At 49.9% G+C, this 542,129-nt stretch overlaps 1 protein-coding gene across 1 annotated transcript; it reads left to right on the top strand.

Moving 5' to 3' along the window:
- Positions 1 to 75,118: 75,118 nt before the first annotated feature.
- On the top strand, positions 75,119 to 534,731 carry SCFD1 (sec1 family domain containing 1). The gene is made up of 25 exons (XM_078659415.1): positions 75,119 to 75,214; positions 128,043 to 128,113; positions 132,496 to 132,584; positions 134,206 to 134,296; positions 142,439 to 142,561; positions 142,898 to 142,985; positions 150,702 to 150,791; positions 157,542 to 157,597; positions 181,961 to 182,046; positions 207,693 to 207,792; positions 256,305 to 256,444; positions 264,131 to 264,221; positions 282,069 to 282,142; positions 291,662 to 291,743; positions 310,904 to 311,000; positions 340,018 to 340,088; positions 398,683 to 398,762; positions 405,292 to 405,354; positions 408,714 to 408,789; positions 431,251 to 431,304; positions 456,570 to 456,622; positions 458,563 to 458,596; positions 471,923 to 471,988; positions 525,998 to 526,066; positions 534,422 to 534,731. The coding sequence occupies exons 1-25, from the start codon at positions 75,184 to 75,186 to the stop codon at positions 534,443 to 534,445; spliced, it is 1,899 nt and encodes a 632-aa protein (XP_078515541.1). The 5' UTR covers positions 75,119 to 75,183; the 3' UTR covers positions 534,446 to 534,731.
- The last annotated feature ends 7,398 nt before the right edge of the window (positions 534,732 to 542,129 follow it).

Raw genomic sequence — 542,129 nt, 5'->3', positions numbered from 1 at the left:
CCGACCATGACCAGAGCAAAAAGTAGACACTAAACTTTTAGCCATGAGTCCCAGGGTGCACACTCCTGGGCCACCAAATAAAACCTCACATCCCATTAGCTGCCTTTTGACTAACCGTGAACGGCTAAAACGGTCATTGGTCTTAAACGGGAGCTGGAGTTTAAAAAAAAAGAGGTTTTAAATCTGAAAGAAGAAATTTATCATAGACGTTTGTTTGGTTCTAAAGCTATCTACAGCCATCCTGGGCCCTTGCATATTCCCCAGGCTATTTCCGGTGATGTGCAAGTGCCAACCCTGGACCCAGGTACCCACATCATGTCGGTCCTGCACTGCCTCTAGTGCATCACTGTAAACTGCTAGATGGAAGACATGGATGAATCAATGAGATGACCGCGTGCTCCATTTCCTGTAAGCCCTATGACAAATATCCAAAATTCGGTGATACGGATTCCTGGCAAACAGATGGCTTTGACACTCTTCAAATCAGGTTTTTTAAGGAGTTGCATTCTTGTATAGGTAGTAGTTACTGGCCTAGGGTGGATCCTGTGAGTCTTCTGCGTGGCCTGCACCTTTGGTCCGGAAGCAGCTGCCCTCCATGGCACCATCATTCAGTGTGTCCGCTCCACTGTGAGAGTTCACGTTAAGACCCTGTGTGGGGTCTGTTTGTTTAGGCTTTTGACGCCATCTCTGAAGATGATGCCTGGACCGTGCACTTTTTGAACCTAGAATGTGATCTATTTAGAGTTTGTTAGATGTTTTTAATAATTTTACTAGTTTTATGTGTTCCGTTATAATTTGAGTGGTTGAAGACATCTGAGCACTGTAGAGAATCCTTGCATCCCGAACCATATATTGTTGTGAAACTGCATCTTGACTTCCCAAGGAGGCTGGTCACTCTGGCCAGATGAGGCTAATACCCCTGCCAAAAAGCCAGGGAGATCCCTCTGTGAAAGTTGATACAATATGGAAGTTACTTTATTTAATCTGGGAAAACATATTTACAAAATCTTAAACAAAGCATGCATGTCAGTCAAAAGTCAACAACAAAAGAATTAGCCTATTCACCTTTAAAAATAGGACCCTGCATAACCAAATAGGAACTAAAATCTTTTCTGCTAATGTGTTATTAGCTCATATTCTTATTCATGTAATAAGCGAAACGTAAAAGTTGATAACCGTCCCCATGTGATGACTGTATTGGTTCCCCTGAGCAAATTGTTCGCATAAGTATGTGTTTTGGATAATCTGTTGAAAATCACTTGCAGAAGGGTCTGTGAATGTTCTACTTTGGCGGAGTCCCGCATAGAGGCAGATCAATACTGCCAACATATTCATAGTTTGGCTGAATGTGAGATCATCGTGGGATTCTTTTTGATACTAATAAAAGGATAGAACATTTGTGCACATGTTGCGATATTCTGGAACGCAATTTTTTAAAATGTTTGTTTTTCCAGTCAAAGAAATCGGCCAAGAAAAATGGCAACACTTACTATTATATTTTCAGGCAGATAAACCACAAAGACGATGTGAATGTTGTAACCTAGAGAGGTCCTCTCCATAACTTGGACATTTATCTAAGAGCTAGCACAGAGCCTCAAGACATCTGAGTTAAAACACAGTAAGGACAGTCTGGGGAAAGGTGTTTCCTTCAGGAATAAAAAGTTCGATTTGAAGGCAATGCCCAAAAGCGAGGAATGAAAGCCAAAATGTTGTTGATAGCCAACATAGCTTAAGCTGAAGCAGGATTGCGTTCACAAGGTTCTTACAGAACAGAAAAAAAAATAACAGACCCCTGTGGGGCATGATGGGATAGATAGTGCAATCTACCAAGGTCCTTAACGCCTTAACTGCGGCTGTTATTTCGGCACAGTGCGGGCGTTCTATAAGGTGGGCGGGGCTCCGTCGGCCATTGGCCGACAGCAGCACTAGGGAGGTAGTGCTCCCGTTGGCCAATGACCGACGAGAGCACAGAACAGGTTAAAGAAACAGGGTCAATGTACACTGTAGTTTTACAGTAGGTCAACTTCTCCAGATTCTTTTCTTTCTTCATAATAAACAAAGTACATTGGTTTTAAGCGGTAGTTTCGGCCAAGTGTACTGTTCAACTTTTTCTTTTTGGGTAATGGGGAAACACAGTAAATGTTGCCTTTTTTCCTTGGACATCTTTTTATGTATTTGATTGGTTGAAAAACATTTTTGATAAATTTTGCTGAGATCTGACCCATACACAGCTATTTTACCTTTCATGAATTTCGAGCATGTTCATGGTGAATATTTATAATTACAAGTAATTTACCTTTCATCCGAAAACCATAATTAAGTTCCAAATGTATCCAACATGTGGCCATTGTATGTGTATCCGTGCAATCTGCAAGTCTTTGATTCAACTCCGCTCCCAGGAGTTGACTCTTACTTTACTTGAAGATCCAGGGACACAAGTAGCATTTGCTTGGGAAAAATCTTTCATCTTTTTAGGCGCGAGAAGTCAGTTTGTGATGTGCTCTACCAGTAAAATAAGTCAATTGTTTAATTATCTATTAAAATGCAACACCTTGAGGCTTATTTTTTATACCTTAAAATTTCTTTATTCGTGTAAAAGATGTGGTCATATGTACTATTTATTTTCTGTTTATCTATTCCAGAGAAATGACTATAAACGAGCACCCCCCATTTTACTGTCATGGCGGAAAGGGGCGTGCCTGTCTATTATGGAAAGTCACTTTGTGAAGTGTAGGGCTCAGTAACTAGCTGGTGTGCCAATCAGGTAGCTGTTTTTGAGAATTGTCTCCACAACAATTATTTTATAAGCAATGCCACATTTGTTAGTTACTGTACTAATAATTCTGCTCTCTTCTGATAGTTATTGTAGCAATAATCCTGCCACTTTCCGATGGTTATTCTACCAGTAATTTACCTTTAATTCTAGTTTTTCTCCCGCTGAATAGAACTTGGCTGTTATTTGACTTTCTTCTACGGCAAACATTTTAAATAAGGGCTGGAGGTGTGGCCCCGTGGCTTCATTGCAGACCAAGACTCTAACATTTATACCTACTTGACAATTTGACAACGTTTATGATCTTAGGCAAATCACTTTGCCTATTTTCTGTACTTGTTTTAGCTTTTTCAAATGGGCCAAGTTGATATTCAGTACATTTTGCTACTTTAAATGCTGGAATGGCCTGGAGGTGCTTCAATTCCCTTTGTTGCACTGTAGACATCTCTTCCCTGCAGCTACATTTGATGCTTATGATGAAGCAGCACCTTTTTTTTTTAATTTAAACGTTTGCCCTGGATTAGTCTTAAACTCTGAAGGAATAGCGTTGTGACACGTTAAACTGGATTCAGGTGGCTTTTTCACAGATCATGTACAATATGGCAAATTCTGCCATATTTTATGTCCTTATATCTGCCTGCTTCCGAACAAGTAGAGGTTACATTGAGTTCAATAAAATATTGCCTTAAATCCAGTGGTTGCCAAAACTACCAGCATTTTATTGAGGTTAATGCCTCAATGCTTAATTTTAGACTTGGCTATCAATTCCTTCACCCAGGTGTTAAAAGTTTTTAGTAGGAAAATTAGCATTGTAATTCAGTGGACATTTGTCAAGTGTTTTTTAAATAGGTTTATGCATATGGTATTTTCTTTTGGTATATCTGGCAAATTATGGACTAGGTTTAGGGTCTGTATATACTTGAAGAAATTTGTAAAAATTTCAGTCTTTTCCGGTGGCCCTGTAGGTTAAAAAATGCAAGTATTGCATTGATCTATTGAGTGTTTTTGTTGAAGACAACAATATTGTCTCAAGCCAGTCCTGGATAGTGCCTCCTACTTTTAGTAAGTTCTTGGTGTAGTTTGCATTGTGGCTTTTGGATGAATTCCTTTTAGCACTACATTTCCAGGCACCTCTCATGACTGCACCGCTGGCGAGGCGCCCTGCTATTGGCCAGGTATTTACTGGCACAGTTTGTGACGTGTCCTCCATCCAGTGACTGACATGGCGAGAGGAGCTGAAGGGCTGCCACTGTGCCATTGGCAAACCCAAGAGAAATACCAATGTAGGCACCGATTGGCCAGTTGGGAAATGTTATGATTTCTTTTAAAGACCGGTTGGAGGTGCATGTTGACAAATTAAAGGCCAAGAAGTCTCATTTCGCCAAAACAAGCCTAAATATTAGAGCGGGAATTATTGTAAAGTGGGTCAGAGGGTTCTCAATATCTGTTCAGTTGCCTCCTTACGCCAGTGAAGTATTCGGGATGCTAAGGGTATAGATTCTGCATTGCTGTTTTTTTTAATCGTTTTCCAGAGTGCTTTGTTACATTTGTTGGGGTTCAAACCACAACTGCTCGTGCAGTTTGTGAAAAGGTGTACATCTAGAGTACAGGGAAAACCCTCAGTATTTTAATATTGCAATTGTCTGTTTTTTCTTTTCAGAGCTGTTGAGCAGATGGCATGAACTTTGCGTTGAAGGCTTACTAAATATATAACGATCAGGGTTAATTATGTAGTGTATGAAGTTAGCCTGTAGATGTATTTTCTGTAGGAATAATTATATAATGTGTACAATAATATATATTTTGTTTCCAACGTCAGCAATTCAGTTTTTCACTCGCTGAGTTCGTCTTTGGAGCCTGGAAAACTGTTCGGGTTCTCCTTTGTCATGTTGTGATTGGTGACTGCTAATGCAGTGTTATTGCTAGAAAGGCGCAGTTTGACTGCGTGCCTGTTTTGCTTTGCGGGAGATGCTGTCATTTATGTCCACTGTGCGACCTGCAATAAAGTTTCTTATGGGGTTTTCCCCCAAATTTTTCTGAGCTTGCGGAGAAGTGCAGATTTTTTTGTTTATTTTTTAACCTTTTTTGCTGATAATCCCCATCTTTGTATCCTACGGGAGTGTTTCTTTTCATTGTGTATTTTCTGTGTTGTATTGTTTGATTTACATGTTTACTTTTTGTTATGTAATGATTCTGTTGAATTAAAATAAAACCTGTCATTTGGTAAACCTGTTTTTATACATTCATTCACTATACAAGCCTGTGATGCAGATGGTGCGAAATTGTTCACTCCCAATTCACATAGCATCTTCCTTTGAATTCTGAATTGAAACGCGAAATGTAGGAAGCCAGCTCTTTATATAGTATACCAAAAAGAGGAATGCTGTGTAAAGAGTCCATGTAACCCTTGCAAGTGGACAGGGGATTGCTTAAACAATCCCAAGGTGCTTTATTTGTGGTAGTGTGGTCGAGCATCCCCAGGCGTATTAGAGGGGAGTGTTGGGCATTTGTTGCATACAGAGTTAATAAATTATACACACACAAGAGATCCCTATCAATTTAGAAAAATAGCACATTTTTATATACTTTAACACCAAGACCTTTGTTATTGGGTAAGAAATTTCCAAGTTATCACTTCGACTGTTAGCAATGCTAGCAAACTGTTCGTCTTTAGGCTGTAATGCTTTCCTTTAGAGAGAAGAACATTTACTCCATACAGGTATTTGCAATAGGATTTCAAGAGTCCCCTTTAGGTCATGGGGTTTTAGGGGGACAAGGACCTGAGTTCTCCCAGCAGTTCAGTTTTACCTGCCCTGGTGTCTGGGTGCAGAGATGCTAAATGGGTAGGTAACCTTGCGCGTTGCGCCATAGTCCAAGAGGGAGCCACCTAGAAATAGGCTGCAAAAGGGGATCTGGAGAGAAGTCTGGGAACTCCCAATGGGTGGCTCAGTTCACGAGACACCTTGCGGGCAAGGTGGAGCAGTAGCTGTTCGTAGACCTGGGTCGGGAAGCTCTGATGCAGAGGGTTTTTGTCAAATGGTCCTTGAGCTTCGTAGCCTGTCACCTTTCAGTCAGGACCTGCAAAGGGAGAAAAACAGGACTGCTGGTCTATGTGGAGCAGACGTCCCTCATCGTCTGGTTGGTCTTTCAATTGTTGGAGTCCAGATTAGACTCTAAACAAGCGCCGGTCAAGGCAAGGGGTCCAGTACCCCGGGTATCATGCAGGGAGGAACTTAGGAGTCATGGCATCGCCAAACTTGGTAAGGAGACAGATCTCACATCTTTAAGAAAGCTGACCTCTTCCTGGGTGGCTAAAGTGTTGGTCGACCTAGTGGTTAACAGCTTCTTAGAACCGGATGTCGCAGTCACTGCCTGCATAATGCAGGGAAGTGGCTCCTCCACTTCAAGGGAGATGCTGACTAGTTTTCTAAAGTGCTGGCAACCCTCCGAGGCTTTCAGAGAATGCGCTGCTGCAGGACGAGTCAGGTCTTTACATTTGTCAAGTCTGGAGCAGGCAAACCAGGTTTGGCGCCAAAAGTCCACTTCAGCCTTTAGTAAAGTTGATCGGCTCATCTGCGCCTTCTTTAGTCGGGTAAGTCAAGGTTTGGTGTCAGGGGGGCACCTAAATACTCAATTTAGGGGAGTGTAGCTACTTATTCTTCGGGTCACTATGCCCCCTATTGGAACCACTTCCTCTGGGAAGTGGGCATAACCCTTTCCCAAGCAGCTCACCGTATAGGGTGTCTGATCTGGGTTTGCTCCACGCCGCCTCGCTTAACGAATCTTCCGCCTGTCCTGGTGTGAAATGGGTCTCGGAGAAGGAGGCGGCATCGCCAAAGTCTGCAGGGTGCCGGGGTCGCCTATCAAAGGAAGCAGAGGCTTTGAAGCCTCTGGCCTTCGTATGTTGATTTTTGCAGCGTGAATCTTTCTGGATTCACTATGCTGTGCATTATTCCGCGGTCTGGTGGTTGGGTCCGGAATCGTAGTATTTTTTCTTTTTTTCGTAGCCCAGGTGGGTGTCGACGTCCCACCATTTGGTGTCCTTCCTGTGATGGCACGCTTCCTGCGGAAGCTCCCAACTTTGGGTGCCATCTTCAGATTATTTTATCCGCTGTTGGGTCTGGATCGTCACCAAGAGGTTCCAGAGTTTTTGGAGAAAAGGAGAAAAAGACAGAAAACCACCGAAAACATTGGAGACTACATCTCGCAATCAAGAACACTGAACCGGGACGATAAAGGAGAATATCGGAAACTTCGACGTCCAACGGAGAATGCGCATACAGGGGCCACCCTGAGCGCAGAAATGGACAAAACATCTTTTAAATTCTGCCATAACTGCCACCACAGATATGTCCAGAAGGACCAGCATCTGGTTTTCAACCTCTGCCTGCCAATCGGCCACGAAAGCAAGGATTGCAAAGCCTGCTCGGCATTCACCCCGAAGACCCTCAGAGTAAGGGAAAGACAGAGGAGAGCCAACTACAACATGCAAGGCCAAGGTCAATCTCCGTCGCTCCGGGACTTGGGCCTCTCCAGTGTGGAAGAGGAAAACATCGCAGAGGGACCAGATGACTACACTGTCGAAGAGACCGATACGAAAATGAGGTAAGAGACGTCGACCCCCTAAGACCCCGACAAACTCTCAAATCAGTCAGACTCTTGAAAAACAGAGTCAAAGTCCTCAAAAGGAGCACTGGCGCTGAAACATTTGACGGATGCAGCTGCATCCAGGGACAAACAGCCCAGCGGATCCTTCGAAAAGGAATCCCAGTTGGCCAAATCCCAAGACAAGCCTAGGTCGTGGAAGCACGCCCCCAAAAAGGCACGCTAGACTCCGAAGGAAAAGGACCCGAAGGCAACTTCGACATTGAAGAGATCGGCTGAAACTCTTGACGCCAAACAGGCTGCCGAGATGGAGAAGAAAAGGAAGGCTCGAGCCTGAAATGGAAAGTATCCTGCAAAGGAAAAAGGAATTCGATGAACGTATGAAAAAGTTCACCATTCCGTCGAAGTAGACGACGATGGTTGAGGACGAAGAGGAGTTCGACGCTGAAGAGCCGCCGAAAACTCCGGAGCCCCAGGAACACCAAGAAGAAGAGGGCCTATACTATTATGAGGGAGAACAGGAGGAAGACCAGCAAACAACTTTGGGGTCGGCATCCTTGGTGGCACAGGACCTGGATTGGCAGGACCTCAACGCCGAAAGCCTGAAAGAGGCCATAGAAATGTATCCTTCGAGGCCGCCGCCAGAGGGCATTGGTATTTACAATATGGTAATCATAAATGCAGCAGCATATTGGGTGAAACGAGGAAGAGAAACCAAAAGCCTGCTTCCTCTTATAGACCCTGCTCCCCACTCAAACTAGGAGTCAATTCCTACCTATGCTCCCAAGTGTCCTGGGCCAGGGAAGGGGAACATTCAAAGAACCAGCAACCTACAGATCTGTCACACCTAGGACAGAGAAGAAGCATAAACATTCCTCTAAGAACCCACCATACATCCAGGGATCCGTCATTGCAGCAACAGCCAGAAAAAGGGCCAACATTTCCACAAACTCAGGCCCACCTCCAGACAAGGAAAGTAAGAGGATAGACCTCACTGGAAGAAAAATAGAGAGGAATACAGAAATCCACTGGCGCATTGCCCACTGGAATGCGCTACTCGACAGGCATACGTACCAGCATTGGGAGGAGGTTGGACAGCTACTCGAACACCTCTGTGAACAATACCAACAGAGAGCACACCTGGTGGAGGAAGGCAAGAACATGACAAACTCATGCCTCAAATCAGCCCTGGATGGGGCTGACGCATTCAGCAGGCTCATGATGATTGGGGTAACTGAAAGAAGGCATACCTGGCTGAGGATCTCAGGTTTCAAGCGGAAGTTCAGAGCAATATTGTGAACACACCCTTCAATGGAGAAACACTGTTCGGAGCGCCAGTAGATGAGAAACTGATGCAGCTCAAGAAGGAAAATGAAACTGCAAGGTCCATGGGGCGTTGCAGTTCAGAGGAATGAGAAGGGGCACCCCGACACGGAGACCAAACGGAAGAGAGGGAAACAAGCCGGGAACTTCACATCAGACCTTCCAGCAGAACTACCAGGGCAACAACCAAGCGCAGCAGGGTCAGCAACAACAGACCTGGCAATACCAGCCTAGGGGCAAGTCCTTTCGTGGGAGGGCGAATGGACGAGGACAAACAAGGGGCCAGCAACCCACCTCAAAGTGACTCCGCTCCACCAAACGTGCCCACCCACACAACACCTCTAGGGGAAGGGCACAACAAAATAAGCAAAAAAAATGTAGACCCACTCAAATCTGGGATCAACGAACATGTAACACCAGTAGGAGGCAGACTAAAACACTTCTTCCAGGAGTGGAAGAAAATAACAGACAAATGGATACTGAACATCATACGGTTCGGATACTGTATAGAACTGGAAAAGAAGCATCCAGACAGGAAACCAAAAAAATAGGTGCGCTCAGCAAAAGAACTCATGCTGCTCCTACAGGAAGCACAAGAACTCCTCCACAAGTAGGCGATAGAAACAGTACCGTTCAAAGAAGGAAACAAGGGAGTGTACTCAAACTACTTCCTCGTACCAAAGGTGGATGAAATGTTAAGACCTATTCTGGATCTACAGTTCCTAAAACAATATATAAAGACTGAGAAATTCAAGATGACATCCCTACAAGAGGTTATCCCCCAGATAAGGGACGGAGACTTTATGTCCACCATAGACCTCAAAGATGCATACCTACACATTCCCATGAACAGACAACACAAACATCTACTGAGATTTGCCATCGACAAAGTGCACTACCAGTTCACAGCCCTGGCCTTCGGGTTAAAATCCGCACCAAGGGTTTTCACCAAATGTCTCGCGGCAGTAGCCGCGCACCTATGGAGGGAAGGGATCCATGTATAACCCTACCTCAACGACTGGCTAATAAAGGCGAGTTCCTACAAACAATGCCAAACATGCTCAGCGGGTCACACAGACGCTGACAGAACTGGGATTCTCAATACACTGGGGAAAATCCTCAATGGAACCAGAACAGGTGAAGATCTTCCTAGGCGCACAGATCAACATCATACAGAACAAGGTGTTCCCCAGCGACAAGAGAACACTTGCCCTGCTGAAGTAGACACGTCAATACCAGAAGGGGCGAGCTCGGACAGTGAGGACAGCGAGCACGATCATGGGGACGATGGCGTCCTGCATACACCTAGTCCTCAATATACGACTCCACAAGAGACCATTCCAGGAATGGCTCCAACCGCAATGGTCACAGGCTACAGGGAGTTGGGAAGATCTAGTGGATGTAACGCATGCAGTGAAAGGAGATTGTGTGGTGGAACAAGGAGAACCTAACAAGGGGAAGCCTTCAACACCACCAAACCCAACAGTGACCATCACCGCAGACTCATCCCAGAGGGGATGGGAGGCACACATGAACCAGCTCGAGGTGAGGGGTCTGTGGACTCCAACAGATGCGATCAAGCACATCAACTACCTGGAACTAAAGACCGTGTTCCTTGCCCTAAAAGCCTTCCAGAAACAACTGTACAGGCAGAGTCTTAAAACAAACCGCTCAACACAACAACGATGTCCTACATCAACAAACAGGGAGGAACACAATCAGTTGCGCTATGAAGTCTAGCGCAGGAGAAATGGAGATGGGCCATCCCACTAGAAATAGACCTGGCAATACACCTACCAGGAAAGGACAACGTAGAGGCAGACTTGCTCAGCAGACCGACATCAGCATCCCACGAGTGGGAGCTCAATGCACAGGAAACGCAAAGCATATTCAAGAAGTGGGGGACACCAAAAATAGACCTATTTGCAACCCACCAGAATGCAAAATGCCAATACTTCGCATCCAGGCAACCAGGGGAAAAATCCCAGGGGAATGCCATATGGATAAGCTGGTCGAAAACATTTGCCTACGCTTTTCCCCCCGATCCCACTGATACATAGGGTATTTAGGGTACTCAGCAAATGCAGAACCAGCAACATGACACTGATTCTGGTGGTACCACAGTGAGCCAGGCAGTCCTGGTTCTCACAAATAGTGGAGATGGCGCAGGGACCACAACACAAGTTCGCAAAAATAAGACTTGCTCTCCATGCAAAACTGGGAGGTACTTCACCCAGAGCCAGAGAGCCTCTGCGTAGCTGACTGGCTCCGGAAGATGTAGAGTTTGCACACCTACAACTCCCAGAGTGCACACTGAGTGTGCTATGGGTGGCGAGGAGACCTACCACACGGAGGTGCTATGTGGCAGAATGTTAAAGATTCACACAATGGTGCATCAGGGAAAAGCTACACAAGAAAATGACAAAGTAATCAACTGTGCTAAAATATTTAACACACCTGCTAAAAGCAAACCTAAGCTCTACCTCGCTGAGAGTACACATAGTAGCCTTCACAAGAGGGGAGACGGGGAAGAGCTTCTTTACATCCCAAGTGGTAAAGAGATTCCTGGAAGGGACTAAAAGGATGCTCCCCCCCCCCCCCCCCCCCCCAAAAAGGATGCCGTCCCCGGCATGGAACCTTAATTTAGTCCTAACAGAGCTTATGAAAGCGCCTTTTGAACCCATCCATAATTCCTCACTGCAAATGCTCACAATGAAGACAGCTTTTCTAGTAGCAATCACCTCGCTACGCAGGGTAAGTGAGCTACAAGCACTGACGCTACAGGAACCCTACATTCAATTACACAACGACAGGGTGGTAATGAGAACGGACCCACACTTTATGCCAAAGGTGGTGTCAAGGTTTCACATGAACCAAACCATACAGATACCAAGCTTCTTTCAGAAACCATCCACAAGCGCGGAGAGAGCACTGCACACTCTGGACGCTAGCAGGGCAGTAGCGCATTACATGGAAAGAACTAAAGAGCAGAGGAAAACAAAGCAGTTCTTTGTGTCCTTCGCAAGCAGTTTCCTGGGAAGACCAGTAACAAAGGGCACAATTGATCGCACAAACTATACAATTCTGCCACAAGCAGGCAGGTCAAGAACTACTAGGAGGGGCACAAGCCCACTCTACCAGGAAAAATGGAGCAACAATTGCCTTCCTGACTAACACACCCATTCAAGACATATGCCTGGCGGCAACATGGGCCTCAGTGGCCACGTTCACTAAGCACTACTGTGTGGATATACAAATGAACAAGGAAGCACAAGTAGGACAGAAAGTACTTCAACATATATTCAACAACCAACCTCATCTTCCACCCAGCCGCCACAAACATAAGCAACCGCTACAAAGTCTATGCACAGCATAGTGAATCCAGAAAGATTCACGCTGCAAAACGAATAGTTTCTTGCCTATTGGTTTAGTTTTGCAGCTTGAAGATCTTTCTGGATTCACTAGCGAACCCACCCACCTCCGCCAGAAAGATGAGGCAGGAGGAGGAGAGAATACTAAGACCATATACAATCAGACTCCTAAGGAGACAAATCTGGAGTTCCTTTACATTAAGGAAGAATTTGAAAACATTGGAAATTGATGAAAAAACATGACGCAAACAAGAAAAAATTTAAAATCCGAAGATGGCGCCCAAAGGTGGGAGCTTCCGCAGGAAGCGTGCCGACGTCACAGGAAGGACACCAAATGGTGGGACGTCGACGCCCACCTGGACTACGAAAAAAGAAAGAAAAAATACTTACATTCTGGACCCAACCACCAGACCGCAGAATAATGCACCGCATAGTGAATCCAGAAATATCTTCAAGCTGCAAAACTACACTGACAGGTAAACTATTTGTTACCCACCATCCTGTTGGAGGATGTGCAAACACCTCTTGCCAGAGCAGGCATTGTTCCTCACCTCTGAGAGCGGGGCTCTCACCTCCTAGGGGGTCATAAGCAAATCTGTGGTGGTAGGTTGGACTGTACCGGTCAGCCTGCACACTAGCGGACCAGTAGGATTAAGGGGGTACCTCTAAGGTACCCTCTGGGTGCATGTATTAAGTCCACCACTGGAATCAGTGTGGGATTATTAATATACGGTGTGTGATACAAAACACCTTGGGTTTCAGTCAAATCATCATATAGCTGGGCAATTTGTAATCACCAGTGCCCAGTACATATACTTAAGATGGCTTCTCTGTTCACTTGCAATCCCTAACAATTGTATTAGGGCTGTAAGGCCTGCTGTAGGAGTGACTTGCATATATTGCATGCAGTCTGGGTGTGTGCCATGTTTTTATTTTGGTCTCCATTTTGTGCAGCCAGCAATGGCAGTCAGCATGAAGGTGTTGAAGGATCTCTTAGGGTGGCACAATACATGCTGCTCTTAGAGACCTTCTTTAGTACCCATGCCCTGGATACCAGGGGTCCCGTTTGCTAAGGACTTACATAGGGTGCTAAAGGTCTTGCCCATTGGGAAACAATTGTACAGTTTTAGGGAAAGTAATGGCACTGGATAGCAAGAACCAGTGCACTACTGTCAAAATTCCATCAGATACCTGGCAAACAATGGGGTTTACATGTCAAAAAGGGGCACTTTTTTTCCAGGGGCGTGGCCAGCTGAAGAGTAAGATGGCCACTTTGTGAAGCGGCTTTGAGCCCTGTCCAGCGAATCGTCCTACAGCCGCCACAACAATCCGCATCCAGCATCCCGAAATACAGAAACAGTACTCACCTAGTGGCTGGAGTGGTGAGAAATTGAAGAAGCCGACTGCAGCTGGAGCCGCGATCGAAGCTTGGAGATGGCTGCGGCCGTCGATCCATCACTTATTGGGCCGGGCTTTGGTCCTTGGAGCCGCATAGCAGTGGGGCTCGATGCGGAAAGAGGAGAAGATGCTCCCCCTGTGACGAACTGTGTGAGCCGGGGGGCTGAGTGACCGCATCTGGAGCGGTGTCTGCAGTCGCACCTGGGGGCCTGCTTAGTCACCTTGGTGAGGAATCCATAGTGGGGAATACGTCCCGACGCCGCGTTGCTGCAGGAAATGTGCTGGTGCAATGGACTCAACTAGCTGAGTGCTGAGTGGTGCAGGTGCTCCCCCTGACCCCTTTGCAGACCTGGGTGCTGACGGTGCGGCCTGCCTCTCTTCCAGGTGGCGTTCTGACGTCAACGGCTGGGCCCTGGCCATTCCAAACATAAAAGCTCCAACTGCGAGTGGGCCCCACCACATCATTGGGGAAGTGAACTGCAGCGGTGGAGGTTTGGAACATGCAAAACTGGCCCATCAACCGGTAATCGTTTCGGCCCTGCCCTTGGGGTTAGTCAGAGGGAGCTTGTTGCAACGCTAATAGGCCGCATTAGCCAGCCAGGGCTAATGGCAGGCAGTGGTGGCTGCAGCGCTCCCTGGCCGTCCCGGACACTAGCAGTGAAGAATGACCCTCCTGTGGACGGCGATTCATTGAACACGCCAATTAAAGCTCAAACACTCAAGTAATGAAAGGCGCTTCCCGCCCCGAGATTACCTGAATATAGACTTGCGACTCTGCAGGTGAAAGGTCTTATGGACTGCTGAACACAACTTTCTATAGCTGGATTGGCTGGACGGGGTATAATGTTGTCAAATTCAATAAATACAGGAGATATGATCATTTGTAGATATGAGGTGGGTTTATTAAAACCTCATCCTAAAGCAGCCAACAGCAACTGAACAAATAGGAACACATCTTAGGAACATTCTAAGAACAGAGAATACAGGTGAAGACTCTTGAGTCTTAAAGGGGAAGAGGAGCAAACATCACACATCTCCCTTCCTTATATTTGAATCAACAAAAGAAAATAAGAAATAACATTACTGAACATAAGCGAGGTTGAAACTAAGTAAATAAAAGGTTAAAATATTTGAGAGACCTTAAAAAAACAGGAAAGTAAAGAACATGTTCAAACATAGTCTTTTAAATAACAAGGAGCTCTGCGAACTCTTTGGCTTTTTCTGAAAGAAGACATTGTCCTGTCAAAAGAAGAATTAGGAACAAAATGAAAATTATTGCACAAATTATCGTTATGATCAGAGTCACTTTCATACGACAAATTGGGATCAACAACAACCACACGACTCTTATTCCAGATTCTTCCATCTTCAGTCTTAACAGCATTTTTGAAAATCTTAACAACTGCTCTAATGTCAGTGTATTTTGACCATGGTTTGCGTCCTACCGGAGTCTTTATTTTCACAAAATCCCCTACTTTGATATCCTGAAAACATACACTTTTTTTTTTTATCAAAATAAGGTTTGCGGGCATCTTGCTTGAGTAATTCTTTAGCTCTCCAATCACCAACATCATTGTCCACCAGACCTTTATTCAAGCACATCCACCCAGGACATAACAATGTGTTTGGTACCCTCCCTTTGAATAATTCAAATGGAGATCTCCCAGTAGAAGAGTGAGAAGCAAAACGATACGTGTTAATCCTGTCTTGAAGAGTAGATTTCCAATTTAAACCTGAAGAACGAGCAAGTTGTATGGACTCCTTCAGCGTCTTATTGACCCTCTCCACAGCACCATTAGTTTCAGGATGATAAAGTGAACATTTCTTGTGAACAACACCACACTTCTTCAGAAAATCAGCAAACAAAGAGGAAGAAAACTGAGGACCATTGTCGGATAATAAACTATTAGGAAAACTTTCCTTACAAAATAGAGACTCCAAAAACTTGATGATGGAATCAGAAGTGATATCTCTGACAGCACAAACTTCGATCCACCTAGAGTAGAGATCGATTAGCACTATGAGGTATGGAGTATCAGAAACACCAGAGAGAGGGCCTAAAATGTCAATGGCAACCTCATCCCAAGGATGACCTGGTAAAACTCTCTTGACCATCGGCATTTGCTTTGTTTTCAAAATCTTGTCGCTGGAGCAACATTCAGGACACTCCCTGACCATCCTCTCAATTTCTAGGTCCATGCCAGGCCACCAAAATTGTAACCGTATAAACTCTTTAGTCTTTACAATACCCATATGTCCACAATGAGCAAGAGCTAACAATTTCTTCCTTAAAGAACAGGGAGGAACAAGTTTGGTACCTGGAGTCAAAAGACCATTGCTAACAGAAAGTTAATCAGAAACCATCAACCATGGTTTTTTTAAACGAGTTCCATTCCTCAAGGAAAGAATGATATCAGAAATTTCTACATCCTTCTCCAATTCCAACCTCTACTCTGACGCATCAATGGCACCATCAGTCACCTCACACACATTTGTAAATTCATCTGGCTCACATGAATCATCCAGCTCTGTATTGTCACGGTCAACCAATCTTGATAAGCAATCTGCTGACTTGTTAGCTACCCCAGGAATGTATTCAACTTCAAACTCAAATTCTTGTAAAGAAACAATCCACTTTCTAATCCTAGAGGATATGGCATCGAGTCCCTTCTTGGAAAACACCTCCCTCAAAGGTTTGTGATCAGATAAGACGCACACTCTCGTGCCCCAAATCCAAGTTTTTAAATTTTCTCAAAGCCCAAAAAATTGCTAAAGATTCCTTCTCTATTACAGAGTAATTGCATTCCGAGCCCCTGAGACAACGAGAGGAACAGCAGATCAAGAAATCCTTACCAGAGCTTTATTCAACTCTCTCTTTATGCTCACGAACTCAGACTTGCATTCACTCGACCAGTCAAAAACAGCATTCTTTGCAGTCAACCTCCTTAAATTATGTGTCTTGTCAGCAAAATTTAGAATAAATTTACCATAAAACTCCACCATACCCAAAAAAGAGAGTAGCTCATCTTTGCTGGTGGGTTCTTTCACTTTGTCAATGGCCTCAATCAACTCTGTTTTAGGAAAGACCCCATTGCCAGTGATGCGGTGTCCTAAATAATTCACTTCTTGTACTCTGAATTTGCATTTAGATCTTTTTAAAGTCATGCCTGCACCATCCAAACGTTTCAAAACTAACGACACACGTGTATCATGTTCATCAATGTTGCTACCATAAATCAATATATCATCTTGATAGCACTTGACACCAATTAATCCCTTTAACACTTTTGACATGATTCGTTGAAAGACAGAGGCCGCTGAAACAAGCCCAAAAGGCATTCTTTTAAATTTAAACGTACCCATGGGTGTAATAAAGGCAGTCGACTCTTGAGAGGAATCATCTAGCTCTACCTGATGGTAGGCGGAAGCTAGGTCAAGAGTAGTAAAATATTTTGCCCCTTCCAAAGTACAAATCATCTCGTCGATGTTAGGAAGAGGAAACCTATCTACCACCACTTCTTTATTTAGTGATCTTAAATCAATGCAGAGACGAATTTCCCCAGTAGGTTTCTTTGCTATAACCATTGAAGCTAGCCATTCAGTTGCTTCGACTGGCTCAATTATATTACTTTTAACAAGTTTATCTAGTTCTTCTTGAACTTTTGCTTGTTCCATAAGAGGAATTCTCCTAACCTTCGCTACAACAGGAAGTGCATTGCTTTTTAACTTAATGTGATGCTTGTAACCACGCAAACATCCCATCCTCGTCGCCAATATAATGTTGTCAAATTCAATAAATACAGGAGATATGATCATTTGTAGATATGAGGTGGGTTTATTAAAACCTCATCCTAAAGCAGCCAACAGCAACTGAACAAATAGGAACACATCTTAGGAACATTCTAAGAACAGAGAATACAGGTGAAGACTCTTGAGTCTTAAAGGGGAAGAGGAGCAAACATCACACGGGGGAGAAGCTACAGCGGTTTCCCCCTTTGCAAAGTTATATGTGTGAAGGGATGAAAGGCGCTCTGCGTTGAATGGAGGGGGGATAATGTTGGGACTTTGTAGAAATCAATGAAGTCTGGTAGACAGCTCTTGTAGGTTATTCTTCAAGTTACAGCTTAGTAAATTCCAATGTAACTCTTAATATAAGCCCCACCAGGAGCAGCCTCCTGCCTGCTCAGCCCATCTTCTCCAACAGCTTCCCCCCCCCCCCCCCCCCTAAGTACAAACATCCATAACATTCCAAATGACATCACATAGCTAGAGCATCAGGGCCAGGGAGATGCATTACACATGAAGCAGATTACTACACACTTATGTATTTTCTTGCACCGAACAGCTAACCGAGTTTTATTACACACGATGCACAGCCACATAAGACTTATAGGGGCACATGATAACACCTGCCCAGACATCTACATGGGACAGCCTTGCTGAACACCATAGATAAAGTGCAATTGCGTATGCTGTCATGGGACATCAATGGGTTGGGAAACAAAATAAAGCGAGGAATTGTACTCCAATACATAAAACTACACTCGCCTAGCGTTGTCCTCCTCCAAGAGACGCACATGACTGACAACAAGCAAAGCACTAGATAGGGATACATAATGCTGGCTCACGCCAGCTATACATTTGGCTCCATAGGGTGGGAATACTAGTGAAAAAGAACCTGGTGCTCCAATCTCACACCACTCTCATTGACACACAAGGACGATATGTGGTTATCTCGGAGACCTGGGAGGGAACACCCATTAACCTCGGCATAGATGGCCTGCCAAAACTCCCAAGACTCGACCCTGAAGGAGCGAACTGATATATTGCTGGCCCTCCCTTAAGGTGTGCTCTGTATGGGAGCAACCTGAATCTTGCCCTCAATGATGCCCTAGACCGCTGGCCTGCTCAACAGGGTTTAGGAGGACAATCACCGTTAAGAGACTTTCTCAATGCCATGTGTCTTATTGACATATGCCGAGCCCATCACCCTTGAGAGCAACAATACAACTTTCACTCAGGAGTACACAGCTCCCTTTCCAGAATTTGATCACCTCCGGACGCTGTCCCAGGATTTGCCATAATGCTGCACCATTAGACCTCTACCAAGAGGTATCTCGGATCATGCACCCATATATGCAGTCTATGGGGGGGGGATTGCATCTCCACCAACATATAAAGCTAAACCCACACTTGCTCAAAACCCCCACTATCCATAAACTGATAAAAATAGCTACCGAGCAATATTTTACTGAGAATGAAGCCTCGGTAAATTCTGAGTGGTGCTGTGGGAGGCATACAAACCGGTCATCAGAGGTCAAGGAATATCCCTAGATATAACAAGGTGCAAATAGAAGCTATTGAAAAAGACATAAGCACACTTGGGACCCAACCTTGGGACGCAAATATCCCGGACTCCCCACAGACTAACCCTCAAGCAGATGGAATATCGTGAGCTTGCTTGGCGGGAGGCCACTGGGGCACAAACAGTGACTCCATCGAGTAAATGAATATGGAGATAAGGCTGGAAGACTCATCACCTGGCTAGATAGAGAAAGGGCAAACAACTGGGTACACAGCTGCATTCCAAGGAGGATGAAGCTAGAACTAATAAGGTAGCGATAGTCGAAGAGTTCGCCACATATTAAAAACAGTTGTACTCCCCGTCCACAGATGTGGCCCCTGAAGAGTGCCAGGAGTTCCTAAAAGACATCCCACTGCCGACTCTCCCAATGGCAGACAAGTCCCTACTTGAGGGAAACATAACCCAAGAGGAAGTAATACAGGTAACTCACGGACTAAAGACGGGCGAAGCTTTAGGACCCAACGGCTTACCAGTGGAACTCTACAAGCATAATGCTACGCAACTAGCTATGTATTTGCTGTGGATGTGGAACGAAAGTAGGGATCGGGGTATCCTCCCGAGGGACCAATGCACGGCCACAATTCTAGTCATCCTTAAAGCTGGGAAACCCCCAGAAGAGTGTGCCTCATAAAGGCCCACATCGCTCCTTAATATTGAAACTAAAGTACTAACAAAACTCCTAGCCTCCCGTCTCTTAAAAGTATTTACAGGATTGGTTCACACTGATCAACCCCTATTCATGCCGGGGTGAGGTCCTGCACTTAATTTTAGGACTTCATGGTGTACTAGGTAGAATGCAATTTCTACAGGACTATGCAGTGATGCTGGCCCTGGATGCCCGTAAGTCGTTAGATACCATAGAATGGCCGTATCTCTTTGAAGTGCTGCTAAAACCGGGGTTTGGACTGTATTTCCTCGGCTGGGTGCGCCTCCTCTACACTGAGCCACTCACCCAAGTAGCGGTCAATGGAGAAACCTCCAAAACTTTCACATTGCGGCGTGGCACCCATCAAGGGTGTCCACTCTCCTCCCTCCTGTTTGCCATGGACCTGGAGCCACTCGCCGCATGGATACGAGTGGATCCCCTATTGCGAGGACTCCACTGGGCCCCTCCGTGGTATGACAGAATATCACTTATGCAGATGGCATTCTGCTTTACTTGGCGGCCCGAAGACGCTCCTTGACCCGAGTCACTAATATAGAGAACTTTGGTAAAATCTCTGGATACAGAATTAATTGGGGGAAATCACTACTGTTTCTACTACACGGAGGCGCCTTTAGAAACTACTCACTCTGCACTTTACACCGGGACTCAGCATCTGGCATTTTATTCCCGCTCCCTCCTGTACCGGACCCAGCAGTCAGCACTTTACTCCTTCTCCCTCCTGACCGGACCTGCGTGGGAGGAGCAGTGGAGTCCAAGCGTCACGATGCAGCGCAGGAGCGCGATAAAAACAACTGGCACCTCCCCCAGTGCGGGGCGTGCCCGGGCTCGGCCCGGGCCAAGACTTGTTATGTATGTATGTATGTATGTATGTATGTATGTCCGGACGAAGACTTGCCCGTCTTCGTCCGGAAGAGGCTGGGCTGGGCTGGGCCACGGCTCTAGGCGGTCTGCTGAAATACGCGTTTATGAAGGTACTGTGTTCCCGATTCCATCCATATTAAGCGCAAGGGTATTGCCTTGTATCTGCATTCGGCCCCTTGGAACTCAGACTATTTTTTGATTATTTTATTATTGACCGTTTCGTGAACCCCCTGAAGTATTGACAAGATTTTTCTTTGGGATAATAATATTGAGACTGATTATAGAATCTGCAATTAAGGTGATTATATTAAATTATATTCATAGATACCCCCAAAAAACTCGTGGCTGAGCCAATATGGGGAAGAGAAAAACATACCACGTAGGAAAAAACAGAGCAAAGTGGGGGAAGGACCTTGTTTGACACTATTAAATTATCTGACAGGCGCTATAGAAAAGCAAATTTTAACTGTAGAAGAGGCCATGAATCCATACAAGATTAATATTGCTGGTGGTCCTATCTTATCGGATAACGATAAAGGGTCAACTGATCCGTTGATTGAAAGGCACAGAGGAATAGACAAAACAAATGGTTGTGTCTTGAATGTTTCAGACCATATAATATATGGTGCTCTTGAGTGATCCTCAACTGCCCTCTAAGCGTCCTAGAAATCTAGATATTTCACCTAAGATGAACAGGGAAACTAGTATAAAGGGAATGGCAACCCCTTGAGTAACACAAAAAGGAGCCCCAAAGAAGGATAGGGCACTGGCAACGAATAAGATATGCGGGTGGGAGAAGGCGTTAGCCAGCTCTAACTCCCGTACACAGAATGAAGTACTGAAATTGAAAAATAAATTGGATGCCCTTGATAGCTATCTTAGGGAGACTTTAAATAATTTGAGTGGAAGATTGGGGGCAATGGAAGATGTTTTGCCGGGGGATGGTTGAAACCTGGGAGAGTCTGAGAAATAAATCGATATCTTGGCTCGGGACCAGGACTGGTTTAACGGACACTCTTCTTCGAGTTCAAAATGGCAAGAAGGGTGAGCTGGATAGGGAGGGGGCGTACGGATATGGCTGGCGACTGTCATATTACATTTTAAAGCCCCGCAACTAATTCGATTTTGAGCAGGGCTGGAAATCACTCGATCTCCGCGCAATATATTAATATTGTACCACTAGGATACTTTTATAAACCCAGTTATTTTAACTATATTAAACTAAGCAGGGAGGTCCCACTAGTAACTCATAACTCCATGTACGGTGTCCTTATTCATAACTGTTTCGATGAACTCCCTAATTTGGAAGAAGTGGACTGACAATCTGCTATCAGCATTGTTAAACCTAAGCATAGGATCAGTTCACTCAAGAATACCACTGACATATTAGCCTCAGATATATGTATCTGGGATAATATATCGAGGATTTATAGGGATGATGACTCTACAGGGGGAATAGGATCATTCGGTATACACGATAACGTAGTGCAATGTGACATACCTGACACACATTCAGTGCCTACTATTGGCAAAAGGGACGCTCCAACCGTCTATTATAAGAGACCTACTATCCCTTTACCTATCATTTTGGCTGCCCCAATATTATCTCCTATATCAGAGGTTAAATATTTGACATCTAGTAGAGGTGAAAGCCCAGGCTCCTACGTAGGTAATATTGGGAATGATAGGTGTAACTTAATGTTTTGGAATGTCGCCGGTCTAAAATATAAGGTGACAGAGCATGGAATGGCTACAAAACCCTACATACATCAGCAGTAGCTTCAATCTATGGAAGAGCTAAGGGGGGTCTTTGTACCTATGTTTCGAACCTAGTAAATTTTGGGAGAATTCATATAATCACTGAGGATTGCTTATATCAGATTATCAGTTTACCTGTGGAAAAATCTTGTACAGTAATAATGAACAATTATAATAACGTTCCTCATGATTTAATTGAGGGGATTGTGAAGACCATACGTTGTCCTCCTACAAAATTTACAGGAGTCTGGAAATAAGGATTTGCTCATAGTTTGGGGGGGAATTTAACTCTGTCAACAAGCAGACACTGGGAATTGTGGTATTATTTATGATAAGGATATGATTTTTTCCCATTTTTCGCATTCAAGGTACGGTGACAGCTTAAATGAAACTGTGTTTCAATTTGATTTAGGATTTAACACTTCATGTACTCCCCCTGTTTCCTTTAGTCCTACTTTTAATGGTTGTGGAACTTTTTCTACAATAGATTTTATCCTGGTATGTACCAGGCATGGTTCAAGAATTATCGAGTTTTTGTATTCATAAGATCTCATTAGGCGATCATTTTCCGCAGAGCTAGGGTATTCCCCTATTTAGTCAAGAGATAAATAGGGCTAATAGGCCTAACATCATAGTGGGAGACATATTCCTGTCTAGGCAAAATGGTTATGCATTACGCTGGGATAGAATAGAACCAAATGAATTTGATAAAGGTTATAATAAATTGTAATTATTAGATCATGGCCTGTCTGAATGAGAAGACCACATGCAAGGAAATTATTGATGGTTTTAATGTTATTACAGACCATCTTAAGAGGGCTCCCACTCTTAAAATTAATACTAAGAAAGAAAATGTAAGGAAAGATGGATGCTTTGATTCCAACTGTACAAAGGCTTATAGGAAGCTTAAGCACGCCCTGTATTTGGAAGACAAAAATAAGGATAAGATCAGAGAGGCCCAGAAAGAGTATAAGTATGCCTTAAAAGATAGAAGAAATGTGATAAAAGCAGAGGCCAGGATAGCATTGCGCGAAGCATCTATTGACCGAGACTCCAGCGCATTCTGGAAGGCAGTTAACGCTCCCTTACTGATAGCTACTATTGAGGTAGCAATTACTGAGCAAGCATTTTTCTTCCCTGTATAATGATCCATCTTTAGGGTCGCAAGTTGATATAGATCATGAGGTTGAGCATGAACCATTATCAAAGGATCAAGGGGAATATCCCTCTTTTGAGCTTAGTGAGGTAAATTTGGCCATTACTACAAGTGTGGGCGGAAAGACGGCTGGGCCGGATGGTGTTCCTTTTGATATCGTTAAATCTAATATTGCTTTATGGGGCCCTTTGCTGACACAAGTTCTTAATACTTGTAGCTCTGCTGGTTTTATATCTACATGGTAAGAATCCATTTTGATACCAATCTTTCAAAAAGGAGATATTGGCCAATATCCTTGCTGGATTCAACCCTGAAAATTGTTGGTCGAGTATTACTGAATAGATTACAGGATTGGGCTGAGGACCGGTCAATAATAAGCGACCTACAATATTGCTTTCGCAAGAAGTTAGGTACAATTGAGCAGGGCCTTAATCTTTTTTGTTTGTTTTTGAAGACCTTTATTATCACTTCACGTAAATAAAAGGATGGGCCTACAACCATTCCGGCCGGCCGCTAATCAAGTCGCAAGGTAAACAAAGCAGTATAAAAGAAACGGCGGTCCATAAGCCGGGGCAGGTAAGTATCCAGGATATGACTCGTATTTAAACGTACAGCGTAGTAAACAGGAAATAAGAAGGTCAATTTTACAATGAAGAAAAATAAAACAACAAAAAATATCAAAAGAAGTGCCAGACGGTCACACATGATCCTACAATATCAACATGAAACAGAATCCCGCAATAAGGGCGAATACATGTAAGAACACGGGGGCAAAACATACGAGTCAGGATAAATGTAAACAACACATACATATCATGTCGAAGCAGCACCCCAGCTCTGAAAAACAAAACAGGTTGTAGGAAACATGAAGACGACAACGCCTAGAAAAAGAAAAGGCAAAAGGGCCATAGAGACAAAGAAAGGACAAATAAACCACCCCCTTCCCCTACCCTGCACCCCTGCAGAAGGCTACGGCCTACCCCCCCCCCCCCCAGCAGCGTGCCTATCGCCCTAAAAGAGACCCGAAATATAGAAGAAAGAGGAGAAAAAGAAAGGAAAAAATAAGGAGAAGGGCCATCGAGCAGACCCCCCGGCCCCTCCCCCACCTATCGCGCACACTATACATCAGAAGCAGGTCAGAAGAGCCACGGTAAACAAGAATCCTAAAGTCAATCGGTAACATCCCCGTGGAGTGTCCCTCCAAAACACCATCAGCCAACACTGTGTGCCATCATGTCATAAACTATATCATCCCTGGCCCTCTCTATCAATAGTATCCACATATGGCCATTCATCAAGCGGCATACAGTACAGTGTGGCGGGTCCAACAGAACCAGGCGATCCGAGAAGCGCCAATACTCCATGGGACCTTAGCCCCCAAAGCCCAGTCAAGTACGCATGGCGGAACTCCGTATTTGGCAGCACCGAGGCCGGCAACATCCCCCAGGCAGAACACAGTCTCACCAGCCAGGAGGAGAAAGACACACAGTCCGACAATTGGTGAAGTGCCGCCGGGTCAACCCAAACTGTGGATCGATGTTGTTTCTCCCGCCGCCGTACAGGTAAAGACCCCGACGAGCGAGCCCCAAACACAACGGAGCAATCCAAAGCGATGTCACGGACCGGGACCATCAGCGTCTCCATAAACGTAGGCACAGCTGGAACGTTCATCACCGACGCAAAGGCGGGCACCTCGGCGCTTCCCTGTGATTCATCCCCACCCATGTGAATCGGTGGGACAACAATGGCGGCCATCCTCCTTCCCAGATCCCGGGCGTCCCGGATCAGGGTTTCATGCAGAGTTAACGCAGCCAAAACATCACTGGGCATGGGCTCTCTCTCATGTCTCCAGACCCCAGGACTCTCTCGCATATCGGCTTCTCTGCCCGGGTGAGGTATACGGACGAGGGTGCTCTCCGCCATCTTAGCTGCTTCGGCCTCGTCCCTCTCCACCTCACCACGGGACCCGGTCTCACATCAAGGAGGAATAGGGTTCACAATGGGAATCTCACAGGCCAGGGCAGGCTTCTCAGCGGAGAGTCACCAAAAGGCTAACAACTCCGCCGCACCCTGGGGGCAGCACGCTGACTCCGGGCAAAGGCGGCAATGGGCCCGGCTACAACACCAGAATGGGGGGCTAAGAATCATACGCCTCCCTCGACCCAGCTGCACCACACTCCCCACACGGCTCTCCGCCAGTCGGGCAGGGTTGGCACTGTCTCCATCGGCAAGCAGGTCTTTAGGTTCCTCCGGCCGAGACCTCACCACCACCAGAGGCCGCTGTTGTTGCAGGCGCGGCCGGCCACTCTCCGCACTCGAGACTCCGGTCCCAGCTCCGCGAAGGCCTCAAAACAGTCGGGGACACTCCGACGGGTCCGCAGCAAGCAGAAGCTTCAGGAGCAAGCGGTAAGTGAAAGCGACTCTTCGCCTACATGTAGATGCCGTTGTAGCTCAGGATAAGTGCCAGGATGTATGTGCGGGGTGAGGAGGCTCACAGAGCCGAGCGATTACGCAGCCATCTCGATCGCCATCTTGGCTCCTCCCAGGGCCTTAATCTTAACATTTTAATGAATAAATATATTAAGGCAAAAAAGGGAATTTTATATTTGGCATTCGTCGACTTATCAGCGGCGTTTGGTTGTGTAATACATAATAAATTATGGATGATTCTAGAGGAGATGGGTGTAGAAGCGGTTTTAATTTCTTTCCTAAGGCAGCTCTATTCAGGGGCAAAGGCGAGGGTATGGTTCGGGCGGGGTGGGGGGATGCACTAGACACTTTAAAGTGAGGCAAGGTGTGAGACAAGGCTGTGTCCTTGCACCCTTTCTTTACATTGTATATAAATAGTCTTGACAAAGTCCAGGAATGTAAGGACCTACCGGAAGCTGGCAAACAACCCAATCCCGCATTATTATACGTAGATGATACGATTCTTATGGCTCGTACACCATTGAGACTTCAAAAGGTCGTTACCAGTTTTACAAACTTTGTCGGACCGGGGTCTTACCATTAATTCATCAAAAACGTATACAATGAATTGTCGGGCAGGGTGCACAAAGTCTAGAACAATATTTATTGATAATAAACGGATCGAAAGCACGAAGGCCTTTTCCTACCTTGGAATTTTATTTGAACGTACGGGATCTCGGGTATAGACAGTAAAAATTAGGAGATTATTGTATATAAGGACTTTATCTTCCTTATCAAATTTTAGAGGAAATTAGGCAGGCGCCCGACGGTTGAACTGCTAAATATTTATAAAGCAAAATGCGTAACTGTTGCCTCCAATGGAGCTGGTATATGGGGATACGCGGATGTGGGCCCTATTCAGGTAGCTGAAAATGTTTTTAAGATTCTTGTTGATGGTCCCAAACAGTACCTCTTCTTTCATATGCCACACAGAACTAGGGTTGCAATATCTAGAAGACATTATAAAAATTCAACCGGTTCTGTTGTGGCATAGGATATGGACCACAGAGGAAACGCAGTTTAATCGCTGGATTCTAACAGATTGCATGGGCTGGATGGGGTGAAGCAAGTTAGATGGCTGTCATATGTTAAATCCTTTTTATATAATTTAGGCCTACAAGAATTTTATGGCGATCCCTGTACTATGAATACGATATCCAGGAAAGGCCTTAAAAATCATTGTCTAAATTTCTTGAGTGCAAAGAGATTGTGTGGAAATGAATAGAATTACGGTGCAAGCACATAATCTCACACTAACAACATTTAGCATGCAGCCGTATTTATGTTTGATAACGTGATTGATAGATTTTTATTAATGCGTTTTTGCCTGGGTAACACAGATCACTAAGCTTTCCTGAGATAAACGACTGGTCAAGAGAGCTAGGTAAATGCCCAAGTGATGATATTTCGGTACAATAAACTATACATGTGGTATTTTTTTGCAAATTTTACTCTGTACAGAGAAAATTATGGATTATCCCGGTCTTAAAAGCATATGGTATGAAGCACTGTCACCCAGCTTTTATGGCCCTACAACAGTTAAACAGAATTTGTAATAGCTTCTGTAACTGTCTTTTAAAAAATATATTTTTAAGTGCAAATAATCAATTACGATGTGAATATATGCGAAATGAAATGATTATGTATTCGGTCCACTGTTTTTTCTGTAAATATTATCATACGCTTTTTAATAATTCTATTCTGTTTTTATGTGCTTTTATGGTTATTGATGTAACCGAATAAAGTGTTGTTGACTCGACTACTACACGGAAACCCGCCTGCACTCCCCAGAGGCTATGACATACGAATCAGTACGGATGGCTTCTTATACTTCGGAATCTTTGCCACTACAGACCCCGCACTATTTTATACCAAAAATCTGATTCCACCACTAGAACGGATGAAGGCAAATGTCCAACACTGGAGGTATCTGCCACTATCTATTCCCTGGAGGACAGCCCTTTTTAAAATGATGACTCTACCGCGTTTCCTATATGCCCTCCAGTGATGGTGATTCCCAGAAATGCAGAGGGAGGGAGTTCCAGGTCTTGATGAAGCTCTGTGAGTTTAGCAACTAAATTCGTAAGTAAAACATATATCGCCTTTTCCATTAAAAAAGGATTTGTTCGATCTGAGTAGCCCTGAGGTGAGGCATTACCTGGTCCATCCTCAACTCTAGCATTGAAAACGCCAATGCTTTGTATCGGAGTGTCGGGGACAGTGGAACAAATTGTGCAAAGTTCAGCACTCAGATGGAGGTCTGATAATTGTAAGATGCAGAAACCTTGTGCCCAACACAAAAAAAAAACTCCATTGGCTTCATTTTAAGCCCAGAATTGTATCCAAGTCCTGTTTTTCTTTTTTAATGTCACCATGGTAAAGTACTTTCTAATTAAAAAATAAGTCTTCCATAGACAGTTGACTAGGATATGGTGGGTGCGCCTTTGCTTCACCGGTGTGGGAGGCTGCGGAATGGCTTGTATAGAAACTTGACCAGGAGATGCACTGCCTTCGGAACTGTGGTCCATAACATAGTTTCAACGTGTTAAGAGCTCTTTAGTCTCCTCCACAGCAGATTCAGTGACTCGGTCTGTGGTGGTATGTTGCACTATAAAGAGTGGAAGAGGCGTGGCGCCGCGGCCAGGGCGACTGACGCTGGAATCTGGGGACCCCGGCTCCGGCGGCAGGTTAGCCCAGCACCATTTGACTCTGGGCAATAGCTCGCTTAATCTTCCCGACGGCCCCCAGCGCCTTGAGACCCTTACGGGTGATTGTGCGCTTTACAAATATGGACTATACAAATGTTCTAATTTTTTAATATGATTTTTATATGAAAACATACAGCAGAATCACATGACTTCGACATTGGTATTATGTACACGCATATTCTTGCAAACCAAATGTAAAGCCAATTTAATCCGTGGAGTATTCCTGTGCTACTTTAGGTGATTGAGAAGTGAAAATAGTCCCAACACGGCCCCCAAATCTTATGTTCACAGGAACAGACCAGGGCCTTATAAATTGGATCCACTAATTTCGAACATCTGCCCATGCCCCTCAACCATTTACCTAGCAATGGGGCCTCTTCAGATCTCCAATTTTTAGCAATGTGTCCTTTGATTAGAAGTTCACTGCCACACCAGCATTCACCCCTCAAGCAGGAGTGTAGCTTCAGGGGTTGGGGTTTGACACCCCCTACCCAAATAAATTCATTTTTGGCTCAGTATTTGAGTCTGGGGGGCCCTGAGTCGGGTCTGCTATGCCTGTGTTGGTTTTTTTTTGACATCCTGATTTCACTAAGAAAATTTGAATTTAATCTTTATTGTTTCGTTAATTAAAACCATAACAATTTGATTTACATCACACAACCGTTATTAAAATATTTAAGATTCTCGTTAAAAGGGAGAAAGAACATTTAGTAAGAAGAAGAGTTAAAACTAGATTATTTTCCTTCAGATCAAGATAAAAACAGTCAGGTAAAGAGTGGTTCATTAACAATTAAAATCTTCCTATTTTAGACGTTTCTCGAATGCCTGCAAGAACTTAACCAGCTTGCAATGTATTTGAGGGGCAGTCGCATTCAAGCCTCCAATAATGGCGGATCTGCATGTTCGTAGCCTCTCAATCCTAAAGATATGCTTTAAAAAATATGTCCGTTCCTTGGTCATCATCTTGCAGTGGCAAATTATATATATTAGATCTTCTTTGGGGCTGTCACATAGTCGACATGTGACGGCAGAGTGCTGTTTCCAAGTTGGTTCCTCAGCCAGTGTTGGAAATTTACCAAATCTCAATGCCATCAGCTTTTTCTTAATAAAAATGGAATATGTTGTTTCCAAATAGAATGCTGGCGTTAGTGATTTATAACCATTGATCTTTGTCCGTAACCAATTAATGAAATTAATTCACTAAAAGGGTTTTAACTTGTCCAGGTTTGCATCAGGAACTTAAATATATTTAGGCCCAGTTTCCAAAGATTTTGAGCGGGATTGTGTCACTTTGTGACGCAGCCCGATGCAAAATCCTTTTGGGTATCTATAAATGCACACAACTGTCAAACTGCGTTGCTTTGTAAGAAGAAGTACAGCAACGCAGAGCAGAGTTTTCATGCGATACTTTGCGTCCGGTTCCATGGACGGTGCATTGGTGTCTCCATTCATCCACCCATTGATTTTGACGCAATCCCACATTTACATAGGGCCAGATTGACAAATATTTGGTATCTGGATTGTCACTTTTTGACGCAGCCCCAAAGCAAAATCCTTTTTAGTATTCACAAAGCCACACAAATGTTGCTTTGTAAGAAATAGTAATACATCGCATTTTGGTGCCTTGCGTTACTATGCATCAGGTAGGTGGTCCATTGGTTATGCATGGGCATTCCTGTGCATCCACCCATGGATTTTGACAAAAACTCATATTTGCATGGCTCTGCGTTCCTGGCGCAGAAAGTCGTTTACAGAACTGACGTCAGGGCGCGTATAAGTAGCTCCAGCGACGTCCTCTCGGTGACAACGACAACAGCGACTCTCGTGGAGCCGCACATCGACGCCTACGACGCGTAGGGGTAGTGCTGACGAAAAACTTTCCAGATCCAGTCTGGTGCCTGGGGGTAAGTCTAAGGTAAGGAATCGATCACTAGTAATGTTTCTTACAGATACATCGTTAACGAAGGTAATTAACTTGTGCATTAGTTTTACACATCCATCTAAATCTGTCACATGTTCCAAGTACCTCTCTTATTTTTAATAACATCTCTGCCAACCTGCAGAGATTTGGTATGTTGTGATGTAGCAATTTGATTCCTGGAACCAATGTCCTTCTCTGGGGCACTTGCACATCACACTTCTTGTTGGAAATTTCAAATAGAGACTGCTAACTGCAGGTTCCTCACTTTGTGAATTTTGCCAACAAACCGTTGTAGACATGGGTTCGCACCAAAATGGTGTACCTCCCTGAAGCTGATGTAACAAGGAGAAATATCTTTATTTCTCCTCGTTTTATCCTCTTTGGATGTGATCTGTATTTTGGTTTGCCAAATAAGTACCAAACCTGCACCCACAGAAGTACTCCTTGAAGGGCTGCACATTCGCTACTTTTTTAGGCCACACAAATATTCACAGTAGAAGGCTTGGAATGTTGCCTCAGTCTTGCGTTTCCAGGCAAGTGGAGTGGTTTGGCTCACTGGTTAGAGGCGGCAGACCCAGAAGCAGAGGACGGCCAGGGACCAGGGTTCAATTCCCGACGCCGCAGGGTCGTGGACCAGGGTCAGCGGACTCGATAATTCTCGCCTCGGTGCCTACTCTAACCAGGGATCACACTCTGCAACTCTGGGCATTAGCTTGCCTCATCTCCACAACGGTCCCCCCACATACGCCGGGGATGCCTGGTTTCACCTTGGAGATACCCAGTAGGGACCATCTCACAGGGAAAGCCAGGACGGGTTCCCCAGCGGTCTATAGCGCAGAGATACTCCTTCGGGAGTCGATTCTAGCGCGTTAGAAACCCACAATTAATTAATTAATACTACTGTCAATCAAACACCCAAAAGGTGACGGGTTGAATGCTTTCAAATAGTTTAACCACTGGCAATACTTCGTGTAGCATTCCAACCCATTGTTTTTCACTCACTGTGCCACTCTAGAGAGAGGGACCTGATTTAGGAATTAGCAGACGAAGTAAAGACAGACAGCGAAGGACTCCTCTAAAGTGGGAGTTAATCTTTGAGAAAGAATAAAAAATTGTGTTCTACCCGCAAGTTTTCTCTCATAATGTGGGGTCAGTTTTTCTTTTATAATACTGCCCCTTATTGCCAGGATATACCTGGCAGTGAAGGTCAGAAAAAAGAAGGCATCTGACCTTCCACTCTGAATAGGGAGTCCATCAGGCCATCAACGGACGTTTTACACTGACAATACATTTTATTCAGTCTGAAAAGCCCTGCAGTCTGCCCAACTCCAAATTGGGTGGGCGTAGAGTGAGTTTGGGAGACAGGGTAGTCCGTCGCCATTGTAACATATTACCTGTCAGCCATGGTCTTAATCAACCCAAGGTACCCACCTAATGCAAATCAGTACTGACCTGGCCCTCATGACAACAGTCCATCCTGAACTTTGGTCACCTCACACATTCACCCTGTGACCCGCTGCTTTTTTAGTTGGGAAATTTGAGATTCACATCCCCTGCAACTCACTAAGCTATGCCCCTGTCCTCAAGCTCCCATGGTTATCGATCATCCCAGACGTTGTACTTTCTTTTTTTTTCTTGAATCCTTAAAATTTTCCAAAAGTGAACAGTTCCATGGTACATGTCTTACAAGCACCATTATTCAATATCACAAACAGACATTGACGCTGGGTTCCTACTCACTCTGAGTTGAGGAATAGAACAACTCGAATATGTTCTTAGTAACCCGGGTACACTCAATTCAGTGTTATGAGTCTTTCCACCTTCCGGCATCCTAATAACTGTCCATCTGAGCATTCTCAGCATACCACCTGGCATTGTTCTGAAATGTTAATTTTTGTTTTAGTGCCACCTCCAGGCCTCCTGTGCTCACCCCTCCCTCAGTCCCAGTATGGACTTCCTACATCAAAAACCTATTTCAAGAAACTTTCTCTTCAAATGGGTCTACGAGGAGGATCTGTTAGTCCCGGAAGCCTTGTGAATTTATCATCACGCTTAATTTGTTTAATCAAACCACCTTCTGCAACTGCCCGTTCTGCCATAACCCTCAGCCGCGCTGCAGATTGTGCAGACTCTTAGCAACGCTTACCCCGAATATCGTGAGTTTGTATCTTTTTAACTCTTCTCAAACAGGCTTCCGGCCAGGCCACAGTACTGAGTCAGCTCTCTTAGCAATGGTTGAAGACCTCAAAATGACATTGGATCAAGGTGGGCCTGCTGCTTTAATCCTACTAGCTCTTACCACGGCCTTTGACATGGGATCACACGCAATCTCGCTTGTGAAGGTTCGCATTTCATGGGTGATTCCTATGGCCTGAAAATAGCTTACATCTTTTCTGTAAGATTGGTATTTTTTGGCTTACAATAAACCTTTTTATTCAGACTCCCTGAATGTTAAGTGTGGAGTAACTCAAGGGTCGCCGGCTAGCAGATATTATTCAGTCTGTTGGTCTTTCATTGGTCTCCTATACGGCAACACAGTTGATGATCTGCTTCGCCCTAGAATAGCCGTCTAAAGCCGTTCAGTTCAAACCATGTATTACAGTGGTAGCCAAGTGAATTGCTAATTGCGGTTTACAACTTAATGGTTACAAAACTGAAGTTATGATAGTAGGAAAAAACTTAAATTGTTGGACTGTTGGCCTTAAACCTTTGGGTCTTAACCCCAACCCAAATCCATTGTTAAGAATTTTAAAATTTGGATAGATAAAAGCTGTCATTTGACATGGGGTGAAGAAATTGGCTGCAGGCTGTTTTGGCACATTGAAAAAAATATCTACAAAGGACTATAGCCCCTGTTTTTGTAACATCTCATCTGGACTATGGTAACATACTGTATCTGAGAATATCCAAATTTGTACTAGACCGACTGCGGATTGTTCCGAACGCTGTTAAGGTTGTCGAAACATAAATCCGTGTTGGCGTCTTTAATCAAACCTCATTTTCTCCCAATTAAAAAATGGATTTTATTCATTTATAAAGTTTTCTATAGCGCGAACAAGATCCCGAGGGATATCAGAGCGCTTTACAATAAGATGGAAGGAAGGACATAAATACAAAATTGTCATCAAGTAGGAGTAAAAGGACAAAAAAACAGGATTAATCGCAGATTCAAGGACAATTTCATCATGGAGGGTAATACAATAAAACAAGTATAAGCGGGCAATGAAGGGGGTCACAGTCTGCGGTAAAGAAGAGCAGAAACAAATTGTTGCATAATGGACATCGGAAACAGTGTCTTCCAACAGATGAGCCTAGTTCAATTAGCATAGATGGTACCCATTTTTTTAAAAGCTCTATGGGTTGGATTTCAAGCCTTTCCAAGACACCTGGGACACACGTACACACCAGAAAGGTCTTGGAGATCTTCAATGTCTTACTTGGCAGTGTGTCCCAGCATCCGTAGAAGCAGGAGTGGTGGCCAGTCATTTCCTTTCTCGACAATAAATTAAGGATTTCTCTGCTATTTACACTTTGGAGCGCCTCGAATGAGCTCACTGTTTGGAAATCTCCTAAGACTTGCCGGTTTGAGTGTTCATGTTTAGAGTTTTCTGGTTGTACCCTTCTTACTGGTGGTGCATTTTGGAGCACATTGTCACAAATATATTACTAAAGCATTGTGCAGTAGTGCACAGTCATTTACAAATGGCTATGAAATTAGCACAGCCAGCGTTTTACTGATAAAGCTATATAGAAAACAAATGTGTGGAAATCGGGTTTCAGTGAATATTTATCATTTGTGCATCAACAAGTAAAAGGGTCTTGATTTGTTTTGATCCTATTATGATCTTCATTAACAGCACACTTCATAAATAGTCTTAAATTTTGCTCTCCTAATTGCTGATATATTCTGAAATGTATATATTACATTTATAATATACTTACAATTTACTTCGCTTTAGATCAGTTAAATACCTGCTTTGTTTCCCTCTCGGCTTTACTCACCACCTCAAACTTACCTAGTCCCTACGATGATAGATCTGCAAATGTTATACACACTATACTAGACTTCTTAATTCCAATCTTAAAGAAGTATTTTCACAATCTCAGCCAATGTATGCTTGCTTTTGGATTTGGATTACTTTTAAACAATGAGGACGTAATTTTTAATGTTGGTTTATTTTTAAAAGTTGCTACACATGCAGAAAGCTCAATACTCAGATAAACATCCTGCTGTTATTTTGGACTGTACTACTATGCACTTATTTTATATGCATTTTATTCAATGTAATTTAAATGATTTAATCATTCATATTGTTACTCACTTTTGTGGTTGCTATAATGCTATCAAATAAAGTTTTTGAATTGAAATTGGGTTAGTACCATGCTCACAGGCCTAGGAATAATAATACCACCACTAGGGATGTCTATTAATATCCTACCTGTGTATATGACAGCTTGCAAACCCAAAGAAAGGGTGTTGATGTCAGAGCGAACAAAAAAATGGAAGTAAACAACCTAATGACATTACAAATTGAATAAAGATTGAACAAATGGTTCAACATTAGTTCAAAAGGAGGGATTGAGAAAGAGCACTGCATTCACAAATACATATATTAGAATATACATACATTGGAATACATTTTGTATGAAGACCTTCATCTTATGAGCTGTCAAATTGTGGCTTGCTAAAGTACACCCTTGCTTGTGCTCTAGTTTCTCGGAAAACTTTATCTAGTGTTCTTCTGGTGTCTTCGTGCAACTCGTGTACTTTCAGGGAGATTTTGTAACTGATGTCACAGGTTAAGCATGTTTGTACAAATAAGACTGAACCTTGCCCGCACCATCTGGGTTTGGTGATAAGCCAGCTTGTGTAATGTTAATTTATGTAATCAAGAATGTGTAAATGTTTGATTTATGTTTCTTTTCAATAAACAGTTATAAAAAAAATTGCAAATGAATATAGCCTGACATTGGGGGGTGGGTATTGCCCCAGTCCTTGGAGGCTGGTGTAAAAGTATGGACATTGCCATGGCGGCTGAAAATGCCACGTATGTTCAGAGAATGCCCCAAAAAATGGCAAAGAATGTGGGGTAAATGGAATACATTTAGGGGAGGTATTTGTACCCCACCGAGCATAGATTCTTTTTCGGAAGATGATGATCAATAGGAAAAACTATCTGTTAACTGATAAACCTATAATGTATGTCAGATGTGCTATAAACCTCTGTTCTCAATTTTATATGATGGACACTACTGTTTCATGGAAACGTCATGCTGTAAATGTCGTTACTGCAAGTCGTATCTTTAATAAAACAGTTTTTTTTTTAAAAATGTGAAATGACATGAGACTGTCTATGAAAGAGAGTTGGTTGGGAGCTAGTTATTCCGTACCTCTCAAAGGTGGTACTAAGGAGGGACTAACAAGCCTAATAACGAATCAGAAGCCAGCATTTACAAAGGACAATGACACAAGCCATTAACAAATATGGGCGGAGAGTGGGCGGGCCTTCAAGTTCATACTCCAATACAGCATGTCTCACAGAGCAGCACATGCGCTGCCCAGGCTCGACTTAAAAATTAATATGTCCTTGTATTACATATCTGGTCCTTCGGATAGAGTAAGCGATATAAGAAAACTATATATATATATATATATATATATATATATATATATATACATTCGAAAGTGGAGTAGGGCTGTATCATAGAGAGACATCCAGAGAATACACCCTTTTGAGTGACTAGACTCCTCTAAACCCAGGCCGTGCAGTGACTGGCGGTTTTAGCAGCACACTCATGGACTGGGGTGCTGGCTTCTTTACCTGCAACCCTGTGGGGGGTACTCCCCTACCAGCTCACCCTATAAACAGTGGGAGCCGGTAGGCTGTAACTGGGGTCTATTTCCTTTGTGATGTCTGGAACACGCATGAAGGATGCCTGTAACTTGTGTAATGTGTGTGTTGTAGGGGTTGCTTGTGGGAACATCCTTTTATTCCGCTGCTTCCTTGCTTTCTTTGCTATTCACCACCTCTTCTTGCTTCTCGCCTACCTTCTTTCCTTTATATTAAATGGACTGCTGGTGTTCACCGAACCCCGTCTGTGTGTGATGCACAAGATGATTGTCTTCTTTGTGCTTAGCTGCCAATGTCCCTCTTGGGTCTGAGAGGGAGTCGACCCATTCCCTTTTCCCTCAGCCATGGTTTCCCTCTTGTGGGTGTGGCCATCTCTGCTCAGAACTCAAGATCCAGATTAAGCAAATACACATGACACCTAAGCTGGATGAAACTGGTATCAGTATGGACCACAGTACAGGAATCCCAGACACCTTGGCCATCAGAGGAGGGCAAGTATAAGCATGCTGGACCAGTAGTGAAACCTCAGCTCTCCTTCAGCACTATGCCTAAACCTAGAAGGACTGCAGAATTCCCTGCTTGACCTGGAAGGGAAGGAAGACTTAACTACTTGGGGAGGTGCTGGTCTTACACTGCCAGGCGTAACTGACCTGAGTTTGAGAAAATAGCACAAGATCCGCCTCTCTGGAAAAACTATCATGGTGACATCTCAATTAACCAAGATACAATATATAAACAAAGAACAAAGTATAATGATAGAAAGGAACATTTTACCAGAGACTAGAGACAAAGACCATACAGAACTGTACTAACCTCTCTCTGCTGAAGGCTACTGGCAGGCACATCTAGCCTTTGCTCGGTGAGCTTCTGCCTTCCTGCCAATGCAGAAGAGAATAATAGACACCTTTCGTAGGAAAGTGCCTCTTTTGATTAGGTTAGTGCCCACTTTTTGTCTGGTGTATGATGTGAGTTCGAGTTGAAAGTGCACTGGGTCTCTGCCAGCTAGGTTCCCAGTGCCAGATCTCTTTACTAAAACCGTAGCACGATTGGCACAACTTAAACCACCCTGGTAAGCCTCTAGTAAATGGTACCCCTCGTGCCTAGGGCATTGCAACTTGAGTGTCCACTGGAGATGCAGCACCAATTGTGCCACCCCAGACACCCCTCACCAAGACCATGCAAACTGCCATTGCAGGCTGCATGTCTTGGTGAAAAGAAAACTGAAGAATCAACATGAGACAGCCCTCTGCAGGAGCTGATATGACCCCACAATATCAAGTCCATTCTTGGATATTGTAAGTGCCCACCCAGGGAAGTCTGACAGTACATGTGCTGGATACTTGTCATTACGAGTTTCCTAGCTCAACGACGGCTTTGTTGTACCCTAAAATGTTTAGTACCAAATATCTTGTCTTAATATGGCCTCACTGATGCCAGTGTTAGATTTATTAATAAATACACACGGGAGACCCTTTAGAGGGTCCCCTGAAAACCTACTAAGCACTGGCATGATCTCTGACTGGTGTTAGCCACCCTGCGTCCACCAGACATGGTTCTGACCTCATGGGGTGAGGGCCACTGCTCTCGGAGGCCAGGAACAAAGCCTGCTTTGGGCATAGGTTCTGCACTCCCCCTCTTCCCCCCCCCGCCCCCGGACAGGAGGACCTTCCAAGGCGGGAAGGTTCAAAGGTGATGCCACCTTTAAAATGCGACCCAGGCAGCTCCAGCTAGTGGAAGATGCCAACCTCTCTCCTGCTCCACATTTAACTAGAGGACAGGTGGGAAAATTAGGTAAATTAGTAGGTGGATCCCCATCCTGCCAGCACCACCCCTAAGGTGAGGCAGGTGATGTGGGCCCCAGTTTTAATTTCCCTCCATCTTGGTTTGAGGGGTAATTAGTCAATTAGGGTCAGGGTAATGCCCCTTCCCACAGGAATAGGTCACTTAGAGGGTGCAGACACCCTAAAGGTAGATAGCCTATTGGCTACTACCTGTCTCCCCCTTTAACTCCCCTAAAGCTAGTATTTAGGCGTCATTCCTGGACCCTGAAGTTAGATTTGATGAACATAGAGAAGAAAAGGACAAAGAGCTGCAGACCCGAGGACTGAAGCTCTGCTGCAGAAAATGGGCGCCAAACCCTGCCTGCTGCCTTAAGGACTAGAGAATCATGGTGTGCTGTCTCGTCCCGCAACTGTGAGGTCTCCAAGAACCCCGGAGCTCCTCCAGCCTTCTACAAATCACCAAAGAACTCCCTTGCAGTGGAGGCACCGCTCCCCGGCAGCCCGCAGGCACCGAACCAGTTCTACTGACTTGCTTCTCCCCGGCGACTGATACAGCACCCAAACTAAAAGTGGTACACCTGCTCCAGAGGGTCAGATCTGTCTCCCCGCCTAGTTTGGAGACGCCAGGACCTACCGGAGATGGGTAAGATGCCAAATCAAGGTGGTTTTCTGATGGAGGGACCAGTATAGTTTTTCCCTTGCTACTTAAGGGTGGGAGAGTTATGATTTGGCTATTGTGTGAGCAGGGTATCATCAGTACTCCACAACTTGGAAGTCTGCATCATTTACTACATCTTTTACATCCACGTTCACCCTAGACCTACTCACTTCATCATTACTTATATAGAAGCTGATATTGGTACCTACGATAAGGATACAACGATTAGCAGCAGTAGTATTGCTGGCACATACATAGACTGCTGAACTTTCTTCAGCTAGATATTTACAATGCAACAACCTTCAATTACTACAGAACCTTACCATGCAATAGGTGACTTGGGATTCTGGATGGAGTTGAAGATACTTAATACAGAATCCCCAGGGTGAAGTTAGTTAGCTACCATTTCAGTGGACATTTCAGCTGCTCGTAACACTTGTGACTGCAATTCTCCCTGTCTGCGGGCAGGCTGGGTGGTAGCACTTCATTGTATTATCCTACTAGTAACAGGGCCATTCGTGTGGAGGTAAAGAACAACCATGCTACCCAACCCCATACAGGCCATCCTTCATCCAGTTGCTTTCTTTGGTTGGAGGTGGTATGGATAAAGCTGCGCAACACTTTCATTTTATCGTGGTACATCCTCTCCTGCATAAAATAAAAAAGAAATAAATCCAGTTCTTTTATAGCGCACAAATCGCCCCCAAAGGGGTATCTCGGTGCTGGGGACCGTTGGGAAGATTAAGTGAGCTATTGCCCAGAGTCGCATGGTGCTGGGCTAACCTGCCGCCGGAGCAAGGGATCGACTGTGATCCCCAACACCCAGTGTCAGTCGCCCCCGCCAATGTAGTTACTAATCCTCCTCAGCACGTGGTTGAAAATCCTCTTCTTTTTCAGAGGCGGGTGGTTAAGGAGTGCACCCTGAGATGGACTCTGCATTTCAGCTGGAACATATGACTTCTCCCAGTTGGATGCATGTGACCATGACTGAAGTCCTTAACACTTAACTGCTCTATTGGTGGTGAGTAGAAAGTAAAACCACACAGAACCTTGTAGCTCATCAGGTAATATCAGAATACACGTTTATTTAGATGCACTGAGTTGTCTGTTAACTGATGGAGAACATCCAACTCAATCGCCAGACTCCTCCGGAGACTGAAAACACAGCCAACATTTATACAAATCTCTACTGCCAGAGTTCATCTGATAACAGGTAGCAACATAATTTAAACAAGACTTCCTGCAAATTAGGAACAGTTCCAGCTTCCCAAAACACAGTTGGAAAGTGGACTGCACAGACCTTCAAGGTGTTGAGGAGCACAGACCAGGAGGCCATAAGACACAAGTTTACATCTGCTAATACACATGCATTTTTTCATCATAGGCACTGTATTTTTCATTTATCTTCTACAGCCACCTCTCGTTTGTTGAGAAAAGCGAGTAGTGAGTCGCTCCCTGCCCTCACAGCTACACCAGTACAACAGCAAAAATAACCTACTTCAAGACTATCCACTAGGGCTTTATACCTTGCTGTAGTATTGAAACAGCCACACCCCAAGTAGTCAACAACACCCACTTCCTAGAAAACCAAATCAATCCTTTTCTTCTGGTTCTGCTTGGCCTCTGCATAGCTTTTGACACCGTCAAACATCCTGAAAACATGCATGGACTTTACAGGCACAATCCTGCAATGGTTCACATCCTACGTCACCAACCAATAGCAACTGGTTCAAATAAGAACTTCAAGACCCCGACTCTCCTGTTACCTGCAGAGTCTACCAGGATTCCATCCTATCACTCATCATTTTCAACCTTTATATGCAATCCTTGAGAGCCATCATTGGAGAAAGAAACATTACAAAACACCACTATGTTGACAACAACCAACTCCTCAAAATCTTCTCAACCAATGACATATAGATATTCAAAGCCTGTTTCAAACACATCCAAATCTGGATGTCAACAAAAAGCCAAACTACCAGATGCTCAACTCCACAAACACCAAACGCCTCCAATTTGCCCACGACACTAAACATTCTGCAACTCAATCATGGATCTCCAGCTTAAACCTAATGGGCTGACAGCAAAAATACAAACCTCTTGGATTCACAGTAGACTCAAGCCCCTCACTCAAAGAACGCATTGCCAGCAAGTGTAAAACTGTCTGGCCCCTACTCTCGTGCCAGAAAAAAAGGCAAACCTTTTTTCACAGAAGACGACTTCAGAATAATAGCTTAAGCCCTAGATCCCTCCCACTTTGAGGGAGGTAACAACCTGTTTAATGGCATCCGAGAAACCACACTTGCACTCCTGAAACTCCCCTGAAAACCACCCTTCAAGCAGCAGCATGGTTCAATCAATCCATCATAACATTTGTAAAGTGCCCTACTTACTCGTGGCTGAAAAAATTCAACCTTGTCTCTACACTGTCTTCCCTGCGAGCCCAGATCGCCTTCAAGATCAGTTGCATCACTTACATGGCCCTCTGCAGCACGACCACTGTCTACCTAGCTAACAAACAATAGCTGGAGGTCAATAACAGAGGAGGAGAAGGAGCTCCAGCATCATCAGATTAAAGACTACACAACCACACCTCTATCATCAGAACAGCCCTTCTACAATTCAGGGAGAAATTAAAAACAGACTTCCTCAAGGACCTCTACCTCACATAGTCTAACTTCTCACACCCTTTCACAAGTTCAACCTACTCACTTTGTAATCTCCTCTTTTTTCTTCAGTCCCTTTTCTCCTCTCTATAGTTAACCCATTTCTCCCTTCCTTTATCCTTTCATTCTGCTGCTTCCTTACTTCCTTAATTTTTTGTTATTCATCGCCTCGCCTAACTTCTTTTCTTAATATTAGCTCCCTTCTTTATGTCCTTAATCACATTTTCACTCAACCCGGTTGGCAGATTATTTAAATATGGCAAGGAGCCAGATTTTTTGTATATACCAAATGACCAAAAAAAGACAAATCCGAGTTCTAAATAGTCTGGTTAGGGTAGACTGTGGTGTAGTTTTTTTCAATTTCTATGTAGGCTAGTGCAATCACAAATGGACTTGTATAATGTTTGATTGATTAGCCTATTCGGCTAGTCAAGAAAAAGGCTAAAGTTCAAGCCAGCTGCATTTCATATTTATTTATTTATTTATTATTTAAGCTTATAGAGCGCGACAGCTACCCGTGAGGGTCTCCCGGTGCTAAGATACTGCAGCTAACAAGAGATGGTTGGCCAAATAGTTATAGATCGAAAAGCCAGGTCTTAACGGCTTTTCGAAAACATATAATGCTGTCTTCAGACCGGATGGCCAGAGGAAGGGAATTCCACAACTTAGGCCCCAAATAAGAGAAGGAGCGACCTCCCATTCTGGAGAGCTTAATCCTGGGGACAAAGAAGAGGCATTGAGAGGAGGAGCGGAGGGAGCGGGAAGGAAAGTAAGGTTTTACTAGGGTCTGTAGATAACTTGGAGCCACCTTATGCCTGATCTTATGCATGTAAGTGAGGGCCTTGAATTTCACTCGTTCTCGACCCTCAGCCAGTGTAGATCCCGGAGGCGGTTGGATATATGGTCAGTTTTGCGGCAGCCGCTGAGAAGGCGCGCTGCAGCATTTTGGACTAGTTGCAGACGTCGAGTGACAGCCTTGGCCGCCCCCAGGTAGAGTATGTTGCCATAGTCCAACCTCGAGGCGACCAAGGCGCCCACCACCGTCCTTCTTGTGTCATCAGGCAGCATCCACAAGATCTTGCGAAGCCAACGTATAATGGTGAAGCATGTAGCAGATACTTTGCTAACTTGACATTGCATTGTCAGGCCCTTGTCCATGACAACGCCCAAATTTCGTACCTGCTCCACTGGTACAGGGAGGGGACCTAGGTTTGCTGGCCAGTGTCTCGAGGTCCACAGGTTTGGCTTCTGTCCTAGGACAAGAACCTCCGTCTTCTCGCCATTCAGTTTGAGGAGGTTGTGATTCATCCATTTTGCTATTTCTCCAAGACCAAACTGAAGGCGGGAGGAGGAGGCCTCGCCACTGTTCGTAAGCGAGAAGATGACCTGGGAGTCGTCGGCCTATGTGAATAACGTACGGCCGACATCAGCTATGTGAGCTAAGGGGGAGACATAAAGATTAAAAAGTAAGGGACTGAGGATAGAACCCTGAGGGACACCATGGAGCTGTAAATAGGTATTAGAAGTAGCAGACTGGGAGAAAATTTGAAAAGTGCGTTTAGAAAAGAAGGAGGCCAACCAGTCCAAAGCTAGTCCTTCCACGCCCACGGTGGTTAAGGCGTCAAGAAGGATTTTGTGGGAGATGGTATCAAACGCCGCGCTGAGATCGAGTAGTATCAGCGCGGCTGTTTCACCATTGTCGATCAGGGACCTTAGGTTTTCAGTAACACCTAAAAGAGTGGTCTCTGTCGAAAAGCCCGGCCGGAAACCTGACTGTGAGGGATGAAGTAAGTTATTTGAATTCACATTATGGGTGAGATGAAAGAGGATGTGACGCTCCAGGACCTTGGAGAAAGCAGGTAACAATGAGATTGGGCGGTAATTGACAAGAAGTTCTGGATCGGCGGTTGGCTTTTTTTAAAGTGGCGTGACCATAGCGTGTTTCCAGATGGCAGGGACCGTAGCAGTCTTTAATGATAGGTTCAGAACGGAACAGATTTTAACCAAATGCAGGGGGTCAAGCACCCTAAGTACAGGAATAGGGAGGGGGTCCAGTGGGGAGCCAAATTTTACATTACGGAGCAATTCCTGAAGACCCTCAGGCTGTATTTCCTGCCAAGCTAAAAGCGGATGGGGAAAGGAGGTCACGGGCCGTGGTGCGTTCGCTGCCAGAGTGGGTAGGGCTGTGATCGTATTATTAGAGTTGCAGATGGAGATGTCCTGGTGGATCTTCGCCACCTTGCTTAAGAAAAACTGGGCGATTTTGTCGCATTTCCTGTCTGTCAAAGGAGGAGATTTAGCTAATGTGGAGGAGCCTGCAAGATTTTTCACTAAGCTAAACAAGACCTTGGAGTTATCAATAGCATCTGTTATAGATTTCATCACAAAGTTGGCCCTGGTAGAGGCGCAAGCTTTGTGGTAAGATTTTAGCACAAATCTATAAGTCTGAGCTGCATGCTGTGAATAGTCATACAGTGGGATCTACTCACAAAGGGTAAATATCCTTATGTATAAATCTACTACTGCACCAAGGTGTAAATTTACACTTTTTTTTGCTATTCTCCATATCTAAATGTAGATTTTTTTTTTTTTTTTTAATTTGTTTTATTGTTGCATCAAAGTAAATGGATACAGTAGAAATTATCAGCTGACGTGGCCTCAACATTCAGCCATGCGTGCAACGTTTTTCGGTTTATACAACTGGTGCAAATATACAATTCCTCAATTAATCTGTGCAGATCGTACAACCATGTCTGCTGGTCGGGAGACAGTGAACCTGCATAGCCAAGAGGACAGTGGATGATAACAGGTACGTAAATGCCCGTCTCAAGGGCGTTGGATCAGGGCCTGTACTGTCCGTGAACGGTGCTACCAGAGAACAGGGGGGGACAAAACCGTGGGAGGGAAGCATGTGGGCGCTAGCATGGTCAAAGTAGGGGGATACCGGTGACGGGCGTCAGGGGGGGGGGGGAACCCAAGGAGTTAATCAGCCTGCAGTCCAGAGGGGTGAGTAGGCAATCAGGAACCTGCTCTGGGGGAGGGGGGGGGGAGACATCGGGTAGATGCTATTGGTCTTCTCGGGCTGGGAGGGGAGGGGAAGGGGTAGGCGGATCACTTACACTTGTGGACTGTCGGAAGCTGTGGAGGAGCATGGCCCATTCCATGGATATGGGAAATTTACGCGCGCCCCTGGCTTCTTCCTCTCTAAGAGCATCCTCTTCCGCCGCCGCCCATTTACCGACCGCCCCCGTCCAGGCTGCTATAGGGGGACCCTCCGGGGATCGCCAGCGCATGGTTATGCATCTGTTCGCTAACAGGAGCGCTAAGGACACGAAGCGTCTATGCACTGGGACTCGTTTAGGGACATGAAAGATGCCTAGTGCGCTAGACTCCCAGGTGGATAATGTGGTGAGGCCTGTCAGTTCCGACAGGGTGTCGTGTACCGCCCGCCAAAAGGAATGAAGGTCGGGGCAGCTCTAAAACATGTGGCGAAAATCTGCGGCAGGGGCGCAGCATCTGGGGCATAGAAATGGCGTGGAGGGATAGAATTTCTGTAAGCGCGCTGGGGTGAGGTACGCCCTGTGTAGCATATAGTATTGGATGTTCTTGAAGCGGGCGTTCCTAGAGACTCGTTTGGGGGCTTCCAGCGCCTTAGTCCACTCAGAGTCATGTAGCGCGCGGCCTATGTCCTCCTCCCACGTAGTTCGCAAGGTCGTCAGGGGAGCGTGTGAGAGTTCTCGGATGGATTTATACAACCAGGTGACTAAGTGGCGTCCCACCCCCATCCGTAGGATAGTGTGTATTACTGGATGCGTGTCTGGCTCACCCGTACGAAGGTTAAAATGGGGTCGGTATCCATCAATCACCTGTCGATATCTGAGGAATTGGCCCGGGGGGAGCCCGTATTCAGCGGTCAGGCGGTCAAGTGTTTTTATCTGGCCTTCCTCAAAGAGCGACTCCAAATCCGTGATGCCACAGAGAGACCATTCGGCGAAGCACGGACCCGTGAAGTAGGATTCTTGCCTGGGGCTGCCTATCAGTGGTAAGAGCGGAGAGTACGGAGGTCTATTGGGGGACATTCGGTGGATCCGCATCATGCACCGGCGCGCTATCGCCACTTGGAGGGGGTATGTGCGCCGTGGCTTGGTGCCCGGGAGCAGTAGACGGGTGAGTTCCGGGGTCGCGATTCTGCCGGTCGAGGTGAGAGTTTCCTGAGGGTAACGGTCCGCCGTCCAGTACGACAGCCACTGGAGCTGTGCTGCAAGGAAGTATGACTCGAAGGACGGAGCTCCGAGCCCTCCCAGCGTCGTGGGAAGTTGGAGGGTTTTTAGGGCGACCCTGTGTCGGCCCTCGCCCCAGATAAGGATCCCTAGGAGGGAGTCAACGTCACGGAAAAAAGATCTGGGCGGCACCACTGGTAAATTCGTGAAGTGGTATAGGAGTCGGGGAAGCATTATCATTTTAGCCAGTGCAATCCGACCTATTGGGGCTAGTGGGAGTTTATTCCAGAAGGCAACCGCCGGGCGCAGACTGGCAAGTGCTTTGCAGTGATTCCCTGCGAAGAGGTCAGCTGGGGAATGGTACAGGTGAACACCAAGGTATCGGGGGGCTTCCGCGGACCATGAGAGTTTATGCGCTCCGAGCTCGACTTCCCGGGGGGGCAGGCTCGGGTGTAAGGGGTAGACTGTGGATTTATCCCAGTTCACCTGTAGTCCCGAGGCAACCGCAAATTCCTCCAGTGTCGCCCCTATAGGGGTCAAGTCCGTTTCGATGTCACGGACGTATATGAGGAGATCATCCGCGTACATGGAGATGCAATGCGTGCTGTCCGCAAGTGGGATGCCCCATTCCGCACCTTCCAGGCGCAGCCGAACCGCCAGCGGCACGACTGCCAGTGCGAACAAGAGAGGCGACAGGGGGCACCCCTGTCGCGTGCCTCGCCGAACCTCGAACGCTGGTGATATACGTTTCCCGATACGGACCCGCGTGGTCAAATCAGTGTACAAGAGGCGTGTGTATGCTATAAGTGTCGGGCCAATATTGAGGCGTTGCAAGACCGAGAAGAGATAGGGCCAGGCGAGGGTGTCAAATGCCTTCTCCAGGTCCATAATGAGGCAGGCGGCGCGGGGAAATCTGCCACGCACCTGATCTTGTACATGGAAGACTCGGCAAAGGTTCTGGGAGGTGTTCCTCCCCGGAACAAAGCCGCATTGGTCAGGGTGGACCAGCGGGCGTATGACCTGTGCATAACGGTCAGCTAGAATTTTCCCCAGGATTTTACAGTCGGCCGAGAGGAGCGTGATGGGGCGGTACGATCCCATGTGGAGTGGATCTCTGTGGGGCTTGGGAAAGGTGACAATCACGGATTCCCGCAGTGACTGGGGTAACCTCCCCAGATGGAGGGATGCCCCAAACACCCTTGACAGATGGGGGACCACTAGGGGAGAGAATGTCGAGTAGTATTCCAGCGGGAAACCGTCCAGTCCTGGCGCTTTATTCCGGGACATGGCACGAATCGCCTGGGTAATGTCAGAGGGTTTGATCTTGGTGTCAAGGGTGCGCTTGTCCACATCCAATATTGTAGGTAGCGTCAGTGGGCGTAAAAAACTATCCACAGAAAATGGGGAACAGTGGGTCGGAGTCCCGTACACTTGTGTATAGTGTCGTTGGAACGCTAAGAGGATCTCGGCTTGTGAGCGCACCAGCACGCCGTCCGGATTGACAATATCCGTGATCGGCTTGATTTCGGTATCCTGCCTCGCCATCCAAGCCAGTAGCGCTCCAGTTTTGTCCCTGTCCTTATGCACCCTAGAGGCGTAAGACCTAAAATTGTATTTTCGGAGGTCAGCGCAGGCAGTCTGATACTCCGTCTTAGCCTTGGCCGTGAGCATGGCGTGCTCCTCCGAGTCGTCAGGCTGTGTAGTGAGTCTGCTCTGAGGTTTGGAGCATCCGTTCCAAGGTGCGACGGACCCCGACTACCTGTTTGATGCATTCGCCCCTTGCCACCACTTTAAAAGCGTCCCATTCCACCAGTACCGACGATGCCGTGCCTGTGTTGTGTGTAAAGTAGTCTTGGATGCTGGTCTTGTGTGCGTCTCTAGGGAGGCGCCAGGTGGGGACTGGCGGGTGCGGGGGCGTCAGTTCAACCGAATGATGTGGGCATCATGATCCGAGAGGATCCGACCCAAGTAGTCTGTAGATGCGATCTTAGGGAGGATCGGTGTAGAGCAGAGGAAACGGTCCAGGCGGACCCTGAGGTTATGTGGGATCGAGTGGAAGGAGTAAACGCGAGCCAGTGGGTGTAGGTGTCGCCATGCGTCGGTGAGCGCCCAGTGCGTGGTCCATGCCCTGAAGAGGTCTGCCTGCCGGGGGGTCGGGGAGTGTGTGGGGGGAGGATGTGAGCGATCCAGGGTGGGGTCCAGTGTGCAATTAAAGTCACCTCCCAGTACCCACGGAACTGTAGTGAACTGGGCCAAAACGCCCGTAAGGCGGTCCCAGAATTTGTCCTGATCTGTGTTGGGGGCGTATATGCTGCCAAGGAGTATACCTTGGCCATCAAGTATCCCTTCTAAAAGCGCATACCTGCCCTCTCTATCTACCACCCGTCGAAGCTCCCGGAAGGGAGTGCCAGGCCTGACCCAAATTAACGCGCCGCGCGCAAACGCCGAATAGTGTGTGGCACAGAGGATCCCTCGCCATTTGACCTGCAAGCGAGTGAGTTCGGTGGTGTTAATGTGTGTCTCCTGTAGAAACGCAATATTGGCTGACATGCGCCTAATATATGAGTAAACAGAGTAGCGTTTGCTGGGTGTGTGTAGGCCTCGTACATTCAGTGTAAGGACATTAATGTCTGAGCATGAAACTGCCATTCTTAGGGTGTTGTGAGTGGGAGAGGGAACCCCCTGCAGCCCCCGACGGCCGCCAGTGTGTATGTGTCACGTGTGTTCCTATGCGCCGGGCTTCCACAGTCATGGGGGAGGGACTAAGGGGAGTAACAAGAAACAGAACTTCAGGTGGGAAACAGTCCCAATACTGGGGATATCTCACCGGAGGTGGCATATCCAAACTAGTGTCCCACTAGGGGAGAAATACAACGAATAACTGCGGGGGTGACAGCGTGTGTCGCTGCTGGGCTTGTGCGCGGGTCGGGCTCTTGCAGGAGAAACGTCTATCGCTCGCTAGCGCTTACAAGCATATGACAAAGCAGTCTAGGCTCCTAGACGTCGCGCAACACAATAGAACACCATGAGAAGGATATAACATTAGGTAGTCCTTTCATCATGAAGAGGTGCCAGGTTGGCTGGCCAGGGTAGCTTCCAAGGTGTGCACCGCTACAAGGGGGGAGGAGATTGGTCCAATCCCCGACATTGTTCCGTCACTGTCCCGGTCCTTCTCAGGGGTGAACAGGTGCGGTTGACCTTCCAGATCCGACGCCGTGGGCGATGTGTGCAGTCCGGTCACCGCTTTTAAGGCATCTCGTCGCTCCTGCATGATTTGTGCGAGGTCGGGTGAGCCCGCGGGGGGTGACTCCCGGCCTCTGGGGCGGCCTGATCGAGCACGGCTCGCACCTCGTCGTCTGGAGCGTCGAAAGTCGTTGTTGCGTGCTCTCTTGGGTCCAGGATTAGGGATTATTGGGCAGTGAAACTCAGTCCAATCCTGCGCTTCCTCCGCCGTATTGAAAAAGAGGGCTTTCCCTTTGTGCAGCACTTTCAGGCGGGCCGGGAACAGCAGGGAGTATTGAAGATCATTTGCGCGGAGGCGTCTCTTGACATCGAGGTAGGTGGAGCGCTGGTGCTGGATTTCTCGGGCATAGTCCGGGAACACCATAACATGCTGGTCCTCCACTTGTAGGGGGCCCGCCGTCCGGGCCGCACGAAGCACCGCGTCGCGGTCTCGGAAGTGCAAGAATTTAGCCAACATGGGTCGCGGAGGAAGGCCCGGTTTAGGTGCCCGGGCCGGGACCCTGTGGGCTCTCTCAATGGAGAAGTATGCCGACCTGTCCGCCACCGGTGTGAAAGATTTGGTCCAGGATTCCATGTACGTCAGAGGGTCCGAGTTCTCAATCCCTTCCGGTAGACCTAGGACGCGAATGTTACATCTTCTTGAGCGCCCTTCTAAGTCCACTGTGCGTTCCTCGAGGGCCGCCACGCGGTGTAGGACCTCCTTCAGTTCCGCTTCCTGTGTTTTCACCGCAGGCTGTAGCTCGGTCACGATCCGTTCTCCCTCCTTCACTCTATCCGCCAACTTGCGGTGGTCGTCGCGGATTAGACTAATCTCTCCTCCATCGAGAGGCGGGACAATTCGATTGCTGCCAATACCTGATCCAACTTCGCCGACAGTGTAGGGTCGGTTTGCGACGCATGGGCTTGCGTCCATGTTCTTGTTTGTGGCATCCTCTCGGGGGCCGTCTCGGGGACCGCTGTGCACTTCGAGGCATTTGTTTTCCCCATGAGTGCGGTCAAAGATGGGGGGGGGCCCCCGGCTCCTGTGTATCGTGCGTTCAGCAGGCCGCCTCCCGTCTGCACGCCCAGGTAGGCAGTAGCTCAGTGCAGGTTGAACGCCCAGTCTTTTGCGGTCCCGGGGGCGGTTACTGCCCCCCTCCTAGGGGGCCCACGTCAGGTCAGGGCGCCCTTAGTAGCTCGTGGCTGCAGGGGGCGACAGTTCAGGTGGCAGGAGATGCACAGTAGGATGGCACTGCCACCACAGTCCAGACGTCCCTCGGAAACCGGGCGTCCGTAGTGAGGCCGGATCCTGTGCCCCCTCCTCCCCGGCGCGCGGCGCCGTCCCTCAGGCAACCCCGGGGGCCAAGGAGCAGGCGACCAGGGTTCAGGGGGGGTTCTCGGGCCGATGAGTGTCCACGGTGTGGCGTGCTGCCGCCTCAGGGCCAGAAGAGCACCGTGCCTCCAGGGTAGTTCCCACGTCGATCACGGCGCCCCAATCTCTATGGGCGCCATCTTAGGGTCAGGCACCCGGGTCCACTGGGCCACACGATGAGTCAGAGGTGTTCTAGCCCCCCCCCGAGCAGGGACCAATGTGATCCGCGACCCCTCGGCGAGCCCCAGTGGGGATAGGGGGGCGCCGGGTCGCTGGCGCCGCGGCCCACGGGGGGAGGGGGGGGCCTTCACCTACCGCCTTCAGGAGGGATCGTGGTCGCCCGAAGGGCTCAGCGCCACACAGGCGGGACCTCCGCTGGTGCTCCGCGGTCCGCGGCGGTGAGCTGGGCAGTGCCAGAAGCAGGCGCCTGGTCGTGGAGAGGCGCCGGTGCTGCGTTACTTCATGACAGCGGCCGCCATCTTGTGCGCCGACTGACTCCGCAAATAGTAGCTCCGGACCGAAAGTCCGAGATCCGGCTGCTGCACTCCTCGCCGGGGCACCGGAGCCGGCAACAGTCCGTTTCGGCGAGGGCGCCGCCTCGGGGACAGGGATTCAGAGGTGCCCCCGGCATGCAGAAGGAGCCGCGCCCGCCATCTTGGGCGCCCGGCTCCGGGTTCGGAGAGGAACGGGTCAGTGGCTATCTTCCGTCCGCAGCTCCCGCGACGAAGGTAGAGGATGCCCCACTGCAGGTAAGCCTCTTTGGGGTGGTTATTGGTAGGCTGAGGCTCCCAGCGATCATAGGAAATGGGCAAGATGCTAGCCCGATCGCGGAGCCTCAGCAGGACACAGCCGCCATCGTGGCTTGCCAAGCCACGCCCCCCTTAAATGTAGATTTACACCTATGTGTAGAAATTTTGTCTCCATCCCTTGCTGGTGCCTCCTACAGCATGGTCTACAAATGTACGCTTACTACCAGTAACTTTTCACGTAGGCTGACCTCTGTTACAGTGGCAGGAATTTTCTGATTAGAAAGTAAAGGGAAAAATACAAAAGTTTTTTATTTTGAATTTTTTGTAAACATTTATATAAATTATAAATGTAAAATAATGTAAAATATTTATTTGTGACATATAACCAATTACATTCTTAGAGCATATAAGCTCATTAAATTAGGTATGTATTGAATGATTATTAAAATATTTAGAAATAGTATATCCTAAAGAATGATTTTTAAAAAAGCACCCATAGTAACACTTATTTTTAATTAGTGTGCTAAATTTTATTTAAAAGTATGCATAGAATTGATTTAAATTATTTTTCATTTTTGACAAAAGTTTCATTTTAGTTTTAAATTAAGTTTATTATTACATTTGAAAATATTAAAATATTTAACAATGCTATCTAATTTTTTTACCATACAATATATATATTTTTTTTTAAGTGGAAATTTTACATTTATTTAACATTCGTTCCTGTGTGGTGTTATTTTAAGCCCTTTCTTACTTTATTTTCTGTGGACGAATGTTGCAGTTCTTCTGTTTGACTCTGGTCGCACTTTACTTTAAAACAAGTGTTTCTTATCTAATCGTTATCAATTACATAACACATGTTTACAGGTTAGACATGGTTTATTTCTGTCAATTACTTCATTGACTTGCTTATTTCTTCATATCAATATCAAAGCATTATAATAGTTTTATGCATCCTTAATTGTCAATAGTCAATCTGTTGAGGTAAGTGGGCTTAACCTCAAATCTTGCACAATGCATTTCGGGTCAGTGACCCTTGGTCGGGGGCAAGCCGGAAAAAAAGATCAGTAAGCAAAACAGGCTGTTGTCAGCTAAAATACAGTCCTTATTATGTCTGATAGCACGACTGAAAAAATAAAGAGATTGCTGTGTGCTCGGACTTATTTGAAATAATCGTGATGCAACATACAGCGGTGAGTAAGTGAACTGCAATAACGAGACCAGACTAAAAATGTAACCAGTTACAACCGAATCCAAAGAACCGGATGATTATCCGAAAAGTGTGTTGTTCTCATGCTCAGCTCGAGGTGACAAAAATAAGAGTGAACAATAACGGGCAAAGCAACCAAGTTATATAAGCACAGTCCTGTGTACTCAATTAGTTTGTAACCTGCCAGAGAAAATTGGCAAAGAATCAGACTTACTTTCAGAATGAGAAGATTACATTTCACAGCTCGTTGAAAACTAGTCATTGAGATTCCGTGTCTGCGGTAGAACGCTGATATAAAAGCTGCCACTTCCTCTCTACATGTTTCACGCTGCGCAATGACGTGTAGAGTAAAGTGATTCCCTAAAGGTGTATTAATGAAAAATTTACCAGAGTAATCTAGAGGGAACCGCACTGATGTTGCTATATACAGTTCACTGAAATGTGCAATGTCAAAATAAAGCATGCAGAAAGCTGTAAAGAAGAATCCCTGAAAGAGAAACTTAATTATTGCGATAATAGTAATATAGAATGCGAAACAGTTTACACAATTCATTTCCACTACAGGATGGTAAATAAACATCTCAAAGAAAGCATGTAAATTCTAATCTGTCATTCATCCCTGCTGGTTGCATGGATTCAAGTTTTTTAATCCAGTAAAATTCCGCTCGTGCCAGTTGTTTATGTGGATCAATCTCAGGACTCAGTTCCATAACTTCTATTATTGTGAACCGAAGTTGAGCTATATTGTGTCCAGCTTGTTGCCAGTGTGTGGCCACCGTTGAATTCTTATTTTGGTTTCTGATATTGCTTTTATTTTCTGTAATCTGAATTTTGATTTTACGTTGTTTTTCCTACGTATAGTTTGCCACAAGGACATTTTAAGACGTAGATTTGTGGTATGACCTTTAGTCTTTGCCAGTGATCACATTGCTGCCATGAATGCAATTAGAACATCTTTGCATGCCTTTGTGCTAGATTCCTTTGTGTTTTTTAGTCCCTGATAGCAGTTCCTTCAGGTTTTTAGAACGTTGATAGGCAAACATGGGTTTTTGTTGATATGGATCTAATAAATCCGGTTCAGTTTGGATGATTCCCCAGTGTTTATTGATTATGGATTTGATTTCATGAGCTTTAGTGGAATATTTCAGCACACAGACCATTGTATTTGGTTTAGGTGTTTGAAGAATCCATAAACCGGGTATCTCAACTTGAGCTATACAATTGTTGAAAAGATTCAATCAGACTGGAAGGATAAACTTGTAGGGCAAACATTATGGGAAATGCCTGAATAGTCTTAGGGGCTTCTATTGGATCTGAGACTATTCTTTTGAGTCTGATGAGTTGAGAGTATGGTAAGTGGCGTTTTAAAGCAAACTGATGGAAAAAGTACAAACTGTTGTTTCAGTCTGTAATCTTAGTTTATACATTGTTTTTTATGCGTGTACCAGTAATTTGGATGAGCACATCTAAAAATGAACATTTCCAATCAACAAACTTGAGTGCACTGCGGTAATATAGTGTATATAGTTCTTGTGATTGGCCATTTGTGCTGCTTCACTTACTCCTAGGCTGAGCACGAGTGCATTTATTACTGTTTTGGCACGTTACAACGTTAGAAGTGTAGCGTGAGAACAGCAATGGGCTTAGTCTTTAAGGAGCCTGTCCTTCCATAAGCCCTTCCTTAAGTTGCCATAAACCCCTCCCTTTCTGTAGTAAGTATTCCCCATTTTCCAGTTATTCCCACATATACCTGAGTACTAAAGGGATGAGAGCGGAGAGTTTCTGAATTGCTTTTTTTAGTAAGTAAGTAGTATAGCACTGGAGTACTTGTGTGCTGCATGGTGAAGTTTGTAAATAGGGTCCAGTGTGGCAGAACCCAAGAGTCCATGGACATATGCATCTTTCTCTCCACCTCAGCTCTTTCCACATATCGCCCATGTTTGCTACTTCTCATCTGTCAGCTCTCAGTCCTTCTTGCACCTCTCATTCTTCAGGAGCGTTCCTTCTGTCCATTTCAAGTCAGTCTGCAACTTTGCTTTCCCGTCACTTAATGGGTTTTCTCCTCCTATTTCTCCTTTAGCATCTTACATAGAGGGCTGGACTGGCCCTAGCGGGCATCGAGGTGGCTGGAAGGGTGGGGGCCAGATTTGCACAACGGTGGCCCGTTTTACAGCGGTGCTGCAATATCAGCCCCCAGAAACAAAAGCAGCAGGGATTCACACTTGCGGAACCCTGCACCCCACCTCTTCCCCTGGGGCGGGTCCGATAAAATGACAGGGCTGCTTTGGGTTCTACGTGTGGCCCTGCTTACATACCATAACAAGTGTATATGTAAAGCACATGTTCACCCAGAAGGATATCCTGGTGCTGAATAACAGATGGTTAGTGTAACCCAACTCAATGGTACTCATTTTATCAACCTCAGAAGGATGAAAGGCTAAGTGGACCCGCTGGGATTTGCACCTGTGGCCATGAGGTCGAACACAGGCCCCTACAGTGGACACATTAGTTCACTAAGCCACCAGACCCAACACCAGATCTTGCCTTCCTCGCTCCCATGTTTTCTATTTCTTACCCCCTTTTCTGCACCTCAAGTTGCTCAAATGTCTGCCTACAGACCTCCCTTCTTCCACTCACGTTCTCTAGCTCTATGTGGTTCCCCGCTGCGGCATCTCTCCGTCACCACTCTTCCAGTAATACTTCCCTCTTACGGCTACCTATTTCCCTGCAACCCTCCTTTCCACCCCCCCCCTTTTCAAATCCCAGCTTTCCTTTGTATCAGCTTCCCTCCGGAGAGACCTTTCCTCGTCACCTCTCTTCTTGCAGCTCTCTCTCTCACCACCCTTGTTACAGCTCTCACTGCTGCCTTTCACTTCTCCTGCTACCACTTCTTCTCTCAACTCTCCACCACCATTGTTGGCTACTACTGCAACCCTCTGTACCTCCTCTGGTCTCTCCTTCACTTCTCCGTCTGGCCTCACCACTCCTGTGGCCTTTCCATCCTCACCTGCTCCTGCAGCCCCCAGTCTGTCTCACCTTTCCACCTGCAGCTCCATGCCCTCTACTCCTGCAACTTACACCATCACTTTGAGCTCTCTCCCCTGACCTCTCATCTTCTTACCTGCAGCAGCTCACTCTCCACTTATCCCTGTGCAGGGCTTCATTTGTAACAGAATCAGTGGCGGCGCCAAAGCTCTGATCAGACACCCACACCCCCCCCCACCCCCAGTACTTTTAAATGTTTAAATGAATTTGCAGTTCTCTTTTGTCTATTTGTGAATACCAATAATCTTACCAATTCCTCAATATATGGATTAATTAGTGTAGATCCAATTCTGGTTTCTTGCATTTAATCGAATTAATCTCTTTATTATATCTCTAATTATAAGGCACATTGAAGCTGTGCCCCCATACTTGGTCGGTATAAAGGTAACTATATATATGTGAGATCCATTGAAGTGGTATTGGATTGGAGTGCTGTACACGTGAGAGCAGATGCACTCAGTAGAACCAGACATAAAATAGACAAAGAGACCTTGAGTGAAGTTTATAGCAGCCGAGAATTCATCTCTAGAGCAGATACACTCAATACCTACAGTAGAGCATGACAGCAAGGGAACAGGGTAGACCTTTGAACATGTTCCCTTTGAAAAGGTGTGTTTTTTCCTAATTTCTTGGTCGAGATCGGAGTGGAGTAGACTGGGGTACATTGGAGTGAGGTAGAGTGGAGCAGGGTAGACTGGACTGGAGTGGGGTAGATTGGAGTGGAGTGAGGTAGAGTGGAGCAGGGTAGACTGGACTGGAGTGGGGTAGATTGGAGTGGAGTGAGGTAGAGTGGAGCAGGGTAGACTGGACTGGAGTGGGGTAGATTGGAGTGGAGTGAGGTAGAGTGGAGCAGGGTAGACTGGACTGGAGTGGGGTAGATTGGAGTGGAGTGAGGTAGAGTGGAGCAGGGTAGACTGGACTGGAGTGGGGTAGATTGGAGTGGAGTGAGGTAGAGTGGAGCAGGGTAGACTGGACTGGAGTGGGGTAGATTGGAGTGGAGTGAGGTAGAGTGGAGCAGGGTAGACTGGACTGGAGTGGGGTAGATTGGAGTGGAGTGAGGTAGAGTGGAGCAGGGTAGACTGGACTGGAGTGGGGTAGATTGGAGTGGAGTGAGGTAGAGTGGAGCAGGGTAGACTGGACTGGAGTGGGGTAGATTGGAGTGGAGTGAGGTAGAGTGGAGCAGGGTAGACTGGACTGGAGTGGGGTAGATTGGAGTGGAGTGAGGTAGAGTGGAGCAGGGTAGACTGGTGTGGGGTGGAGTCTATTGGAGTGGAGTGAGGTAGAGTGGAGCAGGGTAGACTGGACTGGAGTGGGGTAGATTGGAGTGGAGTGAGGTAGAGTGGAGCAGGGTAGACTGGACTGGAGTGGGGTAGATTGGAGTGGAGTGAGGTAGAGTGGAGCAGGGTAGACTGGATTGGAGTGGAGTGAGGTAGAGTGGAGTGGAGTGAGGTAGAGTGGAGCAGGGTAGACTGGACTGGAGTGGGGTAGATTGGAGTGGAGTGAGGTAGAGTGGAGCAGGGTAGACTGGACTGGAGTGGGGTAGATTGGAGTGGAGTGAGGTAGAGTGGAGCAGGGTAGACTGGACTGGAGTGGGGTAGATTGGAGTGGAGTGAGGTAGAGTGGAGCAGGGTAGACTGGTGTGGGGTGGAGTCTATTGGAGTGGAGTGAGGTAGAGTGGAGCAGGGTAGACTGGACTGGAGTGGGGTAGATTGGAGTGGAGTGAGGTAGAGTGGAGCAGGGTAGACTGGACTGGAGTGGGGTAGATTGGAGTGGAGTGAGGTAGAGTGGAGCAGGGTAGACTGGACTGGAGTGGGGTAGATTGGAGTGGAGTGAGGTAGAGTGGAGCAGGGTAGACTGGACTGGAGTGGGGTAGATTGGAGTGGAGTGAGGTAGAGTGGAGCAGGGTAGACTGGACTGGAGTGGGGTAGATTGGAGTGGAGTGAGGTAGAGTGGAGCAGGGTAGACTGGACTGGAGTGGGGTAGATTGGAGTGGAGTGAGGTAGAGTGGAGCAGGGTAGACTGGACTGGAGTGGGGTAGATTGGAGTGGAGTGAGGTAGAGTGGAGCAGGGTAGACTGGTGTGGGGTGGAGTCTATTGGAGTGGAGTGAGGTAGAGTGGAGCAGGGTAGACTGGACTGGAGTGGGGTAGATTGGAGTGGAGTGAGGTAGAGTGGAGCAGGGTAGACTGGTGTGGGGTGGGGTAGATTGGAGTGGAGTGAGGTAGAGTGGAGCAGGGTAGACTGGACTGGAGTGGGGTAGATTGGAGTGGAGTGAGGTAGAGTGGAGCAGGGTAGACTGGTGTGGGGTGGAGTCTATTGGAGTGGAGTGAGGTAGAGTGGAGCAGGGTAGACTGGACTGGAGTGGGGTAGATTGGAGTGGAGTGAGGTAGAGTGGAGCAGGGTAGACTGGTGTGGGGTGGAGTCTATTGGAGTGGAGTGAGGTAGAGTGGAGCAGGGTAGACTGGACTGGAGTGGGGTAGATTGGAGTGGAGTGAGGTAGAGTGGAGCAGGGTAGACTGGACTGGAGTGGGGTAGATTGGAGTGGAGTGAGGTAGAGTGGAGCAGGGAAGACTGGACTGGAGTGGGGTAGATTGGAGTGGAGTGAGGTAGAGTGGAGCAGGGTAGACTGGACTGGAGTGGGGTAGATTGGAGTGGAGTGAGGTAGAGTGGAGCAGGGTAGACTGGACTGGAGTGGGGTAGATTGGAGTGGAGTGAGGTAGAGTGGAGCAGGGTAGACTGGACTGGAGTGGGGTAGATTGGAGTGGAGTGAGGTAGAGTGGAGCAGGGTAGACTGGACTGGAGTGGGGTAGATTGGAGTGGAGTGAGGTAGAGTGGAGCAGGGTAGACTGGACTGGAGTGGGGTAGATTGGAGTGGAGTGAGGTAGAGTGGAGCAGGGTAGACTGGACTGGAGTGGGGTAGATTGGAGTGGAGTGAGGTAGAGTGGAGCAGGGTAGACTGGACTGGAGTGGGGTAGATTGGAGTGGAGTGAGGTAGAGTGGAGCAGGGTAGACTGGTGTGGGGTGGAGTCTATTGGAGTGGTGTGGGGTTCTTTGGATTGGAGTGTAGCTGTAGCTGTTAGGCTGCATCTCTTGCACCTAAATGCATATATCTATAGGGCGCCTAAAAGCAGGTTCAGTGAAATACATATGAGAATGAGGATTAAGGCACTGGCTTTAGAGAGAAATGGAGCAGCTGCATAAAACTGAAGCACTTTAAACAGACACATAGTATGTATGCGCAGAGAGGAGGTGGAATACATGTGAGACAGAGGACACAGGTTTTGAGGAGAAATGGATTATGTGCACTGCTGCCCGTAATTAAGGCACTTTTAAAAGCCACATACTCTGTGTTTGAAAAGGTACAGTTGTGTCCAGAATACTTACGTTCCTGGACTGGCACATGTGACTGGCCTGCTTGTCTGGAAAGACTATGGGAGTCCGGTTTCACATTAGTTTACACTTTCAGCAAACACATGCTTTATACGTGCAAAGAAGAGACACAGCCTACAAACACATGAGTCACACAGACTGCTTTAATATTCCGTACCATTGGTTTGTTTTAAAGTTCAACGCTTCCTTTTATAGGACCAAAGTCATGAACTGCTTTAATAATGTGCGCCATTTGTTTGGTGCTGTAAAAGAAAGCGCAAAATTCCAAAACAAATGAAGGAAACCACAAACAAACCTGCAGGATGGAAGTCAAAAGCAACCCAAATGTGTAGTATGGAGGTGGAAATGACGGACAGAAAAATAAAAATAAAAAAGTACCCTGAATCACAGCGCGCGCAGCAGAAGGACAGCCAAACTGCATAAATCAAATGAAATTAATTAGTACCTGGCCCATGCTCTGGAGAACTAAAGAGAAGTGACGTAAGGCATATGGTGGCCAATTAGGAGGCAGCTAAAAGGAATGACAATCAAGCCAGGCAATGGAAAACAATAGGCGGGCTCCAAGCCCTTTACTGTATACAAAACCCCTTGCCGCAACAGCGCATGCATGCTACTAGGTGAGATCTAAAAACACCTGGAATTAGTGAGTTATTCACATGTTCAACTTGGAAATTTGAGAGCTCTGCAGATGTGGAAAGCCAAGGGCTAGACTTGGACTGTGGACAGGAGAGAAAAAGAAACCGAATAATTTTCTGCTGCACTGATTATAGTACACTGGAATCAGAAAATATTTCATTCTGAAACTGTATGGCAAGAAGAAAAGAATTTGACAATAAAGTGAAATAAAGCGGTTTGTCATCCCAGGCAGACACTGAGAAACTGCAGACATAGCAAAATTGTCTAGCTGCTCTGCGTCATGTGTACGACATGTCTGCAGACCACCCTAGCTTTGCGCATGCTTGGATTTTGAACACATATTTACAAAGTAAAAAGTGAAACTTTAAGTCCCTGAATGATAATGTGTCTTGTGTAAAATGCTAACAGTGACATGTGTCACACATGACCAGTGTGAGTTTACCATCAATGAGATTGTCATCACTGTTATTGCATGATCCACGAGATCAGACATTAAATAAATCTGAAGCGCACCTTTCCAAATGTAAGTATACCTTTGTCACAGAACAGAAAAGAAGCAATGTATAGTGATCAAGCCTGCAGTTTCTATCCATTAGTTAATCATCTCTCTCTGGTTAACATCCTGGAAGAACGTATGAGCTTTGAGGGGTAGACATTGACCGGTTCACCTCCTAGCCGTCCAACCGTTCTCAAGTAGCAAAAATCAGGTGCTCCTTTTCCAGCAAAGTCAACCTACAACTAGGGATGCTAATGGACTTGGAGTCGTCTTGTTTAAATTCCCGCTTCTGGTGCTGCCCCTGAGAACGTGACGGGAGAGTTGAGCAGGGGGAACAAAAAGTCCAATGTTTTTAATCTAGCCAGATTATCATGACTTCTGTGTGAGCCCTAGTCCACGTGTTTTGGCTTAGAGTGCAGTGGGAACAATCAAAGTCTACTGGTCCTACCACAAGAAGATGGCTCTGAGATCCGAACTAAGATGCAAGTGGCCACCCGGGCCGGATTTGTTATATCACTCTGGCATCTCCCCGTTGGGCTGCAGGGCGGCCTTCCATGAGCTAGCCATGGGCCTATTCTGCAGTGTGACCATTTTTGCCAGGGATGACTTTTGTGTCCAAGCTCCCACCCAGCATCCTGGAACAATGTGCACCAGGAAGCGCGATCTCTCCCCTCCTCTCTCTCTGTGCCCATTCTCCTCCTCATCCACCCTTGACCCCTGAACTGCACACCTGAGAATTATTCTCTTCTCTGTGTCCCTGGCCCTTTTTAGGTCTCGCCTGTCGATGCGCATGCGCATCGAGCAAGGCGAGAGTATTGCGAGTTATCCACTCTTTATCCACACTGCAAGGAATCGTGGCGATTCCTTGCAGTGCCCGTGACTTTTAAGGTCAATGCGCATGCGCATTAAGCTTATGCGCATGCGCATTGACCTTAAAAGTCACGGGCGCGTGCATGTCCGTCTTTGTTTACCCGCTCCGCCCCCTCCCGCCGTGTCGCCTTGCCTACTCTCTTCCACAGCCTCCCCCAGCTCCGCCCCCTCACTACTTGATTGCACGGCCGCTAGGCCGTGCCTCCCCTACTCTCCTCCCCCCTCCTCCTCTCCTCCCCTGCCTGCCTGCCGCTAGAAAGCAAACAAAATGTTAGCGGTAGCAAGCAGCAGTATTGCTCGATACCCCGACCTCTTCCGGTGAGAATATTAATGGTGTTATGCTTTGGCGACTTTAAGAACGGACACATCTTTCTTGTCGGATAATGATTTTGTCCCTTTGTTTATTATATATGTCGGAGTGTTCCCGGCTTCGAGTAAACAGCTGACACCTATCCTGAGCAGGCCCAGCTGTCCCGTCGGTGACCAGCCGTTACCATTCCTCAGTTTAGATTTCAAGTTTATTAAATAGAAGGCGCTCCCGTACTTTCCACCTCTCGAGTCCCAGCGCCGCCGCTGTCGCCGCGCAGCTCGTGTGCTGCCAGGTTCATTATCCCTTCGTCTCGATGCTTCCCACGTTTGATTGCAGCTCCCATGGAACGCGTTGGGCCCACTGGTGAAACCCGATCTCCCGCCTTCTCAGGAGCTTGTGTTCCAGCCGCGTCGTTTGTCCTCCCCTACTCTCCTCCCCCCTCCTCCTCTCCTCCCCTGCCTGCCTGCCGCTAGAAAGCAAACAAAATGTTAGCGGTAGCAAGCAGCAGTATTGCTCGATACCCCGACCTCTTCCGGTGAGAATATTAATGGTGTTATGCTTTGGCGACTTTAAGAACGGACACATCTTTCTTGTCGGATAATGATTTTGTCCCTTTGTTTATTATATATGTCGGAGTGTTCCCGGCTTCGAGTAAACAGCTGACACCTATCCTGAGCAGGCCCAGCTGTCCCGTCGGTGACCAGCCGTTACCATTCCTCAGTTTAGATTTCAAGTTTATTAAATAGAAGGCGCTCCCGTACTTTCCACCTCTCGAGTCCCAGCGCCGCCGCTGTCGCCGCGCAGCTCGTGTGCTGCCAGGTTCATTATCCCTTCGGCTCGATGCTTCCCACGTTTGATTGCAGCTCCCATGGAACGCGTTGGGCCCACTGGTGAAACCCGATCTCCCGCCTTCTCAGGAGCTTGTGTTCCAGCCGCGTCGTTTGTATGGCCTTTCTCACTTTCACCGGCTAATGCTTTATTTATGTAGCGTGCTGTCAGCACTGGAGGCTGCAGCAGCCGGTTCCACGCGTTCTTGCAGCTTTTGTTAATGCAGGAGAGGTGATCGAGGCGCTGCGCATGTTCACCCTCTCACGTCCCCCTCGCCCCACAGACCCCAGCCAAGGGAGCTCCCAGTATAGAGCGGAGGGGCCCCTCAAATTCATCCTCTCCCCTCCCCCTCGCCTCACAGACCCCGGCCAAGGGAGCTCACATTGTAGAGCGGAGGGGCCCCTCATGTTTATCCTCTCACGTCACCCTCGCCTGTAAGACCCAGGCCAAGGGAGCTCCCAGTATAGAGCGGAGGGGCCCCTCATATTCATCTAATGAGAAATGATGATCGTTGTCTGAGAGAAAGCAATTGTTAAATTGTTGTAGACTCTAATGGCTTACAGCTGGGTATGTTTTCGAATTTGTTCTCGCTAGCCCAGGCTCATTTTTTGCCACCGTTACCAATCACAGTCAGACGGATGTGTTCTTTGTGCAGCCCAGTTACATACATAACAATAAATAATAGAAGGGTGTTGTTTTACATACATTCAGATCTGTGGCACTCACCCTCAACCCCTCACCCTCAAACCCTCACCCTCAAACCCTCACTCACCCTCAACCCCTCACCCTCAACCCCTCACTCACCCTCACTCTCACTCATCCTCACTCACCCTCAACCCCTCACCCACCCTCACCCTCACTCACCCTCAACCCCTCACCCTCACTCACTCACCCTCAACCCCTCACCCTCAACCCCTCACTCACCCTCACCCACCCTCAACCCCTCACTCACCCTCACTCACCCTCACTCACCCTCAACCCCTCACCCTCACTCACCCTCACTCACCCTCAACCCCTCACCCTCAACCCCTCACCCTCAAACCCTCACCCTCAAACCCTCACCCTCAACACCTCACTCACCCTCACTCGCCCTCACCCTCACTCACCCTCACTCACCCTCACCCTCACCCTCAACACCTCACTCACCCTCACTCGCCCTCACCCTCACTCACCCTCACTCACCCTCACCCTCACTCACCCTCACTCGCCCTCACCCTCACTCACCCTCAACCCCTCACTCACCCTCACTCTCACTCATCCTCACTCACCCTCAACCTCACTCACCCTCAACCCCTCACCCTAACTCACCCTCACCCTCACTCACCCTCAACCCCTCACTCACCCTCTCACCCTCAACCCCTCAACATCAACCCCTCACCCTCACTCACCCTCACCCTCACTCACCCTCACTCACCCTCACCCACCCTCACTCACCCTCACCCTCACTCACCCTCACCCACCCTCACCCTCACTCACCCTCACTCACCCTCACTCACCCTCACCCTCACTCACTCTCACCCTCACTCACCCTCACTCACCCTCACTCACCCTCGCTCTCACTCACCCTCAACCCCTCACCCTCACTCACCCTCAACCCCTCACTCACCCTCACTCACCCTCACTCACCCTCACTCACCCTCACCCACCCTCACCCTCACTCACCCTCACTCACCCTCAACCCCTCACCCTCACACAGTGTAATAGGTCTCGGAGCATTTGAGTTACAGCTTTTAGAAATGTTTATGGCTTTTTTTTTTAATTCTTTAGCATTGGCTACAGGAAACAAAAATGCTAAAGATTTACACAAAAAACCATAAACAATTCTAAAAGCACTAACTCTAATGCTGCGAGACCTATTGCATTTCCAATGCTTGTTTACAATGCTGGCAGCTCGTCCTGTGGGACTACTCAACACATGTCAACGTTTGGAAACACTTATGAGGAGATGTAGAGAACAAATTCAGAGGGATTCAGCACCCCATTAACCATGACCTTGGGTAGAGGTACTTTTAGAAGAAGAAAGGTAAAAGGCACCCCTGACATGTAGTGTATTCACACATATGATGCTGCAGTCTCCTGCCCGGACCAGCAGAGACTGACGGAAGGCATGGAAATGAAGAGTGTGTTTACAGTAAGAGAACCCCATGAGAATGTCAGAGAGCTAGTAATGAGATTTATTTAATGAGTTTTATATAGCGCTGGCTAGACCCGTGGGTATCAGAGCGCTTTACATTAGGTTTCACATTATTACACCGTTATAACAGTTACAGGTTACATCAGTTATACGAAAAACATTAAAGGAGCATAGAGGAAGGAAAAATAGGGCAGTAAGGTGTGTAGGGGGAAGGAGGGAGATAACGGCAGGAGAGACGAAAGAAAGTCTGTCCAATGTCCAGCTGGGTAGGTGGCGGCCGTGGAGGGGGTCCACAGTCCATCTCCCCTATTGCTATCGAGGTAGCTCCACCTGGCAACGGTCAAAAAGCGAGGTCTCACCAGTGGAGGGCAGGATCGCAGAATAAATGTCCTGATGGGTGATCAGGATGGGGGTTCTGATCAATGTTAGATAAGGGCTATGATCAGGGTCTGGTAAGACAAGAAAAAAATAGTGCGAAGAGGGGAAAGGGGTAGGGAAAAAGGAGGAGGTGGGAGAAATTGTTGAGGTTGATGAGGGCAACTGGAATTCAAAGAATCGTGACAGAGTGGCCGCCCTGCTAGTTAAAGAGAGAGAGAGGAACCACTGTGGTATTTAAAGGGAGGGAAAGTGGTCGCCCTGGTAGTTGAAGAGAGAGAGAGAGAGAGAGAAAGAGAGAGAGGGAGAGAGAGAAGAGAGAGAGAGAAAGAGGAGAGGGAGAGAGAGAGAGAGAGAGAGAGAGAGAAGAGAGAGAGAGAAAGAGGAGAGGGAGAGAGGGAGAGAGAGAGAGAGAGAGAGAAGAGAGAAGAGAGAGAGAGAAAGAGGAGAGGGAGAGAGAGAGAGAGAGAGAGAGAGAGAGAAGAGAGAGAAAGAGGAGAGGGAGAGAGAGAGAGAGAGAGGGAGAGAGAGAGAGAGGAGAGAGAGAGAGAGAGAGGAGAGAGAGAGAGAGAGAGAGAGAGAGAGAGAGAGAGAGAGAGAGAGAAGAGAGAGAGAGAGAGAGAGAGAGAGAGAGAGACACACAGAGACACACAAAGACAGAGAGAGAGAGAGAGAGAGAGAGAGAGAGAGAGTTTCCATCCTGATTGTTAAAGAGAGAGATAGTGGAAGCCCCTGGTAGTTAAAGGGAGATTTACAGACAGCACATTTTCTATTGAAAAGGCCACTAAATTTGCACAGAAAGGCAGTTTTACTTATAAAACGGTATAGCACACAAATAACAATGTGCGGAAATCAGGCTTCAGTGACTATTCATTATTTGTGCATCACCAAGTAAAGCGCCTTGGTTTGTTTTGAGCCCATTAAAATCTTTGCTTCCTTCACACTTAAGAATCTATCTATATATATAAAAACCAAAGTATGTCCGTTTGTCCTTTATGCATTACTACACCATGCATCCAATCGGCATGAAACTTTGGGAAGTTGTTGAGTACACTCCCGCGAAGGTTTCTGGCTAATAAATAAATAAATAAACATAAATTGTTAAAAGTTGTTGAGTACACTCCTGCGAAGGTTTCTGGCAAAAAAAAAAGAACAAGCATTTACAATGCAATAGGTCTCGCAATTACGCAAGTTTGAGCTATTGCCATTGTAAATGACAATGCCTTTTATTTATGTTTTTGTTTGTAAAACATACATAAATAGCATTGTCATTTACCATGCTAAGAGCTCAAACTTGCGTAAGTGCGAGACCTATTGCATTGTAAATGCTTGTGCTTACAGGTCCCAGACACGTTTTCACCCTGTCTTAGCTTGAAAGACATCTTCTCCCTGTGTCCCAAGATGTAATGCTCCTCTATCCACAAGTTTCTGCTGTCGTGACGTTGCAGAACTGCATCACGATTGCAGCTGCCACAGTTTGTCGCTACCAGGGGTAGGTTGACCAGGCGTACCGGATTTGCCAGGATGGTCGCTGTTTTTCACCAGCTGTCCGGACAGATTTCGAGAAGTTTAGCTCATGTCCCGGTTTTTGGAGAGGCTCGACTAAAAACTGGGGTGAGGTTTTCTTTATGTTTTACAAAGCGGGGATAGTTAGCCGTTGGTCCAAGAAAGCAAATTAATTCACATGCAAGCTACTGGGTTTGAAAATAGCATCTTATATATGTTCTTACTGCCTGTTTTGTAATTCTCTGCTGAGGAGCGCTGTCATTCTGTGCGCTCGCTTAACGTAACATTATAGTCCTTCTTCTAATTTTTTTTAATGTCCCGTTTTTTTGCTTTAAAATTCTGGTCACCCTAGCCAGGGCAGAAGCGAGCTCAATGCGCCACTGCTGCTGAAAGCTACGCTTGCAAAACTTCGCTAGAGCCCCCCGTCTGCCTCCTCCTCTCTCTCTCGCACTCTGTCAGAAACCAGCCGCATGCATGCACACCTCCAGTGACCTGCTAGAGCAAACATGGCAGCTTATGGAGTGATAAATAAAACAAGTACACAATAAGTTCCGACCCATGACACATTCTGAACCAATCTTCTTTCCTGTGGATCCTCCGGACCCCAGCAACGGATATATCTATCTGCCCCAGTGTAACGCGCAAACACACAACCCCTTTTGTCAACAGCAGGGAGCACTCACCCTGCAGTGCACTCAGCTGGCGGCGGTGCGGAGGCTGCTGTCCACCATGGTGGGCCGGTGTTACAGCACCTGTTATCTCCAGGCAGCGGGGGCGCGGTGCCCTGTCAGTAAAAGTAGGTGTGTGCCTCGCTCCAGGCCCCCTCTCCCGCGCGCGAAGCCCCAGCTCTCAGTCCTTCTGCGGCTTCCTCCCAGACTCTCCTTCTGGCAGCCGCAGTCAACTGCAAGAAACTGAGCTTGGCGGCGTCTGGTCAGCCCACCCCCGATTGGCTGGGCCCGCTGCGACATCGGAGCGCGCCGGCCCCCGTACCCACGCCCCATTTGTTGTGATATGCGCGCGCCGCCGCGGAAAAGGAACTGAGGGAGCCCGGGGTGAGCTGACAGCACTGGGCGAATGCAGCGGCCATCTGAAAGTGGTGCATTTTATGGGAAACAATCGGTGATCTCGGACTAGAAACCCCACAACATCATAACTGGGGCAAGAAGTATTCTTTAGCTGCAATTGCACCTCGATAATATGGTTAAACGATGCAGTAGAAATAAATTCCGAAAACCCCATCAAATTATTTTTCTACAGGTTTCACTACAGGACAGCAGAATGTAACGACACAATACGGACAACTCAAGTTCAAAGTCGTACATGCGTTCATAAACGCCCTTCACACACAGTGCTTAATTTGGTTTTTTTAGAGGCCCGCTGCTGAATGCCCGGGTTGCGAATACCAAGTTTGCTCAGTTTTGATTACGCCTCATAACTCTTTCTTGTACTACCCTACACTTCATATCTCTTGACCTGGCTTTCGCAGCTTATTTATTTTGCTATCTTTCTCAGTCTTCATTATTTTACTTTCTCTGAGTCGAACCACCAATATGAAAAAATAAGCCTTGTAGGATTTGTATGACAGGAAAGTTCCTATTATCCCTAATTTCATTGTTTTAATAGAGTAGCAGCCATGATGTGTAAAAAAAAAAAAAAAAAAAAAAAAACGGAAGTCAGGCACTTTTGCCTGAGACGGGGGCGGGGCCTGCAATCCAGCAGGAAGTCCCGCCCGCCGCCACAGCCGCCGCCGCCGAGGAAGAAGTGGAGCGATGAGACACTGAACACGCCGAAAGAGCCCGGTAAGTGGTGGGAATGGGGGTCACGCGCGTGTGTATGTGTCTGGAGTGCGTGTGTGTGACTGTGGGGGAGGGGGGTGTGTGTGTGAGCGAGTGTCTGCCGTGTGCCTGCATGTGCATGCGCTCGCCTGTGTGTGCGCATGCAGAGGGGTGGGGGGGGTGGGGGCTGCCTATATGTGAAGCGCTCTGATACCTGATTCGGTTCGGGGCTGGGAAATAAAAAAAAAAAAATAAAATAAAATAAAAAATGCTGAGTTACTCTGCGCATGCGCGGGTGAGACGCGCGCTCCCGCGGTGAAATCCGCGAAGGAAACGCTCGTGTCAGATTGGTGTCCACTCTCCCAATAACGGGCAACATTAGGTCTGAAGCAGACTCTCTCAATGCTCACGCATTGAGAGTACGTCTGCTCGACCTAAAAATGTGTTAAATATCAGCCCCCCGGCACCCCAGGGCCCTCATAATCTTGCAAATACTGAACGTTTACAGTTTCCGGTGCGACTCGCTTTTGCAATGACCATCAACAAAGCACAAGGACAATCGCTGCAAGTGTGTGGACTAGATTTGGAGAATCCATGCTTCTCACATGGACAACTATATGTGGCCAGCTCACGCGTCGGAAAACCTTCTCATTTATTCGTCGACGCACCAAACGGAAATACAAAAAATATTGTGTATCCACAAGCACTCGAATAAAAAAACAGAATTAAAACAACACTTTGAAATGTTTTACGTATTAAAATGAATACGTTTCAATAAAAATGACACAATGTAAATTGAATGTTATCATAACAAGTTTCCTTAAATTTCCTTTCTTCTGAGATTGCAGCAACGCGCGACAGGTAAGCTAGTTATTTATAGAATTCTGCTTCTTTTTTGCTGACCTAACAGCTGAATGTGTACCGTTCATTTACAGGTATTTAGATTTAGTTGTGTGTTGCAAAAATGACATCCAACAGCCTTTCCTTTCACACTCTCTGAACCCCAGCAAGATCATCACATAATTCACTTTACTTTCTCAGAATGGAAAGTGAGAGGTGTTTGTAAACACTAATTCCCATGTTAAAAACATAAGCAGCCCCTCGGACCCGGCATACATAATTGAGCATAGGGCAATGGAGCATAAACCCCTCCTCAAGCTTCTATATAATCATGCAAACTTAGATTTCTTGCCACCTGCCGGCAGAGTAGTGGTCCAGATATGGAGATATATGGTCCAACATAAGGGGTGGCAGGCCGCTTGACGAGTATGACACCGCTATGGCACATATTTGCGCCCTGTTGTGGCGTTAGAAGAGTTCCAGAAGTGGGATCTGCTGGGTATATCTACACTGGGTGATATCATGCGGGGCACTATCCTCACATTTTTTCAACAGCTACAGACAGATTTCCAGTTGCACAAGATACATCTGCGACACGCACTCAGCTCCCTCCGGCACTCACGCAAAACTCTGCCTGAATTTCACCCCCTCGAAGGCAACCTGCTTATGGGGGACCTTGGGGCACATAAAATACTTCAGATATACTAGACACTGACCACTCACACCCACACCACTCTACATAAGACACAGGCGGCATGGTTAAGGGATTTACTAGACATGACGGATGATGGGTAGATGGAGGCCCTGGCCAGCCCCTGGGGTGCTTCAGTGTCCTCACGTTATCATCTCATACAATTTACATACATACATCGCATGTGGAGAAGTGTGGCTCAATGGTTTGAGCGGCAGACCCTGATGCAGAGGTCTAGCCCGGGACCAGGGTTCAATTCCCGCCTCGGCGGGTCTTGGGCTCAATTTCCTCGGACCTGATAATTCTCGCCTCGTTGCCTATTCCAATCATGAAGTCCCACTCTGCAACTCTGGGCAATAGCTTGCTTAATCTCCACAACGGCCCCAACAACGCTAGGATGCCTGGCTTCACCTTGGGGGTGCCCAGGAGTGGACATTTCACAGGGAAAAGCCAGGAAGGGTTCCACAGCGGTATGCGTACAAGCGCCGAGATACCCTCATGGGTCGATTCGTGCGCTATACAAGCACTACTACATCTACATCTATTACTCTCAATCCCGGCTATTGCAGATAGGGGCTATCTAGTCCCCAGTGTGCCTCCGCTGCGAGAAGGAGGGGACTTTCATACACACTGTATGGAATTGCAGTGCATTACAGCCATTCTGGCACAGGGTGGCGCCTGTTTAGATCAGGTCCTATCATGGGACCTTCCATTTGACACGAGGTTATAGCTATTGCACACTACCGATGGGCTTGGCGGGAACAAATACAAACAGCACTTACTCTTCCTGGCCTCACCCTAGCCAAGCGAGATATCGCACAGCAGTGGAAGGGAACGTCCCCCCATGATGGAAGAAAGTCCTAGATAGATGTATGGGGCTGATCTAGCTGCCTTCCAGGCTCAGGGATGCCCCCAGAAACATAGGAAAACATAGTCCAGATGGGTGATTTACTGAGGAATAGAGCTACCACCGCTACCGCACAGGGGCCCCTTATAGAATGGCTCTCTTATAAAAATCCAGTCCCTGAACTTTCCAGACACTATTGTACTGTTATTTGTGGTCGAATATACCCTGATGTCATCTATTTTGCGGGGTTTAAAATGTTCCGTGTCATGTTTGCATTGTTTTGCCTGCATGTTCTGCAGGGGTTCCAGTTTCCCATAAACACAGGTACTTTGGACTTATTCGATGTTCAACATATTTACAGCGGGATATGGTCCATTAAAAACCTAATAAAATATGTTTGTTTTTTAAAAAACAAAAAAAAAAGCAACAGTTTGTCAGAATAATAACAGAAACAGGGGTTCCAGATATGAACTGTAAAGAAGGATAACAAATATCAAGAGAGCAATGAATGAGTCAAAAACAGGCAACAAAACGTGGTCAGTATACGAATTTGTATTCAAATCGTTCAAAATAACAGTTTCCATAAATGTGTGCTCAATGCATTGTGCTCAAGTGAACACATTGAGGAGGGGCATAAGCCCCTGTATAGTAAGTATAATACAAGGCAACAATGGAACAATGTACATTCAACTGAGATTATGAGTTTGTAAAAATTGGTCCCTAACAATCAGACACTTACAACTTGTTGATGTTGTTCTCATAGCCAGGAATGTAAATGGCGTTTCAACCATGGGTGACTGGTGGGTCACCATCAGGACAGGAAAGAAGTGAAGCAAGAGCAGAACTGTACAGCATGGTCCCAGGGAAGCAATTGTACTCAGAAAATAGCCAAATAACAAACATGTTTTAGCTTCATGAGAAACGTGTTGATCCCTTATAGGAAATAACAGACTCAAACAGGTGAGCTGGATCAAGGGTTATTCTATATATGTACTTGTAAGTATGTGCATGCTTTAAATGATTGTTAGGTTGCGTGTCCTAAAGCTGGAGTCCGCAGAATGAATCAGTAGGAAGCACAGCTGTATCTCGGCTCGAGAAATGCAACACTGGCCAGACTAACACCTGATCCATCTCACCAGTTTGTTATTTTCTTTTAGGTGTCAACATATTTCTCTTGTAGCTAAAACAGTCCTGATGAAGGTCTCGCCTACTGCTGACATTAGAGACTGAAACTTTGATGGTTCTTTCGACATCTTCTTTGTAAAATAGCTTTTGGCTCCAACGTCCATGAATAATTCGCCCCACATACTGGACTGATTTCATATATGAGTGGACTGGTCATACATTGGTCTAAGTTTCAAACTGGATTTTGAATCCATTGTGTACAGAATAATGTAGGACTGTTATGCTGACCATGTACCCCATATTTTTCCTTCAATTTCTACTTGTATTGTAAAAACGTGCCTACACTACTTTCCTCACGTACGTCTGGTCTTTTCAAGGTTTAATATCCGGATATGCTCCAATATATTCTTATGACTGGTATAATGCTATTTATTTTCTCTGTGTGATGTAATCTATATGTCACTGTTTGGGACAAGAATGATATTTAAGAATTTTTTTAACTTATTTTGTGGGCATTTTCAATATAAACAGTACAACAACAGCATTGGGAAGGGGGGAATGGGAAAGCAGGGAAGACCTGGGAAGAGAAGGACGTGAGGGAGAGCAATCAGGGAACACGCCACAGTTACATAGTCATAATCAAAAAGGAATGTACATTAAGCTGCTCATCATGTCCAATAAAGCCATTACACAAGGCACAGGCCCAGATGGTAGGTGCAAGATTAAAGAGGCTTGATATAGGGAGAGCATGGACAAATTGTAAGTAGGGTACTAGGAACGCAGATAAAGACCCTAACCGCAAATCATTAACAGTTAACCCTTAGGATACAGCAATGTAACAAACAATACGTTGAGGCATTCGGCAATCACACATCTCCATCTGGTTGTATTCCATCCGTGGCTGTAAACACCATCGCAAAAGTGTCTGGTCCAAAGAAAAGTAGCATATGGCTCCCATATATTCTGTGGTCGGGAGTGCAGTGGCATGAGTTCCCAAATGTAGACAATTGTTCTCGTCAGTATGCTGCATCATTCAACCATGCTTTGGAAAAGGGGACGGGCTTCCTGCCCCAATATATGGCAACACTGCACTTGAACAATAAAAGAAGCATAGCAGCGAGGTGGCGACAAGAGCTAGGTGTGTCTTTGACGTAACCCAAGAGGCCTACCAAAGGATTGAAGGAGGGTGAGTGTCCATGATCGTGCAGACAGTGGCAGAGACCTCTATCCTTAAGGATGGTACCCCAGGGCACTGCCAGGCATGGTGGATATAGAAGTGCCTGGGGAGGGAAGATGGGTGGGGGGAGTTGGGCGGGAAGAGTTGGGGGTTGTGAAAAGTATGAATATAAGAAAAGGTTATATGAGCGAGTACAGTATTATTGAAGTATATCACCGGAACACATGGCAAAACAATATGGAATGTACTGTAATTCTTGCGCAATTTTATCCTTCAAATAAACAAATTTTGAAAAAAAAGGCATGATGGATAAAGGAAGCAGTAGGAAAGTTGCACCGTAGACAGCATGGATCAGGAGCCACCCTCATTTTCAAAAGCTGCAGTGGGGTGCAATATAGATGGTTTAAGAATTTAAAATGAATGAGGAGGAGTCTATAGTTGGGGTAGAGCAGCTCTATTTGACCACAGCAAAAGGCCCACTAGAGTGATGTCCGTCTCCCAAGTCACCTGTGACCATGGGTATACAACTAGAGCGGAGCACTGCATAGTGTTATAAATTTGTGTCATTAGTTTGCGGGGGACGGTGAAGTTAGGGCGTACTTGAACAGCTGATAGGGTCAGTGGCGGGGAAGGGGAGTTATCATGCATGGCACAACACGTGGCTTGCAGTTGGTAATACAAGCGAGTATTGAGGAAGGTAGAGATTGCCCAGCATCAAACAACGTGATGAACTGGTCCTCAGGATAGAGATCCGAGAATAGCCTGATGCCCCGTTTACGCACACAAGCTACAGCACCCTTGTCTGAGAGTGGGAGGAGCATGGGGTTGTTGACCAGGGGAATGGAGGGAGCATAAAGAAGTGCCATTCCTGCTCTCTTTCGCAGGCCCACCCAAGCCCCGCACACGGTAGTGATTTCAGACTTAGGTGCTGTGTATGGTAGATACAATGCAGTTATGGCCATGGAGCTGCTCCATCTGTTTCAACTGACGGGTGGGGCAGAAACGGGGTACGTCAAAGCCAGTAATGGAGGAACTGGACCTCGAAACATAAAGCATATAGCGTCATGAATGGCGCTCCCAGTCCGCCCTGAGTGAGCAGGAGGGTGAGGAGATCCAGGAGACCCAAGACTGTCTGCCTGCCTGCCCATGTCAGAGTCACCAAATTGGATTGTAAACGGTTAAGGAACTGAGACGTGAGAGGAAGGAAGATGTTTAGAAATAGGTAAAGGAATTTGGGAAGGATGACCCTCTTTGCAATTGTGATAAAGCCAGCTTGTGAAAGCAGTAAGCTGGACAATATGGGTATTCTGTTTCCAGCCAGTACATAGTGTGACCATAGCTTACGCGCCATAGTTCGTATGGGTCCCGACTCAGCCATACGGTCCTGCACTGGTTTATCTGCCAACTTCAGGGGGTACTCAGGGGGTGTGTGGTGTCTGTGAAAAGGTATGGATTTGGCCCAGTTCGCTTGGATACCAGTACAGCAACCAAATCACATTACCTCACGTTGTCAATGGGGCCAGATTGTCGCTGGGATTGCATGCCTGCTAGCTGGGGAAATATGTGGGGCAGTGCAGGGTGGAGGGTGGCTGAAGAAAAAAAGAAAATGTGCCTGACGTCCGCTGCCACGCTGCATCATCAGAAGATGCTCCGGCAGGCACCTAGAGTCCCCTGCGCCAACCCAGACGCTACTCTCATGCTGGTATTACCCAGCATGATAGAAGCGTGGGGATTGGGCGGAGGCGGGCTGGGTCCACGTTCCGGCAGGGATTGGTAACCAGTGCTCTTGAGCCCTGCCGATATATCCAAGTGCGCATGTTGGTTTGGCCATCTTAGGACGGCTGTCCAAACCTATATGTGCAGTGGCTGGGTCCTGTGCCAACCACTCCTCCTGCTCCTAATGGCCCGCCCTCATGACTCGGCTGCCGCTCTGGAGAAAATAAGATGATAATAAAGAAATGTTATTAACTGCTTTACTATCATTTTATTTTACATGCATCTGCTTTTTCTGGCAGTGGGTTGATGCTCCTCAACCATAACGGAGGAGCCGCCCCTGCCTATAGGGTGATGGCATCCGCGTACATTGGGACCACCAGGGCTTTAGTAGTGAAGCCAATACTGTAACCTTGATGTTACCATAAATAATGACTCTGCACGTGGTGGGGGTTTAACGTTGTATTTAATACTTAACAGCTCTAAAGAGCGCCGAGCCGCTGGTATGTCGTTCGCGGCTTCAGCGCTAATCCCTGCGCCTGTGCGCGCGCAGCCCGGAACCTGGCCGCCTACACGTCACGTCGGTACGTGACGTGCGTACACTAGAATGCGCCGCTACAAATACCACTATTCGAATGATTGAGAAGTCTCGCTGCCAAAGGTTCCATAGCGATGGCAAAGAGTAATGGAGAATATTTAAGACATTTTTAATTCAATTGTAAATGAGCCCCTTGTGACCATTTACCTGCCAGTAAGTAATGCAGACTAGGAGAGAGGTTCCAGCACAATGAACTTGATTGCTTCTCCCTCAAGGGCCTCGTTGGCATTCAATTGTCTTGCCAATAAAGTTAAATGAAATGAGTTTGAACAATTGTTAGGTAAAGCACCGCCTCTTGGAAGGCTAGCGCTACGGCCATCTTTAAGCGGGCACTCTAACGATAAGTCCAGGGTAAACCACGTCACCCTTGCGAAGAAACAACATTTTTCCAGTGTAAGATGCTCTATATTCTGTTCATCAGATCTTATTTCAAGTTTGTCGACAAAGGTCCACTCCATCTTTTTTTTAAATAAAATGTTGTTAATATAAAAATGTGGTTTTCTTACACTTTCTTAGACTCGTCTCTAGCCTTGACAACTTGACGCGACAGAATTAAGGGATGTTTACAATCCTCACACTCTTCTTTAGTAGTGCCTTGAAATCTCACATCGAGGCTTGGAACGCACGGCTGCCCTCTCGACCCGTCTGCTCGTCGTTACACCAAAACAAATGTCATTTCCGGGTGGGAGGAGGCCACGTCACCGGCGTCACGTCAGCGCGGAAGATGGCGGCCTCTATCCGGGAGAAACAAACCGGTGAGTCTCGGTGGGCGGCCGGCTATCCCGGCATGCAGTGCGCGAGGAGGCGAGCCAGGCTGGGAGGAGGTGCTGCCCACCTGAGGCAGGGTTAGGGGCGCACCTGCAGGGTGCAGGGAGAGGCTGTGTGTGGGCACCGAGGCAGTGCTGGAACAGATGGTGATGGGGCACACCTGCAGAGTGCAGGGAGAGGCTGTGTGGGGGGCACTGAGGCTGTGCTGGAGGAGACTGTGATTGGGCACACCTGCTGAGTGCAGGGAGAGGCTGTGTGTGGGCACCGAGGCAGTGCTGGCAGGAGATAGTGATGGGGCACACCTGCAGGGTGCAGGGAGAGGCTGTGTGTGGGCACCGAGGCAGTGCTGGCAGGAGCTAGTGATGGGGCACACCTGCAGGGTGCAGGGAGAAGCTGTGTGTGGGCACCGAGGCAGTGCTGGCAGGAGCTAGTGATGGGGCACACCTGCAGGGTGCAGGGAGAGGCTGTGTGTGGGCACCGAGGCAGTGCTGGCAGGAGATAGTGATTGGGCACACCTGCAGAGTGCAGGGAGGGTGTGTGTGGGTACTGGGGCAGTGCTTGCTTACCATGCTTACCACCTGGCTCTGCTGTTCCCTGGGGGAGAGAGGGGTGTACACTGGGGGGTGCAGAGTCTGCCCCTAAACCCTGCTGTCCTGGAAGCAAGGACAGGGTTTACACCCTTCCTGTAAACTCTGATGTCATGGTGACCTGGGCTCTATTTTTCTGACGCTTTACAATATTGCTGTTAAGGAGTGACATTGGGCTAAAAGGAGATACATTCGGTTCTTTTATTTTTCTTAGCACACAGGTGACATACAAGTGCTTTTACCCTAACAGTTGTGCAATACCTCCAACTGTTGCCATTCCTCTATTGTGACAGCTACGTACAACACCTACTGTGACAAGAGTTTAGTGTTCCTTCCTCCCATCCCTAAATAAGGATGCAGGGTCCCATCAGGGGTCCCTCCACATTCATTCTCCACTTTATACAGCTCATGGCAAGCTGCCATGCCCCAACCTTTCTATGAGGACAATCTGTGCAGTGCATTACATCACTAGGTGTTGTATTGACATGACTATTCAGAAGAGAATTGTCACAGTAAACATGTGGAACAAATAAAATCTTAAATTTTTTGTAGTACTGAATTAAAAAAAAAAAAGATTTCAGACTCTTTTGAAGTGCATTGTATGCACTGTCTCACTGTGTGAAATGCTTGTGGATATCCACTCTACCATGTTTCTGCCTGATCTCACTGTTTCTAGGTTGTCCTTATCAGACAGCAGAAGCTGTCTGGTTGTGAAAGACCAATTGTGAACATCCCACCCATTCATCACCATTTGTTGGCTATCTTGGCATTCTCGTTTGCTTGCTTCTTATTCAGTGGCTAGGCTTCTAATTCTTGTGTTGAAGCATTCTCCTTAACAACCCTTTTGATTGGCCAACTTGTATCCTTTCACTGTGCATGCGTAGCGAACAACTTTTTTTCTTTTCTTTCATCACTCAATGTGAGTGGGTGTCTTTTCTAGCTTTATGTGTGCTGCTTCCCCCACACAAATACCTCCCACTCCGTGCTGCTCCCCACTTCTGCCAGCCTGTCTGTAAAAGCACAACAAGAGGGATGTTTTTGCTGTGGTATCACTGAAGACCAGACTATAAAAGATTGTTTTTCAATCACATAAATCAATCAGGATTTCTAAAGTGCGGCAAATCACCTGCGAGTGTCTCAAGGTTCTGGAGTTGGTCGCTGCATCGCGGTGCTCTGTTCATTCGAACAACCATGTTTTGAGCCTTTTTCTGAATTCCCAGAGGAATGCCGTGTTCCTAAGGTGCAGGCGAAGGTTGTTCCAGGCATTGGCTACCTCTGCTTGTTCAGCAGATCCATGGGGTGTCTGCGAGGAAAAAGGACGCTGATTGCATGTGTCTGGTTGGATTCATTTGTTAATGTATGCTGGTCTTTCGTCATGCAGGTATTTATGCTGTTCAGTATAAGCTCCTGCATTCCACATATTGCATGAAAGCACATGCTTTGGCACATCAAGGTTTTTATGGCACTGAATGAAGGCCTAAGGTGGACTTGGCATGACGCTTCTATGGAGGCCTATAGATCTCTTCCCTAGTGCACTGCAGAGGATCGAATGTATGAATCCTGGGGAAAGTAAGTGAGGCCTTTTACAGCATTTCCCTGAAACTTACTTAGTTGTTTTAAATTATTTTTAGAATACAGAGTGCTCTGTTTTTGACAGAAACGTGACTCCACAATGATTCAGACCCTATCCTTGTTCAAACCCTCCCTCCCGGTTACCTGATACACAGGGTGGATCGTAGGAGTGGCAGAGGTGGAGGAATAGCAATTGTTGTTAACAATAAAGTCTACTGCCGCATCATAGGAGACCCTTTTCTTCTCGATTGACGTTTTTCCGACTAGTACCTTTTCAGGCCTCCTAATCTATCGCCCTCCAGACGCCCCTAGACAATTCCTTGATTCCTTCCCCACTACTGTCGCTAATCTAGCCTTCGCCCCCTCCAACTTCACGGTGCTCGGTGACCTTAACCTCCATCTAGATGACCCATCTGATAAAAGGGCCAACGAGCTGACCAAGAATCTCCTGGCACTTCAGTTTAGTGAGAAAGTACGGAAACCCACCCATTCCAAAGGTCATCTATTGGACCCTGTTTTCAGCAACTGTTATAAACGTAGCTTAAGAATTCCCGTCCCGCTCCCGTGGTCCGATCACTTTCTGATCCATTTAAATTTGGAAATGCCCTGACCACCCCCCGTCCCCCCCTCCTAATATAATCTCTGTTCAGGAACGGAACAGGTCTAAGCTACCCCCTGATCAGTGGAAACACATCCTCGAAGTCACTTGACCAGCTAACGACCCTAATCTCCATCTGGCTACAGAGAATTTTAACCATTGGATTCAAGGCTCATTGGACGTAGTACTTCCAAAAAAATCCTAAACACAAATTCAGCAGGCCGAATACTGCGCCATTTTTCTCCTCTCCCCTAAGTTGAGAGAACTGAAACAATCCTGCAGAAGGCTTGAAAGGAAATAGAGAAGGGATTATTGAGACCTCACTAAATCAGGATATAGGGAGGCAATCAGATTCTACAAACTTGAAATCAAAACTGCCCAAGCTGTCTTCTACGAAGATAAGATTCATCTATCCGTTAACTCCCCCAAGGAAATCTTTTGTATTGCTAAGAACCCTCATCAAACTGCCCTTGAAACAGCCCTCGCCGGATGGCGCTATCACACGCTGCAATAGCCTGGCAGAATCCTTTTCACAGAAAATCCAAAACATTTATCTAGTCTTTCCAACTTCACAGAACCCTCACGCTATGTCACCCATGCCAGACTCACAACCTGGAACCCAAATCTCACTAGAACAATTCTCCCCCTTGATCTTGCTCTGTTGGGCTCAATTATGACGAAACTTAAATCCGGTTCTCCAACAGACCCTGCCCCTCCTCAGATCCTCACATTAGCCGCCGACATTGTTTGTCCTTGACCTCGTGAATTCCTCTTTCTCCTCTGGCATAGTTTCCCCAGCCTGGAAATGTGCCACCGTCAAAGCCCACCTAAAGAAAACTAATTTAAATCAGGACGATTTCTCCAAATATCGGCCCATTTCTCTTCTCTTCTTCCCTGGGTGAGTAAGATTCTTAAACACTATTATGGTGGATTTTCTGGAATCTAATGATTTACTCCATTCCTCCCAGACTGGTTTTCGCCCCCAATTTAGGACCGAAACTGCCCTCCTCACAGTAATGGAGGAGGTCAGGAGGATCCTGGATCAAGGGGGTAATGCTGTGATTATCCTCCTTGACCTCAGTGCTGCTTTCGACAATGAAAACTATAACCCTCTGATCCTCAGACTCAAAAACCTAGGAGTATCCAGTACTGCTCTAACCTGGCTACAATCCTTTCTGAGTGAGCGATCATTTAAGGTCTTTTGAAAGGAGATGTCTCCAATCAGTGGCCTCTTAGCTGTGGGGTTCCTCAGGGCTCCTCCCTGAGCCCCACACTGTTCAATGTGTATATGAGACAGACCCCTGGCAGAGATCGTCCATCCATTTGGCATAAAAATCATCACCTATGCAGATGACACTCAACTCGTGGTGCCGTTAAACCACCCCAAGCGGTCACCTAGCACCCTAGGTTGTTGCCTAGAGGAAGTCGCCAGATGGATGGAGCTCTCATCCTTAAACTCAATTGGGATAAGACGGAGCTCATGCTCCTCGGCAACTCCCCCTCATTCAACTCTGCCTTGCATTGGCCTAATTGTCTTGGGCCCGCCCCAGTCCCAAGAGACCAGATTAAGAGTCTGGGCATATGGCTCAACCATTCTCTCATTTTTAACCATCAAGCAGTAAAACTTTCAGCCGCCTGTTTTGGCCTACTTAGGATGCTGCGTAAGATACTTCCCCTCCTCCCTTTCCAGGCCAGAAGGCTCATGGTCCAGGCCCTTATCCACTCCTGCCTGGATTATGGGAATGTTCTCTATCTGGGTGCCCCACAATACACCATCAGTAAGCTCCAGATCATCCCAAATTGTGCTGCCCGCCTGCTCCTACAGATCCCTCGCACACAGTCTGCAAAACCAGACCTGGAGACCTTGCATTGATTGCCGATTAGGGAAAGGATTCAGTTTTGGCCCACAAAGCCGTCTGGAAGAACGGCCCAGCTGTTATCCAATCCCTGACTACCCCATACCAACCTAGAAGGAGCCTTCGCTCAACGACCACTTTCCTCTCTCTACCCCCTAAAATAATGAGAGGCAGTTGTGGCGGATGATCTTTCACCTACAGCGCCACCCTCTTGAACACTCTCCCACTTTCTCTTCGACAGGAGCCCAGTCTGCTGACCTTCCAAAGGCTTCTAAAAACATGGCTCTGTAGGAACCGTATGTAACTCTCACCACCTGACCACCGGCTGTGCCGTCTGTAGCGCTGGGAGGCCTCGGGGAAGCCATCGCGCTTTACACATTTCATTTCTTTCAAAAGTATTTGGAAAAGAAACCATCCCATTTATAATGATTGAAAACATTGAATTCAATGCATAGTTTTTAGATACCGTAAAATCTGTCCGCTCTTCCTCCAGTATTTTGAAAAGTTTTTTTTTTTAAAGTTTTTTTTAAACACAAACATTGGCAAAGCTACCAGCTCAGTACTAGTGTTATAAATGTGAAACCTGTTCGTTTTGCCAGTGTGTGTTCTTCTCTCACATGTAAAGACTTCATTAACCCTCCAGAATGTGGGTAAGTGTCTTGAATTTTGCAATCAAGTCTCTGAAAAAGAAAGTGTCACTACTCCCAAGTCTTATTCTTGCAGATACTTTACTTTGTGGTTTGATCTGAGAAGAACAGACTTTTTCCAGCCTGTACTCCATTGCTTGATTTGTGCTGGTGTTTTCTGGTGCCTGGCATCAACAACTATATCTTAACACTGGCACTTTGATAGTCAACCACGCTGTGGCGCTGTCTGATTATTTTTTAAATGACCACATAAACCGTGTTTGTAATAATATATTAAAATATAATAACAGCACACCCAGGCCCTTTTTACAGCTTTGGGGGACCTGGAATAGTTAACTCACATTTGTAGGAGTATTATGGCTAGAAGATAGCACTCTCCTCGCCTTAAGAAATTTCACTTGGTCCAGATAAACAAGCTTGCAAACTTCAAACTCCTCACCCATACCAACAAAGCACTCTAGAACACAGGTTAAGCCTACCTGAACAAAGCATTGTGGAGAAGCGTGGCTCAGTGGTTAGAGGCGGCAGACCCGGAAGCTGAGATCGACCGTGGACCAGGGTTCGATTCCCCGCCTCGGCGGGTCTCGGGCTCAGAATTCCACGGACTCGACAATTCTTGCTCTGGTGCCTACTCGAATCACGGGGTCACACTCTGCAACTCTGGGCAATAGCTTGCTTAATCTCCACTACGGCCCCTCGCGGCGGGATGCCTGGCTTTCACCTTGTGGACACCCTGCCGGGGTTTCTCACAGGGGAATACCAGGACAGGTTCCCTAAGCAAGCGCCAGGATGCCCTTTGGGTGACAGGTTTGCGCTATATAAGTACACCTACATTTACATTTACATTCTATGTCAGGACAGAGGCGAGGATTATGCATTTCTTTCTTCACTTTATTTTCACATCAGTATTGAAAAAACTTTAAACAAAAAACAGTAAAACATTACAGACTACACATCCCATCAACCACAGGGGAGCAGTCTCCATGGTAACCATAGTCCAATCACAGTTCAGTCCATTGCATGTAATCACGTGATGTCCTATCTGCTTCCTCTTTCTTCACTACTCGTCAGTTAAGTGCATTCCTATTATTCCTATTTTATCTGGCATATTCATAGAATACTTGTATATGTTGCTTTCACTGTTTATTTGAGACTATATTTTATACCTGTTCAGCCCAGTAGCTTCAGCGCAGTAGGCTTTCACCTGAGTGCTTTCCCATCTCACCACCGCGGACCTCTCGGTTGCGTGTCCTTGGGCTGTGTGGTTTGTGAGGCACGCAGAGCCCGAATGAGGCAGCTCCGTCGAGTGCTCTCGCACGTACTGTGCAGGCGGTTGGGGATTTAGACTTCTGAGCCTGCGGGCCTGTCCTTTCCCGGCCCATCCCTTGCCACACTGACACCATAACACAGTGAATTTCCCTTTGTGGTCGGTTGACCGCATCGCCATTTGGTGGCAGTTTTCAGTATTGGCAATTGGGGGCAAATGAGCCCAGAAAAAACGGTGACACTGTTGTTCCATATTCAGACCTGATGGTTGTTTTCCCTTTGAGGGGGAGGGTGTATCAGAGGGGGATTTCTTCTCTTACGAGGACAAGGACTTGGGCCATCCCTAGCACCCGGCATCCCATTCCACTGAGTCCCCAGAGGGAAATGGGGCCACTCTGATATGTCCGACCCTACACAGATATATCATCCCAGGTCGACAGAGTGGACTCCTGATGCCAAAGTAGCTGAGTCTGTGGTGGGAAAGATCTGCCAGCCCTTAGAAAAAGAAGTTAGGACTAGACTTCGGGGAGAATGCCCCAAGCCTACACTTAAGGGAATAGTGGCGAACACGCCAGAGATCGACAAAAAATTAAGTACCTTTTTCTCAAAATATGATTAATCTCAAAAAGGGAATTGATGATTCCTGGAGAAATTGCAAGGACAGACTCCTGGATGTAGTAGGCCCCTTGATCCAGATTATTCAAATAGCAGAGCAGGCTAAGGCTTCTGGTATCCCTATGTCTATGGACATAGTCGCTGGCTGGACGCAGATAGCAATATGCCATCCCAGCAACACAAACTATGCCCTGGCAGTGGAGAGGAATAAGTCCCTTCCCATAAAGATCAACCCCAAACTAGGAGACCTAGCTACCTGTGAGGCTGAGCCCATACCGCAGGGTAAACTCTTTGGTGATCCTTTTGTTAAAGAGCTTAACAAGTTTGTCACCACTTTTCCGCTCTGGATAAGGCACAGGCCTCCATCAACAAGATTTTCCCAGGGCTTGTTTTTGCTGAGGCCAGAAGAGGCAGGAGCTGCTCCTCCTGCTACGTTTATCAGCAAAGTCCCTCCAGAGGCCAGCAACGACGAAACAATGGTGGGAATGATGGCCGTCAACAGAGGAGGCACCAATGCTCCAGGGAGACCCTCTGGTCAGGCTTACTTTTCTTCCCACGCAAGATCTCGGTGGGAGGCGTCTGCACTTTGCGAACAACTGGGGAAGGATCACAACAGACACTTGGGTGCTCCAGACTGTAAGGGGCTTCCACATAGAGTTCTACAGCGCTCCTATTCAGGAGTAGCGCCCCAGACCCTTGTTTCCTTTGGCTGAAGAGGAGTGTTTAGTAGATTCCAAGGTCTTGGATCCCCTGAAAAAAGCCATTTGCAGGTCTGTGCACCACCCAGACTGGTTTCTAAGCAACCTTTTACTGGTCAAGAAGGAGGACAAAGGCTGTCAACCTGTCATCAGTCTAAAAGAATTCAACGCGTGGCTGATCTATCACCACTTCAAGATGGAGGGGATACATTTTCTCTTTGACATCCTCCTGCCTGGGGATTGGAGGGTCAGGCTAGACTTGAAGGACGCTTAGTTAGCAGTCCCCATCTTCCCTCCTCACCAGAGATTTCTCCAGTTCAGATGGAAAGGCCAGATCTTCGGGTTTCAAGCACTTCCCTTAGGCCTTTCTTCAGCCCTATGTTGCTTCACCAACCTGCTTCGCCCAGTGGTGGAAATGCACCATGAGAGGGGAGTGAGAATGATTATCTACCTGGACAACATCCTGATTATGGATTAGTCTTTGGTGCAGCTTACCCGCAACTTGAACATGACTATTGTGTTGCTCCGTGACCTGGGGTTCGTCCTTAAGCAGATTATCTTTCTAGGGTTCCTCATAGATTCAGTCTCGGTGTCCCTGAGCCTACCAACTTTGAAGGTGGCCATGATACAGAAGGAACTAAAGTCCTTCGGAGAAACAAGATCTCACTGTAAAAGCTGGACAGGATAGTGGGCCTTCTCTCCTCATCGATTCAGGCAATTTTCCTGGGCACATTACGCTACAGGGCCCTCCAGAGTCTGAAAGCTCAGCATATAAGGAGAGGTATAATCTACTCGGAGATCATCTCCCTGACTGAGGAAGCCAGGATGGAACTCCAGGAGTGGATAGACCACATGGCAGCTTGGAATCAGAGAGGGATCTTTGGATCGACTCCAGATATGGTAATAGAGTCGGACGCCAGCAGACTGTGCTGGGGAGCTGATGCAGGGAGGTCTCGATGGGAGGCAGATGTTTGCAGTAGGAGTTACAGTTGCACATCAACTGCCTTGAACTGTTGGTGGGATCCTTTGCGGTAAAATCCCTTACCAGAGACAGGGTATCTTATGCATCCTGCTAAGGATGGACAATATCTCGGCAGTCCCGTACATCAGCAGTCTGGGCAGCCCTTGATTGAAGGCCTTATCGAGCCTGGCAAATGACTTCTGCCTTCCGAGGCAGAGCTCAGTGACAGAGTACCTTCCCAGCCTGCAGAATACAGTTGTGGATAGGAACTCCAGGAACTTCTCCAATTACAGCGACTGATAACTAGATCGTGCGGTCTTCCTGGCCTCTGCAATCTGGACCTCTTTGCCTCTCGATTGAGCAACCAACTTCCACAATATGTGAGCTGGAGACCAGACCCGGAAGCCATGACAGTGGATGTCTTTCTCCAAGATTGGTCGAAGGAGTGTCCTTATGCATTTTCCCCTGTACATGATTATCCCCAGAGTAGTGGCTCAAGTTTGGCGGCAAGCAGCTTCCTTAGGGATGATCACGCTGATCTGGAAGGCCCAAGCCTGATTCCCGATACTGATGGAGAGGTGTGGCGCCGCGGCCAGTGCGACTGACGCTGGAATCACAGTTCGATCCCCGGCGCCGGTGGCAGATTAGCCCAGCACCATGTGACTCTGGACAATAGCTTGCTTAATCTTCCCGACTGCCCCAAGCGCCTGGAGACCCTTACGGGTGATTGTTTGCGCTTTACAAATGTGGATTATTATTATTATTATTATTATTCTGGAACAGTTGTGGCATTGCCCAATACAACTGCCCTCATTTCCTTCGATTCTCAAGAACCCTCGGGCTGCTCCCATCCACTGGTCCTCCAGGGTTATTTGCCCCTCATGGCATGGAGGATTTTAGGAGACGCTGGAAAGACCAACAACGTTTGTGATAGGCTGCAAACCTCATCCAACAGGCCTAGTCAGCAGGTACTGTCAAGAGGTATCACACGGCTTGGAGACAATTGCACTGTTGGTATCTGGAGAGACACGTGGATCCCATGGGGCAAAGGTTACTCACATTCTAAATTTCCTAGCAGAACTGGCTCCGGCTGGAGTGGCTTATCATCAAACTGCTTATTCTTTTTGCTCAGCCATCTCAGCGAGACACAGCAAGATTGAGGGCAAACCTGCAGAGGAGCATCCCTGGGTTTGTAAGTTAATGAAAGGCATCCGCCTGTCTTAACCTCCAGAGCCTAGATATTCTGGCCTGTGGGACGTTAATGCAGTGCTGAGACTTCTTGGCTGGCAGGATAACCAATATTTATCTCGCAAGTAGCTGTCTGCTAAACTAACAATTCTGTGTCTCATTCCCAGTAAGCGGGTTTCAGATGTGAGAGCAGTGGACATCTCTTCAAGTGTTTTTACCCACAGGGAGTCACCTTACCATATACAGGAGGACAAAAACCAATACTAGGTCAGTATCGCATCCTTCCTTTCCGGAGCATCCTAAGTTATATGTGGTTAAATGCATTGAGGCTATGACTTCAGAGCTCTGACCCCCTGGGGAAAGACAACTCCTTATCGCCATGCAGAAACCTTTCAAAGCGGTTTCTTCTCCTTCCATTGCCAAGTGGGTACGATGGATCATGGCAGAGGCATGTGTGGATATGCATGGATTTGGTGCACACTTCACAAGAGGAGCTATGGCCTCAAAAGCCATTCAGGTAGGTGGTAGGCTTGAAGATATTATGAATGCGGCTGATTGATCTTCTGCATCTACCTTTAAGAAGTTCTATTTCAAGCCAGTTTCAGAGGCGGCATCTCTGGTGGTAAGTAAGCATTGAACATGCATAATCCATGCTTCCGTCCTGACATGGATTGAAATATTTTGAGGCTAACGAGAAGGATAGTTTCAATTCTATTAACCGCATGTGCGCTAGCGGTTTACCCTCTGTGCGCCGCGTTTTTTAAAAAGCCGCGTTACATGACGAGCTCGGCTCGTCATGAGCGTACGAGCGTCGTAACTCATGACGAGCTGAGCGGGGAAGGGGTTAAGGACAAGGAGACCAGGTTTATCCCGCCCTGAGGATCCCATCGATCTCAGTCCCTCCAAGGATATTTTTTTACCAGTAGGTACTGTGCTTTCACATTGATGGCTCCTTGTTGAAATATTACTTGCAATAAGTTTCATGCAGATAGAATATTGCACTCTGAGTGGATTTTATGACCAGTATTGACTTTTTAGTATTCTGGAGAAAACGGTAACAGGACTCTCTCTATGTTGTAGGTAATGATCAAAAGTTTGAATAGGTCGGCGATCTCAGCTTAACTTCCTCCAGTGAAGAAGGGGAATTGGAAGGGACGTCACGTGATTATATGCAATAGACGGATTTATGATGGGACCATGGTTACCAACCATGGAGACTGCTTCTTATGGTTGATGGGATGTGTAGTCTGTAATGTTTTACAGTTTTTTTGTTTAAAGTTCTTTTAATACTGCTGTGAAAATAAAGTGAAGGAAGAAATGCATAATCCTCGCCTCTTTGTCCTTAATAGAATTGAAACTTTCCTTCTCGTTAGCTAGGACATTTTTTACTTACACTAACCTTTCAGACTCCTGCTGTACTGTACTCGCACTAGCACACACCCCACGTATACACAAAAGCAGAATGGGGGGATTGCACCTCCTCATACCTGGCTTCTAAAGCCTGGAACGACCTTCAACACGTCAGAGCCGCCTCCTCTCTTCTTGTATTCTGCAAATGCTGAAGTCCTGTCTGTTCGAGTGAGCCAGCCAGGGCGGACCATATGAACCTACTGCAAGCGCCTGGATACACTTGCGTGTGATTAGCGCGCTATAAAAAAACAGATAACATTACGTAACTCTGGTATTGGCATTTGGCTGCGCAAGCAGAGCCAGGGAGTTGTGCAAGCTGCTGTGGCCTCTCCAAAAATACAGAGGACCCTGTCTTCTAGGTTTTATTTTACACAAGTTAAGCACTGCTGTACTCGCTAAGTTTGTGTATGGTGAGTGTTTGCTGAGCTTTGTGTATTTGAATACAGTGAGATGTGAGTTACTCTGCAAGTTTAAAGCTTTTTTTCAGTGGTGGAAAGCATTATTGCTTGTTCTGTTGCCCCGGGTGCTCACTCCGCTACACTTTGAAGTGCTTCTTTGACGCCTCTTTAATGTACTAGACAGTCCCTCTTCTTGCTTTTTGTTTACTGTGTTAGAGAAGAATTGCGACTCGATTTATTTATTTATTTGTTTTTTTAATTTATGAGGTAGAATTACTTCAGTGACAGCCAGATTCATGAAACAAGAATCGGCTCGCAAAGGGCCAGATTCTACGAATCTGGCCCTTTGCAAGCGCTTTTTTTGCATTTGGGATTCATCATCCCAAATGCAAAAATCGCTAATTTTAAAATCGCTAAATTGCGAGGAATTGCATTTAAGGAATCTCTATGTGAGATTCCTTAAATGCAATTCATGAACCAATTTAGATTTGTGAATTTGCAATTTTTGGCCGCTATTTACTGCGAAGTCTGACCTCGTGGTAAATAGCGAAAACTTAGAAAAATGCACTTTAGTGCATTTTTCTAAGTTGTATGTTACACATGTTACACATGTGTGTGTGGACATGTGTGTGCGCAACATCAGTCTACATTTACATTTCAGGGGTGCTAGAGGGTGTCCTTTGGACACCCTGGCACCCTTGAAATCGCATCCTTATTTCCGATGACTCCCCTTTTAGGCCCATAGGAATGAATGGGGAGTCATTCCTTATTTGCGATTAGCAATTTGCTAATCGCAAATAGAAATTGCAATTTATTTTGCGATTTCTACATGAATCCCGTTTTGCGAGTCTTTAATAGCGATTCCTTATTAATCGCTATTAACCGCATGCGCGCTGCGGCTATTTTCGCGCTGCGCTGCTTTTTTCCAAAAGCCGCGTTGCATGACGAGCTGAGCTCGTCATCAGCGCCGAAGGAGTTAAGGACTCGTAAAACGGGACATTGATTAATCTGGCTGATAGTCTTTTGAGGGTTTGGCTCTTTGACTTTTCGGCGCCTCGAAGTGTGAGCAGTTAACTCACTTTCTTTGATATGGCAGCAGTTTCTGCAGATCTGGATATGTTGAGCAGCAGAACCAACCTGCAAATGAGCATTTTCTGAAATTTGACGTACTCTGTTTCAGAAAGAGAGAGGGCTCTCAGCATTCTGCATAGTCTTGTTTATTTTCTTCTTACTGTTGACCATGCCACCCAGGTAATAGTTTGTCTCTCCCTCTCTACTAAAGCCATCGTGTCCTGATATTGGTCATGCTGCATCTCAGCCCAAGAGAAGTTCATCAAATTGAAAAACTGAACAATGAAAACGCATCCCCACAACACATCCCTGGCGCATGATGGCAGAGAGGGAAGAGTTAAACACCTCCCCTCGTTTAAAGTTCTATTGTCCTAGTATTTAATGTACATTGTTTCAGTTTGAAAACTCGTAACCTGCTTGTTGCTGAAGAGAGTGTGCATGAATTTTTCTGACTTCAATTAAAGTTGAGTCTTAGCAGCTACTTTACTTCTGCGGACAAAATGTATTGTTTTTTTGGGGGATTTGTGAGATTCTACTTAAGACTTCACTCCGCTTTCACTGAGTGTCCAAAGATGAGCATACAAGGAAGGGTTAAGATTTAGCCAGTGACCGTTACTATAAATGTATGGTTTTTAAGGGCTTACCAAGGTCTGCAGTGTTCCAGATTTGAAGTTACAAACTGTTGCATAAAAGGGGACAAGAGGCAGAGAATATGCTGCGACAAGTGCTGGCCTTTGTAAACCTAACAGTTGCCCTCATATATCAGAAACAACAGGCTTTAGCATTCTGCCAAACTGTTCCTGCTTAAGTAGATTTGTTTGTGTGATAGAGCCTTGTTCTTGTGCAGGCAGACCCGAAGAAACTCAGCACTTTGGCCTTTTAAACAAGAGTCTACAGTTTCAAAGCCCCAGGGACTTCTCAGCGGCACCACCCAGTTAACCTAAGTGTTTCCCTTAGTGTTGATTATTACTAAAGTTTTCTATTTGTAATTACCAGGAACTGATATCATCTCCTGCAGCCATGGAATTTGTATTTGTAAAGTGAGCAGCCTGAGGCTGACGTCTCCTTAGTCAGTGTTATTTCACATCAGTGAACGCGCCCTTGATGCACCGTTTAACATACGGTTCTGCCTGTAGACACCTGTAGTGCCAACCATCAGTCCCACCTAATTGGCTATGTGTGAAATGCATTGGCCAGAGCGTTACAATCCGCCATGTCCTGATGATGTCCCAAACAAAGAGGTCTGGGTTGAAACATTCACTGATGCACAAAGAATAGCGAAAAGGACTGAAATTTATGACAGATCGTGGTAGACACTTGTGGCTTCCATTACCACAGTGGTATCTGGTATTTTCATTTATGTATGTACACCCAGCTTTCACATTTTGATACTTATGTATTTACTTTTGTATGTATTCGCTCATTATTTTCTGATTGCAACTGAGTTGTAGGTCTCACCTGAGACAGCGCATGCTCTTCAAGATTTTTTGTTCACTAAAAGGAGACTTAGCGCCCTGCCTTTATTTACCATTGGTTGGCATCATCGTCTTGCTTCTCATTGGTCTACGTGTACCGGTTGCACTTTGTTTGTTTGTCTCCTCCCTGGAGCATGGACGAACTACTGTTGATTTCTTTATTATTGTTCTTCTGCTGCTTGCACTCCCTCAAACTTGCGACATTTTGCATTGTGAATGTACTTTTAGAAGTAAGAGAAACTGATAAATTGTACAAGATATAAACCTATCTAAAGCTTCCAGGAATTATGCATGCATTTCAACATTTTCATCTATGTTGACATGTGACATTTGTGGCTTTTACTAGTCAAACTAATTCTCTGTTGGTAACCACAGTCACTCAGTGTGGCTCTATTAAATATCAAGATAGCCCAGTGGGCTGTGTCCTTACGCATATAACTGCATAAAATGTCAATGTCACCAAGCCTGACTCAGTCTTTCATCCATGTGAGTTTGATGGAACAAACCGTTGTTTTGTTGCTGACAAATAATACCCACTTTAACGTTTTGCAGCTAACTTTTCGTTGGCGGTGTGTGCTATCTAATTGGGCTGAGTTCTTTTTTTATTGCATTCTTACTGAGCAGAATTTCTGCCCCACAGATTTCAAAAAGCCACACAGAGAAAAAAACAATAAACCTAGCTCTCTTTGCCCAATCCGGCATCGCAAACAATAACGGTTTTAGAATGTTCATTTGTTTGAGAAAGTCCTGGTAAGGCTGTATGACATTATTTTGTAGACCACACATGCAAGTCAAGGAACTCTATCCTCACTGGCATCTGAGGACAACTTGACAAAGGCAGAACCGTTATTATTAGCACAACAGAAATGTTTTAGTTGTGTATTTGCATGTTGTACCCTGAAAATGAAAGATCGAACATCATAGGTGTTGCTAGGCGTGTGTGTCCAGCACCCTTGGTTTGTGCTCGGAGAGATTAAGAGCTAGAAGACTTTCCATGAATGCAAGGCACACATAGAATCAAACCTTTGTTTACCATATCATACTATACCATGACAGGCCCTGCCATCCAATTCCATAATTATACTATGACCGGCCATACCATACGATGCAGTGACAGGCCTTGTCGTATCATACTACACTATACAGTGACCGGCCATACCATACGATGCAGTGACAGGCCTTTCCGTATCATACTACACTATACAGTGACCGGCCATACCATACGATGCAGTGACAGGCCTTGCCGTATCATACTACACTATACAGTGACCGGCCATACCATACGATGCAGTGACAGGCCTTGCCGTATCATACTACACTATACAGTGACCGGCCATACCATACGATGCAGTGACAGGCCGTGCCATATCATACTACACTATACAGTGACAGGCCATACCATACCATACCATACACTGACAAGCCGTACCATGCTGTACATTGACAGGCCATGTCATGCCACATCATATTACGTTATATGTCATGCCATACTATGTCATAGCGTACTATACAATGCCATACCTAGGTATACAATGACAGGTGATACGATACCATACAGTGACAGGCCATATAACACCACACTATACAACGATAGACTATGTCATACCATACTATACAATGAGAGGACATACCACGACATACCTTACAGTGACAGGCAATAACATGTCATACCATTACAATGACAGACCATACTATACAATGACCGTCCATACTATAACATGCTATACCATACTATACATTGAAAGGTCATACCATTCAAACCCTGAGGGTATTGCAGTATTGATATGTACATTTTGTGGTACCAAAAGTGAAATGTTTGAGGCATACAATTGTATTTTTTGCAACACCTTTTTGTTCCATATCTGGTTGTCCTGTCCCCCAAAAGCACTGACTATAGAGCTAATCCACTTAACTCATCTAAACCAGCATTTCCATTCAGAAATTTAGCAGAAAGCACAAAAGCAGACTTGTAAGCCAATGTGTACTGCAGAGGCCAGTGAGCAAGCGGCGATGATGGCGGCAGTATGCAAACCTCCTCATTGTCACCTTTGCCATTCCCTTTTGTGGATAAGCGTGCACACTTGACTTATGAATTAGTGACTGCCCCGATTTCAGACCTTTCACTGGTCAGTCTGGATGTCCGCTCCACAATCCTCTCTCAGGCTACCTCTGCAAGCCTTTTATTCAGTTCCCTCTGCCTCATCAACACTGTTTAATAACAAGGAATTTATCAGGAGTATTCATGAGACTTTCTGTTCAAAAGTGGAGCAATACTGCAAGAAATTTCTGTTGCAATGAGTGTTTGTATATGCTTATGTTATGAAAGAGATTTTCATTTGAGACAACAGCTAGGACCTCAACTTTGTGTGGCACAGAGGCGGAAATAGAGGGATAGCTATCATTAGTGCAGTGGCACCGGGGTCCAGGAATGCAAGTAACCCATTGCACTCTAATGATTGCTAATTTTTAATAGCCATCCAGGGATCTGCACTATCTTTTTAGGTCTCGCTGAAGCAATCCCGTTAGAGATACTTTGGCGAGATTAAAGTAAGGGCTTTCAAAAGTGCACCCAAAGGCGGATTGCCTACAGTGCATGTGAGCCGGGCGCGTGCACATCACACACCATTTGTTATCAGCTTGTGAGCCTCAGCATCAGACTTCAAAGGAATCCGCTCCCCCGCCCCCTCATCAGACTTCAAAGGAATCCGCTCCCCCACCCCCTCTCCCCCCTGCCACGCAATGGCGAAAGCTTGTTTCTTTGGGTTTTTACATGTTCCTCTCACTCGGGCTTTATTTCAAACTCTGTATACATTGTTAAACCACACTAACTGCAAAACCGCGAAATTGCAACCTGGTGTTTTAAGTTTTTTTTTTTTTTGCAATGCTATACAGAGCGACCTCGACCCAATGATATTAGAGCATTTACATGAGCACCAGTAACCTCTTCCCAAGAGCTGCTGGTCATTTAGGTATTTGTGTTAAATGCAGCTTGAGATGACACAGGGGGCACCGTGATTTTCCAGGGCTCAACACTGTGCCTTGCTGTGCCTCTGATTACCCGACACCAGAATGTGTACAGCTGTGTGCAGCCTCTCGGCTGGAATGTACGCAGGACCAATTAACTGTAGTCTGATGCATAGAACATTATCCTCATGTGTTAAGAGCTCGCTGCATTCTAGGACTTGTAGTCCATAGTTCTCGTATCTGACTATACATCTACTAATGCGAAGAATACAAAACAAAATACTGGCAGTGGATGACCTACTCACATGCACTCCTAGTTTCTAAGGTTACCACATGGAGCACGGTTACTCAGACAGCAATTACCCAGCCCTAATCTTCCCTTTATCAATTAATTTCTATGAGGTCAATGTAGTTTAGTTGACGAGACTAGAAATTTATTTTACCAAAACTCAGTACTGAAAATGTAGTGTCAAGTGCGTTCAAGTTTCAATGGTTAATGCTGTGTAGGTAATTCCACTCCATTATTTTTCTTTGCTCTCTGCAGCTGGGTGAGGTTTTGGTGGTAATTTCCCAGTGACATGCAGTAATTAAGTAACCCTCATTGAATCTGCCTTAGAAGGTTGCATATAGCGTTTTATAAGACAAGCGTACAACAAAGGTCAGTTTGGCTCAAATGACATGATCGAGCACCAAGACTACAAGTCACAGTGCATTAGGTAGTAAAATACAAGACGTGGTCCGATAACATCTTGTATCCCGGTGGCATAAAACCACCTGGTAATACTACTAAAATAAGCATATTCGACTTAATAGACAGCAACGCTGAGGCTTTGGTGCATGTGTGTGTGTCTTTGCGCTAAACATTTTTCTAAATGCCCTGTTCCTGCTGAAACGGAGCCCTGTTTGTGATGCGTGCCACAAACAGAGAGTTTTCTTGCTGTTTTATAATATTACCAGGGAGCTTAGCTCCTATATTGCTACTGAAATGTTCTCCTACTGTACAGTGGGGTTTGCTTTTCGTGATAGAAAGCAGGGAGTGGGATTGTAGCAAGGAGCAGAGGACCAGGCGAAGCGTCACCACCAGACCCACCTCCACCACCACCACGTCCACCACCACCATGTCCACCACCACCATGTCCACCACCACCATGTCCTCCACCACCACATACACCACCACCACATCCACCACGACCACCACCACATCCACCACCACCACGGGTGTCCACCACCGCTACCACGTCCACCACCATGTCCACCACCACCATGTCCAACACCACCACATTCACCACCACCATGTCCAACACCACCACATTCACCACCACCATGTCCACCACCATCATGTCCACTAACACCACCATATCCACCACCACCACGTTCACCACCACGTCCACCACCACCACAACCACCACGTCCACAACCACACCACCACATCCACCACGACTACGTCCACCAACACCATATCCACCACCACCAAGTCGTCCACCACCACATCCACCACCATGTCCACCACCACCATGTACTCCACCACGGCCACCACCTCGTCCACCATGAGGCCACTACCACGTCCACCACCACCACCACCACCACTATGTCCACCACCACTACGTCCACCAACACCATGTCCACCACCACACCCACCTCCACCACCACCATGTCAACCTCTATGTCCACCACATCCACCACCATGTTCTCCACCACCATGTCCACCACCACGGCCACCACCACGTCCCATCACGAGGCCACTACCACGTCCACCACCACCACGTCTACCTCCACCACCACATCCACTACCACCATCTGGTCCACCACCACTTCCACCACTACATCCACCACCAACATGTCCACCACCACATCCACCACCAGCACGTCCACCACCACATCCACCACCTCCACCACCATGTCCACCACCACCACCATGTCCACCACCACCATGTTCACCACCACATCCACCAGCACCACATCCACCACTACCACATCCACCACTACCACGTCCACCACTACCACGTCCACCACCATGTCCACCTTCACGTCCACCAGACTTGCTTGGTTCTAGAAAATAAATATAACTAAATAATATTTTTATACAAATCAAATTGGTCTGAGTTCAGCCTTTGAGTGTGTCAATTAATTTGCAGACTGAGTGTGTACGACAAATGCTTAACACTGTCCTCTGATACTGCCTTACTGCTCAACCACACTACCACAAATAGAGTGAGGTGCTATCTAACTTTGCCTCTGCCTACCTTTGGGGTTCTACTGAACTCTGTGCACCCTATACCTCACTTTGGTATAGTATATACAGAGCCAGCTTCTTACACTCCCTGCTAGTACCAGTCCATAAAAAGAGTCCGCTAATTCCCCAGAATACTATTGGCTCATTGCCCTTCTGGACACTGAGGGAAAATGCTTTGCAAAGTTATTCATGAATGAACTGGCACAGTGGGCAACCGATAATCACATTATCCTGTTTTTAAACCGGGTTCTAAAAAGGCTGAAGAATTGAGGAGAATTTGTTAACTTTGTCGACAATGGTGGACAAAGAGGGGTCAGAGAAGTGCTATCTACTGTATGCATGTGTAGACTAATAGCTGGGTAAAAATCTAATTAACATAAAAATGGTCCGTATTAAAAAAAATCTATACTATTAAGGGATTAAAACAAGGATGTTTCCTAGACCCACTGTGTTTAATTTATATTTACCAGAAATTGACAGTCCTCCAAGCCACATCTCCCCCCCCCCCCCCAAACTCGCTGAACAGAAGGTTAATGTGTTACAGTATGCCAGTGATACAAAAAAACTGGATGAAACACTGATAGGTGTACAAGAATCGGTAGATGCATTAATTACATACTACAACACCAACATAATTAGAAGAATGTAAACAAAAGTTGTGTTTGGACAAAAATCATTAAAAAATGCTGATGGCAAGTAGAGAAAACAAAAATTGAACGGATAACAAATTCCAAATATCTGTGAGCCTGGCTGCATGAACTAGGTTAAACATCAGCCCATCTGAATGCAATAGAAACTTTAGCACAAGGCCTTAAAAAATTATTTTTTATGAGTTATGAGCATGTTCCCAAGCAGACATCAACTACCTACTCACATATGTAGGTTACAAGCGAATGCCAACCCTTACCTACAGAACAATAGTACTCCGAAACACATTTATTGAATGGCTTGATAAAGCACAGAGCAGCTCTTACGGGTTTTGGTTCCCTCTACCTGACAATACTACTTAATTCGAACTGTGCCTGGAGCTTATTCTTAACTCAAAGAGAAACGCATGGTCTGCTGTGCAAAGTCAGAAGTGACAGCTCCTAAAACTCTGAAACATCTGTGGCAGATGAAGCTTGAATCATCTCTTGTAGAGCTTGCACGAAAGGAAATATGGGAAATAAGTTTAGAAATTTAACAATTTGCAAACTAAATAAAAAGCAAGCTAAAATCCTGTCCATTTTTAACATAACATACTCTGTGCCTTTAAGCTGGGATGTACCATTTTGAAAGCCCTCGCCGGGAATGGCCCAGCTTTAATTTCCTCAAGGATCCAGAGCTATATCCCTTCTCTGGAACTGCGTTCTTCCAATCTGAACTTGTTGACCACTCCCGCATTCAAACACAAAAAACTGAGATGGGGGACTGAGATTTGTGGTCTTGGCCCGCAATTTTGGAACTCGCTTCTTATGGGATTGAGGTCTGTGACTCCCTATGCACAGTTCAGGAAACAGCACAAGACCAGGCTGTTTTCCCAGGCATATGAGTAAGCTAACTGTTCTGTCGATGCCGCCTCCCTTTTGTTCTCAGCGCCATGAAACCGTTTGGTGTACGCGCGCTTAATAAATATTTTTTAACTGCACAAGACACTCAGCAGGAAAGCACATGCAAACATTGCATGAAAGATACATGATCCTCTAAATTCCCTAATTACCTCAAATTGCCACATGCACTGAAGGTAAAAAGAGATCTAGTGTGCCTAACATTTGACCAGAGTCCCTTAAAGGCGCATTCGTATGGAAGGATATGGGGAGATCAAAAGCCGATCTGCAAGTTATGTTGATCCGCTGTACAATCGTAGGTCCACATATTATGTTTGTTTGAAAAAAAACCTGCTCTGCCCAGTTTTCATTAATCTAAAAAAACAGTCCTTCAAAAAAGCAGTGGAGTGATGGCTGAAGGATGAATCTAGTTCTTTAACCCGTTCCAGGCTCCCATCGGCCAACGGCCGACGGGAGCACGCCCTCCCGAGTGCTGCGAACGACCGTTGGCCGTCGCAGCCCCGCCCACCCTTCAGAACGCCCGTACTGCGCCGAAATAACGGCCGCAGTAAACGGTGAACTGCTGGAATCATACAGTCCGTGACATTGACAACCAAGCAGCTAACAAGTATGTCCGAAGAGGTGATGGTCACACATAATAACATTTTGACCGTGAGCCGTCGAGTTAATAGCCTCAAGGCCGAACACTGAGAAATAGTTTTGACTTTTAAAATAACTATTGATGAAGTATTGACCATCAACTCTCAGTTTTTGGCCCGTAGGGAATTTGCACTGAACTTCTACATTCCAAACTGGCTTGGATTATTCTCAGCTTGCTACTCATTTAGATTTTTTCCTTTGTGATATGCTTCATTCCTTTTATGCCTTTTAATGTATTAATTATAGATGAATAGTTGTGCACGTTGTGATACTTGGTCATTCCTTTATATGTTTTAAATTTTATCCACAATTTTAATGATTTCAAATATTCGAACAATAATCATTTTCTTACTTGCTTTTTTTAATAAAAACAAACTTTATTTGTTTTGTTCATGCATTGTAAAACACATGCATCATCAACATCTTTATACTTATAAAAAAAGAATTGAATCAGCACACATCAATTATAAATCTTATTTATAGTTCATAAAACATCAGATGTCCACGATGATTTGAAGAAAATGCCAGGTCCAGATTTTTCTTATAATCTCAAAAATGTTCTTTATTGATAAATATATGAAGTTGTTAAAATCCAATATTCAAACATTCATTTAGCCATCGCGTTTCGTCTCGAGACTTCTTCAGGGCTAAAAAGGAACATATATACACACCATTTAAAATCTGTACATACGTACAAAATAACACAGCGCTATTTGTTATTTACATCCAAACTAAATTGTTATCGAGTTAGCTAATCGAAAATGCTACAAAATTGTTCTAATAACATGATCATGGCAGACAATCATAAAATAACAAATTAATTTACATTTATTAAATCTTTGTGAGGCAAAGTAACTCGTTTAGGAGGAATGTGAAAATACTCAAAATGCACGATTGTGCTCACAACTTCATGAAGAGACACCCTACACAGTTATAGGCACAATTAATTATTTTTCTAGCACCCCGAAACACTATTTGTAGATACCTTCCGTTGCTCCTCCAAAGGACAGTTAATAACGGACCTCATCTTCCACACCCAAAGACCTGACAATTGGTTCTCCATCTTCAAATCACACCTTCACATCTCCAAAACTACCATCACATCCCATAGCAGCAAACTAACAACCTCGCTCCCAAGGCACCTGACACTAAGCGGTAACACCTCCATAACCATCTACTCAAATGGTACTGTCCTTATACAGGCTAATAATGATAACCTCGGGGTCTTCAACTCCCTCTTCCTCTCACTTAAAAAAGGCACCCGTGCCCACGATGCAAACTGGCCAGACCCCTCACACCCCCCATGTGAGCCTTTCCCCTCAGGCGAGGCACCAGACCCATCATGTGTTCTCTTCGAGAACCCCACCCCGAGAGTCACCCCCGGCATCTCCACACCTCCAAATAACTGCCCCCCCCCACAACGGTAGAGCCTTCCACCTTTTACTTCCTCTCTCATCCTAACCAGTCATCCTGGAGCAAACACTACCCCCAAGCTCAGCTTCCCCCCCAGCCCTTCCCAACCTTCAGACCACACATAACCGAAACCTCGGTCCGAGCCACTACTCCTCCTACCTAGGTCCCCGCCCAGAGACAAACCTGGAAGCCCCTTCCCCAACAGTAATTCTGACTGGGACCCACCCTCCTGCAATGCTGCCCCAGACACCCCTTCTCCCACCGTGGACTCCACGACTCACCGCCTCAACCTCCTGTAAACTCAGCTGGCAACCCTGATCCGAGGTCTGAACGAAACTTTATCTAATAAAAAATCCCTCCCAGCCCCCTACCGCACCGCCTAATACCATCCAACCCTGGCGTGCCAAGGTTCCGTCACCTAACTAGCCCCCGGTCCCGAACAGGTCACAGCCATCAACCATCAGAAGGGGGAAGGAGATACACTCTGGGAGACCCAGAAGAACAAAAGCCTTCGAGAACCCGAACATTTAGCCTCTACCTACGACACTCCCTCCCCCATCCCTCTCTCAAATCTACGATACAAGTAATTCTGTAGTAGGGGATCTCTGTGTATAGTCATAATCTAGTGAATAGTCCCGCCCATGTGCGTGGACCCCGGAGCAATCAAAAATAATCTCTTACAGTGTCAAAAAATGCAGAAATTGCATAGACACTTAAGAGAGAATTTAAAGACAGATAATGCAGCCAAAAAGGCTACACTGTCCAGTACTTCAACTAGAAATTCCACCATAAAATCCACAAAACAGCAAAGCCTGTACAGATTTCCCTTGCTTAACAGCAAAATCCCTCAGGAATGATAGAGAGAAGAACCTGGACAGACAAGCCCCATAGGCTGCCATTATGTGGCTTAATTAGGATACTGTGCCTTTAAGGAACCTTCCAGAACCTTCTCTCAGTATCCCAGAATGCATAGCAGGTCCAACTTAGCCTCAGTTCTTTTTTCCGGCTCCTGCAAGCAGGACCCTGGAGCATTGAGCTCTCCCTTTTCAAGGGTTTTTGTTAGTGTTTTACACTGATTTCGATTTTTGGTACTTTTAAAGTACTTTGGTGACTTTCTTTCTGTGTTTCTGCACTCTTTTTTGTCCATAATGCCTGCATTATTCGACAAATGCCCTGAGTGCTCAAGAAAGAAGGCCAGGTCAGACTCCCATGAGGTCTGTATTCTCTGCCTTCCCTCTTCCCACATTCCTGAGGAGTGTGTGATCTGCAGAAGCTTCTCCGGAAGGACCCTGAAGGAGAGGAAGAAGATCAGGCTTCAGGGACTTGAGGAGAGAAAGTTGAAGGCACGAGGTGGGTCAGGAGGGGCTCCTTCTACCCATGCTGAGGCCTCTGGGGGGCTCCCCAGGGGCAGGAAGACCAGCCCTCGCCCAAGGTCTCCGTCTGGGTCAGTTGCGCTGACCACGACGTCGAGGGGACGGTCAACGGCCAGTTCCAGGTCTCCCCAGGGCTCTGGGTCGAGAAAACGTCGCCCGTCGACGTCGAGGAACGTGTTCCGGCCGCCGTCGAAGCCGGTGTCGATATCCTCGTCGTCGCTGTCGGCGTCGAGTGGTCGACATCGGAGGGCCCGGCGTCGGCGCTCGCCGTCGAGGCGACACCGCCGTTCGCCGTCGAGGACATCGTCGTCGAGGGGATCCTCGTCGTCGAGGTCGCCGTCGAGACGGAAGGCGTCTCCGGCGCCGAAGAGGTCGACGTCGAAGCATTCCAAAAGACCGACGTCGAGACGGTCAAGGAGATCGACGTCGAGAAGGTCAGAGAGGTCGACGTCGAGAAGGTCCAAAGGGTCGACGTCGAAGCGATCCAAGAAGTCGACGTCGAGGCCGGCGAAGAGGTCGAGGTCGCCGTCGAGGCACCATCGCCCGTCGTCGAGGTTTCGTGGCTCGTCGATCTGGTCGGGGTCGACGTCGAGACGGAGACACGGTTCGACGTCGAGAAGTGTGATTCGGTCGACGCCGAAGGACCGTTCGACGTCGAGGGGACATCGGTCGTCGTCTGGACGCCGGTCTTCAACGTCTGGAGGTCCTAAGGACAGGCCCAGGACTGTGGGGGGCTCCCCACGCTCCGGAAGAGATGGTGGCTCGCCGGGAACGGCGCCTTCCGGGGTGGATACTCCGATGAAGCCTTCTACACCTCCTTCGCGGCCTGCTGTGCCGAAGGGTCCTCCTCCGAAGGCCCCTACCCCACCTCCGAAGCCGGCTCCGCAGAACCCGCGTCCGGTTGCTCCTCCACCCCCGGTCCCACCGAGGGCGGTGTCGATGCCTAAGTTTCCGACGCCTCCGAAGAAGACTCCTAAGAAGCCTAGGACTCCTGACCCTGGGAGGCCGAAGGAGCGTCCGAGGCCCAAGAGGTCGAGGTCTCGCTCGGGGAGACGGGACAGATCAAGGAGTGGCCGTGGATCTTCCTCACGATCCAGGCGTCATCACAAGAGACGTCGGTCCAGGTCACGTTCTCCATCTGGGACCCGTTCCTACTCGCCCACGCTGTCCGATTCGCCGGAGACTAGGGTGTCTCCGATAGACGATATAAGCACATTTCAGGAGGTTCTCCTGCGTGGAGCGGCGAAGTTGGGCATTGAGGTTGAAGCACCTACGGCTTCTACCTCGGTGATATTTGAGACATTACACAAAAGGCACTTGTCTCGCCCCCTGTTACCTCTGGTGCCGGGGCTCCTTGAGCCCGCCGAACAGCTATTCCTGACGCCGGCAACGGTGAAGTCTGTACCTTCCAGGATCCTAAAAAAGTACAGGGCTCCGGACTCAGACCCAGCCTTCTTGAGGAAGGACCCGGTACCGGATTCGGTCATCGTGACTGCTGCACGGAAGCTTCATGCCACCTCCCCTGCGTCCACGGTGCCTCCGGACAAGGAGAGCCGTTGGATCGATTCTGCTGGTCGCAAGGCGTGTGGGACATCCGCCTCGTCCATGAAGGCCGCCAGTGACTCGGCTTTGCTGGGACGTTACGACCGGTCCCTGTGGGACTCGATGGAGCAGTTCGCAGACCTTGTCCCTCGAGACCGCAAGGAGGACTTTGTGGAGATCGTCAAGGAGGGGATGCTGGTCTCTAATCAGGCCATCGGCGCCGCAGCGGACATATCATTGCTGTCCGCGCACGGATATTGCCACGGGATTCACCAGAGACGCCACGCTTGGCTCAGGTTGACGTCATTGAAACCGGAAGCACAGCAACGCGTGGCGAATCTCCCGTTTTCCGGAGATACCCTCTTCGGGAAACACGCGGATGATGAGATGGCCAGGATGAAGGCCGAAGCGGAGACCCTGACGGCAGTGGGCTTGGAGAAGCCCAAGGAAAAGAAACCCTTCCGACAGTACCAACGTCGGTTTGGGTCGCAGGGTCGTGGAAGGGGGCAGTCTGCTGGACAACATCAACAGCAGCAGCAGCAGCAGCAGTACAGGCGGCCCTTCCAGAAGCGACAGGGTGGTAGAGGTCGTCAACAGTCCTCTACCGCGACCAAGGGCCCGGCCGGGTCCCGTCCCTGAGCTGTTACTTCCCCCTCGTCCGTTACCCGCTCCGGTGGGGGGAAGCGTTCAATTTTTTCTGGCAGAGTGGAGAAAAATTACTCAGGACAAGTGGGTGCTGAATATTGTTTGCAATGGATACAGTCTACGTTTCACCAGCCCTCCTCCATCGATTCCTCCCGTCAGCTCGCAGTATCAACTGCGCGAGCTTCAGACGGAGGCGGACATTCTGCTAAGGAAAAGGGCGATCGAAGACGTACCTCTGTCTCAAAGAGGAAGAGGTCAGTACTCTCGGTTCTTTCTTGTCCGCAAGAAGGACAGAAACGAGTTCAGGCCCATTCTGGATTTGCGGCAGGCAAACAAGTGGATTCGCAGAGAAAAGTTTTGCATGCTGTCGTTGCATCAGATCTACCCTCAGCTGCAACGAGGAGACTGGATGTGTGCCATAGATCTACAGGACGCATACTTCCACGTGCCCATTGCATGCAAACACAGGAAATTTCTGCGCTTTCAAGTCGGCACCAATCATTATCAATACACGGTGCTACCCTTCGGACTGAAGTCTGCACCCAGGACATTCTCAAAATGTATGGCAGTGGTAGCGGCACACCTGAGGAAGAACAAGGTGTTTGTCTACCCGTACCTGGACGATTGGTTGATCAAAGCCTCCTCCTTCTCGGAAGCTCAAGCACACTTCCAGAAGACGTGCGTTCTCTTGAACAAGCTGGGGTTGCACATCAACATGTCCAAGTCGGTCCCGATTCCGGTACAGTGCATCCAGTACTTGGGGGCCTCCATCAATACGCTGTCAGCAAGCGTGTCTCCTTCGGAAGAGCGACGTTTATCACTCGTTCGGAAGGCTCAGGCTCTCATGAAAACTCCGTCTACGACTGTGAGGACGGTGTCTTCTCTACTGGGATCGATGGCCTCTTGCATCTTTCTCACTCCTCACGCACGGCTACAGATGAGACCTCTGCAGGAGTGCTTGGAGGATCAGTGGGACCAGAGGAGAGGTTCTTGGGACGACAGGATACGACTGTCTCTACATGCTCTTCAGTCTCTGAAGTGGTGGTGCTCGAAGGAGAATCTCCTCAGAGGCGTTCCCTTCCACAAGGACATTCCCACACAGACCATCGTGACGGATGCGTCTCTCCAAGGTTGGGGGGCGCATTCCGGAGACCTGCAAATTCAAGGGACGTGGTCCCCGACGGAGTCCACGTACCACATCAATTTCCTGGAACTGAGAGCTGTTCACTTGGCACTGAAGGCCTTTCATCCGTCCTTTCAGACCAACTCTCTGCTTGTTCAGACGGACAACACGACAACGATGTATTACCTCAACAAGCAGGGGGGCTCGAGATCGCGCACTCTGTCGCAGGAGGCGCAGGCGATCTGGCACTGGCTTCTGGCTCGAGGACTGTCGATAACGGCCACCCATCTGCCAGGTGTGCAGAATGTTCAGGCAGACGAACTGAGCAGAATCGTGCAGGAAAACCACGAATGGGTCATAAACGACGAAGTACTAGGAGAAGTCTTCGCAAGGTGGGGAACTCCAGACGTAGATCTGTTTGCCACCGCCGAAAACAGCAAATGCCGAGGCTTCGCCTCCAGGTACTACCAGCCAGGGACGCTGGGGAACGCGTTATGGATCAACTGGTCGAACAGCTTTCTGTACGCTTTTCCACCTGATTCCGGCGGTTCTCATCAAGCTGTCTCAATCCAGGGCGAGGATGATTCTGATTGCCCCGGAATGGCCCAGACAGTGGTGGTTCACGGACCTACTTCACCGATCTCTCCTTCCTCACATGAAGCTGCCGTGCAGGCCGGACCTTCTCACGAAGTTCGGGGGGCGGATGGTGCACCCCAACCTCTCGTCTTTGAGTTTGGCGGCATGGCTCCTGAAATAGTGCAATATGGCCATCTGAATCTCCCAGAGGATTGTATGGGCATACTGAAGGAGGCTAAGCGACCTTCCACTAGGACTTCCTATGCTTACAAGTGGAAGAGGTTTTGCATCTGGTGCAAGTCTAAGAACTATGACCCTACGTCATGCAAGGAAGATGTCATCCTTCCATATCTGCTTCATCTGGCGCAGTCGGGCCTTAATGTCCATTCCATTAAGGTTCATCTGGCTGCTTTGACTGCCTACAGGAAAGGACCTTCACAGACTTCCTTTTTCCAGATCCCTGTGATCAAAGATTTTTTGGAAGGCTTGAAGAAAGTGTTCCCTCCTGTCAGGCTTCCTTCGCCTTCATGGGACTTGAATGTGGTGCTGTCCAGATTGATGAAGGAGCCTTTTGAACCCATTCATAAGGCTTCGTTGCAGCACCTGTCCTGGAAGGCGGCGTTCCTCGTGGCCATTACATCGGCCCGCAGGGTGAGTGAGATTCAGGCATTGTGTTGCCAAGAACCTTATACTGTATTTCATAATGCTAAAGTTGTTATGCGTACTCACCCTAAGTTTCTTCCCAAGGTTGTTTCTGATTTTCATATCAATCAGACTATCACTTTGCCTACGTTCTTTCAGAATCCTTCATCTCCGGCGGAAAGGTCTTTACATTCCCTGGATGTGCGGAGGGTGCTGAAGTTTTATCTTGATAAGACTAAAGATATTCGTAGGTCAGACCAATTGTTCATCAATTATGGCTCAGTCAGGACGGGTCTTGCTACCTCTAAACAGTCCATCTCTAGGTGGATTGTGTCCTGCATTCAGTTGTGTTACTGCAAAGCTAATAAGACCTTAGGGGGCAAACCTAAGGCTCATTCCACCAGGGGCAAGGCTGCTACGACAGCTATGCTCCGTAATGTTCCCATTGCAGAGATCTGCAAGGCGGCCACTTGGAAGTCGGTCCATACCTTTGCTAAGCATTACTGCCTGGACACTGATGCCAGGGCAGACGCTCAGGTTGGGCAGGCTTCGCTGCGGAATCTGTTCGCACAGTAGTGGCGTTATTTTATTCTCCACCGCCGCTTGGTGTGGGGATGGGCTTGCCATTCTATTCACAAGATTATGACTATACACAGAGATCCCCTACTACAGAAGGAGTAGTTTCTGTCCTGTAACTCCAGTTCTGTAGTAGGGGTATCTCTGTTATAGTCATAAGCGCCCTCCCGCCTCCCCGGTGGAGTGTTGTTCATGATCATAATGCTACAGGTCTGGCGTTTTCTACGCCTTCGAAAAGAACTGAGGCTAAGTTGGACCTGCTATGCATTCTGGGATACTGAGAGAAGGTTCTGGAAGGTTCCTTAAAGGCACAGTATCCTAATTAAGCCACATAATGGCAGCCTATGGGGCTTGTCTGTCCAGGTTCTTCTCTCTATCATTCCTGCGGGATTTTGCTGTTAAGCAAGGGAAATCTGTACAGGCTTTGCTGTTTTGTGGATTTTATGGTGGAATTTCTAGTTGAAGTACTGGACAGTGTAGCCTTTTTGGCTGCATTATCTGTCTTTAAATTCTCTCTTAAGTGTCTATGCAATTTCTGCATTTTTTGACACTGTAAGAGATTATTTTTGATTGCTCCGGGGTCCACGCACATGGGCGGGACTATTCACTAGATTATGACTATAACAGAGATACCCCTACTACAGAACTGGAGTTACAGGACAGAAACTACTCCTTACGGGAATCGGAAGAGAACTCCTTACACCGAGAACCCCTAGACCCCCATCACATCTAACTGCTCTACCCAGGGACCCAACCACTAAGACTCTGAGCAGCGAAGGATCCTCCATCAACTGCTTGCTCCTAAATTGCAGATCAGCCTCCAAAAATGCAACGGAGCTAGCGGAAGCCATTCTCTAACACGATATAGATATAGCATTCATCATGGAGACATGGCTCAACAATCTCTCCTACCTCATCATGGACACGTTGGTACCGCCTGGATTCACATTGATCAACAAAGACAGGATAGCTCGAAAAAGGAAGGGGCCTAGCAATCATTCACAAGAATAACATCTCCATCTCGGAAACCGCCTCCTGCCTCTACAACTCCTTTGAATGTGTCTCTGTCAAGACCAAGACAAACAAAAACATGCCACCGCCTGTACCACCCCCCTGGTAACTCCACCGAATTCGGAGAACACCTTTCTGACTTGATTGCCCACTGCTCTCTTGGAAACTCAAATAATATCATTCTTGGCGACCTTAATCTAAGATGGAATGAAACAAATAACCCGCTCCTTCAAACCCTAAACAACCTTCTACTAGAAAACAACCTGACCCAACACTGCTCAGTAGAAACTCATCACAGAGGAGCAACCCTATCATTGCCAAAAGCAAAGCAATCACCATCGACCACATCCTTCCCGTAGACTGGTCCGCCATCACATCATCCTTTTCCAAATCAACCAAGAGGCACAAACTCAACATCCCTTGAAGGCCCCTCCCAAATGGATAAGGAACACAGCTCAGATCCCACTAACTGATCTAGAAGAAACAATAAGCTCACTTCTCCTGAGCACCACTGACCACCTCCCAACCAGTGAACTTGCCTCTCTCTACAACTCTAACATGACGCGCACCCTGGATCAACTCGCTCCTCTTAAACTATAAAAATCCAGAAGCATCCCATCCAGATCATGGTTCACCACCGACATCAACGAAGAAAGAAGACATCTTAGAGCCTCAGAAAGAATCTGGAGGAGCAATCCCACCACACTGCACTGCGAGCAACTCCAAACTGCCCAAAGGAACTACAAAAAACACATTAAGAACAAAAATACTTCTTTCTTCTGCTCGGTGCTGGACAACGCTAAAAACAGACCCAAAGAGCTTTTCAATATCATCAGGAAACAAACCTCTAAACCAATGACCTCCTCACCTCTGTCATCCAAAGAACGTTGTGACAACTTCGCCATTTTTTTCAATGACAAAATCGCAAAGATCGATCTCTCTCTCTCTCTTGGCTTCAACCTCACTCCCTCCACCGAGATCCAGGCAGCCGGAAACATCGACTGCACTTCCTTGAATCCCCATAAACTGGTCTTCCTTCACTCCCATTCAAGAAGAAGAGATAGTTAAACTAATCTCCAACGCAAAACCCTCATCCCACGCCCTTGATCACCTACCCCCTCAACTAACCAAAGACTTGAAGCTCGTCCTAGCTCCAGTTTGGTGCAAGATCATTAACAGCTCACTGAGATCAGGGGTCTTACCAGATTGCCTCAAAGTTGGTCATGTCACACCTCTGCTGAAAAAGCCAGGATTAGATACGGAGGATCTGAACAACTTCAGACCCGTCTCGAACCTCCTTCCTCTCCGGCAGAACCCAGAGCATCCGCCTCCCCCGTTCCGAAGCCTCCGAGATCATCTGCGGCGTACCTCAAGGATCCTCCCTCAGCCCGACACTGTTCAACATTTACATTGCCCCGCTCGCACACGTCCCCCGACAGCACGACCTCAACATAATCTCCCACGCCGACGACACTCAACTGATCCTCTCCCTCACCAAGGACCCCATCACCGCCAAAGCCAACCTCCATGAAGGAATGAAGGCCGTTGCCGACTGGATGAAGATCAGCCGTCTGAAGCTGAACTCGGTCAAGACGGAGGTCCTCATCCTCATCCTCATCCTCTGCTCCAACCCGTCAGCCTGGGATGACTCCTGGTGGTTAACAGCACTGGGGGCAGCGACCACGACCACGCACGCAACCTGGGAATCATCCCCCCTCTCAACGCTCTCAATGACCAAGCAAGTCAATACCGTCTCCTCCTCCTGCTTCAACACCCTCTGCATGCTCCGCAAGATCTACAGATGGATCCCGACAGATACAAGGAAGACAGTCACCCAGGCCCTCGTCAGCAGCAGACTCGACTACGGAAAGGCCCTCTACGCGGGAGCCCCGACCAAGCTCATCAATCGACTACAACGCATCCAAAACGCCTCGGCTCGACTGATTCTCGATGTACCATGACACGGCCACATCACCCCCCACCTGAGAAACCTACACTGACTCCCCGTCAACAAGAGGATATCCTTCAAGCTCCTCATCCACGCACGCAAGGCACTCCACAAGACCGGCCCAGCCTACCTCAACAGACGGCTCTCCTTCTACACCCCCAACCGCCAGCTCCGCTCCGCCGACCTCTCACTCGCCACCGTCCCGCGCATCCGAAGAAAAAACACTGGTGGGAGATCCTTCCCCCCACCACGCCGCCAAGACATGGAACACCCTTCCACTGAGCCTACGACAGACCCAAGACCTGCTGACCTTCAGGAGGATACTAAAGACCTGGCTGTTCGATCAGTAGTGGCCCCCACCTCCTCCCCCCCCCCCCCAGCGCCTTGAGACCCTCGTGGGTATGTAGTATGCTTAACAAATGACTGATTGATTGATTGATTGAACCTACTTCTTCTGTCCAAAATCATGGAAAGATGTGTACCCAACTGACCCAACACCTGGACAACATTAACCTTCTAGAGCCCCATCAATCAGGTATCAGAAAAGGCTGCAGCACCGAAACTGCAATCCTCAATGTCATAGACGACCTACACAAGTCACTGGATTCGGACCAATGCTGTCTTCTCATCCTCCTGGACCTATCGTCTGTATTCGATACAGTTGACCACAAGCTTCTCCTCAAGGTTCTTCGAGAAAGGGCTGGTATTGGAAAGACAGTCCTCCTCTGGTTTTCCTCCTTCCTCCACAACCGATCACAAAGAATAAACATTAAAATTTTCGAATTTCGAATCCGACCTGTTACCAGGGGTGTTCCACAAGGGTCAGTGCTCTCCCCTCAGCTTTTTAACATTTACATCGAACCCCTCACCTCTCTACTCAGGAAATCCAACATCCCTTTCCACTTATATGCTGAAGACACGCAGTTATATCTAGAAACCACTTCCATTGAGTACCTCCAGAGACTCAACGCCACGCTCAGAGAGGTACAACAGTGGCTCTCAAGTAACCTTCTGAAACTCAATCAAGAGAAAACAGAAATACTCCTCATCTCCAACAAAGATGAAAAGCCCCAAATTGCAGAATGGCTCAAAGCTATCGACCTCAACTGCAACATCTCACTGGCAGACTCGGTAAAATCTCTAGGTATCACCCATGACCCAAAACTGGACATGAAAAATCACATCTCTAGATCCGCTAAAAGCGCCTTTCTCAACTTAAGACCATTATACAAAATAAAACCCTTCCTCCCTCCCTCGGACCTCCAACAAGCCACCCAAGCACTTGTGCTCGCCAGAATCGGCTACGGGATCACAGCCCTGACTGGCACTGCAAAATCCCCCCACACCCCCTTGAACACAACCCTCAATGCAGCAGCCAGATTGGTCACCGGGACTAAAAAATTCGAACACATCTCCCCTGCACTCAGAGAACTCAAATGGCTCCCAATTGAGTTACGAGCCAGCTTCAGAACCGTCTGCCTCACGCACAAAGCCCTCCACACAGGCAAACCAGAATACCTAGCCACCAAACTCAAACAAGCCGGCCAGTCCAGGAACCTCAGAAGCACCAATACCCTTCTACTCATCCCGCTAAAAACTCGCAAACAAAACACGGTGACCAGATCGTTTGCTGGAAACGCTCCCAAATTCTGGAACTCCATCCACCCTCACATCCGAACGATCCCCTCGTTTCCAAAATTCAAAAGCCTGCTCAAAATCCTCTTCCTGGATCGTTCTCAAGCGAGCAGATAGGTGACAAGGAAGTACTTTAACAGGCACCCCCGCCAACTCTAATTAGGTGACCCTAATTAGAAAACCTCCCAGAGACTCGTACTGTTGTGTCAAGAAACCCTCAAGACTTTCGTCACAAAGACTGGGGGTTTACCAGGTTACATTACTAAATCACCCTCGCTGAAACTAGACTTTTATCTTCCTGTGCATTACGTCAGCGGTACGGTGACAGTTGCTCTATGTCTCTGTAAAGGAACGTATAATGTATTAGTTGTCTCCATGCACAGGTACCTGCTACTACTTATATGGCCACTTCGCTATTTTCCCCTTTATTCTATGTACTACCCATTTGCACATAAGTTACTTGTGAAGCGCTCTGATACCCTCGGGTCCAGCAAGTGCTACATAAAACTCCTAAAATAAATAAATCAATAAAAATAAATTTAGAGTACACAAATATATTTAAAACATACCTCAGAATTGTATGAATGTTATGTGTTCGTATTCAAATAACAGAGAAAAGTTCCAAGACACAACTAGGTATGGTGCCAAGGCAATCATCTGTAGAAAAATAACAAAATATAAAATGTCCCCTTAATCTGTGGCTTTCAGTTGTTTTAAACATTTGGGGCCATATGTATCATCAATCTGATTTGCGATTCTCAAATAGCGATTTTTTAGAAATCGCTATTTGAGAATCGTAAATAGGGATGTATGTACAAAATCGCATTTTTGTGCAAGGGTTATCTGGCGATTTGGATTTAAACGTGGAAGAGTGTTCAGAAAAGCTTCCTGCCAGTTCTTGCAGGCCTACCTGCTGACTTTGGTTAAGCCCTTTCTTCTAGAGCAGAGGTCCTCAACCTTTTCTGTAATAAGAGCTACTTATGTTTAATGAAAATGAACCCAAGATATTGATATTATCAGTGTTCTAATAGTGAGCACGTCAGACAGATTAAATTAGTGGCTGCCCCATGCAAGATCAGGTACAGCTGCCAGCAATCTTGTAAATCAATTTGGAATACCATTACATGGGCACTACATGACATGCATTGCTACAGTGCCCTTAGCACCAACTTAATAATATTAGTAATATTGTGATTTATCAAGTAGCAGCTTTAAATATATTTTGATAATCCATTTTTCTCCAAACTTCATCTTATGAATTCTGAAAATACACACATTTTCATCTTGAGTGTGTGCTTTTCAATTTTAGGATAAATATATTAATTTAACCAAACCAAAGCTTTTAATTTGGTAGAGTGGGCCGCACACAGTAGAGCTACTTCCAGGTAGCTGTAGAGATACCAGTAGCTCTTGAGATATTCGTTGGAGATGCCTTGTCTGGAAGCTTCAGTCCCTCCCTCTCGCCCCTATAAATTCATTTTAAATCCTACATTCATATTAACTAGACTGATGATGGAGCAGGGGTCCCTGGCATGCCCCACAAGTTCGCTCAGTCTCACCAGAGGAAGAAGCCCAATTTCTTCCAAGATATTTATGCAAACACGTCTTTCAGCAATCTGAATGTTCAATTTGGCACCTTCACCACCTGGACCAGCCTGCTGGGCGGCCGGCCCCAGTGCCCCACACCCATCGACTGACGCCAGACAGGTGCTACAAGATGTTTGCTGAAACTCCATGTGCAGCTCCAGGGCACCAAAGGAGCTGAATGAATGGGAAGTAAATGTTTATCCAGTTTGAAAGGTAATTGTATGATTATTAACCCCTATCATTGTAACCTAGGCTGCTAGTCTAATGACAATTTATATAGTGCACAGCACAGGTTGAATAATCTGTAGGTGCTCGGCTATTAAATGGTGTTATAACCAAACTCTGTAAGACTTATTTTATCAACTTGAAAGGATGAATGTCTAAATCATCTCTGCTGAGATTTTAAAGTGTAAACGAGACATCTAATTATGTTCAACCCTGTGAACTCTCTTACTCATGTATTCCTGGTATCACCATATCTAATTTTAAGCACAAAGGTAGGGCCGATGACCAGAAGAATGTTGTGGTCATACAGCCAGTGATACCCCAAATCACAGGCTTTGCAACCCCATAATCCAAAGTTGTGATATAGAAAAGGAACTTTGTTGGTCAGAAATGCCTTTCCAATGTCCAAGTGAAAGGGTCATCTCCTTCCTTGTGATTCTCTGTGACATGGAGCAGTGGTTTACAACCTCAGCTGTGGTCGCTATGGTTGGGGAGAAACAGATAGTGGGCACTGCTTGCTCTCATGCCCTTTCTGTTTTAGGTCGAAGCCTACCAGACAGCACGACTGTCAGGTTGGATAAGACTTCTTGGGAACATTCAGAAAGCTTACTTAGGAATGCATTCCGCCCATTGCTTACCATGGGCTTTGTGTTTTGTAACTGTCAGTTCTTTGCTTTCTATTTGCTGGCCTTATTTATTTTAGGCTGTTCAGTATGTCTTTGTCCTTCCTGTGGAGCATAACCTGTTTACTGTATTCTTCTACAAGTGCTCGCTTTCTGTAAAGAGGCCTTTAAATTTTGTTATCATCTTGTCACATTTGTTGTGCATTCAAAGACGGGTGTCTAATTTCGAGCTCTGTCTTCCAATGAAGCACATTTCTTGTAATTCTGAAGTGAAGTTGAAACAAATATTTTAATACAATCAAAGTAAATCAATACACCAGGTGATAGGGTTTCCACACATTATCGTTCATATGCTGTATAGATTTATCAGTAAAAATGTATGTCTGGCAATTGTAATGGTCATTTCGATTGAAAATGTGTTGTCTGTAATAGCAGTGTACTACCACATCCTTTACTCCACAGCACACTCTGACACTCTACTCCCCTACCCTACGCCATTCCGCTGTATGCTAGTCTACTCTACGCCACTTTACGCCACAACACTCCACACCACTCTTGAGACTAAGATATTCTACTCCACTCTATGCCACTCCATTGTGCTCCTCTCAATGCCACTTCATTCTAGACTGCTCCATCCTACTCTACTCCGTCCTACGTCACTCCACCACACCACTTCACTCTACAACACTCTGACACTCTAGGCCACTCTACAACACCCTATGACACTCTACGTCTGTCAATGCCACTTTACTCCATGCCATGCCACTCCACGCGTCGCCTCTCCACTCCATGACACTTTGCTCCACTCTGACACTTTGCTCCACTCTGACACTTTGCTCCACTCTGACACTTTGCTCCACTCTGACACTTTGCTCCACTCTGACACTTTGCTCCACTCTGACACTTTGCTCCACTCTGACACTTTGCTCCACTCTGACACTTTGCTCCACTCTGACACTTTGCTCCACTCTGACACTTTGCTCCACTCTGACACTTTGCTCCACTCCATGACACTTTGCTCCACTCCATGACACTTTGCTCCACTCCATGACACTTTGCTCCACTCTGACACTTTGCTCCACTCTGACACTTTGCTCCACTCTGACACTTTGCTCCACTCTGACACTTTGCTCCACTCTGACACTTTGCTCCACTCTGACACTTTGCTCCACTCTGACACTTTGCTCCACTCTGACACTTTGCTCCACTCTGACACTTTGCTCCACTCTGACACTTTGCTCCACTCTGACACTTTGCTCCACTCTGACACTTTGCTCCACTCTGACACTTTGCTCCACTCTGACACTTTGCTCCACTCTGACACTTTGCTCCACTCTGACACTTTGCTCCACTCTGACACTTTGCTCCACTCTGACACTTTGCTCCACTCTGACACTTTGCTCCACTCTACGATACTTTACTCCACTCTATGCTTCTCTGCTCTATGCCACTCCATGCCCCTCTACCCCATGTCACTTCACTCTGACACACTACTCCGTACCACTCCACTCTACTTCATGCTACGCCACTCCACTCCATGACACTTTACTGCACTCTCCAACACTTTATTCCACTCTACCCTACTCTGATGTATGCCCCTCCACTCATCCACTGGACATCACTCTGACACTCTACTCCACCCTATGCCACTCCATTCTATGACACTCTACTCCACCCATAACACTCTATTGTTTGACACTCCACTCTATGCACTCTACTCTACGACACTCCACGGCACTCCTCTCTACTCCACTTCACTGTACGCACTCTACGCCACTCCAGTCTACACACTCTACCCCACTCCAAGACGCACTTCGTCTCTCCACTCTATGCCACACCACTCTGCCACTCCACTCTATGACACTACTCTACGACACTACTCCACGTCACTCCACTTTACTCCACTCTACTCCACTCCACTCTACGCCACTCTACTCTACGCCACTCTACTCTATGCCACTCCACTCCACGACACTCCACTCTAAATCAGTGCCACTCCACTCTAGCTCTACGCCCCTCCACTCCGTGACACTGCTCCCCTCTCTGTCCCTTCACTGTACGCCTCTCCACTGTACACTTCCCCTCTCCACGCCACTCTCCTCTATGCTACACATGTTTAGTTATGCTAAGCAGCAGGCACGCTGGTGTACAACATGGTTAAGGTACATTGGCACAGCTAATAGCTCTTGATTAGGCGAGACTTACTGGCTTTGTCAATGCTTGTTCTTAGAATAACCCCGGTCTGTCCCTTTAAAGCAGGAAGAACAATGGCATTTTTAGGTCTATGTGACAGCGCAGTTGTATAGTAACCTATTGAGTATTTTCCTGTCACTTCCTGCTTTTGGCTGTTTGGTGTGTCACCCACCAATCATTTATGGAGCACTTGCATTAGAGAGCACTGAATCGTTACACAGTAAATTATCTCATAATTGAGGTGTCTAGGAAAGCAGTTGCTTTCGTTTTGTTTTTTCACATCATGCCCTTTTAATGTTTTATTCGGGACTCCAAATGCACACCAGCCCTGTTGGCCTTGCCAATGCTTGTTGTGATTGTGAATGCAGGCATAGTGGTTCGCTGTCCCTCCCAGACCTCTGCCCATGCATTGAGGCATTTGGTAATTTGGGCTCATTAATAATAGTGAGGCAGAATTCTGTGCATCCCACTGAAGGGGCGTTTTGGCTGCAGCAGCGTTTCCCTTTCATCAGCGAGCAAAATGGACAGGCATGTGTAATTTGTTTATTGATTGATTATTTAAAATCTTTACAAAGAGTGAATGCACAGTATAAACATTTCAATTACGATGATACGATAAAAAAAATTGATTTAAATTAGAAACAATAAACTTTTAAGATAGTACACGTGGATTATAAAACGGTTTTAAATAGATAAATTCATATGTTTAAAAGTTAGGAGAGAAAGGTATAATCAGTATGGCAATTAATATTAAAAAAATCAAGTTTTTTCCACACAAATATTAAAAAATTTGAGAATGCAGAATTAATGAGTATATCATCTGGGAAAAGACATTGGATCAGTGCTTGTCTGCAAGTCCTTTTTGCTCTTTCGTTGAATAACCTTTTTAACAATGTTAGTCTTTCATTTTTTAGTTCTGGACAGAGGCATAGTAGGTGTATAATGTTTTCTTCTCCTGTGTTAAATGTTAAATGTTAAATGTCGTATACTTGTAAAGCGCACAGCTGCCCCAGCAAAGAGGCGTCCCGGCGCTGTATACCACTGGGGAACCCGTCCTGGCTTTCCCTGTGGGATGGTCCCTACTGGGAATCCCCAAGGTGGAGCCAGGCATCCCCGGCGTTGATGGGGCCGTTGTGGAGATTAGGCAAGCTAATGCCCAGAGTTGCCGAGTGGGACCCCAGGTTAGAGTAGGCACCGAGGCGAGAATTGTCGAGTCTGCTGACCCTGGTCCTCGACCCTGCCGTGTCGGGAATTGAACCCTGGTCCCAGGCCGACTTCTGCTCCCGGGTCTGCCGCCTCTAACCAGTGAGCCACACCACTCCACCGACAACCGACATGATATGTTATTTTCAAGTTTTTTCCATGGTAATGCGTGAGAGTCTCCGGGTAATATTCCGAATCGTGCTTTCATGAATATATTTTTATTTTTCCAGGATCAAGCTGTATTCAAATATTGTTCAGGCTCTTTTTTTTGTAACCGTTTATTATGGACCAAGCATGCTTCCTTCATGGAGGTCAGTTTACAAACCAATCTGAATGCAATCCCCAGCTTTTAAATCAGGTCTATGGGCACCCTGTTTGATACTGAGAAGCTTGTGCAAATCTAGTTTGAAACATCTGCAGAAAAACATAGCACAAATATCTCTAAATAAATAATTTTGTACAAAAAGGTTTAATGATTAATTGTACACAGTTTAACGTTTCTAAAGTAAAATTTACAATATCTGTGATAAAAGCAGTAAAGTCTTGGCAGGGGTTCAAATCGAGCCAGCAGAATAACTGAAAAAGGTAAAAACGTGAAACTGTTCAAAAAGTAAAACTTCTAATCATGAGATGATTATACACCTGGTCAAATGGCCTCCATGCCAGCCTTTGCCTTGGTACAGCTGTATGTCTCTCTTCAGCTTCCTGATGGGGTGGTGGTAGAAGTGCGGAGCAGCGAAGGGGGGTATTGCGGGTAACCTGTGGCACCAGGGGGCACAGATAAAGACAGTACTTATGGGTGGTATGGGCGAGGAAGAGGGCAATATTGGCCAAGAGAGAGACACTGGTACCATTCAGATGTGGTAAAGAAAGAACCCGTCCTTACAATGCAATGTAAGTGAAGGGAGCAAGTGCATTTATCCAAAGGATCTTGTCAGTTCCTGCAAGCTGTGGAGATGAACAGTCAATAAAGTACGTGCTCCTACTCTAATCTGTCTTGTGTAATCACTACAGCTCTACATATACACGTAATATCAGAGTCACAGAATGGCTGGCCAGACGGCTTTCTCCTCTGACGTTCCCCTGCAGTGTCTGAGCAGGAAGCATGGAACTGTGGTAAATAAATAATTAATTACCGGTACTATTTTTCAGTATAATCAATAAAACAGATACTTCGAATCCTGACTCTTATTTATTGAGCTATCTTGAGTCTTCAGGCTTTAATCAGGCATAAGGGAAAAGGACAGAACAGCCTGGAAGCACGGGACGGCAGCTGCACCCCGAAAAGTAACATGCATAAGTATATATACTAAAACAATTACATTACATTCAATACAGTAGGCGTAGCAGTAGGCGTTACTCGTAACAGTTGCGAAAGATAAGGGCAAAATGATGTAACAAGAAGGCGTGTACAGGGCGTAAACATAGACATGTGATGTAAACGTAACAGAAGTGTCATGAATGGGGCGGAAACATGGAGGGGGCTACCTGAGCAGCCGGGACCTTTAACCTAGTGGTGCGCGCAAACGGGCAATAACGTGTTACCAGGGAGAACTGGGGGCTATGACTTCTGTGCTAGAAGAGGAGACTAAAGTCTGGAGTGTCAGAGGGACATGTACCTAAGGCATATCTGGTATCTGGTGTTTGGAGTACATGTTGATAGAATCCAAAAGTTATCAGGACAAAGGCTACTGGACATTAAGACTGGTGCGTGCATAATTCTACATGTATTGCGTGTGCGAGGAATATTCTATGAATATTAATACAGTATTTCTCTTATATGGAGACAGAAAGGCTAGACCATGACGGAAACTATTGATGCGATTCAGTAGCTTAGGAATGCAGAGAAGGAGGGCTGGACTGATAACTAGAAACATAACATACTCTTGGCAGACTGGGAGGCAGAGCCAGGCCGGGCCGGGCACTGTGAGGCAGGAAGTAAGTGAAGGGTCAGGGATGCAGGTGGGGGCTGTATCGCTCCTCGGAGAGGATTCGGGAGACAGGAGCTGAATCTGAGTCTGGGCCCTTTTGAGGCCTAGAAACGGGGACAATTCAATGAAATAACGTGCACACTGTAAAATGTGGCAACATAGGTTTACATAGGCCTAATATTCGTTGTCTTCACGAGGACTGGAAACTGGCATACTAGAGTTAGACACAACTATAATTGCGTCTTTAATCGATCATAGGGGGATACATGCATATCGATCATGCACATATAGCATAAGATGGGGAACACGTAGGCACATACAACATGGCAAAATTTACTTTTCCACATTCCCTCCCTGTGCCCTACGTTTCCATCAGGAAACATCAATATTCATGATACCATCTATCATTTCATATAGCATCATTTGCTCGTCTCGAATTGTCTTGGAACGGGATTTAGGACTAGGAATACAAGAGGTAGCACACATGCCGCAAATCGCAGGGCCACATTGTATACAGAGGCAGCAACTGAATATGATCATTACTGCAATACCTAGGAATGACAATACTTTCCATCCCCAGGCAGATATGATACTCCAGAGCCAACCGGACCATGTCCAGGTGCCTGGATTCTGGTGTAACTGATGGGCAATTTTATGAAGTCTGGTTATAGCTGAATAAACAGACGGCGCTTTATTAGGAATGAAAATGCAGCAACTAGATCCGATGACTCTACATGCTCCTCCTCTATCGGCCAGTATGACGTCAAGAACGAGACGATTTTGGAGCACGACAAATCTCATAGCAGATTGCTCTTCAGTTAAGTTACCTAGAGCAGAAGTAGTCTCATTCACTACTGCTTCAAGGGTTCTGGTTAACCTACGTATTAACTTACTATTCTGGACAGGTCCTATAAAAAAGAAGAATCCTTTATTGAAATCTTGATATTGTTCTAGAGTAGTTTCAGTTTGATCGACAATTGGGGACTCGGTCTCCCTTCTATGTCTACTGTGTACTAGATGTGTGTTTCTGTGATAATCAGATGGGGCTAGAAAAACTGGTGGCAGTAGGAAGGCAATGTAACATGTTCCATCCCAATCGAGGGGCAGACGAACATATGCGGTCTGACCACAAACAAAATAAGAATGACGTGAGGCTTTGAAAATAGATTTCCCACTGTCACTATACTCGACAATAGTAGTACAATCACTATGTCCTACATGTGCGGAACCATTCTTTCTGACACATAATTCGCCTTTGACTGGTAGTACTGAAATAGCAGGCAAAACTGGAGTAGTATCAGACTGAACATTCAGGACCATGAAATTCGAGGAATAATTACCTAAATCATACACTTCATTTTCTAGATCTAACCCTGTTCTATGGGAAAGACCTTGCTTGTCTGGAAAACATGTTCTATTCAGAAGGGACATATCATTGGAGGATGACGTTAACGTGGACCATGCTCCACATGAACCATTATGTGAAAACGGATAAGGAAAGAGTGGCAGAACTCCCTTCGGTGTCTGGAAAGGGGGGAGTCGACCACACACCCAACAATTAGTGGCATTGCTGGTCTGGTGTGAATAGTGTAACATTCGGATGAATGTGTTATTTCGCATGGCAAGACGATAGGATAACTCGTGAGGAGGCAGATCACTAAATGTGTGCTCTACTGTAGCATTAGAAAACATATGTACATGTGAAATTGGAAAACATAAATGTAAAGCATAACTTGTGCAGGTAACCATAAGACTCAAAAATAATAGAAAACATAGAACAATAATACATCTTTTAGAGTTTTGACTAACTCTCTCACTGTGTGGGTCTATCTCATACATGTCAGGAACCTGTCTAACCGTTTCACCCGAGAGGGACTTAGACAATTAAACTGGCTGACTTATTTTACTAGACCGGAGCTTCTCTTTATACTCCTGTTGCGGAGTTTTCTCTAACAGGGGAACTTTGAGTTCAGAGTCTGTTTTTAGGCAGTCTTTAGAAATGAGGCAGTCCTTAGCAAAAGTCTTTTCTGGTACTCCATGGAATTTCTTTATGTGGGTCAAGTGGACCCATCCTTTTCTCCCCTCGAGCTTCACTGCGGTCCTTGTTGTAAGCAAGACGAGGCAGGGCTCCTTCCAGCGGGGCTCCAGCGGACTTGAACGATCAAAATTCCGCACCAACACCAGGTCGCCTGGAATGACCTCATGCGGTTTCACCTCGGTGTTGTCTGGAAATGCGGCGGCAACCTGTGAACGACAAGAGTGTAGGGCAGACATCAAGGAAGCTAGGTAATCTGTCAGCATATTACTGGAAACATCTGTAATACTGCGGGGTCTAGGTGTACCCCACATGTTTGGGGGGCGGCCGAATACGACCTCATACGGGGACAGACCTGATCTGGAATGTGCAACCATTCGCATATAGAATAAAGCAACTGGCAGGGCAACTAGCCAGTCTACACCTTTTTCTTTACAAACTTTTGCAATGCGGATTTTCAGAGTCTGATTATGTCTCTCTACGAGACCGGCTGCTTCTGGATGGCGTACACAATGGAACTTCCACTGGTACCCTAACAGAAAGGAAACATGTTTCATAAGCTCGGATGAGAATGGCTGGCCGTTATCTGAATACACGACCCTAGGGAGTCCATAGCGGGGAAAGAATTCACGAACCAACTGCCTGGCAGTGGTCGCAGCTGTGTAATCTGGAACTGGATATGCTTCTGTCCACCTGGACAAAGCGCATACAACTACGAGGACATACTTAAAACCTCGACATCGCTCCATCTGAATATAATCCATCTGGAGGACTTCAAAAGGGTGGTCAGGAGGTTGGAATCCACCTTGTTCCACCGGGACACTTTTACCTGGATTGAACTGACAACATATCATACAGGTACGGACTTTCTGTTTGGCTGCAGCTCGTAAGTGCTTGTTGAACCAAAGGTTCTGAATACTGTCTAACATAGCTTTTTCTCCTAGATGTGCCGGACTATGTACGGTATTGATAATGACTTGAACCATAGAGTCGGGGAGAAACCATGTGGCTTTTCCCTTCGTCAACCATCCTTGATCTGTCTGGACCCCTCCTTGTTCGGACCATTTCTTGATTTCATCGGGAGTAGCATGTAACTGTATGTCTATGACATCTTGTGTAGGGTCCTTAACTGTCATATCTGATCTGGAGTGAGTGTCTGTGTCGTGTTAACTGGAATGTCTGGAGTCTGAGCTGTGAGCTTGGCTGTTCGATCTGCTAGATCGTTACCTTGGGAAATGATATCAGTGACTTTCGTATGTGCCTTGCACTTCATGATAGCGATAGCTGTCGGTAAATGTATTGCATCTAACAGAGCTTGAATGAGGAGACCATGCTGAATCTTGGTTCCATGAGAAGTCATGAAACCTCTCTCCTGCCAGAGCACTCCAAAGTCGTGTACGACTCCGAATGCATAACGTGAATCTGTATATATGTTTACTTTCAGGTTCTTGGCACGTATGCAGGCTTGGGTCAGAGCAACTAGCTCTGCTGCTTGAGCAGACAGGGTGTCAATACGATGTGTTTCTATAACTTCTGTTTCAGTAGTCACTGCATACGCGGCTACTAGTTCTCCTGTACTTGTTCTCATACATGAACCATCCACATAAAGTGTCAGGTCGGGATTAGGTAATGCAATATCTGTCAGGTCTTGTCTTGGCTTAGTCATAGTGTTAACAACTTCCACACAGTCATGCGTGGCGGGATTTGAAGTGACTGACGGTAACAGTGTAGCAGGATTTAGAATGTTGCAGCGTCTGATTTCTATGTGTGGCTGGAATAGTGTCAGTTCATAACCTGTTAAACGTGCAATCGTCAAGTGCTGAGTCTGGGTTCGGTTTAAAAGAACTTCCACAGAGTGTGGAACTTGTACTGTCAGGGAGTGTCCTAACACTATGGAATCACTTTGTCTGATCGCTAGAGCTGTGGCTGCAACTGACTTGAGGCACGCAGGCAGAGCCTGGGCTACTGGATCTAATGTGCTCGAAAAATAAGCACAGGGCTTGTATTGTCCTACTTGATCTTGTGTGAGAACAGATAATGCAGTACCATCACGTTCTGTGACAAAAAGTGTAAAAGACTTACTGTAGTTCGGTGTTGCTAGAACAGGTGCTTGACATAAGGCTTTCTTTAACTCCTTAAAGACAAGTGTATGTTCCTGGGTCCAAGGGAGGACAGTCGATACGGCTGCCTCCTGTGTCGTTAACTGTATCAGTGGCTTGGCTAGAAATGCATACTGAGGAATCCATTGTCTGCAGTAAGAAGTGAGGCCAATAAAAGCTCGTACCTCCTTCTGTGTCTTGGGCTGTGGAAGACTCGCTATTAACTGGATACGGTCAGGTGTCAACTGCCTACCCCTCTTGGACAGTAAGTGTCCTAAGTAGACCACTTGCTGGACACAGAATTGTAATTTGGAAGGGGACACCTTGTGCCCCTGGTCGGCCAGAAAATACAGAACTGTAAGCGACGCTCGCTCGCAGTCACGTTCAGAACGGGCTGTGATCAGTAGATCATCGACATACTGGAGCAGGGCAGTGTCAGTTGGCATGTGAATATTGTCTAGTTGTCTCTTAAGTGCTTGACTATAAATGCTAGGGCTTTCTGTGAAACCTTGAGGAGCTCGTGTGAATTTATAGCTTCTTCCATTTAAACAAAAAACGAAAAGGTACTGGCTATCTGGATGTATGGGGACACTGAAAAATGCGTTCTTGAGATCGATAACTGTGAAGAACGTGGCTTCGGAATCAATGGCTGTCAAGAGGGATGAAATATCTGGGACTACTGGGTACTGGGGTATGATACATTTATTAAGCTCTCGAAGGTCAATCACTAATCGATATACTGGAAGTGCATTTGGATCAGTACGTTTCAGGACTGGAATGATAGGAGAATTACATACATTGGAGTCAGTTTCTACAACCACTCCTTGAGCAATAAGTTCGTCAATAATCTTGGATAAGGCTGCTACAGCCTCAGGTGGCAATCTGTACTGTCTGATTCGTGGCAAAACTATACCTTGCTTGAGAGTCACACGATGGGGTGTGATATGCATACAGCCAACATCAGTTGGACCTTGCGCCCATAAATGCTGTGGTACATTCAATAATCTTGGATCAAAATCACGTAATACATAATGACCTTTAAAGTCTCTGAGAAACAAACGGACTCCTTCTGGGGAGCAGCAAATTACTGCACCTAATTCTTTTAACGTCTTGATGCCTAACAAATTTTCTGGACATGATTTCGTGAGTAACAGATCAGTAGTTCGGGACAATGGACCAACTTCTAGAGTAACTGGTTTCGAAATTTCATTAACAATCGGCTTTCCTGAAAATCCAAGGGAAACATTTCTAGAGCCTGAGAGCGGAGCCCTGGAACCTCGTCATGACTGATAGTAGTCCTACTTGCCCCTGTATCAATCAGAAACTTTCTGTCTTTCCCTAATACTTGACTGTGTACATAGGGACCCTCTTGATCTACAGGTATCTCGATGAGAGGCAAGCCTACCTCCCTCTCTAGGCTGTTTCATGAATACGGCTGATACTCTGGATACTCTGTCTGAGCATACTGGTACATCTGCTGTGTAACATGCTGTGTTGCAGCGATAGGCTGCGGTGCTGGAACTGTCTGTTGTGCATTCTGTGGTGACTGGGAAGTCTGTGAAACTTGTTCTTGTCTAGGCGGACGTGGTCTTTCTTTAGTTTTACCAGTAGCTATGTTGTGTTTCAGAACTGCACACTCGTTTATAAAATGACCTGGCTGTTTACAGTAATTGCAAGTCCCTTTAACGGGAGCTGCAGGATGACTGGCTTAATTCGGACCCCTCTTCTGACTGTCTTGTGGAATAGATTGTGCAACTAATACTTTCATTTTCGTGTCTTTCATACGTCTCCTTTCGTGTTCTTGCTCTTCCCTGATTCTGTTCTGGTGATACTGGAGCATTTGTAACATTTGTGACAGAGTATTAGCTTGCCAACTACTTTCGACTTTCAATACTCGATTTTTAACTTGTGGACTTGAATTCTCGACTAGTTTGGTGACAAAAAGATGAGGGTACGATTCACTACTTGTTTTCAGACCACTGTTAATAATAAAACATTTTTCAAATCTAGAATAAAAATCACTAGTGTCTTCATCCTGTTTCTGTTTACAAGCTGAGATTGCATCCCAATCTTCCTTTTTCGTGGCTAGTAACCTTGGCAGAACCTGTATCAATAACTCGGGCAATTCTTTAACTTTACCCCCAAGACCGGTACCTGGTACTCGGGAAGTATCTTCAGCTTCTAGAGCTGTCCAATCAATCTTTTTCTCTCCCACCTCCCATTCCTTTTCCTTGAGTTTTTCATATACCCCTGCGGGCAACAGGACCTTTAACATTTTAATGATATCAGGATACGTGTATTCTCCCATACGGAGCATGTCTTTTAATTCTCGATGGAACCCTGCTGGATCTTTGTCGTGACAGGGAATTAACTTTTTCATCTCTAAGAGTTCCATCTTTGTGATAGGGGTGTAAACAAATACTCGTTCTAGATCACCACCCGTTGTCCTAACTGGGTGTACTTCTCGTAACGGATGCTGTCTATCTATGTAAAATGGTTTACTTTCTGGGGGTGAGACATGAACAAAATGCGGATTCAAAAACGTTCGATATTTGTGGCGCTGTTCTAGAATGATACTAATTAAATCAGTACCTAAACCTCTCCATCTATACTGGAGTAACTCGTTCAGAACATCATGTAACGGACCTGGATCAGAATGCTGTCCCTCATACAGTATAATGAGGTGCTGGATCATATACATACCCACCAGTCGCTGTTCGGCTGGGGGCAGTTTCAGAAACATTTGTGCCACTATTTCATCTGGAAAAGTGGTAGAATCAGTAGTCCATCGGACTGCTAATCGGGCTAGTTCTTGTTCATGCATTGTACTAAGCTCACTATAACCGATTTGTGATTTCAGAATGTGATCGGTAGCTTGGAATACTTGTTCAAGAGAACCTTGTTCTGGTACTGGAGGAGGGAAAACTTTCTTGTGTTCTAGGCGTGAATGTCGGTCGGGAAGTCTAGTTCTACCTACATACGCTATTCTGGAGGGATTCTCGTCGGCTACCTCTTCATTAGAAGAGTCGTCTTCTTTCTCGGTTACTTGTGCTGCTTCTCGTTTCTCGTGTAACTTTATTATTTCCCTACGGATCTTCTTGTACATACTCTCTATACAGTTCTGTGTCTTGTGTCTTCCCTCGGCTATGTGGTCACTCCACCTAGTCAGGACTTTCATTTCTTCCGGGTCTTTATCCGGATAATCCTGTTCTCTAATTAAACAATTGATTAAAAACTTTAAAAGCATGAGCTGGATCTCGACTTTTCTTTGAACCATGGCGTCGCCAATACTTTCTGGATCTACTCCTGTACGGATAAAACGATAAATTCTGTCTAGATAACCTTTCATATTGGGCAGGGTGTCCAAATATTCGGTCACCCGTCTTACACGCAATGAATACAGGACCATATCATCATCGCCTGGGACTGGATCATAATGGCATTCGGTAAGGGCTCGCTTGATATCTGCAACGGACTGGAGTTTGGGCGAACGCTGTAACGCTCGTTCATGTAGCTCGAGAAGTGTCAGACGTCTGTGTTGAGGAGGGGTTCCAGGAGGACTTCCCCCCCGTGGCCCCTAGACTAGAATCGTTAACGGGTATTGTACGTGCTGGCAGAGTGACTGATGTAACGGGTACATGTACTGTAGGCTGGACCGGGGGTGCCGTAACAGGTGCTGTAACGGGTGCCCCGGTGGCTGGAGGAACAGGAATTACATTATCTACAGGAGCTGGCGGGGCAGGATTTGCATATTCTGGGACTGTGTCGTCCAAATAGGACGGAAGAAAAATATCAGCTGCGGTCGGTTTGTGACGTAGCTTAATCGGAACTAATGGCGGCGGAAAATTACATGGTGCTTCCGGGGTTGCTTTTGGCAAGCCCTCGGCAAGAAGAGGATACATACCCTTAATAAGGGCATTTCTCTGTCTGTCTGACTGTTCGGCTTTAACTCGTTCACCTACTTCGATCAGTTCCCTTTCTTGGGCTTTTTCTGAGGATTCCCTACTTAATTCTGTTTTTCTGATTTCTTTTTCGGTTCTTCTATGAGATTCTTTGCGCCATAACTCGATGGCATCTTTCTGGGACTGTCTGGATTTCTTTTTCCATAATGCTTCCTCTACTCGCATGATGCACTCGGCATCCCATGTACCTGACATGGGCCATCTATATTTCTCTTCTAATTCCTTGGTGTAATCCACCCATAAATCTAGATATAATATGGCACTCAAGCCATGCTTATGATACATAAAAGGACCTGGACTGTCCCTAGGCGGGACAGGAACTGCTTCCTCGAGCAGACCTTTTCTGGTTTTTAACTGACGTAACCTCGAGAATAGAGGCATAGTTTAGGCTGGAATCTGGACACAATACAATACACGATAAACACAATAATGACTGGAAAAACAAATCACTCATACCACGACATTGAAACCACATTAAATAACATTTGAAATAACAGTTCGGACAGAATATTACCTGGTATACTGAGAACAGAACACATGAATTTCTCGAGAACAGAACTTACTAGAATTACTAGATGCACTGCTAAACAGTACGAAACTTACCGGTCTCATAAAGAGACACGTCGGACCCGCATCCACCTAGGTGGACACTTCGTGTTGGATCTGTGTACCCAAACCCACGGACCAGAGACAAATTAATGGACCCTGTCTAGATACTACCCCAGCAACGGTACTCACCGGGCAGCAAGAACGGAAAGCCTCGGACTGGACTGGACTGCTACGACGACGGACTACGAACTTCGGACTTCAGTTACAGGTGGGCCTCCGGATACCTCGGACCTTGAACTCTCGGCTTGGGCTCTGGTCGGGACTCGCCGCGTTCCTCACCGCCTCGTCTGGACGCTGGACCGCAACCTCCGTCTCCTCCGTGGGCCTGAGGGATACTTGAAGCAGAAATATCTGCACGTGCACGGTATGGTTCCGTCACGGCTGCAGAGGATCAGGGGGCCTGCGTGGCTTCTCCGGCGCGTGGGGAAAGGGCAAGTCCCTATTCGGGCGCCATTATGTGGTAAATAAATAATTAATTACCGGTACTATTTTTCAGTATAATCAATAAAACAGATAGCTCAATAAATAAGAGTCAGGATTCGAGGTATCTTGAGTCTTCAGGCTTTAATCAGGCATAAGGGAAAAGGACAGAACAGCCTGGAAGCACGGGACGGCAGCTGCACCCCGAAAAGTAACATGCATAAGTATATATACTAAAACAATTACATTACATTCAATACAGTAGGCGTAGCAGTAGGCGTTACTCGTAACAGTCGCAAAAGATAAGGGCAAAATGATGTAACAAGAAGGCGTGTACAGGGCGTAAACATAGACATGTGATGTAAACGTAACAGAAGTGTCATGAATGGGGCGGAAACATGGAGGGGGCTACCTGAGCAGCCGGGACCTTTAACCTAGTGGTGCGCGCAAACGGGCAATGACGTGTTACCAGGGAGAACTGGGGGCTATGACTTCTGTGCTAGAAGAGGAGACTAAAGTCTGGAGTGTCTGACGTGTTACCAGGGAGAACTGGGGGCTATGACTTCTGTGCTAGAAGAGGAGACTAAAGTCTGGAGTGTCAGAGCGACATGTACCTAAGGCATATCTGGTATCTGGTGTTTGGAGTACATGTTGATAGAATCCAAAAGTTATCAGGACAAAGGCTACTGGACATTAAGACTGGTGCGTGCATAATTCTACATGTATTGCGTGTGCGAGGAATATTCTATGAATATTAATACAGTATTTCTCTTATATGGAGACAGAAAGGCTAGACCATGACGGAAACTATTGATGCGATTCAGTAGCTTAGGAATGCAGAGAAGGAGGGCTGGACTGATAACTAGAAACATAACATACTCTTGGCAGACTGGGAGGCAGAGCCAGGCCGGGCCGGGCACTGTGAGGCAGGAAGTAAGTGAAGGGTCAGGGATGCAGGTGGGGGCTGTATCGCTCCTCGGAGAGGATTCGGGAGACAGGAGCTGAATCTGAGTCCGGGCCCTTTTGAGGCCTAGAAACGGGGACAATTCAATGAAATAACGTGCACACTGTAAAATGTGGCAACATAGGTTTACATAGGCCTAATATTCGTTGTCTTCACGAGGACTGGAAACTGGCATACTAGAGTTAGACACAACTATAATTGCGTCTTTAATCGATCATAGGGGGATACATGCATATCGATCATGCACATATAGCATAAGATGGGGAACACGTAGGCACATACAACATGGCAAAATTTACTTTTCCACAGAACAGTAAATGACACACCTAGAATAAGACAAATTCCGGTGCGGGACTTGTAGAGCGCAGAAGTGGCATTCACAGGCGGAGGATGAGACTTCTCCTAGCTCTGCTCGAGGTAGGAATTTGTGTAGAAATGGACTGAGTGGACTGTCCTGCACCTGCCCTTAGATGACCACCAGTGGAAAGCTGAGCTCAGATGGAAGGGCGGTGTGGGTTTGTGTGCTCCTGCTGCTGCCTGCTTACTCTGGGAGTCAGGGTGAGGGGTCAGATGGGACTAAACAGATGAGGCTCACAGTGTATTCATCAAGTGGCCAAGAGGCCAGAGAGGACAGCTGTGATAGCCGTGCTCCTTGTGTCACCACTTCAGGTTAGGTGTACAATGGCTCTTGTGAAATATGGCAAACCAACCTCTGCAACAGTAACCAAATCATGGCTTCCTCACTTGTCTTTCAGTGGCCTTGAAGCGCATGTTAAATTTCAATGTGCCGCCTGTGAAGAACAGCACCGGAGAGCCAGTATGGAAGGTAAGAACAGGATCCACAGCTCAATCTCTCCCACACACTCATCCTAGTTTTCCTTCTAATCGTTGTCAATGAGATTGTTATTATCCAGAAATTAATCAACTAGGCTGTTAATGACTGTATCAATATATGTTTCACGTAGTGGTTAATATTGGCGATCAATGGATCTTCAGTGGATCCAGATACAAGCGCTTTATGGATATCTCACTTCAAGCGCCTGAATGGCATGTTTACAAACTTCTAATTGTGCAAACTGCTGTGGTTCTATTTTGGCACAGTGTAATGGGAATACGTACAAGTTAAGCGTTTTGGGGGTTAGTTGATATTTTGTATTTGTACGCTGGCTTACTATCATTTTCCATAAATGAGTGTAGGTCATGTGGAATGTGTATGTCTTCTAAAAATGTGCCCATAAACACTGAAGTCACCATTACAAACTGACCTGTTCATCCTTGGAGTTTTGTCAACATTCCCATCGTCCCTACTTTTAAAAACCGTTCTAGCTTGCATCACCTGTGCTTTGCAAAGGCAAATAGACAGTGGAGTGCAACAAACATCATAACTGGTGCAGCAATGCCTCGTTATTCTTCCAGCCTAGAAGATATGCCACGGTTTTATCATAGATGTGAATTACGTCTTTAACCTTCATTCTTTATGTGCTAATACTCAACTTTAAATAACCGGTGTCCATTTAAATGGAACATGTCTTGTCAGATGTGGACCCGGAGCAGTAAGATTTCCCCAGGTTATGCGCAAACCACGTTTTGCTGAATTGGTTCCCAACTTCAGTGCCCAAGCAAATTAGTTTTGGGTTCAGTGGTTTGTGTCCAAAGACCATCTGTGTAAAGTGTTAGTGGCTTTTCTAGAGTGTCATCATGCCTACATATCTTCTTAGAATATCTTAGATCCCGCGGCACATATTCTCCCAGTCCCAGATACTTGATTGATTACCATGGGTGGGTCCAGGAAACTGAGGTGGAAGCTCTTATGCATCTAAACTGTTGACCGACTAATCAACTATAACACTCTACAATCATTCAATCGGTACAAGTTACAGCCCATTCTGTAAAGAAGCAGTACATACATGGTCTGTATCTTCAGCGGGGGGATCCTGGTGGCAACCACATTGGCCATTAATGTAATGTGTGCCTTAATGGCCTGTAAGCTCTGCATATTATTGCTTTTTTACTGAGTTTGAGGAGAGTGATCTAATTAAACTCTCTTACCATCCTACCTTACTCTCTACTTCTAGCATTGGTTCCTGGTCTCTGACCTTGTGCCGGTATGCAAGCCATCATGTCCCTATTATTTCTGGGGGTCATTCACCATTTGGCAGAGAGGGTGAACCAGCCCCTCCTTACTAGAAGATCGTTTAGAGGCAGGTGAACCACCACGTTTCCACTGATGAAGACCAGGATAGCTCTGTAGTAGAGTGGCGAAGTAGGGTAATCTAATGCTTGTTCCCACCTGTAGCCTTCATTATGCCACAGTGGGACCTTAATTTAGTCCTCACGTTTCTAATGTGCGCTCCATTCGAGCTGTTACACAACTGTCCTATCAGGCTCCTTACCATAAAAACAGCCTTCCTAGTGGTGCTAATGTCTACCCGGAGGGTCAGTGAACTACAGGCTCTGTCATCCCAGCCTCCGCACCTTACCATCTATCCAGACAAACTGGTCCTTTGGATTATAGCATTCCTTCTTAAGGAAGGTGGTCACTTCCTTTCATGTAGGCCACCCCATGACCCTGCCTATCTTTTACGCTGCCTCACCCCTCTAAAAAATGGGAGAGACTGCATCGGCTGGACCCAAAAAGAGTGTTGTCCCACTGTGGCATAATGAAGGGTGCAGGTGGGAACAAGTGTTAGAGACCTTTCAAAATCTATGTACAATAGGGAGCCTGAACAGGAAAGGCTAATATAGCAACCACAAAAATGCAGAGATTGCAGATAGCCTTTCAAAGTGCCCAAAGCAGAGCGGTGCTTTGCCAAAATAAGAATGAACAATAGAACATGGGAAAGGGGTGCAGAAAGAGGGTCGGCTTGTCTGTACATCATGCCATGCACTTGTTCCAACACCAGGTGTATACCGCTTTGGTGGAGGGACGCCTGGTTGCCAAGATAACATTTCAGACTTCGGACGGAATGTCGAAAGCTGGCAACTGTCGCTACTCATTCACCATGAAAGCGAAACATTTTCAGGTTCGGATGCAGAACCCTGCCCTGTTGTTGCGACAGAAGATGCTCCCAAAGGGGCAGCCTGATCAGGGGGCGGATGCTCATGCTCAACAGCTCAGGATACCACTCTCTGTACCAATCCAGAGCCATTAGAGTGACTTGGGAACGGTCGTTCAAGATCCTCTTGAGAACCCTGGGCAGGAGTGGTATTTGTGGAAAGGCGTACAGGAGGCCTGAGCTTCACATGAGATGAAAAGCATCTCTGAGCCAGAGCCGCCTTGGAAACCCCAGCACACAAAACTGCTGACATTGTGCATTCTCGACGTCAATCAGTGTGTAATACACAACAAGGCAAACAGATAATTGTCCAATATTTCAAAAAGCCTCACCAGGGGCCAAAATTCATTAAAGTCTTATATTGTTGGGACTGAGCATTATGTTCACCAAATCAATAGCCCAACATAGTATTGCAAGGATCCAGCTGAGGAATTCCATTGACGTTTCGACCTGCCAAGTTAAAGTGTCAGTAATGCATCAACAAAGGGTCTTCATTAGGATAATCAAAAGGAACACTCAAGTCGTCAGCTTGGCAAACAGTAAGTAAATACTGTGCAAGCCAAAGAGAGTCAAGTCTTCATTCTTGAAAAGAATACTGACTGGAAGATGTTTGCTATGAGGACCCAGTGTGAGAGTATCTGGGCAGGCTCCATAGACAAGTGCAAAATATTGTTAATGCTCTACATGACTGACACCCAAGCGAGAGCTGACCAGGATGAGCATGTTCTTCAGGTTATGTGCATCTCTATGGAGCCTGCCCAGATACTTTCACACTGGGTCCTCATATAACACGTCTTCCATTCAGTGGTCCTTTCAAGAATGAAGACTTGGCTCTTGTTGGCTCGCACCTAACTGTTTGCCTAGCAGATGACTTAACTGTTTGTTTCGGCTGTCCTGATGAAGGCCCCTTGTTGATGCATTATTGACACTTTCACTTGGCGGGTCAAAACATCAATGGAATTCCTTGCAATACTGTGTTGGTCTATTGATTTGGTGAACATAATGCTCAATCCAACAATATTGGACTTTAATGAATTTTGGCCCCTGTCCAGGCTTTTTGAAACAGTGTGCGATTGTCTATTTACCTTGTTGTGTATTATACACTGATTGACAGTTTGCACGAGCAGCAGTGCACTAACCAAGGAGCACCCTTATCAATGTTATTGTAAATAATATATTTGCTTAAAAACGTTTTTCCATACATTTTGATCTTTTATTCACCTCTCCATTGTGTTATATAATTAGCATGTAGTTAATTTACAGTTGCTTGCAATGTATGTAAATCCAACAGAGCCCATTGCTTTGTGTGGTATTATACATAACCCAGATTCTGAGGAACACAGGGTCACCCCATAGTTGAGAACTGCTAGTGTTAAACCTAAATGTACTACGAGATCTTCCCCATCTCTAAACCTAACCCTAAATCTTAACTTTACCCTTACCTTAGCACACCCCGAAACCAAGTTTGCCCTTTTATAATAATGAAAACCCATGTACCATTGTCAGTTGAGTTCTTAAACCTTACCCTTACTTTACCTATGATGCTAAGCTACCCTGAGCCCTGTCAGTCCCATTGTAGTGCTATCCCAGTAAATCTCATGTCTAAGTAGTGCTACTCGATCTAGTGGTATGTGCATGTAGTGGTGTTCTACGAAGAGGCGTACTTTCGTGTGATGGCTTCATGCAAGTGCACATCGGTGTAGTCAATTCCCTCTAGAGGGGTCGCCTTCAAGGTGATGGTTAGACACTGAACAAGTCTATAGGACTTGGTACAGAATTGTAGTTTAGCTCATATTTGTAGTTTCACTGTTCTGTTAGTGCCGGGATACCTTGTAGGGTGAGGGTCACACTTTACAGCTTTACTAGTAAATCATAGAGTACATTAGAATTCTGTCAGGCATGGTAGACCCACTTTCTATGGGATTTGAATCATGGATCCTGTGTAATGCTCTGTAAAACCCTAGAGTTTGTTTCACTGAACAGGATATTAGTAGAGTTAGTTTGAGGCTTTCTCAGCGCCATTGAGTTCCAGCGGGTGCGGTCTCATAGAGCGCAGCCTGGCCACGAGAGCTCCATTAGGAGGCTATTCAGTTTCAATCTTTGGGGTGCTGTGGTTTGAACCCCTCTCCTCAGTCTTCCTTTGTCTTCACAGGTGCTGATCTACGATCGCTTCGGCCAAGACATCATCTCACCCTTGCTGTCTGTGAAGGAGCTCCGAGACATGGGGATCACGCTGCACCTGTGAGTTTCACCGTGGGGGAAAGAGCAGTGTGGGGCTTGTATCAAAAGTCTGGGAATCTTGGATCAGAGCAGCTTGATGTGCTTGGAAATTATGAGGTTTCCTGATAACCACTAGAGGACTGTGACATGTTGTAGATCTGCAACAACCCTGCTAGATTTTAGGAGCACCATCCCCTTGGGAAACCTCTGTATTGACTTGAAGAACAGTCCACCTCTGATGGGGCCAACTAGGATATTGACCCACTATTAAATGTTAGGACTAGAAGATGAACTCTCAGGCTTCCACTTTCATTTCTTTTTCACGGTTGATAATGGCTGTGCTGGTGTGGGAGGAAGCTTACGTATGCTCTGAACACCCTAAAAGACACATCAAATTATTGTTGTGTAAAACAGCTGAAAACTCAGGCGAGGTGTCACAACAGTTATCGTTTGGCATATCTTATCCTAGAGACCTATTTGAAGGCAATAGGTTCCGAGATCAGACAGCTTGAGGGAATATTCCAGTAATGTCAGTGTTTAATGTTCAGCATTAAATTGTGGTTAGAAAGATGCCCGCATGTCAGTTAGTCCTGGAGCATCAGAAGATGTCTGGTACCCATAGAACAGTAAGGGAGGCGACGATGCTGCCGGAGAGGTTCATGAACAACTCAGTACTAACATCGTGAGACATGCTGGATGGGCCATGTCTCCAGTACTCGGACAGTGCAGTGGAGAACTTTGTGCTTGAGAACTAACACGTTGAGCGCTCTCCCACTGTAAGACACTCATCTCTTCATTGGATTTGTCTTGTTGTGTAAGACCAGGAAAGCTTCTTACTGAGTGTAGCATTTCACCTAGTTTAAAACCTACAAAAGTATCATGATCATAAAGCACCGAAAAGTATTCAAACTAAATTGTTAAATTAAATGTTTGACTTTACCCGCCCCAACCCTACCTATAATCAACGTTCATTGATTTAGTTTTTCTGTGCCTCAGTGGAGTACATTGTCTAGTTTTTAAAAGATACCCCAGGCATCTGTTCTTGTTGCCAATAGGGTCTGATTCACACTTAAGCTTATAAGACTCAGAGATAAATGATGTCATTCTCCCTTAAGAATATAACAACCTGGAGACAAAACTGCGTTAGCCTCTGCTTTGAATGTCAGGGCTGTGTCCAAGATCTCTCCTAAAAGCCTACTAAGCTCTCTTACGTAGACTGCAGTTCCAAGACTCAGGGAGCCAGGAAGAGTGAAGAGGCTGCTTTTGGGGAAAGTCTTGTGTCAAAGTTGCAAGAACACCACAAAGTCCTGCAAGTGGCGCAAGGTAGCAGATCTAGCAGCTCACCAGAAGTCCTTGTGCACTTTTCATAGCTGTGTTACCTGAAGCTAGTATTATTCGCTGGGCTGCCCTCAAACTGGGCAAGTGGAAGAAGGCAGTCTAGCTCAGCCTCAAAGGAATCCTTGTGCTTAAACCCCCAAGTGCTCCTCGTGTATAGGTAATAATGCCACTGTCAGATAGTGCAGTAGAAGTGCTCAGATACATCTGCTAGAGCTGCTGTTCAATGCCACTGGAGGCCTGTGGAGGTTATATGTATACGCTAGGATCATACCTTACTATGTCTGTTTTTATGTTCTCTCCCAAGGCTTTTACATTCCGATCGAGACGCGATCACTGATGTTCCCGCAGTGTACTTTGTGATGCCGACAGAGGAAAACATTGACCGGATATGCCAAGTAAGAAGTTTTACAACTTTGAAATTGCTGGCGTGCCTCCGGTAACAGACGTTATTAATGAAAAATGTATTTTCTGAGGGACTGGAACAAAATGGTGAAAAACCAACTGGGACATTGCAACAGTTGAAGCCCCTTGAAACCTTACTGGGTTAGGGCAATGCCTCTTACATGTAGATCTAACCAAAGTCTCCACAATTCCTTGGGTGCCAGTTCTCTACGTGCACAGGATCCGCTCCCGTGGGACTCTGTTGAAAGTCCTGTCCAAAGAACAACTACAGCTTTGTTTCCAGACTGCTGCTGGGCGTTGGCTGCAGTTGGGCTGTAAGACAGTGCTGCAGTGTTCTGCTCCCTCCGACTGGTTCACAATGGTCCCATTCTATGTGGGAGCCGCTGAAGACAGTCCCTTCTCACATCGCAGCCATGAGCAGTAATCAGATCTGTAAGGGCTGTATCACGCCAGCTACTCTGCGGTGATGCTTCCTTGTCCCCGTAACTCTGAGACATTCCGCTCCAGGTATTTGTTTTCCTCACCTTCGAACAACAAAGAGGGATCCTCCTTCATCAGGCCTAGAAAGACCCAGCAGCATTTTGGTGTCCATTGTTCATGCTTGTCAGGTTATGTTTGCATGCAGGTCATTGGATAGGAAGGGTGAGGACTGAAGGACAGTTCACACGTGTACTTTACCCAATTGCACACTGATGAGCAGTCATAGCAGATTTAAGAACATTCTACTTGTGAGCCCGTGGAATGGCATTTCAGACTAGTGCAGGCACCTGTTAGAGAAGATCTTTGGACAGAACTCTCCAGCAAAGCTGGGAGAGAGGGTACTGCAGGCCATTACACAGGCAGAAGAGCTTGGAATGATCTAGTGACCTCAACGTTAACTCACTATGGAACAAGGATGTGTAAAGTGTTTTTTTTCCTGTTTTTTTCCCCTAACATATCGTTAAATTTAATTACAAACTACATTAAAAATAGACATATAGACACAGTACAAAATAATACAACAATGTACCAAAATGTATTTTTTTGGCCATAGATATCTTGATAGCTCAGCATTCAATAAGCAATGGAATAGAAAGAAATTAATGCTGGGTTTGATTTTAGTTTGAAAAGAAGGTTCCCCAAATTTGATCAAGTTTCCTCATTGATCGGGCACCTTTTATTCTGGCTAGAGAGGACTCCATATCATATATTTCGTTTACAAGTGACCACCATTCCATTATATGTGGTGACTTTGAGGATATCTATGCTCTAGCTATAACCAATCTTGCATGAGACCAAGATAATTAAATGATCTCTGTATATTCCAATAGATGATTGCTTGCCCAATAGTACCATTGTTACTGATATTGAAGTAGAGATCACTTGTTTCTTATTTAGAATATTCTCTATTCCAATCCAGAACTCAGATAGTACTGGGCATGAGTATAGCATGTGTTCAAGGTCTGCTGCCACCAGACCACATTTAGGGCACGTAGTACGATCACTTGATATATTATTTCGAGACCATTTTGAAATTCGTTGCGGGGTATAATATAAGTGACATACTGTTTTATATAGCTGAAGCCTTAAGCTAGAGGATTGTACCAATTTGTTAATATTGCTGAATGTAGTAGAAATATTATGTGCGGTTATATTTACCCCCCAGTCTTGTTAACCATTTCACAGCAAGTTTAGGGCAGTCATCAACTTTATATTGACTAAGACACTTATAGCCTATGCTAATCAGAGATTTAGTCTTTTCCATATATAGACAAGTCCATATATCTGAGTCAGATACTTCTCTCAGGTTAATTTTCCGTATCAAAAAATCTCTTATTTGTATATACTTAAACCGCATTTGTTCTGGCAAGTTATAAAGAAGTTTAAGTGTCTCAAACTCTAGAAGGCCCGCCGTACCATACAAATCCCCTAGCGTATTTGTATCATATTTTGCCCATAAACATCCTGCTTTGTCACTAAAGATTCCAGGTAATCCCGGATTACCCCACAGCGACAACTTGGAATGAAAAAAGGAAGTCCTACCAATAGTCAGAATTCGATTCCATATGCACACTGCCGCCCTGGCAGTCTTAAACCTAACTCTTTTAAAATAATTCGGATCATTTGCTCTTGCCAAAAATCGATTAGAGTCCCTACCCAGCATAAATTGATGGAAAGAAAATTGATTTTTAGAGTTAAAAAGACTACGGAGACGACCCAAAAAAGTAGCAAAAAAATATAATCTGAAGTCTGGAAAATTAAGCCCCCCTTTATTAGGCAGGAGTTTCAAGAAAGAAAGTGATCTTCGAGCTTTTTTATACCCCCAAATAAAACTACTAAAGATCCCATCTAATTTTTTGAAAAATAAATTGCTTACACATAAAGGAATTGATCTAAATAAATAAAGACATTTTGGTAAAATCTTCATTTTAATGAGATTAATCCGCCCTACCAAATTCAAAGGGATCTTGTGCCATTTTTTTAGAAGGGCTGACACTTCTTTCAGTAAGAAATCATAGATAAGCGCATTTATGTCTCCTTTTTTAGATGAGATTTTCACTCCTAGGTAGGTGGCAGCTTGACAAATACCAGAAACACACATCAGTGGCTTGTAATTCAATATAACCTGCATTTTATTTAGGTTTAATTTATAACCAGAGATGGCTCCGAAATTATTTGCTTCCTCCGTAATTCCCGATATAGCTTCTACCACATCCGTTGTGTACACCGCTAATCATCAGCATATGCTGTGATTTTTAGGGTGTTTGTACCAAATGTATAAGGATTAATACGAGGTTGAGACTGAAGAGCATTTATGAATGGCTCCATTGAAAGAGCAAATAATAGCGGTGATAGGGGACACCCTTGGCGGGTACCTCTTAAAATTGAAAAATTGGAAGACAGCATGCCGGCATAGCTAATTTTTGCCTCAGGGTGATCATATAGAGCCTGTTCCTTACTCATAAAGTGACCCTTGAAGCCAAATTCTGTCATGACCGCCCAGAGATAATCCCACCCCACTCAGTCAAATCTTTTTCAGCGTCTAATAAGACCATTCCGAGTGGAGTGGGATTAGTTGATGCTACATCAAATGCTGTTATCGCCATGTTTACGTGTGCAGTTGTGTCCCTACCTACCACAAAGCCATGCTGTTGTAAATTAACAAATTTTGGCATGAGTGGGGCAAGACGCATAGCAAGTACTTTAGCAAATGCCTTTGCATCTGCATTAATCAATAAAATCGGTCTGTAAGACTCACATTCCATTGCTGGTTTATTCTTTTTTAAGAAAAACATAATCTTAGCGGTCTTCCATGAGTTAGGAGCCGTCCCAGTTTTACTAATCTGATTCATAACCAAACATAGAAGAGGAAGTAATTCATCCATACAAATGTTATACACTTCTATTGGAAGCACATCCTCCCCTGCTGCTTTACCTGAGGGAAGAGAAGCAATAGCAAGTCTAAGCTCTGTGAGTGTTATCTTTTCCTTCAGTTGTTCCATACCATCCGATTCTATATCCCTATCAATGGCCAAGTTCTTACAGATGTAAGTTTGTATGCTATCTTCAGTTGGGCAATTTTCAGGAGTATACAATTTGCTATAGTATGTGACAAATTGCTCCAATATTTGCACTGGCTGATTACATATAATATCATTAGGTCCCTTAATGGATTTGATTAACGTATTTGCTCTATCATCGGCAACTTTATACGCACACATTTTCCCTATTCTATCTGCGCTTTCGTATTGTGACAGTTTATATTTATGTAATTTAATACTGCTTCTATCTCTAAAGGATTTTTTAATCAGGGACCGCAGACTTACTAGTTTAAGTTCTAGTTGAGCGACATTTTCCGAACTTTGTACTCCATATTGAAGAGTTTTCGCCAAATGCTTTTCAAATGCCAAAATATTAGATGTCATAGCCAAGATCTCATTTCTTCGTTCTGCATTTTGTCTAAATATAAACTGCTTGGCAAATCTTCTTATACTAGCCTTAAAGGCATCCCAAACATATATAAGTGAGGCAGAATTGGTGTTAATTTCTAAGAATTCTTTAATATGTTCTTTAAGTTGAGAAATAAATATTAGATCCACTAATAAGTATCTTGGGAATGAGAAAAGCCTGGGTTCCTTTGTACTTAAAATATTATTAAACCGGAGAAGGATAGGGTTGTGATCCGATGTGACTCTCGGACAAATCTCCATAGTGCATGATTCTAAGATTTTATCAGTGGCCCATGCCATGTCAATTCGTGAACACATTTTGTGGGATGCCGAATAATAAGTAAACCCCCCTAAGTTGGGATATAAATTCCGCCAAACATCTTTAATATTATGCAAGCGGGAAAGTTCTAATATAGCGGCTTGTGTCTTGCGCATTCGTTCTAAAAGCTCTCTGCCTCGTAGTATCTTGCTCATAACTCCTTACACAGTTGAAATCACCCATAAGTATCAATTCCCCTTCCTAATCTAATAATTCAATATTTAACCAGTCAAACATATATGGATCATCAATATTGGGTCCATATAGAGCACAAAAACATATTTACAATTTTCCATATTAATTTTTGCTATTGCCCACCTCCCCCCTTATCAGAGGCCCGTTTTAATTACTTCTGCTCTTAGTTGCCTTTTCTTTAAAATAGCCACTCCTCTAATGGAAGCGCTTAGTGTTGTACAAGTCATTACCTCATAACCCAATTGGTCTAACAGTTTCCTATCCTTGTAGCAAATATGAGTCTCCGTTAAGAGCACCTGATGAGGATTGTACATTCTCAGTTCCTCATATACTAGTTGCCTCTTACTTTTACTATTAAGGCCTGCAACATTCCTGGCTAAACAACTAATTTGATACATATCATAAATTTGAATGTATTGTTATTTTCCTCATTAAGCATATATGTGAAGGCTCCCTTATTTTCATCTTTAATATCACTTGTGCTTGTGTTGTCATTTTCAACATTTTTATCCTCCTCCCTGACCCTACCTCTACCATCCTCCCCTCCCTTTCCGCCCCCATTCGTAACTACAGGGAAAGCCCCCCTCTATCTCCTGCTGCCGCTGTTGGGCAGCCTAGCAGAGCGGTGACCTCAGAGTCTCCCGTCTCCCCTTATAACACTCATATCACTGCAGATAGCGAGTAAGAATACCTAAATAAGGAAGCAGAAAAAAGAAAAACAAGGTTTTCTATTTAAGATTTCTGTGTGCACTTCCATCAGCCCTCAGCAATCAGCCAATAGCTTTTTATTCTGCTCCTTAAAAGAAAAAACACTCAAAAACAAAAGTAGCAATAGACCATTACAAGTAACTTTTTCTCCCCAGTGGGTGAGGTCCCAAGGGACATAATAAGCAGATTTTTATCCTTTCTCCCCCCCAGGAAAAAAAAAAAACAACCCATAGCTTAAAGTGATAGATCTACATTTTAACAGAATTTAGAGAGTAATAACTCAGCTTCTTTGAAATCCGTAAGAAAGTAAGTACGCCCTGCTTTAGTTACTTTTAGGCGTGCTGGTTCCTGAAGATATACCTACCCTCCTGCCGATTTAAAAGGATCAATTAGTTGGCGCAACTTCCATCGCTTATCCATGGTAGCCTTACTTAGGTCAGATCTAACAAAGAATGTTATATTTTCAGTTGTAACAGGAGAATTAATTCTTGCTTTAATAGACACTGCCTGCCTAAGTAGGAAGTTGCCAAAATATATCAGTAAGGGGCGGGGAAATGTACTCTCTTTGTTTCTATTAATTATTGGCAGTCTATGCACTCTCTGAAGTTGCGAGTCCCAATCCCAGTCGGCCAAGTCTGGAATGGCCCTTTGGAATAGTTTGACCACATACACACGAGGGTCCGACCCCTCCGAACCTTCTGGAACTCCAAAGAGTCTAAGGTTATTCCTCCTTTGCCGATTTTCCATGTCTTCCAATTTGTTTTGGAGGGCCTTGATCTCTGCGTCGTGCTGGTGGGCTGATGCCTCCATGCGAACTGTTAGTTCTTCAACGCCAACCACCCTCTGTCGAAGCTCTTCGATTTCTTTTGTGACACCACCGAGCTTGCTAGTCACCTCCAGTAAACAATTCTGCATTTTATTATTGTCCTCCCTTAATTGGAGAAAATGCTGTTGTGCTTCTTGCTGATGTTCTGTTAGAGTTTTCAAAATGATAGAAAGTGATGAGGACTCAAACATATCTAAAGGCATTGTGTATGATGTACTAGCCGTGTCCTCTACTGCCTGGGTTAGAGATATCTGCAAGTCCGGTGAGCAAGTTTCCAAGCATTCAGTTACATCTACTGTTCCTGCAGGCGTGGTTATAGTATTATCAAATTCAGGTTTAAATGTAGTCGCTGTCGTAGACGTTATCTCAGAGGGGCTACTGACAAAGTGAGGGACGGAGCATTACAGTCAGCTGGCTTATGGGTAGCTTTCAGATTTTCTTCCCCCTCAATGGGGCTGGACCCTGACAAACGCAGTGCCATATTTTTAACCCCCCCTTTGGCCTGTATCCACTTTCGCAGAGGGCTCTCATCTCTGATGGGTTTTCCTCGTGTGAGGATGTGTAAAGTGTTAGATGAATTGTCTGTGCTCAACAAGAAGTACCGAGGAATGTTGTGGTACAGAACCAGGAAGTATGTTGGATGTTGTGATGTAGATGGGGAATCAGACAAATGTTATGGTGCAGGGCAGAGAGCCAAAGGATTTTTTTGTACTGCAGGTCTGAAAGCCAGAGGAATGTTGTGGTGTGTAGCTGCAAGCCAGGAGATGTCGTGGTGTGATTTAGAAAGCCTGATAAATGTTGGGATTGAGAGCATAGAGGCATGGAATGTTGTGGTACAAGACAGAAAGCCGGATGTGTATTGGGGTCGAGAACAGAGAACTCGAGCAATGTTGTGCTCAGTGAAGAAAGATAGTAATGTTAGGATGCAGGGCTAGGAAAAGATACATTGAAGAGCAGAGGCCCTGAGGAATGTTATGGTGAAGAAGAGATACCCAGACCAATGCTAAGGAGTAGAGATCAAGCATAATATGGTACAGAGCAGAGGCCCAGAGGAAGTGAAGGTGTTGAGGAAGACGCAGTGGAATGCTGGAATGTAGAACAGAAGTCCAGATGAATGTCACGATACAGAGCAAAGACCCAGAGCAGTCTGAAGGGGCGCAGGCCTTAGGAATGTTGAAATGTAGAACAGAGGTCCAGAGCAATGTTAAGATACAGGGCAAAGACCGAGAGCAGTCTTAAGGGACAGGGGCCTGAAGAATGCTGGAATGTAGAATAGAGGTCCAGAGGAATGTCACGATACAGAGGAAAGACCCAGATCAGTCTTAAGGGGCAGAGGTGTGGAGGAATGCTGGACGCAGGTCTAGAGGGATGTCACAATACAGAGCAAAGACCGCGAGCAGTCTTAAGGGGCAGAGGCCTTAGGAATGCTGGAATGTAGAACAAAGGGAATATTGGTATGCAGTGGGAAATGCTAGCCAGCAGAAAAAAGCTTGCCAAGTTACAGTTCTATACATCACTGGTGTAGCATCTTTTGGAGCATGGGGTCCAACTCTGGAGCTTTCATCCAGGGTGTTTTGTTCAGTTTCTGAAGGCCTTCTAGCCAGACTGCTGCATGAGAGTGTCACTAGGAAGAGAGTAAAACAGTCTTATCAAGAGACATTACTGCGTAGTTTGGGTTTGATGTCATAGCCTAGGACATGCTGCAGGCATTCTGTGCTGTAAATCATTGGACTGAGAGGGGACTCCCACCTTTGGACACATAGGAGGTAGTATGTGCTGTTGAATCAGTGGGTGGAGGGGGACTTATACGCATGTCCTGCAGGGTGAGTGGGCAGAAGTGCCATCACGTATCCTGAAGGCAGTGTATACTACGGGATTGGTGGGTATGGGCTCTCCTGAGATGTTGGCATGGTTCTTCTGTAAGATCGGGGACAGAGGGTGTCCCCTATCTCTGGACTGTAGGAGTACTGTGCGCTGAAGCCTGGTGAGGGATCCTGGGAGTCCCTTGTCTTATTAGATGGGTGAGGAGCGGGGGACCCTGCCTTTGGGATATTGGGAGCACTGCCTAGGGGGTTTATTTGCACAGCTTTCTCCATCTTCTTCCTATTGGCTGCAGCATCACTCTAACTTAGATGACTATTCCTTTTTGCCCCTACAGGACTTGCGGAACCAGCTGTATGAAGCCTATTATTTAAATTTTATATCTGCCATCTCAAGGAGTAAATTAGAAGACATTGCGAGCGCCGCCCTGGCCGCCAGTGCAGTCACGCAAGTGGCCAAGGTAAGTTGTTTGTGGAGGTTCTGAACGTGGAGACTGATTCCAGCAAGATCTGGTGGTGACTGACCACCGCTGAGGGACAGGAACAGGTAGAATCAGTCTTAACCTGCAGCCACTCCTGCTTTTCCTTGCACAAGTCTACAGGAGGAGTTCAGTTCTGCCTTGCAGCTCGCCGCACTCTCCCTTACATGCCCACATACAGACACACACCATCCCCTTCCCACGTACCTGCCCTCCGTTCCACCAAAACGGTGTGATGCTCTACAGAGAGGGAATAACAGAATATGTCCAAGAATTACATTTGAGTACCATTAACCCTTTGTGTCTTTTCTTTTGTAGGTGTTTGACCAATATCTCAATTTCATCACGCTAGAAGATGACATGTTTGTGCTGTGCAACCAAAACAAAGAGCTTGTCTCGTACCGAGGTGAGTCCACTGCAGCTGTGTGAGATCTGATCTGGCTGTGACCCCCCAACACCCTCCTGATTTCATCTGTCGTAAGAGTACACAAAGTATTCTTGCTGGGTTGAATTCCCAACCTGACAGTCCTCTTGAGAAACCCAGCTCTGGAGAATGCTATTGTTATTCCACTGACAAACATGGACACTTCTCACTACAGACCGCGCACCAGGAAGGCGAGCTTGGGCAATGAGCCAGTGTGGTCGAAGGCTGAGGTGTAAAGGTGCCAAAACTGATGGGTACCCCTGGGAAAGCGAGCATAGACCAGGAGCCTGTGTGGGGGAAGGCTGAGGTGTAAAGGTGCCAATACTGATGGGTACCCCTGGAAAGGAGAGCATAGACCAGGAGCCCATGTGGGGGAGGCTGAGGTGTAAAGGTGTCAAAACTGATGGGTACCCCGGGAAGGCGAGCATAGACCGCGAGCTTGTGTGGTCGAAGGCTGAGGTGTAAAGGTGCCAATACTGATGGGTACCCCGGGAAGGAGAGCATAGAACACAAGCCCATGTGGGGGAAGGCTGAGGTGTAAAGGTGCCAATACTGATGGGTACCCCGGGAAGGCGAGCATAGACCAGGAGCCCATGTGGGGGAAGGCTGAGGTGTAAAGGTGCCAATCCTGATGGGTACCCCGGGAAGGAGAGCATGGACCAGGAGCCTGTGTGGTCGAAGGCTGAGCTGTAAAGGTGCCAATACTGATGGGTACCCCGGGAAGGAGAGCATGGACCAGGAGCCCGTGTGGTCGAAGGCTGAGCTGTAAAGGTGTAAAGGTGCCAATACTGATGGGTACCCTGGGAAGGCGAGAATAGGCCACGAGCACATGTGGGAGAAGGCTGAGCTGTAAAGGTACCCCTCTTGCATGAGACTAGTCTGAAGGTATTACCTGCAGCAGCAGGCAGTGGACCTTTAGTGGCAAGTGATTTGGCAGTGGCTGAAAGGGTGCTTTAGCAGAGGGAGGGTAAACGCAGGGAGTTTCCACCTGCCAACCTGTGGTCACCAGTGCTCTAGCAGTATCCAGCTACCGCAAAAAACTCAGCAAGCGGGGCAAAGAAAGCATGCCTTGGGTGGCATAGTCTCCCAAGCACCACTACCCCAGGAGTGCTTCAGGCCTTTTACTAGAAACCTGCAACTTTACGGGAGCACAGACTTTGCTTGAGGGACTTGTGGCCATGAGGTTGGCCAGTTGGGGACAACTGGCTAATGGATCTTTTTCATCAGAGCAGCAAAGGCCCCTCACTAGAAAACATGGCTCTGGTGGAGAGATGGTGCTGACCACCTGGGATAGTGACATCCTGGTATGGAGATGGGAAGCGTTGATCAGTTCCAGCTGGGCTGTAAGGCACAATCTGACTCAGTAGTAAACTAACATTGAACTGAGTCTTTGAAACTCAGGCTGAAAATGAATTGTGCTCAGAAATAGCATTGGTCAACAGTAAATCACCTTCTACCATTCATCTGAAAGATTTGTGGTTTCCAATCTCCAGCTGGAGTGGGGGAGGTGGTACACACATATCAAGGCTGCTGCTGAAGAGCAAACATTTTCATGAGCCTTTTTCTTTTGTGTCCAGATCGATGTCACCTGCTGGATCCTAATCAGGCGTACGCTCATGGGTGGAAGCCATGAAGAAGCCCAGAATGGAATGGATTATTTATATTTGTTTGTGATCAAAATATGTGCGTCACTCAGTCTGCCTCGAGGGCCATGTGTGCAGTGTTCATAGACCAGGATCTTGCGCTATCGAGAACCTCTGACCGCTTTCACATATCTTTGGAGATCTGCTGATTCTCCTCAAGCAGTTTGTGCACAAATATATTTTTAATAAACACAAAATGACCTCAATGACATGCTTCCCACATGCACACGAGTCCCACCTTCTGTGCTCCGCATTTAGCCCATGGTCCGCAGCCACTTTTTGTCTCTGAATTTGAGCAGCAACTAGTAACAGCAGCTAGTAACTGCAGCCTTTACCTGTAGCTGAGCCAGGGTTGGTAATAGGAGGAATTCAGAACTGAGAAGCACCTGGGTGAGAAAGTTACTTTTCTTTTAAGATATGACAAGGAGACTCTTTCCCTCCAAATACACTCCTCCCAACTATTGAGGGAAAGTCTTGATGAATGAAAGGCTGAAAATCCTCCATTTTATTATTAGTAATACATTGTCAGCGTGTGTCTGTACGGCGTGATATCACCTCTTTCTTGAAATGCACCCTATCACTGCCGGAGGCTCCCCCCCTCCACAGACTTTTCATTCGTACATGTCACGCTGGAGCAGATGTGCTGCTTCAGGAAAGCTTAGGAGAGGGTGGTGCTACTCTACAAACCCATGGAGTGCACTACCACAGCAGTACCACGAGTTAGGTATCTGCCATGTGTATGGGTCCCACAGGTACTGATGCAGTTGTGGTCACTCTGTCCTGCACTAGGAGAGGCCTCTACAGGAGTTCTTGTCTAGTTGATTTCATTAGTCATAGGTGCACAGCATTTAATGTCGGCTTATTGGTCTTTGGGCAAAGGTCTATGCTGGCAGGAATTGGCAGCGTGTCTGTTCTAGAGAGCACACACAGCATAATTCACCTTTGGCGCCAGGCTTTGTGACTTCAAGCGCAGGACGAGAACACAGTAGTGACCAGCTTTGGTGACAGCCACTGAGAGCTCAGTTCTTGGAACTGGCCTCTCTTAGTGCACCGAAGCCAGGAACAGTTTGACTGACTGCGACGGGAACTAGGGGGGGTGGGGATGGGGGATGGGTGGATGGGTTTGTTATGGAGTGGACTTCCTTCCAGTTCTGTCCCAGTTATAATAGTAAATTCCGCCAACCAGCACAGGGTCTGTAATCTATGCTTGTGCCACAAGCACAATGAGGCCTCTTGCAAGGCCATTCAGTGCAAAAGCGCTCTTTGATTGTGAAAAGCTCAGCGCTGGGCATACCATAAGATGCAGCGCCAGAAGTCCCCAGAATCCCTGGGCATTATCAGCCAGGAGTATATCTTCGGAGCCGAGGGATGCATTGAGCCTTCTACCAGTGCAAGGAAAGTCCGGAGGTGCTATCCTCGGAGTTGGTTCATAAAGGGGGGTGGTGATGGACAGAGTATCTGAATTAAGCAGAACACTCCTACCCAGTCAAAAGATCAGGGCTTGATCCATCACCGTTTTTTAGCTCACTGCACCATCCCAGTTCAGAACCTGGCTACATGCAAATTAGTCTGTCCCTGGCCCAGTGCATCATGGGAACAGGGCAGACCAAACTACCAAGCCAATTCTTTACTGGAAAGGAAACAAGCTTCCGGGGACCGGTTTCTGGCATTACAGCCGTCTTCGGCCCGGCTTGCTTGAATCCTGATGGTGCAGTGAGCAAGGGACTCACATCTGAGCATACCCTTCCACGCTTGTGGTGGCCAAAACGATTCATAAAGGGGGGTGGTGATGGACAGAGTATCTGAATTAAGCAGAACACTCCTACCCAGTCAAAAGATCAGGGCTTGATCCATCACCGTTTTTTTAGCTCACTGCACCATCCCAGTTCAGAACCTGGCTACATGCAAATTAGTCTGTCCCTGGCCCAGTGCATCATGGGAACAGGGCAGACCAAACTACCAAGCCAATTCTTTACTGGAAAGGAAACAAGCTTCCGGGGACCGGTTTCTGGCATTACAGCCGTCTTTGGCCCGGCTTGCTTGAATCCTGATGGTGCAGTGAGCAAGGGACTCACATCTGAGCATACCCTTCCACGCTTGTGGTGGCCAAAATGATTCATAAAGGGGGGTGGTGATGGACAGAGTATCTGAATTAAGCAGAACACTCCTACCCAGTCAAAAGATCAGGGCTTGATCCATCACCGTTTTTTAGCTCACTGCACCATCCCAGTTCAGAACCTGGCTACATGCAAATTAGTCTGTCCCTGGCCCAGTGCATCATGGGAACAGGGCAGACCAAACTACCAAGCCAATTCTTTACTGGATAGGAAACAAGCTTCCGGGGACCGGTTTCTGGCATTACAGCCGTCTTCGGCCCGGCTTGCTTGAATCCTGATGGTGCAGTGAGCAAGGGACTCACATCTGAGCATACCCTTCCACGCTTGTGGTGGCCAAAACGATTCATAAAGGGGGGTGGTGATGGACAGAGTATCTGAATTAAGCAGAACACTCCTACCCAGTCAAAAGATCAGGGCTTGATCCATCACCGTTTTTTAGCTCACTGCACCATCCCAGTTCAGAACCTGGCTACATGCAAATTAGTATGTCCCTGGCCCAGTGCATCATGGGAACAGGGCAGACCAAACTACCAAGCCAATTCTTTACTGGAAAGGAAACAAGCTTCCGGGGACCGGTTTCTGGCATTACAGCCGTCTTCGGCCCGGCTTGCTTGAATCCTGATGGTGCAGTGAGCAAGGGACTCACATCTGAGCATACCCTTCCACGCTTGTGGTGGCCAAAACGATTCATAAAGGGGGGTGGTGATGGACAGAGTATCTGAATTAAGCAGAACACTCCTACCCAGTCAAAAGATCAGGGCTTGATCCATCACCGTTTTTTAGCTCACTGCACCATCCCAGTTCAGAACCTGGCTACATGCAAATTAGTCTGTCCCTGGCCCAGTGCATCATGGGAACAGGGCAGACCAAACTACCAAGCCAATTCTTTACTGGAAAGGAAACAAGCTTCCGGGGACCGGTTTCTGGCATTACAGCTGTCTTCGGCCCGGCTTGCTTGAATCCTGAGGGTGCAGTGAGCAAGGGACTCACATCTGAGCATACCCTTCCACGCTTGTGGTGGCCAAAACGATTCATAAAGGGGGGTGGTGATGGACAGAGTATCTGAATTAAGCAGAACACTCCTACCCAGTCAAAAGATCAGGGCTTGATCCATCACCGTTTTTTAGCTCACTGCACCATCCCAGTTCAGAACCTGGCTACATGCAAATTAGTCTGACCCTGGCCCAGTGCATCATGGGAACAGGGCAGACCAAACTACCAAGCCAATTCTTTACTGGAAAGGAAACAAGCTTCCGGGGACCGGTTTCTGGCATTACAGCCGTCTTCGGCCCGGCTTGCTTGAATCCTGATGATGAATCCTCGGAGTTGGAGCCATGAAGACGAATTCAGTGCCCAAGATCCAATAGGCTATCCAGGCCCCTTTTACTGGAGCAGACACCTTCCAGATCTCTAAGTCTTAAGTTTTGAGGAAGAACTCTCTTGTGAGACCTCCACTCCTCCTATTGAAAAGTGGGTCAAGGGAAGGGCCACCAGCAAACCATCAGTATCCCCTATCCCTAGGATTCCTACACTACCCCTTGAAAAAGTAAAAGCTATTTCCAAATTACCCAAGTTATATCGGGATCCCGGCCTCAGCGTAGGCGACGGCGGCGCTTCCCAGAGAAGGAAAGTGCAAAGGTAGTTGCAGCTAGTGGCAGTGGGGGCTAGCACACAGGGGAGATTTGCAAATTCTGTCAGTATGCACTCCTGCTATGACCGCTGCCGCCACTTGAAGGAAATGGAGGGGTTGATCACGTATGTTCCTGAAGCTCATGTAAAAAGGGCCAGGAGCTAGTGACTGAAGGCAAGATAATTGCCAACACCATATTTGCATTAGATGCTGGGTACGCTGTAATGTGAGAAATCAATACCAGTGTTCTCCGAAGGCATGATGTTTGGCTGATTTCTGGTTTCTGGCCAGAAGTCCATCAGTATCTGTTGAATGTGCCCTTCAATAGCGGGTGCTTGTTGGGTACAAAGTCGATACCATGCCAAAGAAAATAATGGATGAAACCATTCATTGCAATGGATCAAGCTAGTGCCACCACACCAGTGTAGCTAAGTAATTTACTCCCTGTAGTTTTTAATCCCTTTAAAGGACTTGACGTTAAGGCCAGTCCTGGACCTCAACTCTTCGAATCAGTACATCCTTTTTGAGCAGTTCCAAAGCACCACCCTGCAGGACGTCATCCTGTTGCTCTGGACAGGTGATGTCTTGGCGGCCGTTGACCTCAAGGACACCTGCCGCCACATTCCCATACTTATCTCCCACCACAGGCACCTGCCCTTTGTGGTAAGTGGACAACACTACTAATTCAAAGTACTGCCATTCGCTGTGGTGGCAGCGAATCTGCGCTGAAGTGGGATTTATGTTGATATCACGGAGAAAGCTTATCTTAATCAGCAGAGGGTGATGGCATTCCAAAAGCTGCTGCCACTTTTCTGGACAGTGATACCCTTACTGTGGGGATGTTGATGAGGTTTTTGTGGATGAAGGCTTCATGTATTGCAAAGTACCGCAAGGTGGAAATTCAATGCTTGTGGAAATGTCATCACATTTGCATAAGAAGCTGCCCTTGAGGGAGGACCTTCTCACTCAGCAGCAAGGTCACCAAAGGCCTCAGGAAACTGAACCTGGCAATTTGGCTCATGAGGACTTAAAGCTTGGATACCTCAGACTTATGAAAGTGTATGTATATCCTGTGTAAGGTGTGCAAACCCACCAATAATGCCTGGTACACGGCTACTACTGCATTGGTAACCACATAGACCCCCTTAAAATCTTTGTTCAGAATATCATCTCTTACTTGTTATATCTATAAAAAGCAGGATTAATATATCCGTCTCGAGACACACACCCCCACACCCACAACCACCAGTCCCCTGTTTTAAAATGGGCTTCTGCTCATGCACGTGTCTCCAGAATGTGGTACCCAGTTGGGGGGCTCGCCAAAGGGTAACTAGAGTGGTAGCCCTTCTATCACTGAAAACTCTGACTCCCCTAGAACAACTTTGAGTGCACCCTCTGCTGTTTTCGTTTGAGATGTCTCTGCCAGGCAAGATCTGAAAGTACCCTCGGTGCAATTTTTCTCTATTCCGTTGCTATCTCTGAAGGCAGGAGCAGCTTATTTATAATTACAGTATGGGGTTTGATCCAGCTCAAGAATAGGGGCTATGATCACAGTAAATATTTAAAAGAAAAGGTACCCCCAGCAACCATATATTGACCCAATTCATTTCTTTCATATACCACATATTTACTCTGGGTATATGCATCCAGTTACTTGGAACAACCCACAATTACTTTCACTCTCATACACACCCACTGAGGAAGACCGTCATTGAAATATCCCCCACACCCCTGCCCCCCAAGAAGGTCGAAACGTGTCGCCATTAGCAAGTGGGAGTGAGAGTGATCAAACCCAAATCTGAAAACGAGATACGGCTGCTAGTAAAACACCCCAACCCCAGTGGCTTATTAAGTTCTTTAGACTAAAGATAAGGGAATTTGATAATTGGGTAAAAAGTAATATTATTTGTTGGACACTTTTGTATGTTTTTTTACTGGATAATATATTGATCATATGATACACATAATACTACACTTGTAGGCGTCACTGGTGATGGATGGGGTTCTCCTCTTCTGCTGCTACGGGTGGTCCTCTTGGGGAACCAAACTCAGTGTATGGAAAACTGTATCAGGAGAGGCGGATAGCAGAATGCATTGCCACTCTTATATGAAAAGTCTGTGAGAAAGGAGGGATGGCTTATCTCAGACCAACTCATGAGCTCCTCAGCAGAGGGCGACGATGACATTTTATTCAGTGTGTTCCCTGGCTGTCTTCTGAAGTATTACAAAAAGATGTCTGATAGTTGGAACTTTTGCTGTATGTTTGTGTTCCATGGAATTGTAATTCATCCTGTGACTTTTGTTGCAGCTCTGAACAGGCCGGACATCACTGACACTGAGATGGAGACCATCATGGACACGCTGGTGGACAGCCTCTTCTGCTTCTTCGTGACCTTGGGTATGTCCGTCTGTCCTTCCAGTTCTTTGTGTATCAAGTAACGAATGTGTCTGATGTAGGGGTGTGAAGAATGCCTTACAAGATACAGAACTCTCCATAACCCTGCTGTCAGGCAGAATCTGTTTGCTTCTTGTAAGCGGCTCTACACATCAACCCTTTGGCACTTGTGAGCTGGAAAGGTTTGCATTTGTCCTGTCTCATTTTTTTTATTTTAGTTTGTTGTATTTTTACTTTTTCCAAAATGGTTTATCACAGCGAAATGAAGGAGGAGCGCAGGAAGATGTGTTTTAAATATTCAAACTGAGATTTCCTGAAGTGCCCCATGAACCTTTTCAACGCTGCTGATAGATGTCACAGTGCTGCTTGATTGATGATTGATAGAGGTGGGCTCTGTTTTAAAGGGTGGCTTTGAGGATCTGATGGCATGCACATGTCCCCCCCCCCTATTGATAGCCGGATTGTTTTTTTAGTCTGCCCCAGACCTGCGGGCACAAGTCCTGGAAGATTATTGTGAGTCTCACTTGTAGTAGAGTGGGTCCTCCAGCCACTGCTGTACTCTGACAGAAGCGCCTTAAGAGGACGATGACTCATGTAACTTTATACATCACAATACAGGAACCATGACAATCGATGAACATCATGCCCCTAATCAAATATTCGACATCAGAGTTAGGTGTAATAGTTGAACCTTGACCAAACATTTAAAGGTGGGTCTAAATGCCCTGACTAGTTGGAAAATAAACTTTGATATAGCAAAAAAATTATAAGTGCACCAACCACTGCGGTGCAGAGCTGCATTTTAGACTGTTTTATTTTTTTTAACATTATCAGCCGTGTCAAAGCTCCAGTGAAGTGGAGAATCACTTGTTTGGGAGGAGATAGGTACTGCAAGCAAGGAGGCTGAAGCATTAAGTAGGACAGGGTCTTCTCACCCTCTGTCCTGTCCAGGCCTCATGAGATTGCTCAGCTATTGCAAGTGAAGCCACTCTACAGTCTATGCCAGTGTCTGTCAACCTTTTGACTTCTGGGAACCCCCACTGAATCACTACTGGAACCCAGGGGCCCCCACTGAATCATTCCTGGAGCACGGGGACCCCTCCTGAATCATTATTGGATTACAGGAACCCCCCCCACTTAATCATTACTGGAGCCCAGGGACCCCCACTGAATCATTATTGGAATCCGGGGATCCCACTGAGTCATTACAGGAAGCCGGGGACCCTGGCCTAACATGGCCGATGATATGAACCGCAAGACTATAAACAAAAAATGCAGAAAAAAGCAATAATCAAACAAATACTCAAATGATGACATATTTTATTTAATTTGCAGACACATATATAAAGAAATTCGAGATTTGAATTTTAATAGAAAGGCCGGAGCTTTTCTAAATTCAATGGAGGCCACTCATCATTCATACTATATTCTGTTTGATGCTCCTGCACTGCTCCCACAAATCGATCTGAGGATAATTGAATTTTTAGCCTCCAGTTTAAAATTTCTTCACATTTACAGTACGTTTAAAAAATTTCCCACAACAGTCTACTAATGCTGGACTTGTTCCATCCGGAACATTCTCTGAAGTGGCTGTGATGTAACATGCTCACAACATGACCCACAACCCAACCCATACTGACCCGTCGTACATGTCTTTGATCCTTCTCCTAAAAACTCTTATTGGCTGCTGAAATCTTCATCAGGATCTCCGGGAGCCTTCTCCTGCAGCCGTCTACTGATACATGGACCCCCATGGGCTGACAATTCAGGATCTGACCTACAAGGATTCCTGGTTCATCTCCAATAAAAGCATTGGGCGCAGCATACTGGATGATAGGGTTTGAATTTCAAAGGATGTATCTGTATCCCAAGGTCTTGCTCTTTGACTATGTTTTTGTGGCACACTGCTTACAATCAGTGCGACAAAGTATTATTTTGAGGAGGCTTGAGGCGATTTAACTTTCTCTCCCCAGTATAAGCCATGTCCTCTGCAGGGCAGACACGCTTAAGTTATTTGCCTGGCAGCAGCGCTCAATGTACAGTTTCTTTGCTTGAACAAGCAGCTAGACATGATCAAAGGATCCTGAGAGCGTTAAAAATGACTAAGATTGTTCCCTTTGTCTGTTTTCCACTTCCCTAGCTACTACCCGGGTAGGACAGTCGGAATGTCAGCATTCCCTCCTAAGAGAACTTCTAAGATAGCAGCACTGCCAGTTCTAACATTGGAACAGATGGAGCCCTCTTAATGTGGGTTGTTTACCTTTTTAAGAATATTTCTGGTGACAACAATTTTTCCAGAGATTCCTCAATTTATGAGTATCGTTTCAGGTACCAGACTGGTCCATACACTTTTACCCTTTCAATGCTTGCAATATCTCTCCAGTGCCACCAGCTCAGCCATGACTGCCCATCAGGTATAACAACTTTGGAATTGGAGTATATTAGGAACAAACCAGCTTCCTGACTTCCGTTCCTGGTACTTTTTGTGCAGTCTATTGAAATGTGCTGAGAGGAACTGCGAGAGTAACATTAACAGCACATAACATGTTTGCACATCTTGGAATCTTACTATTTACTGCTCTAAATCGTCAGGAGAGGGGGAAGGGCAGTGAGGAAGATGCGGATGGTTATGGATCCACTAGAAATATTGTTTCCAAAGCTAGGTAACATTTGTCTGTAAATGAGTTACAGAGTAATACTTCCCTGGGAGGTGGGATTGAGTATTCTTGAATAACCAAGGAGGTCAATCTCCCAACTACTTTGGATCTGTCTCTGCAAAGTAGTGTAGGGGATGAATTCAGGAAATCTCTCATTTGTTCTAGAAGACTGCCATATGTGGAACCCCTCGACTTGTCAAATAATCGGTCACGGGTAGATCTAGGGTGCCCATTTCACGAGACACCAGAGCTTGTGTGAGTGCAGCAGTTTTACCCATTAGCTCCCTCTTTTCGATGGTGAGAGGGTCTGATTGATGAAGTTGGAACTCTGACAGTCTAGAAAAATCTTGTTCCTGCAACTGCAGCTTTCAATAGCTTGTCTCGCCTCTTGCCTGTTCCCAACCTTCTTTTTACTTAAAGGAACAAGCATTTACAATGCAACGGTCTCTCCTTTGCCAAAGTTAGAGCTATTGGCATTATAAATGACAAAATTTTTATTTATGTGTTGGTTTTGAAAACCGATAAATACATGGCATTGTCATTTACAATGTCAATAGCTTCATCTCTCGCAAATGCGAGACATATTGCATTTGCACCCACCCACACACCCACAGAGAGACACACACACACACACACACACACACACACACACACACAGAGCCCCCCCACACACACACACACAGAGCCCCCCCCACACACAGAGCCCCACACACACACACACAGAGCCCCCCACACACACAGCCCCCCCCCACACACACAGAGCCCCCCCACACACAAACAGAGCCCCCCCACACAAAGACCCCCCACACACACACAAAGCCCCCCCCACACACAGAGCCCCCCCCACACACACACAGAGCCACACACACACACAGAGCCCCACACACACCCAGCCCCACACACACAGAGCCCCACACACACACACACAGAGCCCCATACACACACACACAGAGCCCCATACACACACAGAGCCCCCCACACACACACAGACCCCCCCACACACACACAGACCCCCCCCACACACAACGAGGCAACAGGGGGGTGGGGGCAGAAAAGCAAGCACAACGAGGCAACAGGGGGTGGGGGGCAGAAAAGCGAGCACAACGAGGCAACAGGGGGGTGGGGGGGCAGAAGAGCGAGCAGAACGAGGGAACAGGGGGGTGGGGGGCAGAAAAGCGAGCAGAACGCGGATCAGGGGGGTGGGGGGCAGAAAAGCGAGCAGAATGAGGATCAGGGGGGTGGGGGGAGCAGAAAAGTGAGCACAACGAGGCAACAGGGGGGTGGGGGCCAGAAAAGTGAGCACAACGAGGGAACAGGGGGGTGGGGTGCAGAAAAGCGAGCACAACGAGGATCAGGAGGGAGGAGCGGCAGAAAAGCGAGCACAATGAGGGAACAGGGGGGTGGGGGGAAGAAAAGCAAGCACCAGGAGGAACAGGGGGGTGGGGGGGCAGAAAAGCGAGCACAACGAGGAACAGGGGGTAGGGGGGCAGAAAAGCGAGCACAACGAGGAACAGGGGGTAGGGGGGCAGAAAAGCGAGCAAAACGAGGAACAGGGGGGTATGGGGGCAGAAAAGCGAGCACAACGAGGAACAGGGGGTGGAGGGGCAGAAAAGCGAGCAGAACAAGGCAACAGGGGGCTGGGGGGCAGAAAAGCGAGCAGGACGAGACAATGGGGGGTGGGGGGCAGAAAAGCGAGCACAACGAGGCAACAGGGGGGTGGGGGCAGAAAAGCGAGCAGAACGAGGAACAGGGGGGTGGGGGGCAGAAAAGCAAGCACAACGAGGAACAGGGGGTGGGGGCAGAAAAGCGAGCAGAACGAGGCAACAGGGGGGTGGGGGCAGAAAAGCGAGCAGAACGAGGCAACAGGGGGGTGGGGGCAGAAAAGCGAGCAGAACGAGGCAACAGGGGTGGGGGGCAGAAAAGCGAGCAGAACGAGGATCAGGGGGGTGGGGGGCAGGAAAGCAAGCAGAACGAGGAACAGGGGGTGGGGGGCAGAAAAGCAAGCACAACGAGGGAACAGGGGGCTGGGGGGCAGAAAAGCGAGCAGAACGAGGATCAGGGGGGCAGAAAAGCGAGCACAACGAGGGAACAGGGGGGTGGGGGTCAGAAAAGCGAGCAGAACGAGGATCGGGGGAGGGAGGGCAGAAAAGCGGGCACAACGAGGGAACAGGGGGGGGCAGAAAAGCAAGCACTCACCGGCTGGGGTGGCGGACTCGGCAGCTTCTCTACTTCTTCCGGCGGTGGTCCAGCAGAAATGGCTCTCCGAAAAGCCTCGGCATTTTCGGACTGGGAGGGCGTGTTTTTCTTTTTCTCCTCTTCCCATTGGCTGGAAGGTAAAATTCCAGCCAATGGGAAGAGGAGAGAAAGAAAGTAAAAAATACCCCCCCGAATCCGGGCTTGACTGGAGTGCTGCCCCTCTCCTCCAATGGCTGGCTTCCGTTTAGGAAGCCAGCCAATGGAGAAGAGGGGCGGGTTGAAGCCCCCACACTGTGAAACATAAGACCTCTCCCTGCGACTGCGCAAGCGCAGCCTACGCAGGTCTCGACCTAAAAAGCAAGATAAAGGAGATCATATAGTAGAGCCACTAAGGGGATATACTGGCAGATAAGAAGGATAACCATAGGCAGGAGTACCGAAGGTCACACAGGCCTTAACCTCCCCTCATGCATGTTCCTTATCTTCTTTTTACGTAAAGGAAGATGAGGGTGATCCTGTAGTAGAGCCTCAAAGGGGATATAATGGAAGTGGCAAAAAGCAAAGGCAGGAGTGCCGAACGAAACGCAGACCTATAGTCTCTCCTCTTGTCTGTTCCTTATCTTCTTTTAATGTAAAGGAAGGTGAGGATGATCTTACAATAGAGCCTTAAAGGGGATATACTGGAAGAGACGATGGAAACCATAGGCAGGAGTGTCGAAAGAAATGCAGGCCACCTTTAGTCTCGCCTCTTGTCTGTTCCTTATCTTCTTTTTAAAGGAAGATAAGGGGGAGGCTATAGTAGAGCCTCAAAGGGGATATACTGGAAGAGACGAAGGATAGCAATAGGCAGGAGTGCCGAAGGAAACGCAGGCCTATAGTCTCGCCTGTTGTTTGTTCCTTATCTTCTTTTAACATAAAGGAAGGTGAGGATGATCTTACAATAGAGCCTCAAAGGGGATATACTGGAAGAGATGAAGGAGAACTATAGGCTGGAGTACCGAAAGAAACGAAGGCCTGTACACTCGCCTCTTGTCTGTTCCTTATCTTCTTTTTTAAAGGAATATAAAGGTGAGCCTATAGTAGAGCCTCAAAGGGGATATACTGGAAGAGACGAAGGGTAACTACAGGCAGAAGTGCCGAAAGTAACGAAGGCCTCTGCAGAAGCATTAATCTACATTAGCACAAGGAAATCACAGCGCATGCATGGAAGAGTCAAAAAGGAAAACAAGACACAAACAGAACAGAAAGTGCAGGCAGCAGGAAACAAGCATCTTCTCAGAGCCTATGAGAAGATGCAGAGTTTGCACAGATGTGGGAGGTGGTTTTGTTGAATCGCGTCTGTGCTGTCGATCAGGTCTCGCTGCTCCCTCACTTGTGGTTTCATCTGCGCGTGGTTTAAGGTCTTGTAATGACGTGTTCCCAAGGGAGTGAATACAATATAAAACCAGAAAAACACAAACGTGATGGTGGAATGCGTGAATGAATCTCAGCCACTGGCAATTACTCTGGCTGCATTCCAGTCCATCTTTTTTTGCCCCACTGTAGACGCCAACTGCATGCAACCAGACTTGTCCTGGTCAGCACCAGTCCTGCCTGAACTGCCAGGCCAGATCATTTTCATGACAATATTAACTATGAGCAAACCTCCTGTCCACCAGTTTGGGGTCAGTCAGATTAAGTACCCCCTCCTTCTCCCCCCACCTGCCTACCAGTATCCCAGATATGCTGAACCTGTGAATTCATTTTGGGAAACCAATGAATGTATTGCATCATCTTTTTATTTAATGTGTACTGCGCCATTGCTTTGTTGAGTGAGTGTGACCATCCTTAACAGACATAGAACAGCATTAGGTGGGAGACATGAACAGCGATGACCATCTCCTTGGTTTTGTTTGCATAGGGGCTGTGCCGATCATCCGGTGTTCCAGCGGCAACGCAGCGGAAATGGTGGCTGTGGTAAGAGAAGAACAATCTTTTATATATTCTTTTAAGTGAATGATCAACATGTTCATTTCAAACTGCTGTAGGTTGTACAGCTCAGCTGCTTGGTAGAAAGGAAGTGGATTTCCTTGCAGTGTGGAATTAAGGGCTCCACGGTGCCAGCATGGAGTGAAGCTCTAAGTAGCCATGCTGAGTGGGGAAAATTAGTACCACACCCTGGAAACAAGCTAATACCAGAGACTCAGTCTGCGCCACTGCAATTACGCTGCAGAGGAGGACCAGATTACGGTGTAGGGTTCACTAAATTATGCGACAAGCAAAGCCAAATATGCAGCGTAATACAGCACACACTTTCTTTATTTAGAATTGTTTGCACGTTAGCACTGTCCAGGCAAAGGTGTTACCTCATTAGCACTAGTTTAATATCGAAATATAGGAATAAGTAACTGAAAGCGGAATTAAGAAGGTAAAAATTGAGAGTACCGGTTTTGAGTCCAAAGGGGATTGAAGGGAAATACCCGCTCCACATGACCTCATCTTCCCAAGGATCTCCTGGGAGCTTATTCTGGAAGAATTCTGGAAAACTGAAAGATTGCCATCGTTATTAGATGGGGTATTTTCTAAATAACACAAACAGTGGCGCACGCACAATGATTATTCAACTGGTCAGAAAAAGCTGGAAATGAGATAGAAGTATTGGTCAGAGAAAACTGCTTTCTCAAGCCGTAGAAAACATTGACACACAAATCACACTGACCCGGTGTTTTAAAACTGGGCTCTTCTGATAGTACAGAACGATAGGTCGGTATGTACTCTGTCGACTGATGCCAGGTGGCAGAGAACAGAACATGTACAGAAGGATCTTGGAGAGCAGTATCCGGAAGAGGGTGCCGAAGGGAGAAGTGTCTCTGCTTGTAGTCGATATTGTATTCCCCATTGTTTGTGAGAAAGAGCTCAATAAGTCACTGTACATCCCTGCCACACCGGGGAATGCACTTGTTCCCACTCCTGAAAGGACTCTTCGCTGGGCCAGGATGTGTAACTGTTTGATATATCTATGAGGTTTAATGAACTATCTGAAGTTCCATCTTAGAAGTGTGCCTTGCAGTGTCTCAGTGCACTGCTTGTTTCATCTTCTGCCCCATTTCGAAGCAGTTGTCAGGCACCCCCCTTCTTTTGAGAACCAGTGACACCACCATCCGACCCCATGCATCCGGGCATTTGTCTCCGCTGTTGGGCATTAACAGGTTAGCTACGTTGACTGACTCAGGCTTTCTGAAGCCGTCTTCAGAGGAATGACGTCTACTGCCTACAACCGTACCCTGGGCTTCGTGTTACGCGTATCAAACCGATGTAGACAGGTGTGCCGCTTTCATCCAGCCTGTACCTGTGTGTCCCAGTAGTGTCCAGTCCATGGGTTATGGGATAGACTATGCTTCTACCTACGACTCATCTGCCTCTTCCACTCTGTCATGCTGATCTTTAGTGCAAAGGTTCATGCAGACATCTGTTTCAGTTGTTGGATCTTAGGTTTATCTAAATACCTTTTCAGATGATCTGCGGTAAGAGGGACCTAATGGAATAATTTGTATCTACAGTCGAACAGCTCCACTTCACATGATTTCATTATCGGATTGTTGACCTAACCTTGCTTGTCTCCCGTCTGGATCTTCTGAGCCGTCTCCCTCATGGCTGAGTACATGGATCGCTTGTGTGAAGCTGCGCCTTCCTCGCGGTCACTGCAAAGGGGACATCTTCTGACCCTTGCTTCGGTCCTAACATCGACTCTTTGAATGGAGCTCGTTCGTTTCAAGGGTTGGTTATTCGCTCCACCCTTTGGGGTGGAAGTACATGTGTGGCCATGCACACACCAGGTGCTTCCGTAACTCTTTCTAGCCCATGGATGGATGCTAGAAGTTTATCTGTGGGAGGCCCATGTGATGTGGTTCTTCATTGTCCTGCCTTAGGTTTAAATAAGAGATGCTTGCAAAGTTATAGTGGCCTCTTTCCTACTCTCACAAACCAGAAATCAAAATGAGGTTTTATTTACACAGTCCTGCCTTCAACATCACCACTTTTTATTCTGCAACTATAATGACAAATGGTGTAGAGGTGTGGATTTATGGCGTCTCCAGGCTGACACTATTTTCTGGCACTTACCAGACATATTTAATGAATTGTAACACTGTGGTGCCCTTTGTAACATAACACTGATTGGTAAATGTGCAAGGCTATCCTTTGCTACTGCCAGGAAAGCCCCCTGCAGCTGGCACAGACCTGCCCAAAACTGCCCATTCTTCCTCATAACAGATGGTGACGCCAATCTGAGTGCTAAAAGTAACAGCTGTCACGCGTAATACTCACTTAATTCAAACTCAGGGTGCCTTATTTACTAGGAATGGCAGATCTATCAGTTTCTGTAACTGAGGACACGCGATTAAAGCGATGAAGCTGGGGCAGCTCAGTACCTGTTGTCTCTGTGGTTTCACATCCTCAGCATTCTCTGTTGGGGCTGAAACATTATAATTTCTGGCTGAAGGGAGAGTGGGGTAACATCGACATGGAATAGCTTCAACAACTGATTTCCAAGTCGTTCAAAATAAAACTTGAGGAAAGGTTGTACCTTTGATAACATGCTTCACTTTCCCTCAAAATCAACCCCATGTGCTTCTAAAGCACAGCACTTATTTTGCTATTTGTTGAGTACACATTTGCAACTACTTAAGTAAGCATTGAAGAAAAATTGAAACAGTGCTAAAATTCAAGTTAATCCGTGCAAATCTTAATTCACATACCTCTGAAACGTCTTGAATAGGTTTGGTCTTTTTGCTCAAAAAACATCTTACTGCTATGCCACAATCTTGGTGATGCAGCCAGCTCGAAGAGCATTGCCTAAGAATGTAACCTCCTGAAGAAGTTGCCATAGTTTTGGTGATGTGACCAGCTCTAAGACCATTGCCTAAAAATGTAACCTCCGGAGAAAGTTGCTGCAGTCTTGGTGATGCGGCAGCTATATGACCATTGGTTAGGAATGTAACCTCCTGAAGAATTACTGCATTCTTGGTGATGCAGCAGCTCTAAGACCATTGCCTAAGAATGTAACCTCCTGAAGAAGTTGCCGCAGTCTTGGTGATGTGACAGCTCTAAGACCATTGCCTAAGAATGTAACCTCCAGAAAAAGCTGCTGCAGTCTTGGCGATGCGGCAGCTATAAGACCATTGCCTAAAAATGTAACCTCCGGAGGAAGTTGCTGCAGTCTTGGTGATGCGGCAGGTATAAGACCATTGCCTAAAAATGTAACCTCCGGAGGAAGTTGCTGCAGTCTTGGTGATGCGGTAGGTATAAGACCATTGCCTAAAAATGTAACCTCCGGAGGAAGTTGCTGCAGTCTTGGTGTTGCAGCAGCTCTAAGACCATTGCCTAAGAATGTAACCTCCTGAAGAATTACTGCAATCTTGGTGATGCAGCAGCTCTAAGACCATTGCCTAAGAATGTAACCTCCTGAAGAATTATTGCAATCTTGGTGATGCTACCAGCTCTATGATCATTGCTTAAGAATGTAACCTCCAGAAAAAGCTGCTGCAGTCTTGGCGATGCGGCAGCTATAAGACCATTGCCTAAGAATGTAACCTCCTGAAGAATTACTGCATTCTTGGTGATGCAGCAGCTCTAAGACCATTGCCTAAGAATGTAACCTCCTGAAGAAGTTGCCGCAGTCTTGGTGATGTGACAGCTCTAAGACCATTGCCTAAGAATGTAACCTCCAGAAAAAGCTGCTGCAGTCTTGGCGATGCGGCAGCTATAAGACCATTGCCTAAAAATGTAACCTCCGGAGGAAGTTGCTGCAGTCTTGGTGATGCGGCAGGTATAAGACCATTGCCTAAAAATGTAACCTCCGGAGGAAGTTGCTGCAGTCTTGGTGATGCGGTAGGTATAAGACCATTGCCTAAAAATGTAACCTCCGGAGGAAGTTGCTGCAGTCTTGGTGTTGCAGCAGCTCTAAGACCATTGCCTAAGAATGTAACCTCCTGAAGAATTACTGCAATCTTGGTGATGCAGCAGCTCTAAGACCATTGCCTAAGAATGTAACCTCCTGAAGAATTATTGCAATCTTGGTGATGCTACCAGCTCTATGATCATTGCTTAAGAATGTAACCTCCAGAAAAAGCTGCTGCAGTCTTGGCGATGCGGCAGCTATAAGACCATTGCCTAAGAATGTAACCTCTGGAGGAAGTTGCTGCAGTCTTGGTGTTGCAGCAGCTCTAAGACCATTGCCTAAGAATTTAACCTCCTGAAGAGGTTGCAGCAATCTAGGCACTTTCAGAATGAAGGGCTTTCTCAACACCATAAAATCTCATGGTCTTTCTGTTGAATTTTAGAAAATCTTCAAGTTGCTTTAAAAAACATTTGTTGCCCAATATTTATTGTTTATGCCTGGTGGGATGATATAGGGATATTTCATGGATGCAATTATTCCATTGTCCATTTCTAATTATCACTTTATTTCCATAATATATTTAATTGTAAAGTGTATGCAAATGTAATAGTTAAGAGAGGATCCTGTGTTATGAAGAAAATACTCTATCCACGTCAAACAGGATGTCTCACTGGTCTTAGGCCGTATTATTTCAAATTCTCACACTTACAAAGTCCTGTGTTACTTGCAGGCATAAGATTCTAAGGTGGCCTCTGTCCTCGTATCTTGGCTTCTAAATTATTATCGAGGAGTTGAGCCGGAAGTTAGCTTTTTTCTTGTTGTGTATGTTAAATTGTTTTGGAAGGCACCTCTTACGCCGGCACCGGTTTCTTGGCGCTTGAGAGACCTTGGCTGTCATCCGAACGATCACCTAAGCAGCTGCAGCCAGTGGTTTTTCATCCAGCATCTTTCTGAGCCTTTAAGTCCAGGGGGAGCGAATTCCACCCAAATCTAAAAGACACGAGAGGCCAATCGTACCTAGTGCTTTAAATAGGCAGGTACTCACAGGGACTGAGTACCTTTAAAAGGGAGAGTACCTGCACTTCTCAGCACAAATGCAATACTAGTAATGGGAGAGTACCTGCACTTCTCAGTAGCACCCAGTCACTGCAGGTTAGTAGTTACCTACACTTCTCAGGAGCACCCAGGCACTAAAGGGTAGTAGTTACCTTCACTTCTCAATAACACCCAGGCACTATAAGGTAGTAGTTACCTGCACTTCTCAGTAACACGAAGGCACTATAGGGTAATAGGTACCTGCACTTCTCAGGAGCACCCAAGCACTATAGGGTAGTAGTTACCTGCACTTCTCAGTAACACCCATGCACTTCTCAGTAACACCCATGCACTACAGGGTAGTAGTTACCTGCACTTCTTAGTAACACCCAGGCACTATAGGGTAGTAGTTACCTGCACCTCTAGGGAGCACCCAGGCACTATAAGGTAGTAGTTACCTGCACTTCTCAGTAACACACAGGCATTATAGGGTAGTAGTTACCTGCACTTCCCAGGAGCACCCAGACACTATATGGTAGTAAGTACCTGCACTTCTCAGTAGCACCCAGGCACTGTAGGGTAGTAGGTACCTGCATTTCTCAGTAGAACCCAGGCACTACAGGGTAGTAGGTACCTGCAGGATCCAAATTTTCGACTTTCCACCTCCCAAATCAGATCCTAAACAAAGGAACTTTACATTAATCCTGATACAGGACATCTTCTTACCAAACTGCCTCGCAAATGCAAACCTGAGTCAGAGGAGATACCATATAAGATGCCTTTAAAAAAGAAGAATGTCAGTACTGACCCTTCTCCTCCTCTTCCACCATGTTCCCCTATACCATCACCACCTTTCCAACATTAGAACCATTACCTACCACACCACAGAACTCTCCACCCTCACAGCCTGATGATGATTATGATGTAGATGATGGGGATATTCAATTACCTGTAGATCCGTGGAAAGTCTAAACTATTGACCCACCTACAGATAATGACACAGACCTTTACCCTACAAAGCCTTTCCCTCCTGACGACAACATAGGTTATTTAGAATTGCTTGCTAGAGCTGTACAATATCACAGGGTACAGCTACACAAAGAATCCCTGAAAGAAGATTTCTTGTTTGAAACTTTGAGTAGTACACACAGATCTAGTCAGACTCTCCCTATGCTCAAAGGCATGATGAGACATGCTGATGGCATCTTCAAGGACCCTGTTCGTGCTCGTATTCTGACTCCCAGAATAGATAAAAAGTATAAGTATGCTCCGTCTGGTCCAGTCTTCATTAAGGGGCAGTTACCCCATAACTCCTTTGTCACTAATGACTATAAACTGGCTAATTCACAAACCTCTAGGGATGCCCCCCTCCGGACAGGGAGTCAAAATTAATAGACCCTCTAGGAAACGAAAAGCTGCTCAGGCGGCAAATCATTGGCGCATTGCCAACACCCAGGTCCTCTTAGCCAGGCACTGGGACGAAATGGAGCATTTGCTCCAGTATCTCTCAGATGAGGACAAAGCTAAAGCACAGGATTTATTACAGGAAGGAAAGCTCATCTCCAATTCTTCTATTAGAGGTGCCTTAGATGTCGCGGATACCGCAGCTCGAAGGATTAACACTAGTGTGTTACTTAGGAGACACGCCTGGTTGACGATTTCCGGTTTCAAACCTGAAGTCCAGCAAAGCATCTTTTCGGGCCTGAAGTTGATCAGGCATTAGAGAAAATTAAAAAAGACACTGATGTAGCTGAATCTATGGGAGCCCTACAGTCTCCTTCAAACCGGGGCTCCTTTTGTCACTCCTTCTATCGTAGGGGGGGTCCAGACCACATCCTCAGACACCAATATTTCCTCCTATAAAAGCAACAATCAGTCTTCCTCCACAAGAGGCTTCTTTAGAGGAGGATACAGAGGGAACAACAGCAAGAGTTTAGGAAAGGGTTCCACACCCCGTAACTCCCCTTCCCCTAACAAGCAGTGACTTACCTACCTTTCCACCGATCATTTAACACCTGTCGGGGGCGTCTTCTACAATTCCTCCTCATTTTGCAATCTATAACAACAGACAAATGGGTGCTAGGAATTATCCAACATAGTTATTGCCTGGAGCTTACCACCAATCCTCAAACATTCCACCTCGTTCACACAAACTGTCACCAGAACATTTACACCTGCTCAAACAGGAAGCCCAGTCCATCTTGCTAAAAGGAGCCATACTTCCTGCATTTTCTCCTTTCCTAACAGGACGGCTTATTAAGACCGATTCTGGACCTCAGAGAACTGAACCACTACATACTGTCGGAACATTTCCACATGGTGACACTTCAACAAGTGCTCCCACTGTTACAACAGGGTGACTTTATGTCTACTCTAGACTTAAGGACACATATTTCCACATTCCAATTCACCCTGCTTATCGCAAATATCTCAGATATGTGATAGAGGGTCAACATTACCAATTCAAAGTGCTACCGTTTGGAGTCTCTACTGCTTCCAGAGTATTTACCAAATGCCTGGCAGTAGTCGCAGCTCATCTGAGAAGACAGCACATATACATCTTCCCCTACCTGGACGACTGGCTCATCAAAGCCGGCACTTACCAGAAGTGTTTCTAACACACTCCATCCACAATTCACCTACTACATCAACTAGGGTTTACAGTGACTGCTTTGAAGTCCCATCTGCAACCTTCCAACACACAGCCTTATCTGGGGGCCACCATAGACACTCCAAAAACTCTAGCCTCTCCTAGTGCAGCTAGAATTCACAGTATTCAGTCTTTCTCTTCTCACTCAGTTTCAGCCCAACCACTCATTACCAGCCAGAGTCTTCATGCAACTGCTGGGAATGATGGCATCTTGCATCATAATCGTACCCCATGCAAGATTTCACGTGCGTCCCCTTCAAGAATGCTTAGCAAGTCAGTGGAACCAGTTGCAGGGTTGATTAACCGATCTAGTGTTGGTAGACTGCCGCATCCATTGCTCTCTGCAGTGGTGGAACCCACAATATGTATCCAAAGGGCGGCCCTTCGTCGACCCTGTTCCACATACCGTTCTACCAGCAGACGCATCGCTCACTGGTTGGGGGGCTCACTTACAGGATCACACAATCCAAGGATTGAGGAGTCTAAAGCACAAAAATCTCCATATAGTTCAACTAGAGTTACTAGCAGTGTTTCTAGAGCACAAAGCCTTTCAAACTCACCTCATAGGCAGTCCTAGTCTGCACGGACAACATGACAGCTATGTACTATATACAAAAACAGTGGGGAAGGGGGGGGGGCACTCTCTTCAACTGTCACGCCTAGCACAAGCCATTTGGAAATGGACCATACACCACAAAATGTATCTCCTGGCAGAACACCTTCCAGGAGTAAACAATCAGATTGCCGACCTTCTCAGTAGACAGAAGCAGTAGATCCACGGGTGGGAACTTCATCCTCAGGTTCTCCTCTCCTACTTTGAGGAATGGAGATTTCCTCAAATAGACATGTTCGCCACAGCAGAAAATGCAAAATTCCCAAGCTTCGCCTCCAGGTTCCCACACCTGCTCTCCAAAGGCAATGCCCTATGGATGAACTGGTCAGGGATATTTGTCTACGCTTTTCCGCCTCTCCCACTCATCCCACTGGTAGTTCGTAAGCTCAGGCAAACATCCCTCACACGAATTTGCATAGCTCCCAAATGGGCCCGTCAACCCTGGTTCACCACCCTGCTGGAGCTGTCAGTAGTTCCACACCAAAAGCTGCATCTCACCTCCAATCTCCTCACTCAGAGCCATGGAGAAACCAGGCATCCAAATCCCAAAGAACTCAACCTAGAGATCTGGCTCCTGGAGTCATAGAGTTTGGTTATTTACACCTACCACCAGACTGTATGAATATCCTTAAAGAGGCTAGAAAGTCTACTACTAGGGCATGTTATGCAGCAAAATGGAAGGGATTTGTTATCTATTGTAACAATAACAATATCAATCCTCTCGATGATTCTGTACAGAACATCATCTGTACCTGTTATATTTCAGCAATCTGGACTAGCCGACACATCCTTTCGCTTCCATCTAGCAGCAGTAGCTGCACACTTACAAAGCAGACAACACTTATCTCTATTCAGAGTACCAGTGATTAAAACCTTTCTAGAAGGATTAAAAAGAGTAATCCCACCAAGACTCCCACTGCACCACTGTGGAACCTAAACATAGTACTTACAAGGCTAATTGGGTCCACCATTTGAACCAATGCATAGGTGCCAATTACTATTGGAAAGTTGCTTTCCTCATTGCAATAACTTCACTGAGAAGAGTTAGTGAACTCCAGGCATTAACTATAAAAAGCCCTTGTTTCAGCTTCACAGAGAAAGTGTGGTTCTTCGCACCAATCCTAAATTTCTCCTTAAAGTAGTTTCTGCCTTTCATTTTAATCAATCGGTTGAATTACCTGTGTTCTTTCCTCAACCTGATTCTGTAGCAGAACGAGCTCTACACACCTTTGATGTTAGAAGAGCTCTATTATATTAGGTTGAAAGAACAAAGAATTTTGCAAAACAAAGCTACTCTTTGTTGCATTTGCTCCACCACATAAAGCAAGTTCCATATCTAAATTAGGCATTGCAAGATGGATTGGAAAATATATTCAGACATGTTAAGTGAAAGCAAAAATAACTTTGCTAATACCCCCTAGAGCACATTACACTCGGAAAACAGGGGCTACTATGGCCTTCTTAGGGAATATTACCCTAGCTGACATCTGAAAGGCAGCAACATGGTCTACACCGCACACATTCACCAAACATTATTGTGTAGATGTGTTAGCAAGGCAACAAGCTAATTGTAGGCCAGGCAGTACTACACTGTTTCAGACAACTACAACAACTTCAGGTTGGCCACCGCTTTAGGAGTACACTGCTATATAGTCTATGCAAAGCATGTGACCTACAGCTCACAGGCCTCAAACAGATAATATTACTTACCTAGTATGCATCGGTTCTCGGCATGTAGAGCTGTAGATTCACATGCGCCCACCCTCTTGTCCGGCTTTCCTATACCTGTTGCAGTTCTCTCATACGTTATATACATACACATGGACATCTCTGTTCTATACTTACTAACTCCATTCTCAATCTCTGCGGGAAAACAATCTAACAATGGAGTCGATGCCCATGTGCACTATCTCCAAAAAGAGGAGTCACCTTACCTTGTGACTGGAAAGACTTTGAAGACAATCAACTTACAAACATCCGGACCCAATGCTAGATTGCAGGAGTAGTCAAAGCAAATGAATCTACAGCAGTACAGGCCAAGAACAGATGCTTACTGGGTAAGTAACATTATCCTTTCAGGAGCACCCAGGCACTATAGGGTAGTAGTTACCTACACCTCTCAGGAATACCCAGGCACTACAGGGTAGCAGTTACCTGCACTTCTCAGGAGCACCCAGGCACTACAGGGTAGTAGTTACCTACACCTTTCAGGAATACCCAGGCACTATATGGTAGCAGTTGCCTGCACTTCTCAGGAGCACCCTGGTACTATAGGGTAGCAGTTACCTGCACTTCTCAGGAGCACCCAGGCACTATATGGTAGCAGTTACCTGCACTTCTCAGGAGCACCCAGGCACTATAAGGTAGCAGTTACCTGCACTTCTCAGGCGCACCCAGGCACTATAAGGTAGCAGTTACCTGCACTTCTCAGGAGCACCCAGGCACTATAGGGAAGTAAGTACCTGCACTTCTCAGGAGCACCCTGGCACTATAGGGTAGCAGTTACCTGCACTTCTCAGGAGCACCCAGGCACTATATGGTAGCAGTTACCTGCACTTCTCAGGAGCACCCAGGCACTATATGGTAGCAGTTACCTGCACTTCTCAGGAGCACCCTGGCACTATAGGGTAGCAGTTACCTGCACTTCTCAGGAGCACCCAGGCACTATATGGTAGCAGTTACCTGCACTTCTCAGGAGCACCCAGGCACTATAAGGTAGCAGTTACCTGCACTTCTCAGGCGCACCCAGGCACTATAAGGTAGCAGTTACCTGCACTTCTCAGGAATACCCAGGCACTATATGGTAGCAGTTACCTGCACTTCTCAGGAGCACCAGGCACTATATGGTATCAGTTACCTACACCTCTCAGGAATACCCAGGCACTATATGGTAGCAGTTGCCTGCACTTCTCAGGAGCACCCAGGCACTATAGGGTAGCAGTTACCTGCACTTCTCAGGAGCACCCAGGCACTATAGAGTAGCAGTTACCTGCACTTCTCAGGAGCACCCAGGCACTATAGGGTAGCAGTTACCTGCACTTCTCAGGCGCACCCAGGCACTATAAGGTACCAGTTACCTGCACTTCTCAGGAGCACCCTGGCACTATAGGGTAGCAGTTACCTGCACTTCTCAGGAGCACCCAGGCACTATAGGGTAGCAGTTACCTGCACTTCTCAGGAGCACTAAGGCACTATATGGTAGCAGTTGCCTGCACTTCTCAGGAACACCCAGGCACTATAAGGTAGCAGTTACATGCACTTCTCAGGAGCACCCAGGCACTATAGGGTAGCAGTTACCTGCACTTCTCAGGAACACCCAGGCACTATAAGGTAGCAGTTAACTGCACTTCTCAGGAACACCCAGGCACTATAAGGTAGCAGTTACCTGCACTTCTCAGGAACACCCAGGCACTATACGGTAGCAGTTACCTGCACTTCTCAGGAACACCCAGGCACTATATGGTAGCAGTTACCTGCACTTCTCAGGAACACCCAGGCACTATATGGTATCAGTTGCCTGCACTTCTCAGGAGCACCCAGGCACTATATGGTATCAGTTACCTGCACTTCTCAGGAACACCCAGGCACTATAAGGTAGCAGTTACATGCACTTCTCAGGAGTACCCAGGCACTATAGGGTAGTAGTTACCTACACCTCTCAGGAATACCCAGGCACTATATGGTAGCAGTTGCCTGCACTTCTCAGGAGCACCCAGGCACAATAGGGTAGCAGTTACCTGCACTTCTCAGGAGCACCCAGGCACTATAGGGTAGCAGTTACCTGCACTTCTCAGGCGCACCCAGGCACTATATGGTAGCAGTTGCCTGCACTTCTCAGGAACACCCAGGCACTATAAGGTAGCAGTTACATGCACTTCTCAGGAGCACCCAGGCACTATATGGTAGCAGTTACCTGCACTTCACAGGAACACCCAGGCACTATAAGGTAGCAGTTACCTGCACTTCTCAGGAACACCCAGGCACTATAAGGTAGCAATTACCTGCACTTCTCAGGAACACCCAGGCACTATAAGGTAGCAGTTACCTGCACTTCTCAGGAACACCCAGGCACTACATGGTAGCAGTTACCTGCACTTCTCAGGGACACCCAGGCACTATATGGTATCAGTTGCCTGCACTTCTCAGGAGCACCCAGGCACTATATGGTAGCAGTTACCTGCACTTCTCAGGAGCACCCAGGAACTATATGGTAGCAGTTACCTGCACTTCTCAGGAACACCCAGGCACTATAAGGTAGCAGTTGCCTGCACTTCTCAGGAACACCCAGGCACTATAAGGTAGCAGTTGCCTGCACTTCTCAGGAACACCCAGGCACTATAAGGTAGCAGTTGCCTGCACTTCTCAGGAACACCCAGGCACTATATGGTAGCAGTTACCTGCACTTCTCAGGAACACCCAGGCACTATAAGGTAGCAGTTGCCTGCACTTCTCAGGAACACCCAGGCACTATAAGGTAGCAGTTACCTGCACTTCTCAGGAACACCCAGGCACTATATGGTAGCAGTTACCTGCACTTCTCAGGAGCACCAGGCACTATATGGTAGCAGTTACCTGCACTTCTCAGGAACACCCAGGCACTATATGGTAGCAGTTGCCTGCACTTCTCAGGCGCACCCAGGCACTATATGGTAGCAGTTACCTGCACTTCTCAGGAACACCCAGGCACTATATGGTAGCAGTTACCTGCACTTCTCAGGAACACCCAGGCACTATAAGGTAGCAGTTGCCTGCACTTCTCAGGAACACCCAGGCACTATAAGGTAGCAGTTACCTGCACTTCTCAGGAACACCCAGGCACTATATGGTAGCAGTTACCTGCACTTCTCAGGAGCACCAGGCACTATATGGTAGCAGTTACCTGCACTTCTCAGGAACACCCAGGCACTATATGGTAGCAGTTGCCTGCACTTCTCAGGCGCACCCAGGCACTATATGGTAGCAGTTACCTGCACTTCTCAGGAGCACCCAGGCACTATATGGTAGCAGTTACCTGCACTTCTCAGGAACACCCAGGCACTATAAGGTAGCAGTTGCCTGCACTTCTCAGGAACACCCAGGCACTATAAGGTAGCAGTTACCTGCACTTCTCAGGAGCACCCAGGCACTATAGGGTAGCAGTTACCTGCACTTCTCAGGAGCACCCAGGCACTATAGGGTAGCAGTTACCTGCACTTCTCAGGAACACCCAGGCACTATATGGTAGCAGTTGCCTGCACTTCTCAGGCGCACCCAGGCACTATATGGTAGCAGTTACCTGCACTTCTCAGGAGCACCCAGGCACTATATGGTAGCAGTTGCCTGCACTTCCCAGGAACACCCAGGCACTATAAGGTAGCAGTTGCCTGCACTTCTCAGGAACACCCAGGCACTATAAGGTAGCAGTTGCCTGCACTTCTCAGGAACACCCAGGCACTATAAGGTAGCAGTTACCTGCACTTCTCAGGAGCACCCAGGCACTATAGGGTAGCAGTTACCTGCACTTCTCAGGAGCACCCAGGCACTATAGGGTAGCAGTTACCTGCACTTCTCAGGAACACCCAGGCACTATATGGTAGCAGTTAGCTGCACTTCTCAGGAGCACCCAGGCACTATAAGGTAGCAGTTACCTACACTTCTCAGTAACACCCAGGCACTATAGGGTAGCAGTTACCTGCACTTCTCAGGAACACCCAGGCACTATATGGTAGCAGTTACCTGCACTTCTCAGGAACACCCAGGCACTATAGGGTAGCAGTTACCTGCACTTCTCAGGAGCACCCAGGCACTATAGGGTAGCAGTTACCTGCACTTCTCAGTAACACCCAGGCACTATAAGGTAGCAGTTACCTGCACTTCTCAGGAGCACCCAGGCACTATAGGGTAGCAGTTACCTGCACTTCTCAGGAGCACCCAGGCACTATAGGGTAGCAGTTACCTGCACTTCTCAGGAACACCCAGGCACTATATGGTAGCAGTTACCTGCACTTCTCAGGAGCACCCAGGCACTATATGGTAGCAGTTACCTGCACTTCTCAGGAACACCCAGGCACTATAAGGTAGCAGTTACCTGCACTTCTCAGGAGCACCCAGGCACTATAAGGTAGCAGTTACCTACACTTCTCAGTAACACCCAGGCACTATATGGTAGCAGTTACCTGCACTTCTCAGGAGCACCCAGGCACTATATGGTAGCAGTTACCTGCACTTCTCAGTAACACCCAGGCACTATATGGTAGCAGTTACCTGCACTTCTCAGTAACACCCAGGCACTATAGGGTAGTAGATACCTGCACTTCTCAGGAGCACCCAGGCACTATAGGGTAGCAGTTACCTGCACTTCTCAGGAGCACCCAGGCACTATAGGGTAGTAGGTACCTGCACTTCTCAGGAGCACCCAGGCACTATATGGTAGCAGTTACCTGCACTTCTCAGTAACACCCATGCACTATAGGGTAGTAGATACCTGCACTTCTCAGGAGCACCCAGGCACTATATGGTAGCAGTTACCTGCATTTCTCAGTAACACCCAGGCACTATAGGGTAGTAGATACCTGCACTTCTCAGTAACACCCAGGTACTATAGGGTAGTAGGTACCTGCACTTCTCAGTAACACCCAGGCACTATAAGGTAGCAGTTACCTACACTTCTCAGGAGCACCCAGGCACTATAAGGTAGCAGTTACCTGCACTTCTCAGGAGCACCCAGGCACTATAAGGTAGCAGTTACCTACACTTCTCAGGAGCACCCAGGCACTATAAGGTAGCAGTTACCTGCACTTCTCAGGAGCACCCAGGCACTATAAGGTAGCAGTTACCTACACTTCTCAGTAACACCCAGGCACTATAAGGTAGCAGTTACCTACACTTCTCAGGAGCACCCAGGCACTATAAGGTAGCAGTTACCTGCACTTCTCAGGAGCACCCAGGCACTATAAGGTAGCAGTTACCTACACTTCTCAGTAACACCCAGGCACTATATGGTAGCAGTTACCTGCACTTCTCAGGAGCACCCAGGCACTATATGGTAGCAGTTACCTGCACTTCTCAGTAACACCCAGGCACTATAAGGTAGCAGTTACCTGCACTTCTCAGGAGCACCCAGGCACTATAAGGTAGCAGTTACCTACACTTCTCAGTAACACCCAGGCACTATAAGGTAGCAGTTACCTACACTTCTCAGGAGCACCCAGGCACTATAAGGTAGCAGTTACCTGCACTTCTCAGGAGCACCCAGGCACTATAAGGTAGCAGTTACCTACACTTCTCAGTAACACCCAGGCACTATAAGGTAGCAGTTACCTACACTTCTCAGGAGCACCCTGGCACTATAAGGTAGCAGTTACCTGCACTTCTCAGGAGCACCCAGGCACTATAAGGTAGCAGTTACCTACACTTCTCAGTAACACCCAGGCACTATATGGTAGCAGTTACCTGCACTTCTCAGGAGCACCCAGGCACTATAAGGTAGTAAGTACCTGCACTTCTCAGGAGCACCCACAAGGTAGTAATTACCTGCACTTCTATTTTTCCATTCAAAGCACTGGTCGCCCCTGGAGGTGACCTTCGCTATCAGAGCCCGGGCTTGCAGCAGGACAGTCCTTTGAAAGCAGTGCTGGAGGGACAAGCAGTTTCCCTGGTCGATTACTGCTCGACCTGGGAGCTTAGGACTAAAACTTAAAAGGAACAACGGATGAGGGGGCTTTAGGGATGCAGTGAATAAACAGGGTTGAGGGTAAAGGACTTGGGGGAAGTGGGCTGAAGAGACCCCGCTTAAAATACATTAAAAGTAAACAGCAAACAGCTTAAAAATTCGTATAATTAAAAAAAGGAATTCTCATTGTGGTAGAACGGTCAACACCGCCATCTACTGGCGAAACCCAAAATAGACATGTAATAAAGACAGCGTCTCAACCGATTTTATTCCAGGACAGATGTAAACAAACATTTTTGCTAAATATAGGGCGCGTTGCGGAGTTGAAGATTGTTGAGTGTAATTATGTGTTTTGGCGCTGAATGGACATATGTGGGGTGTCATTATCTGACATGAAGTGGAATTATGTCAGTTGGAGAATAATCATGTGCAGTTGAATTATTTAAAATTGAATTGTGTTGCATGGAACGGTATTATGTGAAGTGGATTTATGTGGCATGGAGCGGAGTGGAAATGTGTGGAGTTGAATTTGATGGATTGCCAGTATGTGGTATGTGGTGGAATAATGTGGAATTGATTTATGTGGTGTGGAATTATTAGATGGTGAAATGTGGTGTTTAGTGGAATTTTGTGGTGTGTATGTGTGTGCTCGCATGGCGCGAGGCTCCCCTGGGGGTCCATAATCCCCAACGGCACCATCTAGGGGGCTGTGGCCAGCGGTCAGCCAACCACCCGCCAGACCAAACTGATGACGTCTCACCAGGCCGCGTGCAGGACTGAGACCCTTGGGCAAGGACTTCTAGTTAAGCGGGGCCAGGCATTACAAAAGGCAACTTGGCCCGTTAAACCAGTATTTTCCAATATGGCCTAACCGACAACGAACTGACAATCATTCGCAGACTTTTAAATTGTATATAATACATTTTCTTACTTAGTATTTACACGGTTGCAAGTAAACCCAATGTCCTTTTATTTTATAAGAATGTATTTTTTTTTTTTTTTTTTTAAACAATTGTTTCAATTTGCTTTTAAAATCGCATGTAAGTTATATTGCAGATGGTTTTAAGTAACTGTGCAATACAAAAATAAAATAAATACAAATACTTAATGCCCAGATCCTATTGTCCACCCATATTTCTTTGTTGTGGTCTCTGTCCTCGCTTTGTTGTATATATGTATTTATATATTTATTGTATAAATGCTGGATGCAAGTTGGTTTGATTGAGTGAGTAGCTTTATGAATGTGAGTTTTTGCTTGTACGCGTCTCAAATTTGTTTTTCTTTTGCTGATATCTCTGTTAGTGGGGGCTAAATATCTTGATTTGTTTATGTCACAAAAAATTATCAAAAAATTCTTTTGGTCCTTTTTGATTTCTTCTTTTCAGCACAATATATAACTTGGATACATATTCTCTCTTGATCTGTTGATACATTGTATTTGTGTATTCGAGCATATTGATTGTATCTTTAATAAATGTTGCCTTTTGGTGTATCTTGTTTCCTCTCTGTATATTCTGTATCACACTCTCTCTTGGGTCATAGATAGTTTTTGTGTCTTATCATGTCTGAGAAGTTTCCACGCTCTACTACCATCAGAAGGCAGGTGACACCCTTTCCTTGCTATTGTGAGGTTAAGTCTTCCTTGCCGACTTCTCACCAGTGCCCATGCGCTACTGGACAATCCCACAGAATACGGCCAAAAGAGCCCGAGGAGTGGCCGCACCCAAGACACTCCGGCCCCAGGACGCGGCCCATCCACCAGGGCCTCTCCGGGGAGCAATAGAACCAGTGGAGGTTTCTTGATCAGGATCAAGCAAATACCATGGAAAAGCCAACATTCTGGGAGCAAGTTTTGCCTCCACCCACTCATCGTCATCAAGTGGCCCCACTTCAGGCTCCCACCTTGTCTTTGGGGCTAGCAAGGGGTCCATTGTATTTACAACCAATGACTTACAAAGGCAAGAGACACCTCTCCTGCCCAGCTCCACTGTCACATTCCAAAGGATTACACTCTGTGGGCGTGCCCAGCCGGTCCCTGTAGCCCTCCAGGGTGTGGCACCGAGGACGATACCTAAAGAACTGCGAAGGGTGCATCTGAAAGTCTGCTGCCAACTTGTGGAATGATCTCACGTGCCCTCCCTCCAGACATCCCAGAGTGTGGATATTGCTATAAGGTCCCTTGCCTGAAACCCCGCAAGGCCAGCTGTTTCTGACAGCCACCTTCCATGCCAAAGGGGAGTCGCCCCCATAAGAGTGTTTTCCCCACCCATAGCAATGTGGTGATGTAAATGTAAAAATGTAAATTGATACTTGTATAGCGCACTACTCACCCGCAAGGGTCTCAAGGCGCTTGTACGAATACCGCTGTGGAACCCGTCCTGGCTTTCCCTGTGAGGTGTCCACTCCTGGGCACCCCCAAGGAGGAGGCCAGGCATCTTTAGCGTTGTGGGGGCCGTTGTGGAGATTAAGCAAGCTATTGCCCAGAGTTGCAGAGTGGGACTCCATGATTGGAATAGGCACGGAGGCGAGAATTATCAGCTCCGTGGAATTTTGAGCCCAAGACCCGCCGAGGCGGGGAAATGAACCCTGGTCCCGGGCTAGATCTCTGCATCAGGGTCTGCCGCTCTAACCATTGAGCCACACTTCTCTGTGTGCCTGCTAATCAGCGAAGAACGTGTGTGGCAGCTGGTAGGTGACATGCTGCAATATGTACAAAAAACGAGGAAGGGACACCATCTTAAAGAGCACGCCACCCCACCCTCGACAATGGCAGCCTGGACCACTCTCCCATGCCCTGAAGCGCCCTGGCCAGTAGTGGAAGTATATTCTGTACCCAGTATCTCTGCTGGGCAAGGGCCACAGTCATGCTAAGATAGAAGAAACTGTCCCCGCCACCCTCAATCTAGAGTCTTCCTCCCATCGGTCCAGCTCCCCCCGAGAAGCACCAGGGTCGACTTCCCCCTGTTTACTTTGAGCCCGGAGGCTCCCCCACGAGTCGCGGGAGAGTGCTCCGGAACCTTCGGAGAAAAGGGAGCATGTGGTCGTGTATAGTGAAATACGGTCCTCCGCCCCTCTTCCCACTCGAACCCACATGCTCTGGCATCTAACCGAATATTTCTGCCAATGGCTCCATCACTAGAGCAAACAGTAGGGGAAGAGTGGCCACCCCTGCAGAGTGCTCCATTCTAAAGGGAACTTCTGAGACAGTGCGCCATTTACTCGGACCTGAGCCCACAAATCCGTCTACAAGATAGACACCCACTTTCTAAACCTGGGATGGAAGCGCATCTTACAAAGGGCCGCTAAGCGAGATAGGACAATACAACCCACAGTCTGTCTGTATGGTTTCAATTTTACCATGAGCATAGCACCCCGAAGGTCCGGAGGGAGCCCTCCCCAGGCAAACATGTTATTCATACAGTCCCAGCAGATGCTGGACCAACAAAGAGGAGTATCGCTTATAGAGCTCCAGTGGAAACCCTTTAGGACCCTCTGCTGTGAGGGGGAGATCTAAGTCACCACTCTCCAAGGCCTAAAGTGTTCGCACTAGCAAGTTGTGGATAATGAGGTGGGCCCGCTCCAAAGCGGGGGTCTGTCCTTGCCAGCGTAAAAAGCCAAAAATTGCAAAGCAAATTCCCCCGCCAAAAGGTCTGCCCCTCGCAATATTGCACATTTGGGGGTGCACAGTTTGAACACTGAACTACACAGGCAATCCAATGACACCATCCAGTAGATCAGCACCCCCCCTGTATTCCCCATTTCATACACCGGCCCCTGGGAGTGGACTCAACGGAGTTTCGCCGGGTCCAGCAACTACCACTGAAGCTCCAGGCAGGCCTGGGTAAGGCTGCGCTGCATCGATCGTGAGGGGTAGACCGGAGTCCGCTGCTCCAGGCCAGTAATCTCACTTCCAGCCAATACAATTCCCCTTCCCTGCTCCTATTACGCCCACCTATAGGCGAGAAAGCCAGACCCATGAGGACCGTCTTAAACGCCTCCCAATGATCCTTGGGGGAGGAGGCCATACTCTTAAGTTTAAAGTAATCCATAATAGCTCCCCTAATTTCGTTTGCAAATTTGCCTTTCTGGAACCACCAAGCATTTAAACTTCCCAGTCCGGGCTTGCCACCTCCCAGCCCCCAATTGTCAGCAAGACCGGAGAATGATCAGAAAGCCCCTTTGGGAAGATATGGGACTGTGTTATTCACCTTACGTTTGAGGAGGGCAGCAGGATTTAGGGCGGGAGGAAGTGCCATGGGGATGAATAGTCTATGTATTGTTGCTCTGAGTGATGGTGCAGTGCCAGGCATCCACCAAGCCCAGCGTCTCTGCCCAGGGTCGAAGGCGTGTAGTAGGCGCGACTTCCTGTCGGACGTTGTGTCCGCCACCGGATCCATGACCGCATTGAAGTCCCCTCCCAATAGTGTAAAACCGGGTGCTGCCTCGGCCAGATGCTGGGCCACCGCCTCAAACGTCCCTCCCAGGGGTTGCTGAGGAGCATATACACTCCTCAGCATCCACGCTACGCCAGCAAGTGTCCTGCTCAGGGCAACCTGCACAATTTAAAGCATAGTGCTTCCCTGTATACACTCTAAGGCTGTATACATAACCATTAGAGCTCTCACACAGCATGTGGATTTTGATGCCAAAACTAGCTCTTTTGTTTGCTGTGTACTACCTGAACAGCAGCCACCCTTGGCACAGGATCAAAGACACAACAAAGGCTATGTTCTTTACAGGAGTGCAAATCTGGGTGTTACCCAAACCACGCGAGTAGACCAGTAGGGTTGTACACTTGGTTTGGGCACTATCCCCATTGTGAGCATAAGGTCCAGAAATGTTTTCAATTCCCCAAGTGAAGTAGAAGTCCACCTGTGTGCTCTAGAATGAGGCCCAAGAGTGCCTCCTTGCTCCCTCTGGAATTGGTAAGCACCCAAATTTGTTTTGTACACAACTTCCTCAAGGAAGTCAACATCCAGAAAGAGATGGACATAGTCAGTAGGCAAAAAAGTTCCTTTATTGCCTTGCATCCAGAATCTGGAGTGAACGTGGGAAGTTGGGGCTGCACCAAAGTGGGGGGTGAGGGGGGGCTGCTAAGAGAGCACTCAGTCTGTACTTGCTGTCACATGCAACCACTCTTCGGGTTGGACAACCATGTGGCTGTCTCTGTGCTGCATAGATTGTGCTTGCAAAGGAACATCACGACTGCCATGACCATGTTCTTTAGAATCGCAAGAAGATGGGTCATCAAATGGAACTTTGCAGACTGAAAAATTGCTTCCAGATTCTGTTCCATTTTCTAATCCTGCCTCAGAGCGGTCACCTATAAATATCAATAGAGCCTGGTGAGCAGTCATCCATGAGACGCCATCTTTGTAGACTGTCTAAAACCTTTTGGTGGAATACTATGTCCTATGTAGAAGGCTGAAGTGGTTTGATGGTTGCGTGTGATATGTCACAGTGAAAAAGCAAAATACACTTCGCTTCTGGATGCTGAGACCCAAAGAACTTCTCCAAAGAATGTCTCCAAAGCTGCGGAAAAGACAAACAAAAACAAAGTATCACTTCAACTTGCCATTCAGTTAATACCAAAGCGAACTTCAACGTACGAAGGGTGAGCCCACTCCAGCCACTGGTCCCAAGCGCAGATAGCATTTAGGTGCTACAATTTCTAGGACATAGGCTCATGGTCCACGCTATGGAATGATGGTGTGCTCAGGTTAACATTTGGGAATTTCAGAACTTGTCTGATCTTTTATTAAAATGTTTGCAAATTGTCGTTAACATTCTAGTCAAAGCATCACAGGTGTTCAACGAAACATTCTACTACATAGCAACCTTCCTCTGATATGCCTTGCTTCCTGTTTCAGTGTCTCCAGCTGTGGGTGAAATGGCTGCTCAGTAAAGCCCCAGCTGAATTTCGAGTTGTAGGAGGACAAAAATGCCCAAACCCCTGCTAGCCAAATTACAGGAGTCTCACTCAAGTATCTTGGTGTATACGTCAGTAGTGACCAAGGCTTTGATAGCCTGTTTTCTAGGCAGGGCCCTAATCCCAGTTAAGGCCCATGATTTTTAAAGTTTTCAATGGGCTGATGCACCAGTGGTTCAACATAAACCGTGGGCTTCCCCGGGGATGGGGGAGTGGGGCTATATGTAGTGGGTTTATTTCATAGACTACCAGTCATAATTGATATTTTCTGATGGGGAGAGGGCCCCACCGAAACCCCAGGCTTCACTGGTTCTCACTGGAAATTGGACTTTAGGTTTAGGGACTTACCACAGCTAGAAACACTGTCTCTAGGCATGTAAGGGCCAGAGTAATGGTTCAGATGTCTGCAGAATCAGAGCTGCTTGCTCCACCAACAGAGACAGACCCTCTGCTGAAGTGTGAAGGCAAGAAACCTTCAGTACGCTCTGCAAGTACAGATATTTCACCTTTAGAGCACGGGTCGCCAGCAAAGATTTAGAAGAGTGTTTCTGAAGTTCAGCATGTGTGGTGGTTCTTGTCTGGTCTTGTTGCTTTGAGGCAGCTGGGCTTTGGTGATCTTGTGGCTACTGGGTGTTTCGGTGCCTTCGGTCATGTTGCACGTAGAGTCTGAGACAGCTGAGTTTTTTGCAGCTTTACAGGACTGTCCATCTCCCTGCCTTGCAGTTTAAGTTGCAGATCACAGAAATAAGGTGTCCAGGAACTGCACCTTGTCTCCAGCTTTACAGAGAACCGCTGCCAGCATCTTTCCAATACTCATTTACTAGACGCTTTTGCTACCCAGATGATCTCTCTCCTGCTGGTTGCAGAGGTTAAACATATACCATAGTTTGGGTCACAATTTGGCAGCTGAAACAAAGAAAGTGGAGCATTTTTTAAAGGAGGTGTTCATTCAATAGTGGACAAGTAGCCATACTTTTATAGGCTCCCAGATTAATGCCTCCCAGACCAGTTCAGACTTGTCAAAGTACAGAGGACAGAGCCCAGCAGAAGTCCACACTTGCCAGGGGACAACCAGCACCAGAAGAAGAGAAGGAAGGGTGAGTTTTACATGGAAGACCTCTATGTAATGTTCTTCCAACCAGGCCACTGGTAGGAAGGCGCAGTGCCTCTGGGTAAGCATCATATTGGCACGACGACCAGTGACGTCATAGCATTCGGTGAGGGCGCAAGAGCCAACCTCACTCAAGTTGGAATATCAGTTTGTGACCCCCTCACCAGATGTAAGTTCTGCTGATGGACAGTAAAGTAAAATCATGGAACAGCTCCAGTGGCCCCGCAGGTAGTGAAGTTCACAGGAGGAAAAACTAGGGCAGGTGTGAAAAAATATACAAAGAAATAAGGCAGAGTATTCCAGTTCATGCAGAGCACGTTTGTCCCTACAAGCATGTTCCTGAAAGGTATAGTGTGTGTACAGTTTGCTTAAATGCCTTTGGGAGGATTTCTGCATTTACCTAAACTTAAAATGGCTATATCTGAATCCCCACATTGCCAGTCCAATTATTGATCGTTTATGGAGATAATGCATGGAGATTTGTAGGTGTGGCATCGGAGCTAGCAGGATAAGAATTATGATAAAGAACGCGTATTCCATGAAAATTAAAGATGGAGTCATCCTGAAAATTGAGGTTATTCTACAGAAACATTTTGAAAATTACTTGATATTCGTCGGCAGCAGAACTTAAATTCATTGCTGCCTCTGCGCATCCTTGGTTGTGCATTGAAGCCCGTCATGATAAAGGGGCAGGCGTACCTTGAATAGGTACTATTTTAGGTAAATCATATAACTGCGAAGCACATTCCGTTGACTCTGAACTCCCAGAGGTCACTTATTTACATTAAATAGGTGGCAGGTATCTCGCCTTGATTTGATTCTCTCTCTAGACTAAACAGGCAGCCCTAAATGGGGGCTTGGCTGCAGAGTGGTAGGTGTGCAGAGCTTGGTGTGGTTGTGAAAGAAAGGCACTTAGTGGCTATATGTGGTGTGCATGAGTTCTGGCCCTCTGCCCTTTTCTGGATGTAATGTCCCCAGAAGGAGGAGTTGACACTTTTCTGAGATGCCTTGGCTTGACACCTTTGAGCTTGACCTCAGAACACCACTCAGAAGAGCAGAGACCTTGGAAAACAGGATATTGAAACTGTTTCTTTTGTAAAGTGATCACGTTTTCTGTGTAGATTCCTAGGAAAGAAGGGGACTTGAAGAAGCAATTCTTGGTACTTGCAAAAATTGAGATTGGCGGGTGGGGCGGTGTTATACGCTTGCATTTGCTTGATTACCAACATGCAGGATTACGTGGCTCATGATTTGACATTTCAAACTCTAGTTACCACTTGCTCTGCTCCACACTGCGGTATGTCTCTTAGGGCACCTGCTTTCTCCTGGCCTTTGGAATTGAATGTATATATTGAAGTTTACATTCCATATTTATTCAAGTCCGGTGGATGCGGCCCTTTAGAGGTATGGCTTCTAACTCTTTGCTGTTCTCTGTCCTCCTGCCTCTGCCAGAAACTGGATAAGAAGCTACGAGAGAACCTGCGAGACGCAAGGAACAGTCTCTTCACAGGCGACAACATGGGAGCCGGCCAGTTCAGGTACTACGAATGTACAACTAGTTCAGGTGTCACTAATGGGCAACTAGGTTTGTCATTACACATGGAATTCTATTTCAGATATTACTTATGGACAACTAGCTCAGGAATTAGTAATAGACAACCAATTCAGGTATTACCTACTAATGGACCGTTAGGAGGTAGGTATACTGAACATCAAGTTAACATATTATACGTGGACTACTAGTTCAAGCATTACCTGGAGAGCAACTAGTTGTGGTATCAGTAATAGACCCCTCCCTCAGGGATTACTCATAGACAGCTTGTTCAGGTATTACTAATGGACATTTAGCTCATCTATTCCTTGCGTGCAACTCGTTTGGTTATTACTTGTGGACAACTAGTTCAAATATTTCTGATGGAAAACTAGTTAAAACATTGCTCACTCGCAACCAGTTCAGGTATTATCAGTGGGCAGATAGTTCAGATGTTACTCTGGTTCAACCACTTTGGGTGTTACTAATGGCCTACTAGTTGAGATCTTACATGTTTAGAACTAGTTCAAGTACTGCTCCTAGGGGACCAGTTTAGGTATGAACAGCCAGCTTCAAATTACTTTTGAGCCTGCAGTTCGATTATTCCATCTGGGTCTTTTTAACCTGATGACTGTCACTTCTGATATTGCTGAATGAATGTCTTTCAGGTATTTCAAAGGCTGTTTAGACTTGTTTTTGAGTTTGTAGTTCTGGTATTACTCCGGGAGACCAGAATTCCAGGCAGGGTGCGTGGGCCTGCAGTCCGGACTAATAAGCCTCAGATGAGTTATTTTGCTATTGCTCGGATGGCAAGCATGGATTCATTCCAAAAAAGAGCATATTAGGAGGGCAATCACTCTGTTTGACGCAGCTCAAGAGTCAGGAGGCCCGATGTCTTTGATCTTGCTAGACGCTGAAAAAGCATTTGATCGGGTCTCCTGGCAGTTTCTGTGGAGTGTCCTGAAGAGGATGGGCTTTGGGCCTAAACTTACACAAGCAGTACAGCCCTAAGTTCAGGTATTACTGAGGTGCTTGTAGCACCATAGTTCAGGGTGGACTTGGGTCCGCCTTTAGCATTGTGTCAGCTCTCACGAGTGGACCCCAGTTTAGATGGTGCTGATAGACTCGCATCACATGTTGTTTCGATCTTCCAGTCGAGGCTTTGCTCATAAGCGTCCAGATTCAAGTGCTACTCCGGAAGTACGGGTGCTGGTACTGCTGTAGGACCCATTGTAAGGTAATTCATGTTTTGCTCCTGGCTCAAGTCTGTTGGTACTCTCAGAAGTTATAGAAGAGGTAGCAGGATAGGGCTTCAGGCAGAAAAAAACAATATCTTGGGAGCATGAGGTCAGACAGGTAATTAAAACAAAACCTATTCAAACAGGACCAATCAAAACTCATGCAGTCAAACGAGATGGAAAAAAACACTGGAATGACAGAGTGGTTCACAAGATGTATCTCTTATTGCCTTTTTGTGTCAGTATGAATAGTTTAAATGGTAAAATAGAAGGGATAGCAGTGGAAAATTTAAATGGATCATAGAAGGGATGGAATATGTAGTCTTTCCACCACCGCACATTTGAGCGCGCTTAAGGGACAGATACATGTTTGCTAACTTACACATTCCTGAAAGATGATGCAGACTCGGTTTTGTCTTACTGACCTGTAAGTAAAGGGCTGAAAACTGAAGGCAAAGCTGAATCAAAAGGGGCGAGGTGACATGGGTTTAGGATAGTAGCATTGTCAAAGCCAGACGGACATGGCTGAGAAGGCGCGCACTCATGATTTAATGCAGAGTTCTGATACATGAGGTTACAGCAGCTCATGTGTGAACACAAGCTTTTTTTTTTTTTTTTTTTTTTTTGAAAACCTTTATTGACAATGAAGCTCACAAATACTGGCCTACAACCCCACGGGCTGGCCAGAAACAGAATGGTCAAATAACCAGCACACAAAAAGAAGATCTGCACAGGATATAACATCAGGAGCACTGGTGAAACAAGAAAAACCACCGAGCGTTCAGTAAGAGCAGGATAATAAAGGTTAAGTTTTCTAGCACGGGGAGGGGACCAAAAGAATAACGGGCCGTATACGAGAATACAAGGGAGGGACCGCGGTAAGCCGCCATTTTACAAACACAACGTAAGAAAATGAAGCCATATAATCAAATCGAGCAAAGGGCCAAAACAGAATCAGACCATCAAATAGCGACAGTGGCAACAATCAATCGCGCTCACTCATTCCCGCCCCCACCCAAACAAAGAAGACGTGGTCAAAAAGCCCCATCACAAAAACTATGCAATACGCACCCCAACGGAAAAAGGGCACCTCCATAAAGGAGGAAGGGAAAGAGGGAAAAAAAGACAACAGAAGGAACATTCGCCAGACCACGCATCCTCAGGGGGAAAAACAGGACAATAAAACCGGCGTGCGATGTGACAAAAACATAATACCAGAAGAGGCAGCAAACCACAATCAGCCACACACCGGAAGAAGAACAGAATACCCCCGGGGGAGATACAAGGTGACAGAGTCCCGAAAAAGTGAATACACAAGAGCCATAGAACAAAAAAAGAAAATAAGGGGGGAAAAAGACCCCCCGACACAAACAGACCCCCCCCACCCACCCCAAAGCCCACCCTGCACCCCTGCAGAAGGCTACGGCCCACCCCCCCGCAGCGTGCCTGTCGCCCTAAGTTGAACCCGAAATTTAGTGGAGCAAGAAAAGTTGGAATTAAAAGACAAAAAAGGGGGGGGGGGGGAAAGGGAGGGAAGGAAAGAAGGGAGTAAAGACATACAAACATACACACGGGGGAGGGCCAAAGACAGGAGGAAATGCACCCATCCACCCGCCCGGGATAGGGGTCCAAGTCCTCGGGAAGCCAAAGAATATCAGGCCAAAGTCCAGGAGCACCAACCAGTTACACAGAACCATATTAGGACACAGAGATCATCCAAACCGTTCATGAACCACCGCATATAGGAGCCAGTTTTCATCAGCCCTGACCCTTTTTATCCAAAGCAGTAAGGGTCCGGTCCAACGAGGACTCTGCCAGAAAGAACAGAAGGCAGGCAGCAGGAAAGTCAAACGGCAGTCCAAAAAAGTCACAGGAAGGAAAGCATGGAAGATCCAGGAAAGTCACAGAATGTAGCAAACGATGCAGGCACAGTTCCAAGGATATATCCATAAAAGCCGACCCCTCCGGGCCGGTACAGGAGACGTCGTCGGGCAGTGGTGATTGAGAGGGACCAGGAGAATCATGAAAGTCCGGCAAAACAAAATCCGGCTCCCGGGCCAAGGGCAGAGGAGGCAGCACAGGAGGAGAAGGCGCCATCAGGTTGCGCGCCTCCGGGGTGGCAGCCGGGGCCGAGTCCGCCAGGAGAGTACCAGCCACACCCCGCGATATCAATGCCTCATCCGGTCGCGGGGGCCCGGGAGGCCCGTAGTGAGGAACCGTCTCGAGAGCCAGGAGTGGAGCGGCCACCGATAGCCGCCAGGATAGCAGGATGGTCAGGATCTCCTTAAGTGCAGGAAAACATTCACAGTATCCGACACCCGGGCCTTGTGGCGGGCCCCCAGTGCTCGTCTGGGCCCGGCCCAAACAAACGGGGCTGGTCGCCATCTTGAGAGCCCGAACAGGCCGCGCGGCCAACAACCTCCGTCGGGGCGGCAGTAAAGGAGACGAAGTCCCGCCGACAGGCAGAAGAACACCCCGGACAGGAAGGGGGGCCACCAGAAGAAGGGGAGTCGCCGGCTCCCCAATGTCGCCAGTCCCGTTCTCCGAGTCCGGGCGGCAAAGAACAAAATGGCCGGACCGGAGAACAAAGGGGGAGGAAGCCGAACACACGAGGAACCCCAATAATGAAGGGCAGCGTCACCATCCAAGGCTGCCGCCACACAGGAGTCTCTCAGCCAGGAACCTCCGGCTCACACGAACAGCGGCCCTCCAATCACCTCCAGCGTGCCCCGAAGGGCAAGCCCGTAGGCTGCATCCGGCCCAGGAGCCGGGACGAAGAACCAGGCCAGTCCGCTCTCGAGTCCCGGGAACGAACGGGGACAATGCACCGGACCCACCGCAGCCAGGACAACCGGAACAAGTGGTAAGTGCCTGCAGTGCGTCGTAGTAGTACCACACAGCAAGGAGGGCTTCCCGGGGCAGGATAAATGCAGGATAAATGTGAAAAACACAGGCGGGCGAACGGAGCCGAGCTAAAGCGCGGCCATCTCGGTCGCGAGCTAGGCTCCTCCCCCGAACACAAGCTTTTGATAGTGGGAGTTTCTATACAGCTCCAGGAAGCTTTAGCCCTCTCACATGAATGTGCTAGACGAGAGCATCCACAAGTTCCTTTAGGAATCATTGGGGAGCGACGATAGCGCGTAGGAGCTCGAGGTGTCCTTTCAGAATCTTTGGGGAACGACGCTAGCGCGTAGGAGCTCGAGGTGTCCTTTCAGAATCTTTGGGGAACGACGCTAGCGCGTAGGAGCTCGAGGTGTCCTTTCAGAATCTTTGGGGAACGACGCTAGCGCGTAGGAGCTGGAGGTGTCCTTTCAGAATCTTTGGGGAACGACGCTAGCGCGTAGGAGCTGGAGGTGTCCTTTCAGAATCTTTGGGGAACGACGCTAGCGCGTAGGAGCTCGAGGTGTCCTTTCAGAATCTTTGGGGAACGACGCTAGCGCGTAGGAGCTCGAGGTGTCCTTTCAGAATCTTTGGGGAACTACGCTAGCGCGTAGGAACTGGAGGTGTCCTTTCAGAATCTTTGGGGAACGACGCTAGCGCTTAGGAGCTGGAGGTGTCCTTTCAGAATCCTTAGAGAGCGAGAGCTGGAGGTGTCCTTTAGGAATCTTTGGAGCGCCGCGCTAGCGCTTAGGAGCTGGAGGTATCCTTAAAGAATCTTTGGGGAACGACGCTAGCGCGTAGGAGCTCGAGGTGTCCTTTCAGAATCTTTGGGGAACGACGCTAGCGCGTAGGAGCTCGAGGTGTCCTTTCAGAATCTTTGGAGAGTGACGCTAGCGCGTAGGAGCTCGAGGTGTCCTTTCAGAATCTTTGGGGAACGACGCTAGCGCGTAGGAGCTCGAGGTGTCCTTTAAGAATCTTTGGGGAACGACGCTAGCGTGTAGGAGCTCGAGGTGTCCTTTCAGAATCTTTGGGGAACGACGCTAGCGCGTAGGAGCTGGAGGTGTCCTTTCAGAATCTTCAGGGCGACACTAGCGCTTAGTAGCTGGAGATGTCCTTTAAGACTCTTTGGAAGTGACGCTAGTGCTTAGTAGCTGGAGATGTCCTTTAAGACTCTTTGGAGAGTGACGCTAGTGCTTAGGAGCTGAAGGTGTCCTTTAAGACTCTTTGGAGAGTGACGCTAGTGCTTAGGAGCTGAAGGTTTCCTTTCAGAATGTTTGGAGAGCGACGCAAGCGCTTAGGAGCTGGAGGTGTCCTTTAAGATCTTTGGAGAGCGAGACTAGCGCTTAGTAGCTGGAGGTGTCCTTTAAGACTCTTTGGAGAGCGACGCTAGTGCTTAGGAGCTGGAGGTTTCCTTTCAGAATCTTTGGAGAGCGAAGCTAGTGTCTAGGAGCTGGAGGTGTCCTTTAAGACTCTTTGGAGAGTGACGCTAGCGCTTAGTAGCTGGAGGTGTCCTTTAAGAATGTTTGGAGAGCGGCGCTAGTGCTTAGGAGCTGGAGGTGTCTTTTCAGAATCTTCAGAGCGACGCTAGCGCTTAGGAGCTGGAGGTGTCCTTTAAGACTCTTTGGAGAGTGACGCTAGCGCTTAGTAGCAGGAGGTGTCCTTTAAGAATGTTTGGAGAGCGACGCTAGTGCTTAGGAGCTGGAGGTGTCCTTTAAGAATCTTTGGAGAGCGGCGCTAGTGCTTAGGAGCTGGAGGTGTCCTTTAAGAATCTTCAGAGCGACGCTAGAGCTTAGGAGCTGCAGGTGTCCTTTAAGAATCTTCAGAGCGACGCTAGTGCTTAGGAGCTGGAGGTGTCCTTTAAGAATCTTTGGAGAGCGGCGCTAGTGCTTAGGAGCTGGAGGTGTCTTTTCAGAATCTTCAGAGCGACGCTAGCGCTTAGGAGCTGGAGGTGTCCTTTAAGACTCTTTGGAGAGTGACGCTAGCGCTTACGAGCTGGAGGTGTCCTTTAAGAATGTTTGTAGAGCGGCGCTAGTACTTAGGAGCCAAAGGTGTCCTTTAAGATCTTTGGAGAGCGACGCTAGTGCTTAGTAGCTGGAGGTGTCCTTTAAGATTCTTTGGAGAGCGGTGCTAGCGCTTAGGAGCTGGAGGTTTCCTTTCAGAATCTTTGGAGAGCGAAGCTAGTGCTTAGGAGCTGGAGGTTTCCTTTCAGAATCTTTAGGGAGCGATAGCTGGAGGTGTCCTTTAAGAATCTTTGGAGAGCGAAGCTAGTGCTTAGGAGCTGGAGGTTTCCTTTCAGAATCTTTGGAGAGCGTCGCTAGTGCTTAGGAGCTGGAGGTTTCCTTTAAGATCTTTGGAGAGCGACGCTCGCGCTTAGGAGCTGAAGGTGTCTTTTCAGAATCTTTGGAGAGTGACGCTAGTGCTTAGGAGCTGGAGGTGTCCTTTCAGAATCTTTAGAGAGCGAGAGCTGGAGGTGTCCTTTAGGAATCTTTGGAGCGCCGCGCTAGCGCTTAGGAGCTGGTGGTATCCTTAAAGAATCTTTGGGGAGTGAAGGTAGCGCGTAGGAGCTGGAGGTGTCCTTTCAGAATCTTTAGAGAGCGAGAGCTGGAGGTGTCCTTTAAGAATCTTTGGAGCGCCGCGCTAGCGCTTAGGAGCTGGAGGTTTCCTTTAGGAATCTTTGGGGAGTGCCGCTAGCGCGTAGGAGCTGGAGGTGTCCTTTCAGAATCTTCAGGGCGACACTAGCGCTTAGTAGCTGGAGATGTCCTTTAAGACTCTTTGGAAGTGACGCTAGTGCTTAGGAGCTGAAGGTGTCTTTTCAGAATCTTCAGAGTGACGCTAGCGCTTAGGAGCTGGAGGTGTCCTTTAAGAATCTTTGGAGAGCGACGCTAGCACTTAGGAGCTGGAGGTGTCCTTTAAGAATCTTTGGAGAGTGACGCTAGTGCTTAGGAGCTGAAGGTGTCCTTTCAGAATCTTCAGAGTGACGCTAGCGCTTAGGAGCTGGAGGTGTCCTTTAAGAATCTTTGGAGAGCGAAGCTAGTGTCTAGGAGCTGGAGGTGTCCTTTAAGACTCTTTGGAGAGTGACGCTAGCGCTTAGTACCTGGAGGTGTCCTTTAAGAATGTTTGGAGAGCGGCGCTAGTGCTTAGGAGCTGGAGGTGTCCTTTAAGACTCTTTGGAGAGCGACTCTAGCGCTTAGGAGCTGGAGGTGTCCTTTAAGACTCTTTGGAGAGTGACGCTAGCGCTTAGTAGCTGGAGGTGTCCTTTAAGAATGTTTGGAGAGCGACGCTAGTGCTTAGGAGCTGGAGGTGTCCTTTAAGAATCTTTGGAGAGCGGCGATAGTGCTTAGGAGCTGGAGGTGTCCTTTAAGAATCTTCAGAGCGACGCTAGAGCTTAGGAGCTGGAGGTGTCCTTTAAGAATCTTCAGAGCGACGCTAGTGCTTAGGAGCTGGAGGTGTCCTTTAAGAATCTTTGGAGAGCGGCGCTAGTGCTTAGGAGCTGGAGATTTTCTTTAAGAATCTTCAGAGCGACGCTAGCGCTTAGTAGCTGGAGGTGTTCTTTAAGACACTTTGGAGAGCGACGCTAGCGCTTAGTAGCTGGAGGTGTCCTTTAAGACTCTTTGGAGAGTGACGCTAGCGCTTAGTAGCTGGAGGTGTCGTTTAAGAATGTTTGGAGAGCGGCGCTAGTGCTTAGGAGCCGAAGGTGTCCTTTAAGATCTTTGGAGAGCGAAGCTAGTGCTTAGGAGCTGGAGGTTTCCTTTAAGATCTTTGGAGAGCGACGCTCGCGCTTAGGAGCTGGAGTTGTCCTTTCAGAATCTTTGGAGAGTGACGCTCGCGCTTAGGAGCTGGAGGTATCCTTTAAGAATCTTTGGAGACCGATGCTAGTGCTTAGGAGCTGGAGGTGTCTTTTCAGAATTTTCAGAGTGACGCTAGCGCTTAGGAGGTGAAGGTGTCTTTTCAGAATCTTTGGAGAGTGACGCTAGTGCTTAGGAGCTGGAGGTGTCCTTTAAGAATCTTTGGAGAGCGACGCTAGCGCTTAGGAGCTGGAGGTGTCCTTTAAGAATGTTTGGAGAGTGACGCTAGTGCTTAGGAGCTGAAGGTGTCTTTTCAGAATCTTCAGAGTGACGCTAGCGCTTAGGAGCTGGAGGTTTCCTTTCGGAATCTTTGGAGAGTGAAGCTAGTGTCTAGGAGCTGGAGGTGTCCTTTAAGACTCTTTGGAGAGTGACGCTAGCGCTTAGTACCTGGAGGTGTCCTTTAAGAATGTTTGGAGAGCGGCGCTAGTGCTTAGGAGCTGGAGGTGTCCTTTAAGACTCTTTGGAGAGCGACTCTAGCGCTTAGGAGCTGGAGGTGTCCTTTAAGACTCTTTGGAGAGTGACGCTAGCGCTTAGTAGCTGGAGGTGTCCTTTAAGAATCTTTGGAGAGCGGCGCTAGTGCTTAGGAGCTGGAGGTTTCCTTTAAGAATCTTCAGAGCGACGCTAGCGCTTAGTAGCTGGAGGTGTTCTTTAAGACACTTTGGAGAGCGACGCTAGCGCCTAGTAGCTGGAGGTGTCGTTTAAGAATGTTTGGAGAGCGGCGCTAGTGCTTAGGAGCTGGAGGTGTCCTTTAAGATCTTTGGAGAGCGACACTAGCGCTTAGTAGCTGGAGGTTTCCTTTCAGAATCTTTGGAGAGCGAAGCTAGTGCTTAGGAGCTGGAGGTGTCCTTTAAGACTCTTTGGAAGTGACGCTAGTGCTTAGTAGCTGGAGATGTCCTTTAAGACTCTTTGGAGAGCGACTCTAGCGCTTAGGAGCTGGAGGTGTCCTTTAAGACTCTTTGGAGAGTGACGCTAGCGCTTAGTAGCTGGAGGTGTCCTTTAAGAATCTTTGGAGAGCGGCGCTAGTGCTTAGGAGCTGGAGGTGTTCTTTAAGACACTTTGGAGAGCGACGCTAGCGCCTAGTAGCTGGAGGTGTCGTTTAAGAATCTTTGGAGAGCGGCACTAGTGCTTCGGAGCTGGAGGTGTCCTTTAAGATCTTTGGAGAGCGACACTAGCGCTTAGTAGCTGGAGGTTTCCTTTCAGAATCTTTGGAGAGCGAAGCTAGTGCTTAGGAGCTGGAGGTGTCCTTTAAGGCTCTTTGGAGAGCGACGCTAGTGCTTAGGAGCTGGAGGTTTCTGTTAGACCTGGCACCTTGGCGTGAGTTTCCCTTCCACTTTTTGCTGTTGTGCCTCAAATGTTTTGCTGGTGTCTGCTACTCAGGGCACTGCGCCACGGCCAACCCGTGCCGCAGTGCAAGTGCTCCCTACTGTAAAGTGTACATATGATTGATGTCCATGATTGGTTCATTGGATTTACTGTTAGTCCCTAGTAAAGTGCACCAGGAGTGCCAGGGCTTGTGAATGCCAACACTGCTAGTGGGCCTGCAGCGCTGGTTGCGCCACCCACAGAAGCAGCCTTAAAATGTGTCTAGGGTCTGCCATTGCAGAACCTGCGTGCAGTCTGGTACTGTCACCCTGGCTGGGCAAGTGCACACACTTGCCAGCCCCTAAACCTTCCCTTAACCTTCATATTAGTCACCCCTATGGTAGGCCAGAGGGCAGGGTGCATTGTAAGTGTAAGGTAGAACATGCCCTGATGTGTGTGGCATGTTCTAATAGTGAATTACTGCCAAAGTCGTTTTTCACTATTGTAAGGCTACCTGTTCCCTTCTAGGCCAGATGGGCTGCTGGAATTATTACACTCTATAATCCCAGCAGGCTCAGGGAACATGGTAGAAATTCATGTTTAGTATGCCTGAACTCAGAATAATAAAATACTTCTTTTAGTAAAGTTTATTTTAATATCCTGTGTTTGCAAATGCTACTTTTAGAAAGTTAGCATTTGCTTGCCTAACCATTTCAGCCCGCCTCTGCTTGGGTGTGGATCTGACTGTCTGGTGTGTGTGAGTGACAGGGCTGGGAGTTGACAGGTAGTGATTAGCAGGAGGACCCCTTAATGGGTGGTGGGAGTTTCCCCTGAATGATGCATCAGGCTGTGCCCCTGCCACCACAATGCTGGCTCCGCCCTCCTGGGGAGCGACTGATGACTCAGCCTGCACCTGGCCCAGGAAGGACCGAAGCTTGTCAACAAAGTACTCAGGCCACTCCTGCCCTCTCAATGCCGGCTCCGCCCCCCTGGGGAGCGGCTGATGTGCCTGCCCTCACACTGAATGCAGAAGTCATAAGTACCCACAACAAGTACTCAGAGACTGGAGCAGTTATGCAGAGGCCCCCCTGGCTTGCTAGAACAAAAGAATCTGGGTATAAAAGTAGGAGCCCTGCTCCTTGTAAATTAGATCCTGTTTGTGCTACAAGAGAAACTCTGCCCGAAGAGAAGGACCTGGAAGGACTACAAGGAGGAGTGCTGACTCTGGCCTGTGTCTGGTGCCTTGCTGCCAAAGGAGAGGAAGAGAAAAGACTACAAGAGACTTTTGCTTTATTTTGAACTTTGTGCCAAACTCTGCTGAAAAGATCTCCAAGGGCTTGCTGTTGAACTTGCCCCCTGACCAGCGCTCCAGGAACAGTGAGCGCTAACCCCTGACCAAAGCATCTGCTGTGTGTGCTGCTTATCGCTGCAGCGCTGTCTGAGGAAGACGAGAGCATCAAGCCCCCCTGCACACCGTGACCGTGGGTGAGCAGATTGCCATACCAACGTGAAGCCCAGCCCGCCGCTGGCCTGAACACCGTGACGGCATCTGCACCTGGCCCCACGAGAGCAAAGTAACGGAGGACCCGTCCGGTCCAAGCACCGAAGTCTACTGGGCCCAAGCGCCGTAGATTCCCCCGCAAAGACGGACTGCCGCCCTTGTCATCTCCCTCGCTATCAGCGTCTGGCCTGCTGCCCCGCTGAAGGGACATCACCGCGACCGGCACTTTGGCTGGGTACGTCCCGCACTTGGGGACCGTACTGCCACTGCGCCACACCCAGCCGCCGCCGTCAGGACTGAAGAGGAGACCGAGTGAAGGACCTGAGACCCCATCGAGCACCGCCGCCCCCGGGTGACCCGTGACCTGCTGCCTCGAGCCGCAGCTCGCCTCGCCCGTCAAGGAAGCAACGCGACGTGGGACAGCTTCCCCCTGCAGTCGTCCTCTTCGAAGATCACCACCAGAAGTTCAAGGTACTGTCTTTTGCCCTTCGCGGTGCGAGCGTCCTGCAATCCGAGCTCGCACCGCGCTGACTGTTCTCCGGCACCCCGGGAGCCTCGCAGCTGCTGGCTGCTGGCAGCGCAAGCCGCCCCCTGAATCAGAGGCTCGCGCTGCTCTTGGCCCCCGAGGCCCCGCCTGATGCTCGCTGAGACCCGCGGCCCCCTCTCCCCGAGTCGAGCCCCGCCGGGTGACTCGTTTCTGGAGCTGAGACAGCGGAAAGCGCCCTGAAGCGCTCAAAGACCCTTGAACCTTCGTAAAGCTGGGCAGAAGGCCCGAAAGAGTGCGTTTAAGAACTGTGACTATTGATAAAGATAACTGGAACCTGCATACAAGAAAGTAACTAAGACTGTATTTACAAGCCTGCTTGAAACTTATATAAAGATATATATTTTTACAAATACAGTTTGGTGTCATTGTGTGGTGGGTTGGTTGTGATGGTGTAATATTGCAAATGTTTAACCCTACATGCCCCAGAGATTAGCCTAAGACTGCTTAAGCCACACTACCTAGAGGGTAAGCAGAGGTTGTCTTGAAGGTAACCCTCAGCCCTGACGAGGAAGAGAGAGGCCCTGCTTGTCGCCAGTGTTGCACTGCGCCAACCAGAGACTCCCCCTTCCTACATTGGTGGCAGCGGTGGGATTCGCGAATTTACATTTGCAGTGTTTTACCTTAGCTACTGACCATTGCATAAGTGATTACAGTCCAGTAACTTAGCCACAGACTTTTGGATTTTTTAATTTTGCTAAAGAAGATCATCCCTAGTGTTGCAAACATGCCTGGCACAAACAGCATTGATGGAGGAGAGTCCATAGCCTCTAGTGCGCAGGGGCTAGAATGGGACGCATCAAAGCTGGATGACTACACAAAGAAGCAGTTGAGTTATTTTTGCAGGAAACTCAAGGTTCCACACGCAGGATGCAGAAACAAACCTGAGTTTTACAAGGCCATGAGAGCCTGGCTTGAATCTAGGAAGACACCTGAGGATCAGGATGCACCTGTGGATCCTGTGAGTCTGGAAAAACCAGACAGCGTTCTTAGCTTTGGCAGAGGCCTGTCGCCAGAGGAGCTGGCAGACAGACAGGCAACCAGGGATCATGAGATAAAGATGGCAGAATTGAAGTTGAAGGGCCAAATGGAGCTTGAAAGCAAAAAAATGGCTCTGGAAGAAAGAAAACTCCAATTGGAGTATGATGTGAAAATGAGGGAGATGAGTCTAAAAGAGAAAACCTTGGATCATCCTCCCTCTGGTGGCAGCACAACGCCGGTGCAGGTAGAGTCAAGAGTGCACATCCCCAAAGATGTAGTTAAAGAGTTCTTTAAGGGGGATGACATAGGACAGTGGTTTAGGGCATATGAGGTAGCCATGCTTTCCCACCGGGTCCCTGAGAAGGATTGGGGAGCGGGGTTATGGGGAAGGTTCCTTAGCGAAGGGCGGGACACCCTGCTAGATTTGCCCTCTGAAGACCAGAGATCCTATCCCCATATGAAAGAAGCTTTAATGACCAGGTATGGGCTTACCCCTGAAATGTATAGACAGAAGTTTAGGGGGTGTAATAAGCGGCCTGGGAATACGTATGTGGAGTTTGTGACTTTTTTTTGCAGAGCACTGGATGGTTGGGTGAAGGGTAACAAAGTGAATGATTTTCAAGGTCTCTTTGATTTAATTGCATGGGAGCACTTGTCTGATCAATGTTTTCCTGAGTTACGCCAGCACCTGATTGATAGCAAGTTGTCCAACCCGAGGAAACTTGCTGAGGAGGCGGACCGCTGGCTCAGCACCAGGGTCCACAAGGGTCCAGTGGGAGACTCCGCCAAGGGTGGGCAGGGTCCCCAGCAGAAGAGTGGGGGGGACAAGGGAAAACAGAAAGGGTTCCAAAAAGGCCCCCAAAGTAATCCCCAAGGGGACCAGCAGAAAGGTTCTCAGCCTCCCCCACCCCCTAAGCAGAATGGGGCCCCGACAGGTCGACCTGTTCCAAAGGGGCCCTTCAATTGTTACAAATGTGGTGACCCGGGGCACATAGCCAGTGACCCCAAGTGTCGCCTGTTTGGAAAACCGGCACCCACTGGTGCTCCGCCCCGACAAGTGACCAGTGTTCACTTAGGAGAAGAAGTGATGGTCCCGGGGGGTGGAGATCCTGTTCAGATGACCCTAGTCTCACTAGGAGACAGTGAGATGGTCCCTACAAGCTACCTGCCCTCTAACACTAAAATATATGGGCAGGTGGTTACCATCAATGGTAAGAAAGCTGAGGCTCTTAGAGACACAGGAGCCAGTGTGACTGCAGTGAGGCATCACCTGGTGTCTCAAGAGCAGGTTGTACCCCATGCCTACTGTAGGGTTGTCAACGCTGACAATTCAGAGAGTCAGTGTCCGATGGCTCAAGTTCCCTTCGAGTGGGGGGGGGGTCTCTGGTACTCTGCAGGTCTGTGTGAGGAAAGCCATGCCTGTTGACTGTTTGCTAGGGAACGACTTGGAGGACTCCCCTTGGGAAAAGGTGGAGAAAACGACTCACCTGAAGATGGTGGGTCTACCTGACTGGGCGTGCGTGACCACCCGGTCAATGGCAGCCAGTAGGGGTGATCAAGAGGTCCTGGGGCCTGACAGAGAGGCCCAGGAACCGGCCTTAGGGAGAAGGCGCAGGGTGCGCGGGAAACCGGCCCCTGAAGTTCCCACGGTCCAGGAGGAAGCAGACCTTGAGGGGGATGCCCTGGAGCCTACTGGGGAACAGATTGCCGAACTGGGGGACCTGCCTGAGCTGACCCATTGGCAGCAAGAAGGAGGCCCCTCCAGGGAGGAATTCTGCAGGGAGCAGAAAGAATGCCCTTCTCTCGTGGGTATGCGGCAGCAGGCTGCAGACCAGGCCAATGGTGTTCAGGCCAAAACACATTATGTGTACTGGGAGAATGACCTCCTGTACTCAGAGCCTAAGGCTGCTGAACCTGGGTCAGCCCGTGTGCTGGTGGTACCCCAGAAGTTCAGAGCCTTCCTACTGGGACTGGCTCATGATGTGCCTTTAGCAGGACATTTGGGGATGGACAAGACCTATGATAGGCTTGTCACCCACTTCTACTGGCCCCAAATGCACAAGAGCTCAGATGCTCATTGTAGGACCTGTCCAACTTGCCAGGCAAGTGGGAAGAGCGGAGGGAAGAACAAGGCTCCCCTCCAACCCTTCCCTGTGGTCAGTACGCCATTCCAACGAGTGGGTATTGATATTGTTGGGCCTCTGGACCCCAAGACAGCCATGGGCAACAGGTTCATCCTGGTCTTGGTGGATCATGCCACCCGGTACCCTGAAGCCATCCCTCCGAGGACAGTGACGGCCCCCGTGGTGGGGCGTGCACTGATGGGAATTTTCTCCAGAGTGGGATTCCCTCTAGAGGTGGTGAGCGACAGGGGGACCAACTTTATATCCAAGTATATGAAGTCCCTTTGGCAAGAGTGTGGTGTAACCTACAAGTTCACCACACCTTACCATCCCCAAGGAAATGGGTTGGTTGAAAGATTCAACCGAACCCTGAAGGGCATGATCATGGGCCTGGAAGGTCCAATGAGGCGTAAGTGGGACGTCCTCTTACCATGCCTGCTCTTTGCATACCGCGAGGTGCCACAGAAGTCTCTAGGGTTCAGCCCCTTTGAGCTGCTGTATGGTCACCCCGTGAGAGGACCACTGAGTTTGGTAAAGGAAGGCTGGGAGCAATCTCCCAGGAAACCTCCCCAGAATGTATATAGCTACATGCTGGCCTTCAGAAACCAAACCAGGCGCTTCAGACAACTTGCTGAGGCAAATCTGGAAGCTAGCCAGGAGGAGATGAAGCGGTGGTACGACCAGAATGCCACTCTGGTAGAGCTTCAGCCTGGACAAGAGGTGTATGTCTTGGCCCCAGTGGAACCCTGTGCCCTTCAGGATAAGTGGACAGGCCCATTTGAGGTTGTGGAGCGCAAGAGCTCAGTGACATACTTGGTGGACATGAAGACGCCCAGGAATCCTTTAAGGGTCTTACATGTCAACCGCCTCAAGCCCCACTTGAAAAGGTCCGAAGTGGGCATGCTGTTGGCCACTGATGATGGAATGGAAGAGGAGTCTGAGCCTCTTCCTGACCTCTTAGTGGCCTGTGAGAAGGATGGGTCAGTGGATGGAGTTAACCTCTCACCCACCCTGACCCCTGAGCAACAGGAAGACTGCCGCCAGTTGCTGGGGCAGTTTCCAGACCTGTTCTCCCTGGTTCCTAGTGTCACAGATTGGTGCGTCCATGATGTGGACACAGGAGACAGCTTACCTGTGAAGCATAAGGGTAACTGACAGGGTCCGGGCCTGCATCAAGGAGGAGGTCTCCAAGATGCTTGCTCTTAGGGTGGTTGAGTCTTCCAGCAGTCCTTGGTCCAGCCCCGTGGTCTTGGTCCCAAAGGCTGCTGCGCCGGGAGCCACACCTGAACTCCGGTTCTGTGTGGACTACAGAGGACTCAATTCAGTCACCAAGACTGACGCGCACCCTATCCCCAGAGCTGATGAGCTCATTGATCGGCTAGGGGCTGCCCGGTTCCTCAGCACGTTTGATTTAACGTCTGGGTACTGGCAGATCGCCTTGACCGATGGGGCAAAGGAGAGGTCAGCATTCTCCACACCAGATGGGCATTTCCAGTTCCGGGTTATGCCATTTGGGATGAAGAATGCCCCTGCCACCTTTCAGAGGTTGGTCAACCAGGTGTTGGTTGGGCTGGATGAGTTCAGTGCCGCCTACCTGGATGACATCGCAGTGTTCAGTGGCACCTGGCCAGAACACCTGCAGCACCTCTGGGAAGTGTTGATGGCGCTGCGCAAGGCAGGCCTCACAATCAAGGCAAGCAAGTGCCAGATTGGGCAGGGTTCAGTGGTGTACTTGGGACACCAAGTGGGGAGTGGCAAGGTGGCACCCTTGCAACCCAAAATTGAGACCATCCTGGCTTGGGAACCCCCCAAGACCCAGACTGCAGTGAGAGCCTTCCTGGGGCTCACTGGGTATTACAGGAGGTTTGTCAAGGGCTATGGCACTATTGTGACCCCCTTGACAGAACTGACTTCTAAGAAGCAGCCCAGGAATGTGATTTGGACTGACACCTGTCAGAAGGCTTTTGACACCCTGAAGACTGCCATGTGCACGGCGCCCGTGCTCCTGGCTCCTGATTTCTCCAAGGAATTCATAGTGCAAACAGACGCTTCAGAGCATGGTGTAGGGGCTGTTCTCTCACAGATGACTGAGGAGGGCTGGGACCAACCCGTAGCCTTCATCAGTAGGAGGTTACTTCCACGGGAAAGTAGGTGGAGTGCAATAGAGCGAGAAGCATTTGCTGTGGTCTGGGCGCTGAAGAAGCTAAGACCCTACTTGTTTGGGTCTCACTTCCGGGTTCAGACGGACCACAGGCCCCTCAGATGGTTGATGCAAATGAGGGGTGAGAACCCAAAACTGTTGAGGTGGTCCATCTCCCTACAGGGTATGGACTTCACGGTGGAACACCGCCCTGGCACAGATCACGCCAACGCCGATGGTCTGTCCAGATTTTTCCGCCTTAGTGATGAGGAACTCCCTGGGGAAGGGTAGTTCTCCCCACATTTCAGCTGGAGGGGACACGTGTTAGACCTGGCACCTTGGCGTGAGTTTCCCTTCCACTTTTTGCTGTTGTGCCTCAAATGTTTTGCTGGTGTCTGCTACTCGGGGCACTGCGCCACGGCCAACCCGTGCCGCAGTGCAAGTGCTCCCTACTGTAAAGTGTACATATGATTGATGTCCATGATTGGTTCATTGGATTTACTGTTAGTCCCTAGTAAAGTGCACCAGGAGTGCCAGGGCTTGTGAATGCCAACACTGCTAGTGGGCCTGCAGCGCTGGTTGCGCCACCCACAGAAGCAGCCTTAAAATGTGTCTAGGGTCTGCCATTGCAGAACCTGCGTGCAGTCTGGTACTGTCACCCTGGCTGGGCAAGTGCACACACTTGCCAGCCCCTAAACCTTCCCTTAACCTTCATATTAGTCACCCCTATGGTAGGCCAGAGGGCAGGGTGCATTGTAAGTGTAAGGTAGAACATGCCCTGATGTGTGTGGCATGTTCTAATAGTGAATTACTGCCAAAGTCGTTTTTCCACTATTGTAAGGCTACCTGTTCCCTTCTAGGCCAGATGGGCTGCTGGAATTATTACACTCTATAATCCCAGCAGGCTCAGGGAACATGGTAGAAATTCATGTTTAGTATGCCTGAACTCAGAATAATAAAATACTTCTTTTAGTAAAGTTTATTTTAATATCCTGTGTTTGCAAATGCTACTTTTAGAAAGTTAGCATTTGCTTGCCTAACCATTTCAGCCCGCCTCTGCTTGGGTGTGGATCTGACTGTCTGGTGTGTGTGAGTGACAGGGCTGGGAGTTGACAGGTAGTGATTAGCAGGAGGACCCCTTAATGGGTGGTGGGAGTTTCCCCTGAATGATGCATCAGGCTGTGCCCCTGCCACCACAATGCTGGCTCCGCCCTCCTGGGGAGCGACTGATGACTCAGCCTGCACCTGGCCCAGGAAGGACCGAAGCTTGTCAACAAAGTACTCAGGCCACTCCTGCCCTCTCAATGCCGGCTCCGCCCCCCTGGGGAGCGGCTGATGTGCCTGCCCTCACACTGAATGCAGAAGTCATAAGTACCCACAACAAGTACTCAGAGACTGGAGCAGTTATGCAGAGGCCCCCCTGGCTTGCTAGAACAAAAGAATCTGGGTATAAAAGTAGGAGCCCTGCTCCTTGTAAATTAGATCCTGTTTGTGCTACAAGAGAAACTCTGCCCGAAGAGAAGGACCTGGAAGGACTACAAGGAGGAGTGCTGACTCTGGCCTGTGTCTGGTGCCTTGCTGCCAAAGGAGAGGAAGAGAAAAGACTACAAGAGACTTTTGCTTTATTTTGAACTTTGTGCCAAACTCTGCTGAAAAGATCTCCAAGGGCTTGCTGTTGAACTTGCCCCCTGACCAGCGCTCCAGGAACAGTGAGCGCTAACCCCTGACCAAAGCATCTGCTGTGTGTGCTGCTTATCGCTGCAGCGCTGTCTGAGGAAGACGAGAGCATCAAGCCCCCCTGCACACCGTGACCGTGGGTGAGCAGATTGCCATACCAACGTGAAGCCCAGCCCGCCGCTGGCCTGAACACCGTGACGGCATCTGCACCTGGCCCCACGAGAGCAAAGTAACGGAGGACCCGTCCGGTCCAAGCACCGAAGTCTACTGGGCCCAAGCGCCGTAGATTCCCCCGCAAAGACGGACTGCCGCCCTTGTCATCTCCCTCGCTATCAGCGTCTGGCCTGCTGCCCCGCTGAAGGGACATCACCGCGACCGGCACTTTGGCTGGGTACGTCCCGCACTTGGGGACCGTACTGCCACTGCGCCACACCCAGCCGCCGCCGTCAGGACTGAAGAGGAGACCGAGTGAAGGACCTGAGACCCCATCGAGCACCGCCGCCCCCGGGTGACCCGTGACCTGCTGCCTCGAGCCGCAGCTCGCCTCGCCCGTCAAGGAAGCAACGCGACGTGGGACAGCTTCCCCCTGCAGTCGTCCTCTTCGAAGATCACCACCAGAAGTTCAAGGTACTGTCTTTTGCCCTTCGCGGTGCGAGCGTCCTGCAATCCGAGCTCGCACCGCGCTGACTGTTCTCCGGCACCCCGGGAGCCTCGCAGCTGCTGGCTGCTGGCAGCGCAAGCCGCCCCCTGAATCAGAGGCTCGCGCTGCTCTTGGCCCCCGAGGCCCCGCCTGACGCTCGCTGAGACCCACGGCCCCCTCTCCCCGAGTCGAGCCCCGCCGGGTGACTCGTTTCTGGAGCTGAGACAGCGGAAAGCGCCCTGAAGCGCTCAAAGACCCTTGAACCTTCGTAAAACTGGGCAGAAGGCCCGAAAGAGTGCGTTTAAGAACTGTGACTATTGATAAAGATAACTGGAACCTGCATACAAGAAAGTAACTAAGACTGTATTTACAAGCCTGCTTGAAACTTATATAAAGATATATATTTTTACAAATACAGTTTGGTGTCATTGTGTGGTGGGTTGGTTGTGATGGTGTAATATTGCAAATGTTTAACCCTACATGCCCCAGAGATTAGCCTAAGACTGCTTAAGCCACACTACCTAGAGGGTAAGCAGAGGTTGTCTTGAAGGTAACCCTCAGCCCTGACGAGGAAGAGAGAGGCCCTGCTTGTCGCCAGTGTTGCACTGCGCCAACCAGAGACTCCCCCTTCCTACAGTTTCCTTTAAGACTCTTTGGAGAGCGACGCTAGCGCCTAGTAGCTGGAGGTGTCGTTTAAGAATCTTTGGAGAGCGGCACTAGTGCTTAGGAGCTGGAGGTGTCCTTTAAGATCTTTGGAGAGCGACACTAGCGCTTAGTAGCTGGAGGTTTCCTTTCAGAATCTTTGGAGAGCGAAGCTAGTGCTTAGGAGCTGGAGGTGTCCTTTAAGGCTCTTTGGAGAGCGACGCTAGTGCTTAGGAGCTGGAGGTTTCCTTTAAGACTCTTTGGAGAGCGACGCTAGTGCTTAGGAGCTGGAGGTTTCCTTTCAGAATCTTTGGAGAGCGAAGCTAGTGCTTAGGAGCTGGAGGTGTCCTTTAAGATCTTTGGAGAGCGACGCTAGCGCTTAGGAGCTGGAGGTGTCCTTTAAGATCTTTGGAGAGCGACGCTAGCGCTTAGGAGCTGGAGGTTTCCTTTCGGAATCTTTGGAGAGCGAAGCTAGTGCTTAGGAGCTGGAGGTGTCCTTTAAGATCTTTGGAGAGCGACGCTAGCGCTTAGGAGCTGGAGGTGTCCTTTAAGACTCTTTGGAGAGTGACGCTAGCGCTTAGTAGCTGGAGGTGTCCTTTCAGAATCTTTGGGGAGCGACGCTAGCGCGTAGGAGCTGGAGGTGTCCTTTAAGCTCTTTGGAGAGTGACGCTAGCGCTTAGGAGCTGGAGGTTTCCTTTCGGAATCTTTGGAGAGCGAAGCTAGTGCTTAGGAGCTGGAGGTGTCCTTTAAGATCTTTGGAGAACGACGCTAGCGCTTAGGAGCTGGAGGTGTCCTTTAAGACTCTTTGGAGAGTGACGCTAGCGCTTAGTAGCTGGAGGTGTCCTTTCAGAATCTTTGGGGAGCGATGCTAGCGTGTAGGAGCTGGAGGTGTCCTTTAAGACTCTTTGGAGAGTGACGCTAGCGCTTAGTAGCTGGAGGTGTCCTTTAAGAATCTTTGGAGAGCCTCGCTAGCGCTTAGGAGCTGGAGGTGTCCTTTAAGATTTTTGGAGAGCGACGCTAGCGCTTAGGAGCTGGAGGTGTCCTTTCAGAATCTTTGGGGAGCGACGCTAGCGCGTAGGAGCTGGAGGTGTCCTTTAAGATCTTTGGAGAGCGACGCTAGCGCTTAGGAGCTGGAGGTTTCCTTTCGGAATCTTCAGAGCGACGCTAGTGCTTAGGAGCTGGAGGTGTCCTTTAAGATTTTTGGAGAGCGACGCTAGCGCTTAGGAGCTGGAGGTGTCCTTTAAGACTCTTTGGAGGGTGACGCTAGTGCTTAGGAGCTGAAGGTGTCCTTTAAGACTCTTTGGAGAGTGACGCTAGTGCTTAGGAGCTGGAGGTGTCCTTTAAGATCTTTGGAGAGCGACGCTAGTGCTTTGGAGCTGGAGGTGTCCTTTAAGATCTTTGGAGAGCGACGCTAGCGCTTAGGAGCTGGAGGTGTCCTTTAAGATCTTTGGAGAGCGACGCTAGCGCTTAGGAGCTGGAGGTTTCCTTTCGGAATCTTTGGAGAGCGAAGCTAGTGCTTAGGAGCTGGAGGTGTCCTTTAAGATCTTTGGAGAGCGACGCTAGCGCTTAGGAGCTGGAGGTGTCCTTTAAGACTCTTTGGAGAGTGACGCTAGCGCTTAGTAGCTGGAGGTGTCCTTTCAGAATCTTTGGGGAGCGACGCTAGCGCGTAGGAGCTGGAGGTGTCCTTTAAGATCTTTGGAGAGCGACGCTAGCGCTTAGGAGCTGGAGGTTTCCTTTCGGAATCTTTGGAGAGCGAAGCTAGTGCTTAGGAGCTGGAGGTGTCCTTTAAGATTTTTGGAGAGCGACGCTAGCGCTTAGGAGCTGGAGGTGTCCTTTAAGACTCTTTGGAGGGTGACGCTAGCGCTTAGTAGCTGGAGGTGTCCTTTAAGAATCTTTGGAGAGCCTCGCTAGCGCTTAAGAGCTGGAGGTTTCCTTTCAGAATCTTCAGAGCGACGCTAGCGCTTAGGAGCTGGAGGTGTCCTTTCAGAATCTTTGGGGAGCGACGCTAGCGCGTAGGAGCTGGAGGTGTCCTTTAAGATCTTTGGAGAGCGACGCTAGCGCTTAGGAGCTGGAGGTTTCCTTTCGGAATCTTTGGAGAGCGAAGCTAGTGCTTAGGAGCTGGAGGTGTCCTTTAAGATTTTTGGAGAGCGACGCTAGCGCTTAGGAGCTGGAGGTGTCCTTTAAGACTCTTTGGAGAGCCTCGCTAGCGCTTAAGAGCTGGAGGTGTCCTTTCAGAATCTTTGGGGAGCGACGCTAGCGCGTAGGAGCTGGAGGTGTCCTTTAAGATCTTTGGAGAGCGACGCTAGCGCTTAGGAGCTGGAGGTTTCCTTTCGGAATCTTTGGAGAGCGACGCTAGCGCTTAGGAGCTGGAGGTTTCCTTTCGGAATCTTTGGAGAGCGAAGCTAGTGCTTAGGAGCTGGAGGTGTCCTTTAAGATTTTTGGAGGGTGACGCTAGCGCGTAGGAGCTGGAGGTGTCCTTTAAGATCTTTGGAGAGCGACGCTAGCGCTTAGGAGCTGGAGGTTTCCTTTCGGAATCTTTGGAGAGCGAAGCTAGTGCTTAGGAGCTGGAGGTGTCCTTTAAGATTTTTGGAGAGCGACGCTAGCGCTTAGGAGCTGGAGGTGTCCTTTAAGACTCTTTGGAGAGCCTCGCTAGCGCTTAAGAGCTGGAGGTTTCCTTTCAGAATCTTCAGAGCGACGCTAGCGCTTAGGAGCTGGAGGTGTCCTTTAAGACTCTTTGGAGGGTGACGCTAGCGCTTAGGAGCTGGAGGTGTCCTTTAAGAATCTTTGGAGAGCCACGCTAGCGCTTAAGAGCTGGAGGTTTCCTTTCAGAATCTTCAGAGCGACGCTAGCGCTTAGGAGCTGGAGGTGTCCTTTAAGATTTTTGGAGAGCGACGCTAGCGCTTAGGAGCTGGAGGTGTCCTTTAAGATTTTTGGAGAGCGACGCTAGCGCTTAGGAGCTGGAGGTGTCCTTTCAGAATCTTTGGGGAGCGACGCTAGCGCGTAGGAGCTGGAGGTGTCCTTTAAGATCTTTGGAGAGCGACGCTAGCGCTTAGGAGCTGGAGGTTTCCTTTCGGAATCTTCAGAGCGACGCTAGTGCTTAGGAGCTGGAGGTGTCCTTTAAGATTTTTGGAGAGCGACGCTAGCGCTTAGGAGCTGGAGGTGTCCTTTAAGACTCTTTGGAGGGTGACGCTAGCGCTTAGTAGCTGGAGGTGTCCTTTAAGAATCTTTGGAGAGCCTCGCTAGCGCTTAAGAGCTGGAGGTTTCCTTTCAGAATCTTCAGAGCGACGCTAGCGCTTAGGAGCTGGAGGTGTCCTTTCAGAATCTTTGGGGAGCGACGCTAGCGCGTAGGAGCTGGAGGTGTCCTTTAAGATCTTTGGAGAGCGACGCTAGTGCTTAGGAGCTGGAGGTTTCCTTTCGGAATCTTTGGAGAGCGAAGCTAGTGCTTAGGAGCTGGAGGTGTCCTTTAAGATTTTTGGAGAGCGACGCTAGCGCTTAGGAGCTGGAGGTGTCCTTTAAGACTCTTTGGAGAGCCTCGCTAGCGCTTAAGAGCTGGAGGTGTCCTTTCAGAATCTTTGGGGAGCGACGCTAGCGCGTAGGAGCTGGAGGTGTCCTTTAAGATCTTTGGAGAGCGACGCTAGCGCTTAGGAGCTGGAGGTTTCCTTTCGGAATCTTTGGAGAGCGACGCTAGCGCTTAGGAGCTGGAGGTTTCCTTTCGGAATCTTTGGAGAGCGAAGCTAGTGCTTAGGAGCTGGAGGTGTCCTTTAAGATTTTTGGAGGGTGACGCTAGCGCGTAGGAGCTGGAGGTGTCCTTTAAGATCTTTGGAGAGCGACGCTAGCGCTTAGGAGCTGGAGGTTTCCTTTCGGAATCTTTGGAGAGCGAAGCTAGTGCTTAGGAGCTGGAGGTGTCCTTTAAGATTTTTGGAGAGCGACGCTAGCGCTTAGGAGCTGGAGGTGTCCTTTAAGACTCTTTGGAGAGCCTCGCTAGCGCTTAAGAGCTGGAGGTTTCCTTTCAGAATCTTCAGAGCGACGCTAGCGCTTAGGAGCTGGAGGTGTCCTTTAAGACTCTTTGGAGGGTGACGCTAGCGCTTAGGAGCTGGAGGTGTCCTTTAAGACTCTTTGGAGAGCCTCGCTAGCGCTTAAGAGCTGGAGGTTTCCTTTCAGAATCTTCAGAGCGACGCTAGCGCTTAGGAGCTGGAGGTGTCCTTTAAGACTCTTTGGAGGGTGACGCTAGCGCTTAGGAGCTGGAGGTGTCCTTTAAGACTCTTTGGAGAGCCTCGCTAGCGCTTAAGAGCTGGAGGTTTCCTTTCAGAATCTTCAGAGCGACGCTAGCGCTTAGGAGCTGGAGGTGTCCTTTAAGACTCTTTGGAGGGTGACGCTAGCGCTTAGGAGCTGGAGGTGTCCTTTAAGACTCTTTGGAGAGCCTCGCTAGCGCTTAAGAGCTGGAGGTTTCCTTTCAGAATCTTCAGAGCGACGCTAGCGCTTAGGAGCTGGAGGTGTCCTTTAAGACTCTTTGGAGGGTGACGCTAGCGCTTAGGAGCTGGAGGTGTCCTTTAAGACTCTTTGGAGAGCCTCGCTAGCGCTTAAGAGCTGGAGGTTTCCTTTCAGAATCTTCAGAGCGACGCTAGCGCTTAGGAGCTGGAGGTGTCCTTTAAGACTCTTTGGAGGGTGACGCTAGCGCTTAGGAGCTGGAGGTGTCCTTTAAGACTCTTTGGAGAGCATCGCTAGCGCTTAAGAGCTGGAGGTTTCCTTTCAGAATCTTCAGAGCGACGCTAGCGCTTAGGAGCTGGAGGTGTCCTTTAAGACTCTTTGGAGGGTGACGCTAGCGCTTAGGAGCTGGAGGTGTCCTTTAAGATTCTTTGGAGAGCCTCGCTAGCGCTTAAGAGCTGGAGGTTTCCTTTCAGAATCTTCAGAGCGACGCTAGCGCTTAGGAGCTGGAGGTGTCCTTTAAGACTCTTTGGAGGGTGACGCTAGCGCTTAGGAGCTGGAGGTGTCCTTTAAGACTCTTTGGAGAGCCTCGCTAGCGCTTAAGAGCTGGAGGTTTCCTTTCAGAATCTTCAGAGCGACGCTAGCGCTTAGGAGCTGGAGGTGTCCTTTAAGACTCTTTGGAGAGCCTCGCTAGCGCTTAAGAGCTGGAGGTGTCCTTTAAGAATCTTTGGAGAGCCTCGCTAGCGCTTAAGAGCTGGAGGTTTCCTTTCAGAATCTTCAGAGCGACGCTAGCGCTTAGAAGTTGGAGGTGTCCTTTAAGAATCTTTGCGGAGTGACACTAAGACTTGGGGGATGAAGGTGTTTTTACAGTGCATCTGGGTTATCAGGATTTTGAGCCATCATTCCCCTGGCAAATAGTCCTGGTAAATGTAACATCTCCCATTCTTCTAGTGCATGTGTGTGCAAGCAGAGCCTAGAAATGCGTGTTGTATCGAGTCTGAGAAGAGGTGCCCTGCACCAGATGAGCCATCGAGGACGCCTCTCAGGCACAGAGAGGCTGTAATTGTTCTGTCGCTTGCCCTCCAAGGCACGGTTTTACTATTGGAGAGGGAGGGGTGTATCTGGTTTATAGAGCATGCTCACTTTATTGCCTCAGTAATATGAGGTTTGTGTACGCCGCCTACCCCGGGGTCTGCCTATGAGGGTTGCACTTACGTGTGAGAACATCATGGATTGATCTGAGCGCTTTGTTCCAACATGGCCCTTTGTTAACTCTGTCCCACTGTTATTCAGGTCTTGACATGGAAATTGTGCTTTGTTAAGAAATAGATTCTCACCTCATGCAATGGTCTAGTACTTTTGAAATTATTTTCAAATGATTGCCCTTCCACGGGAAATTCAGGACTTCTTTTGTTGTATCACAATTCTTTATTACCTTATTTGTTCAAAAGTACATAAACATTGAATAATTTACACAAAGCAGTCCAAAAAAATATTTTGTTCATGAATAAAATATGCAGCAATAAAAAAGCAAAAAAATACAAATTAAATAGGTGAATTCGATTTCAAACATTGATAAGGTGAATAAATGACAAAAACAGAAAAAGACTTGGAGTGGGAGTTGGAGACCTTGCCTGCAGGATCATGCTTTGCTGTGGTGAGAGCTCTGTGTTTCCCTCTGATAGATTGTAACCATTGCCTGTGCTTCATTGCAGCTTCCAACGGCCTCTGCTGGTGCTCGTGGACAGGAACATAGACTTGGCGACCCCGTTGCATCACACGTGGACGTATCAGGCCTTGGTGCACGATGTGCTGGTAAGCAAAGGAAATATAACAACGACAGTCTGATGTCCCCAGCAGAAAGTCTCCGCATTCATGTTAACCTTGAAGGTTATTGCTTGTTCTTCCCCTCACGAATAAGGCCTTTAAATATTTCCAGCTGCGTCTTCCAGCAGTGATCTTGTCGGTTGTGATCGTTGTCCAATGGTCACTTGCATGCAAATGGTGCTCCATGATCTATGTGTTTTATTCATTTATTTCATTTTGTACATTTCTTTATAGTGATCCAGGGCAGAGGCTAGGCAACGCTTAATACAATAAAACACATACAGGGCTAGTCATAACAGTAACTTACACCTGTCAGTAAGTTGTACGTGCATGTTTAGTTTTACGCTGTTGAGTAACTTTACTACATTTGGGTATTCACCATTTACGACTGTAAAGGTACCCAAAAGTGTAGACGTAAATTTACCCACCACCTGAGACTAGTGACGGAGCCAAATTTACAAGTGTAAGTTACTACTGTCACAAAGGAGCAGTAGTAAGTCCAGCATCACACATGGCTAACTACTGATACAACACCCTGCCATGGAAAATAATAAAGGGGGGGGACTTCAAATAAAACCTCGTAGGAATTAATGTTAAGGGAAATTACTTTATGTTGACTTTTTAAATAGATCTATGCATTTGATGGTAAAAAATGTAAACCTCTTTAAAACATAATTATTTTTGGATACAATATTTGAATAACCTCCTTTTATATTAAAAATAAATGTAACTAGAATTATTTTAAATTAATTATAACTTTTTACATGCATGTTACAGCATTATTAACTTATTTTATTTGAAATGTGATTACTTTACATATTAAAGTATTTTTTTAAACTTTAAATTAAAAAGCAAAATCCACCTAAAATGAACAAAATATATATTTTTTTATTATGTAAACTGGTGTATGGAATTAATTAACAGTAACTAAATTATATTTTAATACACCATAATGTTAGATGATTTTTTTTTTGTAACTTTTTATTATAATAAAACATCAAAAAACAAACAAGACAGTAGAACAATAGTGCAACCATTAGGCGTGTGCTCAAGGAGGACGGGAGATACACGATAACATAAGACAGAATTTATCGGTTACAGGTAAGGGGGTCGGAGGTGAGAATTGCATGTCAACAATAAGGTACACCACATCATAGCAGGAATGCCGGGTCAGGGCGATTGGGGAGGACTAGAGATCTCAGTGAGTGGGGGCGTACATATATCTCCCCGGTACGAGTTCCATTGGTTCCAAATTTCCCCCCATTTTCTGGGTCTACCTCTCGCCACATACACCGTTTTCTCTCTAAACATGCACCAGTCCATATTCTCTTTCCAGGCAGTCACTGTGGGGGGTCTCTGGGACCCCCATAATTGTGCAATATCTCGTTTGGCTATCATATTGGCAAGAGTCGCCCATCGAAGCTGTGAGACATCATAATCATTCGGCCCCCACACATTCAATAGACATTGTCGGACTTCTGGCATCATCACAATACCCGTTACATCACTCATCACATCATGTATACGGTTCCAAAAAAGCACCACCTCAGGGCATTCCCAAATTATATGAAGAAAGGTGCCAAGGAGACCGCAACCACGCCTACATAAGCCATCCGCGGAATAGCCCATATGGATCAGGTGAGGGCCGGTGACATAGATTCGATGGAGGATCAACTCCTGAGGCTGAAAGCCGGGAGCCACGATCCTATTTTTAAAAATGGTGTCACTGTTTGTTTTTGCTTTTTAATTACGATCTTACCCTCCTGGTAACTGTCAGTCACTCGTTCTCCTCTCCCCGCGCAGCCGATTTTGACGCTGCAGCGGGTGCAGAGGGACCCACGCTATTCCCGAGGAAGCCCAGCGCCTCGAGGACACGCCCATTGATTGAGGCCACGCCCCCCCTCCTCTTCCCTCTATTTCAAGATGTGTCACCACCGGACGCGCAGCGGGCGCGCCGGCGGTGCGCCGAAGGCGCGCCAAAGGCAAGCCCGTCTGCGCCCGTCCGCGACCGAGCGGGACCCGGGGCCATTCCCCCTGTATCTCTTCCCCCTCAAACTTTGATATATGGGCCAGACACCCTTTATCGCCTGGGAAGTTCGGGGACGCATGGCTGTCTACATACCTTTACGCCTAATGAACTGCCACTAACATGTCCGGGGTGTGGACACACCTTTAACGTTAGTCAACCACGAGGGATGAAACAGGACTATTCAATGCTGCTATTGAATTGTAGGTCTTTACCTAAGCATAAAACGGAAATTGCTCTTATGTTAGAGGAACATATGCCAGATGCATTGTTCCTAACAGAAACCTGGCTCACACCAAACTCTGAACCAGATATTGTAGCAGCCCTGCCTCCAGGTTTCCAAATTACCCGCTTAGACCGGGTGGAAGGGAGAGGAGGAGGCCTAGCCATTATATGCAAAGAGCAGTTTCGCTGTCGCACTACACCTGAGTCCATCCCAGACTGCGAGAGCCTTGCTTTTAGCATTGATTTCTCTCCTAGCCACTGTTTTTCTGGCATTTTCGCCTACCGCCCCCCGGGCCCGGCAAAGCGATTCCATACGTCACTTCCAACCATTCTAGCTGAACAGGTCACTACTAGCGCTAATTTTACACTGCTAGGCGACCTTAATTTGCATCTTGATTCCCTCTGCGATCACACAGCTATGGAATTGATGGACGATTTAGCAGCCCTTCAACTAGATCAACAGGTTGAAGTTCCCACGCATATCAAAGGCCATCTTCTAGACCCAATCTTTACCAACTGTGCTGAATTAGCGGTCGGGCAATCCATCTGCCTACCCTGGACAGATCACTTCCTCATCCCTTTCACCTGGACGACACGTAAATCACTACCCCTGCCTCCCTTGATCAGGAGCTCAAGAAATTGGGCCAGATTACCTGTTGACCTCTGGCTTCACAACCTGATGCAGACCTGCCCAGCGAGTAATATTGACCCTAGTATAGCCAATCAAGAATATGAGGCCTGGATATCTACATCTCTTGAAGCTACCCTCCCTATTCGTAAAACTACGTCTAAACGTGTACAAAAAACCGCCCCCTGGTTCTCAAAGGCCCTTAGAGAGAAAAAACGTCTCTGTAGGAGATTAGAGAGAAGATGGCGTCTGGACTACGCATCGGAAGCTAAGACTCAATACAGAGAGGCAATTAATTCTTACAAAAATGATGTAAAAGCCTCCCAGTCCGCCTATTTCTCAGGAAAGATTATGGAGGCTAAATCTAAACCTAGGGAAATCTTTCAAATAGTTAAAAGCCTCACGAAAATCTCCATATCTCCTACACTTACAGCTAAAACCACAGCTTACTGCAATGATCTGGCAGAATTCTTTCATCAAAAGGTAAATACAATCTATTCTTCCTTCCCGGTCACAGCAGCCAACCCTAGCACTATGGGACAGGGGAGCCGGGAGACGGTACCCTCTCACTCTCTAGCGCTTTTGGATTATTTTCCCTTGCTAGATCCCAAACATCTGGAGCAATTAGCTCTCCAAGTTAAATCAGGATCACCAAGCGATCCAGCTCCACCGGAAAAAATACTACTGGTTCGACAAGTTGTGCTTCCCATAATTATGAATCTCTTAAATTCCTCCATCATTTCATGCACAGTCCCGTCTGCCTGGAAGAAGGCCAAGGTTCAGGCTCTGTTGAAAAAACCCAACCTTGATCCTGAGGATCATGGGAGCTATCGTCCCATCTCTCTGCTCCCATGGGTGAGCAAAATTCTCGAGAAACACGTCAACATCCATTTAATGGATTTTCTCGAGAAGAACCAACTATTAGATGCCACCCAAACCGGCTTTCGACCTAAGCACGGAACAGAAACAGCCTTGTTAGCGGTTACAGAGGAAACTCGAAGGATCCTGGATCAAGGGGGCTCAGTGGCAGTGATCCTCCTTGACCTCAGTGCCGCTTTCGATACGGTCAGCCACGTCACCCTGCTGGACCGTCTATCCGATGTAGGAATAACAGGTGGGGCACTACAGTGGCTACAATCATTCTTGAGCTCTCGGTCCTTTCAGATCTTCGAGGGAGATGCTGTCTCAACTAGTAGGCCTCTTAACTGCGGAGTCCCGCAGGGCTCCTCGTTAAGCCCTGCGCTTTTTAACATTTATATGAGACCACTAGCTGAGGTTGTCCGTCTGTTTGGCATTAAAATTATATCATATGCAGACGACACCCAGCTAGTGGTTTCTCTGTCGCAGGAGGGTGATCAATCTGCTCCATCGGGGCTACGGAATTGTTTGGAGGCAATTAAGGGATGGATGACAGCATCCTCCCTAAAACTCAACGGGGACAAGACGGAGCTGATGCTCTTGGGATCCTCCTCCCCTGCGCACTTCAGCTCTCTCTGCCCCCCCTGCCTAGGCAGCCCTCCACCCCCAAAGGATACCATAAAGAGCTTGGGCGTCTGGCTGGATAAGGCTCTCTCCTTTAACATCCAGGCCACCAAGCTCTCCGCAACCTGTTTTGGCCTCCTTCGGATGCTGAGGAAAGTCCTCCCTCTCCTGCCTATGGAGGCAAAACAGGTAGTCGTCCAGGGCCTTATTCAATCCCGGCTGGACTGTAATAACGCGCTGTATCTCGGTGCTCCGGACTATACTTTACAAAAGCTGCAGATTGTGCAGAACTGCAGCGCTCGAACCTTGCTCCAGCTGCCTCGCAGGCAATCTGCCAAACCAGGGCTGACCAAATTACACTGGCTGCCTGTACGTCAGAGAATTATCTTTAAGGCGATGTGCATCGCCCACCAGTCTTTCTGGGGCTCGGGCTCAGCAATTAACCGCCAACTGATAACTCAATATCACCCCACTAGAAATCTTAGATCCAGTCAGTCCTTCCTAGCTGTGGTCCCCAGAATCAAGAGATCGAGAACAGGTGGCAGGATGTTCTCCCTCAATGCGGCCAAACATTGGAATTCCCTTCCTATGAAGCTTAGATCCAACCCTAATCTTCTTTCGTTCCGAAAACTGTTAAAGACCTTTCTGTTTTCTGTCCACCTGTAAGCCTTCCCTCCCTGCTTCCCCCCCACCCCTTTTCTGTTGCAGTAAACATACCTTTCATTAGCGCTTGGACGCCTACGGGCAGCAACCGCGCTTTACAAATGCCCTTTTCATTTCATTTCATTCATTTCATTTCATTTCATCTTGAGTTGGACCAGGCGGAGGCGGGCCGGAATCTCAACCTCTCTGGGAGAGGAGATCGCAGATTGCAAGTCCTCGTCGTCTAATTCAATACCATCAGCAATCCAGGTGTCCCTAAGGCGGTCAAGCAGGCTCGACCGGTCATTGATCATCTTTTTGTAAAACAAAGAAATGGTGCTATCCGGCACATGACCATCCAATATACGATCTTCGAGGGGGGAGGACTCCGGAACGTCACTACCCACAGGAAAAACTGAATTCAAGGCATGACGTACTTGAACATAACGAAAGAATTCCCTATCACTCAGCTGATATTCCACTTGTAAGTCCGAAAAGGACTTTACCCTGCCCTTAACCCAGAGATCACGCACTTTACTAATACCGATCGTATCCCATTTGTCAAACCCCTTCGTCTTCCACAGACAACCCAATTTTGCGGAGGCATAAAGCGGAGTTGCACGGGTTAATCTATCTCTCCAGCCCATAGCCGCAGTCGCGCTATGCCACACTCGCACGGCTATAGCGGTAGGACCTGAGAGTTGGATGAATTTATTTTTCGATTTTTAATATTAGGTTAAATAAATGTATACTTTAATTTCATGTTCTCGTCCTCAAACCCCTCGTGCTTAATATTATGTATGTCCCTCTTCCCAGCCTCTCCCCACATTTGCTTCGAGGTATAAAGCTGAGGCTCTCCCCATACAAAAGATAGGAGAGGTGAAGGTGGGGATTTACACTGACATGTTTGTAAATTGTGTTTTGTAGTAAATTAGTAGTACTACTGTTGTACTGCTTTACGTTCTACAAAATGCAGTTTGTGAATCTGGCCGATAGAATAAAATCCGAAATACTTATTCTAACCCAATACGATCACAAAAAAAGTCATAGGAATAAGAAGGTGCACAGTCATAGCAGCCCAGGACTTACCTGTGCGCGGTCCTTCGGCCAGGCCCTTACGGACCTGGCTCCTACCTGGTTCCTCTCCCGGTCACACAAGCGCACTCTCACCTCTCTGTGCCGGTTTATTCTGTGCTCACCATTTTCTGCAGTGTTTACCCTGCTTTGTATCTTTTGTGCTTCATTTTCTGCTGTTTCTCCCTTGTTTTGTGCATCTTTTGCTGCATTCTTTGCTCTGATTTGTGCGTCTTTTGTTCACCCTTGTTTCTGCCTCTTTTGCTCGATTTTACATTTGTTTTGCACCTCTTTTGAAGTCTTTTCTCTTGTTAGGGGTCTCTTTTCTGTTGTATTTTCCCTTGTTTATGCGTCCTTTCTCTGTTTTATTCATTAGTTTGTGCCTTCTTTTACCTGCTCATTTCCCTCCCCCCTATTGCTCCATACCTTGTTCCCTCTTCCCCACTTCCTGTGCCCCTTCTGCCACACCCACCATCCTGTGCATTGCTCCCCCCTCCCAGGATATACCTAATGGCGGCCGCTGCACGGACCAGCCATTAAGCAGGTGAACACCCCTACCACCCCAGGACTTACCTGTGGCTGCAGCTCCAACCAGGCAAGGCCTTTTCTGACGTGACTGCTGCGCCTGAGGCTTCAGCCTTGCTTCTCTCCTGGTCCCTTTCTCCCCCCCCCCCCTCCCCCTTCCCCCCTTCACCCTCCCTCACTCCCCTTTGGTTTGTGTACTCTGTTTTACCCTGATGTGTGCCTCTTTTTCTATGATTTATTCCGGTATTGCTCTATTCCCTGCCCTGTTTCATCCTTGTTTTGAGCATCTTTCCTGATATTTCACCCTTGTTTAATGTCCCTTTTTTGCAGGTTTTTCCTTCACTGTGCACCTTTGTTACGTTTTTGTCCCTCTTTTCTGTATTTCGTCCAAAACTCTTCGTGTTTGTATACCTGCTCTTTTCCTCCCCCAGCGCTCCTTACCTTGTTCTAACTCTCCCACATCCTGCACTCCCTTCAGCTCCGTCCACTGTACCCTGTGCTCTCCCTTCTCCTAGGGCCTACTCAGTGGCGGCTGCACTGCAGATATGCCCAAGGCAAGCCCTTTTGCACCTGGACCGTGCCCAGCTGCCATGTCCAACTCCTACCCTCCGCTACCCCACCGTGACCCTCCTTGCACTTAATCCTGGCCACCACTCAAAAGGCTGTCACCACACTAGATGGAGGGAGCATCCACCTCTTGTAAGTTCCCTTGCACTCTTCCACACAAGCTAATCCACACTGTCGCTCTTACGTCACCCAACACCTCACTCTCTCCCACTCACACAGACTAACCACCACCAACATGGCTCTCCGCGCTCTGCTGCATGCAGCTCAGCTCCTGCACACTCACAAATCTGGGATCTGCTACATGACCACAGTTCAGTTCTGCTCTTTCTCACGAAAATATGACTAAACCAAAACTCTGCATCGGACAATGCTAAAGCCATCCCATCCGGCTACAAGCTCACTAGGCAGGACCGTCAGCACAAGCTCCAAGGTGGAGTCGCCATCATATTCAAGCACACCATCAGCTGCACCACCTCAACGGACACACCCACAAGCTGCATGGAACACTGCGCGCCCAGACCACAAATCAAACGAAATGTTCACCTACGTGGAACCCTCGTATGTAGACTTCCAGCACCATACACCAACTTCACTAGCAAAGTCACAGGCTTCATCACACCCCTCGCCATCAACTCCAACACCTTTATCCTCCTTGGAGACTAGAATTTCCATCTGGAAGACCACAAAGACCTGAACTTGATTGCCCGGCTAGAAAGCCTCGAAACCCTCTGCCTCACCCAGTACGTTAAGGACCCACCTGCACCGTTGCACACCTCCTGGACTGGATTTTCACTTCATGCGTCAGTTTAACACTGGACAAGCCATCACCGATCACATGGACATACTGCACCCTCGTCAGTTTCAGCATCCCCATCCCGCATCACCACAGACTCACCAGCGCCGGATATGCCACTAAAGCTGGAAAAAACATCACAGAAGAAGACTGGACTTCTGTGCTCTTTGCGTACCGGCCTGGGCATGCCAGCAGGCTGCCAGAAGCCATCAAGAAGTTGAACAGCTGGATCTCCACAAGCACTGAGACCCTGGTTTCCCTCAAACGCCACAAAACTGCAAGAACCCGACGTAAGCCAGTAGGTACACTGGTGAACTAACGAAGTGCCACTACAAACAAGTGTAGAAGAAGCCAAGACAAGGTGAACAAAGAAACCTTCAAAGCTGCTCTAACATGATTCCCCCATCAGATCCGCCAATGGCACAGCACTCACAGACCGCATCAACATCAGAAGCAGCAAAGAAATCATCATTAAAGTGTTCACTGCACTTGCTGGTGCCTTCATCAACATCACCTCCTGGAACAAGCTCTCTAAGTTCTTCTGCAACAATGTCAGCCAACGGTACTGACCCATATCTCATGGGCAGCAGTCACAACGAATGAGACCGCCACTACCCTGAAGCCCATTCCCTCTGGGACCCCATCACACCCCTCCACCCACCACTCATTCACCATAGGACTCTTACCTATCAGCAAATCTCTAACCCACATCCTCAGCGCCCCCTCTGCCACATTCCCATATGCTTGGAAACGTGCTACTTTCACACCCTTGCCCCAGAAAAACTCCCTGGACCCATCCATGCTCTTCAACTACAGGCCGATCACTTCAGCGCGTAGATGATTACTCTGGCTAGTGTCAGACGCTCACACAACATCAACATCCTCTCCTATGTCAATGACTCATAGTCTCCATCTCGGGCAAGACCTCAAACACAAGGACCAAGTTCACTGCCTGCGTGACTGAAGTACAACTGTCTCAAGCTCAACTGTGACTGTATTCAAGAACCCTCGCCATGGGACTCCACCTGGGGGCTGGCTGACCTTGGACCCACACCGTCCCCCAGCACCCACGCCATGAGCCTTGGGATCACCACTGATAACATACTGACCGTGCAAGTCAATGCGGTCACAACAACCTGCTTTTACACCCTGGAGATGTAGAGGAAAACCTTCAAAGCACTCCTAAGCAACCCCATAGAAAATTTCACCCGCGCCTTCATCACCAGAAAGATGAAGAACGGGAACACCCTTTATGCAGGAATCACCAAGCAACTCGCCAGAAGACTACAAACCATCCAGAACTCAGCAGCCTGACTGACCCTGAACCTCCCACACAGAACACACATCACAAGACCCCTCAGAGAATTTTCCTGGCTCCTGATATACACAGTTCAAACTCAGCAACCACACATTTATGGGATAGTGATAACTTTATAGCATGATTAATTAAAATAATTACATTTCCTATGAAATCAAAATGAAATAAGAGATAGGACATAAAACTAATTAATAATTGTACTTTTTTTGTTGTTCTAATATCTTTATTAGTTTGAGAGAAGAAATATAAACAATTAAAATACCATAATAAGCAACACAACCAAAAAAAGTTACACAATAAATAAATAGATAAATAAGCATTCATTAGTATAGATTTAATCAATGTCATATATATCACCGACATATCAATTAATATGGTGGAAAAAGCTATAAAGAAGCAATACGAGAGAATCAGTTGCATCACTTGTATAAATCGATCAGCAAGATAAAGAGAGAAAGGAAGAAAAAAAGAAAAGTATCGAGGACGAAGAAAGAGAAGTAAAAATAAAACAAACAAGAGAGAAAGAGAGATCGAGACCCCTGCTACAATAGGGAGGGTAAGTTAATGAGAAGACACAAAGGAATATTGCGCCACCAGGCCTTGTAAGGCTAAGTTCATATATCTATCAAGAGATCTCCAGACCCCACTAGAAACAAAGTGTGTATCGTGTTTCTCCTCCACAGAAGTCTCTCCCCTGACAATACAGCCCCCAACCACAACGCCTCTAACCTACCTCAGCCCCAAAAGAACACGTACCTCTCCTCTACCACCGGCACCTTAGTCATACACCCACCTACGGTTGATACGTCACACCCCTCAATCACAGACATAGTTCTGTCACCCACATACACCAACCGTACCCCCTCCCCCCTTTCACCAGCCCACATTCCCATTCTTTTCACCCATGACACCACAACTCCCACCCACAATCCGCCTAACCGAGTTCAGCACCAGACCGACACGCACACAGACAAACCCCACCCTTTATCCCCCCCACTCTCAGCCCCCACTTCCACCCATTAACTAACCACACTGAGCACGCCTCTATCAATTCAACTCCGACCACACAAAAAAGAACCACATGCAATCACACTTCCCCTCCCATTCTCACCCCCCATTACCCTACATGCGCCCCCATCACAACTAACATACGCCCATCCTCCACCATGCACTCTCCACCTACCACCAATACCCTCCTCCATACTATGTCATCCTCCCCCAACCCTCCACTACCCACCACCAACACAAATCCCACACTAGACTACGTTATTGCCTCCCTCCTCCAGCTCAAAGAAGACATTCACATCATCAAACAACTACTCTGCACACATTCCAGTCACTCCTCACCCACCACCCTCCTCAAGCTCAAAGAAGACATTCACATCATCAAACAACTACTCTGCACACATCCCAGACACCCCGCACCCGCCTTCACCAGCACCACCCTTCCTAACAAGACCTCCACTTGGTCGGCTGACTCTCGCACTCAACGCCCCCCGCACTGGACCTCAATCCCTGTTCGCAATCGGGAAAACCGTCCCCATCGCTCCTGCAACACACTATCGGACCTCGACACAGTCACCCTCATCCGCTCCTACGACCCAGCTCCCCTTAACAACATACCCTCTACCCTCCGCGCCATTCCAACGATTCATCCAAATCCCCTTAGACCCCCCACGCAAAACAACAGAATTTCTATCCTTAGTAACCTGAGAAAAGTCCCCCTCTCTCTAGAACCCCCTTCCACCCTCGACACACCCCGTCTCAAATGCACCCTCCTCAACTGCAGATCGGCCTCTAGGCACTCCTCTGCAATCGGTGATCTCATCTTATCACTGGACCTTGACCTAATCATCATGACTGAAACCTGGCTAACTGAATCTTCTACACCCATATTGGACATACTGGTTCCCCCCAACTACCACATCACCAGACTAGACAGGGTTGGTCAAAAAGGTGGGGGAATCGCATGTATACACAGGAGTAACCTCTCTGTCATGAAAGTAACCTCTCCCTCCCTACCCTCCCCAACCTCCTGTGAATACATTTGCCTCGATATTATCAGTGAGGGCAAACCGATATGCTCTCTTCACGGCATTTACCACCCACCAGGGGACAACTTTACCTTCTCGCAACAAATCATGGATTTGATCACAACCAATTCAGGGCGACAACTCACACAAATATACCTTGGTGACTTCAACCTTCACTGGAACGATCATAATGACGCGGTGGTAAATAGTCCTAAAAACTTCCTCGACGCCCTTGACCTCACCCAAATATGCAACAGCCCGACCCACGAGAAAGGCTCTATCATCGACCTTATCATCTCCAAAGAGGACTCTATCCAACTCGAATCTATCCAACCCTGTGACTGGTCAGATCATCACATTGTCACGTTCTTCATCAACGAAAAAGTCAAATTTTTTCCGGTTCAATCCTTCAAGCCCAAAGTCTGGAAAAGAGACCTGAAAAAACTCAGCCCAAACTCTCTACCCCCCAACAGCTGCAATATATTACTTCCTCCCACTGGCGTTACGGATGTCCAATCCTTGACGGATCACTATCTCAACGCTATGACCTCGATAGTTAACGAAGCTGCACCTATGCAGCTAAAAAGAGCATCCACAAAAATGTCCAATCCTTGGTACGACGGGAGTCTCAATGACGATAGACGGGCCATGCGAATGGCAGAGCGCACCTGGAGATCAGCTCCCTCCGCACTGCACTTAAAAACGCTGAAGAAAAAGAGAAATGCCTACTTCAGGAAAATAAAACGCTCAAAATCAGATTTCTTCAGCAGTCAGCTCGACCAAGTCAAAAATCATCCGAGAAAGCTGTTTGAGCTAATTAGAACACAATCCAAGGAACAACCCCAACCACTCAGCACTCTGGGCGAAGCACCCTCCTGTGAAGACTTCGCTTCTTTCTTTATCCAAAAACCAGACAACATAAAGAACGATCTCCTCATTGACGTAAGTCTCTACCCCAAACCCCTCTGCACAGCACCCACTGAACCAAAAAACAATGCTACATGGTCATCCTTTGCCACCTACTCGGAAGAAGAAATTGGTAGACTGCTCAGCACTGTGAAACCAGCCAACCACCTCACGGACCCCCTTCCTGCCAACGCTGTCAAAGACCTTACCCCGTCGCTCCTCCCACTCTGGACTAAAATTATCAACAGCTCACTTCAACAAGAGACCATCCCCGACTCCCTCAAAATTGGACAAGTCACACCTCTACTAAAGAAACCTACAGCCGACCCCTCTGATCTAAATAATTACCGTCCCATTACCAATATTCCGACTCTTGCCAAATTGCTGGAAAAATGCGCACAAATTCAATTGACTAGACACATTAATCAGTTTGATCTACTCAACCCTCATCAATCAGGCTTCAGAGCGGACCACAGTACAGAAACTGCTATGATTCACATAATTGACGATGCCCTCCAAATCCTGGATCAAAACGATACCTGCCTCCTTATCCTTCTTGATCTCTCTTCTGCATTCGACACCGTCAAACATGAGAACTTACTCGATCTATTAAACACAAGAATGGGTATATCTGGAACTGTGCTCAAGTGGTTCACGTCCTTTCTACACAACAGAACACAGAAATTCAAGAGTAACAACTTAATGTCTTCTCCAATACCGGTATCGCTAGGCGTCCCACAAGAATCCTCCCTATCCCCAACTTTGTTTAACCTAGTTATGGAACCTCTCACCACCTTGCTACAAGCATCCAATGTTCAATTCCACATGTACGCCGATGACACCCAACTTTATCTCAAATTACAATCACCCAAAGACATTATGCTCTTGAATTCAACGATCAGATCGCTAATCATCTCAAACTCAATGCTCTTAAAACAGAGTTCCTCTTGATCTCACCTCCTGCGAAGATCACTACCACTAAAATCTGGCTTAAACACCTAACCGCACTCAATGTTCATCCCACCATCGTGGACTCAGCAAAATCTCTAGGCATAACACTTGACACCAACCTCAACATGCAGGAACACATCAACAAAGCAACTAAGGGGGCGAACTACCAGATCAATACCTTAAGGAAACTCAAACCCTTCCTTCCAGCCAAAGATTTCCAAACTGCGGTACAAGCTCTAGTCATCCCTCGAATAGATTACGGCAGCATCGCCCTTTGCGGTCTCCCCCTAACTACCACGGCACCCATAAGAGCTTCTCTAAACGCCGCAGCGAGACTCCTCACCGGATCAAAAAAACACTCACACATTTCCCCTGATTTGAGAGCCCTGAACTGGCTGCCTTTTGAAGCCAGAATACATCTGAAAATCGCCTGCATCACACACAAGGCTGTCCACCTGAGTTCACCCGGCTATCTCGCCCAGAAGCTGACGATTTCCGGAGGCTCCAGAAACACTAGAGGCACAAACAATCTCCTGCTAAAGCCCCAAAGATTCCGCAAGGAAAAAACGTATAAACGCTCCTTCTCAGGAATGGCACCCAGGATCTGGAACTCACTCCCCCCTGAAATAAGGCTCATCTCCTCTACCATACTTTTTAAGAAAGAAGTAAAAGCTATCCTCATGGCTAAATACCCTTGAATTATTACTGGGGATGATATTTACAGACGCTGTACCATTCAGTTCTACTGATCTTTTTTGCATTTTTGTATGACTCGTGTTATTGACCTGCCTGAGTGTTTACGCTATCACTTATTTGTACTTGCATCATTATTGATGTATCTGGCTGACTATGCTCCCACATGTACCTCCCCCACCCCAATTGTTATTTACTCACACGCTGTTCCTTTCGTCTGTAAAGCGCTCTGATATCTGCAAAGATCTTGTTCGCGCTATATAAAACTTTCAAAATAAATAAATAAAATGAGCCCCTCGGAGAAAAGATACCCAAGCACACCATGTATGATAGGATATGAATCCAAAGGATTTCCATTCTGTTAATATAATCTTGACCGCAATTCACGGCAACAAGTCTAGCAATTGCATATCAAGAGGATCCAAAGGCAATGGCGATGTTGTAGCCCATGGGCCCAACAAAATTAGAGGTAACGAGAGCTCAAATTGAAAATTAGTAGGAGATGTTTGTGAACCAGCTCCCAAAAGGATTGGAGTAAAGAGCATTCAAAGAACATATGTTGATATGTACCAGCAGCTAAATTACCACTCCAACAGAGAGCATTATCCTTGAGTTTGAGGACATACAAACGAGCCGGGGTCCAATGTAAAAGATTGAGAGAGAAAAATTTAGACTGAATAAGAGAAGGAGCAATTTTATTTCGTAGGGAAAATTTCCTAATAAGTTGCAAGTTTTAAAACACACTGGTACTGCATAGATAACTTGAAGTGTTTTGCAGCCGATAAAATGAGCTAGTGCAACATGTGTTACCTCATTAAGATGGTGAAAAGGAGGAGCATCTTATAAAAAATACCAATGTCGGCTTTCTTTCCAAGGCGGAAAATTAAAGCGCAATGTGTCCACCAAGCCAGCCACGGCTTGTGTTTAGGGGAAAGAAGCCTTCATCCTCAATTCAATCTGGTCACTTTAAATTACAGTGGTAGCCCCTGCTCGCACCATGAGATTATAAACAGGGGATTCATGATAATGGCACAACCAAGACTCTTTAAGAAGCCACTGGGGCAACCCCACACAACTCTTCTATCGCCTGCTTAATACATTTAAAAAATGAACTGTTAAGTGACATGAGTCGCCTCTTATACACAGTACCACCGCGGCGAGCCATAATTTCTTCAACACAAGGACACGTACAAACTATATGTGACAGGGTTTCCACCGCAGTTGTACAAAGTCTGCATGATCGCTCAGTAGAGCTCCCAATTCTTCTATATCACTAGGCTCTGAAGGGAATCAGAATAAGTTTGTATCTCAGCAACTGTCTCATTTTCTCAAACTCCATGTGTTGTATAAAGTACAATTGTTCATGAGACGGATTTTAAAGGGGTACAGCATGTTTGGCCACAGATTTTTTATCCAGCTCTTCCATGTCCATCTGCCCAGACAGCAGTTTATCCTGCATTTTTAGTAGTTGAATTTTTATTTTGCCTGGCAACTCCATAGTCCCTTCAGCAGTTAACTCGCATCAACCATGTATAATATATGGTTTCCATGGGGAACTTTCATTGGTTAAGGTCAGCCATAATAGATTTTTTATTGGGTTAGGTTAGAAGGTGCCTTTTTCAGTCGCACAATTCAGGTCCTACACAACACAGTCCCGCCGACCTGAACAATCGCATCCCCTTCCACCAATCACCCTCCCAGAGTCTTCTTCGCACATATCACACAAATACATAAAAACAGATTGGGAGTCAGAGCCTTCGCGTACATCGCTCCTAAATCGTGCAATGACCTGCCATTGCACACCAAGCCTCCTCCTGTCTTCCTGAGTTCTGCAAGAAGCTGAGGACTTGTTTTTTTGATGAACCCCTCTCCCTCGACAAGAGTAGACGCACACGGCTGCTCAGTACCACGATACCCTCATGGGTGATATTGCGCACTACAATTACACATAACCTAGCATTGGAATCCCATTACGTTTGAAAACCAGTTTTGCCATATAGGAAAGAGAAAGGCTTTCACTTATTTCCTAGCTGCATGTATTAAGAAAATGTGCGTACAGTTGTGGGCCAAGGATTCTATATCTGTATACTGGCTGAGAAGAGAGTGTTCTGGGGATATCATTTTGGCTTCTCAAGTCTTAAGATGGACTAGCTTTGGGATGATAAGAGTCCTCTAAGAATCACAAATTAAGCTAAATATTCTGGGTGATTAAGATGAATTGTACCATTGACTGAACAGCTGATTTTAAAAAGCACCTTGGCCTTAAAGCAAGGCAAGGAGTACGACTAGGGGTTTCAGAGTCAAACTTGCATGCTCCTACCCACCAGTCTATTGGCAGAGTGTAAAATAGGTGCGAGAGGAAAGAACACTACTTCTGGAATCCACATCAAAACTGAATCTGTTCCAAACAGCCTAGACAATATCCATGCCAGGCCACAAATATTACAGCCTTCAGAGTCATATTTACCGGTTCTCCTTCAGAATGTGAATCTTGGATTGCGCAGACTGATTGATGTTTTTAATAGCAGGTGATCATTAAACCTACCATTAAGATGAAACCCAAGAGACTTAATATAAGTAACAGCCCTTGAAATAATCTTTTAAAAGTTCCTGAAGTCAAGCTAGCACAGGAATGGTACAAGCCACAGGCTTGATTTTTGGGTACTTAAATTTCAATCAGTGCTCCCCATACTTGCCAGTCTTTATTTCTTTGTGCTAAATAGAAATTGCAGCATTTCTGTGAACAAGTGAGAAGACTGGATGGCCCTTGTAGGGCACTAAAGGGAACAGGAATCTGTGCTGAAGTGGCCAAGTCAGCCTCTGGCACTGGAATGCATCACTACGAAAGAAGAGAAAACCACCCTCACCCGTGAAATCCACCAGGATTTCTAAGCTATTAAGAAGTCCCAGGCCCACCTGAAGCCACAGTGATGCCCAGCAGCACTAGGAGATACTATGAGTCACTTAAAAGATGCTGTCTCAGTAGCCACAAAAGCCGTGCTAATACACATCTCTGTGGTGTTGATTGACAAGTCTACATGTCTTTTCCATCTCAACTGCCTCACTCCACCTCACCGCCTGGATGACGGTTTATGGATCTTCCTGGCTTAGGTGAGGACTTCTGTTGATGGTAAATATGTATTTTGGGGGGATAAGGTCCATGCTAATTTAGTGGCATATACACAGATGGGGGACTGAATAATGGCCTGATGACTAAAAGGCATTTGTGTCTCTGGTGACAACGGGAGCAACAAAGTTTGACTTCCCTGTGCAGGCGAGCTGTGACACAAGATGTGAATGCACCTCTTGGTGCCTTTCTGGACATTTGAAGCAGTGTGCTGCCCATCTCCTGTAAGCTGGGACAGAGGCTGAAGCTGTGTCGGATGCCCGCCCCTGCTGCTGATGTATCAGTGTAGAAAGATCAGCCTTTAAAACGAAGGAAGAGAAGTCATCTCAAAGGGCTAAAAGCAATCGCCGCCTCTTATCAGAGACAAAGGAGAACCTACAAGAACATGCTACAAGTAAAAGTGTTAATGAGCATACCCGCCTGCATCCAGTGTTTCATTTTATGACTCGTTAGAATTTAGGATGTAGGTTGACTGGGGTATGAGCCCTAGTCAAGCAGCACCCACAATCCTAGTCAGGGTAAAGAGTAGGAAAACCTGAAATTAACCTGTGCTCACCCTATAGTAGCTTGGCACGGAGGAGACAGGCTTAACTTAGAGGCAATGTGTAAAGTATTTGTGCAACACCTCAAACAGTAAAATAGTTAAAAAACCACTCAAAAAGATTTCACACCAGGTTAGAACAATAGAACTTAATGTAATAAATAAAACAAGGCGAAAATGACAAACATCCAGTAAGTTGAACCGGAGTTACGAATTTTGACAGAATAAACTGTAAAATAGCACTTAGAAGCATAAAGCGCTAACCTCAGATGCCTGGTCGTGCTGGACCTAGTCAAATCCAAAAGTTCAAGCTGACCACAGTAGAGGGGGGGAGGGGTCAGAATCACCCAGGTTAGTCCCGCTGAAGTTTTACTTTTTCAAGTTTTGTGCCATGAGTCCCATTCATGGGGCAGTAGTTCGCAAGGAGAGGGTCGCTGGCTATGGCCGGTGGATTTCGAAGAGCAGGCCAGGTGTCGCGGATTGCCGGACTGGAGCCTGTGGTGATCCATTCCAGCGGATGATGCTTGCTGCGCGAAGAGATGAACTTGCGCCGGCTCGTGCTGTTTCTCTGTGCGAGCAGCACAGTAGGGGAAAGAATGGGCCCTTTTACTGTCTGGTTCACCCCAAAACTGGACTTAAAGAGCTTAAAAACCACTTCCAAGGTCCAGGACCTGAGAGGCGCCTCTCTGGGGGAAGGAGCTCAATAAAGACGGGTCTGGGAGCTGTGGAGAGCCTGTTATGTCCGTGAGGCTCTGATCAGGAGGCGAGCAGACTGTTCCTTTTATTCCCTCTGGTGTCCTGGGTTCATGGTGGGTTCCAGGTCCATTCTTCCTCCCCAGGCAAGAGGGCAGCAGGCACCAGGCCAGCACAGCAAGGCAGCAGCTCCTGCAGAGTGGCAGTCCAGCAGGGTGACAATTCTTTCAGCATCACAGCAGTCCTTCTTCCTGGCAGAGTATCCACAGGTCCAGATGTGTACTGAGGTGGTGATGTCTGAGGTCCAGTACGTATACCCAGTTGTGCCTTTGACGTGGAGGAGACATTAAAGACATGCCTTTGAAGTGCACAGAGGTCCTACCTTCCTGCCCTGGCTCCAGACTCACTACCGAGGGTATATGGCCCTTTGCGTGGGGACAGGACAGAGCCTGTCTAGGTGTAAGTGAGGCTGGGTCCAGCTCCTTCCCCCACCCTGCCAGGATGGCCCATCAATGCACACCTAAGCTCCCATTGTGTGGGGCTGTCTCGGGGGAATACACAAGCTCAACTGTCATCCACCCCAGACATGTGATCAGAGACAGGCAACAGGCATGACATGGCTAAAGTAAGAAAATGCTAGCTTTCCAAGAGTGGTATTTTCAGAATGGCAATCTTAAATCTGACTTCACCATAAGTTTGGATTTTAAATTGTGATTCCAGAGACATCAAACTTGAAAAGTCTCAGCTCTTCACAATTGGGAATTACACATATGAAATGTAATACTGTATTCTCAGTGTTTTCCCATGGGAGAGAGAGGCCTTGCAGTACTGAAAAACAAATGTGAGAGTTTTCTACTACCAGGACATGTAAAATGTAAAAGTTCATGGCCTGCCTTTCAATAGCATTGCGCATTTGGATTGTCTAGGGCCTACCTTAGGGTTAACTTATATGTCTAAAAAAGGAAGGTTTGGGCCTGGCAAAAGGTTTATCTTGTCAGGTCGAAATGACAGTGTAAACTACACACAGGCTCTGCAATGGCAGGCCTGTGTCATGGTTAGAGTGCTATTTAAGTGGGTGGCACAATAAGTGCTTCAGAATCAATAGTAGCATTTAATGTATAGGCCCTGGGCACATGTAGTGCACTTGACTAGGGACTTGTAGTTAAATTAAATATGCCAGATGGGGGTGCGCCAATATTACCATGTTTTAGGGAGAGAGTACATGCACTTTAGCACTGGTTACCAGTGGTAAAGTGCTCTTGAGTCCTAAGACCAGCAAAAACGAATGCAGCATAAAGTGGATGGTAAATTCAAAAGATTTGGGGTTGACCCTGCAGAAAGGTATATTCTTCCCATCACTCTGCCTTGTGTGGTGTGACTTCAAGCCCATCTCTAGCTTTTGGCCTGGGTGCTGGAAGAAGTGTCCCTAGCCACACTTTTGTGGTTTTCGGAGTGTGCTGACCTATGCAGTGTTTTGATGCCTGGTTGCCCCCGAGTGCTGCATTCATAAATTGGATCATGAGGTCTCTTCTGCGCCTGTTTCGAACCTTGGTGCCATCCCTCTATTTGATGTCAGAGTGAGATCCCATTTGGCAACAAAGACCCCGTGCCTGTGTTGGTGTTCAAATAGTCAAAATCTAAAGCACAGTAGAGTCCCTGACCCTAAAACAAACCGCATTTTATGTCCGCTTGTGGAGCCCAGCGTTGGAATTCCTGAGCCATGACCAGTGGTTCCATATATGTCTCTTTAAAGTTGTGTTGGCTACCAGATCTAATCCCAGGCTAGGCTGCTGTTGGACTTTTTTCCACTAAAGTCGGCAGAGCATGCGCTGTTGTGATAGAAGCCTAAGAGGGCCCAAAGCTGACCTAACCAGAAACAGTGATGTTTCTGATCTCCGAGTTTGGTGAGGTCGGTTGAAAGATTGTCTGATTACAGAATTGCTAGTTTTTAAAGGCAATGGAAACACTCGCAACCTTATAACATGCATAATGTGCAGGATACCTCTTTGTCGATATTCATGTAACCTCCTGTATCGCTGTGGTTCCACTGGCGTCCGCGGGTATATCCGACTCATGATCATTGCGAGGCTCTCCTCAGGGGTGCTCGTGTGTTGGAGAACTTCTGAGGAGCCCACAGGTGTGATTTGGAAGTCGTGTTGGCAGTAGCGGTGCTACATTCAAAGTCGTGACATTTCTATGAGTCGTCCCTGAGCTGTGTAGGTCAAAGCTTCAGTCCGTCACAGACTCTGTGTAGATTGAGGTCTGTAGATAACCGCTCAGTGAAACCCCAAATAATCAAAGCAGACCTTGTTTCCTTTCATTGAGGCGCTGCTTGAACCTTCATACGTCATGGAGGAAATTGAATAGCGATGCTACAACCCACATGAGACTGAGAAAAATGCTTTTTTAGCTTTGACGTGTTCCATCCCTGGGTAAACTACTGCAGACTCCTCCATTCCTCTGGAGCTGTCACAGAGACGGCGACTTGACTGAGCCTATATTGGTTCTTTGTGCCCGGGCCAGGGTTTGGTCCCAAGTGTCTGCCTTCTGCTCACTCGTGACTGCATCATTCGACACCTCTCCATGCATGACAGGACCCTGCTGTCTTCAGAAAGGACCTTTATTTTCCATAGATTGGTGACAATATTTTCTTTAGTTATAAATCTTTGAAAATGGGCACGGAAGGCCAATCTGTTGAATGCTGGCAGCGCAGCGGCAGCTCTTAGGTCATTTCCTGCTGCCTTTGAGAAGCTATGGTGACACCCCATTTGTCAATGCTTGTGAAAATAGCAGCGTGTTGGACTGCTGGGGTCTCTTGCCTGCTCTCTGAAGTGGTGTCTGTGCTAAATCTAACCTTTTTCCTAGTGGGAAAACCTAAATATTTGTTCAAACACTTACGCAAGTTTACTTGGCAGAAAATACCATGGCACTCTTTGATCTACTTCCATCCTAGGAACACAGGGCGATAAAATGTCAAGAATGTCCTTGGGGAGCCACTGGACCACAGGTGCATTGATCACCTAAATAGTTTTTCAGACGTGGAGGCGCACACCGTGAAGAACCTCCTTCCTGAAATTCATTGTAATTGGTGATTCTGCCACAAAGTAGATCCACTTGTTTCCAGGACAGGAGGAACAGATAATCCAGTCGTATGGGGACTGCCCGATAATGACAAACAGGTGCTGAGGTCCTGTGGCAGAGCACCAAATGGGAGAGACAGTCCAAGGAAGGCAAGCAACACTAAAACACACAGAGCAGGAGGCTATTTCTGCAAGATATCTAGAGTTGAAACAGACTGCAAGGAACGCAGAGGCAGGTGATTGAGACCTCGGTCACACAGAATACGAGGGACGGACTGAGGGACACATCCAGAACCCATAGAACACATGAGGCTGTCAAGGATGTACTCCCGGCACTAGACGACATAGAACACCTGAGACTGCCCGTGATGGACACCCAGTGGTACAAAAGGGGGTGGTGATGGACGGAGCATCTGAACCAATCAAACACTCGCCCCCAGTCAATTGATCTGGGTTTAATCCATCACCGTTCTTTAGCTCACTCCGCCACCCCAGTTCAGACATGGCCATATGCAAATCAGTCTGACCCTGTGCCTCATGGGAACAGTCCAGCCCGAACTGCCAAGCCATGCCTTCCCTGGACCGGAAACAAGCTTCCCCAGCACTAGATTACAAAGGAGAGGGAACCAAATATCACAATACGAGAACATTCAGAACATGAGAGACTGTCCAATGGAGACACTCAGCTATATCAGTACATGGGAAATGACCCAAGGCAGACATCGAACTCTAGATCACACTGAATGTGAAAATGCCCAAGGGAGACACCCAACCAGGGGTGTGGGATTTAATAACATATCTACTTGTCTATGGGGCAGGTTGCTTCATAAATCTACTTGTCATGTAACAAAATCCACTTGTCCCTTTTGTGCCATGTAATGCGGCAACAAGGTATGGCAGCAATCTAATTCTATAAGAGCTCTGAACTAGCCCCTCTGATTGTGCCAGGGCTCCTTCCGTAGTAGAGTTTCAATACTAGCAATTCCCTTCTGTTGTCACGTTTCCCCGGATCTAAATACTGGGGCTAAAGGTAATGGTAAGCAACAGTTCCAGGGTTGGAATGCCCTTTCGAGTCAGTGCAAACCTTCTAACTTGCATGTTTTAAGGGTTTTCACCAACTCTTCTCGAATCTTTTCCCATACTGAGAAAGGTTGGAAGTTTACTTCTGACAATGGCCAACATGAAACTTTGTCCAGGGTTGGGGAAATTAGTGGTTGGAGGGAAAGTGAACTTGCAAACACCGATTTTCACATGAGGAAATCTACTCCTGCATATTTGCTCATGCTAAAAAGCAGTTCATAGATATTTTCTCTGAGTACTATTTCTTGGCCTACTTCTGTAAAGTCTTGTGAATTCACGAAAGCCGTATATCTGCACTTAATCCAAGGACATGGGTGCACTTTTGAGACATTATTTAATAATTGGGCCCCTTCTTATGTCTGGCATTAACCAGGACCTTTTGTGATTATTAAAATTCTGTCCCCTCTCTCTTTGTCTATCGGCTAGCTTCACTGGGAGTGACAGCATTCTGTCCTTTCACAAAGACAATATCGACACAGTTGTTTTGTCAGTGCCAGGAACTACTGAGGCAATGTGTGCTTTTTGAAACCAAATGTTTTTCCTTTTGCCAATGTTTGTTATAATGTTGAGGGTCCGGCAGCTCCCACACCAATAAGGCTTTACAAAAACCATGCTAAAACAAGTCAGACATTAACAAAACCAAAAGGCTGACCATCAATTTCAGACCTATTGGCGTTACCAATGTTTGTTTATTTTTGTTTACTATAATTTTATTAAAACTGGTTACACAGATTTTCCATTATGAATATGTTTTAAAAATACTAGCAAACATCAACACATTTTACTGTAGGATGCTGCAAAGAAATGATACCTACAATTTTATAGTAGTTTAGCAAAATGTTTATGTATTTTTTTGTGATTGTTTAATTTTGAAAGCAAAGAATCATCAAACTTGCTTTCAAGCTTCAGCAAATATTTGCATCTAATCAGAGAGCATTCTGGAAGCATTATACATAGCCTTATATTGCTAAACATTAAAAACGTGATAGCACATTTTTATACGGGAACAACTGTCAGTAGTGCAGTCTGAGCTTACAACATTTATTTAGAGCGCTCACCCTAATAATTAAGACTTTGAATTAATGAACCATGAATACAAGTTTGAAAAGAAGTAACACATGGACACAAATATTACCTTAACTGCAGGCAATGCCATTCCCTGATCTATAATGCGGTACTATAAACTGGCAGCCAAAGAGTATGTGCTGTAGGGGGTTGGGCCTACTTGTCCCAAGGACAAAATACACACAAAAACATGTTGCCCTTGACCCCAAACAATATTTCCCGAGCGTCGGACTATGGGAATTCCACATTCCTGCCAACTCTAGATCACAATGAATGTGAAAAAGTCCAAAGCAGATTCCCAACTCTAGATCACACTGAATGTGAAAAGGTCCAAGGGAGACGCCCAACTCTAGATCACACTGAATGTGAAAAGGTCCAAGGGGGACGCCCAACTCTAGATCACACTGAATGTGAAAATGTCCAAGGGAGACGCCCAACTCTAGATCACACTGAATGTGAAAAGGTCCAAGGGAGACGCCCAACTCTAGATCACACTGAATGTGAAAATGTCCAAGGGAGACTCCCAACTCTAGATCACACTGAATGTGAAAATGTCCAAGGGAGACTCCCAACTCTAGATCACACTGAATGTGAAAATGTCCAAGGGAGACTCCCAACTCTAGATCACACTGAATGTGAAAATGTCCAAGGGAGACACCCAACTCTAGATCACACTGAATGTGAAAATGTCCTAGGAAGACAACCAACTCTAGATCACACTGAATGTGAAAATGTCCAAGGAAGACACTCAACTCTAGAACACACTGAATGTGAAAATGTCCAAGGAAGACACTCAACTCTAGATCACACTGAATGTGAAAATGTCCAAGGAAGACACTCAACTCTAGATCACACTGAATGTGAAAATGTCCAAGGGAGACACCCCGCTCTAGATCACACTGAATGTGAAAATGTCCAAGGAAGACACCCAACTCTAGATCACACTGAATGTGAAAATGTCCAAGGGAGACGCCCAACTCTAGATCACACTGAATGTGAAAATGTCCAAGGGAGACACCCAACTCTAGATCACACTGAATGTAAAAATGTCCAAAGGAGACACCCAACTCTAGATCACACTGAATGTGAAAATGTCCAAGGGAGACGCCCAACTCTAGATCACACTGAATGTGAAAAGGTCCAAGGAAGATACTCAACTCTAGATCACACTGAATGTGAAAATGTCCAAGGGAGACACCCCGCTCTAGATCACACTGAATGTGAAAAAGTCCAGAGCAGACACCCACCTCTAGATCACACTGAATGTGAAAATGTCCAAGGGAGACACCCTACTCTAGATCACACTGAATGTGAAAATGTCCAAGGAAGACACTCAACTCTAGATCACACTGAATGTGAAAATGTCCAAAGGAGACACCCAACTCTAGGTCACACTGAATGTGAAAATGTCCAAGGAAGACACTCAACTCTAGATCACACTGAATGTGAAAATGTCCAAAGGAGACACCCAACTGTAGATCACACTGAATGTGAAAATGTCCAAGGAAGACACTCAACTCTAGATCACACTGAATGTGAAAATGTCCAAGGAAGACACTCAACTCTAGATCACACTGAATGTGAAAATGTCCAAAGGAGACACCCAACTCTAGGTCACACTGAATGTGAAAATGTCCAAGGAAGACACTCAACTCTAGGTCACACTGAATGTGAAAATGTCCAAGGAAGACACTCAACTCTAGATCACACTGAATGTGAAAATGTCCAAGGGAGACACCCTACTCTAGATCACACTGAATGTGAAAATGTCCAAGGAAGACACTCAACTCTAGATCACACTGAATGTGAAAATGTCCAAAGGAGACACCCAACTCTAGGTCACACTGAATGTGAAAATGTCCAAGGAAGACACTCAACTCTAGATCACACTGAATGTGAAAATGTCCAAGGAAGACACTCATCTCTAGATCACACTGAATGTGAAAATGTCCAAGGGAGACACCCCGCTCTAGATCACACTGAATGTGAAAAAGTCCAGAGCAGACACCCACCTCTAGATCACACTGAATGTGAAAAAGTCCAAGGCAGACTCCCAACTCTAGATCCCACTAAATGTGAAAATGTCCAAGGGAAACACCCAACTCTAGATGACACTGCATGTGAAAATGTTCGAAGGAGAAACCCAATTCTAGATCACACTAAATGTGAAAAGTCCAAAGGAAACTCCCAACTCTAGATCACACAGAATGAGAAAATGTCCAAGGCCGACACCCAAATCTAGATCACACTGAATGTGAAAATGTCCATGACAGACACCAAACTCTAGATCACACAAATGTGAAAAAGTCCAAAGAAGACTCCCAACTCTATATCACAATGAATGTGAAAATGTCCAAGGCAGACACTCAACTCTAGGTCACACCGAATGTGAAAAAGTCCAAAGGAGACACCCAACTCTAGATGACACTGAATGTGAAAATGTCCAAGGGGGACACCCAACTTTCATGAAGAGTCGCCCATGAAGAGACTCTGCTGGATCAGAGATTTTGAGAGATTATCCCACCGAGGTAGTCAGTGCTGGATCACCTCGAACATGCGAGGCAGTCCAAAAGTTGATCTTGCTGAACAGGAGCGGTAGTGCAGGGCAGATACTTGCTAAATCTCACAAAGCAGGTGGAACAGTGAAAGGGAGCTGCCTAAAGCTGCGGCCGACCAAGAAGAGCAGGTGCATCCTTGGGCTCCTGATCAGCAGCTGAAACAGTAGCTTGTGGAGTGCGCTGCCCAAACCTGCGATCGACCAAGAAGAGCCGGTCCATCCTACGGCTCTTGACCTGCAGACGAGACCGTAGTATGTGGGCTCGCTACCCAAAGCTGAGGCCGACCTAGAAGAGCAGTTCCATCGTTGGGCTCCTGACCAGCGGACGAGACCGTACTTTGTGGGCCCCGCTGTCCAAAGCTGCGGCCGACCAAGAAGAGCAGGTTCCTCCTTGGGCTTCTGACCAGCAGATGAGACCGTAGTTTGTGGGCCCCGCTGCCCAAAGCTGCGGCCGACCAAGAAGAGCCGGTCCATCCTTGGGGTCCTGACCAGCAGACAAGACCGTAGTTTGTGGGCCCCGCTGCCCATAGCTGCGGCCAACCAAGAAGAGCCAGTCCATCCTTGGGCTCCTGACCAGCAGACGAGCAGACGAGACCGTAATTTGTGGGCCCCGCTGCCCATAGCTGCGGCCAACCAAGAAGAGCCGGTCCATCCTTGGGCTCCTGACCAGCAGACGAGACCGTAGTTTGTGGGCCCCGCTTCACATAAGAAGGAACAGAGGACTCTGAATAGAGTACAAGCTGCCAGATAATAAGGACATGATCAGAACACAGGTCCAGATAATGAGGAATAACTTTAGCTGTTCTGGGTAAAGCCCCACTCAACAGATTAGTAGGAACAGACGAGTCTGTATGTGGGAGTAAGACATTAGATGGCATTTGGTTGTGAGGTATACGGAGTTCTCCTCTCCTGTTGGCCTAGACATACTTATACACCAAATTCCATGTAAGAAGGAACAGAAGGCACTTCTTAATGGGGAGCCTAAACCAAATCAGTCACAGGCGAGCCTGTCCTGTATGGACAGGCTCGCCTTGGTACTTGGTCACTTTCAGATACTATACGGCCCCTGAGGAAGGGCAATGCCCGAAATGCATTGGGCCACTGGCATGAACATTATGGAATTAATAATGTGATGAATTTGCAACTATAATGAATTTAAAATAAAGAAGAATATGCTCAACCACAAAAGAAGAGAACTCTGATTAATTTTTCTTCGAACAAATTAAGGAATTATCTTTCTAGTGCCCTGGAGGGACACTGTTCTCGAGGGAATCAGTGCTATCACACGTATTTCTCACCCCAAGTACAGGGGGCGCTACTCCACGGGCACCACCTAACCAAATGGACATTTAGGTAACAATCTGCACTGGTGTGCGTTTCCTACAAGCCGCTTCTTGGATATTTCATTAATATACGAAGTACACATTTTATGTACAGAATTTTAGCAGATTGTGGTGTGATTCAGTCAAATAGGTTACACAATGGAGCATTTCATATTTAAGTACATCTCAGTCAGTTTTCCATTGCTTGAATCATTAAGCATGTATTTGCAAAATATATCCTTGATGTGATACATGCAATTTCTTCTCCTGGGGTACGGATATGCCAAAACAAATCTACCCATCTGATGCTAATGGCAATGGAACATGAGAGACGGTGAATACTCCATGGACAGTACTTCACCCTTGGCCTCACGAAAGAGCTAGAAGATCGCTGTTGTCCAAAGTTCTCCTCATACATCAGTGGTCTCAGGTAAAACAGATGTTGAAGTTCCTTGAGCCATATATCCAGGGGGAAAAAGACTAAGTGCAGATCAAGAGCGACTTCCAGAAATCAGTTCTGAATGTCCACCAGTCTGGGAGGTCTGATAGATCCTTAAATATCTGACCATAACCTGCTGCAGGCTGCCAGTGCTTATGTGTAGTTTGGGTGCACAGGAGATACCTGTATCATTGCAAACTGCTGCAGCCTGAGCTTGGACCTCATGCAGCGTGAGTGCAGAGGAGATAACTCCATCATCACACACTGCTGCAGCCTGAGCTTGGACCTTCTGCATCTCTAGTGCAAGGGAGATAACTCCATAGTCACAAATGGCTGCAGCCTGATCTTAAACCTTGTGCAACTTGAGTGCAGGGGAGATAATCCTACCATCGCAAAACGCTGTCACCTGAGCTTGGGCCTCGTGCACCTAGAGTGTAGGGAATCTAACTCTACCATCACACACTGCTGGAGCCTGAACGTGGACCATGTACACCTTGAGTGCAGGGGAGATAACTCTACCATCGCAAACTCCTGTCGCCTGAGCTTGGACCTCGTACTCCTTGAGTGCAGGGGGAGATAACTACCATCACAAACTGCTGCGACCTGAACTTGGACCTTGCACACCTCCAGTGCAGGGGAGATAACTACCATCACAAACTGCTGCAACCTGAATTTGGACCTTGCACACCTCCAGTGCAGGGGAGATAACTCTACCATCGCAAACTCCTGTCGCCTGAGCTTAAACCTCGTACACCTTGAGTGCAGGGGAGATAACTACCATCACAAACTGCTGCAACCTGAACTTGGACCTTGCACACCTCCAGTGCAGGGGAGATAACTACCATCACAAACTGCTGCAACCTGAATTTGGACCTTGCACACCTCCAGTGCAGGGGAGATAACTACCATCATAAACTGCTGCAGCCTGAACTTGGACCTTGCACACCTCCAGTGCAGGGTGTATATACCTGTACCATCACAAAAGGCTGCAGCCTGAGCTTGGGCCTTGTGTATCTTCTCTACTGCAATGGAGATATCTGAAAGAGACCATTAGTTATAGATTCCTTTTCTTAGAATAACCCCTAGACGTCAGACTGGATTCAGATAATTATTTTTGGGGCAGTACCCCTGCGCATTTGTAGGTGGCGTGGGTCGAGTCCGTGTTCGTCGCCAGCATCGTGGTTGTTGGAATGATGTTGCAGTATCTACTGAGACGCCCCCCCCTGTGCGCTGACGTTAGTTCTTCCTTTTATGTGCCAGCCAGCGCAGATCCGGAGAGAGGCATGCCCCTAGTCACTTTTTGACTAACTCTTTTTTTACTTTTGTTCACATCTTTTTTGAGTACAAAAACAATGGTAGCTCTGTATAAACGGGTCTCACATCAAAAGAATTTTAAATATGTACAGGGCTTACAATTTAGAATTGCGAATTTATGCGCAAAAACAAGCAATCAGATGAGTTGCGGTGCCACTCAGGATTACTAGCACCCCACTACCATGGGTGCGAAAAGACACTATAACCCAAAGGGTCCATGTGTACAATAATTTGACTGGAAGAATCCCGGCACTCTAACATTTTAACAATTTGTAAGTATACAACCTTGATAAGTTTTTACACCAATACGTCAAAGAACTGTTCATTCACAGGCAGGAACCCAGAGATAGATTCACAAACTATCTTATAGGCAAAATTTCATGAATTTAATGCATACCAAAAATTTAGTTTTTACATCTAAGCTAAAAACATCACCATAACATTTTTTGTCAAGACTGAATGCACTCTAAATTAGTCCCAAGATGAATATAGATGGCAAAATGTTTCTTTAAGGATAACGTGCATCAGTCCCAGTGAGCAGAAACAGCTGACAACATGTTTCGTCACATTCAGTGACTTCCTCAAGGCTGTAAAAACAATAATAGAGACATACATGTAGCAATACCGAACCACAAAATGTAATTGAATAGAACGTATACTCAGAAAAAAGACCCGAAGAACCCGTGATAAGAAAGAAGAAAAAAGAAAAGATGGCATATGGGGGCTCTGCAGTGGGACCTGAAGTTGCAGTAGGCGCAGCATCAGGGGAATCTTTCCGATGTTGTCCAGATCTCGGAGAGGACTGCTGGTCAGTTGCAGTGGTGGCTCACGAACAAGGATTGGGTCAGCGGCAGACCCCTCTCCCTTCCCCAACCAGAGTTCACAGTAGTGACGGATGCGTCACTCCTGGGACGGAGCCGCCACATGGAGGAGGCGGAGATCAGAGGCCTCTGGTCTCCGGCAGAGTCTGGGCTCCACATCAACCTTCTGGAGCTCCGGGCAATTCGTCTTGCACTGAAGGCATTCCGTCCCACTGTCAAATGAAGAGTAATGCAGGTGTTCACAGACAACACCACCACCATGTGATACTGCAACAAACCTGCCGGGCTGGGGTCGTGGACCCTATGTCAAGAGGCTCTTCACCTTTGGACATGGATGGAACATCAGGGCCTATGCCTGGTAGTTCAACACCTGGTAGGTTCCCTGAATGGCAGGGCGGACAAACTCAGCTTACGGTGCATTATGGATCACGAGCGATGTCTTCACTCAGAAGTGGTGCAAGGTCTCTTTCAGCAGTGGAGAGAGCCTGGTTAGATCTATTTGCCACCGAAGAGAACGTGCAATATCAGTAGTCCTGCGCGTTGGATTTTCTAAGGCAGCACTCGCTCAGCGACATCTTTCGTCGCGAGTGGAATTGCGGCCTCCTGTACGCCTTTCTGCCTGTACCACTTCTACTCAGAGTGCTGATCAGGACTTCCTGGTGTGAACTTAGTTTGCAGACCCAGCTCCGGGTTTGGTATTGCTGGAGTATCTTTTCTAAGGTAAGGAATCTATAACTAATAGTCTCTTTCAGATGAACAAGTTACTTACTTTCGGTAACGATGTATCTGTAAGAGACATACATTAGTTATAGATTCCTTACCGTCCCACCCATTCTCGCCATTCTGTGAACTGACTTCTAGGAATAGGGACTCCCTTACAGGGCCCTAGTTTTGTGCACCAGTGTTCAGTGTCTTGCATGACTCTGTCAGAACTTACGTCTGCACACCGGGGCATCTAAGTAGATACCGTGACGTCATCCCGGAGATCACGCCGCCGCCGATAAACGCGGAGTTGACTGACTCCCCCTACTGACGCGCAGGAGTACTGCTACGAAAAAAGTTCACCAGATCCAGTCTGACGCCTGGGGGTAATTCTAAGGTAAAGAATCTATAACTAATGTATATCTCTTACAGATACATCATTACTGAAGGTAAGTAACTTGTTCAACTCTACCATCACAAACTGCTTCCAGCTGAGCTTGGACCCTGTGCACCTCTAGTGGAGAAGAGATAACTCTACCATCGCAAACTGCTACAGCCTGAGCTTGGTCCTGAAGGTGATAGCTCCACCATCACAAACTCCTCCAGCCTTAGCTTGAACGTTGTGCACCTCGAGTGCAGGGGAGATAACGCTACCATCGCAAACTGCTGGAGCCTGAGATTGGGCCCTGTGCACCTCTAGTGTAGGGGAGATAACTCTACCATCACAAACTGCTGCAGCCTGAGCTTGGACCTTGTCCACCTCGAGTGCAGAGGAGATAAATCCACCATCACAAACTGCTGCCACCTGAGCCTGGACCTTGTCCACGTCGAGTGCAGAGGAGATAAATCCACCATCACAAACTGCTGCCGCCTGAGCTTGGCCGTTGTTCACCTCAAGTGTAGAGGAGATAACTCCACCATCACAAACTGCTGCCGCCTGAGCCTGGACCTTGTTCACCTCGAAGGCAGAGGTGATAACTCCGTCACCACAAACTGCTGCAGCCTGAGCCTGGACGTTGTTCACCTCGAAGGCAGAGGAGATAACTCCGCCACCGCAAACTGCTGCCGCCTGAGCCTGGACCTTGTTCACCTCGAAGGCAGAGGAGATAACTCCGCCACCACAAACTGCTGCCGCCTGAGCCTGGACCTTGTTCACCTCGAAGGCAGAGGAGATAACTCCGCCACCACAAACTGCTGCCGCCTGAGCCTGGACCTTGTTCACCTCGAAGGCAGAGGAGATAACTCCGCCACCACAAACTGCTGCAGCCTGAGCCTGGACGTTGTTCACCTTTGTGAAGCGGAGATAACTCCGCCACCACAAACTGCTGCAGCCTGAGCTTGGACCCTGTGCACCTCTAGTGCAGGGGCGATAACTCCACCATCACAAACTGCTGCCGCCTGAGCTTGGACGTTGTTCACCTCGAAGGCAGAGGAGATAACTCCACCATCACAAACTGCTGCCGCCTGAGCTTGGACGTTGTTCACCTCGAAGGCAGAGGAGATAACTCCGCCACCACAAACTGCTGCCGCCTGAGCTTGGACGTTGTTCACCTCGAAGGCAGAGGAGATAACTCCGCCACCACAAACTGCTGCAGCCTGAGCCTGGACGTTGTTCACCTCGAGTGCAGAGGAGATAACTCCGCCACCACAAACTGCTGCCGCCTGAGCCTGGACCTTGTTCACCTCGAAGGCAGAGGAGATAACTCCGCCACCACAAACTGCTGCCGCCTGAGCTTGGACGTTGTTCACCTCGAGTGCAGAGGAGATAACTCCACCATCACAAACTGTTGCAGCTTGAACTTGGACCCTGTGCACCTCGAGTGCAGAGGAGATAACTCTACCATCGCAAGATGCTGCTGCCTGTGCTTGGACCCTGTGCACCTCTAGTGCAGGGGAGATAACTCTACCATCGCAAGATGCTGCTGCCTTTGCTTGGACACTGTTCACCTCGAGTGAGGAGGAGATAACTCTACCATCACAAACTGCTGTCGCCTGAACTTGGACCCTGTGCAGCTCTGGTGCAGGGGAGATAACTCTACCATCGCAAACTGCTGCGGTCTGAGCTTGGACCCTGTGCACCTCTGGTGCTTGGGAGATAACTCCACCGTCACAAACTGCTGCGGCCTGAGCTTGGATCCTGTGCACCTCTAGTGCTGGGGAGATAACTCCACCGTCATAAACTGCTGCCGCCTGACCTTGGACCCTGTGCACCTCTAGTGCAGGGGAGATAACTCCACCGTCACAAACTGCTGCCGCCTGACCTTAGACCCTGTGCACCTCTAGTGCAGGGGAGATAACTCTACCATCGCAAACTGCTGGGGCCTGAGCTTGGACCCTGTGCACCTCTGGTGCTTGGGAGATAACTCCACCGTCACAAACTGCTGCGGCCTGAGCTTGGACCCTGTGCACCTCTGGTGCTTGGGAGATAACTCTACCATCACAAACTGCTGCGGCCTGAGCTTGGACCCTGTGCACCTCTGGTGCTTCGGAGATAACTCCACCGTCACAAACTGCTGCGGCCTGACCTTGGACCCTGTGCACCTCTAGTGCTGGGGAGATAACTCCACCGTCACAAACTGCTGCCGCCTGACCTTAGACCCTGTGCACCTCTAGTGCAGGGGAGATAACTCTACCATCGCAAACTGCTGCGGCCTGAGCTTGGACCCTGTGCACCTCTGGTGCTTGGGAGATAACTCCACCGTCACAAACTGCTGCGGCCTGAGCTTGGACCCTGTGCACCTCTGGTGCTTGGGAGATAACTCCACCGTCACAAACTGCTGCCGCCTGACCTTGGACCCTGTGCACCTCTAGTGCTGGGGAGATAACTCCACCATCACAAACTGCTGCGGCCTGAGCTTGGACCCTGTGCACCTCTGGTGCTTGGGAGATAACTCCACCGTCACAAACTGCTGCGGCCTGAGCTTGGACCCTGTGCACCTCTGGTGCTTGGGAGATAACTCTACCATCTCAAACTGCTGCGGCCTGAGCTTGGACCCTGTGCACCTCTGGTGCTTGGGAGATAACTCCACCGTCACAAACTGCTGCCGCCTGACCTTGGACCCTGTGCACCTCTAGTGCTGGGAGATAACTCCACCGTCACAAACTGCTGCCGCCTGACCTTGGACCCTGTGCACCTCTAGTGCTGGGGAGATAACTCTACCGTCGCAAACTGCTGTGGCCTGAGCTTGGACCCTGTGCACCTCTGGTGCTTGGGAGATAACTCCACCGTCACAAACTGCTGCCGCCTGAGCTTGGACCCTGTGCACCTCTGGTGCTTGGGAGATAACTCCACCGTCACAAACTGCTGCCGCCTGACCTTGGACCCTGTGCACCTCTAGTGCTGGGGAGATAACTCAACCGTCACAAACTGCTGCCGCCTGACCTTGGACCCTGTGCAGCTCTGGTGCAGAGGAGATAACTCCACCGTCGCTAACTGCTGCGGCCTGAGCTTGGACCCTGTGCACCTCTGGTGCTTGGGAGATAACTCTACCATCTCAAACTGCTGCGGCCTGACCTTGGACCCTGTGCACCTCTAGTGCTGGGGAGATAACTCTACCATCGCAAACTGCTGCGGCCTGAGCTTGGACCCTGTGCACCTCTGGTGCTTGGGAGATAACTCCACCGTCACAAACTGCTGCCGCCTGACCTAGGACCCTGTGCACCTCTAGTGCAGGGGAGATAACTCCACTGTCACAAACTGCTGCCGCCTGACCTTAGACCCTGTGCACCTCTAGTGCAGGGGAGATAACTCTACCATCGCAAACTGCTGCGGCCTGAGCTTGGACCCTGTGCACCTCTAGTGCCGGGGAGATGACTCTACCGTCACAAACTGCTGCCGCCTGACCTTGCACACTGTGCACCCTCTAGTGCAGGGGAGATAACGCTACCATCGCAAACTGCTGCAGCCTGGGCTTGGACCCTGTGCACCTCTAGTGCAGGGTAGATAACTCTACCATCGCAAACTGCTGCGGCCTGAGCTTGGACCCTGTGCACCTCTAGTGCAGGGGAGATAACTCCACCGTCACAAACTGCTGCCGCCTGACCTTGGACCCTGTGCACCTCTAGTGCTGGGGAGATAACTCCACCGTCACAAACTGCTGCGGCCTGAGCTTGGACCCTGTGCACCTCTGGTGCTTGGGAGATAACTCTACCATCTCAAACTGCTGCGGCCTGACCTTGGACCCTGTGCACCTCTAGTGCTGGGGAGATAACTCTACCATCGCAAACTGCTGCGGCCTGAGCTTGGACCCTGTGCACCTCTGGTGCTTGGGAGATAACTCCACCGTCACAAACTGCTGCCGCCTGACCTAGGACCCTGTGCACCTCTAGTGCAGGGGAGATAACTCCACTGTCACAAACTGCTGCCGCCTGACCTTAGACCCTGTGCACCTCTAGTGCAGGGGAGATAACTCTACCATCGCAAACTGCTGCGGCCTGAGCTTGGACCCTGTGCACCTCTGGTGCTTGGGAGATAACTCCACCGTCACAAACTGCTGCGGCCTGAGCTTGGACCCTGTGCACCTCTGGTGCTTGGGAGATAACTCCACCGTCACAAACTGCTGCCGCCTGACCTTGGACCCTGTGCACCTCTAGTGCCGGGGAGATGACTCTACCGTCACAAACTGCTGCCGCCTGACCTTGGACCCTGTGCACCTCTAGTGCCGGGGAGATGACTCTACCGTCACAAACTGCTGCCGCCTGACCTTGGACCCTGTGCACCTCTAGTGCTGGGGAGATAACTCCACCGTCGCAAACTGCTGCCGCCTGACCTTAGACCCTGTGCACCTCTAGTGCTGGGGAGATAACTCCACCGTCACAAACTGCTGCCGCCTGACCTTGGACCCTGTGCACCTCTGGTGCTTGGGAGATAACTCCACCGTCACAAACTGCTGCCGCCTGACCTTGGACCCTATGCACCTCTGGTGCTTGGGAGATAACTCTACCATCTCAAACTGCTGCGGCCTGAGCTTGGACCCTGTGCACCTCTGGTGCTTGGGAGATAACTCCACCGTCACAAACTGCTGCCGCCTGACCTTGGACCCTGTGCACCTCTAGTGCTGGGGAGATAACTCCACCGTCACAAACTGCTGCCGCCTGACCTTGGACCCTGTGCACCTCTAGTGCTGGGGAGATAACTCTACCATCGCAAACTGCTGCGGCCTGAGCTTGGACCCTGTGCACCTCTGGTGCTTGGGAGATAACTCCACCGTCACAAACTGCTGCCGCCTGAGCTTGGACCCTGTGCACCTCTGGTGCTTGGGAGATAACTCCACCGTCACAAACTGCTGTCGCTTGACCTTGGACCCTGTGCACCTCTAGTGCTGGGGAGATAACTCCACCGTCACAAACTGCTGCCGCCTGACCTTGGACCCTGTGCACCTCTAGTGCTGGGGAGATAACTCCACCATCACAAACTGCTGCGGCCTGAGCTTGGACCCTGTGCACCTCTGGTGCTTGGGAGATAACTCCACCGTCACAAACTGCTGCCGCCTGACCTTGGACCCTGTGCACCTCTAGTGCTGGGGAGATAACTCCACCGTCACAAACTGCTGCCGCCTGACCTTGGACCCTGTGCACCTCTAGTGCAGGGGAGATAACTCCACCGTCACAAACTGCTGCGGCCTGACCTTGGACCCTGTGCACCTCTAGTGCTTGGGAGATAACTCCACCATCACAAACTGCTGCCGCCTGACCTTGGACCCTGTGCACCTCTGGTGCTGGGGAGATAACTCCACCATCACAAACTGCTGCCACCTGACCTTGGACCCTGTGCACCTCTGGTGCTTGGGAGATAACTCCACCGTCACAAACTGCTGCGGCCTGAGCTTGGACCCTGTGCACCTCTGGTGCTTGGGAGATAACTCCACCGTCACAAACTGCTGCGGCCTGAGCTTGGACCCTGTGCACCTCTAGTGCTGGGGAGATAACTCCACCATCTCAAACTGCTGCGGCCTGAGCTTGGACCCTGTGCACCTCTGGTGCTTGGGAGATAACTCCACCGTCACAAACTGCTGCCGCCTGACCTTGGACCCTGTGCACCTCTGGTGCTGGGGAGATAACTCCACCATCACAAACTGCTGCCGCCTGAGCTTGGACCCTGTGCACCTCTGGTGCTTGGGAGATAACTCTACCATCTCAAACTGCTGCGGCCTGAGCTTAGACCCTGTGCACCTCTGGTGCTTGGGAGATAACTCCACCGTCACAAACTGCTGCGGCCTGAGCTTGGACCCTGTGCACCTCTAGTGCTGGGGAGATAACTCCACCATCACAAACTGCTGCGGCCTGAGCTTGGACCCTGTGCACCTCTAGTGCTGGGGAGATAACTCCACCATCACAAACTGCTGCCGCCTGAGCTTGGAGCCTGTGCACCTCTGGTGCTTGGGAGATAACTCTACCATCTCAAACTGCTGCGGCCTGAGCTTGGACCTTGTGCACCTCTGGTGCTTGGGAGATAACTCCACCGTCACAAACTGCTGCGGCCTGAGCTTGGACCCTGTGCACCTCTAGTGCTGGGGAGATAACTCCGCCGTCACAAACTGCTGCGGCCTGAGCTTGGACCCTGTGCACCTCTAGTGCTGGGGAGATAACTCCACCGTCACAAACTGCTGCCGCCTGACCTTGGACCCTGTGCACCTCTGGTGCTTGGGAGATAACTCCACCGTCACAAACTGCTGCGGCCTGAGCTTGGACCCTGTGCACCTCTAGTGCTGGGGAGATAACTCCACCGTCACAAACTGCTGCCGCCTGACCTTGGACCCTGTGCACCTCTGGTGCTTGGGAGATAACTCCACCGTCACAAACTGCTGCGGCCTGACCTTGGACCCTGTGCACCTCTAGTGCAGGGGAGATAACTCCACCGTCACAAACTGCTGCCGCCTGACCTTGGACCCTGTGCACCTCTAGTGCTGGCGAGATAACTTCACCGTCACAAACTGCTGCCGCCTGACCTTGGACCCTGTGCACCTCTGGTACTTGGGAGATAACTCCACCGTCACAAACTGCTGCGGCCTGACCTTGGACCCTGTGCACCTCTAGTGCAGGGGAGATAACTCCACCGTCACAAACTGCTGCCGCCTGACCTTGGACCCTGTGCACCTCTAGTGCTGGGGAGATAACTCCACCGTCACAAACTGCTGCCGCCTGACCTTGGACCCTGTGCACCTCTGGTGCTTGGGAGATAACTCCACCGTCACAAACTGCTGCGGCCTGAGCTTGGACCCTGTGCACCTCTAGTGCTGGGGAGATAACTCCACCGTCACAAACTGCTGCCGCCTGACCTTGGACCCTGTGCACCTCTGGTGCTTGGGAGATAACTCCACCGTCACAAACTGCTGCGGCCTGACCTTGGACCCTGTGCACCTCTAGTGCAGGGGAGATAACTCCACCGTCACAAACTGCTGCCGCCTGACCTTGGACCCTGTGCACCTCTAGTGCTGGCGAGATAACTCCACCGTCACAAACTGCTGCCGCCTGACCTTGGACCCTGTGCACCTCTGGTGCTTGGGAGATAACTCCACCGTCACAAACTGCTGCGGCCTGACCTTGGACCCTTTGCACCTCTAGTGCAGGGGAGATAACTCCACCGTCACAAACTGCTGCCGCCTGACCTTGGACCCTGTGCACCTCTAGTGCAGGGGAGATAACTCCACCGTCACAAACTGCTGCGGCCTGAGCTTGGACCCTGTGCACCTCTAGTGCTGGGGAGATAACTCCACCGTCACAAACTGCTGCCGCCTGACCTTGGACCCTGTGCACCTCTAGTGCTGGGGAGATAACTCCACCGTCACAAACTGCTGCCGCCTGACCTTGGACCCTGTGCACCTCTGGTGCTTGGGAGATAACTCCACCGTCACAAACTGCTGCGGCCTGACCTTGGACCCTGTGCACCTCTAGTGCTGGGGAGATAACTCCACCATCACAAACTGCTGCCGCCTGACCTTGGACCCTGTGCACCTCTGGTGCTTGGGAGATAACTCCACCGTCACAAACTGCTGCCGCCTGACCTTGGACCCTGTGCACCTCTAGTGCTGGGGAGATAACTCCACCATCACAAACTGCTGCCGCCTGACCTTGGACCCTGTGCACCTCTAGTGCTTGGGAGATAACTCCACCGTCACAAACTGCTGCCGCCTGAGCTTGGACCCTGTGCACCTCTGGTGCTTGGGAGATAACTCCACCGTCACAAACTGCTGCGGCCTGAGCTTGGACCCTGTGCACCTCTAGTGCTGGGGAGATAACTCTACCATCGCAAACTGCTGCGGCCTGAGCTTGGACCCTGTGCACCTCTGGTGTTTGGGAGATAACTCTACCGTCACAAACTGCTGCGGCCTGAGCTTGGACCCTGTGCACCTCTAGTGCTGGGGAGATAACTCCACCATCACAAACTGCTGCCGCCTGAGCTTGGACCCTGTGCACCTCTAGTGCCGGGGAGATGACTCCACCATCACAAACTGCTGCGGCCTGACCTTGTACACTGTGCACCCTCTAGTGCAGGGGAGATAACTCCACCATCACAAACTGCTGCCGCCTGAGCTTGGACCGACATCACCAGGACGGGATGTCCTGGGCACGTGTCCACGTGCTTTTCCAATTGTTTGTTTCCATTTGTCGAGTCAAGTAACCATGATGTATGTGTTGGCACTCACACCCTAACCCAGGGTTTGCAAGCAGCCTCTGAGCCAACAGCAATGCCAGAGCAGTGAGTTTCCTGTTTGTGCGAGGTATCTGCATAACCGAGCCCAGCCAGGCCACTTGTGGTGTGAGCCTCACAAGCGCATCATTCATTCTGGACCAGGACTCCTCTCCCTCCTGCCAAAATGGATCACTCCATGTGTGTGACCATCCTGATTGCAGAGACCCTGCGCTGGATGTGCAGCGTCCCTCACACCTGTAGATTACGCCGCTGCAATCCACGCCAATGCGCTATATGCCACTACTATACTCCTCTGCACTCTACGACTGTCTACTCTGCAAAGTGCACTCGCTGCCACTGCGCTCTACTTCACTGCACTCTGCTCTGCAGCACTCTACTCTACGCCAATGCACTCTACCCCACTACATTCTGCATCACTCCACTCTTTGCCACTTCACTGTACACGACTCTACTCTGAAACAATGTACTCTCTGCCTCTGAAATCAACGCCACCCTTCTCTGCACCACTGCACTCTGCATCACTCCACTTCACTCTGCATCTCTTCACGCCACTTCACTGTACGGGTCTCTACTCTGCAACACTGCACTCTCCGCCACTGAACTCTACGCCACTCTTCTCTGCACCACTGCACTCTACGCCAATGCACTCAACACCACTCCACTCAAAACCAATGCACTTTACGCCATGGCCCTCTATGCCAACTACTCTGCACCACCACAGCATTATACTCTACTCTGCAATACTACACTGCTGTACTCTACGCCGCTCTATTCTACTGTGCACCATTATACTCATTGCTAATGCTCTCTTCACCACTCTATACCTTACCACTCTACTCTGTGCTACTCTACACCACTGAATCAAACGCCACTCTACTCTGCACCACTGTACGCTACGCCGCTGCAGGCTACTCCTCTGCACACTGCTCCACTCTACGCCACAGAACTCTCACTGTACTCTATGCCATTGCTCTCAGCACCACCCTACTCTGTGGCATTGCATTCTACAAGACTGCACTCTCCACCACCCTAACTAAACGCCACTTTACTCTGCAACACTGCACTGTACCCCACAGCATGCTACACCACTCTACACCATTGCATTCTACGTCACTGCACTCCACTCTCTTCTACTCTGCACCACTGTACTCTGCGCCACTGCTTTCTACGCCACTCTACCCTGGGCCACTGCACTCTACTCTGCACCACTCATCTCTACGCTACTCTATTGCACTCCACACTAGTGCACACTCTGCCCCTATAATCTGCATCACTCCACGCCACTGTAATCCATCTCCACCACTCCACACCACTCTACGCCTCTGCACTCTACCCTGCACCACTTCACTCTTCGCCACTTCATTCTACTCTGAAATAATCAGCTCCTAAAGAAAGCCCTCGCCGACCCCAACAATCCCAAAAATGAAGTCCGATTTCCCTGCTCCCCTACCCTGCCAAACAGAAAGCCACCAACCAGCGGCTCACCTAATTCCTGGAACAAAACCACCTACTGGATGCCTCACAATAACGATTCTGTGCCAACCACAGCACTGGGACCGCACTGATTGCTGCCATAGATGACATCAGAACACTCCTAAACCATAGAGAAACTGTAACTCTGATCCTCCTCAACCTCTCCACGGCTTTAGACACACTCTTCCACAACACCCTCCGCAACAGACTCTACAACATAGGCATACAGCAAGACGCCCTTGAGTGGGTCGCCCCCTTCCTTACGCACACAGAGCATCCACTGCCTCCCTTCACCTCTGCACCCAAAGACATCATATGCGGCGTACCACAAAGTTCATCCCTCAGCCCCACTTTGTTCAACATCTACATCACCCCCCGCAGATGTCAGATCCCACAGACTCAACATAATCTTCTACGCAGACATCACTAGACTGACCCTCTTGCTCACCCAGGATCCCTCCAACGCCAAAATCAACTTCTGCAACGCCATAATCAATGTAGCCAAATCGATGAGAGACAACTGCCTCCAACTCAACTCTGACAACACTGAAGTACTGATCTTCGGGAAGAACACCTCCGCATGGGACCACATCTGATGGCCTGCAGAACATTGACCCACACTGACAGACCATGCATGCAACCTCGGCACCATCCTATACAGCCAACTGACCATGAAACGACAAGTCAGCACAGTCGCCTCCTCCTGCTTCAACACACTTCGCATGCTCTGCATCAGATGGATCCCAACCAACACCACAGCTGTCGACCTCGAAGCTGGGGAACCGGGTTCGAGTCTCGGTATCGACGCTCAACATCCTGTGATTCAGGGCAAATCACCTAATCTCCCTGTGCCTAACAAAAATGAATGTCCATCTGTAACGAAAGTGGTGCTCATGTAAAGCGCTCTGATACCTGATATCTTCGGGTCTAGTTTGCGCTATGAAACACACCAGAAAAAACATCACTCATGCCCTTGTGACCAGCTGCCTTGACTACTGCAATGCCTTCTACGCCGGCATCTCCATCCAGCTACTTAGAATTCCAGACCATACAGAACGCAGCAGCCGGACTCATTGTGGACCTATCCAAACATCGCTCCCCATCCAGAAGAGAAACCAGTTCAAGATCCTCATACAAGCCTACAAAGCCCTCCATGACCTAGGACCGGCTTACCTCAACCATCCAGACACCTGCGCTCCTCTTCACTCACCCTTGCACATACACCCCGCATCAGTCTTAGCCGCACCGGTGGCCGCTCCTTCTCCTACATCGCTGTCAAAACCTGGAACAACCTTCCCCTCCAGCACCGTTCAGCCCCCTCGCTGGCAGACTTCAGAAAGAGACTCAAGATCTGGCTCTTCGACGGAGACACAGTGCCAGATACCCCTAGGGGTGACAGTGTGTTTGTTTATACTCTACACCACTGCACTCTACACCACACTACTATACGTCACTGCACTCTATGCCAATGCACTCACTACCACTTTACTCAAAACCCATAACCTGTACGCCACTGCAATCTGTGCAAATCTACTTAGCACCACTGTACTTTACGCCACTTCGCTCTAGACCACTCTACTATATGACACTCTATGATGCTCAACTCCCCGATGCTCCACTCTATCACGCCCTACTCCATTAAGTTATTTTCCACTCGTTGATACTCTACTCCACTCTATGCCACTCCACTTTGCAACATTCAACTCGACTCTGTGCCACTCTACAATACTACTCCACTCTACGACGCCATACAATACTCCCTCTAAGCCACCCCACTCTATTCTGACACACTACTCCATTCTACTCTACGCCACTGAACTCTATGACACTCTACTCCACTCTGCCATTCCACTTTCCTACACTACTCTACTCTGTGCCACTCCACAATCCATCCACTCGACACCAGTCTACTCTAAAGCACTGTACTCCCAGTAACACCCTCTACGCCACTCAACACCACTCTGTGCCACTCCATGACACTACTCCACTCTGACACTCTATGCCACTCAACTCTGTTCCATTCTACTCCCTCCATAACACTCCATGCCACTCCACACCACTCTAGGCCACTCCTCGCCGCTCCATAACACTTCACTCTACTCTACTCCTCTCTCCTGGCCTCACTAACGTTTGCCTTGCTAAACAGCAGCCATGTTGTGCAACATGACTGAAACATATTGGCAGAACCAAGAGAATGCACGAAATGCACCGGTTGCTTCATGCACAAAATGCACAGGTTGCTTCATGCACAAAATGCACAGGCTGCTTCATGCACAAAATGCACAGGCTGCTTCATGCACAAAATGCACAGGCTGCTTCATGCACAAAATGCACAGGCTGCTTCATGCACAAAATGCACAGGCTGCTTCATGCACAAAATGCACAGGCTGCTTCATGCACAAAATGCACAGGCTGCTTCATGCACAAAATGCACAGGCTGCTTCATGCACAAAATGCACATGTTGTGTAGGAGAGTAGGATCTGCTTACCCCTACTTTTTGCTGGTGTTTCACTGTTTTTCGACTTTAGTCTGGCTGAGGCACTGCTACCCAGGACCCCAGCCTAACTGCTTCCTCTCTAAAATGATTGCATGTAGTTTAGGTACACTCCAGTTTGGTTACTGGGGTGCCCTTGTGAGTCCCTAGTATATGGTACCTTAGGTACTAAGGGCATAGGTACCCCAGAGGTCTACCAGGGGCTGCAGCATGTATTATGCCACCCCTGGGAAGCCTTCCAAAATGACACCACAGGTCTGCTACTACAGCCTAGGTAAGGTGGTGCATGCACCCCTTACTAAGATATAGGTTACCTCTATCTACCGTTAATCACTGGTTAAACAAAGAATGGTTCTGTCGGGTAGAACATGAGCAATTTAGTGATGTTGTTAATGCAATCAGAAAAGCGAGCTCTCTAACAATCACAGATCTAGCGCCTAGCACTTAATTAATGGGACGCGAGATCAAAGAGTTGGATGATACTAGGTATTTATATCAGAATTACTTCATTCAATGATACATATTTTGCATAGGTAGACTGTCAGGATCAATGTTAGAGTGCAATTGAGTGACATTTGTGCATGGTGTTTAGGTGCTGAAGAATATACAGTGAAAACATTTTCATATATACACATATATACAGGTGTTTGGATTGGCCAGATGCTGATTTGTATCCAAAGATTCCTATTCTTCCTATTATGGAATCCTGGTGGTACTGGACCTAGGACAAGCATTGACGTTTCGACCCTATGGTGCCCCAATGGGTGGTCACGGCGGGTCTTCCTCAAGACAGGAGTGTGGGGGTGGTGGGGTATTTAGGTTGTGAGACAGTCCTGTTGCGAAGGCCGGAAATCTCAGCCTGAGCCTGTTGGGCACAATGGCCAAATTATCTGTGTGCTGGAACAGTCAGGATAACAAGCTGGAAGATGGTACGTAGTCCCATCCGTCAACTGCATGCAGTTGTGCCCAACAGGTGTGTAAACATCTCTCCTAGGCAATAACAACAATATACAAATAATACTTTGAGGAGGACTCAGGACGAAACAAAGAACTATATGTATAACAAATGTATTCTTTTATTCAGTGTCACAAATGTGTGTAATTAAAATTCAGTCGAACTGAACAGTACATCAATAAATCATAATGATCAATACAAATCAGTTGATCCATGTGGCAAAAACATGACACATGAATTAAAAATATCCTTCATAAAGATAAAAAAAAACACAGCAGTAAATATTGACGCGCGTTTCGGCGTTACAAACGCCTTCTTCAGGAAATTACCACCAGTAAACTTTTTAGATTTCTTTTGAACATGCAAGACTTAGATGGTGTTGCAATGTTTCTTATAAAATGATAAACTTTTAGATTAGTCTTGTAGAGCTAGTCCCTTTCGTGATATCGGGAACAAGGATCATGATATGTGAAAAATTTGTTTCATTAAAAAAAGACCTCCTTCGTTATGCTTAGAGCCGACAGATTGATAACATAAACTGGAGCTAAAAAGAATTCTCTCAGTCAGCTGATATTGAGCCAGGAACTGTGCGTGACTGATACGGTCCTGTGATAGTAGAGGAAGGGATCAACGAGTAGATAAGAGCTTATGCCTGGGTACAGCACGAATATTGCTTACTCCGGGTCATGTATGCGTTTCTCCCTTCGGCCTTGTCGACGAATATTGGCGTCTGACGTCATACTGCTGTGTTTTTATCTTTATGAAGGATATTTTTAATTCATATGTCATGTTTTTGCCACATGGATCAACTGATTTGTATTGATCATTATGATTTATTGATGTGCTGTTCAGTTCTACTGAATTTTAATTACACACATTTGTGACACTGAATAAAAGAATACATTTGTTATACATATAGTTCTTTGTTTCGTCCTGAGTCCTCCTCAAAGTATTATTTGTATATTGTTGTTATTGCCTAGGAGAGATGTTTACACACATGTATTTTCCCTGTCCTAGGATCTGATTTACTTAGAATTCAGAGGGCCTTTGATATTCACTAGCGTTGTGCCCGACAGGCTCAGGCTGAGCTTTCCGGGTTCTGAGGGACACAGGGTTACCCCTTTTTTCTTCAATTACCTTTAATCAATGACACATATAAACCTATAGGTCACTCCTATGGCAGGCCTTATCAATCCTGAAGGCAGAGTGCTTGGTTTTGTGTGAGGGGTGCCCTTGTATGAGCTGAGCCTGTCTGCAGCTTTCGGAATCTGTTCTCTGAGGCTGTTCTGTGATGCAGCCAGACCATATACTCTTAAGTGCATGATAACCTTGTGGCAAATGCTAACTTTGGAATAGCTGCACGGAAACATGTCGTGTTTGGTGTCAAACACTTTAGAATCCTACCCCCCCCCCCGCCAGTCCTGGCGGCGGGGATATAATTCCACCCTTCTAGAGGGAGAGACATGTACACACTGACCTAACCGTCAATAGTTTAAAAGAGCCCTGGCATCACAAAATGGATGCTGCAGCCACAGACACAAGTCTGACCTCCTGCTGCTAGACGAAACCGGCAGGGGAGGCCTGGACAATAGGTTTCCTGTCACAGGCAGGTGTAACCACCTCCCAGACAGGCTTTAGTGTATTGGGACTGGGTGGGTGCATTTAGAGCACGCTTTTCAGACAGTGCTGGGGGCACACTTGGTGTTCCTGTGCATACCCCAGTTCAAACCGGTTGCAGGGGCACTCATCCCCTGCTCTGGCGCGAAACTGGACAAAGGGAATGGGTGTAAGCACCCCTCTTCCCAGACCCTCCCATAGGTGGGTCCCAAGAGTATGTCCAACCTCCTATCTTAGTATAAGTATGGGACCCCAGTCCTTAGGACTTCAGATTACACCTGGACAAAACTCTGCAACATATATCCTGGAATTTCGACATTCTATTCAACTAGAAGACGGAAGAATCTCCCTTGGGGTCAAGGAGTGCCTCCCCTGTTCAAACAGGCACCAAGAAGCATCTTGCCGGTCTGCATTTCCAAGGCTCCCGCCGGATCCCGAAGGATTTGCGATCTGGACACAGACTTCCAGACTTCTCAGAGGCCGACAAGAGATCCCAGCAAAGCTGAGACCCGCAGCCCTCATGAGTGACGTGGGACTGGAACTCCTGGACACAGTGCACATTTGGAAGTGCATCGACTTCCCGAGCTTTCCCGAAGTTGTGCGTTGGGCTACTTGTAGTCCAAGCCCCGAGCACCATCTGCACGGAAGATTGTGGGCCTACATTCCATGAGTGTTCCGTGAGTCCGCTTCTAGCATTTCTGCTGGAGGCCCCTTCGCGATCCCTGGTCCGTCGACTGGTAGGTCGCCAGGAAGGTAACTTTTCTTTCCTTTGGGCCTCCCTGGTTGCTCCAGATGTGCCCTGACTCCCTACCAAGTGGTGAGTCCCTCAGACCTTGCTGGTCTGCACCGAAGACAATCTTAGCTTTCTGTGTGGGTTGCTGTTGTCAAGGCTTGTTGGGTCCAATCCGGAAACCGACACCGCAGCGCTCGACATCCTTCGTGGGACAGCTCGAATCCAGCTTCTGGTTGTCATCGACGCCTCCTGGTCCTCGTGGCTGAAGAGTGAAGCTTCACCTTCTTCACCTGAAATCACCCGACATCGGTGGGCATCTTCTCATCACCTTCCTGGTCACTGGCAAGTGACCCGGACTGTCCCCTCTGCTTTCAGGTTCTTCACATCTCCGATCCACCCGGACACTATCCACTTGGTTGCCAGCAGCACTTAGCAGCAGATCGCTATTGAAATCGACAACGAAACCCGACACGAAAAGACACCTTTGCACACGGCTTCCCTGGGTCTGGTAACTTGAGTACTGCGGTGCTCCCGTGGGTGTTGACTCTAGAACCTCCTAGTTCTAAAGGGGTTTGCTCTAAGTCCTCTTCTAAGTGTCTTTTCCAACCGCGACTTACCCCATAGAAGTTAATGGTGATTTGCGGCTGTGTTTAGACACTGCACGCGTCCCCCGTGGGTCCCCTGTGTCACTCCCTTGGGTGGTTCCTGGTGGTCCAAGCGGTTCTAAAGGCTCTAGGCCTTGTGTCTATGTAAGTCGTGGTACTTATACCACTTTCTTAATATATGGTTTGGTACGCCCCTAGGGCTCAACGTATATTGTGCTAATTTACTGTGTGCTATTAAGTTTTTATTTATGTACTTTTGCCTCTAGCCTCATAAAGAGACTAGAGGGATGTGTTTAGAATAAATACATATATTTTATATATATACCTGGTGTGGTTCTCCTTTCATTTGGTCATTCACGAGATTATAGACTGGTAAAACACGCTGCTTCACATTCCTTCAAGACTTAGCCTGAAGGCTGCTGTCAACAGTTATCACTAGGATAGCTTTCTATATAGGTTGTATTTAAACCTACCATCAATAAGGGTCGTTCGGACTGGTACAAGGTGCCCACTAGAATAGTGGACAGCATACGCAAGGCCAACTTCTCACACGTTGCTTCCTGCATAATATGCACAGGTTTCATCATGCACAGAAGGCACATGTTGTATCATACACAAAATACACAGGTTGCTTCCGCCATAAATTGCACAGATTTCTTCACGCACAGAATGCACAGGTGTTTTCATACACAAAATGCACACGTTGCTTCATACACAAAATGCACAGGTTGCTTCATACACAAAATGCACAGGTTGCTTCATACACAAAATGCACAGGTTGCTTCATACACAAAATGCACACATTGCTTCATACACCAAATGCACACGTTGCTTCATACACAAAATGCACAGGTTGCTTTATACACAAAATGCACACGTTGCTTCCTGCATAAAATGCACATATTTCTTCACGCACAGAATGTACAGGTTTCTTCAGGCACAGAATGCACAGGTTGCTTCATACATAAAATGCACATGTTTTTTCATGTAGAGAATGCACAGAGTGCTTCCTGCATAAAATCCACAGGTTGCTTTGTGCACAAACTGGAGAGGCCGCCATCTGTCCTCAGTCGTTGCACAAATACAACAAGTGCAAATACACGAGAACTACTCGTGACTTCAGTGCATGTGGTCATCAAGAGATGCATGCAGTTTATTTGAGGGAGGGGGGCAAGCCCTCGAGTGGGAGCCCTTAGGGGAGCCTATCTGACGGGGCAGCACTCGCTCTGCCTGCTGTCTTCAGCAGGCGGGCAGGCGCAGGCATGGCAGGGCCCTTGGATCAGTCACTGTGTACCCCATAGCAGCTCCTGCCCTTCCACAGACCAGGCAGTCACTGTTTCTGAAGGAGCTTCTCTTCTCTTCTAGGACTTCCACCTGAACCGAGTGGACTTGGAGGAGGCTTCGGGGGTGGAGAGCTCCCCCGCCGGGGCGCGGCCCAAGAGGAAAAGCAAGAAGTCCTACGACCTCACCGCGGCGGACCGGTTCTGGCAGAGGCTGAAGGGCAGGCAAGTGGGGCTGGGTGGAGACTCGTGGCAGGAACGGTGGGGGGGAGCCTGTCCACTCACGACAACGTAATCATCTTTCATGGACAAGCACGGTGGGAGGTCTGGGGACGGCCTTTCCACTCATGTCCTCTTTCTTGGACATGCACGGTGGGAGGTTGGGGACAGCCTGTCCACTCTCGTTATCTCTCGTGGACAGCTATGGTGGGTGGTCATTGGACACATTGTCTTAATCATCTCACGTGGGCAGACAGGGTGGGAGGTCAGCGGGACAGCCTGTCCATTCACGTCATCTCACATTGGCGGCCATGATGGGAGATCAGGGAAGAGCCTGCCCACTTCTGTCTACTCACTTGGGCAGCCATGGAGGAAGCTTGGGGAATAGCCTGTCCACTCCTGTTACCTCACATGGGCAGGCACATGGTGGGAGTTCATGTCATTTGTCGTAGTCAGCCACAGTGAGAGGTCAAGGGGCAGCCTGTCCACTCGTCACATGTCGTGGGCAGGTATGGTGGGAGTTCAAGGGACAGCTTACCCACTGGGTGTTCATCAAGCAGTGCTTTACTCCTCTCTGGGACATTAACACACATTTGTCATTCCCCCGCCATCTTGGCCTTCACAAATCACTTTTATTTCATGACACTGGCAGTGCACCTCTACCCTTACCTGCACTGCCGCCTAGTATACAGGTCCAGGGATCGACACGTGACACTTCTAATGCACCTCGACCCTAACCTGCAGCACCTCCTAGTGTACAGGTACCGAGAGCCGCGCATGGCACTGCCAGTGCACCTCTACCCTGACCTGCACCACGTCCTAGTGTACACATACCATAACCCACACACACATACAGAGCTTTGTTATTGCACTTTGCTCCTGACCCATAGTCTCCAGCACTACTGCACCAGTTCCCCTCAGTCCTCCTTTGTAGTACCTCCTTATCGTTCATTAGTAGGAACCTCGCACAGTTGTCGACTCCTATTAGCCCTGTAGGATACTCAGTGAGTGTAGCGAGTGCAACCAACTGTCTCCAGGAGGACTTGTGGGTGGCAGAAGGGGATCACACTGTGTACGTATTAGAAAATTTTGCAGCAGGAATCTTTTCTGGATTCACGTGCTGTGCATTATTTCACCATCTATTGGTCTGGTATTCTTCTTTGTATTAGTAGTGTTCTCTATTTCTTTTTTTGATGGGCGTATAATATAGCTTCTCCAGACGCCATATGCCCTCCCCGGAAGCACCCATTCGTGGTCGCCATCTTCAGATTCTTTTTTACGCCTTTTGGTCTGGAAGCATTGCTAAAGGCACTCAAATAACAAAAGTAAGAAGTTAATTCGAAAGATCATTGAAAAAAGCAGGGCTGCCACCATTGCACACCACCAACTCATTAGATCCACAAAGAGAAACTTCATGATGGGGTCCTCTCCAAATCCCACAACTCCAAGGAACTCTTCACCATCATACAAGAATTCACCAGGCCCCACAGCAAAACCACCAACGTCCCTCCCTCCCAGGACCTTTGCAAGAAACTCAGCTCCTTCTTCCACCACAAGATCAGGACACACTATGACAACTTCGACGACTAAGACCAAGGCACCGAACCAACACCATCCACCAGCTATGCCACCCAGCAGACCCTCCTCACCTGACACCTGTCACCAGAGAAGACACTGCAAAAACCACAAAGAGCATCCACTCCGAAGCACGCACTGCCCCCTGCCAGCCGCACATCTTCCACTGGGCCGCCTCCGCCATCACACCAGAACTATGACGGACAATCAACTGTGCCCTTGAAACAGGCGCATCCCCCAACGAATGAAAAAGCGCCAAAGTCAAACTCATCCTCAAGAAGTCCTCAGCAGACCAGACGGACCTCAAGAACTACAGGACCATCTCTTTCCTCCCCTTCACTGCCAAAGTCACTGAGAAAATCTTCAACACCCAGCTAACTCACTTCATAGGGAAAAAAACACATCCTCGACTCATCTCAATCCGGATTCCATGGTAACCACAGCACCGAGACTGCCCTCCTAGGCGCCACCAACGACATCCTCACCCTCCTCTATTAAGTCCACATTGCAGCCATCTTTCTACTAGACCTTTCAGCACCTTTCAACACCGTCTCCCACCGCACACTAGCCACCAGACTCCGCGATGCCGGCATACAGGGAACTGCCTTAGACTGGATTCTCTCTTTCCTCTCTGGCAGAACACAAATAATAAGCCTCCCGTCCTTCCTCTCCAAACCCACAGAGATCAGATGCGCAGTACCCCAAGGATCCTCCCTCACCCCAACGTTCTTCAACATCTACATGGCCCCCCTTGCAACCATCGTCCGAAAACACTGACTCAGCATAGTATCCTACGCCAACGACACCCAGCTCATCCTCTCCCTCACCAAGGAACCCGACAGCACCAGGCACAGCTTCCAGGAAGGGATGAAAGACGTAGCATCCTGAATGAGCAGCAGCTGCCTGAAGCTCAACTCGGAGAAAGCGGAAGTCCTAATCCTTGGATCCACCCACGCCGCGTGGGATGACAACTGGTGGCCCCCCACCTTCAAAAACCCTTTCACCCCCATGGACCACACCCGCAACCTTGGCATCATACTCATCTCCTCACTCACCATGAGCCGACAGATTAACGTAGTGTCCTCCACATGCTTCAACACCCTCTCCATACTCTGCAAGACCTTCAAATGGATCCCCTCCTTACTCCAGAAAGACCGTCACCCACGCACTCATCACCAGTAGGCTGGACTACGGAAACACTCTCTATGCCAGAATCAACAAATCACTCCTTCTCAAATTCCCGACCTTCCAGAATGCCGCACCCGGACTCGTCCTCAGCATCCCACAACGCAACTACATCACCCAATACCTCTGCGACCTCAACTGGCTTCCTGTCGAAAAGAAAGATACCTTCAAGCTGCTCACAGATGCCTACAAAGCCCAAAACAACACTGGATCCCAATACCTCAACGAAAGATTCTCCTTTTACCTCCCCAAGAGAAACCTCCGCTCCGCCGACCTAGCACTTGTCGAGATCCCCCGTATTCACTGGGTACGGAGTAAAGTCACCGATGTTGAGAAAGTACAGTGGAATCAGAAGGCGAAACGTTCGCAGGTAACATCAGAAAAACAGAGTGGGAGAGAGTCTCTAACAACAGACTGATAGTCACAAAGAGTTGCCTCACCCTCGAAGATGTCGCCGAATGAAGGCACACAGAGGCCGAAAGAGTCCCTTGGGTCCCACAGCAAGGAGAATGCAGGCAGTCGAACAATTGAGAAGACGGTGTTGAAAAACAATCGAATTCGCATGAGGCTAAAAAAGGCTTTTAGTGATACCCTGACTCCAGAAGTCTTGATGTTGTAGAGGAAATCGAATCCTACGCTCGACGCCAAAGACCGTGTTGTCAAGATCGATAGCAAGGAGAGGCGTCTCAAAGCCAAAATGGCTGCGATACTGCGAAAGATAAAGAGTTTGATGCCTCTCTACGAGAATTTAACAGACAAGGACCCAGAATAACTAGCGCCCCCCAACAACCCCAGAACCACAGGAAGAGAAGGAAGAACAAGAAATCCAGGAACGGAACGAGTATTGACTCGACCGACACAACAGACCCCCATTGCGGTGGACTCGGTCTCTTCTTTCCGGATGACTCGACCCGTGCAATAGACCCCAATACGGCCGAACCTGGCTCTTTTTTCTGGCTGCAATTTGTATTTCTAAATCCGGCACTCGAGCTTCATCCCCGAACCGGTTGCCATTTATTTAAATTGATAACGGTGCCCATTTGCTACAATTGCCTTAATTGGCCGGTAGGACCGTGCTTCTTTCTGAAAGCTAAAAGTTTAATCGGTTCATATAAAGTTATTTTAATCAATCTGACGTCTCTGTCTATTTCCTTGACACTAAGGCATATAATTACATGTCCTGATGATGATCCCATACTAACAGGGATCGAAACGTCGTCGACACTTTACACTTGATGATTTTTGACATTATATTGAATAGGTCACGCAAAGTGTATTTTACCATCGTCTGTTTAAATCCAAAGCAATTACAGACTGCCCTGTTTCTTTTCTTTGCCTTACTTGTATTTCATATGTGATAGTAGGATACAGGCTGTGTCCCGCTTGGCAATTGTTATTTCATCTCCTCTGTCACATACAAATATTTATACTATTAAATTGTGTCCGGCTAGACAGTTTAAAAATATAGATTTCAATTTTGGTCTATATTTATTCTGATTGTTATTTTGCTGTTAATGTTTGGGGCCACTGTCTTTTGAAACACTGCTGGAAAGAGGGCAAACGTCGCAGCGGCATCCGGATCAGCTCCAAATAAAGAAAGTAAGAAGATAAACATGATGGGAAGAACGTTTGAAAGGGGAGCGACAACACAGTGGCACGTAGCCAATTCAAATGCCCTGCTCAACAGGTATGCATATTAGCACTGGGACGAAGTGGCAGGGCTGCTGAAATATTTGCTGGAACAATACCAAAGAAGAGCAGCATCCCTAGCAAACGAGGGAAAAATACAACTGAGGTACAGGCAAACATCATTAATACCCCATTCAATGGGAACAGCTGTTTGGGAGTGAGGTGGATGAAACAACTAAAAAAAGACAATGACACAGCCAAATCAATGGGAGCCCTGCAATTCAGGGGACACATAATGAGACAATCTACACCTACAAGGAGACCATTGGCACTCATCCTGGCCAGTAGGGCATCACGGACCAGCGGGGAGCTTACCATAACACGCCACTCCCTTGTTAGTGCCCCAGAGTTGAGAGCGGCGCGGCTGAGGAGACTGTTGGCCCGGGGCCGCCAGGCCGCTCACAAAATGGTGGCACTCGGCTCCCACTGACCTGTCTGGTGGTGGGGTGTTTCTCCCTGGCTGCGGTTACATGCTTGTGGAGAGGCCCCAGTCTGCCGGCGCTGCCACTCAGCGTGTCGCGAGCGAGGCAGCCGGGGCCCCTACTAAGAGCCGGACCTCCGCAGGCACATTCGATGTTGTCAAGACATATAGATACTTATGTATGGTGTTCGACAATCGAATATCCTTCAAAGTATCCTTTAAATTTCATTTTAAGGGCCTAAGGGCCAAGGCTGTGACCTTGATGCATGCTTCTAAAAAATTTAAAAAATCACTGAACTGTCAATCATATGATTTTATTATTTACAACCGACCCTCCTATATGGCGAAGTCCTTGATCTACTTGTAGTCAAGGTCTTCAAAGCAACTTTTGGGATAGCCAACTCAGTGTGCCAAGTGGGAATAAGATTAGAGTTTGGTGTCCAGAGACAGTGCCTGGTATCAAAAGGACCTTTCTAAAATGTATGATCGCTCTGTCCACATCAGCCCCTGCATCCTATGGGAACATTTGCTGGCAAGAAATAGATAGGTCTGCCCATGCTGCTAAATGGAGATCTTATATTTTACCGGCGGAGACAGCGAGAGGCACACAGGTGACACAGCCCAGATGCACCGAAAGAACCCTCTCAAGTGACCCTCACTGATCTCATGGGATCTTACCGTACCTACTAAGTGAAGTTCTACTCCCTTCGTTTATTCGGGGGCACTGAAAATTTCGGGCCACTGTAGATATAACTTTCTTACTTGGTCCTGACGAAGCGCCCTGGATCTCCCCCTGAGACCACTAAAGCGCGAAACATGTTGACCTGAACATATGCCCACTAGGGACATATAGTTACTCAGCTGCCAAGAGACATAATACCCTTTAATGCAGCACCATACAGTTTGTTTTAATAATGACCGAGGAATAACCTTAATAAAAATTAATCACTCTCCCTCCAGCCATTTTTTAATATACCTTCTAGGACTTCACTGCCACTTACACCCACGCACCCATATGGCTTAATCAAAAGATCTCCGAAAAAGAGACCCTTCGGGGGACCCGTAGGGCATTGCAGCGCCGGCCCGACGAGGAGCAAAAGCCCAATGATGAAGCATGAAATCCTTCGGGGTGTGTGAGGGCATCAAATGAGGACACACTGCACCCGACAATTAGAGAAGCACACGGCAAGTGTACCTCTTACTTCCCTTCTTTCTCTCTCTACTTAGGAACAGTGACTCCCTTTTGGTATAAGTTTAACTTTGGGAGCACGGGTCACCGGACCTTTTGAATAGCTCCTAGAGTCCCCCTCTTTTGATAAATAGGATCTTATATTTTAACCTCCCTAAGAGATATTGGTCTGCAAATTGCACTGCAAGATCTGAAAATGCCCAATTGTAAGGCAATCTTAAAAAAACTTATCAGAGCTGAATCGCTCAAATTGGATAAAATAGCATTAGTAGAGAAAAATGATGCATGGTATATTATTCATTCATATGAATCTCTGGGTATTGAGCCGAATCTGACTGCTATCTTTTCAACAAAGTATAAAAATATGTTTTTAAGGTTACGTATGAGAATAAATCCAACAAAGGAAGGCACGCAACCTTTGATCAAGCAATGGCCAGGTTCTAATTGTAGGCTTTGTGGATGGCCACAGGAAACACTAGTACATATAGTGTGTGTGTGCCTCAAGCTAATAACCCTTCGACGTTCAGTTCTGAAATCACATTTTTGGAAGAGCGGGGTCAGATCAGCCCGGCAGGCCTTAATTATGTCACTATCTGGCGAATCAATTACGTTCTTATGTCAATTAGTAAAAATGTTAATGCCAGTTGAAAATTGTTAGATATAATAAGGTTGATCTCCACGATTTTTGTGGCTTTGATATCTAATTGCTCTATTGGTTTATATTTTTATCACCAAATGATTTTGTTGCTGGGGTGATCACTTGAATTGTATTAATAGAAGTGTCACCGTTACAGTACATTTTTGATGCATTTTATTATCGTTTTGATACGATGGTCGTTATTGCACATTTGCACTTTAAGGTGTAACTTGTGTGAGAAATGTGCAATAGAAATGTTGCCGTTTCAGTGATCTTTGATGCACTTTATCATCGTCTTATATGATGGTTGTTGCAATTATTGCACGGTGGCACTTTCAAATGCAACATGCGTAACATCTCGCGGTAGAAATTACTGAAGTATTCTTTTTGAGTATTTTTCCGTTATATCTAGGGAAATAGTATGTTGTGCTCGCTGTCACTTTAAAATGTGCAATATTATGTTGCAATTATCGATGTACGATGGTTTGATTTGATCTTATTGATACATTTTTAAATAGTATATATGGTACAGTTTTTATATTATACGATGGGAAGATGCTTTGATTGTAATGATTTTTTAATTTATTCATTCAATTTTTTAAAACATGAGATGTGAAGATGCTGTGATTGCAAAGATTTTTATTAATCAAGTAATAAAGATTAAAACAAAGTGTGCCGTCTGTTCAACAAAATGTTGTGGCTGCAGTGCTGAACGAGACGCACTGGGTTGTGTTGTTTGCAGCTGTGCTTGTTATTGTCTCTTGGGGTTTGTTCACCAGCCCCGCCCTCTGCTGAGCGATAGCCCTGCTGTTTAATGTCTGTGGTACTAACCTCTGGTGTCTCTTCCCCCCCCCGCCCTCTGCTGAGCGATAGCCCTGCTGTTTAATGTCTGTGGTACTAACCTCTGGTGTCTCTTCCCCCCCCCGCCCTCTGCTGAGCGATAGCCCTGCTGTTTAATGTCTGTGGTACTAACCTCTGGCGTCTCTTCCCCCCCAGCCCCTTCCCGGAGGTGGCCGAGTCTGTGCAGCAGGAGCTGGAGTCCTACCGGGCGCAGGAGGACGAGGTCAAGCGGCTGAAGTGCATCATGGTAGGTCTTAGTGCCTGGTGGAGGAGAGACCTGGTCTAGGCGCTGTGTGACCCATTGTCTAATGCACTGACTCTGCAGCCTGGGGCTGCCCATGTGTGTACGTGTTTGTATCACGCATGATTCCCTGTTTCAGGTGGACATAATGATATGTGGCCAAGCAGAAACATGTCAAAGGGCCTTGTTTACACATTGGTAGTCCCGGGGCCACATGGCTGCTGCGGGAAGGGGGCCCCTCGGCTTTGCTCCCCGGGTTCCAATAATCATTTAATGGGGATCCCGGGTTACAGTTATGATTCAGTGGGGGTGCCTGGGTTCCAGTAGTGATTCAGTGGGGGTGCCTGGGTTCCAATAGTGATTCAGTGGGGGTCCCCGGGTTCCAATAGTGATTCAGTGGGGTGCCCGGGTTCCAATAGTGATTCAGTGGGGTGCCCGGGTTCCAGAAGTGATTCAGTGGGGGTCCCCGGGTTCCAGTAATGATTCAGTGGGGGTCCCCGGGTTCCAATAGTGATTCAGTGGGGGTGCCTGGGTTCCAGTAGTGATTCAGTGGGGGTGCCCGGGTTCCAATAATGATTTGGTGGGGGGGTCTCCGGGTTCCAGTAGTGATTCAGTGGGGGTCCCCGGGTTCCAATAATGATTCAGTGGGGGTCCCCGGGTTCCAATAGTGATTCAGTGGGGTGCCCGGGTTCCAATAGTGATTCAGTGGGGTGCCCGGGTTCCAATAGTGATTCAGTGGGGTGCCTGGGTTCCAGTAGTGATTCAGTGGGGGTCCCCGGGTTCCAATAATGATTTGGTGGGGGGGTCTCCGGGTTCCAATAGTGATTCAGTGGGGTGCCTGGGTTCCAGTAGTGATTCAGTGGGGGTCCCCGGGTTCCAATAGTGATTCAGTGGGGTGCCCGGGTTCCAATAATGATTTGGTGGGGTGCCCGGGTTCCAGTAGTGATTTGGTGGGGGGGTCTCCGGGTTCCAATAGTGATTCAGTGGGGTGCCTGGGTTCCAGTAGTGATTCAGTGGGGGTCCCCGGGTTCCAATAATGATTTGGTGGGGGGGTCTCCGGGTTCCAATAGTGATTCAGTGGGGTGCCTGGGTTCCAGTAGTGATTCAGTGGGGGTCCCCGGGTTCCAATAGTGATTCAGTGGGGTGCCCGGGTTCCAGTAGTGATTCAGTGGGGTGCCCGGGTTCCAGTAGTGATTCAGTGGGGGTCCCCGGGTTCCAATAATGATTTGGTGGGGTGCCCGGGTTCCAGTAGTGATTCAGTGGGGGTCCCCGGGTTCCAATAATGATTTGGTGGGGGGGTCTCCGGGTTCCAATAGTGATTCAGTGGGGTGCCTGGGTTCCAGTAGTGATTCAGTGGGGGTCCCCGGGTTCCAATAGTGATTCAGTGGGGTGCCCGGGTTCCAGTAGTGATTCAGTGGGGGTCCCCGGGTTCCAATAATGATTTGGTGGGGGGGTCTCCGGGTTCCAATAGTGATTCAGTGGGGTGCCTGGGTTCCAGTAGTGATTCAGTGGGGGTCCCCGGGTTCCAATAGTGATTCAGTGGGGTGCCCGGGTTCCAGTAGTGATTCATTGGGGGTCCCCGGGTTCCAATAATGATTTGGTGGGGGGGTCTCCGGGTTCCAATAGTGATTCAGTGGGGTGCCTGGGTTCCAGTAGTGATTCAGTGGGGGTCCCCGGGTTCCAATAGTGATTCAGTGGGGTGCCCGGGTTCCAGTAGTGATTCAGTGGGGGTCCCCGGGTTCCAATAATGATTTGGTGGGGGGGTCTCCGGGTTCCAATAGTGATTCAGTGGGGTGCCTGGGTTCCAGTAGTGATTCAGTGGGGGTCCCCGGGTTCCAATAGTGATTCAGTGGGGGTCCCCGGGTTCAATAATGATTCAGTGGGGGTCCCCGGGTTCCAGTAGTGATTCAGTGGGGGTCCCCGGGTTCCAATAGTGATTCAGTGGGGTGCCCGGGTTCCAGTAGTGATTCAGTGGGGGTCCCCGGGTTCCAATAGTGATTCAGTGGGGTGCCCGGGTTCCAGTAGTGATTCAGTGGGGGTGCCCGGGTTCCAATAATGATTTGGTGGGGGGGGTCTCCGGGTTCCAATAGTGATTCAGTGGGGTGCCTGGGTTCCAGTAGTGATTCAGTGGGGGTCCCCGGGTTCCAATAGTGATTCAGTGGGGTGCCCGGGTTCCAGTAGTGATTCAGTGGGGTGCCTGGGTTCCAGTAGTGATTCAGTGGGGGTCCCCGGGTTCCAATAGTGATTCAGTGGGGTGCCCGGGTTCCAGTAGTGATTCAGTGGGGGTGCCCGGGTTCCAATAATGATTTGGTGGGGGGGTCTCTGGGTTCCAATAGTGATTCAGTGGGGTGCCCGGGTTCCAGAAGTGATTCAGTGGGGGTCCCCGGGTTCCAGTAGTGATTCAGTGGGGGTCCCCGGGTTCAATAGTGATTCAGTGGGGTGCCCGGGTTCCAGAAGTGATTCAGTGGGAGTCCCCGGGTTCAATAGTGATTCAGTGGGGTGCCCGGGTTCCAGAAGTGATTCAGTGGGAGTCCCCGGGTTCAATAGTGATTCAGTGGGGTGCCCGGGTTCCAGTAGTGATTCAGTGGAGGTGCCCGGGTTCCAATAATGATTTGGTGGGGGGGGTCTCCGGGTTCCAATAGTGATTCAGTGGGGTGCCCGGGTTCCAGAAGTGATTCAGTGGGGGTCCCCGGGTTCCAGTAGTGATTCAGTGGGGGTCCCCGGGTTCAATAGTGATTCAGTGGGGTGCCCGGGTTCCAGAAGTGATTCAGTGGGAGTCCCCGGGTTCAATAGTGATTCAGTGGGGTGCCGGGGTTCCAGTAATGATTCAGTGGGGGTCCCCGGGTTCCAATAGTGATTCAGTGGGGTGCCCGGGTTCCAGTAGTGATTCAGTGGGGGTGCCCGGGTTCCAATAATGATTTGGTGGGGGGGTCTCCGGGTTCCAATAGTGATTCAGTGGGGTGCCCGGGTTCCAGAAGTGATTCAGTGGGGGTCCCCGGGTTCCAATAGTGATTCAGTGGGGTGCCCGGGTTCCAGTAGTGATTCAGTGGAGGTGCCCGGGTTCCAATAATGATTTGGTGGGGGGGTCTCCGGGTTCCAATAGTGATTCAGTGGGGTGCCCGGGTTCCAGAAGTGATTCAGTGGGGGTCCCCGGGTTCCAGTAGTGATTCAGTGGGGGTCCCCGGGTTCAATAGTGATTCAGTGGGGTGCCCGGGTTCCAGAAGTGATTCAGTGGGAGTCCCCGGGTTCAATAGTGATTCAGTTGGGTGCCCGGGTTCCAGAAGTGATTCAGTGGGAGTCCCCGGGTTCAATAGTGATTCAGTGGGGTGCCCGGGTTCCAATAATGATTTGGTGGGGGGTCTCCGGGTTCCAATAGTGATTCAGTGGGGTGCCCGGGTTCCAATAATGATTTGGTGGGGGGTCTCCGGGTTCCAATAGTGATTCAGTGGGGGCCCCCGGGTTCCAGTAATGATTCAGTGGGGGTCCCCGGGTTCCAATAGTGATTCAGTGGGGGTGCCCGGGTTCCAATAATGATTTGGTGGGGGGGTCTCCGGGTTCCAATAGTGATTCAGTGGGGTGCCCGGGTTCCAGAAGTGATTCAGTGGGGGTGCCCGGGTTCCAGTAGTGATTCAGTGGGGGTCCCCGGGTTCAATAGTGATTCAGTGGGGTGCCCGGGTTCCAGAAGTGATTCAGTGGGGGTGCCCGGGTTCCAGTAGTGATTCAGTGGGGGTCCCCGGGTTCAATAGTGATTCAGTGGGGTGCCCGGGATCCAGAAGTGATTCAGTGGGAGTCCCCGGGTTCCAATAGTGATTCAGTGGGGGTGCCCGGGTTCCAATAATGATTTGGTGGGGGGTCCCCGGGTTCCAGAAGTTGAAGTTGAAGTTGGAAAGGATTTATATAGCGCTCTACTACCAAGCGGTTTCTTGGCGCTGAAGACAGAAACTAAAAACTGAAAAACTGAGGAAGAAGGGGAGTAGGAATTAAAGAGTATAAGCAGAAGAAAAGAGATGGGTTTTCAAAGCAGCCCGAAAATCCAGGTAAGAAGAAATAGATCTGAGTGTCAGGGGAAGTGAGTTCCAAAAGAGGGGGGCAAGTGTCGAAAATGTGGAGCCACCCGATTTCTTCTTACGAAATCGGGGGACTGAAAGAAGAAACTGTGTGGAAGACCGCAAATGTCTAGCCGGGACATATGCAGTGATCTTTGATCTAATAAAGGCAGGAGCGATGCCAGCTAATGACATGTAGGTCAAGCAACCCAACTTGAAAAGTGAGCGCTCCTTTATAGGGAGCCAATGGAGAGTTTTGAGTAGAGGGGTGGTGTGACTAGATTTGGGGAGCCTAAAAATGAGGCGCGCTGCCTGGTTTTGTATAAGATGCAGCCGGCGACATTCATAGGCTGGAATGCCCACATATAGGGCATTGCCATAGACTAGTCGGGAAAGAATCATTGCCGAGATCACAAGTGTGAGGGCATCAGCTGAAAAGTAACGTGAGACTTTCCGGATAATTCTGAGGGAAAGAAAGCAAGAGGAAACTACTGCGCTTATCTGGGGGCGTACGAGAGGTCCTGGCTGACCTTGATGCCGAGGGTTCTGACAGAAGCGGAGGGAGACGGGGGGAAACCAAGGATGGGGGGCCAGAAAACAGGGGACCAAGGATTGGAGGGACCACCGATAAGAACCAACTCCGTTTTATCGGGGTTCAATTTAAGATGATTGAGGTTCATCCAATCATAAATGAAAATAAGAGTGGAATGGACCCTAAGAACTGAGTCAGAAGTGATTCAGTGGGGGTGCCCGGGTTCCATTAATGATTCAGTGGGGGTCCGAGTGTGGACTATGAATGCAGGGAAGCATCTATTGAACACATCTTGTAACTTGTATATTTTCCTTGTCAGATCTTCATGACTGTTTTCTCTCAGTCAGATTATTATATAAAGCAACTTCTAGCTCCGTCTTCGCCGCTGCTCACTAGTTTTTGCACATTTTCATTGCAATATAATTGTGTCTTTGCGTGGATTGCGAGTGGTTTAGAAATACTCTAACTTTTTCCACGTTGACTTATTGGTTATCCCGGTTTATAAACTATCGCCTCAAAACTATACATGAATCCAGAACTATAAAACTCTGCCCTTGCTTTTAGTTTAAATAGCAGCGCTCCAGGGGGGGTTGACTGACAGCACGTGGCTCTGGGAGCCCCCACCTGCTGCCGTGAACCTCCCATCTGACGTCCCACGTGGGCACTGATGGATCATAGACTGGCGGGCCTTATCTGTGAGGTAATGCCCCCTGGAGAGGGCTGTGCTGGTGCCGAGAGGTCTGAGGTCTGCCTCTAGGGTGACCAACCGTCCGTAAATTTCACGGACAGTCCGTAATTTCAGCCGTCTGTCCGTTGTCCGTGAAGGATTTTTTAACGGACGCCATTTGTCCGTCATTTTAACAGGGCACCGGTTGCCCCTCCCTAAAGCCGGCACAGCTTGCACCCACCTCCCTTCTTCACTCCGATGCTGCACCAAAGCTCCTCAGATACTCAGCAGCATTGGAGAGGCACAGCGGGATGGCAACCCTCACACCTCCAGCCCTTGATGACCTGTTAAGAGGTGCTTCGAAGGTGACTGAGAGGATGGGCTGCAGCTTCAGGAGCAGCGACATCTATTCACATGCAAACAGCCCTGAATGTGTCATGTCTCAGCTATCTAGAGGGGGGCTCACACATTCCATTTCTGCCCAGGGCCCCAAACATCCGAGACTCGGCCAGATTACACCCCTGATTACACCGAGGCAGCACCTGCTTCTCTTCACCGAGCTTAATTACTGTCACTAAATTGTAAGCAAACCTCGGTTCTTCAAACATGCAGTCTATAATGTAAGAAAATAAAGAAATGGCACAATCGCACCCACACTGATTAACAAAGTATGGAGGACAATCAGTTCAATCAGTTCTCTTAGAGTTTCTCCTGTAAGTACTGTACATCACAGTGGGGGTGGCATTTTGGACAGAGAGCCTGTCTTCTCGTTGTCTTGTGCAGGAGGGGGCGAGGAGCCCAAGATGATACTAGAATACTGCATGCCCACCCCTGTGCCCACCCTGGTGGATCCTGTTCCCTCTCCTGTGATGGCTCCTGTCCCCCCATGTGGTGGCTCCAGTCCACCCCCCGCCTGTGATGGCTCCTGTCCCCCCATGTTGTGGCTCCAGTCCACCCCCGCCTGTGATGGCTCCTGTCCCCCCTCCCGCCTGTGATGGCTCCTGTCCCCCCTGTGGTGGATCCTGTCTCCGCCCTGGGTGGCTTCTGTCCCAGTCCTGGAACGGCCCCTGCAGTGAGGGTGAAGTTCCTGATGGGCCTCTTCTCAAAAGGGCTCAGCTCAAATTAATATGGAAAGGTGGGCGAGTAAGTAAGTGAAGGGATGGGTGAATGGCTGGATCAATTAGTGAAAGGGTGAATGGATGAATGAAAGATTGAATAAATGGATAATGAGAGAGGATGGATGGATTGATGAGTGAGGGGAAGGATGGAGAGAAAATTTAAATAGCTGATGTATGGGTGGAAGGGTAGCTGCATGATGGATGAGGGGAAGGATGATGGATGAGGAGATGGATGGATGGAGGGGAAGGATGGATGGATGAGGGGAAGGATAAATGGATGGGATGGATGGATGGGTGAGGGGAAGGATGGATGAAAGGAAGGATAGATGGATGAGGGGAAGGATGGGTGGATTAGGGGAAGGATGGATGGATGAGGGGATGGATGGATGAGGGGAAGGAAGGAAGGATGGATGGATGAGGGGAAGGATGGATGGATGAGGGGTGGATGGATGGATGAGGGGATGGATGGAGGGGATGGATGGATGGGTGGGTGAAAGGATGGATGGATGGATGGATGATGAGGGGAAGGATGGATGATGAGGGGAAGGATGGATGGATGGATGGTGAGGGGAAGGATGGATGGTGAGGGGAAGGATGGATGGATGGATGGATGATGAGGGGGTTGGTGAAAGGATAGATGATGAGGGGAAGGGTGGATGGATGGATGATGAGGGGAAGGGTGGATGGATGGATGATGAGGGGGTGGGTGAAAGGATGGATGGATGATGAGGGGAAGGATGGATGGATGATGAGGGAAAGGATGGATGATGAGTGGGTGGGTAGAAGGATGGATGGATGATGAGGGAAAAGGATGGATGGATGATGAGGGAAAAGGATGGATGGATGATGAGGGAAAAGGATGGATGGATGATGAGTGGAAGGATGGATGGATGATGAGTGGGTGGGTAGATGGATGGATGGATGATGGATGGGTGAAAGGATGGATGGATGGAGAGTGGGTGGGTGAAAGGATGGATGGATGATGAGTGGGTGGGTAGATGGATGGATGGATGATGAGGGAAAAGGATGGATGGATGATGAGGGGATGGATGGATGGATGATGAGGGGATGTATGGGTGGATGGATGATGGATGGGTGAAAGGATGGATGGATGGAGAGTGGGTGGGTGAAAGGATGGATGGATGGATGATGAGTGGGTGGGTGAAAGGATGGATGGATGATGAGTGGGTGGGTGAAAGGGATGGATGGATGGATGAGTGGGTGGGTGGATGGTGGGTGGTTGAAAGGATGGATCAGTGGATTGGATGGTGGGTAAAAGGATGGATGAGTGGGTGGGTGGATGGTGGGTGGGTGGGTGGATGGTTGGGTGGATGATGGGTGGGTAGGTGGATACGTGAAATGATGGATGGATTGATGGATTGATAAGTGCAAAGTGAATGAATGGACGTATGAGTGAAAGGGTGGATGTATGGATGGATGAGTGAGTGAAAGGGAGGGTAGATGGACAAAAGGATGAATAGATGTGTGAAGGAGTGAAATGATGGATGAGTGATAGGGTCAATGGATGGATTCATGAGTGGATGAGTGGATGGATGGGTGGATGGATGGATGGATGGCTAAGTGAAAGGGGCGATGGAGAGAGACAGGGAGGATGGATGGATGACTAAAAGAGTGGATGGGTGGAAGGATTAGTAAGTGAAAGGATGGCTGGATTGGTGAAAGGGTAAATGGCTGAATGGATGAGTGAATGAATGGATGGATGGGATGAAGAGTGGATGGATAAGTGTACAGATTGATAGGGTGAAAGGGTGGATGGATGGATAATGGATGGATGAGTGAAAGGATGGATGAAGGGATGGATGAGTTGAATGATAGATGGAAGGATACATGATGGATAGGTTTGCAAATGGTTGAATATGTTTGGAAATGGCTGGGCTTAATTATATACTATTGCGCGACCTCTGATGTGTCTGTAGAACGTACCTATTGTCCTGAATTTGTGTCCTGAATTTTGACCCTTTGTCCTGAATTTTTACACTCACCGTCCTGAATTTGCACCAATGCCAGTTGCTTACCCTATCTGCCTCCTCGGCTCTCTTGTCACCCCCCGCCGCCCCGCTGTGACCATGCATCTGCCCTCCCACGTGAGAATTGAAGGATCATAGACTGACGGGCCTTATGGGTCAAATAGTGCCCCTGGAGAGGCGGTGCTGGTGCTGAGAGGTCTGTGGTCTCCCTCCGCCCCCGAGTCTCTCTTGTCGAACAGCGCCCCCCCCCCCCCCCCCCGCTGTGACCATGCATCTGACCTCCCACGTGAGCATTGATGGATCAAGGACTGACGGACCTTATCTGTGAAGTAATGCCCCCTGGAGAGGCGGTGCTGGTGCCGAGAGGCCTGCCTCAGCCCTTTGAGGCGCTCTGGTCGACCAGCGCCCACCGGAGCCCTCAGATCTCCCCACTACCCGGGGACGGATCCGTCTGTCCGACCCCGAGGTCCTGATCTCGCGCCCCTTCCTGCGAGTGCGTCAGAGATGAGGTCACTTGGACGCTGACCCTGGGATAAGGAAGGTGTCCGCGCCTTCCCGACCCAGGGAGGACGCTCAGAGCACGATTCATCCATTAGTCGAGCTCCGCCTTTCATCACCAGCTGCGCTCAGCGGAAGCCCTCACCCGTCACCGGTGGTGCAACGTGACAGACGCGCTTGGGGTGAGGCCTCTTCTGAGCACGACTCTTGAGGGCGCTCTTTGCTTCGCCTCTCGAGCCACCTGTGATGTCCGAGCCTGCATTCATCCATCTTTGCAGAAAAGCGGCGCCGCATCTCATGCAGCTGAGGGCGCCGCATCTCATCCAGCTGAGGTCACCGCCGTTCGCAGCCCTCCTGCGTCGTCTAAGGGAGGGCCAGTGCTCGCAGAGGTCTTCCAGCCGCTCTGGCACTCTTGTTGGCCACACCTGTGTGACACTGGCCATGGTTGCCACATGTGGGTCACAGCTGCTGTGACCCACATGTGGCAACCATGGCCAGTGTCACACAGGTGTGGCCAACAAGAGTGCCCAGGAATGCAGGGAAAAGGTTTATGAGGGGTCTTTAGGGCTTATGTAAATAGGCATTTTGGAATCTTTATTTTGTTAGAGTTTAAGTAAAGTGACTTGGGTCACTGTGTAATTTAAAATTATTTCGGAGATTTTGGTGGTTTTGTCTGGATGTGCATGTGTAGGTGGCAGAAAAATAAAATCCAACTGAAAGTCCAGGGGTGGGGAAGGAAAACAGTCTTTTATTTTCGCTCCAGGACTTCAGCTTGCCTCCACACCTTTGTATTACTGCCCCCACTTAGGGCATTATATACACTTAGATCAGATGAGAGTCCAACTTTTTGGACCTGGCTGGGGATTTGAAGATTGTTATGGGGGCTTAGCCTGGGTCTACTGGGTAGGAATGTTTATGGAAATGGTGAGGTTTAGGGGTATGGGATTATTTAGGGAGATGCGGAATAGTTGCAGGAGGTGGAGGATTTGGGTGGACTTGGGACAGTGCGAGTGCGATCAGGTGGCGGAATGAGGTCACAGGTTGGAATGGAGGTACAAGGAGGCATAGGGGCAGGTGTGCTGGAAGCACTTGTGTCAGATGAGGTATCAGACCTCCCTGTGTGGCAGACAGGGCAGAGAGCATATCTTCCAGGATGTTAACCAGTTTAGACAGTTGCTGAGTTAGATTTGCTTTAGTTCATGCAGCGACTTGCAGAGGACGAGCGGTAACAGAAGAGAGAGGCCGCTTCAGGCGCTTCTTTTAAACACAAAAAGATGATGGACGGAATGCTGAAGAGTGTCTAATATTCACCCTCAGTCACAGATGTGTGTGTAAATCCATTGTCTTCCACAACTTGTGACTGAGGGTGAATGTTTGACAATGTTCAGTATTTCGCCCAACAAAAAGTGTTGTGTTAGTCGCCCTAAATTGGCCGGGTATGCCCAGACGTGGGTCCCTTGCTCACTCTCCCACTGGATTCAAGCAAGCCGGGCTGAAGACGGCTGGAATGCCCGAAACCGGTCCTCGGAAGCTTGTTTCCGGTCCAGGGAAGACATGGCTTGGCAGTTCGGGCTGGACTGTTCCCATGAGGCACAGGGTCAGACTGATTTGCATATAGCCATGTCTGAACTGGGGTGGCAGAGTGGGCTAAAGAACGGTGATGGATTAAACCCAGATCTTTTGACTGGGGGTGAGTGTCTGAAAAGTTTCAGCGCTCCGTCTATCATCCATTTTGGTTTTGCTTGGTTCGCCCTAAGTTGGCAGGGTATGCCCAGATGTGGGTCCCTTGCTCACTTTGCCACTGGATTGAAACTAGCCTGGCTGATGAGGGGTGATACCCCAAAACCGTTCCCAGGATGCTTGTTTCTCATCCAGGTAAGACCTGGCTTGGCAGTTCGGGCTGGACTCTTCCCATGTGGCACAGGGTCAACACTGATTTGCATATGGCTGGGTTAACTGGGGTGGTGAATTGAGCTAAAGAATGATGATGGATTCAACCCAGATCTGTTACTGAGAGTGAGTGTTTCACAATAGTGAGCATTCCGTTCATCATCCTTTTATGTTGCGATAAGTCAAGCCTTGGAACCAGGCAGTAGACAATGCTGTACGGGCTCTGTCCACCACTAGAAGGCATATCTATTAATTCTAGAACAATATTTATAGGGCTCCTGAAGTCCTAGAGTTTGGAGACCTTAACCTACCACACATGTGTGTGGACATCAGAAAGCAGGGTGGGAGAACGGACAGGACTGCCCATGTGAGGCTAGATCTGAATCTTGGGTATTATTATGCAGCAAAACTATCAGTGTTATAGGTAAGTAACTGCCATCTTTCAGGTACACCCCTGCTAGAGAGCCGTTCGCCCATCCCAGCTCTGCCATCCCCCCAAACTGGACAAGTTTCAAGAGGTGGTGGTGGACGTTGGCCGCGAGGCTCCCACTGGCATTGGACAGCACAGCTCCCTCCGAACTTTGGGCCCTTCCACTGATGATAATGCTGATTTTATTAATTTATTTATTTTACAAATTAAGCACTGGATACTCCACAGGCCTAGCCCCAGGGCACTGGTAAGCACTAGAAGAGGTTGCCAATGAAAGGCATCTTTATTTTATTGATTTCTGTTTCTTGATATAGCGCAAAACTCACTCCTGGAGGAGTATCTCGGCGCTGTAGATCTACGCTGTAGCTGTCTGTCTCCACATAGCTGGGTGTGCTAGAGAAGGAAGGTGCTCAGAGATGCTGCACACAGTGTCCCCCCAGTGCTTGGTGGACAGGCATGTGTGTGTGGTACAACGTGTGCCAGCCGTGCTCCCGAGGCGGGCACTGCCAAGCCCTCTGCCCCCTCCGCGTGCCTTGCTGAAGCCACAGGGTGTGTCAGTGGCCTCACCGTAAAGTCCTCCTTGGCATTCAGGTTCTTCTAAGGTCCAGGCCGTCCGTCCTGTAGTGGAACATTCTGTCTCCTTTTATCAATCAGCGCTTTCTGGAAGCCTTGGCAGCTCTGACCACCGTGTGACCTTGGTGCCAAGCGGTGTAGGTCAGCTGCCAACCACAATATTGCTGTAGCTGGGCTGGCGCATGGCCCTCGGCCGGCCCCATGAGATGCTGTAAGGATGGGCATCTCTGCCTCCAGCAGGCCGTATCTCTGGGCTCTCAGTCTGCAGCCACACAGGCCCCTGTGATTGCTTGGCCTCTCTGTGGCATGCTCTAGTCCAGTTTCTGCCTGTTCTGTGGGTTGAGATGCACTTCAATACAGTAACCCAATCTTCATTGGAGCCCTTGACTCAGCTGGTGGGATATCTCAGTGATTTAGGGTCATACTTGCCTTTCATGCTTCATAGGTCCATGGCTCTCTAAAGCCCAGTCTTTAATGACATGTTTGCTAACAGAGAGGGGGGGCAGTTTAACTTGTGGTGTACTTGTATTTATATGCATATATCCCCATGCTGCTAGTGCCTAGGGGCAGCTTCTAAGCTCTGTCGGAAGACTGAATTGAAAGCAGGAGGAGATTGATTGAAAATTCTTATCTCTGGTTTGTCTTGCTGGATTTTTGCCTTTTTGGTCTTATTTTACTTTTTTCACTTTATTTTTATATTTGTTGTAGAATTGAATGTTTTGTCTGACATTTACTGCTGTGTGTGCACTGCTTAAATACTTTACACAGTGCCTTTGATTTTATCCTGACTGAGACTGAGCATGTGTTCATTTTACTTAATTTGTGTGACATCTAACAGGTGGGGGTCTTATGCTTTGATGTGGACACTTGTTGTTGGAAAACGAGGCAGCATCTGTGAGGCTTGCACAAATAACATGGCTACATTTGTCCTTCACTGGGAACCAAACACCCTATTGTAGCGCCTGACTCTCAGAGGGTAGCGTTGCAGAGCAGTCTGAGGCTTACTCAAGGGAGGTGGTGTGGGCTAGTAATCGCCATTTGCAGGTGCGCAAAAATAACACTCAATAATTGATTGTCCAGTCTGTACTTTGCTTTATAAAAGTAAGAGTACATTTATTAAACACGCACTCTACTCAATACTATGCACCAATTTACAAATATACATAAGCTGTTGGAATTACTTTGTGACATTGCATAATACCTCCACCCCTCCCTCAGGTGGGTGGGGTCTAGTACCCCCACACCTATGTATGCACATCATCTTGCCCCCATGCAGGTAGTGGATCATAACCTGGGGCATGGGCCCTGCGCACTGGCACCATCCCAGTGGCGACCCACCCCAGTACGTCAACCAGCATTAAAAATGGGTACACCTGCCTTGGTGACACATAACCCTGACTGAGCCTCTCCTATTGACCATAAAGTACGCACCTCTACATCTTAAGGGCTAACAGTCTGGGTTGTTCTTCACCTAAGTGCAGCAGCAAGAATACATGTTTAAGCAGCACTTTAGAATGATAGTACTCATAACATTTGGATATCATTAAAAATGCATTGCAATTACAGCCCCTATAGGCATCACAGATGATCACAGGATTACGCATATACAGCCAGACACCCTGGCTGACAACATAACCCCACTTTGCTTATGACATCATGTTACATGTATTTCACATTAAACGTGAAATTCAGTCCCTCTAAAAGAAATAACCATTATTAAATGCATTTCAATGCAATTACACCATTTCACCTCCAGGGGATGCCCTTCTCAAGACATCTCCAACTCAGCCCTTCACTCTTTGATGCACCCCCAGCTGTAGAACAAAAGTTGTAGCCTAGGAGGTGATGCAATCTTTGCTGAGTCCTTGAGGGGTTATTCGTTTTAAATCCTAAGGACACCTAGGGAGGGACTCCTCTTCGTGCTGGGGGGAGCCTGCGCATCTCCAGCAGCTCCCTCAGCACCTTGGCACATGTATGGTGGCGACTCCGCTCTCCTGGGGCCACCACAAGCCATGAAAACGCTGTGTTGCCCTTGCAGGCTAGTCCTGGGCTCTTCTTCTGGCGCTGTTAGGGCCCTGAAGGGGTAGTCCGGGGGTACCGCCTTCCAACTGCCATTGCCAGGCACCAACACCTTCAGCCTCAGCAGACCACACCCCAAAGAGAGCTTCTCTTCCTGTGCAAGTTCTTTAAAGAAGTTGGGGAGGGGGCTGGCAGGAAGTCTCTCTTTCCCCATCACACAGCGATACATCACTTCCCTGCCCCTGCTCCCTCCTTCTTGTCCAGCCTCTGGGTTTTTTCAAAATGGCGTCATCCAGTGTCCACATGGTCCCCTTCCCCTGTGCTGCCTTCACCTTGGTTCAGCTTGGTGCCTGGCACCCAGCGACTGCTCCTGATGGATTAGCCTGTAGCTCCACCTATCTTTCTCTTCATCTGGGAAGAAAGGTCATTAATCTAACCAGCCAGTGACTCAGAAAAATATGACATTTCTGGATGACCCAAAATCAGTACAAATATGACTTTGGACTCTGCAGAATACTGCTTTTCACATCCGCTATAGTGGACTTTAGTAAGTGTCTGTAATCGGTAGGCTTTAAGGAAGTTACTTTGACCCTTTGGTTCCGCATCCCCATAAGGGAATAATGAAGTGAAAAACACAGTAAAACGCACTGACTTTCCCTGGCATGTTTCTTCCCAGTGTATAAAGCCTATTCCATGTCACCACCCAAGTCTGCATAAGTCCTGCCATATCATTCACTCTGTAGCTGCTCCTATACTGCGCCCGCTAGGAATCTCCCCTGCGCAGCCCCTACACGTATGTACACGCATGTACACATGTGTCTGCATGTAACCAGTCCGGTATCCCTTACTCCAGCTGCTGCGCAGCGGCCTAGTCAAGCCAGGGGGACACCAGTAAAATCCCCATGCAGTCTCCTACATCCTGAGGTCACTGTGGGTGAGTCCCAACTTATGAGGCTCCCCTTCAGTAAAAGCTCAACAATAAGGTGCTCAAAAAGCAAAAAATCTGGGCGGCCCATAGTGTCAGAACCACCTTCTAACACTTGTCCACCCCAATTAATAATCCACTCTTCTACATGTGTGTATTGAAATGAAGTTATCTGCTGAGAAGGCGTCTCCCAGTGACCATAATCCTAGTTTAAAATGTTGAGCTTTGTCTTTGGATTCCTGTGGCAGAGGAGTGAGTGGGATATCTGGTAGAGGCAGAGCAGGGGAATACAGTAGTGCACAGCCTCACTGTTGGTACAGGCTCTGCCAAGACCGGCAGAAACAAGCCATCAGGTCAAAGGACTTCAGGGGCCTCACTGCTGGTCCAGGCTATGCCAAGACCGGCAGACACAAGCCATCGGGTCAAAGGACTTTAGGGGCCTCCCTGCTAGTTTGCACAGAATAGTGGTCAGCGGAAGAGGATAACACTATATCTCGCTGCACAACCAGGTGTGAGAGGAACGACTGGGATGAAACCAGTAATGGGCAAAATGGGTCTGCGTAAAGAGGTCGCAAGGCTCGAAATCTGGTGCTGAGCGTCCACCAAGGTCCATGCAGGAACATGTCACATTAACGAGGGGTGGAAGTGGGGAGTGAGAGGCTTAGCTCAATGGGCGGACCAGTGTGTGTTCTAACCAAGTGCCAAGCTGCAACGCCCAGGGGCTGACCTCCTTACAGCCCAACCAGTAGTCTATTCTGGATGCCATCTTATGTACACTTGATTGGAAGGTATATTCTAGGACTTCCAGGATGGTATTCTCCAAATATCTATGAGGCCATGGAAGTCTAGCAGTTGCAGCAGACTGGATGCCTCTACTGCTTGAGGTGTGTGTACTGCACTGTGTCTGTTCAGCTTAGCAACAAGGCGTAGGTTAAACTCACCTCACAGTACGGGGGAATAGTTAAGACATGCCTCCATTACCGCCTGAAAATAGGAGGAGGGGTCCTCGTTAGAGCCATAAGTGTTAACAGCGGGTACATAGGCATGTCTAGTGTCCCTTGTAATACGAAGTACCATCCCTGGGCTTCCACACTCACCGCTAGAAGGTGGAAGGACCCAGCGCATCTGGCTAGAATGGCAACACCCTTAGAGTGCGCGGAGTTGAGGCAAGGAACCCATGGGCACTACATCTCCTCGCTAATTGCTGCTCTGTGTTCGGTAAGGTACGTTACCTGGAGGAGAGTCACATCTACCTTGTACCTAATTAAATATGCCACACCTGACTAATTTGTGAGGGTTGTTCAGTCCTCTAGCATTCCAGGTCTTGAGATGAAATGTCTGCTTCTTGCATCTGAACCTCCAATATATAATGCTTCTAAATGGTCCCTGACTGCAGTATAGGAAGCCCCACCCTCGACCAACGCTGCAGGTCAGGGGAGCCTTGATGCTGTTGCTGGTCATAGCACAGCACTGTGACTGCGGTCACACAGGATTTGCTATCTCGCCTGGCATTTCGAGCAGTAGTGATGCACTTTTTCCGAGGATCTTAGTCCCTGTTTCAAGCGCCTCACAATGGTGCTGCCATTGTCCGGCTCAGCTCTCAAGCACCCCAGCATTTGACCCTACTTACTGCATTTGTCATAATCAAGTGTGAATCAACCAATCAAGCCTTCTTGAATTTAGTTTCAGAGAGAATAATCCACGAATGCACTGGAGAATTATTTCCACAGTCCACACACCCGCTTCCACCTCACATTAGAGAAGCCGGAGAGGTTCAGACGGGGTTGAAAAGTCTATTTAAACAAAAAAGTGAGTCTCACTCCTGCTACTCTATATGGTTGAAGTACTGCACGCGCATCTATTCATACCTCTTAAGCCTAGGAAAGATGGAGCCCTGGACATTCAAACGTTTCGTACACGCCGCTCTAGCTCTCCATTGCTGACTGCGCCCACTACAGCTTTAAGAGTCAAGGGTGGAGCTTAACACATCTCCACCTCATTGGCTGAAACAGAAAAGGCCTGAATAATGTGGATTGGCAACTCTGTTGAGTGTAACTTTTTAAATATGACCATGTGAAATAGACTGACGGTTGATCGGCAGGCAATGGAAATAATTGTATGTATGAAATAAACTAGTGCTAATATTAGGGATTTCTTATTTGTTGACAGTGCTACCATGGGACTCATTTAATTTTGACTGCAGATCTTCTTCAAAGATGAATGTTGTTGCCTCTAAACCGTGGCTATTGATTGTATCTTGACGCTGTCCTGCTTTTACCCTGAGTCGCTCATCTAGATTTGGAGAGACATTCAGTAATGTATTTTTGGGCCAAGGCAAACCTTTCAATTGATTGAGTACTGACAGAACTGACAATGAGGCTGTTCTTGACTCCTGAGATGGACACAGAGGGCGCTTCTGTCTCCTGAGCTGGCTTCACTTTGAGACACGAAGGTTGTGTCCTCATCTTGAGGTGTCAGCCTGCTGTGTTGTACACAAGGTCTCAGTTTATATTCGCCCACTTGAGCTTTCAACTCATTCCTCTTTTCCTTCTACAGTGATGTGTCTTTTAAGTCTGGGACTTCTCTGAGAGATGTTCTTCATTTGCTGACAGTCAGGCGTGTGGTTTATTTATTTATTTGTATGAGCACTGGATTGCTGCCTGGAGACCATTCCACAGAATTGCTTTTACCACTTACTTTACCTTATTTCACCTTTTCCTGAGTGTTTACCGAACATAACATTTATATATTATGAGAGCATATTTACGTTTTCACATCTCCTCGCTGGTTTCTTGATTCTTCTATGTGATCCCTAGATGGAAAACAGGTTTGGTGTGTTGGCTTCTTTGTGTATAGATGATGGCAGAGAATATATTTGCAGCATATTACAGTGCATAGGTTCTCTCTTTTTTTCTTGTTGTAAAATCAGAACAATTCTGCATTTCTGAGATTTGTTGCATCTAAGACTGTTTAGGTATGAAAGTGTATCTTGTGCCCTCTGTGAATTTTGCACCCACAAGGACAAGGAGACGTCATCACTGTTTAGAGTGGGGTAAGCCCTTGCGGGCAGTGTCCGGGGATAGGGGTGTCTGTTCATGTCTGATCATCTGGCGTAGATTCTGATTCTCAGTCACCTCTTCTCTGATTTTATCTCTTGTCTCTAATAGGGACTGGAAGGTGAAGATGAGGGCGCAATCAGCATGCTTTCAGACAACACGGCCAAGCTGACGTCCGCTGTCAGGTGGGTTCCTGTCCTCTAGTGGGTATATGCCCGTGTGGCATGTGTCCAGGTGCCAGGCATCGTTTGAGACTCGTTTGACCTATAAAAACATTGATTTGTGAGATCATCTTTTTCTTGTCAAATTAGCAATATTTGCAAGGGTGCACTCTCCATCCCTGGTGAATTGTTCCTGATCATCAGCTGCTACTCACTGTGTCCATCTGAGCAATCCCTTGTACCGCCGGAGGTGGGCATTGGTGTTTCCTGATGGCATTGAGACATTTCAGAATGGTAGCAGGTTACATGACTTATCATTCACATTCATTGTTACAGACAACTGTAGTATTGTAGCAGGGGCCATGGTTCATCATGCCCCACCCCTGCTGTGGCCCAGGTACCCACTGATCATTGCTCTGCCCTCCGCAAGAGCTCCGGAGCCGGAACCATCAGACTATTGAGGTCCTGGGTACATCCCTCTGCTTTGACCCAGCACCCTGTCAACTCTGCCTGAACCAATGCTGTGGTACAGCAGCCTGCGTGCCCTGTCTGGCCCCCCTGATGTGTTGAAACACCCAATGTGTGCTATCTGACCCCCTGCTGTGGTGCAACACCCTCTCTGTCCTCTCGGATCCCCAGATGTAGGGTAGCACCCTCTGTGACCTGTCTGACCCCCTACTGTGATACTAATCCACATGTGTCCTGTCTGATTCGCTGCTATGATCCAGCACCCAGTGTGCCCTATGCGACCCGCTGTTGTGGTGCAGCGCCCTGTGCTCCTAGTCTGACCTCCTACTGTGGTGCTGCACCCTTTGTGTCCTGTCTGATCCCCTGCTGTGGTGCCGCACCCTCTCTGTCCTCTCGGATCCCCCGATGTAGTGCAGCACCCTCTGTGTCTTGTCTGACCCCCTACTGTGATACTAATACACGTGTACTGTCTGATTCCTTGCTATGATCCAGCAACCAGTGTGCCCTATGCGACCCCCTATTGTGGTGCAGCACCCTCTCTGTCCTCTCGGATCCCCCGATGTAGTGCAGCACCCTCTGTGTCCTGTCTGACCCCCTACTGTGATACTAATACACGTGTACTGTCTGATTCCTTGCTATGATCCAGCAACCAGTGTGCCCTATGCGACCCCCTATTGTGGTGCAGCACCCTGTGCTCCCGGTCTGATCCCCTGCTGTAGCGCAGCACCCTTTGGGTCCTGTCTGATCCCCTGCTGTAGCACAGCACCCTTTGGGTCCTGTCTGATCCCCTGCTGTAGCGCAGCACCCTTTGTGTCCTGTCTGATCCCCTGCTGTAGCGCAGCACCCTGTGCTCCCATTCTGATAGATACATCTGCCGTGTGGATTCCTCACCTTGTGAATATCCCCTTGCGTCAGCAACATTCGGAAATTCTTTTTGTAGCCTCGCGCCGACGTGGACTCTGACGTCATAGAGACACGACCTCGCTCGCGACTCCGCTGACGTCACCGACGCCTACAATAGGCCCACGCCGGCGTGATGACATCAGTTCCCTTTTTTCCGCGTCGTCGACGCTAACGGTTTCGGGATACTCTGTAGCTTTGGTACATTGTTACTTTATTTCCTCGATTCTCCATTCTCGGATATTTTTGTTCTGTTGTCATGTCGACAAAGAAGACCGGGTTTAAGCCTTGCAGAGAATGTGGGAAGATGATGTCCGTTACGGACCCTCACCAAGACTGCATCTGGTGTTTAAGTTCGGATCATGACGTCGATGGATGTTCATCATGTCAGAAGATGAATCCGAAGGCTCTTCGTGAAAGAGAATCTAAGCTTCTTGTGGCCAAGCTTAAGGCGAGTAAGGTTAAAAGATCATCGAAGCATTCGAAGAGGTCGAAGTCGAGATCCAGGTCGAGGTCTCGGGAGGCGTCGGCTTCGAAGTCTTCGTCCGGTCACGCTTCTGGTTCTCACAAGAAGCAAGAAAAGGAGACATGGATCACGTCATCATTCTAGATCGAAGTCTCCCAAGAGGATGAGGTCGAAGGTGATTCCTCCTCAAGTGTCGGATCGAGAAGGTGAGGCTTCGCCTTCGGAGTCGGTGGTCCATTCTCCGACTCCAGTTCCGGATCCGACTCCGGCTCCATCTCCGGCTTCGTCTCCGACTCCGGAGGACACCGTTGGAGTTCCTGTTGAGGAGGAGGTTTCGAATCCTGTTGAGGAAACAGATTCAAACGTGCCTCGAGGTCAGCCTGAGCATCCACCTTTCCCGACTCCAGGCCAGGACCCCTCTGCGTTTTTAAACGCAATGTATGGTGTTTTCTCGAGGTCGTGGTACCCCTCTGGAGCACCTTAGGGTCCCATGGGTCCTATGGCTTTCAATTTGGGTGTTCCTCACTCATATGCTCCGGCACCCTTCATGCCGTATATGCCAGCTCTGACTCCGCTGTGGCAATACCAGGCTCCACCGAGGTCGACGCCGATATCGACGCCGGCTCGGCCGAAGTCGACGACTCCGATTCCGGCGTCACCGACTCCTTTGGATTCTATGGGGCAGCCTTCCAAGCCCTCGGATTCGATTCCGAAGTCGGCTCCGGCGCCGTCGAATTCAGCGTTGGATTCGGCTGCACTTCGAGTTAAGATGAGATCTCGAAGGGAAGCACAGCGTCTTCTGGATGAACAGAGGGTTGCTGAATCGTCTTCTGAAGTGGAGGAAGGTGAGCTGGAGGGGAATTGTTTTGAAGACCTGGCGGACGCTTGTGGTCTCGAGTTTTCACCAGAGTGGTCTTTGCCTTCAGGACCTGATGCTCCTTCCAGAGATGTTCAACCCTATCATGTTGTCATGAAGAAGGCAGCAGGACTTTTGGGTTTGATTTTGCCATCTGTTGAGTTTAAGTCGAATTTGTTGACAGAGGTCCTCCATTCTCCAAGCTCGTCAGTGGAACCTTTGCTGCCATTTAATGATGCTTTAAAGGATCCCATAATGGATGTTTGGAAGAAGCCTTTTTCTGCTCCTGCGGTTTCAAAAAGTGTGGCTAGGAGGTATAGAGTGGCTCCTGAGGATCCTGCTTTCTTATCTTCTCATCCTTCCCCTGAGAGTTTGGTAATTCAGGCCGCTTGCTCTAAGAAGTCAGTTGGGGCTTTTCCCCAGGTGCCTGGCGACAAAGAGGCCAAGAAACAAGATCAAGTTGCGAAAAAGATTTTTTGTTCGGCTAGTATGGCTTTGAAGTCTTCTAACGCCACTTGCCTTATGGGAAGATACATTCATGCTCTTATGGACTCTATGCGTTCATTGGTCCCTAAGGTTCCTGAGGATAGTAGAAAAGACTTTGAGGAAGCTTTGTCTGACTCGCAGGCGGCAGCTCGTCAGGTCATCCAAAGTGGACTGGATACTACGGATTCTGTGGCAAGGATCATGGGCACGGCGGTTGCCACGAGGCGTTCAGCCTGGTTGAAGTCATCTGACTTTTCAGCTGATGTGCAGTCTGCATTATTGGATTTGCCTTTCGATGGTGAGGGGCTTTTTGGAAAGAAGGCGGACACGGCCTTGGAGAGATTCAAGGACAGCAGGGCAACTGCTAGATCTCTTGGCCTTCAGGTCAGAGGTTCTGCGACCAGAAAATTTAGAGGGTTTGGCCGCTCTTCCTTTCGGTCGTATAGACCAGTTCAGCAGCAGCAACAACAACAGCAGCAGCAGAATACCTTGTATAGGTCTTACAGAGGGAAGCAGAGAGCACGTCCTCGAGGGCGTCAAGCCTCTTCCTTCTCCACCTCCTCTAACCCCCCAGCCACGGAAAAGCAGCCCTAGATCCGCCATTCAGGATCATGTAGGCCCAGTGGGGGGTCGGCTTACCCACTTTCTACGAGATTGGGAATCGGTTACATCAGATCTTTGGGTTCTCAATCTCGTAGAAAATGGGTATGCCCTTCCCTTTCGGGAATTCCCTCCCAATTACCCTCCTTGCCAGGGGTATTGCTCAGAGGAACATCTGTTACTCCTCCAGGAGGAAGTCCAAACCTTATTTCGGAAAGGTGCGATAGAGGTGGTTCCAGAGCAGGAAAGGGGTCAGGGATGCTATTCCCGGTATTTCCTGATTCCCAAGAAGGATGGCAGGCTTCGTCCAATCCTGGATCTCAGGATCTTGAATTTTTATCTAAAGCAGGAGAAGTTCAAGATGCTCACCCTTGCTCAGGTTCTTCAGGCGCTGCAAGAAGAAGACTGGATGGTGTCACTCGACTTGCAGGATGCGTATTTTCATATTCCGATCCTGAAGTCGCACAGGAGGTATCTCCGTTTTACGGTGGGATCGCAGCACTACCAGTTTGCGGTCCTTCCGTTTGGACTTACTACTGCACCTCGGGTCTTCACCAAGGTGATGGCAGTGGTGGCGGCGCATCTCAGAAGATCGGGGATTCCTGTATTCCCGTATCTGGACGATTGGCTGATCAAAGCCGAATCGTCAGAGACTGTGCTTCATCATCTGCAGGAGACAACCCAGTTGTTGTACAGGTTGGGTTTTTCGATAAACGTGCCCAAATCTCACCTGGTGCCCTCCCAGCGCAACCTGTTCATAGGTGCTGTACTGGACACAACTGTATGTCGTGCATTCCCTCCCCCTCAAAGGATTCGCGACATACAGGAAATGATTCCTTTATTCTACAATGGAGCGGTCGTTCCAGTCCTGAAGGTCCTTCGCCTGCTCGGTCTGATGGCTTCTTGTATTCTGTTGGTCAACCATGCACGCTGGCACATGAGGGCGCTCCAGTGGTGCCTCCGCAGGCAGTGGTATCAGCACAACGGAGATCTCAGGGAGTCAGTGAGGATCTCCAGAGAAACTGCAGCGGATCTGTCTTGGTGGGGCGTGGAAGGCAATCTGTCTCAAGGAAAGCCTTTCCATCTGCCTCCATCGGTGGCCACAGTGATAACGGATGCATCCACTCTAGGGTGGGGTGCTCATCTGGGGGATCTGGAGGTCAAAGGTCTTTGGTCTCCAGAGGAAAGGTTGCTTCACATCAACCTTCTAGAGTTGCGGGCGATACGTTTGGCGCTCAAGGCTTTCCCCCCTTCCCTTCGCGGTCAGTCAGTCCAAGTCCTGACGGACAACACGACCGCGATGTGGTACATCAACAAGCAGGGAGGAGTGGGGTCGCAGTGTCTTTGCAGAGAGGCTCTGCGTCTTTGGTCCTGGGTTCAGGACCATCAGATTTGTCTGATGGCAAATCATCTGGCCGGAGTGTTGAACGTTCGTGCAGACAGTCTCAGTCGGCAGTTCTCTGCCGACCACGAGTGGAGGCTTCACCCGGATGTGGTTCACGACATCTTTCGGATGTGGGGGACTCCTCGGGTGGACCTGTTCGCCACTCACGAGAATGCTCACTGCCCGTCATTCTGCAGTCTCCAGTATCCGATGCAAGGAGCCTTGGGGGACGCGTTTCAGTTGAGTTGGAGAGGTCAACTCCTTTACGCGTTTCCTCCCATACCCTTGATTCCTCGGGTTCTGAGGAAGATTCGACAAGACCGGGCCCAAGTCATATTGGTCGCCCCGGATTGGCCAAGAAGGGTGTGGTATACAGATCTTCTCCACCTCTCCTCTCACCCGCCGCTCCGTCTCCCTCTCAGGGCAGACCTCCTCTCTCAGATGGAGGGGCAGGTTCTACACCCCCACCTCCAGACATTGCACCTTCATGCCTGGAGATTGAACGGGGCAACCTGAGTTCTTTTTCCCTCCCACCTGACGTTGTGGATGTCATCTTGTCAGCCAGGCGTGACTCCACTAAGTCCATCTATTCTTATAGATGGGCGAAATTTGTCTCGTGGTGTGGGGAAAAATCTATTGACCCTTTGAGAGCCCATTTGTCTGACGTTCTCCAGTTTGCCCTTTCTCTGGCTCAGCAGGGTCTTGCTGTTGCTACGGTGAAAGGTTATCTTTCTGCGCTGTCAGCTTTTATCTGTTTGCCTGACCAGCCCTCTCTTTTTAAATCACCTGTGGTTTTAAGGTTTTTTAAGGGCCTCACTAATAAGTTTCCTCCTACCCCTTTTATTGTGCCTTAGTGGGACTTGAATCTGGTATTGACCTTTTTGATGGGTGCTCCTTTTGAGCCTCTCCATAAATGTCCCATGAGGCTTCTTACCCTGAAAACAGTCTTCCTTGTTGCAATAACTTCGGCAAGGAGGGTAAGTGAGCTTCAAGCTCTTAGTTCCAAGCCCTCTTTCTTGACCATTCATGCTGATCGAATGGTTCTCAGGACCAGGGCTGCTTTTCTGCCTAAGGTGGTAACTCCCTTCCACCTGGGACAGTCTATTACTTTACCTACCTTTTATCCTCCCCCTCACCCTTCTAAGGAGGAAGAGAGACTGCACCGTCTGGACCCTAAGAGGGCGGTGTCCTTTTACTTGGACAGATCCAAGGACTTTCGTTTGGAAGACCAGCTCTTCATTGGGTTTGCTGGCTGCAAGAAAGGAAGAGCGGTCCATAAAAGAACTTTATCGAGATGGATCGTCCTCTGCATAAAGATCTGCTACTCTTTGGCTGGTAAGGAACCTCCAGAGGGTATAAGGGCTCATTCTACAAGGGCTAAGTCTTCTACCTCAGCATTGGCTAGAGGTGTTCCTGTTGAGGATATTTGTAGAGCGGCAACTTGGTCTTCCCTCCACACTTTCGCGAAGCATTACTGCTTGGATTCCGAGGTGAGGAGGGACGGTCATTTTGCTCGCTCTGTCCTTCAGGATTTCCTGGTTTAGAAGAGTGGACACCCTCCTCCGGGAGTGGGGACTGCTGTGGGACTCTATTCACAAGGTGAGGAATCCACACGGCAGATGTATCTATCAGAAGAACAAGTTACTTACCTTCGGTAACGCTTTTTCTGGTAGATACATTATCTGCCTGTGTATTCCTCACTGACCCACCCGCCTCCCCGTTGTCCACTCTTCTTTACCAGAGTTACTGTAATGTAATGTATATATATTATGTTGTCAGGGAAATGTTTCACTTGCTTTCCTGCATTTGCTTAACACTGTGTGTTTTGCCTTGAGTTTTGTGTACTGTGTATACTTTGTATATTTCCACTGTCATTGGTTCGTCCGTGTGCCTCGATGGCACGGAAAAAAGGGCGGAACTGATGTCATCACGCCGGCGTGGGCCTATTGCAGGCGTCGGTGACGTCAGCGGAGTCGCGAGCGAGGTCGTGTCTCTATGACGTCAGAGTCCACGTCGGCGCGAGGCTACAAAAAGAATTTCCGAATGTTGCTGACGCAAGGGGATATTCACAATGTGAGGAATCCACAGGCAGATATTGTATCTACCAGAAAAAGCGTTACCGAAGGTAAGTAACTTGTTCGTCTGATCCCCTGCTGTAGCGCAGCACCCTTTGTGTCCTGTCTGATCCCCTGCTGTAGCGCAGCACCCTTTGGGTCCTGTCTGATCCCCTGCTGTAGCGCAGCACCCTTTGTGTCCTGTCTGATCCCCTGCTGTAGCGCAGCACCCTTTGTGTCCTGTCTGATCCCCTGCTGTAGCGCAGCACCCTTTGTGTCCTGTCTGATCCCCTGCTGTAGCGCAGCACCCTTTGTGTCCTGTCTGATCCCCTGCTGTAGCGCAGCACCCTTTGTGCCCTGTCAACTCAGTATGCCTTGTCTGATCCCCTGCTGTGCTGCAATACTCAGTATGCCTTGTCTGATCCCCTGCTGTGCTGCAATACTCAGTATGCCTTGTCTGATCCCCTGTTGTGGTGCAGCACCAGTATGTCCTGTCTGACTCCCGCAGGACTCCTCAATGTAATAATGTATTTGAACTAGGGGTGGGCGGAACTCATGGAGTTTCGCTCTGCGTAGGTACATAAAAGCTCAGCAAGATTCCGTGGTGTTCCACAAGTGGGCGTAATTGGCAAGTCACACTGATTTTTAACGCTGGAAGCTTCTTACACACGGCACTGCTGAGGGTGCTCCTTCTTCGCTGCCACTGAGCAGATTTTCTACTTGAGCAGCAGCTTTCTCACAGAGAGCGGTCACGGCGGCCTGCGACCGCCTATGTTGAGAAGATCTCACCGGTGCTGCCGTCTGCCCGAAAATCACCCTAGGGGTGACAAACTCTGCCACACTGCGTTTGGCGGAGTTTTGCCAGATCTTCGTGTTACAAGCATAATACAGAGTAGGCAGAACTCTGCGAACTCCACCGGCAGAGCGGAATTTATCGCCCACCCCTAATTTAATCCCCTTGCACCATTGTGTCCTACCCTCTTCCTATGTACAGGAACAGTCACTGAATTAAATCATTTAGTCAGGGTTACTTTTGAAGACTTGTAACAATCGACCTTAAGTGACTTCATCCAGTGTTTCTAGTGACTTTCAATTCACTTGTTGATGGAGGTATCATGTGCCCCTTAGGCCACTACTTTTGTAGATTAAGTAAATTAAGCTCTTTCTTTATTTACTAGGACTTGTATATGTTTTCCGCAATTCCGCCTACCCCGTCAAATTTCAAAGTTGCTCATGGGTTTACAATAATCTATACATCCAACAATGTTATTTCAATCCAGAGTTATATGCAAAATATCAACTTTTATTTATTCAAACAAAGAACTTTTCATTCTTCTATTTCTATTTTTAATATAATTTGTTATATAATACTAAAACAACAAACGTAATCCAATTATTGTACCCATAAACCTAATCAACCTCATCCCCTTAATCCCACGTACACAAACAATATTAAAACCACACGCTACTCTCTCTCTCTCTATCAATCATTCTACATTCTTTCTGCATGTATACAATGCACCTCATCCTATGAAAAACACTAAAAAAAGACAAAATTCCTGGCCCTAGCACTAAACAAGCTATATATTCTCAACACCAAATTATTAATAAATACAACTACTTCACAGTTTGAATGATATTTAAGCACATCTTCTTATTGTCATCTTCAATTTTTTTTTTCCATCAATCAAAACCATAATCAGTGTTGCTAGGTCTCCAGTGCATGTTTCGGAGTAAGACTCCTCTTCAGTGATATACCCTCCTCAGGGCACGCTATATATGTTCATCATTTGAAATGGTGCAAGAGGGACTATGGAGAGGGCAGGAAAGCTCCTACAAAATAAAATAAACAATTCTTTTAAGATAAACTAAAAAAAAAAGAGCTCAAAATAAAAATAAAAATAATCTATCATTTACTAATTCCATATGTGTACTCGGCAAAAATGAATAATTAAAAGTTGATATTTTGTATCTAACTTGGGCGTGACATTGCATTGTTGGATTGTATATATTATTGTAGACCTACAGTCAACTTTAAACTTGTATTTGGGGTGGGGGGGGGGGGGGGCGGGGGGCGGAATTATTCTTGCTTGTATAGTGTCCGGTTCCCCTGGTCCGTTCCCAGTATCGTTTTTGACAGGGACCCTTTTCCCTTTTTTCTTCGATATGTTTTTGCTTGTGACCCTTTGTTGAATATTTTTGGTTTCTTGTTATCGCAAGGAATTTCCAGATTGTCGATACATAGTCTGTTCTCTGTACTTTAGTCAATTAAACCAGCCCATGTGAATAGATCAGCCCTGAATGGTCAGTTTCTTGTTTCTCATTTCAGCTCTCTCCCTGAACTGCTGGAGAAGAAGCGGCTCATTGACCTCCATACAAATGTTGCCACCGCCGTCCTGGAGCATATAAAGGTGAGCCGTGACTGGATAGTGCTTCGATGAGGTCAGAATGAGTGTGCCAGTGACGCCGCTCCTCCCAATGGTAAGGCTGCATAGTGCCGGAGAGAGTTGATTCATAGAACCAGGTATGAATGGGTGTCGTCTGTGAGTGATGGTGTCCTGTTCACTCCATGGCAGTACATTCACTCTTATACTCCCAGGTTTTTCACCTTCAAGTCATTGTTTTAAGGTATTTCATTCTAATTAGTTGAATGAAAGAGAACCAATACTTCTGCACTCAGAATGTTTTAGTTTTTTTGCATCAAATCCCAGGATGAGAATGAGTGCGTCTGAGAAAATGGATTTAGATGTTTACAGTAATCTGAGATCTCAAAGCTAGCAAATTGAGGATTTTGTCAGGGTCTCAAATTAATTTGCGCGGAAACTGGGGGCTGAGAATCAGATTTGCTTGATTATTGCCTCCCTGTACCTGAATTCCCCATTTATGGACCCATTCAGTGTAATCATTTGCTTTCCAACCACAGCGTCATCTTACGTTTTTCCATCAGTGTAATGATCAGAGTATTTATCTTATCTTACTGTTCATCTATTACCACTCTCTATTTATGATTCAGCAGTTTTACTAATGTCCATGCTACACATAGCGTCTACCGCAATCATCAGGCCGGCAAGGAGTTGTTCCGATAGTTAAAACTTTAATGTATGACGACTCACCCCCAGCTACCCCCGCTTCCGCCCAAGGTTAACACTTGTACCATAGAAAGACACAGGATCAGATCTAACATGTTGATGCCATTAGTCTAAGGCACCGAACAGCGTATGCACAACCAGCCTAACATCTAAAAGCCATTTTGTGGCATGAGCTGGGAGATTTTCCTCTGCACAAGACTGAGAAATCCACGACAAAGCAATGTGCTGAATTCACAGGCAAGATTCTGTGCGAAACGGTCCCAGATCATCTTATATGCTTTGAGATTGTTGTCCATTGAGAGAGTATGTGCCATATTGCTTGAGCTGCTACCTTTGGTACCTGGAGACAAGGTTTGAATCCCGCTCTTCGTGCTAGACTCAGCACCGTGTGATTATGTGTAAATCTGTAATCTCCTTGTGCCTAAATGCATGTAAAATGTATTTGTGGAATCCTCACTTGATGCGCAGGATCCAAGATAGCGTCCTAATCCCTCCTGTAATCAATATCACTCTGTTGCTTCACAGCTAGCCTTGTGCTCTATAACTATCAGTACATTCGTGCATACTGAGAAAGTAACCTTTTCTATAGCTAAGATGACCCATAATTTGTTGAACGAGACTTGTAGTTTATGGGCCCCCAAGCCCTGACAGAGGCAGAATTGCCCAAACCGCTGCCACGAGTTCCATATCAAGTTGTTTCCCTCACCGGGAGGTATTAGATCTGGCGAGTGAGAAAGGGTTTTCCAGGAGAACCAGTCCTGGCTCCATGGGCACCTAGGCATCAAAGGCTCTAGTAACTTCTTTTAGGACCCCTTCCCAGTATCTGCTCCGTTTAGAACACGGCCACAATAAACGAAGCAAGGAACCCATAACACCACATTCTCATGGACATCGCTTGTTCCTATTCCAAACTGTGCCATCTCTGCTTGATTTTGTATGCTGGCGAGTACAGCTACAGTTGTGGCAAAACAGCGGCGTCGCACAGCATTTTTGGATGCCCAGACCTGGAAACGATAGAGAGTGGGCATAATTGTGATGGTGCAGTCCTGGCAGTGAGCTGGGCTTACCGGTTGCAAGGATCACAACTTGTTAGCTCCATCACCTCTGTCAGGCAGACGATCGGATTGGAGGTACTGCCCTGAATTTTTAAAAGTATTGAAGATGGCAATATGCATAAATATCTGCCCTGGTCAAGCCTAAATATCGCGGGCTGCTTGGCGGGACTGTGGGATAGGGCCACCTGGGCAGGATGTATGACGGTACAACGCGTGCTTTTACAACGCGTACCGTTACGACGCAGGTTTTACAACGCAAGTCGTTACAACGACTTGCGTTGGGGGGCGCCGGATAGTGAATAGTTTAATTTACTATTCCAACTCCAGTCCCCGTGGATAGTAGGGAAGTTGTTGGATAGTAAATTAAACTATTAACTATCGTAGAGCGCCCTCCAGCGAAAGTCATTGTAATGACTTTCGTTGTTAAACCTGCGTCGTAATGGTACTTCGTTGTAAAGGTTCCGTTGTAAAGGACGTTCCCCACCTGGGCATGGTGCAGGTATATGTACTGTCAGGCGCTGGCATTGGAAGGAGGCTCCCGGGGAAGAAGGGGAACAGTGGGGTTGCCCCCTCCTCTTGGACGCCATGACCCAACAGCAGAGGAAGGTGAGACTCGGCGGACCTGTAATCTCAACCTAATCTGTACAGTATAAAGCAGATTATACACTTCAATGTATTATGGCCTCATTTCAACCCCTGCTTAGACTAATTTGCGTACACCACCATATTAATGAAAGTTGAGGCCCTTTCATGGAGGGTAATATTTCACATCTGACTAGACCTCTAACGACTATAAGACCTTTTTTAGTAAATGGCATTTTTCCAAGGAATTACCTCATTGAAGCCATCTCTAACCTTTACCAGTGTGAATAAACCTGCTTTTTTATGTTTGTGACTGTCAATATATTTATATGAGGGATATTGCAGTTAATGATAATTTGTTATTACCGCTGTGAAAAGAGGCTTTATTGATGGACGGCTGCCAGGAGCAGGGTAATGCCCTGATGGTAGAGATAGAATTGAGGCAGTGCGCACCACAGCGGAGGTTTGAGAAGCACACTTGCTTCGATGCAGAAGACATGCCTAAGGCCCTGTGGAATTTGTAAACTGTTGTGAGCCGGCAGAAGGTTTGATCGCAGTGAGTTCTGGCTGTTTTTCAAGGACCACATTGTTTGTAAACATGATCACAGTTGCCCAATGGACACAGTGGCCAGACAAAAGGTAGCTCTTGGTTCTCAGGTGGAAGTGGCCACTGAAGCGGCTACATGTATCAGGTCGATGGAATCCGTTTGAGAAGTGAAGAACTAGCAAATCTTGCATTCTCCTCACTCAGCGTTTGCAAGCTGTATACTTGTGCTAAATTTCGTGACCATGAGCTATGTGGCCTGACGTCTAAGGAGACTGTTTACACATAGTATATGTGCCTGGGTGTTACTGCTGGCTTGAACGGTAGCTCCTTTGTACGCTGTATAAAAGAGATGTGTAAATGCCTGGTTAATAGAGCTTAGTAGTCCTTGTGGATAAATGGCCACTACCATTTTCATTGAATAGCTGGTTGTGTGGGGCAGGCACCAGTTCGCATGCAGCATATCACAATGAGGAAGACTGACAAAAAACAGGCAAAATTGCAATTTAAAGGAAGGCAGAGAATAGGACAGATGAATGAACCAATTGTAACCTCCGTCCAACACCCTAACTATGGCCAGATTTCTCAATGAAATGAAGAAAAGCCTGCCAACCATTGACTCCCAGATAGACCAGCTAACATTAAGAATGGAACACTTTATAGAAAGGCTGGATAAACACGATACTAGGCTAAGGAGGTGGAATCAACGGTCTTGGCAACTGACAACTCTACCTGCCTCTCTTCCAATACCTTAGCTGCCCTTTCAAAAGAAAGAACTTAAGATAGCATAACCTAAAAATGATGACTTAGAAGGAAGATCATGTTGCAGTAATGTCAGTATTATAGGAGTAGCAGAATCTGAGAAATCAACAATTATGGAAACTTTTGTAAAACATACTGGAATCACTGTTTGGGCATGTGGCGCTCTCAGCAGTTGTTATTGTTGAGAGCGCACATACAACACTGGCACCCAAACCCAGACCCGGGCAGAGCCCTAGTCTGAATATAGCTAATTTGCTTGATTGCAGGGATAGAGATGCCATACTGCACCTCAACAGGGCACAGTTGGATCTCCAATACAAAGGCTCTCCAGATGTGTTCTAGTCAGAACTCACCCCACTTGTGCAAGAGACTAGGAGGTCCTTTTTGGAAGTCAGAAAAACCATTATGCAAACATTCTATCAAATACTGTGTGCTCTTTTTGGAAAATTGAGAGTGAAACATAATGGAAAAGTATATATTTTTCACTCCTCCTGAAGCAGTGATGGGCTTCTTGGAGGCACATTTTAAACCAAGTGCTGGAACGGCCTGAGTTGTTAGCAGTCCAGGCGCTGTCAACAGAAACCAGAGACTTACATCAGCTGGCAGTGACAATGGTTAAATACTGTGTGCTTGCTGTGTGTATAATATGACAATTGTTTTGTAGCTCTCTAAATAGGCTAACTTTTATGTAATTGTAGCTATTAGAACTAGTTATGTGAAAAAGGTAATAATGACGTAGAAGTTTATTGTATGAGTAGATAGGTGAATCACAACCAAGTTACTTATCAGGCTTTGACTCGTACAATTGTATAATAAATACAATAAAATGTCATGTATAATAAAAATTACTGTAGTGGCTTGTGTATAGTCATTGACTCACTTCAACCTCAATCCACTCAATGAGCGTGTGCTGTCAGCAGCCCTCTCGCTTGCTTTTTACAGTTCTTCTAAAATTACTGCACGACAAAGTCTTGACCGACTTATTACTGCATCTCAACCCTCTTGCAGCGCGAGGACCTCCAGCAGCTCTCTCCATATCCATTACAAGATCACCCATGGCGGTCCTACCTGCCTCAAATCTGCCAAGCCATCAAGTGCTGCACCTGACCCTTTCAGCCCTCAAACCATTATTCTTCTCACTATTAATTGTGAATGTCATCTCTGCTTAACTTCTCTTGTCAATTATTCCCTCAAATCCTTTACCTTCTGTTCATGCTTGTAGTTGACTATCCTGCCAACATTATTAAATGAATACACAGCTGACCCTGTAGCCCTTCAAATTTCCTGACTGTATTCCACCTTTGTTTCTTCTTCAAGATACTGATGGCTTCGTCTTGATCTATTTTAACCTGTTCCTTAATTCTAATCATGTACTCAGACCCCTTCAATTTGACTCACTTGGTCTCAACTCTGCAGAAGCCGACCTCTTGAACATTAATTTCATCGGCTCAGCCAATCAGCTTTCACGGACTGCTGAGGTGGAAGTATTGCGATATACCAGGTCTTCTGTGATTGGTACAGGAGGGTATTGGTAGCAATGTGAGTTGCCAGTATTTTGCTCCTTAGTTTTGGAATCTGAAATACTTACTTTTGCTGAGCTTAGCCCACCGCCAAAGTCCAAGTCAGTATTTTGCCATAAAGAAATCTTCGCATTAAGAAGTAGCACGCAGGACTCCTAAGAGGGCTGTGCTGTACATGACATGGATCATGCCTCAACAGCAAAGTGAAGGTGAAAGGAGGGGGCAGATTTGTGCATCTCTGTAATTCCTCTGTTTTACTCCATTGAAATATTACCATGCCTCACTCTGGATTGTACCCCCCCAGCACTTGCACACCCTCAGTTGACCCCCCTGTGCCCCTCCCCTTGGCTCCTTCCATGTCTGTCGTCCAGATGCCCATCAGCAGGCCTAATAGTGCAGCATCCCTCATACAACGAGTACAAGGCTTCATATGTGCTCGTCTCTGGTCCATTCTGGACACCTGGCCTACACCACACTGCATCTCCCTGAGGATTGAGGATTATTACTACAGCAGCACTCCCAGCTAGGGTCCAGGAGAAGGATTAATGTCTGCCGTGGGCCGCCTGTTGCTGGCGCCACCATGGCTCCGGTGACTTGGCACACCACCTCCCTGGTCCCTGGTGCACCCTCCACAGCTGCTTTCCACATCTCACTGGACCCTTCCTGGGCAGAGGAAATCTGCAATTAATCAACTGGCAGATTTCTGGCACGGTAGCCAATGGAGTCACTCCTTGGAAAGCGTACTGACCACGTTTCGAACAAGCAAGCCTTCTTGTGTGAGGTGTGTTGTTGCCCGAAGGGGTTTGTTGATGTGTGGAGTCATCTGATCGTGAAGAGCACTTGATGTGGTGTTCTGTGTGGGCAGCACTGAGTGACATTGCTTTCTGTTACTCTTGGGCTGTCACTCTGGTGTGAGGGGGAAGGTTTCTTTTGGTGCTCACAGATGGATATATTTTGTTTAACAGCACAGACATATGTAAGTTCAGGAGGCATATTGTGCACACACACACTAAAACGTTTCTAACATACATGAAATACCAGTATTTGTAAAGCGCACAGCTACCTCCAAAGTGGTGTCCCGGCGCTGGAAGATTATGCGAGCTATTGCCCATAGTCACATGGTGCTGGGCTGACCTGCCGCCGGAGCCGGGGATCGAACTGTGAACTCCGTAGTCCGGAGTCAATCACCCTGGCCGCTGCGCCACACCTCTTTCACGATAGATGCAAAGATAGTACCATGTCAGTGATCAACACTGTTGCCTCAGTCTCTGGGTACTGGTTGGGTGTCGGGTGTATATTGCTTGTGTCTGAATGAGACTATGATGACCTTTTTTGAAAGTTAATGTTTACAGCTTTGTGAAAGGAGTAGTGTTTTCTGTCATACTGTTGACCATGGTATTCTAGCCACCATGTTCTCTTAGTGCTGTGTTGGGTGTGGTTTGGCTATTTGTTTGAAGATGATTATATACATAGCAGGTGTGTCTGTAGCTACACAGGCTTTGCATACTAATACCATCCAGCATTGATTACAGACATTACTAGTTGCTTTTCTTCAAAGAAGCTTCAAGTCATAAGTTGTAGAGTGACTCTTCCCTTAGTCCATAATATGCCTGCGCATTGACTCTGCCCTTAGATTTATCCCCCCCCCCCCCATCAGGTTCGGACGTGTTGAGTAACGTCTCTGATGAAGGTGCATTTTGCTCGTAGTTACTTTGGGACCTGTTTGTTTGTTGCTTCTGGACGAAAGCTACAATTGCCTTTACTCGGGACTGTGGGGTCGGCTTCATAGACTTCACTCAATCCGGTCTTAATTCATATTTCGAGGACTCTGCCTCAGAGATTGTCGGATGATGGAACAGACTCCTTTTTGATTCTACCCGCTTTGGTACGTTGAATGGTTGAGGTCCTTTCAGCATGAGGTCTGCAACCTCTGCCTCTCCCCTGAACACCACCAGCTCAACTGCAACCTCTGCCTCTCCCCTGAACACCAACAGCTCAACTGCAACCTCTGCCTCTCCCCTGAACACCAACAGCTCAACTGCAACCTCTGCCTCTCTCATAAACACCATGAGTCCAGCTGCAACCTCTGCCTCTCTCCAGAACACCACAAGTCCAGCTGCTACCTCTGCCTCTCTCATGAACACCACAAGTCCAGCTCCAACCTCTGCCTCTCTCCTGAACACGAGTCCAGCTGCAACCTCTGCCTCTCTCATGAACACCATGAGTCCAGCTGCAACCTCTGCCTCTCTCCTGAACACCACAAGTCCAGCTGCAACCTCTGCCTCTCTCCTGAACAACACAAGTCCAGCTGCAACCTCTGCCTCTCTCATGAACACCACAAGTCCAGCTCCAACCTCTGCCTCTCTCCTGAACACGAGTCCAGCTGCAACCTCTGCCTCTCTCATGAACACCACAAGTCCAGCTCCAACCTCTGCCTCTCTCCTGAACACGAGTCCAGCTGCAACCTCTGCCTCCCTCCTGAACACCACAAGTCCAGCTGCAACCTCTGCCTCTGTCCTGAACACCATGAGTCCAGTCGCAACCTCTGCCTCTCTCCTGAACACCACAAGTCCAGCTCCAACCTCTGCCTCTCTCCTGAACACGAGTCCAGCTGCAACCTCTGCCTCTCTCCTGAACACCACAAGTCCAGTCGCAACCTCTGCCTCTCTCCTGAACACCACAAGTCCAGCTTCAACCTCTGCCTCTCCTGAACACGAGTCCAGCTGCAACTTCTGCCTCTCTCCTGAACACCACGAGTCCAGTCGCAACCTCTGCCTCTCTCCTGAACACCACAAGTCCAGCTGCAACCTCTGCCTCTCTCCTGAACACCACAAGTCCAGCTGCAACCTCTGCCTCTGTCCTGAACACCACGAGTCCAGTCGCAACCTCTGCCTCTCTCCTGAACACCACAAGTCCAGCTGCAACCTCTGCCTCTCTCCTGAACACCACAAGTCCAGCTCCAACCTCTGCCTCTCCTGAACACCACGAGTCCAGCTGCAACCTCTGCCTCTCCTGAACACGAGTCCAGCTGCAACCTCTGCCTCTCTCCTGAACACCACGAGTCCAGTCGCAACCTCTGCCTCTCTCCTGAACACCACAAGTTCAGCTGCAACCTCTGCCTCTCTCCTGAACACCACAAGTCCAGCTGCAACCTCTGCCTCTCTCCTGAACACCACGAGTCCAGTCGCAACCTCTGCCTCTCTCCTGAACACCACAAGTCCAGCTCCAACCTCTGCCTCTCCTGAACACCACGAGTCTAGCTGCAACCTCTGCCTCTCTCCTGAACACCACGAGTTCAGTCGCAACCTCTGCCTCTCTCCTGAACACCACAAGTCCAGCTGCAACCTCTGCCTCTCTCCTGAACACCACAAGTCCAGCTGCAACCTCTGCCTCTCTCCTGAACACGAGTCCAGCTGCAACCTCGGCCTCTCTCCTGAACACCACAAGTCCAGCTCCAACCTCTGCCTCTCTCCTGCACACCACGAATCCAGCTGCAACCTCGGCCTCTCTCCTGAACACCACAAGTCCAGCTGCAACCTCTGCCTCTCTCCTAAACACCACGAGTCCAGCTGCAACCTCTGCCTCTCTCCTGAACAACACAAGTCCAGCTGCAACCCCTGCCTCTCTCCTGAACAGCATTAGTCCAGCTGCAACCTCAGCCTCTCCTGAACACCACAAGTCCAGCTGCAACCTCTGCCTCTCTCCTGAACACCACAAGTCCAGCTGCAACCTCTGCCTCTCTCCTGAACACCACTAGTCCAGCTGCAACCTCTGCCTCTCTCCTGAACAACACAAGTCCAGCTGCAACCCCTGCCTCTCTACTGAACAGCATTAGTCCAGCTGCAACCTCAGCCTCTCTCCTGAACACTACGAGTCCAGCTGCAACCTCTGCCTCTCTCCTGAACACCACGAGTCCAGCTGCAACCTCTGCCTCTCTCCTGAACCCCACGAGTCCAGCTGCAACCCCTGCCTCTCTCCTGAACACCATGAGTCCAGCTGCAATGTCTGCCTGTCCTTCCAGTTCAAGAAGACGCTCAGGTACTGGAGAGAGGGGTGCTGGGTGCATTCAAGGCTGCAGCTCGAGTTCCTGTCGGACACTCCAGACCTTTTTGGGACTCAGGATGCCCTCGACATCGAGGAATAAATCTCAGGGCCCTCAGAGGCACCAATTGTGAAACCGCTTTCTCAGGTCTCCATTGGTTGAAGGACAGAATGGCCCTTAAGAGACAAAACATGTGGGACCGCCTACAAAGAAGACTCTGAGGTCTGTGAGTCTTGACTGCGGTCATGGGGTGAAACATTGTCACAAGGTACTATATGGCAGGGAGGAGCACCGCACCTGAGGGAGTCCAACATCCAGCCCGACCCAGCTGAAAAGAAAGCTGCAGGCCCACCGCCACCTTGAGGGCCCGATTGGAGCCATGAACACACCCATCTTGACTAAACCCATTTTGTCTAAAGAGCCCTTAGCCTTCATCTTGAGGCACCCAGCTCAGAACTTTTGGAGTCTCCCATTCTTGAAAGACTGGCAGTGGAGCTCAATGCTATCCGAAAAGCCCTCTTTTCTAATCTGTACCTGGCAAGATCCTGGCGAAGACTCCACAGCAAAAGCCAGTTTCTACGCTTCCTCCGAATCCAAGGAAGAAAAAGCTCCCTTGTAAGGAGAACTCAATTAAGACGCACCTTGTCACCCAGGACACAAAAAGCACAAAGGGTAGATAGCACCTTTTTCGCTTCCACCTCCGCCTACCACCCTAAACTATACCCATACCTCCACCTTCTTCACCACTGCCTCATACACAACTGCCTCCTCCCTCACCTAGGGCTGTCCCACCACTGCCTCCTCCAGAGACTCCCGCGGGGTCTTTTCGCTCCTTCTTAGATTCAGGCAGCCCTTATGGGGATAGGAGAGGGGGGGACACATGATCAGTGCACATCCAGCGGATGATCAGTGGGAGGCCTATAATGTCTGCCCCCCTGAGGATCCCAACATACAGCTGTATGCAGCAAAGCAGTCTCCCTCACATGACACCAGACATATTGCGCTGTAATACCAAGCAAAGCATGTTGTTGAGGAGGAAGACTGTTTCCTGGTTGAGACCCTCCCTAAGAGTGAATGTAGCACTCAGTTCTTTACCTTGCCGAAGGGATTAAGTCAGCCCCTGATAACTTCAAAGACCCTGTCTGGGCCAGGGCAGTTATACCCCCTATCAAAAACCAATAGAAGGCCTCTCCTGAAGACCCACTTTACATCAGGGGATCACGCACTGGTGGTGCATATGGCCAGAAAGAAGACGGCTGCACAGGCCTCACCTCCGGATAAAGAAAGCAAGTGCATGGACACTGCAGTGAAACGGGTCACAGCAGGTGCCACCATGCAGTGGCACATCTCAGACTCCTTGGCGGAATATGATCGTTTTCATTGGAACGGGATTTTTTAATTTTTTTATTTTATTTTTTTATTTTATATAGCGCTGTCAAGACCCAGAGGTAATGGAGCGCTTTACAGTAGAGAATAGCATATAATCAACAAAAGCATGACATATGAAGGGTTTTTGACAATCAACGAGTGTCACAATGGAGGCATCAGTGCAGCATCTCCATGAGGCAAGTACAAGGAGCTTGTTGCAGAGGGAAAAGTGAGCACCTATGCGAATACCACTGCATGCTCCGTAGGCATGCCTGACTCTCTCTATCAGATTTTAAACCAGAGAAGCAACCATAACTCCTCAACATTCCATTCGAGAAGGAACATCTTTTTGACCCGCACGTGGATGAAATGTTGGAGAAAATATATAAAGGCACAGAATTTTCCAAATCTATGGAGGCCCTATAAACAAGCCTCAAGGGGCAATTTTCGTAGGCAACATCCAAGAGCAGCAAAGCCAGGCAAAGGCTCTCAGTACAGACGTGCCAAAGACCGCTATAAACCTTTCACTACCCCAAAAACAACAAGGTATACTCAGGGGGAGGCCGCAGAGGTAACAATGCTAGGGGCAGTTGAAGAGATAGCTCCCCAAAGTGAGACCCTTCCGCTAAATACTGACTCACCCAAGCCCCCCCTCCCTGATCACACAGCACATACAGGGGAGGATAAGGGGTTCCCATCCACAGTGAGTGGAAATCATCTCAGACCAGTGGGTGCTTCTAGTAGTCCAACAGGCCTATTGCCTCGAATTTCCTACCACCTCACCCAACATGTAACCAGGTAAAGTGTATTTAGTGAGGAACATCTCACCCTTCTCCCCCCAAAAATTCAAGACCTCCTTTTAAAGGGCGCCATACAACCGGTGTCCCGACACCAGAGGGGAAAGGGCATATACTCCATGCACTTCCTCTTCCCCGAAAAAGATGGACCACAGCAGCCCATCCTGACCTCAGGCCACTCAGCCAGTTCGTCCTGTTGGATCACTTTCATACCACCACCTTACAGGCCGTCATCCCTTTGCTTCTCCAAAGAGACTTTATGATGGCATTAGACCTCAAGGATGTCTACTTCCACATCCCTATCCATCCAGCACATCACTGGTGCCTCAGTTTGTGGTCAACACTACCAGTTTGTAGTACTATCCTTCGTGATTACTACAGACCCAAGGGCCTTTACCAAATGTCTTGTGGTTGTGGTCACTCACCTCAGAACAGCGGTCAGCCACGACTTCCCTTACCTAAAAGACTTGCTGATGAAGAGAAGCAGCAGGAAGCAATGCCTATCTCACACACAGACAGCACTCTGCCTTTTACACCATATAGGATTTACCCTTGAATGTAAAGCTATCCCTTCTGTAACCTCAGCAGCTCCAAACTGTTCTTACGGTCAATGCTGAACGTTGTCATAGGGAAGGCTTACTCCAACCCACAAAGGGTTGAAGGCATTCCAACAACTGCTGCCTCTTTTGCAGTCTGTTTGCCTTTTGTAGGTAAGAACTGTAGTGAAAATGCTTAGAATGATGGCATGATGCATTGCAGTTGTCCTACACACCAGGTTACACATGCGCCCACTCTAACAGTGCCTCGCCAGTCAATGGTCACAAGCGGAGGGTCAGCTGGAAGATCTAGTGTTAATAAAGGCCACCACTCAATGCCCTCTGCATTGGTGGAACACTACCAACCTATTATTAGGCAGGCCTTTCTTGTACCCTCTGCTGCAGCTGAACATTACTACTGGTGCTTCGCTCATAGGAAGGGGCGCACATCTTAGTGGCATCACTATACAAAGTGCCTGCTCTAGCAGAACAATCACATCAAGTACTTGGAACTGTTAGCCATTTTCCTGACGCTAAAAACCTTTTATACAGTTGTATAGTCCTTACAAAGAAAGAGGAACAAGGGAGCTTAAATTCTCCCCTGCTGTCTACACTACCACACCAACTTTGTGCTGGGCATTTTCTCACAATATGCATCTCCTAGCGAAACACCTCTTGAGTAGGCGACTTTGCAGACCTGTTACGCTGGTCGCACCACAAGAGTGGGAATTCAATCTTCAACTTCTACAGTAGTACTATCAAGGGTGGGAAGTTCAACAATAGGCTTCTTTGCCACTCATGAAAATGCAAAATGCTGAAGCTTCGCCTCCAGGTACCTACAGTCCATCAGCAGTGCATTATGGGAGAGCTTGTCAGGGATATTTGGATATGCTTCTCCACCTCTCCCACTTATTCCGATTGCGGTCAGGATGATGATGCAATCCTCCCTGGTCCTCATTCTGGTGGCTCCAAACGGACCAGGCAGCCATGGTGCTCCGCATTAGAGATTTCCTTCTCCCCTCACGAGAAGTTCGCCATCAGGCTGGATGTTCACACTCCACATCAAGGGTTATCAAATACACTGTTTCCAGGAAATTAAATCTAGCAATTTGGCGCCTGAGTTCTTAGAATTCGGATGCCTAAACCTTCCAGAAAAGTGCATGGTTATTTTGCATGACGCATATATGCGGAGCAGGGAATGCTCTTTCCTTTTCAGAATTCCAGTAGTCAGAGCAAGATGGATCATAACATTTATTTAAACCTGCTGTGGGATGGCGAATAGAGTTCTCTCATTACACCCTACACCACATTCCCTATGTCAAAAAAGGTTCCATAATGGCATGTTTTCATAACAACCCTTAGCTGACTCATGTAAGGCAGGAACGTGGTCAACACAGCACTCCCTAACAAAACATTACTGTATGGACATGTTATTGGGCCAACAAGCAATGGTTGGCCAAACAATATTAAGAACTTTATTTCAAACATCTGTCCACTAACCACTGCATGGAAGAGGCTGATTTAACCCCTTCCATGCTGATGACGAGCTGAGCTCGCCATCAGCGTAACCTGCCGTGCGCGGATGACGAGCTGAGCTCGTCATGTAACGCGGTAATTTGTAAATTGCCGCACACAGGGGGAAAAGCCGCCGCAGCGATGCGGTTAAAGTTGACGCAGAGCATTTGTATCTACAGCCCTACATGCTATGAACGGAATATGATTATTTCCTTGTAAGCATATATTTGTAGTGCTGTAGATTCACATGCACCCTCCCTCCTCCCCAGAAGTGTGAAATAACAGTCTATAATTCACAGGACACATATATTTACTGAGACCCACTTTGCTTGATTCTCACCTTTACCCTGCGGTACCACACACATGGTAGGCTAAGGGAGGAGGCACGCTACATACTGTGATTCGAAGAAAAGCTACTTATAATGTTTGGACCTAACACTAGACGGCAGGGGGTATGCAATGCATGTGAATCTACAACACTGCATTCTACGAACAGATACCTACAGGGTAATTAACATAGTCCTTGTTTCCCTCAACTCCGTTGAAGGAATGTTACTGAGAATTTGTGTTTGTCTGTGTTGAGACTGATTTTAGCAGCCTACGTTTGTGTTCTTTACTGTTTCGTTGAGTTGGAGTTTGACTGAAACTGAGACTGAAAATGTAGTTCCTTGGGATTTCCATTAATGAGCAGGGGCCGTGTAGGTGCATCTTTTTGGCTAGGTACTGAGCAACGTATCAAGAAATCTATGTGTGGTGAATTTGTATCGTTTAAGCGATTTTATGTTTACATGAGGTCCTTTAATTAACTGCTGTGCTGGAAACCAAGATAGGGGCTAGGGTGAAGATCCTGCCTAGTAGGATGGCAACCTTACTGACCAATAATTGGAGACCAAGATAGAGGCTAGGGTGAAGATCATGCCTAGTATGACGGTAACCTTGCTGACCAATAATTGGAGACCAAGATAGGGGCTAGGGTGAAGATCCTGCCTCGTATGACGGTAACATTGCTGACCGATAATTGGAAACCAAGATAGGGGCTAGGGTGAAGATCCTGCCTAGTATGACGGTGACTGACCGATAATTGGAAACCAAGATAGGGGCTAGGGTGAAGATCATGCCTAGTATGACGGTAACTGACCGATAATTGGAAACCAAGATGGGGGGCTAGGGTGAAGATCCTGCCTAGTATGACGGTAACTGACCGATAATTGGAAACCAAGATCGGGGCTAGGGTGAAGACCCTGCCTAGTATGACCGTAACTGACCGATAATTGGAGACCAAGATTGGGGCTAGGGTGAAGATCCTCCCTAGTATGACGGTAACTGACCGATGATTGGAAACCAAGATAGGTGCTTGGGTGAAAATCCTGCTTAGTATGACGATAACCTTGCTGACCGATGATTGGAAACCAAGATAGGGGCTAGGGTGAAGATCCTGCCTAGTAGGATGGTAATCTTGCTGACCGATAATTGTCATATTTAATTTTTTTAGTGAAGCAAACAGGCAAGTCCTTTCTGAGTAGTTGTAATGTTTCTGCTTAATGTATTTTATTTCTAAATTTTGAGCTTTCAGCAAGCTTGTTGAAAAACCTGCATGTAATGGATTTTGATACCAGCAAGGCCCCCTCAATCTTTCATTTGTTATATCGATAAGTGAAGCACTATTGAGCGACCTAATAGCAGCATTTATTCTTTGCAAGTCCTGAACCCATTCAGTTTGTAGTGTGTGATACCCTGTATAACTAGTCCCGTTAGTGATGTGAACTTCACCAGTTTAGTTTTGGCTCCTGGGATGTTTTGGTGCAGTGTTGGGCCCACTTGCTCGTTTCACCTTTCTGTGGTTCTTTCATGCTGCCCTACATCTCCATTGGTGGAGGGGGCTCTTGGCTTGGTGGTGTTCCAGTGCAGTCATCCTAGGTCTCCTCACCATGGAGGTGGCTTGCATAAATACAACCCCATCTGTGCCTGTGAGCTTTGACTGGGGTGTGTGGAACACACCCGAGTGTGGATGGATGCTATGAACACATTGGTGATCTGTGTCCCATCTGGACTGCCATGAGTGTGGTTTGAAGAAGGGCTATTCACACTGTTTGAGCTTGTGCATGAGCGGAGTTCCTTCTTAGCCAATGGAGGCAGCTCTGGAGTGCCCCAGTGCATGTCCTTTATGAACCTGCACGTGAGCTGACCTATATCTGTGTGGCGGGGAGGATATATGAGGCGGACAGATGCACAGCTGAGATAAGGACACTTTTTTAATTCCCCTTTATAGTGGCAGAGAATGACAACTCAGCACCCTGCCTATTTACCTACCTGATGACAGCTGATGCCTTGATCCTGGGGCTGCAGGGCATTCTCTTGCTGGATCTCTGGCCAATGAGGTTGTCTTCCTATGACATCCCTTCAGTTCCTTCACCCGGTGGCCTTGTTGCTGTTCGCCCCAGATCTACCACTCTAAGTCATTCCCTTTGGTCCTTCATCAGTTTTGTTGGTGCACACATGCTTTCTGTCATCTCTAGAGATTTACAACTATTACAGAGACTGCTATGAGTTCATTTCTCCCTGTAGCCTCTTCATGGTGATTTGAGAGGAAGGTAAAGCTCAGACCTCGCCTTTGGAGCGGTATGGCGCAGCAGCCAGAGCGGCTGACTCCGGAGCGCGGGGCTCACGGTTCTATGGCTGCAACTCAGCGCAGCATCATGCGACTCTGGGCAATAGCTCACATAGCTCACAAGCATGAGGCTTTCTGTTCCTATAGGGTGCATTTCAGAACAGCTGGAATGATCAATGCTTGTGTGACTCCACCTTTGTTCTCATAATGGTTCCCAAGCCACAGAGAAGCAAAGCATGCAAGTTGACACAGGTGGCTCCATATTGACCCAACCCTGCTTTTTTAATTTGGTTTGTTGGAACTAAACCGTTTCACACTTTTTAACTTCCTCAGGTTGCGCACTGTCTACTACCTCAGTATGGGGGTGGAGGGAGAGGGCAGTTTCCATTCTTCCCCTGAGCTGCCGAGTTTGATGTCTGAGGCCACCAGGGATTGTCTGGGAGCATTTGAGAATCCCAGTGGACAGGTAGAGTTACAGGCAGTGCAAGTGGCTGCATTTTAAGCAGTGGGCTCAGCAGGTTACTTTTCTTTCCAACAGTTCACAGGCCCCATTTAATGTGGGATCTGAATGTTGTGGAACCAGTTTAGATGCCTACTCAAGTATCCATGGACTCTAATGAGTGTGGAGTGTCTAATTGTGGTCAGCTGTTCTGCTGCTGTTGCTAGCTCACTCCTTGCACCCATTGAACCCAGTGAGTGTAGACTGTCTAGGTTGGCATCTGACTGTTGTTTTGCTGGTCCTGGTCCATGCACCGCATGTACCCCTGGTCTCCAGTGAGCATCACCATCTAGTTTGAGGTCTGAGTGTGTGGTTGACGGTTCTTGCACTGCCTCCAGGAGTTTTTCTGGTGAAATGAAAACTGAATTTTTGGTTGCAGTCATTTCTGTCTTTATGTCGGGCGCTGTTGTCTTCCATGCCATGAGGCTAAAAGTGCTGTGGTGGAGTCCCCTCATCCTTTTATCTACTCATCCTCCTTTCAGAGTGTCATGTCAACCAGATTTGCAGTCTAAACCCCTTCTTTTATTTTCATGCACAAGAAGAATAGACGCCTCAGTCTGCCTGCAAGGGAGCAGGGTGGTCCTCTTCTGGGATTCTTTACATCCAATTCTTTTAGGATTCTGAAACATCCAAAACACATGTTTTTCAACATAGCTCTTGGTATACTAGTCAAGTTCACCCAGAAAGCAGGCTTTGAAGACACCCCTTGGCTGTTTGGGAGTTATTTTAGAAATTATATTCCACCTCCTAAGGGCAAGTACATAACCATGGTCATAGCTATCAATCAATCAATCAAAACATTTGTATAGCGCGCTACTCACCCGGAGGGTCTCGAGGCGCTTGGGGGAGGGGGGTCCGCTACTGCTCGAACAGCCAGGTCTTGAGTTGCTTCCTGAAGGAGAGGTGGTCTTGGGTGAGGCGGAGGTGGATGGGGAGAGAGTTCCACGTCTTGGCAGCCAGGTAGGAGAAGGATCTTCCTCCCGTTGTGGCTCGTCGGAAGGCGGGGACGGAGGCGAGGGCGAGGCTGGTCGATCGTAGCTGGCGGGTGGGAGTGTAGAAGGTCAGGCGGCCGTTGAGGTATCTTGGGCCTTGGTTGTGGAGAGCTTTGTGTGCGTGGGTGAGGAGTCGGAACGTGATTCTCTTGCTGACGGGGAGCCAGTGCAGGTTTCTCAGGTGTTCGGAGATGTGGCCGTGTCGGGGAATGTCCAGGATGAGGCGTGCTGAGGCGTTCTGGATGCGCTGGAGCCTTTTGTGAAGTTTGGCTGTGGTTCCGGCGTAGAGGGAGTTGCCGTAATCCATAGCTAAAGTCCATCATGTTTCTTTTTCACACCACCTCCCTCCGGATGGCCACTGTAAGGCTGCCCTTTGAACCTCTCTAATTTTTGTGTGCGAGCTTCATGTGTTGGGCAAGTTCTTTTAATGTTGATCTTGTTCAAGATTCATTGGAGACTTCTGTCTGGTCTGCGAGCAGCGCCCTAGTGTTGTGATCATTCTATGAGTATGGAAGAGTGTGGGGATGGAACGCCCCGGTGAGAACCAGTTACTCACCATAGCAGCGATTGTTCTTTAGCTATTAGCTTCCCTCCAGGCATGCACAATTAGTATGGACAGAAAACTGGGGACTCTGGACACTGGCAGCTAAACACAAGCATAAGTGTGGCTACTATGCACCCATGCCGCAGTTTTCTTAAAGAAGCATCCCTGTGCTGTGCAGCAGCACAAAAAACACAGTTGATGGACAGAATGTAGAACAATGTCATACATTCACCCCAGTACAAGGATCTGGGCCTAAATCCATCGTTTTTTTGCACTCCACACCACCCTGGGTTAGACACTGGCTATATGCAAATCAGCTCTGACCCTGTGCCTCATGGGAACAGTCCAGTCCGAACTACCAAGCCCGAGTGGGCTGGGTATGCTCAGACGTGAGTCCCAGGCTCTCCACACCACTGGAGTCAAGCTATCCAGGCTGAATGAAGGCTGATAGCCAGAAACCGGTCCTTGGATGCTTGATTCCGGTCTGGGAAAGACATGGCTTGGTATTCGGACTGGACTGTTCCCATGAGGCACAGGGTCAGAGCTGAGTGCAAAAAAAAAACAACAAAAAAACCGATGGATTTAGGCCCAGATCCTTGTACTGGGGTGAATGTATGACATTGTTCTACATTCTGTCCATCAACTGTCTTCTGTGCAGCAGCACTCCATCTCCACCTTGATAGGAAGGAATATTCCTTGACTAAGGTGAAGCTACAGAGAGCCACTTGAGTTAATGTATAGTGAGTTAAGCCGAGTCTGGGCAGGTGGGATTATGGAAGAGACATGATATGCACTTATTGCAGTAACTATGCTTAGGAAATCCAGTGAGGACTCACATGGGGTGTAAGGGGGTTAAGGTTGTGCAGTATGAACATACCACTGAGGACACACTGGGGTCCCCTGTGCATGGAGAGGACACCACCAGGTCCTCTTTTTTAGGAGTTCTTATGACACAGATGGATAGGTTTCCTAAAGTACAGTCCTGCCAAAGTCCTACCATGTGGAGGATCCCCCATGGCCTCATGGGAAACATGGTCAAATCTTCCTCAGAGGAGAGACATAAGCACTTCTGCATATGAGCCTCTAAACCTTTTCATTTCTTTTCTTTTTCTTAACAGGCTCGCAAATTAGATGTATATTTTGAATATGAAGAGAAGTTGATGAGCAAAACCACACTTGACAAGTCACTGCTTGACATCATCTCGGACCCCGACGGTGAGTATATTATCAGGGTCTTCATTCTCGGGGGTCCCTTCTCTCAGGATCAAGTTATTTCTTATTAGGTGCAAGAGCGTATTACTTGTTGCAGGATTTCCTGAGGCTGACTTGACTGACATATGTTGGAGCGGTGCAACCAACGAGATTTGAGAACATTGAACTAGCCTCAGGTTGAGAGAGAACCAAGAAAGCACCAGCAATAACCCAAGTACATCAAGTCATCCTCAGTAAACAAGCGAAGGGCATTTAAAAATGTTATTCCTTCGCCTTGAAAATGTAAGGGGAGAATGAGAAGGTCTGATGGCTTCGAGGAGTAGATTCCAACATTCAGGGAGCTCTAGCAGAACACGTCCTGTGCAGTTTGGGATTTTCAGACCATAAGATTAGCCAATCAGTTTCTTGACTTAGTTTTCGTTGCTCGGGCACCACCTACTTGGTTCAGTCTCTCTCTGAGGCGTATGGTGGGTGTTTCTCAGATGAGGTGCTTAGTAACATCTAGCAAAATTTGTAAGGATTTCTTTCTTCAAGCGGTAGATGCCAAAAATTAGATGGGGGGTGATGCGATTGTGTATTTGTGGTTTTTTTATGCTGACAATTATTAGCTGGCTTGCTGCTTTTAAGTCTTTTCACATAGCCTCTAATGTAATGTTGTCGGTATGGTCTTGCTGGTTCAACTTTTTCTCAACAGTAAGGAGACCTTGGCATGGTTGTATTGTCGCATGTCCTTAAGTCTAGCTGAGTGTTTTCTGCATTTTGATACATTGAGATCCCTTTGTCCCCTGAAAAGGGATGTACGGCATACGGCGGATCCTCGCATGCCTTTATCACACATCCATTACCACGCATATGCCTTTACCATGCACGCCTTTATCACAAATTATTTTACCATGCGTCCCCTACCACGCGTGCCTTTACCACAAGTCCATTACCATGTATATGAATGAATGAATGAATGATTACGTATTATTATCGCGCATGGCTACCCGGAGGCATCCCAGCGCTTTAGACAACGTTCATTCACCAAGATCAGACAAACCGGAGGGTTTTCAGTGACTTCCTGAAACTAAGATGATTACTTTCCATTCTAAGATAGAGTGGAAGAGTGTTCCAGAGTCTAGAGGCCTGTAGGGAGAAGCGTCTGCCACCCATACGCACTTTCCTCGTTTTTGGAATTGAGAGGAGATTCTTATATATATATATATAATATAATATATATATTCTATATGCTTTTACCTCACACATTTTTACCACGCATGCCTTTACAACGCAAATATAAGTATTTTGCAGGTAAGTATAAACCATGTATATATTTATAAATATATATGTATATATATTGTCCCTGTGTCATTTGTTTTTTTCCAGTGAATTTCTATGGTTTTTAAAATAGTAGTCATGTTTGCAGAGTAGTGGAGAAAGCGTGCGGGGCCTCCGAACAGCTCTCAGGAATTTCGCTGTGTATTACTCATATGAGGTATCTCTGGAGCCAAGGGCACTTCATCCCCCAACAAGTACCGCACCAGGAGGCACGTTTGCAGAGTGGTGGAGAAGAGGAGCGAGCCTCTGACAACTTCTCAGCAATCCTACTGTGTGGGACTGACTGGAGGTAACAGGAGGGTAGTTGGCCCCCAAGGACATCCTTAGGGGCCAACTACCCCTCCTATTACCTCCAATAAGTCCCATACAGCAGGATTGCTGAGACCGGAAAGCAGGCTACGCCCCCTTTCTCCACCACTCTGCAAACATGCCTTCTGGGGCAGTACTAGTTGGGGGATGAAGTCCCCTCGGCTATCGACGGTCCATGCCGGCCAACTACTCCTTCTGTTACCTTCAGCAAGTCCCACTCAGTGGGATTGCTGAGTTGTTTCAGGTGGCCACGCCCCCTTTCTCCTCCACTCTGCAACCGTGACTCCTGGTGCACTACTAGTTGGGGGATGATGTCCCCTGGGCCTAGTGGGTCCTTGGGGGCCACCTAGCCCTCCTGTTACGTCCAATAAGGCCCACACAGCTGGATTGCTGAGAGGTGGTCAGAAGCCACGCCCCCTTTCTCTACCACTCTGGAAACTCACCCCCTGGAGCACTGCAGCTTGGGGGAAGAAGTCCACTTTAGTCTTGAGGCTCTCAGGAGGCAAGGGGACGTCATCCCTACAGGGGGAGGGGGTAGGGGTGCGTGTGTCTGTTCCCACCTGTGAAATACTTACATTTCCGTGGTAAAGGTATTGCGTGGTAAAGGCATATAGGTGGTAAAGGCATGCGGGGTAACAATGACGTTGTAAAGTCTGTTTCCCCCTGAAAACAGTGCTCCCAGCTGCTCCATATATCACTTGGATTATTGATCTGTTGCAGTCCACAAAACTGAGGAAGGACAGCAGATCCTAAAGAGTCTCCTTGTGCACAAACATTGGTGAGAGATAGAAAGAACTAGATCGAGACCTCTTTGTCCACTCCATAGTGTTTGACATGGACTGCAGTAAGACAGCGCGATTGGCCGTACCAGAGGCCACTGGTCAGTGACGGATGGTCATGGGGTTCAAGCCCCCCTTTATTTACTGGATACAGAGCTTCATCGAGCACCTGAACAGTGTCTGTCTCTTTAACGCCTTCGGTCTAAATCCGAACCAGTAGCTGCATCAAGGTTGATGGCTAGAGCCATCCTCCTGAATTTGAGTGAACACAGACCTTTGGAGAATGTTTGTCGATATAGAGGTATAGATTCTTTGCTTGAATAGATTTCCTTGCTCTATGCTGGTAATATATTGCATATGTTACTGGAGGTGAAATGATTTTGTTTTCTTGGTTGCGAGGGCGCAATCTCTTGTGTCAAAGATGAGTTGACAAGTTTTAGGATGGTGTGAGTGGCTGCTGCGGTTCAGCTGCTTAGCACTGGCAGCATCTGCATGGGAAGAGAGTTTGATGCTGTGATGATGCTGCTGTATGCCTCATGCTGTCGATGAAGACCAGGTGGACACAGTGATATTGTTGTGTTTTTGTCTGCTTAGATAAATACATTTTCAGCTGTACTTTATCAGCGAAGAATGGAGCGATGATGGGGAATTTTTTGTGGTGAATGCGCTGTGATATTTTATTTTGCTTTTCTTTACCTTAGGGTTTTTGTAAAGCGCTACAAATAATCAATCAGTAGCCTCAGAGCATTTTTGGTCATTTACAGCATCATAGGCATAGCAGACGAGGGCTTCTTCTCTAGTCCTTTCCTTTATTTTCTCTGCCCTGATATGTAGCTCTTTCATCAGATCTTATGAGTATGGAGCGCCAGTCGTTGGGTGAAGGGCAGTGTCCTGTTTGGGTCCTTTTGTTTACTCACAGGGTTCCAGGGTCACAATATTGGTGGACTCCGCAGGGTATTGATGGAGCGGAGTGGAGGCTTACTCCAGTGTGTTACAAATTAAGGTCCAATAGGACACAGTAATTAACGTCTAATAACTTCAGTGTCCACCTAGTGCCTCAGCCTTAAAGAAGAGAACTGCTTTCATTTACAGCTAGTTAAGCAAAGTGCTTAAAGCTGAGATTTACAAAGAAAAGTATAAGGTACCCAGTAACTTCTGGGGCTCCCATTCAAGCCCAAACCTTTTTTAGCTCCTATACACAAGACAATAGTTTTTTTAAAATAATATAGGCTCGACTTGAAAAATATTTGGATTGGTAAACCGCATTTACCACACATGTGAGACAACGCATGTCATTGCATCGCGGTCGTTACGACGACAGCGTTGTTACATCGCACAACTTTACAACGCAAGTTGGAACAATGACTTGCGTTAGGAGGCAGAATTTGTTGGATTTAAAATCCAACACCTTCCCTACTGTTGCACAGACAGGAGTTGGAATAGTAAATTATTCTATTCCAACATCCAGCGCCCCCTGCAGCAAGTCATTGTTCAGACTTAAGTTGTAAAGGTATGCAATGTAACATCACGGTTGTTGTAACAACCGCGTTGTAATGGCATGCGTTGTAAATGCATACGGACTAAAGTGCCATATTCTTTTGTCTTACTTGGGTCTCTGATCTTCCATGGACTTTCCCCTGCGATGGGTTCAGATCTGTTCTAGATACAAAGATGAGGGGGTAATGGGCCAAGACCTTGTACTGGTCCATCCTTGGGTTCCAGGCTCTCCGTGCGAAGCCTCGGCGGGAAGGTTGTAGCCACCGTCATTCAGCATCAGGGGTACAGTATGATTGTCCGCACTCATCCAAAAACTGCTCTGTTAAAAAATAAAAGGTAACATCTGGAGAATCTCAGCTGTTTCTAAAATACAGGATTATTTAAAAAAAAAAAACAAGGGCAGTTTGCACAGGTCCTACAACTCCTGCACAGAGGTTTCTTCCCAACATGTACTACAGAGGGTGAGGCTTATCCAGCTTTCCTGTCCCTGAAGGGGCCATTGGAGCTGGCCTCAGAATTCTATAATAATTTGATCCCTCTCTTGGTTTTGGCAGCACTCTGCACTCTGCCTGTTGCCTTGGAGACCAGCAACAACAGCAGGGATGTATCGAATCCATCCAGGCCCAGGGAAATCTATCCCTTGACAGGAATGTGATGATGCTCAGACCCTTCCCTTACCAGGGTCTACAGGTGTCAGGGAGTGGGACGAGAGAAGGGGTGACGCAGACTGCCATTTCCAGCATTGGCATAGCCTGCTAATCCACCACCCTGTGCAGCATGCAAGCAGAGTCAGCGTAGACCCCAGAAGTTCACTCAGTTAGTTGTGAGCTCTACATATATCACACTTAAGCCCTTTCCACAAGTCTTACCCCATTCAGCAAAGCTGTGAAAGCCTTTCTCATACACACAAATCCGTGCAGACGCATGCACGTGCACATGTGTACATGCACACACATGCACACGTGTACATGCACACACATGCACACGTGTACATGCACACACATGCACATGTGTACATGCACACACATGCACACACACATCCCCTTACTGGCTTCCTACAGCTCCACATGTGTCTGACATATGGTGAAGGCCCTTGATGGGCTTGAACCAGGGAGAGCTCCTGGACAGGCCATAAGATAAGCATGAGGGGAATGTGTGCGCTGCTGCAAACACTATTAGTGGGTCGCAAAGATACAGTAGAGTGGCAACCAGAAAAAGGGTTTTTTTAATCATGGGAAATGCTGCATTGTCAAGCTCATTGAGCACTAAGCATGCTCTGGTCAGACCTCGTTTGCAAGAAATCCATCTGAAGCATTATGAGAAATGGGACACTTTCAATCATATTTGGTATGTTTCATTAGTCACATGGTATTGGTTTTAAAGGCCATATTATGGGGGAGCCTTTTATGGCCTTCATATTTATTAATGCTGTGGGAAAAATGTATTTTAAAGCACACTTGCATGCAGTATTAATTAATTAATTAATTGTGGGTTTCTAAAGCGCTAGAATCGACTCCCGAAGGAGTATCTCTGCGCTGTAGATCGCTGGGGAACCCGTCCTGGCTTTCCCTGTGAGATGGTCCCTACTGGGTATCTCCAAGGTGAAACCAGGCATCCCCGGCGTATGTGGGGGGCCGTTGTGGAGATGAGGCAAGCTAATGCCCAGAGTTGCCGAGTGTAATCCCTGGTTAGAGTAGGCACCGAGGCGAGAATTATCGAGTCCGCTGACCCTGGTCCACGACCCTGCCGCGTCGGGGATAGAACCCTGGTCCCTGGCCGTCCTCTGCTTCCGGGTCTGCCGCCTCTAACCAGTGAGCCACACCACTCCACAGTATTGGCAGACCAGGATAGTATTAGATACATAACTTTACTAGGAGGCTGTCGGCCTCATTCTACGATTAGTTGTAAAATCTGCTTTTCTAACTGCGGACAAAGAGATAGGAAAACCTCCATCCCAAGAAAGGGGCCAGGTAACCATTCCCTGAATAGTGTCATGTAAGCTCTGCGTCCCCACTGGGCCACTCCATGCAGGAAGCGCCGGCTCATGAAGAGTAGAGGCTTCTAGATAAAGCTGCTGCTCTCACAGTATGGCCCTACCCTGGAGCAGGCAGTGCTCTTCATCTCAGTGTCTGCAGCTGGTGCAGGTGGCATTACTGCTGTCACATTGTTTCTGTGTGCCTGATGCAGTATCTGTCTATGTACACGAGGGGCAGTGGCGCTGCTGCTGTTTCACTATTTGTTTACCCCATGCAGCTAGAGTTGCAGCTGTTTCTGTGTGCCTCTGGAGTGGTGTGCAGACAGTACTGCGGCCACCATTGTATTTTTAGTGCCACCTGCAGTCAGTACTTCTCTGCACCTCGTGCAAGTAGTACAGCGTTTGGTCACATCTGTTCGACACCTGTAAGCAGAGTGATGGTAGTACTGCAGCTGTCACGTGTGCACTGAGCACTGCTGTTGTATCACAGGCTCTGTGCACTTGGACAGGTGGTACTGTGAGTGCCACACTGTTTGCACATGTTTGGGAGGCCGTAATGAACACATTCTGCACCCAGGCCTACCTCTGTGTCCTGTAAATGAATCCTTGTAACTGCTCCATCCTCGGGGATGGGAGCACCCAACCCCTCCATACTGGCCTGCGGATGCAAGTACACTCCCCATCCTGTAGAATGGACACGCGTGTTCCGTCTCTTATGGGAAGTGGGTTCATGCCACTGCTCCGTCTTGGGGAAGTGGAACATGTAATCTACTTTAGAAAATGGCACATATATACTTTGTCTTTATATAGGAAAACCTGTGACCACTCAAACCCATGATTTTGGGAACAGATGCTCCCTCCGTCCCTGGTGATGGGAGTATGTTATCCATTGATCATTCAGCCCAGCTCGCATATCCCCTCTACAGCCCACCTCCCCAACACCTCTTTCACGGCCCAGTCTCCTCTACCAGCACCTTCCTGCCTCTCGCAGCTTCCCCCAGTTTATTCTCATTACCTGGATTTCAAAGGCATCCAGTGGCCGAAGGTCTCTTGGTGCCAAACGCCTTCGTAATTGAGAAATTCAATGTGAACTGTGGGTGGAAAGGGTAGATTTGCGGGTGTGTTCACTTGTAAATGCGGGTGATCAACACATTCTGCTAGTGATGTCGCAGCTCTGCAACCCCTGTCACCACACTGGGAGTAAAAGGAAAATTACCTGTTCCCCTCGCCTGCAGTCATGCTACCTCCACCATTAGCCGCTGTGCAGCCAATGTTGGGATGGCGGTTCGTCCTCCCTGCCTGATGGTCTATACAGACACAAGGACATCTCTTCTCTCTGCACAGCATCTTCAGATCTGCAGTGAACCCTGATGAAGCCTCATGCCTGACGGCCAGCAGCTCCTTTTTGAGAACCGCCTTCTGGTTGGCGTCATCCTGCTGAGGGTGAGGAGCACTAGCACTGCCTCTGAAGGTCAGGCCTCTATGACTTGATGCCGCCCGCTTCAAAGCCTTTCATTGTTGGCTGTCGTGACATTTCACACTCATCCGACACACCCCAGCACCTCTCACAGAAGCTGGGTGCTCACATCTGCCTCATCCTCTCCCACTTCCAGCCTCAGGATCCCCAGAACCCTCAATCGAAGAGCCCTGGGCATGCCGTCTAGGGATTCCATCTCTTTCTGTGAGTGAGTCAGGACTGAACTCTTAACACTTGGCTTGTCCAGGTCTGCCATCTTACACTCATTCTGGCCCAGTGGAACTCTAGGGTCTCCTGGACTGCCTTCAGTCTTGGAGACCTTCTTGTCTGTGCTCCCGTTTGTCTCCGTAGCGTCTTTCAGAAAGGCTAGAATGTCGCACCACTTGTCGGGCTGAAAGTACAAGGTTTTAACACCTCCACGGCATCCCTTCGCAGCAGGCGTGACTATGTTGTCCACTGTATGAAGAAGTCTCTCTGTCCCTAACAGCCTTGGATTTAGATACTTTCAGTGGTGTATTATGGTGGGGGTTGCCTATTTTCAAACTTCTTAAAGGCCTGGAAGTATGTATGTGCCGCCTCATCATTGGCTCAAAAAAACTGTACCAAGCATCCTTCATGCATTAGGGTGCCTTTTTATGCTCAGAACCACCCTCACCTACCTCTGAGCAGCTCCATAGGGTCACACTTGGTGTGACGTGGGGCTCTCTGCCCAGGAGGACAGTTCTGTGCGGTGGGCTGGCTCCTTTGCCAACTTAAAGACAGTGTGAGGTCTATGTTAAGATTTAGTGGGTAGGAAAGTCTCCTATGGAACAGACCCAGTGTGAAGCATCGGTTCTACGAAGGCTGACCTCTTTCGTTGATCTCATCTCCGTGGTCGCCCAAGTCTAATAGCTATATGTTTTCGTTCCGCTGGTTGTTCATGGATGTCCCCACGTATGTGAATTATTGAATAAATGGTTTTCCTACACCAGTTGGTTGATACATTCTGTGGAAAGGTGTACCTTCGCTAGGAGAGGTTTGTAGACTGACTGAGTATTTCAGAAGTGGCTTTGTTCTGTGTAGTACTTTCCTCATGGTTTTTGTAAATGATCATAAAACTATCCCTCCCTTGTTTCTCAGTCAACTATTTTGAAGTATGTTTGTGTGAAATAAAGGTGTAAAGAGGTTACTTAACCATGACTTAGTAATAAATGTGAGACCAGGGCGCAGGGAAAATAAAAATATAAATGCCCTGAGAAATGTGGATGCTAAGAACTCATTCAGATCAGTTCCTTACGTTACTGCTGATGAGGGGCCACTTATTTCCACAACTACGGGCATGTCTAAGTCCCCCTGTTCTGCGCCATTGTTGGGCTGTCTACGCCATTGGTGAGACCTCTATGAAAACCCACTTATGCAAAGAAAGGACCATTGCAATCGCTGACTGCTGTCCTTCAGTTCCGATCACCCCCTTACCATAAGTGAAGCATGTGAACGCCACGCATAGAGATGTTGTGCAGTATGTGCAGAACGGTCTTCCATTGTGGTCAGTTTTTCTGCATTTTACCACCTTCTCACTCGCCTGCATTTACACCACCTTTGTTACTCTGCACTGTATTTCTTCAATAAACACGGGCTCTTCCATAGGTTCCAGGATTGCGGTGTTTTATCCCCAACCTCGGGAGAAGACCTCTCACCATGGCTAGACTCTGCGGCTGCACCAGTATGGTTGATCCAGTACCGTAGACACTCGGTCATCTCAGTTACTTTTCTAACATTATGAAGTTCCACACTTGTGGAAAGCTAGTCAGTACTTTTGGCTGTAGGTTGCTGTTCAGTTTCAGTTTAGAGGAACATCTGCTTTGATGGTGGTCTACAGCCTAGGTACGTGGAGGAGTGTGGCTCAATGGTGAGAGCGGCAGACCCTGATGCAGAGGCCTGGCCCGGGACCAGGGTTCAATTCCCGCCTCGGCAGGTCTTGGGCTCAATCTCCTCGGACCTGATAATTCTCGCCTCGGTGCCTATTCTAGTCATGGGTCCCACTCTGTGACTCTGGGCAATAGCTTGCTTAATCTCCACAACGGCCCCAGCAGCGCTTGGATGCCTGGCCTCTACCTTGGGGGTGCCCAGGAGTGGACATTTCACAGGAAAGCCAGGAAGGGCTCCACAGCGGTATGAATACAGCGCTATGAAACCTCTGGGTAGAAGTGCACTATATAAATACAAACACATTTACATTTTACATTTACATTTACGTTATTGTAATATTCGTGTTTGGGCAGAAATCCATATCCAAACTTCCTGAGAAGGGACCATGAGCAGAGGGGATCATGGCAGACTGTGTTTAATGGGCCGGTGGGTGGGCAGATTTCGATGGGGCCTGCTGGACACTTGCTGTATGAGAAGACAGACGGCTTGACAGCCTTAGTCAAAACACACACTCATACACGCCAGTTGTCTTGGATTCTTTTTGTTCTTTTGGAATAGTAGATATTCCAGTTACAGAGATGCCAGGTAGAGGAGGAGAGAGGAAGTAAGGCAGAACTAAACTGGCTCAATGCGGCTCATGGCAGATAAACATTATAACCTTGTTATGTTCACATATCCCGCTGAAGCTATCTGGAGTAAAAGTTGGTGTTGTGTTGATATTGCTGGAAGATTTTTTTTTTATGAAGCTCCAGTCTGTGTGCTCAGGAAGGTCCATTTGCTAAAGTGACCGTAAAACACACCACATACAAATCTGGAAATGGAGTTCCTTTATACCCAGCCATGGCGACAGTACGTCTTTTGGTTTGTAGAGCACATCCCCCGACTGTGTGCCAGAAGCATACACCAAGGTTTGGTTTGGTTTGATGGACTGGTGTCCGTGCGTACAGCTACAGTACCTCCAGGGGTACAGTTTGTCCATGTTGCTGTACATCGCGGAGGATGGGCATTCGACTCCATGCATAGTAAGTCCATAAGGCTCTGGTGGGAATCATGGCAACATAAGATATAGGTTGGTCTGCTGTGCAGGTGGGGCATGTATGTATGTATTTATGTATACTTGTAAAGCGCACTGTTACCTCGTTACGTGGCGTCCTGGGACCCATGGTTAGCGTAGGCACCTCAGCGAGAATTATCGAGTCTGCGGACATTGATCCAAGACCCTGCCGCGTCGGGAATTGAACCCTGGTCCCGGGCCGACTTCTGCTTCAGGGTCTGCTGCTTCTAACCAGTGAGCCACACTTCTCCACGTGAATGAGGTATAGTGCTAACACAGGATGGAGGTATAGTGCTAACACAGGAAGTTCCACAGAGGAAGCCGACAGGCCATGGAGTCATGGGAGATGGCCTGAAGGAAAGTTCAATGGAGGAGGTCAGCAGAGGAAACTTAATGTGGACATCTGTGAAATGATCAGATGGTAGGGAAAGATTGCTGTAGAGGCAAATATTTATAGGAAGGAGAAATTTACCTCAGTGATGAGCACTTTAAAAAGAGAAAAAACAGGAGCAAAGTCTCTCTACTCTTAAGGAGAAATGACCCACAGAGGGGTGCAAGGTAAGGTGAGTGCAAGCCGGGTGGAAGGGTTCGATGAGATCGCTCTGATGGGGCTTCTTGGAGGAAGGAGATGGCTTGAAGAGCTTGAGAGCTGGATGGAAACGTAGGAAGCGAGGGGCCTTGCAGGGGAGGCGGAGACCTGGACGTGAACAGTGGTCTTTTAATGCCGTAGAATTTATGGAGAGTTATTTTTGAACTGCTTCACAGATCACAGCTTTATAGGCCGAAGAAGTTGGAAACTACAAGTGAGCACATAAACATGCTACGGGAAGCAAGAATGGCAGGGACGCCGGTTAATATGAGACACTTAGTGTCCTTGGCAGCCACCGACATGTGAGCGCATTCTGTGTCGCAATCGGTTGGCTTATCTTTGCTGACAGTTAATCGGCCATTCTGGGAAACAGCTGTGATTCTTTCTCCTGCACTCATGGAAAAATACTCACCTCAGAGCACCTAGTGGAATACAACCCTCGCAACACACCCATGAGGACACACCCAAGCTAACAGGCCCACTTCATACTCCCACCTTGAGACATCCATGGCAACGTACCGACCTCAACACTCTTGGGAACACATCCAATGAGAATGCGCCAATGAGGACACACCCATGGGAACAAACCCACCAATACACAGCCCTGGAAATACTTCTCCAGCTGCACACACTAAGGTTAATGCAGGCATCTGGACACACCTCTTTGATCACATCTACTGGCGCATAACCACCTGGACATCCACACGAGCGTACACACCTGGTCACAGTCGCGTGAACGAGCCCCCTCATCCGAATGGATGGATGTCAGGATTTATAACCTAGAATGAGCTAAATCAATGGGAACACATGTACTGAAGCTTTTGCAAGCTAAGAAAGCAAGAGCAGCAGGCATCTATTTCAGAATGCAAACAGAAAACTGTGAAAGGGTCTTTGTGAGAACATGGCTGTTTGGGCTGGAGCTGAAAGTGCGCTGGATGCTCAAGGTGTTCATGCTGCACTCCCTACGCAGTCCCATCCAGAGGTTCATCTACAGGGGAGAGACAGAAGGCCCTTTTCAACTATCCTGTCACTTACCAAGGTGTTCAGAGAGCGAGAAAGCACTGAGCACTATAAAGTTAAACAAGAAGTACATAAAGGCTCAGGCAGATGAGGGACAAATGAAAGTGAATTGTTGCTAATAGGTTTGAAAAGTGATGGAGCAAATGGTTCGCAACCTTTCTTTTAATGGCAATTAAATTAACTGTTCCTGGAGAAATCTACAGTAATCTGTTGCTGTCATTGGAGGAGATAGCAAAGTTCAGAAAAATGCCAGCGTTCATTTTCAGTGGGTCTGGGCTTCCAAGGCGCAATCTTTCAATCAAAATAACCCTATTTGACTGACTCACTTCCTGACAAGGCAGGCTGAATTATTTGTGTACCCAGGTGGCCATAGGTGGGAGGTTCATCCTTGACTGAAAAGTTTTTTGTTTTTTTAATTATCTCTATTTAGATTTTCAGCCATCCAACATGATAGCAACATAAGTGACAGTAATAATTTCCTCATGGTGTACAACTAAATACATTTCAGCGCCATCGGCATTGACTCTACTCTGCCCTTACATTTGTATATACAAAGTAAGCAGTGCCACGTTTTATGCCCAAGACAACTTTCCCTGTGCTTACAGTGTGCTCCACTCCATCTTCTGTCCGTACCATCATTGGAGGTCAGTGGTCCCTTGTGCAGTTCTGTGTACCATAAAACAGAAACTGGACGTCACCTGTTAGGGCTCATCAGAGCTCTCGGGCGCCACCCAACACACACCTCCTTCCTCCACCTGCTCCTCCCGGGCCTGGAGATCCTGTGTCATGTCAGGAGATCCTGTGTCATGCCAGAAGATCCATGATCATGCCATGATATTCTGTATCATGCCAGGAGATCTCTTATGCCAGGAGACCCCATATTATGCCAGGAGATCCTGTTTCATGCCTACCCACTCTGTAAGATCCTCCTCTGCCCCCTCATCTGTTCTAACCCTTTTCAGCCATACCTCCTGTGCTACAGCCCGCTCCACCATGTCCATGCTGCACTTTAACACTGTGGGGACCCTGTTGGATTGGTCAGTATCCTACAAGCCAAGCCAGGGGCAAGGGTAGTAAACGTCAGTATCATATAACCCAAGCCAGAGGCGAGTGAAGTAAAGTCCGTATCAATGAATGCAAGTCAGTGGCAAGAGCATTAAATGTCAGTAAAATCGAAGACAAGCCGGAGGCCAGAGCAGTAAATGTCAGTAACGTAGAAGACAAACCGGAGGCAAGAGCAGTAAATGTCAGTAACATAGAAGACAAGCCGGAGGCAAGAGCACTAAATGTCAGAATCGTGGAAGACAAGCCAGAAGCAAGAGCAGTAAATGTCAGTAACGTAGAAGACAAGCCGGAGGCAAGAACAGTAAATGTCAGTAACGTAGAAGACAAGCCGGAAGCAAGAGCAGTAAATGTCAGTAACGTATAAGACAAGCCGGAAGCAAGAGCAGTAAATATCAGTAACATAGAAGACAAGCCAGAAGCAAGAGCAGTAAGTGTCAGTAACATAGAAGACAAGCCAGAGGCAAGAGCACTAAATGTCAGTAACAGAAGACAAGCCAGAGGCAAGAGCAGTAAACATCAGTAACATAGAAGACAAACCGGAGGCAAGAGCAGTAAATGTCAGTAACGTAGAATACAAGCTGGAGGCAAGAGCAGTAAATGTCAGTAACGTAGAAGACAAGCCGGAGGCAAGAGTAGTAAATATCAGTAACGTAGAAGACAAGCCGGAGGCAATACACTAAATGTCAGAATCGTGGAAGACAAGCCAGAGGCAAGAGCAGTAAATGTCAGTAACGTAGAAGACAAGCCAGAGGCAAGAGCAGTAAGTGTCAGTAACGTAGAAGACAAGCCGGAGGCAAGAACAGTAAATGTCAGTAACGTAGAAGACAAGCCGGAAGCAAGAGCAGTAAATGTCAGTAACGTAGAAGACAAGCCAGAGGCAAGAGCTGTAAATGTCAGTAACGTATAAGACAAGCCGGAGGCAAGAGCAGTAAATATCAGTAACATAGAAGACAAGCCAGGAGCAAGAGCAGTAAGTGTCAGTAACATAGAAGACAAGCCAGAGGCAAGAACAGTAAATGTCAGAAACGTAGAAGACATGCCAGAGGCAAGACCAGTAAATGTCAGTAACGTAGAAGACAAGCCGGAGGCAAGAGCAGTAAATGTCAGTAACGTAGAAGACAAGCCGGAGGCAAGAGCAGTAAATGTCAGTAACGTAGAAGACAAGCTGGAGGCAAGAGCAGTAAATGTCAGTAACGTAGAACCGGAGCCAGAGGCAAGGGTAGTAAATGTCTGTATCCTCAAAGAACTACCCGCCTTTCATGGGGTCAGCTGGTTGGTTCTATGATGATGAGGGCCCTCTGGTCTGCTGACTGTATGTGGGCTCTGTCAGCACTGTGGCTGGGTGTGCCCACTGATTGGCGACCTGGCATGTATTCGCTAGGGCACGTGCCCTGTGCATTTCCTGCAAAGGTGACTTTTGATAACATTGTTCCGTGGACATCCTCTCTTGGTATTCTGGATGTTGGGCCAGTATAGCTTACATCTTAGATGGGCCTTTTCTATCTGCAGGCATCAAGCAAGTTGGGGTACACCACTGAACAGTGACATATCTTTCATCGTATTTGAACTCTTTGCTTTTAAACTTCTCCTTTGCACTTTTGCATGACTGCAAAATCGACCACCTCTTTCTCTGAGCTGCATCTTATTGTCTCCTATTGCGGGCTAGGTCAGCACAGGAGAGTTCAGGCCATGGCTGAATGTTCCACTTTTGAGTCCAGGAAGTGTTCCTGGCCCTTCTAAATGTGTCATGATGCACACTACGTGGCAGTCCTCATGAGTCCTGTTCACCAACCATCCTCCCAGTGCACCCACAGAAAGATGTTGGTGTGAGAAGATAGTCTATTGAGGGCCACTTCTCTTCTGATTGCCAGCATCAGGGTGGTTAAAGATTGGCTGAAATATTATGATACGCAACAAAGATTGATTATTCAGTGTTCAAGTTTTTCTAAACAACAATTGAGACAAACATAACTTTTTGTTCCATGTGCAATGAACTGAGTAATTACGGATAGGGTCTTCCTCATGTTTCAAGGTAAGTTGTGCTGCCCACGATGGCCGCACCTCTGTGGGAACTCATCTGACAACGGCTTGAAAACCTTGATCGAGTCTGAATGCGCTGCCCCAGACGCGCGTCTTCTCCATAGCATGACGTTTCACACTCTAAGCCACCCTGTCCTTTGATAGCCATTAAATTGTTCCTTTTTCTAGTGGATACCCATGGTGGTGTTCTGTGGATGAACAGATTTTCTGTTAGCTTGTTTGATTTATTGGATTACTGGTAGAGGTTCGTCAAAGCACCCAAGTGATTTTTCTGTAAAAGAAAAACAAATGCCCTCTTTAATGCCACTGTCTCTTGGGCACCACTGTGCAATTACAGATGAGTCTCCCCAAACTGCACTACAACCAACCCAACCTGCCAGTGTGCAGAAACCAGCAAGAGTCAGCTTGCACCAAACCACAGTGATAGCTGAACAAGAGTCCAGAAGCCAAGTCTCTAAGGCTCTTGGTAAACGTATTGGGGTCCATACAAGGACCCCTAATCTAGCAGGAATAGTTATACCAGTCTTCGTAACTGCAGCGCGCTGCTCCATCTGGGGTCTCTCCCATGAATCTCTTCCTGTTCATGAATATCCCTTCTCCTAAAGACCACCTCTCACTTGGTCAAACTTAAAAGTGGCAGAAGAGAGAGAGGGCCTCGACTAATGCTAGGTAATGGAGTCTAGAGAGGAACGCAGACATCTCTGGTGTCCGGAAAGGAGACGGCGGAGGTGTGCTCTGCTTCTATCGGTCCCTATTAATCCTAATAGGTCCTCCTCGTTTGTGTTGCACCTCCCTTTTGCCACAGGATGGCTGTTAGACCTGGCACCTTGGCGTGAGTTTCCCTTCCACTTTTTGCTGATGTGCCTCCGATGTTTTTGCTGGTGTCCGCTGCTCAGGGCACTGCGCCACGGCTAACCCGTGCCGCAGTGCAAGTGCTCCCTATGAAAAGTGTAACTGTGATTGGTATACCTGATTGGTTCATTGGATTTACTGTCAGTCCTCAGTAAAGTGCACCAGGAGTGCCAGGGCTTGTGAATGCCAATACTGCTAGTGGGCCTGCAGCGCTGGTTGCGCCACCCACAGAAGCAGCCTTAAAATGTGTCTAGGGTCTGCCATTGCAGAACCTGCGTGCAGTCTGGTACTGTCATGCTGGCTGGGCAAGTGCACACACTTGCCAGCCCCCAAACCTTCCCTTAACTTCATATTAGTCACCCCCATGGTAGGCCCAAGGGCAGGGTGCATTGTAAGTGTAAGGTAGGACATGCTCTGATGAGTGTGGCATGTCCTAATAGTGAATTACTGCCAAATTCGTTTTTCACTATTGTAAGGCTACCTGTTCGCTTTAGGCCAAATGGGCTGCTGGAATTATTACACCCTATAATCCCAGCAGGCTCAGGGAACATGGTAGAAAATAATGTTTAGTATGCCTGAACTCAGAATAATAAAATACTTCTTTTAGTAAAGTTTATTTTATCATCCTGTGTTTGCAAATGCTACTTTTAGAAAGTTAGCATTTGCTTGCCTAACCATTTCAGCCCGCCTCTGCAGTATGTGTATCTGACTGTCTGAGATGTGTGAGTGACAGGGCTGGGGGATGACAGGTGGTGAATGCAAGGATTACACCTTAGTGGGAGGTAGGAGTGCCCCTGGACTCTTAATCAGGCTGTGCTCTGCCACTGCAATGCTGGCTCCGCCCCCCTGGGGAGCGACTGATGACTTAGCTGGCACCTGGCCCAGGAAGGGCGAAGCACTGTCATCAAGGTACTCCTGGCTGCCCCTGTCCACACAATGCTGGCTCCACCTCCCTGTGAAGCGTCTGATGTGCCTGCCCTCACACTGAAAGCACAAGCCAGAAGTACACCCAACAAGTGCTCAGAGACTGAAAGCAGTTATGCAAAGGCCCCCCTGGCCTGAAAAGACAAAAGCATTGGTGTATAAAAGTAGGAGCCCTGCTCCTTGTAAAGCAGAATCCTGTTTCCCACAAAGAACCTCTGCCTGAATAGAAGGAGAAGAAGACGCTGGAAGGACTGGCCTGCTGCTTGCCTTGCTGAGGAAGGAGAGGAGAAGACTTTGCTAAAAAGACTTTGCTGACTTGTGCTTGAAACATTCTCCAAGGGCTTGTTGGAGCTTGCCCCCTGACCTGAACCCCAGGACTAGTGGGTTCCTGGTGCTTTTGCTCGTCCTGACATTCGAGCCGTGTGTGCATCCCGCCGGAACCAGACTGCGCCCCTCATCGCCCCTCCTAGGGCTGTGGCACTCGGGAGCTTGCCTGCCTTTGTCCCCGTGAGAGCCTCGCTCCGATCGGAGTCGCTCTCTGCCCCCGGGCTAGGCTTCCTGCTCCTCTGCCCCTTGCCTGCTACTGGAGCGCGCTGAAGCGCTCTCCCCCCTCCCGCCGGAATTCCTCTGACGATCGCGATCCACGCCGGGTCGACAGCTGCACGGACCGTGCCCTGTGACCCCGCTTCGCCATCCCAGAGACTCGTCAGGCTGCGCCGCCCCCGCTGAGGAGACCCCCGCACCGCCGTGCTGAGGGTCGCGGGCCGCGCCTGCCTGATTGCACACGCCCGCTGAAGTCAGGATCCAGAAGTGCCCCCATCATTGGAGTCGCACTGACCCGTGCTGACTCTCACCAAGTGACCGCAGCAGTCCCCAAAGCTGTGGTATCGGGCCAAGGGCCCGCAACGTTGTTATTTCCCCTTCATCGCACCGGCCGCACCCGCCTCTGTGAACCCGTGAGTACGAGTGAGTGTGCAGCCTAGCGCACCCGGCCTCCCAGTTCCCCGCTTCCCTACCTGACCGCACCGCAAGTCGCACCGCCGAGACTGGCTCGCGTCTAGCTCTGTCCCCGAGCCGCTGGGAAGAGCCGTACGTGACGCAGGCGTCCTCACGCCCGATGCGTGAGCCGCGGTAGGGGCCGGGTCAGTTTCCGCCAGGAGAGCGGGGGAAGCGCTGCGAAGCGCACCAGAGGCCCAGGGCGAGTCTAAGGTCCCCCGAACTGGTGCAAGGAGGTGCTTTGGAAATAACTGTAACAGAAAGAACTATGAAGAAGTGATTTAACAAGGAAATCCACCTTTGAACTTGAAACTAAAGAAAAGCTTGCCTATTTACAATCTGTTGGTATACAAAAACGTTATTGGTCTTGTAATAAGTCTGAACTGCTCATATATATATATTTACATAAAGAGAACGTATTTTTATATATTCACAGCCTGGTGTCCATTTGTGGGGGGATTGGTACATTTTACTGTGTGTGTTATTACAAATGCTTAACTGAATAACGCCTGAAGAATAGCCTTGGCTGCTCACGCCACGCACCTAGAGGGTGAGCAAGGGTAATTCTAGGGGGTCATCCTTCGCCCTGACTTAGAGGAGAGGGTCCCTGCTTGTCACAAGTGCATACTTGCGCCAACCAGAGACCCCCAATTCTAACATTGGACGCAGCGGTGAGGATTTGCGAATTTGCATTTGTAGTTGACATACAGTGAATTGCTGATCACCACATAGTGAGAGCAGACCTATAACGCAGCCACAGATTTCAATTTTTTCTAATTTTGTTGAGACATCTGCCATTGCTGAAGCCATGCCTGGCTCACTCCCTGCTGGAAGAGCACCCTCTGTGATTTCTGGAATTGAAGATGTGGATTGGGAACACAGAGGTCTGGAGGGCTACAAACTAGAGCAATTGAGAGGATTCTGTATAAAGTTCAGAGTTGCACACACTGGGTGCAAAAAGAAAGGCCAATACATCAAGGCACTGAGAGCCTGGAAAGAGTCTAGAGAGCCACAGAATGCGGTGGATATCATACCACCAGATGGCATTGTGGAGCCCAGCAGAGGCCTGTCGCCAGAGGAGCTGGCGGACAGGGCAGCAGGCAGGGCACATGCAATGGAGATGGCAAAGTTAGCGGGACAAATGGAGATGGACAAGCAAAGAATGGCCATGGAGGCACAGCAACGCCAGCTGGACCATGACCTAAGATTGAAGGAGTTGGAGCTGAGAGGTTTGGGAACAACTCCTTCTGGTGGCAGCACAACGCCGGTGCAGGTAGAGTCCAGGGTGTACATACCCAAAGATGTAGTGAAGGAGTTCTTTAGGGGGGATGACATAGGACAGTGGTTTAGGGCTTATGAAGTAGCCATGTCCTCCCACCGGGTCCCTGACAAGGATTGGGGAGCGGGGTTGTGGGGAAGGTTCCTTAGCGAAGGGCGGGACACCCTCCTAGATTTACCCCTTGAAGAACAGAGTTCCTACCCCCGCATGAAGGAGGCCTTAATGACCAGATATGGGCTTACCCCCGAAATGTATAGATAGAGGTTCAGGGGTTGTGCTAAGCTTCCCGGGAGTACGTATGTGGAGTATGTAACTTTCTTTTGCAGAGCACTGGATGGTTGGGTGAAGGGTAATCAGGTGAATGATTTTCAAGGTCTCTTTGATTTAATTGCATGGGAGCACTTGTCCGGTAATTGTTTTCCTGAGCTACGCCAGCACCTGATTGATAGCAAGCTGACTAACCCTAGGAAGCTTGCTGAGGAGGCGGACCGCTGGCTCAGCACCAGGGTCCACAAGGGTCCAGTGGGAGACTCCGCCAAAGGTGGGCAGGGTCCCCAGCAGAAGAGTGGGGGGGACAGGGATAAACAGAAAGGGTTCCCTAAAGGCCCCCAAAGTAATCCCCAAGGGAACCAGCAGAAAGGTTCTCAGCCTCCCCCACCCCCAAAGCAGAACGGGGCCCTGACAGGTAGACCTGTTCCAAAGGGGCCCTTCAATTGTTTCAGATGTGGTGACCCGGGGCACATTGCCAGTGACCCCAAGTGTCGCCTGTTTGGTAAACCAGCACCCACTGGTGCTCCACCCCGGCAAGTGATTAGTGTTCACTTGGGAGAAGAAGTAGTGGTCCCCGGGGGTGGAGATCCTGTCCAGATGACCCTAGTCTCGCTAGGAGACTGTGAGATAGTCCCTGAGAACTACCTGCCCTCTAACACTTAGAAATATGGGCAAGTGGTTACCATCAATGGTAAGAAAGCTGAGGCTCTTAGAGATACAGGAGCCAGTGTGACTGCAGTGAGGCAGCACCTGGTGTCTCAAGAGCAGGTTGTACCCCATGCCTACTGTAGGGTTATCAATGCTGATAATTCAGAGAGTCAGTGTCCGATGGCTCAAGTTCCCTTCGAGTGGGGGGGGGTTCTCTGGTACTCTGTAGGTCTGTGTGAGGAAAACCATGCCTGTAGACTGTTTGCTAGGGAATGACTTGGAGGACTCCCCTTGGGAAAAGGTGGAGAAGACGACTCACCTGAAGATGGTGGGTCTACCTGACTGGGCGTGCGTGACTACCCGGTCAATGGCAGCCAGTAGGGGTGCTCAAGAGATCCTGGGGCCTGAAGGAGAGGCCCAGGAACCGGCCTTAGAGAGAAGGCGCAGGGGGCGCGGGAAACCGGACCCTGAAGTTCCCACGGTCCAGGAGGAAGCAGACCTTGAGGGGGATGCCCTGGAGCTTACTGGGGAACAGATTGCTGAACTGGGGGACCTGCCTGAGCTGACCCATTGGCAGCAAGAAATAGGCCCCTCCAAGGAAGAATTCTGCAGGGAGCAGAAAGAATGCCCTTCTCTCGTGGGTATGCGGCAGCAGGCTGCAGACCAGGCCAATGGTGTTCAGGCCAAGACACATTATGTGTACTGGGAGAATGAACTCCTTTATTCAGAGCCTAAGGCTGCTGAACCTGGGTCAGCCCGTGTGCTGGTGGTACCCCAGAAGTTCAGAGCCTTCCTACTGGGACTGGCTCATGATGTGCCGTTAGCAGGACATTTGGGGATGGACAAGACCTATGACAGGCTTGTCACCCACTTTTACTGGCCCCAAATGCACAAGAGCTCAAATGCTCATTTTAGATCCTGTCAGACTTGCCAGGAAAGTGGTAAGAGCGGAGGGAGGCACAAGGCTCCTCTGCAACCCTTCCCCGTGGTCGGTACGCCATTCCAGCGAGTGGGTATTGACATTGTTGGGCCTCTGGACCCCAAGACAGCCATGGGCAACAGGTTCATCCTGGTCTTGGTGGACCATGCCATCCGGTACCCTGAAGCCATCCCTCTGAGGACAGTGACGGCCCCCGTGGTGGGACATGCACTGATGGGAATTTTCTCACGAGTGGGATTCCCTCTAGAGGTGGTGAGTGACAGGGGGACCAACTTCATATCCAAGTATATGAAGTCCCTTTGGCAAGAGTGTGGTGTAACCTACAAGTTCACCACCCCTTACCATCCCCAAGGAAATGGGTTGGTTGAGAGATTCAACCGAACCCTGAAAGGCATGATCATGGGCCTGGAAGGTCCAATGAGGTGTAAGTGGAACGTCCTCTTGCCATGCCTTCTCTTTGCATACCGTGAGGTGCCACAGAAGTCCCTAGGGTTCAGCCCCTTTGAACTGCTGTATGGTCACCCAGTGAGAGGACCTCTGAGTTTGGTAAAGGAAGGCTGGGAGCAATCTCCCAGGAAATCTCCCCAGAGTGTATACAGTTACATGCTGGCCTTCAGAAACCAGACCAGGCGCTTCAGACAACTTGCTGAGGCAAATCTGGAAGCCAGCCAGGAAGAGATGAAGCGGTGGTACGACCAGAATGCCACTCTGGTAGAGCTTCAGCCTGGGGAAAAGGTGTGGGTCTTGGCCCCAGTGGAGCCTTGTGCACTTCAGGATAAGTGGACAGGTCCATTTGAGGTTGTGGAGCGCAAGAGTCCGGTAACCTACTTGGTGGACATGCAGTCTCCCAGGAACCCTTTGAGGGTCCTACATGTTAACCGCCTTAAGCCCCACTTGGAGAGGTCCGAAGTGGGCATGTTGTTGGCAACCGATGATGGAATAGAGGAGGAGTCTGAGCCTCTTCCTGACCTCTTGGTAGCCTCTGAGAAAGATGGGTCAGTGGATGGAGTTAACCTCTCACCCACCCTGACGCCTGAGCAACAGGAAGACTGCCGCCAATTGCTGGGGCAGTTTCCAGATCTGTTCTCCCTGGTTCCTGGTGTCACAGATTGGTGCGTCCATGATGTGGACACAGGAAACAGCTTACCTGTGAGGCATAAGGCCTACAGAGTAACTGACAGGGTCAGGGCCTGCATCAAGGAGGAGGTCTCCAAGATGCTTGCTCTTAGGGTGGTTGAGTCCTCCAGCAGTCCTTGGTCCAGCCCCGTGGTCTTGGTCCCAAAGGCTGCTGCGCCGGGAGCCACACCTGAACTCCGGTTCTGTGTGGACTACAGAGGACTCAATACAGTCACCAAGAGTGACGCGCACCCTATCCCCAGAGCTGATGAGCTCATTGATCGGCTAGGGGCTGCCCGGTTCCTCAGCACGTTTGATCTAACGTCTGGGTACTGGCAGATCGCCTTGACCGATGGGGCAAAAGAGAGGTCAGCATTATCTAAACCAGATGGGCATTTCCAGTTCCGGGTTATGCCATTTAGAATGAAGAATGCCCCTGCCACCTTTCAGAGGTTGGTCAACCAGGTGTTGGTTGGACTGGACGAGTTCAGTGCCGCCTACCTGGATGACATCGCAGTGTTCAGTGGTACCTGGCCAGAACACCTGCGACACCTCTCGGAAGTGTTGATGGCGCTGCGCAAAGCAGGCCTCACAATCAAGGCAAGCAAGTGCCAGATTGGGCAGGGTTCAGTGGTGTACTTGGGACACCAAGTGGGGAGTGGCAAGGTGGCACCCTTGCAGCCCAAAATTGAAACCATCCTGGCTTGGGAACCCCCCAAGACCCAGACTGCAGTGAGAGCCTTCTTGGGGCTCACTGGGTACTACAGGAGGTTTGTCAAGGGCTATGGCACTATCGTGACCCCCTTGACAGAGCTGACTTCGAAGAAGCAGCCCAGGAATGTGATTTGGACTGACACCTGTCAAAAGGCTTTTGACACCCTGAAGACTGCCATGTGCACGGCGCCCGTGCTCCTGGCCCCTGATTTCTCCAAGGAATTTCTAGTGCAAACAGACACTTCAGAGCATGGTGTAGGGGCTGTTCTCTCACAGATGACTGAGGAGGGCTGGGACCAACCTGTAGCCTTCATCAGTAGGAGGTTACTTCGACGGGAACGTAGGTGGAGTGCAATAGAGCGAGAAGCATTTGCTGTGGTCTGGGCACTGAAGAAGCTAAGAGCCTACTTGTTTGGGTCTCACTTCCGGGTTCAGACAGACCACAGGCCCCTCAGATGGTTGATGCAAATGAGGGGTGAGAACCCAAAACTGTTGAGGTGGTCCATCTCCCTACAGGGTATGGACTTCACGGTGGAACATCGCCCTGGCACAGATCACGCCAATGCTGACGGTCTGTCCAGGTTTTTCCGCCTTAGTGATGAGGAACTCCCTGGGGAAGGGTAGTTCCCCCCACATTTCAGCTGGAGGGGACACGTGTTAGACCTGGCACCTTGGCGTGAGTTTCCCTTCCACTTTTTGCTGATGTGCCTCCGATGTTTTTGCTGGTGTCCGCTGCTCAGGGCACTGCGCCACGGCCAACCCGTGCCGCAGTGCAAGTGCTCCCTATGAAAAGTGTAACTGTGATTGGTATACCTGATTGGTTCATTGGATTTACTGTCAGTCCCCAGTAAAGTGCACCAGGAGTGCCAGGGCTTGTGAATGCCAATACTGCTAGTGGGCCTGCAGCGCTGGTTGCGCCACCCACAGAAGCAGCCTTAAAATGTGTCTAGGGTCTGCCATTGCAGAACCTGCGTGCAGTCTGGTACTGTCATGCTGGCTGGGCAAGTGCACACACTTGCCAGCCCCCAAACCTTCCCTTAACTTCATATTAGTCACCCCCATGGTAGGCCCAGGGGCAGGGTGCATTGTAAGTGTAAGGTAGGACATGCTCTGATGAGTGTGTCATGTCCTAATAGTGAATTACTGCCAAATTCGTTTTTCACTATTGTAAGGCTACCTGTTCGCTTTAGGCCAGATGGGCTGCTGGAATTATTACACCCTATAATCCCAGCAGGCTCAGGGAACATGGTAGAAAATAATGTTTAATATGCCTGAACTCAGAATAATAAAATACTTCTTTTAGTAAAGTTTATTTTAATATCCTGTGTTTGCAAATGCTACTTTTAGAAAGTTAGCATTTGCTTGCCTAACCATTTCAGCCCGCCTCTGCAGTATGTGTATCTGACTGTCTGGGATGTGTGAGTGACAGGGCTGGGGGATGACAGGTGGTGAATGCAAGGATTACACCTTAGTGGGAGGTAGGAGTGCCCCTGGACTCTTAATCAGGCTGTGCTCTGCCACCACAATGCTGGCTCCGCCCCCCTGGGGAGCGACTGATGACTCAGCCGGCACCTGGCCCAGGAAGGGCGAAGCACTGTCATCAAGGTACTCCTGGCTGCCCCTGTCCACACAATGCTGGCTCCACCTCCCTGTGGAGCGTCTGATGTGCCTGCCCTCACACTGAAAGCAGAAGCCAGAACTACACCCAACAAGTGCTCAGAGACTGAAAGCAGTTATGCAAAGGCCCCCCTTGCCTGAAAAGTCAAAAGAATTGGTGTATAAAAGTAGGAGCCCTGCTCCTTGTAAAGCAGAATCCTGTTTCCCACAAAGAACATCTGCCCGAATAGAAGGAGAAGAAGACGCTGGAAGGACTGGCCTGCTGCTTGCCTTGCTGAGGAAGGAGAGGAGAAGACTTTGCTAAAAAGACTTTGCTGACTTGTGCTTGAAACATTCTCCAAGGGCTTGTTGGAGCTTGCCCCCTGACCTGAACCCCAGGACTAGTGGGTTCCTGGTGCTTTTGCTCGTCCTGACATTCGAGCCGTGTGTGCATCCCGCCGGAACCAGACTGCGCCCCTCATCGCCCCTCCTAGGGCTGTGGCACTCGGGAGCTTGCCTGCCTTTGTCCCCGTGAGAGCCTCGCTCCGATCGGAGTCGCTCTCTGCCCCCGCGCTAGGCTTCCTGCTCCTCTGCCCCTTGCCTGCTACTGGAGCGCGCTGAAGCGCTCTCCCCCCTCCCGCCGGAATTCCTCTGATGATCGTGATCCACGCCGGGTCGACAGCTGCACGGACCGTGCCCTGTGACCCCGCTTCGCCATCCCAGAGACTCGTCAGGCCGCGCCGCCCCCGCTGAGGAGACCCCTGCACCGCCGTGCTGAGGGTCGCGGGCCGCGCCTGCCTGATTGCACACGCCCGCTGACGTCAGGATCCAGAAGTGCCCCCATCATCGGAGTCGCACTGACCCGTGCCGACTCTCACCAAGTGACCGCAGCAGTCCCCAAAGCTGTGGTATCAGGCTAGGGGCCCGCAACGTTGTTATTTCCCCTTCATTGCACCGGCCGCACCCGCCTCTGTGAAACCATGAGTACGAGTGAGTGTGCAGCCTAGCGCACCCGGCCTCCCAGTTCCCCGCCTCCCTACCTGACCGCACCGCAAGTCGCACCGCCGAGACTGGCTCGCGTCTAGCTCTGTCCCCGAGCCGCTGGGAAGAGCCGTACGTGACGCAGGCGTCCTCACGCCCGATGCGTAGGGGCCGGGTCAGTTTCCGCCAGGAGAGCGGGGGAAGCGCTGCGAAGCGCACCAGAGGCCCAGGGCAAGTCTAAGGTCCCCCGAACTGGTGCAAGGAGGTGCTTTGGAAATAACTGTAACAGAAAGAACTATGAAGAAGTGATTTAACAAGGAAATCCACCTTTGAACTTGAAACTAAAGAAAAGCTTGCCTATTTACAATCTGTTGGTATACAAAAACGTTATTGGTCTTGTAATAAGTCTGAACTGCTCATATATATATATTTACATAAAGAGAACGTATTTTTATATATTCACAGCCTGGTGTCCATTTGTGGGGGGATTGGTACATTTTACTGTGTGTGTTATTACAAATGCTTAACTGAATAACGCCTGAAGAATAGCCTTGGCTGCTCACGCCACACACCTAGAGGGTGAGCAAGGGTAATTCTAAGGGGTCATCCTTCGCCCTGACTTAGAGGAGAGGGTCCCTGCTTGTCACAAGTGCATACTTGCGCCAACCAGAGACCCCCAATTCTAACAATGGCCCAGTAGCATGTTAGACCTCACAAAACACGACCCTGTTGACTTCAGTTCCCTGTCTTTATCCGAATCCCAAGACACTCCTGCCCCCATGCTTCGTGTAAACACCACTCTATGTCTGGTCAAGGGCAAAGCTTGATAGTGCCCAAGAGTACTAGGAAGAAGTTCCCTCTGGCAGCCTTTGAGTGTCCACTGGTCACTTAACTTCACAAGTGGAGGTACATAGGAGCATAGACCAGAGCTGAAGCTAGGCAGGGCAGTATCTCTGCATCTGGAGCTCTTCTGATGGTCCCTGCTGTCAGGATCTTGGTCTGTTTTCAAAGGAGAAGCCTGAACGGATCTTTGAACGGTTAGGTATGCACAAGGTCTTTACCAAGGCAGTCTTTATATCTTGACCGCTACACGAGGGAGGGCGGGTTGCACAAAGTAGACAGCAGGCAATCTTGAAGTGCTCTTACGTGCAACTTCCAACAATTCTCAACAAAGGAGCCTTGTCCCCTTTGGGCTTTACCTTCCACTAAATGTAAAATGATTTGGCACAGGGAACCAAAAAGCATCTCTTTCATGTCCTGTCGTTCACCGCTTGGGCACCCAGCTACCTGATCCTCACCTCGTTCTTTGGATCCACGAGCAATGGAACCTCTATGGGTGGATGATTGCTTTATTCAGTCATGTTGTACTTCTAGTTTATTTTTGGTGCTCTGTCTATTGTCGTCTTCTCTGCTATCCTGCTGGTGGCTGTAGCACCAAAGGCTGATGTTAAGTACCGCAGGCTTACCAAGTGCCATATATTGTGATTGGACCTTGCAGTCCCCTTGTCTTGGTGCATGGCATGTTGACTCTTAGATGGCTCCTGCTGACTCTGCTCACAGGAAGCAATGCCCCCCCAGCAGGTGTCCTACAGAGGGTGGCATGGTTCCCAACGGTGGAACTTGTTGAGCATAAGAGGGCCCATGCTGACCCTGTGCTGAGGACAGCACAGACTCCCAACCCCCTTGCATGGTTAAATGCCCACCCATGGATACTGGACACTTGTGTGTCCACGGTGCAGTTTTGAAGTCTTGGTACCAATGAGAAAGTAGATATCCTGAAGTGGATCAGACTAGATCTCTGAGGTTCATTTCCTGTAAACGGCCTTCTGGCGTCCTTAATCATTTGTAAACGGTACAGCGACAGGATCTTCAAGCAGTTATTTTATCATATTTTATTAAATCAATCTGAGAAACTAAGGCAAAATCTAAACTATTACATTGAAAGAGATATGATCGAGGGCGTATATTGTTCAACTTAGAATTGATTGGGTATAAGAAATATTGCTAGGAAAAGCCCCCGATGCTCTGTGTGCGCGAGTTCCAACTCCCTGTCCTGGTGGTAGCTTTAAATGCTTCTATTCCCATTGGAGCAGGGGCAGGACTGAGTTCCATATGGCTGGGGGAAACTGAGGTGGGATGGTGGACACAATAACGATGATTCGACCCTCAGTAATTACCAGTGCCTGAGATTAATTTAATCATTCCATCCATCACTTTTTTCGTATACTTTAGTTTGTAAATGATTCACACTGGGGGGGTTCCCTGACCTGGAAGGACACACATGTTCACACTGGGGGAGTTCCCTAACTTTGAAGGACTTACATGTTCACACTGGGGGGTTCCCTGACCTGGAAGGACACACATGTTCACACTGGGGGAATTACCTAACTTTGAAGGACGTACATGTTCACACTTGAGGGGGTTCCCTGACCGGGAGGACTCGCATGTTCACGCCTGGGGGTACCCCGACCTGGAAGTATTCACATGTTCACACACGGCTGGTTTCAAAGTGACCTATAAGAGGTGCACTTGTTCATTGAGGAGGGCCTGGAAGGATGCACAGTTCACCGTGATCAAGAAGGCAACACATGTTGGGCTCCCTCACCTGGAAGGGTGCTCATGTTTACCCTGGGAAGGCTCCCTCACCTGGAAGGGTGCTCACGTTTACCCTGGGAGGGCTCCCTCACCTGGAAGGGTGCTCACGTTTACCCTGGGAGGGCTCCCTCACCTGGAAAGGTTCTCATGTTTACCCAGCATAGTTAATGTCACCTGCAAGGATACACAGGTTAATCCCGGGAGATGTTAACCTGGCCTGTATGAGGTGCACGTGTTCGTTAAGGGGGTTCTGGAAGGATACACAGGGGCTTTACTGTAGCAGCACATATACCGGTTCGGACAGCAGGTTTACTGGAACGGCACTTGCATTTCACTCCATAGGAGCTCTCCGTCCGCAGATGTCACTCTCAGAGCAGTGCTCATCCTCCCGTCCTTAGGGACCTCTTTATCCTGCTGCACTCCTAGTCTGGACCAGTGGGTGTCGCTATGTAAATAGTACTTTGCCTACCTGCCTTGGGGATTGTTGCTCTTGTAGCATTCCCAGTCCCGGCCAGCAGGTGTCACTGTGATGATGGGACATCATTTGTCCTTTGCATGGTTTCTGCTTTAAAACATAGACTGCAGGAGCCTCTCCGGTAAAAACCTACACTCCAAAAGATAGATTTACTTTGCATAACTGTGTTTAATGCCTACATCTTACAAACTCACATGCCACATGTTTTAGAACTGGGTTACCTTTCTATTCGAACTCCAGCTCTAGAACATGTAGGGAGTACTTCTTTCAGCAGGACTAGTTTCAGGTTGACTTTTTTGTAACAAGATTTTATTGTAAGTTGGAGTCTGTTTTGTGAAAGGCCCTTTTGCACTATGTCTCCACCCTGTGCAGGAGCTGTGCTCACCGCCAGCAGATGTCTCCAGAATTGTTTTCCTCCTGTGTATGGACAGTGTTAGCTGTACTTCCCTTTCCGGCCATCAGGTGTCACTGTGAGAGTGCAGGGCTCTCGCCTTCCTCAGGGGGTCAGAGTGTCCTCCGTATTACAGCTTTAACTGGCCCTCATTTTAGCATAATTCTGAGACAACATATAATGTGGTTCCGCCTTTTCTCTCTCTCACAGCGGGGACCCCCGAAGACAAGATGAGGCTGTTCCTGATCTTCTACATCAGCACTCCACAGCCCCCCTCCGAGGTATGCTTTGTCACATGCTTTTATTAATTGTATGTCAACATGATTTCAGATGCCTATAGGGGCCAGATCTCAGTTTGTTTGGGATCTGGTGGCGTTGGATCCCTGTGACGAGTGTCTCACGGAGACTGAATCAGTTAAAGTACAGTGGTTGTCAGGGGTGTGTCTCAACAGTCGTTTTGAAGTGTTTCCTAAAAGCAGTTTGCTGTGTTGTACTCCTCATCAATGTGCCCTGATGAAGGCCCTCGGCTGGGCACTTGTTCAGACTCTGTGGTGCTGCGAAACGCCGAGTGTGCAAACCTTGAATTGATGATGGAGCCCAGTGCAGTGAGTGAGGCTGACTGTCCTGATGGCCTCTTATGCTGCACCAAGCCCATGTTAGATAATGGTAGCCCATAAGGATGTATGTGACAAGACCACTGGTAAAATGGGGTCTCTAATATAGTTCAAATCAAATCTACTTTATGTGGTTTCTTGCACAAAAAACATTTAAAAAAATTAACACAACTAAAAACTTCCTCAAATTAAAGCTTTCCTCCTAAAATAGTGACTGAGACTATATGTAAAAGACAATATGGACAGCTAATCAGCAATCAGAATGTAGCATTCTTTTTCAAAGTGCAGCATGCCAAGGAAAGAGTGTTAAAATGCACAAATTAATCAAAGCCAGATCTCTAAAATAGCTAATTTGCACGTGATCTGACGGGACAGAGATTACACATATTAGTGCCTATTACACTGAGAGATGTGCCACTACACGTATGGGGATCTGATGTTCTCATAGGATGATGGTGCCTGTTACAGTGAGTGGTGTTACACCACGTTTTGTGATCTGATGAGACAGCGATCACACGGGAGGGTGCCTTGTACAGTGAGGGGTGTGACACTACATGTGTGGTGATCTGATGGGACAGCGATCACACGGGATGGTGCCTGTTACAGTGAGGGGTGTCACACTACGTCTATGGTGATCTGATGGGACACCAATCACACTGGATGGTGCTTGTTACCGTGAGGGGTGTGACACTAAGTCTATGGTGATCTGATGGGACAGCGATCACACGGGAGGGTGCCTTTTACAGTAGGGGCTTTGACACTACATGTGTGGTGATCTGATGGGACAGCGACCACACAGGATGGTGCCTGTTACAGTGAGGGGTGTGACACTAAGTCTATGGTGATCTGATGGGACAGCGATCACACGGGAGGGTGCCTTTTACAGTAGGGGCTTTGATACTACATGTGTGGTGATCTGATGGGACAGTGATCACACAGGATGGTGCCTGTTACAGTGAGGGGTGTGACACTACATGTATGGTGATCTGATGGGACAGCGATCACACAGGATGGTGCCTGTTACAGTGAGGGGTGTGACACTACATGTGTGGTGATCTGATGGGACAGCGATCACACAGGATGGTGCCTGTTACAGTGAGGGGTGTGACACTACATGTGTGGTGATCTGATGGGACAGCAATCACACAGGATGGTGCCTGTTACAGTGAGGGGTGTGACACTACACGTGTGGTGATCTGATGGGACAGCGATCACACGGGATGGTGCCTGTTACAGTGAGGGGTGTGACACTACGTCTATGGTGATCTGATGGGACAGCAATCACACGGGATAGTGCCTGTTACAGTGAGGGGTGTGACACTACGTCTATGGTGATCTGATGAGACAGTGCTCTTATGGGATGGTGCTTGTTACAGTGAGGGGTGTGACACTACACGTATGGTGATCTGATGGGACAGTGCTCTCTTGGGATGATGGTGCCTGTCATAGGGAGTCAGATGCTCTGCAGACATTGAGATCTAATGAGACAGCGAGGCCATACATTAGTAACTGTTGCATTGAATGAGGTGACACCACATGTACGGTGCTCCACTGGGACAATGTTCCCCTGGCATGGGGCTTGCTACAGTGAGTAGTGTGACACTACCATGCAGGGGTCTTCTGGAACAGTGATCCCATAAGGTGACGCCTATTAAGGTAAGTCAGGTGACACCATAGGTGTGGTGATCTTATGAGCGAAGAATCACTGCTTCAGGTTAACAGTAGTGGTTGTCGCATCCAATATAAAAGAACGTTTATAAAGAAGTGAATTTTCGCTGTTGGCATTCCTACTTTTAGTGAAACTGGGGCAAATGCATTTTACTACTAAATGGTCAGCTCTAGTCTGAAATGTTTTTTCAGTATAAATTTTCTTGGTTGAGGACGAGACATTTAAGTGTGAAGATGAGACATTTAAGGAACTCAGCGGCGAGTCGATACCACAATTGCCTTGTCGCGACACTCGTATCTGTCCAGTTCCTTCGCTTCCCTCCTACACGTTATCTGCAGCTGTTGCATAGTGGTCAATACTGGAACTTGCCTGGTTCTATGCAGCTCGGTTTTTAAGAAATGGAAGACCAGAAGCCGAGGGAGACTTTTTCCAAGATTACACAACTTTGAAAACTGGAGAAGCAAGGATTAGAAAGCCAGTGTTTGTTTTTCTGATAGTATCAAATTGTCCATATATCTAAAATTCAGGTAGGGGTGTCATAGCCACCCATCTACAGTCAAGCTGAAGCCAAGAATGAGGGCTGTTCTTGGTTTAAGGGCCAGAGTTTTAAACATGGTGTCAGAAAGGCAGTAATTCTTCAGGAGTACAAGCGCCTTGATGGGAAAGAACAAGCCTCAAGGAGCTGCCTCCATGGATTGACTGGAGAACGGGAGTGCCCTCTGGGGCTTCTGGGAGGGTGCACATTGCGCAAATAATGGATAATAACCGGCTCATAATGCAGGCCCAGGATGAAGGCTGCGGCCAGTCTCGCCTTTAGTGCCAAGAAGCCTTTCAGGAGGATTCAGAATCAATCAGAGCTGATCTTCAGCTTTTCCTGCGCGATACTGTCCGACCAGGGGGGATTTGTGGCCTAGAAGTAAGACAGCTGGAACCAACCCAACATGTGCCTTACATTAGAAAGTGCACAGTGCCAAGAATATCACAGACGCTTTACTGAGGGCGCGTATTACATGCCAGTTAAGTTCCTCTGTACGGTGTTCCAGTTGTTTGAACCATTTACGAGCTACTTCTTGGAGCGCCTAATCCCCCAGTGGGAAAAAATCCCAGTTTTGTGAGTCCACTGAGCACTTCAATTTAGGGGTGTAAGAATGTCTTCTGGTTCCCTCCAGCATTAATGAGTCTGTAACCAGCTCCCCTCCTTCGCCTGTGCCCTGGACGGTCGAGCCCTAGTATTGAAAGACTGTCGCTGTGTGTGTGTGTTTTTGTATTTATATAGCGCACTTCTACCCAGAGGTCTCATAGCGCTGTATTCATACCACTGTGGAACCCATCCTGGCTTTCCTGTGAAATGTCCACTCCTGGGCACCCCCAAGGTGAAGCCAGGCATCCCAGCGTTGTGGGGGCCGTTGTGGAGATTAAGCAAGCTATTGCCCAGAGTTGCAGAGTGGGACCCATGATTAGACTAGGCACCGAGGCGAGAATTATCAGGTCGGAAATTGAGCCCAAGACCCGCCGAGGCGGGAATTGAACCCTGGTCCCGGGCCAGACCTCTGCATCAGGGTCTGCCGCTCTAACCATTGAGCCACGCTTCTCCGCTGTCAGGCCTTGCTCCAGGTAATGTGGCTGGTGGGCTCTTTTTTTAGTTGAAAAGGAAATTTATTGATGTAATGTAAGAAAATACAATCTTAACTGTAAAAGTTTGTCAAGGTAATAAGTGAACCGGAAGGGGAGGAGAAAGGAGAGGGAGGGAAGGTAACATTGATGAGTTATTAATATTAATCATAACCACTTATATAATTATTAATATTTACTGATTTGTTATAGTAAAGGAAAGATATGCAAAAGATACATAATATACATGTAAAATATAGATAAGTGAATAAACAACAAATACTAAGTCATGGAGGTTTAGGCACTTCTTCAACTCGGGGATTATGAATTTGTGTTGTATTTGCAGATATATCAAGAAACTGAGTATTAGGTGACCATAAGTATTCTCGTTTTATAGCAAGGGAAATGGGGTGGACATATGCCCCATCGAGCCCATGATTATAACAAACCCCATACCACCAAGCTTGGTAAGAGATATTATTGGCTGTGTTCTTCCAAGCCCTAGTGATTTGTTGGAAAGTAGCTGCAAGGAGTAGATCCATAATATGAAAATTGAGTGTATTTCCCAATCAAAAGACACATTACCTACAAATATATTAATAAAAGTGACTGTAATTTGTGAATGGAAATCATTATTTATTTGTCTCCAAAGGAGTCCTCAGAAATTATGAACATGGGGCAATGAAATAGCATGTGCTGAAGGATCTGTTGCAGGACCAGCAAAAATGAGCGAGAGTAGGATTTATTTTATGGAGTGAAACGGGAGTTAATAAAAGTCTGTTGTAAATATAAAATAGAGTTTGGGTAGTATTAGAAGCCCTAGGTGTTTTCCTAATCTTAATCCAAACCTTATTCCAAGTAGGAATTGAAAGTTTGAAATCAATCTCCCATAAAGGTTCTACCTCTGTTTTATCACGGATATTTGAAGAAGAGGATAGACGCTTATACATTTGAGATGCAGATGGAGAAATAGTTAAGACAGAAATGATAGGACTAGGTGAAGATGATAAGGGAGAATTGAATGCTAAACTATTGTATGTTGACTGAATCAATGAAATGAAGGATGCATGTTTAGGCGCGTAAGAGGTAGGAAAAGAAAAACGTGCTGGAGCAACTGGAAAAGTAATACATGCATCATCTTGGTAAAGTTGATGCAGCCATTGAAGCCTTTTGATATGCCAATTTTTCCCAATAACCCTATTATTTATTTTCATCATCATCAAAGCTTTATTTCGATATATATAATATCATAAAAGCAGATTAAAAATACAAAAACACAATTCATTAACAATACATTTAAAAAAAAAAATACTTATAAAAACCTTTGATATTACAATAAATAATTAAAAATGTATTAAACTGTGACAGCTTTGTGGATATTTAGACGTATAAAAAGAGATACAGCTAAAAATTAACTCATCAAATAGCCTTCAGCCGAATCAACCAAGCCCAACTAAGAAATGTGTACTATTCTGGGTGGTAAGGTTGGACACAGAAAGATACATGAATCACATGCAGTCATGGTCAATATACTGCTTGAAGAATCCTTTAGTGAACAAGCATTGGTAATGCATTGTTTCGCCTATGTGACGGATAATAAATCAATCCCACTGGGACTAATGAAAGAGCTCCCTTACAAGTATCATGGGAGTTGAGAGGATGTGGCGCAGCAGCTAGAGCTGTTCACTCGAGACCTGGGGATCCCGGTTCGCATCTCAACAGTGCAACATTCTGTGATTCTGGGCCAAGAATCATTTAATTTCTCCTGTAATATGTTATGTTAGATAAATTTGTATCGCGTTCAGCTACTCGACAGAGTGTCCTGGCGCGTGCAGAGGTAAAGGCAGACAGCACCAAGAAAACGTCTAAAACCGGAATGTTTTAAGGTTTTTTTTAACATCACATGATGAATGGTCCGAAGCGCTAAAGGAAGAGAATTCCAGGCTGCACTAGCTTTCCTGACAACCGAGCAACCGCCCAACCTGTGGCGCTTGAATCTGGGGGTCTGCGATAAGAGTTGAGAGGAGGATCTAAACTGTTTGGCAGGGGAGTAGAAAACAAATCTATCCTGGAGATACCTCGGGCCTTTGCCATAAAGGGCCCTGTGGGCAATGGAAAACCACGGGGAGCCAGTGCAGGGAGCGCATATGCACACTGCGCCTTTTTGACAGGCCAAGCAGGAGTCTGGCGGCAGAGTTTTGAACAACCTGCAATTTACGTAAAAGGTCCCAGGAATGCCCACATACAGGTCATTCGCGTAGTCCAGGCGAGATAAAATTAAAGCTCGAACCACTGTTACCTTAGCAGGACCTGGGAGAAAGAGAAGACATTTTCTCAGGGCCTTCAAGGTGCCGAAGCATGTCCCGACAAGCTTGTTGACTTGTGTCGAGAAATTCAGATTTTCCGAAAACCAAATCCCTAGACTTTTTTGCAGTATTATTCCCTGCACTAGGCAGGGGGAAACCAGGAGGCCACAGCTTAGCTCTGAAGTCGACCTGAAAAGTTCCATACAAAAGAACTTCGGACTTCCCTTCATTGCAGCCTGGGCCAGCCAATGGAAGACAGAGGCAAGATAGTGTTGTGCCGACTGGACCGATTCATCGTCTCTTCCCCAAGAGACCAGCAGTTGGGTATCGTCGGCGTAAGCCATCACCTTAGCCCCCAGTGATTTCGCTAGAAAGACCAACGGGGTAACATAGATGTTGAATAAAAGGGGACTAAGGGATGATCCCTGCGGGACACCAGTGGCCAGCTGCTGAGGCTCCGAAGCACACAGAGAGAGTCAGACCTGCTGCGTGCGAGCTTCAAGAAAGGACCTGATCCAGCCCCAGACGGAACCAGAGACGCCAATTTCCAAAAGGCGATTGTTGCGCTATATAAATCTTCTGTAAGACGAAAAAGCATTAAGAGACAAAACTTTATGGAAAACATAAGTCCATCAACGCAAACGTTAACAGTAACGGCAACGGGAAACTGGTAAGAGAAGCAGACGAGGAACAAGCATTGGTAAATGCACGAAAATATGCTACAGCCAACAGAAATGGAGGAAAATTAAGTGACAAGCGCAGGAACTAATGAAAAGCCAGCAAAGAGAGGAGGTGATTAATATTAAAAACAAAATAGATTTCACAGCAGGCGAAACCTAAAAAGGAGCGGCCTTTAATCACAGTTCCGGACCGTCCTAGGACCACGATACCACCCCGTTTTACAGCTCTTAGATGGTAAATACTACAGCTGTTTACTATTCAAGTCTATGTCCCCTGATATCCTGCAGCTGCAGATCTGGAAGGCTTGTGAAATGTTCGGGTTCTGAGGAATTTGTTGTCCTCCTTTTCTTGAAGAGGGAACTGAGCCAGTGGATCTAAGGGTGGGCCAGCCTATGGGAACAGATGTGTCTCTGTTTGTCTGACCTTTACCCTACTTGCCAACTTTAAGGGAAGATTCTCAGCAAATGCTCAGCAGATTGGGACCCTGCTGGGGTGTTGTCAATCAATAATATGCAAACCCCACTACACAGACTGAAAAGGGAAAACAGAAAGTACAAACGTGAGGGTTCTGGTGGTTAAAGGTTGCTAAAATAGATTGCAGGGGTGGGCATCGCCCAGTACACTAGCATTGGTGGACATGTGGTTGTCCATGGGCACCTACAACTGCTCCAGGGGTCAGCTGGTCGTCCCCAGGCTGCTGAAAGTAAATTCCATGGTGCCACTTATGCTGGGAAAAGAGTTGGTACTGACGGTTGTGTTGAAAACAAAAGATTTGTATGTGTGTTGGGCGTAGCATTAAAGCTCGTTTCAACAGCGCTAGCTTGCAACCACTGCCTCTTTTAGAGAGCAAGGTCCTAACCGCCCTCCTAAAGCCGACATGTTGTTCAGGGACCCAGTCTGCTGGCTCCAGGCCTTTTCAAAGGGATGAACCAAAGTTGCTCCACCAACGCGGCCTTACTAAGGCCATGGCGAAGTCAGCCTCACCTGCCTGTTGTTCTCATGTGTCCTATCTGGTGATATTTTCTCTCGGCCTGAGACACTGTGGCCCTGGAATGCATACATACATATGTGTGTGGGCCTTTAATGCATACATACATATGTGTGTGGGCCTTTAATGCATACATACATGTGTGTGTGGGCCTTTTATGCATGCAAACATGTGTGTGGCCCTGGAATGCATAGATTCAGATGTGCGTGGGCCTTTAATGCACGCATACATATGTGTGTGGGCCTTTAATGCATATATACATATGTGCGTGGGCTTTTAATGCATATATACATATGTGCGTGGGCTTTTGATGCATACATATATGTGAGCAGCCACAGGTCATAAGGTATGTCTTGATTTACAGGGAGCCAAGGCAGAGCTTTCCAAAGCGGAGCTCATTTCTTTGAACTAAGAACCCCGACAGCCCTTTCTTTTATGTTTGAAGCCTTTCTCGCTGTGTAACAAAACTGTTTTAAACTGAGTATTTGCAGAGCCAAGGCATGGTAGGACCACAGCCCTAATGAGCAAATCTCTATTTAATAAGTAAAAGAAATAGGAGGATGTTTTTGTTAGTTTTAACTGGTAATTGCAGCATTAACCACGTGCATAATTTGAGGCTTAAGAATAAGGCCAGACAAACAAACGGAGCAGTGGCCGCCCATTGATGTAGTATTTTGGGTTTGCCTCTATCGAGGGCTATTTTGGTTGCTGCTATCAATTGACCTAAACGAGCCAGGAGTGGAGGTGGTCCCTGCCCTTGGGTTCATCATTCACTTGAACCATCAGTCGTCTGCATGGAGCTGGGCCCCCTTCGAGAGACTGTGGACACTGGTGGAAAGTCACTGTCTGATTTAAATAAAACCTCCCCAGCAGAGCAGAGCATGGGTGTGAGACGTTGGCCCGGTATATGATGTCCACTAATTAAAGTGGGCACCCTGTACCAGTCCAGACAACCCTTATGGTGATTTTAGAGGTCACAGATAACCGGAGAAAGCTATCCAAGTGTTAGCTGTGGAGAGCAGCCTTCAGGCTTAGTCTTGAAGGAGTGTTAAGCAGCTTGTTTTACCAGAATGCAACCTTATAGTATTGGTTAAATGAAAGGAGAACCACACAGTAGTTATAAAATATGTATTTATTATTATAACACTGTAAATACTTCACAGTATCTGCTACACGCAGATAAACGCAAAGCACACAATACTGTAGCACCGAAACAATCATAAGTAGCACTAATACACAGTGGGCTCCAGGGGGAGACCAAACCACATACTAAAATAGTGGTTTAAGAACCACGACTCTAGTCAAGACAGTGTCTAGAGGATGTAGAACGCTGGACCCCAAGGAACCACCCAAGGTGAGTAAGTAGGGACTCCACAGAGGACGGGTGCAATGTAGGAACTCAACCATGCGCTGTACAATTCTATGGGAGAGTTGCGGTTCCAGTTTTAAAGTTTAAGGACCCACCCCAGTGGATTACGAAGAAGCCCTTTGGATCATAGGAGGTTGAAAAGCCACCCCACCCATGGATACCACAGTACCAGAGTTACCTTTCCCAGGTAAGGCAGGTGCATAGGGCTGAAGTGGTGTCGGAAACCGCAGTCGATCTCAATCAAGGACTTCAAGGAAATGCCACTGTGGGAAGGAAGAAAGTGTCCATTGGAATCCAAAGGTGGATTCTTGGTGAAGAGTACCTGAAAGCCGAGGGAACAAAGTCTGGGTCATTCAGGAGTGACCAGGGGCTTGGTAGACGAATGCCCACCGTGTCCGGTGCTTCAGGTGCGTTGAGGGGGTTCTTGACTCTGCAGCCACCAGGACCAGGAGATGTTGAGGATGACCAGGAGCCGGATACGAGCTGTCCCACGATGGGTGTCGAGTGCTGAGGGGTCGGTGTCTGGCTGGAGCACCAACAAGCCTTGGCAGCAGCAACTCACGAAGATGGTCGAGAAAGGTTACGGTTCGGTCCTGCAAGGTCCAGGAGACTCATCAAACACAGGGGAGTCAGGGCTAGCCTAGAGCATCCAGGGGAGCCCAAGAAAAGCAAAGATGACCCTCAAGAGGACCTACAGGCCGGATGCACAGGAGTCGCAAGGGAACCTCGAGCAGTTTCACAAAGCAACAGCCCACGGAGCACTTAGTGCGAGGAGGCCAAAGTTCTTTGGTGAAAATGGTGCCAGAGGTTGGGGCTATTCGGAGCCCAGTGCACTTGTTTTGGGAATGCCAACAAGCATGTGCACTTGCAAAAGTACTGTGTGCACAGGAGTACGGGTATTGGAGCCCCACGAGGGATTCTGACCTCAAACTTGATCAGAGGGCAGCTCGGACCTCGAGGGATGTGGAACCCACCTCCTGTGTTGCTGGAGCCTTCGGAGTCCACAGGAGCTCAGGATCAGCAGACCGGTCAGTTGCCTTATGGTGCCTCCGAATTCAGGGGAGTGATTCCTTCTCACCAAGGGAGATATCTTTGCTTGTCCTTGATGCTCCACAGGTCCTGCATCGAGCCTGTAGGGTGCACGGGCACAGACGATGCTTCAGACTGAGAGGGAGACGAAGTCGGGCCCAAACGAAGTCCAGCGTGCCCAGACGGTCGAAGTTCAGTGGTTTCTTGATCAGAATCTTGTCCACGTCGAATCTAGGGTCCTACAGAGCCCTTTTGAACCCTCGGGAGAGGGTTAGGCATATTCAAGGGACCCTCCCAGGGGGGAGGTTACTCCCATGTCCTTTGTCCAATTACACACTTTCTGAACTGGGGTGGTGTGGAGTGCAAAAAAACAATGGATTTAGGCCCAGATCTCTGTACTGGGGTGAATGTATGACATTGTTCTGCATTCTGTCCATCAATTGTTGTTTTTGCAATTACACATCAGAGCAGGAGCCAACGGCTCCCAGGACTGGTTTGAACTGGACTATGCACAGGGCCACATAATGTGCCCCTCATGCAGACTTTCAGTCGCTGGCAAGCACACCCACCCAGGCCTAATACATGAAATCCTGTCTGGGAGGTAGTCACACCTCCCTGTGACAGGTTGCCTATTGTCCTGCCTTCCCCTGCTCGAGCTTGGCTCAGCAGCAGGAGGGCAGAAATGGTCGGCAGCAACCCTTTTGGGCTGCCCAGGATTAGAAGGCTGGTACCGGGAGCACTAGGTACCTCACAAAGTTTGTTTCTGAGGTGTGGAATCATACCTCCCACATTGGTTACCGGTGTAGGAGTATGATTCTACAATGTTTGACACCAAAGACGATAGGGTTACTTTCAGCCGTTTTAGAGTTGATCATCACGCAGTTGAATAATGCCACTCTATATGTTGTAAATGGCTGCAGCACTAACAACCTGGGAGAATGGAATCCGTAAGCTGCCTGGGTGTCCTTCTCATGCAGTGGCACCCTCTCACTTTGAACCAAGCACCCTGTCCTCAGGATTTCAAGACCTGCTATAGGGGTGACTTATAGGTTTTAAGTGTAGTGACCCTTAGGTATAGTAATCCTATATCTTCAGTAAGTGGTGCATGCACCAACTTACACAGGCTGCAATGGCAGGCCTGTAGACCCATTTTGCATGGCCTCTCATGGGTGGCATAATACATGTCTCAGCTCATGGGATGCTCTGGGTACATGGGTACCATATACTATGGACTGACAAGGGTACCCAGTATCCAATCTGGAGTGTACGTAAGTAAATTTTATAACCAATTTATGGAGAAAGCAGACAGACTGGGGTCCTGATTAGCAGGATCCCTGTCAGACTAGTCAAAAACAGTATAACATGAAGCAAAGAGTGGGGGTAACATAAGAAGCAGATCCTACTTTCATACAATGGGTAATTCTCACAGGTTTCAAGGGTTTTTCCACTGAGCTTCCTGCACTAGAGGAAGGGGGTGGGAGCAAGCAATAAAAACTAGATATGGATTGGACATCCCAAGCCAGAGGTCTCCTTCAGGAGAGGGCTCTTGTTGAGCCAATCGTGGCTGTGTTCTGCATTTGGCACACGTGCCATAGCTGCAGAAGAGCCCCTGACCAGATACGGATTCCACCTCTTGGCGTGTCTCCAAAGCGCACACTATGGGCGCTGCTCCGTGAACGAGTGGTTCACACACCTGAGGGTACAGACTCCCTCTCCTCGCTCCCTCTTCTCGTCAAGGGCATCCTCTATGGTGCTCCTTGGCTTCTAAACACACCATGATAACCCATTCACAGAGCACACACCCAGGGAAAGCGAAGGGCCTCGGTTGTGAGAACCGCACAGATTTTCCCTCAGAGGTTCAATAAACTCCTGTCTCTTGGCACAGGTGATGTATACAGGTGCATCATCCTTGCAGAGCCTGCTGAGTGACATCTGCTATTCACCCTCCCTGTGGGTACAGTCTGGGCACGCCTGAAGTTTCGGAAAGGCTAGTGTTTTGTAGATGGAGGAATAAAAACAATGTGCCTCAGTAGTCTCAGGGATGTTGAGACCCCTGGTGGGAGGCAGAGCAGACAGAGAGGCCACTGGTAGCAGAATGCCAGGGTGGCACAGCCGTCTGCATGGTGGGGGAACCTTCGTCCTAAGAGTCTCTTTGCCAATCACTGATCTCCTCTTTGCCAATCACTGATCTCCTCTCTGCCAATCACTGATCTCCTCTTTGCCAATCACTGATCTCATCTTTGCCAATCACCGATCACATCTTTGCCAATCACCAATCACATCTGTGCCAATCACTGATCTCTCTTTGCCAAACACTGATCTCATCTTTGCCAATCACCGATCTCACCTTTGCCAATCACTGATCTAATCTTTGCCAATCACTGATCTCTCTTTACCAAACACTGATCTCTCTTTACCAAACACTGATCTCATCTTTGCCAATCACTGATCTCATCTTTGCCAATCACTGATCTCATCTTTGCCAATCACCGATCTCATCTTTGCCAATCACCGATCTCATCTTTGCCAATCACCGATCTCATATTTGCAAAACGCTGATCTCATCTTTGCCAATCACTAATCTCATCTGTGCCAATCACTGATCTCTCTTTGCCAATCACTGATCTCCTCTTTGCCAATCACTGATCTCATCTGTGCCAATCACTGATCTCTCTTTGCCAGCACTGATCTCTCTTTGCCAAACCCTGATCTCATCTTTGCCAATCACTGATCTCATCTTTGCCAATCACTGATCTCATCTTTGCCAATCACTGAGCTCATCTTTGCCAATCACTGATCTCATCTTTGCCAATCACCGATCTCATCTTTGCCAATCACCGATCTCATCTTTGCCAATCACTGATCTCTCTTTGCCAGCACTGATCTCTCTTTGCCAAATCCTGATCTCATCTTTGCCAATCACTGATCTCCTCTTTGCCAATCACTGATCTCCTCTTTGCCAATCACTGATCTCATCTGTGCCAATCACTGATCTCTCTTTGCCAGCACTGATCTCTCTTTGCCAAATCCTGATCTCATCTTTGCCAATCACTGATCTCATCTTTGCCAATCACTGAGCTCATCTTTGCCAATCACCGATCGCATCTTTGCCAATCACTGATCGCATCTTTGCCCATCACCGATCTCATCTTTGCCAATCACCAATCTCATCTTTGCCAATCACCAATCTCATCTTTGCCAATCACCAATCTCATATTTGCCAAACACCGATCTCATCTTTGCCAATCACTGATCTCATATTTGCCAATCACTGATCTCTCTTTGCCAATCACTGATCTCTCTTTGCCAATCACTGATCTCTCTTTGCCAATCACTGATCTCTCTTTGCCAATCACTGATCTCATCTTTGCCAATCACTGAGCTCATCTTTGCCAATCACCGATCTCATCTTTGCCAATCACCGATCGCATCTTTGCCCATCACCAATCTCATCTTTGCCAATCACCAATCTCATCTTTGCCAATCACCAATCTCATATTTGCCAAACACTGATCTCATCTTTGCCAATCACCGATCTCATATTTGCCAAACACTGATCTCATCTGTGCCAATCACTGATCTCCTCTTTGCCAATCACTGATCTCATCTGTGCCAATCACTGATCTCTCTTTGCCAAACCCTGATCTCATCTTTGACAATCACTAAGCTCATCTTTGCCAATCACCGATTGCATCTTTGCCCATCACCGATCGCATCTTTGCCCATCACCGATCGCATCTTTGCCCATCACCGATCTCATCTTTGCCAAACACCGATCTCATCTTTGCCAATCAACGATCTCATCTTTGCCAAACATTGATCTCATCTTTGCCAATTACCGATCTCATCTTTGCCAATCACCGATCTCATCTGTGCCAATCACCGAGCTCATCTGTGCCAATCACCGAGCTCATCTGTGCCAATCACCGATCTCATCTGTGCCAATCACTGATCTCATCTGTGCCAATCACTGATCTCCTCTTTGCCAATCACTGATCTCCTCTCTGTCAATCACCAATCTCATCTTTGCCAATCACCAATCTCATCTTTGCCAATCACCGATCTCATCTCTGTCAATCACCGATCTCATCTCTGTCAATCACCAATCTCATCTCTGTCAATCACCAATCTCATCTTTGCCAATCACCGATCTCATCTTTGCCAATCACCGATCTCATCTCTGTCAATCACCAATCTCATCTTTGCCAATCACTGATCTCATCTTTGCCAATCACTGATCTCATCTTTGCCAATCACCTATCTCATCTTTGCCAATCACTGATCTCATCTTTGCCAATCCTGATCTCATCTTTGCCAATCACTGATCTCATCTTTTCCAATCCTGATCTCATCTTTGCCAATCACTGATCTCATCTTTTCCAATCACTGATCTCATCTTTGCCAATCACCGATTTCATCTTTGCCAATCACCGATCTCATCTTTGCCAATCACCGATCTCATCTCTGTCAATCACCAATCTCATCTTTGCCAATCACTGATCTCATCTTTGCCAATCACTGATCTCATCTTTGCCAATCACCGATCTCATCCTTGCCAATCACTGATCTCATCTTTGCCAATCACTGATCTCATCTTTTCCAATCACTGATCTCATCTTTTCCAATCACTGATCTCATCTTTGCCAATCACCGATTTCATCTTTGCCAATCACCGATCTCATCTTTGCCAATCACCGATCTCATCTCTGTCAATCACCAATCTCATCTCTGTCAATCACCGATCTCATCTTTGCCAATCACCGATCTCATCTTTGCCAATCACTGATCTCATCTTTGCCAATCACTGATCTCTCTTTGCCAATCACTGATCTCTCTTTGCCAATCACTGATCTCTCTTTGCCAATCACTGATCTCTCTTTGCCAATCACTGATCTCTCTTTGCCAATTACTGATCTCTCTTTGCCAATCACTGATCTCATCTTTGCCAATCACCGATCTCATCTTTGCCAATCACTGATCTCATCTGCCAATCACCAATCTCATCTTTGCCAATCACTGAGCTCATCTTTGCCAATCACTGATCTCCTCTGCACCTCCATGTAAAATAAATCTCCCTGTCACAAGTCCTTGAATTGTTCCAGGTCACCAACAAGGTGCCGCCCTCAGAAGCATTTTGTATCGGACTGAGCCACAGAGAATCAAAGTCCATGGTTATTCCCTGGATGGAGCATGGAATGGAGGCATCTTGTCCACCTGAAGCACTTCCCGCCTCATCCAGGGTACGAAGTGCTATATGACTGCCACTGGTAACAGTGACCCCCTAGGAGTTACATGCTTCTCCTACGCTAATACTTTAGTCTGGTGAGTCACAGACAAAGACACTTCCACTGGGCTGAGCTCTGAGCCTGGCCATCTCCAAGAAAGGCAGTCGCAGAATGATTGAGGATCAAGGTCGATTCAAAGCCAAGATGAAGTTCAGGCAAAAGTCCGAACAAATTGAAATACAAAACTGGGAAGGTGCTCTGTGCTTTATGCTGCATTGTTCTGGAAATGTCCTGGGCATCAGAAAAAGATGCTTAATAAATTATAGAAGTGACTGAGAGGAACTCTTCAGATGTGTCACATTAAGATTGATAGTTATTTGTTCACAGATTATACTGTTTGTGAAAAAAGGATTCTTTTTTAAATAGATGTCCTTGCCTACTTCATGCCTACAAGGTGAAATACTCTCTCTCTGCTGAACTCCATGTAGCTTTCCAGTGGTATAGAGGAAACACTTTGCTGTCCTGTGATCTCTTCATTCTTTGTCATCAAATACTGTATATCCATCTTCCTCCTTGGAGTTAAATCAGCTCTTTATGTTTAAGGATGAGTCTGCAGTTGTATGCTGGGATGTGTCTCCTAAAAAACTCAGTTTTTTTCCATCTGGCAGCTTGTGATTCCAGAGACCACCAGAGTGCTTGCTCTCACATGCTCTGAGACAGTTCTGGAGTCTGCCTGGCTGAGGAGCATCCAAAGTGCTCTCCCTTTTACACTCTGTGTAGGGCCCATCCCCCTACATGGCGCCCATCTTCTCAGCAGTGGCAGCAGTCAGAATTTCCAACAAAATGTCTGGCCAGGGAGACGGGAGCCATATTGCTCCAAGCCTGTTTCTCCAGCCCTATCCAGAAGAAAGCCAGTAAACCCCATTCTTGCTGGTTGGCTCCCCGCCAGTAATGTGAATGATGCTCTTGGGTTGGTTGTAACTGGACTCTGTCCTCCTTTCACGTCTCGCACTCCCTTGAAACCACAATGAATACTGGACGTCTAGCCGAGTCCTTTGTACAAAAGTTGTATGAGCTTAGATGGTGCTTCCTCAGCACGCGGAGCAGTAAGCTGTAGCATCTTGCCTAGCCTGTGACCGACTGAGAAAGGGATCTGTCCTAAGCGCTGCTGGACGCTGCTGCTGCCTCCTCGAATAAACATCTGATGGTTTCTTCATCTCTTCCAGTCAAGAGGAAACCTCCAGTCCTCCCATAATCTAACTCTTGGGCCAATCACCAACACAGAAGAAGACTTCCTCAGTCCTCCACAAACAGAGGAATGGGTGAGAACCCAGGAATGAGGTCCTGTTGGATGCCCTCGTTCCATCACCGCCCAAGAAGGTTCTTATTCTTTAAAAGGTTGACCGCCTGTCTGCAGGCTCCCGCTGAGCAGTGATCAAGCAGCTCTGGCGACCCATCCTGGCTCAGGGGCTCAACAAGTGTCTCTGAGCCCCTCTTTAGAATCCCCACTCCCCCAATAACTCCTGCAGACCTGTCAAGATGTTGGGCCTTTTTGTCCCCATATTTCCAGTTCCAAGCCAGGTACAAGTCGAAGGACCTGGGTTGGGGGAAAAGGGCACTAAAAATCCAGGTAGGAACTCTGGTAAAAACTATATTATATTTGGGGCATTTGGATACGTCTCACAACAATGAAAAAAAGCACAAAACCGCAGGCGGCCTGTGGAAAAACTGCCCCAGCGCCAGAGTATCCACCTGAAAGCGTAATGTGATCATCCTAAACCCCTCCGGACTCCTAACATTAAAAGATAAGGTGGACCATTTCTGGTCTGCGATAGTTGAGTGATTAACAATTAACCACCAAGCAATTCATGAGTCAGCACTGTAATCCCTTAACTTTTCCATATCTTTAGAGCAGTTCATGCTAAGGACTTCCCATTTTCAATGCATGCTCTAAGATTTCACTCTTCTTTTTTCTTAATTTCTTTTTTAATTTTTCACGTCATGTCTTTGATGGGACATTTATCTTTGTGTATGTGTGATTTTTTTTTTTTTAATATTTCTTTTTATTGAAACTTTTAACAACAGAAACAAAAATAAATAATCAAGGCAGTACAATCAATTGAATGGCGAAGCGTCCTGCGGGGAGGAAAGCATAAGATCATAAAACAATCATTGACAGTGCAAGATGGGAGGATTGAGGGACACAGCAAGACCGGAGTCAGTCCAAGCAACATAATAGCAGGAATGCCGGGTCACGGGGAGGGAGGATCTGCTTCCAAGTTTGTGAAGGGAGGTGTACATATGTCTCCCCGATAGGAGTTCAATTGACACCAAATCTTACCCCACTTGCGAGGCCTGCCACGCGCCACATACACCGTCTTCTCCCTGAACATGCACCAGTCCATATTCTCCTTCCATGCCAGAACTGTGGGCGGCCTCTGAGAGCCCCACAACTGGGCAATATCCCTCTTAGCAATCATATTGCCAAGGGTCACCCGCTGAGTCTGTGCCGAATCATAATCATTTGGCTCCCAAACATTCAACAAGCATCGTCTAGCTTCAGGCAACAACGCAACACCCGTGACCTCTTCCATTACTGCATGCACTCGATTCCAGAAACGAACAACCACCGGGCATTCCCAAAGTATGTGAAGAAAGGTGCCCGGGAGGCCACAGTCACGCCTGCACAGCCCATCAGAAGCATAACCCATGCTGACCAAGCGTGGACCGGTAACATAGATCCTGTGGAGAATCTTAAGCTGTACAAACCGGAGGCGGGCCGGAATTGCAACCTCTTTCGGTGAAGATATGGCCGACTGCCAATCTTCGTCGTCTAACTCCAAACCATCGCCAGTCCAGGCTTCCCTGAGTCGTTGCAGAAGGTCGGTCCTATCGTTTATCAACTTTTTATAGATAAGTGAAATCGTGCTGTCGGGAACGTGCCCATCCAGTACCCGATCTTCAAGCGGAGACGCCTCCGGAACAGTAGTACCCGGAGGGAAAACCGCCCTCAGCGCGTGTCGGATCTGAGCATATCTAAAAAACTCCTTGTCACTCAGGTCATACTCCAGTCTCAACTCCTCGAAGGTTTTGACCCTATCCTTAGTCCAGACATCATTCACCCTGCATATACCAATCACGTCCCACCTATCGAAGCCTTTCGTCTTCCATAGGGAGCCCAGCCTCTCAGGAGCATAAAGAGGAGTAGCGCGAGTGAGTCTATCCTTCCATCCCATGGCATCATTCGCACGATGCCATACTTGCACCGCTATCCTGGTAGGGCCAGTGAGCATCCTCCCTGCGGATTTCGTATAAAGCGCCCTATTGTAGTCACTACCAGGCAGCAACCATCTGTCCATTTCGAACGCGGGGTTCGACGCGGGATCGTACGTGCCGTGGTTAATCGCCCCCAGTTGGGAGGCCCAGTAGTAGCGCTTAATATCCGGGAGAGCGATTCCACCGTCATACCAAGGGAGTGTTAACTTGGCAAGGGCTATACGGGACCGCCCACCCCATATCAGTTGTCTCTGCAAGCTTTCAATCTCCCGAAACTAGCTGGCCGGGATGGTATCGCAAGTATTCTGTAGGGCATATAAAAATCGGGGCAGTGACATCATCTTGAAGAGTGCCGCTCGCCCGAGCGGGGATAACGGAAGTCTACGCCATGCCTCGACATCGGACCGCAAGCGCTGAAGCGGGGGCAGCAGATTACGTTCATAACGAACCACAGGATCTAAGGTGATAAACACCCCCAAGTATTTGAAACCCGCGTGTACCACCTGTATTGGGCACCCACGCTGCAAAAGAGGAGAGTCTCCCGAGAGAACGTACACGCAGGACTTGGACCAATTGATCACAAGGCCAGAATTTTTACCGAAGGAAGTCAATACATCGAATAGCACTATTAGCGACTTCCGAGGTGACGTGAGGTATAACAGGATGTCGTCAGCGTAAAGCGACACTCGGTCCTCAAAATCAGGGGTCCAGCGTATACCCTTCATTGACGGCTCCCACCTCAGCCAAGACGCCAAGGGTTCCAAAGCAAGGGCAAAAAGAAGCGGAGACAACGGGCACTCCTGACGAGTGCCCCTTCCGAGAGAAAATGAGCCAGAAACACGACCATTAACAACCACCTGAGCCAAGGGGTCTTGATATAATAGTTTCACCCAACTGATGAAAACGGGCCCAAAACCAAACTTGGCGAGGGCAGCCCAGAGGTATGGCCATTCCAGCGTATCAAACGCCATTGTGGCGTCCAAAGAAGCCAAAATGGCCGATTCACGCAACGAGGACGCTCTCGCAAGGACGCCATGTAGACGACGAAGGTTCAGTGCCGTGTTCCGGTGCGGAATAAATCCGTACTGATCCGGATGGATCAGGTCGCAGACAACAGTGATTAAACGATTCGCGAGCACTTTTGCGAGGATCTTTGGTTCGGCGTTTAAGAGCGAGATGGGCCTGTACGACGCGCAGCAATCCCGCGGCTTCCCTTCCTTGTGAATCACGACAATAGACGCAAGTCTTTGATCGAACGGGAGGGTACCTGCAGCTAGCGACTCTAAAAACATTGAGCAAAGGTGCGGTGCTATTTTATCTGGGCGCAATTTATAAAGTTCGATGGGAAGTCCATTCGGACCCGTGGCCTTTCCTGATCTCACGGAGCGGACTGCGGTCGCGACCTCCTCAACACAGAGTGTCGCGTCCATCAGGTCCCGATCCAGATCCGACAAGCTGGGCAAAGCAATGTCTCTCAGAAGCAGATGCGAATCCTGTTCCGGTCTGTCAGACACTGGGGAGTACACGGTTTGAAAATACTCAGAAAAACACTCCACAATCTCAACCGGGTCAGTCACTCTCACTCCATCCGCTCTCTCAATCGAAGGAACCACACGACTAGCCCTCTCCTTCTTGTCCAACCAAGCTATCAACTTTCCAGCCTTATCACCCACATCATACAAACGGCCTTGCTGCTCTCTACTCATCACCTTAGCGGCATCAGTGACCAACGCTCTATAGTCAGTTTGTTTGAGGCTGAGAAGGTGTAACCTGTCCTGGGTAACATCAGATTCCAGCTCTCTTTCTATATCTGATATCTCAGTTTCAAGTCGGACCACTGCCTCGCACTTACGTTTCTTAGCGTTATTGATTAACGATAAGGCGTGGCCACGGATAACCGTCTTGTAGGCTTCCCAGAGCGAAACAGACGATGACAAAGACCCCACATTCTCCACAAAATAATGGTCGAGGGATTTAATCAATTCTGTGCGGATCTTAGGGTCACGAAGATACCAAGGGTTAATCGGGGCTACCCGACCCTCAGTTCCCGGTCCCGTTTCCATTGCGAGCCATAAGGGGGAGTGATCTGAAATACCCCTAGCCAAATGTCTAATCTCCTTTACAAGTGGAGCCTGTGTTGCGGGCATCAGGATATAGTCAAGTCTCGAGAGACTGCCATGTGCACCAGAATGAAAGGTGTATTGTAACTGTCCAGGGTGCAGTAGCCTCCAGCAATCTACCAGTCCCAGAGTATCAAGGAAGCCACCCAGCCAGGACTGGGACCTCCCAAGATCCCTAGGTGGGTGTCGATCGACATTTCCGGAGACCACAGAGTTAAAGTCACCGCCCACCACAAGGACGCACTCTGGGAGCCCCAGTATCACCCTCCCCAAATCAGCAAAGGTCGTAGTCTGAAGGCCAGGCGGAACATAAACGGAGAGCAAAGTGATGACCTTCCCCTCCCATCGCCCAGTAATGGCGGTATATCGCCCCCTGTCGTCAAGAATAACAGCATCGATCTCAAGGGGGAGGGAGACTCTGACCAAGATACCCACCCCCCTTGAGCCAGTGGTGAAGCTGGAGTGTGCCAGGAGACGGTAACCCCTTCGATTCATGGCCCGGCATGTATTGCCTATCAGATGTGTTTCTTGCAACAGCACGACATCAGGGGAAAGACGTCTCAAGAGTTGTAACACCACACCACGTTTTATCTTGTCTCCCAACCCGTTAACATTCCAACACAGCAATTTGAGCCCTCTACCCCCCATCCCGAACATAGTCGCAGCATCCACCCCACATTGGTCGCAACAGCCAAGTCCAGGAGTCCATCAATACAGTGCCTTGAAATGAATCAAACAACAACAACTCCCCCCCCTCCTCCCCCCAACCTACCCTAGAAACAAGACCCCCCACCCTGCACCCCTGCGGTAGACTCGAAGGCCCCCCCAACTTGCAGTGTGCCTGTCGCCCTAGCAAATAACTAATCTACGTAAAGAAACCCCAGAGGAGGAAGAGACTCACTCCCTCCGCCACCCCTGGAGAACCACCTCAGTTGAAGCTAGTTAAAGGATCTGCAAACCGTGTCGAAAGATCCATATGTAGTCCAACGAACCAAGTCACATTACTATTCCTGTTCCATCAGTCCACCCCCAGCTCCACCGGAATGTTCAGGGTGTTCCTGCTGCCTGGGGAGTGTGTCGAGCCAGTCACTTGCCGCCTCAGGGTGATCAAAGAAGAACGTCCGCTCTCCATGTTCCACACGCAGCCGAGCTGGAAATAGCATTGCGTACTTCATGTCCCTGTCTCTCAGTCGTCTCTTTACTCCCTGGAACCCCATCCGTTGCTTCTGCACCAACTGAGTGAAGTCGGGGTAAAAACTCACCGTTGTATTCTCAAATTTCGTGGGGCCCCCCAAACGCGATGCCTGCAGGATAGCGTCCCGATCACGGAAATGAAATATTCTGGCGATGATGGGCCGCGGGGTAGCACCCAGCTTAGGTTTGCCACCCGGCACTCTGTGAGCCCGCTCCACCGCAAAGAATTTACTCAGGCCCTTGGGTGCGAGATGATTGACGATGAGGTCCTCCACGATGAGGTCGACATTTAAGTTGTCTGAATTCTCAGGGACACCCACAATACGGACGTTGTTCCGCCTAGAACGGCTTTCAAAATCCTCCAAACGACGGGAGAAGGAGTCATTAGAGGACAGCAGATCGCGGACCTCCGTTTGTAGATCGGAGACGTCCGTCGTGAGGCTAGAAGTCTTCAAGTCCAGGGATTTAACTTTTTCGTTCGTTTTAGCTAAATCCGCCCTGATCAAGTTGACATCGATCGCCACTGTATCCAGTTTTTGGGCCAGGGCCTCATACTGCACACCGATTGAGGTCTGCATACTCGCAATGGCGCCCATAATATTGTGCAGAGTCGGGTCTTCGTCCGCCGTAGGGTCATCTCCCTTGTCCACCGGAGGCTTGCCCGTTCCACCTGGGGATCCCTTAGGATGGGTGTATCGATCCATGACATTAGATTGTACGGAGCCCCCACGGTTAACAGTCTTGGTGTTTCGCTTTTCAACCTCGGGCTTGCCGGCCATTTTGGAAGCTGCGCCCCCGAGGGGACCCCGAGATCTGGTAAAAATGGCTACGTCAAAGCACCCACAGATGCACAACCGAAGCACAGTGTGTTCCACGTCACACACAGAGCGGTGATATACAGTCACGGCCCTGAAGTGGGACCGCGAAGGGAAGCAGTCCGTGGGCGACGGGGTCGTCCGCTGTGCAGAAGGGTCCGGGCCAAAAGCGAAACCGAAAGCCAAGTCCAGGGTCGAAAGTAGGAACAGGGAAGCCGCTGTTGTTCAATTACCGTCCAGGTGGATCTTCAACTCGAGCCTGGGGCAGATCCGTGGAGCAGGCCAGGAAAGTTCAAATCGTCATAAAATCGGTTCCCTCGGACCAAATCAATTTTTGAAAGTCATGACCAGGATAATAGTCAGGATAGATGCCGGAGGTGGCGAAGGTCCGGGAGCCCTGTGCTCACGCGACCATCCCGGTGGCGTGCGAGGCTCCTCCTCTTATGTGTGATTTTTAACTGTATCTGACCTCAGCCTTCATACCACCCCTCCCCACTAATCCTCAGGAGCAGGACCGTGGCTGCTTGACCAGGCTGCCCAGGAGAGCCCATGGAGATTTTCAGAGCCCACATTTCCATCTCAGAGCAAGTGACCAGCATCCTCCCGTGCACCTACGACAGCGCTATGTTCTTCGCGCACTCGACAGGTCCTCAGCTCTGGAGAGGACATCCTCGGGCTCTTTTTGTAAGTTTCTTCTGCTCTTTATCCCAGATCGAAATGTGTACGGTAGGGTGCTTGAAGACTCCATTCTTGACCAGTCTTTATTCTCTCGTGGTAATTTTTGTTCTTCACTGTAGTATTTTGTGGACTTTCTCTGTCCCATTTTTGTTGTTTCTCAATGTAGTCTTTCTCTTACTCACTTATTTTATTTGCCTTAGTCAAGTCTGTTTTTGGCCACACCTTGATCCTTCGGAGGCCACTCGTGATATGTATTAGTCCAGTTTTCACCACTCTCTGAGCTTCTCATGCCACTCATTGGCATTTCTTGGTCACTATAACCTCTGTTACCCTACTCTCTGTTGTTTAGGCAGTCTTTGGTTACCCTTTAGTTTTCGTTAGCCTGTACTTTGGTGATTCTTCGGCACATCTCGTCTCTCTTTGGCCACTCTTCTGTTTTCTTTCTGTGCATTGTGGTCTTTCATCTGCCTCTATTTTTGACTTTTTTGGTCACTTCTTTAGTGTTGGGCAGTCTTTCTTCTTTTAGGTCACTCTGCTGTTTAGGTCATTCTTTGGTCTTAGTCCACTGCCCGGGTGGTTTTAAGGTAGTGCGGCTGCACCGAGTGCTGACCTGTGAAGGGGGCTCTGACCTCAGGAGGAGTGGGGGGAGCTGTGTTTAGCAATAACTTATGATTGGAGAGATGAGGGGCACTTTGCCCGGTGGTTGTGAGAGAATCTGAGGAGGCGGTCTTGGGGAGTGGCGGCACCAAAAATGATTTTCGCACCGGGCGCCACCAGCGCTAAAACCGGCCTGCATCCACTGTTTAATATTTTCTGCAATCTGTTATCTGATTTAATCACTCTTATTACACACTTTTGTTTTACTTATGCCACTGTTTGGACTTTCTGAGGCTAGTAGCATTTTATAGCCCACTCGCTGGTCTTTCAGTCAGTAGCGCTTCTTCAATATACCATTATTTAATCTTATCTAGTCCACGTCTTGGTCATTCTTAGGCCAGTCTTTGTGCTTTTTTGGATCTTTATTTGGTCTTTCTTTGATTACTCTTTGATCTTTCATCTGCCAACCTTTGATTGTAGGAGCACCCAGTTCCCTTTCTGTGCTTATTTGCAGGCTCTGGATATTTCAGCGGTTGCTTCTAGTGTCCTTGACATCATGTCGCATCTTTCATTTTATCAGTTGCCAAGACTATGTCCATTGAGTACAATTGCGTAAAACGCACTGTCTTTAATATGAGGTTTCAGTTGTGCATCTTTCAAGGCGTACTCGGAGGGCTCTCAGGGGACAGGAAGCAAGACCTTCCAATGCTCAAGATCTTCTATCCCTGACTAAACTGAAATGAAAAAAAATGCCTCCGAAAGAACCAGTGAATACTAACAATATATTCATTGAAGAAAGAGCAGTGTCATTAATCTCCAGATTATATTGCAGTCCTGCATGGCTAAAACAAGGTTGGCTGTGCGCCTTTAGTCTACAAAACATCAGAGAGAGTGAATAGGCCCTGGGCCAAAATCCAAAGGCTGTTTTTCTAGTACTGGCTAATTGAGTTATAAGAGGAGGTGATGGGGTGGTCAGATACTACCTAGGACGTTGCTTTACCCTACTGTCATTGAAAGACAATCTCTTGAGGGATTGGGCTTGGCTACCTCTGATCCAAGCATTGTCGAGTTATTCTACCTTGTAGAGACCCGTGCTGCACAGAGGCTACTGAGACCCCTGCAAACCTCCTACCATGGTTAATTCACCCCTCCAGACTCTTCGCACCGGACTAAAGAGCTGTGTGGTGCTTCTGCCGGACATCGAAGTCATTAAAATCCAAGTTAACTAGGTGGAAGTGTCTTGTTTAGGTCCGCCTTGCTAAGTACAAGGGCTGATTCAATCCAGTGTTTAAATGAAGTGTTTGGCTGCATCTGTAGTGTTGTCAGACAGAGGTTTCCACAGGAAGCATGATGTTGCAGCCAAGCAGCGCTTCAACAATGACTCTATTGACATCGCTCGGCTGTGGAGATCTTTTGTCTCATGAATATTTAAAACAGCTTCCTCCTCAGTGTGCCTCGCTGTCTTGCCAAGGTGTAAACTTTCAGGTCTTTGCTATCTCATTTCTGATTTTTTTCCTTTTCTTATTCGAGACACAAAAACCTCGTGGCAGCAGATGCGTTTGTTCTTGGTCAGGGTGGGAGGTCCGAAACATCTGTACCAGGACCAGGGTGTCGGTACAAAAGGGGGTGGTAATGGACGGAGCATCTGAATCAATCAAACACTCACACCCAGTCAAAAGATCTGGGTTTAATCCATCACCGTTCTTTAGCCCACTCTGCCACCCCAGTACAGACATGGCTATATGCAAATCAGTCTGACCCTGTGCCTCATGGGAACAGTCCTGCCTGAACTGCCAAGCCATGTCTTCCCTGGACCGGAAACAAGCTTCCGAAGACCGGTTTCTGGCATTCTAGCCTTCTTCAGCCTGGCTTGCTTGAATCCAGTGGCAAAGTGAGCAAGGGACTCACGTCTGAGCATACCCTGCCACACTTATGGCGGCCAAAAGCGGTACAAAAGGGGGTGGTAATGGACGGAGCATCTGAATCAATCAAACACTCACACCCAGTCAAAAGATCTGGGTTTAATCCATCACCGTTCTTTAGCCCACTCTGCCACCCCAGTACAGACATGGCTATATGCAAATCAGTCTGACCCTGTGCCTCATGGGAACAGTCCAGCCCGAACTGCCAAGCCATGTCTTCCCTGGACCGGAAACAAGCCTCCGAGGACCGGTTTCTGGCATTCCAGCCTTCTTCAGCCCGGCTTGCTTGAATCCAGTGGCAAAGTGAGCAAGGGACTCACGTCTGAGCATACCCTGCCACACTTATGGCGGCCAAAAGCGGTACAAAAGGGGGTGGTAATGGACGGAGCATCTGAATCAATCAAACACTCACACCCAGTCAAAAGATCTGGGTTTAATCCATCACCGTTCTTTAGCCCACTCTGCCACCCCAGTACAGACATGGCTATATGCAAATCAGTCTGACCCTGTGCCTCATGGGAACAGTCCAGCCCGAACTGCCAAGCCATGTCTTCCCTGGACAGGAAACAAGCTTCCGAGGACCGGTTTCTGGCATTCCAGCCTTCTTCAGTCCGGCTTGCTTGAATCCAGTGGCAAAGTGAGCAAGGGACTCATGTCTGAGCATACCCTGCCACACTTATGGCGGCCAAAAGCGGTACAAAAGAGGGTGGTAATGGACGGAGCATCTGAATCAATCAAACACTCACACCCAGTCAAAAGATCTGGGTTTAATCCATCACCGTTCTTTAGCCCACTCTGCCACCCCAGTACAGACATGGCTATATGCAAATCAGTCTGACCCTGTGCCTCATGGGAACAGTCCAGCCCGAACTGCCAAGCCATGTCTTCCCTGGACCGGAAACAAGCTTCCGAGGACCGGTTTCTGGAATTCCAGCCTTCTTCAGCCCGGCTTGCTTGAATCCAGTGGCAAAGTGAGCAAGGGACTCACGTCTGAGCATACCCTGCCACACTTATGGCAGCCAAAAGCGGTACAAAAGGGGGTGGGAATGGACGGAGCATCTGAATCAATCAAACACACACACACAGTCAAAAGATCTGGGTTTAATCCATCACCGTTCTTTAGCCCACTCTGCCACCCCAGTACAGACATGGCTATATGCAAATCAGTCTGACCCTGTTCCTCATGGGAACAGTCCAGCCTGAACTGCCAAGCCATGTCTTCCCTGGACCGGAAACAAGCTTCCGAGGACCGGTTTCTGGCATTCCAGCCTTCTTCAGCTCGGCTTGATTGAATTCAGTGGCAAAGTGAGCAAGGGACTCATGTCTGAGCATACCCTGCCACACTTATGGCGGCCAAAAGCGGTACAAAAGAGGGTGGTAATGGACGGAGCATCTGAATCAATCAAACACTCACACCCAGTCAAAAGATCTGGGTTTAATCCATCACCGTTCTTTAGCCCACTCTGCCACCCCAGTACAGACATGGCTATATGCAAATCAGTCTGACCCTGTGCCTCATGGGAACAGTCCAGCCCGAACTGCCAAGCCATGTCTTCCCTGGATCGGAAACAAGCTTCCGAGGACCGGTTTCTGGCATTCCAGCCTTCTTCAGCCCGGCTTGCTTGAATCCAGTGGCAAAGTGAGCAAGGGACTCACGTCTGAGCATACCCTGCCACACTTATGGCAGCCAAAAGCGGTACAAAAGGGGGTGGGAATGGACGGAGCATCTGAATCAATCAAACACTCACACCCAGTCAAAAGATCTGGGTTTAATCCATCACCGTTCTTTAGCCCACTCTGCCACCCCAGTACAGACATGGCTATATGCAAATCAGTCTGACCCTGTGCCTCATGGGAACAGTCCAGCCTGAACTGCCAAGCCATGTCTTCCCTGGACCAGAAACAAGCTTCCGAGGACCGGTTTCTGGCATTCCAGCCTTCTTCAGCCCGGCTTGCTTAAATCCAGTGGCAAAGTGAGCAAGGGACTCACGTCTGAGCATACCCGGCCACACTTATGGCAGCCAAAAGCGGTACAAAATTGGGTGGTAATGGACGGAGCATCTGAATCAATCAAACACTCACACCCAGTCAAAAGGTCTGGGTTTAATCCATCACTGTTCTTTAGCCTACTCTGCCACCCCAGTACAGACATGGCTATATGCAAATCAGTCTGACCCTGTGCCTCATGGGAACAGTCCAGCCCGAACTGCCCAGCCATGTCTTCCCTGGACCGGAAACAAGCTTCCGAGGACCGGTTTCTGGCATTCCAGCCTTCTTCAGCCCGGCTTGCTTGAATCCAGTGGCAAAGTGAGCAAGGGACTCACGTCTGAGCATACCCTGCCACACTTATGGCGGCCAAAAGCGGTACAAAAGGGGGTGGTAATGGACGGAGCATCTGAATCAATCAAACACTCACACCCAGTCAAAAAATCTGGGTTTAATCCATCACCGTTCTTTAGCCCACTCTGCCCCCCCAATACAGACATGGCTATATGCAAATCAGTCTGACCCTGTGCCTCATGGGAACAGTCCAGCCCGAACTGCCAAGCCATGTCTTCCCTGGACCGGAAACAAGCTTCCGAGGACCGGTTTCTGGCATTCCAGCCTTCTTCAGCCCGGCTTGCTTGAATGCAGTGGCAAAGTGAGCAAGGGACTCACGTCTGAGCATACCCTGCCACACGTATGGCGGCCAAAAGCGGTACAAAAGGGGGTGGTAATGGACGGAGCATCTGAATCAATCAAACACTCACACCCAGTCAAAAGATCTGGGTTTAATCCATCACCGTTCTTTAGCCCACTCTGCCACACCAGTACAGACATGGGTATATGCAAATCAGTCTGACCCTGTGCCTCATGGGAACAGTCCAGCCCGAACTGCCAAGCCATGTCTTCCCTGGACCGGAAACAAGCTTCCGAGGACCGGTTTCTGGCATTCCAGCCTTCTTCAGCTGGCTTGCTTGAATCCAGTGGCAAAGTGAGCAAGGGACTCACGTCTGAGCATACCCTGCCACACTTATGGTGGCCAAAAGCGGTACAAAAGGGGGTGGTAATGGACGGAGCATCTGACCCAATCAAACACTCACACCCAGTCAAAAGATCTGGGTTTAACTCCATCAACATTCTTTAGCCCACTCTGCCACCCCAGTTCAGACATGACTATATGCAAATCAGTCTGACCTTGTGCCTCATGGGAACAGTCCAGCCCGAACTGCCAAGCCATGTCTTCCCTGGACTCGAAGAGAGGGGACCAGGGTGTCGGCGGTGCTTGGCTCTTTGGACAGTGGAGGCCCAGAGAGTCTGCAGTATGTTTTTAGTCCCGCCTTATGGCCCTTCTGGTTTTGCTTCATCTGATGCCTTACAGCCTTCTTCACCCAGAGTCTTTGTCCAGACAGCCCACTGTTCATTAGAAAGGAAAGGTGGCTGCTGGTCCCTTGAAGGGTTTTGAGAGGGTCATCGAAATGTGAGTCAGCCCTGAGTGCACTCATTCCTTTGAGCTCCTCTTTGGGTCCTCACAGACAATCCAAATCATGGGACTTTATACAACGTGACAAACCTTTCTGTGGATTAGGGGTTGCAAGGGTGTCTTTCCGCCATCGTTTGCGCGTTCCACAGTAACAATGAAGGGATTTCAGCTCGAGGTCCTCTGTTGATGGACTGGCTCAATCTCACAGGCCCAGCCCTCAGCCTGCGGTTAGTTCCTGGTTGTAGGGTAGAATCATTTCATGGGGAACGGATAGAAATGTGGTCAAGGATCTGGGATTCCACCATTGGAAGAAGGCCTTGTTTTATGGATCATTATCTTTCCACCTGCTGCTTCAGAGCCCTCTGAGACACTTTAAATATACAGGACAAAACAAAATCAGTCTGCATAAAATGCAGACAAGGTCAGTAAACTAAATGAGCAGTGTGTATCAAAGAGTGTTACCTGGGCATCCAGGTGAACGCTCAGCTGAGGTACTCTTGACGCAGGGACCTCTGAAAACGATAATGTATCCTTCAAGATCTAGAGCCCCTGCCTAGTGTCTGGTTTTACTCTGCCAGTTCCAACACCGGTGCTGTTTTGAAGTCATGATTTCCAAAATTCTTTATTTTTGTTTTGTTTTCATCACATCCTCACTGAAGCAGTTTTACTCTTGCTTTCTGAATGTTGCCTCCTGCTCACTGCTGTCGGAGGGACAGTTCCATCAGGGCTGCGTTGCCTGCGTTATGTATGTATATGGTATTTCTATGGCCAGGACCTAGCTAAAGATAGCAGAGCGCTGTACATGGCCAAAGGTGAGCATAACGTCGAACAATAGAGAGGAAGCCGAGCTGTGGCCTGTTAATGCACTGCGATAGAGTGTTCTATAAAGGGTGAGTCTTCAACTCTTTCCTAAATTGGAGCAGCGTTGCGGCAGTCCTAATAGATAGAGGAATGTTGTTAAGATCCTGGTTGCATAGATGAAACATTAATGTGTTCACACTTCTTCTGAACTCCTATGTCCGTGCCCTTATTATTCCAGCCCGAAGCACTATGGGAAAGGATAGGGCGATGCCACTGCTTGCGACATTCCCTAGGAATATGGGCGACCGAACATGTCCTCACAGGGCAGGGTCCTTCGACTCTTGTCCGCTTTCAAACCTGTGAATTACAGTAAATCAAATTTGCTATATTAAGGAGTGCTTAGAAACGGACTAGAAACTTGTGTGGAGCTCCATGATAAATCTGTATGACAAGACGTGTAGTAGATAAATTACCTCCTCCGCCGTACTGCTTTCACAGCTTTGCTCCTCGGGCCGCCATCTGCAGTTTCATGGATGCCAGGGATCCAACCCACAGGCGGGTCCCTCTGCCTTCAGCAGGTTGGGAAACATGGATTGTTTCTTTTCCCAACAACTGAAAAACTTCGGATATAAAACTAAAGCTGGTCTTGTGAAAGATGTTTTCTCTTAGCCAAATTTATAATGATTGCTGGAAAGCAGAGGTCACGTAAGAGGCGCAAAGCGTGTGCAGTTGATGGATTAAACAGGAAGGCACCCCTGATGAGAGACAAAACATGTCTTAGCATGAGATGCCGATTGGATCCATGATCATCATTCCTGGCAGGAGAACCAGGCGGGCCTTCCAGGAACCATCAGAACCCATCAGCGCTGATCTTCGATTGGGTGACGCGCTTGGCTGTCAGCCAGCTGTGATTGACAGGCTCTACCAGGAACTAGGGTTGAAAACAGTGATCTCTGTATGATCATGTTCAGGCGCTGTAAGATGCAGCGTACAGCTGGGAGTCATGCTTTGGTCTGTATGGAAGAAGCTTGGCTTTGCTGAGTCCGATCACCCTCGCCATCATGATAGCTCATCACGAAATAACCAGTGAGTGACTGCTTACTCATGAAATAGCTACTGAGAGACAGCTAATACAAAACATTTCCTGAGTGACAGCTAATACAAAACAGCTACTGAGTGACAGCTAATACAAAACAGCTACTGAGTGAACGCTTATACAAAATGGCTTCTGTGTGACGGCTTTAACAAAATGGTTACTAAGTGACAGCTTGTATGAAACTGCTACTGAGTGAACGCTTATACAAAATGGTTACTAAGTGACAGCTTATATTAAAGAGCTACTGAGTGACAGCTTATACAAACTAGCTACTGAGTGACAGCTTGTATGAAACAGTTACTGTGTGACGGCTTTAACAAAATGGTTACTAAGTGACAGCTTGTATGAAACTGCTACTGAGTGAACGCTTATACAAAATGGATACTAAGTGACAGCTTGTATGAAACTGCTACTGAGTGAACGCGTATGCAAAATGGTTACTAAGTGACAGCTTGTATGAAACAGTGACTGAGTGAACGCTTATACTGAGGAAAATCGAATTTTGCCCTGTCATGTGTCCCTACGTGTTCCCCATCATATGTTATATGTGCATGATTAATATGCATATTTCCCCCCATGGCCGAATAAAGACGTATTTACAGTTGCGTCCAACGTTAATATGTCAGTTATCCAGTCCCCCGTGAAAGCAACGTGAATTAGGCTTTTAGGCCTATGTTGCCAACGTCTTTACATTGTGCACGTTAAATCATCGAGATGCACCCGTTTCTAGGCCTCACAGGGCCCGGACACCTCAAGTCTCCTGAACCACTCCGAGGAGAGATGCAGCCCCGCCCGCATCCCTGACCCTTCACTTACTTCCTGCCAAGCAACGCGGTGCCCGGCTTGGCCTAGTCTGCCTGCCTGCCAAGAATATGTTATGCCTATAGTTATCTGTTCAGCTCCCCGGCTTCACATTCCTAGCTAATGAACCACATAAACATCTTCATCTATAGTCTAGTCTTCCTGTCTCCATGCAAGTGAATTACTGAATTAATATCCATAGAAGATTCATAGCGCACGCAATACATGAAGAAATATATGCATGCACTGGCCTTAGTGACGAGTAGCTTTTGCCCTGATGACTTTTAGATTCAAGCAACATGTACTCCAAACACAAGATATCAGATATGCTATAGGTACAGGTCGTTCTGACATCCCAGACTTTAGTCTCCTCTTCTAGTGCTAGAAGTCATAGCTAGAAGTCATAGCCCCAGCTCTCCCCAGTTACACGTCATGGCCCGTTTGCGCGCACCAGTAGGTTAAAGGTTCCAGCTGCCCATGAAGCCCCCTCCATGTGTCCACCCACTTATGACACTTCTGTGACGTCTACATCACATGTTTCTGTGCACGCCCTGTGCACGCCTTCTTTTCACGCCCATATGTTCTTATCTTCCGTATGTCACTTGTTACGCCTACTGTATTCAATGCAACTGTATGGTTTTACTATATATATTGTATGCTGTTAATGAAATGTTGAGATTGAGGTCGAGATTTGTCCCTTCCTGAGCCTTAGCAGGTGATGGAACCCGATGTCCATTGGCTCGAGCCACTTAATTAAAGCCTGTATGACTCAGATACCACGGATTCTGCCTCTTATTTATTGAGCTATCCTTTTCAGTTAATGCATAGAAAAATAGTACCGGTAATTATTTATTTATTTACCACAATACAAAATGGTTACTAAGAGACAGCTTGTATGAAACAGCTACTGAGTGAACGCTCATTCAAAATGGTTACTGACAGCTTATACGAAAAAGCTACAGAGTAACAGTTTACACAGAATATATATGGAGGGACAGCCTTTACAAAATAACTGACAGCTTAGACGAAATACCTACTAAGTGACAGTTTATTCAAATTGCCTACTGACAACCGCTCACGTGAAATAGCTAATGAGACAGTTCATATGAAACAGCTACTAAGTGACAGCTTATACGAAATGGCTTCTGAGTGACACCTTTCATGAAACAGCTACCTAGTGACAACATATACAAAATAGCTTCTGAGTGACAGGTAATATGAAATAACTACTGATTGACAGCTCACGCGAAGTAGCTACTGAGTGATGGTTTATTCAAATATCTTCTGAGTGACAGCTGTCACAAAATAACTACTATTGAGTTGGGTAAGATGCACAACCTATTGTTTAAGGACCTATCGTGTGCCCGTATACAGGGATGCGCTCATAGTGAATGTGCGCACTTTTTTCAGTTTACAAAATAACTACTGACAGTTCATAGAAAAAAGCTACTGACTGACAGTTTATTCAAAATAGCTACTGGGTGACTGCTTCTACGAAATAGCTTCTGAGTGACAGTTTATTCCAAGCAGCTACTGAATTCCTGTTCAAGCCACACAGATATTACGTTGGTTTTCACACAAATACGATGCTCAGTTTCTAAATAACGTGCAGTCGTTATTTAAGTGCTGAACAGGCTCCTATCTCTGTTGCTGCAGTTGTGCACGACAGGGCACATTTTAGCTCTCCCATGAATGACGTTTGCACTCATACATGTGTGTTGGAAGCACAAAGCACATGTGAAGAACAGGAGCGCCAGCCCGGTGCCGCATTGACTCTACCCGGATGTGAGAAGTTGGCCTGATGTGCAGTGTTCACTATTCTAGTGATCACTATATATCAGTCCAAACAACCCTTATTGATGATTGGTTGTAAGTCAACCTTATAGACCAGCTATCCTAGTAGCATGGATACGAGCAGTCTAAGGCTAAGACTCTAGAGGGCGTGTTAAGCCAGCTGTTTTACCATCACATTACCCCTTGAACACCCAGTGAAAGGACACCACACAAGTGTTATGAAAATAAACAGTGTATTTATTAGAATCACAACAACCCTGTGCTCTTTATGAGGACAGGGTGCTAGGCACACAACAAAACTCTTACGAAAATACTTAAGTTAGCACGTTATACACAAATGCCCGAGGGGCACGAAAAACCATATACTTTAAAAGTGGAATGCGAAATTACTAGCAGGTAAGTACAGTACTAATAGGCTTTGGACTCGCTAGGACTTGACTATAGAATCGTTAGATTACTTCTAGGAGACCTGGGGGACTCGGGTGCAGAGGGTGTACTCTCACGCGGGATGCGGGACAAAGTCTATGGAAGCTAGTAAAGGCAAAGTTAGTGTTCACGGGCGAACCCGACCTGGTAGGAAGAAAACGACAGTGGATCCTGACCCTAGGATAGTGAGGCTATGCTGGGACACCGAAGTGCCGAAGTTACCTAGCCCAGGGGCTGCAGCTGCATAGGTCTGAAAAGACGTCGGGAATCTCGTTGCCGGACCAGGAGCCTGGAAGAAGGAAGTTGCTGGCAGGCGACCAGTGAAGGAAGGTTCGATGGATCCAAGCCTGGATCAAGGAAGAAGGAAACCTGAAAGCAGAGGGGACCAAGTTCTTGAATCACTAGCCAGTGATTAAGTGGGCACCAGGATGACACCGGGCGAAGTCACCTCGACTAGGTGAGTGGGCGACGCTGGCTCTGTAGATCTCACGGACCAGGAGGCGTTGTCGGCGACCAGGATGGAGAGGCGAGCTGTCCCACGATGGATGAAGCTGTCGGCGTCGAAGTTACCCAGGATTGGGCAACAAGCCTTGGCTAATTCAAGCCCACGCGGTGGACTCAAAATGGCGTCTTGAGTGGACCAGGAGGGTCCGGAGTGCTCCTCTTCTGGAAGGGAGCAAGGGCCAGTCTGGAGCAACCAGACTAGCAGCAGTGATGTCGTCGGGCGTCGTTCAGGAGGCCACAAGCCAGCGGGCTAGTAGCCAAACAACGCGGTGAGCAGCAAAAAGCAGAAGGGCCCCACGCCGATCGTGGAGATGCTGGGGGGCTACTCTTCGGTGCTGGAGCTGCTCAGGGTCGGGGCTTCTCGGACCCCAAAGCACTCACCAGGAAATTACTCGGCGGGCTTGCTGTTCAGAAGTCGTGCAGTCTTGAAGATGGCCGGTCCCTCGAGGTCTCGTCACACCCACGAATCTCAGCGTGACTGATGATGTAGGTAGAGGTCAGAGGTGCCAGGGAAGCCGGTTCTCGTCGAGCTGGGCAGTCTTGATCCGGGGGAGAGACTTGCAGCAGACCGCAGTGTTCTTAAGATGGTGCCTGCGGATGCAGGGTGACTACTCCTTAGTCACAAGGGAGAAATCTTAGGAAGAAGTCTTGAGTTCCTTTCGTGGAAAGTAGTTTCAGGATTCAAAGATGATCTGATTTGGAAGGGGGCCAGTTCCTACCTTTATCCTGTAAAAAGGGGCTGGCACGCGACTAAGTCCTGCCCTAGGGGTGGGACTAGGAGGGGGGTGGTTACACCCACTTCCTTGGCGGGCTTTTCCCCAGCACAGGGTCTGGAGTGACCCTGGAACTGGTTCCAGCCAGCCTATGCACAGTGAGCACCGGGGTGCCACGTGCAGTCACCTTCCTCTAAAGCCCTGCCTACCTACAATACACAAAACCCTGTCTGGGACGGTGCTGGCACCGCCCCTGGCAGGAAACCCTTTGTCCTTATCTCCTGCTCTGGGAGGACTCCCAGCAGCAGGAGGGCAGACTTGTGTCTCGGTGGCAGCATCCATTTTGTGGAGCTGAGGCTCTGTTGGACTTTAACCGGGGTTAGGGGTTACATACATGTCGTGTCCCTCTAGAAGGGTGGAATGCTAACCCCGTCGCCAGAATTGGCGAGGGGTTAGTATTCCAATTCGTATGACACCTTACTCGACATGTTTTGATAAAGCGATACCAGAGTTGGCATATAACCGCGAGGATTATAATGCACTTAAGAGTATATGGTATGCGATATCATGGAAACGGCTAAGGGATGGATCCCGAAAGCCGCAGACAGGCTCAGCTCATGCCAGAGCACCATCTCACACGATTCCAAGCACTCTGCCTTCAGGATTGTTAAGGCCTGCCATAGGAGTGACTGATAGGAGATCTGTGTGTCCATTTTTAGGGTTAGATATAGGTATACTATATCTAAAGCAAAGGGTGAGTACACCACCTTGCCCCAGCTGTCAAGCAGCCAGTTGTGTCAGTTTAGTTAGTCAGCCCAGGGGTGGCATAATACATGCTTCAGCCCCTGGGAGACTTCTGGGTACACCTCAGCCCTGAGTACAGGGACTTGGAGAGGGCCCAGTGCCAATTCAGTACCTGAGTACAATTTGGATAGAGAGAACAGCTAGGCTGTGGGTCTGATTAGCAGGCCCACAGCCAGGGAAAGTCGTAAACCAGTGCAGCAAAAAGCAAAAATCTGGGTGATCATAGGATTGCAGACCCTACTCTCCTACATGACCCCTCCCCCAAACTTTGGGACAATAAACTAACCTTGACCAGGTGAGTCTTCTTGCTCTAAGTGGAAATACCTGGAGAGCCCATCAGCATTGCTGTGATCAGTACCAGGTCTATGCTCCACTGTAAAATCCATCCCCTGTAGGGAAATGGACCACCTAAGCAGTTTGGGGTTTTCACCCTTCATCTGATTTAGCCACAAGAGGGGCTTATGGTCTGTCTGAATGGTGAAGTGAGTGCCAAACAAGTAGGCCCTCAGCTTCTTCAGGGCCCAGACCACAGCAAAGGCCTCCCTCTCAATAGCTGACCAATTTTTCTCTCTGGGTGTCAACCTCCTACTAATGAAAGCAATAGGCTGATCATTACCATCAAAATTCAGTTGAGACAGAACAGCCCCCACACCCAACTCAGAAGCATCTGTTTGGACAATGAATGGCTTGGAGTAATCTGGACTCTTTAGGATAGGTGCTGTGCACATGGCCTGCTTTAGGTCATTGAATGCTTTCTGACAGCTTGCTGTCCACTGAACTTTCTTTGGCATCTTTTTGCTTGTCAGGTCATTAAGAGGGGTCACTATGGACCCATAATTTCTGACAAACTTCCTATAGTACCCAGTCAGGCCCAAGAAAGCTCGAACCTGAGTCTGGGTGATTGGAGGAGTCCAGTCCTTGATGGCCTGTATCTTACTCTCCAGTGGCTGAACCTGGCCTCCACCTACAAGGTGGCCCAGGTATACAACCTGTGTCTGCCCTATCTGGCACTTTGTGGCCTTGATAGTGAGGCCTGCCTTTTGCAGGGCCTCTAACACTTTCCTCAGGTGGACCAGGTGATCCTCCCAGGTGGAGCTAAAGACAGCAATATCGTCTAGATATGCTGCACAGAAGTCATCCAGCCCAGTGAGGACTTGATTCACCAACCTTTGGAAGGTGGCAGGTGCATTTTTCAGTCCAAAGGGCATTACCACAAATTGATAATGCCCTCCAGGGGTAGAAAATGCTGTCTTGGGTTTGGCCTCCTCAGCTAACCTGATTTGCCAATACCCAGCTGTCAAATCAAATGTACTTAAGAAGTTGGCAGAAGCCAATTTATCTATAAGTTCATCTGCTCTTGGTATTGGGTGGGCATCAGTCTTAGTGACTGCATTGAGGCCTCTGTAGTCTACGCAAAACCTCATCTCTTTCTTACCACCCTGGGTGTGAGGCTTTGGCACTAGAACTACTGGGCTAGCCCAAGGGCTATCTGAGGGCTCAATGACTCCCAGCTCCAACATTTTCTGCACTTCAGTTTTGATGCAGTCTCTAACATGATCAGGCTGTCTGTAGATTTTACTCTTGACAGGCAGACTGTCTCCAGTGTCAACATCATGGGTACACCAATCAGTTTGGCTGGGTGTCAGAGAGAACATATGTCTGTAGGATTGCAGAACTTGCCTGCAATCCTGTTGCTGATGTTCAGTGAGGCTGCCACAAAAGACAACACCATCAACTGATCCATCATCAGGATTCTGAGTGAGCAGGTCTGGGAGAGGGTCACTCTCTTCCTCCTGTCCCTCATCTGTGGCCATGAGCAAGCTCATGTCCTTCCTGTCAACATATGCCTTGAGCCTGTTAACATGGAGCACTCTGAGAGGGCTCCTGGGAGTTCCAAGGTCCACCAAGTAGGTAACCTCTCCCTTTTGCTCAATGATGGTGTGGGGCCCAGACCATTTGTCTTTCAGAGCTGCTGGGGCCACTGGCTCCAGCACCCACACCTTCTGTCCTGGCTGGTACACAGTCAGAACAGCCTTTTGGTCATGCCAAGCTTTTTGAAGTTCTTGGCTGGCCTCAAGGTTTTTAGATGCCTTTTCCATGTACTCAGCCATCCTGGAGCGGAGACCAAGTACATAGTCCACTATGTTGGTTGCAGGCTTTTTGAGAGGTCTCTCCCATCCTTCCTTCACCAAACACAGGGGTCCTCTTACAGGATGTCCATACAGAAGCTCAAAAGGGCTGTAGCCAACCCCCTTCTGTGGGACCTCTCTGTAAGCAAACAAGAGGCAGGGGATCAGGACATCCCATCTTCTCCTAAGAGTTTCAGGTAGCCCATGAATCATCCCTTTGAGGGTCCTGTTGAATCTCTCAACAAGCCCATTGCATTGTGGGTGGTAGGGTGTGGTGAACTTGTAGTTCACACCACACTCCTTCCACATTGCAGTCAGATATCCTGACATGAAGTTTGTACCTCTGTCAGAAACAACCTCCTTAGGGAAGCCCACTCTGGAGAACACTCCAACTAGGGCCCTTGCCACTACAGGTGCTGTAGTGGTCCTAAGTGGAATAGCTTCAGGATACCTGGTGGCATGATCCACTACCACCAGTATAAACTTGTGTCCTGATGCTGTCTGGGGTTCCATTGGACCAACAATGTCAATCCCCACTCTTTCAAAGGGAACCCCCACCACAGGTAGTGGTATGAGGGGGGCCTTTGTTGTGCCACCTGACTTACCACTGGCTTGGCAAGTGACACAGGAGCGACAAAACTCCTTGGTATTCTCATTCATATGGGGCCAGTGAAAGTGTGAGACAAGCCTGTCCCAAGTCTTTGTCTGACCTAAATGACCTGCAAGGGGAATCTCATGGGCCAAGGTGAGAAGGAAACCTCTCAGAGACAAGGGGATGACCAGCCTCCTGGTTGCACCAGGCTTGGGGTCTCTTGACTCAGAGTACAGGAGTCCATCTTCCCAGTATACCCTGTGGGCACCTGTGGCAGTCCCTGCAGCCTCAGCAGCAGCCTGCTGTCTGAGGGGTTCAAGGGAAGGGCAGCTCAACTGTTCCTTCCCCAGGTCTGCTCTGGAGGGTCCCCCTGAGCCCAGAAACTCAACTTGATCAAGTTCAAGCTCTTTAGGCTCAGTTTCCCTCAGTTCTCTCAGATCAGCCTCCTCAGAGACTTGATCCTCAACCTGGGGTAAGGGGGAAGGCAAAGCCTTACCCTTACTGCTCTTCTTCTTGGAAGGTGTCTGGTCCATCATTTCAGGATCCAGCACCTGTTCAGTGGGGCATTTTCTGGCCTGTGACCTAGTCACAGCAAGCACATGTGCTGGCAAGCCTAACATTTCCATGTGAGTCCTCTGCTCCACTTCTGACCATTGTGATGACTCCAAATCATTGCCCAACAAACAATCAACTGGGAGGTCTGAACTGACTACAACTTTCTTTTGTCCCTTCACTCCACCCCAGGAGAAAGCCACAATTGCCACACTATGACTAGTAGTGACATTGCTGGCATTGGTCACCAGGAAATCAGTACCTGGCATGATCTGTCCAGGGTCCACAAAGTTAGGTGTCACCATGGTGACACTGGCACAAGTGTCCCTATAGGCCTGAGCCATTTTGCCATTTATCAAAGGTGTCTGCCTGTATTTGCCCAAAGTATTGGGACTTATTTCAGGGGGCATATCCATATCCCCTGTACAGACAAGGACAGCCTGAGTGAGTGTGCCAACTAAGTTGTCAGACCCCTCAGTACCCAAGGTTAACCCAACTAATGCCTTGGGAGGTACACTACCACTACTGACTGTACTAGGGGGTGCAGTTGCCTTAGGGGCTGTAGTGGCAGGAGTTTGTCCTCCTCTCTTGGTGCACTCACTAAACCAGTGAGATTTACTTTTGCAGTACTGGCACCACCTTTTTGACTGGCCTTCTTGAGTCTTCTTCTTCTGGGAAGCCTGACCCCCACCCTCTTTGGTTTGTTGGGGACCTGGTGAAGACTTCTGGTCATTTTGCTCATTCTTAACATTACCCTTCTGGTCTGCTTTCTTCTGACCACCCTGGTTCTGGTTCTGGTTCTGCTTGATCCTTGTCCTGACCCATTTGTCTGCCTTCTTTCCCAATTCTTGGGGAGAGGTCAGATCTGAATCAACAAGGTGCTGGTGCAACAACTGGTTCTGACAATTGTTTAAAATTTGTTCTCTCATCATTAGATTATACAATCCTGTGTAATCTGTAACCTTGCTACCCAGCAACCAGCCCTCCAAAGCCTTAGTGGCACAATCCACAAAGTCAGACCAGTCCTGAGACTGAGTTTTCTGGGTGTCTCTGAACAGCAACCTGTACTGCTCAGTGGTTAAACCAAACCCATCAACCAGTGTATTCTTCAGGACCTGGTAATTGTTAGCATCCTCTACTCTTGTAGTGAGGAGCTTATCTCTACCTTTACCATCAAAGGAGAGCCACAGTATAGCTGCCCACTGACTCTGGGAATGCACTGCACAGTGCAGGCCCTCTCCAGAGCAGCCATCCATTTCTGGATATCATCCCCTTGCTTAAATGGGGGCACTATTTTAGTCAGGTGTTTAGTATCTAAACCCTTCTCTCTATCTCTTGGGAGATTGCTGCCACCAGTGGGAGCTAACCCACTCATCTGCTGCTCTCTTGCCAGGGCAAGCTTCTCTTTGGCCAGGGCAATTTCTTCCCTTTCAATCCTCAGTTCAGCTTGTCTCATCCTAGCTTCATGCTCCCTTCTCTGAGGGGAAGTAAATCTCCTCTGTGGAGGATTCCTTCTCCCCTGAGAAGAGGCATTAGAGTGCAGAGATCTATTGGAGTCCCTAGAAAGAGATCTATCTCTCCTAACTCCAAGGTTAGGCCCACTTCGGGTTAGTACTGGGGGTCCCCCAGATCCTAGCCCAAGTAAGTCTAAGTTGGCCCTGGTTAGCCTTCTGACTACCTCAAGACCTTTGTCTACCTCATCCCCAGAGAGTTCCTCTTGATCCTCCTCCTCAACTGCAGTAGCAATGTTGGGGAGATCTGGATCCCCAGAGGTTCCCTCTAAGGCTGGCATGTTCTCATGTAACTGAGAAAGCTTTCTGGCATCATATGTCTCTAAGAGACCTATCAGAAAGGGAATGGTGGGGTTAGACCCCTGCTTCAGTTTTCTGGAGACACAGATTTGTCTCATCTCCTGGAAACTGAGAGCTGCATATCTTGAAGTGACCTGTGGAGGGTCAACACTGACCAGGGGAGTCTCAGTAGATTCTCCCTGGGTAGACATGCTTTTCTAGTGAGGTGTAAGTGGTGTACTTACCTACACTATATGTTTGCCTACTGATCCCTTGCTAGAGTTGTAGTTTAGGGTGTGCTAGGCCCTAGGAGCTACAACAGCTGGTTCAGTAGAACTCAGAGTATTCTAAGCTAAGTTATATGTACCTTTAGTACTTATGTGATCTTTCACAAGATATTCTTAGGGCATGTGTGGTAAAACAACAGCAAGCTCAAATCCCAACCGCTGCTCACCAATGTGAGAAGTTGGACTGATGTGCCGTGTTCACTATTCTAGTGATCACTATATATCAGTCCAAACAACCCTTATTGATGATTGGTTGTAAGTCAACCTTATAGACCAGCTATCCTAGTAGCATGGATACGAGCAGTCTAAGGCTAAGACTCTAGAGGGCGTGTTAAGCCAGCTGTTTTACCATCACATTACCCCTTGAACACCCAGTGAAAGGACACCACACAAGTGTTATGAAAATAAACAGTGTATTTATTAGAATCACAACAACCCTGTGCTCTTTATGAGGACAGGGTGCTAGGCACACAACAAAACTCTTACGAAAATACTTAAGTTAGCACGTTATACACAAATGCCCGAGGGGCACGAAAAACCATATACTTTAAAAGTGGAATGCGAAATTACTAGCAGGTAAGTACAGTACTAATAGGCTTTGGACTCGCTAGGACTTGACTATAGAATCGTTAGATTACTTCTAGGAGACCTGGGGGACTCGGGTGCAGAGGGTGTACTCTCACGCGGGATGCGGGACAAAGTCTATGGAAGCTAGTAAAGGCAAAGTTAGTGTTCACGGGCGAACCCGACCTGGTAGGAAGAAAACGACAGTGGATCCTGACCCTAGGATAGTGAGGCTATGCTGGGACACCGAAGTGCCGAAGTTACCTAGCCCAGGGGCTGCAGCTGCATAGGTCTGAAACGACGTCGGGAATCTCGTTGCCGGACCAGGAGCCTGGAAGAAGGAAGTTGCTGGCAGGCGACCAGTGAAGGAAGGTTCGATGGATCCAAGCCTGGATCAAGGAAGAAAGAAACCTGAAAGCAGAGGGGACCAAGTTCTTGAATCACTAGCCAGTGATTAAGTGGGCACCAGGATGACACCGGGCGAAGTCACCTCGACTAGGTGAGTGGGCGACGCTGGCTCTGTAGATCTCACGGACCAGGAGGCGTTGTCGGCGACCAGGATGGAGAGGCGAGCTGTCCCACGATGGATGAAGCTGTCGGCGTCGAAGTTACCCAGGATTGGGCAACAAGCCTTGGCTAATTCAAGCCCACGCGGTGGACTCAAAATGGCGTCTTGAGTGGACCAGGAGGGTCCGGAGTGCTCCTCTTCTGGAAGGGAGCAAGGGTCAGTCTGGAGCAACCAGACTAGCAGCAGTGATGTCGTCGGGCGTCGTTCAGGAGGCCACAAGCCAGCGGGCTAGTAGCCAAACAACGCGGTGAGCAGCAAAAAGCAGAAGGGCCCCACGCCGATCGTGGAGATGCTGGGGGGCTACTCTTCGGTGCTGGAGCTGCTCAGGGTCGGGGCTTCTCGGACCCCAAAGCACTCACCAGGAAATTACTCGGCGGGCTTGCTGTGCAGAAGTCGTGCAGTCTTGAAGATGGCCGGTCCCTCGAGGTCTCGTCACACCCACGAATCTCAGCGTGACTGATGATGTAGGTAGAGGTCAGAGGTGCCAGGGAAGCCGGTTCTCGTCGAGCTGGGCAGTCTTGATCCGGGGGAGAGACTTGCAGCAGACCGCAGTGTTCTTAAGATGGTGCCTGCGGATGCAGGGTGACTACTCCTTAGTCACAAGGGAGAAATCTTAGGAAGAAGTCTTGAGTTCCTTTCGTGGAAAGTAGTTTCAGGATTCAAAGATGATCTGATTTGGAAGGGGGCCAGTTCCTACCTTTATCCTGTAAAAAGGGGCTGGCACGCGACTAAGTCCTGCCCTAGGGGTGGGACTAGGAGGGGGGTGGTTACACCCACTTCCTTGGCGGGCTTTTCCCCAGCACAGGGTCTGGAGTGACCCTGGAACTGGTTCCAGCCAGCCTATGCACAGTGAGCACCGGGGTGCCACGTGCAGTCACCTTCCTCTAAAGCCCTGCCTACCTACAATACACAAAACCCTGTCTGGGACGGTGCTGGCACCGCCCCTGGCAGGAAACCCTTTGTCCTTATCTCCTGCTCTGGGAGGACTCCCAGCAGCAGGAGGGCAGACTTGTGTCTCGGTGGCAGCATCCATTTTGTGGAGCTGAGGCTCTGTTGGACTTTAACCGGGGTTAGGGGTTACATACATGTCGTGTCCCTCTAGAAGGGTGGAATGCTAACCCCGTCGCCAGAATTGGCGAGGGGTTAGTATTCCAATTCGTATGACACCTTACTCGACATGTTTTGATAAAGCGATACCAGAGTTGGCATATAACCGCGAGGATTATAATGCACTTAAGAGTATATGGTATGCGATATCATGGAAACGGCTAAGGGATGGATCCCGAAAGCCGCAGACAGGCTCAGCTCATGCCAGAGCACCATCTCACACGATTCCAAGCACTCTGCCTTCAGGATTGTTAAGGCCTGCCATAGGAGTGACTGATAGGAGATCTGTGTGTCCATTTTTAGGGTTAGATATAGGTATACTATATCTAAAGCAAAGGGTGAGTACACCACCTTGCCCCAGCTGTCAAGCAGCCAGTTGTGTCAGTTTAGTTAGTCAGCCCAGGGGTGGCATAATACATGCTTCAGCCCCTGGGAGACTTCTGGGTACACCTCAGCCCTGAGTACAGGGACTTGGAGAGGGCCCAGTGCCAATTCAGTACCTGAGTACAATTTGGATAGAGAGAACAGCTAGGCTGTGGGTCTGATTAGCAGGCCCACAGCCAGGGAAAGTCGTAAACCAGTGCAGCAAAAAGCAAAAATCTGGGTGATCATAGGATTGCAGACCCTACTCTCCTACACCGGATTGCTGTCTGTCAAGGTTGTTCGTGCTTCTGCCCGGGTGTGCCAGTCTGCCATTGACTGCTTATGATCCTCTGCACATCGGATGTGCTCCGCAGGTTGCCTTGCTTGAATAGGTCTCAAGTGCTGCACTTGCTCAGCCTGCACAGGCCTGCTTTGAGAGCACGGATGAAAGGAGCATTCTTCTTGGTGGAGGGAGATGTGTTTATCTGCCAAAGTTGAAAACTGCTTAAAGGAAATGATTGCTTTAAATCGGTTCCTTATAGCTGTGTTTGATCTGGGCGCTTCTCTGGGGCTCGGTTTTCAGCAGAGAACACATGGCTATGAATCTCCCCGCCTTGGTCATGCCCAGCTTAGTGCTTTTTGGGGGATCAAAGTGAGCGCTGGATGTAAAAATGGTGGCCTGCACGCCATGCGCGGGTGGAAGGCGGAGAAGAGTGGGCACTCTGCCAGTTTTGTGTGGCTTCTGTGATGTTTCCTTTTCCATATAAACAAGTAAGTGCATTATAATGAGCAGGATGCATGAATGAATGGACGCACCCCACCCGCAATCACCGCTGCCATTAGCACATCACACGACAGGCCCAGTCTGAGCAGGCCTCAGAGTGATGTGGTGAGGGCCAGTGATTGCGGGGTGTGCTCTCCCTTATCTAGAGTGCATAATGAGCTTCTATTCCCAACTACTAAAACCTCAATCCTTCCACAAAAAGAGAACTGGGTGCAGAGCTTTCTCAGGTATCGCACCGAAGATTTGGAACAACCTTCCCCCAGACTTACGCAGAATCTCTTCTTTTACCACCTTCAAAAAGGAAGCGAAAATGTTTCTCATGAACAAATTATCATCTTAAACCTTTAACTCTTTGAAGCCTACTTACCACCGCTTTTAATCAAACAGCAACGTCTACCTCATTTGTATTATATGCGATTCCCGATTGTATGTATAACATGTGATAATTATGTACTGTAAAGCGCTCTGATACCCCCCGTGGGTCATGTCCGCGCTATAGAAAACTTTATAAATAAATAAATAAGTCGCTCCTATGGCAGGCTTTAACAATCCTGGAAGCAGAGTGCTTGGTTATGTGTGAGATGGTGCTCTAGCATGAGCTGAGCCTGTCTGCAGCTTTCGGAACCATGTCCTTATAGCTGTTCTAGGATATAGCCATACCATATACTCTTAAGTGCATTAAGGACCTCGCGGTTAAATGCTAACTTTGGTTTGGCTTTATCAAAACATGTCGTGTAAGGTGTCATACGCTTTGGAATACTATCCCCTCGCCAGTTTTGGCGACGGCTGTAGCATTCCACCCTTCTAGAGGGAGAAGACATGTTGTTCCTACTAATCCCGGTTAAAGTTAACCAGAGCCTCAGCATCACAAAATGGATGCTGCTGCCACAGACACAAATCTGACCTCCTGCTGCTGGGAGTCCTTCCAGCGAGGGAGGCTCGGACAATAGGTTTCCTGTCTTGGGAGGTGCTAGCACCACCCCAGACAAGCCATAGTGTATTGGGGCAGGGAGGGCTGAATGAAATGAGACACTGCCTGGGGTACACAAGGTGTCCCATGCATAGTCCGGTTCAAACCGGTGCTGGCGCGAAACTGGACAAAGGGAAAGGGGTGTAACCACCCCTTCCCTGGTCCAACCCATAGGAGGGACCTAGCAGGTAATCCAGCCCCTAAATTTGGTATATAGGTAGGAGCTGAGTCCCAAGACTTTAATTTTATCCTGACTGAAATTTGAAACGAAACACTGGACCTTCAACATTCTACCTGAAGATAGAAGACTGTAGAATCTCCCTTGGGGTCAAGGAGTGACCACCCTGTGCAAGCAGGCACCATCAAGCGATCAACGGTTTGCTTTGTCGACGCTCCCGCCGAGCACAGAGCCTGACAAGACCCGGACTTCCAGACTTCCAACAGCCCGATCCACAGTCACAGCAGAATTGAGACCCGTGGAGTCGACGAGAGACGTGGGACCGGCCGTCTTGGAAAGCCAGCGAATTGCTTTCCATGCAACTTCTGAGGCACCCTCGAAGTTGTGCATTGGGGATTGAGAAGCCCCAGCCCCGAGCACCGACTGCACCGAAGATCAGCCCTCCACACTCCACGAGTTCTGCGTGGGGCCCTTCTGCATTTTCCTGCTCGACGCATCTGTCCGGTCACTTTCCCGTTGGCTAGTGGCCTCTGTGACGACAAACCTTTGAATTTACACCGCTGGCCTGGTTGCTCCAGACTGGCCCCTGCTTCCCTGAAAAGGAGAAGCCCATCAGACCTTGCTGGTCTGATCCAGAAGCCATCTTCGATTCCTGCGTGGGTTGCCTTTGCCAAGACTTGTTGACTCTAATCCGGACCCGACACCGCCAACAGCTAGAGCCTTCGTGGGACAGTCCGTATCCAGCTCCTGGTCGTCGTCGACACCTCCTGGTCCACGTGGCTGCAGAGACAAGCTTCACGACATCACCTGATAACTTCGCGACATCGCCTGGTTCCTTCCGGGTTCCTTCCTGGTCACTGGCTAGTGACCCAGACTCTGTCCCCTCTGCTTTCAGGTACTCTTCATCCTCGATCCGCCCTTGGATCCAACCGGACACTTCCCTCCTGGTCGCCTGCAGCATCTTTCTTCACGGCTCCATAGAATTCAGTGACGAAACCTGACACACTTTGACACCTATGCACCCGCTTCCTGTGGGTGAGGTAATGCGAGTATTTCGGTACTCCTGTGGGTATTGACTATCCTAGTGTCCAAGTTTCAAGTAGCTTTCTCCTAGTCCATTCGGAAGTGCCCTAAAATAACTAGTTTCCATTTATTTCGTTCCCATTCTAACTCTATGGTAACTCGCTTGTGTGTAAAGACACTGCACACGCATCCAGTGGGCCTCCTGCTCCCTATCCTTTGGAAGTACAGCGTAGCCGCAGCGATTCTCCAGGCCCTAGGCCTATCCTTTGTTCGTGACGTGGTTCTTATACCACTATTTTAGTATATGGTTTTACGTGCCCCTAGGGCATTACTGTATTTTGTGCAACTTATTGTATGATAATTAAGTATCTTGTTATGTGCTTGTGCCTCTGACCTCATAAAGAGTTCAGAGGATTAATTTAGTAATAAATACATATATATTTTATATATATAACCTGTGTCGTGTCCTTTCATTTGGTATTATAGGGGTTACATATGGTAAAACAGTTGGCTTCACATGCCCTCTTGAGTTTAGCCTAAGACTGCTTTGTCCATGCTACTACTAGGATAGCTGGTCTATAAGGTTGACTTTGCAACCATCACCATAAGGGTTGTTTGGACTGATACAGAATAGTGGGCATCACATATCAGGCCAACTTCTAACATTCTCTACCTCAGCTCGGTCCATCCTGCCCGCCTCCTGCTCCTCACTTCACTGAGGACTCTGTGGTCCTCGACCTCAGCTCGGTCCATCCTGCCCGCCTCGTGCTCCTCGCAACACTGATTACTCTGTCTGTGGTCCTCGACCTCAGCTCGGTCCATCCTGCCCGCCTCGTGCTCCTCGCATCCCTAAGGACTCTCTGGTCCTCGACCTCCGCTCGGTCCATCCTGCCAGCCTCATGCTCCTCGCATCCCTGAGGACTCTGTGGTCCTCGACCTCAGCTCTGTCCATCCTGCCCGGCTCGGGCTCCTCACATCACTTGAGCCTCATTCTGTGGTCCTCGACCTCAGCTCTGTCCATCCTGCCCGCCTCGTGCTCCTCACATCACTGAGGACTCTGTGGTCCTCGACCTCTGCTCGGTTCATCCTGCCCGCCTCGTGCTCCTCGCATCCCTGAGGACTCTCTGGTCCTCGACCTCGGCTCGGTCCATCCTGCCCACATCTTGCTCCTCACATCACTGAATACTCTGTCTGTAGTCCTCGACCTCAGCTCGGTCCATCCTGCCCGCCTCGTGCTCTTTGCCTCTCTGAAGACTCTCTGGTCCTCTACCTCAGCTCGGTCCATCCTGCCCACCTCGTGCTCCTCGCTTCACTGAGGACTCTGTGGTCCTCGACCTCAGCTCGGTCCATCCTGCCCGCCTTGTGGTCCTCGCATCACTGAGGACTCTGTGGTCCTCGACCTCAGCTCGGTCCATCCTGCCCGTCTCGTGCTCCTTGCATCACTGAGGACTCTGTCTGTGGTCCTCGACCTCAGCTCTGTCCATCCTGCCCGCCTCGTGCTCCTCACATCATTTGAGACTCTTGTCTGTGGTCCTCGACCTCAGCTCTGTCCATCCTGCCCACCTCGTGCTCCTCGCATCACTGAGGACTCTGTGGTCCTCGACCTCAGCTCTGTCCATCCTGCCCGCCTCATGCTCCTCGCATCACTGGGGACTCTGTCTGTGGTCCTCGACCTCAGCTCTGTCCATCCTACCCGCCTCATGCTCCTCGCATCACTGGAGACTCTGTCTGTGGTCCTCTACCTCAGCTCTGTCCATACTGCGCGCCTTGTGCTCCTCGCATCACTGAGGACTCTCTGGTTCTCTACCTCAGTTCGGTCCATCATACCCGCCTCGTACTCCTCGCATCCCTGAGGACTCTGTGGTCCTCTACCTCAGCTCGGTCCATCCTGCCCGGCTCGTGCTCCTCGCATCACTGAAGACTCTGTCTGTGGTCCTCGACCTCAGCTCTGTCCATCCTGCCCGCCTGGTGCTCCTCGCATCAATGGAGACTCTGTCTGTGGTCCTCGACCTCAGCTCGGTCCATCCTGCCCGCCTCGTGCTCCTACGTCACTGAGGACTCTCTGGTTCTCTACCTCAGCTCGGTCCATCCTGCCCGCCTGGTGCTCCTCGCATCACAGAGGACTTTGTGATCCTCGACCTCAGCTCGGTCCATCCTGCCCGCCTCGTGCTCCTCGCATCACTGAAGACTCTGTCTGTGGTCCTCCACCCCAGCTCTGTCAATCCTGCCCGCCTGGTGCTCCTCGCATCAATGGAGACTCTGTCTGTGGCCCTCGACCTCAGCTCAGTCCATCCTGCCCGCCTCGTGCTCTTTGCATCACTGAGGACTCTCTGCTTCTCTACCTCAGCTTGGTCCATCCTGCCCGCCTGGTGCTCCTCGCATCAATGGAGACTCTGCCTGTGGCCCTCGACCTCAGCTCTGTCCATCCTACCCGCCTCATGCTCCTCGCATCACTGGGGACTCTGTCTGTGGTCCTCGACCTCAGCTCGGTCCATCCTGCCCGCCTCGTGCTCTTTGCATCACTGAGGACTCTCTGGTTCTCTACCTCCGCTCGGTCCATCCTGCCTGCCTGGTGCTCCTCGCATCACAGAGGACTCTGTGATCCTCGACCTCAGCTCGGTCCATCCTGCCCGCTACGTGCTCCTCACATCAATGGAGACTCTGTCTGTGGCCCTCGACCTCAGCTCGGTCCATCCTGCCCGCCTCGTACTCCTCGCATCCCTGAGGACTGTCTGGTCCTCAGCTTCACCCAGAGCCTCCCTCTGCGGCGCATCTCTGTCTCCCCAGAGCTTTGTCATTTGCTCTGCAGGTTTCAGATGAAATTGGATTGGAAGCAGAATACATTGCTTAATACTTGAGGCCCGGTTACGACTGCTGGCAGGCAGGAGGCTTCTGGGTCCCAGAGGACCTCTGTGGGTGCAGCACAGTATTCTGGGCCCAGACTGCACCAGGGTGGGGAGACAGTGGGATCTGAAAGAGACACGTTAGTGATAGATTCCTTACCTTAGAATATCCCCAGGCGTCAGACTGGATCCGGAAATTTTTGCGTAGCAATACCCCTGCGCGTCGGTAGGCGTCGTCCGCGGCTCCGCGTCCGTCGTCGGCGTCGTTAGCGCCGGAATGACGTCGTCGGAGTACTTAGACGCCGCCCATGCGCGCTGACGTCAGTTCTTCTTTTTTCCGCGCCAGCTAGCGCGGAAACGGAGAAGCTCTACCCCTAGTCATTTTTTGACTAAACTATTTGATCTTTTTGATCATTTCTTTCTTCGAGTCTTCGACTCTATCGGTGCCGGTAGGGATGCCCGGGTTCAAGCCCTGTTCGAAGTGCGACCGACTGATGTCGGTCACGGACCCCCATCGCCGGTGCCTGAAGTGCTTAGGCCTCGACCACGACGACCGCACCTGCCCCGACTGCCGGGCCCTGACGTCTAAGGCTAGACGGGAGCGGTCCCGCAAGCGACTCGAGCTCCGGCAGTCTGCCCCGTGCCGTTCCAGATCCCGGTCCCACGGGAGGTCGAGGGACCGGTCGCGGGGTCGGAGTCATCGCAGCTCCGGGAGTGGACATCGGTCGTCGGGATCCAAGTCCTCAGGTAAGAGGCATGAGAGGTCGGAGAGGCGTCATCGTTCCTCCGACCCACCCCGACGCTCGCACGATGCGGCCGGGGGCTCAGGCGACACCGCCCACGCGGCTCCGAGGGAGTCGCAAGCGTCGCCGCCTGCCACACACCTTCGTGTCCCTGGGCACGGCGCATCGCCTGAGGAGATCGAGAGGTACCTCATGGCCATGAGGACACTCCCTCCTCAGCCGGGTTCCGTGGCGCCTTCGGGTCCAACGGTCCCGGCTGGAGGCCTTAGCGGGTCAGGTGCTTCGGGCCCGACGCCGTCAGGTGCTTCGGGCCCGACGCCGCCGGCGACTTCGGTCCCGGCGCCGCAGGACCTCACCGGATCCGGATCCGGGTCGTCGCCGGTCGACCTCACGACCTCACCGGCACCGGCCCCGAGGGTGTCGCCCCCGGCGCCCACTGTGGACGCCGTCCCCAATCTTCCCTCCGGTCCGACTCCGGCGTCGGAGCGGCGCCACTTCCGACGGCCTTTGGGGATTTCTATTTCCATGAGGAGGCCCAGTCTGTTGACCCTGTTGTACAGGAGACTGGTGACGAAGGTGATTGGGAGGGGTCTGAGGACCCTCTGGCACAGGAGTGCCAGTCTCAAGAGGACTGGACATATGAGCTTGGGGAGGCCAGTGGTATTGACACCTCGCCAGACACTGGATTTGTCTCCCCTCCCACCGTGGCTACGGAGGAGGGGGCTGCTTACAGAGTAGTGTTGACGAGGGCAGCCAAGGCCTTACACCTTGAGCTCCCCGTCGCGGCCGTGAGGACTAACCTCCTCACTGAGGTTCTTAAACTGCAGGCAAGCTCCAGTGAGCCTCTGCTGCCGTTTAATGTGGCCTTATGTGATGTTCTTCTGGGCACTTGGTCCAAGCCCGCCACAGGTCCGCCTGTGGATAGGAACGTGGCCAGACACTACCGCCCAGCTCCGGGCGACCCTTGCTTTTTGTCCACCCATCCCACCCCCGAGAGCCTGGTTATCCAGGCCTCCACTTCCCAGACCGCATTCCCGACGGCCCCGCCCGATCGGGAATCCAAGAGATATGAACAGTTTGGGAAGAAAGTGTTCTCGTCCATGAGTTTGGGGCTGCGGTCTGTCAATACCGCTTGTCTCTTGGGCCGCTACACCCACACCCTGTGGGACACGGTCGCGGACGTGCTGCCACAATGCCCGGAGGAGGTCCGGGCTAAACTCCGCAGCTCCGGGAGTGGACATCGGTCGTCGGGATCCAAGTCCTCAGGTAAGAGGCATGAGAGGTCGGAGAGGCGTCATCGTTCCTCCGACCCACCCCGACGCTCGCACGATGCGGCCGGGGGCTCGGGCGACACCGCCCACGCGGCTCCGAGGGAGTCGCAAGCGTCGCCGCCTGCCACACACCTTCGGGTCCCTGGGCAGGGCGCATCGCCTGAAGAGATCGAGAGGTACCTCATGGCCATGAGGACACTCCCTCCTCAGCCGGGTTCCGTGGCGCCTTCGGGTCCAACGGTCCCGGCTGGAGGCCTTAGCGGGTCGGGTGCTTCGGGCCCGACGCCGTCGGGTGCTTCGGGCCCGCCGGCGACTTCGGTCCCGGCACCGCAGGACCTCACCGGATCCGCTTCCGGATCCGGGTCGTCGCCGGTCGACCTCACGACCTCACCGGCGCCGGCCCCGAGGGTGTCGCCCCCGGCACCCACTGTGGACGCCGTCCCCAATCTTCCCTCCGGTCCGACTCCGGCGTCGGAGCGGCGCTACTTCCGACGGCCTTTGGGGATTTCTATTTCCATGAGGAGGCCCAGTCTGTTGACCCTGTTGTACAGGAGACTGGTGACGAAGGTGATTGGGAGGGGTCTGAGGACCCTCTGGCACAGGAGTGCCAGTCTCAAGAGGACTGGACATATGAGCTTGGGGAGGCCAGTGGTATTGACACCTCGCCAGACACTGGATTTGTCTCCCCTCCCACCGTGGCTACGGAGGAGGGGGCTGCTTACAGCGTAGTGTTGACGAGGGCAGCCAAGGCCTTAAACCTTGAGCTCTCCGTCGCGGCCGTGAGGACTAACCTCCTCACTGAGGTTCTTAAACCGCAGGCAAGCTCCAGTGAGCCTCTGCTGCCGTTTAATGAGGCCTTATGTAACGTTCTTCTGGGCACTTGGTCCAAGCCCGCCACAGGTCCGCCTGTGGATAGGAACGTGGCCAGACGGTACCGCCCAGCTCCGGGCGACCCTTGCTTTTTGTCCACCCACCCCACCCCCGAGAGCCTGGTTATCCAGGCCTCCACTTCCCAGACCGCATTCCCGACGGCTCCGCCCGATCGGGAATCCAAGAGATATGAACAGTTTGGGAAGAAAGTGTTCTCGTCCGTGAGTTTGGGGCTGCGGTCTGTCAATACCGCTTGTCTCTTGGGCCGCTACACCCACACCCTGTGGGACACGGTCGCGGACGTGCTGCCACAATGTCCGGAGGAGGTCCGGGCTAAACTCGCCCAAGCCCTTGTGGAGGGTCGAGATGCGGCGCGATATTCCATCCGGTGTGGGCTGGATACCACGGACTCCCTGGGCAGGGCGATGGCAACGACGGTGGCGGTTAGACACCACGCCTGGTTGAGGTCCGCCAACTTTTCGGGCGATGTCCAGGCCACTCTCCTGGACATGCCGTTCGATGGCCGTCGCCTTTTTGGCGACAAGGCAGACCATGCGCTGGAGCGCTTTAAGGACTCCAGGGCCACGGCCAAGTCCTTAGGCCTCTCGGCCACGTGCCAGCAATCGGGTGCCTTTCGCTCCTTTCGTGGCCACGGAAGGGGCGTCCCCACACGTGCTGCCAGCCATGCACCGCAGAATGTCCAACAGCGTGGTGGCGGCCGTGAAAACCGCCGTGGCGGCGGTCGGGGTCAAAGGCGAGGCCAGTCCACACCTCCCTCCGCAGCACCTGCCTCAAAACCTTCCGAGTTTTCAGGCCCATGTGACGCCAGTGGGGGGCAGGGTTCACCATCACCACTTCCACTGGCGCACTGTCACGTCGGACAGGTGGGTGCTGCAAATCGTCCGAAGGGGCTACTCCCTCCCCTTCGAGGCGACACCTCCAGCCATGCCACCGCAATTCCACCGCGTGTCAGGGGATCACTTGCAACTTCTGCAAGAGGAAGTCACGGCCCTCTTGGCCAAGGGGGCCATCGAGCGCGTTCCTGGGCCAGAAGTAGGGTGTGGTTGTTATTCCCACTACTTTCTGGTACCCAAGAAGGGCAAAGGGGGCCTACGCCCTATCTTAGACCTACGGAACGTCAACGGCTTCCTCTGACAAGAGAAGTTCAAGATGCTGACTTTGGCTCAGGTCTTAGCTGCCCTGGACCCCGGAGACTTGATGGTAGCGTTGGACTTGCAGGGCGCTTATTTTCACATCCCCGTCCTGCCGGCCCACCGGCGTTACCTGCGGTTCACGGTAGGCCACGAGCACTTTCAGTTTACCGTGCTCCCCTTTGGCCTTACCCGCGCCCCACGGGTGTTCACGAAGGTGATGGCGGTGGTCGCAGCTCATCTGCGCAGGTTAGGGGTTTCGGTCTTCCCCTACCTCGACGACTGGTTGTTGAAGGCGGGCCCGCCCCAGACAGTCGTCAGCCACCTCCAGACTACGGCCGATCTCCTGCACTTGCTGGGGTTCTCCATCAATGTGCCGAAGTCGCCCCTGTGTCCCTCTCAGAGGCTCCTCTTCATCGGAGCGGTTCTAGACTCGGCGCAGTTTCGGATTTACCCTCCCAAACAGCGGGTTTGGGATATTCAGGCTCTGATTCCAATCTTTCAGCCTTTATCCCGAGTCTCGGTCAGGTTGACGCTGCAGCTTCTGGGGCTGATGGCCTCCTGCATCCTTCTGGTGCATCACGCCCGGTGGCGGATGCGGGCTCTGCAGTGGGACCTGAAGTTTCAGTGGGCCCAGCATCAGGGCAACTTGTCCGATCACGTCTTGATCTCGGAGGGCACTGCAAGACAGTTGCAGTGGTGGCTCACGGACCGCGATTGGGTCAGTGGCAGATCCCTCTCCCTTCCCCACCCGGAGGACGTAGTTGTGATGGATGCGTCCCTCCAGGGCTGGGGTGGCCACATGGGAGAGGCGGAGATCAGAGGACTCTGGTCTCCGGCGGAGGCCCGGCTCCACATCAACCTGTTGGAGTTACGGGCGATTCGTCTAGCACTGAAGGCATTCCTCCCCTCTGTCCGGGGGAGTGTAGTGCAGGTGTTCACGGACAACACCACCGCCATGTGGTACTGCAACAAACAGGGCGGGGTGGGGTCGTGGACCCTATGCCAGGAGGCTCGGCACCTCTGGCAGTGGCTGGAACGTCAGGGCGTGACCCTGGTGGTTCAACACCTAGCAGGTTCTCTGAATGCCAGGGCGGACGAACTCAGCCGTCCGTGCATGATGGATCACAAATGGCGTCTGAGCTCGGACGTGGTGCAAGGCCTCTTTCAGCAGTGGGGAGAGCCTTGGTTAGATCTATTCGCCACCGAAGAGAACGCGCAATGTCATCAGAGACGCTTTTCGTCTCGAGTGGAGTTGCGGTCTATTGTACGCCTTTCCGTCTATACCACTTCTGCCCAGAGTGCTGAAGAAGGTCAGGCGCGACCGGGCCCAGGTTATCCTTGTGGCTCCGGACTGGGCACAAAGATACTAGTATCCCGAGCTACTCAGCATGTCAGTCGATCCCCCGATTCGTCTGCCTCTTCGGGAGGACCTTCTGTCGCAGCAGCAGGGGACGGTCCTCCACCCGAACCTGTCCAGTCTCCACCTACAAGCTTGGAGATTGAGCGGCGACAGTTGAGGCCATTTGACTTGCCTCCCGAAGTCTGTGATGTCATTCTGGCAGCCAGGCGTCCCTCCACAAAGTCGGTATACGCCTGCAGGTGGAACAGATTTGTGGCATGGTGCACAGCAAAGGCTGTGGACCCACTCTCTGACCCCCTTTCTGAGGTTCTCCTCTTCCTTCTTTCTCTTGCCCAGCAGGGCTCTGATCTGGGCACTGTCAAGGGCTACCTTTCTGCCCTTTCTGCCTTCTTAAGGCTACCTGATCAGCCTTCTTTGTTCAAGTCCCCTATTGTAAATAGATTTCTTAAGGGCATCACACACATGTTCCCTCCTGTTCCCTTCGTGATGCCCCATTGGGACTTGAACCTTGTTCTTACTTTCCTGATGTGCGCTCCCTTTGAGCCACTTCACAACTGTCCTCTTCGCCTTCTTACTCTGAAGACTGCTTTCCTGGTTGCCATCACCTCTGCCAGGAGAGTGAGTGAGCTCCAGGCCCTTTCTTGTACTCCACCTTTCCTTTCTGTCCATCCGGACAAGGTTGTGTTGCGTACTAAGCCATCTTTCCTGCCCAAGGTTGTCTCAGCCTTCCACATCGGGCAGTCCATCACCTTGCCAACCTTCTTTCCGCCTCCGCATCCCTCTAAAGAGGAAGAGCGGCTCCACCGTCTGGACCCAAAACGTGCGCTCTCATTCTACTTGGATCGCACACGCCAGTTCCGGGTGGATGACCAACTCTTTGTTGGTTACGTGGGCGCTAAGAAGGGGAAGGCGGTACACAAGCGGACCATCTCCCGGTGGATCATCTTGTGTATCCAGGCAGGTTACTCCATGGCTAAGAAGGAGCCCCCTGCTGGATTGAGGGCTCATTCCACTCGGGCCACGGCGACTACAACTGCCCTGGGCCGGGGAGTGACATTTGCCAGGCAGCTACGTGGGCCTCGCTGCACACGTTCGCACGACACTACTGCCTGGACAGTCAAGTCCGGAGGGATGGCTTCTTTGGCTGTTCCGTCCTCCAAGACTTTCTGGTGTGATTATTGGTTCGCAGACCCACCACCGGGGTTGGTATTGCTGGGGTATCTATTCTAAGGTAAGAAATCTATCCCTAACGTGTCTCTTTCAGATGCACAAGTTACTACTTGTGTAACGATATATCTGTAAGAGACATTAGTTAGTGATAGATTCCTTACCGACCCACCCATCCTCCCCGTTCTGCGAACCGATATCTAGGGTTAAGGTCATCCCCTTTCAGGGCCCTAGTTTCATGGCACCAGTGTTGGTTTTATCATGGCTCTGCGTATCTGGCGCGGAAAAGCTGTGTATCAGAACTGAGGTCAGCGCGCATGGGCGGCGACTAAGTACTCCGACGACGTCATTCCGGCGCTAACGACGCCGACGACGGACTCGGAGCCGCAGACGACGCCTACCGACGCGCAGGGGTATTGCTACGCAAAAATTTCCGGATCCAGTCTGACGCCTGGGGATATTCTAAGGTAAGGAATCTAATACTAACTAATGTCTCTTACAGATATATCGTTACACAAGTAGTAACTTGTGCGTTGTGCCAAGAACACCTGAGGCCGGTAGGACTCTGGGTGGGCGCTAGACTGTCTTGGGGCACCTAGGGCAGGTAGGACTCTGGATGGGCGCGAGAAAGTCTTGGGGCACCTGGGGCAGGTGGGAGTCTCGGTGGGCGAGAGACAGTCTTGGGGCACCTGGGGGCATGTAGGACTCGTGGTGGGCGTGAATAAGTCTTTGGATACCATGGACAGGTAGGACTCTGGGTGGGCATGAGACAGACTTGGGGCACCTGAGACAGATAGGACTCTGAGTGGGCGTGAGAGGGTCGTTGGGAACCTGGGGCAGGTGGGACTCTCGGTGGGCTTGAGACAGTCTTGGTGCACCTGGGGCAGGTAGGACTCTAGGTGGGCACAAGACAGTCTTGTGGCACCGGGGGCATGTGGGACTCTGTGTGGGTAGGAGACAGACTTGGGGCACCTCGGGCAGGTAGTACTCTGGGTGGGCGCGAGAGAATCTTGGGGCATCTGGGGCTGGTAGGACTCTGGGTGGGTGGGAGACAGTCTTGGGGCACCTGGGGCTGGTAGGACTCTGGGTGGGTGGGAGACAGTCTTGGGGCACCTGGGGCTGGTAGGACTCTGGGTGGGTGGGAGACAGTCTTGGGGCACCTGGGGCTGGTAGGACTCTGGGTCGGTGGGAGACAGTCTTGGGGCACCTGGGGCTGGTAGGACTCTGGGTGGGTGCGAGAGAGTATCGGGCCACCTGTGGCAGATTGTACTCTGGGTTGGCACAAGACATTCATAGGACACCTGGGGCTGGTAGGACCCTGGGTGGGTGGAAGACAGTCTTGGGGCCCCTGGGGCAGATAGGACTCTGGGTGGGCACGAGACAGTCTTGGGGCACATCGGGCAGGTAGTACTCTGGGTGGGCACGAGACAGTCTTGGGGCAGGTAGGACTCTGGGTGGGCTAGAGACTGTCTTGGGACACATGGGGCAGGTCGGACTCTGGGTGGGCTGGAGACCGTCTTGGGGCACCTGGGGCAGGTGGGACTCTCAGTGGGCTGGAGACTTTCTTGGGGCACCTGGGGCAGGTAGGACTCTGGGTGGGCTGGAGACTGTCTTGGGGCACCTGGGGCAGGTAGGACTCTGGGTGGGCTGGAGACTGTCTTGGGACACATGGGGCAGGTAGGACTCTGGGTGGGCTAGAGACTGTCTTGGGACACCTGGGGCAGGTAGGACTCTGGGTGGGCTAGAGACTGTCTTGTGACACCTGGGGCAGGTGGGACTCTCGGTGGGCTGGAGACTGTCTTGGGACACCTGGGGCAGGTAGGACTCTGGGTGGGCGCCAGAGAAACTTGGGGCACATGGATTCGAAGCGGTAGATGGCCGTACTTCGGTTTAGGCAGGAGTCTAGGGAGGGAGCCATCTTGGAGCTCACAGAGCACTAAGCTGGTCTGGGCACCTACCGGTGACTGGGCAACATGCAGCGCCTTGAAGAGTGGCATCTGTGATCCTTCCAGCTGTGATGGAGAGTGTTCGAAGCTAACCATGTCCCTTTTCTGTTGTCCGCAGGCAGACATGGACCAGTACAGGAAAGCCCTGACGGATGCTGGCTGCTGTCTCACCCCCTTGAGTTACATCAAGCAGTGGAAGTAGGTATCTGGTGCGCCTGGCACGGTGCATTGTGGGCTGCTGGCAGTGTACTGTATTGGTATTGGCCCGCGGCTGCTAACCTTACTTTTATAGAAGGAACAATAAAAATGTCCTGAAACGTGTCTGAGCCCTCATGGCAGCCGGGGCAGTTCATGGTGGTGGTCGCTTCTGGGGGGTGCACGCCTAGGTCCAAGGTCTGGCTTTTCGTTCAGGTCTATTTTAGTCCTTTCTTACTTGCTGCCCTCCCTCTAACCTCTTCTCTTGACGAGGAGGCCAAGGTATGAGTCTAGAGGGCCTCGGAATGCACCCTCCACCCCCTTGGAGGTGTGTGCAATGGGACCTCCAGTATGTGTTGCACCTTTAACAGACTAGCCTTGCTGAGCTTCTGCTGCCTGCCTGGTCCTGGTATTCTCTCTGTTGCCTTTGCATGGCTTATTCTCCCAGGGGCCATATCATCCTGGTACTGGGGCATCACCCTGGTGCCCTGCCAGGTGGTGCTGTCTGTCCTGGTGGGGCAGATGGAGTCCCTAGCTTCTGGTGCCCTGCTGGGCCGTGCTGTCTGTCCTGGTGGGCCGTGCTGTCTGTCCTGCTGGGGTAGATGCAGTCCTTAGCTTCTGGTGCCCTACTGGGCAGTGCGGTCTGGCCTGGTGGGGCACAAGCAGTCCCTAGCTCCTGGTGCCCTGCCAGGCCGTGCTGTCTGTCCTACAGGGACAGATACACTCCCTAGCTCCTGGTGCCCTGCTGGGCAGTGCCGTCTGTCCTGGTGGCCGGTGCTGTCTGTCCTGCAGGGACAGATACACTCCCTAGCTCCTGGTGCCATGCATGGGCGGTGCTGTCTGTCCTGGTGGGCGGTGCTGTCTGTCCTGGTGGGCGGTGCTGTCTGTCCTGCAGGGACAGATACACTCCCTAGCTCCTGGTGCTCTGCATGGGCGGTGCTGTCTGTCCTGGTGGCCGGTGCTGTCTGTCCTGGTGGGCGGTGCTGTCTGTCCTGCAGGGACAGATACACTCCCTAGCTCCTGGTGCCATGCATGGGCGGTGCTGTCTGTCCTGGTGGGCGGTGCTGTCTGTCCTGGTGGGCGGTGCTGTCTGTCCTGCAGGGACAGATACACTCCCTAGCTCCTGGTGCCCTGCAGGGGCGGTGCTGTCTGTCCTGGTGGACGGTGCTGTCTGTCCTGCAGGGACAGATGCAGTCCCTAGCTCCTGGTGTCGTGGCAAGCGGCACTCTCTGTCCTGCTGGGGCAGATGGAGTCCCTAGCTCCTGGTGCCCTTCTGGGCGGTGCTGTCTGTACTGGTGGGCGGTGCTGTCTGTCCTGCTAGGGCAGCTGCAGTCCCTAGCTCCTGGCTGCTTCTTCTAGCCCTTGGTATTTACCTCTGCCCTGTGGCATTCATTCCTAACTCCTGTCACACTTCTCCTGTCCATGGCTTCTCCCTTGTGCTTTTTAACCCTATCGCGGCCCTTCTCCCATGGTTCATCCCTTGATGCCGCCTGCAACTTCCCGTGTCCTGGCTGGCTCCTGTGTCATCTTTGGCTTGCTTCCCTCTGCAACCCTGACGTCTCCTCCTGGCATCGGCTCCATCTTGTGGTGCCCACTCCTGTTGTTGTGGCTCTTGATGCTCCTCTCTGGCATTATGTTTCACCTCTGGCATCACCCAAACCCCTCCCACCCCCCGGTCGGTCTCACCGCCTGGTTCATGACACCAGCTACGTGCTCCTTGAAAGACCCCCAAACCCACTCAAGAGTCGGCGATTACATCTGAACACAGTCTGGATCCCAGGAAGAACTGGTGCAGCCTTTGGGTCCAGGGGTGTCCCCACCAATGGGAATGTTCACTTGTGGGTGGTAGTTCTGCAGTTATGTGACCTTTATATAGGTTTCCCAAATGGATTGCCCCAGTTGGCGGTAACTTACTATTCCATTTGCCCCTGTGCAGTAGCTTGAGGTCAGCTGGGACCTTAACTATTCTCTGAAAAGCACATGAACAGTGGCCCCCTGAACACTGGTACCAGCCCCCTGATCACCATTGAGTCAGGCACAGACAGTCTTGGGGCCTAGAAGCGCTGGCATTGACTTGACTTGCGTTGGATAATGCTTGTCTGGGTGTTGGAGTTTCTTAGACTCGGGTATCTGTGTCCAGTGTGCTTTTAGAGCTGCCCTGAGACTGGGAGGTCCAGACATGCAGCCAGCTTGCTGCACCCTACCCTTGTGCCAAGGACTTCCGCCTCCTTGACTCAGACTGTTGGAAAGTGAGCCACACGCCATCCTACAGCGCAGGGCCCATGCGATGGAAGGTCTGGCTGTTAGGAAAGTGCTGTTCGTCTTCAGAGGTAGTGCTGCCTCCGTGTGGCTCCGGGAACCTCTAGAATGCCCATGGCGCGACGGTGCACCCCTGCCCGTTGAGGTCCATGATCAAGCCCGGGCTACCACTATCTGCGTCAAGTTCTAGTCAGTGCACACACAAGACTTAATGTCTCTAAACCTCTGCATTTTGGAAGTTGCTCCACCTGAAATGGTGTGCACAGTGGAACTACACTTGAGCTTTGTAACTGGTGTAAAACCTGAGGTAGGAGCAGATCTCCCAACTCCAGGATTTATCTTGAGTTTCAGCAATGATGCCACTTGAATGGGCCATTCAAAGATTTGCCCACTCCACAATCCAAGCATTACAACTGTGAAGGATCTGAACCCAGCCTGACAAGGATTCTGAGAATTTGTTGAGCAAACGCACCGGCTCCTGTCTCCTTCAACAACCCAAGTCTAAGACAGTGTCTCACAGGCTCAGTAAGAGATAGGAAAGTGCTTTGCAGCATTATTGCTGCAGCCTGCATGCTCACCCCAATCTCTTTTCTTTTCAAAGCCATTCCTCCTAGATGTTGGAGTGAGGACAAGCGAAGTGAGGACATGCGAGCACTCCCACTGTGACATTCATGCAGCCTGTTAACCAGCACCTGACTCCTTCCAGCCTCTCTGATAGCAATCCTCACAAGAGAAGTGAGGAATGGTGCAAGTTATATGACGTGTATACTATTGCACGTGTTTAGCCCTTCCTTTGCCAATACCCGTAGAGATAGACGCTCAAGGTAAAATCTACTGAACTTTAAATGCCAGTGTTTTTTAAATATTTTTTTGTTTGAATGGTTAATCGCTGAAGTGAAAACTGCCATAGATTATATACACTTAAGATTGAAAATAATATAGCAAGAGTTACCATTATCTATAAATGGATCCATATTTGTGGATAAACCGTGTTCCTGTTTAGTTGCCAGATAACTGCAATAATAATCCCAAAACTGCCCAAGGTCACAGGTTAGGTTTCACATGTGCCTTGGCTGTTTTTGCATCTTGCAAATGGGGTATAGTTTTCAGAATAATGGTTGCAAATGTTAAGTGAATGTTAGGTGAATAATGGAATGTGAGCTTACAAATATCACTACAAGTCTTCACGGGTTGTCCGTTGAGATCTAGCATTGATCTTTTCTACATTTCTAAACGTCTTCAACATGAAAAAGGGAGGATTAAAACCCACGGATGGGACTAGTGTAGTTCACTGAGGGTGAAACCGATGAGTTTATGCTCGGTGTGTGAGGGTGCAAGCGTGTGTCCTGGAAAGCACACACGAAGGATAGTTTATTTATTTTTATTTTATTTATTTTTAGAGTTTTCTATAGCGCGTACCAGACCCAAGATAGGGTAACAGAGCGCTTTACAAAGTGAGCAGGTTAAACAAGAAGCATTTGTATCCAATATCATCAAACAATACAACATAAACATAAGTAACAACAGAGACAGAATATAGTTTGGGTGCAGATGCAGACAAAGGAACAGCTCTGTTATAGGGAGTCAGATCGTGATTGAAAAGGACTACTCTTAGCATTAGAGTTTGCATCAGTCTTGGGATTTGTGAAGAAATGACGGTAGGAGTTTGCTCATCAGGAATGATTTTGCTTCCTCTTTGAAGAGGAACGTTGAGATAATTTTTCTGATGAAAGGTGGAAGTGAGTTCCAGATTCTTGGCGCTGCTCCCGAAAATGCTCTGTTGGAGGTTTTAGTCTTGGTGACTCTTGCGGGTTTCAGGAGTAGGTTATCTGTGCTCCTGGACTGTCTGTTTCCTCCAGATAGCGTACGTTTTTGGGCTAGGAACTGCGGGGTATTGTGGTGTAACGCCTTATGAGTAATACAAGCAATCTTTAGTTGAACACGGGCTTCATAGGGTAGCCAGTTTAGTGCCTTCAGGTGTGGTGATATGTGGTCGAATTTCCTTGATCCTGAAATAAGTCTGTGGCTTGGAGGGCTCCGAGCTAAGCGGACTTTCTACATTGGAACCTACTCCAGGTACACCGCAATAAAGGGTCTTTGTGATAGAAGGGTAAGACCCGAATAAGCAATACAGACGGTCTTCTGGTAAGGGTAATTTCAGTCTCATGGGTTAAAGAAATACAAGCATTACTGAATAAAAGGATAAATATCAATTGTGTGTTTAACAGAAAACAAAGCCCTCAAAACTGGCTGGATCCTCAATGAGCAGCACAGCTGAACAATTACAGAACCTTTTGGCAGCCTATTGCAAAGTGTGCAGGTAGCAAACAAACCCGCTCAGCGACTCCCATCTCTTATTCAGAAAGGATCGATTATTTTTCAGAATTTTCTGCAAAAAAACTCACACATAATACAGAAAGAGATGCCGTTAATACCCTCAACAAAATGTATTGCGTGCAATTTGCAAATAAATGATCCAAAGGCAAAACAGATTGAGACTCTTATAAAAAAAAAATTAAGACCTTCGGCAGTGATGAGACATTACAGGATTCCAATAAAAGTGATGAAGAACGACCCCGAAACCTGAAGTAGCATTTTGTTATGCATCGGAGCAAATTCCATATTCACGTACAGGGAGCATTGTTGTTCCTATACAAAAAAGGGGCCTCGGTCTTTACCGAGCAGTGATCACCAAATTGCCCTTTGGATTCCACTGGGAAGATCTTTGCGTCCAGAATTCTTGAACATCTTGAATTTTGGGCAAATTTGGCTGGCGTGATGTCACAAGTACAGGTGAGCTTTAGACGCAATCACTCGGTGACAGATAATATTGCAGTGGTTCAAACACTCATCGATAAATATGTGGTGATTCAGTCCCAAATCTTATATTCTGTATTTGTCGACTTCTGTTTAGCATTTCACCGTATTGATCGACCAACCCTTTGGGAGAAATTGGATAGATTGGGGATACCCACTAACTTACTAAGATTAATTATAGCACTTCATTCGTCCACTGGGTGTAAAGTCCTAATGGGAGGGGCACAAGGGTTGTCCCCAAAGATTCTAACACAGATTGGGCTGAAGCAGGTATGCCTCCTGCCCCCTCTATTGTTTTCAAATTATCTATGTGATCTACCTGCCCATTTTGTAAACCTTGAGAATTTCCCTCCTCACTTTGCTCACCCAGATCTGCATGCTAATTGTACGCTGATGAGGTAGTAATTTTTGATCTTACGCCAATTGGCCTTCAGCAAAATTTAGATGCTATATTGAAACATGGAAGGGATACATTTCTGACGATGAATATTACTAAGGCCAGAGTGATGCTTTTCAGAGGAAAGAAGCAGCGCCGCCCTTTTCACTAAACGTACAGATGCCGCGCTCGTGTTTTTTCTTAATCCTTGGAAATCCATCGAGTAAAGATCCCCCTGTATCTTGTCTTATGCTCTTGAGTAGATCTCCCTTCGTAACTGGTCACTTTTGAATCTCTATGAAGGAAAGTTTCTTCTGAAACCATCTTCTGTGAGTCAGGCGACTGCACCCTTAATAAGAACCTGAGGGTTGCTTTCACTTAGCTGCAAAGTACAATGAACTTCTTACTGATGTGGACACCGGCACAACTTAAGCTGTTTGTAAAAATATGCCATTATTAGACTGAGCTACACTGTCGACATGACTGATCGCTTGTCTTTAAAAACATGCGAGGCCTGTTGTGATAGTATGTCTTTTAAGCAAACCCAGAGCCACTTGTCGTTTTCTTTTGAACATAATGTCAGACAACTAATATTTATGTTAAAAATTGATATTTTACCTACAAAACATGATGGAACGGTACAGAACACTTGCCTGGAATATGTGGTTTAGGTAATGGAGGAGGGGGGGTCAAGATCTAAAACATGTCCTCTTTGTGTCTCCCAATGCGACGGTGGTGGAAGGCATAAATCGATGTATTAAACCTTTGTATTTTAAATGTAACATGTTTTAAATTGATTACTTTGGAAACGTCTCCTCCAAATGAGTTACTTTGTTAACATCTTTTAAAAGATTTTTAAAATCTAATAACTGTAGAGGATGTGACTTGTAATTTGATGGTAATTACATTTTTTGCTCTTTTCCGATATAATGTTTTTACTGGAAACAATGTTGATATCAGATGAGATTTCAATTGTTTAAAACATTTCTGAGTGCACTTCCTGTTGCTGCTTCCCCTCTGCACATGTATGTATCATGTGTGTGCGCAGGCGCATGTCATCATGTCTCTGTTTTCCTGCAGGGCGTTTGCCAAGATGGCGTCCACTCCACTCAACTATGGCAGCAGCGCCGCGAAGTCCAAGAGGTGAGTGCTGTGTTGTCTTTGGTGCCATTGTACCCATTGATGGAAGAGGGGTGCTTTGTGGCTTTCTTCAAAGACTGTCTGTCGCCACTAGGGGGAGTATGAAGGGAAGAGCTGAATCCTGGGAAACGACTGAGGGATGTGACTGAGCCTGCAAGCCCTAAAACAGACTCACTCGGGTTAAATGACTGACTGAGCGCAGTCCATCCTTTACAAAGGGAAGAGTGACTGACTGAGAGCAGTCCATTCTCACACAGTGAGGAGTGACTGCCGATAAGAGCGAGTGCAGGCTCCCCCCAGTACTGAGCTTGCACTACAGCCCTGTTCCCGGGTCCATGGCCGGGGAGCTTCAAAGGCCTGGTTGCAAAGTTGAAGGCGCTCCAGCCGCCCTTCGCACAGGAAGGGTCCCATGAGCGATCTGGGAGAGCGATCAGGGAGAGCGATCAGGGAGAGCGATCAGGGAGAGCGATCAGGGAGAGCGATCAGGAAGAGCGATCGGGGAGAGCGATTGGGGAGAGCGATTGGGAAGAGAGATCGGGGAGAGCAATCTGGGAGAGCGATCAGGGAGAGCGATCAGGGAGAGCGATCAGGGAGAGCGATCAGGGAGAGCGATCAGGGAGAGCGATCTGGGAGAGCGATCTGGGAGAGCGATCTGGGAGAGCGATCAGGGAAAGCGATCAGGGAGAGTGTTAGAAGGGGCGATCTCAGAGGGCCAGGTTATGCTCACCCGGTCACCCCCAGACCCACCTCTTCCACAGAACTTGCCGAGTCTTGATTGAAAGGTCCTTCACCGGGGAGGACTTCGGGTCTAGGATCGTACACACGGAGCTCACACCACCCTATGAACAGACACCACACCGTTGGATTCTAGTAACAAGTTCTTTATATAAGCAATAAACGAAGGAAGCACTATTATATACACAGTGGTCGAGGGACCACAAAGTCTTGGAGGATTCAGGAAGGGGGAAGCGGGACAGTCTTTTAGTCTCTGGGTCAGTACGAGGCGTACCCTACGCACAGCTCTCAATCCTCGAGCCGGGGGATACGGGATGATGGTCGTACTGGCTGCCTCACCTCCGTCGAGTCGGCTCGGTCGTGATGGTGGTCTCGATGGTCCAGCCGGACCAGAGTACTCCTCGAGCCGCGACGAGGTCAGAAGGGCTCGATCTGGAGAAGTTCGTGAGGAGCCGCGACAGCGTCAGCAGGGCTCCGATGGTTACAAGTTCAGCTCGAGCCGCGACAGCGTCAGCAGGGCTCCGGTGGTCTGAGAGATCGAGCCGCGACAGCAGGGCTCCGATGGTTACGAGTTCAACCTCGAGCCGCAACAGCGTCAGCAGGGCTCCGAGGTCTTAGAGAGGACGAGCCGCGACAGCGTCAGCAGGGCTCCGATGGTTACAAGTTCAGCTTGAGCCGCGACAGCGTCAGCAGGGCTCCGGTGGTCTGAGAGATCGAGCCGCGACAGCGTCAGCAGGGCTCTGGTGGTCTGAGAGATCGAGCCGCGACAGCGTCAGCAGGGCTCCGATGGTTACAAGTTCAGCTCGAGCCGCGACAGCGTCAGCAGGGCTCAGAGGTTCAGGATGAGTCTTCTTAGGGTCAGCCGCGATCAGATCAGCAGGCTTCAGGTCCAAGATACAACTGCCCGCTAGTTGTCGGGCGGGCCCAGTTATAGTCCTTTTGCTCTTTGATCTCCGGACCCTCGCAGGCAGAGGTCTCCTGCCCGGGGGGCTGGTCGTTGGCGGGGTCCGGCGGTCGGCTCTTTGATCCCTTTGAAAGATGGGTCCGGGAATTCCCAGACGCCCAGCGGGTCTGGAGCCAGCCCTCGGGGAGGCCAGAGGGGTGATCGAAACTGGCCCACAGGGGAGGGCCAAAGGTGTGACAGATACCAGTCTCTCAGGGGAGGCCGGAGGTGCCATCGAAACTCCCTGGCTTATCTCACTTGAGGAGCCCTTACCCCCCATCCGGGACTGGCGCGCCTTTGGAGTCTGGGTTTCGCTGGGGCCGGGGTCACGCTAGGCCCAGGGAGACAGGGATGTCGGGAAGGGAAGATGGCGTCCGGGCCTTGTGGGGCATGCAAGGTTAGGCGCTCGGAGCCGGGCGTGGAGCGGAAAAGGCAGGCCTGGTCGAGGTTCTCGGGGGATCTAGGTTTACTTGGAGGGGGACGACCAGGCTCGGGGGGCAGGCTTACACTCACAGGGTGTGGAGGGACAGAGGCGAACCACGCCACGAGGCCGGGTCCAACAGAGAGCGATCAGGGAGAGCGATCAGGGAGAGCGATCAGGGAGAGCGATCTGGGAGAGCGATCTGGGAGAGCGATCAGGGAGAGCGATCAGGGAGAGCGATCTGGGAGAGCGATCTGGGAGAGCGATCTGGGAGAGCGATCAGGGAGAGCGATCTGGGAGAGCGATCTGGGAGAGCGATCAGGGAGAGCATGAGACATATACCCAGCAGTCCACCTCTAGGGTACAGAGGAATGTTGCACAAGTATCCATCAGTCTAAATGTGGGGTATTGAGGAACACTGCACAGGTACCCATCAATCCAGTGCTGGGGTACAGGAAAACATGGCACAGACACCCCACAGCCCAGCTCTAGGCTAGTTAAGTGCACTGTGCAGGAAGCTGTCTGTCCAGATCTGGGGTACCGACGAACACTTCTATACAGTGGAAAATTGCCCCAGTATCTCTTGGTCCAGCCTGTCACTCCAACACTGGGGTACAGAGGAAACTTGCACAGATTTCCATAACTTGTGCTGTGGGAAAGAAAGGAACCCTGCACTGGTACCCATCAGCCCAACTCTGGGGTGTATGGAAACCCTGCGCTGATGCCTGTAAGCTCAGCTCTGGAGTGCAGGTGATCCCTGCACAGGTGCCTGTAAGCTCAGCTCTGGGGTGCAGGGGATCCCTGTGCAGATGCCCATCAGCTCAGCTCTGGAATGCGAGTAAACCCTGCACATGTGTTGTGCTAGACCTGCACTTAGGTGCTGGGGAACCCTGCACAGATGTTCGTCAGATGAGCTCTGGGGTGCAGAAAACATTGCATAGGTACTCTACTGTCCATCTCTGGGGTATTGAGAAATGTTGCCCAAGTACCTGTCAGCCCACCTGTGGTGTTTGGGTAACAGTGTACAGGTGCCAGTTGTATGCCTAGAGCCCCTAAAGTCATAGCCTGGCCTGGTGTTATGCTTCCTCTCTCCAGGCCTGGTGTGTGGAGTTCTGTTTCGCTTGGTGTGGAACTGAAGGGAGGGAATGAGGGAGGAAATAGAGAGACTGCTGCATTGTGAGGTTTGGACAAGCTCTGATTCCAATTCCCTGCTCACTTACCTTAGGGGCCTTGGCTTCTCTTCTGTTTCCTCCTCCCCTCCAGCCTCCTGTCGCGAGTGATGAACACTGGCTCCCAGTTTGTCATGGAAGGAGTCAAGAACCTGGTGCTGAAGCAACATGTGAGTATTAATGTTCAGAATTAATCTCTCTCAGGGAGCATTTAATGTTGAAGATCAGGACTCGGACAGCAGAGAGGTCCCTTGGGTTACACAGAACGCCATCATAAGAGCTACCTGGTTGTAGAGTGATCACAGGTTCAGATCTGGGCAATGGGGCTGTTTCTCTGATTGTTTAGAGTTGAAAAGCTTGGGTGTGAACATCAGACCTACCCCCAGGTTGTACAGGTCTGAGGCCCACTCTTTAGACAGCAAAGCTATCCCCTAGATCAATGGTTTTTAACATTTTGACTTCTGTGGACCCCAAACTTAATAATTACTTTTCTAATTTCAACAGAGGCCTCCCATCGTCCATACTGTATGATGTTTGATGCATTTGCACTGTCCCCACAAATACATCTGAGGACACAAACTTAAGTTTTAGCCTCCTACTTTAAATTCTTCTCATTTACTGAGTGATAGAACATATTCAATGTTACATTTTGCTTCTTTATTTATATATACTTTATTAATCTGTTGCTATGATCTAATTTTCTAAGCAGTCGTGGTCCCATTGTGTAGGCAACGTGGATCCCCAGGGGTCCCCGGACCACAAGATAAGAACCACTGCCCTAGATTTTACAGGTCTTAGAACAACCCCCTTAGATAACACAGCTGTCCCCTGGATTGTACAGGTCTCTGTCCCTCCCCTTACAGAGCAGGGCTATCCTCTGGGTTTTAAACGTCCTAGAGCTCTCCCTTAGGCCTTCTAGGTTTTTGACCAACCCCTTGGGCAGTAGAGCTGTCCCCTAGAATGTGCAGGTCTTTGTCCCACTCCATACAAAGCAGAGCGTTCCTCCAGGATTCCAAGGTGTTTGAGCCACCCTTTAGACAGCAGAGCTATCCACTAGACAACAGAGCTCATGTTCTACAGGTCTTAGACCCGCCCCTTAGGTTGCAGTTACCCTGCAGGTTCTACTGGTCTTAGTCCCGCCCCTTAGGTTCTACAGGTCTTAGACCCGCCACTTAGGCAGGGAACTCCCCCTGCAAGTTCACAGGTGTTAGACTCACCCATCAGGTTTCGCCAGGTGTTAGACCCATCCCTCATATTCTACAGGTCCTTAGGTTCAGAACTCACCCTCAGGTTCTGCATATCTTAGACCCACATCTTAGGTTGGGAACCCCCCCCCGCTAGTTCCACAGGTCTTAAACCTGCCTCTTAGGTTGCGGCCCCTAGGTTCTACAGGTCTTAGACCCGCCCTTTAGGTTGGGATCTCCCCCTCAGGTTCTAGAAGTCTTAAACCTGCCCCTCAGGTTATATAAGTTTTGTACCCACCCTTAGGTTGGGAGCTCCCCTCAGGTTCTACTGGTCTTAGACCCGCCCCTTAGGTTGGGAACTCCCCATACAAGTTCTAGAGGTCTTCGACCCACCCCTTAGGTTGGGAGCTCCCCCTCAGGTTCTACAGGTCTTAGACTCGACCCCTAGGTCGGAAACTCCCCCTGCAAGTTCTGCAGGTCTTAGACCCACTCCTCAGATTGCACAGGTCTTAGACCTGCCTCTTGGGTTGGGAGCTAGCCTGCATGTTTTACATGGTGATCCACAATAACAAAACAAAGACAGACACATTACCAAAGCGCAGACATATTGCCCCTTAGAGGTTCAAGGCGCTGGGGGTCATCGGGGAGATTAAGTGAGCTATTGCCCAGAGTCACATGGTGCTGAGCTGAGCTGCTGCCGGTGGGGATCGAACCGGGATCCCGCAGTCTGGAGTCAGCCGCTCTGGCCGCTGCGTCACACTTCTCCCTAATAGATAGGCTACAAGCATGAGGTGAGTGTCTAAGTCGTGCCTGCAGGCAAAGCCCCGCACCCTGCACCCACAGCACATGGCATGGTGGGGTTAACTGATGGCAGGAGATGGGGCACAGGGCCTTGCCACAAACCCCCAAAACCAGGTCGGAGGGCCAGCCTTTAAGCCAGACCTTCCTCGCTGCACACAGGTGCAGGCATGTGCAGCGGGGTTGGCTGATAAGTGGGGGTAGGTTAGAGAGCCTGGCAGAATGCCAGGCTCTTTAAACCCTGCAATGCACAGTCAAAGGCTGGTGGCAGAGAGTTGGGTCTGGGTCTGGCACAGGGCAGACACTCCACCCCACTCGTGTGTCGACCATGCACCGCGGGCATTTACTGCGGGCAGTTGGTTGGGTGGAGGTCCAGGCTGCAGCACCCGCGTTGCTGTGCCAAAGGCCATAGGCTGCGGGGTTGGGTGGTGGCAGAGAGTTGGGTGGGTGTCTCCACCCCACTCGCGCGTTGGTCATGCACCGCGGGCTTTTACTGAGGGCAGTTGGTTGGGTGGAGGTCCTGGCCGCAGTACCCGCTGTGCAGTGCCAAAGGCCATAGGCTGCGGGCTTGGCTGCTCCCGGCAGGGTGGCTTTTGGCAGTGAGTTAGGCCAGGGACAGGCACTTCAGGCAATTCTCCTGGGCACAGCTGATTGGCGGGCGCAGCAATGTTTGGAAGTTGAGTACTCAGTAAAAAAAAAAAGTAATTCACTGACAAAAACAGTTAAAATGGAGTTATGGTTCTGGCTCAAATGTGCAAACCACTGAAATTCACCAGTCATGGTTACCAATGCATACTAGACATGCCATAACTGGAACTGACTGCCATGCTCAAAACATTTGTAGAGAGCCCAGAAACAAAGAAATGGGCAAAAAAGAGGACAACGTGGCAGGAGGCGCTAGTAATGCCCTGTGCTCTGTGCGTTGGTGACTGTAATTGACACATGTCAAGGGCTTATTGCTCTTGAGCAAGAACTATAGCTCACTGTGTGAGTATATATGTATATATTTATATGTATTTCCTTAAAGCATGTAGATGTGGGGTTAAGAATAGTGAATCTACACTTGCCTATATGCACTTACCTTCACTATATTTTGGGACCATGATATTTCATCCTTCTGAGGTCGATAACATGAGTACCATTGAGTTGGGTGACAATAAACATCTGTTATTCAACGCCAACGTACCCTCTTGCAGGTAACTTGCACTTTACAAATGCACGTTATATTATGTTGTCTTCGACTCTTTTATTCATAGAGTACTTGTTATGCTTTGCCACAGGTAAAGGACCTTTCTCTGTGTTTACAGAGCAGGTCTGGCTCGGATAGAACTCTATGGCAAGAGGTACTGCTTCACGGCATTACCTGCTGATCTGTGGTTTTCAAGTATCGAACTTGATGTTCGAGTCTTGATATGTGCGCAAATAGCTTTATATTTATAGGACCATTTGGCAAAATTGTCATACTATCATGGGTAATGATGTTTCCAGCTTTCAGTGTCTTTATGACTTTTCCTTCTGCAGATTCAACCCAGATCTGTGACTGGGGGTGAGTGTCTGAAAAGTTTCAGCGCTCCGTCCATCATCTTGTGTTTGCTTTGTTCGCCCTAAGTTGGCAGGGTATGCCCAGACGTGGGTCCCTTGCTCACTTTGCCACTGGATTCAAGGTAGCCTGGCTGATGAAGGGTGTTACCCAGAAACCGGTCCCGGGATGCTTCTTTCCGGTCCAGGGAAGACCTGGCTTGGCAGTTCGGGCTGGACTGTTCCCAGGAGGCACAGGGTCAAGACTGATTTGCATACCGCTGGGTCTGAACTGAGGTGGCGAAGTGAGCTAAAGAATGATGATGGATTCAACCCAGATCTGTGACTGGGGGTGAGTGTCTGAAAAGTTTCAGCGCTCTGTCCATTATCTCCTTATGTTTGCTTTGTTCACCCTAAGTTGGCAGGGTTTGCCCCGACGTGGGTCCCTTGCTCACTTTGCCACTGGATTCAAGCTAGCCTGGCTGATGAAGGGTGTTACCCAGAAACCAGTCCCGGGATGCTTGTTTCCGGTTCAGGGAAGACCTGGCTTGGCAGTTCGGGCTGGACTCTTCCCATGAGGCACAGGGTCAAGACTGATTTGCATACCGCTGGGTCTGAACTGACGTGGCGAACTGAGCTAAAGAAAGATGATGGATTCAAACCAGATTTGTAACTGAAGGTGAGTGTCTAAAAAGTTTCAGCGTTCCGTCCATTATCGCCTTGTGTTTGCTTTGTCATCGCCTTGTGTTTGCTTTGTCCTTATTTTAGCACACGGTTTCAATAGGCTCCACGTTTTGAGTGCGTAAAATAGTTACGGAAGAAACCGACGTTGGTGCGTCTGCGAGGGGGTTATATAGACTATATCAAAGTCACATCCGGTAAATGGTGTTGATACGGAGTCTTGCGATGTCCTCGTCCGACGTGCAGACTTGCTATGGAAAAGATTTCCAGATCCAGCCTCGCACCTGGAGAAGATTCAAAAGTAAGGAACCTGCGGTTAGATCCCGTCACTACCAGATAATGCGTTACAGAAGGTAAGTAACTTGTCCAGCGGCTCCGCCATCTGCGAGCACCTCCGGAGCCTGAGGCCGGGCAGCGGCAGCACATATTGCCAGCGTTGCCATGGAATTGTTGACATTGCCTTATTATTGTTTGATAGGCACCTGGACGCTTCTCCCCATTCTGTACCTGTTTTGCATTAGTGACACTTGGCAAGCCTTGTCACTTGAGAGCCAAAACGTTGTTATTATCAGTGCTTGTTGCTTAATACAATGACATAAGCAGGGCCACTGGAATTATGTGATTCTGCAGCTGTATATCATAATTATAGATCTGCCATATTTATCACATAATCCATCAATTGCTGCATTATATTAATTTAAACAGAACTAAATGTTTTCTGAAGTTATACTCTCACGTCGTGTACCACATTAGGCCTTCTGTTGACTCGTACATAGTGAGGGCAGCCGTCCCCTGTGGCCTCACCCCTGCCGCAGGCACTTAAAGAAGCCCCAGGAGTTGGCATTATCGATGGAAGCTGCACACTCGGGCGTTGATTGGAGCCTGCAGGCCCGCGCAAGCTTCCTTCGAAGAGAAAGAGCGGGTGATGGCTTTCTGTTTGTGAGTGGGACTGGGGTGGGCCAGGGGGCTCTCTTGGGAGGGTCGGTCCCATCCTCTACAACCGGGCCTGCTGTGAGGGCGTGCGCACTCACTGCCATGAGGGTGCAGTACCACGAGGACATGCGCACACTCACTGCCTTGAGAGTGCAGTTCCACGAGGACGCGTGCACACTCACTGCCTTGAGAGTGCAGTACTGTGAGGGCACGCGCACTCACTGCCTTGAGAGTGCAGTACTGTGAGGGCGCCTGCACTCACTGCCTTGAGAGTGCAGTACTGTGAGGGTGCGTGCACTCACTGCCTTGAGAGTGCAGTACTGTGAGGGCGCCCGCACACTCACTGACTTGAGAGTGCAGTACTGTGAGGGCGCGCGCACTCACTGCCTTGAGAGTGCAGTACTGTGAGGGCGTGCACACTCACTGCCTTGAGGGTGCAGTACTGTGAGGGCACGCGCACTAACTACCTTGAGAGTGCAGTACTGTGAGGGCACGCGCACATTCACTGCCTTGAGGGTGCAGTACTGTGAGGGCGAGCGCACTCACTGCCTTGAGAGTGCAGTACTGTGAGGGCACGCGCACTAACTACCTTGAGAGTGCAGTACTGTGAGGGCACGCGCACATTCACTGCCTTGAGGGTGCAGTACTGTGGGGGCGCGCGCACTCACTGCCTTGAGTGTGCAGTACTGTGAGGGCGCGCGCACTCACTGCCTTGAGAGTGCAGTACTGTGAGGGCACGCGCACTAACTACCTTGAGAGTGCAGTACTGTGAGGGCGCGCACACTCACTTCCTTGAGGGTGCAGTACTGTGAGGGCACGCGCACACTCACTGCCTTAAGAGTGCAGTACTGTGAGGGCGCGCACACTCACTTCCTTGAGGGTGCAGTACTGTGAGGGCACGCGCACACTCACTGCCTTGAGGGTGCAGTACTGTGAGTAGGTGCGCAGAGTCTGGTGAGCATACAGAGCATTGAGGGCTGCACGCACTCCGTGAGGGCGCACACAGTGCCTTGAGTGTACAGCAGCATGAGGGCGCACAGTGCCTTGAGTGACAGTACTGTGAGGTTTCACCCTGGCAGCCTGAGTCCCCTCAGTGCACAGTGCCGTGTAGGCGCACACAGTCTAGGCACTTTCAGAGCCTAGACTAGGTGTCATAGCCTGACACCTTGAGAGCACAGCGCCGTGCAGGGCGCACTGTCAGTCTAGGCGCTCTAAGCTGACAGCCTCCAGGGCCTGGCTCTGGCCCCAGGGCCGGGGGGGGAGGGGGGGCGCCGCCTCGCACCTCATCCATCTCCCCCCTCACACCTCATCCATATTTATTTATTTATTTATTTTGTCAATTTGTAGGGCGCAACAGCTACCCAAAAAGGGTTTCCCGGCGCCTAGACACAGCTAGAGACGAAAAGACAGAGAAGGAGGGAGATCTTGAGAAATTATTGGTCGTACAGCCAGGTCTTTACGAACTTTCTGAAGCTATGGTAGTTATCTTCCTTCCGAATGCTTGGAGGAAGCGTGTTCCACAGGGAGGGTCCAAGATAGGCAAAAGATCTGCCCCCTGATCTTGCACGTTTGAACCTTGGTATGCAGAAACATGCTGCTGTCTGGGACCGGAGATTTCTCTTAGGTGTGTAGAGGCAAGCAAGGGATTGGAGGTATTTTGGGGCTCCTCCTGTTTTTATTTTGAACATGTAGTTCAAGGCCTTGAAGCGAACTCTGTTCTCTATCCTGAGCCAGTGAAGGTCTCGGCGGTGGTTCGAGACTCCAGCATTCCTAGGAATCTTACACAGGAGTCTGACCGCAGCGTTTTGCGCCACTTGTAGTCGTCCAATGACAGATTTATTTGCGCCTAGATATAGTATGTTGCCGTAGTCAAGCCTTGATGTGATAAGGGCATTGACTACGGTCTTCTGAGTTGACATAGGCAACATCCACAGGATTTTCCTCAACCATCTGGTTATGGTGAGGCACAGTCCAGTAACTTTACTGGCCTGCTTATCCATGGATAAGGCGTTGTCCAGTACAAAACCCAGATTTCGAGCATGGGACACCGGGGTGGGAAGGATGCCCATCTGTTCTGGCCAGTGCGCGGGGTTCCAGAGATCTTTATCTTTTCCCAAAATCAGAATTTCCGTCTTGTCCCCGTTCAGTTTTAACTGGTTTGCTGTCATCCAGTTCAGTATTTTTAGTAGTCCTTCCTTGAGTAGTGACGGGGAGTGGGGACAAGAATTAGACAAGGAAAAAATGATTTGGGTATCGTCAGCGTAGTTCATGAGCGTGAGCCCTAGATTCTCAACAAGTTCTACCAGTGGTTTTAGATAGATATTAAAAAACAGAGGGCTCAGGATGGACCCCTGTGGCACTCCATGAGCTGCGGGTAAGGTGTCTGACTCGGCCTGTTCTGATGCGATCTGAAAGGTTCTGTTTGCCAGAAAGGATTTGATCCATTCCAGAGCCTTTCCTCTTATGCCATTTGTGTGTAGTTCTCTAAGGAGCGTTTCGTGGGAGATGGTATCGAACGCCGCACTTAGATCCAATAGCACAAGTGCTACCGTTTGGCCTTGATCAAGAAGTTGTCGAATATTTTCAGTGACACCTAACAGGGCGGTCTCCGTTGAGAACCCAGCCCTGAAACCAGATTGCGAAGGGTGGAGTAAGAGGTTTCCTTCTGCAAAAGTGGCTAGCGTACAGTGTACGTGTCTCTCGAGGCACTTTGAAAAAGCAGGAAGCAGAGATATAGGCCTATAGTTGGCCAGTATTTCTGGGTTAGCATTAGGCTTTTTCAGGAGCGGTGTCACCATGGCGTGCTTCCATAAGGCCGGGACAGTGGCGAGGTCGAGGGACAAGTTTAAGAGGTTGGCAATGATATTCAGGGACTGGTCATCCAATTGTTTTATAATTTTAATAGGGATGGGGTCCCTAGGGGAACCGGATTTGACTGTTTTTAGGATTCCTTTGAGATTCTCTAATGAGAGAGTCGGCCAGGATTCCAGCAGGTTTTTGTCCACAGCAGTGGATTGAGATAGGCTGGGTTTAGATGGAGGGGGAGGATCAGTGTTAGATATTTTCATGTTGATGTCTGAGATAATTTTGTCGATTTTCTCAGTGAAAAAGCAAGCTAACGCCTGACATTGTTGAACGCTTAAAGGGGGTGCAGCGGCTGTAGTGTGTACGCCCGCTAATTCCTTAACTTTAGAAAAAAGGGTTTTGGGCATATTAGTTGCTTCGGTGATAGTTTTTGAGACGAAGGCCGCTCTCGCTTTTGTACACGCCGCGTGATAGAGGTTTCTGGCTTCATTATAGCATTTTTTGGCATTGGGGTCATACTTTTTACGCCATTTGCGTTCTAATACTTTACATCTTGACTTTTCGGTTTTAAGGCTGTCGTTAAACCAAGGAGCCGGGGGACGATGCCTACTCCCTTTGGTGTGAGTAAAAGGCAGACAGCTATTTGCAGCATTAGTTAGCCAATTTTGAGTCTCGCTTGCTACGTAGTCCATGTTGGAGTTTGGGCTAGGAGGATTTTGTTTTAGTGCCGCATTTAAGGCATCTATGTCGACTGACTTCCAGTTCCTTCTATTAGTGGCAATAGTGGCTCAGTTCTAGGGTTTAGGGCTCGGTTCTAGGGTTCAGGGCCCGGTTCTAGGGTTGGGGGCTAGGGTGAGGGGGTCGGTATTAGGGTTTAGGGCTCAGTTCTAGGTTCTAGGGTTTAGGGCTCGGTTCTAGGGTTCAGGGCGCGGTTCTAGGGTCAGGGGCTAGGGTGAGGGGGTAGGTATTAGGGTTTAGGGCTCAGTTCTAGGGTTCAGGCCTCGGTTCTAGGGTTCAGGGCCTGGTTCTAGGGTTGGGGGCTAGGGTGAGGGGGTCGGTATTAGGGTTTAGGGCTCAGTTCTAGGTTCTAGGGTTTAGGGCCCGGTTCTAGGGTTCAGGGCGCCGTTCTAGGGTCAGGGGCTAGGGTGAGGGGGTCGGTATTAGGGTTTAGGGCTCAGTTCTAGGGTTTAGGGCTCCCTCCCTCCTCGGGGGGAGGCGGGCTGACAGCTCATCCCTCACCGAGGGGTATTAATGCCCTCCCAGCGCCGCGAGGCACACTCTCGGCACAGGGCGCGCGCACTCACTGCCTTGAGAGTGCAATACTGTGAGGGTGCGTGCACTCACTGCCTTGAGAGTGCAGTACTATGAGGGCGCCCGCACACTCACTGCCTTGAGAGTGCAATACGGTGAGGGCGCGCGCGCTAACTACCTTGAGAGTGCAGTACTGTGAGGGCACGCGCACACTCACTGCCTTGAGGTTGCAGTACTGTGAGGGCGCGTGCACTAACTGCCTTGAGAGTGCAGTACTGTGGGGGCGTGCACACTCACTGCCTTGAGAGTGCAGTACTGTGAGGGCACGTGCACACTCACTGCCTTGAGGGTGCAGTACTGTGAGGGCGCGCGCACTCACTGCCTTGAGGATGCAGTACTGTGAGGGCACGCGCACACTCACTGCCTTGAGGTTGCAGTACTGTGAGGGCGCGTGCACTAACTGCCTTGAGAGTGCAGTACTGTGAGGGCGTGCGCACTCACTGCCCTGAGAGTGCAGTACTGTGAGGGCGCGCGCACTCACTGCTTTGAGAGTGCAGTACTGTGAGGGCATGCGCACGCACTGCCTTGAGAGTGCAGTACTGTGGGGGCGTGCACACTCACTGTCTTGAGGGTGCAATACTGTGAGGGCGTGCGCACTCACTGCCTTGAGAGTGCAATACTGTGAGGGCGCGCGCACTCACTGCCTTGAGGGTGCAGTACTGTGAGTGCGCGCGCACTCAGTGCCTTGAGAATGCAGTACTGTGAGGGCGTGCGCACTCACTGCCTTGAGAGTGCAGTACTGTGAGGGCATGCGCACTAACTACCTTGAGAGTGCAGTACTGTGAGGGCGCGCACACTCACTGCCTTGAGGGTGCAGTACTGTGAGGGCGCGCACACTCACTGCCTTGAGAGTGCAGTACTGTGGGGGCGCGAGCACTCACTGCCTTGAGAGTGCAGTACTGTGAGGGCGCGTGCACTCACTGCCTTGAGAGTGCAGTACTGTGGGGGCGCGCGCACTCACTGCCTTGAGAGTGCAGTACTGTGAGGGCGCCTGCACTCACTGCCTTGAGAGTGCAGTACTGTGAGGGTGCCTGCACTCACTGCCTTGAGAGTGCAGTACTGTGAGGGCGCCCGCACACTCACTGACTTGAGAGTGCAGTACTGTGAGGGCGCGCGCACTCACTGCCTTGAGAGTGCAGTACTGTGAGGGCGTGCACACTCACTGCCTTGAGGGTGCAGTACTGTGAGGGCACGCGCACTAACTACCTTGAGAGTGCAGTACTGTGAGGGCACGCGCACATTCACTGCCTTGAGGGTGCAGTACTGTGAGGGCGCGCGCACTCACTGCCTTGAGAGTGCAGTACTGTGAGGGCACGCGCACTAACTACCTTGAGAGTGCAGTACTGTGAGGGCACGCGCACATTCACTGCCTTGAGGGTGCAGTACTGTGGGGGCGCGCGCACTCACTGCCTTGTGTGTGCAGTACTGTGAGGGTGCGCGCACTCACTGCCTTGAGAGTGCAGTACTGTGAGGGCACGCGCACTAACTACCTTGAGAGTGCAGTACTGTGAGGGCGCGCACACTCACTTCCTTGAGGGTGCAGTACTGTGAGGGCACGCGCACACTCACTGCCTTGAGAGTGCAGTACTGTGAGGGCGCGCACACTCACTTCCTTGAGGGTGCAGTACTGTGAGGGCACGCGCACACTCACTGCCTTGAGGGTGCAGTACTGTGAGGGCGAGCGCACTCACTGCCTTGAGAGTGCAGTACTGTGAGGGCACGCGCACTAACTACCTTGAGAGTGCAGTACTGTGAGGGCACGCGCACATTCACTGCCTTGAGGGTGCAGTACTGTGAGGGCGCGCGCACTCACTGCCTTGAGAGTGCAGTACTGTGAGGGCACGCGCACTAACTACCTTGAGAGTGCAGTACTGTGAGGGCACGCGCACATTCACTGCCTTGAGGGTGCAGTACTGTGGGGGCGCGCGCACTCACTGCCTTGAGTGTGCAGTACTGTGAGGGTGCGCGCACTCACTGCCTTGAGAGTGCAGTACTGTGAGGGCACGCGCACTAACTACCTTGAGAGTGCAGTACTGTGAGGGCGCGCACACTCACTTCCTTGAGGGTGCAGTACTGTGAGGGCACGCGCACACTCACTGCCTTGAGAGTGCAGTACTGTGAGGGCGCGCACACTCACTTCCTTGAGGGTGCAGTACTGTGAGGGCACGCGCACACTCACTGCCTTGAGGGTGCAGTACTGTGAGGAGGTGCGCAGAGTCTGGTGAGCATACAGAGCATTGAGGGCTGCACGCACTCCGTGAGGGCGCACACAGTGCCTTGAGTGTACAGCAGCATGAGGGCGCACAGTGCCTTGAGTGACAGTACTGTGAGGTTTCACCCTGGCAGCCTGAGTCCCCTCAGTGCACAGTGCCGTGTAGGCGCACACAGTCTAGGCACTTTCAGAGCCTAGACTAGGTGTCATAGCCTGACACCTTGAGAGCACAGCGCCGTGCAGGGCGCACTGTCAGTCTAGGCGCTCTAAGCTGACAGCCTCCAGGGCCTGGCTCTGGCCCCAGGGCCGGGGGGGGGCGAGGGGGGGCGCCGCCTCGCACCTCATCCATCTCCCCCCTCACACCTCATCCATCTCCCTCCTCGGGGGGAGGCGTGCTGACAGCTCATCCCTCACCGAGGGGTATTAATGCCCTCCCAGCGCCGCGAGGCACGCTCTCGGCACAGGGCGCGCGCACTCACTGCCTTGAGAGTGCAAAACTGTGAGGGTGCGTGCACTCACTGCCTTGAGAGTGCAGTACTATGAGGGCGCCCGCACACTCACTGCCTTGAGAGTGCAATACGGTGAGGGCGCGCGCGCTAACTACCTTGAGAGTGCAGTACTGTGAGGGCACGCGCACACTCACTGCCTTGAGGTTGCAGTACTGTGAGGGCGCGTGCACTAACTGCCTTGAGAGTGCAGTACTGTGGGGGCGTGCACACTCACTGCCTTGAGAGTGCAGTACTGTGAGGGCACGTGCACACTCACTGCCTTGAGGGTGCAGTACTGTGAGGGCGCGCGCACTCACTGCCTTGAGGGTGCAGTACTGTGAGGGCACGCGCACACTCACTGCCTTGAGGTTGCAGTACTGTGAGGGCGCGTGCACTAACTGCCTTGAGAGTGCAGTACTGTGAGGGCGTGCGCACTCACTGCCCTGAGAGTGCAGTACTGTGAGGGCGCGCGCACTCACTGCTTTGAGAGTGCAGTACTGTGAGGGCATGCGCACGCACTGCCTTGAGAGTGCAGTACTGTGGGGGCGTGCACACTCACTGTCTTGAGGGTGCAATACTGTGAGGGCGTGCGCACTCACTGCCTTGAGAGTGCAATACTGTGAGGGCGCGCGCACTCACTGCCTTGAGGGTGCAGTACTGTGAGTGCGCGCGCACTCAGTGCCTTGAGAATGCAGTACTGTGAGGGCGTGCGCACTCACTGCCTTGAGAGTGCAGTACTGTGAGGGCATGCGCACTAACTACCTTGAGAGTGCAGTACTGTGAGGGCGCGCACACTCACTGCCTTGAGGGTGCAGTACTGTGAGGGCGCGCACACTCACTGCCTTGAGAGTGCAGTACTGTGGTGGCGCGAGCACTCACTGCCTTGAGAGTGCAGTACTGTGAGGGCGCGTGCACTCACTGCCTTGAGAGTGCAGTACTATGAGGGCGCCCGCACACTCACTGCCTTGAGAGTGCAATACGGTGAGGGCGCGCGCGCTAACTACCTTGAGAGTGCAGTACTGTGAGGGCACGCGCACACTCACTGCCTTGAGGTTGCAGTACTGTGAGGGCGCGTGCACTAACTGCCTTGAGAGTGCAGTACTGTGGGGGCGTGCACACTCACTGCCTTGAGAGTGCAGTACTGTGAGGGCACGTGCACACTCACTGCCTTGAGGGTGCAGTACTGTGAGGGCGCGCGCACTCACTGCCTTGAGGGTGCAGTACTGTGAGGGCACGCGCACACTCACTGCCTTGAGGTTGCAGTACTGTGAGGGCGCGTGCACTAACTGCCTTGAGAGTGCAGTACTGTGAGGGCGTGCGCACTCACTGCCCTGAGAGTGCAGTACTGTGAGGGCGCGCGCACTCACTGCTTTGAGAGTGCAGTACTGTGAGGGCATGCGCACGCACTGCCTTGAGTGTGCAGTACTGTGAGGGCGTGCGCACTCACTGCCTTGAGAGTGCAGTACTGTGAGGGCATGCGCACTAACTACCTTGAGAGTGCAGTACTGTGAGGGCGCGCACACTCACTGCCTTGAGGGTGCAGTACTGTGAGGGCGCGCACACTCACTGCCTTGAGAGTGCAGTACTGTGGGGGCGCGAGCACTCACTGCCTTGAGAGTGCAGTACTGTGAGGGCGCGTGCACTCACTGCCTTGAGAGTGCAGTACTGTGGGGGCGCGCGCACTCACTGCCTTGAGAGTGCAGTACTGTGAGGGCGCCTGCACTCACTGCCTTGAGAGTGCAGTACTGTGAGGGTGCCTGCACTCACTGCCTTGAGAGTGCAGTACTGTGAGGGCGCCCGCACACTCACTGACTTGAGAGTGCAGTACTGTGAGGGCGCGCGCACTCACTGCCTTGAGAGTGCAGTACTGTGAGGGCGTGCACACTCACTGCCTTGAGGGTGCAGTACTGTGAGGGCACGCGCACTAACTACCTTGAGAGTGCAGTACTGTGAGGGCACGCGCACATTCACTGCCTTGAGGGTGCAGTACTGTGAGGGCGCGCGCACTCACTGCCTTGAGAGTGCAGTACTGTGAGGGCACGCGCACTAACTACCTTGAGAGTGCAGTACTGTGAGGGCACGCGCACATTCACTGCCTTGAGGGTGCAGTACTGTGGGGGCGCGCGCACTCACTGCCTTGAGTGTGCAGTACTGTGAGGGTGCGCGCACTCACTGCCTTGAGAGTGCAGTACTGTGAGGGCACGCGCACTAACTACCTTGAGAGTGCAGTACTGTGAGGGCGCGCACACTCACTTCCTTGAGGGTGCAGTACTGTGAGGGCACGCGCACACTCACTGCTTTGAGAGTGCAGTACTGTGAGGGCGCGCACACTCACTTCCTTGAGGGTGCAGTACTGTGAGGGCACGCGCACACTCACTGCCTTGAGGGTGCAGTACTGTGAGGGTGAGCACACTCACTGCCTTGAGAGTGCAGTACTGTGAGGGCACGCGCACTAACTACCTTGAGAGTGCAGTACTGTGAGGGCACGCGCACATTCACTGCCTTGAGGGTGCAGTACTGTGAGGGCGCGCGCACTCACTGCCTTGAGAGTGCAGTACTGTGAGGGCACGCGCACTAACTACCTTGAGAGTGCAGTACTGTGAGGGCACGCGCACATTCACTGCCTTGAGGGTGCAGTACTGTGGGGGCGCGCGCACTCACTGCCTTGAGTGTGCAGTACTGTGAGGGCGAGCGCACTCACTGCCTTGAGAGTGCAGTACTGTGAGGGCACGCGCACTAACTACCTTGAGAGTGCAGTACTGTGAGGGCGCGCACACTCACTGCCTTGAGGGTGCAGTACTGTGAGGGCGCACGCACTCACTGCCTTGAGGGTGCAGTACTGTGAGGGCGCGCGCACTCACTGCCTTGAGAGTGCAGTACTGTGAGGGCGCGCACACTAACTACCTTGAGAGTGCAGTACTGTGAGGGCGCGCACACTCACTTCCTTGAGGGTGCAGTACTGTGAGGGCGCGCACACTCACTGCCTTGAGGGTGCAGTACTGTGAGGGCGCGCACACTCACTGCCTTGAGAGTGCAGTACTGTGAGGGCGCGCACACTAACTACCTTGAGAGTGCAGTACTGTGAGGGCGCGCACACTCACTTCCTTGAGGGTGCAGTACTGTGAGGGCACGCGCACACTCACTGCCTTGAGGGTGCAGTACTGTGAGGGCGAGCGCACTCACTGCCTTGAGAGTGCAGTACTGTGAGGGCGCGCACACTCACTTCCTTGAGGGTGCAGTACTGTGAGGGCACGCGCACACTCACTGCCTTGAGGGTGCAGTACTGTGAGGAGGTGCGCAGAGTCTGGTGAGCATACAGAGCATTGAGGGCTGCACGCACTCCGTGAGGGCGCACAGTGCCTTGAGTGACAGTACTGTGAGGTTTCACCCTGGCAGCCTGAGTCCCCTCAGTGCACAGTGCCGTGTAGGCGCACACAGTCTAGGCACTTTCAGAGCCTAGACTAGGTGTCATAGCATGACACCTTGAGAGCACAGCGCCGTGCAGGGCGCACTGTCAGTCTAGGCGCTCTAAGCTGACAGCCTCCAGGGCCTGGCTCTGGCCCCAGGGCCGGGGGGGGGCGAGGGGGGGCGCCGCCTCGCACCTCATCCATCTCCCCCCTCACACCTCATCCATCTCCCTCCTCGGGGGGAGGCGGGCTGACAGCTCATCCCTCACCGAGGGGTATTAATGCCTCCCAGCGCCTCGAGGCACGCTCTCGGCACATTAATAACGCCCCGGTGACGCCTCTGCGACCAGGGTTGGCGCTGTCCTCCATCTTTAGACCAAGGGACCCAGAGGCACGTGCAGCACTACAAAGCGCCAGTGTGTGAGGGAAGGCGCTATGCTTCAGGGTGGGGCGAGGTCTGAGTGGCCAGCACAGCCGGGGCGATGCCACGAGGACGCCGGTGGTGGAACCGGCCTCCCTTCTCTAGTTACCCTCAGGGCGGCTGGTTTTGTTTCGCCCAGCGCCTGGAGGCGCTCACTGGTGCCAGGCGGCGCTCGACAAGTTTGTGGCAACCGCACTACTGGGTGGCTGCTCAGTGTGTGTGTGTCTGTGGGGGGGGGGGGGGGCATTAACCCTGAAGTGCCTGGAGGCAGAGGAGACGGGTCTCCTTGAGTTGGGCTAAATGCTGCCTTCTTTCTACATCCGTTTGCGCGCAGAGTTCATTGTAAAATAACCCCGGAAGGGGATTTATTCAACCAAATTGTTGTTCCTTCGATCCGAGAAAGGTGGCTTGGAAGAGAAGGCCTTCTTAATGCAGAAGAGAGTGAAGTGAGTGTCTTGCTTGCAAGGCACGAGCCCCGCCTCCTGGTCGCAGTACAAGACCCCTCGGGGCCCCAAGCCAGGCCGGGGCCCCTCACTCCGGTCACATCTGGGAGCCATCGTGGCCTCAGACAGGGGGAGATGGCAGGAAGCCCTGCACAGACAGGCCGGGACCCTAATGGGACACTTAGGCCTGGTGTTGTCATCATTGGGGGGTCTCGGGGGCCGGCAGAGGTGCTGCTGGAGCGTCTAGTGGGGGCCAAGCAGACAGCGGTGCTAATGGCCCCCGGCCCCGAGGCCTGCAGGGCCGCCCCCAGGAGGGGCAGATCCAGCTGTGGGCAGAGGGGGCTGCCCTGTGCGTCTCCTGGGTGCCCTCGGGCAGGGGGGTCCTGACATCTGTGAACCTTACAGACACCAGGAGTGACTCCGCTCGCATCTGACAGACAGACGGACGGGCTGGGGCCTGACACAACGCCTCAACTGGACGGTTCATGACGGAGACCAGAGCCCGATGCAAGACTTAAATGACCGCTCCACAATGAGCGTCAACAGGTCCCTTCGAGCACTCCCCAGCGTGAGACCCCTCTGTATCTCCCCCCTCACCCCCCAGTGAACCCTCCAGTAACATCTCGATCTCTGCCGCTCATCTCCGGCCTCTTGAAGTTCCTTCTGTGGCAGCGGCAGCTTTCCTTTCCTCTTGTTCTTCAGAATACAAGCCATTTTGAAGCTCAAAAGATGTCAATCAAATGAACTTTTAAACTAAAATGTTTTGCAAAAACGAAAACGCAGCATAATGAGGCGCAGTACTAAACCCAAGCGCATGGGAGGCCAGCGCATAAAGCGTGTGTAGGGCCAAAGAGAAACCTACCACAGCCAGTGTAATGGCTCGAAACATTGTAAGACCTCTTTGATGAAGGCACTCATGGCTCCAGGGGGGTAGCGTCGGTCCCAGCGCGGGGCTAGAATGAATCAAGATACTCACCAGCTGAACTTAACTCAGGAACTTTACAATTCTCCTGCCCACCACCAGCTTACCATAAGCACTAGGCCCCTGGAGCCCGCCGCTAGCACCCATGTGCACTTTGTAACGAAGCGGCTGCAGTGCTAAGGGAGGGGAGATGTGCACGGAACAGGACACCAGAGCTCTCCTCCTTGAGGCTTGGACCAGGCAACAAAGCAGAGCAGCTCCCCTTGGCTCGAATACAAGGATTGGCTGCCCTGTGAGAAAGGATCCTCGGTGTGAGAGGTCCCGGCCGCATGGGAGGTCGAGGGACCGGTTGCGGAGCCACCACCACCAGTCTTCTTCCAAGTCTTCGCACTCCTCAGGTAAGTCGAAGCACAAGAAGAAGTTGAAGAAGCATCGTCGCTTCTCGAATTCTCCCCTTCGGTCGGCTGAAGCGACGAGGGATGCGGGTGGTGCCCCTCCCGCAGCACCGTGTGCGGATCCCGAAGGGCCAACTCCGAGTTTACCTCCCTTCCTGGGACCCAGAGCGACCCCTGCCCAGCTTCACCAATTTTATCGAAGCGATGCATGCCATCTTTGGGCAGCCCGACTCCTCTGGCGCGCCTTCGGGCCTGCGGACTCGGCTGGGGGCCCTGTGCCTTCAACGGTGGCCGCTCCGGCCACAGCACCGCAGGGTCCCCTTAGATCCAGGCCTGGATCCGGATAAGTGTCTGTGTCGGTCAACCTGATTACACCTCCCCCGGGCCAAGTCCACTGGCACCACGTCCACAGCCAACGCCGATTGTGTCCCCAGCTGGCGTCGACCCCGGCCTCCACCTCGATGTAGACACAGAGCCGGACTGAATCCGACGGGTACTTTTGTGCCCTTGTTCTACCCTGGCTCTTTTAGACCAGATTGGCAGCCGGAGGAGGGTGAGGAGGACTGGGAGGGATCTGGAGACAGTTTAAATGACCAGTGGGCTATGAACCGGACTGGAGAGAGGAACTGGGGGAAGCCAGTGGTCTCGATACCTCATCAGACCTTGGCATGTAGTCTCCTCCTACCTTGGCTACGGAGGAGGGAGCGTAGTACGCAGTGGTGTTGCCTAGGGAGGCCGAGGCTCTAAACCTCGAGCTTCCTACGGTGGCGGTTAGGACTAACCTCCTGACAGGTGCTTCAACTGGCAGTGCGCTTTTCGGAGCCCCTGCTACTGTTTATGAAGCCCTAACTGACATCCTTTTGGGCACCTGGTCCAGGCCAAACACAGGGGCTCCTGTGGATAGTATAATTGCCCGACACCAACGTCCGGCACGGGCGACCCCACTATCCTCTACCAACACCCCAGCCCTGAGAGCTTGGTGGTACAAGCCTCCACCTCCAAAGGCGCATTCCCTAATGCACCACCTGATAGGGAATCCAAAAAGCGGGACCATCTTGGGAAGAAGATGTTTTCTTCCTCCAGCCTGGGACTGCGGTCGGTAAACACTGCATGTCTGTTGGACCGTTACACCTACTCCATGTGGGATACGGTGGCGCAAGTGCTGCCCCAGTGCCCGGAGGAGTCCCAGGCTGTACTCTCCCGTACAGTTGTCGAAGGGAGAGACGCAGCCAAGTTTACCATCCGCTTTGGGCTGGATACCCAGACTCAGTAGGCAGGACAATATCCATGTTGGTAGCCCTTCAACACTACCCCTGGCTGAGGTTGACTGGTTATTCAGGGGATGTCCAATCCCCTCTTATGGACATGCCCTTTGATGGCCGTTGCCTATTTGGTGACAAGACAGACTGCGCACTGGAGCGATATAAGGACTCCCTGGCTACGGCCAGGTCCTTGGGCCTCTCCACCACCCGCCCTGCACAGTCTGCTTTTTCGCCCCCTTCGTGGCTACGGAAGGGTTGCCCTGCCACATCCTGCCCAGAGCCACAGCAGAGCGCAAGCTGTTCAGCACCTGCGTGGCCAGGGACGTGGGAACCACCGCCGTGGTTCTGGGGGCCAGCGGGCGGGTCTGTACACCACATCCTCCTCTGCAGCAGCCTCCAAACCCTCCTAGTCTGCCCTTTCAGGGCCACCAATCGCCAGTGGGTGGCAGAATTCGCCATCACCTCCCCCACTGGCGCACCATCACGTCAGACAGGTGGGTTTTGCAAATAGTCCTTGGAGACTGCCACCTCAGGACCATTGCATGTGGGTGGATCATCTGGCCCTTCTCCAACAGGAAGTTTTGTCTCTCTTGGCCAAGGGAGCCATCGAGCGAGTTCCTGTCCCAGAAATAGGTTGTGGTTGTAATTCCCACTACTTTCTGGTGTCCAATAAGGACAAAGGCCTGTGTCCTATCTTGGCTCTCAGGAATGTCAACCGCTTCCTCCGGAAGGAGAAGTTCAAAATGTTGACGCTAGCTCAGGTCCTGTCTGCCCTTGACTCTGGAGACTGGATGGTAGTGTTGGACTTGCAGGACTCTTATTTTCACATCCCCGTCCTGCCAGTCCACCGGCGTTACCTGCGGTTCATGGTGGGCCACGAGCACTTTCAGTTTACCGTGCTCCCCTTTGGCCTTACCAGCACCCCTTGGGTGTTCACGAAAGTGATGGCGGTGGTCGCAGCTCCTCTGCACAGATTAGGGGTTCCAGTCTTCCCCTATCTCGATGACTGGCTGTTGAAGGCGGGCTCGCCCTAGGCTGTCGTCTCCCACCTCCAGACCACGGCGGACCTTGTGCATTCGCTGGGGTTCTCTGTCAATGTGCCGAAGTCACACCTGACTCCCTCTCATAAGCTCCTTTTCTTCCGTGTGGTTCTGGACATGATGCAGTTTTGGGCTTAGCCTCCCAAACAGCGAATCCGGGATATTCGGGCTATGATTCCGATCTTTCAGCCTCTATCCCAGGTTTCTGTCAGAATGACCCTGAGGCTGCTGGGCCTCATGGCCTCCTGTATCCTGCAGATGGTTCATACCAGGTGGCATATGCGGGCTCTGCAGTGGGACCTAAAGATCCAGTGGGCACAGCATCAGGGGAATCTGTCCGATTGCCTCCAGATCTCTGAGGGCACTGCACGTCAATTGCAATGGGGGCTAACAAACCTGAATTGGGTCAACGACAGATCCCTCTCCCTTCCCCAACCAGACTTCACAGTGGTGACAGATGCATCACTGTTGGGATGGGGCGGCCACATGGGAGAGGTGGTTCCACATCAACCTTCTGGAGCTTCAGGCAATCAGTCGTTGCACTAAAAGCATTCCTTCCCTCTCTCCGGGGAAGAGTAGTGCAGGTGTGCACGGACAACACCACCGCCATGTGGTACTGCAACAAACAGGGCACGTTGGGTTCGTGGACCCTATGTCAGGAGGCTCTCCATCTCTGGACATGGCTGGAACATCAGAGCATATCCCTGGTGGTTCAACACCTGGCAGGTTCACTGGACACCAGGGCGGACGGACTCAGCCGCAGGTGCATGATGGATCACGAATGGCGTTTTCACTCTGAGGTGGCGCAAGGTCTCTTTCAGTAGTGGGAAGAGCCTTGGTTAGATCTATTTGCCACCAAAGAGAACGCGCAGTGTCAGCATTCTGCACGTTGGAATTTCCAAGGCGGCACTCGCTAAGCGATGTTTGTCGTCGCGAGTGGCGTTGCGGTCTTCTATACGCCTTTCCGCTTATACCACTTCTGCCCAGAGTGCTGAAGAAGGTCAAGCATGACCGGGCCCAAGTAATTCTTGTGGGTCCGGACTGGGCATGAAGAGTCTGGTAACCCGAGCTCTTGAACATGGCCATCGATCTTCCGATCCGACTGCCTCTTCAGAGGACCTTCTGTCGCAGCAGCAGGGGACGGTCCTCCACCTGAACCTGTACAGCCTCCACCTCCTTGCATAGAGATTACGCTCGACAGTTGACAGCCTTTGACCTTCGTCCCCAAGTCTGTAATGTGCCAGGTGTCCCTCCACTAAGACGGTATACACTTGCAGATGGAACAAATTTGTGGCATGGTGCACAGCAAAGGCTGTGGATCCCCTTTCTGCCCTCTTTCAGAGGTTCTCTCGTTCCTCCTTTCTTTGGCCCAGCAGGGCTCCGTTCTGGGCACTCTTAAGGGCTACCTCTCGGCCATTTCAGCCTTTCTTAGGCTTCCTGATCAGCCTTCTCTTTTCAAGTCCCCTGTTGTAAATAGATTCCTTAAGGGCATTACTCATCCTTTTCCTCCAGTTTCCTTCGTAATACCTCCGTGAGACTTTGGTTCTTACCTATCTGATGTGCGCTCCCTTTGTGCCGCTTCATAACTGTCCTCACAGACTTCTTACTTTAAAGACTACCTTTCTGGTTGCCATCACCTCTGCTCGCAGGGTGAAATGAGCTTCAAGCACTTTCTTCCAAGCCTCCCTTTCTGGCTGTCCATCCGGACAAAGTTGTCCTCCGAACTAGAACTTCCTTTCTTCCCAAGGTAGTTACTTCCTTCCACATTAGTCAAACCATCACTTTGCCCACCTTCTTTCCGCCTCCGCATCCTTCTAAGGAGGAAGAGAGGCTCCACCGTCTGGATCCAAAACGTGCGCTTTCCTTTTAATTGGATCGCACCAAACAATTCCGGGTGGATGATGTTGGCTACGTGGGTGCCAAGAAAGGTCGGCCATGCACAAACAGACCATCTTTAGGTGGGTCTTTTTGTGCATCAAAGCCTGCAACTCTTGAGGACCCTCCAGTGGGTCTCCCGCCCATTCCACCAGGGCGACGGGAGCTACCACTGCTTTGGGACGGGGAGTCCAGCTTAATGACATCTGTCAGGCAGCTACGTGGGCATCTGTACACACGTTCACCAAACGCTACTGCTTGGACAGCCAAGTTCTGTTTGCCATGACTTTCTGGTGTGAACTTGGGTCGCATACCCACCTCTGGGGTAGGTATTGCTGGAGTATCTATTCTAAGGTAAGGAATCTATAACTAATTGTCTCTTTCAGATGAACAAGTTACTTACCTTCGGTAACAATATATCTGTAAGAGACGTAGATTAGTTATAGATTCTTTACTGCCCCATCCATCCTCCCTGTTCTGCAAACTGATTTCTAGGGTCAGTGAATTCCTTTCAGGGCCCTAGTTTTGTGCACCAGTGGTCAGTGTCTTGCATGGCTCTGCGCTTCTGACGTGGAATGTCGTGTAAAGGAACTGACGTCCGTGCATGAGGGCGGCATCTAAGTAGCTATCGCGACGTCATGCCGGCGGCCATGACGCCAAAGACGAACGCTGAGCCGACTGACGCCACCTTTCGACGCGGAGGGGTACTGCTGAATAAAACTTCTCGGGCTCCAGTCTGATGCCTTGGGGTAATTCTAAGGTAAGGAATCTATAACCAATCTATGTCTCTGTCTCTTACAGATATATCATTACCGAAGTTAAGTAACTTGTTCTTCTCGCTTCCTTTGGGGTCCTTTTATTTTATGCCTTGCCTGTCCTTGCCTCTCAGCCAGTCTTGCATTCTTTATGACCATCGTCTATCTCTCTTCTCCACAGAACCTGCCCGTCACCCGCATCCTCGACAACCTGATGGAGATGAAGTCCAGCCCGGTGAGTTGGAGGTCATTCCTGGACATGCTCTAGTAGCCTGCGTGCTTTCCTTTTTGGGTGAATCTCGGGTTCTTTAGTAGGGATATGATTTCTTCTGAAGGTAGTAAAGTTGAGGCACCTGCAGAAGGAGGCAGCCATTAGAGAACAAAGAGCCCCAAGAGTGAATGGAGAACAAGGCTGGCTGTGGCGACAGAAACTCCAGACCATGGGTAGCTCACAGGTCCATGCGAGGAGGACACAGTCGTCTTCATGGTGCAGGGAGCAGATATATCTGTCCAACCGGGTTGTTCCAGTCCTCACAAGGAGGAGGAGAGCTGCAGGGGTTGCTGAGTGTTGGCTCTTGTTCAGTAAAAGGGTCAATTCTGCTATGGGAATCTGTTACTAATCTCATGTGTACATATGGTGTCTCTGCCTCCTGTGCTTGGTAAGTGATCTATTGCCCGACTCCATGACTCTACAAGCTGTCAATCACAACAAGGAGGGAGCAGGAGTGCATGAAGGTCCAGCATACACGCTCCGAGGTCAATCTAATCAATTCAAGGTATGCGGTTCCTGCAATCCTTCCATTGATTAGCCTTAGAGCTTTCAATCCATGCCTGATGTAGGCATCCTTGCATGCTCAGAGAGGACGTCTTGAGCGAGGCGCCTTTGAGGTTGCGTTTTGTCACCATGCTTTAAAGTGATGACCTGAAGGGATGCTTCTGGTACTCGTGGGTCTTGTTTGCCTTATTTTATTTGGGTCAGGGTTTGTGTAGGGCTCCACAATAGCTTTAAGGAGCAGCAGTTCCATACAGGTGCAAACATTTCACAGCAAAACCAAAGGTGATGATGGACGGAGTGTTTAACAATGCAAGCACTCACCCTAGTCAACTGATCTGGGTTTAATCCATCGTTATTTTGCCCACCAAGCCACCCCAGTTAAGACATGGCCATATGCAAATCAGTCTTGACCCTGTGCCTCATGGGAACAGTCCAGCCCGAACTGCCAAGTCACGTCTTCCCTGGACCGGAATCAAGCTTCATAGGACCGGTTTCTGGCTATCAGCCGTCTTCAGTCAGGATAGCTTGACTCCAGTGGCGTAGTGAACAAGGGACCCACGTCTGGGCATACCCTTCACACATAGGGTGAAGAGCAAAACACACAAGATGATGGACGGAATGTTGCACAATGGCAAACATTCACCCCCAGTCACAGATCTGGGTTTAATCCATCGTTATTTTGCTCACCAAGCCACCCCAGTTCCGACATGGCCATATGCAAATTAGTCTTGACCCTGTGCCTCATGGGAACAGTCCAGCCTGAACCGCCAAGCCATGTCTTCCCTGGACCAGAAACAAGCATCCTGGGACCGGTTTCTGGCTAATCAGCTGTCAACAGCCAAGCTAGCTTGAATCCGGTGGCAAAGTGAGCAAGGGACCCACGTCTGGGTATAACCTGCCAACTTAGGGCTAACAAAGTAAAACCAAAGGGGATGATGCACAGGGTCACGACTGATTTGCATATGGCCATGTCTGAACTGGGGTGACGTGGTGAGCAAAATAACGATGGATTAAACACAGATCTTTGACTGGGGTGAATGTTTTGCCATTGTGCAACATTCCGTCCATCACCTTGTGTGTTTTGCAAACATTTCACAAGCAGCATATTGACACGCCTTGCATGAATGAGTGTGGCCTGAGACTAATGTGGGGGTGGAGGGGGGATCCTTAATGGCTTGGCAAGAGATGCTTTTTGGGCGCCGCACTCACCATCGCTCAGTCCCTTTCAGTGTCTGGGTTGCGGGTGTTCCAGGTTGCTATGTTGGTGACGTGGACAACACCAGCTGTATTGGTCTCTTTGTGCCTTCGCTCATTTGTAGTGATTTTCTTCAGTTCTCAAACCACCCAGCCTTCTTCCCTCAGTTTCTCATGCTCACCCATGGAGAGGAAGAGAGGAAGGAAGGTTGCATGCTGGTGCTTTGTGGTTTGCCACCTGCAAGGCAGAAGGGCTAGCGGTGTTATTACTGGCACGACCCAAAGTCTGCCGCCTCCGAGGAGGTCCACAGTTGAAGAATCGCTATTGTGGACTGTTCCCCCCCCCGCTTCCGCCCTAGCAGATGGGAATCTCCGAATATATTAAGGTGGGAAAATGTCGAACTCTTTGACTTTTTGTTGTCACTGGAGAAAGCACTGTTTGCAGACCCTATTGCAGACCCAAACACACAATATTTTCCTTATTTCTCACATGTCTCGAGAAGCTTCTGCTCCAATACCTTTTCACGCAGGCAGCTTGTGGCGGGATGAGGTTTTCTTTGTGAGGTAGAAAGTCGGAACAACTTCAGGAGTGAAGGCAGCTAACTACACAACAGAACTAGATGTAGATATATATGTACTCCCTTCCTCGGTGTGCCATCGCCTTAGCCTGGAGGAAACTGCAGTGTTGAACCTCCACTGTGTCTCCCCGGGAGACCTCCATGTTGTTGTGCGTCAAAATAAAGGTGTGAGTCCTTGTCCATTTTTGTGCAGTTTCTGCTCCACGCAGGGCACTGTCTTTTTTGACCCTCCATTTTTTTTACTCCATAGGTTTTATTGCTATTGCATTGTCACTAGACGTTGAGATCAGATCAGTCTGGCAGGAATTGAGGGAACCTTCCAGTCTATTCCTTGTCATCTGTAGTATCCTCTGAACTAAGACTTGGTGTAGTTCGCAGAGTTTTGCTACGCAGAACTCCGCAAAGCTACAAAAAAACTCAGCAAAGTTCCACGAGTGGCAGAGTGTAGTGCAAACTGCTGTTCGCACTGGTCTTCCTGCCGCTCGGATAGAAATTCTACCAGAGCGGCAGTTCGGGAACTTACTGGGGCAAAAACTCAGCTGCACTATGCAAAGCAGAGTTTTCTGCACTTCGCGAGCTCCGTGGAATGCAGAAAACTCAGCGAACGGAGCGGAGTTCAACACCCATACCTACTCTGAACCAGTAGTCCACGTAGCTCTTAGGGCGGGCAGCAAGCTGGCGCCAGCTTTAAATGGATCACTCAGTGTTGCAATACCTACTCCGCCGGTGAAACAAAAGTGAAGTCGCCTTGGGAAGCCTGAAAGACGGCCTTCAGCTTTGAGCCTATTCACGACCTTTTACAGCAACTTAAACTTCACTAAAGCCAACCAGCTCTTTAGGGAAGCTTTTTCTGCAGACTGTGGCCATGTGCAGAAGGTTCCCCTTTGGAGGGTTTAGAGATGCAAGGTATTAGTTGATTTTGTCTTTTGAAAGAGGGTCTGAGTTCATCTTTGGTAAAGCTCAAGGATCTGAGAAATGTGCTACCGATTGATTGTCTGGTATTTGAAGGGCGGTCACGGTGTCCGATGTTGTGTTGATTTGTAATATTTGGAAGAAGGTCCGGAGATGGTCTCATGGTTGATTGTGGTATTTGAAGGACGGTCACGGTGTCAGAGCTTGTGTTAATTTTTAATATTTGGAATAAGGTCCGGGGATGGTCTCATGGTTGATTGGTGGTATTTGATGGACGGTTAGGGTGTCAGAGCCTGTGTTCATTTTTAATATTTGGAGTATGGTCCAGGTATGGTCTGATGGGTTGAATGATGGTATTTGAAGAAGAATCTTGAGTTGGACTGCAGGTTTTTTTTACTGTGTTTGAAGATGGATCTGCCTGCCATCGCCAGAAGCCACCTGGGACCGCATCCCCCATATACCATTGCGCCAGGAGGCGCCATCGTCACTTCCCTTGCGCCGGGGGGTGCATAAAGGCGGTCTCGTAATTGAAGTTGTTATAAGATACGGTCCATAGGGGCAATAACCAGGCCCATAGCCTCCACAGAAGGTGTCCGGCAGGGATGTTTTTTAGCCCCTTTTCTTTTTTTATTTATACTAATGGATCAGAGGCCTTTTTGCAGGTAAAGAAATTGACTGAAGACTGAAGACGCTGCTTTTGTAACTTAGGCTGGCACAAGCTATGGTTCTTTGGATCAGGACTTACATACACTAGCGCCAAGACGCCACGGCAATCGAGCGCTTTACAAACCTTAAAAATAGAAAAAATAGAAATACTGTCCACACATTGAGGGCAAACGGGTCCCGCTACTTTCTTATGCGGACAACACCATGTTAATGGCCCTGAGAGCTAACGGCCTTCAAGAATTACTTAATGCGTTCACGGATTTTATGCTGGCACTTGATTTAAAAGTTCATTTTATTAAATCATACATTATGGTGTGTGGCCCCAAAATGATTAAAACTAGGATATTTGCAGTAGGAGATAAGAGAATTGACAAACGGAATAATTGTAATTATTTAGGAAATATTTTTAACAACAGGATGAATTGGGAATCGCTTGTTACCGCAGGGGTGCAACAAAGGGGCAGAGTTGGTGAAGGGATTTTTCTCTTTGCTTGTAAGCTGGGCCACAAACCGGTGCCTGAGCTGGTTACACTTTACAAAGCCAAGTGTGTGCCTGTTGCAGCGCGCAGAGCAGGTGAGTGGGGATACCATAACGGCCACCAGCTACAGATTATTGAAAATATATTTATAAAAAGGTGACTGATGACTCCAAATAGTGCCTCCACAATCTTTTGTCATCATGAGCTGGGGCTTGCTTTTGTAGAGGATCGTATCAATTTTGCCCCCTTGCTATTATGGGCCAAAGTTTGGCAGACTGAGGAGTTCATGATTTCCAGAGAAGTCATCAAAGATTGTATTAATCTTGATGGAGCACTAACTATTCCTTGGCTCCGTTTTGTAAGGGATGGCCTCTATAAGCTAGGTTTGGGGCAGTACTTTGATTGTCCTGCTGGTATCCGCACATTTTACAGGGGCGGACCTACGCCGCCCTCAGCCCGAGGCAATAGGCCCCCCTTATTTAGCCCCTGTCCAACAGAAATATTCAGACACGATTTTATCTAACAAGATTTCGCTTACTTACCCTGCACTTTTTAGAGGCTTTCCCAAAACAATCCGGGTGGGTAGATAAATTAGAGCCTTGCCCCTGTGATAATTGAGGGGGTTCAGTGCCACTCTGAGGAATCTCTCCTAAGGGCTGTCCTCTAAAACTGAGATGGTGGTTGAGGGCTTGGCGCTTCTGGTTGACCCAAGCGTTGACCATCTGTCTTTGGCGTCTGCAGCAGCTCTCTGGAGTGTTCGCGGAGGCTTTACTGCAAGACGTTTGTTGGGAGCACTTGGCAGGTTGAGAGATGGCCGGGCATGTCCTCCCCACCAGCCCAGGGTGCTGCTTAGTGTTACTTACAAAGATGAGCCCCTTGTTTCTTTCACCTGCTATTAGGAGTGCTGATTGGGCAATCAATGTTAACCCTGCACTGTTGTTGTTAAGCTTGGTTCCAAATGAGCAACAACGCAAAATGAGTTACTCTTAAGGAAGGCTTATTCCCAGAGCATGAAGATGCCTCTGGTTGATGGGGCTCCAGGGGTCCATTTACAAGTTGATTCTTTACATGGAAGAGTGTGGCAAAGGACACAAAGGTGTTTGTAGTCTAATGAAACTCTATTTCTATCCCTTACATCCTACCAATAAAGTGCTCTAAAGCCATATGGTAGTGCCTCGAGCACTTCAGGCGTGTGTCAGCGCCTTTCACGCTACATGGGGAATGTTCTGAATCCCTGTTCTGATGCCATGCTGCTTTGTGGGTGAAGTGCTTTGATGCCCAGTGCCAACGCCTTGAGCGCTATAGGTGAAGTGCTTTGAAGCCCAAGGCCTTGAGCACTACAGGCGAAGTGCTTTAAAGCTCTGTTCTCATTAATTGAACCATGTGGATTCAGTGATTTGAGCTTGTGCACTCCGGATAAAGAGAAGTCCCTTATCAGTGTGTTCAACACCACCTTGTGTTCTGTATCATTTCCTAGTGCCTTATGGATGAAGTGTTTTCACGTCCTGTGCCAGTTCCTTCAGCACTAGAGATGATGTGCTGTGTGCAATTTTAGATCACCTCAGTGGGCCTTTTCTTCCACCTTGGTTAGTCTCGGGTTCTTCTCCTTAGCCAAACCTATGATGCTTTGGTTAGCTTGTCTCTTCTTCCTCACTTTCCCCTGTCTCTCCCTGGTGCTCACTTTTTGTCTCTTTCTCTGCCCCATCTCCTCCTAGTCATCTCTCAACCTGGTTTTTGTGTACCCTCACTCTCATATTTTGCTTTTTCTTGGGCTTTCTCAGTCCTCCCTCTCTTTTCCCTCACTTTCTATCTCGCTCGCATGTGCTTTCTCCTTTTTCTCTCGCCCTCTTTTCATTTCTCTCTCTCTCAACCATCCGCTTCTTGTTTCAGAACTTGAGTTAACAATTTTCAAGGCATTCGCCATCAGACCCTCTCGGGCAGACTGTGGTCTGCGCCTTTTAATAGAGCGGTTTTATAGAGCTCTGAAAATAATTTGTGCACAATAACCCCTTGTAATACCATTCCTTTGGCACATGTGTGCACCCTTAATTGTCAAACCATCTACTCTTAAACATTTATTGAACAATAAGGAATCTCAGAACTTAGAGCTCTTTATTTTTTATGAACCCGGGGTCTGCTGTGCCAGCGTTTCTCTGTGTGACTCTCAGGGTGGGCCCTGTTATCCATCCCACCTCTGCCAATTCTCAGATGTCCCTAATTGGTGCTGATGGCGCATACATTTGTGATCCCTGGCCTTCGTGGGCCTCCTGGTCATGCCAATGGGGAAAGGTATTTTCCTGTAGAAATGGTTCGCCAGCATGGTGGTTCTTTTTTGATGCTCGAGTCATTGTCGCTGACGCCCTCTGACTGCAGAAAGCTTTCCAACAGAGGGTGGATCTCCAGGAGAGGAGTGTTACAGGTAAGTACCTTCATTGGTGGCATCTCAAAGGCCAAGGCCATCCTTTTCAGAAGTCTTCCATCTTTATGGTATATTTGTACCTGTTTGAGCTGGTGCTTCCTGCAGGATCACCATGGTACCATCTGACATCAAAGACCAGAAGCAGCCCCACACCTGGCAGAAGTGTCCAGATTAATGCCAACCTCACGTGTGAGGATTTGCCCCAATCGGCAATGGAAGTGGGCCGCCCGTTGCAGTCTTGAAACGCATTCTAGGCACCAAAAGCCCTGCTGAAAGCAAGAATTTTTTTCACCGCTTGAGGGTATGAAGGGGTTCTCCAGGAGCAGGGCTGGTTTTACTTATTTGGTATCCAGTTGTTTTGGCTGTGGGATGGTGTGAACAGTCTCCGAGATGCAGTTATTAAGGTCAGTGTTGGCGAACAGGGTATTTTTAGATTGAACGTCCTGAGCAGGGATATGGCCTTCTTGTGTGCATTGCTTGCTTCAGGCTACAAAGAAATACATCTCCGTCCCAGCGGAAAGAATAGTAAAAGTGACCCCAAAGGCGACCAGAAATGCTCAACACATCTGAAGGTGTTCTGTCCATCGAAACAGAGGGTGACCTGCATGCATCTGTTTGCATTATTCTGCTTTTGATTACTTCGGGATAACACCAATTAATCTGGAAGAGACTTCTTTCCGCAGATTCCTTACTTAGAACAGTGCTTTCCAAACCTTATAGAACTGCAGCCCACTTTTTAGCATGAAACCTTTGCGACCCATCTGCCTTTAAGGGACATGAGGTGGGTGATTTTTGTAATCTAACTAAAGCATTGTCTGGTAGCCCATGGCTATTTACAGACTGCACATTTTCCATTGAAATGGCCACTAAGTTTGTACAGACACTGTTTTACTGATAGAACGGTATAGCACACAAATGATAATGTGTGGACATCGGGGTTCAGTGAATATTTATCATTGCACACCATAAAGAAAAATTGTCCTGATTTGTTTTGCAAAACAAAGTGCTTCATTTTTGCTTTCTGACATTTTGAATGTCTACAGTTCATTTACAGGTATTTAGATTTAGTTTTCTGTTACGTAAAATGACATCCTACAGCCTTTCCTTTCACACTCTCTGAACCCCAGCCAGATTGTCACATCATTCACTTTACTCTTCTTTTTCTGACTGCAGCGTTAGAGGAATTTGTAAACACCAATCTTCTCCCAACACTTCCTTTGAGATCCGTACAGCCCCTCACCCCGCGTCCTCTGGCCTTCTCCTGGCACTTCCTTCAAGATCTGTACAGCCCCTCACCCCGCGTCCTCTGGCCTTCTCCTGGCACTTCCTTCAAGATCTGTACTGCCCCTCACCCCGCGTCCTCTGGCCTTCTCCTGGCACTTCCTTCAAGATCTGTACAGCCCCTCACCCCGCGTCCTCTGGCCTTCTCCTGGCACGTCCTTTGAGACCTGTACAGCCCCTCACCCCGCGTCCTCTGGCCTTCTCCTGGCACTTCCTTCAAGATCTGTACTGCCCCTCACCCCGCGTCCTCTGGCCTTCTCCTGGCACTTCTTTCAAGATCTGTACAGCCCCTCACCCTGCGGCCTCTGGCCTTCTCCTGGCACTTCCTTCAAGATCTGTACAGCCCCTCACCCCGCGTCCTCTGGCCTTCTCCTGGCACTTCCTTCAAGATCTGTACAGCCCCTCACCCCGCGTCCTCTGGCCTTCTCCTGGCACTTCCTTCAAGATCTGTACTGCCCCTCACCCCGCGTCCTCTGGCCTTCTCCTGGCACTTCCTTCAAGATCTGTACAGCCCCTCACCCCGCGTCCTCTGGCCTTCTCCTGGCACTTCCTTCAAGATCTGTACAGCCCCTCACCCCGCGTCCTCTGGCCTTCTCCTGGCACGTCCTTTGAGACCTGTACAGCCCCTCAACCCGCGTCCTCTGGCCTTCTCCTGGCACTTCCTTCAATATCTGTACAGCCCCTCAACCCGCGTCCTCTGGCCTTCTCCTGACACTTCCTTCAAGATCTGTACAGCCCCTCACCCCGCGTCCTCTGGCCTTCTCCTGGCACTTCCTTCAAGATCTGTACAGCCCCTCACCCCGCGTCCTCTGGCCTTCTCCTGGCACTTCCTTCAAGATCTGTACAGCCCCTCACCCCGCGTCCTCTGGCCTTCTCCTGGCACGTCCTTTGAGACCTGTACAGCCCCTCAACCCGCGTCCTCTGGCCTTCTCCTGGCACTTCCTTCAATATCTGTACAGCCCCTCAACCCGCGTCCTCTGGCCTTCTCCTGACACTTCCTTCAAGATCTGTACAGCCCCTCACCCCGCGTCCTCTGGCCTTCTCTTGGCACTTCCTTCAAGATCTGTACAGCCCCTCACCCCGCATCCTCTGGCCTTCTCCTGGCACTTCCTCCAAGATCTGTACAGCCCCTCAACCCGCGTCCTCTGGCCTTCTCCTGGCACTTCCTTTGAGATCCGTACAGCCCCTCACCCCGCGTCCTCTGGCCTTCTCCTGGCACTTCCTTCAAGATCTGTACAGCCCCTCAACCCGCGTCCTCTGGCCTTCTCCTGGCACTTCCTCCAAGATCTGTACAGCCCCTCAACCTGCGTCCTCTGGCCTTCTCCTGGCACTTCCTTTGAGATCCGTACAGCCCCTCACCCCGCGTCCTCTGGCCTTCTCCTGGCACGTCCTTTGAGACCTGTACAGTCCCTCAACCCGCGTCCTCTGGCCTTCTTCTGGCACTTCCTTCAAGATCTGTACAGCCCCTCAACCAGCGGCCTCTGGCCTTCTCCTGGCAATTCCTTCAAGATCTGTACAGCCCCTCACCCCGCGTCCTCTGGCCTTCTCCTGGCAATTCCTTCAAGATCTGTACAGCCCCTCAACCCGCGTCCTCTGGCCTTCTCCTGGCACTTCCTTCAAGACCTGTACAGCCCCTCAACCCGTGTCCTCTGGCCTTCTCCTGGCACTTCCTTCAAGATCTGTACAGCCCCTCACCCCGCGTCCTCTGGCCTTCTCCTGGCACGTCCTTTGAGACCTGTACAGCCCCTCAACCCGCGTCCTCTGGCCTTCTCCTGGCACTTCCTTCAAGATCCGTACAGCCCCTCACCCTGCTCCCTCTGGCCTTCTCCTGGCACTTCCTTCGAGATATGTACAGCCCCTCACCCTGCGGCCTCTGGTCTTCTTGTGGCACTTCCTTCAAGACCTGTACAGCCCCTCACCCCGCGTCCTCTGGCCTTCTCCTGGCACTTCCTTCAAGACCTGTACAGTCCCTCAACCCGCGTCCTCTGGCCTTCTCCTGGCACTTCCTTCAATATCTGTACAGCCCCTCACCCCGCGTCCTCTGGCCTTCTCCTGGCACTTCCTTCAATATCTGTACAGCCCCTCAACCCGCGTCCTCTGGCCTTCTCCTGGCACTTCCTTCAAGATCCGTACAGCCCCTCACCCGCGTCCTCTGGCCTTCACCTGGCACTTCCTTCAAGATCTGTACAGCCCCTCACCCCGCGTCCTCTAGCCTTCTCCTGGCACTTCCTTCAAGATCCGTACAGCCCCTCACCCTGCGGCTTCTGGCCTTCTCCTGGCACTTCCTTCAAGATCTGTACAGCCCCTCAACCCGCGTCCTCTGGCCTTCTCCTGGCACTTCTTTCAAGATCCGTACAGCCCCTCAACCCGCGTCCTCTGGCCTTCTCCTGACACTTCCTTCGAGATCTGTACAGCCCCTCACCCTGCGGCCTCTGGTCTTCTCGTGGCACTTCCTTCAAGATCTGTACAGCCCCTCACCCCGCGTCCTCCGGCCTTCTCCGTTCACTTCCTTCGAGACCTGTACAGCCCCTCACCCTGCAGCCTCCGGCCTTCTCCGTTCACTTCCTTCGAGACCTGTACAGTCCCTCACCTTGTACCGTCTGGCCTTCTCCTGGCACTTCCTTTGAGATCTGCTCAGCTCTTCCACCCAGGCTCTCTGTCCTTGGGCGGATTATTTGATAGCTGTATAGCCCCTTAGCCTTGTGCTGAAGCTCGCACTGGCCTTCGCGTGGCACCTCCTTTGACATCTCTATAGCCCCTCACCTTGCACCTTCTGCTCTTCTCCTGGCACTTCGAGATCTGAATAGCCCCTCCCCTCGCGCCCTCCTGCTCTTTTATTGAATCTGTGCCCTCAACCTTCTCTCTCTCTCTCTCTCTCTTCTGTCATGTAGTTCCTACTAATCTCTAGGATCTGAGCATTGTTTGGACAACATAAAATAAGGACTTTTTGTCAAGACTGATCCCAGACACCCACGCAGGATATGTTTACCTATAGACCAGCTAGCTCACAGGGCCACCTTAAGTCCCCCCCCCCCCCTTTCCTAATTTTACCAGGGAGCGAATGGACTCTGGCAACCACTGAACATGACAACCCTGATTCCTCAGGAATTGTGGAAGCAGTACAGAACCCTTCGCTCAGTCACTCGTGCTCACTTATTCTCAGAGAAATCTACAGGGAGTACACCGTGGGACGTTTTCAATAATATTTATTGAACCAACATTATTCTTGTATAAAATACATGAGCTGCAAGGATTAGTAGACAGAAGCAGATAAACGTGATTACAAGCACCGAAAGAGTGAACAGTAGATAGATGTCTACCATGGTGCTGAAGCAATGATTATATACGGTATATGCAATATGCAAAATACGGTAATCTAACGTACTCCTACGATGCGGACCGTACTCTGAGTGTACATAGAGTGGGCATGGGTGTAGAGTCAAGTATCCCCCCAAGGGATGATCCAACCCCATTACCTGATCGGATAGAGTGAAGGACCCCGTCTTGGTCTCAAGATGGACACCCTTCACGGAATGTCAAACCTGTGCGTGGTGGATTCTCAGCATGCACGCACCCTCAGTGTCGGTGGAAATACCGCCTCTACCAATCTATCGGGATGCCAGTTATTTATAATGAAAAGCAGTCTTTCCGATGTGCGCGTTAGATTAGTGATATAGATAGCGCTGTCGCCCTGTGGATGAAGATAGGACGACTTTTGTACCTAGTGCATAGAGAGGACTAGTACATGATATTCAAGGCATTGAGATAATGTTGTGCGAAGCTGGTTGTGTAAACAAAGTAGTTTTAGAGATACTAATCCAACATTGTCGTGCAAAGGTTCACAGCTAACATTTTATTTTCTAGGGGAATGTAAGAAATAGGTTGCTTCTCTTCATGGGCCTAACGCAGGAATATAACACTTCCTTTGATATGTGTACAGCCCCGTGCCCTCTCTGGCTTTTGTAACAAGTGAAGCTCCTCACGTGCCCCTGGGTGTCGACTATTTTCATATTTTATAAACTTGCACAGCTCCTCTCCAATGTCAGAAGACCAGACCCAGGCGGTGCATGTTTAACCTTTCACTATATATTTAAAAATATCTCCTACCCATTCATCACTAAGAGCATACCATTCAGTGCTCCTGCGTACCTTGCTGGTCGCAGCACGCCCCGTCCGCAGCGGAACGGGAGGACCCCTATGATGAAGCATGCCACCGAGGGGCAACCCTGGTGGGTGAGGGTTATATTAAGAAAGCAAGCAGAGCGCCTTTTCTCCACCCTGCAGGGGGTTCGCACACATTAAACAGACTCTCTTTTCCTTGAGGTGTGTGGAGAGCACCAGGTTTCCGGAGCCCAGGAATGCGCACTCTCGCTTGCTGCCGGGCACAGGCGCTCCACGTGGTAATGTCATCTCCCGGCACCAGCTCCACCAGAGGACCAGCGGGCACCGGCCCAGATCACCTGTGGGAAACACTTAGCAAAAATGTGCTTTTCTCATTTTGGTTTCTGGACTTGGCTCTGCGCGTTGTCGTTGCCAATGACAACAAAGATTGTGTTTTGGAAACGCTTTAAAATGGCAGCCGTGTCAGAGAGTGTGGGGCTGCAATGCCTCCTTGTTGGACAGGCCGCATGGTCGGGCTGCCCCCCCTCCCCGCAGTAGGACCTGGACCCTGGCTCTCCCTGCATCCCCAGCCAGAGTCCCTAAACGACCACCCGAAGTACCCTGCAATCCCTCCACTACAAGACACCAGCCCCGGACCCAGCTGGCCCGGGTCACCATCCACACCACGACATCGAACCGGCCGCCATCTTGGGGCACTGCAGCACGAGGCCGCGTGGCCTCAACTCGACCCTAACCCTGGGCCCGGCCGGCCCCGACATCGGGGCACCAACCTCCCCCCAGGAGGCAGAGTGACCACTTGGCAAATCAATGGGAGAAGGAATCGTCAACGGCTCCCCTCCGCCAGGTGTCGATCACCCCCGGCCGCCCTGGGCGCTGGCTCCACCCCCCTGCTGGGTGTCTGGACTCCCTCATCCCGGACCTCCCGGCCCCCAGGCGCGAGGGTCCGGACATCAAAGGGGACCAGACCTATAACTGGGGCAGTGCCAGACCAGGAAGGCAGTTGTATCCTGGAGTCGAGAGACCCGAGAAGAACTCATCCGTGACTGGCCTGCTGGCGCTGCCGCGGCCCTCTGCCTCGTGAAACCATTGTCTTGGCCTGCTGGCGCTGCCGCGGCCCTCTGCCTAGTGAAACCATCTTGGCCTGCTGGCGCTGCCGCGGCCCTCTGCCTCGTGAAACCATCGACTTGGCCTGCTGGCGCTGCCGCGGCCCTCTGCCTTGTGAGACTACCATCTTGGCCTGCTGGCGCTGCCGCGGCCCTCTGCCTCGTGAAACCATCGACTTGGCCTGCTGGCGCTGCCGCGGCCCTCTGCCTTGTGAGACTACCATCTTGGCCTGCTGGCGCTGCCGCGGCCCGATCCACAGACCCTCCAGCTCGAGGATTGTGAGCTCGCCCCTTACCACTACCTGTACCGATCCGGTACCAAGACTGTCCCGCTACCCCCTTTCCCTACAGAGACTAGAAGTGAGAGGACCCCCGGGTCCGAGATATCCTGTATCGCTGATATCCTTGCCTTAAGAACCTTATATAAAGCATTGAACTCGACTTGGTGTGGTGCCTGTTTGTGGGGAGGGAGGTAACTTGTCTGTACGATCACCGGAGACGGTCCCCCTCGGGGATCTCTCCCTCAGTACCCGGCCGACCCTCAGGGTCCCCGTCTAACATTGGTGGCCAGCGACGGGATCCGAACCTACGCATAATCGTACAGAAAGTCACCCGACCCACGACACACGACCACCATGACAACAGAGAGCGGAACAACGGAGAAATTCCAGATGGAAAAATTGGAAGACTACAACCACCGAGAACTGAAGCAATATTGCATGGAACTTGGTCTCCCAACCACGGGTCTGAGTACGAAGGAAGACTTCAAACGAGCCCTAGAAGCCTGGGCGGAAACGGGTACGGCCGTACCCCGAACACCAACGACCGAAACGAGCCCCGCACCAACTAAAGAAAGAGCGGGTCTCTCCCTGGAAGAGATCCGAGAAAGAGAAAAAACCAGACTCCACGAATTAGAACTAGCCCGACTTCGCTTGGATGGAGAACTCAAGCTGGCCGAACAAAAAATAACCCTGGAACACTTACGGCTCAAGGAAGAGCGAGAAGACAAGCAAAGACAGAGAGAGCTAGAGGAAAAGAAACTAGAGTACGAACATGAGCGCGATCTCAAAGCACTGGAGATCCAGAAACAGAATAAAGACCTCGGGCTCCCCGAACGACCGACCCCGTCTGCCTCGACCGAACCCAAGGTTCACATCCCCAAAGATGTCATCCGGGAATACCACAAGAACGATGATATACAGCAGTGGTTTAAAGCCTATGAGGTGGCAATGACCTCCCACCGGATTCCCCGAAGCGATTGGGGAGCCGGATTATGGGGGAGGTTTGTCAACGAAGGGCGGGACGCCCTGCTGCAACTCCCGGACCAGCTGATGACCTCCTACGACCACATGAAGGCCGCCCTCCTCACTCGATACGGGCTCACACCTGAGATGTACCGCCAACGGTTCCGCGACTGCAAACGGATTCCGGGTACAACTTGGGTGGAGTACGTGAACTTTTTTAGCCGAGCCTTCGAGGGGTGGATCAAGGGCAACAAAGTAACCACCTACGAACAACTCTTTGACCTTATCGTATGGGAACACCTGTCGAACAACTGCTTCGTGGAGCTCCGGCAACACCTCCTGGACAGTAAGCTAACCGACCCTCGACAACTCGCCGTCGAAGCCGACCGGTGGGAAAGCACCCGAGTTGGCCGGAACGCACCCAGCGAATTATCCAGACCGTATCGCCCCCGAGGGGGAGGAGGGAGTCAGGGTCGGGGGAGAGACCCCGGCCCCTCGTCACCCCCCAGAAACCCCTCGACCCCGGTTGGCCGAGGAAGCCCTGCCGTCCGGGCCGGTTTCCGGGCCAACATTACGTGCCACAGGTGCCAGCGACCCGGCCACTACGCCAGTGATCCCAACTGCCCAAAGACTCCGAACACTACCCCCCGCCAAGTTGCAGCGGCGGCCCTAGGGGAAGAACTAATCCCGGAAGACCAAGAAGAGTACGAGACCGATCCCTCTGAATGGGCGCCCGCCGCCATGGCACTGGTCTGCTTAGGGGAGAGAGACATGATTCCGCGGGCCCCCCTTCCCGCCAACACCCAGAAGTACGGTCAATGGGTCAACATTAATGGCCGCCGGGCGGAAGCCCTCCGCGACACCGGGGCCAGTGTAACGGCGGTCCGACGCCACCTCGTCACTCCCGACCAAATCTTGCCGAACATTCTTTGCCCTGTCCGATCAGCCGACAACTCCGAAAACCTATGCCACATGGCCTGCGTCCCCTTCGAGTGGGGAGGAGTAACAGGGATGTTAAAAGTAACTGTCCGCGATGATGCCCCCGTGGACTGCCTCCTAGGAAACGACCTTGAAAGCTCTCCATGGGCAGCTGTCGAACGGAGGGAGCACCTGGGGATGCTTGGCCTCCCCGAATGGGTCTGCGTCACGACCCGGTCCATGACCGGCCGCGCGGTCCCCAGCCCAGAAGAGCCCGAGTGGCCAGAACCTCCTCCCGCGCTCATCCCAGAGGAGGCCGCCCCAGGAGCCAGTCCATTGACCCAAACCGAAGAAGGATCCGACCAGCTTCGGGACGTCCCTGACCTGGCACAATGGCGGCAGGAGGGAGGCCCCACGCAGGAACAATTCCGGGCCGAACAGAAAACCTGTCCCTCTCTCGAAGGACTCCGGCAGCAAGCCCTGGCCCAGAGCACCGGGGATACCTCGGGGGCCCACTGGATCTACTGGGACCAAGACCTGCTCTACAGCGAGCAGAAAGTGGCGGAACTAGGGGCCAGTCGGGTGCTGGTGGTGCCCCTTCGCTTCCGAGACTTCCTCCTGAACTTAGCCCACGATGTCCCCCTTGCCGGACACCTGGGGCAGGATAAAACCTACGACCGCCTGGTGACCCATTTTTTCTGGCCCCACATGCGAAAGGATGTCACCAACCACTGCAAGGCCTGCCCCACCTGCCAGGCCAGCGGAAAAAGTGGCCGAAAAATCAAAGCACCATTGCAACCCTTTCCTGTCGTCACCACCCCGTTTGAGCGAGTGGGAATAGACATTGTGGGGCCCCTCGACCCTCGAACAGCCCAAGGACACCGGTTCATCCTGGTCCTCGTAGACCACGCCACTCGCTATCCCGAGGCCATCCCTCTTCGGACGGTGACGGCCCCCGTGGTGGGCCGGGCCCTGATGGGGATCTTCTCCCGGGTGGGGTTCCCTCGGGAGGTAGTCAGTGACAGGGGCACGAACTTTATCTCCAGATATATGAAGTCTCTTTGGCAACAATGCGGGGTCACCTACAAATTCACGACCCCCTATCACCCGCAAGGAAACGGACTGGTCGAGAGGTTCAACCGCACCCTCAAGGGGATGATTATGGGCCTAGAAGAACCCCTTCGACGCCAGTGGGACGTGCTACTTCCCTGCCTCCTGTTTGCCTATCGGGAGGTCCCGCAGAAGTCCCTCGGCTTCAGCCCATTTGAACTCCTGTACGGGCACCCCGTCCGGGGCCCCCTCAGCCTAGTCAAGGAAGGTTGGGAGCAGCCTCCCCAGAAAACTCCCCCGGACATCTACAGGTACCTCCTGGCTCTCCGCAACCAGACCCGGCAGTTCAGAGACACCGCCAAAGCCAATCTCGAGGCCAGTCAGGAGGACATGAAGAGGTGGTACGATCAGCACGCGTCCTCCATTGAGTTCGAACCGGGACAACAGGTCTGGGTGATGTCCCCGGTTGAACCCTGTGCACTCCAAGACCGATGGTCCGGGCCCTTCAAGGTAATCGAACGCAAAGGGCCCGTCACCTATTTAATCGACATGGAGACTGCCCGGAACCCCCTACGGGTCCTCCATGCCAACAGGCTAAAACCCCATTTTGTGCGATCCGAGCTCAGCCTCCTGATGGCTACCGATAATGGGACAGAAGAAGACTCCGAACCCCTTCCGGACTTACTGAGGGCCTTCGAGCAGGATGGCTCAGTGGAAGGGGTCCAGCTCTCCGAGGCCCTGTCCCCGGAGCAACGCCAAGACTGCCAAACGCTCCTGAGGCGGTTCGCCTCCCTGTTCTCCCTCACCCCCGGAGTCACCCCCTGGTGCCTCCACGATGTGGACACCGGGGACAGCCCTCCTATCCGACACCGGGCATACCGCGTACCAGACCGGGTACGAGCCTGCATCCAGACCGAGGTGTCCAAAATGCTGACCCTGGGAGTGATCGAACCCTCAGACAGCCCCTGGGCAAGCCCAGTCGTCCTGGTTCCCAAGGCGGCCGCCCCGGGCGTTGCCCCGGAGCTCCGGTTCTGCGTGGACTATCGGGGGCTGAATGCAGTTACCCGGACCGACGCTCATCCCATCCCCCGGGCCGACGAGCTAATTGACCGGATGGGGGCCGCCCGCTACCTGAGCATCTTCGACCTAACAGCGGGCTACTGGCAGATCGGCCTCACCCCTCGGGCCCAAGAACGATCCGCCTTCTCTACCCCAGACGGGCACTACCACTTTAAAGTCATGCCCTTCGGCATGAAAAACGCCCCGGCCACGTTCCAACGGCTGGTAAACCAGGTACTGGCGGGCCTGGAAGACTTCAGCGCCGCCTACCTGGACGACATTGCTGTGTACAGCCACCAGTGGACCGACCACCTCCGCCACCTGCGGGAGGTTCTACACGCCCTCCAGCAAGCCGGGCTCACCATCAAGGCCAGCAAGTGCCAGGTTGGCCAAGGGTCCGTGACCTACCTGGGACACCAAGTGGGAAGCGGGCTAGTGGCTCCTCTCCAACTCAAGATTGCTGCCATCCAGGCCTGGCAACCCCCTACGACCCAAACGGAGGTCCGGGCCTTCCTGGGGCTCACCGGATACTACCGGCGGTTCGTGAAGGACTATGGCAGCATCGTGGGGCCCCTCACAGAGCTCACCTCCAAAAAGGGCCCCAAAACCGTCAACTGGACCCTGGACTGCCAATCGGCCTTCGAGAAACTAAAGACCGCCATGTGCACGGCCCCCGTGCTCCAGGCTCCCGACTACAGCCGGGAATTCATTGTGCAGACGGACGCCTCCGATCATGGTGTGGGGGCCGTCCTCTCCCAACTCAACGCCGAAGGGGTCGACCATCCGGTGGTCTTCATCAGCAGACGCCTCTTGCCCCGAGAACAGCGCTGGAGCACCATTGAGAGAGAGGCCTTCGCCGTAGTCTGGGCACTCAAGAAGCTCCGGCCATACCTCTTCGGCACCCACTTCCGGGTGCAAACAGACCACCGACCCCTGCAATGGCTGATGCAAATGCGGGGGGAAAACCCGAAGCTGTTGCGCTGGTCCATCTCCCTGCAGGGGATGGACTTCACGGTGGAACATCGTCCAGGCCAGGACCACGCCAACGCCGACGGCCTGTCACGCTTTTTCCGCCTCAGCGAGGAGAGTCCCCAGGAAGATGGCTGACTCTCCCCGCCTTCAGCTGGGGGGGACGCATGTTGGACAGGCCGCATGGTCGGGCTGCCCCCCCTCCCCGCAGTAGGACCTGGACCCTGGCTCTCCCTGCATCCCCAGCCAGAGTCCCTAAACGACCACCCGAAGTACCCTGCAATCCCTCCACTACAAGACACCAGCCCCGGACCCAGCTGGCCCGGGTCACCATCCACACCACGACATCGAACCGGCCGCCATCTTGGGGCACTGCAGCACGAGGCCGCGTGGCCTCAACTCGACCCTAACCCTGGGCCCGGCCGGCCCCGACATCGGGGCACCAACCTCCCCCCAGGAGGCAGAGTGACCACTTGGCAAATCAATGGGAGAAGGAATCGTCAACGGCTCCCCTCCGCCAGGTGTCGATCACCCCCGGCCGCCCTGGGCGCTGGCTCCACCCCCCTGCTGGGTGTCTGGACTCCCTCATCCCGGACCTCCCGGCCCCCAGGCGCGAGGGTCCGGACATCAAAGGGGACCAGACCTATAACTGGGGCAGTGCCAGACCAGGAAGGCAGTTGTATCCTGGAGTCGAGAGACCCGAGAAGAACTCATCCGTGACTGGCCTGCTGGCGCTGCCGCGGCCCTCTGCCTCGTGAAACCATCGTCTTGGCCTGCTGGCGCTGCCGCGGCCCTCTGCCTAGTGAAACCATCTTGGCCTGCTGGCGCTGCCGCGGCCCTCTGCCTCGTGAAACCATCGACTTGGCCTGCTGGCGCTGCCGCGGCCCTCTGCCTTGTGAGACTACCATCTTGGCCTGCTGGCGCTGCCGCGGCCCTCTGCCTCGTGAAACCATCGACTTGGCCTGCTGGCGCTGCCGCGGCCCTCTGCCTTGTGAGACTACCATCTTGGCCTGCTGGCGCTGCCGCGGCCCGATCCACAGACCCTCCAGCTCGAGGATTGTGAGCTCGCCCCTTACCACTACCTGTACCGATCCGGTACCAAGACTGTCCCGCTACCCCCTTTCCCTACAGAGACTAGAAGTGAGAGGACCCCCGGGTCCGAGATATCCTGTATCGCTGATATCCTTGCCTTAAGAACCTTATATAAAGCATTGAACTCGACTTGGTGTGGTGCCTGTTTGTGGGGAGGGAGGTAACTTGTCTGTACGATCACCGGAGACGGTCCCCCTCGGGGATCTCTCCCTCAGTACCCGGCCGACCCTCAGGGTCCCCGTCTAACACTCCTGCTGTGGAGGCAGGGGTCAGAGAGTGTAGAGGCAGGGTCAGAGAGGAGGCTAAAAAGAACAAAATATTCTACATCTTACAGCTGTTTTCATAACCAGTTAATTGCATATGAAATAACAGGCAGCCTCTTAAATGAGAAAGAAATGCAAATTTACGTTATTCATAGGAACTGTACTCCTAAGTTGAGAAAGCTCAGTTGGTTAATGTGATAACTACAGATGTCTGTGTGTGGGACCAGAGAGACAGAGAATTAACTCCTGATTGGTGCAGTGAGAAGCAGTGACTTGTTTATTTATAGTGCTAAGAGGTCCAGGCCTGTGAGAGAAAGCACTGTGAATGTCATAATTTTAAAATTGTATTGCACAATATAGGATAGGCTGCTGCAAAAGGCTGTGTTTAAGATAAAACAAGAGCTTTAAAAATAGACACTTTCTAAGACGTTATCAGACTGTATCTACTGCAAACATTTGTTAAGCGTTGATTAACCCCTTGGCCGCGGCGGTAATTCCGCCGCGGCGCTAGGGGGGAGGGGGGCCGCTGGCGCTGCCATGCTGGTGACGGAACCACTCCGTCACGAGCCGCGGTGGCGCTGTGCTTGTGACGGAGGGCTTCCGTCACGGCCCTGCCCGCTCAATAGAACACATCGCGCAGGTGCAGAATCGCGGCAGCATGGGCGGGGACTGGTGACGGAGTGGTTCCGTCACCATCACACAAGAGGTTAAAGGACGTGCTAGAGAACTCCGCTGACACCCCTTCTATACCGCCTCTCAAAAGGAATAGATAATTCTCACCATGAAGCTTCGTCTGACTCCATCAATTAAAATCCATGATGGCTCCAAAGCGGCCGTTAGATTGGGTAATAACCAATTGCACACATTTCCATTTCTTTCTGGTGGCCGGCACCCTGGTGAGAAGGCACGCCTCTTACATAACATGCATATTTTTTTAAAGCGCACGTTCACCCCTGACGGGGTATCTTGGATAACAGATGTATATTGTTACCCAACGCAATGGTACTCATTTTATCGACCTCAGATGGATGAAAGGCTGAGTGGACCCGCCAGGCTTTGCGCCTGTGACCATGAGGCCACACACAGACCCCTGCATTAGTCCACTGAGCCACCAGACCCGGCTTCAACCCTCTATCCATCCCTCTCCTTCACCTCACAAACCTGCTGTGCGTGGAAAGGGGGGCTGCTGGCATCAGGGCACATGCTGCACATGGAAGAAGTCCCGACAGGGTGGATCTGGGGGGGCGCGGTGGGTGCTAGATTTAATTTTTTTATAGGAAACAGCCGCCAAAAGCCTGCCTTGGCATCAGGCCCAGGTGTGCTGGGCTCGAGGAATGGACAGAGTGTCTCGGTGCTGCAGAGTTGGGGCTGCTGTGCTATCCTTTCGTTCTTGCTTCAGGGGACCAGTGAACTCTTGCTTTCACAGGGTTGCTCTGGGACGTGGAGCAAAGGCCCAAGAGAGGGGAAAATGGAAGCATTTGAGGCACCTTGGTTTGGGTTCAGAGAGATGGGAGAGAGAGGAATTGGAGAGAGTTTGTTTCACAAGACAGTAGCTATCATCAGTAACGCAGGTGCAGTGGCACCGGGGCCCAGGGCTCTAAGGGGCCCACTGGATCTCAATGATGAATGTCTGATTTAAAAAGGAGACACAAGGACTAATTTTCCTTGTTAGCATTATGGCAGAAGGCGCCCTTGACGTGAAAAGGGGGTCAAAATGCGTATTTCTTTTCGGAAAGGGTGAGACAAGCCTGTTTGAAGATTGAAGTGATGGTCGGACGTGGGGTGGGGGAGGGAGCCTGCATCCCAGGGCCACAGCTGTCACTAGTGCAGCAGCTGCAGTTACATTGGAATGCCCCCGGGTAACCAAGCGCTTTATAAATGTTCCTTCATTCATTCATTGGGGCCCAGGGGTGTGAGGGGCTCACAGCACCCAGATTATGGAGAGTGGTGTTTTTGGTCCATTCTGTCTTTGTTTGATTCATTTGCTCTTACATTTAATGTGGATTATTAGCTGCAAAAAAGCGCCCCTGAAATCCTCTCGTGATTCCTGCCCCCTGTGATCAGCCGTGCCACTCCTGCTCCCCCAGTTTTTGCCATAAAGTTTTGGAGAGGGGCCAAACTTCAAAGTATTTTTCTTGGGGGGACTTGGCAGGGCTCTACTGAGTGTGAAGACCTCTGCTGTAGCTGTCCCTCTGGTTTGCATAGGTTCAGGCAGCATGCTGAGCGGTGCAGCGTCCTGCTGCTTGTGCCCTCTGCCCGGGGCCCCTGGTAGCCCCCCGTGGTGGCTAATCCGCCCTCAGTAGCTCTGAAGTTCCTTACACCTGGGCTTCTAGTTCCCGCCGGAGCCCTGGAAAGGTTTCCATTTAGATCAGGCCACAAACTTCACGTAAAATATGTGAAAGCCATTTCAAAATTCTAAATGGGGTTCTACTCGTCGGAGATCTGAACTACTGGTTTGACGATGCCGCAGGCGGGTCTCATGCCATAGAACTTTCCGAGCTCCTCTCCAACCTGAATCTATCCCAGCATGTACATACTCCCACCCATGAAAAAGGACACATTTTGGACCAAATATGGTCCTATAATGTCTCCCTTTCTACACCCTTAACGACCCCTTGTATCTGGTCAGACCATCACCTAATACAGTTCTCGATCATCATTTGTGGCCAGTTAAAGACCACCATCCCAGTGGGTGGATTGACCAGGAAGTGGAAATCCTTAAATAATCAGGACTTTATTAACACCCTGGCCAACTCATTACGCACCTTCAGCCACAACGTAAACTCTATGGAAGAGAAGCTCTCTGAATGGCTGTTGTCTGCATACAATGAACATGTTCCGCTCATTAAATTCTCTTGCGCCCGCCACTCAGACGCTCACAAAAGGGTCTCCTCCAACCTTAAAAAACTAAAACTTGAGTTACGCCAATTTGAGAGGAAATGGAGACATGGATACTCCGCAGAAGGCAAGGAGCAATACACGGTTGCTCGCAGAGAATATAAAAAAGCCATATTGGACACCAAAGCGGCTTAATTCTCTGAGAGAATACTAAATGCTCACAATAAATCGAAGGAAATATTTAGGGTAGTGAACGACTTGTGTAATGACGATAGAACAGCATCTGCTCAAGCACCTACCCAAGAGCTCTGTAACTCCTTAAATGATTTATTTCTGGCCAAAATAGCTACTATTAAAGACAGCATACCATAGACATGCCTAGCAACCTCTCCACACTAGATCTTTTTCCTCCTATCGACCCCCGTATACTAGCGGAACTAATGACCCGGGTCAAATCTGGATCACCCAATGACTGCTGTCCACCTCACGTCTTAAAAGACATAGTGTACTCCCCCTTCTTAACGAGTCACTCACGCAGGGCATGGTCCCTTGCGCCTTCAAAAACACAACGGTGGTTCCCCTTATCAAAAAACCCCAGGGGCAGATCCTGCCAATCTCTCCAACTACCGCCCTATATCTCTCCTCCCTTTTGGAGCTAAAATATTGGAAGCATTTGTGGCTAGGTGTCTTTCCAACTTCATTGAATCCTCAGACTACCTGGAACCTAACCAAGCCGGTTTTCGTCCTGCGCATTCTACCGAGACTGTGATTCTGGCAGTCTAGACACTATTAGATCAAACGCTGATAGGGGTATCCATCAGGCCCTAGTGCTTCTGGACCTGTCGGCTGCGTTCGACACGGTCGACCATACCATCTTACTGCACCGTGTCGAACAGGCCGGCCTGCGAGGTCCTGCACTTAGCTGGGTCAAATCCTTTCTTGCTGACCGCACTCAGGCAGTCAGGCTCGGGAAGTTCACTGCCCCCAAGCTCATTTCCACTTGCGGGGTCCCTCAAGACTCTTCCCTGTCCCCGCTCTTGTTCAACCTTTACCGTAGGCCCCAGTTACATTCTTTGAAAAACGGAAAGGTCACAATTTTTAATTATGCCGACGTTCTGCAGCTAATATTTCCACTGGACTCCCCGGATCCCTGTCACTGAGTTTCAGGCCACCATGCTTCACATCCAGCGTTGGATGGACCTGAACCACTTGAAAGTTAACCCAGGTAAGATGGAATTGGTGCTACCTGGGAAAAGCGAGACCAGCTGGGGCCCGCACTACTGGCCGACAGAACTAGGGCCTTCTCCCTCGCCCTCGGTGAAAAGTCTCGGGATCATCATTAATGCAGATCTTTCACTTAGAGGACAGGTGGGAGCAGTGATCTCCTCTAGCTTCCATCAATTGCGTAAAATCAAGCAAATCGCCCATTTGCTGACCCACTCGGCTCTCATACAGGTGGTGTTAGCTCTGGTACTCTCACGGCTTGACTTCTCGAACTCCATCTATCTTTGTTTACCAGCATTTCTAACAAGGCGACTACAAATCGTTCAAAATCAAGCGGCCAGACTTATTGATAAACAACCTAAACGGCTCTCGGCCAGATCCCTGCTGTCTAATCTCCACTGGCTACCTATAGCCCAGCGGGTTACCTTCAAGTCTGGCTGTCTGGCCTTTAAGGCCCTTCAAGGCAAAAGTCCCAGATTCATCAACAGCATGATCTTGAAGTATGCCCCCGCCCTTCGTTCGGCTCACCTCCACTTGCTCACCATCCCCTCTTTAAACGGAAGCGACAAGGATGCTGACGCTTAGCCTACCTTGCCCCTAAAGTCTGGAATTCCCTTCCTTTGACAATCAGGAGCTGTGACAATCTCATGGGGTTCAGGAAAGCTTTAAAGACCTGGCTGTTTGAGCAAGCACATGCATAGTTAACCGGCTGCGACATTCTTTACTATCAGCGCCATGAAGCCTATGGGTGTCCGTGCGCTTTAGAAGTTGTTATTAACATAACATAACATAACATTATTTATCATGAGCACGCTTCAACATTAGTATGCTACATTAAATCCCTGCCCTGAGTGGTGCTTAATAAAAGTGATAGTTTTTAACCATGAGGCAAGCCCGATGTTGTCCACCCTGTATGTGGCCTCCTCGATATTTATGGCTAGAACTACATCATTATAGTCTATTACATTAAATGCAATTAGTTTTAGTACAGCTTGTATTGTGAACTCAAGTATTTGAAAGTGCTTTAATATATGATCAAATATGTGATAGACTGCAGTGCAGCCGCAGTGTATATATGGAGCAGTGCTGCCGGTCTATGATCTGTAGTGAAGAGCACGTGCCGGCTTGTCTATAGCCATGCTGCTGTAACTGCAGTGCAGCACCAGTGTCTGTATGTAGCAGTGCCGCCGGTCTCCGGGCTGTAAAGCAGTGCTGATATGCTATTGGTTCGGATAGGACACATAATGTTTATCACAGGTAGGAGTGGAAAGAACATGTTGGAAGTGTTTGACCCCCTTTCTCTGCCCACTGCAGGAGACGGATGATTACCGGTACCTGGATCCCAAGATGCTGCGCGGCAGTGACAGGTGAGTCTGTGTGCATGTACACATGTATCAACATGTACTGGAGCAGCCGAAGGCAGGAGTATGGTTGAAGGGATCACAGATGCACGGGTCCAAATGTGTTAAGAATGGTCCATGGAAGCACTGTTCACTCTCAGCTGGGATTGGCTGAAGGGAATGCAGTGGAGGCCGCTCTGCCAGACTATAGCTCACCCAGCCACACCCTCTGCCTAAGAAAGACCAGGCCATGTAAGAAACAAAGTAATTGGTCGGATGGGTGGACCTGCACTCTGTGTCATTTGCTTATTTGGTGAATTTTGGTTCGACATTGAAAACAAGGTAGTAATGTAAATATATCTAGGTGAAGGTTATTTTGTATTTGGGAATCTGCCTGAATAAGACATTTGATCCAACTATGGTCGCTTGTGTAAAAATGTGCCCAGAAAGTCAGGAAATGGTCAAAAGCAAGTCGCAAAAGTTACTTTTACTATTTAAAATTGTAAAGAAATGCCTCTTTTTGTATAGTCACCCCAGGGTTTGGGGCTTCTACTACTGGTTTATGACTGTGAGAGGACACTGAAGTCTGCTAACCAGACCTCAGTGTCTGTGCCCTTACCCTTAAACTGATATATTAAATTGGCTTCTACCTAATTAGCTGAGCTAAGTTACCTGTAAGTCCCTAGTAAATGTACCCAGGTCATGTAAGTTAGAGGGTCTCCACAAAGACTGCAGCACTGGTTGTGCCATCCTGGGTGGGACACACGTAAAACGAGAACCACAGTAGCCATTTGCAGGCTGGGAGAGCAGTTTAGCTGCTTGCCCTGCCCGACTTTGCTTCTTAACGCAGTGGCAAAGCCAACGTCCCCCGGTATATGTGTAAGTCACTCTTATGGCAGGTCCTTTGAGTCCTAAATCAGGGTGCAACATATCTTATGGGTAGAACATGTCATTTATCATGTTCAGATAGAGAAAACGCGTAACTGTCTGTTTTTACTGTGGAAAGGCTCGGTCACCCAATTGGCGAGTACAGAGTTATACGCTGACCTCTCAGCTGGGCAACTCTGGAACGGTGCTAACGAAGAGTGTTTTCCAAGGTATTAAACAACTCATTACATTAACCGCAACTTGATTCTCAGTTTGAAATTAATGTAACAAGTTGCAGTGTGCAACATTAGCAAAGTTGCCACTTTGCTGCCTTTAGTCCCTTGTACCCATACAGGTTGCACAGGGGTCGTCGCTAAGACAGCTTTCTGTCCTGGGAGACTTGCTAGCGACTCCCAGGAATGGACACAATAGCGGCCTGCACTGGAGAGAGGTGTGATCTCCCTTCGTCAGTAAGCCACACGGGTGTTTAAATGCTTTACACTTGCTCTTTTGTGTAAGCCTTGCTGCTCAGTGTTAGCTACCCAGGGGATGGGCTGAAGGTTTGATAAACAAACCCTAAGGGTTCCAAAGGGGTTGGTGAGTGTATTACAAAGTGAGGTCGCACAATAACACCATATAATACACCCCATTTTCTCATAAAAACCCACTGGGGAATATTTGCCTGTCTCCACAGTAAAAACCAATTGACAAATGTCAACACCTTGTGGCAGAAAATTGGAAAGCCTTTTTTGGTTTTGGTGCAAATCCATCCAGTGTATTTTTAAGAATACCCAGAGAAGGGGACCATAAATATACGGTATATCCTCTCATTGCCAAGCGTGGTGTGAAAAAGGAATCTGAATTGGGAATCCGATTGGACAAAAAGGTCACCATTTTCCTTGCTTTTGACCTCGGTTTGGATAGAGACCATCAGACAGAGAATTGTAATATTCCTGTGGTTCGAGCCGAGATGTTGGGGACACCACCCCATAACACAACAAGACATCAACACTAGCCGCACAACATACCAGGCATTGTCAGATAGATGAGTGTAGCATCATAAAGGCAGATTCTCTTGACTTGTCTTTGTTTTATTGCAGCTCAGTCCCAAGGAACAAGAATCCATTCCAGGAGGTAGGTGCTTGTGCTACCAGAGCCGGCCAGGCCTGGCGGCTTAAAATGTTCCCTTGTTATGTGTGTCTTGTGAGATCATGGTTGTAATGGGCGGAAGAAGGGGGACATCTAGTGTCGTCCCTGCTCTTCTATCTTAGTCTCGCCACCACCATCCCTACATCCTGCTTTGGATCATGCAGAGAACCAGTGACTCCATGTGTCTGTGTTTTCCATCTCCCCCCTCCTGCTGCTAAAGACCCTGTGTGGTGCAGACGCTCCCTCCTCATGCTGGCGTTTCTCTTTGCCTGCTGAACACCCCCCCCTGCTGCTGAAGCTTTCGGCCTCCTGCTGTTGACCTTCCCCACTGCCTGTTGCTGACCCTTCCCCCTTGCTGACCCTTCCCCCTTGCCTGTTGCTGACCCTTCCCCCTTGCCTGTTGCTGACCCTTCCCCCCTGTCTGTTGCTGACTTTTCCCCCTTGCCTGTTGCTGACCCTTCCCCCTTGCCTGTTGCTGACCCTTCCCCCTTGCCTGTTGCTGACCCTTCCCCCTTGCCTGTTGCTGACCCTTCCCCCTTGCCTGTTGCTGACCCTTCCCCCTTGCCTGTTGCTGACCCTTCCCCTTGCCTGTTGCTGACCCTTCCCCTTGCCTGTTGCTGACCCTTCCCCCTTGCCTGTTGCTGACCATTCCTCCTTGCCTGTTGCTGACCATTCCTCCTTGCCTGTTGCTGACCCTTCCTCCTTGCCTGTTGCTGACCCTTCCCCCTTGCCTGTTGCTGACCCTTCCCCCTTGCCTGTTGCTGACCCTTCCCCCTTGCCTGTTGCTGACCCTTCCCCCTTGCCTGTTGCTGACCCTTCCCCCTGCCTGTTGCTGACTTTTCTCCCCTGCCTGTTGCTGACCTTTCCCCCCTGCCTGTTGCTGGCCCTTCCCCCCAGCCTGTAGCTGACCCTTCCCCCCAGCCTGTAGCTGACCCTTCCCCAGCCTGTAGCTGACCCTTCCCCAGCCTGTAGCTGACCCTTCCCCAGCCTGTAGCTGACCCTTCCCCAGCCTGTAGCTGACCCTTCCCCCTTGCTGACCCTTCCCCCTGTCTGTTGCTGACCCTTTCCACACTGCCTGTTGCTGACCCCTCCCCCCGGCCTGTTGCTGACCCCACCCCAACCCCTGCCTGTTGCTGACCCCTCCCCCTGTCTGTTGCTGACCCCTCCCCCTGCCTATTGCTGACCCTTCCCCTGCCTATTGCTGACCCTTCCCCTGCCTATTGCTGACCCTTACCCCTGCCTATTGCTGACCCTTACCCCTGCCTATTGCTGACCCTTACCCCTGCCTATTGCTGACCCTTACCCCTGCCTATTGCTGACCCGTACCCCTGCCTATTGCTGACCCGTACCCCTGCCTATTGCTGACCCGTACCCCTGCCTATTGCTGACCCGTACCCCTGCCTATTGCTGACCCGTACCCCTGCCTATTGCTGACCCGTACCCCTGCCTATTGCTGACCCGTACCCCTGCCTATTGCTGACCCGTACCCCTGCCTATTGCTGACCCTTACCCCTGCCTATTGCTGACCCTTACCCCTGCCTATTGCTGACCCTTCCCTCTGCCTGTTGCTGACCCTTCCCACTACCTGCTACTTGACCTTTTCATATGCCTGATACTGACCTTTCTTTCAAACTCCTGACTCTTTCCCTGCCTGCTGCCCCCTTCCCTGCCTGCTGCCCCCTTCTCTTGCATTCTGCCCCCACCTGCTATCTTTCCCCCACCTTCTTGTTCTTCCTCTTCATCTGAATGTTGTCCCCTCCATCTACCTGCTGTCCCCTCCTCTAGCCCTCTGCGCTCCCACCAGGCTGCGGGTTCCGTTCCAGCTGACCGCACTGTATTGTGTCCCCTCCAGATTCTCCATCCCCCCAGCTTTGTCCCCTCCATCCATTTGCTGGCCCTGTTTACCTCCTTGTTGAACCCTCTGCCTAGTTACCGCCCACTCCTCCTGCCTGCGCCTCCACTAACCCCATGTCGGCGTGCCCATAATGCTCCTTAATGCTTTTCCCAATAATTTGCCACAGTTTATGAAAGTGATCACCAGTTTATCGATTTCCTGCTCCCACGCATCAGCAGCAGGGCAGTGTTGGCCTGTGTGCCCTTCTAAAGGTACTTGTGGTCTAGGCGCTGGACGATGATGTGTCTATCTCTACACGTGTGTTTTGCTGGGTGTGTGGTGTTTTCAGGATTCTCAGTCACACTCTCCAAGCACCTGGTCCTTAACACTTCCCTTGCACCCTCGCCTCCATGTAGAAGGTGGACTCCATCTCACCTCAGCTGAGCAGCATCTCCAGTGTGCTTGATTAAACAGCATCTACCTGATCCTTAGACTACCCCACCCCCCTTCTGAACACTGTCGAATGGGGCAGCTCAGGTAACGGAAGCAAGTATGTATGTTTATTGTCCAGGTTCAAGCAGCATCTCCAGGTAGGGAAGCCGGTATCAGAACCCTGGTCTTCTGGCTCCATAGTTGCTAATTCTGCACCCAGACAATATCTCCCTCAGATGGGCCTATTGAGAGGAAACAACCCATTATCATCACCTTGCTTGTAGCAACAGCTGGACCTAAGGAAGTGTGTTCTACCTCTGGGGGAAGAGCTGTGGACTTCAGTGTCTAGTTATTTCTTAGTCCTTACCTCGATTTTACCCATAGGGGAATACAGAATGCCCGACCACAATAGAACACAGTCTGTGGAGGGAACTCCTTTGTGGTAAATCAAACATTCCACCTCCCCCTGTGGAGCGGTCATGGAGAACCCCTACACCTTGCAAACCACCTCACCCAGTCTGACCAGGAGAGCGGCCCCAGGGCCCTTCTGCCCCGGATAGAGCCCCACAGCCTTCACACCTTAATTCTACACCTCTGAGATCCCAACAGCACCAAGAGGGCCAAGGATGGGCGAATGGGTGTAGTATAAAGAGTGATCAGAAGTTAATTCTGGAGATGGGTTCCATGAACACACCTGGGCCCGCCTTGCCTCACCTGGGGCATAGCAGAGGTCTTCCCAGAGACACCTAGCACAGCCATCAAAGCTCAAGGTGACCAGTGTGTGGACCAGAGAGAGAGCGAGTCCCACAGCCGGACACCGGCTCTTTATACCAGATTTCCTAGGAGACATAACCTGAGATATTCTTTAACTAACTCGGTTGATTTGACATCTACCGTGGAAGGCTGGCAGACTATAGGTGTTTTTAACAGCACTGTGGTCTCCAAGGTCAAGGTTCAAGGGATACCTTCACGAAGCTGTGTGAGACATAAACCAGGACAGATGGGCAGTTATAATAGCTCACAGGAATTTCCTCTTAATTTAAAAAAAATCTCTAGTGCTTTTAGCAGACTCACTTGGAGCAGTGCCTTGGCCTTCTGGTCACCGCCAGAATGTCTGGCTGGGATTCCCCTGACATTAAGTATGTTCACTAAATATGTAACGATTCAGAAAAGGGGGTGGTGATGAACAGAGTGCCTGAATTAAGCAGACCACTCTTACCCAGTCCAAAGATCAGGGCTTGATCCATCACCTAAATATGTAAAGCATCATACTCTTTAAATCTAGGACAGAATGTAAGACCAGGAATCGCCTGATATTAAGTATTTCCTGTAAATATAATTCGAGTGAGCAGCTCTGTCTAGGTACCTTTGCTGAGGTTTGAGCCCAAATCTTAGGATGTCCCTTATCACTGTTAGGTTCTCTGCTTGATCCCACTAATGACTGAGTCACACATGTGGTGTTATAGTTTATAATGGTTCAGTGAGCTATGCCTCCTCCTGTGGCAAGAAGGTAATAAATGTCCACATCTCACACTTGATGTGCAGTCACCACTGGCTTTAGGAGCTTTGTAAAGCACCACTTGCAGTAACCGCTATCCAATAACATAACAAACTTTCACACCTTATTATCACACACGGATTGCTGGATTCTTCTGGGAGGACTGTTCATTGGGGCAGCCAGGTATATGCCCTAAAGGTGTATGCAAGCTAACCAGCTCCTAAAAGAATGTCCCTCGAGGAACAGGTGTTCATCATCATGTCGGCATGATGGTTCAGGAAATCTTACATCTGCAAGTTAAAGGGTCAAATACACTCCAAGGCCAACTCAGCCTTAAATCCTTTTGAAGTTGGTAATCTGAGTTTAATTAAGGTGGATAGTACAGCACCTTGAGACCATCACATGTGAGTTGACGGATGATTGATTGAAACCTTTAATTATATCACGAACTTGAAGTACCTGTACATCAGACAAACTGAAATGCTGGAGAAATGCTTGCGATCCCTGATGGAACCCAGGCCTTCCAGAAATAAAGTCCACTTGCTGTATAAATGTTCTCTTGATGTTCCAACTATTTTTAAAGGCTCTGCACTTACCAGGTCCCACCTTAGCCCACTCCACCTTCTGAAGGTCATGACCGGCCTTGGAGGAACTGTCCATCACCTTCTTTGGATATTTAGTTGTAAACAAGATCAGTTTATGATCAGTTTCAGGAGTGGCTGTGATCTTGGCCTCTAGGCCAACACTCAGGCACTTCACCTTCAGGCCGCTGTTACACTGCTCTTTATCAAGAGTCTTTGCAGGTGTACCAACAAATCGCCTACCACTTGATCAATAATCAATCTAAGGATTGAGAGGCTTTAGTCTGTCCCCCCGTTTCATACGTCTTTATTTCGGTAAAATTCACCATAAAAGACATCACAAAAATACAATTAATACGTTAAAAGAAGAAAACACAATACATAAATTACATAATACAAGATCACATCATAAACCATGTTTTAGATGGAAACTATTTGGTTGTAATTAACCAAAGGATTTGTTTAAAAACTCTAATTAAATGTTATCAAGGAGACGTACTGTATTCATTTTACCGCTAATTCTTACCCATCACCTTACTATTCCCCCCAATGGAGGCTCCTAACGTGCTGGCAGACCTGGCTCTTAATGGTGTAATGCGGCTCCCAAATGCGCTGACTGACCTGCCTCTTAGCCAGTGAATCGAGGCTTCCAAGTCGCTCACAGATCTGGCTCTTCGCCGATTAACCGAGGCTCGCAACGTGCTGGCAGACCTGGCTCTTCATCGTTTGATGCCGGCTCCAAACATGCTGGCAGACCAACTTCTTAGTCAGTTAATGCAGATTTGCAACCCGCTTATAGATCTGGCTCTTGGTTGGTTAATGGAGGCTCCAAAGTGCTGCCAATTCTGGCTGTTTTTTGGTTAATGGAGGATTCCAGCACACTGACAAATAGGAGACTGACGATTATTGGAAGTGCCCAGTGTGCCGACGGCTCACGTGCTTCAGCCGTTAATGGAGGCGCCCAACCTTGTGACATATTGACTCTTCTTCTGTTAATGGAGGGTGTCTCAAATGGGATGTTGCTGGTGTTCAAAGAAAGCTCAGCAGATATGTCACGGAGGAAGATGAAGCTTCTGTGTGCTGAGCTTCTAGGCACATTCCTTCAGATTGGTGGCCTATGAGAAAAGCGTGTGCGCTTACCATTTCCCCGAAGATTGCAAGGATGTTTTGTGAGGCAGCTCCACATTGGACCAACATGGCTTCAAATGCTGGCTCCTTGAGAAATGCAAGCCTTGGAGGACTAGGGGCCACTCTGCATCCCTAGTCTGTTCCCTCCATGCCTTTGATTCATTTCACTCTACGTCCCTGGTTCAGTTTATCCGAAGCATCCGGTTAATTTCACTGTATATCTCTGATCCCGGGTCCAGTTCACTTTACATCACTGCTCAAGTTCACTCTTCTGCCTTGCGTCCCTTCATACTTCTTCCGTGTTTCAGTTCACCATATGCTTCACCATATCCTTGATTCAGTTCACTCTACATCCTTGATTCAGTTCACTCTTCATCCTTGATTCAGTTCACTCTACATCATTGAGTCAGTTCACTCTACATCCTTGATTCGGTTCACTCTACATTCTTGATTCGGTTCACTCTACAGCCTTGATTCGGTTCACTCTTCATCCTTGATTCAGTTCACTCTACAGCCTTGATTCGGTTCACTCTACATCCTTGATTCGGTTCACTCTACATCCTTGTTTCGGTTCACTCTACATCCTTGATTCGGTTCACTCTACATCCTTGATTCGGTTCACTCTACATCCTTGATTCGGTTCGCTCTACATCCTTGATTCAGTTCACTCTACATCCTTGATTCAGTTCACTCTTCATCCTTGATTCAGTTCACTCTACATCATTGAGTCAGTTCACTCTACATCCTTGATTCAGTTCACTCTTCATCCTTGATTCAGTTCACTCTACATCCTTGATTCGGTTCGCTCTACATCCTTGATTCGGTTCGCTCTACATCCTTGATACAGTTCGCTCTACATCCTTGATTCAGTTTACTCTACATCATTGAGCCAGTTCACTCTACATCCTTGATTCAGTTCACTCTTCATCCTTGATTCAGTTCACTCTACATCATTGAGCCAGTTCACTCTACATCCTTGATTCAGTTCACTCTTCATCCTTGATTCAGTTCACTCTACATCATTGAGCCAGTTCACTCTACATCCTTGATTCAGTTCACTCTACATCCTTGATTCGGTTCACTCTACATTCTTGATTCAGTTTACTCTACATCCTTGATTCAGTTCACTCTACATCCTTGATACGGTTCACTCTACATCCTTGATTCGGTTCACTCTACATTCTTGATTCAGTACGCTCTTCTACATCCTTGATTCGGTTCACTCTACATCCTTGATTCGGTTCACTCTACATCCTTGATTCAGTTCACTCTACATCCTTGATTCGGTTCACTCTACATCCTTGATTCGGTTTACTCTACATCCTTGATTCGGTTCACTCTACATCCTTGATTCGGTTCACTCTACATCCTTGATTCAGTTTACTCTTCATCCTTGATTCAGTTTACCACACGTCCTTGATTCAGTTCACTCTTTGCCCTTGATTCAGTTCACTCTTCATCCTTGATTCAGTTCACTCTATGCCTTTGATTCAGTTCACCACACGTCCTTGATTCAGTTCACTCTTTGCCCTTGATTCAGTTCACTCTATGCCTTTGATTCAGTTCACTCTATGCCTTTGATTATGTTCACTATTTGCCCTTGATTCAGTTCACTCTATGCCTTTGATTCAGTTCACTCTTTGCCCTTGATTCAGTTCACTATTTGCCCTTGATTCAGTTCACTCTATGCCTTTGATTCAGTTCACTCTTTGCCCTTGATTCAGTTCACTCTTTGTCTTTGATTCAGTTCACTCTTTGCCTTTGATTCAGTTCACTCTTTGCCTTTGATTCAGTTCACTCTTTGCCCTTGATTCAGTTCACTCTTTGCCTTTGATTCAGTTCACTCTTTGCCTTTGATTCAGTTCACTCTTTGCCTTTGATTCAGTTCACTCTTTGCCTTTGATTCAGTTCACTCTTTGCCTTTGATTCAGTTCACCACACGTCCTTGATTCAGTTCACTCTTTGCCCTTGATTCAGTTCACTCTATGCCTTTTATTCAGTTCACTCTATGCCTTTGATTCAGTTCACCCTTTGCCTTTGATTCAGTTCACTCTTTGCCCTTGATTCAGTTCACTCTTTGCCCTTGATTCAGTTCACTCTATGCCTTTGATTCAGTTCACTCTATGCCTTTGATTCAGTTCACCCTTTGCCTTTGATTCAGTTCATTCTAAGCCTCTGGATCATTTTGCTCCATGTTCCCGGTTATATTCATTCTAGGTCTGTGGTTCAGTTCATTATTCATCCTTGGATGAATTCACTCTTGGTCCCTGGAACTTCTCTCTTAGTCATCCCTTGTTTAATTCAATGATACTTTCTTCACCTTGTGTCACTGCTTCAGTTCACTTTTCATCAATGCTTCGGTTCGATGTTTTTATGGCAGCCTCAGTTCACTTTTCATGCCTGCTTCAGTTCACTTTTCGTCCCTGGTCTAATTCGCCCTGTGGCGCTGTTCAATTCAAACTATGCATTTCTTCACATCACTCTGTGCCTCTGTTTCATGTCAATCTGAGCTCCTCGTTAGGTTGACTGAAGGTTCTGGTGCTGTTCACTCTGTGGTCCGGTGTCAGTTCATCCTATGCCTCTGATTTATTTTAGTCTATGTACTTTGGTTTATTTTATTCTACGTCTCTTGTTTATTTTACTCTTCATTCTTTGTAGATTTTGTGTTCCTAGTTCAGCCTATGCCTCTAATTAATTTCACTTTGTCACGGGTCCAGTTCAGTCTACATTGGTAATCCAGTTCGCTCTGCATCCCTGGTCCTGTTCACTCTACGTCCTTGATCAAACTCACTCTACGTCCCTGATCAAGTTCCCTCTCTGGACCAATTCACTCTCTGCACCTAGTCCATTGCACTCAGTACCTTGTCCAGTCCACTATATGCCCCTGATTCATTTCACTCTACGCGCCAGGTGCAGTTCACTCTTTCTTCTCAGTTAACTCTTTGTTCCTGGTTTAGTTCACCCTATGCCTCTGATTCAGTTCACTCTACCTCTGTCTCAGTTTAAACTGTGCCCTGCTTCAGGTCACCTGTTTCAGTTCACTCGGCGTCCCTGGTTCAATTTACTCTCTGTTACTGGGTCAGTTCACTATCCGCTGTGACTCCTTATGCCTCTGGTTCAGTTCCCTCAACAATCCTCGATTCGTTTGCTTCCTCAAAGTTTTATTCTCCATATGCCTCAGGTTCCCCCTGTATCAGTTCATCCGCTGCATTTGGTTCAGTTCACTCACTGCCTCTGATTCAGTCCAAACTATGCCTCTGCTGCAGATGTCTCCAAATTCCTTTCGCAGTTCAGTCTTCGTCACTTGTGCAGTTCTCACTATTCTTCTAGGTCGTTTCAAACTATGTCATTAGTTCAGTCCGTGCTGTGCACCTCTGTCAGCTTATTGTGTGACTGGGTTAAGTTAACTCTGCAGCTCTGGTTCAGTTCATTCTGTTACTTTGTTAAGTTCACACTGCACCCCGATTCATTTCACTGTATACCCCACATTTAAATTCAGTCTAGGACCTGGTCAAGGTGACTTGATGCCACTGGTATGGTTCACTTTGTTCTTCTAATGCCATTCACTTTGTGTCCTTGGTTCAGTTTACTTTGTTCCCCAGTTCAGTTCACTTTACTCTAATCTCAGTTCAGTCTGTGCTCTTGGGTTGGTTCAGTCAGCACCCCAGGTTCAGTTCGCTCTTATGTCATGGTTTGGATCACTTTTATCTCCTGTTATGGTTTGTTTGACTCTCTATGTTTGCATCCCTCGATGCTCCTGATTAGGTTCATATGAAGCCCCTAGTTCGGTACATTCAATGCCCCTGGTCTGGTCTACTTTTTGCTCCTGGTTCAGTTGCCTCAATGCCCCTGGTTTGGTCTACTCGACACCTCTGGTTTGGTCTATCAGACGCCCCTAGTTTGTTCTGCTAAATGCCACTCGTTTTGGACTGGTTAACGCCCATCTTTTGGTCTACTTAACACCCCTTGTTTAGTCTGTTTAACGCCTCTCGTATGGTCTGCTCAACGCACTTTGGTCGGTCTGCTTAATACCCCTCGTTCGGTCAACTCAATGCTCCTCATGCAGTTTACTTCATGCTTCTCGTTTGGTTGACTCGATGCCTCTCAACTCCTCTCATTCAGTTTTCTCAACGCCTCTCATTCAGTTTCCTCAACGCCTCTCATTCAGTTTTCTCAACGCCTCATTCAGATTTCTCAACGCCTCTCATTCAGTTTTCTCAGCGCCTCTCATTCAGTTTTCTCAGCGCCTCTCATTCAGTTTTCTCAGCGTCTCTCATTCAGTTTACTTGACGCCTCGTTCAGTTTACTTGATGCCTCTCGTTCAGTTTGCTCAATGCCTTTCGTTCAGTTTGTTTGATGCCTCTCGTTCGGTTTGCTTGACGCTTTTCGTTCAGTTTGCTTGACGCCTCTCGTTCGGTTTACTTGATGCCTCTAGTTCTGTTTACTTGATGCCTCTAGTTCTGTTTACTTGATGCCTCTCACTTGATGCATCTCTTTCTGTTTACTTGATGCTTCTCGTTCTGTTTACTTGATGCTTCTCGTTCTGTTTACTTGATGCTTCTCGTTCAATGTTCTAGATGGCTCTCGTTCAGTTTTCTGGATGTCTGTCGTTCAGTTTGCTTGATGACTCTTGTTTGGGTTTACTTGATGCCTCTCGTTCAGTTTACTTGATGACTCTTGTTTGGGTTTAATTGATGCCTCTCGTTCCGTTTACTTCATGACTCTTGTTTGGGTTTACTTGATGCCTCTCGTTCAGTTTTCTTGATGACTCTTGTTTGGGTTTACTTGATGCCTCTTGTTCGGTTTGCTTAACGCCTCTCGTTCGGTTTACTTGATGCCTCCAGTTCTGTTTACTTGATGACTCTCACTTGATGCCTCTCTTTCTGTTTACTTGATGCTTCTCGTTCTGTTTACTTGATGCTTCTCGTTCTGTTTACTTGATGCTTCTCGTTCAATGTTCTAGATGGCTCTCTTTCAGTTTACTGGATGTCTGTAGTTCAGTTTGCTTGATGCCTCTCGTTCGGTTTGCTTGATGCATCTCGTTCGGTTTGCTTGACGCTTTTCGTTCAGTTTGCTTGACGCCTCTCGTTCGGTTTACTTGATGCCTCTAGTTCTGTTTACTTGATGCCTCTAGTTCTGTTTACTTGATGCCTCTCACTTGATGCATCTCTTTCTGTTTACTTGATGCTTCTCGTTCTGTTTACTTGATGCTTCTCGTTCAATGTTCTAGATGGCTCTCGTTCAGTTTACTGAATGTCTGTCGTTCAGTTTACTTGATGCCTCTTGTTCAGTTTGCTTGATGCCTGGCATTCAGTTTACTTGATGCCACTCATTCACTTTACTTGATACCTCTCATTCAGGTTTACTTGATGTCTCTCGTTCTGTTTACTTGATGTCTCTCATTCTGTTTGTTTGACCTCTTGTTCGATTTATTTGACGGCTTGTTCAGTTTACTTGATGACTTATTCCGTTTACTTGATGCCTCTCATTCTGTTTACTTGATGCCTCTCGTTTGGTTTACTTGATGCCTCTCATTCTGTTTACTTGATGCCTCTCGTTTGGTTTACTTGACGCCTCTTGTTCAGTTTGCTCAACGCCTTTCACTAGGTTTACTCAACGCCTTTCATTCAGTTTACCCAACACCTCATGTTCAGTTTACTCAGTGCCTCTTGTGCAGTTTACTCCACACCTCTTATTTGGTTCACTCAACGCCTCTGGATCAGTTTACTTGATGTCTCTCGTTCAGTTTACTTGATGAGTCTTGTTTGGGTTTACTTGATGCCTGTCGTTCAGTTTGCTTGATGCCTGGCATTCAGTTTACTTGATGCCACTCATTCACTTTACTTGATACCTCTCATTCAGGTTTACTTGATGTCTCTCGTTCTGTTTACTTGATGCCTCTCATTCTATTTGTTTGACGTCTCGTTCGATTTATTTAACTGCTTGTTCAGTTTACTCGATGACTTATTCCTTTTACGTGATGCCTCTCATTCTGTTTACTTGATGCCTCTCGTTTGGTTTACTTGATGCCTCTCGTTCAGTTTACTTGATGAGTCTTGTTTGGGTTTACTTGATGCCTGTCGTTCAGTTTGCTTGATGCCTGGCATTCAGTTTGCTTGATGCCTGGCATTCATTTTACTTCATGCCACTCATTCACTTTACTTGATACCTCTCATTCAGGTTTACTTGATGTCTCTCGTTCTGTTCACTTGATGCCTCTCATTCTGTTTGTTTGACGTCTTGTTCGATTTATTTGACGGCTTGTTCAGTTTACTTGATGACTTATTCCGTTTACGTGATCCCTCTCGTTTGGTTTACTTGACACCTCTCGTTCACTTTGCTCAACGCCTTTCACTAGGTTTACTCAACGCCTTTCATTCAGTTTACCCAACACCTCATGTTCGGTTTACTCAGTGCCTCTTGTGCAGTTTACTCCACACCTCTTATTCGGTTCACTCAACGCCTCTGGATCAATTCACTTAGTGCCCATGGTTTGGCTCCTTCGACGCCCCGGGTTCAGAGTGGACAGTCCTACCTTCGTTACTAAGGGGTAATATCCCTGAGCTCACTAGCCTCCTTTTCAGGCTCCCTTTCATGAGGTCTCCCCCTCGCACATTCCTGCCTGTATGTGCTCCTTGTGTCAGTGGCATTTCATGCGGAACAGAAAGATGACTCCTGGCCTCGCCAAGGGACTCAAGAGGAACGAAAGAGGCAGAACAGATTTGGTCGCCCCAGACATGGGACTAATGGGGACTCAGTTGGTGTCTGGAAACCGCTTGTCTGAGGAAGTTTCTGGGAAAGTTGTTTTGCAGTTAGCATTTTGGCACTGTCAAAAGTAAAGATTCAGCTTTTAGTGGGATACGACCAGGGTTTTGTAAAAGCAGTGGGCAAATATATTTACAAACACTAGATGCCAAGAATTGCCGAGCTACAGAAAATATTGATACATATAGTTATTCTCTTGTGTCAATTCATTCAGTAGGCTTTCCATATGTTTTATAGGTTAAAAAAAACATGGATTGGCATCAGCCATATTTGTTAAGACTTGGTTTTATAAAGCAGCATTGTAGTTTTCAATTGCTGCAAAAGATAAGTGTCCTGGCCTTCGCAGGATTCACATTCCCAATAGTAGATGTCAGCGGTGCATTTTTTACTCCCTGAGTTAACGTCCCAGTAATACTGGTCCACATATGGTAACACCAGGAGCTGGCCTCTATGACTAAGCCACAGCACTACCAAGTGCCCAACCAATACAAGCCTGGTGGGAAACCAGTAGCAGTGTCTAGTGCTGAATCCCGGCTTTGACCCCAGCCCAAAGCCTACCTTACAGCTGTGGTTATAATACCCATTCTGGTAATGCAGGTAAAGGGAAAACTGCGGGCAAGCTTCCGACTTCTAATTTCTCTCTTAGCACACCACACCCAGTACAGCACTTTAGGTACTCAAAAACAATTTATTTCTATGTTCTGTTTTTTGGTTTGGTAAGCGAGAAAAAGGATCCTTTTTTGGCGAGAACCGGGGCAGACCAAAAGAGCCCTAGGTACCTTGAGCCTCCACAATTCCAGATTGGGGGTTGTGCACCTAGAGCAAAGACTTGAAGCAAACTGGCGAGGGCAAACCCCAAATATTTAAACAATAATAGCCAAGATCTTTCATACACCTAATGCCCACTTCTGCCATGGGGGTGTGAAAGTAATAGTTGGCCCTAATTCTTGCCTCTGGGCACTCACACATAATGTCTTTCCCTGGGACTGAGTTCAGAGGTTGCCCAATCTTGGCGCTGGCTGCCTGATTTGTCTACTTATTTGTCCCTGATCTGTTTGTTTCATTCCCTGCAGGCGATTGTCTTCGTCGTTGGAGGAGGAAACTACATTGAGTACCAGAACCTACTCGACTACATCAAGGTAGGTACTCCAATTCCGGTGTGTGGTAGCTACGGTATGGTGTGTGAGCTTGGCTTATCCCAATTCTCCATTATCAAGGTGGGACTTCTCTATGGGGTCTGTTGTGGCTACATTATGATGTGAGAACTGGCTTATCCCATGTTATCTCCACGACTTTATGTGTAAATCTGTTAGAATTGTGTTTATTCTATAGTCTTATTGATGTTTTCTTTACCCCCGCTACTGAAATAAACCACTTTCTTGGGTCAGGCGCTAGATTAGTTACTTGTTAAAACAGTGCGTGCTTGTCTAGGGTCAAATGAACAGTTTGCAGTGGAGACCGTATCACAACTCATGAACTCTAAAGCCTACAATTGCCTTTGTGTTGATTATGTCTCAGATGGGGTTTGAGCTAGGATTTGGGGTTGGGTGGAGTCAGAATCCTGTCCCATTGAGAATTGTCTCCCATTGTCCCTCTGCTGCCTTTCCAGCATTAAATGTTCAGCTGTTGCCCGTTTTCTTTGCGTGGATCTCCTTGCATGCTTTGTTTTGTGGAGGTTTCACTTCCTTTGTTGGAAGTTGGAGGAACACTTTACAGAGGTCATGGAATTACAGGCCAAGTCCTGCTGGAGATGGAGATGCTAAGACAGAGGACGCGTGGCACATTGTGTGGCCGGAGTATGGCCAGCGGAAGACCACATTTGTATAGGCCCTGAGGGATATCCATTGTTTCAAGCACAGCATCAGGGAGATAAGCCGTCAAGAGTGGAGGACCCAGACGGCAATTTGAAAAATGCCAAAAAGTGCATTTTTCAAAGAAATCGCAAAATTCCACCAACCTGAAGTTGGTGGTATTTTGCGATTCCTTAAGCCAAAATTCGCACAACTTGGCTGCTTCCTACATTGCATTTAAGGAATTGCAATAGCACACAGCCCTAATTGCGATGGCAAATGTTGCAATTCTGCGAATTTCAGCATTTGTGAGCGCAATTAGGCTTCCTATATATAGCCCTTAATCTCCCCGTGCCTAACAAAAATGAATGTGTCCATCTGTAATGAAACATTGGTCTCATGTAAAGCACTTTGATACCTGATATCCTCAGGTCTAGTTCGCGCTATATAAAACTCAAACAAAAAAAATCTACAAAAAATAAAATAAGAAAGAAGTTCAAATGTTGCAGATGTTATGGAGAGAGGGGTAGCAGAATTCAACCCACAGAAGTGGTACTTCTAGGAATTCATGCATGCAGACTTGACCCAATTGTAAACAAACTTAAGAGTGATTGAATATAGGCAAAGAGGCTGTCCTACCCTCGAAGACAGACTGGAAGTCATTATGAGAATGCTTTTAATCAGGTCACAGTTGGTCTGCCAGATAGATGGACACAATCCTGAGAATCTCCAGAGTATATACCAAATGATTCCTTTCATGTTTCTTTCACGCGACTATTTGTGCTCTCTATCTGCCCGTTGCTCTGAGGGTTGTGTAAAACTGTCTTAGCACGTATGATGTCCGTCTCCCTCATATATGTAGTAATTTTCAGCAATAAAAATTGCACCTCATTGCTGCTCACTGATGGCATTGAAAAGACCTGCCTCAGACACTCATTGCTATGGGACTCCTCTTGTAGTTTGGTTGCCCACGCGTTTTCCCTCAGCCCATTACTTAAAATGGCAGACTGCATGCAGACATGTAAGGTTTTCTTCAGCCTTTGAAGGGGATGCTGTGTTTTTGGGACCCCTCAGCAATTGTAAAGGGACCTTGATAGCCATGGGGCATGCATGAATGCTAAGACCTCTGTCAGCAGCTTTGCACAGCCGACATTGTTTGACAAAAAGCTCATTATCATCGTCGGTGCAGGTCACCCAATTACCTTAGGTTTTTTGTTGGTGCTTGTAAGGCCAACACACCCCCTTGTGTCAAGTCAATCATTGTTGATCCCAGAGGAATGGGGATACAAGTACATTACCTTTCAGTTGCAAAGCCCTTTCTAGTGGTAAGTCATTGTGTATGTAGTGTGGATTAAATTTCACATTTAATATCGTCACTCGTGTCCTCCCAGTCATCCTCTGGACGTTCTTGCTTCATGGTGCTCTAGATAGGCTAATCTGCACTCGCACTGACCCTTCCATGGATGCGTATGACCGTGAAGACATACTCCGTTAACTTACAAACGAGCTTTGCCCATGAGAATACTGACCAGGAGCTTAGGGTCAGTGTGGAGGAGGAAACGCTTTCCCCATAGGGCTCTAAACATATGGTCTGCCCACACATATCTCATCAGCTCTTCCTGATCAGACCAGTTGACTTCAGCACATGTCAGTTTGTGTCGTGCAAACCCAATCGTACATTCTTCTCTGTTGCGTGTTGCGCTCGATACTGCGCTCAAACCCATGGAGCTAACATCAGCTGGTTCCACAGGTTTTGGTGCTTTTGTGCACTTTTCAAAATACTTCCCATTTTCAGAACTCCTGTAGCCTTGAGATAGGGAGTCTGTTGGGCTGCAACCAACAAACCACTGACGCACTTAAACATTCCATGAGGATGGCGCATTCCAGACAATGATCAGTCCGGTGTGAATCCACTCGATTTGTTGTGTTAGTGCGTTATAAGAGCACAGACAAGAAATCCGTCCAGTGCAATTTAAAGGCATTATTAAAATGAATGTCCTCATCTGGTCCATATGATGTGTATAGATGTAAATATGAAAACAAACACAAAAGTGGTAATAAAAACCACGAATAAGCAGAATATTACATTGAATTGCAACCTTTGGATGGTATTTCAGTCATGCGTGCATGATTATCAACCCCTCCCTTCGATCCTTAGCCTTAGCACCAAAAGTGCCAGCCTGAGTTTCTTGGGTGGCCTCTAGCCGCGTACCTTACCTGAACAGCAAACCTGTTCTGGGCCTAGAGACGGTCAGTCTGTCTGAACCGTGGTGCTCCTGAGCTGATGAGGACATGCCGGCTCCCAGGAGCTGATGGGCTTCTCTAGCGATGCTTGCAGGTAGCTTGCATGGACGAACCGACCAGGAAGTAAGTGGAAGATTCCTGTCTGCCAAATACATGTCCATAAATGGCTTAAATGCGCCTTTATTATTACTTTGAAATGGGTAGGACTTGTCATAAATGATGTAAAATCAGCAATTAGCCAATTAATTCTGTTCCATCTTCACTACATTTATATAGCATATTATTAAAGTATGTGCGTGTACATATATATATATATAATTTTGATTTACTCAAAAAAACCATAACAAAACAAATATATGTTGCACCTGTGCAATCAATACTAGTGTAGCATATGTTGCAAAAATATTCACTCAAATAGATGAATATATGAAGGGTGTTTACTGTTTTGTGCATCTGATGCTCTTTTTCCATGGCGCCCTCAGCAGGACAGCAGCCTTCCAGTCTTATGATTTAAGCCCCTTTTGCTTCTGCGGTTATTTTGCTGCTCATAAATCTCTGTTTTTAGGCTGCAGAGCCCCCTCTTGAAATGCAGGTCATTCTAGACCCCGCGTCAGCTAGGGGGACACTGGGGCGCCATTGACAGCCCCTGCAGCTGCTCTCTGTTCACCTTCCTGCAGGCTCCCCATGGGGACTGAGTATTTAATGTGCCCCCCATGCCTTGTGTGGGACCCCCATCCTCCCCAGGCAGCGGCAGCGAGCTCTCCATGTCCTCTGCTCGGCGCCCCCTGGTGAAGGGTTTCATTTGCTGCCTTCTCTGCCCTCCTCCCCTCTGCCGGCCAGGGTTCGAGAGCTGCCACATACATGGCTGGTGGACGCACAACAGCAGCAAACATAAAAAAAAGATTATTTCTATGTTTGCTAATGTTACGTTCTATTTTTTGGATGTTGTCTTCATTTTTGTGAATAAGACTGCCATAGCCTGTTGTTTTGGGTTCTTGAGAATCTTTAGCAGGTTTTCAACACTCTTAATCATAGCAGTAACTTTTTAGGTCGAGGACCGAAGGCTGCGCTTGCGCAGTCTCCGGGAGGAGATTTAATGATTTTGAGTCAGTTTCAGTACGGGGGCTTGAACCCGCCTCTCTCCTCCATTGGCTGGCTTCCTAAACGGAGGCCAGCCATTGAAGGAGACGGGCGTCATAAAGCCCCGTCTCTTTCGGATTTGGGGGCGTGTTTTTTTGCGTTCTTTCGACTGTGACGTCATCCGTCACTCAGAACGGCCAAAACACGCCCCCGAATCCGAAATTTGCGGAGTTGCGGCCGCCATTTTGCGTTTTTCTTGTTTGCTTTCCTGGTGGCTTCACTAGCGCTTGGGAGTGCTTTTAATTTCCACAAAGCGCTGGGGAGCTCTTTCCGTTCATCGCGGCTGCCCACGCCGCACTTGTGCCAATTCTTGTTCTTGTTTGCTTTCCTGGTGGCTTCACTAGCGCTTGGGAGCGCTTTTAATTTCCACAAAGCGCTGGGGACCGCTTTCCGTTCATCGCGGCTGCCCACGCCGCACTTGTGCCAATTCTCGTGCCCACACGGGTGCCACCCCGCCTTGCAGCGCAAGAAGAGAGGGAGAGAGGAGCCGGCGCCTGCGCCTGATGGTGGGCGGGGCCAGCTGGGACAAAGAAGAGCCTCGCGGGCTCCATTTCTGCTTCCCCCAGGCGGGAGGAAGCTGTTCCCCAGCTCGCAGGCAGCGCTGCGCAGCTCCGGTCTCAGGAGCGGACCAGGCCAGAGATCAGCACCAGCGGGGGCTCTCCTGTGTAAAAAGAGACCCGCTCCCCGCCTGAAGCTTACCTGGCGCGTGACAGACCGGGCTGCGCAGGAGACCTCCGTCAGCCCCACACCGGGAAGAGAGGTGCCGCCCCAAAGGAGACAGACCGGAGGAGACGTCCCCCAGACATCCGGTGAGTGGAGCCCGGTGTTGTTTGGTACAGAGGGGGGCGTCGAGGAACATTGCCGGTGCCCGCCCCCACCCCCGGCTAAAGGGGTACCTGCATTTTGTTTGCTTGGAGCCCACTAGGCTCACGGGCAATTGTGAGTTCCGAGTCCCCAGTGGGGGACTCCTACGACGGGGGCATTGAATTCTTTAGAGCACGAGAGGCTCGGGCACATTGGTTTATTTCTAGTCCCCCCACGAGGGACTCCAACGATCTAGGGTGCATTTAGGGAGGTAGAGCGACCCCAGCTGGCAGCGGCCGCTCCCTCCACAGTTGGCAGCAGGTTGCTCGAGCCCACGAGGCTCACAAGGCCACAAGTGTTCCTGGCCAGAGCCTGCGAGGCTCCCACGTGACTTGCCCATTGGATTCAGCTGCCCAGCACTTAGTGGGCAGCTGCCACGTGTAGGCTTGGCGCATTTCTTCTTGGCTGCCTACAGCCTGCCCCTGACATTGGGACCTGCCCTCCCGAGTGTAGCCACCCCTCCCCCTCACACTCGTGGTCCATTTTCTATTCCACCCTCCGAGCAAACACCTGCCTCGTCTCGCCGCAAGCGTCCCTCCCTTTACACCACCTCACCCTGGCACTCCCACAGATCCACGACCGGGGAACGTGATCCCGCTGGAACGAACATGGCAGCCTTGGCGGAGCCCCTGGGTCTGGAGAGGGGTGAGCGTCGCAGGGTGTGGGTGTACGTCGGGGAGGAGGGAGAGGGGTGTGGCAGAGCAAATGAGTGAATGAATGGATGATGACATGTGCGGGAATTGCTCTTGTCACGACCCTTCTTCCTGGAGGTGCCTCTACCCAGGGCTTGGAGGTGATGAAAGATGCAAGGGACAGGTGGGTGGATAGCGTCATTCACAGATCACTCCCATTTGTCCGTTTCAGGGCCTATGAGGGGGTACCATCTGTGAGTAGTGTTTTATCAGGGGTTCCACTAAAATTGGAATGTTCCATACTGTGGTTGGAGGAGGCGAAGGTGTTACGGAAGCAGCAACCGTCCAGCATCTAGAAAGTTACTCTGTCTCTCTCTGTCTGTCTCGCTCCCTTTGTCACCCTCCTCCCTCTGTCTGTCTCCCTCCCTCTGTCTGTCACCCTCTCTCCCTCTGTCTGTCACCCTCTCTCCCGCTCTCTGTCTCCCGATCTCTGTCTCCCTTTGTTTCTATTCCCCCGGTCTCCCTATCTCTGTCTCCGTTCCTCTGTCTCCCTCCCTCTGTTTCTCTCCCGCCCTTCCTCTGTCTCCCTCCCTCTGTTTCTCTCCCTCCCTCCCTCTGTCTCCCTCCCTCTGTCTGTCTCCCTCTCTCTCTCTCCCTCCCTCTGTCTCCCTCCCTCTGTCTCCTCCTCTCTCTGTCTGTCTCCCTCTGTCTCCCTTCCTCGGTCGGTCTCCCTCTCCTTTCCTCTGTCTCCCCACACATCCATCCATCGGTTCTCACGTTCACCCTTTATTCATCCACATTTGCATGCTTCCTTCATTGTCCATCCACTCGTCGGTATATGCATGCATCCATTTATCTTTTTAGCCATTGATCCAGTCACTAGTCCATCACCTATCCTTCCACCAATCCTCAATTCACTCTGCTACTCATCGTTCCATTTCTCCATCCATCACTCCAATTTGTTCATTCTAAAGTCCATCCATCCTTCCACCCTTCACCATTTCTTCCTTCTTTGTTTCAAAGTTTCCTTCCTTCTTTCACTCTTCCTTTCCCCTTCTATTCTCGTCTTTCTTTCTGCACATCTTACTTTTTTCTCCTGTGTAGATAGCTTTTTTTGTAGGTGGCTCTATGTGTAGGTGGCTGTGTGTGTGTGGGTGGCTCTATGTGAATGACTGTGTGTGTGTGGCTCTGTATGTGTGTGTGTGTGGCTCTGTGTGGGTGTAAATGCAATAGGTCATGCATATGCGAGCGATTAAGCTATTGGCATTGTAAATGACAATGCCATTTATTTAACGATTAAGCTATTGGCAATGTAAATGACAATGCTATTTATTTATGATTTAAAAAAAATAAAAAAAATTATAAGCAATGCCAATAGCTTTACCTTTAATAATGCCAAGACCATTGCATTGTAAATGCTTGTTTAAGACTGTTCTCTATACCATAATAGCCTCTCTTTCCTTTCTCTTTTGGACACGTGGGGTGCATGGCTGTTTGGTCCCTTATCATTTCATCTTATTTATACTGAAAGTTAACTCTGTTCCATCCACATCACCTCAGTTAAGCACCATCTACCATCCACTGGGTGACAGCAGCACCTTTTTGAAGCAGAGTGCACGAAACGCGTCACCGCCTGCTAACTGCGGCCAGCAAGAACTATATCTTTGTTGGCCGTTTGAAACTTCGCTGGAGTAACCCTATAGATTCCCCTCGCTGGTGTCTCCCCTCCTTCCTTCTCGAGAAGGACATAGTACAACCCTGCCTTAAACCCACTCACAGCCAAGGTCCATAAACTAGACCTGATCTTAGCCAACATGGATCTGCTTCAAGGTGAAGACCCCATCCCATCTGACTGGCTGCTTGTTGTCCACCCCCATTCCCTTTGTCTTGTACCAGAACCACAATCCTTGACTGCATCAAAAGACTAAAAACTCTGATCAAAGACACCAACAGCATAAACTGCATCAATCTCGCTGCGTATCTCTCTGCTGCCTCCCCTTACCCACAAAAGACCAATACGTGAAGGAAGCCACAGATGTTTTTTAAAAACTGGCAGCACGAATAATCTTGCCTTTCAGAGAGAAAATAATAATAAATAAAAGACAAGCTCCCTGCTGTTCTAGTGATCTTAGTGACGAAAACAACTCCTTGGACTAACAAAACGTGCTTGGAGGCCTCACCCCACCTGATCCAGTGTGTAAGCCTCTGCAAAGCAAGAAAAGAGTACAAAAAACACGTTTTTGAAGTGTAATCCAATGCTATCAGTACTCACATCAACTTGCTAAAAATACATTCTCAGTAGTTTTCTTCAAGACCCGTGTCACCTCTTTGCAGGCGACACAGCTGTAAAAGCTCAAGTTGGCGCACTTCTCCGTTTCACACCGCAGGAATGCTTAGAGGTGGCGCGGCACCTCGGACGGTAGCCTCACTGTTCACTGGAGCCACTCTGTGCACAGTGCACCTGGCCTGGCTGTCGGATGTTGTGTCTTGGGCACTGCAAACACAACAAGATGATGGACGGAGTGCTAAAACTTTTCAACCACTCGCCCCCTGTCACAGATCTGGGTTTAATCCATCGTTCTTTTGCTCACTATGCTACCACAGTTTGGACCAGCCTTATTTTTTTGGGGGGGGGGTTTATATAGCACAAACTTGTCCCAAAGGTATCGGGTATCAGAGCGCTTTACATAGCACCAGTTGCGTTACATGAGGACACATTCATTTTTGTTAGGCACGGGGAGATTAAATGATTTGCCCGGAATCACAGGATGTTTAGCGTTGTTCCTGAGACTCAAACCCAGTTCCCCAGATTCGAGATCGGCCGCCCTAGCCATTAGGCCAACTTCTCTCCCCTTTTGCCTTATGAAAATCAGTCTTGACCCATTCCTTATAGGAGCAGTCCAGCCCGAACTGCCAGGTCAGGTCCTCCCTTGACCGGAAACAAGCATCCTGGGACCGGTTTCGGGGTATTACCCCTCATCAGCCAGGCTTGCTTAAAACCAATGGCACAGCGAGCAAGGGACCCACGTCTAAGCATACCCTTGGCCACTTAGGGCGAACATAGCAAGCACAAAAAGATGATGGACGGAGTGCTGAAATTTGGCTGGGTCTGAACTGGGGTGGCAAAGTGAGGTAAAGAACGATAATGCATTCATCCCAGATCTGTGACTGGGGATGAATGTCTGAAAAGTTTCAGCGCTCCGTCCAGTATTTCTTTGTGTTTGCTTTGTTCACCCTAAGTTGGCAGGGTATGCCCAGACGTGGGTCCCTACCTCACTTTGTCACTGGATTCAAGCTAGTCTGGCTGATGAGGGGTGTTATCCCAAAATCGGTCCCAGGATGCTTGTTTCCGTTCCAGGGAAGACATGGCTTGGCAGTTCGGGCTGGACTGTTCCCATGAGGCACAGGGTCAAGACTAATTTGCATGTGACCATATCTGAACTGGGGTGGCGAAGTGAGCTAAAGAACGATGAGGGATTCAACCCAGATCTGTGACTGGGGGTGAGTGTCTGAAAAGTTTCAGCTCTCCGTCCATCATCTCTGTGTTTGCGGTGTCTTGGGCACTTGCAGCTTCCAGGCTGTGGGATAGGCCCTCTGCAACAACGATGACCATGATCTTCTTCAGTACGTCACACAGTGAATAGCAGCAGCACTAGTCCCACCAGAATCATTGCAGATATGCCAAACAACAGACGGCAGTCTTGAGTTTTCTTCACACCGTTCACCGCATGAGCCATGTAGGGAAACCTTCCACATTTTGGTCCACGCTGATTGCTCTCCTGAAATAAGAATCAACTGTCTTCCTGTAGAGCCGGTCGTGCTCCTTACCTCTCTGAGCAGGCAGCCTTGTAGGGTTAGCAGATCCTCAGTTTCTCCAGCATGTTACAGAATCCAGGTAGCGACCCCCTCACTTCTGGGAGACTGAATGTCATGAGGACATCAGCCATAATCTCACTCCAGTTCAAAGACTCTGCAGAGCGCTCCCTTCCTTTGTCAGTCAAGCAGTTTCGAACTGAACAAAGTGGGGTGGTTTGTGTCCCACTTTTTTACTCACATTCCAGACAGTGGATGGTGATCCACTCTACTAGGTTCTGAAATCTGTATGAGGTGGTTCGCTTTCAAATATCATGTTCTGGCTGTAGTGCCAATGCAGCCTTTGTGCAAGGTGATGGCTCTCACTGCAGGTAGTGATGATGCTGGCACCAAACAGGAAGATCAAAAACAAGGGCAGATGAAATGTGGAGACTCTACACCTGGCTAGCATCAGCCTTCCAGAAGTAGCAATCAACAGAGGACAAAAGGGAAGTCCTTGTATAGAAACGTCCTCACCTTTAACAACATTCACCAGTTAGTAGTGCTCAGGGCAATCCAATCAGCAGTCCCTTGCTAATAGATCCCCATAGAATGCCTAAGCCCTGTCTCCAGCCTCCCTCACTCCAGTGGCTGGGCCGCCAGCTTCAGGAATTCAGTTAGTACATGTCCCCTGTCTGAGGAAGCTGTGTCCCCTCTCAATCTTGGGTTGTGCTAAACCAGGGGCACCTGAAAGGGATCCTACTGGTCCCAGGAGGCATACTGGCATAGCACACAGTCTCACTGTCATGTATGTGCTACACAATCTAAATATATATACACACACCTGACAGACAGACTGACAGAGCAAGGGTCTGTGTAGTATATGAACACAGTACCTTAACAGGTGTGCTGCTAGTATAGTAGGTCACACTCCCAGGTACATTCAGGGCTATTAATCCTAAAACATCGGTACGTCTTCACCACTGTGTTATGTTGACAAACCAGGACATGGTCAGGAGCCCCAAGTCACAAAAGATGAATGCTGGTTGCGCCCCTCCAGGTCACAGAACAGATTCTGGACCTTAGCTTTACAATGGACAGGCCTATGCTAGATTAGCAAACATCGAGATACCAGCTTCACGTGTAGCTTGTTCACTCAGGGCTGGGGTACATGCCCATACACTGTACAGGGGATATCCCTATCCCAACAACTGATCATTACTGAGCAGACTATAAAGTCCTCTGTCATCCCTAGCCCGTTTTATACAATCTAGGCATGTGCTCTTCGCTGAGAGGATCTTGAGAGGCGTGGTGTGCAGGGTTTCTAACGGGTCATATTAAAGAACTCTCAGCATCTGCAGAAAATCCCTTTGTGGCTAACTAATATTTTCTAAGACAAGTTTAAAGTTTGAACCTATCCTTGGAAATAATTGGGACTATAGAAGAGGCCAAATGCCAGAACTGACATAATGAGATAGTAGAGTGTAAAGATAGCCAAGCATAGATGGAATCCACTCGAGATAGTAGAGTGTAAGGATGGCCAAGCGTAGATGGAATCCACTCGAGGTAGTAGAGTGTAAAGATGGCCAAGCGTAGATGGAATCCACTCGAGGTAGTAGAGTGTAAAGATGGCCAAGCGTAGATGGAATCCACTCGAGGTAGTAGAGTGTAAAGATGGCCAAGCGTAGATGGAATCCACTCGAGGTAGTAGAGTGTAAAGATGGCCAAGCGTAGATGGAAACCACTCGAGGTAGTAGAGTGTAAAGATGGCCAAGCGTAGATGGAATCCACTCGAGGTAGTAGAGTGTAAAGATGGCCAAGCGTAGATGGAATCCACTCGAGGTAGTAGAGTATAAAGATGGCCAAGCGTAGATGGAATCCACTCGAGGTAGTAGAGTGTAAAGATGGCCAAGCGTAGATGGAATCCACTCGAGGTAGTAGAGTGTAAAGATGGCCAAGCGTAGATAGAATCCACTCGAGGTAGTAGAGTGTAAAGATGGCCAAGCGTAGATGGAAACCACTCGAGGTAGTAGAGTGTAAAGATGGCCAAGCGTAGATGGAATCCACTCGAGGTAGTAGAGTGTAAAGATGGCCAAGGGGGCAAGACCTCACCCCGCCGGTGGACACGAAGGTGCACATACCCAAGGAGGTCGTCAAAGAATACTATAAGAACGACGACATCCAACAGTGGTTCAAAGCCTACGAGGTTGCCATGACCGCCCATCGAGTACCCCTCAAAGACTGGGGCGCCGGCTTATGGGGAAAGTTCATCAACGAGGGGAGAGACGCCCTGCTAGAGCTCCCCGACGCCGAGATGACCTCGTACGAACACATGAAGACCGCCCTCCTCACTCGCTACGGACTCACCCCCGAAATGTACCGGCAGCGATTCCGAGACTGTAAAAAAATCCCCGGTACCACTTGGGTGGAGTACGTGAACTTTTACAGCAGAGCCTTCGAAGGGTGGATCAGAGGCTGCCAGGTCACCACCTACCAGCAGTTGGTCGACCTCATCCTATGGGAACATCTTTCCAATAACTGCTTCATCGAACTCCGACAGCACCTCCTCGACAGCAAATTGACAGAGCCACGAAAACTCGCTGTCGAGGCAGATAGATGGGTGAGCACCCGAGTTCCCCAGAGTCCGATGGGAGACTACGGCCGGGGAACCACCGACCACGAGGCGGCGGAGGAGGCCAGAGCCGGGGCCGAGACACCCCCACGGGGTCCTCCCCTACCTCCCCGTCGCCATCCCTGGGTTGGAGGGGGGCCCCCCAGCAAGACCCGGGCCCCGTCCGAATGTTACGTGCCACAGATGCCAGCGGCAGGGCCATTATGCGAACGACCCTCTCTGCCCGATGAACCAGCGACCCGGCACCACCGGTCCCCCGAGCCGCCAGATCGCGGCCGCCGCCCTGAGTGCAGAGGGAGGCGAAGAAGAAGGCAACGACACCGAGCAGGCCGAGTGGGAGCCCGCCGCCATGATCTTAGCATGCCTGGGTGATCGAGACATGATCCCCCGAGACCCGATCCCAGGTAACACCCAGAAATACCGCCAATGGGTCACTTTCAATGGACGCCGGGCCGAAGCCCTCCGGGACACTGGAGCCAGCGTGACGGCGGTCCGCTGCCACTTGGTGACCTCCGAACAAATTCTTCCCAACGTCTTGTGCCCAGTACGGTCGGCAGACAACTCTGAGAGTTTGTGCCAGATGGCCCGCGTCCCCTTCGAGTGGGGAGGGGTGTCGGGCATGCTGAAAGTGACTGTCCGAGACGACTCCCCCGTGGACTGCCTCCTCGGGAACGACCTGGAAAGTTCCCTCTGGGCCGGCGTAGAGCGGAGAGAGCATCTGGGGATGCTAGGCCTTCCCGAGTGGGTCTGAGCGACCACCCGCTCCATGTCCGCCCGGGCCTCCGCGCCAACGGAGGCAGACCCTATCGAGGAGCCGGAGTGGCCCACACCTCCACCACCCGCCGCCCCCGAGGACGCCGACCCTGAACCCGGCCCCCAGGGGCCCAGCCATGAAGAAATAACCGAGCTAGGCCACCTTCCAGAACTGGCTCAGTGGCGCCAAGAAGGTGGCCCCACCCGCGAACAATTCCGACAGGAACAGAGCACCTGTCCCTCCCTCGGGGGAATTCGACGACAAGCCACCACTCAAGCCGCTGGAGACCCGGCGGGGTCCCACTGGGTCTATTGGGACAACGACCTTCTCTACAGTGAGCAGAAGATTGCCGAACTAGGGGCCAGCCGGGTGCTGGTCGTTCCCCTCCGATTTAGAGACTTCCTCTTGAACTTAGCACATGATGTGCCCCTCGCCGGGCACCTGGGGCAGGACAAAACTTACAGCCGCCTGGTGACTCATTTCTACTGGCCGAAAATGCGCAACGATGTGCATAATCACTGCAGAACCTGCCCGACCTGTCAAGCCAGCGGGAAGAGCGGGGGGAAAGTCAAAGCCCCGCTCCAGCCCTTTCCCGTGGTCACCACCCCCTTCGTGCGAGTGGGGATAGACATCGTGGGGCCCCTGGACCCCCGCACCTCTCAAGGGCACCGCTTCATCCTCGTTCTGGTGGACCATGCCACCCGCTATCCGGAAGCCATCCCCCTCCGAACCATCACGGACCCAGTAGTAGGTCGAGCCCTAATGGGGATCTTCTCCAGAGTCGGCTTCCCCCGAGAAGTCGTGAGTGATCGGGGCACAAACTTTATCTCCAAGTATATTTGTATTTGTATTTGTGGTATACTTATAGAGCGCAGACCTGTCAACCAAAGGGCATCCTGGCGCTTCGAACCGTAAGCCAGCAAAATACAGCAGCTTAGCCTGACCTTGGGAAGAGATAAGTTTTTAGGGCTTTCCTAAAGGCTAGGAGGTCCTCAAGATTCCTCAGAGATATCGGCAGGGAATTCCAGAGCTTGGCCGCCGCTACTCTAAAGGATCGACCACCCATCCTTACTCTCTGGAAGCGCGGAACTACAAGTAGCCTTGAAGAAGAGGAGCGTAAGGCTCGGGATGGAAGGTACCAGGCGAACATCTTCCGCAAAGAGACCGGGCCAAGACCATGAATAGCCCTGAACACGATGCAAGCTGCTTTGTAATGCACGCGTAGATGGACCGGCAGCCAATGGAGTTCCTGTAGAGCTGCCGTGGATGAACTGTAGTAAGGGCGGGAGAGGGCGAGTTTGGCCGCTATGTTTTGCACCCTTTGTAGCTTACCCAAGAGTGTTATCGGGGCCTCCAGAAGTAGTCCGTTACAGTAGTCGAGACGACTTAAGATGGTACTCCGTACTACTTCTGGTCTGGCTTGCTCAGGAAGAAGGGGCAAGACTTTGCGCAGCATGCGGATCAGCATCATGCACGTCGAGATGACCTTGTTTACGTGCAGATCTAACTGTAAGTTGGGCCCAAAGCTGACACCCAAGTTGCGCGCTGATTGTGCAGCTGACACCGTCTCAGAAAAAGACGGGGGCCAAAAGTCGTCCGGGAGAATCCGAGGGATTCGATCATTGGAACAATATAGGACCTCTGTCTTAGTCCCATTAAACTGCAGCGAGTTCAATCGGAGCCATTCCGCTGTGGCCTGCATGCAGCGATGGAAAGTTTCCAAAGGGACTGCATCCTGTCCCTCCAGAGAAAAGACCAGCTGGGTATCATCCGCATAGTTGAATGCGGAGATCCCAAATGATGTAATAAGCTGGACCAGAGGGCGGAGGTAGATATTAAAGAGTATTGGGCTGATGGCAGAGCCCTGAGGTACTCCTTGTCCTACTCTCCGCTCCTCTGAACTGAAAGGAGGGAGCGATACCCGTTGCTGACGATTGTCCAAATAGGAAATCAGCCAGTCCCTGGCCTTGTCTTTAACCCCGCATTCTTCCAGCCTCATAATCAAGGTGGGATGGCTGACCGTGTCGAACGCGGCCGACATGTCGAGCAGCACCAAAAAGGCTGCCCGACCACTGTCGACTCGCGTCCGTAGATTGTCCAACACGGTCACTAGCGCTGATTCCGTCCCATGAGCTGGACGGAAACCAAATTGCCTTTCATCCAGCCAGATGTTCCCTTCTAAGAAGCCGGACAGAGTGCCGGTAACCAGTTTTTCCATGATTTTAACGGGAAAGGGGAGCAGGGAAATTGGCCGGTAGTTGGAAAGAAAGGCAGGGTCGAGCGTGGGTTTTTTTAAGAGCGGGGAGACCACTGCCTTCTTCCAGCAGTCTGGTACAGTCCCTGATTCAAACGACTGGCAGCAGATAGAGTGCAGAGGCTGAATGAGTTCCTCCTGAAACACCCTCCAGAATTTTGGAGGGAGAGGGTCGAGAGGCGAGCCGGATGAAATCGAGAGTGCCAGACTGCCAAACTCCTCCAAAGAAGGGAGAGGAAAGCTATTCAGCTGGGGTCGACTGGGCTCTATCCCCGGAGCTCCCAAGCTGAATGCCTGGGCCTCTGGTCGGGGTCGACTGGAAGGCGAGGCCGGAGCTTCCAAACAGAGGTCAGAGCCCCTCTGCAGGGGTCGACTGGCCCTCGCCTCCGGAGTTCCCGACCCAGTGGGGATGGAAAAGCTATTCAGCTGGGGTCGACTGGACTCGATCGCCGGAGCTCCCAAGCTGAATGCATGGGCCTCTGGTCGGGGTCGACTGGAAGGCGAGGCCGGAGCTTCCAAACAGAGGTCAGAGCCACTCTGCAGGGGTCGACTGGCCATCGCCTCCGGAGTTCCCGAGCCAGTGGTAAGATTAACTGGGTCCTGTAGGCCCTCCAGAATGTTGCAGATTTTCTCCTCAAAGGCAACAGCAAGCGAGTTACACAGAGCTTGCGATGTAGGTACGATGTTAGTCGCACACACAGGGTGCGCGAGCTCCCTAACAATCTTAAAAAGGGCCTGTGCCTTGTTTGGGGCCTGATTCAGGAAGGATTCAAAATAAGCCGCCTTAGCTATCTTGATTTGTGCCTTGTATTTTTGTAAGGCGGACCGGAACACGGCCTTCTCCGAGTCTAAGTACCGTTTCCTCCACGCTCTTTCAGCGCGTTTACAGCCAAGTTTAAGCTGGCGTAGTTCACTCGTGTACCAAGGACTAGCACGGTTCACCCTCCCTCGGGACATCCGGAGGGGTGCCAGTTTATCCAGTGAACTCGTGATGGACTGGCTGAAGAGAGTATAGCTCTCCTCAGCTGAACCGCCAAGCTTGAAGTCCTTACCTAGAATACTCGGTAGTGGGGAGATGTTAAGTATTCGGGACCAAGGTCTCCCTAACTTGGCCTGAGGTAGTCCAGCTTCCCGCACGGTGTGGTCCTCTAAACAAAGAGAGAACATAATCAGGGAGTGGTCTGTCCAAAACTGGCACTTAATCTCATTCATAGATACCCATTGTGGATCCGCAAATATTAGGTCCAGGGTGTGACCCTTCCGGTGCGTGGTGTCGTTCACCAGCTGTTCCAGGCTAATGTCTTTACAGGCTTGACTAAGGGAGGAGAACGCCTTATCCAATGGGCCGCCAGCCCACAGATTAAAATCTCCAAGAATCAATAACTTGGAGTGAGAGCTGGAGAGCTCATAGATCAGATCAATAAGGAGCGAGACTGAAGAGGCCGGTCCTGGAGGTCGATAGCATAGGACACCCGAACAAAGTGTCAGCTCCTGCTTTTTGACCGAAAAGCCCATCAGTTCAAAGCCTGGCACCTCTCGAATCTTCAGCTGGGAGAGGGTCAGCGAGTCTTTGAAAATAAACCCGATACCTCCTCCTCGATTGAGCGTGCGCGAGATATGACTAATTTTATAGCCGGCGATCCCTGTGGCAACAGTGCGGGGTCACATATAAGTTCACCACCCCGTATCACCCCCAAGGGAATGGACTTGTGGAGCGGTTTAACCGAACACTGAAGGGAATGATCAAGGGCCTAGAGGAGCCACTACGACGCAAATGGGATGTTCTGCTGCCTTGCCTCCTGTTTGCGTATCGCGAAGTACCCCAGAAGTCCCTGGGGTTCAGCCCCTTCGAACTATTGTATGGGCACCCGGTCCGAGGCCCCCTCAGCCTGGTCAAAGAAGGCTGGGAGACGGCTGTCCGAGGTGCTCCACCAGATGTCTACCAGTACCTCCTGACACTCCGCAACCAAACTCGGAAGTTCCGGGAACTGGCCGAAGCCAACCTGGAGGCTAGTCAGGAGGCGATGAAACGCTGGTATGACCGGAACGCCTAGTCCATCGAATTTGAGCAGGGCCAGCAAGTCTGGGTCATGTCCCCGGTTGAACCTTGCGCCCTCCAGGACCAATGGACGGGGCCCTTCAAGGTGGTGGAGCGCAAGAGCCCCGTCACTTACTTGGTGAACATGGAGTCCCCCAGGAACCCCCTCCGGGTTCTACACGCTAACCGGCTCAAGCCGCACTTTGCCCGCACTGAACTAAGTCTGCTGTTAGCGACCGATGACGGAGCTGAAGACGACTCCGACCCTTTGCCAGATCTCATGAGCACCACCGAGAAGGACGGCTCCATCGAAGGGGTCATGCTCTCCTCCACCCTGACCCCCGAACAGCACCATGACTGCCGGCAGCTGCTGGGGCAGTTTGCAGATCTGTTTTCCCTCACCCCTGGAGTCACCTGGTGGTGTGTCCACGATGTAGACACCGGAGACAGCCCGCCTGTAAGACACCGAGCTTTCCGAGTGCCCGACCGAGTGCGGGCCTGCATCCAGTCCGAGGTGGCCAAGATGCTAGCGCTGGGGGTAGTCGAACCCTCCGACAGTCCGTGGGCCAGCCCAGTTGTCCTGGTCCCTAAAGCCGCCGCACCCGGCACTCCCCCGGAGCTCCGGGTCTGTGTTGACTACCGGGGGCTGAATGCCGTCACCAGGACCGACGCCCATCCCATCCCCCGGGCGGATGAACTGATCGATCGCCTGGGGGCTGCGAAGTATCTCAGCACCTTCGATCTCACGGCCGGGTATTGGCAGATCGGCCTCACACCTGGAGCGCAAGAGCGATCAGCCTTCTCGACCCCTGATGGCCACTACCATTTCAAGGTGATGCCCTTCGGCATGAAAAACGCCCCGGCCACCTTCCAGAGACTCTTGAATAGAGTGCTGGCCGGGCTAGAAGAGTTCAGCGCCGCCTACCTTGACGACATTGCGGTGTACAGCCTCCACTGGGATGCGCACCTGACCCACCTCCGGGAGGTCCTGACGGCCCTCCGTCGGGCCGGACTGACCATAAAGGCCAGCAAGTGCCAGATAGGACAAAGGTCCGTGACGTATCTGGGACACCAAGTAGGGAGCGGCCAGGTGGCTCCCCTCCAGCCAAAGATTGACGCTATCCGGGCCTGGGAGCCCCCGATCACCCAGACCGCCGTCCGAGCCTTCTTGGGGCTCACTGGATACTATCGGCGCTTCATCAAAAACTATGGGAGAATTGTGGGGCCCCTCACAGAACTGACCTCAAAGAGACTACCACAAAGGGTGCACTGGACCCCCGAATGCCAGGTAGCCTTCGACACCCTAAAGACCGCTATGTGCACCGCCCCTGTGCTACAAGCCCCCGACTACAGCCGGGAGTTTGTGGTCCAAACCGACGCCTCGGAGCACGGCATTGGGGCGGTCCTCTCCCAAGTGAACCCTGAAGGGGCCGACCTCCCCGTTGCCTTCATCAGCCGGCGGCTGCTGGCCAGAGAACAGCGATGGAGCACTATCGAGAGAGAAGCCTTCGCCGTCGTGTGGGCCCTAAAGAAGCTCCGGCCCTACCTCTTCGGCACCCACTTCCGGGTCCAGACCGACCACCGGCCTCTACGGTGGTTGATGCAGATGCGGGGAGAAAACCCGAAACTGTTACGATGGTCAATCTCCCTCCAAGGGATGGACTTCACTGTGGAGCATCGCCCCGGCAACGACCACGCCAATGCTGACGGCCTGTCCCGATTCTTCCGCCTCGGCGAGGAGAATCCCCAAGAAGATGGGTGACTCTCCCCTGCCTTCAGCTGGGGGGGACGCGTGTTGGACCCGGCCTCGTGGCGTGGTCCTACCCCTCCCGCGTGGCGGGCCCCGGACGACATCGGCCCTCCACAGAGCCCGGGCGGCCTCGTCCGCCCGATCCTGCACGCCCCACCACTACCGGTCCGGTTACCACCACGGGCCACCACACCGGCCTGACTCCATCCTGGGCCCATCACGTCCTGAGCACGAGGCCTCGCCCGACTCCATCTTGGGACCACCAAGTCACGAACACGTGGCCTCGGCCCCGGCCCAGGCCCCAGCGAAGCCCCGACATCGAGGCGCCCCGATCTACCCAGGTGGTCGAGTGGCCACTCGACAGATCCCGGAGGAAGGGGAGTTTCGATGGGCCTCCAACCGTCCCCGGACGCCTGGTATCGATCGCCCCCGGCATCCCTGGGTGCTGGCTCCACCCCCCTGCTGGGTGTCTGGACACCATCTTCCCGGCCCCTCTGGCCCCCAGGCGCGAGGGTCCGGACATCAAAGGACTTCAGTCCTATATCTGGGCGAGCCCCGGAGTAGGACGGCAGTTGTATCCTGGACTGGAAGCCCTGCTGACGCTGTCACGGCCGACACCAGAAGAACTCCTTGCCTGTAACCCGAAGAGACCCTGAGAGCCTGCTGGCGCTGCCGCGGCCCACCTTTGCTGAACCATCTTGAGAGCCTGCTGGCGCTGCCGCGGCCCACCTTTGCTGAACCATCTTGAGAGCCTGCTGGCGCTGCCGCGGCCCACCTTTGCTGAACCATCTTGAGAGCCTGCTGGCGCTGCCGCGGCCCACCTTTGCTGAACCATCTTGAGAGCCTGCTGGCGCTGCCGCGGCCCACCTTTGCTGAACCATCTTGAGAGCCTGCTGGCGCTGCCGCAGCCCACCTTTGCTGAACCATCTTGAGAGCCTGCTGGCGCTGCCGCGGCTTGACCTCTAGGAACCCCCCGGCTCGAGGATTGAGAGTTGTGCGCAGGGTGTCCCTTCCTGTAACCATACCGAGACTGTCCCGCTACCCTGTCCCTTTTACGAGACTCTACAGATCCCTCGATCTGCCTGTATATACCGCTGAGACCCCGCAACCTTTATTCTTGATAAAGCCTAAGAACTTAACCTCTTGTGTGGTGTCCGTTTGTAGTGTTGTGGTTACTCTGCTGTACGATCCTAGGAGAGGGCCCTCACCCAGGTGGCCTCTCGATAACGCTCGGCTACTTCTCTACGGAGGGGTGGACCTAGGGGTGGTCAGTCAGACATCTTCTGCCTCCCCCGGGGTCGCCTTTCTAACAGGACAGATCAGATTTAGGCAGTGGAGATCTTGCTGAGACCGAGAGCAGTGAATCTCTGGCTCCATGTCATCTTCTCGGCCAGGTTAGAATCCCAACGATAACCAAGATGGGATCCTCATGATTTTTGAAAATGATTCACTGAGTTAATAAAACTGGTGAAATGCATAAGGAAAATTGCTTGGTCACTGCAAGGCACATTTTACACATGATGGTGTTGGAAATATGGACAGAATTTCCGCAGTTAAAGATTTCTGTTGGCTTCAATAAAGTATGTAGGTAGGAGAGCAAAGCCTAGGTGGTAGTGATAATAAGTAGTGCTTTCTCCTTGGCCTGAGGCTGCTTTTACCTCTACTGTCTTACCGGGCCCCTAACTGTGGGGTAGTTGCAAGGCCAAACTATGCACCCACAAAAAGCACCCGTATGCAAGGCCAAACTATGTACCCACAAAGAGCACCTCTAGCAACTATAGGGCCAATGCAAGGCCAAAATGTGCACTCAAGCAAGGCACCCCTAGCAACTATAGGGCCAATGCAAGACCAAAATGTGCACTCAAGAAAGGCACCCCATGCAACTATAGGGCCAATGCAAGGCCAAAATGTGCACTCAAGCAAGGCACCCCTAGCAACTATAGGGCCAATGCAAGGCCAAAATGTGCACTCAAGCAAGGCACCCGTAGCAACTATAGGGCCAATGCAAGGCCAAAATGTGCACTCAAGCAAGGCACCCCTAGCAACTATAGGGTCAATGCAAGGCCAAAATGTGCACTCAAGAAAGCACCCCATGCAACTATAGATCCAATGCAAGGCCAAAATGTGCACTCAAGCAAGGCACCCCTAGCAACTATAGGGCCAATGCAAGGCCAAAATGTGCACTCGGAAAGGCACCCCTAGCAACTATAGGGCCAATGCAAGGCCCAAATGTGCACTCAAGAAAGGCACCCGATGCAACTATAGGGCCAATGCAAGGCCAAAATGTGCACTCAAGCAAGGCACCCCTAGCAACTATAGGGCCAATGCAAGGCCAAAATGTGCACTCGGAAAGGCACCCCTAGCAACTATAGGGCCAATGCAAGGCCCAAATGTGCACTCAAGAAAGGCACCCGATGCAACTATAGGGCCAATGCAAGGCCAAAATGTGCACTCCCGCATGGCACCCCTAGCAATTATAGGGCAACTGCAAAGCCAAAATGTGCACTCACGCACAGCACCCCTGTGCAAGGCCAAACTGTGCACCCACCAAGAGCATCCGTAGCAACTATAGGGCCAATGCAAGGACAAACTGTGGCTTACGCTGATGGTTTTGTGTCAGCTTTTGTGACTCTGCTGTGGCCAGTACTCATGCAGTTGCCAAATGTTGGCATATATAGTGTCCGGTGCTAATCCATGTCTGGTAACCTATGGGTGACTGGGTTTCTTTGGCCCAGCAATAGCTTAGAATGAATGTCTGGTGTCAGCCTGGGTGGCTCAGCTTTTGCCAAGCTGTGGCACACAGTGAGTGCCCGGTACTAGCCCTGGCCCCCAGATGTCAGGTAGCACACGGTTGGCCATGTTCTTGTTGTGCCCAAGCGGTGGTTTACGATGAATATATGTTGTCATCCAGAGGCCTGGCGACTTGGCGCGAAATGTACCCTCACCCCGTGGAAGCAGTTTAGTGAAAACAAAAAGACCACACAAACTCTCGACTGCTGGAAATGTCATTAATGAAAGCTGGCAGCACCATCGAGCAGGCAGCTCATAACTCTGCGGTGGGGGAGGAGGGAGGGCTTTTTATGCTCTGCGTTGAAGAACGACTTGTTGAGAGTTGGTGTGAGTGATGGAAATCTGGAAAAGAGGCAAACAAAGAACCTGTTCACTGCCCTGGAAGCTGAGGTGGGAGACATGACCCTACTCCCATACCTGGATTATAGGAAAGGGCCGAGGAAACTGGCCTAGGGAGAAAGGCCGACCTGCGACCACCAAGGGGTGCCACCTCGCTTCATGCCACCCGAACACCTTAGATTCTAGTCTTGGGCCCTGCGACTGACTAAGGGGTGCCACCTCGCTTCATGCCACCCGACCACCTTATATTCTAGGCTTGGGTCCTGCGACCGACCAAGGGGTGTCACCTCGCTTCATGCCACCTGAACACCTTAAATTGTAATCTTGGGTCCTGCGACTGACCAAGGGGTGCCACCTCGCTTCTTGCCACCCGAACACCTTAGATTCTAGTCTTGGGTCCTGCGACCGACCAACCAAGGGGTGCCACCTGGCTTCATGCCACCCGAACACCTTAGATTCTAGTCATGGGTCCTGCGACTGACCAATGGGTGCCACCTGGCTTCATGCCACCCAAATACCTTTGATTCTAGTCTTGGGTCCTGCGACCAACCAAGGGGTGCCAGCTCGCTTCATGCCACCCAAACACCTTACATTCTAGTCTAGGGTCCTGTGACTGACCAAGGCGTGCCACCTCCCATCGTGCCATCCCAACACCTTAGATTCTAGTCTTGGGTCCTGCGACTGACAACAGGGTGCCACCTCGTTTCATGCCACCCGAACACCTTAGATTCTAGTCTTGGGCCCTGCGACTGACTAAGGGGTGCTGCCTCGCTTCATGCCACCCAAACACCTTAGATTCTAGTCTTGGTGCCTGGACTGACCAAGGGGTGCCACCTTGCTTCATGCCACCCGAACACCTTAGATTCTAGTCTTGGGTTTTCATTTTGCAACCAGTGTGTTCAGTCCTGCTCTGCTTCCATTGAACCAGTTGGCTTGACTCACTTGCTGGCATTAAATTGTGCCAGTAACACACAGGGCTGTAATCATAGAGTCCTGAGGTATGGAGTGAGTTGGCAGCCCTAAATCAATGCTTCCTCAGCCCCTGTTGCTTCAAGGCACCCCTCTGCCAGGAAATGTCCTCATTTCATTGTAGCCGAGTGCACTCCAGTTCCAAGCTAACTGTTATAAACATTTGGACTTTTCATATTTCACAGAAAGTCATTTTATAATATTTGTGCCACGTGCTTTGGTGCCCGCCAGGGTTGATGAACCCAGGAATGTTCTTGCCATGTTGATACTCGATGCCTGCCACATTACTCAAGGAACTAAAGACCACAGAGGCCGCACATTCGGTGCCCTGGGGGTGACTGAGGCTTTCTTATTCATATCCATGAGCTGTGTGGGCCCTGTCATGAACACAGAAATGTGCAGGGTCATTTACCTGGACTTAGGAAACTCTGACAGCACCTGCCGGTTTAGGCAGAGCCAGGCAGTGACAGTGCTGTTTGTGGTCAGCAGCTGCAAACCAGGGCGTTTTGCCTTCTGCTGTATCTGCCTCCCCTCCACTTAATAATAATAATAATAATACTGTGATTCATAGAGCGCAAACAGCTACCTCCTAGGAGGTGTCCCGGCGCTATAGCAACAGGTGGCTTGCAGGATGACCTGCGAGCAGCAGAAAGTCCAGCAGGTTACTCCACTTCTGCCTCTCTCTGCCCTTCTGCTCCTGCACTACCCCCAATGCCACCTTCTCACTCCTATCAACAGTTCCTGCTTTCCGTCCCTTTCACATGGGCCTATTTCCTTTCTCAATCTTTAAGGTGACAAATCAAATGCTTGACTTAATGTCAACCTCTGTCGATCTCTCGTGCCGCATTCCAATCCATCATTTTTTACCTCTTTGCCACTCTAGACAGAGAACTGCCATACAGTGGCGGCTGGCATTACAAACATATGGGGAGGTGCCATGCGCCCAGTTCCCCTCAGTGATGCTCCAGCCTGGTGTGGCAATCCCAGTGATGGTGGTGCAACGTCCACAAGCAGGAAAGGGAAGGATTTTCCTTCCTGCCCGGTGGAACGCGACCCCTGACCAATCCTGGAGCTGCTCTCAGCATGACAGCAGCTCCCGGATTGGTGGGGGCAGGCTAACCCAGCGCTCTTTTTGAGGCTAAGTGCCTGTGATAGCAATCCCCCGGCTGTTTCACAGCCCGTGGCTTGCTGTGTGTACAGTGCGCATGTCGAGCTAGCCGTGGGTAGCCAGCCAGCCAACCCGACATGCGCACTGAAAGGGGCAGCAGTAATCCTGCAATAGCAGTCTTAAGCCCTCGCCCGCCTCACACTCGCTCTTTTTACAGCGCAAGCTGTGGCAAAATAAAATTATTTAATTATGCCATTTTATTTATTAATGTTTGCCTGCTGCGCCCGCAGCAGGCAGGGCGGCGCTCATCTGCTATGTATTAGGAGCCGCCCCTGCTGGCTCAGAATGTCAGTTTTGCTGTTGCTCCAATGGGAGCGATTCAGCCTGAATGTTAGTCAGTTTGCAAAAAAACGATGGAGTGGAATGCAGAACCAAGCACTGCCAGTGGCTGAGATTAGACTAGGACACTAGAGGAAACCACACCCCCCTCTTAGAATGTGGCCATGATTTGCTCCAAGATGTGGTTGAGGTGCGCCTGAGGCAGGAGGTCTCTTGGAAATGTCCACAGGGTGTTTGGTGCTTCCACCGTCTACCTTCCATCTCTGCCTCTGGAGTTTACACTCTGGCTGTCAAGGGGCCCTGGGTATACTTCTGATGTTGCCTCCTCTTGGGCTCCCCTGTCCTACCCCTGCATGCGCGCGCCAGCTGCACGTCACTCTCCTGACGTCATCTAAAGAACGCAATGTATAAAGCGCACTGCTGCCCATGACAGGGGCCCTGCTGCCCATGACAGGGGCCCTGCTGCCCATGACAGGGGCCCTGCTGCCCATGACAGGGGCCCTGCTGCCCATGGAAGGGGCCCTGCTGCCCATGAAAGGGCCGTGCTGCCCATGAAAGGGCCGTGCTGCCCTTGAAAGGGGCCCTGCTGCCCATGACAGGGGCCCTGCTGCCCATGACAGGGGCCCTGCTGCCCATGACAGGGGCCCTGCTGCCCATGAAAGGGCCGTGCTGCCCATGAAAGGGCCGTGCTGCCCATGAAAGGGGCCCTGCTGCCCATGACAGGGGCCCTGCTGCCCATGAAAGGGGCCCTGCTGCCCATGAAAGGGGCCCTGCTGCCCATGACAGGGGCCCTGCTGCCCGTGACAGGGGCCCTGCTGCCCGTGACAGGGGCCCTGCTGCCCGTGACAGGGGCCCTGCTGCCCGTGACAGGGGCCCTGCTGCCCATGATAGGGGCCCTGCTGCCCATGAAAGGGGCCCTGCTGCCCATGAAAGGGGCCCTGGTGCCCATGATAGGGGCCCTGCTGCCCATGACAGGGGCCCTGCTGCCCATGACAGGGGCCCTGCTGCCCATGACAGGGGCCCTGCTGCCCATGGAAGGGGCCCTGCTGCCCATGACAGGGGCCCTGCTGCCCATGACAGGGGCCCTGCTGCCCATGACAGGGGCCCTGCTGCCCATGAAAGGGGTCCTGGTGCCCATGATAGGGGCCCTGCTGCCCATGATAGGGGCCCTGCTGCCCATGAAAGGGGCCCTGCTGCCCATGACAGGGCCCTGCTGCCCATGACAGGGGCCCTGCTGCCCATGACAGGGGCCCTGCTGCCCATGACAGGGGCCCTGCTGCCCATGGAAGGGGCCCTGCTGCCCATGACATGGGCCCTGCTGCCCATGACAGGGGCCCTGCTGCCCATGACAGGGGCCCTGCTGCCCATGAAAGGGGCCCTGCTGCCCATGAAAGGGGCCCTGCTGCCCATGACAGGGGCCCTGGTGCCCATGATAGGGGCCCTGCTGCCCATGATAGGGGCCCTGCTGCCCATGAGAGGGGCCCTGCTGCCCATGACAGGGGCTCTGCTGCCCATGACAGGGGCTCTGCTGCCCATGACAGGGGCCCTGCTGCCCATGACAGGGACCCTGCTGCCCATGACAGGGGCCCTGCTGCCCATGACAGGGGCCCTGCTGCCCATGAAAGGGCCGTGCTGCCCATGACAGGGGCCCTGCTGCCCATGAAAGGGGCCCTGCTGTCCATGAAAGGGCTCTGGTGCCCATGACAGGGGCCCTGCTGCCCATGAAAGGGGCCCTGCTGCCCATGAAAGGGGCCCTGCTGCCCATGACAGGGGCCCTGCTGCCCATGAAAGGGGCCCTGGTGCCCATGACGGCCCTGCTGCCCATGACAGGGGCCCTGCTGCCCATGAAAGGGCTCTGGTGCCCATGACAGGGGCCCTGCTGCCCATGAAAGGGGCCCTGCTGCCCATGAAAGGGGCCCTGCTGCCCATGATAGGGGCCCTGCTGCCCATGAAAGGGGCCCTGCTGCCCACGACAGGGGCCCTGCTGCCCATGGAAGGGGCCCTGCTGCCCATGGAAGGGGCCCTGCTGCCCATGACAGGGGCCCTGCTGCCCATGACAGGGGCCCTGCTGCCCATGAAAAGGGCCCTGGTGCCCATGATAGGGGCCCTGGTGCCCATGATAGGGGCCCTGGTGCCCATGATAGGGGCCCTGCTGCCCATGAAAGGGGCCCTGCTGCCCATGACAGGAGCCCTGCCGCCCATGGAAGGGGCCCTGCTGCCCATGACAGGGGCCCTGGTGCCCATGAAAGGGCCCTGGTGCCCATGACAGGGTCCTGCTGCCCATGACAGGGGCCCTACTGCCCATGACAGGGGCCCTGCTGCCCATGACAGGGGCCCTGCTGCCCATGACAGGGGCCCTACTGCCCATGAAAGGGCCCTGCTGCCCATGACAGGGGCCCTGCTGCCCACGGAAGGGGCCCTGCTGCCCACGGAAGGGGCCCTGCTGGCCACGACAGGGGCCCTGCTGCCCACGAAAGGGGCCCTGCTGCCCACGGAAGGGGCCCTGCTGGCCATGACAGGGGCCCTGCTGCCCACGAAAGGGGCCCTGCTGCCCATGACAGGGGCCCTGCTGCCCATGACAGGGGCCCTGCTGCCCATGGAAGGGGCCCTGCTGCCCATGAAAGGGGCCCTGCTACCCATGAAAGGGGCCCTGCTGCACATGACAGGGGCCCTGCTGCCCATGACAGGGGCCCTGCTGCCCATGACAGGGGCCCTGCTGCCCATGACAGGGGCCCTGCTGCCCATGACAGGGGCCCTGCTGCCCATGAAAGGGGCCCTGCTGCCCATGAAAGGGGCCCTGCTGCCCATGAAAGCGGCCCTGCTGCCCATGACAGGGGCCCTGCTGCCTATGAAAGAGGCCCTGCTGCCCATGACAGGGGCCCTGGTGCCCATGAAAGGGCCCTGCTGCCCATGAAAGGGCCCTGGTGCCCATGACAGGGGCCCTGCTGCCCATGACAGGGGCCCTGCTGCCCATGACAGGGGCCCTGCTGCCCATGACAGGGGCCCTGCTGCCCATGACAGGGGCCCTGCTGCCCATGGAAGGGGCCCTGCTGCCCATGGAAGGGCCCTGCTGCCCATGAAAGGGGCCCTGCTGCCCATGACAGGGGCCCTGCTGCCCATGGAAGGGGCCCTGCTGCCCATGAAAGGGGCCCTGCTGCCCATGAAAGGGGCCCTGCTGCCCATGACAGGGGCCCTGCTGCCCATGACAGGGACCCTGCTGCCCATGACAGGGGCCCTGCTGCCCATGGAAGGGGCCCCGCTGCCCATGACAGGGGCCCTGCTGCCCATGACAGGGGCCCTGCTGCCCATGACAGGGGCCCTGCTGCCCATGACAGGGACCCTGCTGCCCATGACAGGGACCCTGCTGCCCATGACAGGGACCCTGCTGCCCATGACAGGGACCCTGCTGCCCATGACAGGGACCCTGCTGCCCATGACAGGGGCCCTGCTGCCCATGATAGGGGCCCTGCTGCCCATGAAAGGGGCCCTGCTGCCCATGGAAGGGGCCCCGCTGCCCATGGAAGGGGCCCCGCTGCCCATGACAGGGGCCCTGCTGCCCATGACAGGGGCCCTGCTGCCCATGAAAGGGGCCCTGCTGCCCATGACAGGGGCCCTGCTGCCCATGATAGGGGCCCTGCTGCCCATGAAAGGGGCCCCGCTGCCCATGGAAGGGGCCCCGCTGCCCATGGAAGGGGCCCTGCTGCACATGACAGGGGCCCTGCTGCCCATGACAGGGGCCCTGCTGCCCATGACAGGGGCCCTGCTGCCCATGACAGGGGCCCTGCTGCCCATGACAGGGGCCCTGCTGCCCATGAAAGGGGCCCTGCTGCCCATGAAAGGGGCCCTGCTGCCCATGAAAGCGGCCCTGCTGCCCATGACAGGGGCCCTGCTGCCTATGAAAGAGGCCCTGCTGCCCATGACAGGGGCCCTGGTGCCCATGAAAGGGCCCTGCTGCCCATGAAAGGGCCCTGGTGCCCATGACAGGGGCCCTGCTGCCCATGACAGGGGCCCTGCTGCCCATGACAGGGGCCCTGCTGCCCATGACAGGGGCCCTGCTGCCCATGACAGGGGCCCTGCTGCCCATGGAAGGGGCCCTGCTGCCCATGGAAGGGCCCTGCTGCCCATGAAAGGGGCCCTGCTGCCCATGACAGGGGCCCTGCTGCCCATGGAAGGGGCCCTGCTGCCCATGAAAGGGACCCTGCTGCCCATGAAAGGGGCCCTGCTGCCCATGACAGGGGCCCTGCTGCCCATGACAGGGACCCTGCTGCCCATGACAGGGGCCCTGCTGCCCATGGAAGGGGCCCCGCTGCCCATGACAGGGGCCCTGCTGCCCATGACAGGGGCCCTGCTGCCCATGACAGGGGCCCTGCTGCCCATGACAGGGACCCTGCTGCCCATGACAGGGACCCTGCTGCCCATGACAGGGACCCTGCTGCCCATGACAGGGACCCTGCTGCCCATGACAGGGACCCTGCTGCCCATGACAGGGGCCCTGCTGCCCATGATAGGGGCCCTGCTGCCCATGAAAGGGGCCCTGCTGCCCATGGAAGGGGCCCCGCTGCCCATGGAAGGGGCCCCGCTGCCCATGACAGGGGCCCTGCTGCCCATGACAGGGGCCCTGCTGCCCATGAAAGGGGCCCTGCTGCCCATGACAGGGGCCCTGCTGCCCATGACAGGGGCCCTGCTGCCCATGATAGGGGCCCCGCTGCCCATGAAAGGGGCCCCGCTGCCCATGGAAGGGGCCCCGCTGCCCATGGAAGGGGCCCCGCTGCCCATGGAAGGGGCCCCGCTGCCCATGACAGGGGCCCTGCTGCCCATGACAGGGGCCCTGCTGCCCATGACAGGGGCCCTGCTGCCCATGACAGGGGCCCTGCTGCCCATGACAGGGGCCCTGCTGCCTATGAAAGGGGCCCTGCTGCCCATGGAAGGGGCCCTGCTGCCCATGGAAGGGCCCTGCTGCCCATGACAGGGGCCCTGCTGCCCATGACAGGGGCCCTGCTGCCCATGACAGGGGCCCTGCTGCCCATGAAAGAGGCCCTGCTGCCAATGACAGGGGCCCTGCTGCCCATGACAGGGGCCCTGCTGCCCATGAAAGGGGCCCTGGTGCCAATGACAGGGGCCCTGGTGCCCATGACAGGGGCCCTGGTGCCCATGAAAGGGCCCTGGTGCCCATGATAGGGGCCCTGCTGCCCATGGAAGGGCCCTGCTGCCAATGACAGGGGCCCTGCTGCCCATGACAGGGGCCCTGCTGCCAATGACAGGGGCCCTGGTGCCCATGATAGGGGCCCTGGTGCCCATGAAAGGGCCCTGGTGCCTATGATAGGGGCCCTGGTGCCCATGATAGAGGCCCTGCTGCCCATGGAAGGGCCCTGCTGCCCATGGAAGGACCCTGCTGCCAATGACAGGGGCCCTGCTGCCCATGGAAGGGCCCTGCTGCCCATGACAGGGGCCCTGCTGCCTATGAAAGGGGCCCTGCTGCCCATGACAGGGGCCCTGCTGCCCATGACAGGGGCCCTGCTGCCCATGACAGGGGCCCTGCTGCCTATGAAAGGGGCCCTGCTGCCTATGAAAGGGGCCCTGCTGCCCATGGAAGGGGCCCTGCTGCCCATGGAAGGGCCCTGCTGCCCATGACAGGGGCCCTGCTGCCCATGACAGGGGCCCTGCTGCCCATGAAAGAGGCCCTGCTGCCAATGACAGGGGCCCTGCTGCCCATGACAGGGGCCCTGCTGCCCATGAAAGGGGCCCTGCTGCCAATGACAGGGGCCCTGGTGCCCATGACAGGGGCCCTGGTGCCCATGAAAGGGCCCTGGTGCCCATGATAGGGGCCCTGCTGCCCATGGAAGGGCCCTGCTGCCAATGACAGGGGCCCTGCTGCCCATGACAGGGGCCCTGCTGCCAATGACAGCGGCCCTGGTGCCCATGATAGGGGCCCTGGTGCCCATGAAAGGGCCCTGGTGCCTATGATAGGGGCCCTGGTGCCCATGATAGAGGCCCTGCTGCCCATGGAAGGGCCCTGCTGCCCATGGAAGGACCCTGCTGCCAATGACAGGGGCCCTGCTGCCCATGGAAGGGCCCTGCTGCCAATGACAGGGGCCCTGCTGCCCATGACAGGGGCCCTGCTGCCTATGAAAGGGGCCCTGCTGCCCATGACAGGGGCCCTGCTGCCTATGAAAGGGGCCCTGCTGCCCATGACAGGGGCCCTGCTGCCCATGACAGGGGCCCTGCTGCCCATGAAAGGGGCCCTGCTGCCTATGAAAGGGGCCCTGCTGCCCATGACAGGGGCCCTGCTGCCTATGAAAGGGGCCCTGCTGCCCATGGAAGGGGCCCTGCTGCCCATGGAAGGGCCCTGCTGCCAATGACAGGGGCCCTGCTGCCCATGACAGGGGCCCTGCTGCCTATGAAAGGGGCCCTGCTGCCCATGACAGGGGCCCTGCTGCCTATGAAAGGGGCCCTGCTGCCCATGACAGGGGCCCTGCTGCCCATGACAGGGGCCCTGCTGCCCATGAAAGGGGCCCTGCTGCCCATGACAGGGGCCCTGCTGCCCATGACAGGGGCCCTGCTGCCTATGAAAGGGGCCCTGCTGCCCATGGAAGGGGCCCTGCTGCCCATGGAAGGGCCCTGCTGCCCATGACAGGGGCCCTGCTGCCCATGACAGGGGCCCTGCTGCCCATGAAAGAGGCCCTGCTGCCAATGACAGGGGCCCTGCTGCCCATGAAAGAGGCCCTGCTGCCAATGACAGGGGCCCTGCTGCCCATGACAGGGGCCCTGCTGCCCATGAAAGGGGCCCTGGTGCCAATGACAGGGGCCCTGGTGCCCATGACAGGGGCCCTGGTGCCCATGAAAGGGCCCTGGTGCCCATGATAGGGGCCCTGCTGCCCATGGAAGGGCCCTGCTGCCAATGACAGGGGCCCTGCTGCCCATGACAGGGGCCCTGCTGCCAATGACAGGGGCCCTGGTGCCCATGATAGGGGCCCTGGTGCCCATGAAAGGGCCCTGGTGCCTATGATAGGGGCCCTGGTGCCCATGATAGAGGCCCTGCTGCCCATGGAAGGGCCCTGCTGCCCATGGAAGGACCCTGCTGCCAATGACAGGGGCCCTGCTGCCCATGGAAGGGCCCTGCTGCCCATGACAGGGGCCCTGCTGCCTATGAAAGGGGCCCTGCTGCCCATGACAGGGGCCCTGCTGCCCATGACAGGGGCCCTGCTGCCCATGACAGGGGCCCTGCTGCCTATGAAAGGGGCCCTGCTGCCTATGAAAGGGGCCCTGCTGCCCATGGAAGGGGCCCTGCTGCCCATGGAAGGGCCCTGCTGCCCATGACAGGGGCCCTGCTGCCCATGACAGGGGCCCTGCTGCCAATGACAGCGGCCCTGGTGCCCATGATAGGGGCCCTGGTGCCCATGAAAGGGCCCTGGTGCCTATGATAGGGGCCCTGGTGCCCATGATAGAGGCCCTGCTGCCCATGGAAGGGCCCTGCTGCCCATGGAAGGACCCTGCTGCCAATGACAGGGGCCCTGCTGCCCATGGAAGGGCCCTGCTGCCAATGACAGGGGCCCTGCTGCCCATGACAGGGGCCCTGCTGCCTATGAAAGGGGCCCTGCTGCCCATGACAGGGGCCCTGCTGCCTATGAAAGGGGCCCTGCTGCCCATGACAGGGGCCCTGCTGCCCATGACAGGGGCCCTGCTGCCCATGAAAGGGGCCCTGCTGCCTATGAAAGGGGCCCTGCTGCCCATGACAGGGGCCCTGCTGCCCATGAAAGGGGCCCTGGTGCCCATGAAAGGGGCCCTGGTGCCCATGAAAGGGCCCTGGTGCCCATGAAAGAGCCCTGGTGCCCATGAAGGGGCCCTGCTGCCCATGAAAGGGGCCCTGCTGCCCATGACAGGGGCCCTGCTGCCCATGACAGGGGCCCTCCTGCCCATGACAGGGGCCCTCCTGCCCATGACAGGGGCCCTGCTGCCCATGGAAGGGGCCCTGCTGCCCATTAAAGGGGCCCTGCTGCCCATGAAAGGGGCCCTGCTGCCCATGACAGGGGCCCTGCTGCCTATGAAAGGGGCCCTGCTGCCCATGACAGGGGCCCTGCTGCCCATGAAAGGGGCCCTGCTGCCCATGAAAGGGGCCCTGCTGCCCATGGAAGGGGCCCTGCTGCCCATGAAAGGGCCCTGCTGCCTATGACAGGGTACTGCTGCCCATGACAGGGGCCCTGCTGCCCATGACAGGGGCCCTGCTGCCCATGACAGGGGCCCTGCTGCCCATGGAAGGGGCCCTGCTGCCCGTGACAGGGGCCCTGCTGCCCGTGACAGGGGCCCTGCTGCCCATGACAGGGACCCTGCTGCCCATGACAGGGGCCCTGCTGCCCATGATAGGGGCCCTGCTGCCCATGAAAGGGGCCCTGCTGCCCATGGAAGGGGCCCCGCTGCCCATGACAGGGGCCCTGCTGCCCATGACAGGGGCCCTGCTGCCCATGAAAGGGGCCCTGCTGCCCATGACAGGGGCCCTGCTGCCCATGACAGGGGCCCTGCTGCCCATGATAGGGGCCCTGCTGCCCATGAAAGGGGCCCCACTGCCCATGGAAGGGGCCCCGCTGCCCATGGAAGGGGCCCCGCTGCCCATGGAAGGGGCCCCGCTGCCCATGACAGGGGCCCTGCTGCCCATGACAGGGGCCCTGCTGCCCATGACAGGGGCCCTGCTGCCCATGACAGGGGCCCTGCTGCCCATGACAGGGGCCCTGCTGCCTATGAAAGGGGCCCTGCTGCCCATGGAAGGGGCCCTGCTGCCCATGGAAGGGCCCTGCTGCCCATGACAGGGGCCCTGCTGCCCATGACAGGGGCCCTGCTGCCCATGACAGGGGCCCTGCTGCCCATGAAAGAGGCCCTGCTGCCAATGACAGGGGCCCTGCTGCCCATGACAGGGGCCCTGCTGCCCATGAAAGGGGCCCTGGTGCCAATGACAGGGGCCCTGGTGCCCATGACAGGGGCCCTGGTGCCCATGAAAGGGCCCTGGTGCCCATGATACGCGCCCTGCTGCCCATGGAAGGGCCCTGCTGCCAATGACAGGGGCCCTGCTGCCCATGACAGGGGCCCTGCTGCCAATGACAGGGGCCCTGGTGCCCATGATAGGGGCCCTGGTGCCCATGAAAGGGCCCTGGTGCCTATGATAGGGGCCCTGGTGCCCATGATAGAGGCCCTGCTGCCCATGGAAGGGCCCTGCTGCCCATGGAAGGACCCTGCTGCCAATGACAGGGGCCCTGCTGCCCATGGAAGGGCCCTGCTGCCCATGACAGGGGCCCTGCTGCCTATGAAAGGGGCCCTGCTGCCCATGACAGGGGCCCTGCTGCCCATGACAGGGGCCCTGCTGCCCATGACAGGGGCCCTGCTGCCTATGAAAGGGGCCCTGCTGCCTATGAAAGGGGCCCTGCTGCCCATGGAAGGGGCCCTGCTGCCCATGGAAGGGCCCTGCTGCCCATGACAGGGGCCCTGCTGCCCATGACAGGGGCCCTGCTGCCCATGAAAGAGGCCCTGCTGCCAATGACAGGGGCCCTGCTGCCCATGACAGGGGCCCTGCTGCCCATGAAAGGGGCCCTGCTGCCAATGACAGGGGCCCTGGTGCCCATGACAGGGGCCCTGGTGCCCATGAAAGGGCCCTGGTGCCCATGATAGGGGCCCTGCTGCCCATGGAAGGGCCCTGCTGCCAATGACAGGGGCCCTGCTGCCCATGACAGGGGCCCTGCTGCCAATGACAGCGGCCCTGGTGCCCATGATAGGGGCCCTGGTGCCCATGAAAGGGCCCTGGTGCCTATGATAGGGGCCCTGGTGCCCATGATAGAGGCCCTGCTGCCCATGGAAGGGCCCTGCTGCCCATGGAAGGACCCTGCTGCCAATGACAGGGGCCCTGCTGCCCATGGAAGGGCCCTGCTGCCAATGACAGGGGCCCTGCTGCCCATGACAGGGGCCCTGCTGCCTATGAAAGGGGCCCTGCTGCCCATGACAGGGGCCCTGCTGCCTATGAAAGGGGCCCTGCTGCCCATGACAGGGGCCCTGCTGCCCATGACAGGGGCCCTGCTGCCCATGAAAGGGGCCCTGCTGCCTATGAAAGGGGCCCTGCTGCCCATGACAGGGGCCCTGCTGCCCATGAAAGGGGCCCTGGTGCCCATGAAAGGGGCCCTGGTGCCCATGAAAGGGCCCTGGTGCCCATGAAAGAGCCCTGGTGCCCATGAAGGGGCCCTGCTGCCCATGAAAGGGGCCCTGCTGCCCATGACAGGGGCCCTGCTGCCCATGACAGGGGCCCTCCTGCCCATGACAGGGGCCCTCCTGCCCATGACAGGGGCCCTGCTGCCCATGGAAGGGGCCCTGCTGCCCATGGAAGGGGCCCTGCTGCCCATTAAAGGGGCCCTGCTGCCCATGAAAGGGGCCCTGCTGCCCATGACAGGGGCCCTGCTGCCTATGAAAGGGGCCCTGCTGCCCATGACAGGGGCCCTGCTGCCCATGAAAGGGGCCCTGCTGCCCATGAAAGGGGCCCTGCTGCCCATGGAAGGGGCCCTGCTGCCCATGAAAGGGCCCTGCTGCCTATGACAGGGTACTGCTGCCCATGACAGGGGCCCTGCTGCCCATGACAGGGGCCCTGCTGCCCATGACAGGGGCCCTGCTGCCCATGGAAGGGGCCCTGCTGCCCGTGACAGGGGCCCTGCTGCCCGTGACAGGGGCCCTGCTGCCCATGACAGGGGCCCTGCTGCCCATGAAAGGGGCCCTGCTGCCCATTAAAGGGGCCCTGCTGCCCATGAAAGAGCCCTGGTGCCCATGGAAGAGCCCTGCTGCCCATGAAAGGGCCCTGGTGCCCATGAAAGGGGCCCTGCTGCCATTGAAAGGGGCCCTGCTGCCCATGGAAGGGGCCCTGCTGCCCATTAAAGGGGCCCTGCTGCCCATGAAAGGGGCCCTGCTGCCCATGACAGGGGCCCTGCTGCCTATGAAAGGGGCCCTGCTGCCCATGACAGGGGCCCTGCTGCCCATGAAAGGGGCCCTGCTGCCCATGAAAGGGGCCCTGCTGCCCATGGAAGGGGCCCTGCTGCCCATGAAAGGGCCCTGCTGCCCATGACAGGGTACTGCTGCCCATGACAGGGGCCCTGCTGCCCATGACAGGGGCCCTGCTGCCCATGACAGGGGCCCTGCTGCCCATGAGAGGGGCCCTGCTGCCCATGAGAGGGGCCCCGCTGCCCATGACAGGGGCTCTGCTGCCCATGACAGGGGCCCTGCTGCCCATGACAGGGGCCCTGCTGCCCATGGAAGGGGCCCTGCTGCCCATGACAGGGGCCCTGCTGCCCATGACAGGGGCCCTGCTGCCCATGAAAGGGGTCCTGGTGCCCATGATAGGGGCCCTGCTGCCCATGATAGGGGCCCTGCTGCCCATGATAGGGGCCCTGCTGCCCATGAAAGGGGCCCTGCTGCCCATGACAGGGCCCTGCTGCCAATGACAGGGGCCCTGCTGCCCATGACAGGGGCCCTGCTGCCCATGGAAGGGGCCCTGCTGCCCATGACAGGGGCCCTGCTGCCCATGACAGGGGCCCTGCTGCCCATGAAAGGGGCCCTGCTGCCCATGAAAGGGGCCCTGCTGCCCATGACAGGGGCCCTGGTGCCCATGACAGGGGCCCTGCTGCCCATGATAGGGGCCCTGCTGTCCATGATAGGGGCCCTGCTGCCCATGAGAGGGGCCCTGCTGCCCATGACAGGGGCTCTGCTGCCCATGACAGGGGCCCTGCTGCCCATGACAGGGACCCTGCTGCCCATGACAGGGACCCTGCTGCCCATGACAGGGGCCCTGCTGCCCATGACAGGGGCCCTGCTGCCCATGACAGGGGCCCTGCTGCCCATGACAGGGACCCTGCTGCCCATGACAGGGGCCCTGCTGCCCATGACAGGGGCTCTGCTGCCCATGACAGGGGCCCTGCTGCCCATGACAGGGACCCTGCTGCCCATGACAGGGGCCCTGCTGCCCATGACAGGGGCCCTGCTGCCCATGACAGGGGCCCTGCTGCCCATGAAAGGGCCGTGCTGCCCATGACAGGGGCCCTGCTGCCCATGAAAGGGGCCCTGCTGCCCATGAAAGGGCTCTGGTGCCCATGACAGGGGCCCTGCTGCCCATGAAAGGGGCCCTGCTGCCCATGAAAGGGGCCCTGCTGCCCATGACAGGGGCCCTGCTGCCCATGAAAGGGGCCCTGGTGCCCATGACGGCCCTGCTGCCCATGACAGGGGCCCTGCTGCCCATGAAAGGGCTCTGGTGCCCATGACAGGGGCCCTGCTGCCCATGAAAGGGGCCCTGCTGCCCATGATAGGGGCCCTGCTGCCCATGAAAGGGGCCCTGCTGCCCATGAAAGGGGCCCTGCTGCCCATGACAGGGGCCCTGCTGCCCATGGAAGGTGCCCTGCTGCCCATGACAGGGGCCCTGCTGCCCATGACAGGGGCCCTGCTGCCCATGACAGGGGCCCTGCTGCCCATGACAGGGGCCCTGCTGCCCATGACAGGGACCCTGCTGCCCATGACAGGGGCCCTGCTGCCCATGGAAGGGGCCCTGCTGCCCATGGAAGGTGCCCTGCTGCCCATGACAGGGGCCCTGCTGCCCATGGAAGGGGCCCTGCTGCCCATGGAAGGGGCCCTGCTGCCCATGACAGGGACCCTGCTGCCCATGACAGGGGCCCTGCTGCCCATGACAGGGGCTCTGCTGCCCATGACAGGGGCCCTGCTGCCCATGACAGGGACCCTGCTGCCCATGACAGGGGCCCTGCTGCCCATGACAGGGGCCCTGCTGCCCATGACAGGGGCCCTGCTGCCCATGAAAGGGCCGTGCTGCCCATGACAGGGGCCCTGCTGCCCATGAAAGGGGCCCTGCTGCCCATGAAAGGGCTCTGGTGCCCATGACAGGGGCCCTGCTGCCCATGAAAGGGGCCCTGCTGCCCATGAAAGGGGCCCTGCTGCCCATGACAGGGGCCCTGCTGCCCATGAAAGGGGCCCTGGTGCCCATGACGGCCCTGCTGCCCATGACAGGGGCCCTGCTGCCCATGAAAGGGCTCTGGTGCCCATGACAGGGGCCCTGCTGCCCATGAAAGGGGCCCTGCTGCCCATGATAGGGGCCCTGCTGCCCATGAAAGGGGCCCTGCTGCCCATGAAAGGGGCCCTGCTGCCCATGAAAGGGGCCCTGCTGCCCATGACAGGGGCCCTGCTGCCCATGGAAGGTGCCCTGCTGCCCATGACAGGGGCCCTGCTGCCCATGACAGGGGCCCTGCTGCCCATGACAGGGGCCCTGCTGCCCATGACAGGGGCCCTGCTGCCCATGACAGGGGCCCTGCTGCCCATGACAGGGGCCCTGCTGCCCATGACAGGGGCCCTGCTGCCCATGGAAGGGGCCCTGCTGCCCATGGAAGGGGCCCTGCTGCCCATGACAGGGGCCCTGCTGCCCATGAAAAGGGCCCTGGTGCCCATGATAGGGGCCCTGCTGCCCATGAAAGGGGCCCTGCTGCCCATGGAAGGGGCCCTGCTGCCCATGACAGGGGCCCTGGTGCCCATGAAAGGGCCCTGGTGCCCATGACAGGGGCCCTGCTGCCCATGACAGGGGCCCTACTGCCCATGACAGGGGCCCTGCTGCCCATGACAGGGGCCCTGCTGCCCATGGAAGGGGCCCTGCTGCCCATGACAGGGGTCCTGCTGCCCATGGAAGGGGCCCTGCTGCCCATGGAAGGGCCCTGCTGCCCATGACAGGGGCCCTGCTGCCCATGACAGGGGCCCTGCTGCCCATGGAAGGGGCCCTGCTGCCCATGAAAGGGGCCCTGCTGCCCATGAAAGGGGCCCTGCTGCCCATGACAGGGGCCCTGCTGCCCATGACAGGGACCCTGCTGCCCATGACAGGGGCCCTGCTGCCCATGGAAGGGGCCCCGCTGCCCATGACAGGGGCCCTGCTGCCCATGACAGGGGCCCTGCTGCCCATGACAGGGGCCCTGCTGCCCATGACAGGGACCCTGCTGCCCATGACAGGGACCCTGCTGCCCATGACAGGGACCCTGCTGCCCATGACAGGGACCCTGCTGCCCATGACAGGGACCCTGCTGCCCATGACAGGGGCCCTGCTGCCCATGATAGGGGCCCTGCTGCCCATGAAAGGGGCCCTGCTGCCCATGGAAGGGGCCCCGCTGCCCATGACAGGGGCCCTGCTGCCCTTGACAGGGGCCCTGCTGCCCATGAAAGAGGCCCTGCTGCCAATGACAGGGGCCCTGCTGCCCATGACAGGGGCCCTGCTGCCCATGAAAGGGGCCCTGCTGCCAATGACAGGGGCCCTGGTGCCCATGACAGGGGCCCTGGTGCCCATGAAAGGGCCCTGGTGCCCATGATAGGGGCCCTGCTGCCCATGGAAGGGCCCTGCTGCCAATGACAGGGGCCCTGCTGCCCATGACAGGGGCCCTGCTGCAAATGACAGGGGCCCTGGTGCCCATGATAGGGGCCCTGGTGCCCATGAAAGGGCCCTGGTGCCTATGATAGGGGCCCTGGTGCCCATGATAGAGGCCCTGCTGCCCATGGAAGGGCCCTGCTGCCCATGGAAGGACCCTGCTGCCAATGACAGGGGCCCTGCTGCCCATGGAAGGGCCCTGCTGCCAATGACAGGGGCCCTGCTGCCCATGACAGGGGCCCTGCTGCCTATGAAAGGGGCCCTGCTGCCCATGACAGGGGCCCTGCTGCCCATGACAGGGGCCCTGCTGCCCATGACAGGGGCCCTGCTGCCTATGAAAGGGGCCCTGCTGCCTATGAAAGGGGCCCTGCTGCCCATGGAAGGGGCCCTGCTGCCCATGGAAGGGCCCTGCTGCCCATGACAGGGGCCCTGCTGCCCATGACAGGGGCCCTGCTGCCCATGAAAGAGGCCCTGCTGCCAATGACAGGGGCCCTGCTGCCCATGACAGGGGCCCTGCTGCCCATGAAAGGGGCCCTGCTGCCAATGACAGGGGCCCTGGTGCCCATGACAGGGGCCCTGGTGCCCATGAAAGGGCCCTGGTGCCCATGATAGGGGCCCTGCTGCCCATGGAAGGGCCCTGCTGCCAATGACAGGGGCCCTGCTGCCCATGACAGGGGCCCTGCTGCCAATGACAGCGGCCCTGGTGCCCATGATAGGGGCCCTGGTGCCCATGAAAGGGCCCTGGTGCCTATGATAGGGGCCCTGGTGCCCATGATAGAGGCCCTGCTGCCCATGGAAGGGCCCTGCTGCCCATGGAAGGACCCTGCTGCCAATGACAGGGGCCCTGCTGCCCATGGAAGGGCCCTGCTGCCAATGACAGGGGCCCTGCTGCCTATGAAAGGGGCCCTGCTGCCCATGACAGGGGCCCTGCTGCCTATGAAAGGGGCCCTGCTGCCCATGACAGGGGCCCTGCTGCCCATGACAGGGGCCCTGCTGCCCATGAAAGGGGCCCTGCTGCCTATGAAAGGGGCCCTGCTGCCCATGACAGGGGCCCTGCTGCCCATGAAAGGGGCCCTGGTGCCCATGAAAGGGGCCCTGGTGCCCATGAAAGGGCCCTGGTGCCCATGAAAGAGCCCTGGTGCCCATGAAGGGGCCCTGCTGCCCATGAAAGGGGCCCTGCTGCCCATGACAGGGGCCCTGCTGCCCATGACAGGGGCCCTCCTGCCCATGACAGGGGCCCTGCTGCCCATGGAAGGGGCCCTGCTGCCCATTAAAGGGGCCCTGCTGCCCATGAAAGGGGCCCTGCTGCCCATGACAGGGGCCCTGCTGCCTATGAAAGGGGCCCTGCTGCCCATGACAGGGGCCCTGCTGCCCATGAAAGGGGCCCTGCTGCCCATGGAAGGGGCCCTGCTGCCCATGAAAGGGCCCTGCTGCCCATGACAGGGTACTGCTGCCCATGACAGGGGCCCTGCTGCCCATGACAGGGGCCCTGCTGCCCATGACAGGGGCCCTGCTGCCCATGGAAGGGGCCCTGCTGCCCGTGACAGGGGCCCTGCTGCCCGTGACAGGGGCCCTGCTGCCCGTGACAGGGGCCCTGCTGCCCATGACAGGGGCCCTGCTGCCCATGAAAGGGGCCCTGCTGCCCATTAAAGGGGCCCTGCTGCCCATGAAAGAGCCCTGGTGCCCATGGAAGAGCCCTGCTGCCCATGAAAGGGCCCTGGTGCCCATGAAAGGGGCCCTGCTGCCATTGAAAGGGGCCCTGCTGCCCATGGAAGGGGCCCTGCTGCCCATTAAAGGGGCCCTGCTGCCCATGAAAGGGGCCCTGCTGCCCATGACAGGGGCCCTGCTGCCTATGAAAGGGGCCCTGCTGCCCATGGAAGGGGCCCTGCTGCCCATGAAAGGGCCCTGCTGCCCATGACAGGGTACTGCTGCCCATGACAGGGGCCCTGCTGCCCATGACAGGGGCCCTGCTGCCCATGACAGGGGCCCTGCTGCCCATGAGAGGGGCCCTGCTGCCCATGAGAGGGGCCCTGCTGCCCATGACAGGGGCCCTGCTGCCCATGACAGGGGCCCTGCTGCCCATGGAAGGGGCCCTGCTGCCCATGAAAGGGGCCCTGGTGCCCATGACGGCCCTGCTGCCCATGACAGGGGCCCTGCTGCCCATGAAAGGGCTCTGGTGCCCATGACAGGGGCCCTGCTGCCCATGAAAGGGGCCCTGCTGCCCATGATAGGGGCCCTGCTGCCCATGAAAGGGGCCCTGCTGCCCATGAAAGGGGCCCTGCTGCCCATGACAGGGGCCCTGCTGCCCATGACAGGGGCCCTGCTGCCCATGGAAGGTGCCCTGCTGCCCATGACAGGGGCCCTGCTGCCCATGACAGGGGCCCTGCTGCCCATGACAGGGGCCCTGCTGCCCATGACAGGGGCCCTGCTGCCCATGACAGGGGCCCTGCTGCCCATGACAGGGGCCCTGCTGCCCATGACAGGGGCCCTGCTGCCCATGGAAGGGGCCCTGCTGCCCATGGAAGGTGCCCTGCTGCCCATGACAGGGGCCCTGCTGCCCATGACAGGGGCCCTGCTGCCCATGACAGGGGCCCTGCTGCCCATGACAGGGGCCCTGCTGCCCATGACAGGGGCCCTGCTGCCCATGACAGGGGCCCTGCTGCCCATGACAGGGGCCCTGCTGCCCATGGAAGGGGCCCTGCTGCCCATGGAAGGGGCCCTGCTGCCCATGACAGGGACCCTGCTGCCCATGACAGGGGCCCTGCTGCCCATGACAGGGGCTCTGCTGCCCATGACAGGGGCCCTGCTGCCCATGACAGGGACCCTGCTGCCCATGACAGGGGCCCTGCTGCCCATGACAGGGGCCCTGCTGCCCATGGAAGGGGCCCTGCTGCCCATGACAGGGGCCCTGGTGCCCATGAAAGGGCCCTGGTGCCCATGACAGGGGCCCTGCTGCCCATGACAGGGGCCCTACTGCCCATGACAGGGGCCCTGCTGCCCATGACAGGGGCCCTGCTGCCCATGGAAGGGGCCCTGCTGCCCATGACAGGGGTCCTGCTGCCCATGACAGGGGCCCTACTGCCTATGAAAGGGCCCTGCTGCCCACGACAGGGGCCCTGCTGCCCACGAAAGGGGCCCTGCTGCCCACGGAAGGGGCCCTGCTGCCCACGACAGGGGCCCTGCTGCCCATGAAAGGGGCCCTGCTGCCCATGAAAGGGGCCCTGCTGCCCACAAAAGGGGCCCTGCTGCCCATGAAAGGGGCCCTGCTGCCCATGAAAGCGGCCCTGCTGCCCATGACAGGGGCCCTGCTGCCTATGAAAGAGGCCCTGCTGCCCATGACAGGGGCCCTGCTGCCCATGAAAGGGGCCCTGCTGCCCATGAAAGGGCCCTGCTGCCCATGACAGGGGCCCTGCTGCCCATGAAAGGGGCCCTGCTGCCCATGACAGGGGCCCTGCTGCCCATGACAGGGGCCCTGCTGCCCATAACAGGGGCCCTGCTGCCCATGACAGGGGCCCTGCTGCCCATGGAAGGGGCCCTGCTGCCCATGGAAGGGCCCTTCTGCCCATGAAAGGGACCCTGCTGCCCATGACAGGGGCCCTGCTGCCCATGGAAGGGGCCCTGCTGCCCATGAAAGGGACCCTGCTGCCCATGACAGGGACCCTGCTGCCCATGACAGGGACCCTGCTGCCCATGACAGGGGCCCTGCTGCCCATGACAGGGGCCCTACTGCCCATGACAGGGGCCCTGCTGCCCATGACAGGGGCCCTGCTGCCCATGGAAGGGGCCCTGCTGCCCATGACAGGGGTCCTGCTGCCCATGACAGGGGCCCTACTGCCTATGAAAGGGCCCTGCTGCCCACGACAGGGGCCCTGCTGCCCACGAAAGGGGCCCTGCTGCCCACGGAAGGGGCCCTGCTGCCCATGACAGGGGCCCTGGTGCCCATGAAAGGGCCCTGGTGCCCATGACAGGGGCCCTGCTGCCCATGACAGGGGCCCTACTGCCCATGACAGGGGCCCTGCTGCCCATGACAGGGGCCCTGCTGCCCATGAAAGGGGCCCTGGTGCCCATGACGGCCCTGCTGCCCATGACAGGGGCCCTGCTGCCCATGAAATGGCTCTGGTGCCCATGACAGGGGCCCTGCTGCCCATGAAAGGGGCCCTGCTGCCCATGATAGGGGCCCTGCTGCCCATGAAAGGGGCCCTGCTGCCCATGAAAGGGGCCCTGCTGCCAAAGACAGGGGCCCTGGTGCCCATGATAGGGGCCCTGGTGCCCATGAAAGGGCCCTGGTGCCCATGATAGGGGCCCTGGTGCCCATGATAGAGGCCCTGCTGCCCATGATAGAGGCCCTGCTGCCCATGGAAGGGCCCTGCTGCCCATGGAAGGGCCCTGCTGCCCATGGAAGGGCCCTGCTGCCAATGACAGGGGCCCTGCTGCCCATGGAAGGGCCCTGCTGCCAATGACAGGGGCCCTGCTGCCCATGAAAGGGGCCCTGCTGCACATGACAGGGGCCCTGCTGCCTGTGAAAGGGGCCCTGCTGCCCGTGAAAGGGGCCCTGCTGCCCATGGAAGGGCCCCTGCTGCCCATGACAGGGGCCCTGCTGCCTATGAAAGGGGCCCTGCTGCCCATGAAAGGGGCCCTGCTGCCCATGGAAGGGCCCTGCTGCCCATGAAAGGGGCCCTGCTGCCCATGAAAGGGGCCCTGCTGCCCATGAAAGGGGCCCTGCTGCCCATGAAAGGGGCCCTGCTGCCCATGAAAGGGGCCCTGGTGCCCATGACAGGGGCCCTGCTGCCCATGACAGGGGCCCTGCTGCCCATGGCAGGGTCCCTGCTGCCCATGACAGGGGCCCTGCTGCCCATGAAAGGGGCCCTGCTGCCCATGGAAGGGGCCCTGCTGCCCATGGAAGGGGCCCTGGTGCCCATGACAGGGGCCCTGCTGCCCATGACAGGGGCCCTGCTGCCCATGACAGGGGCCCTGCTGCCCATGAAAGAGGCCCTGCTGCCCATGACAGGGGCCCTGCTGCCCATGACAGGGGCCCTGCTGCCCATGACAGGGGCCCTGCTGCCCATGAAAGAGGCCCTGCTGCCCGTGACAGGGGCCCTGCTGCCCATGAAAGGGCCCTGCTGCCCATGAAAGAGGCCCTGCTGCCCATGACAGGGGCCCTGCTGCCCATGACAGGGGCCCTGCTGGCCATGAAAGAGGCCCTGCTGCCCATTAAAGGGGCCCTGCTGCCCATTAAAGGGGCCCTGCTGCCCATGAAAGGGGCCCTGCTGCCCATGAACGGGGCCCTGCTGCCCATGACAGGGGCCCTGCTGCCCATGACAGGGGCCCTGCTGCCCATGACAGGGGCCCTGCTGCCCATGACAGGGGCCCTGCTGCCCATGACAGGGGCCCTGCTGCCCATGAAAGGGGCCCTGCTGCCCATGACAGGGGCCCTGCTGCCCATGACAGGGGCCCTGCTGCCCATGGAAGGGGCCCTGCTGCCCGTGACAGGGCCCTGCTGCCCGTGACAGGGCCCTGCTGCCCATGACAGGGGCCCTGCTGCCCATGACAGGGGCCCTGCTGCCCATGGAAGGGGCCATGCTGCCCATGACAGGGGCCCTGCTGCCCATGAAAGGGGCCCTGCTGCCCATTAAAGGGGCCCTGCTGCCCATGAAAGAGCACTGGTGCCCATGGAAGAGCCCTGCTGCCCATGAAAGGGGCCCTGCTGCCATTGAAAGGGCCCTGGTGCCCATGAAAGGGCCCTGGTGCCCATGAAAGAGCCCTGGTGCCCATGACAGGGGCCCTGGTGCCCATGAAGGGGCCCTGCTGCCCATGAAAGGGGCCCTGCTGCCCATGACAGGGGCCCTGCTGCCCATGACAGGGGCCCTGCTGCCCATGACAGGGGCCCTCCTGCCCATGACAGGGGCCCTGCTGCCCATTAAAGGGGCCATGCTGCCCATGAAAGGGGCCCTGCTGCCCATGACAGGGGCCCTGCTGCCCATGAAAGGGGCCCTGCTGCCCATGACAGGGGCCCTGCTGCCCATTAAACGGGCCCTGCTGCCCATGAAAGGGGCCCTGCTGCCCATGACAGGGGCCCTGCTGCCCATGACAGGGGCCCTGCTGCCCATGACAGGGGCCCTGCTGGCTGCCCATGACAGGGGCCCTGCTGGCTGCCCATGACAGGGGCCCTGCTGGCTGCCCATGACAGGGGCCCTGCTGCCCATGAAAGGGGCCCTGCTGCCCATGACAGGGGCCCTGCTGCCCATGACAGGGCCCTGCTGCCCATGGAAGGGGCCCTGCTGCCCATGACAGGGGCCCTGCTGCCCATGACAGGGGCCCTGGTGCCCATGAAAGGGGCCCTGCTGCCCATGAAAGGGGCCCTGCTGCCCATTACAGGGGCCCTGGTGCCCATGACAGGGGCCCTGCTGGCTGCCCATGACAGTGGCCCTGCTGCCCATGACAGGGGCCCTGCTGCCCATGAAAGGGGCCCTGCTGCCCATGACAGGGGCCTGCTGCCAATGACAGGGGCCCTGCTGCCCATGACAGGGGCCCTGCTGCCCATGACAGGGGCCTTGCTGCCCATGACAGGGGCCCTGCTGCCCATGAAAGAGGCCCTGCTGCCCATGACAGGGGCCCTGCTGCCCATGACAGGGGCCCTGCTGCCCTTGAAAGAGGCCCTGCTGCCCGTGACAGGGGCCCTGCTGCCCATGAAAGGGCCCTGCTGCCCATGAAAGAGGCCCTGCTGCCCATGACAGGGGCCCTGCTGCCCATGACAGGGGCCCTGCTGCCCATGACAGGGGCCCTGCTGCCCATGAAAGAGGCCCTGCTGCCCGTGACAGGGGCCCTGCTGCCCATTAAAGGGGCCCTGCTGCCCATGAAAGGGGCCCTGCTGCCCATGAAAGGGGCCCTGCTGCCCATGAAAGGGGCCCTGCTGCCCATGACAGGGGCCCTGCTGCCCATGACAGGGGCCCTGCTGCCCATGACAGGGGCCCTGCTGGCTGCCCATGACAGGGGCCCTGCTGCACATGACAGGGGCCCTGCTGCCCATGAAAGGGGCCCTGCTGCCCATGACAGGGGCCCTGCTGCCCATGGAAGGGGCCCTGCTGCCCGTGACAGGGGCCCTGCTGCCCGTGACAGGGGCCCTGCTGCCCGTGACAGGGGCCCTGCTGCCCATGACAGGGGCCCTGCTGCCCATGACAGGGGCCCAAGGGGCCCTGCTGCCCATGACAGGGGCCCTGCTGCCCATGAAAGGGGCCCTGCTGCCCATTAAAGGGGCCCTGCTGCCCATGAAAGAGCCCTGGTGCCCATGGAAGAGCCCTGCTGCCCATGAAAGGGCCCTGGTGCCCATGAAAGGGGCCCTGCTGCCATTGAAAGGGCCCTGGTGCCCATGAAAGGGCCCTGGTGCCCATGAAAGAGCCCTGGTGCCCATGACAGGGGCCCTGGTGCCCATGAAGGGGCCCTGCTGCCCATGAAAGGGGCCCTGCTGCCCATGACAGGGGCCCTGCTGCCCATGACAGGGGCCCTGCTGCCCGTGACAGGGGCCCTGCTGCCCGTGACAGGGGCCCTGCTGCCCATGACAGGGGCCCTGCTGCCCATGAAAGGGGCCCTGCTGCCCATTAAAGGGGCCCTGCTGCCATTGAAAGGGGCCCTGCTGCCATTGAAAGGGGCCCTGCTGCCCATGGAAGGGGCCCTGCTGCCCATTAAAGGGGCCCTGCTGCCCATAAAAGGGGCCCTGCTGCCCATGACAGGGGCCCTGCTGCCCATGACAGGGGCCCTGCTGCCTATGGAAGGGGCCCTGCTGCCCATGACAGGGGCCCTGCTGCCCATGAAAGGGGCCCTGCTGCCCATGGAAGGGGCCCTGCTGCCCATGAAAGGGCCCTGCTGCCCATGACAGGGCCCTGCTGCCCATGACAGGGGCCCTGCTGCCCATGACAGGGGTCCTGCTGCCCATGACAGGGGCCCTGCTGCCCATGACAGGGGCCCTGCTGCCCATGACAGGGGCCCTGCTGCCCATGACAGGGGCCCTGCTGCCCATGAAAGAGGCCCTGCTGCCCGTGACAGGGGCCCTGCTGCCCATGACAGGGGCCCTGCTGCCCATTAAAGGGGCCCTGCTGCCCATTAAAGGGGCCCTGCTGCCCATGAAAGGGGCCCTGCTGCCCATGACAGGGGCCCTGCTGCCCATGACAGGGGCCCTGCTGCCCATGACAGGGGCCCTGCTGCCCATGACAGGGGCCCTGCTGGCTGCCCATGACAGGGGCCCTGCTGCCCATGACAGGGGCCCTGCTGCCCATGACAGGGGCCCTGCTGGCTGCCCATGACAGGGGCCCTGCTGGCTGCCCATGACAGGGGCCCTGCTGGCTGCCCATGACAGGGGCCCTGCTGGCTGCCCATGACAGGGGCCCTGCTGCACATGACAGGGGCCCTGCTGCACATGACAGGGGCCCTGCTGCCCATGACAGGGGCCCTGCTGCCCATGACAGGGGCCCTGCTGCCCATGACAGGGGCCCTGCTGCCCATGACAGGGGCCCTGCTGCCCATGACAGGGGCCCTGCTGCCCATGACAGGGGCCCTGCTGCCCATGGAAGGGGCCCTGCTGCCCATGACAGGGGCCCTGCTGCCCATGACAGGGGCCCTGCTGCCCATGACAGGGGCCCTGCTGCCCATGACAGGGGCCCTGCTGCCCATGACAGGGGCCCTGCTGCCCATGACAGGGGCCCTGCTGCCCATGAAAGGGGCCCTGCTGCCCATGAAAGGGGCCCTGCTGCCCATGACAGGGGCCCTGCTGCCCATGAAAGGGCCCTGCTGCCCATGACAGGGGCCCTGCTGCCCATGAAAGGGCCCTGCTGCCCATGACAGAGGCCCTGCTGCCCATGACAGGGCCCTGCTGTACATGACAGGGGCCCTGCTGCACATGACAGGGGCCCTGCTGCCCATGGAAGGGGCCCTGCTGCCCATGGAAGGGGCCCTGCTGCCCATGACAGGGGCCCTGCTGCCCATGACAGTGGCCCTGCTGCCCATGACAGGGGCCCTGCTGCCCATGAAAGGGGCCCTGCTGCCCATGACAGGGACCCTGCTGCCCATGAAAGGGGCCCTGCTGCCCATGACAGGGGCCCTGCTGCCCATGGAAGGGGCCCTGCTACCCATGACAGGGGCCCTGCTGCCCATGACAGGGGCCCTGCTGCCCATGACAGGGGCCCTGGTGCCCATAGAAGGGGCCCTGCTGCCCATAGAAGGGGCCCTGCTGCCCATGGAAGGGCCCTGCTGCCCATGGAAGGGCCCTGCTGCCCATGGAAGAGGCCCTGCTGCCCATGACAGGGGCCCTGCTGCACATGACAGGGACCCTGCTGCCCATGAAAGGGGCCCTGCTGCCCATGAAAGGGGCCCTGCTGCCCATGAAAGGGGCCCTGCTGCCCATGACAGGGGCCCTGCTGCCCATGACAGGGGCCCTGGTGCCCATGGAAGAGCCCTGCTGCCCATGAAAGGGGCCCTGCTGCCCATGGAAGGGGCCCTGCTGCCCATGACAGGGGCCCTGCTGCCCATGACAGGGGCCCTGCTGCCCATGACAGGGGCCCTGCTGCCCATGACAGGGGCCCTGCTGCCCATGAAAGTGCCCTGCTGCCCATGAAAGGGCCCTGGTGCCCATGACAGGGGCCCTGGTGCCCATGGAAGAGCCCTGCTGCCCATGAAAGGGCTCTGGTGCCCATGGAAGGGGCCCTGCTGCCATTGAAAGGGGCCCTGCTGCCCATGGAAGGGGCCCTGCTGCCCATTAAAGGGGCCCTGCTGCCATTGAAAGGGGCCCTGCTGCCATTGAAAGAGGCCCTGCTGCCCATGGAAGGGGCCCTGCTGCCCATTAAAGGGGCCCTGCTGCCCATGAAAGGGGCCCTGCTGCCCATGACAGGGGCCCTGCTGCCCATGACAGGGGCCCTGCTGCCTATGAAAGGGGCCCTGCTGCCCATGACAGGGGCCCTGCTGCCCATGAAAGGGGCCCTGCTGCCCATGAAAGGGGCCCTGCTGCCCATGGAAGGGGCCCTGCTGCCCATGAAAGGGCCCTGCTGCCCATGACAGGGTACTGCTGCCCATGACAGGGGCCCTGCTGCCCATGACAGGGGCCCTGCTGCCCATGACAGGGGCCCTGCTGCCCATGACAGGGGCCCTGCTGCCCATGAAAGGGGCCCTGCTGCCCATGACAGGGGCCCTGCTGCCCATGAAAGAGGCCCTGCTGCCCGTGACAGGGGCCCTGCTGCCCATGACAGGGGCCCTGCTGCCCATGACAGGGGCCCTGCTGCCCATTAAAGGGGCCCTGCTGCCCATGAAAGGGGCCCTGCTGCCCATGACAGGGGCCCTGCTGCCCATGACAGGGGCCCTGCTGCCCATGACAGGGGCCCTGCTGCCCATGACAGGGGCCCTGCTGGCTGCCCATGACAGGGGCCCTGCTGCCCATGACAGGGGCCCTGCTGGCTGCCCATGACAGGGGCCCTGCTGGCTGCCCATGACAGGGGCCCTGCTGGCTGCCCATGACAGGGGCCCTGCTGGCTGCCCATGACAGGGGCCCTGCTGCCCATGAAAGGGGCCCTGCTGCCCATGGAAGGGGCCCTGCTGCCCATGACAGGGGCCCTGCTGCCTTAGTTTTGCAGTATGATGAATATTGCCACACACAAGATGAGGACTCAGTCTAGTCACCTCCTGTCAACCTACAACACGGATGCTGGCATCTACTTTGACTTTAAAAAAAACATGGTCTGGATACTTCACCGGAGGGGGACATTTCTTACCCTTCTGGCCATGCTTCAGAGGAGGTTCCATCTTTTACAACAGTTGTAAGGAAGGTAGCAGAGGCCTTGAAATGGACTGTCATGCAGAAGTGAAGTCTAATATTCTGGTGGAAACCTTGTAATCCTTCACAGTTTATCCGCATCGGTGCGGCGCATTTTCCCGCTGTGCGCTGAAGATTGCGGAATCCCGCGGTTCATGACGTGCTCAGCTCGTCATGCGCGTACGAGAGGTATAACTCATGACGAGCTGAGCTTGTCATGAGCGTCGAAGAGGTTATGCACAGCCTTTACCTTCATTTAATGATGCTCATCAGCCCCACCTAGAACCTATTATGGCTGCATGAGAGACTCCATTTTTGGGCCCGGCAGACCACAGGCAGCTTGCCAGATCTCATAGGCCTACTCTGGGTGACCAGCACCCTTTGTCCTCACACCTATCATTGGAGAATCTGAATGCTCAAATATTGTCTTGCAAGCAAATCGCATTTGCCTTTCCTCCCTCTTCCCCAGACAGGGAATGCAAGAAGTGACACTCCTTGCATTGCAAATCTTTGCCTCCAGCAGCTTGGTTCTCGGTATGGCTAATGACACCTGGCAATTATGCTGAAACATCCATGTCTTATGGGACCTGTCAAAACCTTTGATTGGTAGCCTGCCATGCCATATGAAGACACTGTCTGACCTAGACACATCAAAACAGATCCTGAAGTGTGGCTCTGACTCTGCAGACACCATTGCTGAGTCTATGGGGGACGACTGTCTCACTGCAACCTAGTATGGGAGGAGGGGGGTTAATGAGGAATCTGTGGGAAGATTATGTTTCAACCATAAATATTGTTACCAATGGTAACTAACTTTGTTCATCTGATGGATAAGCCTTACCAGGGGTTTCCTCCTCTTATGAACAAGTCCTACAGCAATACCTCCCTGGGACTTGGGCTTGAATAGTGTTGATAACCCAAAGAAGCCACGTAACATTGCTGCAAGCCTGAGCTGTGCGGCAAGTTTTTGAAAAGAGTATGCAGTGATGACCACGTGGCATCCTTTCAGATGTCAGCCATTGGAACTCTTCTGGTGAGAGCTGTAGAAGTAGCAATGGCCCTAGTCCAGTGGGCACAAATGCCAGTGGAGGGCCGTTCTTTGCAAAGGCGAACCAAATCTTGAGATAGAGAATGGCCTACCAAAAATGGTGCGTTTGGTTACTGCCTTTTCCTTTATAACTTCAGCGAAGCCCATAAGGGGGGTTGATCACACACCCTATCTTGTAGACTGATAGAACACTGCACATTTGGGATCAAGTCGATACAGCTGTTTCTCCACATTGGTGGAGTAAGGAGAAGGGAAGAAGGATAGAAGGTTAATAGACTGACCCATGCGAAAGGCCTTTGGTAGGAAGCATGGGCAGGTACGAAGCGCTAACTTATCCATGTAGGAACATGAAAAGTGGACAAATTGAGAGGGCATGAAGTTGTCTGACCCTATGGCCTGAAGCTATTGCCCCAATAGTATTATTTTCAGGGTAAAAAATTCACCTGGGTAACTGTGAATTGGCTTGAATGGAGACACAATTAAGAAAACACAAGATTAAAATCCCACTGAGGAACAAAGAACACAGTGGGAGGAAATCTTTTAGGAAACACCCCACTAGTGGCAATCTAAACAAAGATATCTGGTCAAGGAGACATATGAAGGTGAATAGGACAGCCTAATAGGCCGCAACTGTAGCTATTGCCAGAGCTTGCTGTACAAGAGCTCCCGCAAATCACTGGACACAAGAATCAATGTCATTTGAAAGGATGTAGGGCCTCTGCACACACCATCAAACAAATGTGTTCCAGCACCCAGCAGGAATAGGTTTCCTAGCAGCTAAGATGACTTCATCAACCTCATGAGGAAGTCCAAGGACTCCAGCTGGTACCTCTCGCTCCACCTGTGCAGCTGCAGGGACATTGTATTGGGGTGAACGACCTGAACATCCTGCTGTGAGCGCATGTCCCCTGTGTGGTAGAGGAAGAGGTGACCAAATGCTGACTGCCGGATCCTCCTTGCCTAATCAGGGCTGATCAGGATCCACTGCTCTCGATCCTCCTGGCCATCCAGCAGGACCTGTATAGCACACAACTGGGGGTGCATCTTGTTCCGGGCTTTGCTCAAGAGATACACAAATGGAAACTCCAATAGGGAGCCGACTGCCTCCATCACTTCAGGGTGTTACTTCCATTTGTTGTCTTCCAGGTAAAGACAACTGAGGACATTCGTTCTCACAGTGAGGAAGCCTGCGAGATGGGCCGTTACTGGGAAGACCTCCTGTCGATGAACCCTTGACCACATACGGACTGACTCCCAACACAGGGTCTGCGTCCCCACATCACCCTGTTTGTTCTTATAATGGATGCTAGTGATGTTCCCCAGCAGAATTTAGATGTTGCCCCAGAGATGTAACACAAAAGGCCTTCAGGACAAGATGGATTGCCTACAGCTCGAGCACGCCTATGTGAAGGCACAACTCTGACACGGACTAAAGGCCATGCGCAGTTGCCCAGATGTGTCCCCCACCTAGCAAGGAGGCATCCATGACCACATCGGTCTGAGCATGTAAAGGGCTCCATGGACGACCCTTCAGAAGTTTATCAAAGTCCATCCACCAGTGCGGATCCTGATGGACTGACTGGTATGAGGAACCAGACATACGAGTCCATGCGGCCTAGCAGACGCAAGTCTTGGAGGAACAGGATTCGAGCTTGAGTCAGCCACATTGATATCATCGCCCAAATACCCGCGATCCTCTGAGAAGGAGGAAAGACCTTCATCAGGGGTGTGTGGAGCACCAGCCAATAAAGGTCAGCCTGTGTGTGGGAATGAGGTGAGACTTCTGGACACTGATGGGAAAGTTTGCATAACGGAGGAGAGTCATCGTCCCCTGTTCATGGACCAGCTTTGGAATAATGCACTTTCACCAGCCAGTCATACAGGGACTCCTCATCTCCGCAGCATGGATTCCACAACCATCAGCACCTTAGGAAAGATGCATGGAGTTGTCGCCAGTCTGAACGGGAGCACCGCAAACTGGAAGTGTTCAGACCCCCACAGTGAACCTTGAGTAGCATTTTGGGGCGAGGAGAATCAAAAGATGAAAGTAGGCCTCCTGGAGGTCCAGTGATGCACGGTCTGTGCCCTGAATTGTAAGATTCAAACACATGCAAACGTATGATATATTTTTGTTGTTGCTGGTACTTTCTTGGTTCATCTCGCATACCTTAATAGGGTGCGGAAGAAGTACCCGGAACTGATGTCAGCTCAACAGTTGGCGAGTAATAATACACTAAGATGTAGTCACACCTGTGGGTGGAATCACGACATCTGTTGGCCTGGAAAAGCTACTGCTGAGGAAGTTGTCCAGACTACTTTGGTGCCTGGTAGGATATTCATGAGGTGAGGAATCTGCAAGATTAATCTGTGTCCACCAGCAAATATTGTTGCCAGAGGTGAATAAGCTTTTTCTTTGTGTACATTAGATTCTGCCAAACATGTTTTGAATGTATTATTATGGCATCTTCTGTTTCCCTTCAATGTGTATGGAGAATGCTAATGGCCGGTCGATGCCAAAGCCTGCTGCAGGCTCTGACTTTACCCCAGGACCCCTGGTGCCTGTCAGCACATTCTCGCACACCCCAGGAAAGCCCAGGAACTCTGCCAAGGACATCTGTAGGGAAAATAAAACATGTTAATATTTAATATTTGCTTTTGAGGAATTTGAGAAAAGGAAATGGGGAAAATGTGCAATTGTGAGGAAACCTCCACGCGAAAGATGCTTTCTGAGTGGAAAGGACCTTTAATTCTTCATCCATTCTGGTCTAGTTGCAGTGATGCTATGTATGTAATAATATCCACTGTGTGTGGTATTAGCCACAATTAACCTGATTAATTCTAACAAAGCAGAAACCGGGTCCAGACTGGCCACACATAATCCCCCCCGGCCTATTGGATGCAAGCATTTGCAGATAGCAGCATAGAGAGATCAGTGCAATCCTGATAAGCCAGTGCCTCCAAGCCTGAGGGTGCTGGAGGCTGTGAGCCTCACATGGGTTTGACTAGACCTACACAAGCTAGTACCGGCTTGGATGAGGGATTCAGGGTAGGGGGGGTTTATTCCCACCTTGGCACTCATGTTCTGTGCACTCAGCAACATATGGTCACTCTTAGAGGCTAGGAGGTTGTAACACCTCATCTCAACCGTCAATCCTATTGGAAAGTGGAGAGCTGAAGCACACAACAGATTCCTATAACATTTCCGCTTGCCAAAAAGGATTGAACTCGAAAAGTACTCCGCGATGCTTTGCAGTGGTGCAAAGTATGATATAGGTTGCAAAAAGAGGAAGACGTCCACGACCGAGAAGTATTGTTACAGGCAAGTAAGTTCATGTTTGTTTCAGGATTGTCTTCAGTGTGTTGACTGTCAAGCTCTTTCATCTCTTCTTCTGGGTTGTGGTGTTTGTCATTCTGCCTTCCTCATTCTTTGTGCTTCTCTTATATTTTACAGACCAAACAGGGGAAGCATGTCTTGTATGGCTGCAGTGAACTGTTTAATGCCGCTCAGTTTCTAAAACAGGTAACTCATTCCACAACTGTTCATGTTTTACTGTGTGACGCGGGATGTGTATTGTGGTGTGCTGGAACAGACTTAGAGTCCAGAGAGTGTCTTGCTTACATACTTGAACCAATGGTCAATCCTTGTCTTCAGCACTAAATTGGGGTGCCTTTCCGATGAGGCTTATGGACAGAGTTTAGCCTGATGTGGTGTGCGATTAGTCCATGCACGAGTCCTCCCTTAGTGTGCAGAGACCAGGGTGCCCTTCCTTAAGTATACCCGTTCAGATGAGATCAAACATAATGAATACCGCAGCTTTATTAAGTTGAAGTTTGAGATCACATATCCTTTCATGCCTTCAGGGCATATAGCTAGTGCCATGGTAGTTTCTATCCCTGGTGTCTCAGAAGCCAGGGTGAGAAATCTACCCTGTTGCACCTATGTCATGGTACCCAACCACACGTTCCTTCACATCCTAAATGTTCATTGGCTTACGTCTGCTGGGAATGGCCGCGCTGCTTTATAATTTAGGGGTGTTTTCATCCATGTGTCCACTGTCTCACCAGCTTAAGACTTGAAGTTGTTGAGAGTGTTTTCTACATTGAGATTTATTGGTTTGCAAGATTCAGTTCTTTTCAGGTTGGTTTTGCCAGATTTGTACCCCTTGCCCTTGTAATGGAGAATATGCACAACTCGAGGCAGACCCAAAGTGGTCATAAGTTGTAGGCAGTGAGACTTTCCGAGGGTACTTGCAGACAGGGTTCTGTACTGCATTGGCCTGTTTTGCCACGACAAAGATACTACATCGTGAGCATGTCACCGCTGCTTCAAACTGACCCCGAGGGAAAGCAACTTGTTTTATTAAACTGAGGATAAACCATTGTAAGGAGCTGCCGTCCAAGCCTTTCTCTGCCTCAGCATTCAGGCTGCAGACTGGACATTAAACCATTCTCAAGAGTTGTTGAGTGCATTAGGATAGCCACAACACTGCTTACCTGAGGTCTACCTCCTTGTCTGAGGTATACCGCTATATCCATGTTCTGTACCTGAAATGTACCTCCTTATGTGAGACATGCTTTTGTATCTGAAGCCTCCTTTCTTATCTGAGATCTTCCTCTGTGCCTGAGATCTATCTCTGTATCAAAAGAAATCTGCTGGTGTCTGTATCGGACGTCTGCCACCATACAGCAGGTGACACAACTTCTAATATCATCGGAACTCTTGCCAGAGTGTCTTCCCCATTTATTAGGTACCCGGCATTAACAGAGTGCTCCTGATGTTGGGTTTTTCCTGTTACATTTTGGTGAGGAATGCCATAGAAGGAGGCCATGCACGACTTGTTGACATCCCTGTGGCATTCAGTCGTATAGGCATGCCATAGGAGACCTAGCCCTGTTTGTTGTTCACCCTGCCTAGCCCAGTAGCGCTCTGTGATAGAAGTGTACCGTAGGAGACCTGGACAGGTTTGTTGTCGCCCTGTCCTGCACACAATTTACCTCAAGACAGGCAACATTCTTAGCACTCTCTCTTTGGTACCGACTCCGATAAGGATTGTGACCCAGGTGATGAGTTTGCTCAGCCCTACCAGGATGACAACTGGTCTGAGGACCTGCAGGAGGCTAGAGGGCTAGACAGGACCATCCAATGAAAAATCTGCCTTCTATGCAATGGTAATGCATAGGGCAATCCACATTGGAGATCCTGATTTACTTATTGGAATGAGGAACCAGACATACAAGGCCATGAGGCCTAGCAGATCCTTGATCTCAAACTTCCCACTCACAGGTGAAAACTAATGTTCTTATTGAGATCCCGCAGCCGGACCAGACTTCCTCTGAACACTCCTGCCTTTCAGTGAGCCTATGACGGGCACCCTTCTGGGTACTTGGGCTAAGCTTTGCTCTGGTACACCAGTCAATAGATAAATCATCAGGTGCCATCGCCTAGCTTCTGGTGACCCAGCTTTCCTGTCACAGTACCCTTCACCAGAAAGTTCATGGTGCACGCTCCCACCAGCCATTCCAATCCAAGCCCTTTTCTTACCACTCCCCCTAACAGGTAGTGGAAGTGTGTGGAAACTTTTGGAAAACGCCTCTTTTTATCTGCCAATTTGGCCCTGCCCCCTACTAACGTCTCCTGTTTGTTGGGCCGTTCCTCTCCCTCCGTTTGGAATTCGGTGGCACAAGTCCTCCTTGGTGTTCCAGAAGACCATTGCCCTCTACTGTCACAGGGGTTTCAAGATGGGTGCGCGCGACCAAATTTACAATTTGTTGTGGCTTGTACACCACCGACTTCACCGGGTGGGCATAGGCACCAGCTTTGCCATACACCACCATGCGTGGCTGAGCTTGACTGGGTTCTCTGGCGAAGGCCACTCCTCCCTGATGGACATGCCCTTTGATGGCACTTGCCTGTTCGGGGACAAAGCGGACTCCACCCTCAAAGGTTTCAAAGAGAGTAGGGCCACTGCTCACTCTGTGGGCCCTTCCTCCCCTCCTTGCCAACCACGCCAACTTCGCCGTTCCTTACATGGCTTTGGCAGAGCCTGTCCAGCCCTCACTGGGAATGCAGCAGTTTTACCCACCGGCCATGCGGCCAAGGGCAGCGTGCCACCCAGTGCACACCTCCCCCAATCCTTGCAGCCCGCCAGTCAAACCTCTTTAGTGTTCCCTTACAGGGCCACAGGCAGACCACCTGTTCTATCCAGGTTGACAAGTAATAACATCAGACAAGTGGGCCCTACAAGTTGTTTGCAAAGGGCATTACCATTCCTTTCTCCCCGCCGCACCTTCCACAGTCTGACCAATAACTGACAGTGGACCATCTCTCCATTTTGCATCTGGAAGTGCAAGCCCTTTTGGCCAAAGGAGCTATTGAGAGCGTGCATGCGTCAGAAGTAGGATGTGGTTGCTATTCCAGCTACTTTCTAGTGGCCAAAAAGGGCTGAGGCATCCGCCCTATACTAGACCTGGGTCCCATCAATGCCTTCCTCTAGAAGGAGATATTAAAATGCTCACCCTGGCCCAGGTCTTGTCTGCTCTCGACCTTGGAGATTGGATGGTGGCATTGGACCAGCAGGATGCCTATTTCCATATTCCCATTCTGACTGCCTATCGGCACTACCTGCAGTTTGTGGTGGGATAGGAGCATTTTCATATCGCTGTGTTCTCCTTTGGTCTCACCAGCGCCCCTCGATTGTTCATGAAAGTGATGGCGGTGGTGGCAGCACACCTTTGGAGATCAGGGGTGCCAGTCCTCCCCTACTTCGCCGACTGTCTGTTAAAGACAGGTTCGCCCCAGGAAATCGTCAACAAGCTGTAGACTACAGGGAACCTTCTGTGATCTTTGGGGTTCACTATAAACATGCCAAAGTCACAACAGACTTCTCAGATGATTTCCTTAATCCCAGCCATTCTGGAAACTTTTTAGTTTCATTCCTTTTTTCCCTGGATAAAGAGTCCAGGACATTCAAGCTATGGTCCTGAACTTCCAGTCTCGGTCCTGGATTTCAGTAAGGTTGACTTTGAAACTGATGTGACTGATGGCCTTCTGCATCCAGCTGGTCAAGCATGCCAGGTAGCATAGGCGGGCTCTGCAGTGGGCTCTGAAGTCCTAGTGGACCCAACACCAAGGGAACCTCTCTGACCTGGTCCAGCTTTCAAAGGAGACTGCGAAAGATCTGCAGTGGTGGTGACAGGACCGCGCTTGGGTTAGTGGCACAACCCTCTCCCTTCTCCACCGAGAGCTGTCAGTGGTGGACGATACATTGCTTCTGGGCTGGGGTAACCACTAGAACGAGGTGGAGATCAGAGGCCTCTGGTCGCTGGCTACATCCCAGCTCCATATCAACCTTCTGGAGCTGAGGACTATCTGCTTGGCAATGAAAGCCTTCCTTCGTCATCAAGGAGGGGCTTGTACAGGTGCTCAAGGACAACACCACTGCCATGTGCTACTGCAACAAACAGGGCAGGGTGGGATCACAGGGCCCGTGCCAGGAGGCATTGCGCCTCTGCAGCTGGCTGGACTGCCAAGGAATCTGCCTGGTGATGAACCAATTGGCAGGCTGATTGCATGCCAGGGTGGATTAGCTCAGCCACTGGCGCCTAGCAGACCATGAGTGGCAGTTACAGCCGCTGGTGGCTCACTTTTTTCTTATGTAAATGGGGAAAATCTGGCTCAATCTGTTTGCCAATGGCGAGAACATGCAATGTCCGCATATCTGCGGGTTGGATTTCCCAAGCTGTGTTCTACCTAAAGTGCAACTCAGGACTCCAGTTTGCCTTTCCTCGATACTACTCCTGCCCAGAGTTCTCAAGAAGATCAGGACTGACATGGGCCCAAGTCATTATAGTGACTACGGATTGGTCACGGCGAGTATGGTATCCAAAACTTGAGACTTGAGCATATGTCCTCCAATCAGGCTGCCCCTCCCGGAGGCTCAGGATCGGGTTCTCTACCCAGGCCTTCCCATTCTTCACCTTCATGCATGGGGATTGATCAGCGACCATTTCCCAAACAACCATCTTGATGGAAAGTAGATGCCCTTCCCCAGAAATGGAGAATAGATTACTCAAACAGAATGAATAACTCTAGGCTCCTTACTTAAAATATATCCTAAGTCCCAAAAAGAGTTAAGGTTTAAGTCACACTTTAGAACTCTGATTTTTTTAACAAATTCATAAATAGTAAATCAGCAGCATAATATGTAGTCCCTACAAGAAGAAGGCTGTCTGGTGTCTTCTAACACATACAATACATGTCTATCAGATGTTGCCTCAAGAAACAACTCAGATTTGTTGTAAATGATAAATATTTCTGAGATGTGGTTCACCCATTCGACCTCTCAACTGCCTCCCAGGTCTTCACACACCCAGTGGTGGACCTAGTAGCCCATATACACCAACAGATGTTTGTGTAATCGTACTTACACAGCTGGTTCATGAAATCAGCTTTGCATTACAGTTTAAAGCTTTATATAATTGATTCAAGCCGGAACAGAGCTAGTTAAAACTGGAAGCAAGGATCTTCTAGAACCTTCTAAGTGCAGATTTCTCACCTTTTGAAACCTCCAAAGCGCAAGTCTGGCCCCAGAAACCTTCGGTAATAGCTCCAGCACGCAAGCAAGTGGCACCAATGGACACCGACTCATCTCCGGAAGTGATGACACAAAACCATACATAGGCTCCACCCTACCCCCTGATGTCAGTCCTATTTGTTTACGTTGTTCAGTGTGGACCCCAAGCATACTTTCTAACTTTTACTGATTCCCCCTCCCAAAAACAATCTTTTTGACAGTTTGCACAGATATCTCTCCCTAAAACTATAGGGTGTGTGCTATTCTGCAGCTGTTGGAAACCAGTGTTGGTCCTGACTCGCACTAGGTCTGTCTTTGGTATCTTGGTTTCAAACACAACTTGAATGCCTGAAGCAAATGCTCTCTATAATGTATCCGAAAACCATTTGGTAACAAGAAGCCACGCTCTACAGTACCAATCATAAGAAGAAGGGTCTGTCCAGTTTGAGGTCTCTTGATTGGTCCAAGTCGTTGTTCTTGGATAAGTCCACGATGAAGTCCAAAGACAAGTTGGCCAAGCAGGGGCTGGCACCATACCAGCATTTCCACTCAAGGGAGAAGTCACATAGTCAGCTCTTGAAAGCTCTGACTCTGGGAAATTGTTCATCTGGATGTATGTCCTAGTAAATACCCATTCCACTGGGCAACTGAATCTGCTTGCATCCTTTGGCACTAGCAAGCATTCAGAAGGGGCTTGAGTTACTTTTATGTCCCGATGTTGCAAGAGTTGTTTCGTGTGCAACATCTGACAAGTGACCTAAACTCTCCTGCGTGCTCTCAGCCCCTGTAAATCGAGACAAAATAAGGAATGGATCTAGATGTTTGTGTCTGGCTGTGTGGGAGATCCACCAAGACTCTGAGCATTGCTTGTGGCTGTATGAGAGATCCTAGACGCAGCTGTTTGTTTGTGTCTGGCTGTGAGGGAGATCCACCGAGACACTGAGCATTGCTTGTGGCTGTATGAGAGATCCTAGAAGCAGCTGTTTGTGTGTGTCTGGCTGTGTGGTGGATCCACCAAGACTCTGAGCATTGCTTGTGGCTGTATGAGAGATCCTAGAAGCAGCTGTTTGTGTGTGTCTGGCTGTGTGGTGGATCCACCAAGACTCTGAGCATTGCTTGTGGCTGTATGAGAGATCCTAGAAGCAGCTGTTTGTGTGTGTCTGGCTGTGTGGTGGATCCACCAAGACTCTGAGCATTGCTTGTGGCTGTATGAGAGATCCTAGAAGCAGCTGTTTGTGTGTGTCTGGCTGTGAGGGAGATCCACCGAGACACTGAGCATTGCTTGTGGCTGTATGAGAGATCCTAGAAGCAGCTGTTTGTGTGTGTCTGGCAGTGTGGTGGATCCACCAAGACTCTGAGCATTGCTTGTGGCTGTATGAGAGATCCTAGAAGCAGCTGTTTGTGTGTGTCTGGCTGTGTGGTGGATCCACCAAGACTCTGAGCATTGCTTGTGGCTGTATGAGAGATCCTAGAAGCAGCTGTTTGTGTGTGTCTGGCTGTGAGGGAGATCCACCGAGACACTGAGCATTGCTTGTGGCTGTATGAGAGATCCTAGAAGCAGCTGTTTGTGTCTGGTTGTGTGGTGGATTCACTAAGACTCTGAGCATTGCTTGTGGCTGTATGAGAGATCCTAGAAGTAGCTGTTTGTGTCTGGCTGTGTGGTGGATCCACCAAGACTCTGAGCATTGCTTGTGGCTGTATGAGAGATCCTAGAAGCAGCTGTTTGTGTCTGGTTGTGTGGTGGATTCACTAAGACTCTGAGCATTGCTTGTGGCTGTATGAGAGATCCTAGAAGTAGCTGTTTGTGTCTGGCTGTGTGGTGGATCCACCAAGACTCTGAGCATTGCTTGTGGCTGTATGAGAGATCCTAGAAGCAGCTGTTTGTGTGTGTCTGGCTGTGTGGTGGATCCACCAAGACTCTGAGCATTGCTTGTGGCTGTATGAGAGATCCTAGAAGTAGCTGTTTGTGTCTGGCTGTGTGGTGGATTCACTAAGACTCTGAGCATTGCTTGTGGCTGTATGAGAGATCCTAGAAGTAGCTGTTTGTGTCTGGCTGTGTGGTGGATCCACCAAGACACTGAGCATTGCTTGTGGCTGTATGAGAGATCCTAGAAGTAGCTGTTTGTTTGTGTCTGGCTGTGTGGTGGATCCACCAAGACTCTGAGCATTGCTTGTGGCTGTATGAGAGATCCTAGAAGCAGCTGTTTGTGTGTGTCTGGCTATGTGGTGGATCCACCAAGACTCTGAGCATTGATTGTGGTAGTATGAGAGATCCTAGACGCAGCTGTTTGTTTGTGTCTGGCTGTGTGGTGGATCCACCAAGACACTGGGCATTGCTTGTGGCTGTGTAAAAGCGAGTGAGCTTCGTCTGTGCCTGGCTGTCTTGTAGACCCTAGGCGTCATACAGTATTGATTTCATCTGGCTGTCTGGTAGACTCTAGAATTAGCCGAGTGTTTGTGATTTATATAAAAGATTTTGGAAGTGGCTGAGCATTACTTGCCTCTCTTGCTTGTTGTTGCTTGAGCTTAGAGATACTAGACGTTTTGCGTCTGATTGTGGGTGACCAAATGTTTTGTTATGTGGCTGTACGACAGCTCTTGGTAGGTGTGAATAAATTGTATTTGAAAGTGCAGCAGATGGGTGTGGGTCGTTTTTGTGTGGACTTTAGCAGTGCAGTATATCCTAGAAGTGTTTGAGGACTTCTATTTGACTGGGTAAAGTGTGTTGTTACAGCAATGTTGATCCAACACTTAAGCATTCTGAGGCTGATAAAATGAGTACCATTACATTCTTTATTAGTTATTTGCAGTACCTTAAATACTATATGATAACAGGTGCTCAGGTACTATGCTCATTCACCAATGAGCATAGTTTTTAGGAGGTACAGGACAGCCCCCCTTTCCTTTGCCTCAGAATTCGAATGACTACTGTATAATCCCAGACAGGTGGAATCGTCGATAAATGGGTGTCAAGTGGGTTTCCCATTTATATTTTAGTATTTGTAGAGCCCAACCGACTCTTATTTAAAATTCTAGAAAAGTGATTGTTGAGGTCCAACTTGAAATAGCTGTTATTCTCAAGATTAAGTGGTCCCATACATTATTCAAAGAGATATCTGAAACTTAATCGGTCAAATGTGTTTTTGCGATTATACATTTTTCAAAATATTGCTTCCTCAGGACCTTTTAGTTATCGACAATATAGTTACTATTATTTTGTAGTTACTTTGTAATACAGTGTGAAAATGACTTGTACGCTTCGATAAATAGCCTAAAATCTCTTTTTTTCTACCCTTGTATAGCTCTCTCAACTTGGACAGAAATAGGACCACAGATGTCCACTGTCAGAATTTCCTGGGCCATGAAAGTTTCTTCGGGATTGTGGAGAGACCAGACTGGGAACGATGGGAAGCCACACTCTTCTCTGACCATGTGTTGAACAGCATGGTGGGAGCCGGCTCAACCCGCTCCTGCTCAGGAGCCCTCCGAATGCTTGCGGCAGACGCGCATCTCTTAAGCTGGACATTAATGGAACGCTGTACTCCATGTATAGAACCATGCATCGCAGATGGAATAACATTAATTTCTAAAATAAATATTCAAAACCCCTTCCTTCAGTATGAGCACACTTTCATTACATTGAGTGCCAAAAAGCACAGCATTGTCCCTTGACACTACCACCAGTGGATGAAGATGTCTGAAAGGAAAGTGGAGACGCTGGATCTGACGAAAAGGACCTGGTCTCTCTCTCAAGCGTCACCCTCACCTAGCACCATGCTTTTGTTTTCAAAACATTTGCTTTTATGATGATAAAATGCATTCTCATTACCAAATGTAACCACTACTCAACCAGCCATCCCCACCCTTGTTCCAATAACGTCCCCTAGGAGTCCTGCATAGGTCTGAGTCCAGGCTTAGGCGGAGCCTTGTGTTAAACCAAACTCTTCATACTGCGCCCATTCCCCGTCGTAGGGGACGTTCTTCATTAGAGTCCACTAGTCTCGTCCCCTTCAAATTAGTCTAGTTGGGCCTGTGACAACTTTACTGTTTCTTGAGATGTTTTATGGAAAAGGTTACTAGGTCAAGAAGAAATGCAGTTCTTAGTTGGTTAAGATGCAAGAGAGTGTTACTGTCTAGCATTCACATGAACAGACTGTACAGTCTCTCTATACCTCTTGGCCACAGATCACCTTGGGGATGGATGTCTCTTTGCGCGATGTGGAGTGCACTTGGGTCCTCTATTGTTCAGAGTAGAGTGGCTGTAAAATAATTGCCAACTCCATATTAGTCTGTTGGAATTGGAGGCTAAAAGTCTGTTGCTGAACGTATTCCTTTCTCACAGCTAGTGGAAGCAGCTACCAGTCCTTACGAACAAGACTTGCCCCTTGTACTATTTGAATGACCAAGGAGGGATATCTCTCTTCTCGTTAGAAATCAGGATTCTCTTTGAGTTTGCATTTCTCTTCATTAGTCCAAGGGACACTCCAGACATGCCATTTTCTGAAATATGCATTGGCTGTTCAGGATATGGCATGATCACCAATATATTGCCCGCTAGCAGGGATACTTTACATTCCCTGGGATATATGTCAGATTTTGAAGTTAGATCTAATTTACTGAACTTGGATCGATAATGGGTATCCTCGCCACATTCTTTTAATTGTTGTGTAGATTTGTAGCATGCACAATCACCTTGGAGGATATCCTGAGCACGTGTGAGCTAGCCAATCCTGGGCCTAGTGGGGCTATTTGAAAAGCCAGGTCTTCAACTTCTTGCCGAATTCAAGAAGTGATAAGAATGTGAAGTGGCTCCTTCAGGTGTTTTGGGATGTCAGTGCAGCTTCAGAAGTTGAAAGTGATTGTGGCTGCCGAGTTCTGAATGGTCTGCAGCCTTCTGGTGAGTGTTTTGCTGATTCCGGCATAGAGGGTGTTCCTATAGTTCAGCTTGCTTGTGACGAGGGCGTGCATGACAATTTTCAATGTGTTGATTTGGAGCCATTTCAGAATTTTCCTCAGCATCTTCAGGGAACAGAAGCATGAGGCGGTGACAGTGGTGACGCAGCGGTCATGTCGAGTTTGCTGCCGAATGCGATCCCAAGCTTTTTTGTATGTGTTGTGGGAGTATGTGTCGGTCCTAGCTCTTTTGGTCACCAGGTGGGTTCCCACGGTGAAGTGCTCTTCCTTAGATCATGATTTCGGTCTTGTTTGTATTCAGCTTTAGACAGCCGGTCTTCATGCAGTGGGTGATTTAAGTCATGCAGGCACTGAACTTGATCTAGGTACTGGGCGTCTTGTTAATGAGGGAGAGAAGTTGGGTGTCATCTGGTTAGGAGAGGACGTTGATATCATGAGAGCGGATGATGCTGGCTAAAGGGATCATGCCTGCGTTGAAGAGTGTCAGGTTCAGAAAGGATCCTTGCACAACTCCGCAGAGAAGGTTAGAGGTGTCTGAGGTCAGGAAGGAGCAGTTCCATCTGCATGTGTGCCCTTGCTTTCCAAAGCCCTGTAGGCGTTCGGTGAGGATAAGGTGGGAGACCATTTAAACACTGTGGAGATGTCCAGGAGGATGAGGGCCATCCTCCATCTCAAGTCATGTGGATGTCATCTGGGTGGTCATGAGGGAAGGTTCCATGCTGTGGTTGGGTCTGAAACCAGTCTCAATTGTGTCAAAGAATTTGTGGTCGTTGAGGTATTCGGTGAGGCATCTGTTGATGATTTTCTCTAAAACCTGGGCCGGGAATGGTAGCAGGGAAATCAGTCTGTAGTTGGCGAGCATTTGAAGGGTCTCCGAATAGTTTCTTAAGCAATGGGAGGACAATTGAAAGTTTCCAAGCATTTGGGAAGGTCGCAGAAGAGGTGGAGGTATTTAGTATTGGTGTGACCATGCACTGATGGGTTGCAATCCTCTAGAGTAGGGGTGTTGGGGGCTAAGGTATGATGGGGCCTATGAGTGGATGGACTTCATCGAGGCGGTGATGTCTTCTGAGGTGATGTAAGGCCTTGTGGTTAGCATTGATTCTTTCGATTAGATCAATGGTGTTTGGCGAGGTCTTTCAGGTCGGTTGTGGCTTGAAGTTGCTGTAAATGTTGTTGACTTTGTTTCTGAAGAATTGAGAGAGATTGTTGCAGAGGTCCTGTGAAGTTGTGAAAGAGGTGGCCACCGGTAAGATTAAATCCTTCACAACGGCAAACATTTCTTTGCTTCTGTTGGTGCTGGCATCGATGCTGTCTGTCAGAATGGCATGTTTGGTGATCTGCGTCATTTTGTGTAGCATCTCGGGTGGATTTGAACGTGCTCCTGTTTGCACTGTCCTGGCTCATTCTCTGTTTGCACTCCAGTTGTTTGCAGTGGCATTTCATCAATCTGAGTACATCTGTGTACTAACTGGCCTGGGGTCTAGGTCTTGTTGTATTGCTGTCTTTGAGGGGGCCCATGGAGCTGGGGCAGAAGGTGATCCAGTTGTTGAAATTCTTTATGGCTTTGAAGCGACTGTTGCGGTGTTTAGATTGGTGGGTGTTGAGAGCAGTGTTCCACGCCTTGTCAGTGATGCTGTTCCAATTTCGGCGGGATGGTCTGGAGGTGGTGCAAGTTCATTGAACCAGAACGGGAATACTGAATTTGACATGGGTATGGTCTGTCCAGAAAACTGGTGTGGGCTCGTCAACTTGGATGTGGTCAAAGGTGGTGAAAACAGGCCCCAGGAGGTGTCTGGTGATGTGGGTAGGTGAAGCCAAGGCTTCCAAGATCTTCAATGAGAACTTTTGAGTTGGTGTTAGCATGGTCTTCCAAGTGAAAGTTCAGGTCTAAGAGTAGGATTAGGGTAGGGTAGGGTAGGGTTAGGGTAGTAGCAGTTGAACTGCTATGGCATCAGGTAGGCTCGGTGTAAAATAGAGAATTATGTTTATAAACTGTGCATTTCTAGACACTCGGGCGAATTCCAGAGCCTGATCCACTCATTGTCATGTAGCACCCCTCCCAAATCATCCTCCCATTTGCCCTGCAGGACCGCCAGTGGGAACACAGTTTATTCCCATACGGCTTTACAGATCCACATTATCAGGTGACGCCTTGTCCCCATATGTAACAGAGTCTGTATAACGAAGGGTGTTTAGGGTTCTTCGTCTTGTGGACCAGAGGACCCAGCATGTATTACGCAGCTATGTGTACATGAGAAACTGTCCCTGTGGAATAGCATGGGCAGAGACAAGCTGGTGATCCGGGATTGTTCATGCCAGCTCCTCTAGTCCATGGTGGAATAGGATCCGGGAAATCGTGGCAGGCCCTGCAGGGGGGGATTCTGGTGCGTAGCGTGGAATGTGGTGTGTGAGGTAGGAGACCCTATCGAGACATTTACGGAGAATCGTGACGTAGAGTGACCATGTGGTCAGAGGTGTAACTCTGGGGAGCAGGAAGCTTCAGAGCATAGATGGTATAAGGGGGCTGTATCTGTTGCACGTCTCTCCCATGAACCGCCCCGCCAACCATCATGAAACCCACTGTAGTTAGGCCACTAAGTAGTAAGCCTCAAACGATGGGGCTCCGAGTCTGCCTTTGCCGACTGGCAGTTGCAGCTTGTTCAGCTCAATGCGATGGACCTAGCCTGCCCAAATAAGCTCCCCTAATATGGTATCAAGATCTCAGAAAAAGCGTCCTGGGAATAACGGGTACATTGACAACCTAGGTAAGATGATCATTTTGGATAGGGCTAAATAGCGTAGATCGTTGAAAAACTGCAACTGCGAGTTTAGGGCAGAAACTCCTGTGCCCTAGTGGGCACTCTGGCATGGTTTACCTTAAAGTAGTGCCTGATATGCAACTCTTGGGATTCACGGAATGTCCGGTCCTCCAAATTTTCTGGGAGAGGCGCCATGTGGGTACCGGGGGGACTGGGGCATTCCACGCCACATCCACTATGTGAACATCAAGGTCAGAAATGATGCGCCCGAAATAATCAGCATGTGCGACCGTCTCTAAAATGGAGGTGGAGCATAGAATACAGTCAAGGCGAACATCACAGTTGTGTGGTGCAGAATAGAATAAATAGACTCAGGAGTGTGGTTGTGCGGTTCTCCAGGTATCCGCGAGTGCCCACTGACGGACCCTCTCTGCGAATCGCTCCAATTGGGTGTGTGGAAGGGCGGGTGGTGGGATGTCAAACACCCAGTTGTAGCCTCTGCCTAGAATCCACAGAGTCCCAGTTCTATGTGCTAATACCCCTGAGCGCATGGTCCAAAAGGCCCCCTGATCAGTATTCGGGGCATAAATACTCCCCAGGAGAATGTGTGAGCTGTCAAGTCTGCCTTCAACCAGCTCCTCCCGGTCAATTACAGTGTCAAGCACTTGGAAGGGGACCCCCGGACGAATCCAGACTAATGTTCCCCTGTGTCGTGTCATGTCATGTCATGTCAATGGTTCTTATATAGCGCCTTATCACCGCAAGGTCTCAAGGCGCTTGCTTTGGGAACCCGTCCTGGCTTTTCCCTGTGAGATAACCCCTACTGGGCATCCCCAAGGTGAAAGCCAGGCATCCCGCCGGAGGGGGCCCTAGTGGAGATTAAGCAAGCTATTGCCCAGAGTTGCAGAGTGTGAACCCGTGGTTCGAGTAGGCACCGAGGCGAGAATTATCAAGTCCGTGGACATTTTGGGGTCAGACCCTGCCGCGTCGGGAATTGAACCCTGGTCCTTTGCTTCAGGGTCTGCCTCTTCTAACCAGTGAGCCACACTTCTCCTGGCGTATGCGGAGTAAGTGGGTAGCAAAAACGGACCCTCTCCAGCACTTTTGGAGGTGCTGCAGTTCCGCAGCCGTGGGGTGAGTTTCTTGAAGGAATATTATATGTACACTGATGTTTAATGTATAAGTAGACAGAGTAGTGCTTTCTCGCCACATGGATGCCGCGCACATTCAGGGTGACAACCTGGTCTTAGCGAATGGGGCCATAGTACGAGTGGTCGTGTGCCCTTGAACGGGACTTGGTAAGCCTCCCCAGCTGTGTTAATGCAACTACCCATCCACTGCGAGTTAGGTAATGCAAGCCTACCTGGCTGAATCGCTTGGTGGTGAGCTGCGTTAATATGGGAACTAACAAAAACGACACATGGAGCCTGCTGCAAGTGGCAGCACACCTAAATGGACTAGAGCGTCAAACCACTGAGTAACTCAACAATGGAAACAGTGTGTAAGGATGGGTTTTCCTTGCATTCCAGCATCTGATCTAAACAGCTCATCTGTGGTGCATTTGTGTGTGGGAACCCTCCGACATTTGTCTTCTGAGGGTTAGTGTTATCATAATCCTTGGACGGCGTGTTGTAGCCTCAGTGATACTAGATAAGTCAATGTGCACAATTGGACCCGCTGCGTCTTGTGACTGTCCATTTGTGATCCAGACTACATATAATGCCATCTGCTGTCTGCGGGGTCACCAACGGTGGAGTTTGAGAACCTCATTGGGAGCTGTCCGTCATTGTGGAGTCTTCATCTGACGAGATGTGCTGGCCCTTCTCCCCTTCCGAGGTGGTGGCACTGTCTTAGAGGTGATGACGCCACCCAGAGAGCCCAGTGGCGGTCCTCAATAACTTGTTCCAGCTCAGGAGACTTGGCCATCGGGAATCACAGGGAAAGACCTCTTCTAGCCGAGAGGCGGAGGGAGCCCCCACCCTAGGTTTAGTAGGCATCTCGCTGTGTGATTGTTCTATTCTTGAGTTTCAGAGGCCCGTTATATCTGGCAGCTTTTAGGATGGCGTCTCAGTCTTTAAAGTGGAGGAGCTTAGCTAGCATGGGGCGTGGCGGTGTCCTGTGTGCTCTTTCTAGTGAGAAGAATGGCGTTAAGTCAGATGCAGAGATGAAAGACTAGAACCAGTTCTCCAGGATAGCCAGTGGGTGGCTGTGCTCTATACCCTCTGGGAGGGCTAGGGTGCGAATGTGGCTCCTGCGAGATCGCCCCTCAGATTCCTTCTCCCTCCCCTTTAGCACCCACACTCGGTCCTGGAGGTCTCGAATAGCACATTGGCTGGTGACGGTCTGTGGCTGTAGCGCGGCCAACGTTTTCTCCCACTCTGTAACTCTGTGAGTTTACAGTGGTCATTCTGAAGAAAACACAGCTCCGTCACTAGAGAGCCTATCTTGTTCTCTTTTGAGATTGGGGAGCCTTCAATAGCCTCACATCAGTGGGTGCCGGAGAGCGCTGAGAGTCCTCAGGTATAGGGGTCTCCAGCACTATGGTTGGCAGGTCAACAACCAGGGGGGCCTGTGTAGGCGCGGCTGATCTTGAGTGGCCCATCACAGGAGAGATGGCAGTGCTGGGTTGGTCCAACTGTGGAAATGTTTGGCCTGTTCATGGGGGAGGACTGTCATATGTCTCCGCCACCTTAGGTCTCTCAGCGAGAGCGGCCCCTGCGCAGAGGCGGGCCCAGAACTGTAAGATCTTTCAGCACTGATTCACTGGAGCAGGAATCTACACCCCAGTCCAGTAGGGCCTCCTAAGGTCGCTGCCAGCTAAGCGTATCAATTACTGAGTGGGTTCCAGTTTAGGTGTCTACCCGGACCACTGCACCTCTTTCTTGTGTAGGTGGGTTTAGAAAGATTCTCAGCAGTGCCAGGCCCCGGGTGAAGTTTACCCAAACGGTGTCCAACAACCAGGATTTCCAGGCCCAGCACAGCAGGCCGCTTTCTCTGTCCGCATGGCCTTCTACCTCCCCGCCTCCCATCTCCGCATGCAGCTCAAGTCCAGGTGTGGGGGGAAGGGAAGGTTCCGCCATGCTCTTGCGCTGTAGGTCATTCTGGTTTTACTGAGGGAGCTGCAGGCCGCAGTTAGACGAGTGACCTCTCCGCTTGGTTCCACCTGGCTCCGGCCCCGCAGACAGGCCGCAGTCCTCGCCCAGCAGCCCACCGCTTGGTCCTGCGTGTCACTTCCTCTGTCTCATCATGGCCTCTCCTTGCCCCTTTCTGCAGCTGATGCCGGCTGGGAACGGGCTCCACCGTGCTCTGCTTCCCCTGCTCTCCTCGTCCTTCC

Source organism: Lissotriton helveticus, chromosome 9 (genome assembly GCF_964261635.1).
Source record: "Lissotriton helveticus chromosome 9, aLisHel1.1, whole genome shotgun sequence".
Classification (NCBI taxonomy): Eukaryota; Metazoa; Chordata; class Amphibia; order Caudata; family Salamandridae; genus Lissotriton; species Lissotriton helveticus.
Note: the sequence above shows the minus strand (reverse complement) of the source record. Positions and strands in the feature narration are given on the sequence as shown.

Excerpts from the sequence above, each read along its gene's own strand:
- SCFD1 (XM_078659415.1), top strand. The coding sequence starts at position 75,184 with ATGGCGGCCTCTATCCGGGAGAAACAAACCG. Across the intron at positions 132,585-134,205 it reads ATGGGGATCACGCTGCACCT|GCTTTTACATTCCGATCGAG; the intron begins GTGAGTTTCACC and ends TTCTCTCCCAAG. Across the intron at positions 157,598-181,960 it reads CAGCGGAAATGGTGGCTGTG|AAACTGGATAAGAAGCTACG; the intron begins GTAAGAGAAGAA and ends TGCCTCTGCCAG.